Source organism: Homo sapiens, chromosome 3 (assembly GCF_000001405.40).
Source record: "Homo sapiens chromosome 3, GRCh38.p14 Primary Assembly".
Taxonomy (NCBI): Eukaryota; Metazoa; Chordata; class Mammalia; order Primates; family Hominidae; genus Homo; species Homo sapiens.
In genome coordinates this window covers 160,644,781-161,127,784 of record NC_000003.12, presented here as the reverse complement: position 1 = coordinate 161,127,784, position 483,004 = coordinate 160,644,781, and the positions used below count along the sequence as shown (strand labels likewise).

At 38.6% G+C, this 483,004-nt stretch overlaps 3 protein-coding genes, 2 long non-coding RNA genes and 1 other non-coding gene across 58 annotated transcripts, besides 19 other annotated features; 2 read left to right on the top strand and 4 right to left on the bottom strand.

The window, feature by feature from the left end:
* Positions 1-16,092: 16,092 nt before the first annotated feature.
* LOC124909453 (uncharacterized) lies at positions 16,093-23,104 on the bottom strand. 2 transcript variants are annotated; one of them, XR_007096146.1, is made up of 2 exons: positions 22,900-23,104; positions 16,093-21,221 (listed from the first exon to the last, which is right to left on the bottom strand). It is a non-coding gene; the product is annotated as an uncharacterized LOC124909453 (long non-coding RNA). The 2 variants fall into 2 exon arrangements; XR_007096147.1 differs by having other exon boundaries at positions 16,093-21,214.
* B3GALNT1 (beta-1,3-N-acetylgalactosaminyltransferase 1 (Globoside blood group)) lies at positions 22,436-43,902 on the top strand. 48 transcript variants are annotated; one of them, NM_001038628.2, is made up of 8 exons: positions 22,436-22,550; positions 22,890-23,000; positions 23,379-23,466; positions 24,268-24,358; positions 24,580-24,672; positions 26,552-26,646; positions 37,723-37,841; positions 40,997-43,902. In NM_001038628.2, exon 8 carries the CDS (start codon positions 41,031-41,033, stop codon positions 42,024-42,026), a length of 996 nt encoding a protein of 331 aa, NP_001033717.1. In that variant the 5' UTR covers positions 22,436-22,550; positions 22,890-23,000; positions 23,379-23,466; positions 24,268-24,358; positions 24,580-24,672; positions 26,552-26,646; positions 37,723-37,841; positions 40,997-41,030; the 3' UTR covers positions 42,027-43,902. The 48 variants fall into 48 exon arrangements, with proteins under 48 accessions (NP_001033717.1, XP_047305089.1, NP_001336060.1 ...); XM_047449133.1 differs by lacking the exon at positions 37,723-37,841 and adding an exon at positions 26,154-26,340; NM_001349131.2 differs by lacking the exon at positions 37,723-37,841 and adding an exon at positions 23,680-23,827 and having other exon boundaries at positions 24,271-24,358.
* Positions 22,532-22,621: a silencer, noted in NCBI's record as "silent region_14864". NCBI's record gives its function as "represses an Ori minimal core promoter by ATAC-STARR-seq in GM12878 lymphoblastoid cells {active_cell/tissue: GM12878}" and the evidence as "EXISTENCE:reporter gene assay evidence [ECO:0000049][PMID:35858748]".
* Positions 22,632-22,881: a silencer, noted in NCBI's record as "silent region_14863". NCBI's record gives its function as "represses an Ori minimal core promoter by ATAC-STARR-seq in GM12878 lymphoblastoid cells {active_cell/tissue: GM12878}" and the evidence as "EXISTENCE:reporter gene assay evidence [ECO:0000049][PMID:35858748]".
* On the bottom strand, positions 48,883-371,554 carry PPM1L (protein phosphatase, Mg2+/Mn2+ dependent 1L). Of its 5 annotated transcripts, NR_134243.2 has the most exons (6): positions 257,139-257,187; positions 245,466-245,548; positions 165,875-166,049; positions 91,665-91,951; positions 62,221-62,382; positions 48,883-58,974 (listed from the first exon to the last, which is right to left on the bottom strand). NR_134243.2 is itself a non-coding variant. In NM_001317912.2 (5 exons), exons 3-5 carry the CDS (start codon positions 165,909-165,911, stop codon positions 58,628-58,630), a joined length of 546 nt encoding a protein of 181 aa, NP_001304841.1. In that variant the 5' UTR covers positions 165,912-166,049; positions 188,030-188,129; positions 285,493-285,636; the 3' UTR covers positions 48,883-58,627. The 5 variants fall into 5 exon arrangements, 4 of the variants coding, with proteins under 4 accessions (NP_001304841.1, NP_640338.2, NP_001304840.1 ...); NM_001317912.2 differs by lacking the exons at positions 91,665-91,951; positions 245,466-245,548; positions 257,139-257,187 and adding exons at positions 188,030-188,129; positions 285,493-285,636; NM_139245.4 differs by lacking the exons at positions 91,665-91,951; positions 245,466-245,548; positions 257,139-257,187 and adding an exon at positions 371,078-371,554.
* Positions 58,040-58,089: an enhancer, noted in NCBI's record as "active region_20767". NCBI's record gives its function as "activates an Ori minimal core promoter by ATAC-STARR-seq in GM12878 lymphoblastoid cells {active_cell/tissue: GM12878}" and the evidence as "EXISTENCE:reporter gene assay evidence [ECO:0000049][PMID:35858748]".
* Positions 60,113-60,242: an enhancer, noted in NCBI's record as "active region_20766". NCBI's record gives its function as "activates an Ori minimal core promoter by ATAC-STARR-seq in GM12878 lymphoblastoid cells {active_cell/tissue: GM12878}" and the evidence as "EXISTENCE:reporter gene assay evidence [ECO:0000049][PMID:35858748]".
* Positions 143,415-143,985: an enhancer, noted in NCBI's record as "OCT4-NANOG hESC enhancer chr3:160701588-160702158 (GRCh37/hg19 assembly coordinates)". NCBI's record gives its function as "activates a minimal SCP1, AML or CMV promoter by ChIP-STARR-seq in primed H9 embryonic stem cells {active_cell/tissue: H9 hESC(primed)}" and the evidence as "EXISTENCE:reporter gene assay evidence [ECO:0000049][PMID:30033119]".
* Positions 179,978-180,178: a silencer, noted in NCBI's record as "peak4889 fragment used in MPRA reporter construct". NCBI's record gives its function as "represses an SCP1 promoter by STARR-seq MPRAs in K562 erythroleukemia cells {active_cell/tissue: K562}" and the evidence as "EXISTENCE:reporter gene assay evidence [ECO:0000049][PMID:32103011]".
* Positions 199,213-199,262: a silencer, noted in NCBI's record as "silent region_14862". NCBI's record gives its function as "represses an Ori minimal core promoter by ATAC-STARR-seq in GM12878 lymphoblastoid cells {active_cell/tissue: GM12878}" and the evidence as "EXISTENCE:reporter gene assay evidence [ECO:0000049][PMID:35858748]".
* Positions 216,090-216,384: a silencer, noted in NCBI's record as "tiled region #1323; K562 Repressive non-DNase unmatched - State 24:Quies". NCBI's record gives its function as "represses a minimal TATA promoter and a strong SV40 promoter by Sharpr-MPRA in K562 cells {active_cell/tissue: K562}" and the evidence as "EXISTENCE:reporter gene assay evidence [ECO:0000049][PMID:27701403]".
* Positions 241,031-241,230: an enhancer, noted in NCBI's record as "active region_20765". NCBI's record gives its function as "activates an Ori minimal core promoter by ATAC-STARR-seq in GM12878 lymphoblastoid cells {active_cell/tissue: GM12878}" and the evidence as "EXISTENCE:reporter gene assay evidence [ECO:0000049][PMID:35858748]".
* Positions 241,751-241,800: an enhancer, noted in NCBI's record as "active region_20764". NCBI's record gives its function as "activates an Ori minimal core promoter by ATAC-STARR-seq in GM12878 lymphoblastoid cells {active_cell/tissue: GM12878}" and the evidence as "EXISTENCE:reporter gene assay evidence [ECO:0000049][PMID:35858748]".
* Positions 371,528-371,627: a silencer, noted in NCBI's record as "silent region_14861". NCBI's record gives its function as "represses an Ori minimal core promoter by ATAC-STARR-seq in GM12878 lymphoblastoid cells {active_cell/tissue: GM12878}" and the evidence as "EXISTENCE:reporter gene assay evidence [ECO:0000049][PMID:35858748]".
* Positions 371,688-371,847: a silencer, noted in NCBI's record as "silent region_14860". NCBI's record gives its function as "represses an Ori minimal core promoter by ATAC-STARR-seq in GM12878 lymphoblastoid cells {active_cell/tissue: GM12878}" and the evidence as "EXISTENCE:reporter gene assay evidence [ECO:0000049][PMID:35858748]".
* Positions 371,878-371,927: a silencer, noted in NCBI's record as "silent region_14859". NCBI's record gives its function as "represses an Ori minimal core promoter by ATAC-STARR-seq in GM12878 lymphoblastoid cells {active_cell/tissue: GM12878}" and the evidence as "EXISTENCE:reporter gene assay evidence [ECO:0000049][PMID:35858748]".
* Positions 372,218-372,437: a silencer, noted in NCBI's record as "silent region_14858". NCBI's record gives its function as "represses an Ori minimal core promoter by ATAC-STARR-seq in GM12878 lymphoblastoid cells {active_cell/tissue: GM12878}" and the evidence as "EXISTENCE:reporter gene assay evidence [ECO:0000049][PMID:35858748]".
* On the top strand, positions 372,334-377,000 carry PPM1L-DT (PPM1L divergent transcript). Its single transcript, NR_185913.1, has one exon. It is a non-coding gene; the product is annotated as a PPM1L divergent transcript (long non-coding RNA).
* Positions 372,628-372,847: an enhancer, noted in NCBI's record as "active region_20763". NCBI's record gives its function as "activates an Ori minimal core promoter by ATAC-STARR-seq in GM12878 lymphoblastoid cells {active_cell/tissue: GM12878}" and the evidence as "EXISTENCE:reporter gene assay evidence [ECO:0000049][PMID:35858748]".
* Positions 372,958-373,057: an enhancer, noted in NCBI's record as "active region_20762". NCBI's record gives its function as "activates an Ori minimal core promoter by ATAC-STARR-seq in GM12878 lymphoblastoid cells {active_cell/tissue: GM12878}" and the evidence as "EXISTENCE:reporter gene assay evidence [ECO:0000049][PMID:35858748]".
* Positions 377,001-430,724: 53,724 nt separating the features above from the next.
* LOC124900554 (small nucleolar RNA SNORA72) lies at positions 430,725-430,856 on the bottom strand. Its single transcript, XR_007096301.1, has one exon. It is a non-coding gene; the product is annotated as a small nucleolar RNA SNORA72 (small nucleolar RNA).
* An 18,480-nt stretch (positions 430,857-449,336) lies between these two features.
* Positions 449,337-450,625, bottom strand: ARL14 (ARF like GTPase 14). The gene has a single exon (NM_025047.3). The coding sequence runs from the start codon at positions 450,436-450,438 to the stop codon at positions 449,860-449,862; it is 579 nt and encodes a 192-aa protein (NP_079323.1). The 5' UTR covers positions 450,439-450,625; the 3' UTR covers positions 449,337-449,859.
* Positions 449,939-451,138: an enhancer, noted in NCBI's record as "P300/CBP strongly-dependent group 1 enhancer chr3:160394435-160395634 (GRCh37/hg19 assembly coordinates)". NCBI's record gives its function as "activates an origin of replication core promoter dependent on BRD2, BRD4, P300/CBP, MED14 and CDK7 cofactors, with strong dependence on P300/CBP, by STARR-seq in HCT116 cells {active_cell/tissue: HCT116}" and the evidence as "EXISTENCE:reporter gene assay evidence [ECO:0000049][PMID:35650434]".
* Positions 461,422-461,551: an enhancer, noted in NCBI's record as "active region_20761". NCBI's record gives its function as "activates an Ori minimal core promoter by ATAC-STARR-seq in GM12878 lymphoblastoid cells {active_cell/tissue: GM12878}" and the evidence as "EXISTENCE:reporter gene assay evidence [ECO:0000049][PMID:35858748]".
* Positions 461,672-461,721: an enhancer, noted in NCBI's record as "active region_20760". NCBI's record gives its function as "activates an Ori minimal core promoter by ATAC-STARR-seq in GM12878 lymphoblastoid cells {active_cell/tissue: GM12878}" and the evidence as "EXISTENCE:reporter gene assay evidence [ECO:0000049][PMID:35858748]".

Below are 483,004 nucleotides of genomic sequence, written 5' to 3'. Positions count from 1 at the left end.
TTTCTATTTATGCAAAAACTATAGTTTGATTCTGAGAGGGATTGCATTGAATCTGTAGTTAACTTATCTTAACAATATTAAGTCTTTCATTCATGAACATGGGATATCTTTCCATTTATTTATGTTTTCTTTCATTTTTTTCAGCAATGTTTTGTCATTTTTAGTTGCACAAGTCTTTTGCCTCCATGGAGGCAAACTATTTTATTCTACTTGATGCTGTTGTAAATGGGATTTTCTTAATTTCCTTTTGGGTTGGTCACTATTAAGCATTATTTTTTTATTATAAGCAGGTTGGGCATCTTTCTTTTTTTTTTAAGACAGGGTCTCACTCTGTTGCCCAGGCTGGAGTGCAGTGGTGTAATCATAGCTCGCTGTAGCCTCGACCTTCTGGGCCCAAGTGATCCTCCCACCTCTGCCTCCCAAGTAGCTGAGACTACAGGCATGTACCACCACACCCAGCTAATTTTTTAAAATTTTTTGTAGAGATGAGGTCTCTCTATGTTGCCCAGACTAGTCTCAAACTCCTGGGTTCAAGTAATCCTCCCAGCTCAGCCTCCCAAAGTGCTGGGATTACAGGCATGAGCCACTCTGCATGGTCTGACATCTTTTTATATGTTTAGGGTCCATTTCGTTTTCTTTGGAACTGTCCATTCATATCTTTTACTCATTTTTCTTTATTTTTTTAATTAAATTTTTTTTTTTTTGAGACAGAGTCTTGCTCTGTCACCCAGGCTGGAGTGCAGTGGCATGATCTTGGCTCACTGCAACCTCAGCCTCCCAGGTTCAAGCAATTCTCCTGCCTCAGCCCCCTGAGTAGCTGTTTTACCAATTTTTCTATTGCACTGTTGGTATTTTTTCTTCTCAACATTTTTGGAACTCTCTATATTTTATTAATATCGGCCCTTTGGATATAGGGAACATGAAGGGAAAAAACTAAATAAAAATGCCTATGATACAGACTACTACTTGTTTCCCAAAAGCCAGTCACTCCTACTTCCTTATTAATAGAATCACCTATTTTTAGCTGGAAATTTGGCGACCAGAATAAAGTCAACATTTTCCAGCTTCCTTTGCAACTTTGTTTACTATATGATTATGTTCTGGGATATAACCAGAGCAGCACATGCAACTTCTAGAAATGACCTTGAAAGGAGGAGGTAGGTCCTTCTCTGCACTTTTTTTCTTCCTAGTAGCTGGAATACAGATATGATGGTTTAAGGTTTTAGCTGTGTTGCTGAAAATGGAGGAACAATAAAATAGAAAGGCCCTTAAGCCCCTGACATAATCAAACACACCTGGATGACCCAATTTATGTAAAAAAGAGATAAACTTGGATCTTGTATAAACCACTGAAAAAAATCATCCCTCTGGATAGGGGTTTGATAGATGTATGCATTTGTCAAAAATCAGTAATGCACACTTAAGATTTTTGAATTTCATTGTATTTATATTTTACATTGGGAGAAAAACCTGTAAACAAATACTGAGCTATACATGGTTATATATACATGCAGAAATACTTAGAGGGAAGTATTTAATGATATACATGCAGAAATGGTTAATGATATACATGCAGAAATACTTAGAAAGAAGTATATTGATGTGTGCAATTTACTTTGAAATGCATAAAAAATGGATAAATTCTATATAATATAATTAAACAAGTAGAGTAAAATATTAATGGGAGAATGTATGTGATGGATTTTGGGTGTTGCCTATAAAACTTTATGTTTCAAAATGTTCATAATGAAATATTGGGAAAAATATTAGTCATCTAATAATATAATTATAAAACAATTATAATTATAATTATATATCTAATTATATCTAATTATAAATTATATCTAATTATAAATCTATAAAAATAATTATAAATATTTCTTCCAAGTTGTCATTTTTTACTGTGTTGTTTTTCCTCATAAAAATGTTTTAAAGTTTATATATAGACACATCATTTATGTTTTTTATTGATTCTTTTTTCTTTTTTAAACAGAGTCTCACTCTGTTGCCTAGGCTGGAGTGCAGTGGTGTGATCATGGCTCACTGCAGCCTTGAACTCCTGGGTTCAAGCAATCCTCTCACTTCAGCCTCCCAAGTAGCTAGGACTATAGGTGCATGCCATCATGCCCAGATAATTTTTTTAAAAAATCTTGTAGAGATGGGTCTTGCTATGTTGCCCTGGCTGGTTTTGAACTCCTGGTCTCAAGCAATCCTCCCTCCCTGACCTCCCAAAGTGCTCAGAGCTTAATTTTGAGTGATAGCTTGTAAAGTTTTCCCTCTCCCCTATTATAAAAAAAAAGTCATTCATGCTTTCTAGTACTTGCATTATTAAGGTCTTTGGCCCAGTATTTAGTCAGGTTGTTTGTTTTCTTATTTTTGAGTTTTAAGGGTTCTGTGTATATTTTGAATAACAGATCTTTATGAGATATATGTTTTGCAAATATTTTCTCCCAGTCTTTGGCTTGTCTTTTTATTCACTTGACAGTGTCTTTCACAGAAAACAAATTTTCATGACGTCCAGCTTATCAGTTCTTTCTCTCATGTATTGTGCCTTCAGTGTTGCCTCTAAGGAGTCATCACCAAACTAAGCTTATATAAATATTTTTCTACATTATCTTCTAGGAGATTCATAGCATTTTACATTTAGATCTGTGATCCATTTCAAATTGATTTTTAAGAAGGGTGTAAGGTCTGTGTGTAGATTCATTTCTTTTTATTGGCAGGAGGATATCCAGTCATTCCAGCACCATTTGTTTAAAGATTTTTTTTTGTATTGTCTTTGCAATATGAATCTTTAAAGGTCAGTTGATTATTTTTTTGTGGATCTATTTCTAGGTTTTCTATTTCATTACACTAATTTATTTGTCTTTTCTTTCCCTAATACCACATAATTTGATTACTGTAGTCTTATAATAAGTCTTGAAGTCATGTAAGTGTCAGTCCTTCAACTTTATAACTCCTTTAATATTGTATTGACTACCCTAAGTCTTTTGACACTCTACATAAACTTTAGAATTATTTTGTTAACATACATAAAATCACTTGCTGTAATTTTGGCTGGCATTGCATTGAATCTATAAACGGGAAGAACTGGCATCTTGACAATATTAAGTTTTCTATCTATAAACATGGAATATTTCCCTATTTAATTCTTTTATTTCTCTTATGAGATTTTTGTGGTTTTCCTTATATAGATCCTGCTAATGTGTCCATTTGGGAGTGCTGATGTAAATAATATTGTGTTTTAATTTTAAATGCCATCTGCTTTTTGCTGGTATATAGAAAAACATTTGCCTTTTGTATATTAACTTTGAATCCTGTGACATTCTTATAATCACTTATTAGTTCCTGGAGAGTTTTCCTTTTTTTGCTAATTCTTCTGGGTTTTCTATGTAGACGATCATGTTATCTGTGAACAAAGTCAGTTCTAGTTCCTTCTTTTCAATCTGTATGCCTTTATTTTCTTTTCTTGTCTTATTGCATTATCTAGCACTTTCAGTATGATGTTAAAAAGCAGTGGTGAGAGGGCATATCCTTGCCTTGCTCCTTGATCTTACAGGAGAGCTTCTAGTTAACCACCACCAAGTCAATTTTTTTTTTTTTTTGAGACAGAGTCTCACTATGTTTCCCAGGCTGGAGTGCAGCGGTGCGATATCAGCTCACTGTAAACACCAACTCCTAGGTTTAACTGATTCCCCTGCCTCAGCCTCCCGAGTAGCTGGATTACAGGCGTCTGCCATGACACCCAGCTAATTTTTGTATTTTCAGTAGGGACAGGGTTTCATCATGTTGGCCAGCTGGTCTTGAACTCCTGACCTCAGGTAATCCGCCTGCCTTGGCCTCCCAAAGTGTTGGGATTACAGGCGTGAGCCAGCACACCCGGCCCATTAGGACAACCTTTTTAAAATTTTGTGCCCTAGGATTTGTGTTTTTCTGTTGTTTTTTTATTTAAATTATACTTTAAGTTCTAAGATACATGTGCAGAATGTGCAGGTTTGTTACGTAGGTATATATGTGCCATGGTGGTTTGCTGCACCCATAAACCTGTCATCTATATTAGGTATTTCTCCTAATGCTATCCCTTTCCTTGCCTCCCACCCTGACAGGCCCTGGTGTGTGCTGTTTGCCTCCCTATGTCCATATGTTTTCATTGTTCAACTCCCACTTATGAGTGAGAACATGCAGTGTTTGGTTTTCTGTTCCTGTGTTAGTTTGCTGAGAATGACGGTTTCCAGCTTCATCCACATCCCTGCAAAGGAAATGAACTCATTCATTTTTATGGCTGTATAGTATTCCATGGCATATATGTGCCACATTTTCTTTATCCAGTCTATCATTCATGGGCATTTGGGTTGGTTCCAAGTCTTTGCTATTGTAAAGAGTGCTGCAATAAACATATGTGTGCATGTGTCTTTATAGTAGAATCTGTCTTTATAGTAGAATGATTTATAATCCTTTGAATATATACCCAGTAATGGGATTGCTGGGTCAAGTGGTATTTCCAGTTCTAGATATAGAATCACCACACTGTTTTCCACAATGAGGAATCACCACACTGTCTTCCACAACAGTTGAACTAATTTACACTCCCACCAACAGTGTAAAAGCATTCCTATTTCTCCACATCCTCTCCAGCATCTGTTGTTTCCTGACTTTTTAATGACTGCCATTCTAACTGACATGAGATGGTATCTCATTGTGGTTTTGATTTGCATTTTTCTAATGACCAGTGATGATGAGATTTTTCTCATCTTTGTTGGCTGCATAAATGTCTTCTTTTGATAAGTGTCTGTTCATATCCTTCGCCCACTTTTTGGTGGGGTTGTTTTTTTCTTGTAAATTTGTTTTAAGTTCCTTGTAGAATCTGGATATTAGCCCCTTTGTCAGATGGATAGATTGCAAAAAATTTTCTCCCATTCTGCAGGCTGCCTGTTCACTCTGATGATAGTTTCATTTGCTGTGCAGAAGCTCTTTAGTTTAATTAGACCCCATTGTCAATTTTGGCTTTTGTTGCCATTGCTTTTGGTGTTTTAGTCATGAAGTCTTTGCCCATGCCTATGTCCTGAATGGTATTGCCGAGGTTTTCTTCTAGGGTTTTTATGCTTTTAGTTCTTATGTTTAAGTCTTTAATCCATCTTGAGTCATTTTTTATAAGGCATAAAGAAGGGGTCCACTTTCAGTTTTCTGCATCTGGCTAGCTAGTTTTCCCAACCCCATTTATTAAATAGGGAATCCTTTCCCCATTGCTTTTTTGTCAGGTTTGTCAAAGATCAGATGGTTGTAGATGTGTGGTGTTATTTCTGAGGGCTCTGTTCTGTTCCATTAATCTATATATCTGTTTTGGTACCAGTACCATGCTCTTTTGGTTACTGTAGCCTTGTAGTATAGCTTGAAGTCAGATAGCGTGATACCTCCAGCTTTGTTCTTTTTGCTTAGGATTGTCTTGGCTATATGGGCCCTTTTTTGGTTCCACATGAAATTTAAGGTAGTTTTTTCTAATTCTGTAAAGAAAGTCAATGGTAGCATGATGGGAATAGCATTGAATCTATAAATTGCTTTAGGCAGTATGGCCATTTTCATGATATTGATTCTTCCTATCCATGAGCATGGAATGTTTTTCCATTTGTTTGTGTTCTCTCTTATTTCCTTGAGCAGTGGTTTGTAGTTCTCCTTGAAGAGGTCCTTCACATCCTTTGTAAGTTGTATTCCTAGGTACTTTATTCTCTTTGTAGCACTTGTGAATGGGAGTTCACTCATGATTTGGCTGCTTGTCTATTATTGGTGTGTAAGAATGTTTGTGCTTTTTGCACAAGCATTCTTATAAGTATGATTATAAGATTGATTAAGTATCCTGAGACTTTGTGAAGTTGCTTATCAGCTTAAGGAGTTTTTGGCCTGAGATGATGGGGTTTTCTAAATATAAAATCATGTCATCTGCAAACAGAGATAATTTTACTTCCTCTCTTCCTATTCGAATACCCTTTATTTCTTTCTCTTGTCTGATTACCCTAGCCTGAACTTCCAGGAGCTAGTTTTTTCAAAAGATTAACAAAATAGATAGATTGCTAGCCAGACTAATAAAAAAGAAAAGAGAGAAGAATCAAATAGACACAATAAAAATGATAGAGGATATCACCACTAATCCCACAGAAATACAAACTACCATTAGAGAATACTATAAACACCTCTCTGCAAATAAACTTGAAAAATCTAAGAATAAATGGATAAATTCCTGGACACATAAACACTTCCAAGACTAAGCCAGGAAGAAGTGGAATCCTTGAATAGACCAGTTAATTACTGCCTCTGAAATTGAGACAGTAATTAATAGCCTACCAACCAAAAAAGCCCAGGACTAGACAGATTCACAGCCGAATTCTACCAGAGGTACAAAGAGGAGCTGGTACCATTCCTTCTGAAACTATTCCAAACAATAGAAAAAGAGGGACCTCTCCCTAACTCATTTTATGAGGTCAGCATCATCTTGATACCAAAACCTGGCAGAGACATAACAAAAGAAGAAAATTTCAGGCCAATATTCCTGATTAACATTTATGTGAAAATCCTTAATAAAATACTGGCAAACCAAACTCAGCAGCACATTAAAATGACCATGATCAAGTCAGCTTCTTCCCTGGGATGCAAGTCTGGTTCAACATACACAAATCAATAAACATAATCCATCACGTAAACAGAACCACTGACAAAAAACACATGATTATCTCAATAGATGCAGAAAAGGCCTTCGATAAAATTCAATACACCTTTATGCTAAAAACACTCAGTAAACTAGGTGTTGATGGAATGTATCTGAAAATAATAAGAGCTATTTATGACAAACCCACAGCCAATATCATACTGAATGGGCAAAAGCTAGAAGCATTCCCTTTGAAAACTGGCACAAGACAAGGATGTCCTCTATCACCACTCCTATTCAACATAGTATAGGATTTGGCTTTTATTGATAAATAACAGATGAACATATTTGTAGGGTAAATATGATTATTTGATACATTCATATAAAGTGTAAAAATCAAGGTTATTGAGACATCCATTACTTCTATGCTAAGAACATCTACGTTATTCTGTTCTAGCTATTTTGAAATGTACCATAGATTAATATTAACTATAATCCCCTTCTGATCTACTGAGTGCTAAGTGTTATTTTTTCTATCTAATTGTACCCATTAATCAACCTCTCTTCATTTCCCTCCCTCCTACCTCTCCTGGTCTCTGGTAATCACCAATCTTCTCTCCATCTTCATGAAATCCACTTTTTTAGCTCCCACATATGTAAGAACACATGATATTTATCTTTCTCAGCTTGGCTCATTTTACTTAACATAATGACCTTCAGTTTCACCCATGTTGCTGCAAATAACAGAATTTCATTCTTTTTACTTCATTGTATATATACCATTTTCTTTTTCCATTCCTCCATTCATGGCATTTAGGATGATTCCATATTTTGGCTTTTGTGAATAATACTGCAATAAACATGGGAGTGGAGATATCTCTTCAATATATTTCCTTTCCTCTGGATATACGTCCAATAGTGAATGTATTAGTCTGTTTTCACACTGCTATAAAGAACTACCTGAGACTGTGTAATTTATTAAGAAAAGAAGTTTACTTGACTCACAGTTACACATGGCTGGGGAAGCCTCAGGAAACTTACAGTCATGGCAGAAGGCAAAGGGAAAGCAAGGCACATCTTACAGGGTGGCAGGAGAGAAAGAGAATGGCGGGGAAGTGTCACACTTTTAAACCATCAGATCTCTTGAGAACTTACTCACTATCATGAGAACAGCATAGGGGAAACCAAACCCATGATCCAATCACCTCCCACCAGGTCCCTCCCTCAACACATGGGGATTACCATTCAGGATAAGATTTGGGTGGGGACACAGGGCCAAATCATATCATTTTGCCTGTGGCTCCTCCCAAATCTCATGTCCTTTTTACATTCATGCATTTCCAACAGTCTCCCAAAGTCTTAACTCATTCCAGCATTAACCCAAAAGTCCAAGTCCAAAGTCTCATCTGAGACAAGGCAAGTTTCTTCTGGCTATAAGCCTGTAAAATCAAAAACAAGTTAGTTACTTCTAAGATACAGTGGTGGTACAGACATTGAGTAAATGTTCCCAAGTTAGTTACTTCCAAGATACAATGGTGGTACAGACATTGAGTAAATGTTCCCAATCCAAATTGGAGAAATTGGCCAAAACAAAGGGGTTACAGGCCCCATGCAAGTCCAAAACCCAGCAGGGTAGCCATTAAATCTTAAAGCTCCGAAATGATCTCCTTTGATTTCATGTCTCATATACAGGGCATGCTGATGCAAGAGGTGGGCTCCCAAGGCCTTAGGCAGCTCCACCCCTCTGGCTCTGCAGGGTACAGCCCCTCCAGCTGCTTTCATGGGCTGGCCTTGAGTGTCTACAGCTTTTCCAAGTGCATAGTGCAAGATGTTGGTGGATCTACCATTCTAGGGTCTGGAGGATAATGGCCCTCTTCTCACAGGTCCACTATGCAGTGCCCTGGTGGGGACTCTGTGTGGAGGCTCCAATCCCACATTTCCCCTCTGTACTGCCCTAGTAGAGGTTCTCCATGAGGGCTCCACCCCTGCAATAGACTTCTGCCTGGACATCCAGGAGTTTCCGTACATCCTGTGACATCTAGGTGGAGGTTCCCAAACCTCAACTGTTGTCTTTTGCGCACCCACAGGCCCAACACCAAATAGTAGCCACCAAAGCTTGGGGCTTGCACCCACTGAAGCAATGGCTTGAGTTGACAATCATGTCATCTGCAAACAGAGACAATTTGACTTCCTCTTTTCCTAATTGAATACCCTTTCTTTCTTTCTCTTGCCTGATTGCCCTGGCCAGAACTTTCAATACTATGTTGAATAGGAGTGGTGAGAGAGGGCATCCTTGTCTTGCGCCAGTTTTCAAAGGGAATGCTTCCAGCTTTTACCCATTCAGTATATTGGCTGTGGATTTGTCATAAATAGCTCTTTTTGAGACATGTACCATCAATACCTACTTTATTGAGGGTTTTGGCATGACAGGGTATTGAGTTTTATCGAAGGCCTTTTCTGCATCTATTGAGATAATCATGTGGTTTTTGTCATTGGTTTTGTTTACGTGATGGATTATGTTTATTGATTTGCATATGTTGAACCAGTCTTGCATCCCAGGGATGAAGTTGACTTGATCGTGACGGTTAAGCTTTTTGATGTGCTGTTGGATTCTGTTTGCCAGTATTTTGTTGAGAATTTTCACATTGATGTGACTGTCCTTTCCCCATTGTATGTTATTGGTAACTGTCAAAATGTTATTAATAGCAGTAAATCCATGGATTTGTATCTGGGTTCTCTATTTTGTTACATTGGTCTATGTGTCTATTTTTATGCCAGTCCCATGCTGACTTGGTTACTATAGCTTTGTAGTATATTTTGAAGTTGGTAGTGTGATCCTTCCAGTTTGTCCATTTTGGTCAGAGTTGCTTTGCCTATTCAGGGTCTTTTGTGGTTCCATATAAATTTGGGGATTTTTTTTCCATTTCTTCAAAGAATTTCATTGGCATTTTGATGAGGAGGGTTTTTTTTATAGATTATTTTCCATCCCCTCAAGCATTTATCCTTTGAGTTACAAACAATCCAATTACATTCTCTAAGTTACTCTAAAGTATACAATTAAGGTATTATTGATGATAGTCACCCCATTGTACTATCAAATAGTAGGCCTTATTTATTCTTTCTATTTTCTTTTGTACCCATTAACTATCCCCACCTACCCCCCAGACCCCCACTACCCTTCCCAGCTTCTGGTAACCATCCTTCTACCCTCTATGTCCATGTATTCAATTGTTTTCACTTTTAAAATCCGACAAGTGAGAACACCCAATGTTTGTCTTTCTGTGGCTGGCTTATCTCACTTAACATAATGACTTCCTGACTTCCAGTTCCATTCATATTGTTACAAAATGAAAGGACCTTTTTTGTTTTGTTTTGTTTTGTTTTTAACGGAGTCTTGCTCTGTCTCCCAGGCTGGAGTGCAGTGGCAGGATCTTGGCTCACTGCAACCTCCACCTCCTGGGTTCAAGCGATTCCCCTGCCTCAGCCTCCCAAGTAGCTGAGACTACAGGCACATGACACCAGGTCCAGATAATTCTGCATTTTTAGTAGAGATGGGGTTTCACCATGTTAGGCAGGATGGTTTCTATCTCTTGACCTAGTGATCTGCCCGCCTCGGCCTCCCAAAGTGCTGGGATTACAGGCAAGAGCCACCGCGCCTGGCCCTCATGGACTGAATGGTAATCCATCGTGTATATGTACCACATTTTCTTTATCCATTCATCCGTTGATGGACACTTAGGTTGCTTCCAAATCTTACTATTTTAGACAGTGCTGCAACAAACATAGGAGTGCAGATATCTCTTTCCTTTTGAGTATATATCCAGCAGTGAGATTGCTGGATCATACGGTGACTCAATTTTTATTTATTTTTAGGAATCTCCAACTGTTCTCCATAGTGGTTGTACTAATTTACATTCCCACCAACAGTGTATGGGGGTTTCCTTTTCTCTACATCCTTGTCAGCATTTGTTATTGCCTGCCTTTTGGATATAAGTTATTTTAACTGGGGTGAGATGATATCTCATTGTAGTTTTGATTTGCATTTCTCTGATGATCAGTGATGTTGGGCACATTTTCATACACCTGTTTTCCATTTGTATGTCTTCTTTTGAAAAATGTCTATTCAAATCTACTGCCCATATTTTTCTGGATTACTAGATTTTTTTCCTATAGACTTGTGTAAGCTCCTTATATATCCTGGTTATTAATCCCTTGCCTGATGAGTAGTTTGCAAATATTTTTTCCCATCCTGTTGGCTGTCTTCACTTTGTTGATTGTATCCTTTGCTGTGCAGAAGCTTTTTAACTTGATGTGATCCCATTTGTCCATTTTTGCTTTGGTTGCTTGTGCTTGTGGGGTATTGCTCAAGAAATTTTTGCCCAGACCAATGTCCTGGAGAGCTTCTCCAATGTTTTCTTGTAGTAGTTTCATAATTTGAGGTCTTATATTTAAGTTTTCAATCCATTTTTATTTTAATATATGGCAAGAGACAGGGGTCTAGTTTCATTCTTCTGCATATGGATATCCAGTTTCCCAGCACCATTTATTGAAGACATTGTCTTTTCCCCAGCGTATGTTCTTGGCAACTTTGTTAAAAACGAGTTCATGGTAGGCGTGTGGGTTTGTTTCTGGGTTCTCAGTTTTGTTCCATTGGCCTAGGTGTCTGTTTTTATGCTAGTACCATACTGTTTTACTGTAGCATAATTTGACATCAGGTAAGGTGATTCCTCCAGTTTTTTCTTTTTACTTACAATAGCTTTGGCTATTTTGAGTCTTTTATGTTTCATATAAATTTTAGAATTGTTTTCTCTATTTCCGTGAAGAATTTCATTGGTATTTTCACAGGATTTTGTTAATAGGTTTTTAAAAATCAAGTTGAGGAAGTTGCACTATTTCAGTTTACTGAGCCTTTATTGTTATTTTATCCATTAATGGATGCAGGATTTTGTCGAATGCTTTTTCTGCATCTATTGATATGATCATGTGATTTTTCCTCTTTAGTCTTTTGATGTGACAGATTATATTCACTGCTTTTTTTGAATGCTGAACCAGACTTACAATAAATCTCACTTACTTGTGGTGTATAATAGTTTTTAACATTGTTGGATTTGATTTGATAATATTTTGTTGAGGACATTTGCATTTATGTTTATGTAAGATATCTCTGTAGTTTTCTTTTCTTGTAATGCCTTTGCCTGGTTTTGGTATTAGAGTAATGCTGGCCTCATAGAATAAGTTAAGAAGTATTCTCTCTGTTTTCATCTTCTTCTTTTTTAAATTTTCAAGTTTATTACAAAGGATACAGAAGAAGTGATACATGGGGTAACGTATGGGGGAGGGTGCATGGCATTTCTCTGTCTTCCCTGGGTATGCCCCCTCTCCAGGAACCCTCATGTGGTCAGCTAGCCAGAAGCTCTTGCTTCTATCTTCTGAAGTTTCCTTTAATTTTTGGTAGAATTCACCAGTGAACACATCTAAGCCTGCTTCTTTCTATTTTGCAAGGTCATTAATTATTGACTCAATATTTTTGATAGATATAGGCTGGTTCAGATTGTCTATTTCTCCTTGTTTGAGTTTTGGCAAATATTGTCTTTCAAAGTGTTCTTCCATTTCATCTAGGTTATCAAATTTGTGGACCTAGAATTGTTCAGAATATTTCTTGATTACCCTTTCAATGTCTCTGGGCTCTTTAGTGTCCCCTTTTTCATTTTTGATATTAGCATTTTGTCTCCTCTTTTTTCTTAGTGACACAGGTTGAATATTTGTCCTCATCCAAATTTCGTGTTGAGATGTAATCCCCAGTGTTGGAGGTGGGGCCTGATGGGAGGTGTGTGGGTCATGAGGGTGGATTCCTCACAGCTTGGTGCTGTCCACAAGGCAGTGAGTGAGTTCTCATGAGATCTGGTAATTTAAAAGTGTGTGGCACCTCCTCCACCCCTCTCTTGCTCCTGCTTTTGCCTTGTGATGTGCCAGCTATCGTTTTGCCTTCTGCCATGACTAAAAGCTCACTAAGGCCTCCGCAGAAGCCAAGCAGATGCCAGTGACATGGTTGTACAACCTGCAGAACCATGAGCCAATTAAACCTCTTTTCTTTATAAATTACCTAGTCTCAGCTAATTATTTGTAGTAATGCAAGAATGGCCTAATACAGTTAGCAGGGTTAGATAATTATCAATTTTATTGATCTTTTCAAAGAACCAGCTTTTAGCTTCATTGGTTTTTCTACTGATTTCATATTTTCAATTCATTAATTTTTGCTATAATATTTATCTTTCTCTGATTTTAATTTGGCCTTCTTTTTCTTGTTTCCTAAAATGAAAGCTTATATGATTGATTTTTGGATCTTTTTTCTTTAAGTATTCAATGCTATAAATTTCCCTTTAAGCACTTTCATTGCATCCCATGAAGTTTGATAACTTGTGTTTTTGTTTTCATTTAGTTGAAAATATTTTAAAATTTATCTTGAGAGTTACTTTTTGACCCATGTTTCATTTCGAAGCATGTTGTTTAATCTCCAAGTATTTGGGGATTCTCCAGCTGTCTTTCTGGTATTGATTTCTAGTTTAATTCCACTGTAGTCTGAGGGCAGACACTGTATGCTTTTTATTCTTTTAAATGGGTTATGGTGTGTTTTATGGCCAAGAATGTGACCTATCTTGCAGAATGTTCTATGTGAGATTAAGAAAAATGTGTATTCTGCTGTTACTGGATGAGATAGTCTATAGATGCCCATTATATCCAGTTGATTGATGGTGTTGTTGAGTTCCACTATAGTCTGATTTTTTGCCTGCGGAATGTGTCCACATCTGTTAAAGAAATGTGGACGTCTCCAGCTATAATGGTAGATTCATCTATTTCTTGTTGTCATCCTATCAGTTTTTGTCTCCCATATTTTGATGCTCTGTTTTTAAGTGTATTCACATTATGAATTGTTATGTCTTGGCCGGGTGTGGTGACTCATGCTTGAATTCCCAGCACTTTGGGAGGCCAAGGCGGGTGGATCACAAGGTCAGGAGTTCGAGACCAGCCTGGTTAACATGGTGAAACCCCGTCTCTACTAAAAATACAAAAATTAGCCAGGAGTGGTGGCAGGCAACTGTAGTCCCAGATACTCGGGAGGCTGAGGCAGGAGAATGGCGTGTATCTGGGAGTTGGAGCTTGCAGTGAGCCGAGATTCTGCCACTGCACTCCAGCCTGGGCAACAGTGCAAGACTCCGTCTCAAAAAAAAAAAAAAAAAAAAAGAATTGTTATGTCTTGTTGGAGAATTTATCCCTATATCATTATGTAATGTCATTGTTTATCCTTGATATCCTTCCTTGCTCTGAAGTCTGCTCCATCTGAAGTTATTGTAGCTACCCTACCTTTCAAAAATTAGTGTTACCATGGTATATCTTTCCCTATCCACCTACTTTTAATTTATATATTTATATTTAAAATGGATTTTTTGTAAAAAATAATTGGGTCTTATCTTTTGATTCACTTGGACAATGTCTGTCTTTTAATTGGTGCATTTAGACCATGGACATTCAAAGTGATTATTCATATAGTTGGATTAATATCTTCCATATTCATTAGTGCTTTTTCATTTTTTTGAGATGGAGTTTTGCTGTCATCCAAGCTGGAGCACAGTAGTGTGGTCTTGGCTCACTGCAGCCTTCGCTTCCTGGGTTCAAGTGATTCTCCTGCCTCACCCAAGTAGCTAGGATTACAGGTGTGTACCACCACACCTAATTTTCATATTTTTAGTAGAGATGGGGTTTTACCATGTTGGCCAGGCTGGTCTCAAACTCCTGTCTTCAAGTGACCCTCTGGCTTCAGCCTTCCAAAGTGCTGGGATTACAGGTGTAAGCCACTGCTCCCAGCTCATTTTTGTTACAGTTTTCTACTTGTCACCTCTTAGTCATTTGTATTGCTATAAAACAATACCTGAGGCTGGGTAATTTATAAAGAAAATAGGTTTATTTGGCTCACAATTCTGCAGGCTGTACAAGAAGCATCGTGCCAATATCTGCTTCCGACTAGGGCTTCAGGAAGCTGCCAATCATGGCAATGGGAAGTGGAAGCTGGCATTATATGGCAAGAGAGGGAGCAAGTGAGAGAGGAGAGGGATGTCATGTTCTCTTAAACAATCAGCTCTCATATGAATGAACAGAGCTGAGAATTCACTTATTATTGTAGGAATGGCACCAAGCCATTTATAAGTGATCTGCCTCCATGACCCAAATACCTCCCACAAGGCCCCACCTCCAACACTGGGAATCAAATTTCAACATGACATTTGAAGGAAATGAATATCCAAACTATATCATCACCCTTGTTCTTTGTTCCTACCTTTTGCCCTCCACATTTTCTGCCCTTTGTAATTTTTAATTGAGCATTTTATATGACTCCATCTTCTTTCCTTTCTTAGCATATCAGTTATATTTATTTATTTATTTATTTTTGAGATGGAGTCTCGCTGTCGCCCAGGCTGGAGTGCAGTGGTGCGAACTCAGCTCACTGCAACCTCTGCCTCCTGGGTTCAAGTGATTCTCCTGCCTCAGCCTCCTGAGTAGCTGAGATTACAGGCGTGTGCCACCATGCCTGGCTAATTTTCATATTTTTAGTAGACACGGGGTTTCACCATGTTGGTCAGGCTGTTCTCAAACTCCTGACCTCGTGACCTCAGCCTCTCAAAGTTCTGGGATTACAGGCGTGAGCCACCGCACCCGGCAGTTATATTTATTTTTTAAAACTTTTTTTAGTGGGTGCCCTAGAGTTTGCAATATACATTTAAAACAAGTTCAAGTCATCTTTCAAATAACACTATACCACTTCATGGGTAGTGTGAGTACCTTGTAATAACAAAATAATCCTCATTTCTCCATCCTATCCTTGTTTCATTGCTTTCATTCATTTCAGTTATATATAGCCATACACAAACATACATAATCAAATACGTTATTACTATCTTGAACAAACTGTTATCTGTCAGATCAATTAAGAATTTTAAAAAGTATATTAGTTGGTTATCACACTGCCATAAAGAAATACCTAAAACTGGGTAATATATAAAGCAAAGAGGTTTAATTGGCTCATGGTTCCACAGGCTGTACAGGAAGCAAGGCAGCATCTACTCAGTTTCTGGGGAGGCCTCAGGAATCTTACAATCATGGTGGAAGAGGAACGGGAAGCCAACTCTTCACATGGCCAGAGCAGGAGGAAGTGTTGGCAGGTGTGGGGGCGTTGGGGAGTGAGGTGCCACACACTATTAAATGACCAGATTTCATGAGAGCTCATTGCAATGACAGCACCAAGGGGGCAATGATGTTAAGCTATGAGAAACCACTCCCATGATCCAGTTGTCTCCCACCAGGCCTCACCTCCAGCATTGGGGATAACATTTCAACATGAGATTTTGGTAGGAACACAGATTCAAACCATGTCAGAATGTTATTATTTTTATCTTCATTTACTCCTTCTCCATTGCTATTCTTTTCTTTACACAGGTCCAAATTTCTGACCTCTATTATTTTCCTTCTCTCTAAAGGACTTTTTTTTTTTTAACATTTCTTCCAAAGCAGTCCACTGGAAACAAATTCCCTCAATTTTTTTTTTTTTTTTTTTTTTTTTTTTACTTTTGAAGGATAATTTTACATGTTGCAGAATTCCAGTTTGTTTGCTTCTCTCAACACTTTAAATATTTCACTCTACTCTTTTTTTGCTTGCATGGTTTCCGAGGAAAAACCAGGTGTAATTCTTATCCTTGCTCCTCTATAGATAAGGTGGGTTTTATTTCACTGACTTCTTTCAGAATTTTCTTTTATCTTTGATTTTTTTGTAGTTTGAATACATTATGCTTAGGTGTGGGTGTTTTTTACATTTATTCTGCTTGGTGTTCTCTCAGCTTTCTGGACTTGTGGTTTGCTGTCTGACATTAATTTAGGGGAAATTTTGTCATTATTGTTTCAAATATTTCTTTTGTTTCTTTCTCTTTTTCTTCTCTTGGTTATTCCCATTACACATGTTGCGCCTTTTGTAGTTGAGCCACAGCTCTTGTATATTCTGTTCTGGGTAGGTTTTCTTTTTTTTCAGTCTTTTTTCTGTTTTTCAGTTTTGGCAGTTTCTATTGAGATGGCTTCATGTTCAGAGATTTTTTCCTTCAGCTGTGTCCAGTCTACTAAGACCATCAAAGGCATTCTTCATTTCTGCTACAGTGCTTTTGATCTCTACCATCTTTTTTGGTACCTTATTAAATTATCTATCTCTCTGCTTACATTACCTATTGGTCTTTTCATGCTATCTACTTTATGTGTTAAAGCTCTTAGTAAATTAATCATAGTTATTTTAAATTAGTGGTCTAATACCAACATCTCTACCATATCTTGAATTTGGTTCTGATGCTTGTACTGTCTCTTCAAACTGTGTTTTTCCTTTTAGTATGCCTCGTAATTTTTTCTTGATAACTGGACATAATGTACTGGGTTAAAGAAATTGCTGTGATGTTCCTTTAGTAATGTGATGGTAAGGTGTATGTATAGGTGGGGGAGCATTCTATAGTCCTATGATTAGGTCTCAGTCTTTTAGTGAGCCTGTGCCTCTGGATCATGAACTTCACAAGTGCCTCTCAGTTCTTTACTTCTATACTCACCCCTAACATGTTAGGTAGGATAGGATAGCTAGAATGGGCTGGATTTGGGTATTTCCCTTCTCATATGTGGAAGTCTAGAGGGAATGGAGTTCAGTATTTCCCTTCCTCCAGGTCAGTTAGGCTCTGATAAAACCCCAGCAGGCTAGGTTCCACTTAGCTACTTTCTTCTGAGGGCAGCTCTTGTTAAGAACAGAATGTTCTGGCACATTTCAAAATGGTTTCTTTTCTCCTCCCTCCGCCGGAAGCACTGGGGGGTTTTTCTCTGATATTCACTGTGTGAACCTGGTAGAACTCCAGGAGTTAAAACACACTAAAAGTATGGGTTCCACCCACCATGACTAGGTCCCCCTGAAGTTTTTAACTCTCAGACTTGCCAACACAGAACTTCTAGCAATTCATCATTTAACAGTTTAGGTTTTCCTACCCCAGCACTGGTTCCTGTAGAGATTTCAGCTCATGGTTTTCTGCTCTGATAAGTTATAATTCTCTGTATTTTCTGTTTGTTTTGTTGTTTGTTTTTATTTGTCCAGCTCAAAATGTCATTTTTTTTCTTTTCTTTTAATTCTGTAATTCTCTGTATCTACCTGTCTGTCTCTCCAGTTTGGGAAATGCAGTTTGCCCCATAACCTCACTTTTCCAAAAAATATACAAAGAGTTAAGTATTTTTAAGTTTGTTTAGCTTTTTACTTGTTATTAGGATGGAATGGTGACTTCTAAGGTCTTACATGCTGGACTGAAAACCAGAAGTCTGAATGAGTTTTGAAGGATGAAAGGGATTCCTATACATCTGCATTGTTCAACATGGTGGCCACTTACTCACATGTAGCTACTGAAACTTAAACTAAGTAAAATTTAAAATTCAGTTCCTCAGTCTCATTAGCTACATTTCGAGTATTCAATAGCTACATGTCATTAGTTTCTACAATATTAGAAAACACCTAAGAGCATTTTTATCATTGCAGAAAGTTCTATTGAACAGTGCAGCTCTAGACTCTTGCTACTCAAATTGCAGCCTAACAACCAGCAGTATCCTATTACCAATTGGTGGGTTGTCTGTTTTTGTTTTTGTCTTGAGACAAGGTCTTGCTCTGTCACCCAGGCTGGAGTGCAGTGGTGCAATCACAGCTCACTGCAGCCTTGACCTCCCAAGCTCAAGCAATCCTCCCAGCTCAGCCTCCTGAGTAGCTGGGACTACAGATGCACGCCCCCATGCCAGGCTAATTTTTGTATTTTTAGTAGAGGCAGGGTTTTGCTATGTTGCCCAGGTTGGTCTTGAACTCAGGAGCTCAAGCTATCTGCCCATCTCAGCCTCCCAAAGTGCTGAGATTACAGGCATGAGCCACCGTGCCCTGCACAGTTGGTTTGTTAATAGGCAGAATCTCCAGCCCTATCCAGGACCTAATGAATCAGAATCTGCTTTTAATAAGATTCTCCAGTGATTCCTATGCACATTTAGGTTTGAGAAGCATTACTATAGTGGTTGTGGGACTTGGATGAGTCAGATGGGTGTGGTTCTGGGATGGAGGGACTCAGAGAATAAAACTGTACTCTGAGGTAACAGTGGGCACAATGACAGTGCATGAAAATGCATGCATGGCAGGAGCTGGTAGGCTGAGGTAGATTACAAAAGGTTCTGTAGCCCTTTGGATTGTGCCCTGTGGGAAGTCACTGACCAATTTAAAATAGGAATGCCTGACAAGATCTGGGTTTGAGGAAGACAGCCTAGTGGTAATCTGAAGGACCTGATGGGCAACTTGGAAGTCAAGGGAGCAGACAGAAAGCTCTGATACAAACCTAAATGAAGAATGAGGCTTTCTTGGCTGCAGGCATCTCAGAGAGGAGAGGGAGAAAGAGAGAGAATCCACAGGGACTTGGTGACTGACTGGACATGTGGAATAGAAAGAAGGATGAAGTGAGATTTGAACTTGGATGAGTGATAAATGGAGCTGCTTTATACAAATCAGGAATCCAGGAGAATAAGCACATTTTATGGGAAGGTACTGAGGTTGGCCTAGACATGTTAAGTTTGAGGTATCTCTGAGACATTTGTTCGCCAGTTTCCCTACCTGCCAAATGATAGTAATGACAGTATCCACCTCCACAGTATTGGTGTATTAATAATCAACTGATAAAGTGTATGTGAATATACTGTATTAATGTTTAAGTGTCACATACGTGTTACTAGCATGACTCTCGCATGTATTTGTAATCTGAAGGACAGAGGCAGAAGGCTGAAGATATTGTCTACATTTGCACAAAGGCAGTGTCATATATCAAATTCAGTAAGACAGGAAGTGCTGGAGGAAAATGCTGAAGAGAATGAAAGATGTGGATAGTCAAGTAAGAAATATAACAAATCATCAATTAGAAATACACCCCAGCTGCTTCTAAGCATAATAAATTGTCAAAGCTTTCCATCAAGTGGAAGAAGACAGTCACAGTCAGATTTTGGAGAAGGCACATATTGAAAAATTCAACTGAACAATTAGTAGAAGCATTTCCTGTAGATTAGAAACCCTGCCCAGAACCACATCTGCCTTGAAACATATATAGCACATATTACGAAAGAACTGTTGTTACATTTCAATTTTCATCTGCAGACAAATTTAAGGTTAAAATGTAATATAGCCTTAAAGGTGACTGCTAGTTCAAACTTATCATTAGGCATATGGCTTCCTAACTCTTGATTATATGTTCGGAAAATTGCTAGGAAGGTTTCCATCTTATTGGTCAGATGGTATGTGAGTGTGACATATAACTCTTTGATGTGTGCTTTTCTTCTGGAATTTGTAGATAGTGCAGGATACTTAAATTTATTTTGCTTTTGTGAAGTAAGCAAATAACCTGACTTTAAACCTCAGTAAGGCTATTCAGCTAAATTCCATATATATCTATTGAAGATATATTACAGCAAGGCAGTGCGGTAGGGCCTGTCTCTTCCCTCAGGTTGCTGATAATCTCATGGCAGAGACATCTGTAAACAAGTTCTGAGGCAAGTGAGTGCTCACAGAATTATAAACAGGTTTGGGTAGTTTGGGGAGAGAAGTGAGTAAGAACAATAGCTGCCATCAGATATCATAAATTTGAAGTTTGATGATTTACTTTCAAGAATAAGGTTCCTGCCACTTAGTTTAGCTAGTTCTGGCCACATTATCTGCAGCTCCTTCCATCAAGAGGCAGAGACTATTTGCCTGCCCCTTGGATTTGGAGAGGCCTCACAATTTGCTTTGATTTGTAGAATTTGGCATATATGATCTTGTGTGACTCCCAAGTCTAGGCCTTAAGAAATTTTACAGCTTCTGCCTGCTCTCTTCTGGATGTTGCCCACAGACCAAAAACATAGCCTACTGCAGGATAAGAGGCCACATGGAGCCAACAGCAGACACATGAGTGAGGCCACCTTGGACTTTCAGCTTAGCTGATTCTCCAGTTCAGGGATCAGCAAACTACAGCCTGTAGGCCATAGCCTGCTTCTGTATGGCCCTTGAGCTATGAATAGCTTTGGGTTTTTAATAGTTTATAAAAATTAAATAAAAAAGAATATGTGACAGAGACAAAGTCTAAAATATTTACTATCTGATCCTGTTTTACAGAAAACTTGGCCAACCCCTGCTACAGCTGAATGTATCTATACGAGTGAGCCAAATCAAAACCAGAGAGGAACCACATAACCAACCTTCAGAATTATGAGAAATATTAAATTGACATTTTTGCAAGCAACTATATTTTGGGAGAGTTCGATCTGCAGCAATAGATGACTCAATCACAAGCTGATAAATGCTACACAAAGAAAAAGGAGACTGCTTCAAAGGAAATAATCTCATAAAGGTTTTGGGCCTTTTTGTCTCACTTACTTCATTTAGGAGAATTTCTTACCCCAATCTGTTGTCCATGGCTCTGCTTTGCATTCCAGGGAAGTTTTGGCAGCTATGAGCACATATACCTGCTGGTTACTCAAAGGACATTCAAAACATTTTAAAAATGAGTATTGAAATACAACTTTTCTAAAATTTTAAGAAACGGAATTTGTAAAATATAGTATTAATGCCCTAAAGCATTCTTCCAAATAAGAGGTCTATTTTTTCAGCATATTAATCTATCTGCAGTGAAACCTGTCTGGTTTTGTTATTAATGGACCTCCTTGACTTAGTGAGGTGAACTGTCAGCCCAGGTAGGGTGAAGAATGGCTGTGATAAAGGCGTGCAGCAGGGCAGCAATCACTTTACCCTCTGCAAAGGACACAGCTACCTGCCAAGGCTGGAACCAGGAAAACAATCTCAACCATAATTTAGATCTGATTATTATAATTTAGATCTGATTATTTATGCAGTGTCAACTAAGTCCTTGACTTACACTGCTACTATCTAAACTTACTTTTGTTGTATATCCATTTTGATCTCTATATTCACCCCTATTATTTTCAGAGAACCTTCAAACTATCCTAAGTAATTTTGCAGAAAAAGGCTATAAGGAAGAAGCAGTCAGGCCAAAGAGTCAGTAAACAAAAAGAAATGGTGGGCCACGTTTAGTCTTGATGCAAATGTGTGGGTTACAATCAGGGGTGGTGCTCATGGCTGAGCTTGGTAGTGGTTAAATACATGATCCAGACCCACTTGATTTTGAGGAAAGGACCAGTACAATCAATACTGCACATCTTGGTAAAAGGAGTTTGAGGAGATGGATCTGGGAGTTTAGGTCAGCTATGCTCAGGTGTACAAAAGCAACTCCCTGGGACTCCCATCCATACACAGGCCATTGAAACCTGACGTGTCTCTCTTACCCCCATTCCATTCCCCATCGATTCCGGAAGAAGAACTGGCATTTCTTCTGAGACAGCAAAGAACTCCTCCTAAGATTTCCTCTTTCCTAATTAGTTCTGTATGAAGTTTAACAAGAAAATCCCTCCAGGGCCGCCTCGAGGCCATGCACTCACGCAGTTTGGAAAGACGACCAGGGAAAAAGGATCTCAAACAAAAATTCTAGCTCGACGTCTGCCACTAAGTTGTCTAATTTTGGCCAGCATCAACTAAAGGCATACATAACACGGCCGTGCTCGGAATGCAAGGTGACCGCGAGGACCCAGAGGGCGCGCCATGCGAGCTCACAGGGCTGGGGGCCGCCTGGGCCCGCGCGTGCAGCCAGGGGCTTCCGGCCGCGGCCCTGGCGCGTGGTCTGCGCGCGCCCGGCCGTGCGTGCGGATGCGGGGAGGCTGCGTGTGTGCGCAGGGAGAGAACGCCGGCCACCTTCCCGCTTCCGAGCTGGGTGCGCGCCGAGCACAGGAGGTGAGTGAGAAGGGCGGCCCTGCAGGGTCTCCGAGGCGGTTGAGTCCTGCCACTGGGTGGAGGGTATAGCCACCGGACCCGCCTTTCCCGGAACGCGCCGTCCTCGGAAACGCCTAGACCCCGGCAGCTAGGCCGGGAGGCACCGCCCACTCCTCTAGAGCGGAGCGTGGCCCAGGTTGAGCCGCCGCACCGTGGGTCTCGGGTCTCGGTGACGAGCAGCTGCCCGCCTCCGGTGAGCGCGGGAGAAGGGGCCCAGTGGGGCAGTGGGCGACGCGGAGGGCCCAGGCCCAGGCCGCGGCCGCGCCGCATCCGCTGGTTGTCCACCTTGCCTTGCCCCAGGGTGCAATACCTGCCTTGCGTCGCCCGTGCCGCTCCAGCCACCGTCAAATCCGGGTAGCGACCCGGGGCGTTTGCAGCGGTGCCGAGGAAGAGGACGGGAACGGTGTTACGGTATTGGTGGGCCCCTAACAGGCCTGCGGCGAACGCTTTCCCGGAGCGCTAGGGAAGGGCCCCGGCGCAGGGATGTCGGAGGGATTGGGAAGGAATGTGAAACTAAGTGGGGAATGTGGAGAACGGGCGGAGAGAGAAGGAAATCCCACGGGGCTAGGGCTACAGGATTCCTACAGGCAGTGTTAAGGAACATACAGGGCGTTTTAAAAAGATTCCTAGAGGTGCAACGGAGTCTCACTTTTCCAAGCAGTAAGGAATGATGCCATCCTCAAGTACGGGTAGTCTTTGAATTCAGTATCCGTTCGCCTTCTTAATGTTGGATTTAGGAGGGAGATTTGCAGGGCTTTCATGATTTTGTTTCCTCTGCGTTTTGCACAGATTGCCTGCGTTTAGGAGGTGGCTGCGTTGTGGGAAAAGCTATCAAGGAAGAAATTGCCAAACCATGTCTTTTTTTCTGTTTTCAGAGGTAAGGAAAATTTGGGTTTGCAGTGTTCAACTGGGAACAAGTTTTTTAGCTTCTCCCAGGAGGCTTAAGCAAAAGAAGGGCGCTGAATTTGTGCTCTTAGTATGCATGTGTCGATGCCTGATAAAAGCACAAATTACTGAACGCGTATCAGTCTGGAGAACAGAATCGTTTATTACTAACAGATAAGAGACTATGACTTTTTTCCCCTCATAGACTAAAATGTTCGTTCAAATGAATGGCCATTGGATAACTCCAGACCTGAAAATAAACACTGTTGTCAAAACAGCATCCAGGCCGGGCGCGGTGGCTCACGCCAGTAATTCCAGCACTTTGGGAGGCCGAGGCGGGCAGATCACCTCAGGTCGGGAGTTCGAGATCGGCTTGGCCAACGTGGTGAAACCCCGTCTCTACTAAATATACAAAATTAGCTGGGTGTGGTGGCACACACCTGAAATCCCAGTTCCTCGGGGGGCTGAGGCAGGAGAATTGCTCGAACCCGGGAGGCAGAGGTTGCAGTGAGCCGAGATTGTGCCATTGCACTCCAGCCTGGGCAACAGAGTGAGACTCCATCTCCAAAACAAACAAAAAACAAAAAAACAGTGTCCAAGTATAATTTCAGATTAGAGCATGAGGTGATTTGAAAGCGAGAAGAGAGGATCAAGGCTTTTCCAAAAATGAAAAAAGTGTTGATATGTAATAAATGGCTCCAAAAACAACTTGCTAAGTATACAACATTGATTTTAGATGTCATAATTCCTAATGTTATGACTCATATATATTTTTTTCTGTTCTTCTGTTCAGTAGTTCACAACAGATCTGAGTGTTTTAATTAAGCATGGAATACAGAAAACAACAAAAAACTTAAGCTTTAATTTCATCTGGAATTCCACAGGTAAGTTCATCTACTTTTAACTTATAAATTATCCTAATTGGTTAAAAATGCCCATAATAATGCCCTTTACAAGGTTTTAAGTATCGTTGATGCAGCCACGAAGTTTGTTGTATATTCTAGTACGATTCTTTCATCAGAGGATTTGAAGAAATTCAAGAGTGAAGCTCTACTAAGCCATTTTGGATAATATATTTTTTTCTTTTTTCTTGCTTGAAAAATAGAGACAAGGCCACTTTATGTTTCCCAGGCTGGACTGGAACCCCTGGGCTCAAATGATCCTCCTACCTAAGCCTGCAGAGTAGCGAGGACTTCAGGTGTGTGCCACCTCACCCGGCTCTAATAATATATATATTTTCTAAAAAATTGAATTATTAAAATACCATGGTTCTTCAGGAAAACCCAATAACTATAAAAAGTTAATTTGGTGGGTCATATTCAACTTCAAGTTCTGACTCAATTCCCTTTATGCCTAAGAAAATGCTCCATTGAGTACTTTTTCTCTTTCCCCTTTGGATGGATGATGTCTCTTCTTCTTGTGCCCAGCCTCCAGCTTTGTTCCATCCACCATTGGATGATGCAGGTAGAACCCTCTTTTGGGAAATGTCTTTGTCCCTTTCACAACTATATCATGTCCAGACCAAAGAAGCTTTTAACAGGATGGATCATGGTTGCTCGCTATGGGGTAAACTCCCACTGTGTGGTAGATAGCCACATGGATGGGGTCAAGCACGTGGGATCAAACAGGATACTCTTAATGACCTTGCACAACAGATACATTCAAAAGTTACAGTTCATTTAACAGCAGGCTGTTTGGCAAACATCTCTCTTGGGACTATGGACAATGCTTTTATACTAATAAAAAATTGTATATTATAAATACTGATTTGCTTTTGTTACCAGTCCTTTTGGCATATTGTGAATTAGAGGCTAGGGGAAGATGAGAGGATGAGCTAGAAATACGGCAGTTTGTAGGGGGCGCATCAGCATGGGGAAGGAAGATGAAGCCACAGAACATCTGTAGGGTAGGGCCCCAAGTGCTGGAAGGTTGGGAGATTTGGCTGGGGAGATAACCTGCACTCCTTGAATCTCTGAGACATTAAGGAACTAAAAGAAAGCTAGAGTAGGTTATCGGTTTCCCACCCCATGTATTTCTGACTCTGAACACAGGTAGGTAGGTAGGATCTCATTGTCTGTTGCTTCTCTTTCTGTGTCTGTTATCTGGAACTATATTTAGCTATTTTGTTTCCAGAGTTTGTTTTCAAGAATGGAGTTACCACTTTCTATGCAAAAGCAGAATGGAGTAGCTGAGACAGACCCTAGGGCCCTCAAAGAAGATATTTACTATCTGCCTTTTATGGGGAAAAAAGTTTGCCCGCTTCTGGGATAGAACATGGATTTCTGCTAAACTCAAGCTGTGCATTTTGAATAGTCTCATAAAAGTTAGAATACACAAGTCCTCCTGTTAAAACATTTCACAAGCCTGCAGCCACCTATTCCTGCAGCATGTCATAGGGCTCAAACCATATCTCATATCTGGAATTGTATTTGGCTGCTATTTTGGTTACAGACTTTGTCGTTGAGAATGGAGTTACGCACTTTCTAAGATAAAAAATTACCGTCCAGTTTTATCTCTTAGTATTAAATAGTTCCCTTCTCCATACTGATAACAGGCTCTAAATTTATGCCTCTATTGGGCACTAACACATTCTGAGAGTGCAAACTCAGTTCCCTGCTGTGGATTTTGGTCACTAGTTTAGAAACATTTGAGCTGGAAAGCCTCCCCCATGTTCTCTAGGTGGGCCTCACTCATGATGTTTGGTGTGAAATGTGTCGTTGTGAGTCTTCCACCACGCTCTGCATTGAGTGTCGGCAACTTGAGGACAGGGCTTGTCTGTCTGCTTCCCCACTGCTGCCCCAACCTCTAACACAGGTCCAGAACACTGAATGAAGGAATGAAATACCCTCAGATGACTAAAGCAAAGGTAATTGATGGCTTAACTAAGAAGAATAGTAAAGAGCTGTAATATTCTCAATTTAGGGTAGTAATGGGAAGAAATGTTAACTGCAGCAGCTCCCCGATACTCTTCCTCCAGTGGATAAAGCTCTTTGTAACAAAACAGACACAGAAAGCCCAGCTTTCAGGGCAGTCTTGCTGCTGTTCTGCCTGACTTTGTGATCTTTGCTCTGCTCCAGTTTTCTTAGCTCCCTGGACCCGGTTGACCTGTTGGCTCTTCCCGCTGGCTGCTCTATCACGTGGTGCTCTCCGACTACTCACCCCGAGTGTAAAGGTGTGTCTGCTTCTGCTGCATTCTTTGCTCCCTGCCCAGGAATCTCAGGAGGCTGTGAGATTAGATGTGAGGTTGGTCTCTCCTGGGGCACTGTGCCCTGGCAGAAGGAGCTTGGCATTTGGAGTTGAAGGGCTTGAGTTTGGATTCCATGTCTTCCTCTACCTGGGCTGCACTGTTCCCTGGAAAATGGGATTGATGTTAACACAGATTTTACAGTGTCATGAAATGTGCTTTGTAATTTGTAGTTAGAAGCACTATAAACTTGTATAGTGCCCAGAAGTTCACTATGCCTTTAAAAAAAAAAACAGCCCTGCTAAAAATCCTAACATGTATTGCAAATTATTAAGAGTGATTTTTATGTTCTTATTGGAATATGCAGATAGGGCAGAAGCAAAAAGAAAATTGCGGCTAAATTTTCCTTCTAAAGTCCTGCTGCTTTTGTTTGCTCCTCATTTTTCTCAGCCCAAACCCAGAAATCCCTAAAAGATTCTGCATGCCACAACCCAGAAGTCTATCAGAGATTCCCATATACAGGGATTGTTTTGCCTACAAGAAAGTAGTTTGTATAACAGTATATATAATATGTCTTACTTACATGTGTCTTTAAAAACTCAGATGTCTTATACCTCAGCACACTGAATGAAGCAGCAGGCTTCCCTTTTAATGAAGCTTTAATGAAAGACATTCTCCCATACATCTTAGAAGATACCTGAGGGTGGTGGTGCTACAACCAGCAGAGTTTCAAGGGCAGAATTGGGAAATGGTAATGAGTATAGGTATTTATACTCACTGTCTACCTAAAACTGTGTGACAACTACAGAGAGTGGTGCTCGAGGTGGGCTTTTTTCTTAAACTCAGTAAATACTTCAAATTCATTCTTAAAAATTGAACAATTTAAAATATGCCAAAATGAAACCTTTTCTATGAACTACATTTTAAACATCAATAACAAAGTTGTGGAACCTTGTAGTTAGAAGGGACCTTCGACGTTTGTTAGAATAACACTATCTTTGGTTTCTCATTTGCCTTCTGGAGTGATACTTACATATTTTATTATTCAAAATAATTTGAAAGTATCTACCATGGCACTTCTAAGCTTTTCTTGTCTCCAGAACAGAACATCCCCAGATCCTTCAGCCACATGTCATGCAATCCTTATGGGAGATGATAAACCCTTCACCAAATGAGTTACCCTCTTCTAACTTGTTAGTGACCCTTTCAAAATGGAACTCATATGGGGCTATGGAATTATGACCCCCTTTGCCCAGATGCTTTTCCAGTTTCTTGAACCTAGGAGTGTATTAGGGGTGTGTGTGTGTGTGTGTGTGTTAGAGAAGGGGGACACAATCTAGTATTCACTTGTAGAGTTTCTGTTAGCACTGCCATTCATTCACAAGTACTTGGGAGTGCTTCCTATGTGCCAGGCACTATGCTAGGTGCTGGGGACACAGTGTGCAAGAATGAACATCATCCCTCTGCTGGTAGGGCCAGATGGTGCCTGAGAGGTATCCTAGCCCAATGTCCTAAAATTCTGTTGAGAAATAACTCCTCAAATTCAATGACTTGGCCTCCCTGCCAGAACTAGAATCCTTGTTTCCTGACTGCCCAGTTATTCCTTTACTTCACCACCTTTTATCATATTGGACTCATACTCAGCTAAACTGTAAGGTCTGTTTAGGCTGCTGTTAAAATGGCCCCCCATCCTGCCCTTGTGCAGCTGGTTTTTCGAACTCTGACATAGGACAATAAATGTGTTCCCATCAAATTTCATCTTGCTGTCTTTAGCTTTTTCTCACCTGTTAAAACCTTTTGGATTGTAATTACATCTTTTAATGAATTTGTCATTTTTTTTCCTGCCTACAAAATTGAATAAGCCCACGTTCTTTAATTAGAAATATGAAATGAGAAAAGGCTAAAGATAGGCCTGTGATTTTTTTCCCCAGTTTGACAAAGATGCTCCAGTCAACCTTAGAACATCAGCAGGAGGACAAGTCTCTGGCACTTTTGTGGAACACTATTCCCAGAGTCCAGCACAAGCCCAAGAAATGTTTCTTGAACAAATGACTGCATGAAAAATACACTGGCTATGATGGATCAGCCAATTTTTAAGCCATCTAGCTACTATTATTACTCACATTTTCCCATTTTGTTCAGAAGGACTTTAAGTGTCCAGCTCTCTTTACAGAGAAGCTTGATTCTTAGGTGTTACCTGCGAGTTACCTTGATCTTCTATTGAAGAACCCTATTGAAAATGGGGCTTAGGATAGTCAAACAGAGCATTCTCAGTGAATCTCTTCTAGCTCCTGATGGTCATTGTGTTTGTGTCATAAGTGTTCACTAATGTTTACAGAGTCTCAGCAACTTATTCAGGGTTATTTGGAATACAGATGCATTAACATTAGTCCCTTCAGGAATTTCTCCATTGCCAAAAAGTGAACTTGTTGGAGAGGACTTGTTGAAAACTGGGTGAGCATGATTTGCATGGAAATTGGACTAAACTTCCCTTTCTTTAAAGTTCCTGGTTTAGCCACTCGAATAGCTGGCATTACAGGCATGCACCAGTATGCCTGGCTAATTTTTGTGTTTTTAGTAGAGATGAGGTTTCACCATGTTGCCAGGCTGCTCTTGAACTCCTGACCTCAAGCAGTCTGCCAGCCTTGGCCTCCCAAAGTGCTGGGATTACAGGCATGAGCCACCATGCCCGGCCAAAAGTTTCTCGTTGAGCTCTGACAACTCTTCACCTCTGAAGAAGAACAGAGGTGCTGCACTGTGAAAGTATGAAGATACCAGGCCAATAGGATAAAACAAGGCAGGAGGGAAGCTTTTGTAGTGCAGTGGCTACAGACTCCACTTGGGGTGGTGAATATACCTGAGTTTTTAGTGCTGCTTTGCAGGCTCTGACACCCTGACTCCTGAACAGGTGTCCAAATTTCAAGCTGGTTAACTGAAAGATAAATGTTATAATATTGGTGCCTACTTCATAAGATTGCGGCAGTCATCAAACGAATGGAAATATAAAACATACTTACTACAGTGCCAGGACCAAGCAAGGACTATTGCTAAAATTTTGGAGAGAGGGGAGTATGAAGAAATTGGATAGAGTAGAAAGCAGGTTCTTTTTAATGTGAGCCTATTTACCCTGACAGAGTAAAGCATATTTCATTTTTAAGTGTTATCAAATTAAGCAGATATACCAATTGCTATTCATTCATTCAGTAAATAAAATTTCACTTCCTATTATATGTCCAGCTGTATGCTCCAAAGTAAGGAGAAAAATGTAAACCATATCAAATATGCACAATCCTCAAAGTAGCCTGACACCACTTGAATATCACACGCACTACAGCTGGAAAAATTTCTTGTATTTTGCAGCTCTCCTCCAGCTGCTACAAGTGCCTATGGTGAGACTTTTGACAGTGTGAGTGGTTCCCAGAAAAAATGATGTTCAGTTGTAGAAAGACCATGGGGCAGAAAGAAGGATCCCAGGAGAGGGGAGCACATGTGCAGAGGCGGAACCCAGAAATGTGCGTTTGGCTTTGTGGACCTCTACCAGTAGTTCTTTGGGGCTCGTATTTGCAGGATAGCAGAACATCAGGCACTGGGAGATTCTAGGAAAACAGAAACCTTGGACTCTAGGAGAAGACTTACTGATTTGGAAGGAGAAGGTGGATCCACTAAGATTTATTTGCATGTTTAATTGTATTACAGAGCATGTCATGCCATGTAAGACACATTTGGGAGTTAGGAGCAAGGTTTGTAAAGGAAATGTAGACAAATAATATATGTAGAGGAAGCATATAGTGTGGACTCTAATAATAACAGCAATACCATCTACTTAGCCCTTACTGTGTGCCAGCCCCATCCTAGATGTTTAGCGCGTATTATTTCATGTAGCTCTGGCAATAAACCCGCAAAGAAGGTATTATTGCTCCCATTTTACAGATAAGGTAACTGAAGCTTAAAAAGGTTGAGTAATTTGCTCAAGTGGATTTCATTGCTTCTCAAACTTCAGTATGTCCACAAGCCACCTGTTAAAAATGTTTCTGATTCACTAGGTCTAGGGTGGGGCCTGGGGCTTTGTATTCCTAATACACTCCTAGGTGGTGCCCATGCACTTTGAGTGGTGAGGGTCTAGGCATCACATTCAAATCACCTGGGAGCTTTAAAAATACTGCCACCTGGTGCTCGCTTTGGCAGCACGTATACTAAAATTACTGCCACCTGAGCCCTGCCACCCTCTGAAACTCTGATTTAGTTGGCCTGGGATCCCGCTTGGCTTCCAGTATTTTTCAAGTTCTCCAGGAGATTATAATGTGCCGCAAAGTGAGAACCACTGGGTTAAAGAAGAGGGGAAGAAAAAGTAGTGGTCAGATGGCACTGGTTGTGTTTATTTCTAATATAATCAGGGGAGGGCCTCAAACACAAAGCAGCAGTGAGTTGTGAAAATAATTAGATGTTTAATTGACAAGTCTAATTGAATGGTAGAGTTTTATATTGCTTTATGAGTTAATGTGTTTAGTTTGAAAGGGTAGTGGGGGAATTTCCCTCAAAGATGTGAATTGATAGTTATTTTCCCTTTATAAGGAATATACATGATTGGTGTAATGATGATTTGAATTAAACTTAATATGCACAGGACCTTTTTTTAGGCAATTAAGATTTCCACTCCCTTTGCAGTATTTTATGTAGAAGAAAAGTTAGAATGTTGCAAAACTGACAGTAGTTTGGTAATTATCTATAATAGTTAGCATATGGATGATCCTGACTCTAGCGTGCTTGGACCTAAAATTTAACTGAAATTTGTTTCTTGTTTTTTTGGACCTTTTAAAATGCACATGATCAGAATCAGCATAGCCTATTACAATAAGGTTTTGTTATTAGAAGACAGCTGAAGAAAAACATAATCAACAAATTCAGGTTACTTTTGGATTCAGCTTATTCTTAGGAATATTTACTAAGTGGATAAAAGTACATTACCAAATCATTTGCAAAGTATGCAAATATTACAGAGAGCCTACTATGTGTTAGACACTGGACATATAGCAGTGAATAAGTGGGGTCAGGTTTTCCCTCTCTCCAATCTTATATTCTTTTGAAGGGAATAGACAATAAACAAATAGAAATAGATTTTTAAAAGTCTAGACAGGGTTAAATGCTGAGAAGGTGTTAGGTTTAAGTCCCAGCTGAGGTCCAACAAGGTGTTAGGTTTGAGTCCCAGTTGAGGTCCGAGGGGAGTGGGTGGATGGGCGAATTGCTGAAAGAACACTCGGGGGGCTTTAGGCAGGTGAAATGTAGTTTTATTCAGCAGCTTTTTAATCAGCAGCTTCCTCACACTAACTGTTTCTCACAGTTTCTTTATCTTGGCTGTTTGCTTCAGCTTTGTGGCTCCTCTTATGAGCCTGCTCCTGCTGCCCCCAGCCTTGCAGCTGCACTCCCTGGCCTATACTACCAGGGTTAGCAGCTTAATTTTTTCCCTCTGGGCATAAGTCCCCACTTCCCGCCTTCAAGGCAATCCACTCTTCCTTACAGGGGTCAGTAGCATTACTCTCTCTGGGCATTAGTGCACCTCCAAGCCATGTCAAGCCAACCCAAACCCCATGGGCAGCATCAGCAGGGCAGTTATACCTTTTACAAACAATAGCAACTCAAAGCCAAGTATAAACTTACAAAGACAGGTTATCTAACAAGTGAAGTATGCACCTGTGCCCTAAACTTGCTAAGTCACTTTGGCCCAGATATTCGCCTTAGCCTATTCCTTAACCAAAGCACATTCATATACTTTATGGAAGGGAATAATGAGGGATGTGATAGAAAATAAGTGCTGGGGGAACTACTTGAGATAAGGGGTCAGGGAAGGACTCTCCTAAGTGACACTGTGCTGAGATGTGAGGCATGAGAAGGAGCCAGCCTTTCCAACAACCAGCTTTTTGGTTGGAGGGGCAGAGTAAGTGCAGGCTCTGCAAGAGAGGAAAATAGTTGACATATTCAGGGATAAGAATGGGAGTCAGGCCGGGTTTGGTGGCCCACATCTATAATGCCAGCACTTTGGGAGGCTGCGGTGGGAGGATTGCTTGAGTCCAGGAGTTCGAGACCAGCTTGGGTAACATAGCAAGACCCCCATCTCTATATATTTATATATTTTTTAATTAAAAGATTAAAAGAATAAAAAAGAACGGAAGCCATTGTGGTTGAAATAGGATTGGGAGGGAGTAGTTGTAGCAGATGAAAGAGGGGCTTATATAAACCCATGGAGCCAGAAGACTTGACAGATCTTCATAAAAAATGTGAACGTTGTTGCCCGGCATTGTGGCAAATGCCTGTGGTCCTGGCTACTGGGGTGGATCACTTGAGGCCAGGAGTTTGAGTCTGCAGTGCAAAATAATTGTGCCTGTGAATGGCCACTGCTGTCCAGCCTGGGAAACATAGCAAGACACATCTCTAAATTTTTTTTTAATGTTAATATTGTTATTTTTAAGCTTTTATTGTCTCTGTGCTCTTCTGGCATTCCCTAAATTTTCTCTAATGAACATATATTACATTTGAAATTAGAATAATTACTTTTTAAATAATTACATTTGATTTCTTTTTGCAGGAAATAGCCAACATTTTTGCACCCCAGGAAAGAGTTTCAGGTTATTTTGGCTTAAATAATTGTGCCATTGTAGTATCTCTGTTTGTCTGTTTTCCTGGAATCTTTGCATTTAAACACTGATACCTCCATTTATTTTCTAGTGACGTCCAGTATGTTTTTGGTGTTAAATAAAAAGGTGTATATCTGCATGAACAATTAGTTACTGTTCTTGTTAAAAATTTGTATTTCAGGTTTTAAGGGTAGGAATTTTGAGTCTTCCTTGTGAAAATGATAAGGCTGTGATGCTGCCATACTGTTTATATCAAAGTTCAATGGTTGCAAGAAATTAAAACTCAAAGCAGCTCTGGTCAGAAGAGCTCCTTAGCATAGGAAGCATAGTGAGCAGGCAGCACACTCCCTGGGATCTAGCAGCCAAGAATGTGAGATCTGGAGTCTTGTTTGAGTTTGTCTCTACCACTTACAACACTGGAAACTGATAACCTTTTTTATCTTTGGAGGTTTTCTGAGCTTTTCTAGTATTTGAGATGTTTTTTCAGCTGCTGCAGATCAACCCCTAAATCAACAAGTAATTACTGGTGGCTTGCTGTTCACCCAGCATTGCACTAAGTTGGTGGGATAGATAAGATACTGTTTGCTTAATGGAAATTGCTTATAGTTGGCAAATTCATATGTAGTTAATATAAGCACAAGTTTATCTTAAAATTTTTTTTTTTTATCTATGGGGTCTCACTGTTCCCTCAGGTTGGTCTTGAACTCCTGGCCTCCAGCGATCCTCCCGCCTTAGCCTCCTAAAGTCCTGGGATTATAGGTGTGAACCACAGTGCCTGGCCACAAGTTTATCTTTTAGAAAATGGAAATTATTTTTAAGTTATAATTTCTTTCTTGACAGTGATGTGTGGCATTTAAGAAGTCAGTAATAAAATAATAGTGTACTTCCCTGTTGGGGCTTTTCATATTGTTTTCTATTCGTCAATATTGTTGATTCTTCTCTCCGTCCCTCCCCTGGGACATGGGATTTAGAACAGTGTCGGGGTCCTTGTAGCCCACTGCTCAGCTGTCCTAAGGAGGCAGGCCAGCTGCCCTGTGCTCTCACTATCAGGAAATGAGCCAATCCGAGATCTCTGGCCAGTTTGATTTCTATGATACACACATGCTATGAACACAGAGGCCACTTCAATTGAGCCCTTATTTATCTACATGCCTGAGTATCGTTTTAAAAATATTTTTATTGATTGATAAGTGTACATATTTATAAAGTACATGTGATATTTTGATACATGCATAAATGTGTAATGGTCAAATCAGAAATTCAGGATATCTATAACCTCAAAAATTTATCATTTCTTTATGTTGGGAATATTCAGAAACCATTAAGTGCTCTTGGTCCTGGACCAGGCCCTGTGCTGACTGGTTAATCCAAGTTCTTTCCATTAAACCTCACAATAATTAGTTTTGTGATGCCTGATTTATAGCTGAAAAATGAAACTTTTGGCCTGGTGCGGTGGCTCACGTCTGTAATCCCAGCACTTTGGGAGGCCGAGGCGGGTGGATCACAAGGTCAGGAGATCGAGACCATCCTGGCTAACATGGTGAAACCCCATGTCTACTAAAAATACAAAAAATTAGCCGGGCGTGGTGGAGCACCTGTAGTCCCAGCTACTCAGGCGGCTGAGGCAGGAGAATGGTGTGAACCCGGGAGGCGCAGTGAGCCGAGATTGCACCACTGCACTCCAGCCTGGGCGACAGAGCGAGACTCCATCTCAAAAAAAAAAAAAAAAAAAAAGAAAAATGAAACTTTTGAGAAGGTAACTAACATGCCTAAGGTCATACAACTAGTCATTGTTGCAGTCAAGATTTAGGGTGGATTGGCTCTGATATCCAAAGCATTTTTATTATGCTTTTTTCCTGTTTGTTTTAATAAACTTAATATACAAAGAAAACTGTAAATATTAGAGAACACCTATATTTCCATCGCCCTGAATTAGCAGCTGTTAATTACAGTACAGTATTTATGACCAGTGTTTTTTTCCCCCTTTAACCACATGTTCCTTTCATTCTTCCTGCTGATAGGTGTGGTATGTTTTCCTGTAGTCCCATTAGAAAAAAATCATTATTTATACGTAGTTGCTTCTAAAGGTTCATCACTTCTTGTGTGTAGTTTTAGAATTTTTATAAATGATAATTTATACATATATCATTATGTAACTTGTTTATACTCAACGTTTTATTTCTGAGAGTTAAATTGATGTTCTGTATACAAATCCAATTCATTTAGCTATCATATAGGATTCCATTGGAAGACATACCAACTTTTATTTATTATCTTATGGACATATATTTATGGATTTGATTGCTTTCTTGTGATGTTCCTTAGCTTTTCTTTCTATCCTCTGTATTTCTTGTAAAATTTGATTAGATTCCAGTTAAACATTACATTGTATCTCATTAGGAGATACATAATAGGTGTTTGTTCCATCATTTATGATGTTACGATTAATTATTGGGTTAGAATGGTGACACCCTGATCCTCCAATGTAAAGTTTATATTTTTTCAGTTCTTGCAACTAAAAAGTAATCTTCGTGGTGTTACTTTGGCATCATACAGATAGCCAATTGTCCATCAACCTTTTATTTATTATCAAAACTCTGATGTATAATCATCATCAGTAATTTCATGAAAGATTGCAAAATGACAGTTTTCTTATTCTGTCATTCCATCTATAGTAGTCTCTGCTTATCCATGGGGGCTGTGTTCAACAGCCTGTCCCCCAAACATGCCTGAAACCATGATAGTACCACACCCTACCCAAAGAATGCCAAGGTCACCTTTTCACTTAAAGGAAGCACTTTGAGCTTCTCTTTGACCTATCTGAAGTGTCAGCATCCTACTTTTCTGCCTTGGGGCCATTATTAGGTAAAATAAGGGTGACTTGCACACAAGTACTGAGATACCATGACAGTGAATCTGGTAACTGAGGGCTCCTATGTGACTAACAGGTGGGTAGCATATATAGTGTGGATACGCTGGGAAGAGGGAGGATTCATGTTCTACCTGAGACAGAGAAGGATGGTGCGAGATTTTGTCATATTACTCAGAACAGTGCGCGATTTAAAGCTTATGAATTGTTTATTTCTGGAATTTTTCACTTAATATTTCCAGACTGTAGTTGACTGTGGATAACTGAAACTATGGGCCAGGAAACTGCAGGGGTAATTTCTAGACATTTCTAATTGGCATTTTTCTTTTAAAAATTTTTAAATTATTTATTTATTTATTTTTGAAACGGTCACGCTTTGTCACCCAGGCTACAGTGCAGTGGCACAATCACAGCTCACTGCAGCCCGGACCTCCCACACCCAAACCATCCTTCTGCCTCAGCCTCCCGGGTAGCTGGGACCACAGGCTCATGCCACCATGCCTGGCTAATTTTATTATTCTTTTGTAGAGACAGGGTCTCACTATGTTGCCCAGGCTGGTTTTGAACTCCTGGTCTCAAGTGATCCTCCCACCTTAGCCTCCCAAAGCATTAGGATTACAGGTGTGAGCCATGACACCCAGCCTATAAGTGGCATTTTTCTATAAAGAAGAGCTTTTTCTCTTCAATTAGAGCTATTTGCTTCCTCTGAACTATAGATGATTGATTCTTTAAAGCAGGAAATAAAAAATGCTGTCTTTCCTCCATCATCCCAGTAATTTTCAAGTAAGAGATTGGTATAGTAGCTACCGAGTTGAAACATTTTACATTGCTCATGTGCAGTGCAGATATGGTGTTCTCTTTAAATTTATGGATGAAACAAATTGTGTATATAAGGATTTTGAGCTTCTAAACAATTTTTTTTTTTTTTAAAGTAGAGATGGGGTTTCACCGTGTTAGCCAGGATGGTCTTAATCTCCTGACCTCGTGATCCACCCACCTTGGGCTTCTAAACAAATTTTTAAGAAATTTTATGGTTTTTAAATTTTTTAAGTGTTTTCCATATTTTTTGCAATTGATTTATAATTATGCTGTGGTTAGAGAATGTAGCCTGTATTATTGTTTTTAAAATTGTTGAGAAGGCTTGTATTACCTAATATTATTAGTTTTCTTTTTAAATGTGTTATGTTGTCTTAAAAATGAATGTTTCTATTCTTTTTATTGGATGAAAGGTACTAAATGTTTCATTTGATCAAGATTAATAATATTATTTGAAACATTCATATCCTTTTTTATCTGCTTGATGTATCAGTTACTTAGATGTATTAAAAATCTCCCATTAGGATTATAAGTTTTCCCATTTATACCCATACTCTTCAGGTTTTGCTTTATATATTTTGATACTGTGTTTTTATGGTTATAGAGCTTCATGATTGTTAAATTATCTTTTTGGATGGTTTCTTCTTACAGAGCTTTATGATAAAGTATCTTTTTGGATGGTTTCTTCTGTTAGTAATAACATCTCCTTTGTCCCTTATTAATGATGTTTGTTTATTTATTTTGAGACAGTCTTGCTGCTCTGTTGCCCAGGCTGGAGTACAGTGGCAGGATCTCAGCTCACTGCAATCTCCGTCTCTCAGGTTTAAGCAGTTCTCCTGCCTCAGCCTCCCAAGTAGGTGGGACTACAGGTGCGCACCACCATGCCTGGCTAATTTTTGTGTTTTTAGTAGAGATGGGGTTTTGCCATGTTGGCCAGGTTGGTCCTGAACTCCTGACATCAGGTGATCCGCCTGCCTTGGCCTCCCAAAGTTCTGGAATTACAGGCATGAGCCACCATGCCCAGCCTGAGAGTCTTTTTTTTTTAGTAGATAAGTTTACATTTACATTTACCTTAATTAACAGCACATTTATATTTATTCCTGCCATCATCTTTTGCATTTTGTGTTTGCATGCATTTTTTCTTTTTATTTCCCGTTTTCCTACCTTATATTGAATAGACAGATAACTTAATTTGTGTCTTCTATTTCTCAATCAATTTGGAAGATAGTGTTCTATATTTGTTCTTTCAGTGATCAATGTAAAGGTTAATGTACATTCTTAAATGAAGTTTTTAGCAAAATGTGAAGGTTTATTCATATCTCTTTGTTAAAATATACTAAGAATGTTAGCATATTTTACTTTTCCTATGAAACATCTTTTTGTAGCCATCATGTCATTTTTACCTAGTATTTTAGTTACATTTTTTAACCACATGAAAAAATTTTTTGCCCCTCCCTCCTTTTCAGGATAATCTATTTTGACAGTAAGAATCATTTTAGAGAACACAAATAGAATGGAAATGATGCCAAGGGTAGAACCACAGCTGATAATAACAGCTTCTGTTTGTTGAATACCTAACACAGGCCAGAAGTTTTGCATATATTATCACTAATTTGCACTATATTAATATCTTCAATATAGAGACAGGAAACTGAGGCTTCAAGAGATACATAACATACCCATTCATCCTGGTTGGTAAAGGACAGAGCTGGAGAGTGGACTTTGGTGGCTGGCTTTGGAGCCACCTGTGTTGTAGGTGACCTAGTCTGTTCTGGCCAGTTCTTTAGAGTCCGTTCCTTGCTTTTGGACTAGATAGTTTCTCCTCTTTTTGCTGCTGCTTTATTTTATTCATGGGTCCATAAATGATAGACATCATAACCATAGTCACATTCTCACATTTAGAAACTATGGCTTATAGAATGTGCAAAAAATAACTTTTATAATAAGATTTGCCATTTTAAGTTCTTCCCATTATTGAAGAGTAGTAGGGCCCCCATCATCCATATGCAATTATAAATGGCACCTCTTACAACACTTGCCTTCTGTTTTTCCAAAATCTGTTGAAATATGCTGATTTGTTAGAATGAGATATTTGTTGTCATAAATGTACAAGTCGTTAGTGGCTGAGTTGTAAATGGTTCCCTCAAGGGTTGCGTAGTGCCCAGTAGCCAGGTGAGGAGAAAACGTATAAAGGCAGTGTTAATTACTTTCATAATTCTTGCTCTCAAACTATTCCATTTCAGGTTTTTTTCTGGGATTGGCAGTGTATGGCAAGTAAAGGGGATAGGGGAGGATAGGAGGTGGGTGGACAGATCTATATTTTATCCTTTTACAAATGGAGATAGCATATCAAGCCTCAGTGTCCATTGCACTCCTGCTGTAGGCCTCCCTTTGTCTTGCACTTTGACTCCTGAGAGAAAAATTGTTTTTGCCAACAAGGTCATAGAATGTAAGTGGAGAGGCAAGACACATATACGTGGAACCAAACTGGAGAGAGTTTGCTAAAACATTACATTGCGTTGTGTGGGTTAAAATATGGAAAGCATTACATATAGAAAAGATAATTGTGGTGAGACGTAATCAGGGCAGGTAAGAGATGACCAGATGAAGAGGACAAGGAGCCTTGAAATCCTGTTATTTTCATATGTATTAAGAGACAGAGGAGCTGTATGTCCAGAGACCCTAAAGTTGACCCAAGGTAGAACCCTTGGTAGACTAGCCTTCCCATAAGGACATTAATGTCTGTCCTCCATAGTTAATTCCAGCTTTCCAAGAACCCTCCCCCATATAATTGTGGGTAAAAGGGCACCTGCCAGCAGCCTCCTCAGCCCACCCTTCCTCATGTTGTTCATCTGTCCCTTATGCTAAAGTTCCTTAGCATTTGATGTAAACAGTGTGTACTGCACTGTGCTGCCATGTTTATACGTTGTCTTGGGATTTCTTCTTTCTCCCGTCTCCTACTTCCTTTGGTCTCCTTAGTGCCTGGTCTTTGGAAGCAGATGTCCAGTAAATATACATACATGAATGCCCTTAGACTGAAGTCTATGCTCATGGTGCAAGGAAAGCTCTATGGAATCCCGAATTATAAACCACCCTCTGCCTTGAGATCAGGAACAGAGCTGTCACTTCACAATCTGAATGTTCTGTGCCTCCTCTTGTCTCAGCTGGAGCTTCTGTGTAAAAGCAAGTGTTTTAGGAGTTTCCATCCCATGATTCTGATTGGGTGTGTGATTTCTGAAGAGGTTGGAATGGGAAATGTGAAAACTTAATACTAAGGACGGGCCTTTGATTTAAACAGTTGCTATGCAGACTGAGCATTGAGTTTAACCAATGAGGTAAAAGGAGGGGAGAGGTGGTGTTTGGGGCAGGTAAAAGCTGTTTCATAGTCAGTGTTTGAAAACTCAAGAGAGATGATCCTATTTGTGTCTGGAGGACTTGCCTTTCAGGTGAAGAATCTCTGCCTTATCCCACATCAGCAGTCACTAAGAATAGAATAATGATCACTATAGGGTTTTTCTTATCCAGATTTGCTAGAATCCGTATCAGAACACACAGCTGAGAAAGACCCTTCGTTTATTTGGGCATGTGGCTAGTAACATCCCCTTGAATTAAATCCTTCTTTTTTTATAGTTATAAAGAGGAGATACATTTTATTTATTTGTTTTTATGGTAGATTTATTTTTTAACCCATCATTACCCATCTCTTTCTGTCCCTATCATATCTGCACCTAGGATAGAATTATATTTAACAGTAAACTGTTAATTTAGGTAGAGTAGGATAACTACTACAAAATAATCAAAGGATATGTTTTAACCTTGGTCTTGATGTAAGAAGCTAAAATAGATTTTTGGTTATTGGTTTCTATTTGCTTACAGTTAAATGAAGTAGATTCAAGTCAGGATTTTTTGTTTTACTCTGGAGATTCTGTTCTCCTACTCTTTCTCCTTGAGTAGATAGTCAGATGTCTTTTGAAAATGTGTTTTCGGTGTGGAATATTAACCCAATCTTTGATAACTCTTCCAGAACCTTCGGCTCGCGTGCTTCTGAGCTGCTGTGGATGGCCTCGGCTCTCTGGACTGTCCTTCCGAGTAGGATGTCACTGAGATCCCTCAAATGGAGCCTCCTGCTGCTGTCACTCCTGAGTTTCTTTGTGATGTGGTACCTCAGCCTTCCCCACTACAATGTGATAGAACGCGTGAACTGGATGTACTTCTATGAGTATGAGCCGATTTACAGACAAGACTTTCACTTCACACTTCGAGAGCATTCAAACTGCTCTCATCAAAATCCATTTCTGGTCATTCTGGTGACCTCCCACCCTTCAGATGTGAAAGCCAGGCAGGCCATTAGAGTTACTTGGGGTGAAAAAAAGTCTTGGTGGGGATATGAGGTTCTTACATTTTTCTTATTAGGCCAAGAGGCTGAAAAGGAAGACAAAATGTTGGCATTGTCCTTAGAGGATGAACACCTTCTTTATGGTGACATAATCCGACAAGATTTTTTAGACACATATAATAACCTGACCTTGAAAACCATTATGGCATTCAGGTGGGTAACTGAGTTTTGCCCCAATGCCAAGTACGTAATGAAGACAGACACTGATGTTTTCATCAATACTGGCAATTTAGTGAAGTATCTTTTAAACCTAAACCACTCAGAGAAGTTTTTCACAGGTTATCCTCTAATTGATAATTATTCCTATAGAGGATTTTACCAAAAAACCCATATTTCTTACCAGGAGTATCCTTTCAAGGTGTTCCCTCCATACTGCAGTGGGTTGGGTTATATAATGTCCAGAGATTTGGTGCCAAGGATCTATGAAATGATGGGTCACGTAAAACCCATCAAGTTTGAAGATGTTTATGTCGGGATCTGTTTGAATTTATTAAAAGTGAACATTCATATTCCAGAAGACACAAATCTTTTCTTTCTATATAGAATCCATTTGGATGTCTGTCAACTGAGACGTGTGATTGCAGCCCATGGCTTTTCTTCCAAGGAGATCATCACTTTTTGGCAGGTCATGCTAAGGAACACCACATGCCATTATTAACTTCACATTCTACAAAAAGCCTAGAAGGACAGGATACTTTGTGGAAAGTGTTAAATAAAGTAGGTACTGTGGAAAATTCATGGGGAGGTCAGTGTGCTGGCTTACACTGAACTGAAACTCATGAAAAACCCAGACTGGAGACTGGAGGGTTACACTTGTGATTTATTAGTCAGGCCCTTCAAAGATGATATGTGGAGGAATTAAATATAAAGGAATTGGAGGTTTTTGCTAAAGAAATTAATAGGACCAAACAATTTGGACATGTCATTCTGTAGACTAGAATTTCTTAAAAGGGTGTTACTGAGTTATAAGCTCACTAGGCTGTAAAAACAAAACAATGTAGAGTTTTATTTATTGAACAATGTAGTCACTTGAAGGTTTTGTGTATATCTTATGTGGATTACCAATTTAAAAATATATGTAGTTCTGTGTCAAAAAACTTCTTCACTGAAGTTATACTGAACAAAATTTTACCTGTTTTTGGTCATTTATAAAGTACTTCAAGATGTTGCAGTATTTCACAGTTATTATTATTTAAAATTACTTCAACTTTGTGTTTTTAAATGTTTTGACGATTTCAATACAAGATAAAAAGGATAGTGAATCATTCTTTACATGCAAACATTTTCCAGTTACTTAACTGATCAGTTTATTATTGATACATCACTCCATTAATGTAAAGTCATAGGTCATTATTGCATATCAGTAATCTCTTGGACTTTGTTAAATATTTTACTGTGGTAATATAGAGAAGAATTAAAGCAAGAAAATCTGAAGTATTGTCTTGTTTTTAAAAAATACAGTTCCTAGTGTTTTTAGAAGTCACTTAATTTGTCTCATTTTTCCACCTGGAAATTAGGAATAATGTAGAATGCAAGGCAGTAATTTCCTTTTGGAAAGGACTCTGAAGGCAGAAAAGAAGGGAGAGAACCTCATGGGCAGAATATTATAAAAAGAGTGTCATATTCCAGCATTTGAATTGGAAAGAGAAGAGTGAAGATCCAAGTTGCATTATTAATCTGCCCTGTGTTTTTTCCTTTTAACAATCAGTTTGAGCTGCTGCTGTTATGAGTTTCTCATCAAGATGAAAGCCCTAATATGTAAAGTCAAATCCGATTTAAATTTTGTGCTTTTATAGAAAGAAATTTCTTCATAGACGTGGTGATATATCATTTGTTGGACCTGCTAATAGTAGGTCAAAGGGGAGCACTCCTTGCCCCCTGTTCCTGGGTTTATGCAGTTTTCTTTTTAGAGTTTATATAGGGCAAGTGGTTCTTTTTCTCTGAATTACAGGATGGAAAAAGGTCATATCCTTTGTCAGGAAATATAAACTTGAAAGTATGTAGTCAGCTCTTGTAATACTCATATTTATGATTGTCCTATATGAAAAACAACTTCAGTTAAAACTATAATGTGTGATTCTGTATAACAAGGTGATGTCTGTTTCCCAGGGCTCAGACCTAATCCAGTTATAATAAAATCAATTAAATGAAATATTCTATAGAATCGATCTATGCCCTTGTTAATCTCCATCCATATAGGAGTCACGTTCTTTAAGACAGATGGTGGTAGTTATTTTTGTGGCATGGTTAGATTTGACTGGTTTTGCAGAAGATTACAGTTATGTACTGCATAATGACATATACAATAGTGGTCCCATAAAATTATAATGGAGCAGAAAATCTATTGCCTCATGATGTTTTAGCCGTTTTAATGTCATAGCCTAGTGCATTACTCACGTGTCTGTGGAGATGCTGGTGTAAACAAACCTACTACACTGCCAGTTGTATAAAAGTACAGCACATTCAGTTATGTACAGTATGTAATACTGATAATGACAATAAATGACACCGGTTTGTGTATTTACTTTTTATAATTAGAGTGTTCTATTCCTACTTATTAAAAAAATGTTTAATAGAGCCTTGGGCAGGTCCTTCAGGAGGTATTCCAGAAGAAAGCATTGTTATCATAGGAGATGACAGCTCCATTCATGCTATTTCTCCTGAAGACCTTCCAGTGAGACAAGATGTGGTGATAGAAGACAGTGATACTGATGATCCTGACCCTGTGGGCCTAGGCTAATGTGTGTGTTTGTGTCTTAAGTTTTTAACAAAGTTTAAAAAGTAGAAAAATAAAGTTTAAAATAGGAAAAAACTTACAGAATAAGGATATAAAGATATTTTTGTGCAGTTTTACAAGATGTTTGTGTTTTAAATTTAAGCTAAGTGTCAAAAAACTTTGACAAAAGAGTCAAAGTTTGAAAGTTTGTAAAGTTAAGTTACGGTGAGTTAAGGTTAATTACTGAAGAAAGAAAATTGTTAAATGAATTTAGTGTGGCCTACTTTAAATGTGCCATGTTTGTAAAGTCTACAGTAGTGCACAGTAATGTTTGAGGCCTTCACATTCACCCACCACTCACTTAGTGACTCACACAGAGCAACTTCCACCCCTGCAAGCTCTATTAATGGTAAGTGCCCTCCCTATACAGGTGTACTATTTTTTATCTTTTATACTGTTTGGTTTTTTTTACTGTGCTTTTTCTATTTTAGATACACCAGTACCATTGTGTGACAGTTTCCAACAGTAAGTATTCAGTACAGTAACATTCTGTACAGGTTTATAGCCTAGAAGCGATAGGCTCTACCATGTAGCCTAGGTGTATAGTAGGCTATGCCATCTACGTTTGTGTAAGTACACTCTAATGTTTGCACAACGACAAAATCACCTATTTCTCAGAATGTATCTCCATTGCTAAGTGCCACATTTCTGTATATCGATGTTTGGGAAGCTAACTCAAAACATTTCTAGAGAGAACTTTTAACATAAAAAATAATTCCCTTTCACTTTTAGAAAAGACCAAAAAACAAAAAAAAAACAAACAAGTTTCAGAAGATTGTTTCTTTTGAACTGAAGATTGGTGCCTAAAAGAACCTACAAAGTTAAATGATTAGGAAAACATTAAGAGATTGGGTCATTATATTTTTTGTTTTCAACTATATTAAGCTTTCAGGAAGTAAATATTAGCTGTGTTATTAAAATCATGACCTGGTGTTTAACCAAATCAGCAGCTTTAAAAATTTTAACTCATATAACAACGTTTAATACTGGAGCTTATCCTTGGGCTGATTTGGTCCCATCTGCCTTAGCCCTGCCATCCCCATAGTTTCACACACCCTCTGCCTCACTTGCTTTCCTTGTCTGCAGGTGTTGAGTTTGTGACTTTTAGCACATTAGTTAGCTTTGCTAAGGGTCACAAATGCTACAGTAACGCCCAAATCTCAGACTTGATGACAACCAATGTTTTCACTCAGTTGCATGGCAGTGGTTGGCTGCAACCCTGCTCTATGTCTTTTTCATTCCAGGATCCAGGCTGATGGGCAGCCCGTTTGGAACATGCTGTTCTTATAGAAGGAAATTAAAAAGCTGGTGGAAGCACAGTGGCATATATTAATACATCCACTGGCTGAGATGAATCCCTTGCCAAGCCCAGTGTCACTGAGGTGGGGAAGTATATTTCTCTTGCAGGAAGTAACTGCAAGTGATGTTGCAGCATGCAGGAATGTATTGTTCCACAGAATGGGGAATGAAAAACTGAGTGCAGTCGTACTGTAAGCTGCCACACTCAGTGTCTGAAAGGGAGAGGGAGCCTTCAGACAATGCCAGACAACTCTGCAACAGACCCCAATTTAGGCCCTGTAAACCAGAAATGTAAGAAATAATTTTTGCCTAATGCTGCCAACTTTGGGGATGCTTTCTTACGATAATTAAAACATTTCTCACCAAGGAAATTTCCCATTGTCTGTGGCCCCGGGGCCAAGACTTCTCTCCTCACATCTGGCCACTCCTCTATACATGCCGGGCCTTACCCCTGCTTGAGGTTATCAACGAGTAATTTCCAAAACTCCTTTCCACTTAGCCCTCTTTCTGTTTCACTTTCTCCTTTCAGACCATGTGGGAAGCAAGGCAGGGGTGAATGCTGCTTAACATTTCTCCCCCCCCACACTCCCCCCAAAAAAACTCATTCAAGGCATTTCCCAGATAAAAGGAAATCAACTTCTCTAAAGATAAATTTTGTCATTCTTTTAAAAGGTTGCAGCAGCTGCTGTGATGGTTCTAAATGCCACTCTTCCCTCTCTTGCAACATATGTACAAACTACAGAAACAGGATGAAAATATAACAAAATTTGAACAGAAAATGCCTCTCAAAAGATTTCTTCCTACTTTAAAAGTACCTTTTATTACATTCTCAACAATGAGGATAAATCATTTTTATAACACAGATGTTTTAACAAATACATTAACAAATTTAGGTAAAGGTAAAAAGTGGCATCAAAATGTTATGAGCAAAGGCTGCTGCGGTGCAGGCCAAATGCTGTGTTTGCCGGTAAGCCCCCAGCCTCACGTGCCCACCATCCCGCTTTCTTCTGTGCAGGCAGGGGCTGCCTCCCATCCTCAGTCACTTTTGTTGTTTAAGACGGTCTCGCTCTGTCGCTCAGGCTGGAATACAGTGGCACGATCATAGCTTTACTACAGCCTCGAGCTTTTGGGTCCAAGTGATCCACCTCAGCACCCCCCAAGTATCTGGGACTACAGGCGTGTGCCACCACACCTGGCTAATTATTCAAAAACTTTGTAGAGATGGGGCTTACTATGTTGCTCAGGCTGCCACTGCCCTTTACCAGCCTTTGTTGCCCCTCATGCTTTGACATGTGAACCAATCCCAGCCAGTGGGACCCCAGGCGATGTCTGCTGGTGGGCTTCTGGGGGTATTCCTTTCTAATAAAGACAAAGGAGAAATTCTTTTCTTTGGCCAGATGTTGTGTCTGCAATGATAGTATCTGAAGCAACCGTGTGGGTCCCATGAGAACAGCCTAAAGGCCAGGGCAGTGGCTGAGGTGGAGACCCTGGCTCTTGATGGCATCATTGAGCCACTGAACCAACCCTGTGACCACAGACTTCTTGCCCCTGCATATGTGAGTTCACCACCATGGTGGGTGCAGTGGTCTGTTACAGCTGAGGGCATCCAAAGTTTAGGAACATACGAAACAGTTTTCCTCTTCCTGAGGGTCAGCGCCAATGATGAGCGGGGCCGAAGTGAAGAGATAAACCCAATTTCCTATGAGGCAGATAGAAAGCAGCTTGTCCGTGACACAGGAGCTCCATGCTCTGGGATGCATCTTGTTGGAGAATGGATCCCAGCCTGAGTGAGCAGCCCACACTGATGGATTGGGGATAGCGGAAATTAAAAAATGCCTTCTGTTCCTCTCTTCCTTGCTCCTCAATAGGTGATTACCTTCCATTTCAGGCAGCAGAGTCTGAATTCCTATCTGCTGGGAGCACGGAAAGGGGCACAGCATCCTGGTTACAAACCTGAAGAGTGTACACATCTCTCACTAATGAAGCCATCACAATATGGAGCCAGGTCTTCCCATTTGAACGAGGAGAGAGGACAGGGTCACATTTGCTTGCCTTTTACTGCTTACTCACTGAACAGCATCAGGGAAGGTTTACTTTATGAACCTGGCACAAAGTAGGTTCTGGGCCTGATGTTAACAACATTCACTCTGCCCTCTTCACAAATGAAAAGGTGGAAAATTTCTGACTTCTGGTAAATTCACATTGCAATGACTGTTTCTCTGGACACAGATCTTGCAGTTCTCCCATCCCTCAAGGCTGCTGTGATTGATTTATTTTAAAAAGTCTTTCACGGTTTCAGGAGAAGAACAGTTGAAAAACTATAGGTAGAGGTTAATTTGGTGTTCACAAATCAAGTGATAGTTCACTCTATCTCATAGCTCAATGAATAGTAGGATTAGGAGAGAAATTTAACTTCACTTTTGTAGTGAATCCCTTTTTATATGTACCTTTAAAACTTTTGCACTTCCTTTTTTTTCTCCTTTAGTGAACCTTAGCATATAAACAAGATAATTTTTTAAAAAAGCATTTTATAGGTAGAAATGAACTTTTATATTTATCAGACTTGAATTTGAAAGCAGGTAGAGTAGGCAATTGTTTCGTCTGCGTAACAAACTCCTTTTCTTTCCCCTTTTTTTTTAAAAAAAATTATTCTTTTTAAGAGATGGGGTCTCACTGTGTTGACCAGGCTGGTCTCAAACTCCTGAGCTCAAGTGATCCTTCTGCTTTGGCCTCCCAAAGTATAGGTATTACAGGTGAGAGCCACTATGTCTGGCCCCAACTTTTTCTAGAAAATTCTGAGAATTGTCTAATCCACGAACTCCATCTACATGGTTAGTCCAAGTCACCGTGTTACTACAATATGGCCTAAGCCATGAGTACTACCCACTCTTCAGAGTCTAGAATCCTGGAGAGAGTTTACCTCTATTTCATTCTGTCTCCAAATTTTACAGTATTTCTTCCTGCATTGAGTGAAAACCTTTGCAGATGGATATTCTGTTCTGAACACTTTTCTCAGAGGTGCATCATGCTGTGTTGCTGGAGCCTACATCTGTGTATAATGTAACCCTTGTTACCTTATAGTAATTACTATATAAACTTTGTCGATGTGTTACTATAAAGCTGGGTAAAAGTTGTGTTAGGTTTACAATAAACATTTTTTGTTGCATACATTGTATATATGTTTATAAATTGCCTTGTTTTGAACCAGAGCCAGGCTTATTCCCATTCCAAATGAAAGCACCAAAGTCTCAAAACCTCCTGCCTCTTGCTTCTGTTAGGCTTTGGTCTTATCCTCTACCCATGAATTGTTTCTTTGCTTTCCACATAGAACCCTAGCTCAAGCTACTCCAACTCAAAAGCATAGAGAAATTATAAAATTCAAGAACAGATGTTAGAATGGAAAATGAGTTTAACTTAAAAGAATACCAGCAGTCTCATGTTTAAAGTCTAACAACTTTGTGTTTATTTTTGCTTTAATCTTGTCATGGGTAAATTTTTAGCTGTTCATTTTTATACAACACCACAGGATCAGAGATAGCATGAACACATTAGTCTCTACAAGGCTAATTCTACCCGAGCACCCATCAAAGCGACCCAAATGACACGCCATGCATCTTGAGTGACCGTGCACTGCCATATACTCTGAGCTCTACTACAGGTAATGTTACACCAAATTGACATTGTAACTGTGTTTCAAATGTCTCTTAGAGACAAATACAGATCAGTAGGTATAATAACCTCTGAAGACTTCCAAGAGTAATGAGGTTTCGCCAAGCCTTGTTGTATTTATCATGGATGGTTTTCAGGAAATAACTTACGAGAAAGCCTGATTGATTTTACAGTCATTTTGACCTGTGATTTATTTATTAAGTACAATTTGAAGATTCCTAAAATAAAGTATTGCCAATAAATTATAGATCCTGTATCTCTTTATAAACAAATAATCCCTTGTGATTTTTAAAGTTGCAAGAAAATGCTGATGGAAAAATTTTCATGATGTTGAAATAGGTATAAATAAAAGCTTATACAAAGCCACTGTCTCAACATCAGCAGGATAAGAGAGAAGAACTTCTGAGACATTATACTGTTCCCCAAAAAAACACTACTTTTTTTCCTTCCCCTTTTTCTCTCCTCACTCTGTGCTTTCCTCCTTTCCATCCTTAATAACTGAGCTCCATCTATGGTTTTAATCTTACTAAATCAGAAATTGGCTTGGTTTCATTTGAATTTCCTTTTATATGTGCTCATGATTAAAAACAAAACAAAAACCCTACTTTTGATCACAATCAGATCTTTACCGTCTCTAACCATTTACTGCCTAGTATATGAAGTATATGAATTATTCTAATTCAATAGGATTCTAATGCAATTTGGCAATAACTAGTATTATTTGGATTTAAAAAGCCATTGGCATAAACAGAGATGTTTAGGGGAAATGAGCAGGCAAGCAAATAATTTAGAAAGAAGTGATGGTTTCTGTGGTTAAAAATAAAAGTCTGGGATTTAGTTTTTCTTTGCCATACAGAAAACAGATGTTGCTATTTTTGTTCAAAATACAAAACTTAAATTCCATGCTTAGACTCTGGAATGTGTAAAGTAACTATGGATACCAAATTTATGATTTAAAAAAATGACATTTAGTCTTCTGTTCATATTTGAAATCAGGAAATAATTGTGCTCCTGAAATGTTAACTTTCTATATAACAGATTCACTGATTTACACTCAGGAACACTGAAGATACTCAGTTCTGGGCTGTCTTTGGGGGCATAAGGTTATTACACTAGTCTCTTGGGAACAAAAATAAAAATAGGCCATGGAGAGATGTTCTTGCTCCTCCCTTTTCTCCTTTTCTATAATCCTTCTCTTCCCCTAGAAAGATCTGGACAACCTGGCTTTCACCAGCCTACTGCTGCACCCTTGCACAGCTGCTGGCCCACTTGGGTGGAGGCTTCCAGTGGCACCCTCCACTGGGACAGTCCCACCCCCCTATCCTTGTCCCCAGAGGCTCCATGTCTCACTCCCCACCCCATCCTTCAGAAACTAGGTGAGCTAGTAAAATGGAGTAATTATCTTCTGCAGTTTGCTTGAGTGTTGGCAAGAAATTCCCAATCTCATATCACTTACTCTTATATGTGAGAAATAATTATTCTAATTCTGCCCTGTCCCAACAAATCTAAGCCCATTGGAAGAAATCATGAAGATAACAATTTTCATCCCATTGGGTCAATATTGAGTGTTATAATATCTCTGACACCCCAATAGGGTGTAAGCCCCAAGAAGGCAGTGATGGCGCCTGAGTGCTCACCATGGATACATTCACTCAGACACAGTCACTGCCTGGCACATAGTAGATGCTCACACAAAAAAGGAAAGAATAAAATATACAAACACACAGCAATAATAGTGACTTTCCCAATGTAATCTGTTCATAAGATTGATCAATCTGTTATAAATGCAATGATGCTTCTATTTATTTTTAAGAAAAAAACTCATACATTTTCCTTATACAAATTATGTATGTGAGCAGAGTTTACATTGGGGTCTTTTGGAATGAACTGTTTAATTACTATTTTCCAGGTTTGTCAGAATAATCATTTATCTGAACCCACTAAAATTTCTATTTGTCTTTCTCTCTCTTTTTTTTTTTCCTGGCTGCCCATGAGAATGCTGAGACATTATCAAATAGATTTCAATTCTGTGACCTGAACTGCAGTTGTGTAAGTGCTATAAATCAAAATCATTTGCTTTAGTAATTGAAGAGTAAACTGAAAGACAATATTGTAGATGTTAATGTTTCAATGTGAACATGTAATAAATTAAAAAGAACAAACACTGCTTTCTATAATAGAAGCAAAAGTTATGGGTTTTCTCCATGGTCATATTTTATTCATTATTCTACTTTCTGCACACTGTATATGCTTGAGATAAAACAATAACCAAGATGATAAATACATAAAGACTGTTAGTTGTAGTCTGGGAGCCTAAATCAGAGGAGTATTCTTGCTTAATGTCCCATGGTTCTAGCTTTTCTCCACAGAGCAGGATTTAGACGTTTTCATTACTACACGAAGAAGTCATCATTTGTCCTAAGATAGACAAATGGGAATTTAAAAGTTATACAAAAGACATCTTTTTCTTGGGTTAGAGATGTCTAATACATCATTTCTACAGGATTAATTTTTTTAATCATATGAGCAACCTGACCCATTGCATTATATGGATTAGAAAACTCTCTAAGAAGCAAGAATATCAAATCACTCTGTGGTTGGTTTTTGTGAAATTGTCTGTCGTAAATTGAGTACTCACTAGTATTCATGTTGGCATTTGCAAAATTACCACTATGTTAAAACTCGCTCCCAGTTGTACCTGTGACTGTGTTTATCTGACTTCAGTTTTACTGTCCACGATTTGGAACGTGAATGGAATCTGGGACAGTAAAGGTGTTGAGGAGAGCAATAAATGAGATCTCATGTATCCATTTTCATCAGAAAAAAATGGAATAGGGACTGCAATTTTACTAACTTCGCAAATAACTGAGAATGTTCATTTTCTCACTTCAATGTTATCTCCTTCACTAAGAGCGTAAGTACAGAAAGCATAATTCATGATGTAATAAACTATAACACCTCCTTTTCTTAATTTAAAATATTTCCTTTTATATTACTCTCCCTTGATTTGGGCTTCTGTATTTTCTTAAAAATGCTTTCCTTTACATTCTAATTTTGACCACACTGGAAACTGATTTTACAATTTTTTATTAAAAAGTGTTCCAAACCATTTTTCTTAAATGTGATTCTGCCCGTGCCATCAGTCCTACAAAAGGAAGCTTTAAAATTAAAATGCTGTCTTCATTAACAAATAAGCAAAGCATTAACCAATACTCTAAGAGACAAGCCCATTTTTTGAATGGTGAAAAGTGGTAACAACTGCCTTTTCTTCATCTATGTGCAGGTGTCAGAAATTACTATTAAACACAACCTATATATAGTAAAAATCTGATAATCCACATTTCTTATAAGCTACTTTTTACATTTTTAATGTCTGGGTATCCTAAAGGGGTTTTTCCCTGATACTTGACTATTACATCCGCCTTTGCTTCTGCATGAACACGTTTTACATCGTGAATTATCTAATTAATATAGAAATATTTTGAGATAATGCATGATATCATATTTAATTTATGAACTGCCTCATGACAAAAGGTAATGAGAGCTGATACAATCCCTCTCCTGAAGTGGCAGCGAGTAACCCGGGCAGGCTTTGCTCTGGGTCACTCAGCCCTCTCTCCACCACAATCTGCCACCAGTGCCCTTACAGTAATCTGCTTGTGCTCAATGTCCTCGGAGGTTTTTGAGATTAACTTGGATTTGGCAAATGTTAGGTGGGATTTTGTGTTTAAATAATGCAAGGTTATAGGACTTCAAGAATAAATGAAACCACATCTCTAAATACAGTCTATGCCTTTGCTGCATGCTTGCTTTTTGGTGGAGCTTTGAACAGGGAAACTGTCTGTGATGATTTGTTAAAATGAATACTTGCTACATGCTCTCCTCAAAGTCCTTAACTTGGATTTATTAAAGCAGTTGTACGTATGATGCTGTGGTTATTACTAAACACATAAAAATTATCAATAATCAACCCTAGCCTCAACAGTTTGCTGTTCAACAGTGGTAAAAATAACAAATAGACAAAGCATTAACATTACTAAGGATCAGCAAATTTACATATTAGAAAAAATGTTTAGAAATGCATCTATTGGAAGCTTCATGGTATCAACTGCCCCCTGCCCTTTGCAATCCGCCACCTAGCCTAAGAGATCTTACTTTTAGTTTTTTAAAATATTTTGGATAATGTGCAGAGGATGAGCTATTCCTAAATATTGGATGTAATTTTAAGTTAATGACTTTTGCCTTAATTCACTCTGTACCATGTTTTCGACTAGATTTGTTTCATCCATGACTTTGGGGTAATCTCTCATAGCTTCCCAAACCTATTTCTGCAGCCAAGAGTAACTACTGTGGAACTACAGGAAGGCCTCACATTTTAGGCAAGAGATAACATGCCAAACTTAACTATGTACATAAAACATGAAAGGTGGGATGATATGGGACAGGAGTTTTAGAAGGTATGAGCTCTAATTGATTTCAAATTATTTCACTGAATCCAGAGAGGACAATAAAGGAAAGAAAGTAAATAACTGTTAATAGTTTACATTTCAGTTATTATATAACAGATCATTAGTTTTAAAAATCGTTAAAATTTCAAAAGTGAATTAAAATCAAATTTCTGTTTTTCCTTTTCTGTGATTTTCTGTATATTTTTAAATATCATATAGTAATGAAATATAAAAATATTCATTTTGATTCAACCCAAAAAGCAAAGGTAACTGCAAAAAAGCAATGGAAAGATCTTGGAATGAATTTGAGACATATTTAGCTATGGCAGGGCTCTTGCTCATTATTCATATAAAAGAAAGGGATGGCCGGGTGCAGTGGCTCACACCTGTAATCCCAGCACTTTGGGAGGCCAAGGCTGGTGGATTACAAGGTCAGGATATCAAGACCATCCTGGCTAACATGGTGAAACCCCGTCTCTACTAAAAATACAAAAAATTAGCCAGGTGTGGTGGAGGCCGCCTGTAGTCCCAGCTGCTCAGGAGGCTGAGGCAGGAGAATGGTGTGAACCTGGGAGGCGGAGCTTGCAGTGACCTGACATTGCGCCACGGCATTCCAGCCTGGGTGACAGAGCGAGATTCCGTTAAAAAAAAAAAGGGGGGGATGATGTTTAGAGCTTTAAGTAGGATTGTTCTGCTATCAATATGAGGCTGCTGTTGGTCATATTAAGTCATACTACTTCTTAACACTGCTTTTATTAACAAGTCAGCTTCATATATGAAAGGCTCATGCTTCTAAGTTGCAAATTGTACTGCTACTAAGAGTCATCGTGAATGAAAACACAGCAATATTTCAATATACCAGAATTTCCCAAAGGGTGTTCTTTAGAACACAAGTTCCTTGCAGTGTTACTAGGTGCCACTCAAAAAAGTTTCTGTGGTCAAATTAATCTGGAAAACACTGGGCTAACTGACAGTAGATATTTGTTGTGTTTTTCTCTCCTCACAGGACATTTAAATTAGAGCCTTTGATGTGCTCATGTTCACTAACTTTCTAAGATGGTATGTGTTTTCCAAACTTATTTCATCCTAGAATCCTATATTTAGAAGAGCATCTTTGGAACTTGTGTTCTTTGGAACACACTTTGGGAAACACTGGATTCTATTATTTCTACAGCTAACTAGCTCAAAAGTCTAGCTATCAATGACTTAATCCAGAGGCAATTAAACAGGCATAGTATCTAACAGTCATGTCATTTCTCCAGAGCTGGATGACAAATGCTGGTGTGACATGCTAAGGCAATTTTGGGGAACTATTAGGGTATGAACAGTCTAGTTGTGGGTCAAAAGGAGGAAAAAAGAATTTCTGAAATCATTGGAAAAGTTTTATACAAAGTATATATTCCTATAGTTTCAAATATACAATGATATGCTGCCTTTTCTAAACACAGACCTTTCATTGACACAGTTGCAAGAGAGATCTGGCAACAACTTAGAGAACAAAAAAAATCAGGATAATCAAGATACACCTTGATACACAAGTTCCTTGCAATGTTACTAGGTGCTACTCAAAAAAGTTTCTGTGGTCAAATTAAACACAAAGGAAATTAAACGCAAAGGAAAACAGTGGACTCAATTTCCTAGAATCCAACAGTGGAATCAATTTCCTAGAATCACTTCAGATTCAATTGAAATGATGATGCCATCACTCTCATGCAATCCTGTTTGCCATTTACCCAAAATGATGTAATAATTACACTTGTATGAAATAAGGTCTGTTTTAAATTATCCAGCTTACATCCTTCACTATAACACTCTCTGTATAATATTCTTATGACATATACAAGATTCAAGAAGCCAATACCTCAGTCCACAGCAAGGAATAAAATGCAGCCACTGGTTACCAGTACTATGTACATATGTACACAGATATGTCACATTAGAACAGCAATTCAGAGTTAATTGCCTTGGGGCAAGTTGGTCATATAAAATAAATAATACAGGTCTTGGGAACAGCTTTGGAGCTTTCTATATGTGTTGTTTATTCCTATGATGAAAGAATTTTAGATACAATTAATTAAAAAAAATTTCCCTAGCTGTCCCTCCCCCAACCTATGTTAAGAGTACAAATTGCCAGTGGAGCAGCAGCAGAGCACTGCATTAATGGAGACCTGGGCCTGGCATCGTGCTGGGGTCTCAGAAGCACATGGCCATTCCTGTCTTCATTTCTAAAAGACTGTAAAACCATCCCAAAATTTGGCACCATGGGGACTATTGGCAATTCGAACTCGAGCTAGCTAGGGAGTCTAGGAAGCCTTGGGTGACAATTCCAAAGCTTTGGCAGTGCTGCTTAGGGAAGCTTCACATGCAAACATCTCAAATCAATTTCCCTAATGGCTAGATTCAGCATTCCCAGGTCCCTGGGGAGCAGCCAGTGTACCATAGGGCACCCCCAGGAGTGATGTCTGCACATCCCCAACAGCTGGAAAAGGGCTAGGGAGAGAGAGCTCCAGAAGGAAGGGAACAAAATACTCTGATTTTAGATATAACTATCCTAACAACTATTAATGAAACTGCTACAGTTTTGCCTAGAACTTCTATCTTTTGAAAATCTACAAGCCATAGTAGGGGGGAAAGAGGCAGTAATGGGAGTAGGATATATACACTCTATTTGGTTAACATCAGAAATGAATTAATTGTACAAAGCAAAATTTAGAAGACGCCTTGTGAACCTCAATTAGAGAGAAAGTTATGTAACTCGTGCACTCAGCACCATCTGTTAAGAAATTCTGCAGGGCACGTAACCACTGATTTACTAATTTAGTAGCTTTTCTTTTTCATCTTTATCAAAACACTGTTGCTTTCATTTTAGACAATAAAAATAACCGGAATTTAAAAATGTCTTTTCCTTGCTATTATACATTTTTGTGCTACGTTAAAAATAAAGAAAGTTGGCTATGGGCTGTAAAGTGCTGACACCATTGGTGCTGATTTCAGTTTGATGGTGGGTGGGGGCAACTCTTAGGAGTCAGAATGTCCTGAATTTCCAAGCAAACTCAGCCGCCTGGCCTGGCCATCTCAGCACTGCTCACAGCCAGCATTTGTTTTCCACATTCCCTTCCCTGTCCCCACCCCAAATATTAATACACACATCCACATATTCAGTGTCTCCCCATAGGCAAATGCTTAAATCTAAAATGGTGGCAGATATTTTTTACTAGAAGATTCTATGGCTAAAAAACAATAACCAAGGTTCTGTAATGCTGGAAAATACAGTATACAAAAGTAAGCAAATCTCATGGGAAATCATTAGCAATTCTCAGTGCAGTCAAAGAAAGTTAAGTGCTTGGAGAAATCAAGACAGATTGCAGCCCTCCACATCTACAAGGCAATTTCTTCACTCTCTCAAATTCTCTCCTGGACACTGCTTTGGGAAAACTCTACAGCAGCAGGAGGGGAGAGGGCAGGGTTCCACGGCGAGGAGGTGGCCGGTGAATGTGGCATATGGGAAGCTATAACCACAAATGCTCACAGGGAAAGAACAAAACCAGGTGGATACAGAGGGCTGGGAGGCAACGGAAGTTTCGTTTGGCTGTTTGAGTCACCTTAGGCAAAGAGAGTGACCCAGCATTTTCTCTAAATAATATAAAATACCAAGGTTGGAAAAATGATAAATTAGCGATACAGGAAATGGAGAGCAGCAAGCCAGGCCCCTAAATAATTCTGGCCCACTTATCAATATGGGTTCACGCTTGAATTCCTGACTTACTGTGTTGCAACTGCCAGGTCCCTTTGCTGCCTCCCCTGCAGGCCTGCAGGCCACGGGGCGGTTTGTATTTGCCTGGGGAAAGCTCCCTGATGTGGATGGAGATTTGCAACCAAATGTTGAAGACTGCTGCCTTTCCATTGTCAAGGAGAAGCTTATCCCAGTAGTTTCCCACCAAATCCCAAGCTGCAGTAGCTGGGAACTCTGCACCTGGCTTCAAGGAACACACATACAGTTATAGGCTGCTGCTTCTCAGAACACTGCCTGACACTTGAAAACCACTTGGAAAGGGGCAAGGAAAAACACAAAAACTGGCAGCTGGAGCTCAATTCAGGGTGGTAACCTCACCAGCTCACTCCTTTCTCAATGCAAACAGCTTACTTGCCAGGGAACACTGTGACTCATTCAGTATCATTTCCTTCATCTACTGTTGAAAATGGAAGGAATCATGGTATTGTGGCTTGCTTTTTTCATTTCCCCTAACGTGGTTTCTTGGTCACGTAAGATGAAAAATCAGGGTATCTGTTGGTGAATTTAACAGCTGCCTATTACATATGGTAAGGACTAAGCAAAAGGTTAACGGTCATGCATGATTAGGATAAATGCACAAAGGCTGGTCAGGTGGTATACAAAGTCTATTTAACTATTAAAGGAAGCAAGGGAAGAGGGTTATCTCTGCTGTGCAGGCAGTTGCCACTGGTCTCTCATTCTCTCTGCTTCTCGCAGTCCCCAAGAGCAGCCAAAATAGTAAACCATTCCAAATCTGCTTCCAAGCTGCTACTGAGCAGAAAACATGGGCTCAGAAGGACAAAGCATTCTCAGGACAGCTCTGTCTCTTGGCAGAGGGTGTTGCCACATCAGCCCCTGACCACTCACAGGTGACGCAGTGGCCTGTCTCCTGCAGCACTGGGTGGTCTGTCCTGTCCACTGTTACAAAGAGAGGACACAACAGCTGATGCCTGGAGGACCCTGAACAGGATCTTGAAAAGAATCTTCAGGGAGACTAAATGACACATATGCTATTCACTTCATATATGTGACTCTACAGCTATTTACTTATATATTTTGGACACTGGATGAAAGAGTTGGGAAAACATGAAGAAACCATTTTCCAGTTTCTTAACTACATTGGCCAAGGGCACCCTCTGTTCGTCACTGATTATAGACCTAAGACCACCAGGGAGGGGGGATTCCATGTCTGGGGTGGATGATCCTAATTACAACTCCCACACTTTTCACTAAATTAAAAGAGACCAGTGTGTTGAAAGTCCTTTAGTCTAAGGCAGCTGAGACCCCTGAAGGGTTCACTGCTCTTCTGTTTTGCTGCTATTTCTGAACTTCACCACCATGACTGTTATATTGTCAGGGCAGCCTCTGTAAAATGACTGTAAAACTATGCTCTTGGCCCCAAAGTGAGGTTCATCCAAGCGCTCCTTGATGAATCGAACTGCTTCTTCATTGCTGAAAGCATCCCAGAGACCATCTGATGCCAAGATCATGAACTCAGGCTGAAGCTTGTCCAGGTCAAAGGTCAGGATGTCTGGGTCTGGGATGACCACGTTGAGATTTTTCAGCGGATAATCCCCCAGGGACCGAGACATGGCCAGGATTCCCTGGACCCTCCAGGAGCCATTGAAACTGATGAAACCACCTAGAAAGACAGGATGAGCCCATTAGTTTGACCAGCTGATATCTCACTTACCTGGGATAGTCTAGGTACGTGCGCAACAGGGTGACCTACTTCATGTGAACTGGGCTGTGGGCACTCCCCTTAACCCCATCACTCCTGGGACCCACTGCATGGCCTGGGGTTTTATACTCTACCAGTTGATCCTCATACCCTCATCCTGGCATCTTGAAGGATTTCAATAATATATCAATAAGAGTACTGAAGGTGGCGGATACATATGGGGGAGGGCATTGGTTTTTAACTTAACACCGTGGTGGCTCAGTGATTGACAGTAGAGAGCATGAGGGTAGGGATTTGAGGAGAGTGGCAAAGGAATGCTGAAAGGCAGGTGAACAGGCACCGTATATATCATTTGGCCTGAGGCCACTCATAAGTGTGCCTATATAGGTCTCAAAACAGCTCTGTCCCCCCAAATAGGATCAAGATTAAGAAAAAGCACACACTAGTATAGTCATTAAAGGCTCAGGTCAGACTACTTGAATGTGATTCCTGGCTCTGTCTCTTCTAACCATGTCTCACTTTGGATGAGAAACTCTTTCTCTGATCCTCAGTCTCCCTGGCTACAAAATAGAGACAGTATCTATTTTATTGGGTTGTTGAGAAATGAAGGTCTTATTCCACATAAGTCATTTGGCACAGTCCCTGAACATAATATGCACTTAACAATTGTATCTATTATTTTTTTCTTCATCCACATATTTGTCAGATATTTACTAAATACCTACTCCATGGAAGGCAATGTGCAGGATATGAAGTTATACAAGATCCAGACCTTTCTTTAAAAAAGTAGACAGCCTGGCAGGAGAATTAAGCCACAAAAAGTATTAAATACAATAAGCACAAAGTGGTATTCTTCAGGGCGAGACCAGTGTCTGCTAAATGCTGTAGGCAGATGGAGAAGGGAGGGATGATTTCCAGTTCTGATCATGAGGGTAGAATGAACATTAAAGGTGGGCTTTGAGCGATGGGTGAAACATCTATGGGCAGGATATGTAGGAGGACATTCCAGGAAGCATGGTCTAGTAGGCAAGAGCATAAAACCCAGTCCTGGGTTTCAGCTGTGGTCTCACCATTCACTAGCTGTGTGTGCTTGGGCACATAAGCCTCTGTGAAGTTCCAGTTTGTTGGCTACAAAATGAGAATAATATTATCAACCTCTTAAGACAGGCAAAGAGAAAGTGTATGTGTAAAGTGCTAGGCTTTGCTGCCAGCACAGGATAAGCACACAATAAATGACAGCTAATGTTGTTGTTGGAAACAGTATAAGGAGTGGCGACAGAAAGACATGTATTTGGCCCAGACTGGCTGGACCTTACTGTCATGCTAAGCAGGAGGGGGAAAGATGTCCTGAAAAGAGGCTGAGGCCAGAGAAAACACACATGAAGATGGTAAAACCAATCACTGTTTCTTAAGCCTTGTGTAAAATATGCAATTGATCAAATTATGTAAAAGAACAGAGAGGTTAGATTAACCTCCTTGGAGACGGTGTGCAAATTTGCTTCTACAAAGAATCAACATAGGGTGCAGGCGTGGGTAGTGGGTATGACAGGGAAGAAGAGGAAGCATAAAATGGCCATGATATTTCAAAAGAGAGCACTGAATGGTAAGATGACATTTGCAGGTGTATTGTGTACACATCCTTGCCTGATGCTGATGCAAGACTGAGCTAACTGTGTCTTAATTTCACAGCAGACTCCTACAGGCAGATGGTGTTTTACAAGTAGGAAGCCAGAGAACTTTGCTCCTACTGCCTGGAGGTCATCAAAGCTTGATAGATGCTCCTAAAATATCATTCGTTTCATCCCATCAACAGAAAACCTGACCAATGCTTTCATTAAAAACTATTTTGCAACTCAAGCAGTCACTGAAGCAGGAGATTGTAATAAAATTCAACACATTTTGACTTAACAGTATGGTTCCCTACTGTGAAAACTAAAATGTTGATTAGGTTCATTCAGTTCATTCACTGGGCAGAAGCTGACCTGTAGAGATCGAGAGTCAATGTGCAGATTAACCCAGACAGCAAGGGCCCATCCTGGTCAGATACTAGGGTACATGAGCACCCCGCTTGCTCCCCTCTGACAGCTGGCCTGCTGCCTGGCACATCATGAAGAGCATACATCCTGCAGCTCTCAGTCTGAAAAGTTACAGAATTCTTCCCTTACATAGGTATAAAGGTATTCTCTGAAATCGAATTATGAAAATGTAATAATCAACTGATAATTATCCTCCGAGTCTTTGTCCAAACATCACTCTAGCAAGGCCCACACAGGCCACACTACTTAAAACTGCAACTCCCTGACACTCCCCTTACCTGCTTCATGTCTTTCCATAGCAGTTATCAACTTCTAATATACTATATGAATGACTTACTTTTACTATTTTTTTTTGTTAATGTCTATTTACTCCATTCCTCACCCCCATGCCAATTTCAGAATGTAAGTTTCATGAAAGCTTGAGAATGGGGTTTTGTTTTATCCCCAGCTCCTAAAATATTGAATAAACCAATGAATGAATGAATAAGGGACCCCTCTACCCCCAACCTTGCTCTGAAATATTTACTTATACCAGGCACTAAGCCAAATGCTCAAGGCATAGAGATGAACAAAACCAAGTTCCTGTCTTCAAAGAGGTGACAGGAAGGCAAGGCAAATAGGAGAGCCAGGTATGTCCATGTATTGTAAAAGGTGACCCAAGACGTCCACATAGGATGCTGGGGAAAGGCAGAGGGGCATCCACCCCAGAATGGGAAGGCCCTTGCCACAGTGTGACATGGAAAGCTTCCAAAAGAACACCTTAAACTGAGTTTTATGGGACAAGTAATTGTGACCCAGAACAGCACTTGCAAAGGCACAGAGGTATCAGAAACAAGGTCTTTTTAGGAATGATTAGTAGTTAGTTGTGGCTCCGAGGGAAGCAGCATATAGCAACAGGCTAGAGAAAAGTGAGAACCCGGGGCCCAAAGATCTTATTAGCCTTTAAACTGGAAATGGGCTTTTTAGTTCTTTTGGAATCTTTGGCTATGAAGGAAGACAGATTTAGTGGCCATTTATTTGATAGGTAATGTTACAAAGTCAATCTCAGTTACCTCAGTAGCAGCCTCTCTAATACTGCATAACTGGACATTTTATCCAGGAGCTCTCCAAGCAAGCCGCCTTGTTCACCAGCAAGACAGCAGACATTTCTTGGAGGTGTTCACAAGCTCACCTGCTCTCTTTATCCTCTTTCTTTCCTTCAACTGGTAAGGCTTGTGATCATGAGACAAAGGAATAGCGTTCCCATCTTTGTCACACAGGACCCCGCGCGAGTCACCCACGTTGGCCACAGTGAGGTCTTTATCTGATAGCAGAGCAATCAAACACGTTGTGCCTGAAAAATAGAAGAGAGAGAGAACGCGGGAGGTCAGCAGTGCATTCAGGTTCCATTGCTTCTTGTGGTAACTGGATTCTTCAGTCATTAAAATTGCTTCTGCTGGGTGAGAATTTGACTCCAGCCACTCTGAGAATGATGGCTGTTCACTTCGACAACAATGATCAAATCTGACAGTCAATTTTCTTAACCATGTTAGAGTGTCACTAAAATAGGCTAGGATAACATTATAATTTTCCTAAATCACTTTGTCTCTGCTACTCTTAAACACATATCACATTTAAAAGGATTAGGAGAGAAACAAAATCGTTTGAAGTTTCAGTCAACTGATACACACTTTTGGCTTCTGCTTGGTGCTGAGTTTCTGTGAAGTCCCAGTTGGAAGTGGGAAGGATGGGGGTGTGCGGTGGGCTCCTCATTTCTAGGAGGGCCTAGAAATGCCAACAGCTGAATCATGTGGAGCATGAGGAAGCTGCTGATGTCAGGACAGGTTGAGCTTGCCTATACAAAGTCTGACAGCAAAGACTGGTGGCCAGAAACAGGTCCACTCCAGGGTGTGATGGAGGCAGACCATAAAGACAGAAGCAGAGAAAGCTCTGGTGTTGACAGAACTGAGGCCTAGGGAGAGGGTGGTTCGAGTCAGAAGAAAGCAAGATTGAAGACGTGCTTGCCTGAAGCCCACACAAGACACAAAGGACAAGCTCTGCTCAAATCCTTTTTGACATGGGAATGGATAAAAGCAAACAGAGTTGAACGGTCTGGTCTAGTTGGAGCCTGCCCTGTCCAGCTCCTTTCTGTTCACCTCTTCCTTTTTGACAGTGTCACTCAATATGCAAATACCTGCTGAAATGCACAACCCATTCAGCTCTTGACTCAAACATATCTCCCTCGTTAAAATTATGCACTAATTAGTCTTCATTAACGTTTCCTTCCTCATTAAGGTCATATTCTATAACAAGAATGTCAACTGTATCTAAATGGCTCTTTAGTTTTCATGGAACAACAAAAAAGACCGATTTTTTTTTTCTTTTTTTAAGAGATAGGGTCTTGCTCTGTCATCTAGGCTAGGGAGCAGTGTTGTGATCATAACTCACTGAAACCTCAAATTCCTCGGCTCAAGCAATTCCCCCACCTCAGCCTCTGGAGTAGCTGGGACTACAGGTGCATGCCATGGTGCTGGCTTGAAAAAAAACACTGAATTCTTTTTTTTTTTTTTTAATTTTACTTTAAGTTCTGGGACACGTGCAGAATGTGCAGGCTTGTTACATAGGTATACATGTGCCATGGTGGTTTGCTGTACCCATCAACCTGTCATCTAAGTTTTAAGCCCTACATGCATTAGGTATTTGTCCTAATGCTCTCCCTCCCCTTGCCCCACACCCCCTGACAGACCCTGGTGTGTGATGTTCCCCTCCCTGTGCCCATATGTTCTCATTGTTCAACTCCCACTTACGAGTGAGAACATGTGGTGTTTGGTTTTCTGTTCCAGTGTAACTTTGCTGAGAATGATGGCTTCCAGCTTCATCCACGTCCCTGCAAAGGACATGAATTCATCCTTTTTTATGGCTGCATAGTATTCCGTGGTGTATATGTGCCACATTTTCTTTATCCAGTCTATCATTGATGGACATTTGGATGGGTTCCAAGTCTTTGCTATTGTGAATAGTGCTGCAATAAACATATGTATGTATGTGTCTTTATAGTAGAATGGTTTATAATCCTTTGGGTATATACCCAGTAATGGGATTGCTGAGTCAAATGGTATTTCTGGTTCTAGATCCTTGAGGAATTGCCACACTGTCTTCCACAATGGTTGAACTAATTTAGACTCCCACCAACAGAAAAAAAAACAACAACACTGAATTCTTAAATAGACATAAAGAATAAACACAGGTTGATATCAAGAGCAGAGAGAATTAAAATAACTATCATAATATAATCAGTTATTATAGTTCTGCTTGAAATTCCATTCTTAAGCTTATTTAACTAAAAATGCCTTGATCAGATATGGAAACACATGAAATGTTGGTTAACACAGGATTTCTAATACAAAAGGCCTTGGGGGAAAAAAAAGACTAATTTCATGGATTATCAAAACAATTTTTAAAAAGCTATAAGAATGAAAATTAAGCAAAAGCACAATCCACACAATTAGAAATTGTTGTTACCAGTTTTTGATTTTTTTTTTATATTGGAAACTGAAATTTTGGTATTCAACATATCCTCACTTTGTCCCCAAACATCTGATTGAATTAAATTATCCTACACAATCATAGCATAAATTCTCCTATAAGGCACAGTCTTAGAGTTTGAAAGGTAAAATAGAAAGATTGCTTCATGGGATATTACATGGCTTGTAGGCATTACTTCAGCATCACTCTTGGAGTCCTCTCTCTATAGGACTCTCTTCTCTTCTCACTCTGCACTTTCTAGGTGAGCATGTCGCCGACCTTGGCTTCCACACTTTCTAAGTCTATGCAGTTAGGCTGGTTGACACTCCTGAGGTCTACACCAACTGCCTAGTAGGCGTTTCCATTTGCCTGTACTCCAGGGGATCCAAGGAAAGGCTTTAGGGCCTCCATGAGAGGGAAGGGGAGGAATCCAGCTGGCTGAGTTAAAGGCCCCTTCCCCAGCCGCATTTCAACTAGGACAGCTCTGCTTCCACGTGTTAACAGCTAACAAGTCAGCTGCCACGCAAGATTTCTTTTTAAAAAAGGGAGAAGGAGGCATTCTTGCAGCTAGAAAAATAAAATAAAATTTAGTCCCATATTTGATTAAGAATCACTGAAGGGTTTTAAGCAGGATAGTGACACAATGAGATTCATATTTTAAAAGATGATTCCAGGGGCAATGCAGAAGATAGACAAATTGGGAGCAGTGAGAACAGGTGGAATTAATGAGGATCTGAATTAATGTAATAAATATAGGGATAGAGGGTAGGTGATAGGTTCTTATTTTTTATTTTGTAGAGATGGGTTCTCACTATATTGCCTAGACTGGTTTTGAACTCCTGGCCTCAAGTGATCCGCCTGCTGGCCTTTTAAAGTGCTGGGATTACAGGTGTGAGCCACTGTGCCCAGCTCCTGTGACAGGTTTTTAAAAACCAGAATGGATCACTCATAGAAACTGAGGAGAATAAAGGATGAGGGGAGAAGTTTAGGATAATACCCGTATATCTAGATGGGAGAAACTGGGCATTCCATGGACGAGGACTCAAAAAAGTCTGCTGGGGGCTTCTGAGAAAGGCTTTTTTTTTTCCCCCCCCACTAAAAGAGACACAGAACAGACAATGACTGTTTATTTGGCCCAGTGCTAGCCTATGTGTTTCCCAGAAGTGTGGCAGCCATCTTGCAGCTATGAAGGGATATCCCTTAGGGTCATGGCAACAAGTGCAGGATGGTAGAGCACAGAGGTAAACAGTAGAGCCTGAGTCCTGGAGAATATCAGGGAACTGCTGAGCCAGCCTAGAGCTGCCCTGTCCTTGTTCAATGAGACAATAAATGCCTTTCTTGTTTGAGACTTTTTGAGTTGAATTTTTTGTTGTTGTTGTTCCCTGTAATATCTGAATTTGATGAGAGATTTAGAGTGTGGCTGTTTAGCTACACAGTTGTCCCTTGGGATCTGCTGGTGATTGGTTCTAGACCCCCTATAGATAGCAAAATCCACGGATGGCCAAGTCCCTTATATAAAATGGCTTAGTATTTGCATATAACCTATGTACATCCTCTTGTATACTTTAAGTCATCTCTAGATTACTTATAATCTATAATGTAAATGCTACGTAAATAGTTGTTATATTGTTTTTTAATTTGTATGATGTTATATTGTTTTTTATTGCTTTAAAAATATTTTTGATCTGTGGTTGGTTGAATCCACAAATGTACAACCTATGGACATGAAGAGCCAACTGTACTCACATGCTATTGAACATACTTAAGATCGATGACCCGCCTTTGTCACAAACAAATCCCACTGTTTCTATGGGTAAATTAAGATCTACCTCATGGTGAAGTTTTCAGGACTATCCTGCCTATGTTAGCAACAGAATCTTAGACCTGGCCAAAATGGGTGAGCCCCAGATGGCAGGGTTATGAGTTATAGGTGGTATTCTGAATTACTGAAATGTCTCCATTCCTGTCTCTACAGAGGAAACCTGCCCCTATCCTGGGTGAGGTTTGTGTGGTTCTGGAGAAATAATACGTGCAAAGCAATGCTGAGCACTGGGGTGGGAGGCTTAAGAATGATCTGAAACAAACCAGGACACCAAAAAAAACTTACTGTTTGGGCTTTGCAGTTTTAGCTCAGGATTATAACAGATAGTTTACAATCTCATCTTACTTGACAGAACAAACTGCTTGTTGCTGGGAAACTCCAGAAAAGACATTATGCCCAAGAGAAAATGAAAAAATCATTTTCTTTTTATGCTTGAGACAAAACACTTGCAAAATTCTGGCTATTAGTTCTGAGATAAAATATTTATTCCATCATAGCACTATATTTATCAAAAATACCAGGGCCAGACAATGTTACTTAATTCTGAACCTCAGGATATTTCCATATTAACAATTTAATCTAGATGAGAACTTAATTGCAAATCTGAAAGAGATCTTGGAAATTTAACCTAATAACCTTATCTCATGGGTTTAAAAAAAAACCCAAAAAGCTTAAAAAAAAAAAAAAAGCGAATTCACATGGACCAGACTTCAATGTCCTAGCTAAGTGAGGTTTGGCAAGTTATTTGACTTTTAAGCCTCAGAAAATGGCACCATAATCCACTCCATTGCTCAAGCCAGAACCTAAGAATCATCCTTAATTTTTCTCTTTTCCTCTTTCCTGACATTCAGTCCATCATTAAGTTCTGTTACTCTTACCTCTAAAATATCTCTTAAACCCTTCCAGTTTGTTCTCACAGCATTGACTCCAGTCCCAACCACTGTCATTTTAGCCCCCGGGCTATTTCAGTAGTCCAGGTGAGAAACAATGGTGGCAAGTCCTGCATGACCTGGCCCCTAGCTAATTTGTCTAATATCATGTCACACCACTCCCTTCCTTGCTCAAGGCCTCCCTCCTGTTGCCCATACATGCCAACCTTTTTGTCATCTTTGGGCTTTTGTACTCGCTGTTCTCTCTGCCTGGCTTGTTCTCCTGTCCTTGACATTGGTTGACTGACCCATATGAAGATGTTGTAGCTCAAATGTGACATCTTCAGAGAGGCCTTTTCTGACAGGGATTGTATTTCCTCTTTGTTTATTGCCCTTACAACACACAATTATGTAGATATCTTGCTTATTTATTTAGACTATTTATTTATTTAGTGTCAGTCTTTCCCTTTAGAATATAAACTTCACAAGATATATTAGTCCATTCTTACACTGCTATAAAGAAATACCTGAGACTGGGTAATTTATACAGAAAAGAGGTTTAATTGGCTCATGATTCTGGAGGCTGTACTGGAAGCATAGTGGCTTCTGCTTCTGGGGAGGCCTCAAGAAGCTTCCAATCATGGCAGGAGGCAAAGGAGGCATGAGGCACTTCACATAGCTGGAGCAGAAGGAAGTGGGTGGGGGGAGGTGCAATACACTTTTAAACAACCAGATCTCACAAGAACTCACTATCACAAGAACAGCACCAAGAAGGACAGTGACAAATCATTCATGAGAAACCGCCCCCAGGATCCAGTTGCCTCCCACCAGGCCCCACCTCCAACAATGGGGATTACAATTTGACATGAGATTTGGGAAGGGACACAGATCCAAACCGTATCAGAAGTTTTGGATTTTCCCACTACAATGCTGATGTCTAGAATATTAAAAGCACCCAACATAGGCTAAATAAGCAAATTAATAGATGAATGAATAAGCGTTCACACATAATGTCCTGACCTGACATAATGCTAAGCTTCTAAAGTCTTGCTCTGACAGGTCAGCCCAGTTCAGTACACAATGGACAACACCATTGTCCAGCTATTGCCATAAAAAGAGCTATCAGATGTAGCAAAATACACTTTACACCCTGATGAAAACACGATGACCCTCCTGTACATGTATAGCTCATGCTCCCATGCTCACTCCTGGTAGGTGGAGAGAACTTCTGGCCCAGATATGTCCAAAGTTCTTTCCTCCATCCAAGATTCTGGTCCAGTGCAAATAACATATGGGTAGGGCTTCCATCCTCACCACACCATCCAAAGCCATGGCACCTTGTGAAGCAATAAAGGTACATTACAGTGGTCATTATGAGGACAATCTGTGTCCACTTCTGAACTCAATATGTACTTCAGCAAAATGGGCATGTTTTTGTGTTGGACTAATAATTATTGTTTTCCTTAGGGAAGACACACAAATGCAAATTATGTATCAGTCTATTCCTGTAAACCAACATTCTCCCCTCTGATTTAATTTCTGGAATGCAGACAAAGTAACAGTATACAAAAAAGTTATTCTAAGCTTAACTAAGTATTTTGCTTAGATAATATTAGACAATTAATTCATTTGACAAGTAGAGCTTGAGAAAACTGTAAATCCTAATGAGGGTTATGTAACTTGGGGTATCTCAGACATCTTTTAGATTCCTAGTTATAAATACTTTTAAAACTTTCTCAGTTAAATTCATAACAAAGTTGTAATAACGATTTGTTCAGTACTATAAACTCTACTAAGTGGCTCACAAACATACTTGCAATTGATTTTCAAACATTCAGAGTGGGGAGGGCAGGTATTCTCCCTCTAAGCAGATGAGGAAAACGGGACTCAGAAACCTCAAATATCTTATCCTTCACGCCCACCCCAATCCTCAGCCCCTCCCCCAGCATTATGAGTTTGTATAGTATACAAAGCACTATGATAAAAAGTTTCTTTTCCATGAAACCCCAAGTGTCTTATCCCTGATTACATTGCTCAATGCATATGTACTGAATGACTAAATGACTAAAAAACCTGGGAATCCAAAATTGTTACTTTAGTAATAATGAAAATGATGGGCTGGGTGTGGTGGCTCATGCCTGTAATCCCAGCACTTTCGGAGGCTGAGGCAGGCAGATTACCTGAGGTTAGGAGTTCGAGACCAGCCTGGCCAACATGGTGAAACCCCATCTCTACTAAAAATACAAAAATTAGCCAGGTGTAGTGGCACATGCCTGTAATCCCAGTTACTCCGGAGGCTGAGGCAGGAGAATTGCTTGAGCCCGCGAGACAGAGGTTGCAGTGAGCCAAGATCGTGCCACTGCACTCCAGCCTGGCTGACAGAGTGAGACTCTGCGTCAAAAAAAAAAAAAAAAAAAAAAAAGGAAAGAAAATGATGGACCCTACTAAAGTATTTTATTATAATGCTAAACATTTTATTATATACTTAACCTCTCTGGAACTCAAAAACAAGACGTTTGGATTAATTAACCTCCAGGCCCCTTTCAGCTTGAATATTCTGCAGATCTTAAATTGAAATTGCAAACTCCAATGCTTTCAGGTAAGGTATAAGAAAAATCTTGGCCTTCTTGGAGTAGCTATTTACCCTGCTACTTTTGATGGGAACCTGGGTTCTAAAACATTTTCTGGCTCTAAGGAAGGGCAAGCATGATGACAAGTGAAACTGACATCAGGTTTCAGTGTTGGGGCTACAAAAGGGAGTCGGGGGGGCTTGTGACAAATGGGAGAACACGTGCTCAGGGGAAAGCAGTTCCTCAGCAACGAAAATGGCTGCCGCGTAGGAATGCAGGTCCACTGTGAATGTTTCCTCCGATTTTTCAAGGGAAGTCTTTTTTGTATGAACTCTCCTGATTTTTAAACGTTAGCAACTTTTCTTTTAAAAAGCAGTACAAGCCAAGCGAAAGGCAGCTGTTGGTCAAATCTGGGCTGTTGGTGACCCTGTGCTCCCGGGCTTTCTATTAAATTAACGCCCAAGATTACTATGATTCTTCATAGTACCCCTTTGTATAACAATAAAGTTGACAATGAAACCTTACACTTCTGGTCTGTTTTATGAGTCGTGAAGTGTTTTCTTACCCATTCTGGCACTCGATTCTCAAAGCTCATCAGATCAGGCAGGGAGGAATTATCACATCTACCTTATAAATGCATAAAATGGGTAAAGACAGTTCAGGTATTTCTTTAAGGTCATGTGGCTAGTTAGGTGAGGCGGAGGAGGGAAGGGATGACAACAGAGACCTGTAGCAGCTGAGGGTAATGTTGGCATCACATCTCATGGCTGCCAGCTGCCAACTTACTGTACATCACATATCATGCTATTTATATGCCTTATTTATGATTCTTTGACCCATTAGGCTGAAACTCCCTTTTAGGGCCAGGGAGATGCCTTAGTCATTGCTGTATTCTTTTTTATTTTTTTGAGATGGAGTTCACTCTTGTTGCCCGGGCTGGAGTGCAGTGGCGCGATCTCGGCTCACTGCAACCTCCGCCTCCTAGGTTCAAGTGATTCTCCTGCCTCAGCCTCCCAAGTAGCTGGGATTACAGGCGTGCGCCACCATGCCCAGGCTAATTTTTGTATTTTTAGTAGAGACGGGGTTTCACCATATTGTCCAGGTTGGTCTTGAACTCCTGACCACAGGTGATCTACCCACCTCGGCCTCCCAAAGTACTAGGATTACAGGGGTGAGCCAACGTGCCGGCCCATTGCTGTATTCTTATAAGAGTGCTTTGTACACTGCACAGACATAATGCTGAGGGAGGGGCTAAGGATTGGGGTAGGAGCGAAAGAAATGTAGGTGCTTTTCAATTTATACCTATTAATTGTACTAGTATAATTTACCCCTTATACTATGCAAATATAGACACTCTAATCATGTCCACACACATACTTATATTTTTAACAAATATTAACAGGGCTATCTTGGTGATAGGATTTTAGACCTTTTTGTTTTCTTCTTTATATTTTTCTGTATTCAGATGAATTTAATGTTATTTAAATGTTGCAGTCAGGTGAAGTTTTACTTATTCACAGTGTTTCAGTAGCATATTTACTGCATCAAGCAAAGTATACAAGATATAAAACAAAATATAGAACTTACAATCCCGTTACAGAGAGTAAGATGGTAGAGATGGAAAAGGACTCAGAGGAATAGTGGTGACAATGATGACAGCAGCCTTTTTGATAGTACACATTCAGATTCAGATTCAAATATCAATGACTGTCCATCAGTGTCTGGGTGACATTGAGAGCCTCAGCTGCTTTTAGGCTCTCCCTGCACTGCCTTGCTGCATCTCTTAAGTAGTGCCACTCAATCCTTCTCCTCAGAGCAAACATTCTGCCTTGGGTGCCAATTAAGATCCTCACTCCCTTGCCCCCCTCCAACCTTTCTGTAGGCACACAGGTATGATTTAAAAATTGGAGTCCTGAGAATCCTTATTTTATGAAAATCCACCTTACTGCAACATTTTCTTAAGTGAGTGATGTCACTTTTTATGTTGTGGGGTACGGATTGGAAGCTGGATGGAGTAGAGAAAGTTGTGTGGAATTAACATGGTTTATAAGCCTTGCTTGATAATGCACATGGACACTCACCCACACAATGCCAGACTGCTTATGCTAATAGCAGCTCCCTTCTGTGACATAAAGTCTTTTCTATGAGAATAAGGGAAACTGCCATTTTTGTTCTTTAGGAAAGAGAGAGAGAGATTGGGGAGGGTAAGGAAGGGGTGGCAAGGGGTGAGGAAGGGGAGGAGGCGAAAGGGGGCGAGACATAGAGAGATAGGCACACACACACTTCAAGGATTTCAGTGAAGGTGTTACAACAGCCAAAGGGCCATTCATTATACACAGCACAGGAGAATCAACACATTTTTAGGATGAGGAGAAATAAAATAGGTTTATCTCGTAAAGGTTTGACAATGAGTGTTAGTTCAATAACACAATTTCAGGGCATAGATGACATCAAGGCCTGATAACGGACAGAAATTACATTGGAGTGCAACATACTGGAAAAAGAGCAGGTGAAGGCAGTCATTAATGAAACTATCACATGGGAAAGATAAGATCACTGTCAGCAGAGGTTTCCAGCCCCCACCTTCCACAGCCAACACTGTGGTCAGCCCTGTCCTGAAACACACATAAAGTACCCGGCAGCTCTCAGATAAGACTCCCTGACCCCTACTCTTGTCTGCATAATCTTTAAGTCTGCCAAAATCTGACCTGCCTAGAGGTTTTTACGAGTCTTTCTTCTAATAATCAATGCCATGGCATAGAAAGACTTGTCAGGGATGATACCTTGTGTGGAAAACACTATAAACAGTAAGCTTTAATCTTTCTTTTCTCTCTTGTCTATTGCCTGAGTCCTTGTACCCCCTGCTCTGACTTCACTGAGAGGCAGGCCATCATCAGAGTCATATCAATGTGTGTGGCTGGGCTAAGACACTGTGTCACCTGACATATTAGTCTAACTCTGTGAAGAGACTATTAAATTAATACTAATTACGATTCAAATCACAAGTCCATAGGTCCCCTGTAATAAGTCTTGTAGTAATGGGCTTGAAAGTCATTTTATGTTAAGAGAGGATGTGTAGAAAGTAATTGGAAATTGGAAAATGATCTATCTATATGGAAGGACACAAATGGGCCACATTGTGACAGCTGCCATATACTGAGCATTCACCATGCGTCAGGCTCTGTACTTAGTCCTTGGCATACATAATTTCTTTAATCCTAATAGCCTATGATGTACTATTATTATTCCCATCTTACAGATGATAAAACTGAGATTATGTGACTAGCCCAAGGTCACACAGCTAGTAAGGGGTAGAACCCACCTAGCCTGTTGCCAGAGTCTTGCTTTCAACATCAGGGCAGGCCATTGCTACCTTGTGTTTAATTTTTTGTGTGCAAACCAGAAAAAGGTATGTCTTCATCAAGACCCTTTACTACCATCTCCATAAAATGGCCATAATACATATTTAAATCGACAATGACCACAGTGTGAATGGTGCCGTCCAGAGCTGTGGGGTAATCCAAACATACACAACCATATGGGCAACCCTGCTTAGAGGCTTTATCCCGTACCCACTGACCCCAGGAAGAAAGACATCATAGTACAAGGTCAGTCAATGAGGAAGTTCAGCAGAACAGCACATTAGGGGGTTTCTATTTCATGGAGAGACTGGTAGCAGCCCTAAAACCTGACTGGGAAGAGTGAAACACTGACAACAAAACATCTGAGGCAAAGGATATAATTAAGAACACACCAAGGCCTTCTTCCATCAAGACCTGAGGTACTAGGATAGCAAACCATCTTTGTGGGCTTCCAAGCAGAAGAAGCAGTGATGGGACACGCCCATATATGCAGGGAGGCTCATGTGAATCCCCTGAACTGGGTGGAGACTGAAGGTCCCCTAAAATGGCACCTCCTTGGGTCTTCCTTTACAATAGAAGCTGCCTCAGCTTCCCCTCATCATGTGCTAAAGAGCAGAGCGGCAGGAATGACATTTTATGAGAAATAGATCCATTACAAATTAAAATTTTCTTTTCCTCTCTGATATTTTTGCATAAGCAAACATATCAACTATTGAGTTTGACACTGGATGAATATGAGGCAGTCAACTTGATGACAAATTCTATTATTTTAAACCCTAGTGCTATATAGTTTAATTCTAGATTTAGGTATACTTTGGCTCTTCCCCAGCAAACACAGTGATTAATAAGATGGCTACAATAAATTGAGAAACAGGGGATGAGTGCCAGAAAGACCTTTTCCACAAATGAGGTATGCCACCCTAAATATGAAAAAATATCTCTTTAGTGAGGGAGGTGGGGGTCATAATTCAACTTTCAGAATCTGACGGAGTGTTCATTTAATTTTCACACTTCACCAGAGTTAAAGTATAGATGTGTCATCTGATTCTCATGAATACTATTTTGAAATTAAAATGTTCTTCAACTTCACATTTCAACTGCTGTAATAATAATGTTTATTTCACACTTGGGTGCAGCCTATGGGCAACCTTCTGGTCCTTCCTTTTCTGTTAAGTATGAACATATTAAAGAGAGCTGCTTCCTAGTAAACTGATCACATGCATTGGAGAGTCTTAGGAAACCACAGTGGGTCCACTTGCTGCAGGAGGCTTCATATATACTCTCTGGGCATGACTATTTTGAGGTACATTCAAGCAGACAAGCTTTTCTGATCCTCATTAACATACTTCTCATAACTATTGCTGGCATTTCAGATTATACAATGCTACTGAAATTAATTTATAATTACATAATCACAACCTGAATTCTAAGTCCAGTATCTTTTAATGGTAAATAAAATTAATTTCATGGTTGCTTTGATTCTTCCTACATAAGCCAGAGAAGCACCAGCTATATTTTTTCACGTCTTCGTGTTATTTGAGGATTCTTCAGTGAGTTGTCTCACTTCTCTTTTAGGGTTCCCAGCAAATTATAACTACGGTCTCTGCTTTTTTTATGAATGCTATGGGAGTGGGGTATAACAGGAACTTCTGAAATTGAACCTTATTACAAGGGGCATTTGCCTTTCAATAAAAGGCAGAGAGGAGAAAGGCAGAGACAGGAAAAGGGGAGAAGAAGGCTGAAAATGAGAGGCACAGTCTGAAGCATCTGGTACTTAAAAGAGAATTACACTTTCTTTAACCTTTTTGTTATTGGTGTAGAATCAACACTCTTCCCTATAGTTTTAATTTAAAATGAACCTGTCCTTTGATATTATTAGGTTATCCTTATACAAATGACCATATAGTTATAAATCTATTTACATATACATGTGTTGGTAGGATGATATTTAGAGATATTAAATTCCCATCCCCTTGCATGTATATGACCCTCTTCCATTCAGCCTGAGACACTCATTGTCCTAGGGGCTATTAGGATTGCTATGGCTGAAATGCAAAGAAAAAGAAATAGTTATGCTCAGCTTTTGAATTTCAAGGAGACTGTGGAAATTCACAAAGCAACAATATTCTCAAGATAAAGGTCTTTTTACAAATCTATCAACCAAGGTTTTGGGCCACACCCCAGGACTACGAAGATGGAGCAAACAGTGAGTTTTCCTGCCCATGAATCCTCTCTTCCTGCTCTCCCTGATAAGTAAGGCTGGCCAGACAGCAGGGGTGTGAGTAGAGGAAGATGCAAGGGAGACAAAGAGGAAAACCAAGAGGGAGTCTTTGATGTGAGGATCTCCAAGAATTATGTGGAGCTCAAAGCACAGAAGACATAGAACTTGCTTTCCTGGGAATAGCCTAATAAATCATAAACCTTTGCTCCAGTATGGAAAGGCAATGGCTGAATAAGAAGCTAACTGGACAGTCTGGTGTGAAGCAGAGAAAACTGCTGAGAACCGCTGGCCTCCCATTGAGTGAGAACAGTAACTCTCAGGAGCTTCAGTGCCCCAATGAGTGGGCCTTCCAACCACAGGTCATGGAAACTCTGGGTCGCCCCCGCAGATGCCAGGTCAATAACACCATCCTGACACTTAGATCGCCCCTGGGGAAAAGGCGGACAAAAACATAAGGTCAATTTGGTATTTACACAAAAGAACCTGAGAAAATCAGGAAATTATGGGATATACGTGGAAGTGAATGAAATAAGCCCTTGTAAAGCATGCCATTGGCAGGTTCTGCAGTTACTCATAAATTATTTCCAGATGATATTTTCCATCCAAACAGAACACAGTCACTTATAAACTCACTTGGAGGGACAAAATAAAGACTATGCTATCATGTACATGTAGGATAAATAACCCCTAATCAGATTTTGGGCCATTTTGATCCAATAATATTATTAATTATCTAGCTTGTTTTGGGCTCAGCAGACTATAAAACTGACTCTAAAGCTATGTTTCCAGGAAGGCTGTGGTCCCAATGACCTGATAAAATCCTGATATTAGTTATATCTGGCCTATCTGGACACATATCAAAAAGTGATATCTCATCCATACATCTATATCTGAGAAAATACAAGCATATTACTGAATGAAGATGACCCTCTTTCTCCCTCACACTTCTATCTCCTGTATTTAATAATATAGGACAGGATGGTTGTGTGTGTGTGTGTGTGTGTGTGTGTGTGTAGTGACTAAATGGTTCTGTGTTCCTTGTTCCCTCATTCAGTGCCTACTATGTACAAAGTACTCGGTGTTTTCTGGAGAAATAAAGATGAATAAAATATAGTCCTTACCCGCAAGGCACTTACTGTCTAATGCCAAAATAAAACCAAACAGACACTTAGAATTCAGCATGATAAATGCTATGACAGTACTATGAGAGCCCAGATGTATGGGTGTGGGTGATAGCAGAGAAGGGAACTTGTCTCAGTCTGAGGAGATGGCGGGTGGTGGAGAGGATAGCTGGGAGGAAGTGAGACCTCAACTCTCTCTTAAAGATGCAACAGAGAGGAATTCACATAGTTTAATATGGTTCTTGACACAAAGAAGGAGGTAAAGAAGCAATCTGTAGAATAAAACCAAATGAAAGGAGCAACTTTTAAGAGAGGATTTCTTTGTAATTCACTTTCAAAACAAAGAATAGAAAAAAATACTTGTTTATGCTCTTTGACCTAATAATGCCAATTCTTGGATTTTATCCTAAGGAAATAATCAGAGATTTGAACTGAGCTTTATGTACAAGGATTGACCTCATAGAATTACTTAAAGTAGCAAAACAATGAAGACAGCCAAAATGAGTAGCTATAGTATGACAAAATGCATTATTAACTATCCAAACAAGAAAGCATTACAAGGACATTAATTATAGTGTTTCTGAAGAATATATATTGTCATGAGAAAGTCTCATATTTTAAGTAAAAAATAAAACACTTCTTATAAAATTTAAAAATAAATATTACATTAGCATTTTTACTTGAAAAGAACTATATATAAAAATTCCAATTTCATTCATTTAAATACTTGAAATGTGTATACAAATATATGCCAAAGATATTAGAAGAAAAAAGGATATCAGCTTTTAAAGTTGATTTGAATTTTTAAAAAAACTTTTCTGAAATTTTCCTAATTTCCTAGATACAATATGACTCATTTATAGAAATTACTTCACTTTTACCAAATTCAGAGCTTTTTACTTTCATGTTTCTTGGTGTTAGGCATTTTTTCCTTTCCTACTGAGGGTCTTTTGTCATGGTCTACAATGACTTGACTGGTCTTTTTGATAGTTGTTTGATTTTCCTCACTGGATCAACCTGTCATTTCAGTAACTTAAGACTGCGGCTATGCAAGTGAAATATTGATAAACCTTACTGACTCCCTGTTTTCTGTTTTGGCCAATGTAGTTCCAGAGAAAGAAAAAACAGTATCAGAAGGAACAGGGAACGCCAGGTCATAGACTCATCATGGGAGGCTTGGAAAGCTCTGGGTTTGCTGACACCACACTCAGGTGACACCACCATACCACATGGTTAGATGCTTTTGCCCAGGAAGGGACAAGGGATGGCCAGGAAGGTCGGGGGAAAAGTGGCAGACGGCAGCAGGAACAGGCTGATTATGAAACACTTGCTGCATGGGAAGCTTTGACCAGGGAGAGCCAGCTCTAGAACAGCTGGTGAGTCTGTTTCTGCTATGGGCAATTACTGAGTAGGTGTCACACTGTACAGGGGACCAGGCTGATGGAGGGCAGGGCTGGTGAGGAGGAGGAGTTACAGGATGCCAGAATCTCAAACCAGATATCAAGTCACAACAGGAAATGTTATTAACTAAACAGCTACAATGGGCCAGACACTCCATTTGCTGTTCACACATACCTGACCTTATCCAGTTTCACAAAAATCCTGCAAGGTACATGGGATTATTATTACCATCCCCTATCCCATTCTACAGATATGGAATAAGAAGCTCACCAATATCAGATTGCTTTTGAGTAGAAGACGAAGATTTTGAACCCAGGTCTGACACCCTAAATCAGGCTTTTAAAAATTTCTGCAAGATGTAGAACCTTATTAGGAGTGTGGCAAGGAGGCAGTTAGTTTTAGCAGCATATAACTTTATTTAAGGATTCTTTAAAGTTTATGCAGGTTGGGCATCCCAAATCCAAAAATCCAAAATCCAAAATGCTCGAATGAGCATTTCCTTTAAGCATCATGTTGGTACTCAGAAAGTTTCTTGTTTTTGTTTTAGGGTTTTTTTGTTTTGTTTTGTTTTGGTTTGGTTTTTTTTTTGAGACAGGATCTCACTTTGCTGCCCAGGCTAGAGCGCAGTGGCACAATCCTGGCTCATTGCAGCCTCGATCTCCTCACCTCAAGTGATCCTCCCACCCCAGCTTCCCAGGTAGCTGGGATTAGAGGTATGTGCTACCACGTCCATCTAATTTTTGTATGTTTTGGAGAGATGATGTCTCACCGTGGTTTTTTTTTTTTTTAATACTTTAAGTTCTAGGGTACATGTTCACAACCTGCAGGTGTGTTACATATGTATATATGTGCCATGTTGGTGCGCTGCACCCATTAACTCGTCATTTACATTAGGTATATCTCATAATGCTATCCCTCCCCCCTCCCCCCACCCCACGACAGGCCCCAGTGTGTGATGTTCCCCTTCCTGTGTCCAAGTGTTCTCATTGTTCAATTCCCACTTATAAGTGAGAACATGCAGTGTTTGGTTTTTTGTCCTTGTGATAGTTTGCTGAGAATGATGGTTTCCAGCTTCATCCATGTCCCTACAAAGGACATGAACTCATCCTTTTTTATGGCAGCATAGTATTCCATGGTGTATATATGCCACATTTGCTTAATACAGTCTATCATTGATGGACATTTGGGTTGGTTCCAAGTCTTTGCTATTGTGAATAATGCCGCAATAAACATACGTGTGCATGTGTCTTTACAGCAGCATGATATATAATCCTTTGGGTATATACCCAGTAATGAGATGGCTGGGTCAAATGGTATTTCTAGTTCTAGATCCTTGAGGAATCGCCACACTGTCTTCCACAATGGTTGTACTAGTTTACAGTCCCACCAACAGTGTAAAAGTATTCCTATTTCTCCACATTCTCTCCAGCACCTGTTGTTTCCTGACTTTTTAATGATTGCCATTCTAACTGGTATGAGATGGTATCGCATTGTGGTTTTGATTTGCATTTCTCTGATGGCCAGTGATGATGAGCCTTTTATCATGTGTCTGTTGACTGCATAAATGTCTTCTTTTGAGAAGTGTCTGTTCATATCTTTCACCCACTTTGTGATGGGGTTTTTTCTTGTAAATTTGTTTGAGTTCTTTGTAGATTCTGGATATTAGCCCTTTGTCAGATAAGTAGATTGCAAAAATTTTCTCCCATTCTGTAGGTTGCCTGTTCACTCTGATGGTAGTTTCTTTTGCTGTGCAGAAGCTCTTTAGTTTAATTAGATCCCATTTGTCAATTTTGGCTTTTGTTGCCATTGCATTTGGTGTTTTAGTCATGAAGTCCTTGCCCATGCCTATGTCCTGAATGGTATTGCCTAGGTTTTCTTCTAGGGTTTTTATGGTTTTAGGTCTAACATTTAAGTCTTTAATCCATCTTGAATTAATTTTTGTATAAGGTGTAAGGGAGGGATCCAGTTTCAGCTTTCTACATATGGCTAGCCAGTTTTCCCAACACCATTCATTAAATAGGGAATCCTTTCCCCATTTCTTGTTTTAGTCAGGTTTGTCAAAAATCAGATGGTTGTAGATGTGTGGTATTATTTCTGAGGGCTCTGTTCTGTTACATTGGTCTGTATCTCTGTTTTGGTATCAATACCAGGCTGTTTTGGTTACTATAGCCTTGTAGTATAGTTTGAAGTCAGGTAGCATGATGCCTCCAGCTTTGTTCTTTTGGCTTAGGATTGTCTTGGCAATGTGGGCTCTTTTTTGGTTACATATGAACTTTAAAGTAGTTTTTTCCAATTCTGTGAAGAAAGTCATTGGTAGCTTGATGGGGATGGCATTGAATCTATAAATTACCTTGGGCAGTATGGCAATTTTCACAATATTGATTCTTCCTACCCATGAGCATGGAATGTTCTTCCATTTGTTTGTAACCTCTTTTATTTTGTTGAGCAGTGGTTTGTAGTTCTCCTTGAAGAGGTCCTTCACATCCCTTGTAAGTTGGATTCCTAGGTATTTTATTCTCTTTGAAGCAATTGTGAATGGGAGTTCTCTCATGATTTGGCTGTTTGTCTGTTATTGGTGTATAAGAATGCTTGTGATTTTTGCACATTGATTTTGTATACTGAGACTTTGCTGAAGTTGCCTATGAGCTTAAGGAGATTTTGGGCTGAGATGACGGGGTTTTCTAAATATGCAATCATGTCACCTGCAAACAGGGACAATTTGACTTCCTCTTTTCTTAGCTGAATACCCTTTATTTCTTTCTCCTGCCTGATTGCCCTGGCCAGAACTTCCAACACTATGTTGAATAGGCGTGGTGACAGAGGGTGTCCCTGTCTTGTGCCAGTTTTCAAAGGGAATGCCTCCAGATTTTGCCCATTCAGTATGATATTGGCTGTGGGTTTGTCATAAGTAGCTCTTATTATTTTGAGATACGTCCCATCAATACCGAATTTATTGAGAGTTTTTAGCATGAAGGGCTGTTGAATTTTGTCAAAGGCCTTTTCTGCATCCATTGAGATAATCATGTGGTTTTTGTTTTTGGTTCTGTTTATATGCTGGATTACGTTTATTGATTTGCGTATGTTGAACCAGCCTTTCATCCCAGGGATGAAGATCACTTGATCATGGTGGATAAACTTTTTGATGTGCTGCTGGATTCGGTTTGCCAGTATTTTACTGAGGATTTTTGCATTGATGTTCATCAAGGATATTGGTCTAAAATTCTCTTTTTTGGTTGTGTCTCTGCCCGGCTTTGGTATCAGGATGATGCTGGCCTCATAAAATGAGTTAGGGAGGATTCCTTCTTTTTCTATTGATTGGAATAGTTTCAGAAGGAATGGTACCAGCTCCTCCTTGTACCTCTGGTAGAATTCGGCTGTGAATCCGTCTGGTCCTGGACTTTTTTTGGTTGGTAGGCTATTAATTATTGCCTCAATTTCAGAGCCTGTTATTGGTCTATTCAGGGATTCAACTTCTTCCTGGTTTAGTCTCGGGATGGTGTATGTGTCCAAGAATTTATCAATTTTTTCTAGATTTTCTAGTTTATTTGCATAGAGGTGTTTATAGTATTCTCTGATGGTAGTTTGTATTTCTGTGGGATCGGTGGTGATATCCCCTTTATCATTTTTTATTGTGTCTATTTGCTTCTTCTCTCTTTTCTTCTTTATTAGTCTTGCTAGCGGTCTATCAATTTTGTTGATCTTTTCAAAAAACCAGCTCCTGTATTCATTGATTTTTTTTTTTTTTTTTTTTTTTTGAGACAGAGTCTCGCTCTGTCACCCAGGCTGGAGTGCAGTGGCATGATCTCGGCTCACTGCAACCTCCGCCTCCTGGGTTCATAGCATTCTCCTGCCTCAGCCTCCCGAGTAGCTGGGACTACAGGCACCTGCCACCACGCCTGGCTAATTTTTTGTATTTTTAATAGAGAAACGGTTTCACTGTGTTAGCCAGGACGGTCTCGATCTCCTGACCTCGTGATCCACCCACCTCAGCCTCGCAAAGTGCTGGGATTACAGGCATGAGCCACCACGCCTGGCCCTCATTGATTTTTTGAAGGGTTTTTTGTGTCTCTATCTATCTCCTTCAGTTCTACTCTGATCTTAGTTATTTCTTGCCTTCTGCTAGCTTTTGAATGTGTTTGCTCTTGCTTCTCTAGTACCTTTAATTGTAATGTTAGGGTGTCAATGTTAGATCTTTTCTGCTTTCCCTTGTGGGCATTTAGTGCTATAAATTTCCCTCTACACACTGCTTTAAATGTGTCCAAGAGATTCTGGTATGTTGTGTCTTTGTTCTCATTGGTTTCAAAGAACATCTTTATTTCTGCCTTCATTTCGTTATACACCCAGTAGTCATTCAGGAGCAGGTTGTTCAGTTTCCATGTAGTTGAACGGTTTTGATTAAGTTTCTTAATCCTGAGTTGTAGTTTGATTGCACTGTGGTCTGAGAGACAGTTTGTTATAATTTCTGTTCTTTTACATTTGCTGAGGAGTGCTTTACTTCCAACTATGTGGTCAATTTTGGAATAAGTGCGATGTGGTGCTGAGAAGAATGTATATTCTGTTGATTTGTGGTGGAGCGCTCTGTAGATGTCTATCAGGTCCATTGGTGCAGAGCTGAGTTCAATTCCTGGATATCCTTGTTAACTTTGTGTCTCGTTGATCTGTCTAATGTTGACAGTGGGGGGTTAAAGTCTCCCATTATTATTGTGTGGGAATCTAAGTCTCTTTGTAGGTCTCTAAGGACTTGCTTTATGAATCTGGGTGCTCCTGTATTGAGTGCATATATATTTAGGATATTTAGCTCTTCCTGTTGAATTGATCCCTTTACCATTATGTAATGGCCTTCTTTGTCTCTTTTGATCTTTGTTGGTTTAAAATCTGTTTTATCAGAGACTAGGATTGCAACTCCTGCCTTTTTTTGTTTTCCATTTGCTTGGTAGATCTTCCTCCATCCCTTTATTTTGAGCCTATGTGTGTCTCTGCACGTGAGATGGGTCTGCTGAATATAGCACACTGATGGGTCTTGACTCTTTATCCAATTTGGCAGTCTGTGTCTTTTAATTGGAGCATTTAGCTCATTTACATTTAAGGTTAATATTGTTATGCGTGAAGTTGATCCTGTCATTGTGATGTTAGCTGGTTATTTTGCTCGTTAGTTGATGCAGTTTCTTCTTAGCATCGATGGTCTTTACATTTTGGCATGTTTTTGCAGTGGCTGGTACTGGTTGTTCCTTTCCATGTGTAGTGCTTCCTTCAGGAGCTCTTGTAGGGCAGGCCTGGTGGTGACAAAATCTCTCAGCAACATCTTACCATGTTGCCCAGACTGACCTTGAACTCCTGGGCTCAAGTGATCTGCCTGCCTCAGCCTCCCAAAGTGCTTGGGATTAGAGTTGCACCCAGCTGGTCCTCAGAAAATTTTGAATTTTGGAACACTTCAGATTTTGAATTTTCAATGCTCAACTTGCATTTGCTCCCACTAAAAAATAAATAAATAAATAAATAAATAAATAAATAAATAAATACAGGGCAGGCCAGGTGCAGTGGCTCACGTCTGTAACCCCAGCACTTTAGGAGGCCAAGGTGGGTGGATCATTTGAGGTCAGGAGTTCAAGACCAGTCTGGCCAACATGGTGAAACCCCATCTCTACTAAAAATACAAAAATTAGCTGGGCGTGTTGGTACATGCCTGTAATCCCAGCTACTCGGGAGGCTGAGGCAGGAGAATTGCTTGAACCCAGGAGGCAGAGGTTGCAGTGAACCAAAATCGCACCACTGCACTCTACCCTGGGTGACAGAGCAAGACTCCGTCTCAAAAAAACATACACAGAGCAATATACAAATGAGATATTCAAATAAATCTTTCTGGTACAGCATACAAATGAGGTATAAAATATTTTTAATTGTTTTTTTAATTCATGGCTGAGCTGGAAGATGTGATTTCCTTGGAGGCCAGAAACAAGAAAGTTACAAGCCCAAGGGGTAAAGTGAGTGGGAGGAGTTGATCACTTTCGAAACACCACCAGATACATCCTCTCCAGCACCCTGAGACCAATTTACTGCTGAAAGGGCTCTTAGGGTATTTAGAACGCAATGTTTCCAGTGCATCAGAGAGAGAACTGGAGAGTCTTCAGTGTTAGCAAAGTGATATAAAACACTTCTCCCAAGGGTCCTGAATTATATTACTTATTTTAATTCATCAAATAAGGCAACAGACTCAGGGACTAAGAAACCAATTCAACATTGGTGGCTGATTTGCAATAAAACCAGAACTTAAGCTGCATTTCAGCTGCTCAGTCCAGTACTCTGGGCACCACCCTAGAAGTGGGGCATATTGCTGGCTGCTGGCTTGAGCATCTGCTAAACGAAACTTAAAGGCTCATATTTTCCACATGTGAAAACAGCTTTAGCAGTTACAGTCCCAAACGTTTAAATGAACACTTGAGGCCCGCAGTATGTGAACAAAATTGATAAAGAAGCTGGCCAGGTCAGTTAAAAATGAGGAGATTCTATGATTAAATAGGGAAGACTATGCTGTAAGTGGGTTGAAATCCCCAACTGCATAACATGTGGATGGCAGGAGGCATCTTTTAAACTGAAAAATAAGAGCACTGCAAGGGGCACAACTTTCACTTATCTAAACCCTCCTCCCAGGACCCCTGGAAACTCCCTCTGGTTGACTGCTAAGAAATGAAGCTTCTCATGGCCCCACTGCCCTTTTGGATTCACTCTAAGTTGAACTGGCTTCTTCAGGTAGTTTTTCACTTGTTACCAGTCTATTTTCCAGGCAAATGTAATGAAGTCAACCACTGATTTGAAAAAAAAAAAAAATAACAATTTTTTTTTTTTTTTGAGACAGAATCTTACTCTGTTGGCCAGGCTGGAGTGCACTGGCGTGATCTCAGCTCACTGCAACCTCCGTGTCCTCAGTTCAAGCAATTCTCCTGCCTCAGCCTCCTGAGTAGCTGGGATTACAGGAGCCTGCCACTACGCCCAGCTAATTTTTTGTATTTTTAGTAGAGACGGGGTTTCACCATGATGGCCAGGCTTGTCTCGAACTCCTGACCTCGTGATTCACCCGCCTCAGCCTCCCAAAGTGCTGGGATTACAGGCGTGAGCCACGGTGCCTGGCCAAAAAAACCCACAATGTTTTTAAATATTAAGTACGATTCACATAATTGAATTTTGCTTAGGGCTCCACCAGGGAAAATATGTCTACCTATTTTGCTTATTGGAGTTCTTTAATAAGTAAAAGGTTTTCAGAGAACTTCTTCACTTTGAGTTGGTCTAGGCCCATAGACAGCACAAAACTGCCAGGTGGCATGGAACTGGGGAGGGAGGGCACCTTCGCAGGTGGTTTCCTGAGTTGGTCTGGCCTTGTGTAGCCCCTGAAGGACTTATAAGCCCCAGGGTGGCATTGTCCCTGACTTTCTGGGCTTCTGCTGCTCTGGCTCAAACAAGATTCTGGCTGAGCTTATGAATGTTGTTTATATAACCTCTGAACTCATCTGCTTGCTAGGCTGGTGGCTGAAGTTATTCATTCATTCAGCAGGCATTTAACAAGCACTTTCTGCCATGCCAGGCATTCTGGTAGTGTTGTGAACTCAGAAACAAAAGATGCATTCCCTAGGTAAAGAAGTGACAGCTTAATGGGAGGCCAAAGAAGGAAGAATAGAAAAACAACATTTCTATTACAGTTGAAGTTGACAGAACCAACCACAGAAACCAGCCTGCCGTGATACAAGGAGCAACTATTTGAGCTGAGTTTTGACTGATGAATGGGGAGTTAGCCAAGGGTGGTGGGGAGGAAGGTTTGTATTGCGTGCATGTATGAGTATGTATATGTATGTGTGGTGGTGGGGAGTTGAATAAGTAAATGAATGAGAACGGGTTTTTATTTTATCTTCCATACTTAAAAATTTAAAAATATTTTTTAACAATGATGATGACTAGTACGTCTCATTTAATGTGAGTCCAAATATATGTCAAATCTCAATATGGAAATTTCTGACATTAAGAAATGTCAAAGCTTTTAAACATTACCAAATTCTAAGTATTAATAGAGATCCAGGCACCCTTTAAGAAAATTGTGTGTGTGTTTTTTGTTTTGTTTGTTTGTTTTTTGAGGCACAGTCTCACTCTGTTGTCCAGGCTGGAGTGCAGTGGTGTGATCTCAGCTCACTGCAAGCTCCGCCTCCTGGGTTCACACCATTCTCCTGCCTCAGCCTCCCGAGTAGCTGGGACTACAGGCGCCCACCACCACCTGGCTAATTTTTTGTATTTTTAGTAGAGATGGGGTTTCACTGTGTTAGCCAGGATGGTCTCGATCTCCTGACCTTGTGATCTGCCTGCCTTGGCCTCCCAAAGTGAAAAAATGTGTTTAGAAAGAAAACATCATCAATAAAAAAGAGTCAAACTCTGTAAAATATTTTTCTGAGCCAAATATGAGTGACCATGGACCATGACACAGCCCTCAGGAGATCCTGCGAACATGTGCCCAAGGTGGTCAGGGTGCAGCTTGGTTTTAAACCTTTTAGGGAGGCATGAGACATCAATCAAATACATTTAAGAAATACATTGGTTTGGTCCAGAAAGGCAGGACAACTCAAAGCCAGGGCGGGGCCAGTGGGGGGAGGCATCTCCAGGCTATAGGTAAATTTAAACATTTTCTGGTTGACAGTTGGTTGAGTTTGTCATTGGTTGAGTTTGTCTAAAGACCTGGAGTTGACAGAAAGAAAATGTCCAGGTTAAGATAAAAGATTGTGGAGGCCAAGGTTCCTTTGAAGTCCTATAGTGAATGCCCTTAGAGACAGTAGATGACAAATGTTTCCTGTTCAGATCTTTAAAAGGTGCTAGACTCTTAGGTAACCTCTTTAGGATTGGAAAGGCCTGGAAGAAACAGATCTAGGTATGTTAACAGAGATTCTTTACAGATGCAAATTTTCCCCCACAAAGGACAGCTTTGCAGGGCCATTTCAAGATACGGCAAATAAACATGTTTTGGGGATAAAATAATTTTATTTTCTTAATTGTCTTGTAATGTTATGCCAGAGTCAGGTTGGAAAATAAGTCACAATATATAGGGTTAAATAAAACCCATCTGATGAGAATTTATGGTTTGTAGGGTATGATTCCCCAGACCCCTTAGATAGGAATTTGGGCAAGATAAAAAAAAAATCAGAGATTAGTCCTCACATAGAAAAGAAGCAAATTCCCACTCTGACTTTAGAATGTTCACAAATCATCCATATGGATTTTTTGTGATTAATTAATAGTAAAGGTTTTGGCCATATGCTATAGTGCCCAATTAGAGCACTGCAGAAAGTAAATAACCATGCTCGATTTTCTCTCATTCTATTTTCAGTTCGCATGTTTAACTTTATGTAGAGTCAGGGAACATGTTGCTCTTACTTGCAAATTTTAACTAATGGTAATGGAAAATACCCACCCTTAAGGATCTTAAATTAAGTACACATGTTATATCAGTCCCTCGATACAATGGATGAATGACATCCAGGTGAGGTTTTAAAAGGTGGGCGAGGTCTTAGCACTACTTAAGAATTAAATCTCTGAGACCAGAATGATCAAACTATGTATTGTACTTACAATTTCAATTAAAAAAATGCTGAAGTGTCACTCGAGAGAAATGGCTTCATATCAAAGAAGAAAGCAAAGGGGTGTCTAAAGATAAAAGAGTGTATTTCACTAAGCACCAGCACTTAGCCAGCTAATATTGTTTAAACTATGATCATGAACCATGGCAAATTCTCATGACCTTAAAGAGAGCACACAAATGAAATAACCAACCCATTCCACATCCAAACCCAGTAGATTTATACCCAGTTTCCAAAGAGGTATATGTTGCCTGAGATAGGAACACCAAGTTTTAAAAGTCCAAAAGCTTGCAGAAATCAGGATTGTAGCATTTATTTGGAGAAGTTTATTTGATTCAGGCTCCAGTTTGATCAGCAGATGGGAAGCAGGTTCTTTCAATGCTTTCTATCTAAATTTGCCACACGGAAGAAGTTATTTGTTATCATTTAAAATATGAGGTATGGCCGGGCGCAGTGGCTCACGCCTGTAATCCCAGCACTTTGGGAGGCCGAGGCGGGCGGATCACGAGGTCAGGAGATGGAGACCATCCTAACACAGTGAAACCCGTCTCTATTAAAAATACAAAAATTAGCCGGGTGTGGTGGCGGGCACCTGTAGTCCCAGCTACTCGGGAGGCTGAGGCAGGAGAATGGCATGAAACCGGGAGGCAGAGCTTGCAGTGAGCCGAGATCGCACCCCTGCACTCCAGCCTGGGCGACAGAGCGAGACTCTGTCTCAAAAAATAAAACATAAAAAATAAAATATGAGGTATGAGTTTCATAAAATTCCAAGTGAGGCTGGAACCTTGAAAGTTCCAACACTAGAACAGCTTCGGATGAAAAAATACACGCCCCCTCCTTACTGCTTCCCCATTCAGTCACCTTACTTCCTAACATGGCTGAGTTCCAAGAACCTTGATCATTTTTCCAAAGGAGAGTCCTCAGAATTGTCTCATTCTTAATTGGTGAGAGGCAAAATTGTTACAGGAAAAGGGTCCTAGTCCAGACCCCAAAAGAGAGTTCTTGGATCTCGCTCAGGAAAGAATTCAGGGCGAGTCCACAGTGCAAAGTGAAAGCCAGTTTATTAAGAAAGTAAAGGAATAAAAGAATGGCTACTCCATAGACGGAGCAGCCCCAAGGGCTGCTGGTTGTCCATTTTTATGGTTATTTGTTGATGTTATGCTAAATAAGGGGTGGATTATTCATGCTGCCCCTTTCTAACCATATAGGGTAACTTCCTGACGTTGCCATGCCATTTGTAAACTGTCATGGTGCTGGTGGGAGGGTAGCAGTGAGGAGGACTAGAGGTCATTCTCGTCACCATTTTGGTTCTGGTTTTGGCCAGCTCCTTTACTGCAACCTGTTTTATCAGCAAGGTTTTTATGACCTGTATTTTTTGCTGACTTCCTATCTCTCCTGTGACTTAGAATGCCTTAACTGCCTGGGAATGCAGCCCGGTAGATTTCAGCTCATTTTTCCCAGCTCCCATTTAAGATAGAGTTGCTCTGGTTCACATGCCTCTGACAGAATCACTAAAGGAAATGGAAGAATGTTCACATGATTTTCAGATTAATCACTTAAGAGGGGAGACTAGACTATAATATTTACCAAAAAGATGTGCTGACAATAAAGAATGAAAAAGATGTCAGGATGGAGTCAATTTTGCTTTTTTTTTTTTTTTTTTTTTTTTTTTAAAACAAATCCCAGCATTTTGGGAGGCCAAGGCAAGAGGATCTCTTGAGACCAGAAGTTTGAGCCTGGGCAACATAGTGAGACCACGTTTCTACACATAAATAAAAATTAGCCAGGCATGATGGCACATGCTTGTAGTTCTAGCTGCTCAGGAGGCTGAGGTCAGAGAATTGGTTGAGTCCAGAAGTTTGAGGCTGCAGTGGGCTATGATTGTGCCACTGTACTCCAGCCTGGGTGACAGAGAGAGACCCTGTCTCTAAAAAATACAAGAAAAATAAAACTCTTAACTATGTTTATTGATATTTGCAACCTACAACCAACCCTCTGTCATACATTTTTTTTTTTTTTTTTTTGAGACGGAGTCTCGCTCTGTCGCCCAGGCTGGAGTGCAGCGGCGGGATCTCGGCTCACTGCAAGCTCCGCCTCCCGGGTTCACGCCATTCTCCTGCCTCAGCCTCCCGAGTAGCTGGGACTACAGGCGCCCGCCACTACGCCCGGCTAATTTTTCGTATTTTTTAGTAGAGACGGGGTTTCACCATTTTAGCCGGGATGGTCTCGATCTCCTGACCTCGTGATCCGCCCGCCTCGGCCTCCCAAAGTGCTGGGATTACAGGCGTGAGCCACCGCGCCCGGCCACTGTCATACATTTTTATGAGGCAATGTGACCCAGTCTTGCTGAAGAAATGAACACAAGATAGATTCATTCAACATAATTGCAGCTTAAGACAACAAATATTTATTATCTCAGAGTTTCTGAGGATCAAGAATCCTGAGGGGCTTAGTAGGGTGGTTGTGCCTCAGGATCTCTCATGAGCTTGTGGTCAAGCTGTCAGTCATCTCAAAAGCTCAAGTAGGGGCTGGGTACAGTGGCTCACGCCCGTAATCCCAGCACTTTGGGAGGCTGAGGCAGGCAGATCACCTGAGGTCGGGAGTTCAAGACCAGCCTGACCAACATGGAGAAACCCCGTCTCTACTAAAAATACCAAAAAAAAAAAAAAAAAAAAATTAGCCGGGCATGGTGGCGCATGCCTGTAATCCCAGCTACTCGGAAGGCTGAGGCAGGAGAATCACTTGAACCTGGGAGGTGGAGGTTGCGGTGAGCTGAGATCGTACCATTGCACTCTAGCCTGGGCAACAAGAGCAAAATTCCATCTCAAAAAAAAAAAAAAAAAAAGCTCAAGTAGGGGAGGGTACATTCCCAAGTGCATTCACATGGATTCTGGCAAACCTCAGTTCCTCACCATGTAGGTCTCTCCACTGGCTGCCCAAGTATCATCTCTTCATGACATGGCAGTTGATTTCCCCCTGAGCATGTGATTCCAGAGACAAAGAGCAAAGGAGCAAACCAAAGTCAGAAGCCAGTCTTTATATAACCCAGTCTCAGAAGTATTATCCCATCACTTCTGCTATATTCATTCACTACAAAGGAATCATAAAGTCCTCCCTGCACTCAAAGGGAGAAGAATTAAGTTCCACCGCAATGAGAGAAGTATCAAATAACTTGTGGACATACCTTTAAAACCATGCTTATGGATACCATAGGGTCAGATAATAAAAATCTGGGCTAGCAAAGCACAGAGATCAGAATTATCAAAGATTTTTTTAAAGGATTTTTGCTTTGAATACAGACCTTTTTTACGATTCAAAAATGAGAGGCTTCCTAGAGAACTTGTTAGATACAAAAATATAGTAAATAAGATTTCATGGAAGCCATGTCTTTCTTGGCAGGAAAAACGGACTTGTCCCATCTTTTCAACCTTAATGGGAGTCCCTTAAAATCAAGGATCTCTGCTCTGAAAGCACCTTTGCATTTGCAGCAATCAATACGAATGTACTTCCCTGACTGGTGACCACAGGTTGATAATGACTAGTATGGGACTAAAGGTAACATTAAAAAGGAGAAAAAAACCTAGATAAACATGAAGGAATATGCACTATGTTCTGCAGTGTCTTGAATGGCACCGGGCCTGGGTTAAGAACCAAACTCTATGACTACAGACATAAAATTTACCAATTACTGAAGGATAACAATTACAGGTCACATTTATTGAGCACCTACTCTGTAACAAGCATTGTTCTAAGTGCTTTACAAACACTCATTCACATAATCCTCACATCAATCTACTAATAATACTCTCATATCCCCATCTTGCAGATGGTTGAACTAAGACACAAAAAGGGTAAGTAATTTGTCCAAGGTCACAGAGGTATTAAGAAGAGAAGATGGGATTTGAATCTAGGTAATCTGGTTCCAAGGGCCATGCTATTAACTTCCACAGGGTCTGATCTTCTCTACTTACCCTCAAATCTTTATGATTTTTTCTTATATTACTATTCCCTATATACATACTTATAATGAGCCATTTCCCCAAAGGTAAACAACTTTTCAGTACAGATCTGTGAAGTTAGTGATTATACCATATGAAGAGGATGATCAAGGAGGAACTGCTATTCCCCCACACTGACCTGGATAATTAATGTTGTCCCCAAAGTAATTTCAAAATTTAAGATAGAATATGTCAAAGCAGAGTCTGATCTTTTCTTTCTTAGGAAATCTGAGTCATGGCTTGATTTGGACTTGCTGACTTGCTGGTATACTGTTTCCCCTTTTTTCTGTGGTTTATGATGATGAAAATAAAAGCGGACATCATATGTATAGCTCATTAACTGGAGACAATCACCAAATGTTGAAATCAGCTTGCTGAACTAACCATGACCCTTCTTGAGTACGTTCAATCATATGCTGAAAAGCACTGCAAAAAAGAAACAATGTGTTCAAACCCCAAGAATGTCCTTGAAAATAACAAAGTCATCTATTGGGAATGTCCAGAAACTGGGAAAGTTAGAGCAACCTGTAAAATTATTTTAACTTTGGTTAAGTTCCTGGCAAGAATTGCCATTAACAATCATACATGACCTGATTTTATTTAGTTGGGAAATAAAGCAATCTTACCTCTGACATGAGGAAGTTTTAGTCTTGTACTTCCTCTCCCATTCATGTTATTTTAATCTTGCATCTCCTATTCTTTTTAGTCATTCTTTCAGGAACTATTTTTACAGTAACAACAAGGAGTAGTTGTACGTATCTGGACTTCAAACAATGAGGCACAGCCTTTAGCATGTCTGTCTACAGTCAAAAGCACTTTCTAAAGAATTAGAAGCAATGGTTACTTATCTCAAAATTAGCTCTTTCCTCTTTGGCCGAGGGGCGCTGTGCAACACAAACCATGAAACAGAAGTTTTCCTGTTTTACATCAGGCTTGAGCACTTCCTGCATTGCTCACCACTTCTTTCCGTTTGGGTTACTTACCTATTCAATAAGCAGAACAAAGCTCAGTCAAAACTGCAAGATGGCTCACTCTTTTTTTTTTTTTTTAATTATACTTTAAGTTCTGGGATACATGTGGAGAATGTGTAGGTTTGTTACACAAGTATACATGTGCCGTGGTGGTTTGCTGCACTCATCAACTAGTCATCTATCCTTCCCCTTGCCCCCCACCCCCTGACAGGCCTCAGTGTGTGATGTTCCCCTCCCTGTGCCCATATGTTCTCATTGTTCAACTCTCACTTATCAGTGAGAACATGTGGTGTTTGGTTTTCTGTTCCTGTGTTAGTTTGCTGAGAATGATGGCTTCCAGCTTCATCCATGTCCCTGCAAAGGACATGAACTCATTCTTTTTTATGGCTGCATAGTATTCCATGGTGTATATGTGCCACATTTTCTTTTATTTTTTTATTGTACTTTAAGTTCTGGGATACATGTGCAGAACATGCAGGTTTGTTACATAGGTATACACGTGCCATGGTGGTTTGCTGCACCCATCAACCCGTCATCTACATTAGATATTTCTCCTAATGCTATCCCTCCCCTACCTCCCCTAGTCCTCCACCCCCCCGACAGGCCCCAGTGTGTGATGGTCCCCTCTGTGTGTCCATGTGTTCTCATTGTTTGACTCCCACTTATAAATGAGAACATGCAGTGTTTGGTTTTCTGTTCCTGTGTTACTTTGCTGAGATTGATGGTTTCCAGCTTCATCCACATCCCTGCAAAGGACATGAACTCATCCTTCTTTATGGCTGCATGGTATTATATGGTGTATATGTGCCACATTTTCTTTATCCAGTCTATCATTGATGGCCATTTGGGTTGGTTCCAAGTCTTTGCTATTGTGAACAGTGCCACAATAAACATACACGTGTATGTGTCTTTATAGTGGCATGATTTATGATCCTTTGAGTATATACACAGTAATGGGATTGCTGGGTCAAATGGTAATTCTGGTTCTAGATCCTTGAGGAATCGCCACACTGTCTTCCACAATGGCTGAACTAATTTACGCTCCCACCAACAGTGTAAAAGTGTTCCTATTTCTCCACATCCTCTCCAGCATCTGTTGTTTCCTGACTTTAATGATCACCATTCTAACTGGCATGAGATAGTATCTCATTGTGGTTTTGATTTGCATTTCTCTAATGACCAGTGATGATGAGCTTTTTTTTCATAAGTTTGTTGGCTGCATAAATGTCTTCTTTTGAGAAGTGTCTGTTCGTATCCTTCACCCACTTTTTGATGGGGTTGTTTGCTTTTTTCTTGTAAATTTGTTTAAGTTCCTTGCAGATTCTGGATATTAGCCCTTTGTCAGATGGACAGATTGCAAAAATTTTCTCCCATTCTGTAGGTTGCCTGTTCACTCTGATGATAGTTCCTTTTGCTGTGCAGAAGCTCTTTAGTTGAATTATATCTTATTTGTCAGTTTGGGCTTTTGTTGCCATTGCTTTTGGTGTTTTAGTCATGAAGTCTTTGCCCATGCCTATGTCCTGAATGGTATTGCCCAGGTTTTCTTCTAGGGTTTTTATGGTTTTAGGTCTTACGTTGAAGTCTTTAATCCATCTCGAGTTAATTTTTGTATAAGGTATAAGGAAGGGGTGCATTTTCGGTTTTCTACATATAGCTAGCCAGTTATCCCAACCCCATTTATTAAATAGGGAATCCTTTCCCCATTGCTTGTTTTTGTCAGCTTTGTCAAAGATCAGATAGTTGTAGATGTGTCACATTTTTTTCTGAGGCCTCTGTTCTGTTCCATTGGTCTATATCTCTGTTTTGGTACCAGTACCATGCTGTTTTGGTTATCGTAGCCTTGTAGTATAGTTTGAAGTCAGGTAGCATGATGCCTCCAGCTTTGTTCTGTTTGCTTAGGATTCTCTTGGCTCTACGGGCTCTTTTTTGGTTCCATATGAAATTTAAAGCAGTTTTTTCTAATTCTGTGAAGAAAGTCAATGGTAGCTTGATGGGGATAGCATTGAATCTATAAATTACTTTGGGTAGTATGGCCATTTTCATGATATTGATCTTCCTATCCATGAGCATGAAACATTTTTCCATTTGTTTGTGTCCTCTCTTATTTCGTTGAGCAGTGGTTTGTAGTTCTCCTTGAAGAGGTCCTTCAGATCCCTTGTAAGTTGTATTCCTAGGTACTTTATTTTCTTTGTAGAAACTGTGAATGGGAGTTGACTCTTATCTCAAAGGATACTCTATCTCCTCCCTGGATGTGACCCATCCCTTAACACCCAATACTTTACAACTTTTCTGTGGGCCAGGGGCGGTGGCTCATGCCTGTAATCCCGAGGTGGGTGGATCACCTCAGGTCAGGATTTCAAGACCAGCCTGACCAACATGGTGAAACCCCATCTCTACTAAAAAAAAAAAAAAAAAAAAAAAATACAAAATTAGCTAGGCGTGGTGATGCACATCTGTAATCCCAGCTACTCAGGAGGCTGAGGCAGGAGAATCACTTGAACCCGGGAGGCGGAGGTTGCAGTGAGCTGAGATCATGCCATTGCACTCCAGCTTGGGCTATAGAGTAAGACTCTTATCTCTCAAAAAAAAAAAAAAAGGACTTCTCTGTACTGAGGCACTGTACTCATATTTGTTCTTCATAAGCATGCTCCAAGCCTTCAAAATCTGCCACCTCTACTTCCTCCCTCTTCACCCCCATCCCCTCATTAGGATTCCTGTTGCCTTGGTTTGAGGATCCTAGGTGTTAGTTGAACACCTGAGAATAGCAAGTTTCTATAATAGCAATTGATCTACTAACACAAGGGCAGGAATCCTCAATGGTGGGATTTCAGGAAATGTCATATGCTAGTAGGAGTTATATATGTAAGTAAGAAAGCCTTCCATGTGCTTTTCAAAGTGTATCAGGTAGGTGATGAGCAACTCCATTTATGTGTAAAGACAGCCCTTGTAATACATTTTTCGTACACTTTGAGTATTCACAAATTATTCTGGGGTGACCTATTGAGTGATAGAGAAATGGACAAAGGTGAGGGTAGGATCGCTCTTTGAAATACTGGAATACCTAACCCTAACAGAATAGAATGAAGGTAATTTCATGCTGCCACTTACAGGAAAATAAAGTGGCTCCACTTTAACCATTTGGTGAAATCTCTTTAGCCCTTTGGTTATCTCTACTGCTACTATTACAAAGGAGTAATTTTAAAATGGTCTCTTGTGTTCAAGCCCTAAAATAAAATGGGCTGAAGGAGTATGGGATGTGGTAAGGAGACAAGAAGGTGATAGGTCAGCCCTGTTAGACTTTGCTCTTTCTTTCTCTTTTCTTCCCCCACAGGCAGAGGAAGATGCTACTATGAACCCTTGTTGCCCTATTTTCCACTCAGTGGCCCTTATAGAAAGCTGTTTGGGAACAGCATCATTAGCGGGTAAGTTAAATTGGCTAAAACCTCCTCATGGACTGCTGGTGTTGCTGCTTTAAGGTATAGAGAATCGTCTGGTGTGGTGGCTCATGCCTGTAATCCCAGCACGTTGGGAGGCTGAGGTGGATCACTTGAGCCCAGGAGTTTGAGACCAGCCTGGGCAACACAGCGAGACCTGTCTCCACAAAAATATAAATTTTAAAAAATTATCCAGGCATGGTGGTATGCACCTATAGTCCTACTACTCAGGAGGCTGAGGTGGGAGGACCCTTTGAGCCCAGGAGTTTGAGGCTGCAGTGAGCTATGATCGCACCACTGCACTCCAGCATGGGTGACAGAGTGAGACTCTCTCTCAAAAAAAAAAAAAAAAGGACAGAATACATAGCTGCCATTCACAAGTCAGAGAAGAGCTATTCTGTCACAGAGTGTGATGAAAAGAACATAAGCTTTGGAGTCAGACAACCTAGCTTCACAGTCTAGCTAAATGCCCTCAGGCAAATGACCTTACCTCTTTTGGTTTCAGCAATATGCATCCTGGTACATAGTTGTTGCTCAACAATTGTTTGTTCCCATGGTTTTCTTTCCAGGTCACTGGAATCTACAAAGCCACCATAACCACTACTTTCCAGCTTGCGCCTGTGGTATCTTCATGAATTTTCTGCCATAATTGCACTGACCTCTTGCTTTATCAAACAGACAAGGACATCTGATTCTTCCAGCCCTCAGTACTTCTCAGAAATACAATCTTCTGACCTGTCTGAATTTCTCTGGAAGAGAACTTACCAGTCCTCTGGAGCCTGTGACAGCAGCTTATAAAGGAAAGTAATAAAAGAAAGTGGAGGTGAACCATTTTGGGCCCCTTTTCAAGAGGGAGGGTAGGTGTGGTTTTTGAGATCAAGTCCATTTGTCTAAAATTTCTTCCTCCTCTTATTTTGATTAGAAGTCTTCTCTGACATCCCATTCCTTTCCTAAGGTCTGGTGGAGTATACCAAAGGAAGAACTTCTGGAAGCTTTCCTTTTTTTTTCTCAACAGAGATTGTTTCTATATCCTGTGTTGTGAGTAGAATGTAGTAGGCACATTAGAGGCCTTCTTTCTCTTATTTCATATAACTGAGGATTTTGATGTATGGATGCTATCTATGGGGAAGGAGATATATGGCTTTGAAAAACATATTTGGAAGCAAAAATATTGGGAGCCTGGGCCCATCTAGAAGTCTGACTCTAATTGGTAGTCCTCTAAATGATGAAATACCCAAATTCCCACTTTGGCATCTCTTGGTTATTGATATTATTATAATAGTGACAGGAGGAGGTTGTTGTCGTAGTCCATTTAGGCTGCTATAACAAAATACCTGAGACTAGGTGATTTATAGATAACAGAAAATTATTTTTTACAGTTCTAGAGGCCGGGAAGTCCAAGATCTAGGTCCTGGCAAATTCAGTATCTGGGGAGGGCCTGATCCATAAGTGCCACTTTCTTATGGCATCCTCTCATGGTGGAAAAGGCAGAGGGGCAAATTAATAAACGAACAAACAAACAAAAAAAAGTGGGGGAAGAGGGATGAATGCTGTGTCCTTACATGGCGAAGACATAAAAGAGCAAAAGGCACGAGGGCACTCCTTTCAACCTCTTTCATAAGGTCACTAATCCTTAATCGTCTCCTAAAGGCCCTATCTTTTAGTACTAACTTTTGTGACTAAGTTTCAACATATGAATTCAGGTGGGGAGGCATGTTTAGACCATAGCAGTTGCTGATTTGGAAACTGTAAAATGGAAAATAGGAGACAGTCTGTAAAATTTTGTCTGAGACAGGCATGAAGCAGCTCAAAGTCTACTCCCACGGTATCTGCAGGCATGAGGTAAAAAAGTTTCCCAAGTTTCCATGGGCCAGCTTGTGCTCAGTCTTTTCTTCATGGTTGCTGAAAACTTCAGGGAGGCTGTAGGGTGGTGGTGGTGGCAGGGAGTTGTTCTGATATCAGGAATATAATGAAGTCATGTCATTTTATAAAACAGCCACTGAGGCAGAGAGGTTAACGGCTTGCTCTCTTTTGTTTTCTCTTGCCAGTTCTGCTCTATGGCTCAGTAGAATAGCAAGGAAAGGAGAAATTCTATGGGGCTGTGTATATTAAGGGTGACAGTAGAGGGGTAGGTGGTTTCCATAAAGTAGTATGTATAAAAATGAGCTCCTGGGGGTACTGATAAACAGCAAAGTCAAGAAAAAAATGGAAATAGATTAAGGTTTTCTTTTTGGAAACTATTAATAAGAATGTGCTTTTAGAGATTATTTTGAGGCCTCTTTTATATTTTCAGATGCTACTTCTGATATTCATGGTGGAAATAAAAAATATCCTGCCTACATATCGCTTTCTTCTTCTCAAAGTTTAAAAGTGGTTTCATTCAGCTTATTTACTGGAATTGTATGACATTCTTGTAAAATGTGCAAGATGATTTAATACCAATTCCATTCTGGCATCATTAATGAAAATAATATGAACTTGCAATGAGATGGACAGGGGTTTCAAATCTTAGCTCCAGTTACTATTTGTATGACCTTAGCTAGTTAATAGCACTGTAAAACTCAACTTCATTTGTTCACTAAGTCTGGCTCTTTCTGTAACTATCTCAGAGGGTGCTTATGAGGATAAAATGAAATAACCTATGTAAAATGTTGGCCACCAGAAGCACTCAATAAATGTTTCCTTATGTGTGAGACTTCAAATCCATATCTGCCCTTTCAGATATTTGAGCGGCCATTAGACTACATACATACAGTTAGGTTTCGTTTGTTTGTTTGTTTGTATATGTGCTGGCTCTGACACTAGAACTGAGGTGGAAAATAATAAGTATTATGCTCACCATAAGTGCTTAAAGGCACTGGGAGTGTAATATGAAACCCAAAGTGTATTAACTGTGATGAATTAGACTTTTATTAGTACGGATGACCTCCCTGAATCCATACTGACCACAGTTCATCAAGATTACTGCTATTACACCAAGTTGCATGTTAAGGAGTACAATCTCACTAATTACAATTTTAGAGGGCACGTACACTGGCATTCTGTCAGCATCCTGATAAGCTTTTATTAATGACTGCCTCAGGCCTAGGGTACCCTCTCCTAACATTCTACCACCCGGGAGAGCCTTTTTGTTGTTGGTGTCATGTATCCCAGTTTATTCATAGGGGAGGGGTGGTAGGAGAGGGATAGTAATTTGATTCTGCCTTGCAGTAAGGCTGAGATTCTCAGCAACAACCATGCTGGCCCAGCCTCTCTTTGAGCTGACTTTGAGCTGATTTTCTCCTGGATGTCTGGGTCCTTTCCCTTTTCTCCTTTACCTCTGTTTGGTTCTTTTTACTGTCTACTTTGCAGAAGCTTCTTCTTCTACCTGTTCCCCAGGGTTCTGCCCTTGGCCCGCTTTCTTTTCTCCTGCCATACTTGCCTAAGATTGTCTCACTCACACCCACATCTTCAGCTGCATCCACCTGTATACTTAGGCCTCCCAAATTTTTATTCCCAGCCTGAGTGTCCAAACTACAGGGACTCTACATTCTGTTTTCCTGTAGGGACCTCAAACTCCTTATGTTAAAAAAAATTTCTTAGAATTTACACGTGCCGTTTCATTCATGCAGCCTGAATCACAGAATGTCATCAATATTTATCCAAATCCAGGGACTTGGGAGTCCACAATGACTCCATGACCATAGCAAATCACCCGGTAAGCCTTGTTAATTCTATTACTTTATGATTTCTGAAATTCCCCTTCTCCTCAATCACTTTCTGATTATGAGAAGAGCCTAGTGGTTAAGAGCACAGGTTTTGGGTCTGATTCCTAGTGTCACCACTTGCCAGCCATGAGGCCGAACAAGGACTTCAGCCACATTTTCTAAGCCTTGGTTTATCTATAAAATGAGGATAACCTTTGATTTACTGTTTAAACCAGTTAATGTTCAGTACCTAGGCCATGAGGAGCCCTCCATATGGTTAGGTTTTATTCAGTTTCTCATTTCTTCTCAGCTTGACCAGCTGAGTTCTCTTTTTGCAAATTTTTTTGCAAACTTATTCAGTTCTCTTTTTGCAAACTTAGATGTACATAAGATTCACCTGGAGGGACTTTTGGTGCTCCTTAGATTGCTGGGCCCCATTCCAGAAAGTCTACACTTGTAACAAGTTCCTAGGTGATATGGTTTGGCTGTGTTGCCACCCAAATCGCATCTTGAATTCCCACGTGTTGTGGGAGAGACCCTTTGGGAGGTAATTGGATCACGGGGGCAGGTCTTTCCCGTGCTGTTCTTGTGACAGTGAATAAGTCTCACAAGATCTGATGGTTCTATAAGAAGGAGTTTCCCTATACAAGTTCTCTCTTTCTGCCTGCTGCCATCCATGTAAGGTAAGACTTGCTCCTCCTTGCCTTCTGCCACGATTGTGAGGCTTCCCCAGTCACAGGGAACTAACTAACTGTACGTCCATTAAACCCTTTTTCCTGTATAAATTACCCAGTGTCAGGTATGTCTTTATCAGCAGTGTGAAAATGGACTAATACACCAGGTGATGCTGACTGCTGCTCCTAGGCCTACACCTTGATTGCACCAATCGTCTAAAGGTCTCTTGGCCTGCAATCTCCCCACTCCCATCATAGCTGCTCCACAGTGCTGTCAAAGCCATCTTTCTAAAGCATGATCCAATCTTTACATAAAATTGCTTGAATTTCCTAGTAGCTGCTAAGCATTTACAATGTGGTTAGATATACCTCTGAGTGATTAACATCAGTTAGCTTATTTAAAGCTGAGAACAGCTCTGTGAGGTAGACAATATTATCTCCATTTTACAGATGAGAAAACCAATGCATAGAGACCTTGCGTAACTTGTCCAAGATCCAAGGTAGTAAGTTTCAGAGCCAGAATTTGACACCAGATTCCAGCCCTCATCTCTGGAGCCAGTGTACTCACTGCCCTTCTTCCCCTGCTATTTCTCCACCTTAAAATCTTCCAAAGAGCAATAGCCTCCAGGATTTAAACTCAACAATTGGCATGGCCTATGTGAATTGTTCTTGTTCACCACCCATTACCTTGTTCCTTGAGTCTGGCCATTAAAAACCAGTTTGGCAAGTACATTTTCCCCTGCACAAGACACCAAGACACTTCTATCTCCTTGTCAATTTTCTTTTTTTTTTTTTTTGAGACAGAGTCTCACTCTGTTTCCCCAGCAGGAGTGCAGTGGCGTGGTCTCGGCTCACTGTAACCTCTGCCTCCTGGGTTCAAGTGAGGGATTCCTGCCTCAGCCTCCTGAGCAGCTGGGATTACAGGCGCCCACCACCGTGCCCAGCTAATTTTTGTATTTTTAGTAAAGAAAGGGTTTTGCCATGTTGGCCAGGCTGGTCTTGAGCTCTTGACCTCAGGTGATCCTCCTGCCTCGGCCTCCCAAAGGGCTGGGATTACAGGCGTGAGCCACCACGCCCGGCCGTCAACTTTTATTCATCCTTTATAAAGCTTGACTAAGATGTTACCTCTTCTGAGAGGTCTTCCCAGCTCTTCCTCAGCAGCTGTGGATTAAAGGCCCTCCTTTTGTGGAAATTCCCCTAGCACCTAGCACTTAGCTATCTTTTGAAACTATACCATGCACACCTGCTTGCTTGTCTAACCCTTCACCAGTGAGTACCCCCTTAAGGGCAGTACAAACTCTTACCATTGCATCTGGGAAGCAGTTAATAACTATCTGTTAATGTTTGAATGTAAACTACAGCCAATGGCACTTTTAGGCCCTCACCTCTTACCTCCTTTCTGGGTTCCTTCTTTGGACTTCCCCTTAGGACTACATTGCAAAACTAGTCTTAATTATATTTCTTTTAAAAAGATTTTTTTATGTTTGTTATTATTTCCCTAACTAGAAAATGTAAAATATAACAAATATTCACGTACCTACCACTCAACTTTAATAACTTTTAAGATTTTACTTTATTTGCTTTAGATCTTTAAAATATTATTATAAGAAAATACATGGAACTATTAATTTCCTAGTGAATCAAAATAAACTCAATCTCAAAGAGTTTTTGTTTATATTTAATTTCCATTTTGCTTAACCTATCGTCTTAGTTTATTTGTGCTGCTATAACAAAATACCAGTGACTGGGTAATTTATAAAGAACAGAAATTAATTTTCTCACAGTTCTGGAGGCTGGGAAATCCAAGATCAAGGCACCAGCCTCTAGTGAGGGCCTTCTTGCTGAGTCCTCACATGGTAGAAGATAGAAGGGCAAGCTAACCAAATGCTGCATGAGACTCTTTTTTTTTTTTTTTTTCATTTACAAATGAGGTCTTGCTGTGTCATCCAGGCTAAGGTGCAGTGATGTGATCATAGCTCAATGAAGCCACGAACTCCTTAACTCAAAGGATCATCCTGCCTCAGCCTCCTGAGTAGCTGGGACTACAGGCACATGCCACCATGCCGGGCTAATTTATTTATTTTTTTTAAGTTTTTAGAAGTGGATTCTTACTATGTTTTCCAGGCTGGTCTCAAACTCCTGGCCTCAAGTGATTCTTCTGCCTCAGCCCTCTGAGTAGCTGGGATTATAAGCGCAAGCCACTGTACCTGGCATGAAGGATCTTTTATAAGGGCCTTATACCTATTCATGAAGGAGAAGCTCTCATGGCCTAATCACCTCTTAAAGGCCCCACCTCTTGATACTGTCACACAGGCAACACCTCAGTTTTGGTGAGAAAACATTCAAACCATAGCACCTATACATAAGAGACTTCTGGAATGGCAGGGTAAGCACTTCCAAAAGTCTGCTCTTCCACGAAACTATGAGAACACTGGAAAAAATTGTTAAAAACAACTTTTTCAGAATTCTAGAAATTAGCCTGAAGCTTTCAACAAACTAAGGCATGCTTATTTAAGAAGAAAATGGCTGAATATTGGTAAGAAGAGTGAGCTTTGTGTTGTTTTAACTCACCCTATTCTCATTCCTCTCTAGCCAACTCTGTGGCAACCTTGAAAACTAGCAGCCTTGTATTCACAGTGGTTGTGAAAATTAGCAGCCTAACCATCATGAAAAGGGGATGAGGAGGTTTGGAACTCTGAAGAAGAGCTCCATCCCCAGAAAACTGTCACCATCTGACCTGTCTGGGAGCTCACTGGAAAAACCTCATTTGCAGAGCTTCCTTTTTTTTTTTTTTTTGAGATGGAGTTTCACTCTTGTTGCCCAGGCTGGAGTGTAATGGCGTGATCTCAGCTGACCACAACCTTTGCCTCCTGGGTTCAAGTGATTCTCCTGCCTCAGCCTCCCGAGTAGCTGGGATTACAGGCATGTGCCACCACGCTCAGCTAATTTTGTATTTTTAGTAGAGATGGGGTTTCTCCATGTTGGTCAGGCTGGTCTCGAACTCCCGACCTCAGGTGATCTGCCCGCCTCCGCCTCCCAAAGTGCTGGGATTACAGGCATGAGCCACTGCACCCGGCCAGAGCTTATTTGATCTGATTCAGAGCTTCCGAGGTAGGAAAGCCCTATCCCCAGGGTATTGGTTAAAAGCAATCAGTGGCAATTATTTAACACTGCAGTCATGTGAAAGCCAAACAAAAGACTATCCAAAAATCTTTTTTTTTTTTTTTTTTGAGACGGAGTCTTGCCCTGTCACCCAGGCAGGAGTGCAGTGGCACAATCTTGGCTCACTGCAACCTCTGCCTCCCAGGTTCAAGAGATTCTCCTGCCTTAGCCTCCTGAGTAGCTGGGACTACAGGTGTGTGCCACCATGTCCGGCTAATTTTGCCCAGCTAATTTCACCATGTTGGCCACGCTAGCCTCGAACTCCTGACCTCAAGTGATCTGCCCGTCTGGGCCTCCCAAGGTGTTGGGATTACAGGCATGAGCCACCATGCCCAGCCCCAAAAATCTTAAGGGGAAGATTTGGGAAATGGATGTCCACAGTGGAATTTGAAAAGCTCCAACATATTCCTGGGATACATGTGTAAGACTGTGTGCATGTGCAGAAAAGACCTTAAAAGGCCCTAATTTATTACCTCTAGATGACTTTATGGCCCTACACAAGCAAGAAGTGAAAAAAAATAAGAAATGCAAAGAAACAGGAAAGTACGGCCCATACACAGGGATAAAAAACTAATAGTAGAAACTACCCCCAAGTAAGCCCAGATGTTAGACTTTCAAGAAAAAAACTTTAAATCCACTATCATAGTATGTTTAGAGAATCAAAGAAAACTGTGTCTGAAGAACTAAAGGAAAGTATAAGGATGATATCTCATTGAATGGAGAGTATCAATGAAAAAATTACCAAATTACCAAATAGAAATTCTGGTTTATATTTGCGTAGTAAATGAAATGAAAAATTCAATAGAAGGATTTTACAGCCGATATGAGGAGGCATAATAAAGAATCAGCAAACTTGAAGATAGGTCAATTGACATTACCTAATTTGAGAAATAGATAGAAAAAAGAATTTTAAAAAATTTTAATAGAGCAGAGCCTTAACAATCTGTGGAACATCATGAATTGCAACAACATATATAGGATTCCCTAAAGGAGATGAGACAGAGAAAGGAACAAAAGAATATTTGAAGAAATAATGGCCAAAACTTACAAAATGGGATGAAATACATTAATCTATACATCCTAGAACCTCAACAAATTCCAAGTAGAATAAACTCTAAGAAATCCACACCAAGACATACAATCAAACTGTTAAAAGCCAAAGACTGAAAGAGAATCTTGAGAGCAGCAAGAGAAAAAAAAAAAAACCCTCATAATGTACAAGAAAGTTTCAAATGAGACTAACAGCTGATTTCTCATCAGAAACCATGGACATCAGAAGGCAGTGGGACAACATATCGAAGTGCTCATGAAAAGAGTGTCAACAAAGAATTCTCCATCCATCAAAATTGTGCTTCAAAAATGAAGGAGAGGCTGGGCACAGTGGCTCATGCCTGTAATCCCAGCACTTTGGGAGGCCAAGGCAGGCGGATCATGAGGTCAGGAGATCGAGACCATTCTGGCTAACACAGTGAAACCCCATCTCTACTAAAAATACAAAAAAATTAGCTGGTCATGGTGGCAGGTGCCTGTAGTCCCAGCTACTCGGGAGGCTGAGGCAGGAGAATGGTGTGTACCCAGGAGGTGGAGCTTGCAGTGAGCGAAGATTGTGCCACTGCACTCCAGCCTGGGTGACAGAGCGAGACTCCATCTCAAAAAAAAAAAAAAAAAAAAAAAAGAAGGAGAAATTAAGTAAGTTATTCAGATAAAAACTGAGAAAAGTTGTCACTTGAAGCCCTGAACAAAAAAAGGATTTCATAATAGAATCCTTCAAAGTGAAATACAAGGATGCTAAACAGTGATTTGAATCCACATGAATATATAAACAAATGTAACCAATAATTAAGTAAATATAATAGACAATAGAAATGTATTTTTTTACAGAAGCAGGATTTTAATTTAAAAAGAATTATATTTTGTTCTAATTTGATCTTATTTGTTAACTTTTTTCTTCTAATTTAAAAAATAAATGCATAAAGAAATAATTATGAAATTATTGATGACATTATAATGTATAAGCATATAATTTGGTTGACAACAGCACAGAGAATGGGGAGGGAATAGTGGTATATTAAAGCAAAGTCTTTGTTTAAAATCGAAATTAGTTTAGAATTAATATGAACTAGATATTTTGAAGCTAAGGTGTTACTTGCAGTCTCCAAGCAGTCATTCAAAAAGTAACTAAGGGTAAAAAAAAAAAAAATGGAATTAAAACAGAAAACATCTAGCTACACAAAAGTATGCAATAATGGAGTGATAAAGGAACAAAATACATAAGACATATAAAAAACAAATAGTAAAATAGTAAACATAACTTTTAACTTGTAGGTAATTACCTTAAACATAAATGAATTAAAAATTCTAATAAAAAGGCAGAGATTAGCAAAATAGATTTTTAAATCTTATCCAACTATGTGCTTTCTAGAAAATACTTTAGATCCAATGGCACAAATATGTTAAGAGTAAAGAGTAAAGTATGCTATAAAAAAAACCAGAAGAGAACTAGAGTAGCTTTACGAATATCAGAAAAAATATACTTCAGACAAATTATTACTAGAGACAAAAAAGGATATTTTAAAACAATAAAAGGGTGAATACATCAGGGAGATAAATATATATGCACATAACAACAGAGCTCTAAAATACGTGAGGCAAAAACTAACAGAATTAAAGAGGAAAATAGATAGTTCAACAATAATAGATGACAACTTCAAAATCTCACTTCCACTAATAGATAGAACGAGGCAGAAGATTAAAAAGGAAATAAATAAATAAAAGACTTGAACAATACTAGAAAACCACTAGACCTAACAGACATGTATAGAACACTCCACCCAATAAAGACAGATTATACATTCTTATCAGGTATACACAGGACATTCTCCAGGTTAGACTATAAAACAAAACTTAAATAAATTTAAAAGGGTTAGAAACATACTAAGTATGTTCTCTGACCACAAACGAATGAAATTAGAAATCAATAGCAGAATAAATTTGGAAAATGTAACAATATATAAAGAAGTCATGAACACAATCCTAAATAACCAATGTATCAAAAAAAGAAATCACAAGGGAAATTAGAAAATATTTTGAGATGAGTGGAAATGAACATACACCCAAAACTTATGGGATACAGCTAAAGTGTTTTTACAGCTATAAACACCTATATTAAAGAAGAAAGCTCTCAAATAAAAAACCTAAGCTACCACCCTAAGAAACTAGAAAATAAGAGCAAACTAAACCCCAAAGAAGAAAGAAAATAATAAAGATTAGAGCATAAATAAATGATACAAAAATAGAGATACAACAAAAACAAAAGTAGGTTCTTAAAAAAGATCACCAAAGTTGACCAAACTTTAGCTAGATTGATGAAGAAAAAAAGGGGAGAAGACTCAGATTACCAAGATTGGGAATACAGGAAGGGACATCATTACCAACTTTATATCAATAAAATAAAAGGATAATAAGAAAATACTATGAACAATTTAATGTATACCAATAAATTAGATTAATTAGATAATGTAGATGAAACTTAGAAGTTCCTAAAAAAACACAAACTGATAAAATTGACTCAAGAAGAAACAGAAGATCCCAACAGACCTATAACAAGTATAGAGATTGAATTAGTAATCAAAAGCTTCCCATAAAGAAAAACCCTGACCCAGATGGATTCATCAGTGAATTCTATCAAACATGCAATGAAGAATTAATGCCAACCAATTCTTCACAAACTTTTCCAAAAAATACAAGAGGAAGGAGCACTTCCAATTAATTCTATGGTATGGGCAAAACAGTATCTTATGGTGATTTCACTTGCATTTCCCTAGTTAGTTGATAAGGTTTAGCAACTATTTAAGGGACATTCCTATTTCCCCTTCTCTGAAATGCTTCTCTGAAACATGAGCCTTGCTTATGTTAAGGTCAGTTTCCTCAATCAGCTTTATTAGAAGTAAAGCTGTTATTTTGCTTCTTGCTACTTGACTGTCTCCTATGTCTTATTTCTCAATTACTTATAAGTTTAAAGGGAGGAAACAGGGTATTATTTTAGATGTCCTGGTGTAGAAATAAATAACCAATTTGCCTACACGAGGGTTCAGGACTTAAATATATGTTCAAATATTTTGAAATGCCAGTATATATTAGAGTATAAAATTGAGTTAGGAGATGTCTTGTTTTTTCTAGGCTTAGTACAACTTTTTTTTTTTTTTTTTGAGGTGGAGTCTCTCTCTGTCGCTAGGCTGGAGTGCAGTGGCACGATCTTGGCTCACTGCAACCTCCACCTCCTGGGTTCAAGTGATTCTCATGCCTCAGCCTCCTGAGTAGCTAGGATTACAGGCACACGCCACCACACTCAGGTAATTTTTTGTATTTTTAGTAGAGAGGGGGTTTTTCACCATGTTGGTCAGGATGGTCTCGATCTCCTGACCTGGTGATCCGCTGCCTTGGCTTCCCAAAGTGTTGGTATTACAGGCATGAGCCACCATGCCCAGCAGCACAACATTTTATAGTTAGCTTCGTTTATGATTTTAGAGAAAAAGGCCAACTAATTATATGACATATCATCTTGTTAATGCATTACTGTGACCCTAGTGGACATATATCATGCAGTAAATGCCCTGAGCTAACTGACTGATGATGCAGCAGTGACAGGTAACACAAACTCACTCAAATTTATTTATTTGAAAGTTTGTTCTATATACAAAACTCTTACTGCTAAATGGTACTTTGATTCTATCTTACTTCTGAACAAATTTCCATCTTTGTAGTAGCTAAAAACCAGCTGTTGACCTCACCAAAAAGTGTCCAGAATTTATTTTAGTAGTTAAAAAAGAATTGGTGGCCAGACATGTTGACTCATGCCTGTAATTTCAGCACTTTTGCAAGCCAAGATAGGAGGATCACTTGAGATCTGGAGTTCGAGACCAACCTGGACAACATAGTGAGACCCTATCTTTACAAAAAAAAATTTTTTAAATCAGCCAGGCATGGTGGCGCATGCCTATAGTCCCAGCTACTCGGGGAGTTGAGGTGGGAGAATCACTTGAACCCAGGAGTTTGAGACTGCAATGAGCTATGATTATGCCACTGCACCCCAGGCTGGGTGACAGAATGAGACCTTGTTCCTAACAAGAAACAATAACAACAACAACAGCAAACCCAGAATGACCACAAGTATCTTAATTTGGGTTGCAATTTTGAGCATCATCTATAGTATTATCTAAAATAATTAACCAAATTAATCAAATAATCTTATCCTCTAGTTCAATGTTTCCCGAAGTGGTTTCTGTGGATAGCCAATTCAGCTGAATATAGATAGAAGTTATTCAGTAAAAGGGTTCATGCCTCAATAAGTTGGGGAAATAACAAGTTCTCAAAGTTAAAGCCAGTTAAACTATCTATCAGTCTTACAAAGCCTTTAATATAATGTCAAATAGTGAATTCCAAAGAAGGTCATGGTATGCAACATATCCCAAATGTTTTTCCCTCCAGAATGCCTGGAATGCCGAGATGCCAAGGAACATACCTTGGAAAATGTGCAGTTCTGCTTCGATTCTTGTCATCAGCTTCCTACAAGTAAGATGGTTAATTTGTTTTCTCAAAATTTTTTCTGACTATTAAGTGATATTGTTAGAAACATTATTTTTAGGTTTAAATTTTATATCAGCTTCATAATAATTGGAAAGTGTATAATAAATATTTATACTACAAGAAAAAATATCCATAATCCTGAAATGCTACAAAATTCCTAAAGAGATATGATTCCATTTCATTAAAATGCTAATTAACTCTAGTCCTAAACTAATTAAATGATCTTTATCATCAATTGTAGTTTATAGTATCTTAAACACAAATTTAAAAAAATTCCAAAGCAATAATATTGGAATTCCATTTGTAAAAATATCTATGCTACCTTTCATGTTCATAGAAAGAAGAGAGAACATATGAAAACCATTTGATATTATTACTATTGAATAAACAAAATACATTTCAAGATTTCTACATGAAATATTCTTATTTAGGGCCAATTTATTTGTAAAATGAAAGAAGCTCTTTCTAAAATTGATGCGTTATGGTCTTTTATGTGTAAATGCAAATCCTCTCTTTGTGATCCACCATGGAGAATTCTATAAAGATGGCCTTCCTAAGGAGTCCCTGCACAGAATGGGGTTGCCAGCACGTAATCTGTGAGGAGGCTAACACATGCATACACAGTCTGAATGCAAATTTATCTTTTAAGATTGACAGCTGAATTAAATAATGTCAAGATGTATACCCCATTCTTTTTTTTTAAGGAGTCATTGGCTTGCTGTTATTAATTTTAAGCTTTTAAAAGTATCTTGCTGTTATTAATTTTAAGCTTTTAAAGCTATATTCAATCAGGTTAGGGTAATAGGGGAAATTTTCTAGAACCTCTAGTGTAAACTCAAATTTTAGGTACTTCATTGGAGTAAAGCAGGTGCTTTACAGATTCCAAGGTTATTTTAGGATGCAAAAACTCTGTTTTTCCCCTGTATTTCCCTACTCAACCTCGGCAATACTTTTTCCTTGTATTTGTAGTGGAAACCTTAGCAGCAGACAAGAACTGCCCCAGGTCTGTCAAATAGATTTATTCTTATAAAAACAGGCTGGCACCTTTTCACCAAGGACAGAATGGGATATGGAAGAGGGTTTAAATGAGCTAACTGCTCTCTTTCTTTGACCACTGGAATGTTTTCAACCTCCCACGACAATTCTGGGCTTAGAAAAATTGTAATACAATAGGCATAATGGGCACTTACTTCTGAGGTTGGCATTTACTTCAGAAAATAGAACACTGTGGACCCTTGGTAAGGCACCAAAAAGTAGGTAGTTTATTCAGCTAGGTACTCGAAACTTGAAGGTTTTTGGATAAGTTTTGTGAAGAAATGAAAATGCTACTGAAGAGCCAATCAACATAATCAATTGTGTCAAGATGCTCAGACTCCATAATTGGTCTAAACAAAAATATGACACTTCTCTATATCTAATCTCCCTCAAATTCCTTGGAGTTCTGATAATTTTCTATTTATTGTATTCTGTGACATTTTCTTCCCTCTTCAAATTTCACCATGGCACTGATTTTAAAATGTTCTTTAGTTTGAGATCATTTGGGAGAATTTCACCCTTAAGATAACTGGAGACACACCCCACTCTTTTTTCTAAAAATCCACCTCCGAAAAAGAAGACTATGAATCATCTCTATCCACAGTTACACTTTCTAAGTACAGTAATGAAATGTTTCAAAAATCCATTCATTTCTAGCTAGAAATATCAGTTGAAATATTTCAAATTGGCTCTTTCATGACTTGGCAAGATAAGCATAAAGAAGAAGAAAAAAAAAGAAGTGCATTATGTTTTGTTCAGATAATACTCCAAATATTATCTTCTAAGAAACTGGAAAACACAATCTTCTCCAAATGAATACCCAGTCGATGAGCAAGCATTCTTCTCTTAAAGACTTATTCACTGGTTAATCTCTCAGAAAGTCTCCACACCATCCACATATTGTTATAATCAGAGCACACTCTAAATAAAATTGAGAATTAGGAAAGCTGCTCTTGAAAAGCTTACTTTTCCCCAACCTGATGTCCTACCAGGGTAGCCTCCACTCTCAATCTTTTGTTTATTCACCTCTCCTATCAAAATATATTTGTACCATGCCTCGCCCTCTAATAGGAACATGATGAAATAATATTTTCTGGCAAGGAGTTCCTCATCTATCTTATAAGCCGCATTTAGAACTGCCTACTAGAAACTTCAGCCTGAATGTCCTGTGAGCGTGTGAAATCCAATTTAACATCTCCCTCCATCTCTCCTCCTTCAACCTGTTCCTTCTTCAGCGTTCCATATCTTGGTTAGGGCATCATCATACACATACTTACCCAATTTAGAAATCTGAGAGACAATTTATCACATTGTACTGGAAATATTTGTTTGCATATCTGTTTCATTCACAAGACTACAAGCTCCTTAGGGGAATATGATAGGCCTCTCCTAGAATATAGGACCATGCAATATGACAGAAATGAATAAATGTTTGATGTAGATGGAGATCATAGTCTAATGCATTTAACTATCTGAAACAATATTTGGATTTTTTTTTACCAGTTGCCTAGATAGAATGCCTCCACTCAAAAGAACGGCAGTATCAGCAAAGCTTCTATAACTGGTTATCCACTTTGCATGAAACCTTGATAAAAATAGTATAAATAACTAATTCCGAAGTGTCTCATGAGACCAAATATCATATGTGATATAGACACACCTTTTGGTGACCTGCCACCCATGAAGTTGACAGCAGGACTGTTCTCAGGAACACCCAGGCCACATCTCTCCTTTCCATGGGATTTCTCAAGGGCTGGGAACTGTGGGCACTCCTCACTTTTTAAGGTGGGATGTACATTCAGAAGGGCATACAATGAAAAAAGCAAACACTAGAGTCAGATTAGCTAGGGGTAAGTCACAAGGCTCATCTGTTCTAATAAATACAAATGCCATGTTTTTATCCAAGTTCTGGGTAGGGCAATATTTGGCTTAGAGGCTGCCTGCACACACACTGAGCAGGTTTTAATTAGCCCATCCAAACAACAGCTAGCTTAGTAAACTGATTCCTGGTAAAAGAAATAACGCAAATCAAGAGAACCACTGAATCCAGTTAAACAAAAAGCCTCAGAGCTGAAATATTTATTCTGACATGAAACAGAAGGGCCCAGACCTATCTCGGCTGTGTGCCACAGGAAAGCCTTTGTCTGGAAACAGGTCCCAGGTGGTAGGTGTCAGAAATAACTCCAGGGATTTAATTAGTGAGTGCAGCTGAAGCATGTAAATAATGACCAGTTTAGAGATATAGTTTGCATATTCTGATCAACTCAGTCAGCACCAGCATTAACAAAATATAGCTGCTGGAAAATCCCCTTTAGGATTTCAGATCACATTTGACAAATTGTTTTGTTTTACTACAACTGCATTATCTCCAGGCCCTGGTAATGAGGTTTTATGAAGAACTTGCACATATCAGTGGCACAGTCATGTTTCAGTCTACTGCTAATTTCACTGAGGTGCCCTGTAAATAACTACTAAGCTTTCCAGCTGGTTTAGGGGAAGGAAGGATAGCGCATGATTATTAATTTAAAAATAGAATATGTCCAAATAGAAATGTGTATTATGATGCTTTTGATGTGTGTGAGTGGTGTTAAGAGAAGCCATTACAAATTTCTCCCATTCACCCCCCTTTGCTACTCCCCCTACCAACTGCCCTACACACACCTAAAAGACTTACTGCTCCTTGATTTACAACTGTGACCTTTTCCCATTTAATAGCAAAGATTCTTTGCCAGCTCCAATAAATGGAAGTGGTTGCCTGCATACAGCACCAAGGAAACTCAGGCATAATGATTTTGCACCGTAAGTGGTGGATTTCAGTTGCTTGGAGGTGTTACAATATGACTCCCCCCATCCCCAAATATCCCAAACCAAAACATGAAGGCAAGTCTGAGAAATCTGAAGCATTAGTGCTTATACTAGTTTCTACTACACTTAAAAATCCTGGCCAGGAGCAGTGGCTCACGCCTATAATCCCATCACTTTGGGAGGTCCAGACAGGCGGATCATGAGGTCAGGAGTTTGAGACAAGGCTGACCAAGGTGAAACCCCATCTCTACTAAAAATATAAAAGTTAGCTGGGCGTGGTGGCGTGTGCCTGTAATCCCAGCTACTCAGGGGGCTGAGGCAGGAGAATCGCTTGAACCTGGGAGGCGGATGTTGCAGTGAGCTGAGATCGTGCCACTGCACTCCAGCCTTGGTGACAGAGCAAGACTCCATCTAAAAAAAAAAAAAAAAAAAATCCTGACTTGAAAAAAAGGGATATTTGGCAGTATGAGCTGACAGTGTCAGTCTATTCCCTAAATTAGAGAATAGAGATATAAAAACAACTAACATGGATATGTTATAATTTGGAGTTGAAACAACTACTTCTATTAAATGATATATTGTATTTGAATATCTTCTGTAATGCAACTTTAGGAAAAGATAAATCACAGTAAGCATAAATCACAGTAAGCATTCCTTCCTGTGCTTAATTAATAGTATAAAGTCACCACCAGGCCTGCCCTACAAGAGCTCCTGAAGGAAGCACTACACATGGAAAGGAACAACCAGTACCAGCCACTGCAAAAACATGCAAAATTGTAAAGACCATTGATGCTAGGAAGAAACTGCATCAACTAATGAGCAAAATAACCAGCTAACATCACAATGACAGGATCAAATTCACGCATAACAATATTAACCTTAAATGTAAATGGGCTAAATGCTCCAATTAAAAGACACAGACTGGCAAATTGGATAAAGAGTCAAGATCCATCAGTGTGCCATATTCAGGAGACCCATTTCATGTGCAGAGACAAACATAGGCTCAAAATAAAGGGATGGAGGAAGATCTACCAAGCAAATGGAAAACAAAAAAAACAGGGGTTGCATCCTAGTCTCTGATAAAACAGACTTTAAACCAACAAAGATCAAAAGAGACAAAGAAGGTCATTACATAATGGTAAAGGTATCAATTCAACAAGAAGACCGAACTATCCTAAATATATATGCACTCAATACAGGAGCACCCAGATTCATAAAGCAAGTCCTTAGAGACCTACAAAGAGACTTAGATTCCCACACAATAATAATGGGAGACTTTAACCCCCCACTGTCAACATTAGACAGATCAACGAGACACAAAGTTAACAAGGATATCCAGGAGTTGAACTCAGCTCTGCACCAAGTGGACCTAATAGACATCTACAGAACTCTCCACCCCAAATCAACAGAATATACATTCTTCTCAGCATCACATCACACTTATTCCAAAATTGACCACATAGTTGGAAGTAAAGCACTCCTCAGCAAATGTAAAAGAACAGAAATTATAACAAACTGTCTCTCAGATCACAGTGCAATCAAACTACAACTCAGGATTAAGAAACTCACTCAAAACCATTCAACTACATGGGAACTGAACAACCTGCTCCTGAATGACTACTGGGTGCATAACGAAATGAAGGCAGAAATAAAGATGTTCTTTGAAACCAATGAGAACAAAGACACAACATACCAGAATCTCTGGGACATATTTAAAACAGTGTGTAGAGGGAAATTTACAGCACTAAATGCCCACAAGAGAAAGCAGGAAAGATCTAAAATTGACACCCTAACATCACAATTAAAAGAACTAGAGAAGCAAGAGCAAACACATTCAAAAGCTAGCAGAAGGCAAGAAGTAACTAAGATCAGAGCAGAACTGAAGGAGACAGATATAGAGAAACAAAAAACCCTTCAAAAAATCAATGAATCCAGGAGCTGGTTTTTTGAAAGGATCAACAATATTGATAGACCGCTAGCAAGACTAATAAAGAAAAAAAGAGAGAAGAATCAAATAGATGCAATAAAAAATGATAAAGGGGATATCACCACCGATCCCACAGAAATACAAAATACCATCAGAGAATATATAAACACCTCTACACAAATAAACTAGAAAATCTAGAAGAAATTGATAAATTCCTCAACACATACACTCTCCCAAGACTAAACCAGGAAGAAGTTGAATCGCTGAATAGACCAATAACAGGAGCTGAAATTGTGGCAATAATCAATAGCTTACCAACCAAAAGGAGTCCAGGACCAGATGGATTCACAGCCAAATTCTACCAGAGGTACAAGGAGGAACTGGTACCATTCCTTCTGAAACTATTCCAATCAATAGAAAAAGAGGGAATCCTCCCTAACTCATTTTATGAGGCCAGCATCATCCTGATACCAAAGCCGGGCAGAGACACAACCAAAAAAGAGAATTTTAGACCAATATCCTTGATTAACATTGATGCAAAAATCCTCAATAAAATACTAGCAAACCGAATCCAGTGGCACATCAAAAAGCTTATCCACCATGATCAAGTGGGCTTCATCCCTGGGATGCAAGGCTGGTTCAACATACGCAAATCAATAAATGGAATCCAGCATATAAACAGAACCAAAGACAAAAACCACATGATGATCTCAATAGATGCAGAAAAGGCCTTTGACAAAATTCAACAGCCCTTCATGCTACAAACACTCAATAAATTAGGTATTGATGGGACGTACCTCAAAATAATAAGAGCTATCTATGACAAACCCACAGCCAATATCACACTGAATGGGCAAAAACTGGAAGCATTCCCTTTGAAAACGGGCAGAAGACAGAGATGCCCTCTCTCACCACTCCTATTCAACATAGTGTTGGAAGTTCTGGCCAGGGCAATTAGGCAGGAGAAAGAAATAAAGGGTAATCAATTAGGAAAAGAGGAAGTCAAATTGTCCATGTTTGCAGGTGACATGATTGTATATTTAGAAAACCCCATCGTCTCAGCCCAAAATCTCCTTAAGCTGATAGGCAACTTCAGCAAGTTCTCAGGATACAAAATCAATGTGCAAAAATCCCAAGCCTTCTTATACACCAACAACAGACAAACAGAGAACCAAATCATGAGTGAACTCCCATTCACAATTGCATCAAAGAGAATAAAATACCTAGGAATCCAACTTACAAGGGATGTGAAGGACCTCTTCAAGGAGAACTATAAACCACTGCTCAACGAAATAAAAGAGGATACAAACAAATGGAAGAACATTCCATGCTCATGGATAGGAAGAATCAATATTGTGAAAATGGCCATACTGCCCAAGGTAATTTATAGATTCAATGCCATCCCCATCAAGCTACCAACGACTTTCTTCACAGAATTGGAAAAAACTACTTTAAAGTTCCTATGGAACCAAAAAAGAGCCCACATTGCCAAGACAATCCTAAGCCAAAAGAACAAAGCTGGAGGCATCACGCTACCTGACTTCAAACTATACTACAAGGCTACAGTAACCAAAACAGCCTGGTATTGGTACCAAAAGAGAGATATAGACCAATGGAACAGAATAGAGCTCTCAGAAATAATACCACACATCTACAACCATCTGATCTTTGACAAACCTGACAAAAACAAGAAATGGGGAAAGGATTCCGTATTTAATAAACGGTGCTGGGAAAACTGGCTTGCCATATGTAGAAAGCTGAAACTGGATACCTTCCTTACACCTTATACAAAAATTAATTCAAGATGGATTAAAGACTTACATGTTAGACCTAAAGCCATAAAAACCCTAGAAGAAAACCTAGGCAATACCATTCAGGACATAGGCATGGGCAAGGACTTCACGTCTGAAACACCAAAAGCAATGGCAACAAAAGCCAAAATTGACAAATGGGATCTAATTACACTAAAGAGCTTCTGTACAGCAAAAGAAACTACCATCAGAGTGAACAGGCAACCTACAGAATGGGAGAAAATTTTTGCAATCTACTCATGTGTCAAAGGGCTAATATCCAGAATCTACAAAGAACTCAAATTTGCAAGAATAAAACAACCCCATTACAAAGTGGGCAAAGGATATGAATAGACACTTCTCAAAAGAAGACATTTATGCAGCCAACAGACACATGAAAAAATGCTCATCATCACTGGCCATCAGAGAAATGCAAATCAAAACCAAAATGAGATACCATCTCACACCAGTTAGAAAGGCGATCATTAAAAAGTCAGGAAACAACAGGTGCTGGAGAGGATGTGGAGAAATAGGAACACTTTTACACTGTTGGTGGGACTGTAAACTAGTTCAACCATTGTGGAAGACAGTGTGGCAATTCCTCAAGGATCTAGAACTAGAAATACCATTTTACCCAGCCATCCCATTACTGGGTATATACCCAAAGGATTATAAATCATGCTGCTATAAAGACACATGGACACGTATGTTTATTGCAGCACTATTCACAATAGCAAAGACTTGGAACCAACCCAAATGTCCAACAATGATAGACTGGATTAAGAAAATGTGGCACATATACACCATGGAATACTATGCAGCCATAAATGGAATACTATGCAGCCATAAAAAGGATGAGTTCATGTCCTTTGTAGGGACATGAATGAAGCTGGAAACCATCATTCTCAGCAAACTAGCACAAGGACAAAAAACCAAACACTGCATGTTCTCACTCATAGGTGGGAATTGAATAATGAGAACACTTGGACACGGGAAGGGGAACATCACACATTGGGGCCTGTCATGGGGTGGGGGGAGGAGGAGGGATAGCATTATGAGATATACCTAATGTAAATGACGAGTTAATGGGTGCAGCACACCCACATGGTGCATGTATACATGTGTAACAAACCTGCACATTGTGCACATGTACCCTAGAACTTAAAGTATAAGTATAAATTAGAATAGAGACATAAAAACAACTAACATGGATATTTTATAATTTGGAGTTGAAACAACTACTTCCATTAAGTGACATATTATATTTGAATATCTTCTGTAATGCATCTTTAGGAAAAGATAAATCACAGTAAGCATTGCTTCCTGTGCTTAATTAATAGTATAGAGCAAGTCAAAATGTTTGGTTTTAAAGTACAGAAGATTTCAACTGTAGGACATATAACTTACAGCTGGTCCTGAGCTTTGCTTTTATCACTTCCTAGTTAAATAGAAAAAAAAAGCTTTTTGGAGAGAACAGAAGAGGACAGTCTATATATAGTCTTACTATCTTACCACCTTTTCTGACTTAAGAGTAATTTGTAGCCAGCGGCAGGGGAGGGAGATGCAATAACAAGTGAAATCAATAGGTTCACTGCATTTTAAGAGGCTGCAGAGAGGCTGTTATTGATTGCTGAGGATGAGTAATGAATGAAAAGGAAGGTTAGGTAACAAATATAGTATGACTGGGATTCTTATACATGATTTTCATTGAGATAAAACATTATAGACAGTTGATTTGCATCCTATTAAAAAACAAACACTGCATCTCTAAATACGGTCACATATTTTTTAAAAAACTTCTTGATAAATTACCTTATTTTAACTATTCATATGTAAGCCTATATAATAACATGTGTTCCATTCCAAAAAGAAAAAGACATTTAAAGCATCTATAGGGAAAACACTGTGGGCACTCTATCCAGTGAATTGGCCTTACCATTCAAGAGTGATCCAGGATCAACACAGCTCATGTAACCAGGAGTAAACAGCATTATGGCAACTGATTAAAAACACTGTAGAAATATATATTAGCATTGACCAAACAAAAAGTTATTTGATAATCAGAGTCATTCAAAAAGGGATATTTTCTGAGAAAACAATTATCTCCCACATCACTGGCACTGGCTTTTCTTCCCTGTCTGCGGCTTCTTCCCTATGTCCCCACCCTAAAGCACCCCAGGGCTCCTTCCACAGAACTCTTTCTTAATTACATTTACTCTCTAGCTGGTCTCATCTAGTCTACTGGCTTTAAATACCATCTCTATGCTGATGATGTCCTAACTTTTATTCCCAGCTTTGATCTGTCCACTGAGCGTAAAACTCATATATCTAATTGCCTACTTGACCCAACTTTGCATGTCTGATTTAGCATGTCCCAAACTAAGCTCCTAATATCATTCCAGCAAATCTTCTTCTCTTGTAGCATTCCCTGTCTCAGTATACAGTAACTCCATTCTGGCAGCTGTTTGGGTCAAAAACTCCAGACTCATTTTTGACTCTGTTCTTTTTCCTACACTTCACATCCAATCTATTAGAAATCTCCACCAGCCTTCACAATGTACCTAGAATCTGACCACTTTTCACACCTCCATTGCTATAGTAAGGTGAAGAGAAGACTTCTTTGCCCTCTGAAGGCTGCTGAAAACCAGCAGACAAAAGGCAGATTAATAGGAGAAAAGGCACATAAATGTCCTCGATCATAGTTTTATGTGACATTGGAGCTTTCAGAATGAAGACCCAAAGATACAGGGGAAACTATCCATTTTTATGCTTAGATTCAACAAAGTATAAACAGCTGTGAAGAAATGTGATTGGACAAAAAGGATATGATCTAATTCTAATAGATTGAATGGGGAAACCCTGCAAGGCTTGTCTGTTCAGATTTTTCTTGGCCGCTCTGTGCAGCATTCCTTCCTCCTGGGTATGGGGCAGGGCCCTCTCTGGAATGGCGGTCTTATGGCCTAAAATCAAACAAGAAAGGTCAGATAATTCCTTTAGGGCCAGTTTTTACACAAAAAGGTGGAGGGAAAGTTAGAGTAATATTTAAAAATACTTATGGTTTTATGGTTAGCTTTGGGGAAAAGGAGTTCTGGTTTCTATGAACTGCCTTGGGGAAGAGTAATTCTACTTTCTATGGCTAGCCTCAGGGAGAATGAGAAGCCAGAGCCAGGAGGGCAGGAAAAGGTCAGATAGAGATAGATGTTTGCTTCTGAGGCCTTCATGTTGGGGTATCATTTTTGAGCCCCGACAATACCATCTGGTCTCAGCCACCACCACCTCTCTCCTGACTCATCTTTCTACTTCTATCTTCTCCCTCTTATTACCTACCCTGCTGCCAGAGAAACCATCTAAATCATAAGTTACATCGTGCCACTCTGCTCAGCATCCCCAATGGCTCTCATCTTGCTCACAGTAAAAACCAAAGTCTATTCAGGGGTGTCCAATCTTTTGGCTTCCCTGGGCCACACAGGAAGAAGAATTGTCTGGGGCCACACATAAAATACACTAACGAAAGCTGATGAGCTAAAAAAATAAAAATAAAAAAATAAATAAATCATAATATTTTAAGAAAGTTTACGAATTTGTGTTGGGCCACATTCAAAGCTGTCCTGGGCTGCATGCAGACTGCAGGTCGCAGGTTGAACAGCTTGGTCTATATAATGACCCAAAAAGTTAGCACCAACTCCCCACACAACTTCCATTTCTCTCCCCGTCCGTTCACTCTCCTCCAGCTACATGGGCCTCCTTGCTTTCCCTCAAACCCATCAAGCTGTTCCTGCCTCTGGGCCTTTGCCCTTGGTGGTCCCTCTATGTGAAACACACTTTCCCTGGATATCCACCTTCATGGTCCATTTTATTCAGGTATTTACTCAAGTTATCAGCTTACATGATGCTTCCCTTGATTGCACTGTGCACAATAGTAACCTACTTATGTCCTGGCATTCCTTGCCCCGCTCATCTTTTATTCTGGAGCCCTTGACACCATCAGACAGACTATATGTTTACTTGTTGTTTAATGTGCCCCCTCCATTAGAATATAGGTCGTTGAGTGTAGGAATTCTGTTCACTGCTAAATCCACACTGTCTAGAACAGGATCTAGCACACAGTATGTGCTTGATACATATTAAATGAATGAATGACTGGGATGGTAAGAGAAGTAATTACAAGTGGCACATTCTCCTAATGGCATAAAGGAAAGAAGGTAGGGGGCCGGGCGCGGTGGCTCACGCCTATAATCCCAGCACTTTGGGAGGCTGAGGCAGGTGGATCACGAGGTCAGGAGATCGAGACCATCCTGACTAACAAGGTGAAACCCCGTCTCTACTAAAACTACAAAAAATTAGCTGGGCGTGGTGGCGGGTGCCTGTGGTCCCAGCTACTCAGGAGGCTGAGGCAGGAGAATGGCGTGAACGCAGGAGGTGGTGCTTGCAGTAAGCCAAGATGGCGCCACTGCACTCCAGCCTGGGCGACAGATCAAGACTCCGTCTCAAAAAAAAAAAAAAAAAAAAGGAAAGACGGTGGGTTTTCTGAAGTGTTTGATGGCATAAAAGCTTTAAACACCAGAGTAAAGGGAAAAGAAATGGGATTATGAGGAAAACCAATTATTAAAAAAAGTTTTTCACCTCACCTTCAGCATTATTCAGTTTACTTTAAAAAAAACTTTTTTATCTTTTATTATGGTAAAAAAATATATAGTTCACCCTCTTAGTCATTTTTAAGTGCACAGTTCATTAGTGTTAACTATATTCACATGGTTGTATAACAGATCTTTAGAATTTTTTCATCTCCCAAAACTGAAACTCTATCCCCATCAAACAACAACTGCCTATTCCCCCTTCCCTCAGCCTCTGGCACCCATCATTTAACTTTCTGTTTCCATGATTTTGACTGCTGTACATATCTTGCATTAATAGACTCATACAGTATTTGTCTTTTTTATGTCTAGCTTATTTCACTCAGCATAATGTCCTCAAGATTTATCCATGTTGCAGCATTTAACAAGATTTCTTTTTTTAAGGCTAAATAATGTTCCATTGTATGTATATATCACATTTTCTTTATTCATCTGTTGATGGACATTTGGGCTGTTTTGACCTCATGGCTCTTGTGAATAATGCTGCAATGAGCATAGTTGTAAAAATATCTCGTTGAGACTGTGTTTTTTGTTTATGTTATTTTTAATGCATCTTTTAAAATTGTATTTTTTTATGTTTTTTTAATGCATCTTTTAAAATTGTATATTTATAGCTTTTGGGTCTGAAGTCATACCTAGGAAAGCCTTCCCCACCCTGGGATTTCTTCCTGATTTCTTCTAATAATTTTATGGTTTAACCTTTTTATATTTTAATCTTTGCACCTTCTGAAATTTAATTTCTGACTCATTTTTGCATGTCTAAATCCTATTTATCCTGTTTTTCAAAGCCCAGTCTAAAGAATAATAGCTAACCTTTGTGGAAAACTTATATTGTGTTTCAAGTGCTTTACATGTCATAACACATTTAATACTCACAAGAGATCCATAAAGTATATACCACTGTTTGATTTCATAGAGGTAACTGAGTGGCAGCTTACTGAATAACATGCCCGAGATCATGTGGTAAGTGATAGCCAGAATTTAAACGCAGGCAAGGCTGGTTCCAGAGCTTCTGTATTTAATCATTATGCTGTGGTACCTTATCAAATACCACTTCTTGAACACCTTCCCACTCTGACCTTGAGATGGCCATCTCTTTTTCCTAAACTCCAGAAAACCTGTACCTCTCATAATACATATCACTTTTTTATGAGATCATAGTTAATTGCATCATTTCATGCCACTTTAAAAGGTAGGCTTCATACATAACTCACTTTGTTTTTTCATAGAAACTAGTACTGTGCTGAAAACTCAAGAAATATTTCCTGGGTGAATAAATAAATTAGAAAGATCCACAGTGCAATCAAACTAGAACTCAGGATTAAGAATCTCACTCAAAACCGCTCAACTACATGGAAACTGAACAACCTGCTCCTGAATGACTACTGGGTACATAACAAAATGAAGGCAGAAATAAAGATGTTCTTTGAAACCAATGAGAACAAAGACACAACATACCAATAACAAAATGAAGGCAGAAATAAAGATGTTCTTTGAAATCAATGAGAACAAAGACACAACATACCAGAATCTCTGGGACGCATTCAAAGCAGTGTGTAGAGGGAAATTTATAGCACTAAATGCCCACAACAGAAAGCAGGAAAGACCCAAAATTGACACCCTAACATCACAATTAAAAGAACTAGAAAAGCAAGAGCAAACACATTCAAAAGCTAGCAGAAGGCAAGAAATGACTAAAATCAGAGCAGAACTGAAGGAAATAGAGATACAAAAAACCCTTCAAAAAATTAATGAATCCAGGAGCTGGTTTTTTGAAAGGATCAACAAAATTGATAGACCGCTAGCAAGACTAATAAAGAAAAAAAGAGAGAAGAATCAAATAGACGCAATAAAAAATGATAAAGGGGATATCACCACCGATCCCACAGAAATACAAACTACCATCAGAGAATACTACAAACACCTCTATGCAAATAAACTAGAAAATCTAGAAGAAATGGATAAATTCCTTGACACATACACTCTCCCAAGACTAAACCAGGAAGAAGTTGAATCTCTGAATAGACCAATAACAGGACCTGAAATTGTGGCAATAATCAATAGCTTACCAACCAAAAGGAGTCCAGGACCAGATGGATTCACAGCCGAATTCTACCAGAGGTACAAGGAGGAACTGGTACCATTCCTTCTGAAACTATTCCAATCAATAGAAAAAGAGGGAATCCTCCCTAACTCATTTTATGAGGCCAGCATCATCCTGATACCAAAGCCGGGCAGAGACACAACCAAAAAAGAGAATTTTAGACCAATATCCTTGATGAACATTGATGCAAAAATCCTCAATAAAATACTGGCAAACCGAATCCAGCGGCACATCAAAAAGCTTATCCACCATGATCAAGTGGGCTTCATCCCTGGGATGCAAGGCTGGTTCAATATACGCAAATCAATAAATGTAATCCAGCATATAAACAGAACCAAAGACAAAAACCACATGATTATCTCAATAGATGCAGAAAAGGCCTTTGACAAAATTCAACAACGCTTCATGCTAAAAACTCTCAATAAATTAGGTATTGATGGGACGTATCTCAAAATAATAAGAGCTATCTATGACAAACCCACAGCCAATATCATACTGAATGGGCAAAAACTGGAAGCATTCCCTTTGAAAACGGGCACAAGACAGGGATGCCCTCTCTCACCACTCCTATTCAACATAGTGTTGGAAGTTCTGGCCAGGGCAATTAGGCAGGAGAAGGAAATAAAGGGTAATCAATTAGGAAAAGAGGAAGTCAAATTGTCCCTGTTTGCAGACGACATGATTGTATATCTAGAAAACCCCATTGTCTCAGCCCAAAATCTCCTTAAGCTGATAGGCAACTTCAGCAAATTCTCAGGATACAAAATCAATGTACAAAAATCACAAGCCTTCTTATACACCAACAACAGACAAACAGAGAACCAAATCATGAGTGAACTCCCATTCACAATTGCATCAAAGAGAATAAAATACCTAGGAATCCAACTTACAAGGGATGTGAAGGACCTCTTCAAGGAGAACTACAAACCACTGCTCAACGAAATAAAAGAGGATACAAACAAATGGAAGAACATTCCATGCTCATGGGTAGGAAGAATCAATATCGTGAAAATGGCTATACTGCCCAAGGTAATTTATAGATTCAACGCCATCCCCATCAAGCTACCAATGCCTTTCTTCACAGAATTGGAAAAAACTATTTTAAAGTTCATATGGAACCAAAAAAGAGCCCACATTGCCAAGTCAATCCTAAGCCAAAAGAACAAAGCTGGAGGCATCACACTACCTGACTTCAAACTATACTACAAGGCTACAGTAACCAAAACAGCATGGTACTGGTACCAAAACAGACATATAGATCAATGGAACAGAACAGAGCCCTCAGAAATAACGCCACCTATCTACAACTATCTGATCTTTGACAAACCTGAGAAAAACAAGCAATGGGGAAAGGATTCCCTATTTAATAAATGGTGCTGGGAAAACTGGCTAGCCATATGTAGAAAGCTGAAACTGGATCCCTTCCTTACACTTTATACAAAAATCAATTCAAGATGGATTAAAGACTTACATGTTAGACCTAAAACCATAAAAACCCTAGAAGAAAACCTAGGCATTACCATTCAGGACATAGGCATGGGCAAGGACTTCATGTCTAAAACACCAAAAGCAATGGCAACAAAAGCCAAAATTGACAAATGGGATCTAATTAAACTAAAGAGCTTCTGCACAGCAAAAGAAACTACCATCAGAGTGAACAGGCAACCTACAAAATGGGAGAAAATTTTCACAACCTACTCATCTGACAAAGGGCTAATATCCAGAATCTACAATGAACTCAAACAAATTTACAAGAAAAAAACAAACAACCCCATCAAAAAGTGGGCGAAGGACATGAACAGACACTTCTCAAAAGAAGACATTTATGCAGCCAAAAAACACATGAAAAAATGCTCACCATCACTGGCTATCAGAGAAATGCAAATCAAAACCACAGTGAGATACCATCTCACACCAGTTACAATGGCGATCATTAAAAAGTCAGGAAACAACAGGTGCTGGAGAGGATGTGGAGAAATAGGAACACTTTTACGCTGTTGGTGGGACTGTAAACTAGTTCAACCATTGTGGAAGACAGTGTGGCAATTCCTCAGGGATCTAGATCTAGAAATACCATTTGACCCAGCCATCCCATTACTGGGTATATACCCAAACGACTATAAATCATGCTGCTATGAAGACACATGCACATATATGTTTATTGTGGCATTATTCACAATAGCAAAGACTTGGAACCAACCCAAATGTCCAACAATGATAGACTGGATTAAGAAAATGTGGCACATATACACCATGGAATACTATGCGGCCATAAAAAATGATGAGTTCACGTCGTTTGTAGGGACATGGATGAAATTGGAAATCATCATTCTCAGTAAACTATCGCAAGAACACAAAACCAAACACCGCATATTCTCACTCATAGGTGGGAATTGAACAATGAGAACACATGGACATAGGAAGGGGAACATCACACTCTGGGGACTGTTGTGGGGTTGGGGGAGGGGGGAGGGATAGCATTGGGAGATATACCTAATGCTAGATGACGAGTTAGTGGGTGCAGCGCACCAGCATGTCACATGTATACATATGTAACTAACCTGCACCTTGTGCACCTGTACCCTAAAACCTAAAGTATAATAATAATGAATTAAAAAAAAGAAAGATCCTTAAAATGTAAACACTTTAGGGAGGGTTTGTAGTAAATTCATACTTAGTTATGAGTGGATCACAGATCTTTTCCAATCCTAATCCTAATAGGATGGAGAAGAAAGAGAATGTGAGGGCACTGGTAGCTAGTGAAGCTTTGATAGAAGAAAAAAAGAGCTGGGGGTGTTATTTATGAAATAATTTTTTAATGGTTGGGCCTGATAAACATATAGTATTGAGTTTCATATATTTTCCTATCATTGAGAAAAGGTAGTTTTGTTTGCTTTAAAACTGTGTAATTCCAGCACTTTGGGGGGCGAATTACTTGAGGCCAGAAGTCCAAGACCAGCCTGGCCAATGGAAAAACCCAGTCTCTACTAAAAATACAAAAATTAGCTGGGCATGGTGGCACACACCTGTAGTCCCAACTACTCGGGAGGCTGAGGCACAAGAATCACGTGAACCCGGGAAGGTGGAGGTTGCAGTAAGTAGAGATTGCACCACTGTACTCCAGCCTGGCGACAGAGTGAGACTCTCCCAAAAGAACAAAAAACAAAAAACTATAGACTTTTAGTTCCTTGGGTATTTTCTTGTTGTTTGTTTTGTTGTTGTTGTTTTTGTTTTTTGTTTTGTTTTGCAATCTAGCCCATAGATCCTCTGAGAGTTAGCTAAATTTAAATAGTTTGTGATTTCTAGAAGAACAGAATAACTGACAGAAACAAATGATTATTGTTACTAGACTCAATCAGAAATATTAGTTATTTACAGATCTTAAATCTCAATAATTTGAAGTAGACTCAAGTTATATTCTTGAAATTAAATGCCTAGGAAGAGTTTAAAATCTTAGGAAGTAAACTGAATCTTAGGAATTAAAATTAAATCTTCAATGATCTGGTGTTCTGTTTCCTGAAAGAAAGCACTCAGTATAGCTTTTAATGTGGTCACTGAAGGATTAAAGAGGTTTTAATCAGATATATCTTTGAGCTGTGTAAAGTATTTATAGAAAATCCAACAACCAACTAAGGAATGTCTTCTCTACACAGTACTAGTCAGGAGAAATTTCTAAAATGATTCCAGTGAACTCAGGATCAAATGATAATTTCTAATTGGTAAATTTCTCGAGTATATCTTACAAAATAAAAGGCTAGGTATTGGGCAATATTTTTTGTTATAAAAGTCATTGCAATCAATATAAATAAGTCACAAATGTGAAAAACATAAACTACTCCATTGAAAATGTACTTCTAAAGGTCTCTAATAACTTTTTTTCCAGATTCATCAGCCTTCTCTCCCTGTTTTTTTCTTGGCCTCTCTTATATATCTGACCTTGCTTACTGGTTATGTGTTTTGTTTGTATTTTTACTGGTCACTTTTTGAAACTTACTTTTTCTTAGCTTCTTATATATGCATGCTCTTGAATTGCTTCTTCCTCACTGAATGCTTCTCTGCTGGATCACATTCCTCTTCCAAACTTTGTGTGTGCTCCTGAAAGGTCATTCTTTGTTTCCTCATCCTTCACTGCTTTTTTCTTTAAGATCTACTTTGAATTACAGCTTCCACTTCGAATTCTTTATAGACAATATGAGTGTCTGTATCTGCAGTTCTAAGCTCTTATCAAATTTATATCACCTAACCTCTAATTACTTAAAGCACATGTGTATTTGAATGTTGTACCATCTTAAACTGGACAAGTCCAAAATGGAACTTGTGATGGCAAAGAGCTGTTCCTTTCCGTGGCCTTTATGCCATCACCTGTTCACAAAGCAAACATTTACCGAACATCTATTATGTGCTGGATTCTGCGGATACAAAGGTGAACATGACAATTCCAGCTCTGCAGTATCTCAGAGTCTTGGGAGGGAGAAATACCTGTAAATCAGTACTTACAATAAAAATATCCAAGATTTTCAGCCGTAATAACCGCCACATTAAGCGTTGTATGCATACTGTCTCTTTTAGGGTAGTAATTAGAATTAAGCTGTAGGTCCTGTCTTGATTCTGAGGACACTTCTGGTGAGTCAAAGGTAAGTACTTTTGCTTTGTTCCTAGTGAAGTTCTGAATACAGTAAAATGACCCAAATTATAGATGCTTCAGACTGAGATACTGGCATTGTAAACTTGGCATGTGCCAGGACTCCTGAAAGTCACTGGTTGATCTAGTTGAACTCTGGGGAATTACAGGAAGCTATGTCTTTACTGAAGGCAGAGTAGGAGCATTAAAGTGGTTGCATTGAAAACATGTTTACGCCTGACAGCAGTAACTTCCTAAGAGTGTGGCAGCAGAAACCACAGCAACAAGGTAAGAATGCTGGAAAGAAAACACTGAGCACAAGTGAAGGCTTACCCTGAGAAGAAATAACTGGGGTGTAAGAGATTCTTATTTCCCTCTGGCGGCCAGGTGGGGATCTATGGTACAATCATCTGAATTCACAAATATATGTTATGAGTCATAGGTAGATTAGGGCAGTGAAATATGGCTTACTAAGTGCAACCACAGTATGATCTTAAGCTTTATTAGAGTATAGGGTCTGGGATCAGACTGTCTGCAGTAGAAACCACACGCGGCCGTTTTCAAGTACTGTGTCCTTGAGCAAGTTACTTAACCTCAGTCTCTTCATCTATAAAAATGGACATATTAATGGTTCCTTCTTTATAGGGTGGTTGTGAGGATTAAATGAGTTCCTACATGTAGAATGAATAAAAGAGTACAGGCACATAGAATGTGCTGAAGAATGTAGGCTATTATTAGTATTTTTACACTTTCCCCAACATTGCACCAAAATTGCATTTATTGTGCCAGGCGGTAGCAACCATGTTATCCTCTGAGTAGCCTTAACTGAGAAAACATGGTTCTTTTCACCACCGGCTTTCTTTTCTTTTCTTTTTTTGTTTAAGATTCATAAAAACTGAAACCCATTCTCTTTACCAGGTCAAGTTCTTTATTAAAAAGTCATGTACCTTTGTAACTCATTACTAATAAATACAATTATGAAATAACTTTCAGGTCAACCCCCTCAGTTCTGGGTTTACCAGGATCATATCATTTTCCACACACAGTGCTTAACAAACAGACCTTGTATTACAGTGATATAACTTAATGGTCAATATTTATTCTTCCTTCACAAAAATTTACACTGAAGAAATGACTTTTAACAGTCTTTCTAATATTGCCAATACATTTATTTACTCTTGTTCAATTTCCATGACATCAAAATGTCATCCAGTAGTTCCAAGTCTCCCTAGACATCTTTTCAAAGATGCCTGTCAAAAATCTCCCTCAGGAAAGTCATTTTGAACTCTGTGACCCTGAAGAAGGTAATGATAAAGTCACCTTTACAATTTGCTGCAAAGGGAAAAAAAAGGGAGGGAAGAGAGAGGGACAAGAATGACATGGATAAGAACCACACCAGATAAACTAATTTTTATGTGTTTTGTTCTGGTTCTGTACATAATTTTTGCTACTTGACAAGTAAATACATATTCTAGCAAGAGTGTTAATAAAAACATTAACAACTAGTGAGACACAGGTGCTAATCAATTAGAACAGAGTCCGGCTGTAAACAACTGGATTAGTGAGTCCCAGGTGAACTCCTGTTATACCTAAGTATGGTGCTTGTGGTCATTTCAATACAACTTGGGGCACTTTCATTATGTCATTTTTAATGTGAAAATTGGAATGTGGAAATGTCTTCCAAGAGAGAAATTTTTCCAGTAATGTTATTTGTCTTGAATGCAAAAGCTACTTATATATATAAAGTAATTACATAATAGGAACTTTTAGTTCTATATTATTTTCCTTCTATTATATTTTCCAAATATGTTCTGTGATATGCTCTTCTGAAAATTTTCCTCAAACCTATTTACTTGTGTATAAGACTTGGATCCTGCTTCATGTGGTACTTGGATCCTGCTTCATATGGTTCTTGGCTATTGAAAGTTTTGGAGGTTCTTCAGGACATATACAATTTTATTTTGAGATTGTTAGTGATAGGCTGTCCTTATTTAATCTAGAAGAAAGGAGGAAATTTATAAAATGCGAAAAACAAAACTGCAGACTATATGTGCTTCTTTGCTTCCTGCTTGTCCAACTGACCCTTCCCCACCACACCCACTCTTCAAAAGAATTTTAGAGCCAGAATGAGGCCAGCTACCAAGACCTGGAATTTTCTTAGTCTTATTTAGGCCTATCCTACCTAAGGTTATCTTTAAGAGGACAACAAGCTAGTCATTAAACCAGACCATTTGACATCTGACAATGTGACTTCTTGGAACTGCCAAAATTTCTTATGACATACTTAAATAACTATACCTGAGTCTCGTAAAAAAATTCAACAAATGGTTTCCCATTCTGGTTTCCCCTATCACCATCCACATTTCTGCCAACAATGTTATCCTTCTCCCTTTTACTAAAGGTCAAAAACTCAAAGGTTATTTCCAGTGGATAGATATCATATTTGGGGATATCTTCATCATTTGATAACTGGTGAGGAACAGAGTCCACCTCCCGCACATATCCAGCTCCTTTCAAACATGTGCAATCAGTTTATCCAACTCCTGCTCCTTGTTGCAAGCATTTACTGTCCCCTTGGTTTCACCTCCTCATTCATTTAATGACTAGGAATTCCCTCTGTCACCTTCTATACCACTGACATTGTCACAGTCCACATAGACCATCTACTCCTTGAACCACCTCAGAAATCTTTGTTTGAAAAATCTCTCTCTCCAACCACTACCTTTTAACTTTCCAGATCATTCACACTGGTATTTGGACTCCAATAATTCTTCAGCCCAACAGGATATCTGATCCATTAGCCCCACCACTGTTTCACTGTTCCTCACTCACCTTAAGTCCTCCTATCCCTCCTAGCCTGCCCACCACTGAAATCCTCCTTTGCTCTTCCTGCTATTGCCTTGCCTAGAACAACCACAACTCTGGTTAAATCCAACCATCTTTTGGCTTTGTATCTGTGCTCTGTGAACACAATCTTCATGATGTGTTCACTCATCACTGCATTTTTACTGTATTTTTCTAGTTAATTTTTAAAATATTTTTTATGATTTCAATAGGTTTTTGGGGAACAGGTGGTGTTTGGTGTTAAGTTCTTTAGTGGTGATTTCTGAGATTTTAGTGTACCCATCACCAGAGCAGTGTACACTGTACCCAATGTGTAGTCTTTTATCCTTTGCTCCCCTCTCACCCTCTCCCCCAGGTCCCCAAAGCCCTCTGTATCATTCTTATGTCTTTGCATCCACATAGCTTAGCTCCCACTTATGAGTGACAACATATGATGTTTGCTTTTCCATTTCTGAGTTACTTCACTTAGAATAATGGTCTCCAATTCCATCCAGGTTGCTGTGAATGCCATTATTAAATTATTTTATATGGCCGAGTAGTATTGCATGATATATATACCACAATTTTTTTTATCCACTCGTTGAATGATGGACATTTGGGTGGGTTCCGTATTTTTGCAATTGTGAATTGTGCTGCTATTAAAATGTGTGTGCAAGTATCTTTTTCGTATAATGACTTCTTTTCCTCTGGGTAGATACCCAGTAGTGGGATTGCTGGATCGAATGGTAGCTCTACTTTTAGTTCTTTAAGGAATATCCACACTGTTTTCCATAGTGGTTGTACTAGTTTACATTCCCACCAGCAGTGTAGAAGTGTTCCCTTTTCACCACATCCATGCCAACATCTATTATTTTTTGAGTTTTTGATTATGGCCATTCTTGCAGGAGTAAGGTGGTATTACACTGTGGTTTCGATTTGCATTTCCCTGATCACTACTGATGTTGAGCATTTTTTCACATGCTTGTTGGCTATTTGTATATCTTCTTTTGAGAATTGTCTATTCATGTCCTTAGCCCACTTCTTGGTTAATTCAGTCCAAGTTGAATATTTCACATCTTACCCTCTTTTCTCAAACTTCCAATACCACTTTCCCTATTTCAATCTCAATGCAGGATCTCACCTATTTTACCAAGAGATGCCATTAGAAAACTAAGGTGTTTTCCCATGATCGATTTATCAACCCACAAAACCAAAAACCTCTTGCTTTCCTTTCTCCTTGTTCCTATCTCTCACATCTATTCAAGACCTTTGCTCTTGTAATTATATTTCTCTCCCCTGCATCAATAGTTTCTCTCATTCTTTAGAATAATTCATTAGCATATCAATATGCCATCATCTCTTCCATCTTAAAAAAAGTCTCTACCTGGACCAGGCATGGTGGCTCATGCCTGTAATCCCAGCACTTGGGGAGGTTGAGGCAGGTGGATCACCTGGGGACAGGAGTTCGAGACCAGCTTGGCCAACCTGGCAAAACCCCGTGACTACTAAAAATACAAAAATTAGCTGGGTGTGGTGGCAGGCACCTATAATCCCAGCTACTCAGGAGGCTGAGGCAGGAGAATCACTTGAACCCGGGAGGTGGAGGTTGCAGTAAGTCGAGATTGTGCCATTTCACTCCAGCCTGGGAGACAGAGTGAGACTCTGTCTCAAAAGAAAAAGAAAAAAAAATCTCTACCTACGTATCACAAACCCTCTGGCTACTGGTGCATTTCTTTGCTAATCTTCATAGCGGACTGAAAAAACACCCAACAAACTTGTATTTACTTGAAATTTCCACTTCCTCACATTCCATAATTTTTCCCTAAGCCACTTCAAAGAGGCTTTTGTTCTCACATTGCCATTATAGTTGCTCTTGTTGAGAACATTGAAAACCTCCATCTCACGAAATCCAATTGTCAACCTTTGCTTTTTGTTTTACACCACCTTTTAATAACGCTGTTTAAAACACCATTTGAAATGTCCTACAACCTTCCTCATCATCTCTTCAAATTTATATCCTATCATCCTCTGCCTTGTCCCACCTCAGGGTCCTTGCATTGGCTGGTAACTTGCCTGGAGCGCCTTTCTTGCAGATCTTGGAAAGGGTCACTTTTTCACTTCCTTCAAGCCTTTCTCTGACTGCCTGTGCCTCAGCCTCTCCTATTCCCTATACTGTCAAGCTCTTGTCTCTTGTCCTGCTTTATTTTTCTCCATAGTGCTTAGCATCATCTGGCACCCTGATAGTCATTTGTTCATTATTTTGTCTCCTTCCTTACACTGAAATCTCATGATGACAGGAATCTTGTGTGAGTTGTTCACAGTTGAATTTCCAGAACTTAGTACTATGCCTGCACATAGTAGTGTGTGGTAAACATACCTGATAGCAATAACTTAAGCATACCATGAGAATAACCCTGTAGGGCAGATGCACCTGAATGTATGTTCTGAGCTAGGGAACTTGGGAGTGGCCAACCTGGAGATTTCTATGAGGAACAGTTGAGCCCCCAGGCTGTCCCATGGAACACAGGCTGTACAGGGGATCGAGGCCCCAGGTTTTGGGTTGAATGTAGATTGCCAGGTGAAGATCACTGGGGAAATGGTGCTAAATGAAAATGCCATATTAAACTGCATGCCTTTTGCAAGCAGCTGTGGTTCTTCTGCCCAGCCTGCTGCCACTGGGCCATGCAGATATCCTGCCAAGGCTGCTGCCACTGAACTCCCTCCTCTGCATGTAAGCCCCTGGGAAAAGCCATATCTTGTTTGCTGGCTCTAGGTTTCTTCTTCAGCCTCTTCAACTTGGTGCCTTCCCCACTGGAGTTGATAAGGGTCAGCATAACAAATAGGTGCCCAATTACTATTTTCTGGATGAATTAATAATTCATCAAGTATATTTAAGGTAATTTTTATTCATGAATTAATAGAGAGAAGTAATATCCGCCCCCACCCCCCTATAAATCCTGAGTAAAATCTGCAAAAAGACCAGAAAAGGCATCAGGATAAATTTACTTACATACATGAGAAAGAAATGGAACAAAGTGAAATTAACTGAGCAATGAAAAAAAAAGAGGAAAAATGGGAGTTGGGGAGAGAGCAGGCTTTGTGTTATCAGTCCCTGAGGAGAGAAAAACAAAAAGGAACTAATGGCTTTGTCATCAAAAGAGGGGACAGGGTATAAACACTGTCTGTCTGTATATACCATTTGTCGGTTCAAGTTTTGTAACTTGGCTGTGCCTGAACTGCTACTCTGTGTTCTTACTATGACAACTGTTTTCTCTTTTTGAATTATAGAGATTGCTTATTGCAGTTCTCATGTCTAGCGGCATGTCAGGCTTACCTTGGGTCTGAAAATGGGAATCTCGGTCCCTCCACATTTACCAAAACATTCTTAAGGGCTGAGGCCCATGAACTAGTTCTATAAAGCTCCCCAATTCACCCAATGCAAGCAGAGGGCTACTGATGGTTTAGAAGCATCACCAGAACAATGTTTTCCAACTGCCAGACCTGAGCAGGCAAGAAGCTATTTTTTACCACCTTGTGACCACTTCTGTTCGGACACTCTTTAGTATGAAAGATTGTAGTTCAGCTCCCATGTTTTCTTACCTGACTTCCTTCCCCCAACCCTCCCAAATCTCCTGTAGAGAATCAGGATAATTTATCAAACTCGAGACTAATCTAGATTAGAAAGTGATGCTCCCTAATTCATATAGTTGTTGACATGCCTTGGAATATTGATGCTGGCCATCACCTCAGACTGCCATACCCTGCAGAAAGTTTTTTGTTAGATATTCATTATAAAGGCAATAGCAGGAATATCATTTTTACTTATTAGCATATAATATCAGCTAACAATTACTGAATGATTAACCTATATCAGGCACTGTGTATAATTCTATATCCTCATGTATAAAACAAAACCAAGAAAAAAAAAAAAACCTTGTTGTAACACCAGTGTACACCGTACCTGGATCAACAATTCAGTTATGAGTTAGGGATTCAACGGCCTAGTGTTATAAAAATAGTAGTAGTCAGGTTATGGCTCAGTTTGGCTCCTTAAAGCAGTTATTTTTAACTGCCCATCATCCCTTTCCCCTTGAGAACGATCTGTCTTCCAAGCCATGAGGTCCATGGTGCATGCCCACCTTCCTTCAGAGAGATGAGTCAGATGAGCACATAGCTCAGGCTAGCCAATCAGAGTTCTTTCTCCTTGGCCACAGTTCTTGGTTTGTAGAAGAACATGTGATCCAAACTGGATCAAAATCTGTCCAGCAGATACCAGGAAAGAGAGGGTCTCTTCCTTTCTTTCCCTGTATTGGTAAACTGTGAACATCTTCTATGGCTCCAAGGATAAAGTTGTTTGCAATGGACAAGAATATGGTTAACATGCAAAGAGAGAAAGAGCTGAGTAAGGAAGAGAAAGGCTTTTGACATCATTTGAGACCTGGGTCAAACCATTCCTAATCAGGTATATCCCTCGAATTCTTCACTTACAGAACTACTAAACTTCACATTCTTTTTTGCTGTTGTTGTTTTCATTTTGCATAAGCTAGTTTGAATTGAATTTCTGTTAGTTGGATAGAGTGTCTTGGGCCCTAATTTTGATGATATGAGTGGAAGCTACACTTGTCATTATCTCCGTTTTAGAGATAATGGTGTTCGTGTCCTCTGTTTTACCACATCTAACACTGCAGATACTTAAAAGAATAAAGCTGTAACAGCACTACCAATTTTCTCAACTATTATCACCCACAAATATTTAGCTTGATCAGAACTGGAAGCAGTATGGTATTTAATCCTCTTCATGGATTATTAGTTACCCACCCATATCCTTTACTAAGCCTTGTTATTTCTTAAATATGCATAGTATAATGGTTGGGAATTTGGGTTCTGGAGATATAGATTTCCTGGGTTCGAATTCTGGCTTTGCTAGTTATACAACCTTAGGCAAGCTACTTAACCTCCCTGTGCTTCAGTTTCCCTATGTAAAATGAGGATAATAATAATACTTACATCTTAGGGTTGTTGAGAGAATTCAAAAAGTTAATACACATCAAGAGCTTGGAACAGCATCTAGCACATAGAAGTGCTCAATAATTATTAGTTATCATTATTAGTTATTATTATGTTACCTAGGGAAACCAAGAGATTGAGCTGTCTTCATGAATTTACTATAGATGTATCATATGTATACAGAATGCAGTATAATGAGATGAATGGCATACACTTGTAGACAGTAGGCTGGTCAATTTCCAGTTGAAGATTGGGTTCTCATTGGCACATGGGTAGCTCCTCCAGTGGGTCTTTTTCTTAGGCCACAGTCGTTAGGAATACAGTTAAGGCCCAGGGTTCAAGGACTTCACAGAAAATAAGTATGACTTATGGGAGACTGTAATAGACTTATAGTAACTCTAGATTAATCCCGGAAAGAACATTTAAAAAAATTTCATCAAGTAGTTACATAATTGCCTGAGGTATAACTGTTCCTATTTTCTAGGTTCCTTAGCATGGTATTTAGGTTTGAATCAATATCTGTAATTGAGAGTCTTCTTTCCCTAACTAAACTCTCCTTGGGGATTCTTAACTCAAGTAGTTTGATGAAAGCCATAAATTTAATGTGCTATAACTACACCATCACCATCTTTCTTTTTCCTGAGAATACCCTGGGGTCTTAAGTTTTCAGTAACTGAAAATGAAACAGGGGCTCTCAACATCTCAAATCCAAAGAAAAGGAACCAAAAACATTCAAAATGGTTTGGGAAAGAACTCAATGTCTCTTCCCTGAATTTAATTCTTCACCTTTGTTCCAGCCAAACTTGTCCAATCTGTGGCCCACCAGCCCAGGACGACTTTGAATGTGGCCTAACACAAATTGGTAAATTTTCTTAAAACACTGTGAGATTTTTTTGTGATTTTTTTCTTTTTTTTTTTTTTAGCTCATCAGCTATCATTAGTATTAATGTATTTTATATGTGGCCCAAGACAATTCTTCTTCTTCCAATGTGGCCCAGGGAAGCCAAAAGATTGGCACCCCTACAAAGCAGTGATCCTGAATGAGGATGTTCTGGGTATTTGTGGGGGCATTTTTGGTTGTCAAAATAACTGTGGGTATGACTGGGACTTATTCAGCAAGGGAAAGGGACACTAGAGATTCTGCAATGTAATAGACAGTCCTACAAAAGAGACTTCGTCACATCCCATACAACTTGCAAATAGTAGAAGTGAAAATCTGTTTATAATCACATGGGCTTGGAACTTGTCTTACATGTAAACAAAGAGTATTTTGGGAATCGCTTTAGTATACAATGAATTTTCCAGGAATGCAGCTACTGTATAAATGAAGGGACCTTTCACTTTGTTTTGTTTAGAACTTCACAAAGAGGAATTGCTATCTTAAAAAAATCACTTCATCAATGACAATGCTACTTACTGTGTTGGAGTTATCAAAATAATCCAACTGTTAGTCTTCATTTGCAGCTGTTGTACATCTGTGTACACACATCTGACAACTCCATTATGACTTCTAATGTATTGGTGCTTGAATATTTACATATTGAAATACATATAATTATATATTATTTTCCCTTTGTTTTCCCCTTTATGTTAGGGCATTTTGCTGAATTTTTAAATCATGATGTATACATATAGGTAGATTATATTATCTATGAATTTCATTTTAGGATGGTAAAAACAATGTTAAAAAATAGTTGTTGGCTGGGCATGGTGGCTCACCCCTGTAATCCCAGCACTTTGGGAGGCTGAGGTGGGAGAATCATTTGCGCCCAGGAGTTTGAGACCAGCCTGGGCAATGTGATGAGACTCCTGTCTTTACAAAAAACAAACAAAAAAAAGATCAGCTGCAGTGGTGGTACATACCTGTAGTACCAGCTACTTGGTAGGCTGAGGCGGGAGGATCACTTGAACCCAGGAGGTTGAGGCTGCAGTGAGCTGTGTTCATGCCACTGCATTCCAGCCTGGGTGACAGAATGAGATCTTGTCTCAAAAACAAAACAAAACAAAACAAAACAAAACAAAAACAACGTTGCTATGGCTGGGTGCACTGGCTCATGCCTGTAATGCTGGAACTTTGGGAGGCCAAGGCAGGAGGATTGCTTGAGACCAGGAGTTCAAGACTAGTCTGGGCAACAAAGATATACCCTGTCTGTACAAAAAATAAAAAATAATAATCAGCTGGGCATAGTGGGGTATGCCTGTAGTCCCAGCCACTTGGGAGGCTGAGGTGGGAGGATTACTTGAGCCCAGGATTTCAAGGCTCTGATGAGCTATGATCACGCCACTGCATTCCAGCATGGGTGACAGAGCAAGACTCTGTTTCTAAAAATTAATAAATAGGCTGGGCGTGGTGGCTCACGCCTGTGACCCTAGCACTTTGTGAGGCTGAGACGGGTGGATCACCTGAGGTCAGGGGTTCAAAACCAGCCTGGCCGGGCATGGTGGTAGGGCACCTGTAATTCCAGTTACTCGGGAGGCTGAGGCAGGAGAATCACTGGAACCTGGGAGGCAGAGGTTGCAGTGAGCCAAGATCGCAGCATTGCACTCCAGCCTGGGTAACAAGAGTGAAACTCTGCTCAAAAAAAAAAAAAATTGTTTTAAATAATAATAAATAATAAATAAAATAATCGTTATTTTTTTAAAAAAGTGCTGGTTGGTTCTGTAAGGGTTAGAGTTACTACTTTAGAGAGGAAAGGTACTTAAATTGTTTTTCCCTAAACTTCCCACTGCAGAGGAACTTATTATAGGACAATTATCATGTTGGTTTTATAGGACATGTTACTATAAAAATTAAAAGAGGAGAAATGAGCAAGTAAGGAAACAGATTAAGAAATATTAATAGGAAACGCAGGGCTTTAGCATGAAGCACTGAAGTGCTCATATTCTTCAGTTTTCAGATTTTTCTAAAGGATTGTCTTATTTGTTTCTATTTCCTCCTTTCTTCCCTTTCACATCAGAAGTGAGTAACACATTCCCTTTAATCAATACATTGGGTTTTATATCAGCTGGCTATGGTTTGATCTCTTTGAAGGCATGAAAAGATTGATGCCTTCCCCTCTTCTGATTACTAGGGTGTTAAAGCCTTTAAAATCTATTGCTCATGAGAACCACAGAACTAGTTTATGAAATCATAGACATTCCCTGGCCTCCTAAGCATAAAGAATTGTACAGACATCTTCTGTTAACTGCACTACCACTATATCTGAACAGAGGAAGCAGGTTAGCAGAGCTTAAGTGGTGGCTCCCAGGAAGGCTTTGATAGTTAAAGACTGGCTGTTCTATTCTGGTAAGTTGTTCTGAGATCCTGAGAAAATCACTTAACTTCTCCATGAATTAGATCTCCCAAGCAGAAAGGAAGATTAGAAAACATTCTATTTCTTTTTTAGTGCCTGCTCTAGTGGCACATACACCAAAATTGAAACCATATTTTCCCTTTTCTTACTACCCTAACATGCTCAGCTAAGCTAAGCTGATCAGTTAAGCAGCTTGAGGATCTCAGAGGAAAAATGTTTCACTCAGTGTTGTTAATTATTGACTGGGGCTGACAGACCAAAAGCCAAGAAAATCTGATTTTTTGCATCTGCTTCTAAAAGGTGGAAATCTATAGCAACTGTGAAGTGGCTCTATTGTTTTTTGATTTTGCTTAAGGTCAAGTCTGTTCTCATTTCAAGAACAAGGTTGATTTTTTTTTCTTTTCTCATATCATTCCTAACTCCTTAACCTGAATGTTTGCAGACCTCACCTTCCCATGGATGTCATATAAACATTAATAACGTAAACGTCATGCTCTTGACAGAACCTGTCCAAGTGTTTCTACAAGTTGACAAGGGGTGTCTCCCATGAGCTTCAGTCACCTCATGGCGTCTGCCCTATTCCTCCTCTCTTGCCCAGGTTCCCCTATTCTTGTGGAAGGCAGTCATGTGACTGCCACTCTTGACAGTGTCTACTCTAGAGATCCCATTATTTCCTTCTCAATCGTTAACTCTTAGAGAATCTGCCTCTTCCAGGGTCAGGAAAGGAAAATTCCGCCATATAAGCCTGGCCCCTTTGCCACAGCCGATAGGACCAGAAGAACCAATCCATACAATGTGCTTCCCTAGTTCAAGAATTTAAGCCAAGGAACAAAGTGAAGCTATGTGACGATTTAAAAACTCATTTTATTATTTAGTTTAAAACACAGAGCATATCGTTCATTACTATCAGAAATGACAATAACTGCCTAAATCATTGCACTAAAACTCACCTGTCTGATTCTGAAGTCATATAGGAGAGGAAGAATAAGTCCTAGACCACCTGCAGATTTACTTGAAGCTAATGAAGCTTCAAACTTGAGAGCCCTTCCCTTGCCCAAGCACTTTCAAAGGCCTGGGTCATGTTTCCGAAAATTTGAAGAAGATACTTGGAGAAGTAAGAAGTAATCAGGTAAGAGCACTGTCTCTTCACTTCTACCTCCCTTTGATCATATTCCCTGTATATACACTGATGCTAAATTGGCCTCTGGCTGGGATCTAAGAGGAACTTAAGTCAAGGATACATCAAGTTTGGGTATAGTGAAATATATATGTAGTTTGCCATTATTTTCACGTATAGTTCTTGTTAGCAAGGCTTCCCAGGCCTGTTGGGGGGAAAGCTAGTATTCAGACTAGAATCTGGCTGCCTCTAAGGCCAATGATGTTAACATTACACCATGCTGCCTTTCATATGCTCAGTGGTCCACAAATGGCCTTGGGCTTCTTAACTTTATGATACAACATAGAGTCTATTTTTAGCCACCTACCAAGTATTGACAACCCTTCCCACTTGCCTGTCTGGCTCCAGCATACCTTTCTAGTCCTGTGGCCCACTGCTACACTACTTGTACATGATATTCCATCCAAACTGGACACCATGCCTTTGCCAGATCACACCTTTTGTTCTCCCTTGACCTGAAATGTTCTCACTCCATTACAGCTCAGGTTCTTATGAATAATGCGACATTAAGTGAAGACAAATAAAACTCATTATTCACCATTACAACAAGGACAATGACAACCAATCAGCTAATGAGTGTTGTAAATTCAAGGACTATTTATTAGTAACTGTATAAGGAAACTTCAAATGACCTGAAATCTTTTATTGTAAGAAAGAAAGAATATGTAAGAAACTTTGATATAAATTTTCCAAGATTTGGCAGCAACTCTAAAAATTTGTATGACATTACGAATAACAAAATGAAAAGCTGAAAGAGACTCTGAAGTATGAATTAAAAAACAAAGCAAGATAAAAATCCCAAGTTTTGCTCAACCATGCTAAAGGGAAGATTAAATTATCTTCCCAGGCCCCTCTGCAGGAAATGATGTTACAAACTCACTGTTCTATGAAGAAGTAACCAAAGAACATGCTGCCAAAGATGTGGGAAAAACTGTAGCAGATGTCAGACTATAGCATATATCAGGCAATTAATTAATACAAATGTTATTTTTCTAGGTTCAGTGGTAGTGGTTAACTCTTTACAATTTGTAATTTATTGTGATTTCTTTTCTCATTCTAAAGAAATCATTTTGTACCTATTTTTTATTTTTTTCCTAAAGAGGGTTCTCTAAATTGTGTAAAACTCAGGCCTCAGGAAACCTGGGCCAGTCTCTGCCCTGGCTGAGGAATCTGACTAACCTCTTACCAATATGGGAGCCTCTGGGCTCTGCAATCACTGCCATTTCCTTCCTCAATCTGTTCCCTTCCTTCATTCTCCAGCATCTCCTGACAAGCATGTGGGCATGGGTAGCAAAAGTGGGTTAATGACCAAGATACCAGATGGCTCTCTGTGAGTAATACCTCACTCTATTTCTTCAAAGAAGCTGGATGCTTTCCATAGTTCGACAGCCTGAACTCTCACTGAGACGTTGAGATGTGAAAGAAGACAGTTTTATTATTTGCTAGGCAGGTTTTTATAAATGGACTAGTTTTTACTATATAATACATCATTAAAAATTGTTCTATCTACCCTGACTCTCAAAAGCTTTGAGGTGCTATTTTTTTTTTTGGGTGGGTGGAGAGTGTTCCCTGAGAACTGTGCCATCAATATAGGCATCTATAATAAAATAAAAAAATCATACATTAATCATCCCTGGAGAATATTTATCTGTTTAGAGTAACTGTCCATAAATTTTAAGATTTAATTTTTGGTGAGAGGAAATGGTTAAAGGAATGAAAGGCCAAAATTATGAAAAAAAAATATTTTTAGAGAGGATACTTTAGCTCCTTTGCACAGCATTATCAATTCAGGTAAATAACTACATGATGATATTTATTCAAGTAATAAAGATACATAAGACATCTTCAAGGAAAACAAATCACCAATGCTCAAACACCCAAGGTGTTATTTGAAAGAACTTTACTAACTAAAGCTACCAGTAAATATTTATCACCACTTGCTTGGAAAAAGAAAGAACTTATTAGAAAAAAACAAGGAAAACAAACTTCCAATATGGGAATGAGAATAGCAGTTTCTCATGTTTTAAGTACTGGCTTTAGAGAATATTAAAAGTTCATTTGAACCTCACTATAATACTATACTAGGACATGCCTGATTGGTCCAACCACATGTTAATGAGGTCCTTTCATCTACTTTAGTAAGGGAACTATTTGTGATGATGTCTAAACTAGTCTTACCCTTTAAAATTTTGCTCTAAAGTAACAGTTCTCAATCTTGGTTACGCAGTGGAGTCATTGGGGGAGAATACACATTGGGTACAGTGTACACTGCTGGGGTGATGGGTACACCAAAATCTCGGAAATCACCATGTAACAAAACACCATCTGTTCCCCAAAATCCTATTGAAATTAAAAATTAATAAAATAAAAATACTAAAGCCTGAGTCCCACTGCTCAAAGACTCTAGTGTAATTCATCTGAATGCAGCCTGGGCATTAGCCTCCCAAGGTGACTTTAATATGCTACAAAGGTTGAAAACTATTGTTCTAAAGACAACCTTGGCACTACTTACATTTTGGTTAGATAAATGTTGCTGTTGGGGGCTGTCCTGTGCATTATAGAATGCTTACTTAGCAGCATCCTTGGGTTCTACCCACTAGACACCACCAGCCCTCCCTCCCATTCCCCTTTCTAAGCTGTGACAACTAAAAATGCCTCCCAACATTGCCAAATGTCCCATGGGGGTGGAGGTAGATATCGCCTCTGGTAGAGAACCACTGCTTGTAAAGGAAAGAGTTCATAGTAAATCAATTTTATTATTTTTGGTGGTTAGAAAATAATTCCTGTCAAATAAAAGCAGTGCAAAACAGGACCTCATTTGACACTCTACTAAGTAAGACCTGTTGCAGGAAGTCAGGGACCCTGAACAGAGGGACCAGCTGAAGCCACGGCAGAAGAACATAAATTGTGAAGATTTCATGGACATTTATCAATTCCCCAATCAATACTCTTGTGATTTCCTATACCTGTCTTTACTTTAATCTCTTAATCCCATCATCTTCATAAACTGAGGAGGATGTATGTCGCCTCAGGACCCTGTGGTGATTGTGTTAACTGCACAAATTGTTTGTAGAGCATGTGTGTTTGAACAATATCAAATCTGGGCACCTTAAGAACAGGGTAACAGCGATTTTCAGGGAACAAGGGAGATAACCTTAAAGTCTGGCTGCCTGTGGGCTGGGCAGGACAGAGCCATATTTCTCTTATTACCAAAAATGGGTAAGAGAAGTATCGCTGAATTCTTTCCCCAGTAAGGAATATTAATAATTAACAGCCCTGGAAAAAGAATGCATTCCCAGGGAAGGCCTCTGAAATGGCCGCTCTGGGAGTGTCTGCCTTTATGCAGATGTAGATAGGGATGAAACATGCCCTAGTCTCCTGCAGTGCCCCAAGGCTTGCTAGGATTAGGAAATTCCAGCCTGGCAAATTCTAGTCAGACCAGTTCTCTGCTCTTGAACTCTGGTAAAATGTTTATCAATGACAATGCATACACAGCGGGACACGGAAGTTCATTAGTGATTCTAGTTTTGCCCTGACCTTGTGATCTCGCCCTAACCTCCTGTCTTGTGATCTTTTGTTGCCCTTAAAGCAAGTGATCTCTGTGACCCACACCCTATTCGTACACTCCCTCCCCTTTTGAAAATCACTAATAAAAACTTGCTGGTTTTGTGGCTTGGGGGACATCATGGAACCTGCTGACATGTGATGTCTCCCCCGGACACCCAGCTTTAAAATTTCTCTCTTTGTACTCTTTCCCTTTATTTCTCAGACTGGCTGACACTTAGGTAAATAGAAAAGAACCCACGAAGAATTATCAGGGGTGGGTTCCCCCAATAAAGAGCCAGTGGGCACCAGCAATGATGCACTGATCGCCAACCCACAGAATACAACAGAGTAATCCCAAATGCTTGTAGATATAGGAAAATGCTGAGAATGTCATAAATTCAGTATAACTTCAAAGTATACATTTAAAAATAGCACAACTGTAGCTAGTCAGGGATTTACAGATTAGAAGTACATTTGATCACATCTGTCATATTTGACCTCATTTCATTTTGTAAAGCTTTCATATTACCCACCCCCTATCCCACCACCCCCCAAAAAATCTGCTAAAATCTAGTAAACAGGCAACTATTTTTAGACAAGCTCATTTTCTTTAGTGGCTGTGGAATGCTGATTATCCTGCAGGGGAAGGTTTACAAAGAGGTACAGTCAACTGAAGAGGCCTAAAGTTACTGTCATTACAGCAAAAAGAAAAATTTAATACATTTAATTGTACTCTGAGCCCTAGACCTTCTTGCATTTTATTTGCAAATGCAATTATATCAGGCTCATAACACTTTCAGGTGTGATTTTAAAATGCAAGGCCTACAGACAAATTTGGCTTAGTTTATCTCTATTTACAGGGGCCAATACTTCTCACAAGCTGATTCTCGAGTACAAAAATCAAATGCATCTCTAATTCTGTGAAGGCATTTTGGTTTTCCCAAGTTCTTTAATGCTTAATCTCAGATTGAATTCACCATAGATCAAAAAAGCAATTTGAAACGAGAAAAAAGTTAAAAATATGAGTTCTTTAAAAAATAATGCTTTCCTCATAACATTTTTAAAAAATCTAGCCACAGTGGAGCAGTCCCTAGGAAAGTTACTTGCAGTTCCATCACAGTCTTCTTCCACTAATGGAGATACAATGAGAGGCTTACATGTTTACTGTTGTTTTCTTTAGGAACAGAGAATCAGAGGTGGAGATTTGGTGAAAAAATAGATGACCACAGTAAGGGAAATTATGGCATAGTAAAAAGTGAAAGAAAAAGACAAGCTCCTCAGTGACTTCCTCATTTTTGCTGCATTCCTTTTTCTCTACACAATACAAAAGGCAACCAAGAGCAATAAAAAAGGGATAGGAAACTTGTACTGAGGGCAACTGCTGGGTCGAACATTAAAGTGAAATATAAAAGCAATTTATGTGGTTCTTTACTCATCCATTTAAAAAATTAACAGAATGAGTGATCAAATTATTTAATAGATATAATTTAAAATGTGATAAATTTTAGAACACAGTTAAGGAAACAAAGAGAAAAACAAAAGGGAGGAGGGAGTGATAAAGGAGAGAGACATTTTTTTTTCTTGCTATCCAGAGAGTCATGCCTTAATCTTGAAGCATTTAGGATGCCGCTATAAAAAACTGATCTGAAATTTCAAAGCTGTCGAGATGCCCAGGCACAGTGTTAGGAAGCTCTAGAAGGAAATATCTTAATGAATTAGAGGAGTCAGAAGTGATAGTCAAAATATTTAAAAACTGATACATCAAAGGCATTGACCCTGGAGAGATGAAATGTACACTGTGATTACTGGAAAGGATGCTGAGTCTAAATAATCCTAAAGCCATCCAGGTGCAGGGCTCAACACTCCAGCTTTGGACTTCCAAGAAATGAGATGCAGGTAGTGATTAGAAAACGAGAGGGGGCCAAGCGCAGTGGCTTATGCCTGTAATCCCAGCACTTTGGGAGGCCAAGGCAGGTGGATCACTTCAGGTCAGGAGTTTGAGACCACCCTGGCCAACGTGGTGAAACCCCGTCTCTACTAAAAATACAAAAATAATTAGCTGGGTGTGGTGGTGTGCACCTGTAATCCCAGTTACTCAGGAGGCTGAGGCAGGAGAATCACTTGAACCTGGGAGGCAGAGGCTGCAGTGAGCTGAGATCCTGCCATTGTACTCCAGCCTGAGCGACAGAGCGAGACTCCATCTCAATAAAAATAAATAAATAAATAAATAAATAAATAAATAAATAAATAAAATGAGAAGGAAAGGTGATAATAGTAGAAGAGAGAGTGGAGGAGTTGGAAGAGTAAGAGTAGATATTTTTGCAATACACCCTATGGTAGTTAGCCTCCAAGAGGCCCCCAATGATCTCCATCTCCTAGTATTCATACCCTTGCTTAGTATGAATACTACCACACCAAATTAGGGTTGGTTTGTTTGACCAACCCCAGCTTCTGTCAGAAACTGTGGTATACCACTTTCGACATTCACATTATAAAAGACTGTGGCTTTGGTCTTGGGTGCCCCCTTGCTCTCTGTCTCTTACATCACTCACACTGAGGGAAGCCATGTGGCAAGAGGCCTTATGAAGAAACCCATGTAGACAGGAAATGAAGCTTTCTGCCAAGAGCCACATGAGTATATTCAGAAGCAGAACAGCCCCAGTTAAATCTTCAGAGACTGCTCCCCTGGCTGACAGCTTGAATGCAACTACATGAGAGAACCAACCTAGATTCCTGATCCTCAGAAATTATATGAGCTAATAAACATTTATTGTCTTAAGCTGCTAAATTTTGGAGTAATTTGTTATGCAGCAATAGGTAACTAATACACAGTATTAGAAAAGATAAAGATATTAAACCCATACAAATACTCTTAACTTGAGGAAATATTTTTCCATACAGGACAGGGCAAGGAAGGAAGAGGAGGCTTATGGAGTCAGCATTTTGCTGGTTTCTGTCATGCTCTGGACAGGAAGTTAATTTGTGCCAAGTATAATAATAGGTAATCCTCTCCATCATGAAGGGGATTGGGGAAATACCCCTGTACACCACATCAAGTACATGCTACGTCATGTAACAGCAAAAACAAGAGAAAGACTATCATTGGTAGAGTGTTTACTGCATGTCCATCATTTTCCACACATTATATCTTTCCTTCCTTCTACCTTCCTTCCCTCCCTCCCTCTCTCCCTTCCCTCCCTCCCTCTCCTTTTCTTTCCGTCTTTCCTTCTCTTTCTTTCTTTCTCTTTCTTTTTCTCTCTCTCTCTCTCTTTTTTTTTCTCTCTCTTTCTCTCTTTCCTTCTTTCCTTCTTTCTTTCTTTCCAAGGTCTCACTCTGTCACCCAGGCTGGAGTGCTATTGCATGATCACAGCTCACTGCAGCCTCAACCTCCAGGGCTCAAGCGATCCTCTCACCTCAGCCTTCTGAGTGGCTGGGACTACAGGTGCATGCCACCGTGTCCAGCTAATTTTTGTAGAGACGGGGTTTTGCCATGTTGCCCAGGATGGTCTTGAACTCCTGAGCTCAAGCAATCCCCCGTCCTACGCCTCCCAAAGTGCTGGGATTACAGGCGTGAGACACTGTGCCTGGCCCATTATCTTTAATCTTCATAAAAAGCCCCATTAAGTATAATATCACAAAGAATTATCATGAAGCCAATTGGGCTCTTTTCACTATACTTCACCGCCTTGAAAGAAAAGCAATAGAGGTTTGGCCATAGTTCAGGAGAGAAGAAATCTGACTAAAAGGCCAAGTAAAGCATCAAATCTAATAACTTGTCAGACACAAGAAGATCAAGCTCTGAGATGAAGCAGAGGCAACCAACAGAAATTGACATCAGAAACTCTGCTGGATCCCCACCAGCATGCTACCGATGAATCCTGCTCTCTTTCAGATGAATTTTTATTTTTTTTCCAATAAGGCCAGCCCTACCCTGGAATCTGGAACCAGTTCTGGCCCAGGGTAGAAAGGCTACCAAGCACCTATGGTAGAAGCCCTGGTGTCCAGGCATGCCTTGGACCTTATTATTGACCTTCTCTGACCTTGGCACTGCAGTTCCATGATGTCTGGTCTTGTTGCTGAGTTCCTTTGTCGACTTATTCCAAAGATACATATGACTTAAGGATGAAAAGTTTTATTGAAAACAAGAAGTATGATTTTCTGTGGTATTACATTCCATTTCTAGCACTGAAGATAAGGGAAATGGATTAGGAAGGTTTTGTTTAGTTTTATTTTTATAAATTTTAAGAAATACAAAATACATGGACAAAGTTAAAAATTCAGACAATATAGTAAGAGTACTCAGTGAAAAAGTAAGTCTCCTTCCTCAATTCCTCATTCCCAAAGTAACCACTCTTGTGAGTTTCTTATCTGTGGAAGGTAACTAATTTTTACATATAGCAGGTCATTGAATAATGTTATTTCATTCAACATCATTTTGCTAGAATATTGATGTAAAAAAAAAAATTGTTTCCTGGCTGGGGCCACTGTCCATGAGGAATTTGTATGTTCTCCCATGTCTGTGTGAGTTCTCCCAAGGTACTCTGGTTTCTTCCCATATCCTAGAGTTGTGCCCCTTAGATGAACTGGCATGTCTACATGGTTCCAGTCTGAGTGGGTGTGTGTGAGTGCACCATGGGGATGAGATGGTGTCCTGTCCAAGGTGGGTTTCCACCTTGTGCCCTGAGCTGTCAGGATAGGGTCCAGACACCTGTAACCCTGAACTGGAATAAGTGGGTTGGAAAATCAATAAATGAATACAAATTACTGTCAAATAAATAAACCCCAATTTGAATGTTACATCTCACCATGCTACTCAGGTTGAAGGGCCCAGGTATTTAAATTCATTAGTGATAAAAGTGAAGATAAATTATTTAGGTTTGAGTTAGGATCCTGTCCTGTTGAGCCGTTACATCAAACAAAACATCTTTTCTTTCATCTTCTGCTATATGCAATATTTTTCTATAAATGCATGTGAATACACTCGATATTCTACATGTTCAATATAGAGAGTATTCCAGTATAGAGTATGTCCAACATAGAGAGTATTCAGATGCATTTTCCTGTCCAATACAAGAGCTTTAAAAAAACATGAATAATACTTTCTTTCCTTTCTTTCTTTCTCTCTCTCTTTCTCTCTTTCTTTCTTTCTTGTTGTTTAACTGGGTCTTGCTCTGTCACCCAGGCTGGAGTACAGTAGCATGAACACGGCTCACTGCAACCTCAACTTCCTGGGCTCAAGCAATCTTCCTGCATCAGCCTCCTGGGTAACTGGGACTATGGGTATGCACCACCATGCCTGGCTAATTTTTCTTATTTTTATAGAAATGGGGTTTCACCATGTTACCCAGGCTGATCTTGAACTCCTGGGCTCAAGCAATTCTCCCACTTAAGCCTCCCAAAGTGTTGGTAGTACAGGCATGAGCCACTGTGCCTGGCCCTCAGCTTTTATAGATGGTTGTTATGCAAGAAATGACCATAAGATGGGCTCACATGCATTTGCTATGAAGTTAAGATTTTATTTGTTGTGCTTGCCTAGGCCATCTCCTGGGCACCATTTCATACTCTCTTGCTCCCGTACCTCTTATTTCCGCCACCACTGTGGAGACCAGTTCTGCTCAGATGCTGCCTCGGACTAAACTATTTATTGCTTGCTTCCTCCCCTGGAGATTCCCTGATGCCAAGGCATGGGATGCCCACAGAACTCACTCAGCCTTCAGGCCTACATAAACCAGAAATTCAGGGAAGTTAATGTCTGTGGAACTACCATTGGCCAAATGTGGGAGTGGTACTGGTAGCTAAATGGTCTGGGATGCTATTCACAAGCTACCTTAGAAGGTACCTGGGCTTAAGCAGCATTTGTCCTCAGATGAGCCCAACTCCATAAGTGTCCTCATAGTAGGTTTCCTTGTTTCCTCTTTCATTCCCAGTGCCCCTCACTCCTGTTCCTTGGGGTGATATTCCTAAATAAACCAATTGTAAGCAAGTCTTTGCTTCAGGCTCTACATTTGAGGAACCCAGACTAAGACAATGTTGTTCAATGTCCCATACACAGGAAGTCTTGTGATAAAGTCTTTATGATCTTTAGTGCCAAAAGAGAAGTTGTCTCCACTGAAAAACTTTTATTTTATCTATTAAAACAGTGAGAACTTTATAAGTCATTAGGTTTCTCTTTTTGCTCTGGTTATCAGAAAGCTTAGGAGAAATTGGATGCTTAATTAAAGTATATTATTATACTTTAGTATTCTTTATGGATAGTACATTTGCTTTCGTCCTTATTTATGGCTTTGATCTATTTTTATTGTAACATTATTATTATAAGAATGGCAAATCAAACTTTTAGGGAAGAAGTGGGATATAAATAATAAAAATATAATTTGTGTTACTTCCTTCCTTGAATGAGGCAGACTAAGACAGGAGAATGGAAATCAGAGTGACTCAGGTAAGGAATAAGTCAGTTAAGTACAGGTGTTATTTTGAAACAAATTCTAGAAAATAGATTCATAGATACAGAAGTCAAAGATTAGCAATAAATTCGAAGGAAGCAGACTTCTAACTCATCTGTCTTTACCCATTTCTTAGACTCTCGGCACGTAGCCAGAACTTGGCACATAGTAAATGTTTGTGTTGAATGAACAGTGTATGTCCTAGCAATTTCTACACAGTCAATTTAGAATTCCCTAGGATTGATTAAAGAACTAAAGAGCACATCCAGGAGCTCCTCCAGTGTATATACTAAAGAAACTCCTTATCAAACCAGCTTCATCAGAAATGGCCTAAGCCACACAGCCTTGAGACAAACTTATCAACTAAGGAAACACAAAGATAATTCCTCTGGGCACTAGAAGGTGACTTAAAAAAACAGTGTCTTTCACAGAAATAAAGATGTTCTTTGAAACCAACGAGAACAAAGACACAACATACCAGAATCTCTGGGACGCATTCAAAGCAGTGTGTAGAGGGAAATTTATAGCACTAAATGCCCACAACAGAAAGCAGGAAAGATCCAAAATTGACACCCTAACATCACAATTAAAAGAACTAGAAAAGCAAGAGCAAACACATTCAAAAGCTAGCTGAAGGCAAGAAATAACTAAAATCAGAGCGGAACTGAAGGAAATACAGACACAAAAAACCCTTCAAAAAATTAATGAATCCAGGAGCTGGTTTTTTGAAAGGATCAACAAAACTGATAGACCGCTAGCAGACTAATAAAGAAAAAAAGAGAGAAGAATCAAATGGACGCAATAAAAAATGATAAAGGGGATATCACCACCAATCCCACAGAAATACAAACTACCATCAGAGAATACTACAAACACCTCTATACAAATAAACTAGAAAATCTAGAAGAAATGGATAAATTCCTTGACACATACACTCTCCCAAGACTAAACCAGGAAGAAGTTGAATCTCTGAATAGACCAATAACAGGACCTGAAATTGTGGCAATAATCAATAGCTTACCAACCAAAAGGAGTCCAGGACCAGATGGATTCACAGCCGAATTCTACCAGAGGTACAAGGAGGAACTGGTACCATTCCTTCTGAAACTATTCCAATCAATAGAAAAAGAGGGAATCCTCCCTAACTCATTTTATGAGGCCAGCATCATCCTGATACCAAAGCCGGGCAGAGACACAACCAAAAAAGAGAATTTTAGACCAATATCCTTGATGAACATTGATGCAAAAATCCTCAATAAAATACTGGCAAACCGAATCCAGTGGCACATCAAAAAGCTTATCCACCATGATCAAGTGGGCTTCATCCCTGGGATGCAAGGCTGGTTCAATATATGCAAATCAATAAATGTAATCCAGCATATAAACAGAGCCAAAGACAAAAACCACATGATTATCTCAATAGATGCAGAAAAAGCCTTTGACAAAATTCAACAACCCTTCATGCTAAAAACTCTCAATAAATTAGGTATTGATGGGACGTATTTCAAAATAATAAGAGCTATCTATGACAAACCCACAGCCAATATCATACTGAATGGGCAAAAACTGGAAGCATTCCCTTTGAAAACTGCCACAAGACAGGGATGCCCTCTCTCACCACTCCTATTCAACATAGTGTTGGAAGTTCTGGCCAGGGCAATTAGGCAGGAGAAGGAAATAAAGGGTATTCAATTAGGAAAAGAGGAAGTCAAATTGTCCCTGTTTGCAGATGACATGATTGTATATCTAGAAAACCCCATTGTCTCAGCCCAAAATCTCCTTAAGCTGATTAGCAACTTTAGCAAAGTCTCAGGATACAAAATCAATGTACCAAAATCACAAGCATTCTTATACACTAACAACAGACAAACAGAGAGCCAAATCATGAGTGAACTCTCATTCACAATTGCTTCAAAGAGAATAAAATACCTAGGAATCCAACTTACAAGGGATGTGAAGGACCTCTTCAAGGAGAACTACAAACCACTGCTCAAGGAAATAAAAAAGGATACAAACAAATGGAAGAACATTCCATGCTCATGGGTCAGAAGACTCAATATCGTGAAAATGGCCATACTGCCCAAGGCAATTTACAGATTCAATGCCATCCCCATCAAGCTACCGATGATTTTCTTCACAGAATTGGAAAAAACTACTTTAAAGTTCATATGGAACCAAAAAAGAGCCCGCATCGCCAAGTCAATCCTAAGCCAAAAGAACAAAGCTGGAGGCATCACACTACCTGACTTCAAACTATACTACAAGGCTACAGTAACCAAAAGAGCATGGTACTGGTACCAAAACAGAGATATAGATCAATGGAACAGAACAGAGCCCTCAGAAATAACGCCGCATATCTACAACTATCTAATCTTTGACAAACCTGAGAAAAACCAGCAATGGGGAAAGGATTCCCTATTTAATAAATGGTGCTGGGAAAACTGGCTAGCCATACGTAGAAAGCTGAAACTGGATCCCTTCCTTACACCTTATACAAAAATCAATTCAAGATGGATTAAAGACTTAAATGTTAGACCTAAAACCATAAAAACCCTAGAAGAAAATCTAGGCATTACCATTCAGGATATAGGCATGGGCAAGGACTTCATGTCTAAAACACCAAAAGCAATGGCAACAAAAGCCAAAATTGACAAATGGGATCTAATTAAACTAAAGAGCTTCTGCACAGCAAAAGAAACTACCATCAGAGTGAACAGGCAACCTACAAAATGGGAGAAAATTTTCGCAACCTACTCATCTGACAAAGGGCTAATATCCAGAATCTACAATGAACTCCAACAAATTTACAAGAAAAAAACAAACAACCCCATCAAAAAGTGGGCAAAGGACATGAACAGACACTTCTCAAAAGAAGACATTTATGCAGCCAAAAAACACATGAAAAAATGCTCATCATCACTGGCCATCAGAGAAATGCAAATCAAAACCACAATGAGATACCATCTCACACCAGTTACAATGGCAATCATTAAAAATTCAGGAAACAACAGGTGCTGGAGAGGATGTGGAGAAATAGGAACACTTTTACACTGTTGGTGGGACTGTAAACTAGTTCAACCATTGTGGAAGTCAGTGTGGCGATTCCTCAGGGATCTAGAACTAGAAATACCATTTGACCCAGCCATCCCATTACTGGATATACACCCACACAACTATAAATCATGCTGCTATAAAGACACATGCACATGTATGTTTATTGCGGCATTATTCACAATAGCAAAGACTTGGAACCAACCCAAATGTCCAACAATGATAGACTGGATTAAGAAAATGTGGCACATATACACCATGGAATACTATGCAGCCATAAAAAATGTTGAGTTCATGTCCTTTGTAGGGACATAGATGAAATTGGAAATCATCATTCTCAGTAAACTATCGCAAGAACAAAAAACCAAACACCGCATATTCTCACTCATAGGTGGGAATTGAACAATGAGATCACATGGACACAGGAAGGGGAATATCACACTCTGGGGACTGTGGTGGGGTGGGGGGAGGGGGGAGGGATAGCACTGGGAGATATACCTAATGCTAGATGACGAGTTAGTGGGTCCAGCGCACCAGCATGGCACATGTATACATATGTAACTAACCTGCACAATGTGCACATGTACCCTAAAACTTAAAGTATAATAAAAAATACATAAATAAATTAGAAAAAAAAAGAAAAACTAGATAGAATCATTCTCAAAAAAAAATAAAAAAATAAAGACAAGTCTTGGTTAAAAAAAAAAAAAAAAAAAAAAAAAAAAACAGGGCCTTTCAGAAGGCAATTTACCAGATGAATTCTTAAAGTGTCTAGTAGATCCCAAAGACTGAACATAACATTTGCAAAATGGCATTAAACAGCAGCCCAGCTGTCTATGATTACATATCTTCAGAGTCTGAGAGTCAACCAAGGATGCATTTTACCTACCTCTCACTACTACAAATGGACCATCACAATACATTAGAAATCCTGGCACTTTAAAAACTATTTTATTTTTCTCTATAAACTGAAGGTCTTACCATTAATGTGTATGTCATTAAAATTTATTACAAACATTCTAACAAGGTCTATAAAATCTTGTTTACACAATCCCGATAGTACAGAAAGGAAGAGATACCGATGGCATTGGCATCTTGTCTCTGGATAGCTAATGTACTCTAAAGTATGACCACCTGGTCCAATTATTTTCTTTGAAGTATACACATTTCCTTTAGTCCTTGTAATCAAATACTACTTCAGAGACAGGAAGTAACACTACTTCCCTTGTGGCAAACAAGGACAACTTGATTAAAAAGATAAATACAGCTCCAGTCCAAATGTTTTAATCACTAGAGATGGCACTTCCTGATTCTAAATATCAGTGTTCCTTTGTGGTTTCTGGTTTTCTCAGCAAAGTTCTTTAAAATTTTGCCCACCATAAAATTTAGATCAATGTATTTTCAGAGTGGATATGAGGTGTTCTATTAGAAAGGTAAGATGAAGTTGGGGAATGTGATTTTTTAAAATACCTTCCTATCATACCACTTTTACAAGAACATTTATGCAGCCAAAAAACACATGAAAAAATGCTCATCATCACTGGCCATCAGAGAAATGCAAATCAAAACCACAGTGAGATACCATCTCACACCAGTTACAATGGCGATCATTAAAAAGTCAGGAAACAACAGGTGCTGGAGAGGATGTGGAGAAATAGGAACACTTTTACACTGTTGGTGGGACTGTAAACTAGTTCAACCATTGTGGAAGTCAGTGTGGCGATTCCTCAGGGATCTAGAACTAGAAATACCATTTGACCCAGCCATCCCATTACTGGGTATATACCCAAAGGATTATAAATCATGCTGCTATAAAGACACATGCACATGTATGTTTATTGCAGCATTATTCACAATAGCAAAGACTTTGAACCAACCCAAATGTCCAATGATGATAGACTGGATTAAGAAAATGTGGCACATATACACCATGGAATGCTATGCAGCCATAAAAAATGATGAGTTCATGTCCTTTGTAGGGACATGGATGAAGCTGGAAACCATTATTCTCAGCAAACTATCGCAAGGACAAAAAACCAAACACCTCATGTTCTCACTCATAGGTGGGAAATGAACAATGAGAACACATGGACACAGGAAGGGGAACATCACACACTGGGGACTGTTGTGGGGTGGGGGGAGGGGAGAGGGATAGCATTAGGAGATATACCTAATGTTAAATGACGAGCTAATGGGTGCAGCACACCAACATGGCACATGTATACATATGTAACAAACCTGCACGTTGTGCACATGTACCCTAAAACTTAAAGTATAATAAAAAAAAAGATTAAGTCTGAATTATCATTTTTTCTACATTGGAGGAATCATAAGCAAACAGGCAATGCTGATAGCATATTAATATAAACTAAAATAAACTAATTAATATCAGTTGGAGAGCTGCAGTTAGAATGTGGTGGTGAGTCTGTGAGTGGTGGCTCATTCCTGTAATTCCAGGACTTTAACAGGCCAAGGTGGGAGGATCACTTGAGGCCAGGAGTTTGAGACCAGCCTGGACAACACAGTAAGAACCCGTCTCTACAGAAAAATTTTACAAATAACAATTAGCCATGGTGGTGTAAACCTGTAGTATCAGCTACTCTGGAGGCTGAGGCTGGAGAGTCCCTTGAGCCCAGGAGTTCAAGGTTGCAGAGAGCTAAGATCATGCCACGGCACTCCAGCCTGGGCAACAGGGTGAGACCCTGTCTCAATAAAAAAAAGAATGTGGTAGGTGTTGCCATGGCAGAAGGCAAGAATTGGTCTGTATAAGGCACCAACATATAACCACAGTTACAGAAGCAAAGAAGAAAACAAGGCATTATTCAAAGCCTGTCTTTAAAAACGCAACTGGCAGTAAAGTTCAACATGAACAGTTCACAAGATTTACGGGTTCTCTCATGATTTTCTGATTTAAGAACTCTTTACCAATTCCAAACCTAATTTCTTCCTCCTCTGCACATCTACCGTCCCCTATAACACCAATTCCACTACACTCTAGTTGTCTGTTTTTACTGGCTATCTCTCTGCCCTCCCACATGAGCACACATACAAATGCACACACTGTGCACCTGGAGTTAAGGGCCACGTGGTCATCTGAGCATTTCTAGTGGTGGGTACTGTGTCTGGCTCAAAGATGCTCATTCAGTCAGTGTTTACAGAGTGAATAAATGAATGAACCAATAACTGTTAAATAAACAGACAAAAATCACACATTGTTACGACTGGAAGAGATTTAAGAAAATATCTAATCCAATACCTTTATTTTACAGTTGAAGAAACCATGCAGAGAGATGCAACGTCCCACCATAGACAAAAACCTAGGCTGGGGCTTGTAAATTACATGTTTCGGTACTTTCAAACAACTATGGCCAATAGTTTTCTATTTTGTAGATGTCAAAGTCACTTTGTTTAGTTACTGCTCCCCATCACCAAAAGATAATTTGGCTTTTAAAATCCACAGTCTAAATGGAAAGTGTAAGAATTATAACTGAGCTAACAGGGTGAAACCCCGTCTCTACTAAAAATACAAAAAATTAGCCGGGCGAGGTGGCGGGCGCCTGTAGTCCCAGCTACTCGGGAGGCTGAGGCAGGAGAATGGCGTGAACCCCAGGGGGCGGAGCCTGCAGTGAGCCGAGATTGCGCCACTGCACTCCAGCCTGGGCGACAGCGAGACTCCGTCTCAAAAAAAAAAAAAAAAAAAAAATTATAACTGAAATTAAAATCAGCTTGGTTAGGCCAGGTGCAATAGCACACACCTGTAATCCCAGCACTTTGGGAGGCTAAGGTGGGTGAATCACTTGAGGTCAGGACTTTGAGACCAACTGGCAAACATGGTGAAACCCCATCTCTACCAAAAAAATAAAAAGTAAAGAAATTAGCTGGGCGTGGTTGCACATGCCTGTAGTCCCAGCTACTTGGGAGGCTGATGCACGAGAATTGCTTGAACCCAGGAGGCGGAGGTTGCAGTGAGCCAAGATTGCGCCACTGCACTCCAGCCTGGGCAACAAAGTGACACTCCATCTCAAAAAAAAAAAAAAAAAAAATATTCAGCTTGGTTAAAAAGATTGATAAATTAGTCACCTACGTAGCCTCAAAAACAAATTTAATATTATCGCCAGAAATAAGTTCTCAGTTTATAAGTGGATTTTGAGTACCCATTTTACTCCCCTCTTCCTACTGTTATTATACATGGCTAGTAATCGTCTGCATTACAAAAGCCTTATGTTTTTGTTATTCATACTACCATTCTCATTTTTTTCACAGATAAGAAACAGACCACCAAATTCTGGGATTCTATGTGGTAAAGAGAACTGAAACATGGATACAAGACAGGAACCATATTAAAAATATTAAAAGGTTGTGAGAATAACTGTGGTATATCCACTCAATAGAGTACTGCAGTTATTACAAGTGACCTTTATAGGTAGTTTATAACAGCATAAAATATGATTAAAAATGTTAAATAAAAAAGATATAAAATTTGGCATAAATAATTAAAACTCAGCAGAGAAAAATGGCAAGAAATAAATACACCAAAGATGTTGATTATGTTTAGGTAGTAGAATTAAAGATTATCTTTTTCTCTTCCTTTTTCCACGTTTAAAAAATGTTCTAAAGTATATTTATTTAGTTTTATAATGGAAAAATAAAATAGATTAAATCTTTCTACAGAAAATAAGAAGTTGGTGTCAGAGGTTGCACAGTCAATATTGAACTTCCCTTTATTAGTTTCTTTTGGGTCTCTGTTTTTGTCTTCCTTCCAAATTCTCCAATTCTTGTCAACAAGTCCCTGGAGAGGGTATCTTTTGAGCTAAGAAATGGGGTCCTGATTGAAGATATAAAGTAAGGAAACCTTAGTGTCACCTCTTCCCTTAGGAGCTGTTTGAGAAATATACTGAGAAATTCACTCTATTTGTTGGAGTGAAGAACTTCCTGCAAATGCCTTTTACTAGATTTTTTATGTTCTTAGAAAACCTGGAAAGTCCCTAAATAATTCAACACACTCTTTCCTGGGTTTGGTTGCTGGATGTATGTTCAATTTTTTCCCCCATGACAGTAAATGGCCTTTCTTTTGAGATTACTGATTACTATGACACTAATGTCCCAATTAAAATGTAGATGTAACTTTCAGGCACCATCTATTTTAAGAAGAATAAAATCAGCTCAATAGGAGGTAACCCTCCAGCTACTTCCTAAGCTGCTTAGAGCACATTCCTCCACGCTTTTAAAAAGCTATTTTTCCAAAAATTATAGTGCTTGGTGTGTCTTCACCACAGGTAGCTTTCACCTGCAGGTAGAGCTACATCAGGGAATCATAAAGCAAAAGCTGAGAAATTAATGCTGCTCCTCCTTTCTCACCTCCTCTGGGAAAGCTGTATGTGACTGCCTGACACTTATAAATGAATATGCAGGCTCCCAACTCTGATACCCAAAGGAACACAAGAAACAGCCAGCTGAGCTCTCTTCTTCCCTCATGTGCACCATCTGGTTCACTTTCTACGCGTAAGTGCATTTTCCACATTGCAGAAGCATGTGCTCATTGGAAGGCTGTATAGGTTTCTAGCCAAACTGTAAGAACAGAAAGCCCTTGCTGGTCTGAGAACTCTGAGAAGGAGATCTAAGCAGCAGCTTAGGCAACTATCTTGAGGCCTGCAACAAGATGCTACCATTGAGCATTCTACCCATTGCAGGTGTACTCAGCTTTTCCCAAAGGGAAAAATATGCAGCTCTTCACTCCTGTTTCCAGACTTCCGCTCCCATGGCTTAGGGTTCTTGAGCCTGTGACAGAAAATATCACTCTCAAATAAATGGGCCTACTCTCCTCATAATTCCCTCAAACACATGGCATTACAAACCATATCCTTAACAAAGGAATATGTAGGGAATATTTATTCATGCCCAAACTCAAAAATAATTAAAAACAGAATTTGAGATTAGCTACAGAAACATAAATAATACTCCAGCATAAAAATAAATATGAGGAAAGATTCCCTCTCTTGGTATTTTAACCCTTTGACTTTTGCCCACTATGACACATAATAAATATTTAGGTTGATGATGCTTTGGACAGTGTAAAATGCTATTTTGATCTCTTCATCTCAAATTATGCCATTGCTTTCCTTGAAAACTTCTCTGTGTTAAACCCAATCTACTGAAGTGTACGAAAACTTGTACTTCAATTAAATAAAAACATTAATAGATCAAATATAAACCACACCTTACTTGTTACTCTGGATTTTGCTTAGTATTAATACATGCTAATACAATAAAAGGTCTAAACTATCTTAATGAGGATCCATGAATGATAGCTTAGAACCTCTTATTCCAAAATCTACTTTTGCTTGACTCATACAGTCTCACTCCCCATCCCACCAATAAAAATATGCCTGGGAATATTCATGAGCAGATGCTATGAAAGCTGAGTGATGGTCTTCTTTTGGTCAGAAATTAGGTACAAATTATGTGGCTGTGTAAGGAGAAAGAAGAAAACAAATAGAAAAAGCAGAAAAGCCATAGCTACAGGAAGCCTTGCAGATATTATAGCTATTTGAGTGTTCCATTGTCATAAGACCCAAAGCATAGTTTTAGAACTAGAAGACATCTATGAGGTCCTGTTCATGCCATCAGTTTATAGGAAAATGGGCTTTAGGAAGGTTTGTGACTTGCTCAAGGTCACGTATATGGTTGGCAGTAGAGCTAGACTAGAAATAGAATCTGGATCTTTTGGTTCCAAGTTTTCTTTCAACTATACCACAAAACATATCAGTTCTTGAAATTATCAAAATATAAACCATTTGAATGAAAAACTTTCTAAACTAATGTTAGAAAGGGGGTCTAAATGTTTGTGTCCTCCCAAAATTCATATGTTGAAAACTAATCCTCATGGTGATGGTATTATGAGGTGGGGGATGCTGATTAGATCAAAGGGGTGAACCCCTCGTGAATGGAATTAGTGCCCTTATAAAAGAGGCCCCAGATAAATCTCTCAGCCCTCCTGCCATGTAAGGTTACAGTGAAAAGACAACCATCTATGAGGAACCAGGCCCTTATAGACACCATATCTGCTGGTGCCTTGACCTTGGACCTCACAGCCTACAGAACTGTGAGAAATAAAGTTCTGTAGTTTATCAGCCACCCAGTCTATGGTATTTTGTTAAAGCAGGGTGTATTAGTCCATTTTCATACTGCTATGAAGAAATACCCAAGACTGGGTAATTATAAAGAAAAAGAGGTTTAATGGATTCACAGTTCCACATGGCTGAGGAGGCCTCACAATCATAGCAGAAGGTGAAAGAGGAGCAAAGGCATGTCTTACATGGTGGCATACGAGAAGAGCATGTGCAGGGGAACTTCCCTTTATAAAACCATCAGATCTTGTGTGATTTATTCACTACCACAAAAACAGCACAGGAAAAACCCACCCCCATGATTCAATTACCTCCCACCTGGTCCCTCCTATGACACATGGGGATTATGGGAGCTACAATTCAAGATGAGATTTGAGTGGGGACACAGCCAAACCATATCACAGGCTGACTGGATTAATACACTGGTTTACATAATTCCTGCTTTTATATACAGAATATAAAAAACATTATTGAACCTTTTCTCTGTGAATCAAGTCACTATTGTGAAGTTCAACAATGTGAACTCACAGTCTGTGAATGCTAATGTGACTTTGAGTGTAGTGCAATGTCAGGAATCTGCTAAGTGCTTTTTATGGATTTACTCTTTGCTCTCACTACTTACTGTTTTCAGTGATGCTGCTCCAAGTATCATCCCCTTCCCCACCTTCTCATTTCAATTCTAAACTCTTATGTTTTCTGAAGTCTATCCTCTAGAGTAATATAAAATGCAGACAAATGAATCCCATATTTCTTGCAGCATTATTCATAAGAGCAAAACAAAAATGAAAATGTCCAACATAAGAGAATATTTAGTGAGTGGTACTTTCAAATAGAATATGATGTAGCCATTAAAATTATCTTCACATGAAGAGGCTTTAATGAAATAAGGAAGTGCTTATGTAATAATGTTAAATGCAAAAAGCAGGATATAAAATCACAATAAAACTACCAGATATCAACTACATTTTTAAAATGCTTAGAGTGAGGAAAATATACCAAAGTGTTTACAATAGTAAGATTACTGACAATTATTATTCTCATATTATACTGTTCTACATATTTCTGTTCATTTCTGCAATTAAAGTATAACATTTTAAGTCAGATAATTTTATAAAAGGAAATACCACATTGGAAAATATAACCTAATGAGTCAGAACTATATAAAATAAAAATATATAGATTCTAGGTGAGAACTGAAAGCCTCTGTTGTATGGACTTGTCCACAGTTCTGTGACACGGTAGGGTTGCACACACATGGTTTTTGCTCACTTCCCATTTCTTTGCTGAATTCCAGGTTGCTAGATAGCTGAATTCATGGATAGGCAAGGCATTAAGGTATATATGTATTAAAGGGGAAGAGAGAGAGAAAGAGAAAAAGGAGAGGGTGAAAAAATTCTGAGGCAATGATTTTAGAAAAATGTCTAAGTGTTTTTTTCATTAATTGTTTTTTTATTAATAGAAGTTTAGACGCTACAAATAGCAGTAATTGTCATTAAGTCACTCAGGCTGATTTATCAGTGAAGGAGCATTAAAGACAAATTAACCTCTCTAGAGACCAAGATATCTTCTAACTAATAATTAACTACCTCCTAAAACTGGGAGAGCTGAATCAAGAATGTGAGGAAGTCAAAACTAAGATAGAATAGAAAGAAGCTAAACAGTTGAAGCAAATGAGCATGTTAGTGCAGATGCTCCTCGACTTAGAATGAGATTACATCCTGATAAACCCACTGTAAATTGAAAATATCCTAAGGTGAAAATTCATTTAATACACCTAACCTACTGAACATCATAGCTTAGTTTAGCCTAACTTATATATGCTCGGAACACTTACATTAGCCTGTAGTTGGACAAAGTCATCTAACACAAAGTCTATTTTATAATAAAGGGAATAAAGTGTTGAATCTCATGTAATTTAGTGAATACTATACTGAAAATGAAAAACAGAATGGGTGTATGTGAAGTACAGATTTTACTGAATGTGTATCACTTTTGCACCATCATAAAGTCAAAAAGTACTAAATTAAACCATCTGAAGTCAGGAAGCTTCTGTGTAGGATGGTTACATCTGCACATATTGGATACTACTAGCAATTTTCTTTTTTCTTTTTTTTTTTGAGATGGAGGCTCTGTCGCCCAGGCTTGAGTGCAGTGGCGCGATCTCGGCTCACTGCAAGCTCCGCCTCCTGGGTTCACGCCATTCTCCTGCCTCAGCCTCCCGAGTAGCTGGGACTACAGGCGCCCACCACCACGCCCGGCTAATTTTTTGTATTTTTAGTAGAGATGGGGTTTCACCATGTTAGCCAGTATGGTCTCCATCTCCTGACCTCATGATCCGCCCACCTCGGCCTCCCAAAGTGCTGGGATTACAGGCGTGAGCCGCTGCAACCAGCCTACTACTACCAATTTTCTATCCTAATTCTTTTGTATTATTATATTTTTCTGCTAAATAGTAATGTTTTTTCTTATTTTATCCTCTTTCTTTGATTGAAATAATTAACGTATGGGTTATGGAGGAGGAGGTAGTAACTTTTGGTTTTGCAACACACAGCAACACTCATTCACTCATGCATACACATAGCCTACCCTCCCACATCCACTGTCCTGCATCACCTCATGCAGAGATGAGCAAAGGCAAACTGAGCTCAGAGCGGGTGTTTTATCAAATAGATGTTGCTAGACTTTTCAAAGCTGCTGAAGATCACTTTAAAAACTTCCCCTCTGCCTTCCCAAACACTGTATGCCACGAAAAGACTAAGTTAGAATACGGCTGACCCTTAAACAACAGAGGTTTAACTGCATGGGTCCATTTATATGTGCACTTTCTTCTGTCTCTGACACCCCTGAGACAGCAAGACCAGCTCCTCCTCTCCTCTTCAGCAGTCTGTTCAGCCTACTCAAAGTAAAGACAATGAGGATGAAGACCTTTATGATGGTCCACTTCCATTTAATACAGTAAATATATTTTTTCTTTTTTATGATTTTCATAAATTTTTTTCTCTAGCTTAGTCTTAAGAATACAGTATAAATACACATAACATACAAAATATGTGTTGATTGACTGTTTATGTAATCAGTAAGGCTTCTGGTCAACAATAGGCTATTAGTAGTTAAGATTTTTGGGGAATCAAACGTTTTATGCTAATTTTAGACTGCACAGAGAGTTGGCATCCCTAACCCCCATGTTGTGCAAGGGTCAGCTGTACTTTACACTGGTTTAAGGGATAGACAAGGTCCAAATCTGTTCTCATTCATCACTAGTGGCATTAACTAGCATTTGCAATATGATCTCTAAGGACTTCCCCAAACATGATAATATTTTATTATTATCATGTGAGATTATATTAGCCCAATTTTACAGATGAAGAAACATAGGTTCTAAGAGGTTAATTTGCTGAAGATCACACCAGTATTAACCTGGTGGAAGGCCTAGACCTTAGATCCTCTAACTCTCAATCTTGTGTTTATTTCTACTGTTTCATGCTACAGGGCTTATTGACAGATTAATTCTATGCCAAACTATTTGCCCCTAAAAGCCATGTGCAAGCCTACCTCTGAGGATCTGTTGCTGCTCAACAACAGTGCAGGAGAGTGGAAAATTATGTCTGAAGCAGGAAAAAATTGAGTGGTGGGTGATTGCAGCTAATGTTCATGCTCACCTTGATGTCTACTTGTGCCCCTTCATCCACTAGAATGCATCCCCCTTCTCTTCACAAATACATGCCCACCATTTGTCCTTCAAGGTTTAAAATAATGCCCCCTCTACAGAATTTCATGGAAAATTTCAGCCATTTCCACTATTTCTTGGCTCCACATTTCATCTTAACTTTAATAACGCGAAGATATTACAGGGTGTATTTAGTCCCAAATTCCTCAGAAATTTTTCTCTAAAGCTCATACATGTATGTTTTAGTCCTCCAGCAAGACTTTCTGCAAGATCTATTTTCTACATCTCAGATTCCTTTTCATGTTTTCACTGCTTTTCTCTTTCCTTCAACAACCTAGTATATTGCCGTGCATTCAACAATTGCTTACTGAGCAAATGAGAACCTGCATTAGTGTAGTAAAAGCATAGCTTGATTAGTAATTAGGAAGTTGGCGTCCCAGTTTTACAAGTAAGTAACTGCATTATTTCAGGCAAGTCTATGAGTTTGTTTTCTCACCATAAAATGGTCACAGGGGCAAGAAGTGGGCGGACTATATGAGTTCTATGATCTATAAGATGCTATGAATATTTAAATATTATTTTGGTTGGGACTGATCAAAACCTAACTTTATTCCATTAAGGATGAGAGAAGAGATGAATAAGAATTCCAATGAGAAGAATATTGAAAGTAACAAAAATGCTAGGCAGAAGAAAGCCAATGTGTCTGGAAAACAAAAAAAAAAGCAAAGAAGAATAAGAGAAAGCAGAGATGTCCTGGGCAAAACTGGAAATACAGATCCTGCTTGAGAGGGAGGTGAAGGGGTTAGAGGGTGGAATATACATGGGGGCAGCTTAGTAACTAGAAATATTGTTTAAGTGGTTAGGTGAATGTAGTATAATGTTTTGTTTTGTTTATTTGCTCTTCTGTTTGCTATTTGAACTTGAAATCAAATGGTAAGAAAGTATCGAGCATGCATAGATTCTGATGAAGAAAATAAGATGCATGCTAAAAAATACTTGTAAAAATAGAAGCAGAAGTTCTTGGCATTAATATAAGAATTAATACCATTAACATTTGACCATTAGAAACCTTTTTTCCTGTACTTTTTCTCCAATTTTTTTGAGAGGGGGAGGTGGAGAGGTATAGCAATTTTAATCAGGGTATTTCTGCTGCTTAAGTTTAATTTTATTAAAGATTTTCATAATTCCAAGTAATACTACACTAATTTCATTAAAATTGGGTCTTAGCTGACAGACCATATAATAGATTAAAATAATGTTATAAGGAGTTCTGTCCATGACTTCATTAATAAGCTCCCTTGGATGGGAAGAACCTATGGCAGGCAGTGAGATGAAGTCTCTGATGTGGTAGTGTCTGAGTTGCTAAGGAAAAGAAAGCAATGATTAGCTTAACAGTTTGAGAAAAAAAAATACCTCTTTAGAAAAGAAAATATCTAATATTAACACAAATATTTGAATCGAATAACATTTCTTGGATTCTCGGATGTAAAAGTTTTCAGTTGCTATCCAAAGTTGAAATAACACTTTAGGAGTACCCAGTTAATAAAAGGCCAAAAAAATCCCAATAAAAAACAGCAAAATTTTAAAGGCATTTGATATTTAAGATCCATTTTTAGGAATCTTCTGACCATCTTGAGACTAAAACTGCAGAGAAGAAACTTACTATTAGTCCATGTTACATAACTTTGAATCTAGTTTGCCCTTAACCTTTTACCAAGTTTAATCAAGGTTTATAATGAATTTTTTTTGCAAGGAAAAAAAATGTGTGTTTTAAAAACAAACATACCTGCTTCATCATAGGATACAGTCAATTTTTCTAGCATTTCTCGGTCAATTGACAAAATCTGCTGTTCAAGGATGGTCTGGTAAGATAATACACTATTTTCTTTGTCTTTCTCGTAGTCCTGAAGATGCTGTTTAAGGGCCTCTGGGAGTCGAGATTTTACATATTCAGCTGCAGTCTGCAGATAAAACAGTCAGAGAGAGAGAACTCCATTAGAAATTCTCCCCTTAGACTTTTTACTTACCCTCAGGTGCTATAGAGAAAGCTCAAAGCACTGTGAAACCAACCCTCCAGACAAGCATGTCCTTGTCATCGTCATTTTTAGTATCCACTGGACCCAGTAAGGTGATCTTCAAATAGAATCACAGACCTCTAAGAGTTTTCTACTAGGTTTAAAGGTATAAAAGATGATAGACTTGGTTAGATATTCGCAGATTTAGTGCTCAGAGTTTCAACTATTATAGTGAACTGAAGGCCCCTGACAGTGATTTTGCTGGATACAAATTTGACTTGCCCTTGTCTACAATGCAGAAGACAGTCACTCATCTCAGCAATGACCCCATCCATGCTACGGCATCCACATCCCTACTTTGTTTTATTAGTCTCTACTCATTAATGTTTACATAAGAACTCTTGTAAAGTGAATTTTATAAAGGAGAGTCCTCTGCTAGGGCTGATAATGAAATAATGGGATAAACAGAAAATGAGGAGATTTAAGACAATGCCCCTTAACCTGGGGCAAAACAAACAAACAAACAAACAAACAAACAAAACCAAACCTCTTCACCACTTAAATGCCTTAAAGCTTACATATATATAATTCTTACTTTGACAAGTTTGTTGTTGTTGTTGTTGCTGTTTGTTTTTTGTTTTTACACTATCTGTACAACACACTCCCAAATAGTTACATTCCAATTAGTAACAACTAATTACATGCAGTGATTTTCAATCAGGTAAGCACGTTCCACATGGGGGTAGGAAGGAAGATATGCATATTTTGAAAAGATTTTCCCAAAGATTCTGATATGTTCTTCTGGTAGGCTGCAGTGGTAGCATACTCTTTTCTCTCCAAGTTGAGAATCCCATTGCTAGTTAAGCAGAATTTTATGAGCATAATTAAGTGACAGAGAGGCATGCATAAATCAGGGGAATTCTGAAATTTATAAAACTTCTCTCTCAGGAATGTCAAAAGTTTAGCATCTCCTTGCAGTGCAGTCCTGCTTTACTCACATAGTGTCTAAGGTTAATAAATCAATCAATGAAGTCCACCATATATTGTTCAAAATTATATTCATAACCAGTATAAAACTTCACACACACACACACACACACACACACACACACACACACACACAAAACTGCTAAAAAACGAACAAACAAACAAACAAAAAGATGGTATCTGGGGCAATCTTTGCTTAGAATAAGGCAAAGACACATCTACATAGAAAAAAGAAAAACCCATAGTGTTCTGTTGCACAGTAGGGTGACTATGGTTATCAGTAAGGTGTCGTATATTACAAAATAGCTAGAATAAAGGTTTTTGAATGTTCCCAACATAACTAAATTATAAATGAATGAGGTAAGGGATATGCTAACTACCTTGATTTGAACACTATATAAGATATACATGTATTGAAACATCAAACTGTACCTCATAAATATGTAAAGTTACAATGTATCAGTTTTTAAAATTCTGTACAGCTATTAATTGTACAACTTAAAATAAGTATGCATTAAACATACATACTGATATATATATATATATGATACACGCTAATCAACAGAGGTTCAGTTTTTTTCATTTATAGAGTAGTATCCTCTATAGCCTTTGGAAAAAATGAGATAGGACTATATGTACTGACCAGGAAGAATACCATAATATATTGTTGAGGTTAAAAATCAAAGTCACAGAATATCAGGTACAGTATATCCTACAACATATATATACATATATATGAGCATAATTAAGCAACACATATATATATAGTGTATTTAGCATTATCATATAGGCATAGGAGAAGGTATGAAAGAATATACTCCAACTGTGGAAGACACTTTATTTTTTTATTTTTATTTTTTTGAGACTGAGTTTCACTCTTGTTGCCCAGGCTGGAGTGCAATGGCATGATCTCGGCTCACTGCAACCTCCACCTCCTGGGTTCAAACGATTCTCCTGCCTCAGCCTCCTGAGTAGCTAGGACTACAAGTGCCTGCCACCATGCCCGGCTAATTTTTTTTGTATTATTAGTAGAGACGGGGTTTTACCATGTTGGCCAGGCTGGTCTTGAACTCCTGACCTCAGGTGATGCACCCGCCTCAGCCTCCGAAAAAGCTGAGATTACAGGCGTGAGCAACCACGCACAGACAATACTTTCTACATTCCACATTTTTGTATTGTTTCCATGTTCTTACTATTGTAATTTTTTAAAATTGTCTTTAAAGTGTATTTGGTTTTTAAAAATTTTATTTCAGTAGTTTTTGGGGAACAGGTGGTTTTTGGTTATATAAGTAAGTTCTTTAGTGGTGATTTCTGAGATTTTGGTGCACCCATCACTGGAGCAGTGTACACTGTACCCAATATTTAGTCTTTTATCCCTCATCCCCTTCCCACCCTCCCCCTTATGTCCCCAAAGTCCATTATATCATTCTTATGCCTTTGCATCCTCATAGCTTAGCTCTCGCTTATAAGTGAGAATTTATGATATTTGGTTTTCCATTTCTGAGTTACTTCACATAGAACAACGGTCTCCAACGCCATCTAAATTGCTGCAAATGCCATTATTTCATTCTGTTTTATGGCTGAGTAGCATACCATGGTGTATATACAACACATTTTCTTTATCCACTTGTTGGTTGGTGGGCATTTAGGTTGGTTCCACATTTTTGCAATTGTGAATTGTGCTGCTATACACATGCACATGCACGTGTCTTTTTTATATAATAACTTATTTTCCTTTGGGTAGATACCCTAAAATGGATTTCTTTATAACCTTCATGATTTTCTCTTTAAATGATAACAAAATTTAGGATGAAAAGAAACTTGCCAGAACAATGACAACTGACTTCCCAGGAAAAGTCCACTGGGAAGTGGTGGTGAAAAGTTATATTTTATCCCCTAGAGTAGCCAAAGGTAACACAACACGTTTTAGTTCCAGATTTATATTTATATTTCCTAACTCTGTTGCTGACAAAATTACAACTTTAACATCACCAAACATTGTTCAATTTCTCTGCCAGCCAGCTAGTGCAGAACAAATGAAATTATTCCATAAAATGTAAATGGACTCAGCACATTTGTGCAACATATATAATTGTAAAATTTAATAACATTTTTTCCCTGACACTGGAAAATGAAGAGACACACTGCACAATAACTGTTTTTAAACTCACACTACCTTGTTACTCAGTGTAATATCTGTCATTAATTTTTTTCCTTGAAATGCCTATGAGGTACAGGAAATAGTTCCATAATTCACATTTTACAAATATTGATGTACTCTATATTATTGAAAGCACACCATGGGATTCCTGGCTAGCCATATGCAGAAGATTGAAACTGGACCCCTTCCTTACACAATATACAAAAATTAACTCGAGATGGATTAAAGACTTTAATGTAAAACTCAAAACTATAAAAACCCTGGAAGATAACCTAGGCAACACCATTCAGGACATAGGCATGGCCAAAGATTTCATGCTGAAGACACCAAAAGCAATTGCAAAAAAAGCAAAAATTGACAAATAGGATCTAATTAATCTAAAGAGCTTCTGCACAGCAAAAGAAACCATCATCAGAGTAAACAGACAACCTACAGAACTGGAGAACATTTTTGAAAATTCTGCACCTGACAAAGGTCTAATATTCAACGTCTATAAGGAATTTAAACAAATTTACAAGAAAAAGACAACCCCATAAAAAAGTGGGCAAAGGACACGAACAGATACTTTTCAAAAGAACACATACATGCAGCCAACAATCATGAAAAAAAGCTCAACATCACTGATCATTAGAGAAATGCAAATTAAAACACAACGAGAGGCCGGCCGCAGTGGCTCACGCCTGTAATCCCAGCACTTTAGGAGGCTGAGGCGGGCGGATCACAAGGTCAGGAGATCAAGACCATCCTGGCTAACATGGTGAAACCCCGTCTCTACTAAAAATACAAAAAATTAGCCAGGCGTGGTGACGGGCACCTGTAGTCCCAGCTACTTGGGAGGCCGAGGCAGGAGAATGGGTGAACCTGGGAGGCGGAGCTTGCAGTGAGCCGCCATTGCACCACTGCACTCCAGCCTGGGCGACAGAGCGACACTCCGTCTCAAAAAAAAAAAAAAAAAAGTCAAATAATAACAGATGCTAGCAAGGTTGTGGAGGAAAAGGAAGACTTTTACACTGCTGGTGGGAGTGTAAATTAGTTCAGCCATTGTGGAAGACAGTGTGGTGATTCCTCAAAGACCTAAAGACAGAAATACCATTTGACTCAGCAATCCCATTACTGGGTATATACCCAAAGGAATAGAAATCATTTTATTATAAAGACACATGCTCGCATATGCTCATTGCAGCACAATTCACAATAGCAAAGACATGGAATCAACCTAAATGCCCATCAGTGATAAACTAGATTAAGAAAATGTAGTACACATTCACCATGGAATACTATGCAGCTATAAAAAAATGAGATCATGTCCCTTGCAGGCTTATGGATGCAGCTGGAGGCCATTATCCTTAGCAAAGTAACACAGGAACAGAAAACCAAATACTCTGGTCTCTTATTGGTTTTAGTCAATCCTTCATATCTTTCAAAGTCTGGCTCAAATGCCATGTATATACTGTTAGTATTGCCTAACCTAACTTGAACATCTAAGAGCATCCAACAGCTTTCCAATTATTTTGTATTTGTACAGGTATAGGTACTTTAGCTCCTCCAACTGGTGGAAATAAGGACTGTATCTTACACACTATTGTGTTCCCCCACATCTGGTTCAATGCTTTATACCATAGAAGCTCAATACTTTGACACTATGCAAAAATCAAGTACTTTCAGATAGCTTGGGAAAAAATGTTTTGACAGTTCCTAATTCTTTCTTGCATACAGATCTTCCTTTCACAATTTCAGATAGAGAATAAAAGTCTGGTTTTCTACTGGCAAATGGAACTATTCTTGGTCTTTAATTTTCTTTCATGCCATTATTTCAGAAAAGTAAACAGCTCAAACCCAATCATAATTCACACGCCAAAATGGCAAATTATGTGTTTCACACTTAAAGCTGTATGAGGCTTTATTTAATGCTTTCCTCTCCATAATCATTTGATCTTCTCCATTCTTGCCTTTATTTCTGCATTTGGCAATGGGGTTGACTGATTCTTCTAGGGACCCTTTGAGGAATCACGTGCAATGTACATCAGAGCTGTACACCTGAATTAAAGGTTGCCTTGCAGGATGTTAATTACACCTGGACTTTCAGCTCTATGTTTAGCCAGACATATCCTAAATGGCTGAAGAGAAATCTTAGGGAAGAAAGTGCAAAAAAGTTCACAGGTTCCCTCCAGTTAGACCTGAAAAGATGATGACTTCGGCAACAGCTAGAGTAAAAATATGAGCTAAAAACTTACAAGGCAGGGCATAAAAGGTGCTGAATGTGCCTTTTTACAGAATTTACATATATTTATATTACCCATTCTAGCGTTAGTCTGGAAGACATTAAAGGGTTACAGTAAACTCCATAAAAAGAACTCAGTGGGTAAGAAGGATAAATGAAAAGAAGCAGAATGATTAAGAACCTAAATTCTGGAAATGTAGGTAGAATGCTGATGCTGGTCATTAGGCTAAAATACTATTTACTATTATATGGTATATTCTTTAAGAACTAATACATATTAAAGAATTCAGGTGGGGTGGTGCAAAAGTATATTTCAAGAGCTGCTAAATGTTTCACAATTCATCTTAAAAAGAAAACTCGGCCCAGCGTGGTGGCTCACGCCTGTAATCCCAGCACTTTGGGAGGCTGAGGCGGGCGGATCATGAGGTCAGGAGATGGAGACCATCCTGGCTAACACGGTGAAACCCCGTCTCTATTAAAAATACAAAAAAAAAATTATCCGGACGTGGTGGCGGGCACCTGTAGTCCCAGCTACTCGGGAGGCTGAGGCAGGAGAATGGCGTGAACCCAGGAGGCGGAGCTTGCAGTGAGCCGAAATTGCACCACTGCACTCCAACCTGGGCGACAGAGCGAGACTGTCTCAAAAAAAAAAAAAAAAGAAAACTTGTTAGCCAGCCAATTCTAATTTATTGACTGTCTGCTGAGTAATACATATTAGGCTTGAACTGTTGGGAAAACAAGCCTTTACCATAAAGGAAACTGCAATTTTAATATGCAAACAAAACACACATGAAATACTAGAAAAACACATTTTACAAAGTAATGCAAAAATACGCATGAATCCCGAGATAAATTAATATATTTATTTAATGCATGAGTTATGTTAGGTGCTAAACAGCCTTTAGGGAGAGAAATTAAGATAGGAGGGAACACAGAAAAATAATCAGGAAATAATTCTGGTAGAATTTAAAGACCAATTTTAAAAAATAATTTAAAAAAGAAGGCTGGGCACCGTAGCTCACACCTGTAATCACAGCACTTTGGGAGGCCGAGGCAGGCAGTAATCACGAGGTCAAGAGATCGAGACTATCCTGGCCAACATGGTGAAACCCTGTCTCTACTAAAAATACAAAAATTAGCTGGGCATGGTGGTGCATGCCTGTAGTCCCAGCTACTCGGGAGGCTAAAGCAGGAGAATCGCTTGAACCCGGAAGGCAGAGGTTGCAGTGAGCAGAGATCGCACCATTGCACTCCAGCCTGATGACAGAGTGATACTCTGTCAAAAAAAGAAGAAAGAGAGAAAGAAAGAGAGAGGGAGGGAGGGAAAGGAAAGGAAAGGAAAGGAAAGGAAAGGAAGGAAGGAAGGAAGGAAGGAAGGAAGGAAGGAAAGAAGGAAGGAAGGAAGGAAGGAAGGAAGAAAGAAAGGGAAAACAAAAACCTAGGAAATATTCTTCTAGCATTGGCCTAGACAAAGAATTGATTAAGAAGACCCTAAGGGCAAAAGCAACAATATAGACAAATGGGACTTAATTAAACTACAGAGTTTCCACACAGCAAAAGAAACTATCAACAGAATAAGCAATTAAAAATTGTGTTATAAAAGAGTACTAAATTATGTAGGAAAATATTCATAATAAAAAGCAGATTAAGTCCGGACACAGTGGCTCACTCCCGTAATCCTAGGATTTTGGGAGGCTGAGGTGGGCGGATCATTTGAGCTGAGGAGATCAAGACCAGCCTGGGCAACATGGCAAGACCCTGTCTCTACTAAAAATACAAAAAAACAGCCAGGCGTGATGGCACGCACCTGTGGTCCCAGCTACTCAGGAGGCTGAGGTGGGTGGACTGCTTGAGCCCCGGGAGGTGGAGGTTGCAGTGAGCTGAGATGCCGCCATTGCACTCCAGCCTGAGTGACAGGGTGAGACATTTTCAAAAACAAGGAGATTACAAAGTAGTTTGTATACCTCATGTGTGAGGAAAAAAAAAAGGGTGAATTAAATTAATGTATATCATTAGTTATGTCAGAGTAATATAAATTGGGGTGATTTTTATTTTTTCTCTCTAAAGTTTTCCAAATTCTATAAAATAAAACAATATTTCTATGTGCCAGCACTGTGCTGAATGCTTTAAATGTGTTAGCGTATGTAATCCTTACAACAACCCTAACAGATTTTTACAGATGAAGAAACAGACTCAGAGAGGTTAAGAAACTTATCCTCGGTTATACAGTGAGTATGGGAGCAGGAAACACAAATTGCTTTTAAATTAGAAAAAAAAATTAATTTTTTACAAAGATGGCAATGCGTACTGTGGTCACTTCTTTACAAGGTAAAGCAGCCCCAGGCTGGCATAAAACCCAGAATAGAACAAAAGAACACATGAGCAAAGCTTCCCAACAGATGGGAAAGAAAAACATGCCTTCAATGCTGCGTAATTGGAAGCTAAAGCTGAGGGCAAAGCTGTTAAAAGCAATGGGAAAACTGAATAAAGTTACACAACATATTAAATTTACTCTTGAAAATTTAACAGTAAGCCTGAAAACTATTCATCTCTCCATATTTTAGGGAATATCCACCACCATCACGATGACCCCTCCAAAATCTCTGTGAGGAAAAGGTATTAAACTTATTTGCAAGTTTCCAGGGAGCCAAAAAAGCTTCTCTTCAAGAAGAGATAATAAGTGATGTAATTAAATTCTAATAGAACCGCCATTAGAAAAAGATCACAAGTAAACTAGACCTATGTTTCAAATCACTTTTAGTATATTTCTCTGGGAAAAAAAGTGTCAAGGTCAATTTCCTTTACTCATTTTGTTACGTTACTCATTTTGACCTTTAGTGGACTTAAAATAAAAACAGGCTTCTGATGTCCTTAACTATGAAAATATGCCTCATCACATAATAATTTTTACTTAATAATTCATATGTCATGGTTGTGTGAGTTTTTCATTTTTGTTCCTTCACTTTTTAACAAATAATCTATTTTATTACCAATTCTAAGACTTAGTGAATAGTAAGCAATTTTATGAAGTTTTAGGTAATGATAATCAAAAAGAAAGTGCCTCTATACTCAATAAATTCTTATTTAGAAGATATTTTTTAAACCAAGAAATGGATTTATCATTAACTTTGTAATGAAGTATGTTGTAAATGTTGGTCCTGATATAGAGACCCAATTTCCAAGTAACTGAAAAACCAAGAGTTGAGATTTTAAGATTTCAAAACCTCAGACATGCATCTTAAGAAGAAAAGGGATTTTTGCCTTATGGATGGTCTACAGAGTGCTTTGCCAAGATAAAAAGTTTAAGAATTTTAATACCCCTCAAATTTCACAATTTTATAAATTACCTTTCCCCCTCCATTTTATTTAATACACATGAACACACACAATTATAATCTGAAAAGAGAGAGAAACCCTCAAGCTCCATTAAACTGAATGGGACAAATAATTGATGGTACTGCCTTTCAATTTATGTTTACACCACATATATGCCTAAAAAACACACAGGGCTTCTGCTTCAGTTATGTGTGTTGACTGTGAATGGACACAGCCTTCTAAAGCTGGAAAAAAAGGGACAAAAGCAAAAGGGCTGATCTTTGCACTCATGTCAACAGTAAATTTAACACTGATAAATTTTAAAACACTGATAAATCATTAAATAAGATGCTAGATCTGGCTTTAAGGACATCTGATCAGTGGCCCTCTCCTGTGAGGAGACTTTGGCACTGAGGAAGACATACAAGGGAAGTAAGATGAGAATCAATTCTGCAAATACTGAGTAGAAAAAGGGCTGAATTTAGGGAAATGGTCACCGAGGGATGATCACAAGGTATTCACAAGATACAGGAGAGATTATCATGGGAATCCTTCGAAATTCACACCAGAGCAAGAAAGAAGAGAGAAGGGAGTAATATTTTATTGCAGGCAAGGTTTCCCTGCCCTTGAAAAGAAGGGGATGTGTGTTTGCTGATCTGGCAGCAGCCAGCACACAGACCACACGTTAATTTACTTAGTTTCACCTTGGAATCCATCTTTCTTACGGTAACATATCATTAACTTTTGACAGCTGCTCTTTGGCTCCAGGCACTTTAAAATAAAGTCAGAGTGAGTGCCCTTGCCCACCAGGAAGAGAACATAAGGCAAGGGAGTTATTCTTCTCTCATGCCTGCCAAGAGTGTCATTTCTTGCCATTTTTAGTCTTTGGCACTTCTAACCTGGAGAGGTTATTCAAATAAGAAAAGTGTCTTTGAGATGACCGTCTTGCACTCCTGAATTCATAATTCTGCCTCAAGAAGGCAAATGTGATTCCTTCAAGAGAGATGGCATCAGGAAAAAGTCCCAGGCTTAAACCAGAAGCATAAAAATGAAATCTTACACCTATTACAGAGATTTAAGATTGCTCTGGAGAGCCAAAGCTGCAGACGTGCAAATGCTAGTCATGTGGTAAAGCGACTACCACAGAGGGCATAACACTCAGTGTGTGAAAGACTTGAAATCATCTAAACGGCTGAATATGAAGACTAAAGTTCCCATTTAAGCATTAAAGTGATGGACTACTAAGTTACAGATTATCCCAGACAATTCCTTTGGAATTCCTAATGTGACGAACCTCAAATAACTTTATCAGTCATCTAATTCATATTCAATCTGACACTATATTCATGTGGTAGCACCAAGCATGCCAGAGTGTGAAAATATCACTCAAATCCCACTTTCTGTATGATGGCTTCCCTAATTGCAGATGGATGTTTTTGTACATAAAAAATAACTTACCTCTCTTTTCTAGATCTTACCCTGTAATTGCAATAAAATATAATTTTGCCAAATTATCAAACATTGTTCAGCTATGTGGCCCATTTTCCTTATCTTATTATTTCGATCAAAACCTACCCTCAAACTCTAAAGGATTAAAAAATGTATCTGCTTTACAGTCTAACAAAAAGTTGACCTTACTTCCCTACTGCCACAGTGATGATGAATTCTTTGCCCCTCAATATTACACATATTCCAGGGATAGGTTAAGGGATTCAGGGGGAATAGTTTGTACTAGTTTCATGATGTTTTTGTTTTAAAGCACAAATACACATCTATGTTCCCCTGAGGGATGGCAACATAAAAACAGCCTAATGTCGGACTTTCTCATCAATCTGTTGAGAAAACAAGCGGCACTCAGCCAAAGCAATCTGGCTAAATTTTGTTATGAGTGAGTTCCTGTCTTTTCTGCAGTTACAGAAAGAAGATGTTTCACATTCTATGCACTTGAGATCCATAGAAGAAAAATGAAAAGTAATATTTGTTTACAGAGAGAACTATGTTTCATAAATCAGAGAAAATTATGGTTAATTACTGATAAAATTCCCTTCCCTTTCTGAATCTTGGGCTATAGAGCTTGGAGAAATATTAACTTCCATTAGTGCTATCCAAATGTATTCCAGAAAGTTCCCTGTGGAATGCTAACTGAAAATGCCCTTGGGAATTCAGGAAGCCAGTGGAACTGGTAGAAGTGAACTCTAAAACACTCATGAGTTATTAATCAAAAAGAACTCTGAAGCTATGACAGTAGAGCAGCTGCTTAGAAGGTAGCCAAAACATGGTCAGATAAAACTGTTCTTTGGCCGGCAACCACTATTTATATAGGAGTAGCACCAGAGATCTCCTACTGGGCCTTATTTGGCTTCTGCCCTGCAGCTACCTACAAGGCTCTTTAGAGTGGACCTCCAGGAGGCAGGTGTGGCCAGGGTGGCAGGGAAGCTCCAGACGAATGCCAGTTGGGCTTCTGTCTCCCATCTGACATGACTTTAAGAAGTGCCTTCAAAACCTGTATTAGATTAAGGCTCCTTGTATGTGTAGTTGGGGTATGGAGAAGGCCTGGTCTTTCTGTCCTGAGAGCTGGTAACTGCCTTATTTAGCGTGATGTGAGTAACCCCAAAAGGATCCCCATCCCCAAATCGTTTTCCCTTTTTTGACGCCTGAAATTCTATCATTATAGCTTCAATCTTCGGTTAATGCCAGCTCTTCACCTACCAAAAGGTAAATATTTTAAGGAGGGGTAGTATGCTAAGTAAATATTCAGTCTTAGTGTGAGCAAGTTGATCAGATTTTTACCTACAAGGAGGTGGATTGACAAGCAATAAGGCACCCAAGGAGACTCCTGGGAATGGAGTGTAAAGTATGAAAGTGAAGATAAAGAAAGACAAATGTTCTCTACTCTGAAATTTAACTTTGTGTGGAGGAAAACACAAAGATCTGTGCTCCTTGAAGGTCTAAATTACTCTTCTCTCTCTGGCTCCCACTTCGAGACCTGCCATCAAAGCTTATTTGAGGCTAACCTAACGAAGCAAACTTAATTTGTTGTATCTCACATATGGGTAAATAAAGAACAAATTCAGTAGCATCTACTGCATACATATAGTTTTAAAACTTCTGTACAAATAGGAATCATCACCTTGGTTGCAAAAGTAGTCTCTCAGAATTAAAGCAATTGCTTTCCCACTTGTCACCACAATGTACTATGTTCAGATCTCCGTTACAGCTCTCAACCACTTCAAAGTGTCTCTATCTAGTCACCTATTTGCCTTCCCACTAGTTTATGAGCAACTAGCAGGTAGGACAGAAGCTTTTTCATCTATGTGGGTCTCCCTGACACTTAGTCCAATGTAGGCACGATGGCAGAAAAGGATGGGGAATGGGTGCTTTAAAACCAGGCTTAATGTCCTATGAGTGAGAACTCTACATGACCACAAAGAAAGATAAAAGGGACCGTGCCCACAATGTTTCTTCCTATCACTCTGACATTTGCCTCTCTTCTGCCATAAATCATATAAATGTCAGACTATTTTATACTTGCCGAGCATCACACCTTATTTTATACCACAGGAACCCACTTGCAAGGACTGCTGGTTTGGACAGAGCCACAGCCTGTTGTATCTCATGATAAAAATGTATTTTCAAATATTTTTGTATTATTTTCAACCCGACTAAAAAATCTCTGAGAGCAACAAATCCTTTTCCCAGAAATACACACACAGTATCTAATGTCTTATTTTAGGAATCCAGGTATAAAGCTCATAAACAGGGTCATGGTGAAGCCTTATTAGCTCCATACAGGGGAAGGGCACTAGGACAGGGCTTCGGTTTTTTCTACAAAATTCGGTCACTGGGCTTCATCAGTGTTTCTTCATGGCTGGTATTCCAACCAACTGCTTCTAAGTCACCTAGGGTGGAAAGAGGGGATTGCCTTCTTTAAAAACGCAGATTCATGGGGCCTGCTCCATATTTAGTAAATCAACTTTTTTTAGGGTAGGACTCTAGAATCTACTTTTTAAATGTTTGCCGTATTTTAACAGGCTCACTAACAGGTGAAAAACACCAGATTCTACCCCCTAGAGATTCTGATTTTCTAAGGTCTAGACATGTGTATTTTTACAAAGCTTTGTAACAAATTCTGATGTACATCTAGGGTTGTACAAGACCCTCCACAAGAAGAGTCCCCCAAGACAGAGTTTGGCAAGTAAACATTTTTAATTCCTGGGAAAACCTTGACTATATGCAATGACGTTCCTACATGGCCTTTCAACCCTCAGTGCCACAGCTTTTTTAAATCATACAAAATTGCTAGTCTGCTCAGCCTCAAGAAGGCTGAGCCCTTTCCTGAAGCAAACTAACTGACCTTGTGTACTTCTAATGCAAGGGAGCACCTGGAATCCTTTCCCAACAGCTTGTGGGCAATCAGGCAAATCTCAGCAAGCTGCGTAAAACAGGCCACAAAATGACCTGTGGCAAAGCACTGTGAAAACACAATGATTTCCTCTTGACCATCCCAGGCATGGTAAGAACACTGACCTGACCCCTCCTGCCGAGGACTGCAAGTGGGACTTTGAATCCTGGAAAGCTGCAGCAAAATATAGCAGAAGGGAAAGGAACTCAGCATCACCGGCAGTGTTGCATAACTATGCAAACAAGGTTTGAAAGGGTATCTTATTTTAGCAAGAGGAAAATGAGATACCTAATTGTGTGGAAAAGCTATAGTTTCAGCAGTGACTGCACCTGCTTGTGTAAATAGAAAATGACATATTTTAAAATTTGGATGGGCATACAGTTCATGAACCTTACAGAGAAAAATATATCTTTTTCCCAAGTCTGACTTCAACTCCATAAGAAAATAGCTGGACGGGCAGTCACAGTCATAAGCTAGAAGTATATCCTTTTAATTAATATTTATTGGATGTCGACTATGTGCTGGACACTGTGCTAGGTGCTAGAGATAAATGGTTATTTATATTAACATTACTGCTTCTATAAAGTAATAGATTAGTCCAATGTGATGTAAGGAGTTCAGTGGTGCGATTAGAATTTTGGGTGGTTAGGTGTTGAGCTTGAACGCTTTCTTAATTGATGGCTGCTTTTGGGCCAATTATGGAAATAATATTTTTTACTCTCTACATAAAGGTTGTTTCCTAGTGTCTAAAGAGCTGTCCGTCTTTAGACTAACAGTTAAATTTACAGGGGAATTAAGTGGTTCTGTAGGTAAATTTAAAGTTGAACTAAGATTCTATCTTGGACAACCAGCTATCACCAGGCTTGGAGGGCTTGTCACCACTACCCATGAATCTTCCCACTATTTTGCTACATAGACGGGTGTGCTCTTTTAGCTGTTCTTGGGGAGTGGGCAGAAGTAGACATGTCCCTGCTCTCATGGTGCTTATGGTCTAGTGGGGAGATAGAAATGAACAAGATTCTTTGATGAGATAAAACAAAGAACCTAAATAGCCTGGTTGGGGGTGAAGGAGGAATGGGGAGAAGAGGGTTTCCTGAGAGAGTGATGTAAAGCCAAGATCTAAAAAATGATGAGGAGGTTCACAGACAAAGGGATAAGGAGCAAGAAGAAGCTAACACAGACAGGAAAAACAGTATATTTTATTGATATGAATTTTCAAAAATGTGGATAAATTAGAGCCATGGGTGAATAGAAGTTGTATTTTACAGGAGAAAAGGCTTCAAAATTGCTCTGAGGTGCTAGATACCGGCCATTGGGACTGCTGAGGAACATTAAGGAAGGGAGAAATATCACTACATTTGCCCAGCTAAAACCAATACTAACTTTCTATTTGTTGTGGGGAAAAATTAGTTTCCGAATTTCTTTTCATTAAAATGGGTTTATGATGAAGAGTCTGAGTTAAGAACAAGGTTAGGCCTAATGAGCTCCTGACTTGCCAGTTAACACTTTGTGTATTTTTCACTCTTTCTCTTTCTTACTCATGCTGCTGCTTTAGTGTTGGCAACTCTCCTTTCACATTTCTCTCAAGTGTAGAATGTACACCATTTTGATTCTTTGCTATAGCATGTAGAATTGTAAAATATCTGGGTGTCTTATACCAGTCATTTTTTAAGTCAGAAAAGATATTATTTTATGAAGGGAACTGTGGGCTAAAATAGCATCAATTGATAAGCATCAACTAACTTCAAATCATTCATCTCAATTTGTAAAATTCTTGCCCCAAAACTCAGTGGAATAAAATTAAAATGAACTTTTAAGAATTGCATGGAAATTGCCCAGTATGACAAGAAAGTGGCACTTTCAAAGGCAAAGGAAAGAAGCCCAATGGTCTCCCCACTCCAAATCCCACCTTGTTATTTTCCTGTGTGGATACGTGGTCCTATTCCACACAGAAAGTTGCCCACAAACAGAGGAGTAGGAAAAAAAAATACTCAAATGTATAGAGTGGCCTAGTATTTCCCACAGGGAGGACTCAGTTCCACAAGATGAAATCTGGGTAATCAAGAGAGAGTTTTTACATCTTCAGGGGTTTTTCCACCTATCTGCAAGGAGGGCTGGAGAAATCAGAAGTAATGTGATTTACCCTTCTATGTGGGTTGGCGGAGCTCTCTGAAGGCATACATTTAACAGCTACCATGTATGCAGTATTTACTATGTACCAGGTACTGTGCTTGGTATTTTATATTAATTACTTCATTTAATTCTCACCAACCCTGCAAGGTAGGTATGATTATCAATGTTTTGTAGATGTGTCCTTGCAAACCCCCAGTAAGCCTTTGCTCTTTGGTAAAGTCTATGGTTTCATAAATATTTTATGTAGGCAAGTTTTAGGAACTCTGGGCTAAGAAAAGTAAGATGGTAAAATTGAGATGAAGCTAGGGATAAAGTTAGATGCAAAATATGTGCTTTACTATTCCTTTTACAGTTGACCCTTAAACAACATGGGGTTACATACATACAGTTGACCCTTAACTCCAACACAGTCAAAAACCCACAAATAACTTTTGATTCCCCCAAAATGTAACTACTAATAACCTATTGTTGAATGACAGCCTTACCAATAACATAAATAGTTGATTAATACATATTTTGTATGGTATATGTATTATCTATTGTATTCTTACAACAAAGTAAGCCAGAGAGAAGAAAATGTTATTAAGAAAATCATAAGGAAAACATATTTACTATTTATTAAGTGTAAGTGGATCATCATAAAGGTCTCATCCTCGTTATCTTCATGTTGAGTAGGCTGAGGAGGAGGAGAAAAAGGAGGAGTTGGTCTTGCTGTCTTAGGATTGACAGAGGCAGAAGAAAATCTGTGTGTACGTGGACCTGTGCAGTTCAAACCCAGGTTGTTCAAGGGTCAACTATATTTGTTACAGATGATTAAAAAGTAACTCTGAGTTTCTTGGCACCCAATGCAAAGAAATAAAGGCAACCATCTGCACAAGTCACAGTGTCCTCAAAATAAATTATAGGACAGATCAAAACAATGCCTATGGCAGCCATTAACTAATGAATTATTTACCACTGAACCTAGATTGACCCTGAGATTCCTTCTCAATACAGTATTCCAAGGCAGCCACCAATCAATCAAAGTTAGCACATGAGATGAGACCTCTTTATGAGCCTTGGTCTAAATTCAGGATGGCAAACTGAAGCCCAAACATCCGTCTTTATAAAGTTTTGCTGGAACATAGCTGTGCCCATTTGTTTATATATTGCCTATGGCTGCTTTTGCACTATAATGGTAGAGTTGAGCAGCTGAGACAGGGACTGGATGGTATGCAAAGCCTAAGATAGTTACCACATGGCTCTTTACAGAAAATGTGTGCCAAACACTGTTACAGATGGATGGCCAAACTAAAACAAAATCAGTGGAGATAGATAGATAGATAGATAGATAGATAGATAGATAGATAACATATATGTTATATATAACATGTTATATATAGTTATATATAACATGTTATATATAGTTATATATAATATATATGTTATATATAGTTATATATAATATATATGTTATATATAGTTATATATATGTTATATATAGTTATATATAATATATGTTATATAGTTATATATAGTTATATATAATATATATATCTCCACTATATATTATATATGTAACATCAGTTATATATAATATATATGTTATATATAACATTATATATAATATATGTTATATATAACATATATATGTTATATATAACATATATATGTTATATATGTTATATATAACATATATAATATAATATATAACATGTTATATATAACATATATATTATATAATATATAACATGTTATATATAACATATATATTATATATAAAATTAATTTTTTAGCTTGCATTTATTATGTGCCTTCATGTATGGGGCACTGTGTTAAATTTGAGGTGTACAAAAATAAGCTGCACATCATCGTCCTCACCTTGAAATAGCTCTGATTTAAAAATTCTAACACTCCAGATATTTTTCTTAGGCGTTTTCTTTCTTTCTGCTTGACCATATAACCTAAAAAGTTAGAGAGTCTTAGAAATTGTAGTCTTTTAGCAGTCCTCAGAGAAAATGGATGGGTAAAAATACACCCAGACATTATAAAGGGCAGCTGCTTTATTTAATGTAAGATTAAAAATAAAAATGTGATTAAGCATTATAAAAACAATGAGCAATTGGCAATACCTCATAAAAAACTAACTTAAGCAACTTTAGATTCTCAAAACTGTCATTTGTCAGGAACCACATAATAATGAGAAAATTAACAAGGCCCCAAAGAGACATGTAAAATTTGAATTAAGATTCACAGTAGGTTGGCAGGGACATACTAAATCCATAATTATGGTGATCCACAGCTGCTCCAACCTTAGAAAATAATGAACTGCTTAGTGAAGGCTGGTGTCTCTCAAACAGCAAGAAAAAAAAATCTGCTGTGGAACAGTGTCCTATCTTTATGTCCTATACCCAAATAGTCCATAAACAAGGATGATCCACGTGAAGATTTATGGTTGCAACAAGCAAGTTCCAGATGTCATAAAGCATTATGGAAAGAGATGAGAAAAATTATAAACTTTGCCATCTACAATATACCCAATTATTAATTTCCTTATATTCCCCAAGGTAGTACCTGTGATTCTTCTTCAAAACACATTGTGTTGATACAAGTGCCCTAGAATAAAGAAGTCACTAAATAAGTCAACATGACTTATGAGACACACACAACAAACCAAGCTTTCTTTTCTAACACAAATCTATGTCCACATTCAGGCAATTAAATAGTGAAGATTAATAGAACTTCAGAAGACAGGTGGCTGGCCATTTTTGCACTGAATTTCTACTATCAATTAAATGAAATGCCAATTCTGTTTGAAATCTTTCCTTCAAGAGCAGTACAAAACAAAATTTTACATATAACACATTTTAATACAATATTTTAATGGTATCCTTCCTAAGAACTAGGTAAATTCTCAGAATCCTTTCCAGTTCTTCAATTAAAAAGAAAATTAAGTTTGGATTTCTATGTGTGTATCTTGTATAATCTTTCAAATACAACTTCTGTAAATGATAGCTAAATTCCACAATACCTCATTTAATGAGTGCCATCAGGGAATGAAGAGTTCCACGTAAGTGAATGTCCCATTTAACTCAACTTTAATACTCCAACTGATGAAAAATTATTTTAACCTCTTTTGATGAAAATGCTTCAAAATGAAAAAACATACTTCTCAAAGTTTTTCAAAAAGAATGCACAGAAGAAAATCCAGCATTTTCTTGATGATTTAGGGCTACCTTGGGAACACAAAGGGAGGGTTGTGGCATGCATGTCTCCTGCATATGAGTTTGGTTTCCACAGCACATTACCCTGATCGCTGTGAGAAGCTCTTGGTTCTCCTCCATTGGCAGATAATCCTGTTTCTAAGAGGCTGCTTTATGCACAATTATCTAGCCTTAAGACTTGGAAAATGTTTAACCTTCTTACTGGAGAAAGGTACATGAGTTTTGTGATTGTTTTTTACTCCTCAGTTCCTTTTTGTTTACTTCCTGCTTCATTACAATGTTCCAGGTAGCTTAAAAAAAAAAAGTCTATCCTTCAGATAGGTAGAGTGTAAGCAGTACAGAAATGTGAATATTGAATAAATATCTACTTTTTATGAAAAATCATAAAGAATTTCCCTTTAGATTTATATACTCGAAGAAAATCCATCAAAATGGCAAGTCTAAAACTGGTAGCTTTATATCTATGATGTTTATATGCACATGGAGGGGTCCATGCACATAAGGAATTCTTATGAAAATCTAAATGAAGTTTGTATGATTTGTCTTATGAAAAGTTACATGGTTTACATTCTTACCTAACTATTCTTTGGACCAAGACTCATACTGTCTTTCATTTCTGGTTCTTTAGCACTTTTTACAATGTCAGGCATTAGGTAGATGCTCAATAAATGCTTGGAGAATGAATGAATAAAAAACTCAGTGTCATGGAAAAATTTAAAAATTCAGTATCTCAAACTTTAAATAATCAGTTTACCTTAAATCACATAAATTGCCACACTGACAAGTAAACAATATTTAATAACACGTATCTTTTTAAAAAATATTTTCAAACATTATTCATGAATGAACAACTTCCTAAAATTAAGGCTGGGTGTGATGGCTCACATCCGTAATTTCAGCACTTTGGGAGGCCAAGGTGGGAGGATTGCTTGAGTCAGGGAGTTTGAAACCAGCCTAGGCAATATAGCAAGACTCCCATCTCTACAAAATAAAAATAAGAAACCAATGTACAGGAATGAAAAAAGCAGTCGCCAAGGAGTTTTTCCTGACTACACTTCTGGAAACTACCAGGAAACAGTGACAACTTCCATATTAATGAGCAGTAATAATCTTAAACTTCTACATGTTTTGGTGAAGCATGCATCTGTAGTTAGCCTTTCCTCCACCAGATGGCACCCATGAATCAAGTGAAATGTTTAACATCTATGACACTCGAAAGGGAAAATGAATAAAGTAGTAAGCGTGGTTGTCCTCTTGTCTACTACATGAGCAACTGTCAAAATTCACAGCTATGAAAAGCAGAGGGCTGGCTGAACTGAGTTACAAAGTAAGCCTAATAATTCATTCAAGTATTCATTCTTTTAACATTTATCAAATGTTTATCGTACTCCAAGCATTTGCTAATAAACACATAGAGCTAAAAGAAACAGTACTTGACCTCAAAGAGCTTATCACTTAAGGAAGCAGATGACTTGTAAATAAATAACTACAAAATAATACAACAAATTCTCTAATTGAGAAGCCTCAGAAACACCATGTATTAGTTCATTTTCATGCTGCTGATAAAAACATACCCGAGACTGGGAAGAAAAAGAGTCTTAATTGGACTTAAGAGTTCCACATGGCTGAGGAGACCTCAGAATCATCGCGGGAGGGGAAAGGCACTTCTTACATGGCAGTGGCAAGAGAAAAAATGAGGAAGAAGCAAAAGCAGAAACCCCTGATAAACCCATCAGGTCTCGTGAGACTTATTCACTATCATGAGAATACCATGAGAAACACTGGCCCCCATGATTCAATTACCTCTGCGGGGTCCCTCTCACAACACATGGGAATTCTGGGAGATACAATTCAAGTTGAGATTTGGGTAGGGACACAGCCAAGCATGTCATTCTGCCCCTGTCCCCTCTAAATCTCATGTCCTCACATTTCAAAACCAAACATGCCTTCCCAACAGTCCTCCAAAGTCTTAACTCATTTCAGCATTAACCCAAAAGTCCACAGTCCAAAGTCTCACCTGAGACGAGGCAAGTCCCTTCTGCCTATGAGCCTGTAAAATCAAAAGCAAGCTATTTACTTCCTAGATACAATGTGGGTACAGGTATTGGGTAAATACAGTCATTCCAAATGGGAGAAATTGGCCAAAACAAAGGGGTTACAGAGTCCATGCAAGTCCCAAATTCAGCAGGGCAGTCAAATTTTAAAGCTCCAAAACGATCTTTGACTCCAGGTCTCACATCCAGGTCACGCTGATGCAAGAGGTGGGTTCCCATGGTCTTAGGCAGCTCCACCCCTGTGGTTTTAAAGGGTATAGCCTCCCTCCTGGCTGCTGTCATGAGCTGGTGTTGAGTGTCTGCAGCTTTTCCAGGCCCACAGTTCAAGCTGTGGGTGGATCTACCATTCTGGGATCTGGAGGATGGCAGCCCTCTTCTCACAGCTCCACTAGGCAGGGTCCCAGTAGGAACTCTGTGTGGGAGCTCTAATGCCACATTTCCCTTCCACACTGCCCTAGCAGAGGTTCTCCATGAGGGCCCCACGCCTGCAGCAAACTTTTGCCTGGGCATCCAGGCAGTTTCATACATCTTCTGAAATCTAGGCAGAGGTTCCCAAACCTCAATTCTTGGCTTCTGCGCACCCCTAGGCTCAATACAACATGAAAGCTGCCAAGGCTTGGGGCTTCCACCCTCCGAAGCCACAGCCCGAGCTGTACATTGGCCCCTTTCAGCCAAGGCTGGAGTGGCTGGGACACAAGGCACCAAGTCCCTAGGCTGCACACAGCACAGGGACCCTGCGCCCAGCCCACAAAACCACTTTTTCCTCCCGGGCCTCCAGGCCTGTGATGGGAGGGGCTGCCATGAGGTCTCTGACATGGTCTAGAGACATTTTCCCCATGGTCTTGGGGATGAACATTAGGCTCCTTGCTACTTATGCAAATTTCTGCAGCTGGCTTGAATTTCTCACCAGAAAATGGGTTTTTCTTTTCTATTGCATAGTCAGGCTCCAAATTTTCCAAATGCTTGTGCTCTGCTTCCCTTATAAAACTGAATGCCTTTAACAGTACCCAAGTCACCTCTTGAATGCTTTCCTGCTTAGAAATTTCTTCTGCCAGATACCCTAAATCATCTTTCTCCAGTTCAAAGTTCCACAAATCTCTAGGGCGGAGGCAAAATGCCACCAGTCTCTTTGCTAAAACATAATAAAAATCACCTTTGCTCCAGTTCCCAGCAAGTTCCTCGTCTCCATCTGAGACCACCTCATCTTGGACCTTATTGTTCATATCATTGTCAGCATTTTTGTCAAAGCCATTCAACAAGTCTCTAGGAGGTTCCAGGCTTTCCCACATTTTCCTGTCTTCTTCTGAGCCCTCCAAACTGTTCCAACCTGTGCCTGTTACTCGGTTCCAAAGTCACTTCCACATTTTCAGGTACCTTTTCAGCAACACCCCACTTTACTGATACCAATTTACTGTATTAGTCCATTTTCATGCTGCTGATAAAAACATACCTGAGACTGGGAAGAAAAAGAGGTTTAATTGGATTTCCAGTTCCACATGGCTGGGGAGGCCTCAGAATCATGGCAGGAGATGAAAGGCACTTCTTACATGCTGGTGGCAAGAGAAAAATGAGGAAAAAGTAAAAGCGGAAACCCTTAATAAACCCATCAGATCTCATGTGACTTATTCTCTATCATGAGAATAGCATGAGAAAGACAGGGCCCCATGATTCAATTACCTCTCCCTGGGACCCTTCCGCAACACGTGGGAATTCTGGGAGATACAACTCAAGTTGAGATTTGGGTGGGGACACAGCCAAACCATATCATACCATGTCCAAAGGGATATGTGAGCCAAATTTTGAGGGATGTAAGGAGTTGCGGAGCAGAATAATGGGCTGGGTAGCAATCCAGGTGGAGAGTACATTCTATATAAAGACATAAAGGCATGAAAAACATGGATATTTGGGGTTTAGAATTGGGCTACAGAGCTGCAGAGTTATAGAGCTGGAGGGAAGAGTATGTACGTGTGTTTGGAGGGGAAGGGAAAGGAAATGGCGGAAGATCAGAACTAACAGCAGGCTGGAACTCTATAAGGATACTTAAGAATTTTAATTCTATGATAAATAGCAATAGCTAATATTTATTGAAAACTCTCTATATGTTGAACACTACGCTAAGTGCATAAATGCATTATCTTATTTATTCCTCATTATGACTCTCAAACATATGTGCTATTTCTATACCTATTTTTCAGAGCCCTGTCATTGCTCTGTCCTTGGGTTCTTGCCTTGGAGCTGCTCTAATAACAGTTGCGCCCCACAACTCACCTGTTTCAAAAGTCTTTAGAAGTGGGTAAGGCATGCTGTTTTTGCACAGTTCATTCTGTTCCATAGTAAAATGCAGGGCAATAAAGTTCTGTTATTCCAACTTCTGGAAGGAGTCCTGAACAAGACTAGGAAATCTGGGTTCCCAGTCACACAGCAATCAGCCAGTTCTGTGACTGTGTGCTCTTGTACACATTACTTAACCTCACTGGCTGTCAGTCCCCTTACCTGTAAAACAGGGGAGTGGGCTAAAGGGATTGGATTAGAAGATCTTCAAAATCACTTTATGTCTTAAATTTTATTCCATAAATTTTAGTTATTTATTTCCCTCTACCAAACTACCCTACTTCGGAGGTGTTAATGAGTAATTTAAGGCAGGCTACAAAGAATCTGCAAAGCCTATATAATCTGGAAATCCTGAGAATTAACCATAATATTGATAGACTAATAGCAGAGTAAAGATAATAGTTCACAGGCTCCTAATATGACAATCTATTTTGCAGCTATCATATTAAGTGGTAATCTCGCAAGGTTAAACTCCATAAACCTAAAGGATAGAAGCATATTGATTATCCAGAAGGTTACAAATATGCTCATATTTTCATGTATCATTGAAACGGAAGTTTCTCCAACACCTCTACCTTAGCTTTGGTGACTTAGCAGCCATCAGTTGGTAGTAGGACGCCATTATTGAATTAACAGAACCAGCTAAGAAATCAGATGGCTTCAAATTCCTGCTGTCACATTAGGGACAATGAACAAATCTATTTATTAAATAATAGCAATTCTCTTGCTGAGCCTTAACTAAGGCAGCAAAAATGAGACCAAATGTGACTGATTTTCAACATTATAAGAGTGTGGTGATAATAAGAAGTAATGATATAAGGATGAAGCAGGAAAAATACTTGTATGGACTTCCTATCAAGAATTTAAAATCACTTAACATTTCAGGACAAGCACTCTTGAGGTCAGTCTTTTAAAATAAATTTAAGTATCAACAAACTTAAACCACACTCTCTTAATTTTATGTAGATCATACCTGCAAAAAGTAATGTTGAACAATAATAAAAATATTAAAACACATACACTTAGAAAGTATCCTGAACTTGAGACACAACAGTTCCTACCATTTAGTGACTCTTCATGTAAATTCATTGTGCTTTGAGGGCATAAAACATTTGGGACCTTGACTATATGGACTTCAAAAAATAGTACAAAGCATTGAAATGCTTTAAGCAGACAATAGCCATTTTATTCCAATTGGGTCAAAGATTTCTCTTACATGTTTTGTTTGTTTGTTTTTTGTTTTTTGTTTTTTTTTGAGACGGAGACTTGCTCTGTCACCCAGGCTGGAGTGCAGTGGCGCGATCTCGGCTCACTGCAAGCTCAGCCTCCTGGGTTCATGCCATTCTCCTGCCTTAGCCTCCCAAGTAGCTGGGACTACAGGCGCCCACCACCACGTCTGGCTAATTTTTTGTATTTTTAGTAGAGACGGGGTTTCACCCTGTTAGCCAGGATGGTCTTGATCTCCTGACCTTGTGATCCACCCACCTCAGCCTCCCAAAGTGCTGGGATTACAGGCGTGAGCCACCACGCCTGGCCTCTTACATGGTTTTGTATTCTTTCATCATTAAATAAAATGGATGATAAATGAGAAAAGTTATAATTCTGAGATGACTATTAAATGAATTTAAATTATTTAACCAGCTCCTGGGAAACGTATTTTATTAGAATATATTCATAGAGTTTACTTTTCTTTTAATTGTGTAAGACTATGTAAATATAAATACTGAGAGATTTCATTATTTCAAACAAAAGCATACCAGCTTCTACTAGAGGTAAAAAACAAATGAACTGAAATATTTTAGTGAATATAATAAAAATGTTCACAAGTGCTGACGGTTATTGAGCATTTACTATAGGCCAGGCACTAAGCTAAGAACCACAGATGTATTCTCTCAATTAAACTAAAATTAAGAGGGGAAAGAAACCCGCTCAGCCTGAACAAAATTCACACTAGATTGGTTTTTTCAAGTGAAATTCATTCTACTTTTAGAATTATTATATCAAACACTGTATAACTATCAATACATATGAGGCTCCACCTGTGTGACATGATAAACCATAAGAAAGTAATTTAAAAGGTCAGGATCAATAAGATAATTATAATGACGACAAATGGATTAAACTCTCCTAAAAAGGAAATATAATATCAGGTAGGATTTATTAAGTCCATTTGGGAAACAAAATCTCACAACTGTTTTAAATACTTCATATTTAAGGTTGTTTTCCATTATAATGTTTCTGCCATTAACTAACTGGCATAATTACACAAGCAAAACAGTACATTAAGAAACAATTTTGTTGATTCTGAAACCATATTTCAAAATACACCCTTGGGAATACTAAACATCCGAGAAACTTTATGCACTTACAGCTGTTTTAGAGAAGCTGTTGCATACATTCTTCACAACATTAGATTGCTACCTAGGGTTGAATGAATCTCAGACCATTAAAATAATGTCAAGAAATTTGATTAAAAAGTCTCCTGGCCAGGCACAGTGGCTCATGCCTGTAATCCCAGCACTTTGGGAGGCCGAGGTGGGTGGATCACGAGGTTAGGAGTTTGAGACCAGCCTGGCTAACATAGTGAAACCCCATCTCCACTAAAAATACAAAAAATATTAGCCGGGCGTGGTGGTGGGCACCTGTAATCCCAGCTACTCAGGAGGCTGAGGCAGGAGAATCGCTTGAACCTGGAAGGCGGAGGTTGCAGTGAGTCGAGATTGTGCCACTGCACTCCAGCCTGGGGAAAAAAAAAATTCTCTCCAAGTTCCCCCACATAACCCTTATAATTGTTAACAGAAGAGGTGGGAGAGACCCAAACAGATAAAACATCTAGAACAACGACCCACTTCAAAGCTCTTCCACACCCTTGACCCAGGTAAGTCTTAGTTTATTGCCGAATCTCCAGATGTGTTTCTTCTGCAGGGCCTGCCCACAATCAGATGCAGGCCTGAGAGACCAATGGTGGCTGAGGACACAGCAGCTGGGATTGCCAGCTTTACTGGATTGTTCAGATGTTTTTCTGATTTTTCTACAAGACTACAAAACATGAACCATTCAAAAAGGAAAATGCATTCTTTAAAGCAGATTTAGTACAACGGCTTAATGACATTTTCCAGCAGTGAAGCAGCTAGTAATTAAATATCAACGAGTTAATGACCTAGCTGACTCAATGAACTTTGATTTGGTACAATTAGGACTCCATCACTGAAGCTTCTCCTTTCAGGTAGCACAGCTTCGCCTCAGGACAAGTCTGCTGGGAAAAACAAACAGGGGAGCCGCAGCCTCCACCATTTATGCAACACTAGTGCAGTATTGCTTAAGCATATGCTATCTCACTTTTTCCAAGGTCTCTGCTGCACTGCAGTATTTCTGGCCCAGCAAACTCTATCTGATGGATCACTACTTTTTTAACTATGCTAAACCAAACAAGAAGGGGGCATTTATATACACATACAGATGTACGCACCCAGTCACTCTCCTAGCCTCCTTACCTCCAGAAAGGTTACCCTGACTGTTGTAAATTATACCATTCTTTAAAGAAGATTAAGTTAGGGTGGAGATAAGAGCAACAGATCAGAATCGAAACTACATCTTCAGGGTGACAGAATTAAACAATTGCCAATATAAAGTTAACAGGAGTTATTATTTATAATCAAAAGAAGTTGAGCAGTCCCTGACGACTACATATTTGGTTCTACAAGCTCTCTGGATGGTCCCAAGCAGCTCAGCCACTGCTGAGTAACACACAGGTCTTCACTCATGCCAGGGTTATATGATTTGTGACTTACCTTCAGGGTTTGGGGCTTAAAGGCTTTTGTTTTCATGTAACTATGTTTTGTCCATATCTAGATACATTTATATTGTAGAGAAAACATCATACAGCCATTAAAACATGATTTAATGATGTGATCTTTTTTTTTTGAGACAGAGTGTCACTCTGTTGTTGCCCAGGCTGGAGTGTGATGGCACAATCTCAGCTCACTGCAACCCCCCTGGACTCAAGTGGTCCTCCTGCCTCAGCCTCCCAAGCAGCTGGGACTACAGGCATGCACCACCATATCCAGCAAATTTTTGTACTTTTTGTGGAGACAGGGTTTCACCACATTGCCCAGGCGTGTCTCAAACTCCTAGGCTCAAGTGATCCACCCACTTCGGCCTCCCAAAGTGCTGGGATTACAGGTGTGAGCCACTGCACCCGGCCAATGATGTAAAATATTTATAGTATATTGGTAACTGGAAAAAAAAAGTTCACCAAGCTGTCCTACAGCCTGAATCCATATATGCATAAAATAATGATGTATATCATTACAGAACCTCTAGCAATAGTTGTTCTTTTGGAGTGAAGGAATTACATGAGACATTTTTTTCCTTCTCTAAGTTTTCTGTATTTTTAAGGATTTCTACAATGAACATATATTACTTTCATTATAACATAATGTTGGATGGGAATAATGGAAAGAAGGGAAGAGAAAAAAACAACAGATCACACCACCTCTTTCTCTCAGAAGACTGAGCAAGCAAACACTGAATGTGTAATCTTCTCTTAAATTTATCACTTAAATGTTAACCTTCCCTCATTTCCACTTATTTGACTTTGGTCACAGCAGGAGGCCTACCAAAAAAGTATTTGGGGTGGGGAGCACAGAAAATCAAAAGCTAAAAATAAGTGTTTTACACTAATATCAGCACAGGAGGGGGATGCCATGAGGCATTCTTTTTGAACACAGCTTAATGGTTGCCACTTTTTAAAAAATTGATCATCCAGATTTCTTATTTTCATATCTTCAACTTGTCAACTTACATCTAAAATGAATAATGTGCTAAAGTTAAAAACATTTGCTCTTGTTACCCTCTAGCTTTAAAAGAAACAAGGGGACAAATTCCCTGTAGAAATAGGATTAATGACATATGGTAATTACACTATTAGGTTGAAATATCCATAACAGCATAAACCTCCATTAAACACATTTCTCAGGAGGCACTTTTATTAAAGATAAATTCAGTCATTTTAAATTCACAAATACAAAGCTATGTATCAAAATCTTTTTTTATGTAATCAGATTGAGTCATTCATTCCATCATTCCTGGCTCAGAAACATTTCAAATAAAGACAGGAAGAAAGGTTATACCCCAGGCAAGAGACAATATATTTGCAGATGCAATATTTGAAGCTGTGAATTAAAAAAAAAAAAGTCAAGGCAACAAAAAGAATGTATGCTTTCTATTTGCATGCTGCAAATTCTTGGTCAGCTGTGGCTTATTACCCACCAACTTCCCTAGCTCCCATGTCTCCCATTCCTCCAAATAATGAGGAGGCAAGGAAGAGAGGGAGGTGGGGGATGCTCAAACAGGGATAATGAAAAATGATAATGAACAACAAGAAATGCAACAAACAAGAAGAGCTCTTGTCCTTCCATTTTATACCACTTATCATCAGGTGTCTGAAGATACCTTTATGCTTACCCTATTTTTGTTTCAATTTCATTTTTAATTGCCTTGTTTTCTATTGGGCTTAATTTTGTGAACAGTTCAAAAACTTTTCTAGAAATAGGTAGATATAAGTCCTACGTAAATAACAAAAAAAAAATTCACTCAAAATATAGCATTTCAAATTATAATAAAATAAAAACAACAAATTGCTTTCTGTGCCATTTCTATCAACAAACAGCTAATACTCAGTTCTCTAAAAAAAATGGCATATAATACAAGGCAATTTTATCTAAGAAATTATGATTTTATCAGAAAACAAGTACAGATGTGCCTCACTTTCTCAACTACAGCAAAATGTAAATAGAAACTGAATTTGTGTTAATCATACTCCCTTCATGGATCTCTTATAAAGAAAATAACCTGTGTTGCAAATACTGGATTCCATTCTGCTTGTTTTAAAGGGAAAGAGAACTAGCACATATTAAAAGCCTACCATAACACCTGGCAGTGTGTTAAGCATTTTCACAGTGTTTATCATTTAATTATCACAGCCATTTCCCAATGAGAAAACTGAAGCACAAAAAGATTAAATTCCCCAGGTCGTTTAGCAGTGAATGATGAGGCTGAAATTCAAATTCAGTTCTATTTCAAAAGACACGTTTTTCTAATATACATGACCTCCTGGAATATCTGTATTAGTGGCAGCCATGTCATAAAACATTTACCCAGCTAGACACACAGGTAAGATGCCATGAATCTTGGTCTAAGGATAAATGAACTTGGGGAAAATGATTTGATAGACTAAGATCAGCCATGAATATCATACCCAAAAACAGACAAATGGCAATAATAATCATTTATCAAATGTGAAGATTTTGATCATTTAAAGGAGTCTTCATCCTATAAGATTACTTCATGTATTTCCCCAACAATTCTGAGAAGCAGTGAGGCAGGTATTATCACCACCCTCAGCTTGTAGCTAAGGCAACTGAGGCATACAGCAACTAAACAACTTACCCAAATAAGACTATAGGTGACAAAATAGAAGTCAGAAACAAAGTTTCTTAATGCACTGTCCAGCACTATGTCTCCTATGTCATGCAGCATTTGGGAAATAATTTGTATCAAAATAAAACTTCTGATAGCTTGAAGAGGTGCCAAGCATTCCCTGTAGCCCATACTTTAAGCAGATATTATATCACAGTGGAAATACAGGCTTTTCTCAATCCATCCTATTTCAGTCAAGTCAAATTGCTCTGTGTTCATAACATGCTCAAAACCATATTCACTTTATTGCTTTCTTGAAGAAAACCTTAGGTAAATTTTTTTTTGAGAAAACATACATAGCTAAAAAGGTTTTCCTCACTCCTCCTTCCCTTGGATCCCTGCTTTGAAATAAAATAAATTAGTGGAAGAACTGACCATAAAGAATGAGAAAGAGCAAAAAAACAAAAGAATGACTCCTCTGCAAGAGCTCTTCAAGTTTGGCATTAAAAAAGTCTCTGAGAAGGCAGAATTGACTACTTAGAGAAAGTATTATACACAAATTTATATTCCAATAAACAGTGATGTTTCTCAAAGTAGCCTTTTTAAAACAAATTCTTAGCTCTACTTAAGAAAAGTATAAAGCACCATCTGAAGAAGAAAACATTTTGGAAGAATAGGTTTGCATCAAAACCCTGGAAAATACTACATCCTAACCTAAGGATATTTAGATACTGACTAATGGTATTTAATTTTAATTAGGAACATATGTGAACTGAAAACAAGGACAAATAGTGAGACCCACCCTTTATGTATCCTCTGCCAAGAATGCCTTCCCCACACATACCAAACTAAGTTAGGAGATCCCTGCTCTTCTCCCATCTTTTTCTTTTTCTTCTTGCCACTTAGCACAATTTATAATTGGGCATGACAATGTGTGATGTCTTGTTTCCCCCATTAGATAGCAAACTCTATTTCACCACTATAGCCCTACTGGCTAGCATAGTGCCTTGGAAAAATAGTAGGTGTTCAGTAAATAATTGCTGAATGAACTAAATGGATAAATGAGGACGTGTGGATTCCAGGTGATGGGTGCAGCTTCCCATTTGATCTCTCCTGTTCTCTAGCAATTTCTCCAACCTTTGAGTGGAGAAAGTACTTTTCTGGTGTGGTACAGGATGGTCAATCAGCTTGTGCACACAGGCAAAATACCATAACCACAAAAACCTACACTGAGTATGTGGACATGGTATGTGTCTGTACAAACTTCAGGCTGCCTAAACCAAAAAGCAGAGAAATACTGGCTGCCTGAGCAACTCATATTTTTTATTTCAAATGTTTGTCCCCTACTGTCTTAATTAGTGTCATTTATACATTTAGTTAGAAGAGCATGTAACTGAACCTCTCAGCTTAGAAATGCATTTTAAAACTTTTTTTGTCCCCTGTCTTAAACTACAGCCTTAAAATGTACCTTAAAATTCACTGTTTCCCTCTCTTTCCCACTCCCTGGCACTCTGCACTTATCTAACCATATGCTTGCTTAGAAATTCAAGGGGTAATCTTGAAATGAACCAGGCATGAAGACTTAGGTATGGAATTCTCCCCCAGTTAGAGGTACCTCAAGGCAGTGAATCTACAACCCAGCCGCAACCAAAATGGCACCAGCTCTCACTCCAGGCGTGTAAGAACTGAAGACGGCCATCAGAAAGTGACATGCAGACCCACAGCATGCACCACTCCTGCGTGTTTCCCATACGAAGCTTCCCTCTTAAACTCCTTCACTCCGCCTAAAATTTTGAGATGGTTCCTTTGAGGCTTCAGCCTGGTCATGTCTTCTGTTGGCATTTGAATAAAACTGCCTTCCTTGCACCATATCTCACCTCTCATGTATTTGGTTTTTCAGGTGGGGAGCAGCTAAACCGGAATTCGGTTACAAGCAGTACAAATTGGAAGCTGTGTATTATGAACAATACTACCTCAACTAAGTAATAAAGTATGAACTAACGAGATACAGAAACAAGTCACTCAGGCTAGCCCCCATAAATCTCTTGCAAGTGTTTTCTTCTTCAAGAAGTACAACCACATTTTATTCTCTCTTTTGTTTCATTCAGTCCTTGTATGTCTTCAGGGCAAAGGGAGTTAATTCCCCACATTTGTGTAGCACTTCACAGTTTACAAAACACTTTTTTTTTTTTAAGGGACTGCTAAATTAGAAATTTCAACACAGATACCAAGACATGTTCATGAAATTCCACTCTGAAGTTCCAGGCCCACGTGTACATTTGTAAAAGAAACACTTTGCGACCTGTTTTGTGGTTCTAAAAAGCCCTAACCCACATTCAAAATGAAAGAGTCAAAAGTATGGAAATCAAGGGAGAGTTTCTGAGGAAGGTTTCTTGGGAGCACAGTGTCCCCCTTCTCACATGTAACACAGAGGGATGAGTGATGGTGACGTGGGCAAGTCAGGAGAGAGGGGCCTCAAAAGGGCTGTTCAGGAAGCCTGGCATGTGCCCCTACAGTTTGGAGGGGATATGTGTGTGACTCCTGCCTGGAAAAGCTGGAAGAGCAGAAGCTGAAGGAGAGGTGGGAAGGTGGTGGGGACTGTGCTAGACTGGCCTGCACTCCCAGTGCTTGTCTGTCCAGGATCATGAGTGCTCCCTGTGGACAGATGCGAGCCACAAGGGGGAGAGAGCTGGCCTGAAGCCACTTCGATCCTGCCAGAGGACTGCCTGGAGCAGTGAAAGGACCTCACAATGGAGCATTTATGGAACAGATTGCTGAAAACCAGGATATGGGGAAAATGCACTGACTACACTACAAGTAAATAAAATGAAGAGGGTAGGCATGGCAGAAACTCACAGTGACCAGCAGGAAGAGTCAGCTTTAAACACTTAACTAGACACTGAAGCATGAAGCCATGTGTCACTATCAGCCAAGTAAGCACTTTCCTGCCCCCTCTCTTTTCCTCTCCCTCTTTTCCTTCCTTTTCCAGCTTAGACCCTGCAGGATCAGCAACTAGCAAGTGGAAACTTAAGGAAGACAGAGTTTCTAACTGTCAAAGGTCTTAACTGGGGAAGGGAAACTGGGAGAAGATTTAACTCATATCAACTTTGAAGTTTTGAGTACCTCATGGAATTGGCCATTCTACTCTGATAATTTCCAACTAAAAGTCATTGTAATAAAGTATATTACTTAAAATTAAGAGAAAAATCATAGGACCACCCAAGTTTTCATTTTGGGGTAGGGAGGAGCTTCCTCTACTGAATACACTCTAATTGGAAAATAGGAAAATAAAAATGCTTTCTGGTTAGACCCCTTGAATCTTGTTTTTTTCAATTCACTGGTTACTAGATGAGTTGAAACTCTTTCAGTCAGCAAATCATAGAAACCTGACAAGCTACCTTAAGCAAAGCAAAACAAAACAAAAAACTGCTGTAAACATAGGAGTTAGGTTTGCCTCAAAGAAAACTAAATCAGAAACTTAGACCCCATCTGCCTTGCATCTCTGCCTTAGATCTGCTTGTCTTCATCGATTTGTGCTGCTATAACAATATACGACAGAGTGAGCATTTTATAAATCAAATTTATTATCTCATAGTTCTGGAAACTGGGAGGCCCAACATCGAGGTATTCGCAGGTTCAGTCTCCGGCGAAGGCCTGTTCTCATAGATGGCACCATCTAGGTGTCCTCGCATGGTAGGAGAGAAAGAGGGACAAAAGGACCTAGCTAGTTCCCTCCAGCCCTCTTATAAGGTCACTAGTCCCATTCTTGAGGGCTCTGCCCTGGTGACTTAATCATCTCCTAAAGGCCCTACCTCATAATACTGTTCACTGGGGATTAAGTTTCAACACAAACTGTGGTGAGTACATAAATATTCAAACATAGCACTGATACTCTTTGTATGCTATCATATTCTCTCCAATAGAGGGAGTCGGAAGGTAGCAATTGGCTACCAGTAGCTCCAAACGCTGATCCTTACAGCAATACCATACTAGAGAAAAACGCCTGTCAGGATGGCATTGAAAAATCCCACAGGAAGACTCTAGTTGGCCCTGTTTCAATCATGTGACCACCTCCTGAGCCAATCACTGTGTTCAGATGAGGTGAGGTACCAGGCCATATGCCCTGTGGTCAGGATGGGTGTGCAGTCTGTTGCTAGAAGTGAAGAAGGGTGCTAGGCAGATTAAATACTTGAACCCCACCCCACAATTTTACATCCATTATCTCATTTTATCCATACTTTAGAAGCGAAAAACTAAGGAACGTATCCAAGGTCATACAAAAAAGCAAGAGTTTAGCTGTCTATGGAAGCCAGATCATCGAACTATAAATCTGGTATCCTTTCCAATACTCTAAATCTCTCCTTTAAAATATTTTCTAGAGCAAATAGATCTAATTCATTTGATATCTCCCAACAGGAAAGTAGATTAAGTGACTTCTAATGTCACTTACCTCTAACATTCTAAAATTGTTCACTAACTGGTTTAGTCCAGGCTTTGTGGTATGATCTGGAGTCATTCATTCTCTATTTAATTAATTCATTCAATACACATTTACTGGGTACCTACTACACACTATGTGCCAGACACTCTTCTCTTGCTGTATTGCTCATCTAGGAGCCCTAATACTAAACAAAGCCACTAAACCACATAGCAACTGCCTGACCAAAAATAGAACAATAAATTCATATAGTCACTGCTTAAAAGTAGCCATTAGTGACAAGTTTCGTTCGACCAGCTACCAGAGGGAGAGAGGCAAATAGCTTTTCTTATAGACATGTTAACCACTAACACGCATTTACGTGCATGCGCGCGCACGCACACGCACGCACACACACACACACACACACATAGGGAAATGAAAGATCTCATGAAATCGAGAAATTTTTCATGGTATAAAAATCACATAATATGTAACAGTTTCACTACCAATGAGTCTAAATCTCTAGTTTAAAAAGAAAATTCATCAGCATCAGACTACAGACACAGCTATAAAGTAAAGGAAGAAAAAAAATGCTATGTAGGGTTTTTTTTTAGACCTTAAATGTTGTTGTTCAAAAGTTGCTCTATGTTATGATTTTATGATTGCTCCCTATTTTAAAAATATCCACAGCATGTATTAAACATCCATCATATCACACCAGACAACTTCAAAGACACAACTGGAAATTACTTTGCTTTTCCAGCTGTACTTTCTTGAGAGAGCTTCTGGTTAGAAAAGATAACACAGCCCAGCTTTGATTCTGGGCCTTTGTTGACGTTGGTGTATTAAAGTAATACAGGTTAGGGTTTTCTATCTTTAAGTCATGGGATGTTCCTTGTACATATGTCTGGCAAAGGTAAAGGTGCAGAAAAAGGCCTCCTATCCCATTGTCTTTCAGAGCTTCTATTTACACAATATTAACACATTTGCCTTAGGTGGAAAACCTAACAAGTCTGACTTTCTTGATTCATCTGCAAAATGGAAATAATACATGCTGTGAGGCACTGAGGATCAATGATTATTTATAGGACTAAACAAGCTCCTTGGAATATACTTGAAATAAAACACGCACAAGTGCCTTGCCTCTTAAAGAGGTTCCTTTATCAATGTATGTTTTACATATCCAATAACCCAAGCAAGTCAGGAGAGCTCAGGTGAATGCTATCATAATGACCAACTAACTATTCTGGGTCAGAATGCAGTCCTGTGGCTTAGTATCTTGACTTTGTACCCACCACCCACAGCCACCACTGGCATAGCATATTCATAGCAGAGCCCAGAAAAGGAATTTCTCACATTGAAACAAACATCCCCCTACTTAATCAGAGGGAGCCATAGTCAGCACAGCTAACAGATTCTTTTGCTCCAAAGTCAATTCAATGTACACTTTTGTTACCCTGGAACATATTCAGCATGGGGTAGGCATTAAGGGGGGGAGGTTCTAAGAAGTCCTTGGCTTTAAAAAGCTTAAACTCTTGGTGTGCTGACTGCCTTATCGAAATGAAACAAAAGAGCAATCATGCAGTGGAAAGAGATCTGAATTAGGGGTTCTGGTTCCAGGTTTACTATTTATCAGCTTTCATATCAACACAGCAGTCTTCTCACTGCATTCATTTTCAAACAAGGACCTAGCTAGATTGTCTGTAAACTGCAGTTCCCACATTCTAAGATTCTAATCAAGCATCAAAATGCATGGAACAACCTATTATGGCTCAGAAATCTTTAAGAGAGGCTGCTGCTGCAGCCCTCCAGAAAGAAAGGTTTCAATTGAATTACATTATGAATCCACAGAGAAAAAGACGCTAGAGGAAAGGGGCAAAGGGGCAGGTAGGTATACAACCAGACTTTCTGGCTGTATTTACATAGGTTCCTGAAGGAGACCCTCTGCCAGGACCCTAGTCTCAAAGTTCCTAGATACAAGACCCGTCTCTCTCATTCAGCTACCCTCAACGCTGCCTCTTCTCCTTCTCTCAGTAATATTCCTTGGTGCTAGAATTCTGAATCCAGAGGTTTGTGGCTGTGAGATTAGCTTATACTACAGCTAGAATATCCACCACCATCACCTCTCTCAAGAAGATCCTTTAAAGAATGTCAGCACCCTATAAGAGTGCAATGAGTAGAACTAGAAAGATGGGGTTTCTGTCCTTTCTCTGGCCCTACCCCTAATTAGTTCTTCAGCTCTGGACTAGCCACTTACTCTTTAGACTTCATTTTCCTCCTCCAAAATATCTGTCTTACTTATATCACTGATTTCATCTAAGGATCTCATGTATCTCTTATACATGAAATAATAGGTATAATTAAACCATAAGGTATTCTCAAAACATATGGTAGAGTTATTTTCATCCTTGTTATGATTTGTTGAGATAATGAATTAAGAGTTGGTCTTCTACTTCCAGTAATGGCGGGTTAGTTTCCAGTAAAACAGCCTCCTGAGAACACGAGGACTCACTAAACACTTTACAACTAGTGTAAAAATCCAAGACTCTAAATTTTGTTAATAATAATCACATTAGAACAATATGCCAAACTCAATTGAATTGATGTTTTGATCACCTAAATGGCTAACTTAAAGTAAAACTACATTTTATTTCCATCTATTTACCATTTACTCTGTAACATACCATGCTAAATAAATAAAAAACCTCTCAAAAAATTCATGATTCCCATTTCCAAAACTCACTGGCAGTATAAACTGGAATGAGAAGTTCAATTCTGCGCATATAAATGTGACACTTATAAACAGGGGTTTTAGTGACTGGTAAATCAGAGTTGTAGAGCAGCGGCTGTTGTAAATGGTCATGACCATTTCTTGTTTGATAACAACAAGCAGTTTCCATATTTATAATTCTAGAAGCTGATTTCAATGATTAGGTATAGCTTCTTGATTTTCTGCTTTTTACAACTTGAATTTGTTTGGGCAGATGCAGTTTATTCTGAAAGGAAATATAAAACAAATAGGAGAGAATAGTCTTTTTACATATTTTTGCTAAGCTAGGCAAAAAATGAACCTCTAGCATGTCTGCAATGAGGTTTTATGTCAGTAAAGAGCTGACAAAAGGACAACATACCAGAAAGGAAATCTAAATGCGAATTGTTTCCTATCATTAGATATAAGTCAGAATTTAGCTTGTAATTTCAGGTTCACTTTGCAAAAGTACCATAACTGACCTATCTCTGTCCTATATGGAGAAGAATACCCTATTACACAAGTGCTCCCTTTACTCTGGAGATTTTTCTCTTTGATAGGCCATGAGGTACTATATATTACATTGAGATTGAGGAAGGCATATGCCAGTATCTCTATCAAGCCTTGAAATAGCAAATGTTTTTCAGGTACCAACTATACTAAGGATGCTGCGTTTTTCTAACACCTAAGCTAAATGGCTTATTGAACTATTTTATATTGTCCTGGAGAACAATGGTAGGTAGGCACTGACTTCCACATTTGGAAGTTGTCCCATTGGTTATTAGGCTAGATTTGGCTAGCTAGACTTGATTCTTTCTTCCTATTACAGAACCTGCCAAAATTAGGAATGATTTCCTTTCTTGGCTAGACCTTTTGATTCTGGAAGTTTCAGATAAAAAGAGAGAGAACAGCCAAACGTTTTAATGTCCCTATCCAATACAATATTTAACTATTACCCACACTGCTTCCGACCCTTTGCAGAAGATTGGATTCTTCAATGTATCCAAAATTTCTAGGCTTCAAGCTGGTATAGCTGGGTTTTGCTCACAGCCCATAGCCAAGCTCTGTGGGAGCAACTGACTGACAATTCCAAAGAGGATAATTATTTCCCTGGGACAGAAATTGTGGCTCAATGGCAACACCAAATCGCACCCTCTTTCAGCATTTACCTCTTTTCTAAAACAAACAGAAACAAGTGAATATAATTTCTAATGAAAACAGACTTTTAACAGGACATTTGTTGTACTGTTTTTGTTTGTTGTTTGTTTTTGCTAAATTAGCTCAACTTCTCTAAAGGGGGCACACAGATGATGGTTTACCTTGCCTAAAAATAGCAGATAATAGACAGAAGTTGTTCATTCCATCTGCTTCCCCTGAGAAGAAAAATAAAAAACATTTTGTGAAGGTATCAGGAGTCCCAGAGCCCAAGGAGAGGACTGTCCTGAGACTTTATTACTCTTAAGGCTTCAAATGCACCGCCACATGCTCTACTGAAAACACTATTTTGCCAGTCAGAGAATCATTCTTGGGGCATATCAAATGCAGTAGCATCCTACACTGTCTGAATTTCCAACCCAGCCTTACTACTCATTTAAAAGCAAGGGATGACTGAAGAGGAAACTGATATTTTCTTACGGTTAACTACTTTTCTATTTAATATTCTGGACACCATTTCAATATTCTTTGATGTGACGTGATTTGAGAGCAATAGTGAGAGAAGAATAAAGCTATTTCCCAAGTGTTGCCATGGGTTGAGCCCATTTCAGAAACCAGTTGCATATGCCACTCAATGGCCTAAAACTTGCTAAAATAAGGCCATATTTTCTAAGTTATCTTGAGGGACTAGAACAACTTCTAAAGCCCTTTCTTAAGAATCAGGAAATAACACATATGGTTTTTATGAAGCTCTTCAGAACAATAAAATATTAATTCAGAAAGTACCGTCAAATGGAAATAAGGCAAAAATCAGATGAACTGGTTTCTATAACACGTGACTCATTCCAATTTCCTTACTGGCTTCAACAGGAGCTGCCCAAAGTCTCATGATCAAGCTTTACTATGATATCTATAGTGAGATCCTAAAAGGTAGAGTAGTTTCATTTAAAAATAAACCTCATCAGTGAATAGGGAATAAATAAATTACTCTTAAAACTGAACTTTTTTCTTTGTTCCATGAGGTCATTCTTAATGTAAATTGCCACAAGTTCTAGCTACATTGCTAGTAATAATCTCCATGTTAATTCTACAGCAACTCCAGCTGAATAGGCATTAGTTTCACTCCAGAAAAGAGGAAATTAAGTACATTAGTAGTTTATTCGTTGGCAGAAATCAGGTCCAATATTTAGGTACCTGCCCTTTTATTATCCAAATTTCAATATTAGGATATGGTCAACCTCACTTTATCATACCCTTTATGAGAAGAGAACCCATGTCTGTGTTAACTATGATTATATTCTTTTGCCTAGCACAGTACCTGACATATAGATGGTTCCTTAAAAAGACAAAAGTTTTATTACATAATTTTGCTTATCTGCAAGTACCAAAAGTGTATAAATCCTTTTACTTTTCACTGCTGTGGGAACCATTACTTCATGACAGGTGACTTCAAAGTAGATACTGAGATATCCAAATTCAATCTATCTCATTGTAAGTATCTGTTAGAGTTGTATGGTCCTGAGAATATGAAAGAATATAAGATGCCATCTAGTTCAAAAGACCTTAGACTTAGATGAATCATTTGTATAACTTGGGAACCAAAAAGATATAAGTGATGAACCTGGTGGGTGATGGAGAATTATATGAGTAATCGGGAGGACTTAGTAATGTGTAAATAATCTAGACCCAGGGACAGAGGAACATATAAGACTCAATGCCTGTTTTGAAATCCCTGAGAAAGTAACTATAAAATGGGTTCTACTATCATCATCCAGATCTCCTGGAATCTAGTCAGCAGGAATATATGTAATATATTTTTTTTAGACGGAGTCTCGCTTTGTCACCCAGGCTGGAGTGCAGTGGTGTGATCTCGGCTCACTGCAAGCTCCACCTCCCAGGTTCACGCCATTCTCCTGCCTCAGCCTCCCAAGTAGCTGGGACTACAGGTGCCTGCCACCACGCCCGGCTAATTTTTTGTATTTTTAGCAGAGATGGGGTTTCACCGTGTTAGCCAGGATGGTCTTGATCTCCTGACCTCGTGATCTGCCCGCCTTGGCCTCCCAAAGTGCTGGGATTACAGGTGTGAGCCACCGTGCCCAGCCGTCAGCAGGAATCTAATCAGCATCCAGATGGGAATTTCTGGTCATTAGTAACCTTTGTATACTGAGAAATGCCCTGAATTACTTGATATTTGGTAGTTTCCTTAGTTGGTGATGAGACAAAGTGCTCTGGGTCTCTGCAACTCTAGGTCTTAATACTGAAATCCCTGGTCATAAGTAACCTTAGTTAACTGAATTTTTAACTGCCTTCCTCAAATGGGGTTGTATCTTTTATACCTCAGAAGTTTAGAAAGTTAAGTGTAAGTATGTAAAGATTTTTAAGAATAAAATAATTATTTTTCAAGAATCTATTAATTTTTGACATTTTATATATTTGGAACATTTGAGAAAATTTGAGGATCACTGTATTTATAGATTTGATTTATTAAATGTGAAGTTATTATTTACTATCCAGTGACATTTTAAATAAGATAATTTAAGTTTTTAAAAAGAAATACATATATTAAATGTATAAGGACAGTTTAAATGTTTAATTAATTTTGTAAATGGGACTAAACGTTATTCAAAGGCCCTTTGAAATTATTACTAACTTCTGTCTGACTTATACATAAAAAAGAAGAAACTAGAGTTGGAAGCTGAACTGAAAAGCCTAAAGTAGTTTTTAAAAAGTAAATGTCAGTTTTTAAAATCAAAATTAAACCTTATTAATAGTCTTTTTGTCACATATAAAAATCACCCTGGATAACATAAAAAAATCTCATATCACTCACTGCCTGTGTCTTTACCATCCTAATATTCAGCCTGCTGACTGGCCAGTCCCCACAGCTGGCCTTAATGCCGAAGCGTCATCTAGTGATTTAAAAGGGTAACTGCAGGCTCCACAGTTACGCAGGAGGAAAGATTAAATACTAATTTTTTGCTGTCTTTGTTTTCTGTTATTCTTTACAGGAACATACTATAGTGAAAAGCAGGAATTGCCTAACTTAAATTTCAGGAGTTTCAATGAGTTTTGACTGGTGAAATCTGGTCAGATTTCTATGTTTTTGGCAAAGATGGAAAGTAAGAGAAAAGGGTTTTGTAAATTTCTGATACCGAGAAAACTGAATAAAAATGTAAGAAAATGGTGAGATAGTCACTACTGTGCTGCTGTCTCACATTGTGGCCATCTTATAATGCAGGCCTTCTAGTAACTATACCTTCTTAGCTGCCAGGGGAACCTGGTTATGCTAAATTTCACACTACAATTGGATCATGTTATAGTCAGTTTCTAGTATATGAAGACAGTCAAGGAGATGAGTAAAATAACTTTACAGTATTAGCATTTTGAAATAAAGCTTCCCTCATCACCACCCTCCTACTGCTAAAAGGGATTGTCCGAAACAAATACTCTCAGATCTTTAATATGTGTGTGTGTGTGTGTGTGTGTGTGTGAGTGTGTGTGTGTGTGTGTGTGTGAGAGAGAGAGAGAGAGAGAGAGAGAGAGAAACTAAATGCATAAGTGCAGTTGCTGGGTTTCAGCTGCCTCAAAGAAATATACCGTCTATCCTTGGTAGATGGGAGACCATACACCGCACTCCTAAAAATCAAGTCCTTCTTATGTGCAGGAAAAGTAAACAGGCTTTGGTGGTCTTCAGGTTTTATCCATTTAGAAATTCCACATGGGTCATTAAACCCCATTGTGAAAGAAAAGGCCAAGAAAGGCCCTTGCATGGTTGAGATACTGGGAGCCTGGGGAGGAGAAGGGGCAAGCTGGGAGTGCAGTTGGGCCCTAGAGTCTTAGAGGCCTGGCCCTTATTGCCATAGAGCTCCCAGAGGTGGCAGACTTCTGAGCAGGGTACCCACAAATGGCTGTGGGCACTGGCTGGCTTCAGAATATCCTGCCCTTGGCTGACACTCTGGAGCCCGCCTGCAGAGACAAGAGCTGTGGAGAGACACTTTTGAGAGCTCCCCACCCCCAAGGAGTGAAGTGCCATTTCAGACGTGGTAAAGTGGATAGAAGGAGCCATGGTGACCATAGTGATGGCTCAGGACCAGACATCTGCCCATGTTCCCAGGACCCATTTAAGCCCTGGGAGTCCAAGGCAATACAGTGTTGCAGGGGAGAGGGCATTGTGGGGAGAAAGCTGGGGAAGGAATCCCAACAATGGGCGACATCAGATACCTCACCAGCAAGCAGGGCTCAAAAACCAATTTAAGTAATAAAAAGAAAACAAAATGTTTTATTGAGCCCAGGTTTCACAGAGCAATTCACCCACCTACTTGCTTATTAACTTCCTAATGCAAAACAGAAATAAGCAGGTATATGACATTTTGATGTAGCTTTTTTTCTGAAAGGGGGATATTTTTCTTCAGTCTAAAACAAACTAAGCTGACAAACTATGTCAGTTATAATGTTATAACTTTTGTGTCAAAACATAACTAACATTATAACTATATATATTAGACTATTCAGTCTAAAACAAACTAACAAAAAAGCTACGCGTTCTTAGCTTTTGTATACATAACAAGTAATGCAATATTTGCAACAGACGTCCTCTCTCGCTCCAAGAGCCTTCCTCCATCCATCAGCCTACCAGGTACTGTAAGGTAGCATGAGGATGACACCCACGCATGCCTATAATGCCCATTGGTTATTAAGAAAAATTTTTGTGTGCCTTTTTATATTTAAGACAACATTGTCAAAATGGCCACAATCAAATATCCTATTTTGGAAGAAAGCCCAGTTCTTAAGTGGCCCAACTATGATCCTAGATAAATGAAAAAGTAGAAGAACATAGTTGTCACAGAGGCCAGATGGAGAGGAAAAGGCAGAAGGAAAAAGAATCTCTCAGAAAAGGCTTGTAGAGCAGTCAGCCTCCTGAATCAAAGACCATTAAAATACCTGTCTAATCCAACACTTCATGTATTTAGTGGGCTTCCCCAATTTTATTCTAAAACTAAATAATATTAATGATTATGATTTTTACTCATTCATATAAAAAGGATTTCAAAGACATTATCCCAGTCTGAGGAGATTTCACGAGCTTTTTCACTAACCATCCCAGTGTTAAATAACCCTTCTCTTTAATCTCTGTTTTATTCCTGGTACTGCACTTTAAACCCGGTCTCCTTCATTTGTATGTATCATTGTACTTACAAGTCTAATAACTTCAACATGGCATTTTTGAACTTTAATGTTATTGCCTAATGTTATTTACTGCCATCTAATTTTTTATCATTAGCAAACTTGTCAGTAATGAGCTTTTTCTCTTTTCTGGATTTAAATTATTCCAGGCAAGGGTATTTTATTAGTTACTAGATCCATGAAACAACATGCTTCTGATTGTTCTCTTTCAGCCAAATCACTGGTGAACTATTAATGGTTCTTAAAGTATCACTTGCAAAAGTATTTTTTAAAATTATAGAAATATAGCATATTCAATTTTTCATTTTGCTATGGAGGATATTTTTATATCAAATAAGAACTCTTAAGGAAAGACAAAATCCATAACTTCTTTATTATGCTAGAATATTTATGCATAGTTTCATTTTTCAGATTCAGTTTTATTTTTCACAGCTTAAAGACATCTAACTTAAAGACACCTTACTCTAAACTCTTATCCATGTGATGGTTTCTAATAGAAATTTCCAAACAGATTAGAGCGCAAATTTTCCAAAGGTTTTAGCATGCTGCTTTTCCAAAGTACTGTGCAGACAAATCTTGGTTCCTCAGAAGTTATTCTGGATTTATTCAACATTCATTCAACCATTCCTTTATTTAAGAATTATGTATTAACTCTATACCATGTGCCAGGTACAACTGTCCTAAGTGATAGGCTTATATAACAGTGGATAAGACAAGCTTTTGCCCTCAAATAGCTTTCAGTCTCATCGGAAAGAAGAGCAAATAAACAGGTAATCACCATATGGGGTTGTTAGTGCCATGATATTATAAGCAAAGGGAGCTCAAAGGAAGGGCAGCTCAACCAGTTTTTCCCAGAGAAAATTCCATCGGTGGGTGACTCCTGTGAGTGAGAAGGATTCGCGTGCAAGTGTGCATGTGCAGCTGGGGAGAGGGAGGGCACAAAGGCATTAGGGCAAGGAACAGGACAAAGTTTTCCAGGTGGTCAAGGTGCTAAATCTTGACACATAATTGTTTTGTTTATCATTTTGGTTTGAAATCTATCTTGAATTTTATTACGAACAAAGAAAAGGAATATTAATCACAATGTAAAGTCTTTGTAACTCATGGGCCATCACATTGTTGGTGTACCCTATGACACAGGGATGCCCTTAAGATCCACTGGGCTTTGCCATACATGTACTAAACGGTCCCAAATTGGCCTTCCTTTGAAATCATGTTTTTTTTAAAATATGATTCTCTCCTTCTCTAATCTGCTATCAGTGTTTTTGCATATAGGAGTCCCTCTTTACCACCACCTCCCCACAACTCCCACCTTTTTTGCTTTTAATAGCTGCAGGCAGGGGAAACAAATAACCAGTCTTATGAAAATCATGCCTAATATAAGAATACATAAGCTCTGAGTGATATTGGAGGAATTATGCTGTGCCTGAACCATATGAGATATGAGATATAATATCTATTTTAGTCATCCAGAGATCACTTTGCTTACCGTACACTGATTTGTTATATTCAAGATAATTAAGGCCAGAAATGCAAGTCCTGGAAAGTCAACAATTTCTAAAAGTTGAAACACTTTCACTGACCTGTCACTCTATAGTTTACATAATAAAGTAAGTTTTGAATCTATATAACTAGCTAGAATAGGCTATTTACAATGCTAGCAGATTGAGAGATTTCTTTAATAACTTTAAGCAGCAGTGGAATTATGAGACCAAATTTGTCCCACTAATTAATTTGCAGAATGCTTACTCAATGTCATTGAACCAAATACTATCATGTAAGCTTCTAAGTCAATAAGGGCAGATGATAAATTACATGAAGTTGTGGAAGACCAGAAGTAAATAGTATAAGTAGCATTCAAGAATCCTAATTCCCTCTCTTGTCCTCCAGCATTTGTTCTCTGAGCTCTTGAAAGTAGTGCCTGTGTTCTTCCCCAGGAAGTTTAGCTTGGAACAATGCATAAAATAGCACAAAAAATAGCTGATGAGCAAGTGTTTATATAGTTTAAAAATTAAAGTCACTGGCAGAAAAAGAGTTTGATGTTTTGTTTCTAAGTTACTTTTAAATTGGTGGTGATCAGGTTCTCTTTTCTTTCCTATTTGGAGGGCCTGACTCCACCAATAAGCTCCATGGACTTAATCATGCACGTATTCAACCCAAATGCCTTTCTGATACCTAGAAATGGAATAAGAAGCATATGGAGGAAAAAGCAGTAACTTAAGTTAGAAACATATGTTTCTCAAAGGAGTTGCCAGAAAAAAAAAAGAATATAAAACTGGCACTCATCTAGCAGCTATCTTAAAAAAAATTTTTTTTAAGTAGATTGCAGAGTGTACTGGAAGAAGAGATATGTAGGCAGGCATCCTTTTTGAAATCTGAGATCATGCACGTTGAAGATGACAAAAAGAATATTTTTATCGATATTTTTCTATTATCCTCAAATGAGCTATATCATAGCAGATGTGTTACATTTTAGCATCTAGACCATTATTTTTATTACAGTAATGCACTGAAAGCACTATCATGGCAAGATTTTTAATAATTTCCGGTGGTCAAAAATTATATCTAGGATATATAAGAGCTCCTTCTTATTGTGGTTTTGATTTGCATTTCTCTGATGGCCAGTGATGATGAGCATTTTTTCATGTGTGTTTTCACTGCATAAATGTCTTCTTTTGAGAAGTGTCTGTTCATATCCTTCGCCCACTTTTTGATGGGGTTGTTTGTTTTTTTCTTGTAAATTTGTTTGAGTTCATTGTAGATTCTGGATATTAGCCCTTTGTCAGATGAGTAGGTTGCAAAAATTTTCTCCCATTCTGTAGGTTGCCTGTTCACTCCGATGGTAGTTTCTTTGGCTGTGCAGAAGCTCCTGAGTTTAATTAGATCCCATTTGTCTATTTTGGCTTTTGTTGCCATTGCTTTTGGTGTTTTAGACATGAAGTCTTTGCCCATGCCTATGTCCTGAATGGTATTGCCTAGGTTTTCTTCAAGGGTTTTTATGGTTTTAGGTCTAACATTTAAGTCTTTAATCCATCTTGAATTAATTTTTGTATAAGGTGTAAGGAAGGGATCCAGTTTCAGCTTTCTACATATGGCTAGCCAGTTTTCCCAGCACCATTTATTAAATAGGGAATCATTTCCCCATTTCTTGTTTTTGTCAGGTTTATCAAAGATCAGATGGTTGTAGATATGCAGCATTATTTCTGAGGGCTCTGTTCTGTTCCATTGGTCTATATCTCTGTTTTGGTACCAGTACCATGCTGTTTGGTTACTGTAGCCTTGTAGTATAGTTTGAAGTCAGGTAGCATGATGCCCCCAGCTTTGTTCTTTTGGCTTAGGATTGACTTGGCAATGCGGGCTCCTTTTTGGTTCCATATGAACTTTAAAGTAGCTTTTTCCAATTCTGTGAAGAAAGTCATTGGCAGCTTGATGGGGATGGCATTGAATCTATAAATTACCTTGGGTAGTATGGCCATTTTCATGATACTGATTCTTCCTACCCATGAACATGGAATGTTCTTCCATTTGTTTGTATCCCTCTTTTATCTCATTGAGCAGTGGTTTGTAGTTCTCCTTGAAGAGGTCCTTCACGTCCCTTGTAAGTTGGATTCCTAGGTATTTTATTCTCTTTGAAGCAATTGTGAATGGGAATTCACTCATGATTTGGCTCTCTGTTTGTCTATTATTGGAGTATAAGAATGCTCGTGATTTTTGCACATTGATTTTGTATCCTGAGACTTTGCTGAAATTGCATATCAGCTTAAGGAGATTTTGGGCTGAGACGATGGGGTTTTCTAGATATACAATCATATCACCTGCAAACAGGGACAATTTGACTTCCTCTTTTCCTAATTGAATACCCTTTATTTCCTTCTCCTGCCTGATTGCCCTGGCCAGAACTTCCAACTGGCCATCAGATAAATGCAAATCAAAACCATAAAGAGATACCATCTCACACCAGTTAGAATGGCGATCATTAAAAAGTCAGGAAACAACAGGTGCTGGAGAGGATGTGGAGAAATAGGAACACTTTTACACTGTTGGTGGGACTGTAAACTAGTTCAACCATTGTGGAAGTCAGTGTGGCAATTCCTCAGGGATCTAGAACTAGAAATACCATTTGACCCAGCAATCCCATTACTGGGTATATACCCAAAGGATTATAAATCATGCTGCTATAAAGACACATGCACACATATGTTTAGTGCGGCACTATTCACAATAGCAAAGACTTGGAACCAAGCCAAATGTCCAACAATGATAGACTGGATCAAGAAAATGTGGCACATATACACCATGGAATACTATGCAGCCATAAAAAATGATGAGTTCATGTCCTTTGTAGGGACACAGATGAAGCTGGAAACCATCATTCTCAGCAAACTATCGCAAGGACAGAAAACCAAACACTGTATGTTCTCACTCATAGGTGGGAATTGAACAATGAGAATACATGGACACAGGAAAGGGAACGTCACACACCGGGACCTGTTGTGGGGTGGGGGGAGGGGGGAGGTATAGCATTAGGAGATATACCTAATGTTAAATGAGGAGTTAATGGGTGCAGCACACCAACATGGCACATGTATACATATGTAACTAACCTGCACGTTGTGCACATGTACCCTAAAACTTAAAGTATAATAAAAAAAAGAACTCCTTCAACTCAATACTAAGAAGTCAAATAACACAGTAAAAAAAATCAAAGATTTGAACAGATGCTTCACAAAAATACATGTATGAATGGCCACCAAGCATATTAGTAGTCACCAAAGAAATGAAAAATAAAACACAATGATATACCAATACACACCTATTAGAATGACTAAAATTAAAAAGAATGTCTACGCCAAGTGTTGGCAAAGATGTGGAAGAACTTGAAATTTCATACACTACTGGTAGGAATAAGAAAAAAATGATACAACCATTTTGGAAAACAGTTTGTCAGTTTGTTATAAAGCTAAACATATACTTAACATACAATCTAGCAATCCCACTCCTATTCACCCAAGAAAAATGAAAACATATTTCTACTCAGATGTACATATTTGAGTACTCAAAGATATGTATATCTTTGATTAATGGTAGTCAAAAACTGGAAATTAATGGTAGTCAGAAAACTGGAAACAACTCAAATGTCCATCAGTATCTGAATGAATACACGAATTGTAGTATATTCAATGGAATACTAGTCAGAAATGAAAAGGAATGAACTACTGACATATAAAACGACATGGATGAATCTCAAAAACATTATGCTGAATCCCCCAAAAAGCCAGATATAAGAGTACATATTATACGATCTCATTAATATGAAATTCTAGAGAAGACAAATTTACATCTATAATGACAGAGGGCAGTGATTGCCTGGGGCCAAGGATCAGGGTAGAGAATAACTGGGAAGGGGCACAAGAAACATTTTGGAGTAATTGAAGTCTAGATCTTGATAGTGGTGGTATTTATACAGCTATATACATTTATCAAAACTCACTGAAATGTACTTAAAATGGGTTTGTTTTACTGTGGATAAATTATGCCTCAATAAAGTGATTTTAAAAAGTAGTTTCATGCTAACAAAACTAAAAAATATAGGTGAAATCAGATTTTCTTCGACCTCTGACATCAGGGTTCACTGTCTACACCAAGGTGGGCTAGATTTCCTGCTTGTTGTCCAGAATACAGAATTTACCTATTCTGTGACCTCATAATTTAACTTTTTGTGCATTATCTCCTTCAAAACCCATTAATCCAACTCTTCTACCTGTTGGGGGGCCTAAAACTCTTTGAGCTATTACTTGAGCCTCTGTTCTTCTTCCTTTTAATCATGTCTCCAGGAACACCTCATCTATTTTCAAAAATTCATATACCATCTTCATGGATTTTGTCCACAGGGCATCCCATCTATCCCATGATAACCTGTTTCATATTCATCTTACCCCATCACAGTATGTAATGCCACCAAATGAACAACTCAAAGAGGTTATCAAATGTAACTTTTACAAAAGAAAGCTTAGGGTTATCTACATCATTCTTCATCACTTCCTACAGCCATTCTGTTTCCAAAGTCTCCCCCTTTCTTCACTGGAGGACCTCCTACTACACTGTAAAATCTTTGGGGAAGGGATCATTTATTTTTCAGCATTTTAATCCTCACAGTGACTATAGCAATGCTCTAAACTTCATAATTTCTTAATAACATCAAGTAAATTAGTACATACATAAAACTATCAATGAATCTGCTATAATTATCGCTTCTTCATCAATTTCTACATGACACACTTCAATCTGAGCCCATAACTCTTTTGCATGGATATTCACACTCTAATAGAAGGTCTTAGGGGATCCAGATAAATCAATTGCTAGAATTGGTGGCATTTCAGACCTTAGTAAAAGACAGGAAGACCTCTTAATATCTTTATCCCTGCTTTTAAGGGTTTGCTCTCCCAATACAGAATCCTGTTAACAGAGGGCAGGTCCATGGTTGTATGAAGAGTACACACCCTGGTAGAGGCTCTACTCTGCAGATGCCATGATTTATTCCTCTGTGATTAACAGGCAGAGTTAGATGTGATAATATACGGGGAAGCCCTTTGTAAATGCAACACCAACAGATATAAAAGATTATTTCCTAACCTATAGTAGGTAGGGAGGCATGGATTTGCTCAGAGATGGCAAATAGATTCCCCCTTGTATAATAATTTGCCTGAAGTACAGCCTTAGGGAAAGCTCACAGAAAGGTTTTCACTGGGCCCAGGACGGAGCTTGCAGATTACATACCCCACATGATGTCTAAATCCCCATTCAGCTTTCAGGCATGATTCTAACCTCATCAAAACCACACATTTTATGGCTTTGCACATACCATTATCCACATTATTCAGGTCTTCCCAAGCCTTCTAAATCCTAACTCTCCTTTCTCACTACTTCTGATGTAACACAGATTAATCTCACAAATTGAGAAGCCTTTTCTACCAGCTTCTCTTGTTTTCTCTCTTGAATGCAGAGATACAAACTACTCTCAGGGTTCAACACTCCTCCTCCATCACTCCGAGAAGCAGATGAATTGGCATTAGTATGGAACCAATGCCAAATGGTTTACATGTTAGGAAGTGGTACAGTTAAATTTCTTGGATCCACTCTGTGTGCTCCTTTTGGATTCCTCTATCTGCATCACTAGAAGTTACTGGTCCTCCTTTGAATTGCCTACTCCCATATGTGAAAAGGCTGTGTCTTGCTTGGCAGGACTCCTGTCTTGTGAGGGTCTAGGCTAGAAGGCAATGCTAGTACACTCTCTTTCTCTCCCCCTGGGGTTTGTTTTTCTCATTGCATAGGAATGGCAGGAATCCAAGGATAAAAATTAGACCTCAGTAAAAGGAGCCCAGGCAGACTTCTTTTAGTCTAAGTCATAGGCCAGAAGGATAAAGGGAATACTCACTCACAAGTGGTTGAGGCCAACCCACTAGACCTATAGCTTCCATGGAAGGCTCTGGGGTCAAAGCCCAGCACAAGGAAGAAGGTGCATTTGCTAAGAAGGTCTGCTCTGCAGAACTCTCTGCAGAACCTATGGCAGTGCTAGACAGCTATGGTTGAGGATTGGTGACCTGTCTGGCTACCCCTCAAAATCTCCATCAGAGATACATAACATACAACCTCACCCTCAATCTCATTACTCTGACAGTGACATATACTTCTACCAAGAACACATGTAAGAACATTCACCTTTATTCAGATTTCTTACTTATATTCTGCCAAACGTAAGAGATCCAAAGGATGAGACTATTAATATCAAAATAGTACACCTGCGGTAGGAAAATACCAATGAAAATCCCAGTTATTTATGAAGCTATGCATATCCCTGATACCCAAAGCATCACACATGAAAACTAACTCCTTCCTCATTACAGGTGACTGGATGCTAACCTATCTTGTTTGGTCAAGCTCTTTAATCTCCAAATGAGGTACAAAAGTACCATAATGTTAAAGTAATTTATACAATAAGATAAGGTCAAACTTCAGTTCCTGAATCCCCGAGTTCAAGAAATATCTTGGATTTCCAAAGAAATTGTTTACCATGGTGCATATCATCTTGATTACCTGTGGCAGCCTGCAATAAAGGTGCAAAATTTAAAAATTTCAATTTCTCTCAATAAACAAAAGCACAACAACTAAAAGAAACACTTAATAAGAACTTATTTACCAAATGTAATTGTTAGGAAACCTTTTAAAGACATATACACAAAAATAAATAAATTAGATTCAGGAAATAACTGGGTTTAAAATGGAAAAGAAAATAAAAGCCATGGAATTAAACTGAAAGCTTGAAAGTTTCAGGCTCCGGCCAGGCGCGATAGCTCACGCCTGTAATCCCAACACTTTGGGAGGCCGAGGTGGGCTGATCACTTGAGGCCAGAAGTTCACTTGAGGCTGGTCAACATGGCAAAACCCCGTCTCTACTAAAAATACAAAAATTAGCCAGGTGTGGTGGCGCATGCCTTAATCCCAGCTACTGGGGAGGCTGAGGCATGACAATCACCGGAACCTGGGAGGCGGAGGTTGCAGTGAGCCAAGATTGTGCCAGTGCACTCCAGACTGGGTGACCAGTGAGACTCTGTCAAAAAGGGGAGGGGAGGGGAGGGGAAGGGGAAGGGAACGGGGAAGGGGAAAGGGAAGGGGAAGGGGAAGGGGAAAGGGGAAGGGGAAAGGAAAGGGGAAGGGGAAAGGAAAGGGGAAGGGGAAAGGGACAGGGAAGGGGAAGGGGAAGGGGAAGGGGACAGGGAGGGAAAGAAAGTTTCAAGCGCTGAATATATTTCAAGATTGAGAAGTCATCATAGTAAGCATTATTGTTCTTCTGACATGCTTAAACAGAACAGCCAGACCCTTCTTTCACTTGTGACTTCAAAGAGTAAATAGTTAATATTCATGACAAGACCTATCATGACAAGAAATAAATACTCCAGCCACAGCCCCTTCCTTCCTCCCAGGATTACGGGGTATTAACTAGGTCAGTACATCACCTTCACATTTTTCAGAAACCCAGAGCTACTTCTACAAACTCTGAAGACTCCCTCAACCCACCCACATGGGCAGAATTTAAAGCTCCTGGGGGAAAAAGAAAGGACTAATTTACAAGTTGCTATAAACATAGTTCTTAATGTCGCATTGTTCTAAAATCTTCTAAAAACTCCCCGACTCCTTGGCTTCTATGACAACTGCAGTTCCCTGATTTTCCTCTTAGTTCTTTGATTTCTTCTTCTCAGTCTTTTTAAATGGACTTTTGTCCAACCTCTCTGTAGGCAGTTCTCTGTTTGGTCCTTTTTTCACGCTAAACTCCCTCCTTAAGAGAGGGCTCGCTTACTTTCATGGCTTTAAAAATATCTTCAGGCTTATGTTCCCAGATTTCTATTCTGAACCCAGGCAACTCCTGAGCTCTAGACAAAATTTCCAGTGGATCTAAATGGACATCTACATTAGACCAGTGCTAATACCTCAAACTTAATAAGTCTAAAATCGAATTTGTTAACTTCCTTCCAGAGCCGGCTCTTTCTTTTCTACTGTCTCTTAGGTAACAGCTTCACCTTCTACCAATTACTCCAAACAGAAATCAAGAAACCCCCAAGTCTATTATCAGCACTTATGATGTCTTATATCTATGTTCTCCATTTCCTTCCCATGCCATGGCCTTCAGGCAAATCCTCTTCCTCCTTCATGCAAATTCCTCCTCATTCCTCCTACACTATCACCAAAAGCCTCTCTGCCCCATTCTCTTCCATCTTGAGCTGATCCCTTACCTTACCATTATTTATCTCCCCTTTACAAAAACGTTTCTAAGGTCTATGTAGAAAACATAAAATTATTAGCAAAGCACTCAGGACCTTGACAATTTAGCCCTGTTCTCTCTTGGCAACCTAATCTTCTACCATGTTTCTGAACACCCTTCACTCTTGCCATTGCTTGTATATGTTGTTCACCAAGGTTCGGTCTTGAATAATTCTTACCCCACCTTCATATTTGTATTTTTATTGAGTTGTGCCTTATTCATGCCATTCCCTAAGCCCAAAATGAATTCTCCTCTCCTCTACCATAATTGTATTCACCACTCAAGGTTTAGCTCAAACACTAGCTTCTCTGAAATCACTCTGTGCACTCCTATACTATTACCTGTCCCTGTAAGACAGTATTTATGGGACACTACTCATCATTACAGTTAGTTGTTTATGCACTTAAATACCCTACTTGGTGGTAAACTGTTTTAGAGCAAGGACTCTGTCTTGGTAATCACCATACGCCTACACTATTTATCTCTGTGTGTTCATATTAAGTGGAAGGTTTCCATAAATATTTGGTGAAAAAATCTCATCAGTCATCTTTGCTTCTATGTTATAGTATCTGTTTCTAAATGTAAGATACACTTTAAAAAAAAAGAAAGTAGTAATAAGCAGACTACATATAGTGTCAACTTCTCTCAAGTAGACTTTTTCTCCAAGTTTATGAGTATTTATAAAACAAGGCTCCAGGAAACTGATAAACAACTATCCAGCAAAAATTATTTGTTTGTGTGAACAACACTGTATTTATTTTTATAGTTCCAAATGTAACGAGGATGCATATTCCTTCTTGGTAGGCCATTTTAAAGTCAAACTTCCACAGTAAAAGCACTCTTACACCATGCTTGTGATCATAAATAAAACATAATATAAATATAGCCTACTACTTAAAAAAGAAAACCAACAACAAAGTTTCTTGAAGACTTGATTGTAACCATTATGGGGCCATTTGAGTAGAAAGACTAACCAAAACTCAAAACTTTTACAGTTAGACAGTGGATACATTCAAATAGGCTAATAGCCAAACACAGACAATACAAAGAATTAAAAAAACTTCTTTCTTTGCTGAATATTCTCCTTTTGCCCCTTCAGAATCATTCTCTCCCTTTCTCTTCTCTGCTGGGCTCTGCCCTGAGAGGCTGACCTGCACAGCCTGCATCAACTGGGCTCACTTACCTTCTGGATTCTCGTAGGTTTGGCCAAGGGGAGGCAAGAGATCAGAGGGTAAGAGGAGAGCAAAGTTGGGGTATTCATCTCCTTGGATTCTTCCCTGACAGACCACAAGCAGCGGCTGCATTCCTGCTCCAGCTGGGCATTCCCTCCGTCATATGTTCAGCTCCTGCTAGTTTCCAGGAACATGATTCCCTCCTCTTGCCCTTACATGCTTGGGGTAGTGATAGTTTCCCACTGTTGCTAGCCCAGGAACACTTTATCATCCCTTTTTGATTATCCTTAACTCTGCCACGCTTTAGTATTCATTAAACATAGTGACAATACTTAAAAAGGAATTTGGCTAGATAGTTTATGATAAAATCTCAGCAATTAAAAGCAAAACACTTATATATACAAGAGGGAAAACACTATATTGCCAAGAGAAATGAAGAAGTACACAGAAAATAAAAAATAAACTTGAGAGAAAAAGAAAAATGTATGCACATAAATTTTTAAAAATAATGTTATGATAAATTCCTGAACATAAATTGCATAGTTATTCTTAGTTTTGGATGTGATTTGTTTTAACTACTTTCAAAAAGCTAGGTAGCTTCAATGAACAGAAAATACGTAGACCAGAATTAATATTGATAAGAAAGTTTTCTTTAATCTTCATCCTAAACTATTTATTTCTCACTATCTATATTTTTACAAAGCCCTGCTACTGTTCTACTCTTGTAGTCTGAGATATTATCTCAAACTTGTATTTCTACTGCCTTCCATATTCCATGCCTTCCATGTTCCAGGGAGCTCTGCTTTTGTTGCTTTAAAGTATGTATCATATTCTGCTTCTAAAACACATATAATGGTAAGCAGCCCCTAAAATAGTCCCCAATAATCTGAGCCCCTGCTATTTATGTAATTGCTTCCTTGCATATGGGCTGGACCAAGTGACTTGCCTCTAACAAATAAAGCATGGATAAAGTGATTATTCTGGAGTTATAAAAAGACTATGGCTTCCATCTTAAGTACTCTGTCTTGCTCTCACATTTGCTTGTTCTAAAGGAAATCAGCTGCCATGTTGTAAGCTGCTCTGTGGAAGCTTATGTGGCAAGGAACCAAGGGAGGCCCCCAGCCAACAAACAGTGAGAAATTCAGGCTCTCTGTCCAATATCCCACAAGGAATTAAATTTTTTCTGCCAACAACCACATGAGTGAGCTTGAAAGTGAATCCACCCCATCAAACCTTCAGATGAGCATTCAGCCATAGCCACCATCCTGACTGTAACTTCATCAGAGCTATTGAGTCAGAAGCACCCAGGTAAATTGTGCCTGGGTTCTTTTCTTTTCTTTTCTTTTCTTTTCTTTATGAGACAGAGTCTCACTCTGTTGTCAGGCTGGAGTGCAGTGGCATGATCTTGGCTCACTGCAACCGCCGCCTCCCAGGTTCAAGCAATTCTCCTGCCTCAGCCTCCTGAGTAGCTGGGACTACAGGCATGTGCCATCACACCCAGCTAATTTTTGTATTTTTAGTAGAGATGGGGTTTCATGATGTTGGCCAGGATGGTCTCCATCTCTTGACCTCGTGATCCACCCACCTTGGCCTCCCAAAATGCTGGGATTACAGGCGTGAGCCACTGCACCTGGCCTGCCTGGGTCCTTAATCCACAACAATTATTATACAAATATTTGCTGTTTTAAGCTGCTAATTTTTAGGGTATGTTGTTATGCAGCAATAGATAACCTAATAGACATACTGATCCAGACACCTCACCTTGTTTTTTAAAATGAACACTCCTATAGAAATACAATTTGTAGAATCCAATAGAAAAGCACCGAGGGAAAAATATAAAATTTTAAAGAATCAGAACACATGGTCTTTCCTAAAAAAATAATAATAATAATGTTAAGAAAGGGCAGGAAATAGAAAGAAAGAAAACTAGTAAAAATTAGAAATTGTTCAATGAATAGAAGCCCAAAAGGAAGCAATAGAAATGAAAGGCTAAAACTGATGGATAAAGGAAAACTAGGGCTAAGATTTTAAAAGGTTTAAATGAGCAATTAAAATGTAAAGCATTCAAATAAAAAGAAAAAAGTCTTAGAAAAAAATGTGATTTTTAAAAAAATGTTTTGTCTAGTTCTACTTTTCCCATCAAAAATCAAATGAGAATAGGGTCAACCAATACTAGAATTTTAAGAACAGAAAACTGTGTTAAACTAAGGAAGGGAAAGAACTAATGAAAGATAACATAAAAAGCTAGATGTATTTCAATCTGTAGATTTTGATGACTTCCTTTTGGTATACTAAAATAAACTGCATCTGTCTCTCGAAAATCACTTGTTATAATCGCTTAAAACAAGGCACTTCCAATGTATATAAAGTATCAGTATATTATGATTATGATTCTGATTACAAGTATTAAACAAAGATAGTCCTAGACCTAAAACTTACTGATCTAATATAAGCTTAACTTTAATGATGGGGCTATCACCAAAAAAACTAGTTAAATAAAGTATATATCTCAGAACTATTAGACGGGCATTTGAAAGACTGGAAAGCTAATATTCAGAGCTTATCAATAAATCAGTGTCAACCTGTAAGAATATAATGTTCCAAGATGAACAAATTCAGGTTAGAGTATAATGAGATTAAGAATTACCATTGGCAAAATATGCTCTCTATAATTAGATAGTGGTATCAAAGTAGGGCCACAATGGGAAGAACATTTATTCAGAGAGACACTTATATATTGGAACTGGTAGGGAAATGCAAAAATAAATTTCGTATAATAAAGATATATGAGGTTGGATTAGCAAATCATACAGTCAAAACTACCCTTAACATTCCTTAGAAAAGTTCATGGAAACAAAGATTGTAACATCGCTCAATGAGTCCAACTCAGCCAGTCCCTCCTCCAGTACTAGAGCAGATCTTTATTTTTCTGCTGTGAACCAAATGAATAAGTTGGATCATATTTTATAAAATCATTTATCTTTCAACACCAAAATCACACCCAGCATGGCAAGAGGCTCACAACATGAGACACACAAGGCAACCAATATAACTGAGGAACAGCAGGTTCACATCTCACATCTCAGGCTGGCTCCAGGAATAGCATAGGGAGCCACTCATATCGTGAAAGATAGATTCTCATATTGTGAAAGATAATTTCATTTTCTCTCTCCCTCTCTCTCTCTCTATCTCTCCTTCCTTCACTCCCTCCCTCTCTCTTTCTCTCTCTCCCTCTTCCCCCCATAATATAATGTGCCTATGATAATAAGACACTGCAATTGAACATGATAGAAGATCTAGTTATAAGTGCAGCTATCAATAATGTAGCACTGATACCTTAACAAGGCAAGGTCAATAAGAATTTGGCCCACCTGCTTGAGTTCATCTTCCCAATACAAGAGTCTACAGCCATACTCTTTACCATCTGTTCCTCTTCCACACTTGGACATTCAAATTAGAAAACTTGAGAAATACAGAAACATATACAGCAATCAATCAAAACCAACCATAATCCCTCTGTCCAAAAATAGTTACTGTAAAGTTTTTGGTGTATTTTCTTCCAGTCTTTTTCAATGCATATAAAGATTATACTAAGTAATATTTTACAGTCATGTCCTCTACCTAACAAATTGAAAGAACATCATATATGCTTTTAAAAGTACTTAACAGACCCATAATATTTTATTATATGGATGAACCATAATTAAACAGTACATATTATCTAGAGTAAAATCGCAAAACCTGCAGGGGAGTGGAGCTTTAGCCTTGGTTCACGTAGAAAACTTATTTTACTTATGCATTGCTTCTGAAGAGGGTTTTAGAAATACCTTTATAAAACAACAAAGCTACCTGACTCATTATAATCATGGTAGAGGTTCATTCCCCTGCTTGACATCAACCAATGCTTATTCAGAGTAGTTTCATCCAAGACAATTTTTCTCTTCCCTTCAACTCAAGGCAAAAATGGAAACAAGGTCCTGCAGATTAGATGGATAAATGGATGGAAGGATGAAGAGATGGACAGAATTTTACCAAGATAAATATAGGTATCAATATAAATAAATACAATACAAAAGCATAAATATATAATTTACAGTATTATATATCTATCCATAATTCCTAATACATTATCATTTCCCTTTGACTTGTCTCTTCCATTGGAATATAGACGCCTAGAGAACAAGTGGTATAACTTATCCACCTTTATCCCTCTCCCTTTCCCCCACCTCCATGTGTGCACACACACATACCTAGCACAGTGCCTGGTATGTGGTAGATCCTCAAGAGATGTTTATGGAATAAAATAATAATAATTGAAGTAATAGAAAATACCATCTTTAAAAATAATAGCTACCATTTATTAAATATTTTGATGGTATATTTTATATGTAAACTTGGTAAGGCTACGGTGATCAGTTGTTTTGGTCAAATATTAGTCTAGATGTTGCTTTTAAGGTATTTTGAGAATGTGATCAATATCACAATCAGATGATTTTAAGTAAAAGTTATTACTTTCCATAATATGGGTGAGTCTTATCCATCAGTTGGAGACATTAACAGCAAAAATTGAGTTTTCCTAGGGAAGAAGGAATTCTTACTCAAGACTGTAACAAAGAAATCCCACTTGAATTTCCAGCCTGCTGGCCTGCCCCACAGAATTTGATCTGCCAGCTCCTGCAATCACATAAGCCAATTCCTTAGAATAAGTCTCTTAATACACACACACACACACACACACACACACACACAAACATACACACATACCACACACACACACACACACACACACACACTATTGCTTCTATTTCTTTGGACAACCCTGACTGACACAGCTACTATTCCACACCTAACCTTGGGCAATGATTTCGTATCACTGTCTCTACAACAATCTAACAAGGTGTGTATTACTATCCACCTTTTTAAAGATATGTACCTTATCTAAGGTCCCACAAGTCAGTTTATAGGTAGCAGGGCTGGGTTCAAACTTGTCTGTTTCCAGAATCTGTGCCCTTTCTTTCTTTTCAGAGTAAATGATATGTGATCTAAATCCTCTCAATTCTGTAACTTTGCAGATTCCAGCACTCAGTGTTAGTCGAGCTAGATAAACATCTTAATGGGTGTATGTATCAAGGGACACGGTAGAAAGGCATGTCCACAACTAACAAAGCAGATATAAAAAGAAATTTGTGTCTGATGGTTGAATCTAAAAATGTTGGAAAGAAAACAAAATATACAGAAAATTAATAAGACTGTTTTTCAAAAAAACAGTTTGAATGGGAAGTGGGTCCAGAAATTCAGTCGATGTAGAAAAACACTGGCCTTGTTTTGACAATAACAACAAAAATGAAAAAGTAAAATAGGTGTCATACATAAGTACAGCTCATATGTATGTTAAAACAATACCTTTAAAGCTCTCTTGTAAACCATTTCTCTAGAGTCTACAGAATGTGAAGAAAAATGTTATCTTGATAACATCTCTGCAAAGCTGCCTGCCCATTTCTTCTCCACCTGTGTTCCTTACTCTGAATTTTCTGTGAGAGTAACAGGGAATGACATAAGATGATTTCTAAATGTGAAACAAGAGGATTGGGTTCCTTTAGATGAAAATGAATTTTACTCTACTCTTTAGGGATACCAATGTGCCCACCATTTCCAATGACTATGTTTCTGCTATATATTCATAGCAGATAGTTTCCCAATTTTAGGGCTGTGGAACTATTACAAGAGGCTCTGAAAATTCATATGTAGAAGTGGGCATTGTAATCAGACTCAATAAATTAAAACATACGTACACACACACAAACAGAAAAATGCTTAATTTTTCAAATGGATAGGTATGGTTGTGAATGAACAGAGCCAAGCACATTTTATGCATTTCTATTTTAAAGATTCAGAATTGGCCCTACACATTTACCTCCCATCCTTCTCAAAAATCCTATGGAAATAACAAAAATAATTATAAAAAGAAATATAGCATTGAAAAATTAGGAAACCATAAATCAGAAATTTAAAAGGATTTTTTTGACAAAATGAACAAATGAGACCAACTTACGCAAAAACAAATAATGCAAAGCTGCCTGGCACCCAAAACTAGCACAGAAGAGATTTTCCACACCCTATGAGGAAAGATAAACAGTGTTTCCCAAAAGCTTCTCAATAATTGGTCTGATCAGAATTCTAAGAAAAAAGAATGAGGATGTAAAATACTAGACCCAAACATGACAAAAGGCATTTTGCCTATCCCCACAGACATCAACAAGTATGTACCAAGGAGCTACATCATATGAGGCATATTCAAGCGCTTGAGATAAGGTGACCTATGCGCAGGGTCCTGAAGTAAGTGGGGGAGGAAGCCGTGTAGAAATCTGGGGGAAGGCATTCAGATAGAAGAAACAGCATGTGTGAAGACATTTAAATAAACACTTGCTGTGAGGGAAGAATAGCAAGTAGACCAATATGACTGGGTGAGGAGGAGAATTTTAGGGGAAGATGAGTTTAGAGTGTGAGGTCGATGCAGATCCTGTAGACCCTTATAAAAACATGAACCTTTGAAGAAATGGATGCTGACTGGCTGCTGTGTCAGAGAATGGGGTGTGGAGGGTCAAAGATGGAAGTAGAGAAACCAACTAGGAGGCTATGTTATAATAGTAATAGATGGATAATAATATTTAGGAAAGTTCAGGTTTGGGTGGGGAGACCAGGACTTCATTTTGGAGCATGTTAAGTCTCAGATATAAAGTATACAATGGGAAACATGCAGTCACAGGAGAGGTCTGAGCTAAAGATGTAAACTTTGGATTTATACCGATGACATGCAAAGCCACGAACCTAGATGGAATCACCTAGAGAACACAAGTAAACAGAAGAAAAGAGAGTTGAGGAACGAGCCCTGGGATAGCCTAACATTAAGAAACTGGGGAGATGAACAAAAGCAAGTCAAGAAATAGTGTCCATTGAGCTAAAAGAACCAAAAGAAACTGGTATCTTAAAAGCCAAATGAAGACAAGAAAGTAATCATTTGCCAGTTGCTACTGAGAGCTTAAGAAAGGTGAGGACAAAGAACTGATCATTTAGATTTAGCAATATGCAGGTCACTGATGACACAGTATCATCATACTGTTCACCCATTTACATTTTCTGGAAAAATTACTTGAAATACTGCGATGAAATGAGAAATTAACTCAAACAAAAACTCAAGAAAGGAGTGTATAGCAGGCAAGAAATGGTAGTGAACAATGAACTCAGTAAAACTCAAAGTTAAATACATGTAATTATTATAATGTGGCTATAAATATAGCCACATTATAATATTTTTAAGAGACAAAACGTATAGGTAAAGTACACCTATATAGATAATGATGTGGAAATAAAATCTCATATTATTTCCATAAAACACTTGAAGCACTGAAGGAAGGGGAATAAAAAGGATAAATCAAAGCATGTTAAATATGTTTTCTTGTTCGGTTGGAGCCCATGGATATTTTCATTTTTAATATTGATAAAGTATGTAGGTATTGATTAAAAGGCTGCTGCTAGTAGGAAAGAAAATATAGTTTTAAAGCATTTTTAAAAAATCAATAAAGTCAAAGAAAGAAAAGGAGGCTAAAAGAAAACATACCAAAAAAGCATCAGAAAACACAAAATAAAATGTCAGGAATAAAATCAATCATATGAGCAATCAAAATAAATGTTTGTTGGTAAAATTGTTTAAAAGACCATCTGATGGAGTAGAAACCTGTTAATATAAAAGACAACTCTAAAGAAAAATGTGGGCAACAATTTATCTGTTATATAAACTGAATTCGCTCTAACAATATTCATAACAGAGTGAATTTAAAGCAAAAAAAATACAGCAAAGATGGATATTTTATATTGATAATAGGTATAATCCAAGAAGACATAATAATCACAAAGTTATATATACCAAAACACACATCATCAATTACATGAAGTAAAAACCAAGAATATGAGAAAAAGCCTTTGAACCCAAAATACAAGTAGGAGATTCTTGTGTGATAATTTGTTAGCTCATCAGACAATGAAAAAATATGTGAAGATTCAAATAATCTAATAAACAAGTTTCTACCTTCACACTCACTCTTTAGAAAATTCATCTACATTTAAATATTCACTTCAAATATCCATGAAACATTTATAAAAATCAGTCATTTCACAGGCCACATAGAAAACCTTAATAAATTCATAAACTAATGACTCAGTTATTTTCTCCAACCCAAAGGCAGTACAAATAAAAATAACTTATTAAATAACACAAAACTAACAAATTAAAGATTCTGACAACTATTAAATAAGTCATGAGCCAATGAGAAAATTAAAACTAAAGTTACTAATTACTTGAAATTACAACAAAAACACTATACATCCAAACCTAAGTGAAGTGACCAAAGCTGTACTTACTCAAGGGAAAACTAGTTTCTCTGCCTGAAATGTGTTTTCTTTCATTCTTTGTATTTTAAAATCCAATTCATTGGCAAAACCATTCTGTGCCTTCTATTTGGAATTAATCTTCCTTACCCCTGTACTTCCCCAACATCTTTTCAAAATCACTTCATTTCACATTTATTCTGCTTGGCTTTACAGACACTTGAGTCCAAGTCCATCTCAACCCAGTGGACTTTTCAGCTATCAGAGTGAACAGGCCTGCTTTAACACTTCTGTATCACCTCAGGGCACAGCACTGTTAAAGTCACTGTTCTCTAATCGTAAGAGCATAGGTTTGGAAGATCAGTTAGATCTCAGTTAGAATTTTAGCCCTGCCATTTTCTACCTGTGTGATCTGGGGCAAGCTGCTGAATCCTCCATCCCTCCTTTTTCATTAGTGGGGCTACTATCATCTATTCAGTAGGTTTACATAATAAAACACCCAGCACAGTATCTGGAACATAGCTAGACAAAGGAAAGCTATTATGAACACTGGAACGTTAGATGAGTAAAGAAAAAAACCTAAGACATAGGTGAGTAGCAGAAAGCCATGGATTTGGGAGGCAAACTGACCTAACGAATCCTGGTTCTGCTAGCTACTTGGCAATACTTATAATCTTGAGCATGTTAACTTAATGTCTCTGAGTCTCCTTCTCCACATCTGTAATTCTGTAACGTTGCTATGAAGATTAGAAATTGGGAACATAAAACGTTGAGCAGGGAGCCTGACACACATTAAGTGTTCATAAGTGGCACCTACTATTGTCACTCACACATTGCCCCAGTGATAGGTCTTCATGAATGTCTGCTGAATTGAATTAGAACTTTATCGTCAGAATCTCACTTGGTTCACCTGGTCCCCTAGAAGGGCCAGAACTGACGGCAAGTTATCGACTTGGTGAGGCAAGTCCTCAAGAAGCCCCAACATGTGCCTGTGGTTTGGGGAGGTCAGAGCAATTGAGGCCTCACAATTAAAAAGCAATCTTATGTGAGGTTATCTTGTTGGATAACTTGTTAGGAATCCTTTTCATGAAGTTAAATCATTAAAATTTGACACCAGAGCAGTCTCTGAGAGGGCCCTAAGCAGGTCTCACTTCTCATTAATATAAATTAAATTCCTCAGGAGACGCTGAGAGTCTCCCCACCTGACAGTGTTGACATTTATTCAATTTCCCTCTGACCTTTCTGGACTTAAGAAAGGCCTCCAAATAGTTATGAATAAGCTATTATTTTGGTTTTTACTTCACAATTATCTTTGAGAGTAAAGCCATTTTGTCTATTTTATTTTCCAGAATGACCCTTCATTTAATATGTCATCCAGCATTTTATGCTTAAGAATATATGAGGCTCTGCATGCCAAAAAAAGGAATGAGTGTGAAGTGAATAACAATTATGGTGCATTACTCTTTACTGGAGGTCCTTTTTACTCATTAAATAAAGAAAGGTGATTTTTTTTTCTTCCTTAAAAGTCAAAGTTAAAAATCTTTCATTTAGTTTCTCAAATACTAGTAATGATATTAAGGGTACATGCCATATATTAAAACATCACTGTTACTCCATTTTGTTGGTACTAATGGATTTTGTTAAATTACAGAGTTGTAAAACGTGAAGGAAAAGAAAGGGTCTTGCTAAGTGAGTGACAGGGTGCAAGAGTGACTGGGTGGAGGTGAGACACTGAGAGTATTGTTATTAAAATATGCAAAAATGAATATTCACCAGGGATAGTTTAGACTGGAGCTTTTAGCTCTGCTATTTCCCTGCATCCAGCTGGCAGTCTATCTAATTATCACAGTGCCATTCTGGCAGATGAATTTTGATGAATATAAAATCTTAGAAGGGAGAGGTATCTTTGAGATCACCTAATCCAATGCACATATTACAAATCAGGAAAAAGAAATCTGGAGAGGAGAAGTCCTTTGCTCAAAGCCTTAAAGCTTGTTAGCTGTCAGAGCCAGTGCTAGCATACAGCTAGCTCTTTTGGTCTCTTTGCGGTATTCCACATTCATTTATGTTAGAATTAAGGTTAAGGACGAACTAATGTGAACCACTTCCACTATAGAGGTACAGGGAGGGGTCATGGCAGAAGACTAAGAAAAGTGAAGGGGGACCACCTAGTTAGAGACATCAGGAGCAATGTCATCATCTGGTAATAAATCTTTATAAGAGTCAGTAGTTGGCCAGGCACGGTGGCTCACACCTGTAATCCCAGCACTTTGGGAGGCCAAGTCGGGTGGATCACGAGGTCAAGAGATCGAGACCATCCTGGCCAACATGGTGAAACCCCATCTCTACTAAAAATACAAATATTAGCTGGGTGTGGTGGCAGGCGCCTGTAATCCTGGCTGCTCGGGAGGCTGAGGCAGGCGAATCACTTGAACCCGGGAGGTGGAGGTTGCAGTGAGCCAAGATCACACCACTGCACTCCAGCCTGGTGAAAGAGCAAGACTCCATCTCAAAAAAAAAAAAAAAAAAAGAGTCAGTAGTCATAGAAATGTCAGCCACTGACTGTGACTAGACTAGCAATCACTATAGCTGTAAGAGGTGTTAACAGTCAAAGGAAAGACACACACTAAATCTACATTTAGTGGAAGCACCCAAAGATTAACACACAAAAAATAAAGTGCTATTTCTACTTGGCCATTAAACCATCTGATTATCTAAAATTTTCAAATGACCTTTTTATTAGGCTACACAAAATCATAAGGAAGTGATTCCCATTAATGTCAACTTGAGTTATGATTCTGTCAAAATTTCCATCATAATTCCAGGCAAAGCTATCAGAAGCCCAAGTCTCCCAGCCAATAAATATCTTTTCTTTTTGACCATAACATTTTAAAGAACACTTATCATTTTAAAACACTTCTACTACTGGAAAACAAAACATGAAGTATCACTGCTCACAACGGCTTCTGCATTTACTTTTTAAAAGGGGTAGGAAGACTCTTTTTGCCATCTTGAACATGTCTTCAGTCTTTAAGGCAACACATTTTTATCTTTAAAGTTGGTTTGCCGTGAGTAAGTGAATAAACTTCCTTTTAAAAATAAATTAATATAATTTTTGAGGAATTATTTGCCCAGGTCCTTAACTTACAATACTTAAATATGATCACCTAGAGAGAAATGAAAAATATAAATGGAAAATAGATTTTTTAAATGAAGGTTTTCAAAAAAGATGTTTAGATAAATTAATTTATAAATTTTAATCCTCTAAAATGCTACTGTTTTCAACCATTCAAATTCCAGCCCATAAAAGAATACATACTAGAAGGCGTTTAAAAATAAAGATTTTTTTCCCATACACTATTATTTAAACTTTAAATAAGTAATTCAAAGTAAAATTATAAGGAAGAAATTGATAACGCTAAAAAATGCATTTTCCCTAAATCTCACTTTAAGAGATATTACTAAGCAACTATCATATGCAAGGCCTTCTCCTCCTTCAAATGCTTCATGAGAGCAGTCCCTAAAGTTGCTATCATTCTAGTTCTGGACTAAGTAAAAAATAAATGAACATGAGATCCAAGCTAATGTTGGGGTAGGGAGAAGGTGAATCAGAAAAGACAAAAGAGAAATCAAGCATTTGAAAGGTGTCTTTATGGAAGGGTAAAATTTTGAAAGATAAGAAAGCACAGCAAATAGAGTGAAGCAGTTTCTTGATCCCTAGGTACCAATTTAAAAACTTTTGGGGATTACTTGGTAACAATATTAGACCACTTTAGACTGCATTTTTCAATTTATAAAACATTTTCTCCATCATCACCTTTTTATTCACCAACAGATATTGGGGGTTTGAGGTGACACTCTTGATGTCCCTATTAAAAGAAGATAACCAAAGGATCAAGAACCACAAACAAAACAAAGTACTCCTTTATAAATTTCTCAGAATTGCTATGAGGGTCACATTCCAAGACACAAAATAGACAAGTATTATTCCCATTCTATCTATCATGAAAAAGGTTCAGAGGGGTTAGTGATGACCCAAATTAAAACAGCAGGTGGGCTGGGCATGGTGGTTCATGCCTGTAATCCCATTACTTTGGGAGGCCAAGGTGGGAGGATTGCTTGAAGCCAGGAGTTTGAGACCAGCCTGGGCAATATAGCAAGACCTGGTCTCTATAAAAAACAAACAAAAAAAATTAGCCAGGCACAGTGGTGCACACCTGTAGTCCCAGCTACTCAGGAGATTGAGGTGGGAGGATTGCTTGAGCCCAAGAGTTTAAAGCTCCAATGAGCTATTATTATGCCACTGCACCCCAGCCTGGGTAACAGAATGAGATCCTGTCTCTAAAAAACAAACAAAAAAACCCCACAAATGGGTGAAATGTGGCACTGCAGGAATTTAGCCAGGTCTTCCAATGGCAAGTCAAGAGCTTTTCCCATCAGCTCACCAAAGGAGGAAGAAATTCCAAGTTGGCTATACTACAGTAATGTCCCTGGTTACATCTAACCTCTATTTTTAAGCAATAATGTGACTGTAACACAGAATACAAGCTATGAAAAATCCATTTTCTTCTCCAAGGCACAGTTTAATAAAAGGTATAGGAAAAAAGGTGGAAGATATATAACTCAGTAAAAAGGAATCAAAACAGATAAATAAATTAAGTTTATACAAAGTGAAGTAAAATATCACAAGAATCTAGAGTGCCAAAATCATTAGATTCATACTTTAAAATTAATCATGATGTTTGATTATGGGAAATTATGCTGAAGGCAGATTTGTTACTGAGTATACTTTTTATGGAAAAAACTGAAAGAGTACACCAACCAAAATGGGCAAAACAAGCATGTTTTGTGATTGTTGATGCTATTGCTAATAAAGATTCCTAAAGAATGAATTGAAGAATAAATAATAAACTGAGTATCTGGGAATTACAGGGTTCCTAACTCAGCTCTGCCACTAACTGGCTTTGTGATCTTGGGCAAGGCATCTTACCTTTCCAGGCCTCTGAAAAAACAAACAACTCAAATAGGTAATATTTAGGAGTCCTTCTTTCCTAAAAATTATTTGAATCTAGAATTCCCAAGCTTTGTGGTGTGTGAGGGGCCATTCAAAAGACTACATCAGCCATTTTTCCCAGTAGAATATGATAAAACTTGCATACTTCAAAAACCTAAATGCACACAGAATAGATAAGTGCCACAAAATCAATATAGCCAACAGTTACATATGGTGTTTGACAGTGCACTTTTACATGTTTCTCCCATGCCTTGGAGCCAGATTCATATTATATATTAAGTGGTTGTAATGGAAACAGAAACCAATGGTCTAAATCTAATCTAAATCTACATCTAAATTGTAAGAATGCAATCCCACAGATATTAAAACAGCAATAGGCTGTCAATGTTTTTTGTAGAGGTCTTAGAATACAACTGCACCTTAACTCACGATGCAGTTACATCCTGATAAACCCATCATACATTGAAAATATCATAAGTCAAAAATGTATTTAATATACCTAACCTACTGAACAACATAGTCTAGCCTAGCCTACCTTAAATGTGCTCAGAACACTTACATTAGCCTAGTTGAGCAAGATCATCTAACACAAACCCTATTTTATAAAAAAGTGTTGACTATCTCATGTAAAAGTATCATACCACATATCCCTAGTCTAGGAAAAAATCAAAATTCAAAATTTGAAGCTTGGTTTCTACTAAATGGTATTGCTTTTGTACCACCACAAAGTAGAAAAATTATAAGTTGAACCATCATAAGTCAGGGACCATCTGTATTTGTTTTGATGATTATCCAAGGCCCATTTTACTCTGGCAAGATTTATAGAAGCAAATTTTATAACTCAGCTAAAATGGCCTTCAAGTATAGCATAATTTTTTGTTTTAAACTACAATACACGTTGGAAATGATTTAGAAACTCATGGGGTCAAGCTTTTACTTTGGGACGACTGACCAATTTATTGGGGCATCAGGGGTACAGGATAATCTTGGTCTATTTCATTTAGGGAGCTCTGATAGAAAAACAATTTCATTCACATTCACCTTCATATTTTGACATCTGGAGGCTGGTTGTGAAATCAGGAAAATGACAGATGAGACTGAATAGGAAATGCTATTTGGTTTATGTCCCAGGGATATTGTTAAACAAAAATGCTGAGTGAGCTATTTCAAAAGCTCAGCTGGAGGGAAGATGTTCACTATATACTATTCATGATGCTTTTAGAAACATCTCAGGAGGTATGAATGCTGGCAACTTACACACATTCCTTTAGGAATTTCCCTATATTGGTTCCCTGCCTTCTATACAGAGAAAATATTTGTCCCTCACAAAAATAAGGAGAGATGTTAACATTTCTAACAGGAAGTATGTGCAATTTGATGATGAGAGGAAAGCAAGTTCAACATATTTTAAGGTTCTTCATCAGGAAGTTAAGAAATTTTGCTTCCAAGTATTACTGCAAATGGCCTTCTTAGGTCTACCTTATATTACCTTTATATATGCAATGATTGTACAATATAACATTCTAACTCCAGTTATATATATATGACATGTATATCATTCCAACTGAAAACTATTAAGAAAAAGTAACATAGGGATCTTTGTTAAAATATCAAACACCTACATTAGAAACAGAAATCCTGTTATATGGCCAAAAGAATAATAATTTTTATTATCAATGAATTCTGTGAATCTAATGATTAATTGTAATCTCCTTCGCATCTAGAGATGATAACAAGTAGTAAAATCTTTAAATTTATCTTTTCTCTGATCTCTCAAAAAGTGCTAAGAATCTGAGAAATAAAAAGAAATGTGTAGTGAGAAGTAATATTAGTTGCAGAGCAGATTCTTGATAATTCTGAGCCAAATAACGTATTTCTTTTTTTTTTCTTTTTTATATTTCATAATACGAAACCCCAATGTGGAACGAAGGGGTTTTTACACATTGTATAGTTTGGTTTGAAGGCACATTCATGTGTGTTTAAATTATTCATATCAAAGTTAAGCTTAGAAACAGACTTTTAAACTCTAAAATATATTCACTGACATGGTTTGGATATTTGTCCAGTCCAAATCTCATGTTGAAATTTAATCCCCAGTGTTGGAGGTAGGGCCTGGTTGGAGATGTGTGGGTCATGGGGGTGGATTCCTCATGTCTTAGTTCTGTCCTTGCCATAGTGAGTGAGACCTCATGAGATCTGGTCATTTAAAAATGTGTGGTATCTCCCCCAGCCTTGCTCCTGCTCTCGCCATGTGATGTGCCTGCTCCCTCTTCACCTTTTGCCACGAATAAAAGCTCCCTGAGGCTTCCCCAGAAGCCAAGCAGATGCCAGCACCATGCCTGTATAGCCTACAGAACTGTGAGCCAATTAAACTTTTCTTTATAAATTATCCAGCCTCATATATTTCCATTTTATTTTATTTTAAGTTCCGGGATACATGTGAAGAACGCGCAGGTTTGTTACATAGGTATACATGTGACGTGGTGGTTTGCTGCACCCATCAACCCGTCATCAACATTAGATATTTCTCCTAATGCTATCCCTCCCCTAGCCCTCCACCCCCTGACAGGCCCCGGTGTGTGATGTTCCCCTCCCTGTGTCCATATGTTCTCATTATTCAACTCCCAGTTATGAGTGAGAACATGTGGCGTTTGGTTTTCTGTTCCTGTATTAGTTTCCTGAGGATGATGGCTTCCAGCTTCATCCACATTCCTGCAAAGGACATAATTTCATCCTTTTTATGACTGCATAGTATTCCATGGTGTACATGTACCACATTTTCTTTATCCAGTCTATCACTGATGGGCATTTGTGTTGGTTCCATGACTTTGCTGTTGTAAATAGTGCTGCAATAAACATACGTGTGCATGTGTCTTTATAGTAGAATGATTAATATTCCTTTGGGTATATACCCAGTAATGGGATTGCTGGGTCAAATGGTATTTCTGGTTCTAGATCCTTGAGGAATCGCCATGCTGTCTTGCACAATGGTTGAACTAATTTACCCTCCCACCAACAGTGTAAAAGCATTCCTTTGTTCTCCACAGCCTTGCCAGCATCTATTGTTTCCTGACTTTTTAATAATCACCATTCTGACTGGTGTGAGATGGTATCTCATTATGGTTTTGATTTGCATTTCTCTAATGATCAGTGATGCTGAGCTTTTTTTCATAGTTGTTGGCTGCATGAATGTCTTCTTTCAAGAAGACATTCTTGAAATATTCTGTTCATATTCTTTGCCCACTTTTTGATGGGGTTGTTTTTTTTCTTTAAATTTTCTTTGTAAATTTGTTTAAGCTCCTTGTAAATTTTGGATATTAGACCTCTGTCAGATGGGTAGATGGCAAACATTTTCTCCCATTCTGAAGGTTACCTGTTCACTCTGATGATAGTTTCTTTTGCTGTGCAGAAGCTCTTTAGTTTAATTAGATCACATTTGTCAATTTTGGCTTTTGTTGCAATTACTTTTGGTGTTTCCATCATGAAGTCTTTGCCCATGCCTATGTCCTCAATGGTACTGCCTACGTTTTCTTCTAGGGGATTTATGGTTTTGGGTTTTACATTTAAGTCTTTAATCCATCCTGAGTTAATTTTTGTATAAGGTGTAAAGAAGGGGTCCAGTTTCAGTTTTCTGCATATGGCTGGCCAGTTTTCCTAGCACCATTTATTGAATAGGAGATCCTTTCCCCATTGCTTATTTTTGTCAGGTTTGTCGAAGCTCAGATGGTTGTAGATGTGTGGCGTTATTTCTGAGGTCTCCTCTGTACCATAGGTCTATATGTCTGTTTTGGTAACAGTACCATGCTGTTTTTGTTACTGTAGTCTTGTAGTATAATTTGAAGTCAGGTAGCATGATGCCTCCAGGTTGTTCTTTTTGCTTAGGATTGTCTTGGCTATATGGGGTCTTCTTTGATTCCACATGAAATTTAAAGTAGTTTTTTCTAACTCTGTGAAGAATGTCAATGGTAGTTTGATAGGAATAGCATTGAATATATGAATTACTTTGGGCACTATGGCCATTTTCACAATATTGATTCTTACTATCCATGAGGATGAAATGTTTTTCCCTTTGTGTCCTGTCTTATTTCCTTGAGTAGTGTGGTGTATTTTGAAGAGGTCCTTCACATCTCGTTAGCTGTATTCCTAGGTATTTTATTCTCTTTGTAGCAATTTGTGAATAGGAGTTCATGATTTGGCTCGCTGCTTGTCTATTGTTGGTGTAAAGGCATGCTTGTGATTTTTGCACATTGATTTTGTATCCTGAGACTGCTGAAGTTGCGTATAAGCTAAAGGAGTTTTGGGCTGAGATGATGGGGTTTTCTAAATATAAAAACATGTTGTCTGCAAACAGACAATTTGACCTCCTGTCTTCCTATGTGAATACCCTTTACTTCTTTCTCTTGCCTGATAGCTCTGGCCAAAACTTCCAATACTATGTTGAACAGGAGTGGTGAGAGTGGGGATCCTTGCCTTGTACCAGTTTTCAAAGGAAATGCTTCCAACTTTTGCCCATTAAATATTATATTGGCTGTGGGTTTGTCATAAATTGCTCTTATTATTTTGAGATATGTTCTATCAAAACCCAGTTTGAGTTTTTAACATGAAAGGATGTTGAATTTTATCAAGGCCTTTTCTGCATCTATTGAGATAATCATGTGGTTCTGTCTTTGGTTCTGTTCATGTGATGGATTATGTTTATTGATTTGCATATGTTGAACCAGCCTTGCATCCCAGGGATGAAGCTGACTTGATTGTGGTGGATACGTTTTTTGATATGCTACTGAACTCAGTTTGCCAGTATTTTATTGAGGATTTTTGCATCGATGTTCATCAGAGACACTAGCCTGAAGTTTTGTTTTTTTGCGTGTGTTTCTGCCTAGTTTTGGTATCAGGATGATGCTGGCTTCACAAAATGAGTTAGGGAGGAGTCCCTCCTTTTCAACTGTTTGGAATAGTTTCAGAAGGAATGATACCAGCTCCTCTTTGTACCTGTAATAGAATTCAGCTGTGAATCCATCTGGTCCTGGGCTTTTTTTGGTTGGTAGGCCATTAATTACTGCCTCAATTTCAGAACTTTTTATTGGTCTCATCCAAGGATTCAACTTCTTCCTGACTTAGTCTTGGGAGGGTGTATATGTCCAAGTATTTATCCATTTCTTCTAGATTTTCTAGTTTATTTGTGTAGAGGTGTTTATAGTATTCTCTGATGGTAGTTTGTATTTCTATGGTGTCAGTGGTGATATCCCCGTTATCATTTTTTGTTTCTATTTGATTATTCTGTTTTCTTCGTTATTAGTCTAGCTAGTGGTCTATCTATTTTATTAATTTTTTCAAAAAACCAACTTCTGGATTCATTGATTATTTTTGGAGAATTTTTCATGTCTCTATCTACTTCAACTCTGCTCTGATCTTAGTTATTTCTTGTCTTCTGCTAGCTATTGGATTAGTTTGCTCCTGCCTCTCTAGCTCTTTTAATTGTAATGTTAGGGTGTTCATTTGAAATCTTTCTAGCTTTCTGATGTGGGCATTTAGTGCTATAAATTTCCCTCTTAACACTGCTTTAGCTGTGTCCCAGAGATTTTGGTACATTGTCTCTTTGTTCTCCATCCTTTATTTCTTCTTTATTCCTTTATTTCTTCTTCATTTAGAACTTCTTTATTTCTGCCCTAATTTCATTATTTATCCAGGAGTCATTCAGAAGCAGCTTATTCAATTTCCATGTAACTGCACTGTGGTCTGTGGTCTGTTATGATTTCAGTTCTTTTGCATTTGCTGAGGAATGTTTTACTTATGTGGTAGATTTTAGATTAAGTGCCATATGCCACTGAGAAGAATGTATATTCTGTTGATTTGAGGTGGAGAGTTCTGTAGATGTCTATTAGGTCCACTTGATCCAGAGCTGAGTTCAAGTCCTGAATATCCTTGTTAATTTTCTGTCTCATTGATCTAATATTGACAGTGGGGAGTTAAAGTCTCCCACTATTATTGTGTGGGAGTCTAAGTCTCTTTGTAGGTCTCTAAGAACTTGTTTTATGAATCTGGGTACTCCTGTATTGGGTGCATATATGATTTGGATAGTTAGCCCTTCTTGTTGAATTGTTTCCTTTACCATTATGTAATGCCCTTCTTTATCCTTTTTGATCTTTGTTGGTTTAAAGTCCGTTTTGTCAGAGATGAGGATTGAAACCCCTGCTTTCTTTGCTTTCCATTTGCTTGCTAAATATTCCTCCATCCCTTTATTTTGAGCCTATGTGTGTCTCTACATGTGGATGGGTCTCCTGAATATGGCACGCTAATGGGTCTTGACTCTGTATCCAACTTGCCAGTCTGTGTCTTTTAATTGTGGCATTTAGCCCATTTACATTTAAGGTTAGTATTATTATGTGTGAATTTGATCCTGTCATCATGATGCTATCTGGTTATTTTGCACACTAGTTGATGCAGTTTCTTCATAGTGTCATTGGTCTTTATATTTTGTGTGTTTTTGCAGTGGCTAGTAACAGTTTTTCCTTTTCGTATTTAGTGCTTCTTTCAGGAGCTCTTGCAAGGCAGGCCTAGTGATAATGAAATCCCTCAGCATTTTCTTATCTGGAAAGAATTTTATTTCCCCTTCACTTATGAAGCTTAGTTTGGCTAGATACAAAATTCTAGGTTGAGAATTCTTTTCTTTAAGAATGTTGGAGGCTGGGCACAGTGGCTCACGCCTATAATCCCAGCACTTTAGGAGGCGGGCAGATCATGAGGTCAGGAAATCGAGACCATCCTGGCTAACATGGTGAAACCCTGTCTCTACTAAAAATACAAAAAAAAATTAGCCGGGCATGGTGGTGGGTGCCTATAGTCCCAGCTACTAGGGAGGCTGAGGCAGGAGAATGGGGTGAACCTGGGAGGTGGAGCTTGCAGTGAGCCAAGATTGCGCCACTGCACTCCAGCGTGGGTGACAGAGCGAGACTCCATCTCAAAAAAAAAAAAGAAAAAAAAAAAAGTTGAATATTAGCCCCCAATCTCTTCTGGCTTGTAGAGTTTCTGCTGAGAGATCTGCTGTTAATCTGATGGGCTTCCCTTTGTAGGTGACCTGGTCTTTCTCTCTCGCTTTTTTTTCCTTCATTTCAACCTTGGAGAATTTTATGATTATGTGTCTTGAGGTTGATCTTTTCATGGAGTATCTTAGTGGTGTTCTCTGGAGTATCTTAGTGGTGTTCTCTGTATTTCCTGAATTTGCATGTTGGCCTGTCTTGCTCAGTTGGGGAAGTTCTCCTGGATGTATCCTGAAGTGTGTTTTCCACCTTGTTTTTATTCTCCCCGTCTCCTTCAGGTACTCCAATCAATCATAGTTTCAGTCTTTTTATGAAGTCCCATATTTCTTGGAGACTTTGTTCATTCCTTTTCATTGTTTTTTCTCTAATCTTGTCTGCATGCATTATTTAAGCAAGATGGTCTTAAAACTCTGATATCCTTTCTTCTGCTTGATTGATTCAGCTATTGATACTTATCTATGCTTCACGAAGCTCTTGTGCTATATTTTTCAGCTCCATCAGGTCATTTATGTTCCTCTCTAAACTGGTTATTCTAGTTAGCAGCTCCTCTAACCTTTTATCAAGGTTCTTAGCTTCTTTGCATTGGGTTAGAACATGCTCCTTTAGCTCAGTGTAGTTTTTTATTACCCACCTTCTGAAGTCTACTTCTGTGAATTTGTCCACCTCATCCTCCATCTAGTTCTGTTCCTTGAAGAGATGTTGCAATCATTTGGAGGAAAAGAGGCCCTCTGGCCTTTTGGGTTTTCTGCGTTTTTTTGTTGATTTTTTTCTCATCTTCTTGAGTTTGTCTAGTTTCCATCTTTGAAGCTACTGACCCTTGAATGGGGTTTTTGTGGGGACTTTTTGTTGTTGTTGATGCAGATGTTGTGGCTTTCTGTTGTCTTTCTTTCAATGGTCAGGTCCCTCTTCTGTAGGGCTGCTGCGGTTTGCTGGGGATTCACTTCAGGCCGTATTCATCTGGTTCGCTCCTGTGCCTGGAGGTGTCACTCAAAAAGGCTGCAGAACAGCAAAGATGGGTGCCTGATCCTTCTTCTGGGATCTCTGACCTCAAGGGGCACCAATCTGATGCCAGTAGGATTGCTCCTGTATAGAGTGTCTGAAAACCCCTGTTGGAGGGTCTCACCCATTTAGGTGGTACAGGGAACAGGACCCATTTAACGAAGCACTTTGTCCCTTTGTGGATGGGGTGTGCTTTGCTGGGGGAAACCCACTCATCTGGGCTGCCCAGATTCCTCAGAACTGCCAGGAAGAAAACCTAAGTCTGCTGGTCCACAGAGACTACAGCCATCCCTCCCACTAGGGGCACAGGCCCAGGGAGATCCGTGTTCTGTCCCTGAGCCTCTGGCTGGAGTTGTTGGAGTTACTGCAGGGAGCCCCGCCCAGTAAGGAAATATGAGTCAGGGTCAGGCCTGAAGAGGCTTTCTGGCTGCAGTCCGCCACAGCTGGTGTGTTGGCCTGTGGGGGACACCTTTTGGGACCAAGCCATCCAGCCTCACTGGCTCCAGCAGGGGAAAAGCAAAGTGTGGCCTGGAGCTATAGAGATGAATGACGCCCTTCCCCCACCCAGGGAGGTTAGTGTGTTAGGCAGTTATGAGTCCCAGTGCTGGCTGCTGCCCCTCCCCCAAGGAGCTCACATGGCTTACACAGCAGGCAGCCACAGCTGTGGTGCTGGTTGCCCCTCCCCCAGGGGAGCTCCGCAGGCTTAAGCAGATTGCAGCTGAGAGGCTGTTGAGAATCTGCGCAGCTCCAGGGTTGGGACCCTAGACCCCGTGGCGTGGGTAGGTGAGTGGGATCTTCCGATCCGTGGCTGACAGAGTTCTGTGGATAATGCTCAGTTTCCCCGGCTAGGTAGCATGCTCACTCACTGCCTCCCTTGGCTGTGGGTTGGGGGCTCCTCTGCCCCGTGTGGCTCTCAGGTGGGCCACCACACCACACTGTGTTCCCTCCTCTTCGTGGATCATGCCAGCCAGAGTCTAGTTGGTTCTGATGAGAGAACCTGGATATCTTGGTTGCCAGTGAAGGATTCACATGTTTATTATGGTTCTTTTCAATGGGAGTCTCCAATCACCACTGTTTGTAGTTGGCCATCTTGGCCTTGCCCCCCTCATGTATTTCTTTATAGCAACACAAGAACATCCTACCTAATGCATTCATAATAGTCTAGGCATGTTATACTCTTCTCCAATGATCTGCTACTATTCTAGGGTGATCTATAACCTTTGCCTTTGCTTACATAAATCTATTTATATTTTTCTTCATAGCTTTTAAAAAAGGTTTTCTTACCCAAAAAAAAGTAAGCAATTAGGGATTTAGAGAGTGGGCCTTAATTGTTCATGTGATTGACAGAATGATTTCTAATACCTTAGGTCAGGTCAGTGAAGGGGTGGAGATAGGGAGTGAGAGGTACTATCCTACTGAGTACCTATCCCTCCCCTACATGCCAAGAGTCTAATATGCTTGAAGGTGACAAGGGTAAAGAAAAGAACTATAGAATTTGCCTTTTGAAAAAGCTCCACAGGTAATAAGAACACTGACTTCAAACATAAGAAGAGAACATCTTTTGAGGAGGTGTCAGTATGAGATCAGGGAACAACAGAAGGTTCTGAGGTCCAAGTTCAGAGAATCCCACACACTAAATCTCCCTCCATGGGACTAACACTACTCATTAGCATAGCAAACTTTCTTAGAAGTTTATGAGTAAAGAAATCTGTTTTATTTTATTTAGTGGTCTTAAAATCTTATTCATCTACTAAGCTTTCCCTCAACATTGTTCAGGGAAGATAATTTAGAAATCCTGAAATATTTATGAAAGTGGCCCCATTCCATTGTATGTGGGCTCTGTGCCAGATTAAAATATGTGTACTAGCACCTCAGGACAGGGACCATCCAGCAGAAGCTAAATTCTACTCAAGTACAAGGTTGTTTACTTCGTAATGGTGTCAAAGCGATTATTAAATACATTAGTCTACTCAAAAGCCACTATCAGCACTGCTAAAACTATCAGTGCCACTGGGTCCCTTACAGCACATAGGTCACAAAGTTTAATGGCTGCTTCATTTCTACTGTCTCCAGAGAAATGAGGCCACTTGCTATTCTTTAAAATGTCTTTCCTTTCCCATCTCCATACCTTTGCTCTTGCTTCTTGATCTATTAATACCTGGAATGCACTCTCCACTAACAAGTCTCCAAATGTTGAAGCTTTACTAACCCATGGAGACCTACACACCTAAATGCCAGCTCCTCCACAAAGCCTTTCTTGATTGTCCACAACTAACTGGCTTCTCCCTCCTTCAAAACTCCCAATCACATTGTATATCTCTTAAAGCAATAATCATATTATCTTTACATAACCGTAGGTCTTCTAATCTCATGTCCCAATTAAATGGTAAATTCTTTAGGGATAGGAATTGTGTCTTCCCCCTATTTAGATGAAGAAAAAAAAAATGGTTTTTGAGACAGGGTCTCACTCTGTCTCCCAGGCTGGAGTGCAGTGGCTCAATCACAGCTCGTGGCAGTCTCAAACTCCCAGGCTCAAGAAATCCTCCTACCTCAGCCTCCAGAGTAGCTGGGACCACAGGTGCCCACCACCATGCCTGGATAGATTTTTTTTTTAATTTTTAATTTTTTTTTTTTTTTTTTTGTAGAGACAAGGTCTCACTAAGTTGCTCAGGCTGGTCTCAAACTCCTGGTGGATAAAGAAATTTAGGCTTAGAAAAATGGAGCAACTTGTCTAAGATCATATAACTAGTCAGTGGCAGTGCTGGGAATTACACCCAATCTGCCTAGCCCCAAAGCCCAGGCCCCCAAACCCAGTCTCTTTCCCCTAACTTCTTTCTCCCTCGCCCCATGTCCTGTGCCACATCCTATGGAAACAAAAAGGACCTAAGTCATCTCCTACTGGAGGTAGGCAGCATAAAAGTTCTATTTTTCTGCCCTAATTCACTGCCTGGCTTCTGACTCACTGTTCTAACTCTGTCTTCGGTTTGTAGACCTTCATTTCTCAAAGTGTATTCTGGGAAACAATAGTAATGCAGGATGTAGTTGTTTTTAAAGAAAGACTTTACGGGAAAATGTAGCCTAAACTGGTTGCTTACTGCAGGACTTTTCAGATCATTTAATTTGCTACTATGCAGCATTATACATAGCTTTTGTACACATATTTCATTTTTAAGACACAGGATATCACATATATTTTGTTAAGTATCATGGAATGCAACTACATTTCATAAATTTCATCTAATTCCATATAGCACTGTCAGGTAAAAAAAAGTTTTATTTTAACAGCATCATTAACAGCAATATAATACATGCATAACAACAAATTTATTCCCAAACTATTTAATAACATGTATTTAAGTAAAAAACTGACAACAAAATGCTGTAAGACTTAATGTTACTAGGATTTAAAACTAGAGCAATCTACTTTGTGCCAGCAAATGAGTGATTAAGTGCTACCCACATAATGCCTGACATTTAATGAGGGAGTTACGTGCATGTAGAATATATTTCACTCAATGATTAATACAGGTTTACTATATTTAGTGTCTACTTGAACATTTTGCCTTTTCTCCCCATCCCTGAACCCAGCTGAGGACATGGGATAAATTTGAAGACTAAAACCCAAAAAGTTTTGATGAATGAAACAGATAAGAACAAGACTGTCTCTTATAGGATAAAGTGAGAATCACTTACCTTTACATCATTTTTAGACTAGTTAAAGTTGTTTAAAATAAAGTAAAATAACATTGGTGACCTCTGAGGAGGACAACTGGGTGACCTGGGAACAACGGTGAGTGGGAAACTTTTCATTTATATACTTTTATATCTGCAGTGGGTACATCTGTGTTCCCAAAAAGAGATCTGTTTAAGTCCTAACCCTCATATCTGTAAATGTGAACTTATTTGGAAATTGAGTCTTTGCAGATGTAATTAAGTGAAGATGAGGTCATATGACAGTGGATTAGAGTGGGCCTGATTTTAGGAACCCTAGGAAACTAATCCAATATCTTTTTGATTTTACATAACATGATTGTAGAACCTACTCAAAAACTAATCAAACTAAAATAAAGTAAAAGTTCTGCTTTTTATTACAGTTTAATAACTATCTTGATCCTATAACTAAAATATGCATACTTGTTCTCAAAGCTTTACATGTTCCTTCATTTATTCCTTCATTAATTCAAACTTCAACTAAGTGCTTACCCTGCGCCAGATGAGATGGCCTGGGAAAGGTTCTAGATAATCCAGAAATCAGATATTTCCTGTCCTCTAGGATGATGTCTGCTCTAATAAATAATTGCAGAAGAAATAGATTACATCAACCAGTAGTGAAAGCGTTATTCATGAATCTTGGGAAATTAATATTAAGATCAAATTTTAAGTGATATTCAACAACGTATATGAGGCAGGTCTTCCTCCTTCACTTTATTCAAAGATCAATGATATGGAATACATACTTTTTTTTTTTTTTTGAGACAGAGTCTCACTCTGCCCCCTAGGCTGGAGTGCAGTGGTGCAATCTCAGCTCACTGCAAGCTCCGCTTCCCGAGTTCACACCATTCTCCTGCCTCAGCCTCCCTAGTAGCTGGGATTACAGACGCCTGTTACCACGCCCGGCTAATTTTTTGTATTTTTAGTAGAGACGGGGTTTCACTGTGTTAGCCAGGATGGTCTCAATCTCCTGACCTTGTGATCTGCCCGCCTGGGCCTCCCAAAGTGCTGGGATTACAGGCGTGAGCCACCGCGCCCGGCCGGAATACATACCTCTTACTTGACCACTCTGAGGAGCATCTTGGGAGATAAGACACACATTACTAGAAAGTGAGGTCAATGTCATAAAAACCCTATCGAGAATTCTGAATAGAAGAAATAAATATTTTTAAAACACCAGGGAGAATAGTCAAAAGCAGACGGAAATTCTGAAATCATTAAAAGTCTAGTGCTAAAATAACGAAAACTGGAGTCATGCTGGAGGATTCCACCATCTTAAGAAAGATGGGGGAGGTGTATTGAAAATTATTTTTTAAATATATTGGCCAAGAGCAGTATTATATACCAATCAGGCTTGACATACTTTCTCACACTGTCCTCTCTCCTAGCCCTGTTCCCAAGCTGAATTAGAAAAAACTGATAATTCAAGTTTCCAGAAACTGACAATACAGTAATTCAGTCATCTCTCCATCATGAAAAAAATGAAACAAAACATTTAAAAGAAATGTCCCTCCCTTAGAACCAAGTCCTGAATCTTGGAAGTAACAATAGAACAATAATAACTGACATGATGTAACATGTATCTTCACATTGAGATTATTTCCCAAGCCCCGTAGTTAAAATCTTTGCAGCATAATAGTACAGTACTCCTTAGTGCCTAAATATAGGTATGCAATGATATTCTTTAAGTTAGAAGAATATTACCTTAGAGAGTTTTATTTTTAAATGCTGCTGAAAAAGTGGGAAAAGTCACAAGCTGTTCTCTGTATCAAGAATCACACATACAACCATTTAAAACATTACCATAAAATCAAAGATCTACTGTCCTATGAAATAAACAGAGTTTCATTATATCACAAAAACTCCACTAAGTTTCATTATATCCTACTATATATCCTAATACCATTTGAAAGAGGGTTGAATGTGTATCACTGTGAGAGACTGGGAAAAAGAATAACTGGTGGCAAAATCTGGGTGGAGAGGGGTGGAAATAGGAGATTCTAACTTGTCCCTGCTCAAGATGCTGAAAGTCAATTTGATTGGGTCAGTGTTAAACTTTCGGCAGGTGAGAAGCTGGTTTCAGCAAAGGACAGATACTTTAGGAAAAGTTTTTATTCTGCCTGTATTGGTATTTGATAGAAACAGAAATTTAAGTAAGGATTCCTTGACTTTTTTTTTTTTTAACCACAGAATGCTATTTTACCAGTAATATGATTTGGTAGGAACACATATTTGGGAGTATGATAGTTTGGACTGCTACTAATTTAACAGCTATGAAACCTCCCACTTCACTGCAGTAAAACATTATGACAAAGCCTCACCTGCAGCATGGGAAAATGTTATTGCATTTCTTCTCTAGAAATATATATATACTCAATCAGCAAATGCTCTTCTCAAAAGCACCAAATAACTCCTTCCCAAAAGGCTTGTTTTTTGAACTCTTCACCCTGTATCATTTCTCAATTTTTCTCCTCTCCATTTCCCTAATTTTAACTTAATTGGTTGTGAATCTGAAAACTCATGTTTCCTATTTGCTTTTGGCTACAGAAAAAATTCTTAATGTCTATTAGGGAATGTAGGGGTGAATGCTGTAAGGTAATGGTTAAAAGATAAAAAAAAATGGTCAAAGCAAAACAAGAATATTGTTCCTCTCCTCCTACTGCTGCCAAGAAGATGGTATAATTTCCTCTCTCTGTAGAGAATTACCTAATTATAGAAAAGGGCATGCTCTCTGCTTATGACATCAGAAGTGCTACCAGGTAGCACTTTTTACAGAAGTGGACATTTTAAAGAGTGCTACCAGCTGTTGTCATAAAATGAGGGCCAGAAAAGAGAAACATGGGTAACTGCAGCAGGTGAATGATGAAAGGAAGCATCATCTCAACACACGGCAATCATACTGCAGACCTCTCTAGTCTCTGGTCTCCTACAGGAGCAGTTCTCAATTTGTATCACTGTGAGAGACTGGAGAAAAGGACAGATCAGCAGCATAAGCACCAGCTGAAAACTTATTAGAAATCCAAATTATCAAGCTGCACACACCCTAGACTTACAAAATCAGAAACTCTAGGTGTGGGACATAGAAATCTGTGTTTTAACAGGCATGCCCTGGGATTCTGATTTGATTGACCAATGTCCTAAAGGAATTTGTTATCTGCCAATTTATTCTGGCTTTTAACCATATGTCACCCAAATTATTACTAAAAATTTTCATGTGTATATATTCTCACTAATTCACAGGATCCTTTGGGACAAAAATTCTTTCTCTTCCCTTGTCCTCTTTGCTGTCCATCACCCACCAGTACCTCATGCAGCGCTAAAAAGAAAACATAATGAGCATTTATAATGATAGCAACTGGGGAGGGGGACCTTGGAGAAAGTCTTTTTTTAATGACACTTCCCTCCACTTGAGGTATCTATTCCCTTAATTATAATCTAGGGTAAAAAGACCTTAATCCTATTTACAGAGGACTCTTCATTCCTGGGATGGAACTGCTCAACTTCAGAATTTGAGTAATCCAATTGAAAACAAATTAAAAGTTCTATAAAATATTTCCCCCAAATGCTTGGTGACTTTGAACAGAGAGTGGAAAAAAAAAGGTAGCATTTCTTTCTCAGAAGCACCCAGTAGGGGCCATATACATGGGAAAGTTTCTTAGTTACCCCTGTGGCAGGATATAACCTTCAAACTTTTAATATGAAAATGTTCTGTTTGCCTTCTCTTTCTTTGCTACATTCAAAGCATAAAAGGCAAATGTTTCTCCTTGCACACAAGGTGTCCTCACTATCCTCAAGCAAAGTAGAACTAGTTGCTCAGTTGCTAATAATTCAGGTTCTGAGTTTAATAAATGTTTGGAGCTTAGTCATGGTTCCTAGGGAGGACCTAACAACAGGGACATTCTTCAATCAGGCATAAATAAATGAAATGTGTTCAGATGTGTTCTGTTAGCACCCAGCAGAAATCCTATTAAACTGAATGTGCAAAGATATTCTACATCATGATGGAAAGGATCACTGGTGCCTTCCATAATCTATACCTGATATTTTTAAAAAGGGGCTACACATTTAACAGTACCTGCTTCTCCCACTTCTCCAATTAATATATCTGTAGGTTCTTCAAGCCAATCTGAAAGGGGCCCTGTTATGGACTGAATGTTTGTGTCGCCCCAAAATTCATATGATGAAACCCTAACTCTCAGTGTGATGGTATCTGGAGATGGGGCCTTTGAGAAGTAAGTAGGTTTAGATGAGGTCACAAGGGTGGGGCCCTCATGACAAGGTTAGTGCCCTTATAAGAAGACACCACCAGAGAGCTGGCTCTCATGTGATTTCTCTCTCCACCATGTGAGGACACAGCCATAAAACAACCATCCGCAAGCTAGGAAAAGGGCCCTTAGCAGGAACTAAATAAGCCAGCACTTTGATTTTAGACTTCCCAGTCTCCAGAACCATGAGAAATAAATGTCTGTTGTGTAAGCCACCCAGTCTATGATTTTTTGTTCTAGCATCCCAAGTGGACTGATATACCAACCCTGAACTACTATTCCATGCCTTCTCAGTAGAGCTCTGAACCCAAATCCTTATTAAAGCTAAGACAGCCTTTTGTTTGCATATGCCAGTGCATGTGTGAGCTGAATTATCTGTATGCACTCCAACTGGGCCAATGTGTGATGGCCTGCAGGGTGGAGATGGTGATTATAGGAGTTAAAAAGAAATTATTTAGGCAGATAGTGAGGTTAAGGAAGTCCTCGATAAGGTTTCCCTTTTAATGAAAAGCAACCCCCAAATCATTTCTTCTCTAACAAAGAGCAGCCTGTAAAATCGAGCTGCTGACATAGGAAAGCTTACACAGGTGAATGCCTGCAGCTGTGCCAATAGGAAAAGACTACCTTAGGCATGTTCAACATGGTGGCTCCATCTTCCCTCTTCCTTGCCAACCACATGTACAGTAAGGAGCAGACAACAGAGCACTGGCCAAGTAGAAAACCCATTTGCTTAATAAGAAGATTAGGGTGGGGTGGCCAGCTCCTTCGTGTGTTATGTAAATATCACACCTGTCCAACCAATCTTTGGACCCTACGTACATCAGACATCACCTCCTCAGGTCAGTCTGTAAAATCCAGTGTACTTCACTTTGGACCGGAAGTCCCACTTGGGAGCCTCTCTCTCGTAGGAGAGAGAGCTGTTCTCCTTTCTCTTTCTTTTGCCTATTAAACCTATGCTCCTAAACCCACTTCTCATGTGTCCGCATACTCTATTTCCTTGGCATGAGACAACAAACCTCAGGTATTTACACCAGACAATGATGCTGCTTCGATGGCACCTGGTACCTACCCTCAAAAACAAAATTATTTCTATGAGCTGGGCATAACTGGAAAGCAACAGAAAGCTGTCAGATCTGAAGAGGATGTGTACACTGAGGCAAGAAGCATCTCAGCTGAAATAAATTGCACACATCTTGCCATGAAATTGGAGATGTGAAAAACTTAGCTTGCCACGAACTTGGAGATGAGAACTCCAAAAATGGCAAAAGCCAAATTTTTCTCCAGCCTGGTTCTCTGCAGGAAATCAAGCTATTCAAAAAGATTTTTGATTATTATTATTTCTTACAGAACTGAGTTTGAAGATATATTTATACCCATGACACACAAGGCTAATGATAAATAGACCTTTGAAGAGTATTCAAATTAAATCTAGGTCTCTGCAATGAAACACCAAAGCAAATATTAGACTTTTTAAAAAATGCAAAGCCTTGTCCTTGGCTGGATTCCTGCAAACCTAGACTCTCCAGAACGTGGCAATGTCCCTTTCTCTGTGGCTAATTAGTAAAACTAACCTTTTCCTTGTTGTTGGGGATTCTTAGCCTATGATTGGTTGCCTAGGTGCAGAAGTCATTCCCAAAGGATATAAAAATAGCAAATGCTTTTTGTCACATGCTAGGCTCAGGCTGCTGTGTGCAAGACTCTAAAACAACATGAAGCCTTTTTTCATTCCCTTCTGTGTCATTAGGGAAAATGACCACCCCCACGTGGCCACCCACAATATGGTGCTCCAGCCATTGTAGCATTGTAGTTGTGCCCACACAGAGACTCTGTATTAAAAGGACTTCTAGTAACTCAATGCAGAGTATATGGGAGTGCTGAGTTTCCAGAGGCCCATTGTTTTCTAGTAAATCAATTCCTCTAAAGTAGAATTCAGTAGTGCCACTCACATAGTAATAGCACAGTGTCTGCAGTAACAGGAGCACTTTCAGAGAGATTTGGGCTTTGCTGAGGAGCACAGAGATGAATTTCTTCTAACATCTTGTTTGCCAATTTTCTACTATAAATTATCTATGCTGATGAAGCAAGGCATGATATACATATAAAACACTGAAGTAATCAGGATCTCATTCAACATCAGTACAGTTTTCTTTGTTCTTCTTCAACTCTACAGCAGCACAGTTTGCCATCATTCCACACTAACAAGTGTGGCAGGGAGAGTGCACAACCACAAACATACACACAAAGCCAGAATGGTCTTCAAGTTTTTCCCTCAGAAGTTCTCAAACCCTTGATTTACTGTCATAAGTTACTCAAATCTGAAGCATTAGAGGTAGGAATCTTCTACTTTAAACACTCAACAGTTGGTGTCATCATGAAGGATAGGTTATTTTGAATCGTTTATGTACAACCTGTACACTTCCTACAAAAAGCAGATTTAAGGAATTGATGAAAGAAGGTTCCACCAAGGTCATCAAGATTCGCATAAAGCTTATGTTTGCATATTCTTCCTAATAGATTTGGTGGAGTCCCTTAAAACTCTTCAAGACTAGGACTTACAGCAAATAAGAGAAGGCAGGCTTGATTCTGAAAGAAAAATGTGTGAAAAGGGCGAGAATTTGTGTATTACATTGAATGTCAAGAGTCTTAAGGATAATCCAGGACAAGTCAGAGGAAGGTAGGAGATAAAATGCTGAAGTATCACTCATAGCCATTCTGCATGACGGTTATGAACACACTGACCTTAGGGTCACATATAGCCCTGGATACAAATCCCAGCTACCAGCTATGTGACCTGGGAAAGTTTTACTTAACCTAAATGTGTTTCTTCACCTATAAAAAAGGAAGAGTAATAAAAATCTACCTCATACAATTGTTATAATGATTAAATGAGAAGACCTGCAGGCACTTAGCATAGTGCCTTGCACATAGTAAATCCTCAATAACTTCTAGCTATTTTATTTAATTTCTAAAGCTCTCTCCAAATCCCCTTATTAGGTGGAATATCAAATCCAAAAGAAAAGTAGAATTTTCATCCTGCTTCCCAAAAGATGTGTTAGGATCCTAATAGAAGGAATGAACTTACATTTAGAGACTTATTTGCACAGGGGACTACCAAGCAACATCTTAGAATTAATGGATTTAGCTGTCACACAACTATAAATATTCAGAAAACTAGTATTTTAAACATCTTGATATGGAAGATAGCCTTGTTTCTAACAGCAATAAAGCTCTGTAATGTTATTCCAGCCAAGTAATTTTACAATAGCCCAAATGACACTCTCTTAAACTGTAAGATGCAAAAATGTGAAACTAAATAAATAAGTACATTCCATATCAATAATCCTGCCTTGTAAGAGTCTGAAGGCATAATTCTATGCTAGAGATTAGAATTTAGGTGTTACAGTTTGAATATTTATAATAGCCATCATTCTGGAAATATATATATGCCATATAATATATGCAAAATGAATGCAAAGGGGCTTAAAATAATAACAATGTTCATTTTGTTCATGAATCTGCAGTTTGGAGAAGGGCTCAGAGTTTATTTCTGCTCTACCCTATGTCACCTGGGCCAGCTGGAAGGCTGGGGCTGAGAAGTCATGGGACAGCTTGCTTGATCACATGTCTGTCCTATTGCCTACACTGGGAAAACTCAAACAGCTGAGGGCTAGAACAGCTGGGGTTCCTCTGGCATACCCCTCTAATTCTATATAGTCTTTCCATGTGCTCTCTCTAATATGGCATATTCAGGGTACCTGGACTCAGTTTCCAAGGCACATGTCACAGGAAAGAAAGAGGACCAGGAGGAGGTTGTATCACCTTTTAGGGCCTTGCCTTGGAACCCACACATCATTATTAATTCTACACATTCTATTCATCCACATAGGTTTAAGCAGGGGGAACACAGCCCTCTACCTCTCAATGGAGGAATGTGAAATCACACTGTTAGAAGAGCATATAGGATAGGATATATATTGGTGGTACAATTTTTGGAAAGTATAACCTGCCACAGTTAGCTTAGTTTTCACGCAGTGTATCAGTCAGAGTTCTTGGTTACAAGCAATAGAAATCCATTTTGGCAGACTTAAAGGGAAAAAGTATATTTGAAGGATACAGAAATATCTTGAAGGAAAAGCTAGAAGCCTGACCTGGAAGTGAGCTAGAATCAAGGGAGGCTGAAGGGAGGCTAGGACACAGGGACTCAGCCACAAAAGAGTCTGGTTAACACACCTTTCTCATCACCACTGCTGCAACTAGACAATGATGTCGCTGGACTCTCAACACCACCACTGCTAAAAAGAATAAACTGTCTCTGCATCTTTGAGTTATGCACTCAAGATTCAAAGTTCTGGGTGAGTAATAGTGATTGGCTGAACCTAATTCACATGGCTGCAGCCTAGCTTCTAAAGACAAGAAAATCTGACCCCTTCTGGAAAAGGAACCCCGCCTCCCACAAAACCCCACATAACAAAGAATTCATGCCAGATAAAAACAGAGGTTCAGACTCTGGGTAGCCAAAAACCTAGGAAATGTCTGATATAGACAGAAAATTAATAGCCCTCTACAATTTTGATATAAAAGACCATACCATTTTCTGTCAGCAAAGGATAAGACTAGAGCCTGGTTAATAATCAGGTTTTAATTTGGAATAAAGGCCAAATCCTCAATCCATGATGCAAGTCCATTTTCTCATAGTGACGTGTATTAAATTAATTAGGATCACAATTCTACTAGAACTCTGGGAGGCTGAGGGGGGTGAATTGCTTGAGGTCAGGAGTTCAAGACCAGCCTAGCCAACATGGTGAAACCCTCTCTCTACAAAAATACAAAAATTAGCCAGGCTTGGTGGCATGTGCCTGTAGTCCCAGCTTCTCAGGAGGCTGAGGCAGGAGAATTGCTTGAACCCGGGGGACAGAGGTTGGAGTGAGCCAAGACTGCACCACTGCACTCTAACCTGGGCGATAGAGTGAGAATCTGCCTCAAATAATAATAATAATAATAATAATTCTACTAGAGCAAGGTCCAATTCTAACACTATGGACATGCCACAATAGAAATGTGTTTGTTCTCTTCACAGAGAATGGGTTTGTATATACCCAGGGCAAGGACAGGTAATATTCCATAGTCTACCTATAAGTCAGCCGTTTTGAATTCAGAACAAAATTTTCCCAGCAATGATTAAATTTCCAGGTTAGCACATAAGCATCTAATTAGCCCAGAAATTTATGCAGCTGATTCTAGCCATTAATATTGTTTACAGAATATAAGCAGTACTGTGTTTATATCATGGCTTTTATAAGGGAGAGATGCCCATATGCTTGTTAGAACCTAGAATACCTTGGTGACAGAAAGACTCTCTTTGCCTTAGCTTTACTGAGAATAGGAAGTTAGCTACCCTGTAACAGTGGGAAGAAAAGAGTCCATGCCAAGGTAACTGTTCATATGCAAGGAAATTTTGCACAGTGACTTTTTTAAAAATCATCTTTAACATTACCTACATACTAGGATAAAGACTCAATCTAAATACTTCACAAACTTCTGAATACAAAGTTACTTGACAAACTTTGATTTTCCTCACATCATAAACAGTATAACTAATATCTTTTTTTCTTTTTTTTCCCAGACAGAGTCCCGCTGTGCCGCCCAGGCTGGAGTGTAGTGGCGCAATCTCGGCTCACTGCAAGCTCTGCCTCCGGGGTTCAAGCGATTCTCCTGTCCCAGATTCCCAAGTGGCTGGGACTAGAGGCGCCTGCCACCACGCCCAGCTAATCTTTTTATATTTTTAGTAGAGACAGGGTTTCACTATGTTGGCCAGGCTGGTCTTGAACTCCTGACCTCATGATCCACCCGCCTCAGCCTCCCAAAGTGCTGGGATTACAGACGTAAGCCACCGCGCCCAGCCCTAATATCTTTATATAAATTTTGAATGTCTAAAACTAGTAGTGTATTTAGTGTTTTTCTTGTATCATTTAACAATAAATTAAAATGCAATCAAAATTTAATTCTGGTTTGTTCCCTGTTATATAAGTGAGCACAAAATAATGGAGAAAATTTAAACTTCCTGAGAGCAGGGGACCTGACATGTTTGTCTTGTTGACTGCTATATCCCCAGTTCCTAGTATGGGGCATATGGGAGGTGCTTGAGAGCATCAGTTGTTGTTATTGTCAAAGTTTTAAAGGGATGAAAGAGGGAGAAAAAAGTAGCAAAAAGAAGAAAGAAAATAGTAATGGATTATTTTAGAAAAGATATTTGGGTCAATGATACCTAAGAATTGTTCATTCATTTCTTCTGGCTAGCTGGATGCTATAAATAACCCCCTAAACCCTTCTCCTCCAAAATTTAGATAATTCTTCTCTTTGCCCCCAAAAACTGACAGAAAATGGCCAACATGTACTTCTTAAACCGGTGAGTGATTGCCAGCTGTTAGCTACAGTGCACACTAAAAGCCCATATCACCTTTCAACACTGCAGGAGTGTCTTGCTTTGGGCAAAGACTTATTTCTCAGGAAAAGATTGTTCTGGGTAAAATGAGAGAAGATCTGTGTTGCACATAACACAGCTTTAGTGTTCAATGACTGCTGGATAAGATAAATAATTAAAAAAAAGATGCTTTAATTAAAATACAAAAGTGGTCATTTTCTGCTCAATAAAAATGTTATAATTATGCTACTTGAATTACAATGTGAACCATAATAAAAAAGGAATACTTTAGTAAGGAAAAAATTATAAATGACACCTACATGTAAAATACTCTTAAATATTATACAAAATAAGAAAAAAAAAAGGAAGGAGACAACAGAGGAAAAAACAGAGGGAAACAAGTCCATAATACGTACAGAGCCTGCTGAAATGAAGTGGATCACTCAATCTTAGAACTGGAAATAACCATAAAACATACTAACCATTCCATATCAGTTTAAAAGCTATCCAAGGAAGATTCAAGATTTCATAGCCTAATCAGACGAAGATGGTAGAATTATTGGCATATTTACTCTTGTTTAGATGGCTGAGGTTCTTGGTTTAACAAACATGTATTTTTAAAGTATTCCTTCTCTAATCTTAATCTCTTCATGCTTCTGTCTCAAAATAATTTCCTTTTATTTTGCCCTTAGCAGAGATGAAGAACAGCTAATCCCCTAAGTCTGGAATAGAACACTTCATGTGCATGAAGACCTTTTTGATAATGTATCACCTTTCTACTCTTGCTCCTCTGAAATACATCAGATCTGTCCCTTTAACCTCTTTTTGTTTAGATTTTTAGATCCCACTGTTACATACTTCTTGATTCTTCCAAACTACCTTCTCTTCTCACTCAAGCTCAAATCCTGTTCCAAAAAGGATTTGAACAGTGCCAATTATAAGAAAATAGTTTGGAGTACAACAGCAACAGTTTTAAAGTCTGAAGCCTTGACATTTATATATATTTTAAAGCTGAGGTGAAAAGGGAATAAAAATTTCTAAAGCATCCCAGAATAGATCCTTGGATTTCAAGCCAATTACTTTGAAGTTATCTATTTAAACTTCCAGCTTTGGATTCAATCAAAGGGTCATGCTGTTTAATTTCTGAGAAATTACAGAGATGTGCTCAATAGACAAGTGGGCAGGTCCCATTTGTCTACCAAGATTTAAAAATAACTACTCTTTCCCACACAGCCGTCTTCTCTTTTATTATTATTATTGCATGATTTGCCAAGAGCTAAAACCACTCTACAACATTTATTTCAATGAAATATTACAGAGGACAATTGAAATCATTTTCTATTAATTATTCTGTTTTCATAAATTGTGTGTAAAGACCTGTCTTATGTGAAAGGATCGCAGTAGGTCTCATTATCAGCTTCAGGAAAATTAATTACAACTTTAAGGACTTTGATTCCCTGGCTTTAAAGCCACCAGTACCTGCCAAAACACAGAAATGACCGAGAAGTGTCACATTCATGAATTGCCGGGAACTGTCATTCATGAATTACCAAGGAGACACAGCAATGTTGCTTTAAGTGTCCACTACAGTCCCCACCTCTCTGTCTCAGATTACTGTGATGTCATCAACTAAGGATTTGCTAGCGATTATTATGCCCTGCACCAGAGCAAGGGGCTCCTAATTATTATAGTGGCTTGATTTGTTTCAATGTATAAAGTATTTAAAATTATTTTTGAACCATTCGGCTAGTTCTGATGTCTTCATTAGCAAATAAACAATCTTCTATCATATTCTAATACTCTTGGGGCATTTTGGAGGACAACTGCTTCGTGATCTTCAACCAACATTAACTCTTTTCCGGAGAGTGGGTGGGACAACTTTGTCATAGTGGTGAAGATGTAGTTATAGCACTCTGTCCTATGAGCCTTTACCTGGCATTCTAGCCTTCTACCTTGATGTCTGCTTTACAGGGTTTGGTAACTCCTCCTCCCCTACCCCCACACCCACACACACTTCTCCCATGGTCAGGATCTGGAAGGGAAAGTGGCAGGTGCTGGCAAGAAATACTAACCTTGTCCTCAGGGCAAATTTTGAATTGTTGCTACCACAGAGATATCTATCAGGAGGGATTGAGTAACAGTGGCAGCTGGACAAGAGCAGCAGTGAGGGCAGCACGTGATTCTAGCAACAACGGACAAGCCAAGACTAAAGCATCCCATAGCAATGCCTGAAGCAAATGCCAGGGCTTCTAAGCTCTATGCAACTACATTCTTCCTAGAGTTTTCTTAGCTGGAGAGAACATTCCCATACCCAGTCATGTTTGCAATAATATCTTTTAAGTACAAAAAATGAGACCAATTTACATACCTACAAATATTTGTACACACACACACACACACACACACATACATTGCACCAAAGGCAGAACCTATAAAAGATTGTTATTCTATTCCATTGAATCTAAGACTTTGTTTTTTCACATTTTAACATCTCTGAAATCAATATATGTCATACAATTTTTGGAAAAAAACAATAGACCTGACAACATAAAAACAAAACTTGAAATTTCTATATGACAAAAAATACCATATATACTGTTAAGAGGAAAACTTTAAAAAATTTACAACCTTATGCCTAACATAAGGTTATAAGGTTACAGCCTTATGCCTAACATAAGGTTTATACCCTTAATAACCAGGAGCTTTTACAAATCACACCAAAGCTGAGCAAACAATAGTGAAAAGGGATAATGATGTGCATAGGAAAGTTACAAAAGAGGAGGCAGGAAATTTTATATCTAAATAGTTTTGTTATTATTATTGTAATGACATTCATATAGTCCTACCTCTACGCTGCTGCTCCTAAAAGTCCAGTTATTAATTTAGGCTGGAGAAAAGGGGAAAAGGAAAGAATCTTCTCTGTTCCAGGCATTGTACTTCTAGATTTCACAAACGTGAATTCACTGAAGCCTCATAACAATCCCATGAATTTAATATCATCGTGCAGATGAGGAAAGCAAGGATTAGAGAAGCTGAGTAATTAAACAAATTCTCAGAGCAGGTATAGTAAAGCCCGCATTCCTGGTTCAGAGTCCTTATACACCTGATCAAAGCACAATTCCAGAAACACTATTCAGATACAAGAGGCTTCCCTGAAAATGAGGAGCCAGACCTTGAAGTTTTAAACCCAAAACAATAACTATTACCCTTAATGTCAGAGGCATCACGTTCCATGAATCAACAATATTTGTATCCAGTTGCATAGGAGACTTCTTAAAGTTCTGTTGTGATTTTCTCCTTTGGAAAAGAAGAAATTAACTGTCATATTAAATGTGTTTCAATTCAAAGATTAAGTGTTTTTTTGTTTAAAATACAGATCGCTTTCTACAAGTAAAACCATGACTGAAAAAAAAAAAAGCCTCAGTTCCTAAGTGTCATTAAAATCTGTCCACTTTACTAAAATAAATCATGTGCATCAAAAATAAGTAGATCCCTATTCCTCAGACTAGGTTTTAGGTGGAAACATGACAATGAAACAATAGCCCCCAAACTTTTATTGAAATACATGCAAAGAAGATGGGCCAGTGAAAAGCAGCCCTGCTTTGGTGGCCCAGAGAAAAGGGATGTTAATTAAATAAATGATCTGACAGATGTCAGAGTAGCTGGTGTTAATGTTATGACCATGTTGTACAGGTGAGGCCCTGAAATTTTACCCTAATTCTCTAGTTCCCCCGACACCGAAGTCTTGGCAGGGTGCCTTGAAGACAAGCCACAGTCCAGGAAGTCACCAATGTTGCATCTGCTGTCAGGCACCTACTTCTCCAGGTGGAAAATGCCTGGACCCCCCTTCCCTAAGACCAGAGCTGGGGGAATAGAGGGATAGATACTAGGTGTCACTTGTGTATTTGTACACAGAAAAACAGCTCTCTTACTCTTTTTTCTAAGTATCAGGTATTAGGAGTGCTCAGTTTGACGCATATGGCTGGGTTACAGAGGATTAAAACAGGATGCCTACAATTTTTCAGTCTTAGAAGCCATTCTACAATATCAGTCTAAGGTTTATATAATACTTCTCAACTTCCAACAAAGGCTAATATTTCTTCATCACCTTTTTGCAGACCAGCCTGTTCTTTTAAAAACCAACTTAAGTTTTTTTCAACAAGCAAAATGTAACCCAGTATGAAGTCAAAGTGGTTTAGGTTATTTAGCCTGAGTTCTGATAGTTTTTGAAAATATGTTAAATATATTAAAGTGTCATAGACAGTCTGTCCTGGAATTCAGCTGCCAAAAAAGTTCCAAATTAAAAGGACTAAACCAAAATGACTCTTTCCAGCACAGCTGTTTAACCTTTACAATGATACCATGCCACCAACTTGCACTGTGTCTGCTGCATTTCACCAGCCATTCATTAAAAAATTATCGCTATTTTCTAACCATAATAGCAAAAAAATAAAAAATCATATTTTCAAGTACTTCATTAACAAAAACTTGAGGTTTACAGTTGTCTGTTTGCAATATTGATTAAAAAATATATAATTCAGAACAAAATTTTCCTCCAGATTTAAGCATATAAGGAAAAAGGAGGGAAAGGAAGGAAGCCAGGAAGGAAATGTGAAGAAAGTGTCAAGTAAAGTTACTTATAACTAATAAAATTTTAGTAACACCATAACAGTATAGAGGAGGGGGTTAGAGAACCCAGATGAACACTTAGATACATGTCCTTAAAATCTGAAAAAAGGATAGTAATACAAACAACTTCACAAGCCTGTTTTCTCTAATGCAAAAAAAAAAAAAAAAAGAACATGGAACTCATTTCAGGCCAAAATAGTAAATGTGAATCTGATTTTAAGATTCCTGTTAAATCAACTAAGGCTACAGGTCATTTTAAGAGTTCATTAAAAATTCAAAAAACAATCAAATAATTTCCAGTAACTCCATATTATTTGCTGATCATCTTACCTCTCAGTTCTTTTAAAAGTTGTAAGATAAATTGATTCTAAGAATATATACAGGCTCCCAGCACTTTGGGAGGCCAAAGTAGGTATACCACTTGAGCCAAGGAGTTCAAAACCAGACTGGGCAAGATAGTGAGACCCTGTCCCTACAAAAAATAAAAATTAGCTGGGTGTGGTGGCACATGCCTATGGTCCCAACTACTCAAGAGGCTGAGGTAGAATTGCTTGAGACCAGGAGGTCAAGGCTGGAGTGAGCTGTGATTGCACCACTGCACTCCAGCCTAGGCGACAGAACAAGATTCTGTCTCAAAAAAATAATAAATACATAAAATGGTAATGAAAGAAATCTACTGAGTCCAAAGATTAGTCCAAGAGATTATGAATTACAAAGAGAGGTAATCAGATGTCATATTCATTGCTCAAAATATTTCATAAATAAAGCATCTAAAATATATGGGGGAATGAGTTAATTGTCTTAGGAGAGATGGTTTACCATTATCACACCTTAGTACAGTCCCATGAAAATCACATTTGACTTTTAAGAGCTCCATTAAAGTGGTTCTAAGCTGAAAATCTCCAAATTCAAAGACATTTGATGCTTATGTGATGATATATATCATTATTTTAGTATTATTATTCTCATCATGAGCACATTATTATCTAAAATAGTAAGAATTAAGTTCCTAAATGTTGAGTATTTCTAAAGGAAATGTGAATAAGTCATAAAATGTACAAGGGACATGGATCTTTGCAACAAAGCAGAATGAAATTGTAAAGTTTTGTTATGTTTTCATGGACTATGTATGGCTTTACTACCATGAGCCTGGTAAAATCTAGCAAACAGCTGCAATAACCTTCATAATTTATAAAATGAATAAAGTGAAACCACCCCATTAATATTAAAAGTTGAAAGTGTGTCTGTATGACTATTTTGTATAGTACTAAATACAGCAGATATTTTTTAAGTAGGAGGCTTTCCTCTCCTGAAATTCAGAAGAGCATTAGCCAAGTACCTTTCTGAGCACTGACAGGAGAAAAACTCCCTATGTCTAACAGGGGGAGAAAAACAAACTGCAGCAGCTTCAATGGTCCAGGATAACCTAAGAGGCCTTACTGAGTAAGGTCAGTTGTCAACTTGGTTATTTGATCTTTGACAGATACACAAAACTACATTCTAAGGCAAAAATACAATTGTTCTCCCTGACAACTTCTGATGCTAAGAGATACATATTTAATATTACTTGTTTTTTAATAACCTACTATAAATCTACCCCCACTACTTAATGAGTATTAACTGGATAAATCTATGTCACTCACTGAAATAAAGAATTTCCTGCTTATATCTGAAAATTCTGCTAAAAGACCAATTTGTCTTATAACCTAGTTATTTATTTATGAGACGGAGTCTCACTCTGTCGTCCTGGTTAGAGTGCAGTGGCATGATCTCGGCTCACTGCAACCTCTGCCTCCCAGGTTCAAGCAATTCTCTTGCCTCAGCCTCCCAAGTAGCTGGGACTACAGGCGCACGCCACCACGTCCAGCTAATTTTTGTATTTTTAGTAGAGACAGGGTTTCACCATGTTGGCCAGGATGGTCTCGATCTCTTGACCTCGTGATCTGCCCACCTTGGCCTCCCAAAATTGCTGGGATTACAGGTGTGAGCCACCACGCACGGCCAACTAATTTTTTTTTAAGCAGAACAATTTTGAAATTAACCCAAAGGGGCTAATTACTATAATAGCAAAAGATATTTTTTAAAGTAGTTTATATTCAGCAATCCTATAGAGTAGACCTTAAGGTCAACAATAAAATACAATTCCTGGGACCTTCCATCTACCCTAAAATTACTTTTTCAAAGCTTTAAAATGTTTCTAGGATTTGATGAACATGTTTATATTTGCCTTATTTGCATATTTCATGATTTCATAAATCTGGATCATGTCTTCTCTGAGACTTTATCTTTCTAGAAAGTCAGTCTTCCTGGTTAGTCATTATACTGAAGCCATTTAGCCTCAATTATTGACTTTCCCAGAATGCCTGAGCTCTCTGTTTTCTGATATTTGGCATCAAAACTGGATACATTAGAAACGAATTAACAGTCAGGACAAAAATAATAGAATTTTTAAATTTTGTTTTTTCAAAAACCATTTCTTGTTTTGCTAGTTTTTACTAACCTGTATAAACTTCCTCAGTGGTTTGAATTCATCTGCAGACAACACATGGTAGATTAAAGTGTTGGACTTTTATCTGAAGTTTAGATACCCAATTTTTCTACCCACTTATAGGATATAAACTTCCTAGAAAATCTTGGCTAACACTTCACCCAGAAATGTCTACAACCATCTTCCCTTTATTTACTGTTGAAAATAAAGCACTCTATCTAATACCCAGATGAGGACTGGGCCTTGGGCTCCTTTCTGGAAACAGAAAGAATCTCTTGGGGAAATGGTGCCATGTCAGTAGTGGTAGCTATCCATGACCACAAGACTTATGTCTTATTCATCCATTTATATCTGGCACCTGGTGAATGACAGATGCTCAAAAACATATCTGTGAAAGAACTGATAAAGATTTGAAGCCAACATGACTAAATGGAGACAAATAAATTACTCTGGAACTCCAATTTTCATTTATATATCCTTTCACATGTTCCTTCTAGGATAGAAGCAGATGGTAGTCAAGGAAGACAAGGGTGACTGGGCGTGGTGGCTCACCCCTGTAATCCCAGCATTTGGGGAAGCTGAGGTGGGCAGACTGCTTGGGCCCAGGTGTTTGAGACCAGCCTGGGCAACATGGCAAAATCCTGTCATTACAAAAAACATACAAAAATTAGTCAAGTGCCTATAAGTCCCAGCTACTCAGGAGGCTGAGGTCAGCGGGGGATCACCTGAGCCCAGGAAGTGGAGGCTACAGTGAGCTGTGATCACACCACTGCAATCCAACCTGGGTGACAGAGTGATACCCTGTCTCAAAAAGAAATGAAAGAAAAAATAAAAGAAAAACAGACAGACAAGGGAGAATGAGGTTCTAAGACCTTTTTGGGACAAGATTTTTCAAAAGGACTCAGTGAGACCCCAGCAATTCAATACGGAGTGGTAACAAATCTAATAAAATGTTCTGAGTAATGGAAGTAGATTCTGAGGTGTTTTGTCAAGAGTCTTTCAGGCACTGCTAAAATCAGCTTCTTTACCTACCCAGGGTTACTTCATCTACCTATATCCATCTAGATGTTTTTTTCCATCTCAAATATTCATTTAGACTAGCTAACTTACTCTCAGAATGAAGGTTCATACCTGCATTTTCAGATGCATAAGGGGCTTGCAGGGGACTATGTATACCCTATAATTAAGCCCTTGATACCTGGAAGGGTGCTCAAGTAGAACAGTGGGACATGAGGTTTCAGGCAGAAAGAACTGCTTACTTGAAGAACTAGGCTATTTGTGTGACCAAGGAACCCAATATTGATTTTAAATTGTTAAAGATCAAACTGTACAACATACTTGATAGCTGTCCATACTTGATAGACTGCCCCCTCACAGTCCAGTAACTTCGGATCACACTGTACAGGCACTAGACAGTTTCCACAGCAGCACATGACTTACATCAAACCTAAGACCTAGGGTTGGAGCTTTCATGAGAAAGTCAACCTTCTCACCACTGAGTGATGACAACAAAGCTTTCTCCAGACAACAAAAATGATGAAGTTAAATTTCTGTAGGAAACAATAATTTAATAACTAAAGGCATTTAGTGGAAAAAGAGGAATAACAAGTGCTAAGCAGGAAAAAGTGAACTTAGCAGGCTGGCAGACAGCACTGAGTAGTACCCCAGGGGCTGAAAAAGTGACAAAGACGACTAGAAAGCTGAGGTAAGACCAGATAACTGAGGGCCTCTCATTTGCTATGAAGTGTTTTGAATGTGGTCTCCAAGTCTGTATTTTAAAAATTCTATCATCTTCAGTTTAAAATCACTAGTTTAATGTGGTATTTTATTTGAAGTTTAAAAATTCCAATTTATATTTGTCATATATATGACAAAATACATGACACGTTTTGGACAAAAACACCCAAATTGTGAAAATGTGTCAGTGGAAAGTCTGGAAAAATAAAAGCCACACAGGTATTGTGTCGGACAAAGGCTAGTAAATGAATAAGTGGCTGTCAAAATTAGCAAAGGATCCTGCTGTGTAACAATTTGTCTGATTTGTGTTTTCAAAGAAAATGGCAGTTTGATTTTTTATTTTTCTCCTAAGCAAACCTATAATTTATAATAAATTAAAAGGAAAATTAAACTGAGAGGTATTCTTTACACTAGTGCTTTTAAAAAACTGATAATCATTTTATTCTGCTGCCACTTTATTAAAGCTTTTTTCCCCCCTACTCTCCTAAATATGACCATTTTTATCCATAGTTGTCATTGAAAATTGAAACTCACTGGGGATTTGACAGTATTAGGGTTTCAGAATTTTGTGTGTGTGTGTGTGTGTGTGTGTGTGTGTGTGTGTGTGTGCGTGTGCCTAGGATTAGGAATGGAGACTAAAACTTTCTGTACATCTCCTATGTAAGACTGCCCTCTCACCGGGACCTGAGTCAAACAGGTTGCTCAAAATTTCCCATATGAATGTTAACTCTCTGCTATAAGCAATTCCTTTAAGTTACTTTAAATCAAAACCCAGGTGTCCTATTCCACATCCCCGCAGCACCTCCTTGATTTTCCTAATAGTCGCTTGTGCTAGATTGATAGCTGGTTTCCAGAAAACATACCTTCATTTTGCTAGCATTTCAGTGCCTGAATTGAAAGGGACTAATGTGCACAGCCCAGAAGTTTCCAGGAAGCTATCTGAAGGAAACCACTTTCAACTGAAGGGGTGAGGAAGCTTTTATCAAATCAGAAGCTCAATCCCCTGATCAGGCCAGGCTTGCTCTTGTTACATGTTTTGGGATAGAACTTATTTTCTTTGACAAAATACTAAAAGTAATTTTGGGAGTGAGTGAAATACTAACAGCAGCTAATTTTCCTCATCATCTTCATTAGCATCATCATCATCAGTGTGGTAGGCAGAATCATGGCCCCCCCTCAAATATGTCCACGCCCTAGTCCCTAACACCTGTGAATACATTACCTTACATGGCAAACGGGACTCTGCAGATGTGATAAAGGTAAGAGTCTTGAGATGGGAATATTTTCCTGCATTACTTAGGTGGTCCCAATGTATTAGGTGGGCACAGAGGTCTTTATGAGAAAGAAGCAGGAATATCAGCCAGAGGAAATCTAGCAATGGAAGCAAAAGTTGAACTGATGCCATTGCTAGAAGGTGGCTACACCACCAAAGACTGGCCAGTCTCTAGAAGCTGGAAAACACGAGCAAATTCTCCCCTAGAGCCTTCAAAAGGAACACATGTCTGCTGACACCTTGGTTAGTGCCATAACACCCATTTTCAGATATCTGACCTTCAGAGCCATAATAACAAACTTGTGTTGTTTTAAACCACTAGATTTTTTTTTGTAATTTATAGCAGCAGTAGGAAATTAATACCATCATCAATACATACAACAACCCTATTAGGTGGTTGTTATTGTCCCCCGCTATACAGATTAGGAAACTGAATCTCAAAGGCATCTCAGAGAGCAAGTAACAGAGCCAGAAATCGAACACAGTACTGTTTGGCATAAAAATTCATGTTCTAAATAAATAATTACACTATAATGCCTTTAAGAGCAATTGGCATAAGAATTATTTAGTATTTATTTATATCAGCTGCCAAGCACTTGATAATCTAGCTTTTCCCTGTTATCCATCCTGTCTAAATGATCTAACATCTCGGCTTTCTCATGTTAAAGCTATCAGTATCTTCAGAGTTGTATCTAGGCAACAGTAGGACATTACACTATATTCTGCCCAGCACATAGTTGCTTCTCATTATAATCCTTACTCTATACAACTTCCATTGTACTCTTTGGGTTAATGCCACAGAGGTGCTGCACAGTGGCAACGAAAGAATACTGGCCTTGGAGTCAGCAAATAAAGGTTTTATTCCCAGCTGCGCCACTGATGATACACTACGTGACCTTCCACTTTGAACCTTTCAACCTCTTATATGAAAAACCTCTTTCTACTTTGAAGCTCTTATCTGAAAAAGTCAAAGCCAGACAATGTCTTAAGGATCTGTTATGAACTAAATGCTTGTGTTCCCCCAAAATTCATATATTGAAGCCCTAATCCCTAATGTGATGATATTTGGAGGTGGGGCTTTTTAGAGGTATTTAGGTCATGATGATGAAACCCTCATGAATGGGATTAGAGCCCTTATAGGAAGAGACAAGAGATAAATGATCTCTTTCCACCTTGTACAATACCGCAGGAAGGCAGCCACCTGCAAAGTAGGAAGAGGAACCTCATCAGACACCAGATCTGCCAGCACCTTGATCTTGGACTTCCCAGCCTCCAAAACTGTGAGAAATAAATGTCTGTTGTTTAAGCCACTCATCTATGGTCTTTCATTATAGCAGCCCAACCTAAGGCAGGATGCTTTGAGATATAAAGTCCTGGCTTTGTAACTTCCAAATCCATACAGGGATTCCACTGTCTAAGTGCTAATCCTAAATCTGCAATTTCCTGTGCAATGATGCCAGCTGGATGCCTTATTACTTCATCGTGGGTCCCTTACCATCTGCTTCCTTTTGTTAATAATACCACCATTTTCCCAGTCTTTGTGATACATTTTTACACATCCCTATGTTTCATTCTCTAGAGTCTGTCAGGCACCACATTCAGTTGCCTTCTTCATGTAATTAGGGTCTATTATTTTTAGGACAATAAATGTGGCAACAGGACGTTAGCTGAGGAATATATTAGAATCTACAAGGTGAGTCAGGAGTTTGTACTGGTTGTGGGAATGAAAAGAAAAGAACAAAGTTTTAAAAATGATTTGGAGGAAGGCATCTGGACGTGGTGACTAAAACTTGCTTCTTTATTTTTAAACAAGTTTAAACTCCTCAGTCCAGATTTTAAAATCTGAAACTATCCACATGTGTAATCTTATCTCCCAATGTTTCCCAGTCTGTTGCTTCTTCTACAAATCACCAATGACACTCACTAAATTAGTTAGGCTCATTCATTCCTAAATAATTTCAGCCCTTCATCAGGTTTGACATGTAAACTGCCTTCACATTTCATATCACATCACCCTCACAGCAACCCAACCATTGGAAAGACAAGGCAAATTTACAGAACTTGATCGAGGTTACAGCTAAATAAAGGGTGGAGCCAGGACTCACCAGAGGCTTCCGCATCCAAGTTCTTATTTGACATCACCACCTCATAAACCTTCTCACAAATACACTTTTATCAGGCAGCTCCCAGGTATTTTCTTGTTTCAATTTTCATGTAGTGTTCTGAAAAGTTATCCTCACAAAATGCACATATTGACCCAGGGGTGAGGGTGGCTCAGAAAGGGGTCATTTGTGTACACAATTCAGAAGGAAATAAATTTTGCTTATCATTTTAATATCAAGCAATGTTTGCATTTCATTCTTTTCTTTAACTTTATATGCCCTAGTAGGAGTGAATACAGCTAGACCAGGGGTGGGCAAAAGTCAAAGGTGAAGTTATGCCATAAAATAAACACAAGTAAGATCAAAATGTAGAACAATTACTCTTGACAACTCCTATGAGAAATACACTGATATTTCCCAGATAGAGAAGCTATTCCTCTTGAGAATATCCAGTTATTATTTGCCTAACCTCATTCAATCATAGTAATCTAACTTGCATGAAATAAAAGAAGGCAAGGAATCATGCAATGTAGAAACTGGAAAGACCTTAAAGGTTAACTGACCAAACTGAATTAGCCTGGATCCTATCATTTGCATGTGACATAATAAAGGACAACTCAAACTGGCATAAGAAAACAACAACAATCAAAAAAGCCTTTACTGGAGAAACACCTGAAAAGGGAGTGTTAGATTCATGCATAGATAGGGTCTGCTTTCCTCCATATAGGCTCCATCTCTAGTTACCTCCATGTGCAGATTGCCCACAATTCCACCTTTCCATTCTACTTACTTAGGAATATTATAGGGAAAAAAGCATCTTCTTTAATAGTTCCAGACAAATCCCAGAAGTTGACTTCTGATCCATCCATTCTGGGTTGCCTACCCACCCTAACTACCCCAGTGGCCACGGGAAGTATAGATTCATTGACCTAGGCTGGGTCACATGCTCACTCCTGGATAAAAGGGAACAGACTGGGTTGGACCCAGTACTTGAAAGTAGGAACTTTTTCAAGTACAGGGAGAAATGGAAGCTGAGCAGAAAAAACAAGTGTCTACCATAATAACATCTTATTATAGATGAGGAAACTGAAGTCAGAGAGTTAGGACTATATCTCAAGCTTTTAGTAATTCATTCAGAATTTAAACAGGTAAATTAATACCACCCATGTAGATACTCTTGAATTTTATTTACCTGTGCTTCATTGTTTTAGTAAACACTCTATAAACACTCTTGTATTTTTTACTCAAAATATAACTAATAAGTAAAGGGTGAAACTGTCCACCTTTTATTGAGGGTAATGTAGTCCCATTCATTATAAAAACAAATATAAAAATAAGGAAATAAGATTTATTGTGATTCACTGCACTTGAAGTGAATAACTTTTGCTTTGGGAGGCCAAGGCGGGTGGATCACCTGAGGTCAGGAGTTCAGGACCAGCCTGACCAACACAGTGAAACCCTGTGTCTACTAAAAATACAAAAATTAGCTGGGCGTGGTGGCAGGCTCCTGCAATCCTAGCTACTCAGGAGGCTGAGGCAGGAGAATCAATTGAATCTGGGAGGCGGTTCTTGCAGTGAGCCAAGACCATGCTATTGCACTCCAGCCTGGATGACAGAGCGAGAAGAAAGAAAAAAGAAAAAAAAGAAAAGAAAAGAGAAATTTTAAATAACTTTGCTTTGAAAGTTATTTGTGCTAAAATGGAAGCACTGCTTTACTTTCATAAATACATAAAAAGATATGCCTGATTCCATATTCTATCAATAGTCCACATTACACAGTATGGATAATTTTCCTTTTAGAACAATAGACTCTGCCATTTCAAATGTCAACTAAACAGCCTAAATGTTTCACCAAGAATGAGATACATTATTTTTCTCTCCGTTAAAATTTAAAGGCAAAGCTGGAATACTGGAGAGGGCTACCAAAAGAGTCATGACAGGACACAGTCACTGCAAAAGGCTTCCACACCCAAAATGGGAACCTGGAAGCAGAAAAGATTAAGTAAGCAATATGGATATGCATATATCTGAAAAAGAGATTGAGAGACAAGGATGAAAATCCACAGAAGAAAATAATTAGCTGGGGAATGTGGGCTAGAGAGTTTAAGCCACAAGAAGGACTTTGTCTTACCGCTACAATAGCATTTATTATTTTAGGCTGTAATTATTTGTTTATATGCCTGCCTCTCCCATAAGCCTTTAACCTCTTTAAGAGCAGGCACCATGCCTTGCATTTCTATATTCACAAGACTAATATAGAATAGATACTCAAAATGAAAGAATGAATAAACAATAAACAGTAGAATATAAATGAATGGAGCCCACACAAAAAAGGACTATTATACATATGAACTTCAGAAAACCATATGGTCCCAGCCACAAGACAAAAAGACTAAAAAGGACTGTTTTTGCATTACATTTTAAGGCAGCCACCTTACTTACAGCTCCTAGTCACAAAGTCTGATCTGGATTATCCAACCAGAAACACAACCAAAAAACAACTGTAGTTGTATATTAAAGCAGGAATTTTGTTTACTTGATTCTAAACCTGTAGTTTGTATGAATAATGGTATAAGTCATAAGGACTTCGGAGGCTAAAGATAAAATGTGTTGAATTTTATGAAAAGCACATTCAAGAGTTATGATGGTATAATTTGCAAAGCCCACACTGTCAGAATTTTAAAGAATGTAATTAGAAGGAAGAAACCATGACCTTTTGGAAGCAAAAAAAATTTCCGTATTTTTCCTGGAAACAAAAGGCATTTTTTTAAAAAGAAGTGTAACATCAAGAATATTAACTTCTTTCTTTTAAAGTGGTAGAAACTTACAATTTAAAATCTGGGTTTTTTGTTTGTTGCTTTTGGCAAGTAAAGGATAGGAAAGTTAGAATCAAACATCAAAATATACTTCTGGAAAGAAGTTTCAGAAATTTGGTTAAAACTATAGAGACTAAAATACTATTAAACAATCAACTACAAAAACTGAATAAATCCACTGCCATCTAAGGTGAAATAAATAGGGAGAAGAATTAAATGAGAGGGACAGAATCAAAGAAAGAAGAAAATCTGAATTTCTTTTTTTTTTTTAGCTTTTATTGTAGTTCAGGGTACACATGCAGGTTTGTTATACAGGTAAATTACATGTCACGAAGGTTTGATGTACAGATTATTTCATCACCAGGTAATAAGCATGGTATCTGATAGGCAGTTTTTCAATCCTCACCCTCCTCCCACTCTCCACCCCCAAGTATGCCCCAGTGTCTGCTCCTTTCTCAGTGTTCATGTGTACTCAGTGTTTAGCTCCCACTTATAAGTGAGAACATGTGGTATTTGGTTTTCTGTTTCTGCATTAGTTTGCTTAGGATAATGGCCTCCAGCACCATCCATGCTGCTACAAAGGACATGATCTCATTCTTTTTTTATGCCTGTGTCGTGTTCTATGCTGTATATATACCACAATTTTTTTATCCAGTCCATGGTTGATGGGCATCTAAGTTGATTCCACATCCTTGCTATTGTGAATAGTGCTGTGATTAACATATGAATGCATGTATCTTCGAACGGTTTATATTCCTTTGGGTTTACCAATGTGATGGTTAATATTAAGAGTCAACTTGATTGGACTGAAGGATATAAAGTATTGTTCCTGGGTGTGCCTGTGAGGGTGTTGCCAAAGGAGATCAACATTTGTGTAAGTGGACTGGGAAAAGCAGACCCACTCTCAATCTCGGTGGGCACAATCTAATCAGCTGCCAGTACAGCCAGAATAAAAGCCGGCAGAGGAACATGGAAAGACTAAGCTGGTTTAGTCTTCTGGCCTACATCTTTCTCTCATGCTGGATGCTTCCTGCCCTCACACATCAGACTCCAGGTTCTTCAGCTTTGGGACTCAGACTAGCTTCCTTACTCCTCAGCTTGCAGACAGCCTATTGTGGGACCTCACTTTGTGATCGTGTGAGCCAATACTCCTTAATAAACTCCCCTTTATATATACATCTATCCTGTTAGTTCTGTCCCTCTAGAGAACCCTAATACAACCTAATAATGGAATTGCTGGGTCGAATGGGAGTTCTGTTTTAAATTCTTTGAGAAATCACCAAATTGTTTTCCACAGTAGCTGAAACACTTACGTTCCCTCCAGCAGTGTATAAGTGTTCCTTTTTCTCCACAACCTCGCCAGCATCTGTTGTTTTTTGACTTTTCAATAATCACCATTCTGACTTGTGTGAAATGGTATCGCACTGTGGTTTTGATTTGTATCTGATTAGTGATGTTGAGCATTTTTTATGTGCTTGTTGGCCGTGCATTGGTGTCTTTTGAAACGTGTCTATTCATGCTCTTTGTCCACTTTTTAATGGGGTTGTTTGCTTTTTGCTTGTTAATTTAAGTTCCTTACAGATTACGGATATTAGCCTTTGCTAGATGCATAGTTTGCAAATATTTTCTCCCATTCTGTGGGCTGTTGGTTTACTCTATGGATAGTTTCTTTCACTGTGCAGAGTTCTTTAATTTAATTAGGTCCCATTTGTCAATCTTTCTTTTTGTTGCAATTACTTTTGGTGTCTTCATTAAGAAATCTTTGCCAGAGCCTATGTCCAGAATAGTATTTCCTAGGTTTTCTTCAAGGGTTTTTATAGCTTTAGGTTTTATATTTAAGTCTTTAATTGATATTGAGTTGATTTCTATCTATAGTGAAAGGAAGGGGTCCAGTTTCAGTCTTCTGCATAGGGCTAGCCAGTTATCCCAGCATCATTTATTGAATAGGAAGTCCTTTCTCCATTGCTTGTTTTTGTTGACTTTGTCGAAGATCATATGGTTGTAGGTATGCAGCTTTTTTTTCTGGGTTCTCTATTCTGTTTCATTAGTCTATGTGTCTGTTTTTAAACCAGCACCATGCTGTTTTTGCTACTATAGCCTTGTAGTATAGTTTGAAATTGAGTAATGTGATGCCTGTGACTTTGTTTTTTTTTTGCTTAGGATTGTTTTGGCTATTCGGACTCTTTTTTTTTTTTTTTTTTGGTTCCACATGAATTTTAGAATAGTTTTTTTCTAATTCTTTGAACAATGTCATTGGTAGTTTGATAGAAATAGCATTGAATCTGTAAATTGCTTTGGGCAATATGGCCATTTTAACAATACTGGTACTTCCTATCCATGAGCATGGAATGTTTTTTTCATTTGTTTGTTATCTCTGATTTCTTTCAACAGTGTTTTGTAATTCTCATTGAAATCTTTTACCTCCCTGATCTGCCGTATTCCTAGGGGTGTATGTGTGTGTATGTGTGTGTGTGTGTATGTGTCTCTACTGTGAATTGAATTGTGTTCTTGATTTGGCACTCAGCTTGGATATTGTTGGTATATAGAAATGCTACCGATTTTTGCACATTGAGAAAATCCAAACTTCTAAGCCTGGTATTCAAGGCTTTCCATGATTAGGATCAATGAATGGTTTCACCCTTATCCTTCACTGTTCCCTACTCATGCCCTTTGTGGCACCCAGATACGTATATCCTAAAAACACTTTACCTTATACATTCCACCATCTTTATCCTTTTACACAAGGACTAGGAAAACACCACCCAGCTAAGAGTCTAAGGACAGTTCTCAGAGATATACCAACTGGCTCTGGCTCCTTCAAGATAAGTTTTCTGAATTTCAGGTAAGCATGGGCAACAAAAACCACCCTTCCCCAAGCTCTAGTCTTCATTGTAAAACAAACTGAACCACATGATGCGGTCAAAGTACCTAAGTAATTTATATGTAAAAGACATGTCTAAGGTCTGAAAGAAAGATCTCTCTAAATAACTGGGTACCACCTGCCTGGCATGCCAAGAACACCTGAAAGTCCAGTAAACTTTAGTAGCTGGGTATGCACTAACTTGACATTGCTATCTACAACCGACGTGTGGGGACTTGTGATCAGAATATAAGTACCTACTTGTGTAGGGAAAGTCCAGTATAGGCAAAGAAAAGTTAATTAAAGTTTGACCTTACATGCTCTCTTCTTCCTAAATACTATAAAAAGGTGAAAGATTTTGTTGACATCTGCAAAAATGAATTAAATTGAAAACAAACTCAGTGTGAACTATCTTTTCTTTTACCAATACTTTGTATCAAGACACTCTTGCTAACTTGCTCATAATGTATACACCTTATAGATTATTTATTTGATAAAATTTCAACCCCAAATAAATTATTTTCATGATTTTCAATCATTTTCAACACTCATTCAGTATAACCCAAATGTACCCCTTATTATTCAATACTCTTCAGGTGAACAAATGATCATAAATATGACATTTAATAATTTTAGTATTTTTATACTTTTATAGTTGACCATGGTCAACTACAAATAACAATGAGATCATTATCTTCCCTTTCAGATTTTCTATTTTTTCTTTAATTTATGCAGTCCATCATAGCATGAATAATTAAATGTAGGTTGATTACTGGGAAAGGGAAAAGTTTGTATTTTCTGCTCTATCTAGATCTACATGGGATTTTAGAAAGATTATGATGATATATTCTTAATACAGGTAGGATAGGTAGAGTGAACATTCTAAATCTATGGAGCAATAAAAAAGAATAAAGTATTTGTAGTAGGCTGAATGGTGGCCCCCAAAACAATTACGTATATGTCCTAATCTCCAGAACCTGTGATTATTACTTTATATGCTCCCTCCCACTGCCAAAAAGAAAAAGTGATTAAATTAAGGGCCTTGAGAAGTTTGGCCCTAAATGCAATCAGAGGGTGTTTTCAGACAAAAGAGGAGGAAGCAATGTGACCACAGAGGCAGAGACTGGCATCATGCAACCACAAGCCAAGGAATGCCAGAAGCTACCTCCAGCTGGAGAGGCAGGAAATGGATGCTTCCTTAGAGCTTTCATATGGAGTGGGACCCTGTCGACACCTTGATTTTTGAAATTTGGCCTCCAGAGCTGTGAGAAAACAAATTTCCACTGTTTTAAGCCACCAAGTTTACGATAATTTATATCAGCAACCACAGGAAACTAACATCTTAAAGAATATCTGTTTTCAGTTAAAAGATGAAATGACACTGCTTTTGGTGAACTCTAGAAGAAATAAAATACAGTGTTATAAACATAAATTCTACAGTAAATGACCTGAAGTACCTTTAGAGATGACCAACCATCCACAGAATACAATTGGAAAAGTACGATATTAAAAGCATAGTTGCTGATTGTACAGTCATTGAAAAGTTGACCCTTCCAGCCAGTTTGTTTAAAGAGAATGAGTTAAATTAACTTCATTTACTTAAATAGCATTGGTTTTTGAAGCATAAGAGTCTGACTTTTTGTATTTGGGTTATATGGTTCTTTGGATGAATGAGGTCAAGATAAAATTACCAACCCACTCTGTCCTGAATCAATAAATTATTCAAATGTAAGGATTTTATTTGAGGGGAAAAACAATAAAAAGGGGGAAAGCTCTCTCACTGCTATCCCTTTTTAATAAACTATCTCTGTCAAACATTAACATGCTTCATTAAAATACAGCATTGCTTTTAATGAATAAATATTTTCCTTAATTGCTTTTGGAGTGAGGCTATATAAAAATTTATTTTTTTTTGTTTTTGTAACACAAAAGACAGCACAAGAAAAACTGAATTGTCCTAGTTGTCCTGATCGTCCTGGGTGCTCAGCTGCCCCAGCTTCTCTAGCCTCTGATGTTGCCATAAATCTTACTTCTCAGAATGGTTTCTTATCAACAATTTCCTTCTGAGGAGAGATAATAGCCAGCATCTTCCTTTATGAAACACTTGTCATGAACATTAAATTCACACAGTTTAATACATCCTAAGTAATCTTCATTCGCCCTGAAGATTGAAGCTGAATTACACTTGATGGTTCAGAAAATGATTATGTATAAAACAGAACATAGGACCTTTTCTTCATCAAAGTTCTAATTATCTACTCTTTGAGGGGAAAAAATCGACAGGACGTCAAAAACAATGAACTCATTTCCTATGAAGAGCAAAACCAGGCCTGATATTTGAAAGACAATGGAAGGTCTTGGCTCAGGAAATACAGGCTTCGGAAAGGGTCACTACGGAGTAACAGCAGAATGTGTCTTGGGTACCTTTCCACCTTCCTCCTTCCTTCCCATTTCCTGGCTTGCCTCTCTCTTCATTCCCCAAGTATCGGATCTTTCCCTCTAGATAACTAATGCCCCTACTAAGTGCTTTACTCAAGGCATACTCTCGGTAAAAAGTCTTGTTCTCTAAAATGTATCTCTTTTCTTCCCGTCAAAGCTTCATGTTAGATGTTCAATAAATGTTTTCAATATTTTAACAAGCTATTCTTCCTTCTCAAAGATGAAATGTTTACTTTCTCTACGAAGATTTAACTTTCTAAAAGGAATAATTTACCTCAACTAGAAAACACTGCAATGAAGCAAATTACCCCTGCCAAGCAGCCACGGAATCCACTGGCAGCGGTAATTTACTCCTAACAAACCAGGCATTTAAATTACCTATTTTCAACATAGTTTGGCCTCAAGTTTGGACATAGCCCTCAACTTTTCAAAGAAAATAATAGAATCACTGATTTGGTGCCCTTTTTTCAGCCCTAGGTGATAGACAATCAAAAACACATCTGCTTAAGTAAATACAGATAAATCAGAAGCAGACACTACCTTTAATTTTTAATCATCGCTGACAACAGGAGCTACCCCTCTGGTTTTCTAAACAATGAGATCCTATCACCCCACAATCCTGTTTAAAAAAGAAACTCTTGCCTATAAGGTAAGTGAAATTTAACATCTATCTGGTCGTACAGTGGTATAATATTTCAAATCTTTTGTGACAGAGGGAAGAAAATTAAAAAGGTATAAAAATGACCGTATTTACAAGCATGTCTTTTAGAGAGTGCTGGGACTGACAGGAGAGAGAAAACAGGGAGGTGGGGTGGGGGGATTACTCTCTGACAAGTATGGGAAAACAGTAATGACCAAAAAACTGTAAGAGAGAAAAACAATAATGACCCCCCCCCCACCAAAAAAAAAGAGTAAGAAGCAATATCCTTAAAGTGAAATAAGATTCTCCCTCTATGGAATCAATGGTAGAGTCATGACATGGAGCTGCAGATTGAGAGCTGGCTAAGCAGACCTATTCCCTGCCAGCCCAGGAGAAAATGGTAATTGCCCATGACATAATAAGAAATATATATTTGGTCTCTGCCCAGTATCCATGTGCACAGCTTCTAAAACCCTTGGAAATCTCCAAAATGATGTTTCTTTTTGTATACTTATTGGATGGCTGGTGGCTGGAGGCTCCTGGATAGCCTCAGGATGGGGGCTGGTTGCCAGAGGGACCAGCCATGTGATTAGAGGGTTGGGATTTCAGCCTCAACCCCCAAAGTCCAGGGAGAGGGGCAGGACTGGAGGTTGACTAAATCACTAATGGCCAATGATTTAATCAACAATGACTATTTAATGAAACCTCTATAAAAACCCAAAAAGACAGGGTTTGGAGAGCTTCCCTAACACATGGAGGTGCTAGGAATGCTACCTTCTTAGTGCATCCCAGTAAGACTTTTAGCACCCATCAGTGTACTGAAACTGCTCTTGCTGGGTCAACAACAACCCACTGTCCAAATCTAGTGCTTCCCCTGGACCTTGCTCTATGAATCTCTTTCATCTGGCTGTTCTTGGGTTGTATCCTTTGTATTAAACAGGTAAACATAAGTAAAGTGTTTCCCTGTGTTCTGTGCACCATTCTAGCAAATGATCAAACCTAAGGACACACTCATGGGAACCTCTGATTGATAGCCGTAGGTGAGGAGTGTAAGTGACAATCTGGACTTGTGATCAGTGTCTGAAATAAGGGCAGTCTTGTGGGACTGAGCCCTTAACCTGTGGGTAGATAGTGTCAGAACTGCGTTGAATTGTAAGACACTCAGCTGGTGTCAGAGAATTGGCTGTGTAGGAAAAACCTCCACATATTTTAGTGGCCAGAAGCGAAGTATCAGTGTTGGGTGTGAGTGTATGGAAGACAAGGCATGGCTTGTTTTTCCTAATCATCCCCGGATTCCAGCCCAAGTTCCCAGCACTTTGGGAGGCTGAGGCAGGCGGATCACGAGGTCAGGAGATCGAGACCATCCTGGCTCACACAGTGAAATTCCATCTCTACTAAAAATACAAAAACAAAAAATTAGCCGGGCGTGGTGGCGGGCGCCTGTAGTCCCAGATACTCGGGAGGCTGAGGCGGGCGGATCACAAGGTCAGGAGATCGAGACCATCCTGGCTCACACAGTGAAACTGCGTCTCTACTAAAAATACAAAAAAAAAATTAGCCGGGCGTGGTGGTGGGCACCTGTAGTCCCAGCTACTCGGGAGGCTGAGGCAGGAGAATGGCATGAACCCGGGAGGTGGAGCTTGCAGTGAGCCATGAGCCAAGATTGTGTCACTGCACTCCAGCCTGGGCGACAGAGCGAGACTCCATCTTAAAAAAAAAAAAGAAAGAAAGAAAGAAAGAAAGAAAGAGAATGCAGGTCTCCTGGCCATGCCAGAGTCCTCTGACTGCTACTTGGATGCAGGGAATGCTGAATGTGAAAGAAGTTCTGGAGAACATTCCCTAATGTGGCTCTGGAAAAGACCCAAGTCATTCTAGGTCTAGGGTAATCCAAAGAATCCTAGGGCAGGACAGGCCAGCAGGGGAACTATGAGGCACGAACCAAGAAATAGTGCATGTGTAGCTGTGAAAAAAAGACAGAGTGCTTCTGGAAATGCCAGGACCAGAAAACACCAATTATTTAATGTTTAATATATGCCCATATAACTGACAAGTCCTGGATTACTAGGTTCAAAATGAGGTCACTGGGCTAGATAGTGTCAGTTTCTCCACTCCCCATATGCACTCTCCACCCTGCGGTAGTACTGGAGAGAGAAGGCCATCGCTTTGGATAATAAAATTAATTTGTGAAATACACAGGGGAAAAAAATGAGAGGTTTTCATGGTTAATTTGAAGGGGAAAGTAAAGAAGAAGGATCCTAGAGGACTGCCAGATTTCCAGCTTCAGTAATTGAGTAGATGGTATACTTTCATAAAATGAGAGAAAGAATATGTTAATAGAAGAACTAGTTTAGCAGGAAAGAAGGGGAATTTCATTTTAGACATAAAACATTTGTGAAGCTTTGGACTATTCTGGTGGCAATGCCAAGGAGGCAGCTGCAGAGATGAGAAGAATATTCACACAAGAACTGAACTAAGGACCCCAATCTAAGGATTATGGTCACAGAACAGACACAGGGAGACTACAGAGGGAGATGCCCCAGTGCAAGGTAGAGAAGGACAAGAGTGGAAGATAGAACCTGCGGACACTAACAAACACTTAAGAAGCAGCCAGAAGAATAGCCTGTTGACATGTAATAGTTGATATAAGAAGATGTGGGAGAGGGCACTGTTTCAGAAGTAGGAGAGTAAGGAGCTTCAAAAATGAAGAAGTTACAATAGTGTCAAATGCAATGGAAAGCTCCATTAAGAAAGCAACGGGAAAAAAAAGTCCACTAGATTTGGACCCTGGGTTGTTGTTGACCCAGCAAGAGCAGTTTCAGTACACTGATGGGTGCTAGAAGTCTTACTGGGATGTACTAAGAAGGGAATAAGATATATGAGAAAACCATTTATTCTAAAATACAAAACAACAACAAACTACTAAGCCCAAATAAAATTATCTGCATTACTATACTCCACAAATTATTATCATTCAGAATTTATTCATTAATTCCAGAATACATTTATTAAATATGTACTATGTGTCGGGAGCAATAGGAAGCACCAAGAATATAAAGATGAGTAAAAGATGAACCCTGCTTTTGAGGAGTCTGCAGTTAAGAAGGAATATACATCCATTACCATCGTACTCTATGCCTAATCAGACTGCCCTCCATTCCATAATAATTCACTGTGGTAATTCCAGCAACAGAGGACAGAGTCAGAAACACAATGCCTAGGGAACATAGCAACTTGTACAGAAATTTCACAGCTGAGACCCGAGGAAGGAGTGGTGATCTGATAGTCTGGGCAGGAAGCATGGTGGTGTTCCAGGCAAGAAGAATCTGGAAAAGGCCCAATATTGGTCCCAATCTGAGAGAAGTTTAGCATATTGTGAGTGGTTTTATACCAATCTTAGGATTTGGAAATAAGGCTTGGGCATTTGTTGGGTTGTTTTGTTTCTGAGGTTTTTGCTTTGTTTTGTTTTGTTTTGTTTTTGGTATGTCCCTGGGTGTGTGTGTTTGGTTTGGTAAGCCAGAACTTTGCAGTTTTTGCAGGTATTTCCAAGGCAGCATCACTACTGGCAAAGAGAAAATATGTACTAGGAAGGGCAGAAGGGTTCCTGAGATCACACTTACCAGTTGAGATCACAATTGAGCACAACATTTATTTGAAGTCTTGCATTCCTTTCAGGCAAATTCGTTATTCTACTCTATTTTCACTTCATTTTTTCTCAGCTGAGATCACAATTGAGCATATCTATTTGAAATCTTGCATTGATTTCAGGCAAATTCTTCATTCCACTCTATATCTATTTTTTACATTAAGCAATGTTTTAAAATTAATATAAAATATTGGTTCTTCTCTAAATTTTTTAGGAAAAATTGATACTACAAGAAGATATGCCATGTTTGCCCCCCAAATATATGTGACCTTGAATAAGTCTCAAACATTAATATGAAACATGACTTTTGGCTGTGAGAATCAAGAGGGAACTTTAAAGAGGGAAGAAACAGTGTGATTTGACTTGTTTAAGAAAAGCAAGTTCTTAGGAGAAATAAATTTTGCACCATGATAGAAGAAAAAAATGCTACCAGATTCAGAGTTCTGGATTTATATGCTTTGCCTAATAGCAATACTACATTAATTTCAGTTTGAGTTTTTGGTATTCTTTCCTTTCTACTACTGTTTTTGACCTCTTATATCATAGTGGCCCTGTTATAATGAGTCTCTTACTGTAAATTACCTCAAATATATTTTGAAGTAAGCTACACATAAAAAACTAGTAAAAAATAAATAAATAATAAGCAATTAACAAATAACAATGTAGAATTAGATAGGGGTAACAGTTGCACAACTTTGTGAACATATTAAAAAGAAGCACTAACTTGTACACTTTAAAAGGTGAAGTTTATGGTATGCTAATTATAAAATTATATGTCAATTAAAATTTTTTTCAAGAGTATCACAAAGCACTATGCACACTGTCAACATATACTTTATAACTAACCAACCAATTTAACTGGTGACTGATCTTCCATACATATTCTAATCCTCAGTTATCCATCTAATCTAGATAACAGGACACTGTTGTACTTTAAAAGACTTATTTCAATGTAATAACAATTTTTTGAAACAATCTTTCAAGGTGAGGATCCTAATAATACAACATTTTTAAGGCACACAATGAAGTATAAAGCATGACTGGAAAACTTAAGAGACGATGTGTAATTTAAAACAAATATGAAGTATCTGCAGAGATTTCCCAAGACAGAAAGGCCCAACTTTTATGAAACAGAAGTTTGTCTTAGAGCAAAATAACTGCAAAGAGGCAACAAAACCACATGGAAAATTTATATTCTGTTAATGAGGTGTGACTTCACCACATGTCCACCAACTGTTTGCAAACCTAATAAAAGCCATGAATGAACAAAGATCCAGACAAAAAGACTTGAAATATGAAAAACCAAGTTTTTTTGTTATAGTACATTATTTTAGTTTGAAGACTTCAGAACTTTTAAAATAATATATGTGTTTTCACCTTCAGTGAGAAACCTTTCCATTTTCTTTATTGGAAGATAATCTCATTAAATACTATTCTATTTGCAAATCTTTTAAGTGGTATTATGAAGCACCTTTATAAAAACTATCTTCTTTTTGCAATTGGAAAAATGGAGGTGGTACACCTACTTCGTAGTTTCTTAATATTTCTACTTTCTATTTATTTTTCTTCTTTAAAGTCTAAATAAAGTGGAAGATCCCTTCTCAAATGTATTTCCTTCTCTGAAGAAAAACCAGCTTGAAGTCTGACTGTATATAGGGCACTTAAATTTTTACCTAAAAATTTAGCTTACATTCAACAAATGATACTGGCATAATTGACATACATTATACAAAAATTAACTTAAATGGATCGCAGATTTAAATGTAAAACACAAAAACACAAACCTATATAATTTTTAGAAGGAAGCATAAGAAATTTTTACATCATACACAAAAGTCAAAATGTATAATAGGGCTTAAATGTATCAGCAAAAACTATACAACTTTTAAAAGAAAACATTGGAGTAAATTTGTGACCTTGGCTTAGGCAATGGATTCTTAGATACAACAGCACACAAGAGACCAAAAATAATAATAATAAATAAATAGAGAAATTGAGCTTCAATGGAATCTAAAACTTTGTGCTACAAATGATATCATCAAGAAGATGAAAACACAACCCAAAGAATGGAAAAAACATTTGCAAATCATATATCTAATAAACGACTTATATCCAGAATATCTTTTAAAACTCTTACAATTCAATGATAAAAAGATTAAAACAAAAAATGGACAAAGACTCTGAATAGGCATTTCTACCAACCATACACCAATATATGTACCATATTCTTTTTATGTACATATTGGATATATAAGAAACATATGTCCATACACATATTGTACACAAATGTTCATAGCAGCATTATTCATAGTAGCCAAAAAGTGGGAACAATCAAATGTCCATAAACTAATGAATAGATAAACAAAATCTTATATATTCATATTAATACAATGGAATATTATTCTGCAATGAAAAGGAATGAAATACTGATACATGCTACAACATGGATGAACTTTGAAAACACTGTTCAAGTGAAAGAAGCCAGTGACAAAAGACCACAGATTCTATTTATATAAAATGTCCAGAATAGGCAAATCTACAGAGACAGAAAGTAGATTAGTGTTTGCCTAGGTTGGGGGGACAAGGAAGATGGGGAGAAATAGAGCATAATTGCTAATGGGTACAAAGCTTCTGCTTGGGGTGATGAAAATGTTCTAAAACTTATCAGAATGACAGTTGCACAACTCTGTGAACCTAACTAAAAACTATTGAATTGTACACTTTATATGGGTGAATTGTACAGTATGTTAATTATATTTCAATAAGGCTCTTTAAAAAACATAGAAAAAATTTTCATAACCTAGGGCTAGACAAACAGTTCTCAGACATGACATTGAAAGCATAATCCAGGAAAAGGAAAAACTAACAAGTTGTAAATCATTAAGATTAAAAACTTTTCCTCTGCAGAAGACATGTGAAGAGGATGGAAACATAATCCATAGATGGCAAGAAAAGATTTGCAAACCGGTATCTGGCAAAAGACAAGTATTTAAAACATATATATATAGCATTGTGCTAAATTATCTATTTTTACCTTCATAATATCTCTACAAGTTAAATATTCTCCATTTTAGAGATGAAGAAGCCGAGGCTCAGTGAGAATAAGAACCTAGATCTTGAGGAGCCATAACTCTCAAGTCCCTTTTTGCCCATGGAATCTCTCCACTTCTTCTCTTCTGTATCTCAGCGGGTCTCAGAAAGTCTGAAGGCTAAAGGATACCCTTAAAAGTCTATTTGTGTATTTACCCATACTCTATCACTGTAAGTATTAGACCAGAGTCCACTTATGTAAAGAGAAAAGAACTTGCTTTAAGTTCTACCCATGGAATTCCAAATAAGGATGTGTAGTCACAGTAATACATTCAGATCACCTAAGTGGTGAGTGGCAGAGGGAGAATTTTAAAACAGGTTTTTCTGGCTCAAAAGCAGGGGTATCCAGTCTTTTGGCTTCTCTGGGCCACATGGAAGAATAATTGGCTTGAGTTACACATAAACTACATTAACAATAGCTGATGAGCTTTTCTTAAGAATTGCCAAATACTTTTTATGGCTGCATAGTATTCCATGGTGTATATGTACCACATTTTCTTAATCCAGTCTATCATTGTTGGACATTTGGGTTAGTTCCAAGTCTTTGCTATTGTGAATAGTGCCGCAATAAACATACGTGTGCATGTGTCTTTATAGCAGCATGATTTATAATCCTTTGGGTATATACCCAGTAATGGGATGACTGGGTCAAATGGTATTTCTAGTTCTAGATCCCTGAGGAATCGCCACACTGTCTTCCACAATGGTTGAACTAGGGGAACTGAACAATGAGAACACTTGGACACAGGAAGGGGAACATCACACACCGGGGCCTGTTGTGGTGTGGGGGGAGAGGGGAGGCATAGCATTAGGAGATATACCTAATGTAAATGACGAGTTAATGGGTGCAGCACACCAACATGGCACATGTATACATATGTAACAAACCTGCACGTTGTGCACATGTACCCTAGAACTTAAAGTACAATTAAAAAAAACATATATATATATATATATATATATATATATATATATATATATAAAAGAATTGCCATACACACACAAAAAAAAAATCATAATGTTTTAAGAAAGTTTACGAATTTTTGTTGGGCCTCATTCAAAGCCGTCCTGGGCTGCATATGGCACATGGACCGCGGGTTGGACAGGCGTGCTCTAAAGCTTACACTATACTATGTTTCTCTATAACCACAATTTCTATTGCTAATAGGAACACTATTGTTTAGAACTTAATTTTAGATATTTAAAAGTCTAAATCCTATCAGTAGCTTCTCCTTCAAGAAATAAATTCAATTCCATTTTAATAATTTGTGAGATACAGGATAGGAGGAGGGCCAGGAATTTAAAACAATTTTTTTTAAAAAAAAGAATTAGATTTGGAGACATTCCTTTATAAGTGTAACTTATTAAGAATAGTAAAAGCCAAAAACTATTGGAAAAAGTGAAAGAGTGAAAGGGAATCTAAATATTCTTGGCTCTGAGATTTTTGGGTCTAAAAGAATAAGACAAATATTTAGGCAGAGAAAAAAATACATATACATTTAGCTAAATGGTGAGTTAGAACTAGGCCACATCTCATTTCTTCTGTCTCAAAGTGCTTAATTTAGAATCAGATTTTAAAAACAATCCTCCGCAGGCCAGGTTTGGCCCTTCCAGTTGGCACCTAGACATCAAAATCTGTGACAATCTGGAACAACTGAAAATAGCTTTGGATATTCAACTATCAGACAGTAAGGAAGGTCAAATTTGAATTAATGCATTTTAAGACTGAAAAAGAGATTTAATACAAGCCTTAAATGAGAGAAGGAAAAATAAAGAGAATTAAGCAGCTAACTTCTTCCTGCATCTCATCAGAAGTGAAGACAGAGCTTGCATACAGTTCTTTTTGCCCTTATCTTCCATCTAAGGCACTTGGGTTCAGAGCTGTACGCTGCTTCTGCTCTAACTAAACTACAAAGCAATTTCTTCAATTTTCTTCTTATTCCTGGCTAAGAACCTTCACTGTTCATCCATTTTCTACAGAATAAAGTCCAAATTCCCTTGCCTGGCATTCAAAGCCCCTCCCAATTTGAATTCAACCTACCTCTCTAGTTTTATTTCCCATTATTCATTACCCCCCATCATGAGTCCTCTATTAGAGCCAAACAGATCTACTCACTGTTGAAAAAGCAGGCATGTTCTGGTCTAGCCCTCTCTGCTAATGGCACCAGCATCCCTCCTACCCTCTTCCACCTGCATGAATTCTTCCTATCTCCAAGTTCCAGCTCCTGCATGAGTCCTCCCCAACTATTTCAGGATGCACGCACACAAAATCTCTCTCCTTCTGAAACCCTGTATTGGTTATGTAATATTCCAACCCACTCATCTGGGGCTCATCATAAACTCTCCTATTTATCTTATTTCTATGTCTTAACTCCTCAAATATATAAGTTACCTGAGGGTAAGGACCTCAGTTTTCTTTATTCCTATATTTTATATAACATTTAACCAGGAACAAATTAATATTACCTGAGCTTCAGCTAATAAATTTTAAAGCACTCATGCAAGGAAGCTAAACAAGTTGACATTTATAAGCCAAAAGGAGGAATATATGTCATCAAAAAATTTCAATATTTCACTGTATTCACATTTCACATAAGACAAAAGTATCTTTAGTCTCTTTAATCAAAATAAACAAAGAAGTCCTTATGTGTTATCAAGCCAGGAGAGTGTAACTACTGGAGACAAAGTTATTTGCACCCACTGGAAAAGGCAGTAATAAGTTTAATAGCGGCAAGTAGGTTTCTCTGCTTGACTCTGCCTAAAATATGACTGTGCTGCACCCTGCAGTCTGTGGAAGAAAAGAATTATAAGAAAGTCCATTCAAAGGCTAATCAATGTTTGGGCAGAAATAATTTTCCTACTGTTTTAAAAGTACTAATCAATTTTCCTCCTAATGTTGTCATTACAAACTGAAAATATACAGTTGGGCTGTACTGGCAATCACCATTTCATATTAAGAAATGTAGCTCTGCATTCCTTTTCCTTATTCTAGAAACAAAGAAAGTAACATGAATGTCTATAAAACCATATTACTCTATAATCTAATCTCCAATCCTCTGAAAAAAAAAAAAATCCCTGTAAAGATAAAGATTTAACCATTGTGCTCATTGAGTCCTATCTGTGAGAACACAGCCGGGTTCTGGAATGGGTCTTAATAAGCATTGCATATTCAACCTGGGAAGTTCCCTTTTAAGAAGTAAGCTATCAGGAGAAAATATATATAGATAAAAAAAAAAAGTCTTGGACTCTGGCAATTCCAAGATGACTCACAATATGTACATCCAAATTCCCAACCCCAGATTACTAAATTCCATTTCTGCCTTGGGTCCACACTGGGACAATTCCAGGTTCATGTATTGTAATGATTACTTTTAGGTGTCAACTTGACTAGATTAAGGGATACCCAGAGAGCTGGCAAAGTATTATTTCTGCACATGTCTGTGAAAGTGTTTCCAGAAGAGATTTGACATTTGAATCAGTCGACTCAATAAGGAAGATCCTCCGTCACCCAAAGTGGGTGGGCACCATCCAATCAGCTGACAGCCCAGATAGAAAGAAAGGCAAATATGTTCTTTCTCTTTCTCTCTCTCTCTCCTTCTCTCTCTTTCTCTCTCTCTCTCCTCTCTCTCTCTCTTTCTCTCTCTCTCTCCTTCTTTCTCTCTCTCCTTCTCTCTCTCTCTCTCTCTCTCCCCTGGAGATAGAATACCATCTTCTTCTACCCATGGACATAAGAACTCCAGGTTCTCCAGCCTTTGGAGACTTGTGCCAGCAGCATCCCCAGGTTGTCAGGTCTTTGACCATAGATTGAGAGTTACACCAGGCCTTGGTTCTCAGGCCTTTGGACTTGAACTAAGCCAAGCCACTGGCTTCCTGGGTTCTTCAGCTTGCATGCCGTCCACTGTAGGACTTCTCGGCCTTCATAATTGTGTGAGCCAATCCCGCTAATAAATTTCAGCTCGTATATCTATATGTACATCTGTATCTACATCCTATTGGTTCTGTTTCTCTGAAGAACTCTCACTAATACAGATACCTAGTGAGCAAATGGTCATTCCTGTGGATTCCAGAACTCTCTGGTAGGTCTTATGAAACCCAATGCAAACTGGGGTTCAGCACAAATTTCCCAAAACTGACTAGACACCAGGAAAATTCCAGAAATATCTCAATTTCATTGTATTCTTAAGGCTGCACTTGGTAAATATTTCACGATGCTTTCCAAAAGTGCTGCCAAGGAAACATTTTAAAAGTACCATTAGCAAATGAGGTTGAGAAACACCACTTACCATTTGTTCCTACTGGATCACTCATTAGAAGAATAAATGTTCTGGAAAAGTCCTCATAAAGAAATCAGTTACCTTCACTTAAACCAGCATTTCCCAAAATTATCTGAAATCCTATTAACACTTCCATGGGGCTATCCCTCCCTACTCCATGACTTTTATAAACCGTATGTCTCAACTCTATCACTAAAGAAATTCAAATAGGAAAAATGCATACATTCGAGATATATTTTTTATGTCACCTAGGGAAAGGCTTTCCAACGGGGCTCCCAAAATTTCATTCATTACTTTGACCAGTTTGCTATAGTCTAGGATCTGGTTCTGAGCTGCCCAAGTTCAAAACTGAGTGTGTCAGCTGACCAAAGAGATTCGAAATTTCACTGGCAGGTTCACTGACCACAGTCACAAGACTGCTGTTTAATGCTAGAATGTCAATTTATTAAGTTATAATTAACAATAAATAGTCATAGAAACACCTATATTCTAAACTGCAGGACCTACCCATTCCCTCCCTCTGACCAATCCAGTTGGGAAGCCAAATCATATTCAGAAGGTTAGCACACACTCAGGGGAAATCACAAAATGAATTGCATGTTTAATGATATCAGGCTAAGAAAGCCTGATGTATCCATAATAATGATGACCTTGTTTTAAAAATAAACCATAAGAGTGGTGGGTAAAAGACTGGTCTGGGGTGTGAGAACTTTTTTTTTACTTCCCCTTACAATCCAGCAGCTCTAAGAGTTCCCCACCCACTCCTAGAGATGGGAAATTGCTGGTTTTTCAATCTTATCTAAGGTGTGGGAAAAAATGTACTAGAAAGGTTGGCTATTTCTTATGACTACGTCATATAATCTAAGTAAAAACAGTGAGTTTGCTACGCAAACATAATTACAAATAAGTTGTCTTAGTCTGTTTTCTGTCACTATAACCAATTACCACAGACTGGGTAATTTATAAACAATAAAGATTTATTTAGATAATGGTTCTGGAGGCTGGGAAGTCAAAGAGCATAGCACCAGCATCTGGTGAGGGCCTTCTTGCCATGTCATAACAGAGCAGAGGGCATCTCATGGTGAGAAGGCAAGTAGTGTGTAGGTCTGTCTTCCTCTTCTTATAAAGCTACCAGTCCCATCATGGGAGGCCTACCCTGATGACCTTATCTAATCCTAATTATCTCCCAAAGGACTCACTTCCAAATGCCATCAACATATAAATTTGGGTATTAAGTTTCCAATACATGATATTTGGGGACACATTCAAGCCATAGCATAAGTCCTCAAAGACAAGCCTGTTTTTAACCCCCAAGACCCTCCAATATAGAAAATTTAGAGCTCCTTCTGTATCATAATCCTCAGTATCCACTGGCAACTCTTACTCTAATTCCATCTCCTTACTAGAGATGGCCTCACATTGCTATGACTCCCTCCCTAAAACAGTAATTTGAATGGTCACTTCTTATATTAATCTTTAGAAAAGAGGTTTTTAAAAAGTCCACTTAAGGATTAAAATGAATTCAACTCAGACATAGTCTACATAGTTGTTTTTCTTTAATTGAAAAATATTACAGTCAAAAATCCAGATTTCCAGCTACTTCTAAAAAACCTGGAAGGATTTGAGCTACAAGGAACAATAACAGACTGAACATAACTTGGCAATAACAGGCTGAAATTCAATACAGATTTTCCTTTAAACATGCTATGTTTCCTTGGGTGCCCACCATCACCTCTACTGCCCATCACTCTCTGTTGTCTTATAGCCACCCTTTGTGGATATTTACATGCAAGCCCCTACTTAATCCACTATGAGTTGGTTTTACACTTTAACTCATCAGGAACAAACTTACTACATAATTTTTTCAAGTTCTCAGAGATCTATTCATTTCATTATCCATGTTCTCCAGATATAATTTGCCATTCCCTCTACTACTTCATAACCATGGAAGGAAGTTAGTCAGCCAGCCTAGGAGTTTAAGGCAAAAAGAATCCTGGAGTCCAATGTTAAATTATTTAATCTATGAACTAAGGTCAATCAGAAGAGACACCACCAGTTAGTAGCTGAAACTTTTTCCTTTTTTGCAACTTACTATCTAGTTCTCACTCTTCCAGTTCTACCCCATGAACCTAAACCACAAAGTCTTCTATAAGCATTTGTCTACCCCACACCAAGGGCTGGCTACATAATTTGCAGGGCCCAGTACAAAATAAAAATACAAGCTTCCTCATTTAAAAATTAATAAGAATTTCAAGACAGTGACAGCAGAGCATTAAACCAAGTTCAGGGCCCTTCTAGGCATGGGAACTTGTGCAACCACAAGTTCACATGGTTACATGACCACGAAGCTAGCCCTACCCTTCTCTTACTCTTAAACATGCTTTCCTGTTTCCTTTTGTCTGTGTTCTGACCTCCAAGGGTCCCACCCGAGGCTTGGCAATCTAAATCTGATCTCATTTGCTTCTGACTGTTTTACCTTCTTGCAACAAGGACAAGCATTCCTCCCGCAGACACAAAGGCTGGCCTTCCTGACAAGATGTACAGCATAGCATTTACATCTACTGGGGCCTTATGACCCCAGTGCTATTCAATAAAGCAAGAGTCATAAAAAAGAAGGAAGGGCAAGCATTTAAGCCCCAGAATGGAATGTCATTTTGTTAGACTTCCTTCTCTACATGCACAACTTTATCTTGACAATAACAGTGGCTTGAAGTCAAGGAAATTCATTTATCTGTCTTTACAAACTCATGTTTCCATTCTAATTTATTACCCACATGGCTTATAAGCTTATAACAGTATCATTTTTGTTTCTTATTTTTTTATTACTCCCTTCTCTTACCATTCAACCAGTAGACCCAGATGGTCTTATGCAAAGTTTCCCAAAGTACTGTATATACACATGAGAAGGTTTCAGATGGTACAAGAAAGCTTTTTTTATATATAGTTTATTACTTTAAAGTGAATTGGAAACAACATAATAAATCAACCTGTGAGTTCACAGTTATCAAATTTTGAAAATACACTTAAGTAAAATAAAGTAGGTCCATTTAAAGAAAAAATGTTAAGAAAATAACAGCAGGGGGGCAATCAAAGAAGAAAAAATGTCAAGGTGGAACTCAAATAATTCAATGTGTAAAATACTGCTTTATGTTGTAAGGCAAGATAATTGATTTTTAAGATGAAATAGGCATTTGTGCCTTTTTCCTCCAGTGGAGCTAATGTCTCTAAGAAGGGAAGGAGAATGCCACTTTGCATTAAGATTTTAGAGAACATTTTTTAAAGCTTCCACGATCTTTGTCACATGAGATTGGTAAAAATTCACCAACAGGTCAAAAACAGGAAACCAACTAAAGAACCTAATGTTATCACTTTAAGTAATAACCAAGAGTGCTTGATTGACTAAAGATGGATTAATGAGGAGTCCACTCAGAAAACACAGAAAGTGTCCAAACTACACTCAGATAATCTACTACCAATATACAAGGCAGGAACTACAGGGACCTAGATGGGGGAGGGGGATGAGTGCTGGCTCCGCCATGAGTAAATCACGTAACTTTAGGCAACTCATTTACTTTCTCTGTATCTGTGAGTCAGTGATACCAAAATTTTAGAGACTGAAAAATTCAATTGAGCTGCTACATTTTACAGATGATGGAAATCAGGTAAAATGACTTGCTCAAAAGCACAAGAGCCTTCTTGCTAGAGAGCCACAAGATCAGTAACAGAGCGGAAGGCTCTGAAGTCCCCTGCCCACTATTCACACTGCTAACCTGTCTGTCTCTCTCTCTCTTTCTCTCTCTCTCTCTCTCTCTCTCTCTTCCTTTCCTTCCAAAGAAAAGTAATAAATTCAAGAGCAGCTTCCTACTTCTTAAAAATACTTCCTACTTCTTAAAAATACTCTCTCTTCCTTTCCTTCCAAAGAAAAGCAATAAATTCAAGAGCAGCTTCCTACTTCTTAAAAATACTTCCAGAAGCCTTCAGAGCTTAGTTTCCTTAGGATGACTGCTTGAGAGCAACAGATTCCTATCTGTCATAGTTAGAGCCTATCATGTATTTCCAAATAATAAGATACCTGAAAAGATATTTCAATCCTCAAATATTAGCTGGCCTAGAAAAAAATGGACACATTGATTTCTGGCCAGAACAGAGAAGGATAAGAAGTCATGGGATGTGATCAAAAAGCAGACTATCCAGGGGGTATCCCTAGATACCCCCTGGATAATGTCACTGTGATTTACAGTAAGAGCAGAGATGTTCCAAACTAAATGAATATTTGGGAGAAAAGATTTGTCTCTAAAAAATGTTTTTGGAAAGATACTATAGAACTCTTGATCATATTCCCTACTCAAAAATATATTCACATCCATGATAATATGCTGCTAAGCTAGTTTCTATGATGCAGAATCGGCCAAGTGGTAGGGCTAGGGATGGCAACATGGTCAATACAATAAAAAGGCAAAAATGAGAAGAGGAAATTCTTAGGAGAAGTCTGTGGTAGAGAGGAGTGGACAAGATAAGAGATCGGTTGGTAAGAAGGTACAGCAGATGAGGAGAAATAAAAATGCACGGATGATGGTGGAGTATCTTAGAGAAGGGGAATAAAAGCTATAGATGTGAGGGCAGCTGAATAGGGAGGAAACAAGGGAATTTACATGAAATATTGGGGTGAGCTATGTATGTTATTTTAGAAACACAAGTAAAAAAATTTAGTTATTCTAAAAATACTTTATAGCTTAACCCTATGACTGGCTCTTACAGATCACAGCCTCAGTAAGGAAGCAAGAGTCACTTTAGAGAATACTGAAAACACAATGAGATGTGGATACTCATTGCTTAAGAGCTAAGGAACTGACCACTATACAATGCGTTTTCAGAGCAGGAGGCAAATCCATGTCTAAAACAAACTACAAATAGCTTCACATCATGGATTTGGTACTCCTCCCAAACACTCAAAACCCCATTCTGAAAAAAAAAAAAAAAAAAAAGGAAGAAAAAGGAAGAAGGAAGAAAGAAGAAAGAAGAAGGAAGAAAGAAGAAAGAAAAAAGAAAGAAGAAGAAGAAGAAGAAGAAGAAGAAGAAGAAGAAGAAGAAGAAGTAGTAGTAGTAATAGTAGTAGTAGTAGTAATAGGTTGTCAGTTTCTCCTAAGACTAAACGCTACTTACCTTATGACCTGACAATTGTTCTTTTGTGCATTTATCCCAGAGGAAAAAAAACCTATGTCGACACTAAACCTGCACATCAATGTTCATGACAGCATTATTCATAATAACCCAACACTAGAAATATCCCAAATGTCACTCAATAGGTGAATGGTTAAACATACTATGGCACATTCATACAATGGAATACTACACGGAAATGAAAAGGAACAAGCTATTGATACATGAGAAAACTTACATGGATCTCAAGGACATTCTGTTTAGTGGAGGCAAAAGAGTCAATCTCAAAAGTTACATATTGAGTATTAAGTGCATACTATATGATTGCACTTAATAACACCCTCAAAATGACAAAACTATATAGATGGAGAAAAGATTAGTGGATTCCAGGAAGATAGGGGATATGAATACAAATGGAGAGTACAAGGAAGTTCCTTTGTGGTGATGGAACTACACACAACCACACACACACACACACACACACACACACACACACACACACATACACATACACAAATGCATGTAAAAACTGGTAAAACATAGACCAATGGAACAGAAAAGAGAACTCAGAAATAAGACGGCACTTCTACAACCATCTGATCTTTGACAAACCTGACAAAAACAAGCAATGGGGAAAGAATTCCTTATTTAAGGCCGGGCACGGTGGCTCATACCTGTAATCCCAGCACTTTGGGAGGCCAAGGCGGGCAGATCACGAGGTCAGGAGATCGAGATCACCCTGGCTAACACAGTGAAACCCCATCTCTACTAAAAATACAAAAAATTATCTGGGCATGATGGTGGGTGCCTGTAGTCCCAGCTACTTGGGAGGCTGAGGCAGGAGAATGGCGTGAACCCAGGAGGCGGAGCTTGCAGTGAACCGAGATTGTGCCACTGCACTCCAGCCTAGGCTACACAGCAAGACTCCGTCTCAAAAAAAAAAAAAAAAAAAAAATTCCTGGGAGAACTGCTAGCCATATGCAGAAATTTGTAACTGGACACTGGACCCCTTCCTTACACCTTATACAAAAATTACCTCAAGATGGGTTAAAGACTTAAGTATAAATCCCAAAACTATAAAAACCCTAGAAGAAAATCTGGGCAATACCATTCAGGACATAGGCATAGGCAAAGATTTCAAGACAAAATCACCAAAAGCAATTGCAACAAAAAAAAAATTGACAAATGAGATCTAATTAAACTAAATAGCTTCTGCACAGCAAAAGAAACTATCATCAGAGCAAACAGGAAACCTAAAGAATGGGAGAAAATGTTTGCAATCTATCTACCTAACAAAGGTCTAATATCCAGAATATATAGGAACTTAAACAAATTTACAAGAAAAAAAAACCCCATTAAAAAGTGGGCAAGGGACATGAACAGACATTTCTCAAAAGAAGACATTTATGCAGCCAATACACATTTGAAAAAAAGCTCAACATCACTGATCATTAGAGAAATGCAAATCAAAACCACAATGAGATACCATCTCACGCCAGTCAGAATAGTGATTATTAAAAAGTCAAAAAACAACAGATGCTGGTGAGATTGTGGAGAAATAGGAACGCTTTTACACTGTTGGTGGGAATGTAAATTAGTTCAACCATCGTGGAAGATGGTGTGGTGATTCCTCAAATACCTAGAACCTCAAATACCTAGAAATACCATTTGACCCAGCAATCCCATTACTGGGTATATACCCAAAGGAATTTAAATCATTCTATTACAAAGATACATGCATACTTATGTTCATTGCAGCACTATTCACAATAGCAAAGACATGCAATCAACGTAAATGTCCACCAATGATAGACTGGATAAAGAAAATGTGGTACATACACACCATGGAATACTATGCAGCCATTAAAATGAATGAGATAATGTCCTTTGCAGGGACATGGATGAAGCTGGAAGACATTATCTTCAGCAAACTAACACAGGAACAGAAAACCAAACACCGCATGTTCTCACTTATAAGTGGGAGCTGAACAATGAGAACACATGGACACAGGGAGGGGAACAACACACACTGGGGCCTGTCATGGGGTGGGGTCGAGGGAGGGAGAGCATTAGGAAAAAGAGCTAATGCATGCTGGGCTTAATATCTAGGGGATGGGTTGATAGGTGCAGCAAACCATCATGACACACATTTACATATGTAACAAACCTGCATATCCTGCACATGTATCTTGGAACTTAAAATAAAAATAAAAATTAATAATAAAATACTGGTAAAAAGTAAATGTAAATTCTGCAATGTAGTTAACATTATTGCACCAATGCTAATATCTAGTTTTAATCTTTTATTGAAATTATTCAGAACGTTATCACTGGGGGAAGCTTAGTGAAGGGTTCAAGAGACTCTATCTGCCATTTCTGCAACTTCCTGTGAATTTACAATCATTTCAAAATTAAAAAAATGCACTAACATTGTTTTTGGGACTCATAAAATTAAAAACAAGAACAAGGTATGTCTCAAACTACATTTCCAGTCTCACCTGTACAATCCCAAATACCTTAAAATCCAGCCACAGTAGATTCCCCATAACTCCAAGAGTATACCAAGCACTCTCTCAGCTCCATGCCTGTCCTCAGGCTATCACCTCCACCTAGAATCCCCTTCCATTCCACCTTCTTTCTCTGAACTCCATCATATCCCAAGGCCCAGCTAAATGACATCTCTGAGAAGCCTTGCCTGGCCTGAGTTCCCCATCCCACCAAGCAGAGTCCTGTTTCTTCTCCTCCACTGCCATTGTACATAGCAGTGTATCCACTCAGGGAGTAAAACATTTCACCATACTCTAGTTAGTTAACTCAACATCCCCTTTCCTTAATAAACTGTGAGCTCCCTGAATAAAATGAACACATACTCATCTTTACATCTCTAATCTCTTCTACTAAGCCTACCACGTAGATGGTATTCAATAAGTAAATGTAGATTGAATTTACACCTGACTTGTAATGAAAATACTATATTCCAAACTGCAGTCAATACAAAAACCAGTGACTATCATTAACTTCATTAATACTACTTGTAGAACAATACAGGGTACCTGCTCTAGCACCATTCCTCAGCTGGGGATTACTAGGGACTGAAGAGAGATAGCCAGCAATGCCTGGAACATGTCAGGCATATCATATACATTTTACTAATGAGAAAACCAAATCTCAGAGAGCTGAAGATTCCTTAAGATAACACAGGTGCTAAATAGGACATGGTTGAAACTCAAATCTAAATTTCTTACAACTCTGCTCACAGTTTCACACAAATCCTGAACTCCTCACAAACAGCCTTTCAGACTCTAGAAGACGGCCTAACAGATTATTCGGTGGGGAGGCTTAGGGGGACCCAGTAGTCAGGGCTGAACAGGAAGAGACATCTAATTAGCTCCCATGAGGGCCCTGGCCACCTGCTCCTCGAAATCTTTTTTGTACCAGCCTTTGTGTAGCAGAGGTCATGCTAGTTGACTTAGATTAACTTGGAATAATATTTGAAACAGAATGTCTTAACTATATAATTTTGAACTGTTTAAGCTTAATTCCACTCAAATTAGATCATGATACTGGGGCATTAAAAAGGGTTACTGACAAAAATAAAATATATATGAACAAAGCCTCTACTGCCATCAGCTCATATTCAAATCACACTTCATATTCCCTTGTCCCAACTCATCACTAATTTCTTTTTGATATTTTGATACATATCATGTATAATGATCAGATCAGGGTAATTAGCATATCCATCATCTCAAACATTTATCATTTCTTCATGTTGGGAACATCCAACTCATCACTGATTTTTAGTTAAAAAATTAAGTCAGACCATATATAAATTGACTTTTAAATATGTGTCCACCAGTGAAAAACCTGGGTTCTCCCTAGCAACTATGAAACATGTATAAACAAGAGCATTCCAATGCATCCAATATTAAACCCCCTTGGGTGCTGTCCAAGGTATGGGCAGATTGCAGTTGGTACTGTTCAGCTGAATTCCATCCCCAACACCTAACAGAGTTCCTGGCATGGAATTCAGAAAATGTTTTTGCTGATTTACAATCTGTGCTAAAGTGGACAATTAGAAAGCTGCTTTAAATAGTTTTTAAATACTCTTAAGTCTACTACTGCTGTAATCTTATTCATGCGAAGTATGAATAAGTAGCATATGAAACTATTTTTAAACTATTTAAAGTAGTCTTAAAATTGCAAGAGAAAACATAACACCAATATTCAACAGAAAAATGAAAGCTTTGAGTACAATTTTTAGGTCATAGTTTTCTCCACTGCAGCACGTGCAATGGTAGACTGAGGATAGACTCTGACCTATCATCTCACAGGAATCTTGAAACCATAAAATTTGCCAAAAAATTGAAAATCCTCAGATTTTAGAGCAACAAAGCATAACTATGATTTAACTTGTTTCTCTTCCATTAATCCAAACTTCCATAATCCATTTAGAAAAATTAATCCTAAATTTTCAGGGTACGGTGGGAATAACGTAAAATACTCCGGTTTACAAATGGCTTCCCTTCACGGCTTTAACCTACCTCAAACAAATGACTCCACTAGGATGCATGCTAGTTGTCACTGCTACTAATACATTTTCACCATGATGGAACTATATACATGCTTTTTCTTTCTGATGTAGTACTAGATTATGGTTAAAAGCTCAGGGTCAACCCTTCCTTGGTAAGATTATTAGTGGATTAAATGAGCTAATCCATGTAAAGCACAGGGTCCACAGTTGGTTCAGGGTTGGCATTCCATAATAGTAGCTACAACAATGACTATAAGGATGATAAGAAGGATGGTAACAATAGAAAATCCTTAGGTTTTGTTTTTACAACCACTACACCCAAAGAAATGTCTAAGCAGAGAACAAAGCCAGCTCACAAGGCCAAGATTCATCATACCAAGGCTTTGGGATTTCTTCTTGTTTTCTCAACTGCCCTAAAGATTTCAGCCCTGTTTATGTGACAGACCAATCCACTTTGTTTCCCATGGCTGAGACGCAGCTGCCAGGCTGTACCTTTGCAAGTTGAGGTGCAGCATGTGTGAAGGACACCCTAATGTGTTAGAGAACAGGCCAGGAAAGGCATGCCAATGGGACAAAAGCTCAGGATTTTTGCTCTCTTTAATGACCTGGAAAATATCTGTGTATTCATCCCCCACCTCCCACCTCCTGATAAACCAAAGCTGCTGCTCCCTTAATAACTTTACCTCCCAACCCCTCTTAATGCTCAACCATATCTCTGCCAGCTGACAAGAAGAGCTGACAGGCTACAAATGAAATCCTGTTCCAGCCTGTCTACCTGCAGGATGAGAAGGGAGTTAGTGAGGCAAGAAGGAAACAGAAAGCCCTGATAAGGGAAAATCAGCCACGTTTCAAAGGTGGATGAGAAAAGAGTAAATTGTATCTGATGTCCACTCAAAAACATGAACGCAAAAGAGCCTCCCTCTCTGGCAGTTGAGTGAGTTGTCTAGCAGCCTCCTTAACCACAGTTTTGCTTTGTTTTAATCAGAAGAGTGTGAAAAGAGGGAGTGTTTAAGTCAGAAATGGGACAAAGCCTGGAAATGTCACTTCTGACAGCTATTTGTGGACAGAGAAATGAAGTAGGTATATGCCAGTTGTGCTCCCTTGTTTCATCCGATTCTCTCATTGACATATTACACATTTATTGAGTATTCATTGGTGCCATATACCACAGAAACAGACATAAAAGGCTAGGTTTTTTTTTTTTTTATCAAGGGTGGAGTTTTGCTAAACAAAAACAAGGAGGAGGGCATTCCAGGTAAAGGAAACCCAAGGAGGGGGTAGGGGAAACAACAGGCAGAGGCAAGCAGCAAGTACAGGGCACGTTCTGGAATACCGAGACCAAAGCCTTCCACTGCTTGTTCTTCCTTGTGCCAATGACGACATGTATCATGTTCTCACTGTGTGATTTCCTTGCCCTGAAATTATTGCTTACTTGTAATCATTGGTCTCCTTAACTAAGAATGGCTGTCCTGTTGGAGGTACAGAGATCCAGGTGGAAATGTTTGAATTAGGAGTTTTTATTTTAAAAATTATGCATTTTCTCAGAATATTTGGATATTTGCTACTTAGTTTTGGCTGATTTTTGGCAACCTATTATAAATAAAGGGTGTTTGGGGTGTTTTGCTCTGGTTTAGCTTTTAGTGGCTCTACCTATGTCTATATGCTGAAAGGTTCTCTTTTCTTGAGGTCTGAGCAGGTTATGGAGTCTAAGGAAATAATGCAGGAGACGCAAGAGCTGTGCCTGGGCAGAACATATGGGTGGTACCATGACCATGTGTCCCAGGTGTGAATGACGCTCACTTCCTACCAAAACCTGCAGTCTCTACCCACCCCCAGCAATACTTGCTAGCCCCTTTTTATGCCTTACTCCCTAGTACCTAACATTATCAACCTCCACTGCTTTTTACTTACTTATTGTCTATCTCTCTGTTTTACAGAATAAGGGATTTTTCCTATTTTGTCACCACTGCATCCTTAGCACCCACCTAATGCCTGGTATATTGTAAGCATTCAATATGGACTTGTTGAATGCCTACTCAGTGTATGAATTCCATAGGATAGTACCAATTCTAAACACTGTCACACTGTCCATATAAACACCATAGCCCTATTCTTAGATCAGCTGTCATGACTTTAAGGTTTGGTAAATATGGTCAAGCAAGGCATGGAATACATACATGGTAAAGTGGCAGGTAAAGTAGCTTAATACCTGCTATTTGTAAAGATGCTTAAGCACTATCCTTACACAGATAGCACCAAGAAGCATTAACCTACTGAGAGCTTGGATGACTCCCCACTCCCCACCCCTCAAATCTCATGCTGAAATGTAATCACCAATGCTGGAGGTGCGGCCTGGTGGGAGGTGTTTGCGTCATGAGGGTGGATCCCTCATGAGGGAGGCTGGGTACTCTCCTCAAAATAGCAAGTGAATTCTTGTGAGATCTGGTTGTTTAAAAGTGTGTGGTGCCTCTCCCCTACCTCTCTTGCTCTTTCTCTCACTTTGTGACATGCCTGCTCCCGCCTCACCTTCTGCCTTGAGTAAAAGTTCCATGAGGCCTCCCTAGAAGCCAAGCAGATGCAGTGCCATGCTTATACAGCCTGTAGAACTGTAAGCCAATTAAACCTCTTTCTTTATAAATTACCTAGCCTCCAGTATTCCTTTATCACAATGCAAGAATGGCCTAATATACCCACTGACCCATCTGGTTTCTACACACATGAATCTGTTTCAGTCATTAGTCAATTAGATAGAGTATGCAGAGGCCTGCATAAAAACACAGTCTAATAGCTATCACTTTGTCAGGCATTATGATTTGGCCACATGTTTTTATACTTTCTATCTTAACTCTCCAAGTGTCATCTTTAAAAGTAGCAGTCTTTCTGGATATTAGAGTATGCACACGTTTTCCCCAGTTCTGTAACTCTTACCCTTGGAGCTTAAAACACACACATACATACACACACACACACACACACACACACACACACACACAAACTTATATCAAAACACTTTCCCAATGTTCATTTTGTAAATCAACGCATGCCACCCCTACAAGAGGGGGAAAAGAGAAGGTAACAAGAAATATTATTGGTCAATTTAAAGAAGGCTCTTTAATTTTTTTAAAAAATCAGCCAGTAAAAAAGTATCTCAGAGGACAACAGGAGGATTTCTGCTGGAAGCCAGGCTTGCAGAGGCTGATCACATTTGCAGATGCAAAATTCCATTACTTCCCTATCGACCTCAGCAACATTAGTCTCTGGTCAAAGGACCAGAGTGGGAGAGAGTGGGCTATCCTGCTTCTAAATGGGGAAGGAAAGCAGCCAAGCACAAAGAGTTTGAGAAAGAACAACAGTGTCCTAGTGAGAAAGTGTGTTAAGTAGGCCAGTATTGGAACCACATTTTGTCGCACACAAATCCATAATTGTTCTTTTGTATTTTATTTTCTCCTTTCTTTCCCCCTGCTTTTCTTTCCTTGGCCCTATTCACTATTACTGTCATTTCATGTGTGTTTTTTTAAACCATGATATATTTGTTCAATTACCTGCAGACCTACAGCCTCTTCATCAAATTAGCTGATCTCTATTTATAGCTGATAATTCTGTACAGTTCTAATAAAAATTCTTAGTAGTGATAAAACTAAGTCAAATTTTGCAATGCTGTTTTTCATCCAGGGACTGCTGCCACTATCCAATAAATTTGTTTCAATGAGTGTTGTAAATGTACATTTTCTTTTAAAGATAGTACTTTTAAATAAGAAAAACCAGACAGTGGTAACAGCAGATAACACTTCCACAATTTGTTTCACTCCCTACTCCAAAATCACATTACCTTAAAAAATGAACTTTAACAGACAAAATAATAGAATAAATCTAAATGGACTTTGAATAAAGATTCTATCAGGAATGGAATTCATCTGCTTAACAGTGACATTTTTGTTGCTATTAATATATCTCCATATTCATTAATTTTACTAAACATCTTATTTCATTTACTACACTCAATTTATCAATTGCTCTAATGGCCTCTAAGTATGTTAGAAAGCATAATTAAAGAAAAAGTTAAAACAAATAGCATCTTTAAGCCAGGGTCTAACAAAGACCCCAAACCACATTCTGAGCCATGGGCCAAATTCCATATTAGAGCCCAAACTACAACTCATCATGTTCTTTGTTAACAATTAAGGTTTGAATACCCAAACATCAGTGCAATGTCTATCATGAAAGCCTTCCCATGGTACTCATCTCAGAGGTAAGACTATTACTTTTACCTACAGAGAAGTCGTGTCTGAAAATAATGGAATCCTGACTGTGATGCCAAGGCCTGGGTAGTCAGGCCAACCAAGAGATACAAAACTAGCATCCCCTTGCAGCACAGGGTCTGGCAGGCAGAACAAGTCAAGGCAGAAAGTGATCAGATCCATGTGGATCAGCTAGGCAATGAGGAGCATCCATGATTCAAAAGTCTGAGCAGGAAGGCAAACTCTCGCCTAGAAAATTCAAAGATTGGCAAAAGCAACCAGAATGAGAAGGGACAATGATCCCTGTTCATATAATTGAAGCTGGCTGCATTCTGCCCTATTTTATATCAGTTACTAGATATGAGTGTGGAGGGTTCGCGAATATCAGCCAGAGCCAAAAGGAGCTAAGAGCCTTTGTGCATTTATCTCTTGTTGCTAAAATTACTACAAATACCACTGGCTCAAAAAAATTGTCAAATCTGACACTGTTTTAACGGTAAAGTCATTCTTATCTTTCTTCTTATCTTGTCATATTCTATTGATTTAATCAGCACCGCCAGGCAAAATAATAACAAAGTTAAACATTAGTTAATAGTGTTGCCCTTAGTGACTTTGGAAAAGTTACTTAACATCTGTAACCTGTTCCACTGTCTTTAACATGCGGGAGGTAACAATGCTTGTCTCATGAGATCAGAGGATGCAGCAATGCATGGGAGCACTTGGCATTGTCCTCAGATATAGTAAGCAATCAATGCAAGTGAGCTGCTATTGTTAACAGTATTTTAAGTGAGACCATAAGAAAATGACACTTTTTTAGGTCAAAATGGTCTAATATTGGCAATTTCATATGGTTTGATCTAAAATTTTTATCAATCATCATGATCAATTTGTTAATATTATTAATAATATTGTTATTGACAGATTTTTGACACCTTACGGTTCTATTTTAGGATCCCAAATACTCAAATTTCAATTGCAAAATGTAGACAAATAGAAATTACTCCATTGCAAATGGCTATCTGTTTATCCATCTATCTATTTATCTGTCTACCTTTCTAAAAAGATGTGTCAGGAATAAAGAAAGCCAGCATACATCAGGATATAAGGATGTTACACGTGGCTGAGCTGACCACAGATTTTTTTGGCACATAGTTTAACCATTTGAGCCATCATCATATTTATGACACTGTCTGAGGCTCTGGAGCATAAAATGGAATTCCAAATTAAGGAAAGTCAAATTAAAATATGAATATTTAGAAATCCCTAAAGGAAGAATTGCAAAAACACTAAGCTGAAGGAAATAAAATGAGGCCCAAGGCAGGAAAGAGAGTATAAAAATATGAGACTTTAAAAAAGTACATACATATATAAGGCATGAATCTTAGAAGATACAGTTTTAAAAAAAATTAGTCTCATAATACTAAAATAGAACCATCTCCTGCTCGTGTTCTGAAAAACATAAATCTATACATATAGTATGTACAGATGCAAAACTATTAGTTTCCAAAGAGGTTATCAGTGACAGAGCTCTGATTTGTGGCCATGATCCTAGTGATGGAGGTATGGTGATCCATCCGTATTCTCTCATATGGCACCCCTCATGCCCAAGGGCCTGCAACTGTCAGGTGAGGAGCCACGTTAAAAGATCAGACTTAGGCCACGGAATGAGCAAACAGACACGCACAGGATTCCAGCCTATGACCTTTCCCTCATTAGGGAATTCCCTGCCCTAATCATACACTAATGGTGCTAAAACATGTATTCAAAATACCATCACCCTTATGGTTCAGTACTTTAATAAGCACACTTAGTTCAGGCTGCTATAACAAAGTACCATAGGCAGGTAGCTAACACACAACAGAAATTGATTTCTCATAGTTCTAGTGGCTGGAAGTCCAAGATCTGGGGAGCCAATATGGTCAGGTTTCGGTTAGGACTCTTTTCCAGGTTGCAGACTGCCTATTCCTCATTCTATCCTCTCATGGCAGAAAGCAAACTAACTCTCCACCCTCTTCTTTTAAGGAAGGGCACACTAATCCCATTCATGACAGTTCCACACTCCGCATCTAATTTTGTCCCAAGGGTCCCGCCTCCAAATACCGTGACCTTGGGGGTTGGAGTTCAACATGTGAATTTTGGGGATACAAATATTCAATCTATTGCACACTCATACATTTATATCTCTTTTTGAAATTCAGTGAGAACTTTGTCTCGATATGAAATGTACAATAAAAGCAGGAGTCCTTCCCGTCTCTTGATATTATGTCCACAATGATTCAAATAAGCCAATTTACAGAATAAATCAGACCTAGTCATCAATACTGAACAGCATTCTTGTCAAGGGCTCTGGAGTCAAGACTGCCTGAATTTAAATCCTGGCCTTGGTAGCTATAGGATTCTTAAACAAATTACATTATCTTTCTGTGCCTCACTTTCATCATCCATAAATGGGGGATACCAATACGCTTGCTTCATAGGATTCTTGTGAGAATTAAATGAGCTAATATATAAAAAGCATAGCGTATTTGGCATATGGCAAATGTTTAAGAAATGGTAACAATTAGCATTATTATAGTAATTATTTCTGGCCATTTCTATACCAATAATGATAAATATGGAAAATGAAAAATGAAATTTATAAAGAATCATCATATATGAAGATAAATTAAAAGTATAAACATAATCATTTAGGCCGGGCATAGTGGTTCATGCCTGTAATGCCAGCACTTTGGGAGGCCAAAGTGGGCAGATCACTTGAGGTCAGGAATTTGAGACCAGCCTGGCCAACATGGCGAAACCCGATCTCTACTAAAAATACAAAAAAAAAAAAAAAATCATTTATACATTTGCACAATATATTAAGAAACTTAACATTATTTTGTACTAATATATCATATATCAACTATTTTTGAAAATTCTCTCACTACTCTAGTCATCAGTGATCAAGAAGAACATTAAGAAAAATCAAAGAAAGTAAATAAAGAATAGGAAACAACATTAACCAGTTTCCTATAAATAAGAAGTCCCCTGAATTTCATCTCAACAAAAGCTACCCTGGCAACCTTCCAGGAGTCCAGTGCCTGTACAAATTATGCATAATAATTTATGTAAAGCAGGCTTCTTTTTTTTCCTCTTGAGATAACAGAAGATAGTTCTATCTCTTTGTGAGCAGGGACCTTTTATTTTTTACTTTGTCTTCTAAGATTCACTTTTCATATTGCTTTTTTCTTTCATGGTTTTTGTTTATATGTTTTCCCCTTTTGATCTCATTTTATTTTTCTTACAGATGGTCGTTTAACTAGCTCTTCCTTTTAGATATTCTTATTCAACTTTTCTTAATTTCACATCCAATTTTATGCATCAGGGCCTAGGACACTGCCTTGAACATAATAGATACTCCACTATTTGTTAAATAAATGTAACAAAGCACCTGTGGTCAGCCCAGCCATTTGCAACATTCTTACAAATGGATGCATGCTAGTTGTCATTGCTACTAATATATTTTCACCATTTCTATTGACCATATTTCAGAATTGAAATATGCCTTCTAATCTATATCGCTCATGTATACTTACTATCATAATGCTCAACAGAGTTAGGAAAGAAGTTTATCTACAAAAAATAAATATGCAATGTTTTTTAAAAGACACAGACTTTTAAAGAACCTAAAGACAATGACATAATATTAAATAACAAATACACATATCAAAATTTTGGACCCAGAAACACTCTTGTTATACATATTTTTTATTTTAATACATATAAAACATAAAATATCCTTAGGAACTTTTTCTTCAAGGACCGTAATCATGAGAGGTGTCCTATAAGGTACAGTAATAACTAAAGGAGCAAAGATAAGAGAAGACAAGATATCTTGTTTATTCAAATGATGGAGTTCTGGATCATGGGATGATCTCATATTGTCTTTTTAAAAACACTAATTTCTTCATACAAAGAATATTTCATTTGGTGATTTGCCAAGAAGTCCGCTTTTAGAAAAAAAAGCTAAAAGGAAAATATTTCAAAAGAATGACAATTATGTTGGGTAATTTATCCTTAATCTTAAATACTTTATAAATTAATAAATGGTACTACAAAAAAGTACAAAAACTAAACATGTACACACATTATAAATCTTTTTTAATTTTCTTTTTAGGCCTAGAGGGTATATGGTATAGCGTGAATACAGGCTTTGCAACCAGAAGACCTTAGTTCTGATCCCACCTTTGCCTCTTTACTCCTTAGACTATCAAGATAATTAAACGAAATTATATAGATAATATATTTAGTGCAGTGCCTGACACACAGTAAGAACTCAGTGATTAATAATACCATTACTAATTTTTTTTAAAAAAGGAATTAAAAGAAGGCACATTGAATATCTATTTAGTCTTGCTCCCTCCCAAAGTTCTACTAGAAAATAATGGGATTAAAGATAAAGAAGTCCACAAATATAATGGAAAAAAGGAAAAAAATCAGTAAAAACAAAATTCTAGCAGGTGGAAAACAGATAGATATGTCATAACTAGTGGAGAAAGCTGAATCCTACGTCCACTGCAGGACTCTTAGCTGTACCATTTTAAACCAAAATTTACTCCCAAAAAATTGAATTATTTTTTGTGGTTTTATTACATTAAAGCATCCCTGTCTTTAAAACGTCAGCTAAGCAAAAAAGATTTCTTAAGGATTACATATGAAAACTGTAATCCATTGCTTCAAATATTTTGACGACGTTAGAGAAAATGATTCTAATATATTTCAATTTTTTAAACTGCAGAAATTAAAAAATATGACTAGGGTTAGGCAGCATAACCAACAAAACAAAATATGGGGTTACAAAGGCTTTCAGGATAGACTATTAAATCAATTAACCACTAAACTGACAGTCATCAAAGAGCAAATTAGGCTCAACAAGTAAGATTTTTATAATTATATGTTTTATAACATATAAACATATAATTATATGTTTTTTATAATTATATGTTCCAGTTCCCAGCACCAAAACATGTACACACCAAGGGGTGAAAACCTAGAGAGGAATAGGGGAAGGAAAAGATGTGTGCTTTCAAGGGCCATGACCGGTGATTCTCATACAGCACACACCGCTTTGTTCCTGTTGAGAAGTACTAGTCTACAAAATACAGGCTGTCTTCCCAGCTGTAAAATTCAGGGATGCTCTCTATCTTGCACTACAAATGGGGGTATAAACTGGTTCAAACAATTTGGAGAACAATTTAGTAATAGCTAGTAAGGTTTAAGGTATGTATATCTTATTACTCAGAAATTCCACTCTTAAAAATATATCCTTAAAAAAACTCTTGCATATGTACACAAGGAAATATTTACAGAAACATTCATAGGAACATTGGCATATAGGAACAACATATTGCCAAAACATTAAAAACAATGAAATATCCATTAACAGAAAAAGAGATAAACAGATGATGGTATATTCACATAATGGACAGCAGTGAAAATGAGTGAATGCTACATGCATCAACATGAATTAATCTCACAAACAATTTTGAGCTAAACAGAGCTGCCAAGGAATACATACAGTATAATATCATTTACATGAAGTTTAAGACCATACAATACTATAAATATCTATCTTAGCGCAACATGCAAATGTAGTAAAAGTTGTTAAGTAAGAAAGTGAGAAGCAGCATATTTAAACAGCAGAGTTACTACTGGGGCTGAAGACAAAGAAATGAAATCAATAGGGGTAATATGAGGACTAATATACTTAACTTTTTATGCTAGGTACTGTGAATATGGGGTTCTAGCACATTAAATTTTACATCCTTTTGCATGTACTTTTATGTTTTAATTAATCTACAGCAAAATTTTAAATCTGAAATAAAAATTTTGAGATTCTCTAGCTTTGTAGCACTACATGTTGAAAGCATGAAAGCAAATAAACCAAGGATGATTTCATCATCATGTACTTTATCTAAACATAAAGAGTTGATGAATAATAACTCCATGCCATGATGACAATGCAATACTGCATTCTCTCATAAAGCCAATCTCATCCAGCTCTTCATTCCACTATCACTGCTAAGGTTATGCCTCATCATCCTCTCCTCATCTACCACCTCCAACTGGTCTCCTCACCTTTGGTCTCTTCCCACCTCCGATCTGGACTCTACATTGTCCCCACTTACTGGCTTAAAATATGATGTCAAAATAAGGCATGAATGGGAGAACTTAAAAGATCAAAATTCTTGCCAGTGTTCTAGATGTCATAGTCAGTGATAGGTTCATAGGATTTCCTTGCATTATTAGTATATAAATAACAATAAAATGACAAAGGATGTCATGGAGCAAAAAATATGATTAATATAATTCTGTATACCTAAGATCTATTTTTTTAAAAATAACAACAATAATGGTACCAACCTACTTCTCCAGGCTACTCTCCCTTCCCCCATGGATCCATTCCCTCTATCCATGCTAGCAGATAGAGAAGGACAATTAACAAAATAAATACATAAAATATACAGTATGTTACACAGTGAAAACTTATTTTGTTTACTGACTAATTGTCCCCTCTGGAATGTAAGTTCCATGAGGGCAAGAATTTTTTCATTGCTGTAGGATACCCTATAACACCACTTAGAAAACACCTAGAAGACAATCTGACACATAGTAGGTAATTGATAACTATTTGCTGAGAATGAGTGAATGAACAATACATGACAAAATAGTGCTCAATAAATGGAAACTGTTACTGACATTATCATTGTATCTGTAGTGCAGGCTTCATTTGTCCACAGGAAAATGAGTTTTGGAAAGGCGAAAATACCTTGCCTTCAACAATGCTGGAATTAAAACAAAAACTTAGGTCTAGAGTCTAGACCTCCATCAAGTGATTTTTATAACTTGGACTACTCAGTTTCTTATGTTATATTAAATGAGGCTAGGCAATGTCATTCCACACATTTCAGGGTGTCTTACAAAGTGCAATTTTTAAACATTTTTTCCTATAATTTAAAAGAAATTTAGGCCAAGTGAAATCAAGTGACCTGTCTGAAGTTAGATGCATTAAAGCCTAGTTCAGAATTCTTAGACTCAGAATATCATTTTAGGCTCAATGCTTACTGTCTACCATCATTATGGTTTATACCATTCCATGTCCTTTCATCTACTGCTCAACTTTACCACCAAGTTAACCAGCAATATATTAATCACTTTTGACCAAATACCAAATAGTAAATATCAAGGCAAGACTTCTGGCAGCTCACCAAAAGAGGAGACAGGGCAACAGAAGTTAGAACCATGCACAAGTAAAAAAATAAATAAATAAATAAATTTTTTAAAAAGTCAAGCTTGTTTTTGCTTGTCCCAAAACATATCAAAAAGAAATGATAAATGTATGAGGTAATGGATATGCTAAATACCATGGTTTGATTTTCACACAATATATACATGTATCAAAACATCACAGTATACCCCATACATAAGTATAATTATTATGTGTTAATAAAAACTAAATAAATGAATAAAATTAAAAATGACAATAGAAGGAAAGTAGTCTAACAAGACCAATGAAAGTGGGAAACAAGGACAGTGAAAATGACTCTATCAAGTGGAATCAGATTTTTAATAGCACAACTGCTACTTTTTTCTGTGAGCTATCTTACTTTCCAAAGTTTTAAACCCTATCGTCTGGTTATTTTAGCCAATATTTTGATGTACTAGAAGTGCTACTAAGTTGGGTAAAGAACTGAAAGAAATGTAGGGCAGTGAGCTTAAAAACTCAGTTGGACATCAGATCCAAGGCATTCCAGTTTACTAGGACTATGCCACAAATACTAAACAAAGGCTTTCAAACAAATACTGTGTCCCAGCAATCTGAGTAAGGTGCTAATTTCATAGAAACCATGTCCGACACTATTCTTTTTGTTAAGTTTACGCTGGTTTCAACTTCACCACTAACCTTTCTCAAGCTGTAGTTTGGTCTGTGCTTCATAACCTTTCTTTTGTGTTCGATACTGCTCTTGAAGATCTTCAAACTTCTCAACAAAGCCATTGTGCTTAGCTCACTTTGATATCTTTTCAGCATCTGGTAATATTAAACTTCTTCAAATTCCTTTCTTTTTGAGCTTCCCTGACTAGTACTTTTTGGGTTTTCCCATGCTATGATTTTATTTTTCTTTAAATACTCCTTTTCCTTCCATCTGTTAACTGTGATTATTCTACAAAACACAGTCCCTGATGAATAGACTGTATTCCATGGTTTTAACCAACAGCTCCACATAGCTGACTCTTAAATCTCTGGTTCCAATCCCTGTCTCTATTATCCATTCCAGGCTATCATCAAAAGAGAATACTTATCTGGCCAATTGTCACCTCAATCTAAATATGCCCAAAGCTGAACTTGCCTCCTTCAAACCATCCCTTCAATCAAACCAATTCCCTTTCTCAACTTCTCTGTCTTCTATCAATGGCACCACAGCTCTCTCAGCAACTAAAGCATAGATCTTCAGTCACCTTTGCCCATTCTGTCTCCTTCAGTCCATTAAGGCACTGAAATCTTTACTTAGGCACCCAAAATTAGGACATGACCTGCAAAAATAAGAAAACAGAAAAATGCCAACACAATAGAAAAGCAATTAAAGAAAAATAGTTTGAAGATTAAAATATTGGGATTTCCCACGTTGCTAGAATTTGAAAACAGAATATCTGAAGTAGGCGCCGTGTAAAAATTCAGATGTTGGTAATCATATACATCCAATTATCTTTAGCCATTTTTGCCTTTACAGACATCCCTTCCTCTCTACTCACCAATACCACTGCTCTAGTTCACACTTTCATTACCTCACATCTCAACAAATCTTGCCTCTCTTCCAGTCCATTTTGTCCTTCCGCCTCTGACATCAATCATGCTAAAGCATATCATTTATTATGTCATTCACTTAGCCAAAAACCTTCAGGGATTCCTCAAACTACTTGGTCTGACATATAATCTTATATTCCACTCCTGGTTTTGGAAAGCCCTCCCACTTCAGATACATCCTCACACTTTACAAACTGAAAGCACCCGTGCAAGTATGAGATCAAGAAGACCACTGGTAGATCCAAACTTATCTACAGCTTCCTTTTTGTTCTCTTTCTCTCCACATGTTTTCCTCCTTGTAACTTTTCTTCTTTTCTACCACTTTCTTATACTCATTGTCTTTTCCACATTCTTCTTTATGCCAATGTTACCAGCAAGAATTTATAATCACTAGTAACGCCAAGAACTAAAGAGATTATTGATCACTATTCTAATCAATAATTACCAACAAAAAAGACTCAGACATAACAGAATGGAAAGTAGAAGGAAGGAGACGTTGGTTGTAGAATAACCATTGTCCAAGGTTCTCAGTGCAATTCTAAAATAAGGTTAGAAGTGAGGCCAAACAAGTTCTCAAATCTTATGATGGGGGCCTCACTGAGTGGTGAAGATGCCTTGCTGTCCATTTATTCAGGAATATAGAAGTAGCATAAACATAACTTCTTCCAGTTATAGTTTTCTAGATTTTTTCCCCTATATTTCATCAGAAGCTACACAGGGCCTTGGGTTTTCCTCCACTGAAGATACATATCTACAGAAAAGAACTCTGTTGGCTAATGTCTTCAATATAAAATTAAGGAACCTGGGAAATTTTTCAACATCAAACTAAGGCTATCTTGTCTTTATACAGGCTGTGCTTAGCTGGGTTAAAAAAAAAAAAAACAGACTCTGTCTTTCTTAAATCTCACATTTTAACTGCATTTCCTTAGGCCATATTTGCATCTTCAAAGGAAAATAAATGTTCTTTCCCATTTCGTAAAATGTTGTTTTTCACAGAAAAGAAACAAACCAACAATTCTCACTATACTCACAAATATTTAAAGCTTTAACCTGAGATCTATGGGTTTCACACACACACACACACACACACACACACACAAATGAAACTGCTCTTGATTGCAAATGTACACACACATAGACACAATCCACTCCTTTCTCCATTGTCCCCAATACTTTTTACTCTTAAGGAGGAGAGAAGAATCAGTTTAATTGAAATCTAGATATTTTAAAACTTCTCCCTTCCTTTGTCTCTTCTCTCAATGAAGGAAAAATTAAGAGATCTATGGAAAAGGGAAGCTCATTTGTATGCTGATGGTATATTTGTGCAAGAATGCAAAAAATAGAAAAGGAGTATAAGGTGACTTTCAGGTAAATCAACTGTGTTTCCATTTAGATTCCTCTTCCTTTCAGTTTCTGGCATCTAACTTAAACATACCAATCCTTCCTAGGGAAAAAGAACTCAAAACATTTATAACCTTTCACTGTTCAGTACCAGTCCAGAGAACTGGATGTGTGCCCTTATTCAGAGCCCTGCCCTAAGCAAAATGTAAAATGTTTGGTTTATGTTGGCAAAAATCTATTTTCTCTTTATGTTCTTCACCCTTCCCCTTCTCTTTGATTATATGTCGCAGAAATCTGGCACTCTGCACAGTCCTTGGGAATAATTTCTAATGGTAGAATGATAGATACTATATTATGATGGAATAAGGAGTTATTTCTTGAAATAATGTTTATTAAGCACCATTATAGACAATTTGAACCTTCCTTGAAATGCTAATCATTGTTCCTGGAGAAAAAAATTCTGTAATCAAAAGTTTTTTAACACTGGATGAAGCAGGCTCCTCAGCACCTTTAATATGCTAATAAGTACCACCACCCTCCCCCTCCCCTGTACCTGCTCCCTAAAAAGCAGCCCTGACATACAGGAATTCCCAAACTTACTTGACCAGCACTACTTTCAATGAACATCTATTTAGTACTCCACAAAATAATCTGAGAACAGTTGTGCTTGGAGAATTCAGAGCAGGTAGACAGCATTTATGCTGGAGTGGAAGAATTAAATATAGCCTCGTAAAAGAGTATTTGAGCCAGGTACTGAAGGATAGGTAAAATTTAACTGTGCAGAAATAAGAAGAAAGGCAAAAAGGATGCCAAATGTGTCTCAAGTCCCTCACTTTTTTCTCTCTCTCTCTCTTTTTTAATTTCAATAGTTTTTGGGGAACAGGTGGTATTTCATTATATAGATAAGTTCCTTAGTGGTGATTTCTGAGATTCTGGTGCACCCATTGTGGTGCAACTGAGCAGTGTACACTGCACCCAATGTGTAGTCTTTTATCCCTCACCCTCCTTCTACCCTACCCCCTGAATCCCGAAAGTCCATTGTATCATTCTTATGCCTTTGCATCCTCATAGCTTAGCTCCCATTTATAAGTGAGAGCATACGATGTTTGGTTCTCCATTCCTGAGTTACTTCACTTAGAATAATGGTCTCCAACTCCATCCAAGTTGCTGTGAATGCCATTATTTCATTCCTTTTCATGGCTGAGTAGTATTCCATGGTATGTGTTTATATACCATTATGTGGTGTATATATATGGTATATACATATATATATACACATATATACATATATACACGTATACATACACATATATATACACATATACGTATGGTATATACCATATATATGGTATATACCGTGTGTGTATATATACATATATATACACATACATACATATGTGTGTGTATATATATACACATACATACATATGTGTGTGTATATATATACACATACATACATATGTGTGTGTGTATATATACACATACATACATATGTGTGTGTATATATATACACATACATATATGTGTGTGTGTGTGTGTGTGTATATACACCACATCATCTTCATCCACTCGTTGATAGATAGGCATTTGGGCTGGTTCCATATTTTTGCAATTGTGAATTGTGCTGCCATAAACATGCATGTGCGAGTGTCTTTTTCATATAACGACAAGTCCGTCACTTTGAATCATCCACCTATTTCACTTATGCTGAAGCTAGTTCACTCTGGCCTATGCTCCAGATTTAACCTGATCCGGGGCAGTATCTACTGTTCAGATCCCATCAGGACCCAGCTGTCCAGATAGGCATGAAGACATAGCTCTGTAGATGAGGGGAAGGCAATGAAATGAGATGTTAGGTGGGAAAAGAAAGGCAGTTTCTAGGCCATAAAAGGTTGTAAGCCCCTTCCAAATATTTTCTTAACTCAACATTCTTTTGATCTAAGCAAGTTAATATATCCCGTCAGTTGCAGTTTTTAAAAGATAAAACGCCTAATAGTAAAAGATCTTTACTTTTCTATGTCTCTATAAACAAAATTTACCAAATATGTAGACTATACCATTGGTGCATTTTACTTGTTTCAGATGTAGTGATCTGTACTGTCAAGTTGTCAAAACTTATTTTCTAGAATAAAGTAGATGTAAAACGTATGCAGAATGTTCCATTGAATCAAATGTACCAACTTCACTTCTGAATCTCTGAGGCAAGGGTTATCAGAGAGTAATATTTTTGAATTCAGAAATAAAAACTTTGGCTTAAATGCATGCATGAAACCAAATCAATGGGCTAAACTTTGTTATAGAAGTATGAGAGGATTATTTATTAGTGTTCACAGAACATCGCTAATTTTTTTAAATTTTATCTGGTTATAGAAGTAATGCAGGCCAGGCACAATGGCCCACACCTGTAATCCCAGCACTTTGGGTGGCTGAGGCAGGTGGATCATCTGAGTTCAGGAGTTTGAGACCAACCTGGCCAAAATGGTGAAACCCTGTCTCTACTAAAAATACAAAACTTAGCTGGGCATGGTGGCACGCACCTGTAGTCCCAGCTACTCAGGAGGCTGAGGAACAAGAATCACTTCAACCCAGGAGGAAGAGGTTGCAGTGAGCCAAGACTGTGCCACTGCACTCCGGCCTGGATGACAGAGTGAGGCTCTGTCTCAAAAAAAATAAAATAAAATAAAGTAATGCATATTTTTTTAAACTTGAAAATGTAAAAGAACCAAAGAAAAAAAATTAAAACTTAACTAGAGATAGCTGTTATTTAAATAATTTCTTTAATATTAAAAGCTAATTGCCTCTCCATAATTTGGGGGATGTAAAATTGAATTTTCTAATTGTAATAAAATAGAAATAACATAAAATTTGCCATCTTAACCATTTCTAAGTGTTCAGTGGCTTTAAGTACATGAAATAAATATTTGACATCCAGAAAACAGGGTTTTCTCTAGCCAGTTCAAAAAAATAATACCTGCTAGACAACAACAAAAAAGTACCAAAGAGGACAAAAGGAATATCCCTGTAGAATATTTAAGTAACATATTAACAAGAAATTCTGTTCTGGAAGGACAAGTGCTATATACATAATAGACATTATAAACATCACCTACTTTATTATAAGGTTGGCAAGGACTTTCTCACATTCAGGCTTCTTCACTTTCCTGCTAAATGCAGCCATGTACTAGCGGTGTAGAACCCTAATTTAGCATGTGCTACCTGTAATCACGGTGTTAGAAATCCTGGCCAGCTGCCCCCCTCCCTGATGTCACACACTAAACACTTCCTCTAAGGCTACTTGCCAAGCAATCCCACCTTTCCAGGGAAAGGGAGAACACCCTGTCTTTGCATACTCTCTTGGTTAAAGCCTTGCAGACTCTCATAGACTGAATGCAAGGCTCCAAAAAAAAATGCTCCTATTAAACGTTTTCTATTAAAATCAAGCAGTGTGTAACTACACAGCCAGAGACCTTTCTAGGATCAGTCATTTCAAAACAGCAAGCACAAAGAAGACTATTTCTGAAATCACACCCGCAATTTCAGCCTCCTATGAAAAGTACCTAGACGTTCTCAGCCCAGAATGCAATGCTTCTGAGTCCTCCTGGTATAAAGCAGCAATACTGCCAATTTCATTTTATGAAGAAAGAAAAAGGAACAATGGTTTAAATCCCTTGTCTAAAGTTACTTGGAAATCACAGTGACAACTTAGGAAAGGAACAGTTAGGAAGGATCAAATTCTCTTTGACCCAATTAATGCACAATTATATTTAAGAAAGAAAAGAGGAAGGTGGGAAAAGGGGAGAAAGAACCGTTCTTGGCAGCAGATTACCACCAAAGGGCCAAAGCCTCACATACACTTGGATAAGTATCCAGTGCAGAGGCCCAAAGACATGAACATCTTTAGGCAGCTAAAGAGCATGGAAGGCGCTAACATCGTGAGCTGAGAAAAAAGCACCCTCATCAAAATCTGAAGCAGAAGCCAGCTCTAGAGAATAGCAATGCCATAGTCCAGAGGAACCTGCTTTGGGATTGAAGTAATAAAATGATGCCCACTCAGTGCCACACCAAGTGCCTGGCAAGCCCTGGGTGTTCACCAAGTCTTGCTTCTCCCTTTGCCCATTTGCACACAAGCCTGTTGCAACGTTTTTACAGCTGCCCACAGGCTTTATAGGTGGTCTACTATTTTTTGACTGAAGAATTATCATTTGCTATGATCCTATTAAGTGGAAGGGAAGGCACTGAGTCTACTCTGAGGACTCTGGGGCTTAGAGAGCTTAAGTTACTTTCCTGAGGTTCTCTAGGTAGAACGTCACAGAGCCAAGATTCAGAACCATATCTATCTAGCTCTCAAGCCCATACCTTTTCCACACTTCCACTGTGCTAACCTCACAGAGAGCACAATTAAGAATATTCAATTTAAGCTCATAGAGAGACTGATCTCATTAATATATTAAAACAGGAGTTGGGAAACTTTTTCTGTAAAGAGCCAGATAGAGAATATTTTAGGCTTTTTGAGTCACATAGGTTTTCTGTTGAATATTCATTTTTGTTTTCTCTTACTCTCTAAAAACATAAAAACCATTCTTAGCTCATGAGGCTATACAAAAACTGGCCACAGGCCATAGTTTGTCAAGCCCTATGTTAGAAAACACAATCCAAGCAAGGCTCAATGATTCTGATGGATGAGGACTGTAGTGCTGATTACTCACAGACATCTTGATTCACTACAGTGTCTTTCATTTCAAGACGGGGAGAAAAGAGGGGGATAGAAGAGAATCAGTATTCAGTCTAGTCACTTCATATACATTCCATTCTTAAAGTGGCCCCGTACTTAGACCCCTTCATTAGAGTAGTCTGACAAGCTATCAGGCATTTATTTCATTTGTTTCCACTATTTCCATGCCTTTGCATATTCCAGCTTAGGCATTAATCTGTCACTGAAAATCAAATGCTTTCTTCAGTGTAATTAGAATTGACTGCTTCACAGGGCCATAACATAATGAATAGAAACTGAGGGAGATTTAAGCTGACCATGGGCTCTTTCAGTATGATCAAAGGCCTCTGGGGCTCTATTATTTGAAATTACAGAAAATATTTTCCGTTCATTTTATGACACTTGTAAAACAGGCTTTTGAATATCCCTGAAATCTGCAACCACCATCAAGTCAACCTAACAGATGTTGCAAACTGGATCCAGGTCATCAACATGAGAGAGCATAATGAGGAGCATTTTAAACGACATTCAGATTTTGCTATGCAAGGCAAAATAATATACAATTTATGACCTCCTTAATTTTCTTTTTAGATACTGAACTCTCATCCAGGATTTGCTGGCAGGTCATCCGTAAGCAAATGCTAGTAGCTATGTGCCCTGTCAGTTGGCTGGCTGACCTCTGTATTGCCTTGGTCTGGGCAATACAACTTTGGTGCCAAGTCCAAATGTTTCTGGTTAAAATATTTTCAACTCTGCTGATTCATGCCCAGCTGCTTGGTAACTACAGAGTGGAAAAAGAAGGTGGCCACCAGGGACCAATTTAATATCAACAAATGTTATTCCCATTGCTGAGCTAAACCAGTTGGAAACCAGAAGACTCCAGATTCCAAAGGATGGTAACTTATTTCATAAGGCTACATGTGGAACCACATTGCCCATCTTAGGGGCAAATACATACAGGCTGATTTTAATCACAGGAACAGCTAGCAAATTGAAACAGGAGTGAGAGCAATAAAAGCAGCTCCCTTCTTGGATTTGTATAATCACCTCTTGAGGGACAGGACAGTCAGGATGAAGACCTGGCCCAAGACCTACTAACACACATTAAGCAGAGACTGGGAGAAAAGTGACCAACTGCAAAAGCCAATTATAGAGGTGCAGTCAAGCAAGGAAATGCTTTCCTGTATATGAAGGGCATAGTAATATCAGTCATGATGCAAGACACCAAGCAGGGATGGCAGATAAAGGAAAGGAATTAAGATGTGAATTCCTCCTAAGGGCTCAGAAGCACGCTAGATATTTTACATACAGTATATCATATAACCATTACAAACTTGTAAGATAAGAAACAGTACCCTCTTTTTACCTCTGAAGAACTGAGGATTGGAGAGAAACATACCTAAGATTAGAAGTAAGATGTGCCAGGCCTAGCATTACAGCTAGGTCTGTCAGGGATCAAATTTGCCTTTTTCATTCCACCAGGCTTCATGCCCCTCAAAAAAGTACCAAAACACAGGATGGAGTAAATAACATTCAGAAGTCAGATAAGCAGGTGGCATTGGTAAGCAGCAGGGCTCTAAGCTCAAGCCAGGACTCTACTGTCCCACTGGAGAGATGGTAAGAGCAAGCAAGGACACAAGTGCTATATCTAGTAATGATGTCATACTTGGTACCAATAACCTTCACAAAGTCAGCTCCCAAGGCCCACTGCTATCAAAGTGAAGCTAGAAGTCAGGGCACAAAGTAGAGAGTGGGGAGAGCTGAGGCTCCGTGGGCACCATGAGAGTCCAGGAGGTCATCTGTCTGGAAATATACTCTGAACTCCCACAACGGAGGGGTTGAAGCTATTTAAATACCATTTGGAGCCAGACATTGTCTTGGCTCCAAATTGGCCTGAAAACTAAAGTTGAGCCTTCAGTTAAGAAACTCCATGTAGGGAGGAAGAGGGAGGTAAAGGCAGGACTTATGAGGTAGGGATGGGAATTTTTTTTACTTCAGAGCCATGCCAAATATAATCAATTTCCTTGGCATTTCTTCATCTATAAAATTGCCATCATGGCACTGTTAATGGCCTTCACTTCAGGCCAATCAAAGGAAGAGGAAATCAGGATAATAATCTAAGCAATTCAAGAAAAAAAAATATATTTTGCCAGAATTAGATCAGAACTTTACATTTCCAAACAGCAGCCTCATGCTGGCAGAGCTGGACCTCGGGAGCAGATTCTGGGACGCTTGCTGGTGCCAGGCACAGTGACATTAGCACCTGGCAGCCCTTCCCTGCCTGGCAGTGCACGCACCCTTCTGTGGCAACTGCCAGCACTTCTCTACTCAAGTCATCTAATCAGTTCCCAGATCATATGGGGGTAGGGGAAGAAAGCTGGCATCAGAGCAATGAGGAGAGGGACAGGTGACCAGGAAGGTAGAATGCCCCACAGTGACCCTCCTCTCCTCTTCAGAAAGGGGCTGCTCTACAAAGATGGGAGGAGGGAAGAGATCACATAATTCAACCCCTGATTCACTAGGCTGTGAAGAGAGATCCAGCTGAGTGCACTAGACTAACTGATTAATCAGTTCCCTTCTCTGCTCTGTGAGGGAAGCCACTGTCTCGAGGCACATAATTACATGCTGAGTGTCCTCAGGTGCCTGAAGGTGACAGCCAGGCTGGGCAGAGCTTTGAGTCTGGCTCTTTGGGGCTGGCTGCTTCTCCTCCCAGGTCAAGTGATGCCACTGCTCCCAGTCTGAAAATGAGCCAGCTGGGGTCAAAGAGCAGGGTTGGAAAGGGAGGCCCCCCAGCTATAGGCCAGGGCTCCTCAGGCTGCCACTATCAGGACTCTACCATGTTACCTGCACTGCAGCTCTTATGAAGCCCAGCTTCCCTCACCCACCACACACACACACACACACACACACACACACACACACACAGGAAAATCCTGGCACTGCAGCTCTTATGAAGCCCAGCTTCCCTCACCCACCACACATGCACGCACACACACACACACACACACACACACACACAGAGGAAAATCCTGGCAAAGGGCAGTTGGAACAACCAGATTCTTCCCTCTTAGCCTCAGTTAGCTCAAAGGGGAAAACAGAGTTGATTAAGCAGAAAATCTTAGAAAATCTAAATTACTACACCAACAAGGCACTGCTGCCAATTCAGTGTAGATAAATCAGCTTTCTCAGTAAGATAAACAGGCAATGTGAAAAAGATCAATTGTTTCAGATACAAAAGATTAACTAAAAGAGATTTTCCAATAGAAGAGTTAAAAATAAATCCAAAGAAGTTTTCTGATCAGACAGTAGTCAATCCTCGTCATAACACTCTCCCAGAAAACAGATCACATGATTGATATTATCATCTCATAGTCTTTATAAACAAAAAAAATTCTTTAGACATTAATTTCTAAAACTCCCTTAATTCTAAACCAAATGTCTACTACCCTTATTCTCAGTAGAAACAAAGTCAAGTCATCATTCACAAAAAAAAAAAAAAGTGCCCAAGCAGGAATTCTTTTACCTCAATCTATTATTCTCCAAAATAAAAGCAATCCCAATTCATAAATGTTTCCTCAACTCTTTCACTATTTTCATTTTTTTTCCTGAAACTCCCTCCAAACTAACCATGAGCTCAGGACTGATCATTTATTGGACAATGCAGCTGCTGACAGCTTTCACTAAGTGATAGTGGCTTTTCTTCCAGGTGCGTTATCCACATCAGATACCAGTTAATGTTCTGTTTTTGTCTGTCTTTATTCCAAATAGTGGTCCCAATATAAAACAAAGAAGAATATGGAAGAAAGAAAAGCAATTGGCATTGGAAACTCAATAAATGTCTAAGTTAATTTGTAGGGCGCCTGAAAAATAATCCACTTGAAATTTAAATCAAAATGTAGCAAGGTAGGAAATGGTGCATGGCTATACAATATAAACTACCAAAATTATAAAAATCTGTCAATAATTGCATATGACATTGATGATTAATAACTTGTCAGCAATATAGCTTGCAGAATTGTTATGGGAGGAACTGATTCATTGAAGGTGGGTGCCTACTTGTTTAAATGCCCATATGCTACCAAAGTTAAGTAAAAAAATGTTCATCCAGAGTGATTTTCCTAAAATCATCACCAAATGTTTTAATCTCAAACCAAATCAGGGGAAATTGCTTTTCTTTACATAATCCTACATGTCCTAGACCAGTGGCTCTCAACTTTGGCTGCACACTGGAATCACCAGAGGAGTTTTAAAAACTTGATGCCTCGGCCCCATCTTCAGAGATTCTGATGTAACTGGTCTAGACGTGGCCTGGATATTAGGATTTCTTTTTCTTTCTTTCTCTTTCTTTCCTTTCTCTCTTTTCTTTCTTTCTTTCTTTCCCTCTCTTTCTTTCCTTCTCTTTCTTTCTCTCTCTCTTTCTTTCTTCCTTCCTCCCTTTCCTTCCTTTCCTTCCCTCCCTTCCTTCTTTCCTTCTTTCTTTCTTTTCTTTTTCTTTCTCTTTGCTCTCTTTCTGTCCTCTCTCCCCTCCTCTCTCTCTCTCTTTCTTTCTTTCTTTCTTTCTTTTTCAGAGACCAAGAGGTCTTACTATGTTGCTCAGGCTACATTCGAATTCTGAGCTCAGGCAATCCTCCCCGCTCAGCCTCTCAAGAAGCTGGGTCTACAGCCCGCCACTGTGCCAAGATGTTACTTCGATTTTTAAAAGCTGTCCGGGTGATTCTAACATGCAGCTAAGGTGGGGATTCATTGCCTTAGACAATATTATGACATATCAATAAAAGTATGTATTGCAAGCTTACTGTGTACCAACAATTGTGAATAGTTGAATAAACAGAAAAGTGTAGCACAGACTCTGCCCTCCAGACCCTAGATCTAAGGGGAAGAAAGACATGTAATAGAACAGTTATTACATGTCTGAGATGTACAGAGCAATGAAGGGTGCTCTGCAGGGGGGCATCTTTACACAACCTGGCAGAGAAAGTCAGGGATGGCTTCCCAAGCACTATGATCAGGCTGGGTCTTGTAAGCTAAGTATGAGTCAACCAGGAGAAGGAAGTGGGGAAAGGCATTTCAAGAAGAAGGTTTAGAATGTGCAAAGGTCCAGAGGCTAGAGAGCACAGCCCCTACCTTGGATCTCTGAAAGTTGTTCTACAGATAAGGCAGACAGTGGATATAAACACAAGAAAGAAATAAGGCTGGAGTAGTTTTCCAGGGTACCTAGAGGGCTCAGACTAGTAATGCAAATGGGCCAAGCAGGCTGAGTGTGAGACATCAGTTGGTATGGCAAACTGTCAAACCGAGGATGTCACAGGGGGCAGGGGGTGGTTCTTGTTGTTGCTTTTTTCCAGCCATGGCAAGAATATGGGCTCAATATTGACATATTTTGCAGATTTTCAAGAGATGCTGAGAATCTGGTCCTTATGTGAAACTTACAGGTTTTTAAATGCTGAGCAGAACAAATAAGTCTGCAGGCCAGATTCTGCCTATGGGCTACAGGTATGGGCTACACCTTTAACTACTGACAGATTTAAAGGTGGGGGAGGTAGAATCCAATTTAGATTCAAGTTCATTTTTATTTTATTTTATTTTTGAGGTGGAGTCTCACTCTGTCGCCCAGGCTGGAGTGCAACGGCATGATCTCGGCTCACTGCAACCTCCGTCTCCTGGGTTCAAGCGAATCTGCTGCCTCAGCCTCCCGAGTAGCTGGGATTACAGGCACCTGCCACCACACCTGACTAATTTTTGTATTTTTAGCAGAGACAGGATATCACCATATTGACCAAGCTGGTCTTGAACTCCTGACCTCAAGTGATCCACCTGCCTCGGCTTCCCAAAGTCCTGGGATTACAGGCATGAGCCACTGCACCCGGCCTCAAGTACATTTTTAAATGTAAAGTTGAACAGCAGTGTGGCAGACAGCAGTGTAATAAGCATAATAGTACAAAGTTTTCCCCAGTAATCCTAGTGGAGGTACCACTGTTCTGAAGTTCGTCCCCTACTTTTTCACTTCTCAAATTTAATACAGGAATTATTACTTTCAATAATAGAAGAAAAAAACAATTTGGCAAATATTAAGATGCAGATAAAAAGCACACTTATTAGACTTCAAAGTGATATAAATTACACTCAGTACTGAATTACATACGCCAGTGGAATACAGAGGTAGTAATAAAAAATCACAGATGATCTGCCTAGCTGGGCTAGGGCTCTAGGCCCTGAGCAGCAATCCTCTGTAGGCTGGGAACATAGCCAGCTTCCCAAGCAGGGCAGCCTGACAGCAGGAGGTGGAGAACCCAGATGCCAGGAGAAGGTCACACTGTCTCCAGAGAGTATTTCCCTTCCTCCATTTGAGTCCCACCTCAAACTCCTCCCCAAGGTCAATTTCCCAAACGTGAGGAAGGAGGCAGATCCCTTACATGTGATGATCAGTCATCAGTACTATAGGGGCTAACCACAAATGTGCATCCTCCACACACTCTAAGAAACTGGGATCCATTTAAAGTCACAAGGCAAAGCTAGAGTGTACATTAGCCCCCATGTATGGCAATTAGAGCACAGAAAGAAAGGTATTTATTTGTGTAAATTTGGCAAAACATTTCACAAACATAGTTATCTATAAACAAAATTAGGAAATTATAACATTTGAGTGACCTAATAGATTTGTTTAGGGAAAAATAAAATTCTAAATAAGAAAATGAGCAATGGTAAGGAATACATCACAGACACATGGCTACAACTAATTCTCAAACAAAATAAATGGGCAGAGGTACTGTCCAAAGAAAGACTATTTATTCAGTAAAGAACTAATGCTTGATTTTTTTCTTCAGGTTTTCTCAAAAAGAGAAAACATATAATTACCATGTCTGGTAAAAGGCCTGTAGCCTCTGCATGTCATTTCTAATTTTAGATATGGAAATGGGATTCTCTGAGGCATTCTGACTTTCAAAGATGGGTTACTGAACTTTGAAATATTAAATCTCTGGAAGCTTAAACAATAACATTCATAATTCAACAAAAACAATGATCCTTTCTTTGACAGGGAGGAGGTTTTTTAAAAGTTAAATTATAGTTAACAATCTCAGCCGGGCATGGTGGCTCACGCCTGTAATCCCAGCACTTTGAGAGGCTGAGGTGGGCGGATCACGAGATCAGGAGATCGAGACCATCCTGGCTAACACGGTGAAACCCCGTCTCTACTAAAAATAGAAAAAAAAAAAAGAAAAAAAATTAGCTGGGCGTGGTGGCGGGCGCCTGTAGTCCCAGATACTCAGGAGGCTGAGGCAGGAGAATGGTGTGAATCTGGGAGGCGCAGCTTGCAGTGAGCGGAGATTGCGCCACTGTACTCCATCCTGGGCGACAGAGCGAGACTCCGTCTCAAAAAATGAATAAATAAATAAATAAATTACATTTAATAATCTCTATGCTAAGTGTCTCTCAGTCTCAGTTTTTAAAGATTAAATACTACGTAAACTCAAAAAAGATGTCTAAACACAGGAGGAAAAATACCTTTGAATGTGAAGGCTCAAAGCTTAACTTGAAAAACTGCTCTCTATCCATCAACTGTCATGCATAATTAAATAGCTAAATAAAGAAATAACAGCAGTAAAAATTATTAGAAGAGATTGTTTATTAGCAAAAAATAAATAAACAAAGTCATCTAAGTGGAGCCATAAGGCATGTCTACATATATTAGTATGAACACTTTTCATTGTTTTATCTAAACTTGTCTGACATACCATTTTAATTTTTTCTTGATTCAGAAATTATTTGTGCAAAAATTACCAGTGATCTCTCTAAAATATGACATTTCTAAGTGGAGCCATAAGGCATGTCTACATATATTAGTATGAACACTTTTCATTGTTTTATCTAAACTTGTCTGACATACCATTTTAATTTTTTCTTGATTCAGAAATTATTTGTGCAAAAATTACCAGTGATCTCTCTAAAATATGACATTTCTTAATTTCTGAGGTTATTATTCAGAGAAAATAATTTTGATTAAGCAAATCATCAGATGCTGGAATAAGGATGGTCCTGTCAAAGAGAGAAGATTAGACTAATGACACCACATAGAAAAGAAGGAAAGTGAATGGTATGAGCATATGACTGCCTACTTTCGGGGGAGGGGAGAACATCTCTTTCTACTGCTCCTGGTTTATCTTTTGAGTTAGCACCCTAAATGTCCCTTATGCATATTTTACACTGAGATGGTGAGTTAACCTTAGGATTCGCCTTAATGCTGCAGCCAGACCAGCTGGCCAGCACTGTTTCTTCCATTTTCACCTCTTTGAGCTTTCTGGAGTATCCAGGTATCTTGAAGTTAATCCATGAAGGGAATTTCGCCAATCTCTATCTTAATAGAGTCCATGGTCTATCTCCCAAGACTCTGTACAGCCACACCAGTGACATGAGTAGTGAGATTTTTAATTCAAAAAAATATTTAATTGTGCCTGGTTTTTTCACCAAAACACTGTATTTGCCTCTTTAAAAAAAGTACCTTTTAAAAAGTACTCTGCCCCAGGAGTTTTATTGCTTTTGCCAAGATAAAAGTGAAATTTAAACTCAGGTCTTCATGAATTTTCAAAGCCCATGCTCTTTCTACTATACCACACTGTCTCCTAGTATAACTTTATTAGGCATATTTAAAATTTACAGTATAAATAAACTACGAATATGTGTGTATCCACATGCATGTCTTCCTCAATGCATCTGCCACTCACTTGCCCTACCACAAGAATGCTCTGAGGGCTGAAAAAGAACGTGAGAATGAAGTACCCAGCCCGGCGCTCAATAAACATTAGTGTTCTTCCTAACGATCAAATGAGACCCTGTTGTCTACCTTTTCAAAATAAAAACGTTCTAACACAGAGTAAATTGCTCACTTGCATGGAGTCACATCAACACCATGAAACCTCAGTTCCAAGCCGGATTGTAGGTTTCTAGCCACTTGTTCAGCTGGCATTCCACAACCTAGTTATATAATGACCAGATCCCTCTCTCCTAATTACATGACCAGGTACTGTCACAGATCACTGACCAGGGTTAGGGACCCAGGGACCCAGGGTGAGAGAAAGGAAGGTAAAACCATGAGGGCAGAGTTGAAAGAAAACTACAGCTTTCTGAAACACTGTGAAACCAAAAAGACTAAGATGAGCCTTTCCCATGCAAGGAGGCAGTTGAGAAAGGAGGAGTATTATAGAGTTAATTCCTAGGACAAGATGTCTAAGTAGAGGATGTTGGGCAGAACCCGACGTAGCCACCAAGATGACTCTGTAAAGTCATAAGGAAAGCACTTCTGAAGCTAAGGGCTTGGGTGTGGGGAGCTGTTGCTTTCACAACCAAGGCAATCGACACAAATAGCTCTGCGGCAGATTAGGCGGTGGCTAAAAGTAAGAAGAAACAGGAAGGAATGCTGGAAATGACTATATAAGTTCAAACTATGTATGAAACGAAGCCATGGGAACCTATACAACATATATAATCTGTAGATAATATAAACCCCAAACCTCCCATATATGACAGTCAAATTACCTCAGGCTGAGACACTGTGGGAGAGGAAAAATACTAAAAGGGAAATGCACTAGAGGCAGGGACACAGTTTTAAAAACAAAACAAAACAAAAAACTGCAGAAGTCCCCTGAGTAAAATCAAGAGAGTGCAAGTTATCTCAGCATAAACAGGCAGGCACTGCTCTGCTGGAGGACTGTGCTATGCCAAGTTTCATCACATCAGCACAAGAGCTCCCTGGCACATGGGAACAAACATAGTCTGAATCATTTGCTGGTGTGCGCAAAACTTAGAAAATATAGATGATTCAGCTCTAAATGTTCTTCGTCCTGTGACTGGCCATGGACTGGTAGTCTTAAATTGGACAGTTTCTCTGTCCCAGGTTACTACTTCTCTAGTCCTCCAACACATAAAATCCATTTACTTAACAAATTTCGCTTTGCCCCAAGTGCAAAATGTCCTTCAAAGCAAAGGTTTTATGTTCGTATTCAGGAAAGGCTGACTCTGGCCCTTAAATGGATAAACCTCCTAGATAAAAATCACCAATGTTTGGAATAGTCTAGGTAAATACAGCAAAAAACATGAAAAATATCTTTGCTTTTTCCTTCATCAATATTAAAGGGCAAAAAATTCCCGTGTGTGTGTGTGTGTGTGTGTGTGTGTGTGTGTGTGTATCACTAAACATTTAGTAAACCTTACCATTCCCCTGTTGAAAAATAGACCTATTTATATATCTACGTTTTCTCAAATAAATTCTGTAAGCTTACCTATGGCAAAGCATAACACTCACTGAACAGGCTTCATATGCAGTAATATATAAAAAATAAAAACTTTATGCAGTCTTATTTTTAAAAACCACAGAACATGTGAACTGGCTTGTATTTCAAAAATCTGTCTCATCCAAGGGTGTTTAAATGTTGCCTAAATTGTTAATCATTGTTTTCTACCTAAAACAATACAGAAAATACATGAAAAGTACAGAATTATAAGGATGCCAGACCTTCCAAATCTTAGAGTACATTATTAATCCAAGAGAGCCTAGGTGCAGAATCAGAGGTGAAGAACCAAATGGAGCAGAAATAAAACAGCATCTTAGTTGAGAGTTTTAAAGATATATGACAAATCACCTGGCTTGCAAGTGTAATTATCATTGGAATTGTTAAAATAAAAATGACCACAACTTTGGCTGTTAAAATATTACATGCTATTCAAACAAAGAAATTAAAAGAAAAAAGAAAAAAACTCAGAAGATTTCTCCCTACATAAGCCAACTGGCTTATGGATCCAAAACATTCTTGATATCATTTTAGGTTACTAAGAAAATCTACCTCAATATATCATGTATTTTCAATTTCTCCATTAAAAAAAGTATTAATGCTTCTCAGAATAGGGGATTTGGGGAAAAAAGTATTAAAGATTTTGACAATAGCTGAAGGTCACGAAGAATTGATATAAGTAGAACATAGGTCTCTCCCTGTTTTCCCAATCCACCACACAACAGTGACCTACAGACAGGAATGTTAATGATACAATTAAAAGTTCTCTAAAATTAAAACTGTCTAAAGGAAAAAAGCCTCAGAAGAAATCATGTTTTAATATGAAACACTAAAGGCTAAAAATGGTCACCTCTAAATTGAATAATATCCTGAGATAACAATAATAGACAATTTAAACAATTTAGCTGTTTTTAAAATCAGTATGCACTTTTTTTCTTGAAAAACTGAAGGAAAATGTGGCATGAATAAAAAATACTATTCCTTTATTCATGCATTTAACAAATGTTTATTGACTACCAAATGCAGACCAAGTAGTGTCCTAGGCACTGAGGGTACAGCAATTAACAAAAAGTCCCTATCCTTGTGAGACTTACATACTAGGGAGGGGAGACGTACAATACACAAACAAATAAATAATAGGTCAATAGATACTGAGAAGCATTGAGAAAAACCCAGCACAGTAAGGTGTTGGGAAGTATCAGAAAATAGAGGGCAAGTCCTATTTTATATATAGTGGTAACAGAAGGCCTCTCTGATAGGTGACATACAGGTAGAGACCCAAAGAAAGAAAAGGGGCAAGCCACGTGGATAAGCAGGGGAACATGTTCCAGGCAAAATGAATAGCAAGTGTAAAGGTACAGGATACGAACATGCAGGCATGTCTCAAAGATACTGAGGTTTTGGTTACAGACCAACACAATAAAGCAGTATCACAATAAAGAGAGTCACACAAACTTGGTTTCCCAGTGCAAATAAAAGTTATGTTTACACTATATTGTAGTCTATTAAGTGTACAATAGCATTATGTCTAATAAAAACAATGTACATATCTTAATTAAAACTAGTTTATTGCTTTTAAAATGCTGATAATCAACTGAGCCTTCAGCAATTTTGCTGGTGGAGGGTTTTGCCTCAATGACTGATGAAGGTGGTGATTGCTGAAAGCTGGGGTAGGTGTGGCAATTCTTAAAATGAGGTTGCAATGAAATCTGTCATCTTTCATGAAAGATTTCTCTGTAGCATATGATGCTGTTTGATAGCATTTTCCCCAGAGTAGAACTTCTTTAAAAATTGGAGTCAGTCCTCTCTCAGCCTGCCGCTGCTTTATCAACGAAGTTTATGTAACATTCTAAATCCTTTGTTGTCATTTCAACAATGTTCACAGCATCTTCACCAGGATAGATCCCATTTCAAGAAACCACTTTCTTTGCTCATGTATAAGAAGCAACTCCTCCTCATCTACTAAAGTTTGATCATAATATTACAGAAATTCAGCTACAGAAATTCAGGCTCCACTTCTAATTCTAATTCTCTTGCTATTGAACCTCTCAAGGTCATCCATGAAGGTTGGAATCAACTTCTTCCAAACTCCTGTTAATGTTGATATTTTGACCTCCTCCCATGAATCACAAATGTTCCTAATGGCATTTAGAATGGTGAATCCTTTCCAGAAGTTTTTCAATGTGCTTTGCCCAGATCCATCAGAGGAATCACTATCTATGGCAGCTACAGCCTTACAAAATGTATTTCCTAAATAATAAGACCTGAAAGTCAAAACTACTCCTGGATCCATGGGCTGCAGAATGGATGTTGTGTTAGCAGGCATGAATACAACATTAATTTCCTTGTACATCTCCATTAGAGCTCTTGGGTGACTAGGTGTATTGTCAATGAGCAGTAATATTTTGAAAGAAATCTTTTTTTCTGAGCAATAGATCTCAATAGTGAGCTTAAAATATGCAGTAAACCATGCTGTGAACAGATGTGCTATCATCCAAGCTTTGTTGTTCCATTTCGAGAGCATAAGCAGACTAGATCTAGCAAAATTTTTAAGGGCCATAGGTTTTTTTGAAATGGCAAATAAGCATTGGCTACAACCTAAAGTCACCAGCTACATTATCTCTTAACAAGAGAGTCAGCTTGTCCTTTGAAGTTTTGAAGCCAGGCACTGACTACTTCTCTCTACCTACGAAATTCTTAGATGGCATCTTCCTCCAGGAAGGCTGTTTTGCCTACAATGAAAATCTGTTATTTAGTGTAGCCACCTTCATCAATTATTTTAGCAATATCTTCTGCATTATTTGCTGCTTCACCTGGCATTTTTGTTTGTTTGTTTGTTTTTGTTTTTTTAGTGGAGTCTTGCTCTGTCGTCCAGGCTGGAGTGCAATGGCGTGATCTCGGCTCACTGCAACCTCCACCTCCCTGGTTCAAGAGATTCTCCTGCCTCAGCCTCCCAAGTAGCTAGGACTACAGGCACGCACTACCACGCCCAGCTAATTTTTGTATTGTTAGTAGAGACGGGGTTTCACCATGTTGGCCAGGACGGTCTTCATCTCTTGACCTCATGATCCGCCCGCCTTGGCCTCCCAAAGTGCTGGGATTACAGGCGTGAGCCACTGTGCCCGGCCCACCTTGCACTTTCACGTTGTAGAGATGACTTCTTTACTTACAACTCATGAACCAATCTCTGCTAACTTTCAACTTTTTTCTGCAGCTTCCTCACCTCTCTCAGGTTTCATACAATTCAAGAGAGTTAGGGCCTTGCTCTGGATTAGGCTTTAGCTGAAGAGAACGTTGTGGCTGGTTTAATCTTCTATGCAGGCCACTAAAACTTTTCCCGTATTGGCAAGAAGGCTGTCTTACTTTCTTGTCTTTCTTGTGTTCACTGGAGTAGCACTTTTGATTTCCTTCAAGAACTTTTCTTTTGCATTCACAACTTGGCTGTCTGTTGCAAGAGCCTTAGCTTCTGACCTGTCTCAGCTTTCAACATGCCTTCCTCACTAAGCTTAATCATTTCTAGCTTTTGATTTAAAGTGAGAGACGTGGGATTCTTCCTTTCACTTGAACACTTAGAGGCTACTGAAGAGTTACTAATTGGCCTAATTTCAATATTGTTGTGTCTCAGGGAATAGGGAGGCCTAGGAGAGGGAGAGAGACTGAAGAATGGTGGGTCAATGGAGTAGTCAGAACACACACAGCATTTACTAAGTTCATTGTCTTCTATGGGTGTGATTCATGGTGCCCCAAAACAATAACAATAGTAACATCAAGTATCACTGACCAGAAAACACCAGGACAGATATAATAATAATAATGAAAAAGTCTGATATATTGCAAAAATTACCAAAATATGACAGAGACAAGAAGTAAGCACAAGCTGTTGGAAAAATGGTGCCAATAATCTTGCTCAACATGGGGTTGCCACGAACCTTCAATTTGTTTAAAAACAAAACAAAACAAAACAAAAACCCTGCAGCATCTGTGAAATGCAATCAAGTGCAATAAAACAAGGTGTACCTGTACTTGGAGTGCTGAGGATTAGTAAAAGTGACAGAGTGAGCATGGGAGAGTGGTGTGACATGAGGTCATTGTGTTTACCCTAGATTATCCAGGGTATTTGGAAATAACTGGCTTCAGTGAGGGAAAGACAGGCAGGAAGGGAGAGTGAAAGAACAGGAGCTACATTTCCTTGAATTCCTACTAAGTGCCTGATAAAGCACATTATCTCTTTTATTCCATACTCTTACCCTATAAATTAGGCGTTTCACACCAATTTATACATCTGTTTCACAGATGAGACTCAGAGAAGCCAGGAGAAAGCTAGTAAAGGGGAGAATCAAATTTAAATGCAGATCCTTCTTACTCCAAAGTTCAAGCCCTTCGTCATGCTCCTCTGCTTCCCAGAGATAGCCAAAGATAACAGCTGAGATAGCCAAAGATAACAGGCAGAATACTCAAACTAATTAAGGTCCCACAAAGAGCAAAGTGAAGTTGCACCACTGACATCCTTATGATTCTTCTATGTGTACATTCTTCTCAGGGATTCTTATTTCTTTTCAGATCACCCAAAGGAAGACATTTAATGTGCTATCTGATGTAAGAGATACTTTCAAAAATTAAGGGTAATGGTTAGGGCAGGAAAAAAGGTAGCAGAGATGCAGCACAGAAATACCTGTCACAGAGACTAGGCAGCTCATTCTACCCTGCCCCAGACCCCACCTAACCTCCAGCCCTCTGCAGAAGCAACCTCCCAAAAAAGAGAGCTATAAATATGCAAATCCAAAAGGAGGTGATGATGGAGGCAAGACATGCTCGCATGCTTTCCTTTGCTTTACTCCAATTTTACATGAGGGCATTTGACCAGACATCATATACGTACATAAAATGTTCAAAGAAAAGAGTAGAGATTTATTATTTTAAGCATTCCCAGACCAGGGTTTTCCTAGGCTCCCAGGTTTGAATCAGGAGAAGGAAGTTGAGATCAGGAACTCTCTGGTTGCTGGTTGGTTCCATGATTCAGATTTAGGGGAAATCAGTTAAGGGATTTCCCTAAGATCAACCTTATTAGGGCTTTCTCTGGGAAAATAACTAGTTGAAATCAGTAGCACTGAGCACTGGTTTGCAAAGCCACTATGAGATCAAAGAGCTACAGAGAAAACCTGGGGGAGCCCTGTGAGGCTTCACGAAGAGGTAAGTGGGGGTAAGTTTGCAGTCTTCCTAAAAGTGAAAAGGTAAACAAGAATAAAATTAAGCAGTGATTGAAGACAATTTACTCACCTGGGGAAATGTACTTAACGTGTAAATATGATCTGTATTACTTTTAAATTGTTCGATATTGTATCAAGATAAATTTGCCATATAAAGTTACTATTAATGTTTTATCTTCTAAACCGGTTCTAGAAACATGATAAAAAGGCACCCATAAAGTCTCCCATTTTACAGCTAGAGAAAATGAGGTTGGTGATGAGGCACTGCACCCAACTTACGGATCACAGTCACAACTGGGGTCTGAGGGTTGTTTTGCTAACCCTAGGGCAGCGGTTCTCACCCAGGGGCAATTTTGCCCCCAGCAGGGTACTTGGCAATGTCTGCAGTCAGTTTTGTTTGTGGGGGTGGGAAGCTTGGTTGCCACTATCATCTAAAGGACAGAAGCCAGGGATGTCCTACAGTACACAAGACAGCCTCCACGACAATAAACAAATATCCAGCCCCAAATGCTAACCGTGTTAAGACCAGATCTAAACCCTGGTCTAGAGTTACTTAGAAAAGGGGGGACTGTCTTTTTTAAAAATGACAAACTTTGAAAAATTATTTTGAAAAAAATGCTTATTGGTGGATCGGAATTTTGAAGAAAAGACATACCAATATATTATACAATCTGCTATGTATGTGGCACTTTCCCATTTTCATCTTTCCCAGTCCTTAAGTAACATTTCTTCCTTCCTGGAAATCTTATTCCCTGTATGGGGGTGAGGCTCACCTGAAGTTAAAGCAGCAGCTTTTATCTTCCTCAGGCAAATATGGGCTCAGTCATGCCATACTAGGTTTATCTTCTCCCAGGTTCAGCCACTGCCTCAAATCAGATCATTTCACCATTACCCCCTGCGTTTCCTCTTTCTCTAAAGCAAGCTTGTCCAACCCTCTACCCGTGGGCCACATGCAGCCCAGGACAGCTTTGAATGAGGCCTAAGCACAAATTTGTAAACTTTCTTAGAACATTCTGAGATTTTCTTGCGATTTTTTTTAAGCTCACCAGCTATCATGTTAGCGTATTTTATGTGTGGCCCAAGACAATTCTTCTTCATCCAATGTGGCCCAGGGAAGCCAAAAGATTGGACACCCTGTTATAAAGTGAAGATAACAATCTTGCTCTCAGAGGGCGTTGTTTGGATTAATCAGTCCATTAAGAACTTCGTGCTTTACAATGAAGACAAAAGAGGCTAAGTGTTTTAGAAGTTACAAATGATACTTCCTTGCTGCTTGGAGCCGTTAAAGGAGTAATAATAAAAATATGCAAATCAAACTACAAAGTGAACATCTTTTCCTCTCATACCAAATGCTTTTCGGTGAATATTCTTGCCTAAAATTTCATGTTATTTGCGTATGACTGGAAGCTAGAGTTTTATCATGAGGAGAGCTATTGGACACAGAGACACTAGTCACAGTAGGGTTCTCAATTCCTTCAACCAACTCAGAATGCCCTTTTCCCCACTCATCAACTATCAGATTTAATATAGTGATCATCTTTAAGTAGGTCGACAAGTAATTTGACATTCCAGAACACAGAACCTGAATATATATGATACACTAAAATAATCCTTCCATAAGCCAAAAGTTGGCTATGATAAAACAGATAAGAACAACAACAAAACCTCTGTTAAAGAGGCCCTAGATAAAATGGATTTCCTGTGGCTGAGGTGCTCAAAGTTAAAACAGAACCAGGCAGACATAGCTCGGTGAGGGAGCAGTCATGTACTCTATTCTCAGAGAGATGTAAAAATATCACAGGACCTCCCCTTTCAGTCTTATTTATAAAATAAACATCTAACAGAGACTTCTGGTTTCTGGCTTGGAAACCAACCAATCAGAGCTCAACTGCCCCAGCCAATTAGGCTCAGCTGTATCAACCAATCAGGATTCAGTTGTCTTGACAATCAGAACTGAGCAAGTTTTAATCCTTCATTTGCATAAACAAACCTGATTGATAACCTAGAGGAGAACTTTTGCTGGAACCCTGCCATTGTTCTCTGGAATGCACCTTTGTTTTACACCTAAGGCTGCCTCTCCTCAGTTTGCAAACTGTCTATTGAAATAAAGTCTCTTTCATTCAAATTCCTTTTCAGAGAACTTTTGTTCATATCCCCAAAGTTCACCTTCTAAAAGTCAAGCCATGGAAGAATTATATTTCATGGAAATCAACACGCACACTTTACTGAGCTTATTTTAAATCCTCTACAAAGAAAGGTGCAGCTCTCAACATATTTCTTATCCCAAAACACATTTGAAGGCCTGACATAGGGGTAACTTATTATTCAACAGGGTAACCATAGGTCATCTCTCACATGCCACAGATCATAACGACTTGACAGAAATGTGTAGATGCAGCACTTCAATTATCAAAGTCCCTCTCACCAACAGTGAACTCTGTCTCTGTATGGCTCTTTCAAACTTGCTCATCTGAAGAAAGGTCCCATCCAACTCCATGATTCTATTTTTCTAGTATTTGAAAAGGTTAATAGATTTTTAATAATATATAAGTTTTAAATCATTTCTCTTTCTACCTATCAAAATCTCTTTATCTTACTACATTCTCAAGGAGGGAAAGACCTAAGTGTGGGCAGCATGTAGTGACTTCCTTCCAAATAGTGAGGTATGAAAAAGAGGTGGGCGAGGGTAATCTCACAGGTGAGAAACCTGACAAACACTACCTCAGCCAGATGATCAAGGTTAACATCAAAAGTCATAAGTCATGTCAGTTACATATTCTTGATATGATAGGCACTTTACCTCTGTGACCTTCCTTCAAAAAACCATAACCCCAGTCTAATAATGAGAAAAACATCACACAACCCCAAATTGAGGAACATTCCTCAATGAGCTGTGCTCGTTGGTAATCATATATCAATGTGCTGGGAGAGTGATTGTGTCCTGAAGACAAGGAAACTCCTCATTTGTGACCCTTCCTGACCTCACCCTATGTAACCCTTCACTGGCTGTATCCTGTATAATAAAACTGTAATCATAAGTATGGTACTTCCCTAAGTTCTGTGAATCATTCTAGCAAATTACTGAATTTGTAGCTAGTTGGTCAGAAACATAGATAGTCTGGATAGTCTGGGAACCCCAGAGTTTGCAGCTGGTATCTGAAATGAGAAGAGCCTTAGGGACGACTGTGACCTCAGCCTCTGAAGTCTGCACCTACTCATTGTGGTTAGCTTCAGGATTGCATTGCAAGTATGGACTTTAGTTAATAATAGTGTATCAATATTGGCTCATCAATTGTGACAAATATACCATTCTAAGATGTTAATAATAAACTGGGTGTAAAGCATATGGGAACTCTGTACTATCTTTGCAACTTCTCTGCAAACCTAAAACCATTCTAAAATTAAAAGCTTATTTTAAAAAATACACCTTTATCTGAATTCTAAGCTACCAAATCACCATCAGAAATAAGTGATCTTTGGTACTAAGTTGTTACTTAAGTGGTCATAACTTTTCATATTATACCACAATTCCAAAGAATTATCATAAACTAAATGATAGTAAGAAAAATAACTAAAAGTTAATTTAAGAGCATATTACTTTAATCACCTCTGATTAGCTAACCCAAAAAATTAGTTACGTGTCTTAGCCTCACTTTGACTTTTAATCTACCTACTTCACTATATAAAAGTAAGGATTTCTTTCTTGTTCTCCCTCAAAGGATAGTATTATGAATATTACCTGGGTGCATGCTGACATTAGACTATTACCACAGTAGTTCAGCCATAAGTTAACACACACCCATCTACCTTAGGCATGTGAAAAACTCCAAACTCCCCTTACACCAAACTCCAGGTGCTAGCCAATGAGATCCCTCAAGATCTGGTTGTTGGCTAAACAGTTCCATCCTTCTCTTTCTAAAATAAAAAAAACTCATGTCACCTTTGCAGTAGCGTCCCTCTGCCTAGACTGTTCCTCCTCCAGATCTTAATACAGCTGGCTCCTTCTTGTTATTCAGAGCTCAGTGAAATGTGATTTTATCCAAGAGGCCTTTTTCATCCATCCAATCTAAAGAAGCATTCCTAACACTCATTATTTCTCCGTTTATATTTTTATCACATTACTAATCATTATCTGATTATTTTCTAGTTTAATCTGCTTTTTATTCTCTCTTCCTATCCACTGGAAAGCAAATTTCATAAGCACAGGGCCCTTGCCTGCCTTGATCACTGTTCTAATGTCAGCCCCTGGAACAATACCTGTCACACAGCAAGTGCTCAGTGAACGGTTTTTGGTTGAATGAATGGATAAAATGAAAGTAGATTTAAAGAAAATTATGCAATAAGACTAAAATATAAGCTATTAAGAGAAAGAGAAATAAACTTACTAAGACCTAGTTATGCTGCTCCAGTTCTTTGGGTACATATCTCATTAAAGCTTAACAAAACTCTGTAAAGGATATATTATTATCCCTACTTACTATTTTCAGATGAGAAACAGAGACTAGGAAAGGTTTAATAAGGAGTTCAATGGCAAAAGTGACATGATTTTGCATCTGACTGACTCTAAGCCTATGCCTTTTCCACTCCTTCTTTGACATATAAACCCACTGTTCATTTTATGTCTCTCTTTAAATGGTCTCATGAAAACTGGGATGCCTAGTGCAGTGACTGTCATTGTGACCTTAGCCTTATAAAACTAGTGAGAGACCAGAAGACAGAGTAGTGCTAATCGAGTTTGGCACAATGAATGAAAATACTGGGAGCCAGTGAGAATGTTTACAAGTCAAAAGACCTTCTGGATCTCTCTTTAAACTAAAGGATGACTTAACCCCCCTCAGAATCCTCCTCCCATGAACACTGTACAAATACAACCTGAAAATAACTCTTAACAGATCAGCTTAAATCTGACTAACATAATCCTCAACAATTTCCTTCCCACGTCAAACATACATACTTTGAGATTAACATGAATGAGAAAATATGAAAATTGTTCTACATATAAATCTAAATGCCAACTCTTAAATGACCCAGATATTGCTGGTCTTCCCATGGTAATCTCTGCCATCCCTCTGTGACTTCTCTGCTGCCTGACTCTGTCACTCTGTTCTACCTCCAAAAAAAAGATACAATTGCACAGAGCATTCCTAAGTAATGTAACCTCAGCAAGTCAAGTTTTCATGACAATAATACATCCTACCCTCAGAGTATCTCCACTACAACACAGGCTCTCCCTCCTGTCCCTCTGCTTTCCAAAATCAGTGTTCCCAAATATGACTCTCTCTATTAGTAGAGCCCCCAGTATAAAAAAGGTGTTCATCTCCCTGAATTTGCTGCTTCTCTGCCAGGCCAGTTTGCCTTCCCCAGCTTATTTTCTCTTGTTATATATTTACATACAACATATTTGCAAAAACTGTGCTGCATTTATACCCTGATAAAATACTTTTATACATTACAATTAAAGAAGCATGCTTAATTTCTAAGGTGCTATGGAGGAACAAGAATATTAGTAAACATTTAAGTGTTAAAAATGATCTGAACTCACAAACAAAATTAATGTCAAATAAACAAATCATTTATCAGCGTAATATCATCAAAATTAGTTAATAACAGTTCATGTAACTAAGAAAGATGTCAAAGTCCTACCTCACAGCCCTCTGTATCTGTGTGTTCTGCATCCTTAGACTCAACCAATCATGGATCAAAAATATTTGGGGAAAAAAAATGGATGGTTTCATGTACTGAACTTTGTAAAAACTGTTTTTCTTGTCATTATTCACTAAAGAATACAGTATAACAACTATTTACATATAATTTATACTGTATTAGGTATTATAAGTAATCTAGAGATGATTTAAAGTATACAAGAGAATGTGTGTAGGTTATACGCAAATACTATGCCACTTTATATTAGGAAATTGAGCATCCATGTATTTTGGTATCCACAGTGGGGAGGGGTCTCCTGGAACCAATCTCCTGCAGATACCAAGGGAAGACTATACACACATGATCATGTGAGATTCATACTAGTAGAATAAAGATGGTTCGATATCAGAAGATCTACCAATGTAATTTATACCATTAGCAGGTCCAAGGAGAAAAAAAAACTATGATCATATGTATAAATTTGAAAACATATTTGATAAACTTCAATATAAACTACAAATTTTGAAAAATTCTTAATAAAACAAAAAAGTACATATAGTTCCTTAACATAATTAACATATGTATAATTATATACATATTATGGGTCCAAAATCTATGTCATGATTGAAGATGAAATTCTAGAAACAGAACCAGTAAGCTTGGGAATAAAATAAAGATGCACATTTATCACCATTATTATTTTACATTATTCAAAAAGCACAAGTCAATAAAATTAGAAGAAAGAAATAATAAGAGAGATACAAATAGAAGAGTGAGAGGCAAAATTATCAGCATTTACAATATGATTAGACAACAAGAAAATCTATCAGGATCATTGGAAGAACAATTATAAACCATAAGGGAATTCTGTATAGTGGCTTTCCTGTATGTAAAAATAACCAATTAGAAAACATTATGCCATAAACGATCTCATTTCTAAGACTGTAACTAAAATTAAAAAGTCTTGAGAATAAGTCTAGTAACAAATGTAAAATATCTATATGAAGAACTTTAAGACTTTAATAAATCCATAATAGAAATCTTTAATAAATTAAAGAAGTATCCTATTCCTGGATATTGTAAAATTATCAGTTTATCTAAATTAAATGATAAAGGTAATGTAATCTCAATAATACCAACAGAATTTTGTTGCTGTTATTGTTTGCAACCAGATAAGCTGATTCTAAATGTCACTTACAAAAATAAAGTATATTAAAATAGCCCAGAACATTCTAAATGTTAAAATATTGTAAAGTTATAGTAATTAAAACAGGTTGTTTACACTGGCTTCATGAAAAGTAATAAAATAGAAAAAAGTCCAGAAATAGACCCTACAGGTAAAAATTTGGTATACATAAAACTGCATTTCAAAAAAGCAGAGAAAAGATGGATTATTATAGCAAGCTGGAAAAATAAAACTAAATTTTTATATAACTCAATTCTCACATTTCTAATTGATCAAAGGTAAAAATAATGAATCCATTAAAATACTAGACAAAAACAATAGATAAACTTTATCACTTCTAAATGTGAAAGTTATTTCTAAGTAAAATTCAAAATCCCAAAATAATAAAATTGCTAAATGTGATGGCATAAGATTTGTTTTGATCTACAAAAAAAATCCATAAATCAAAATACAAATAACAAACTACAAAATATATTGGTAGCACATATGATAAAGGGCAAATCTTCTTTCTACAGAAAGAACTCTTACACTTCATCAGAAAAAGAACAATGCAATAGGAAAATGGGCAAAAGACATGAACCAGAAGTTCACAAAATAAAAATACTAACAAGTGGTTTTACAAAAGGAATAAAATACCTAGGAATACAGCTAACCATGGAGGTGAAAGATCTCTACAACGAGAATTACAAAACACTGATGAAAGAAATCAGAGATGACACAAACAAATGGAAAAACATTCCATGCTCATGGATAGAAAGAACCAATATCATTAAAATGGTCATACTGCCCAAAGCAATTTACAGATTCAATGCTATTCCCATCAAACTACCAAAGTTGTTTTTCAGACATAGAAAAAACTATTTTGAAATTCTATGGAACCAAAAAAAAGAGCCCACAATAGCCAAAGCAATCCTCAGCAAAAAGAACAAAACCAGAGGCATCATGCTACTGGACTTCAAACTATATTACAAGGCTACAGTAACCAAAACAGCATGGTACTGGTTCAAAAACAGACACATAGACCAATGGAACAGAACAGAGAACCCAGAAATAAAGCCACACACCTATAACCATCTCATGTTTCACAACACCAACAATCATAAGCAATGAGGAAAATTCAATTTTCCTATTCAATCCCTATTCAATAAATGGTGCTGAGATAACTGGCTAGCTTTATGCAGAAGATTGAAACTGGACTCCTTCCTTTCACCATATACAAAAATCAACTTAAGATAGATTAAGGACTTAAATGTAAAACCTAAAACTATAAAAACCCTTGAATAAAACCTAGGAAATACCATTCTGGACATAGGTCCTGGCAAAGATTTCATGATAAAGACTCCAAAAGCAATTGCAACAAAACAAAAATTGACAAATGGGACCTAGTTAAACTAAAGAGCTTCTGCACAGCAAAAGAAACTATCAACAGAGTAAACAAACAGACAACCTATGGGATGGGAGAAAATATTTGCAAACTACACATCCAATAAAGGTCTAATATCCAGAATCTATGAGGAACTTAAATAAATTAGGCAAAAAACAACCCCATCAAAAAATGGGCAAAGGACATGAACAGACACTTCAAAAGAAGACATACATGTGGCCAAAAAACATACAAAAAGTGCTCAACATCACTATTCATTAAAGAAATACAAATCAAAACCACAATAAGATACTATCTCACACCAGTCAGAATGGTGATTATTAAAAAGTCAAAAATTAACAGATGCTGGTGAGGTTGTGAAGAAAAGAGAACTCTTATATACTGCTGGTGGAAATGTAAATTAGTTCAGCCACTGTGGAAAGCAGTTTGGAGATTTCTCAAAGAGCTTAACATAGTACTCCCATTCGACCCAGTAATCCCATTACTTGGTATATACCCAAAGGAATATAAATTGTTCTACCATAAAAACACATGCATGTGTGTGTCGACTGCAGCACTATTCACAACAGCAAAGACACGGAATCAACTTAGATGCCCCTCAATGATGGATAGAATAAAGAAAATGTGGTACCTATATAACATGGACTACTATACAGTCATAAAAAATAAACACAACAAAATCATGTCCTTTGCGGCAACATGAATCCAGCTAGAGGCCATTATCCTAATCAAATTAACAGAGAAACAGAAAACCAAATACTGCATGTTCTTACTTATAAGTAGGAGCTAAACATTGAGTACACATGGACACTAATAAGATAACGATAGACACCAGGGCCTATTTGAGGATGGAGGGTGGGATGAGGGTGAGGATTTCAAAAACTACCTATTAGGTACTATGCTCACTACCTGGGTGATGGAATAATCCATACACCAACCCCCATGACATGCAATTTACCCATGTAACAAACCTATACAGGTACCCCCTGAACCTAAAATAAAAGTTGGAAGGAAAAAAAAAAAAACCCAAATGGCTTTTATTCCATAAGAAGATGTTCAACTTTACTCGTAATTAAAAAACAAAATTAGGCCAGGCGCAGTGGCTCACACCTGTAATCCCAGCACTTTGGGAGGCAGAGGCAGGTGGATAACCCGAGGTCAGGAGTTCGAGACCAGCCGGGCCAACATGGTAAAACCTTGTCTCTACCAAAAATACAAAAATTAACTGAACATGGTGGCTCACACCTGTAATCCCAGCTACTTGGGAGGCTGAGGCACAAGAATCGCTTGAACTCGAGAGGCAGAGGTTGCAGTGAGCCAAGATCATGTCTCTGCACTCCAGCCTGGGCAACAGAGTGAGACTCTGTCTTAAAAAAAAAAAAAAAAAAAAAAAAAAAATATATATATATATATATATACACACACACACACACACACACACACACACAGAGAGAGAGAGAGAGAGAGAGAGAGAGAGAAAAATGAGATTCCATCTTTATCCAACTTGCAAAAATCAAAAAGTTTAAAGATACAGTGCTCTGGCATGAAAGTGGGATTTAGGAACTCTCACATAGCACTAATGGAAGTATAAATTGGTCAACCCCCTTTAGATTTTTTTTTATAGATATTGCCAAATGGAGTTTGGCAGTATCTATCAAATGGAATTTGGCAATATCTATTAAAATTAGAACTATACATGCTCTTTCACCCAGCAATTTTACTTCTAAAAATATACACATGTGGGAAAGACATATGTAAAAAAAAAAAAAAAAACAGTGCACCGCTGTCTTGTAAGAACAAAATGAAGGGAACAAACAAAAATGAAGGAACAACTTACATGTCCATCAGCAAGGGATGGTTACATAATGAATGGTTCACTCACACAATGGAATACTGAGCAGCCAGTAAAAGGAATGCAGATGTGTCTAAGTTCATCTCTTAAATACATGAAGTGAAGAAGTCCACAGTGCAGAAGAGTTTACATAACATGCTTCTATTTATATGAAAAGGAAGCTAGAATCACATAGATATATTTGCACATGCCTAAAATATTGCTCAAAAGATGCAACAGAAAACAGATAATGACAGTTACTTCTGGGGAGGGGTTTTAGAGATCCAGAGTAGAAGAAAATTTAAGTTTTTTATTGAGCATTTTTATGCTGTTTGAAATGTTTAGTTTGAGCATTTTAAGTTATAAAAAGTAATACATCCTTCATTTTGCTTTCAGATTTATGGTACTTTAGTAACAAAATCAATCTTTCTTTTTAAATAATAAACTATTTTCTTTTTAACTAAATAAAATAATTTATTATTTCTTATACAACACTTAAAAATGTATAGAAAACTCAAAATATTCTAAGAAATGAACTTTAAAATTCTTTTCTATAAAAATGTGGATACTTAGACTGTGAAGCACACTTCTAACAGTCTAACCACAGTGTTTAACACCTAGCACAGTGGCTAGCAGAGTAAGCAAACACTGTATAAATCCTTGTTGAAGGAGATAAGGAAAAAAATGGACTGGATAAAACTAAACACACTCCCCAGTGCTAGTCTTCAAATATGAGCAACAATTTACTGGGTGTGCCAAAGGCTTAGAAAGTTTCCAGTCACCCTCAGAACAACCACAGAGCCAGATAGACTGGTCAGAGTAGTTTCCTGACATACTCTTTCCCAAACAATCACCACTTTTGTCTTTCCAATCCTAGCTTGTTGATCAGCACATTTTTTCTTCAACCTCCCCTCCTTCAACCTTCCCTTAAATAAGGTTTATCTGGGACAAATAAAAGTACTTTCCTTTCAACTAACCAACTGACCACTGATTGATACAAAATTCAGTGCTTATGGAGCATAATAAGGAATGTTGAGATAAATTAATGTTTGATAGAGTGATTACATAGGAAATGGGTTTGTCTTTGAGTGAGAGAGCATGTAGGGAGAGAAAAACAAAACCATTTTTTAAAAGACATTTAATAAGTATTAAGTCCAGCCTTTTGTAGATTGTTAAACTCACAAGGTAAACTTTAAAGCCTACAAATTCTTCTCTGTTTTATTGCAAAAGCAGTATGGGTAACCCGACCTCATTTTACATTGTGTGGCTTTTTTTCTTTCCATTTTCTCTTTCAACAGTGAGTGCTATCTAATATCCATTAAAGCTCCAGTTTTCTGCAAGAAACTCTTATTCCTGATTAACTATTCATATGGTAGAAGATGATTTGCTTGGCTCTTTACAACTTTTCCAGTCCATTATCAATATCAAGTCACATTCCAAAAACCACACAACTCTAGTAAATGATACTATATGTGAATGAAACAGTATGGTAGATTAGAACAGTATTAAACCATTTTAAATGGTTTAAATATATACACATATAGTGAAACAGTGAAAATATATACACATATAGGTATCAGTATATATCTGTGAATATAGATAGGTACGCTTTTTTTAAAAGCAAGTATAGCATTATGAAGTACATTAAAATTATTAAATTGCTACAAGTTAACCTAGAAGAATGAAAACATCGTTGCACTTTCAAAGATGTTAAAGCCATTATTAGGTTCTGGCAATAGTGAAATCCAACATGTTTAAATAACAATTCACATAAATTATATTCTTTTTAGATACTTGTAACCTAAAATAAATGTAGGATTCTCTTCAAAATCACTTTTTTGGTATCTTCAAAAATCTTACTACTAGAGCCATCTCTTCTAACTATCAGATATTTCTTCAGTTCAATACCTGATTCCTTAGAATATAGTTCTAAGTTAGGCATCCCTACATAATTACAAGGAGACTTTGGGAAACTCAGGACACAATGCAGAAAGCTGGGATTCAACAGAGAAATAGAGAGACATTTAACATCCAGAGGGGGAACATGGTAACTACTTACTTTTGTTAGTCAATCAAGTCAACCATAGAATTTTTTTTCTTTAAACCACAGAATTTTGATACCTCCATTATTTAATTTCTTTCTTTCTTTCTTTCTTTTTCTTTTTTTTTTTTTTGAGATGGAGTTTCGCTCTTGTTGCCCAGGCTGGAGTGCAATGGTGAGATCTCGGCTCACTGCAACCTCCATCTCCAGGGTTCAAGCAATTCTCCTGCCTCAGCCTCCTGAGTAACTGGGATTACAGGCACCCGCCACCACGCCCGGCTAATTTTTGTATTTTTAGTAGATATGGAGTTTCACCATATTGGCCAGGCTGGTCTCAAACTCCTGACCTCAGGTCATCCGCCCGCCTTGGCTTCCCAAAATGCTGGGATTACAGGCGTGAGCCACCGCACCCAGCCTCCATTATTTAATGTCTATAGACAGGACATGATAAATGTCATTCTTTTCCTGAGAATCATTTTTTTTAATGTGCTAATATAACTGCAGGATGTAGCATCATCATGATGAAACAATTGTGCCTGAAAAGACACAGATGTGACTTTGGAAGTCATTGGGTCCTGAAGCCTTTCTATAAAAGCCGCTCTAAAGGAGGAAGCCTTTTTAAGGATTGTGGCCTTCTTTGATGATAAACAGTTCCAGGTCTTGAAGTATGTACATTTCTATAGTTGCTCAGAAGTTCCACTGGCCCATGAAGAGGGCAAAGTAATTTTTAAGAAAAATCACTGGGAGTTTTTCTTAGCAATCACCACTTTGAAAGGCAAAAATTTTAAAGTTTTTCATCAATTTCAAACAGTATTAAAATAAAGAATAACACAATTCAATAAACAAGCATTTCTGAAGTATTTAAAAACTGAGCAAAGAATCAAGTAGGTTATAGAATTAGGCATTTTTAAAAATTTGAAGCATAAACTCTAAAGTGAAAGGATGACAAAGAACTCTTTTTTTACTTTACAACATTTCTAAGCTCTATGTATTTTTTAAAATTTTTCAACTAGCATATATCACTTCTGGAATAATAAAAACACAGATTCAAAATAGTTTTAAATTATAAATGAGGTTTTTTAAGAAAGTCAATCATGTTAGTTTAGGAACAACCAATTCCAGTCCTTCAGAAATAAGTGTAAGTATGAACACATTTTATGCATTTTTTTCAAAAAACTAATTAGTGTAAGAAACAAATAAATCTAAACCTTTCCACATAGCCCAGAAGAATTTACTTCTCTATTCATTAAATTTTAAAGCACAGGCCAACTTTGTCACATAGTCAGAAATCTGCACAGTGCTCAGTTGTCTGTTGTTCATAAGCACTGAAACTTTCACAAGTGATTGTGAGTAACACACTGTCATTTTATGTCCTATAATAATTTCAGTCAACATGGTGGTGGTGGTGGTAGTGCTGAAAACTGCAACCTCCATCAACCTTAGAACAAAAGGTGAACGTGATAAACCTATACGCGAAAGGTCAAACAACTGTCATGACACTCTGCGGAAGACAGGCTCCTATGTAATAGAGATAATCATGACAACATTTATTTGGCAAAAAAAAAACAAACAGAATAGGGAGAGTGACTGCTAACAGACACAGGGTTTCTTCTTGGAGTGAAGAGAATGCTCTAGAAGTAGACAGTGGTAATGGCTATAAAGCCTTATAACTATATTAAAAACCAGTGAGTCATACACTTTAAAGTGGTGAATTTTATGGCATGTAAATTATATCTCAATTTCTTTAAAAACCAAATAAATCTTAAGGAACAAAACACTGGCCAAAAATAAGTAATGACATTCTGAAATACATATACAGTATTTTAGCAGAGCCACTGCTGGGCACAGGAAGTTAAACAAGACACATAGGTACGGCTCATGTCCAGGGTGTTTCAGAATGAACATGTTCTGCACTTTGATTTCAAAAAGAAGATATATAAAGGGCCTAAGCTCAACCCCCATATCGTTAGGCTTCCTCTGAGAAGCTGCCTTCTGAAAAATTACCACTGGTTTTCTAAATATGCGCAGACAAAAGCAGGGTAAACACACTGTAGTCCATTACTTCTAGAAGTTGCCGGTCCTTCAGCCTAATCATCTCTCCTATTGCAGGAAATGAGTGCACCCAGCATTGTGCAGCCTTCCTCCACCACAGGATTTCTTTCATGTGCCCTGAGCTCTCTTGAATGTGAAATGCTTTTAGAGGGGACATCTAAGAGGTCTGTGCAGCTAGGCCATTTTCCTTTTCTTTTAATACAATGGACAACTTTTTGGTTTCCATGGACTTCTATAGTATATACAAATAAAAGCAAAGAACACCTCACCTATTTGGCGAGGAAGATCTACAAGATCACTCAGCCTATCATGTCTAAATGTAACAATCTGCAGGACTGAAATCCCTTTCCAGCAGACATGCTTTTAAAGCCAAAGAAAATAAAAGCATATAATAAGGCCATCCCTAAGCTATATCTGTCAGCCATAGCTATTAAGAGTTTACAAAAAGCCATGAGTCGCTCTATCACTAAAAGAAAAACCATTCTTTTCCTAAAAAATAAGGGATAGTGACCACAGTAGAACATGAGTGGGGCTTCTGGGGTACTACTGGTAATGTTCTGTTGGTGAAAATTCATTAAGTTAGAGAATAGCAACGTATACCTGTTAATATGTGTACTTCCATAGAAAGTAAAAAATAAATAAGAGGGAAACAGAGTTGCTAAATGAAGAGTAAAGACTTCATTAGTTTCTTCACTAAAATAAAACATCAAGTTAAAGAGAACAATGATGATGACAGCTAACTCTTCATAAAATACCACAATGCCAGGCACTATACTAAACCCTTTACATACATTTTATCTTAAAACAAGATAATATATTCTTGTATTTCAAAAAAGAACTGAACCATGTGTGCCCTAAAAATATGTCTGTCTACAACCCAATATCTGCCTGACAGGAACTGCTACAACCTGATGGTTGGCCCCACCATAAACTATTGAGTCTAAATCTCCTGTGCTATCAAGTAGGAAAGAAAGGCCCATTCTTCCACCTTGACACACACCCACATCCTGAGGACGAATATAGAGTTCGAAAGGAATCAAACTCCATGCTATTTCTTTACTTCTGCTCCACTTTCTCACCAACAAGGGTACTGTCATGAAAGCTGAACTAGAGTAATAGCTATTTCCCTTCCTCACCACTCCATGCACTCAAGCAGCTGTTTATTAGCCTTTTATAATTCCACAGAAGTCTGGCTAGGCCTGCAATTCCTTAAGCACATTTCTGAATAAGGATCCAATGGAGCCTTTGCCAGGTACAAGTAGGAAGTGAAAGAATGACCACTTCCCTTTTTGCATTCTAAAGACTTCTTAAGACTGGTTCCCACTAATTTTTCAGGGGCTGATGAAATTTTGTTATAATGGCATTATATTATAACAAACTATCTGCTACTAAAATTTAAATATCTAGAGATCATTTATCAAGCACTTTCTATTTGCTAGATGCTGAAGGGCTCTTTATATCCTTTGTCCCAAATTAATCCTAAAAAATAGCTTTAGCCAGGCATGGTGGCATGTGCCTATGGTCCCAGCTACTCAGGAAGCTGAGGTGGGAGGATCACTTGCCCAGGAGTTTGAGGCTGCAATGGGCAGTGATCATGCCACTGTTATCACAGCCTGGGCAATGGAGGAATGAGACCCAGTATCAAAAAAAAAAAAGCTAGCATTTATGAGTGCCTACTATGTGCCATGCACCACTTTAAGTACTTTACATGTATGAATTCATTTAATGTCTTAACAGTCCTATGAGGTACATACTAAAAAAAAAATCATTCGCATTTTTTCAGATGAAGAAACTCAGGCCTAGAAAACTAGTAAAACTTACCAAAGGGCAGGTAACTAAAAGGTAGCAGAGGCCGGACGCAGTGGATCATGCCTGTAATCCCAGCACTTTGGGAGGCCCAGGCAGGCAGATCACCTGAGGTCAGGAGTTCAAGACCAACCTGGCCAACATGGTGAAACTCCGTCTCTACTAAAAAAAAAAAAAATACAAAAATTATCAGGGCATAATGGTGGGCACCTGTAATCCCAGCTACTAGGGAGGCGGAGGCAGGAGAATCGCTTGAACCCAGGAGGCAGAGGTTGCAGTGGGCCGAGATGGTGCCACTGCACTCCAGCCTGGGCAACAGAATGAGACCCTGTCTCAAAAAAGAAAAAAAAGTAGCAGAGTGAAGGTTAGAAGCCAGGCAATTAGGTGTGGGAGTCCACATCATTAACCACTGCACTCCACTGCCCCTCACCACTCAGTGAAGCAGATATTATCCCCCTAGCAAAGAAGAAGACACTAAGTTCAGGGTGTAGAAGTTATTTGCTCAAATTCAGACAGCTAGTAATGGATGGGCCTTGATTCAAATCCAGATCTACAGGATTTAAATGCCCATACTATTTCTATCCCCTTCTCTGCCTTCTGGAGTCAGTGATAAAGCAGAACTGACACCTAGCTTCTCCACAGTAAACTGAGAATTGAAAGGAAGCCATTTAAGTCACATTCTCCCAACACCACCTCTTTCTTTCTCTATGCTTCAAGATCTTTGTCTAATGACATTTGCTTTTTTCAGCGTTTACACAGTTTTTTTTTTACAGCAGAAAGTAGCAAAAAAAAAAAAATGTAATAACAGGAAACAGGACTATAACACAAAATAAAACCAGGGAAAACAAAGCATTTTTAGACTGTTTACTGTAGAAAACCTACAGTAAACAGACCAACTGAGCCCTCTTATTGTGGATTATGCACAAAAAGGTAAAAAAGAAATAGTTTTTCATACCATATTCTTTACCAACCACAGTTTTCACCAAGCACTTAGAATGAGTTTGAGAGAGCTTCTGGGCTCAAAGCCTTTAAAGTTCTCAAGACAGGTTTTCTGTGAAATAGTCCTATTCCTGGGTTGCACAGGGCTGTCCTGTGTTCTGTAGGATACTTAGTAGCATCTCTGGCCTCTACACATTGGACAACTTTCCCCCATGCTCCCCACAGCTGTGACAACTCATATGTCTTCAAGCATTATCAAAAATCCCCTTGTGAGGGCAAATGAACCCATGCTGAGAACCACTGGGACAGGTCTCTCAGTTCTAATAATTCAAGTTATTCTATCTTAGTCTCATCTGTACTTGCTGCTTCATGAACATTCCTATTTGTTTTGCATATTCAGACAGGGACCACTTTTGTATTTTTATCTCTCCCACAGCCGCAAGTAATTCAGTGTGTTTAGATTGGCTCAACATAATTTCAAGTACCCAGATGCTCCTTAAAAAAACAGTGAGGACTTTGAACAAAGGGTACACAGGAGTTCCTTGTACTAGCCTTGCAACTTTCTTGTAAGTTTGAAATTATATCAATATAAAAAGTTATAAAAATATATTAGAAATATAGGAGAAAGTATTAGCAAATTATCTACCTGATAAGAGATTAATATCTGGACTACATAAAGAACTACCACTCAACAATGACAAAAAAAAACTAATTTTAAAATAGGCAAAAAACTTAAATAATATTTCTCCAAAGATGACATACAGAAAGCCAACAAGCATATAAAATGATGGCCAATAAGCAGATAAAAAATGCTCAGTTACACAAATCATTAGAGAAAATGCAAATCAAAACCACAATGAGATATCACAGCCATTAAAAATGGCTACTCCCCAAATATTATAAAATATCAAGTATTGCCAAGGATGTTGAGAAACTGAACCTTTGTGCACTGTTGGCAGGAGTGTAAAATGGTACAACTACTATGGAAAACAGTATGGCAGTTTCTCAAAAATTAAAAATAGAACTACCACATGATCCAGCAATCCTACTTCTAGGTATAAATATATCCAAAAGAATTGAAAGTAGTATCTCAAAGACATATTTGCACACCTATGTTCCTAGTACTAGTCACAATAGCCAAGAGGTATAAGCAACTCAAATATCTATCAATGAATGAATGAATGGATAAACAAAATGTGGTATATACACACAATGGAATATTATTTGACCTTAAAAACGAAAGAAATCCTGTCACATGTTACAAGATAGATGAATCTTTAGGACATTATACCAAGTGAAATAATCCAGTCACAAAAAAGACACATACTGAATGATTCCACTTATATGCAGTAGTAGTCAAATTCACAGAAATCAGAAAGTAGAATAGTGATTATCAGGGGGCTACAGGGAGGAAAAAATAGGGAGTTGTTTAATAGGTATAGAGTTGCAGTTCTCCCAGATAAAAAACTTCTAGATAGCTATTGCATAACAATGTGAACACATATAACACTACTGAACTGTACACTTAAAAATGGTTATAATGATAAATTTTGTTACATGATTTTTACAATTTAAAAAGAGCACATATCAAAAATTATGTACTTAATTTTTTTATATAGATAAGGTCTTGCTCTGTCACCCAGGCTGGAGTGCAGTGGTATTATCATGGCTCACTGCAACGTCAAACTCCTGGGCTCAAGCAACCTCCGCATCATCCTCACAAGTAGCTGGGACTACAGGTGTGCACCACCATGCCTGACTAATATTTTTAATTTTTGTAGAGATGAGGTCTCACTCTGTTGCCCAGGCTGGTCTTGAACTCCTGGCTTCAAGCAATCCTCCCACTTTGGCCTCCCAAAGTGCTAAGGTTACAGGCATGAGCCACCATGCCCAGCAGAAATTATTTAGCTTAAACTTTCATACTAGAAGAAATGGAAAGGTTAACAAAGACCCTCCATAGTATTAATCTTCTCTGATTCCATGATGAGATTAATCTGACAAACCTTTATAGGGCACCCATTCTATAAAAGCCACCAAGGGCCGGGCATGGTGGCTCACGCCTGTAATCCCAGCACTTTGGGAGGCCAAGACAGGTGGATCACAAAGTCAGGAATTCGAGACCAGCCTGACCAACATGGTGAAACCCTGTCTCTACTAAAAATACAAAAATTAGTCAGGTGTGGTAGCATGTGTCTGTAGTCCCAGTTACAGGAGGCTGAGGCAGGAGAATCGTTAGAACCCAGAGGTAGAGGCTGCAGTGAGCTGAGATCTTGCCACTGCACTATAACCTGGGCGACTGAGTGAGACTCTGTCTCCAAAAAAAAAAAAAAAAGGCACCAAGGTAGTACCAAGGTAGTGCAGTATATCTGAAAGTAGACATACAGTAAGTAAACCATAATATCATAGGCATGATATAAGTCTAAATATTCATAGCCATAACTCCTACTCAATTTAAGGAAGGCAAAAATGTTTTTCAGTTTAGATTCAACACTGCCAAGGGAAGTTTAATCTAATCATTAAGGGAACATCATATTTTCATCCTATGAGACCATCTTTCTCTAGTATGGTGATCAGTAATAATTGCATGAGTAAACACACATACACACACACACAAACACACACACAAAGCAACTTCTGTTTCCCATGGATGAAGGAGTTAAGAAGTAGCTGTTGCTGTTACTTGTTAAGAACTCAGTTACTCTAATTTTCAATATGATTCATAAAGCTCCCCAAAGTAGAAAATGTCCATTTTGTACATGAGAATTCTACCAATTCCTCATAATCAACATTTTCTAAAATGTAATTCCTTCAACTTAATAGTTAATGTAGAAGAAACAAATATATACACATATATAAAGTGAGAGAGATATTAGATAAAGGTGATGATTTTTATTCCTTTCTAAGGTATTCCCACACTATCAGTAAGCTCTTTTCTGTTCTGCCATGCAACTTACCTAATGACGCTCTTCCTTGAGTACAAACCAAGAATGTTTGAGTTCTAAATCTCAAGTCTATAAATCACTGTTTCTGCCCCCCAGGCAGCTGATATGGTTCATTTACATTTCCCCACTTTTTGATATTCACTAAATACTATGTTTAATTTTATTTTGCATGATCGTTTGGGGAAGGGAAACTATAGATTGAACTTTTGAGGACGTGTTCTTGCACTTACGTTTGAAAACTCAGGCACGTCTAATGTACTGTAATCCATAACACTCCTAACCAAATAATTGAACCACCTTCTCAATGGCAGGCTGAGTTAAATCTGAGAGTATTGCCTAGCTTCCTCTGAGGAGCCAGCCCCCAATTCTCAAACTTCTTGCCTCACACCAGAAATAGAGTTACCTGTCAAACTGATGAAAACCACTTGCCTAGGATAACTTTCAGAATCCTATATACATATTTAATCTACATTTTCCTGGTCATTATTTAAAGGACTTTTGGATAGACCTTACACTGCAGGAGCTGTGAGGGGTAATAAGAAAAGCAAAGAGAATAAACATGAGTGAATGGTATAAATAAATTATCTCCTCAATTTATTTCCATTCCCATAACCTTGAAATATTTCCCACAGATCATCTACAATGCTAGAAACTGAGTGCTAATGGTGTAACCCCTATATGAATGCCTTAACAAACCAGGCCTATTGGCACACAGCAAAGGAGAGCATGGGACTGGAACAGGATAGCTTTTGGAATCAGACAGACATGGGAAATATTTTAATCTCAGCTCTTCCATTTAGCCGTTGTATAACCCTGGGCACATAGTAGTCTGAGCTTCAGTTTCCCCAACTGTAAAATGGGGATAACAACCGTTGCCTCAAACACCATTAGGATTTTGTGAGAGAACACCACTAAAAGTACCTGGCACATTGCAGACACTTAACAGTCAAAATGAGCAAAGCCCTTTGATTTCCAACAGACATAAGTGATAGCAAATGCAATCAGACAGCTTGGTATCCCCTTTTCATTTGTTAGACATCATTATTTTTAGAATTATTGCAAGGTATCATTATCACTGGAACACAATAGAGATGTGAAACTCAAGAAAGGTGAACCCTGGTTGGAGAGGAAAATTAAGTTAAAAACAAACAATAACACAAAAATGTTTGATTGCCTATAACAGACCATAAATTCAAAGGAGAGAGCTGACATGACCAAGCAACATTTTATGGAAGAGCTGGAAATCGAGGGGAACCTTGAAATAAGGACAAGACATCCTCTTCCCCATGGCTATGTGTTAACAAAGCGGCAGCAAGCATGTGTATCCATCAGGTATTCAGTGAACAGTAGAGACTATTTTTGCTGTAGTGCGGACTTTTGCATAGGCAAACAACAGAAGGTAAGATTGAATAAGATAAAGGAGCCAGGGATACTATTATGAGAACCCAAAATTTCAGAGAAATAAATCATGGTTGCTGAAAATCAGAGGTTTTTTTAAAAAAAGAAACAATATATAATCCAGTTGGTTTATTAATAGAAGATTTATCCATCAGAGACATCACTGAGCGGATTGAAGAAGAGAGATGCCAGAGACAAAGTGACCATGAGGAGGCCACTGTCACAATCCTAGTGTAAAGTGTTGAAAGCCTGAATTAGCATGGTGGCAGTACCATCTTTATGGCATGTCTCCATAAAGATGGAGACAGGAGTGACAGGCATTACAGAAATTCTCACAGACTTGCATGAAGAAGGAAGAAGGAAAACATGACACAGCAGCTTCAGGAGTGGCGGACTGAGAGAATAAAGGCACGACCATGAGAAGAAAAGACAACTCTGGAGAGGAAATTAATCTAGGGACAAAAGAGGTAAATTTGGTTTCAGGCAGGTTGTTATCAATGTGACATCCAGAAAGAAAATAGTAAAGTCAGCATGTAAAGATGTGGGCTATAAACAGGAAGGGGAGCCCTGTGCTCAGAAAGGATGGCTGAATCCATAGAAGCTCCAAAGATTCTGATGCAAAAATGAGACCAGCACACTGAGCACAGCCCTTCTTGAAACCCAGACTCATGAAGGAAGTGAAGCCCACAGAGAAGTCACAGAAGGAGCAGAGAAACATAGGTGGTGTCATTAAAACCAAGGGGGTGAGTCTCTGGAAGAGAGGTGGTCAAGAAAGTAAGATCCAACAAAAAATCAAAGATGAGAGCTGAAAACAGGCTCACATATGACAAGTATGAGGCTCCTAGAGATCTTCAAAAACTCAAGTCTGAAAAAGTGTCAGATGGAAAAAGGAAATGAGGTAAGTAGGAAGAAAGCAGACACTGTAAATAGTCCATGCTACCCTCTGCACTTTTCTAAAAGAAGTCTCATTCAGATTTTTAACATGGAATATAAGGAAACAAGGCTTTAAAAAACAGAAGAATCTGATAATACACACTGACGGTACTGGCACAGGCCCTAATCTTTCTTTTCTACCCTCCTTGTTTCCATCTGATTCCCTGGTTACCCCGCACAACCTCTCTCCATACTTATTTCTAGGCTGTACTTCTCAGCCTCTTTCCTCGCAGTAAGAGAGAGTCAGGCCAATCACCCCTTTCCCTTTTGCCTTTTTTTCTCTCTTTTCACTCATTATAGGGGCAAGGACAAAAGTCAGATTTTACGAGATAATCATAATTTGATAACTGTTTCTCTCTGCGTCTTCAAAAGAGGGACATCTTCTAAAATATACATGAAAATATGCTCAATATCATTAGTTATGAGGAAAATGCAAACTAAAACTACATTGAGATACTGCTTCACACCTACTACAATGGCTAAAATTAAAAAGATTAGTGAGGATGTGGAACAACTGGAAAACCATTTTGGAAAACAGTTGAGCAGTTTCTTAAGAAGTTAACATACACCTACCACACAATCCAGCCATTCTTCTGCTAGATATTTACCCAAGAGAAATGAAAGCATATGTCCATACAAAGGCTTGTACATGAAGGTTCATAGCCAAAAACTCAAACAACTCAAATGTCCAGTAAGTGATGAACAAACAAATTTTGATATATATCCATACAATGGGATACTATTCAGCAATAAAAATGAATGAAATATTGATAAGTGGAACAACATGGATGAATCTCAAAATAATTGTGCTGAGAAAAAAAAGGCCAGAAAAAAAGACTACATACTGCATATTTCTATTTATATAAAGTTTTACAAAATGCAAACTAGTCTATAGTGACAGAAAGTAGATTAATGGTTGCCTAGAGATGAAGGAGAAGGGTAGGAGAATGGAAAAAGAAAGGAATTACCAAGAAGCATCAAGAAACTTTTGAGGGTGATGGAGATGTTCACTACCTTAATTGTAACAATGGTTTCGTGGGTATATAACAAAACTGATCAAATTGCATATATTAAGCATGTACAGTTTATTGTATGCATCATACTTCAGTAAAGATATTTTTAAAAGAATAGCCAGAGAAATTGGCAAAATTTGAATATGAAGTATGTATTAGATGACCTTCTCCCTTTATCATAAAGCCACCATGGAGGCTAAGGAATGAGGACCTGTTTTTGCTAAAGGAGGAACACCAGCCAAGCACTCCTGTTGCCATCCTATTTTTGAGAGGAAAGTAAAAACTAGCTGTCTTTTTCACTGAAGAATTCCCTTTTAAGCAATATTTCCCAAGTATGCTCCTGCCTGTACTGTTTCATGTCTAAATCTGTTTGCATTACATAATCCTTTGGGGATAAACAATTTCTGTCTCTGTGTAGTTTCATGAATCAGATCAGGGCCTGTGGCTCTAATATGAAGGTATAGAGAGCTTCTCTGACCACTGTCGGGATCCCAGTTCTTTACCCCATGACTTCTTCAGCAGCAGACACTCAGGTCCCCCTACATGTTAAAAATATGAGCTTCCTTTCCAAAAATTATTTGCTGCTTTGTGAGTCTCACTCCTAGACAAATCCAGGCCCAGGCATTTATAAAAACAGGTCAGGCCTGAAGGTACCATATCAGATGCTCAGAAGAGTTCCAGAAAAGTAGGGAAAAGGTCAGAATCCCCAGTTGGTCTCTCTTCTGAAATCATTAGAGAATAAAATCCTCCAAGGTTTCAAGCCATAGATAAGAAAAAAAAAACAAACAGCAAATATAAACTTTTTCCATGTATTTAGAATATAAATTAACAGGCTGAGTGCCCATCTCTATATTCCCATCTGGTGTCAAAGCTATGGCTGGCACTTAGATTAAACATAAAGCTTTCAATATGGCATTACAATTATCTTCCTAAAACTGACTACAAAAATATAATCGGAATGAATTAATCTTACTCCCAACTCCAAAGTCACATGTTTATTCTGCTTCGTATCTTTAAAACTTTAAGAGACTAAATTTCCTCCAACTGATCACACACAGAAATATTTAATATGCTCTTTTTAAAAAAAAAAAAAAAAAAAAAAAAAAAGAGCCAGCCTTGGTGGCTCGTGACTATAATCCCCACACTTTGAGAGGCCAAGGAGGGCAGATTGCTTGAGCTCAGAAGTTCAAGACCAGCCTAGGCAACATGGTGAAACCCCATTTCTACAAAAAAATAAAATAAAAAATTAGCCTGGTGTGGTTGTGTGTCAGGAGGCTGTGGTGGGAGGATCACCTGAGCCCAGGAGGCAGAGATTGCAGTGAGCCGAGATCTCACCACTGCACTCCAGCCTGGGTGGCAGAGTGAGACCTGTCTCAAAAAAAAAGAAAAGAAAAGTTCCGGAAAGTTGCCTGAAAATCTCAAAATATTATTTAATTACTTATTCTATTACTTTATAGAAGGTGTAGTGAAATGGTACCATTTACAAATTTATACAAATTCAAAATACTCTTCTATATCATTTAAAACACTATAAAAATATATTTTACATACATATACTTTATTCTTTGGAATAAATTTTAACTTTGGATATTACACATTTATAATTACATATTACTCTACACAGTAAGATGTGCAAAATCATGTACACTGCTCTTTATGGGCAATTTGAGGGATCTTTCAAGAGAGATTTTGACTAGACATGACTTTGTCTCTTATACCAACTCAGGACCTAACCTCACTCAGTATGAGACTCCTCCGCAAGCAGCCACTATTTCTTTACAGGACAGATAGTAGAAACTAGGGCAAGGATCTTATGCACAGGAAATCCTAGAAAAAATAAGGATGACCTTCACCAAAACCAGCAGAAGTGCCAGGGCAAAATGGCTCCAGAGCTCCCACTTTTCTGAAACCAGAGGGCAGGATTCCTGAGCATATCTGGTTAGGTCTTTCAACGTGCAGAATCGTTATCCTGTGCAGTCAGATATTCTGCCTATTGTTTAGACTAATGCTTTCTAGGTCATTTCCTTCAGATGGATCTAGTGATGATACTTTTCTCCAAAGAAAAAACTACAGTATTTGTTCTTCCTGTTATGTAATCGATGCATGCTGGTTTTTACCATTACATCTATATAAGTTCTAGTCTATTCTGTGATTATCAATTCTCTATATTACTATACTTTAAATATCCTTTCTTCTTTGGCTCTTACTTTCTACAGGTTTTCATCTTTCACTATATCAGTAAAGAAAATTTACTCCATTATCCATAAACTGAAGGCATTTTTACATTCCCTTTATCTCAAACTTTTTAAATAATCTCAAACACAGGAACATGATAACATCCACTATCATCAGTATTAAAAAATATTGTTCTGTTAGTTCTAGTTAATGAAATGAGGCAGAAAACAAAAACAAAAAATACAACTATCTAGAAAGTAGGAGACAAAATTACATTATCTGTAGTCAATATAATGGCATATCTTTTTAAAAAAGAAAAGAAAAGAAAGTAGAGAGAGAATGAATCACCAGAAATGCTACTAAAGCTAAATAGGAAGTTGAGTCAGTAAGCATTTTTATAAATTGACAATAATCAGATGAGAAAACATAATGAAAAGATGGTCTCATTGTAATCAGTTTATAGTAGCAGCAGAAGGATAAGTACTTCATCCTCATACACAGAATTTACTCCAAGTACACTCATTTGACCTACCGAAAAGTCTTTTACACTCTCTTCTCACTGTAGCCTAGACCATTGCGAGGTTGTCCCCCTCCGAAATGGGTACAAAAATTCCTACCCTCCCAGTAATCCCCTCTTTGGCCTGGAGTAGATTCGAATATTTTAAAACAAAATAACACTTACAATATCTAATAATTAAAGAACAAAAATCCTACTGAATTTGACCAACAAATTCATCATCTAAAACAGGAGATAGTAAAGTAAAAATGGATAGCCAACAGAAGAACTACTATAATATTTCCACATTCATCAGCAGCATTAACTATAGTGAATACAGATATATATTAGAGAAAAAAAAAACCCACCTTGTTGTTCTCCAAACACTCAGACCCCTCCTGATCACTAGTTCACACAGCGGAGAAAAAAACCTGAGTTAGAAAACTAATGGCAAAAACTGCAATTACTTTTGCACCAACCTAACACCTACTAGTAGTTTCTTAAGACTTGATGGGGCCCTAAAATACCAAATTTATGTCTCAGCTCCCAAATAAAACCATCCCTAAGACAATCCAAAAATAAGAAGGTTTACTCTTTTCTGAAGTCCTCTAAAGTCTATTTTCCCCCATATCAGTGTTATACACTTTACAGCAACATTCTCCAATGAGGTTACTAACGTGCAGAACAAGCAACATTCTCTAAACCCCCTTCCCAACTATGTGGCTCACTCAACAACCATTTCCACTTCTCCTTCTTCCTAGCTAATACAATTCTAGTTTTGTTCACCTTTCTAAGTTGTCATGTCCTCCAGAGGCTGGGCTCCTCCTCAGACCCAGAATGAATTATGATGAGTCAAGGCTAATCATGCTGATCACATTCCCATGACCAAGTTATTGGTTTAGGCATGAGCATGTGATACAGCTATGGACTATAAGATGTGAAGAGTACTTTCTAGAGAGGTTTCCTGAAGCTTAAAAAAGAACGGGACAGATATAATTTCCTGCTCATGTCTCTGGATGTAGTTATACAAAGATGGCTGCAGCAGTTCAGAGTATCACATCTTGGAACCATGAGGGAAAACTGAAGAGAATTTCTGAGACACTGAACCAGAGCCTTGAAGTTATTGAGCTGTTAGATCAAAAGCCTCTTTTGGGCCTTTTGTTATGTGAGATAATAACTGTCTCCAGTGTTTAATCCGCTTCCACTTGAGTTTTCTGTCACTTGCAACCAAAAACTTCCCAATAATGTACCATCTAGGTGGCCAGCTAGAACCCACTCCACCTGTAGCATAAGTCTCTGACAACAGAGACTTATAACAGACAAAACCAACCGATCTGTAAGAGGACATTTCCTTATTGCCAGACTAGCTCTTTACAAACAGGAGCCACTACTGATTATCTAGAAACTATTCTGTCTTTAGTAGAAATTACATTGAATTTCCCTTCTTGAGATGAGTACTTCTCACATAAATTTAATGTTAATATTTAATTTTGGGGGAAGAGAAAAAATTATTAATATCATAGTTTTACCAGTTTTAAAATGGTAACAATCTAATCTTTATCTCTCTCTGATGAAGCCAGACTAGAAGAAATAGTCTTAAACCAGAGGGACCTAGTTCACATACAGAGATGAATTTCTTGAGAGAAAGGATTATAGTGAAAAAAATTCTCCAGGGAAAATGTGGAATCTCCTTGATGAAAGTCCTTAAAAATAGATATTTCATGTAGCTGTGAAGCCTTAGGCACTATATTTGGATTACATGACAATTCAAAAATCCCTGCCAGACCTATCTAGAGAGAAAACTCAGAAAGACAAATTTAGAAAAACATCTAAGTGCTCAAATAAACCAGAAGTAAAAACTTCTTAATCTCAAACTCTGGAACATATCTATCATATAACTATGTAAACCAGCTGTTATAGAAAATTCACTTCATTATCTATGGAGCAAAAAGATAAACACTACGATCAAAGATCCCACCATGTCTCAATTTCTGTAAAATCCTGACGGTGTCATTAAGAGACTTATTTGGCCAGAAAATATCCAGTGACTAATTTAACTGAAAATTAATTCATTTAATTAAAACGATAAATGAAAGCACTTACTAGATTAAAAAGAAATGGTATACACTTATCAGAATAAAACAGTTTCTGCCCTATTGCAATCTCATAACTAAGAGAATAAATTTTATACCATATTTTAGATTAAAAACTTTGCTGTCCAAGAGTAGTGCTGAATATAGACCCTCTTCTTAAAAATACAATTTGAAATATTTAAGATTTACTGCTACAGGGCATTAAATCACCACTCACATTTATAATGACCAAAATTTGCAACAATAATGTTGAAAAGCAAATGCAAATAAGTGTTTACTACTCCAGAGAAGTCACAAGGTTTATTGACATGCAATAGACAACTGGTCTTTGATTTAGAAACTAAGACACACAGGCTGGGTGCAGTGGCTCACACCTGTAATTGCAGCGCTTTGGGAGGCCGAGGCGGGTGGATCATCTGAGCTCAGGAGTTCAAGATCAGCCTGGGTAACATGGCAAAACCCCATCTCTACCAAAAATACAAAAAATTAGCCAGGCATGGTGGCACACGCCTGTAGTCCCAGCTACTTGGGAGGCTGAGGTGGGAGGATCACTTGAGCCTGGGAGGTGGAGTTTGCAGTGAACCGAGATGGTGCCACTGCACTCCAGCCTGGATGGCAGAGTAATATCCTATATCAAAAAAAAAAAAAAGAAACTAAGACACAAAGATCATCATCTGTCAGCTGCTCATACAAGAGCAGGACATGGAGGGCACTAATGGTGGATGGTATGGTAAAAAGTCTGTGAGTCTCAGAAATACAGCCTACTGCTACGGCGCCTTTAGCTTCTGTACAAACTAGAAAAGTTTCCAAGTTATTGTAGACCCATAGATGCCTAGCTTGGGGAGCAGACAGCTCTGCACACATTAGAAAATAATGTCTCTCCACCTAGTAACACTGTACGGTGTACATCTTGCACTATGGTATGCAATGGCCCCAAACTTGCCTTCAGGAGCCTCACGCCCAGTGGCAGACAGGAACTCTCTTGTCTTCTAGGAATGGAAGAAAGTAGGTTAAGTCTCAATCTTAACAGACTCGAGTATCAAGGCCCTCCTTAATTCCAGAAAAGTTGGAAGCAGCTAAGGTTCCATTCAATTGGGCCCTATTATCAAGAAACAGAGAAAGAGAAGGGAAAAAAAAAAAAACCTCCAGAGAGATCAAGTGATCAAGACTTGTAGCTTCTTTTTTTTTTCAGAAGTACAATATTATATTGTATTAGTCCATTTTAACGCTGCTATGAAGAAATACCTGAGATTGGGTAATTTACAAAGAAAAGAGACTTAATTGACTCACAGTTCCACATGGCTGGGGAGGCCTCAGGAAACTTACAATCATAGTGGAAATCATCTCTTCACAGAGTGGCAGGAGAGAGAATGAGAAGTGGAAAGAGGGGAAAAGCCCCTTATAAAACCATCAGATCTCATGAGAACTCACTCAGTATCATGAGAACAGCAAGAAGGTCTAATGATCTAATGATCTAATCCCCAGATCTAATGATCTAGTCCCCCCATGATCTAATCACCTTCCACGAGGTCCTTCCCTCAACACATGGAAATTACAATACAAGATGAGATTTCGGTGGGGACCCAGACCCAGACCATATCATATATCTTCACTTTTTAAGCAGCTTTTCATAGCATAGACTTCAACTTTATTGAAAATATATTAGTTTATCAATATGCATGATTTTTGCCTATATAAATATTAATAAAAATGCTCTGTACTTTTCAGAGGAGGGCCTAAAACTATAAAACAAAGCTATAAAAGGGATTATCATTACAATAACTATTTTGAAAAGGATGGCTTCTTTTGTTTGTTTAAACTTTGACTTTGAGGATTCCTATTAAAAACAGATTATAACTAGCCATAACCAAAGCTTGGCTTGACTTAAGTTTGGCTAAGAAAATAATGTATTAAGTAGCCTTCTAGAATGAAAACGCAGGATTAGCATCCACTCAAACTAAACATACCAACTCAGTATTATAAACAAATGAGAAAATGATATTTGCTGCTTAAAATTAACAATATATGCAATAGGAAACTGTTTTGATCCTGAAAAAGAAAAAAAAAGTCGAAGCTTGAATATAAAGAAAAGTTATGCAAACACATCCACACTCCTACATATTTATCCTAAAGTCAAGCCTTTGGTACTCTGAAGTAAAATAAAATATAAGTCATTTTTGTTTATTGTGACTGGTTATGCTAATACCACTATAATTTCTATGAAAGCCTTTCATGAGCCAACAGGCAAAAATATTGCAGATTTTCTGTAGTGGGATAGAGATTCTGCCAGCAAAGAAGCAGGGTAGATTAGAACAGATGTTTGAATGTGAAGCATCACCTGCTCTGACTTCTAACCCCAATCTTTTTTAACTACAGGACTTTTCTAGGTAATTACAAGATCAACCTACCAAGGTTAGCAGCATAGGGTTTTCAAAAACACCACCACCTGTCACAGAGACACAACTGTCACAGTCATATGAGAAAACCAAAGTCCCACTAAGCAAATCGAGAAGACTAGGCAGTGTCCACATAACAATGTTATCAGCACTTCATTGACCAAATTAGGAGATCTGTAGGGCTTCAACCAAAAACTGATGGAACAGGCTTTGGAGACAGGGAGCTCTAAGTCTGAATGGCAGTTTCATACCCTAGTTTCACCACCCACAAGCTGTGAGAGACCATGGGCAAATTACTTAACCTCTCAGTGCCTTAATTTCTACACCTACAAAATGGGGGATAATATAGTACCTACCTCATAAACTCTTATCAGAATTAAAATTAGATAACATATGTAAAGTACTTTATAAATACTGCCTGGCATATTATACATACTCAATAAATGTTAGCAATTGTTATTACCATCAATAATGGTGGCTTCTCCTTTATTCCTTTGATCCAGAAATCCCACTTCTGGAAACCCACCCTAGAGAAATAATCCAAAGTACAGTAGAAACACAAAAATATTTATTACAATGGTATTTACAATGGTAAGAAGTTAGAGGAGCCTAAGTGTATACAAATAAGGAAGCAGTTGAGTAATTTCTCAAATATCTACTCAATAAAATATTGCTCTATCACTAAAAAATACACTCAAAATATAAATATAAAGAATTAAAATAGGCCAGGCGTGGTGGCACATGCCTGTAATCCCAGCACTTTGGGAGGCCGAGGGGGGCAGATTGCCTGAGGTCAGGAGTTCATGACCAGCCTGGCCAACATGGTGAAACCCCATCTCTATTAAAAAATATGAAAATTAGCTGGGCATAGTGGCGGGTGCCTGTAATCCCAGCTACTCAGGAGGCTGAGACAGGAGAATTGCTTGAACCCAGGAGACAGAGTTTGCAGCGAGCCTAGATCGTGCCATTGCACTCCAGCCTGGGACAGAACAAGACACCGTCTTAAAAAAAAAAAGAGAGAGAGAGAGAGGGAGAATTAAAATAAATAACAAATCAAATATAAAGCATTATAGAGCAAAATGACAGTATGTTTATAGAATTATACAAAGAAAAACAAGATTTAAATCTACATATGTATATTTTTATAATTATGTAAAATTATATTTAAAATGCATATTGTTTTAAAAAAGGTGAAGCTGGGCACAGTGGCACATGCCTATAGTCCCAGCTATTCATGAGGCTGAGGCAGGAAGATCATCTGAGCCCAGGAGTTTGTGGCTGTAGTAAGCTATGATGGTGCTATTGCAATCCAGCCTCAGCAACAAAGCCAGATCCTGCCCACCCCACCCCCTAAAAAAGAAACAAACAAACAAACAAAATGACCAGCAAGCAATACACCAAAAATGTAACAGTAGATGTGACAGGGTAATGAGATTTGGAGGAATGTTTCTTCTTTTCTGTAATATCTATCATGGAGTCATATTATTTTTATAATATTAAAATTAGTTTACTTTAAAATATATTTGGCTTTGCTGTAGATTTATTTTGACATTCATTAAGTAGAATTACTAAAATGGTAACAAAAGTTATGCAAACCCTGACATCAGTCTTACCACCTCAAGAGTTATCCACTCCCATCACATCCTCTCCCTCTCTTTCAACAATGGCCCACGCTCCTGAGTTTCATCTTCACTGCTCTGTCTCAAGCTTCCCAATTGACCCTCTCCCCCCATACTTCTATCTTGTTAGTTCAAATCAATCCTCCACATAGTTTGGAGGAACAGGATTACTAAAGCATGGAATTTATGCCATTCCTATACAGTAGTTCTCCAATATATACAGAACATGGCCCAGGCTCCTCAGCACAGCTTCAATAATAGTGCTAATAGTTCCAGCAGCATCTCCCACTCTCCTCACCTGTGTGTATCCCAAACCCCAGGCCATGGCTCAACAGGGGGACCTAGCATGCTGGTATATTTTTGTCATTGTAAGTTATGTCACAAGCAATGTGTTATCCATAATGGTTCAAGTACCTTAGTTGTGAATTATTTATTTTTTTAAACTAGCTAGAAAAATATCAGTTTTATTCCTATAATCTCTTCCCATTTACCTGCATTAAAAATGAGGATGGAATCTATGCTGAAACACTGCCCATAACTCTGTGTTTCCCATGGAGGCATGATACAAATAAAATCTTCTCTGCCACATGAGTCACAGCGGAAAGGGATACTCCAAACCTGAGCTCCTCACAAAGTGGCATCACTGGAAGTGCTCTCCACCTGCAAAGGGAGCAAGCAGGCTGCCTTGCTTCAAATTATGGCTGGCAATTAAATTTTAAAAGCCACCTTTTCTCCTCATAAAAAAGCAAGGGGAGGAGGATAGAGGAACTCTAGAGACAACCAGAGACTAGGAGATAAATCTTTTTAGAATCATTCTGCTCCATCAAGATGGAGACAGCATCTCAGCAGGTTAAAGGCCAAGAATTTCATTTCATGGATTTTTCCACTCCCGGTGCTGATATGAAGTTTCTTTTTCAAATAAATATACTTAACATTAAAAAAACAGTTAATTTAAAAATAAGTTTAGTATATCAAAACACAGAGGGTACTTGAATATGGAAAAAAATAATGAATGAGCTTCTAGAATGATTACCGTTGGGGAAAGCCTACTCCTGACAAATAAGACTACCTGCCTTCTTCCAACGGTGCCTGCATTTTATTTCCTCTGTACCATTTCCATATTTTTTCTTCAATCTCTAATATCATCTTCCCCTCCTTTCTCCACCCAATCGCTGTCTACAGAAATGCTAGGATACAATTAAATGTCAGTTCCTCTTCAAAATTATCCAAAATTTCCCAAGCTCCTTCAGTCAAGCCATCACACACTTGTAGGTGGCAGGCATCTTGTAACTCTGCTATTTTTTTTAAAAAAAGCTCATCTCTCCAAGTAGACAGAATGCTCCCTGAGGACACAGAATGCACCAAATCATCTTTAGACATCACATAGAACATAACACTGCTTTTCACAGGTGCCAAACTATACAGAAAATGTTGGCTTAATTGAACTGAATTTCTTAACAACCTGTTCAGAAGACGCAGCAAGGTCAGCAGTCAGGTTCCTACATTCCCATACAAAAAGGTCTTTAAGCACAGGCATAGGAAGGAGGGTTTCATTGAAAAAAAAATTTTTTGCAGAAACTTTAATGTGCCATTTTAAACCAAAATAATCAGAATCTTCTCTTAAACCATAAGGCATTTGTCCATACTAAATCCCTAGGCCTCTTATACATCATAATGTGAAAGCCGAACATTTACTAACAGTAGCTATAATGTCTGAAAAGCAGATCATTCACTGTGCCAGTCATAATTTATTTATTCAGAAGTGTATCTTATTTCAGAAGGAGTCAATGAAACTTACATAAATACATATAATACAAGCTAAAATGACATATCTAAGAGAAGAGAAAAATGGTGATATGGTTTGGCTGTGTCCCCACCCAAATCTCATCTTGAATTCACAAATATTGTGGGAGGGACCCAGTGAGAGGTAATTTGAAACATTGGGGCAGGTCATTCTCATACTGTTCTCATGATAGTGAATAAGTCTCACAAGATCTGATAATTATATAAGGGGAAGTTTCCCTCCACAAGCTCTCTTCTTCTCCGGTCTGCCACCATGTGAGATGCACCTTTCACCTTCAGCCATGACTGTGAGGCTTCCCCAGCCACGTGGAACTATAAGTCCATTAAACCTCTTTCTTTTGTAAATTTCCCAGCCTTGGGTATGTCTTTATCAGCAGCATGAAAACGGGCTAATACAAATGGGATAAAGGAAAATTGAGTGTAGGAAAGATAAACTGTCCTAGGAGTGAGGTTCATGTACCAGATGAATGTATTCCATAAAAGTCTGCACATTTGCTAGAGGTAGGTCAGGCGTTTGGCTCTTAATACTTGTAGCAGCCAACAAACCCAGGATGGCCCAATCAGTTACATAATTCAGCATCCTTAAGATAAATAGGTAATAGAGTACTATTTCTCCCTTGGTCCTCATTAAAATGACACTATATAATATAATAAATGATTTCCTCAACAACATTCTTGCAGTTATTTCTCAGAGCTAAGGAGACTATTCCTCCAAACAACCCTCACAGGCAAATGACAGCAAACAATTCAATAAAAGCAAATGATGGAGAGGAAAGCAGGAGGGCCAAGCAAGGGGTTCAGATACACAGTTCCTTGCAGAGCTAGATGCATCAAAAACAGATTTTATTCTATCTAGACTAATCTGAAATTCAGAGGCTTCATGCATCCACTTGTCTCTGAAACTACAAAGAAAATTTGATATGCATGTCCTTTTTTCTGGGGAATATGTCTGTAGTTTCATAACATTCTCAAAGAGCAGCATGACTCAAGAAAAGTTAAGAACCACTGATCTAAAGAATAAGACTATATATATATTCTTCAGGCAACCCTCCATAAGGAGTTTATTTTCTGAGCTTCTGAGAAGTGCTGAGCCTCAAGACTGCAGTCCCTGGCAAGCGCTTGAAGTATGGCTTCTCCCTCATGCAAAATGTGGAACTCTGGGCTTTAACCACTGGCCAAGCTGTGTGTCAATTATCAAGATACATAAGACCTTTAATAGAGTAGTGCTCATGAACATATGGAGCACATAACAATCTATTCTTCTAGCTAGGCTTCAGCCATGAACATTGATAGAGGTGCCAAAGGATTTGGTGATATTTCTTCTAGATGGTATTAAAAAAAAAAAACAAAAAAAAAACCACCTTTTGCCTGTAGATAAAAATTACAAGTAAGCACAAAAACAATGATTTTCCTAGACAAAAATCATTTTTATCTTAAAATAATCTTTCTACATCAATTTATATAACGAGCTCCTTTTTACCTTTTTGTTGTTTTAATCTTGTTATATAAGAAGACAATCACTGCCATACCTTTAGACACATACACACACTGTGAACCATCCACACACAGTATCATGGTTAGAATCAAGGGAGGAAGCTGGCCTGTAGGACCACTGAGATAAGGCTCTTTAAAATCTCATCCATCTAGAAGAAGCCACAGCCCTAGAGAGTCTGGTCCTCAGCATAAAAAGTCCAGAGACATATCTTTGCCGAAGAATTCACAGTTAAATATGCTCAAGAGAACTAACTCATGGTAACCCAAATCATAAGAGGCTGAAGTACAAATCAGAATACCAATTTCTTAATTAATCATAGAGAATATTCCTTTTGACTAGTAAGAAAATTTACACCTAAAGCCATGACACACTTTTCTCAAATATCTGGATAACTGAAATCCTGAATTAGTAATCAGGAGTCCACTGAAAGTTAGAACCTTGAGATATAGAGAGTTTGGGGGATAGCTAATAAATTATCCCTGCACTACATACATCTTCATAGAGATAAAAGTTGTGGCTCACACAGGAAGAGTCTCTCTCCCTTGAATAGTGCTGCCCCAGCACTGCAGACTTCTTGGTCTTCTTGGCCTTTCCTCTTCCATATCCTTCTCTCCTTTAGGTACTTCTCTAGACAGGGTATAATACAACTGATGAAGGTGCACCTTACAGGCATTATTATCCCTATTTTTTAGATAATAAACTCCCAGATAAAGCTGTTTCAGCAACTTGTCCAATGTCGCAGCTAGAATAAAGCAGAGCACAGATTCAAAGCCAGATCTCAAGTCAAAACCTATGCTGCTAATCTTGAAGTAAACAATACCTTCAAGGCGTTTTTTCCTGGGCCTTCCTACCTACCAGTCTGATTTAAATGTCCCTCCTCTGTGTCACCGTAACACTCTAAGCGCACCATGACTATAATTTTTGGTGTAGAGGTCTATCTCTCTCACTAGACTGAAACTTTTTGAGGATAGGGGTTATATTTCATTCACCCTTGTATCCCCAGGGCACCATCTATCTAGGTAAATATTCAAGCCAATTTGTCCAGTGGTTTCATATAGAGATCAACAAACTGAAGGCCTTGAACTAGCCACATAGCCTTAGGAAGGTCACAACTTCTCCAGCTATCAGCATCTCAGCTTAAAAGAAAAAAAAAGGGTGAGGGATGAAATTGATATACACAGATGAAATGGATGTACAAGGATATACAAGGTAATGTCTCCTCTGCATCTAAAGAGTACTACAATTACAGACGGGCCCTAGTTTTTGATGGTCTATCTTACTAGTGTGAGTTATTAGAAATAAAATTAAACTCCTCATTTATCGTCTGCACCATTCTAGAGCTAGAATATACATAAATAATAGAAAGTTCAGAAAAAGCTTCCTCTTCTGTGACAGGAGCTAACATCATCTATACTAAAATCAAACAGTGGCACCCTCCTCTGGTGAATGTTAAAGGAGCTAAACAACACACAAGAATTAGATGGTAGGATTTTGAATGATATATAAAGAAAAAGCAAGAGAAATTATCTAATATTATTTGTCACTGTTATACTCCCAATAGCAATTAAGTAACTCCTTTTGTAGCACTTTCCTTATTTTGCCCTAAAACAAAGCCAAAATGAACTAACTGGCTACATACGATAAGGGATTATGAACAGAACAAATACTCTATTTTTCAGAGTACTGATAATATCAATTATTTTGCAAACAGCATGCTTTTTAATGTAAGGCACAAAGAAAAGTATTTCATGGTTTGGCTAAAGATTATCATCTTTTCATTTGCAGTTAAAAAATTTAATGACAAGCCATGTACGTGTAAAATACTTTTAGTAAAATAAAAGCATTTATCGTGTCCCTTTTCTGGATGGTACATTTACCACAAGATACTACTAGAAATTTTTCAACCTGAAAAGTGTTTTGGTCTGCAACTTTCAGGTTTTACAGTATCAACTTAAAAGAAAAAAAAATTAAATCACCCAATCACTTACACCTTTTTAGCCCAAGGCTGAAACTATGCCAATGCATCACACCCAGACAACCACAACCCAAAATTTCACCACATTACTATTACAACCAAATCTTTAATAAAATTAAAACTGTGCTTTCTAAGACCAGAAGCAGATTATCACCAGCCACCAATTTTAATATAAAAATATATAATAAATATAAGCTTGTTAAATGATTTACAAAGGAAGGAATCACAGCTTCCTTCACCCTCATTGAATTTAGGCACAAAAAAATGAAAATACAGATAGTCTGCTTCAAGCCAAGAAGACAAATCAGCCATTATACTGGCAACTTTGTCATTAAGATATGTTTTTGCCCATGTACACAGCCTTTTTTCCCTCAATTAATTTTATATCTTTCACTTACTCTGTGACCAAGGGGAGGGGACCCCGACACTACCCAAGAGGTTACAAATTTACAACCAGTGAGAAACCTGCATTCTGAAAAAACAATATAAAAAAAGCTAGAGTGGATGGAAAATGGCAAAAACTGATTTCAGTTCTACCAAATGAGTTTTTCTACTAAGTTTGTCATTCTTGGCAAAGTTGGTTCTACAAGGTAGGTAGGCACAGTAGCATGAAAAGATTAGCAGAGTGATGGGTAAGGAATGCGGATAAGATATCCAGTTGAAAGCTTTCTCAATGTTTACCCAAAACAAAGGCCAAAGAACAAGCAAATGCTTGAAAAAGAATGGCAGTCCCTGCAGTTCCCTACAGCCTACCCAGAGATCAGAGGGCAGAGAAGAAAGTTGGGGGAAAACTTGTATGGGAGTTCGGGGGAGGGGTGTAATCAAAAACAGGAAGGGGTTAAGAATAAGAAAAGTATGCTGCCAAAAGGGAAAACAAAGAGTATGCAGCAATGAACCCGTTACAAACCGCCAATTTGAGAGATGGGGTGATTGGCCCAGTGTTCTTTGGAGCATGGCGCTAGAGCCACATTTGCCTCTCACTTTGCCTGGGCCAATGCGCAAGGACCAGAGCCAAGCTTTGCCTAACCTCCAGGAAACCTGGGCCTCAGCGCACAACCCGGGTGCCACAGAAATGTGGGAGAGGGAACTGAACTGGCCTCTAGCTATCTCCTGCTTCCAGATGAACCACAAACAAAGGAATCTAGAAGCAGGACGACGTCTGCACCCCTAAGCCCGCCAGGGCGCAAGGGTGAGGTCAAAGCACCGCCTCCTTTGCGGGCATAGCCACCTCTGCAAAGGCCAGGGACATCTAGGTCCCGCTCTGAGATCCTAGTGAAAACAAGCGGCCAGCGAGGCGCTCCTGTCAATTGGCCCGATTGCACTTGTAAAGTTGATAGAGTTGGAAAGAAGCGCAGAGCTGCCCCTCGGATTCCTCCCTAGAGTGAAGGCGATGGGAAGGAGTCACAGCTTCCTTCACCCTCAATGAGCTCGCTCTGCAGATATAGCCTGTTTGCCTAATGAAGCATAAGATATTGTCTTCCTTCTCTGTGCCTAGTTCAGCTCAAACCCTAGAACAAGGGCACTGGGGTCTGGGACCAAAGTTCACTGGAGATACCATTAATTCTCCTTGCTAAACTAGCACAGTGTTTTCTGGGTTCCGGCCTTGGGAACCTCACATTAAGTAGCAACAAATATGCTGTGGATGACTCTCCTTTCCCTAAAGTGGACCCTCAGCACCAAGAAGTCTGGATCCAGCAGTGCTTTTGGCAACTTGAGCCGCATTTGTCCAGCCAGGCACCGTGGTGTCATCACCACGCCCCTCGCACCCAGATCCTCTCCCGCTGCGCACACGCTGTCCTGTTGTTTATACACACACACACACACACACACACACACACACACACACGAGACATACACGGACACAAATACAAAGCCCCGGGGTAGCTCCTACCTCTCCCCCGTGCCCGTCGAAGATCCCGAAGATGGACGGGTGCGTCTTGTTGGCCAGATCCGTGAGAACTTCGAAGCGGTCCTCCATGTGGTCTCTCCGGCCCTGGATGGAGTACACCGCCACGTTGTGGTTCTTGAACTCCCAGGTCTTGGAAAACTCGGCCTCGAGCACATCAAGCCCCCCGAGTCGATCGTTCTGCATGATCTCGGCTACCTTGCCCTTCACCATCTTCACGGCGTCCCGGCTGGACTTCACGATGGTCTTCACCTCGTCGGTGTGGAAGAAGTAACTCCATAGAGCCAAGCTGATGCACAGCAGGAAAAGCGTCTCGGGTCTCAGCAAGAAGTAGCGCATGATGCGACCCAGCAGAGACAGCAAAGTCATTGTATCCTCTATCATTTATTATCGCTAGAGCCTCAACCACCACCAGCGACGCGCGCCCCGAAGGCTCGCCGGGTCCGGGAGCACTGCGGGGACAGCCCGCCGGGAGGGAGGCGGAGCAGTGCCCGAGGGTGGGGGAGAGGATCGCGGAGCCCAGCCAGAGGCAGCCGAGCAAGCGGCTCCGAGCAGGCAGCGCGAGCAGAGGCAGCTTCCCTTTTGTCTCCCCGCCTCGGCGGCCCGGAGGCCCGTCCCTGCCGCCCGCGCCGCCTCCCTTCCCTGAGCCCCTTTGTGAGACCGCGGCGGCGGCGGTAGCAGCAGCCGCCGCAGCAGCAGCCGCTGGTGCCCCGGTTGGGCAAGAAGAATCAAGTTAAAGTTGCGCTGGGCGGGTCTGCCGCGGTGAGCGGGAGAGTTCAGGGGCGCCGGCGCCCGCGCGGTCCCTCCGGGGGTGCCCCCTCGAGACTCCGGAGAGCGATCAGCAGGTGAGGCGCAGGGCTCCAGAGCCCGGCGGACGAGGGACGCAGGTCCCCTCGGTCGCCGCCGAAGGGGAGCGCGGAGATGGCGGAAGGTTCCAATTCCTTCACACACCCCGGGGGCCCCAGAGAATAAAAGTTTTGCGGGAGCCTGGGCAGAGACAGGGGTACGCAGAGCCCGGCGACGCGGCACGGTCGGTACTGAGCCGCAGGCGGCCGGCTGGGCTCTGCCTGCCTCTCCCAGGCACCTCCCGGCTCGGATCGGCTCGGCTCAGCTCGGCTTCACTCGCGCGCTCCCTCCTCGCGTCCCGGCTCGCGCGCGCTCCGCCCCCCGCGCGCTCGCCCCGCCCCGTCCCGCCCCTTGAGTCGGGACTCGACACCCCGAGGTGTTCCCACCCAGCTGTCAGAGGCTGAGCAAGTTCCGCGGCCGCCGGTGCGGGCTCGCAGCCCCATGCGGTCCAGGACAGCCAAGGGGGAGAAAAGAGGGAGGTCCGCTGCCTAGCTCTTGCGAATCGTTGTTCCTTCCCCCTGTGCCGGCTCCTAAGACAAGCTAATACTGACCCCGGTAGTCTTAGCGTTGGTTTTCCAGGAACTATTGCTGCTCACTGGGAAGCCGAGAGCCATACGTGAGCGTTCCCCCCTTCGGCGGCTGCACTATAGTGCGGTCCCCGCTTCGCCAGCCATAAGGCAAGCGAGAAGGGACGCACTTCTCCCGGCTTGCAAAGCGGTAGGGAGACGATCGGGCCGCTGGCCGCTGTCTCGGCGTTCAGCAATAGAGGCCTTCCCGGATCTCCCGAGAGGCGGGGAGCGAGCCTGGGTCCAGCAGCCTTCTCCCTCCCGAGAACAGCAGAAAGGGGGGACTCGACAGAATGACCTCTGTTTCCCCAAGGAAGTGCACTCTGACGATAACCTCGGGAGGGACGAGAAGGGCCGCTCTTTCGGAGAGCGGCCGCCGCCCCTGGAGTAGGGGACTCAGTGGCCACGAAGGCCTTCCCTGCTCGCGACCTTTCCACGGGAAGGCACGAAGCTTCCGATGGGGGCCCCGGGGCGCTCCTGACTTTTCTACGGCGCGAGGGCTCTGACTCTGCGGTTCAGGTTTGAAAGTCCTTTGGAAGCTCGCAAGTGGTGGTCTCCCACCACCTCCTCGGTCATCGCAGGAAGAAGGCGCAGTGAGGGCGGGAGTCTGGATGAGCGGAGAGTAGCCACCGCGGAGAAGAGTGCGGGCTTGCAGGAGCCGACGAAGATAACTCGAAATGTGGGCAGGCAGGTGTTGGTGGGTCTTGAAAGTGGGAAAGCACGAGAAAAGAACAATGTTCGCGTCCGCTTAGAATACGGAAACAAGTGAGCTTTAAAGGAAAATACTCATTCTCATTACCCCTGTCCAGGAAGAAGAGTGCTGATCTGCTGCTTCCAGTCCGCTGGGCTGGAGAGCAGAAAGAGGCTACTTGATCCCAGCCAAGCCAGTGTCTGTCCCCCAGCAAGCACTTCTGCCTTGGTGTGATCCCCATTCCTTTTCTAAAAATACAAAATAATAAGAAGTCCTGGAAGGAAATACACTAAAATGTTCCCAGTGGTTAATCATGCGTACAGTAGTAGATTATATGCAGCTTTCATTTTCTGCTTTAGACTTTTGTCTATTTTCCACAACTTTTCTAAAGTTTCTACAAAGGCCATATATTTCCACCATAAGCAGAAAAAATGAAAACGTAAGCATTTAAATGGCACATACAATATAATCTCAATAGTATAAACATGCATACAAAAGACAGGAAGGAGATATGAAGAACTGCTAACAGTATGTTATTTTTCACAACTAGGATATAGTCTCCTGTCCTGCTTTACCTTTCAGGTATTTTCATCTGATAAATAGAGAAACAGTTTAAAATAAATTCAGTCATCCTGTTCAATAGCCAAGAGGTTCCAAAATGAGATAATGAATTTAAAAGCCTTCGGGAACTATAAAGAAAAGTAATGCATTAGTATTATTTTGAAGATAAGTTTACAATATTTCTTACTGTAAATTATCAAATCACTTTTGGGTGCATTGTCAGTCTTTCTGTACATGGATTCGTTTCACTGTGGCAAAGGCAACTTGCAGATAAGCTGATAAAGATTCCAGAACTACAAATCAAACTAGGCCCTGGAGTAGCAGTAAAATTCCAAACCCAAAGGCCCATCCAGTCTGTCCACTACATTCCTATATTGATGAGAGCAGAACAGACACTCATGAGAGACATGACTTCTGCTTCCCCCATAACTAAGAAGAGAGATTACCATACTGATGATCTCCCTGGAGGTTTCATAGCAAGGTTTGACTTGATGAATTAATTAATAAAGCTAAATATCCTGAAGATTTGGTGGAAATATGCTTTGACATTTACATCTAAGTGTTCATCCGTGAAAATCAATAAAATATTTTTTCATGCAGACCCTATAGGCATTTTCTTACTAAAAACTTCATGTGGTTTATGTGGCAATTTCCAAAAATGCCTAAATAAACTCTGTTATAGTTTACTGTGAATATTAATATATTACAAAAAGAAAAAAGACCTTCCTCTAGTGACAAACTAATATTTGCATATTTGTGAGGATTATGAAGGTTTTTTCATATATGGCAATGTTATTTTCATTCTCCTAACAATCCTCTGAGGAAGATAGAAGTTATTATCTGTTTATGAGGAAAGCGAAGCCCAAAGATGTTAAGCGAATATCACTGTTCAGCAAATAAGAGGTTATACATTCAAACTCAGTTCTTTTGATTACCAGTTCAGTACTCTTAACATCCATTACTGTGCAGTGATACTGAGATGATTAATTTTTACACTTCTCCACTAATATTTCACCAGATTTCTGTTACAGAAATCTCAAAAAGAATGCATGTATTCTTATTCCACAATTCTGTTTTTAGCCTTTGGGATAAGCACTTCACCATGAGTATTTACCTCACCCATTGAGAATACCTGTGGGGCAGAAAACAGGTGCAAGTGTACTTCTTTAATAAACAGGTAAGAGATCTGTTGCTAAAGTAAAATAGTGTCAAAATTTCACAGAGGAAAGAGGTACCAAAAAATATGCATTATACAAATACTTTGCCATTGCAAGTGACATGGTAATGAACAGAGAATTAATGGCAATCCTAGGTTTTCATGGGATATAACAATAGTGATCAAACTGTTTACAGGCAATTACTGTTTTCTGCTTTGCAATTAACCCATGTCAGCCTTGCAAGTATATAAAAAATATATAGCTTTTAAAAATAATTTATTCTCAAAAATATTTCAGAGTTGTAGCTCTTAGGTTTAAAAAGTCTTTAAAATGGAGTTTGATAACCAATAAATCTGTTTTCTAGTATGATGTTGTTTTAGGATGTCCTTATCTACTTTATTTTTTATCACCTCATAGAACATGATAAAAAGTGGCTCATGCCTGTAATCCCAACATTTTGGGAGGCCAAGACAGACAGATCATTTGAGCCCAGGAGTTTGAGACCAGCCTGAACAACAGGTGAAACCCTGTCTCTACTAAAAATACAAGAAATTAGCCAGGAATGGTGGCATGTGCTTGTAGTCCCAGCTACCCAGGAAGCTGAGCTGGGAAGATCATCTAAACCCGGGAGGCGGACAGTGCAGTGAGCTGTGATTGCACCACTGCACTCCAGCCTGGGTGACAGAATGAGACCCCGTCTCATAAAAACAAAATGTAAAGTGACTTATCTGCTGAGACTCTGAATGATAAATATGATTTTTAAAATCCTTTCAAGTAAATTTTATATGAAACTTTTATACACATAGAAATTCTCTGCACAGTTTTAAATTTCTCAGTTGTCACTTTGATTTATATTCTTAAATTGTTCCTGCCATCTGTATGCAAATATGTAGTAGGTATTAAGTAGGACTCTCTTACTGACATTCTATTAATATATACCTATGTATGTATAACCTTTTAAAGGACACATATAAAAGAGCATGCAAGTATTGTTATGAAATACAACAACCATGCATGAACACAGAACACCCAACCAAAAAACTAGAGTGTTACCAATATCTTCATACCAACCTAGTTCTTCCCCTATCCCACCTCCATGCCTGTCCTCTCCACAGGTAGCCTACTATCCTGAATTTTATGTTTTACTATCCCCTTGCCTTTTTTTTTTTTTTAATGCGATCTTGGCTCAGGCAATCCTCCCACCTCAGTCTTCCAAGTAGCTGGGACTATAGGCACATGCCACCACACCTGGCTAATTTTTGTATTTTTTGTAGAGATGGGGTTTTGCCATGTTGCCCAGCCTGTTCTCGAACTCCTGAGCTCAAACAACCCACCCACCTCAGCCTCCTGCCTTGCCCTTTTAAAAAATAACTGTATCATATATGTCTGCATCCCTAAGTAATACATTTTTTAGTTTTGTTTTGGTTTTGAGCCTTACAAAAAATGGTATCTTACTGTATATAGTCCTCTGGTACTTGTTTTTTTTCTCTCACTATTAAGTTTCTAGATCCTCCTATGTTGTTGCATATAGCTATATATTGTTACATATAGCTGTAAATCAGTCATTTTACAGCTATGTAATACTCCATTGTGTGACTGTTCCATAAGTTATGTATTCATCTTCTGTGGATGTTCAAATTTCCAAGTTTTTACTATTAGGATCAATAATTTCTTGAATTACTCTTGTATTATCTCTTCGTGCACATATGCAAAAGTTTCTCTAGGTAGATACCTAGAAGTGAAATTACTTAATCATAGAGAATGAAAATGTTCGACTTTACAACTTAAGGCCAAATTGTTTTTGAAAATGTGTTGTTCCCTTTTGCAGTCTAACCAACAATGTAATCAAAGCTCCTTAATGAAAAGGATCATCTAAATTATGTTTTAAAGTAGTTTTCAATTTGGTCCTTTAGTAAATAGTTATCCATGATCATGTCTATTAAACCATATTAAGTCTTCAATTCTTTTCATAAAACCTTTCTAGATGCAAAATTTAATACTAAATCTTGTTTTAAATGCCTGTCCACATATCAGTAAAAATGTTTTAAAATAACTACATAAAAATAAAAAATGTCAATGACCTTCAAGTGAAAAATGAATGTTTTAGTAGTATAGCTAAGAAAAAAATTCATCACTTTAAGTATAATAGTATATCAATTTAGATTTACATTAATATCTCTGGGGTTCTATCAAACAAAGAACTCACATGACAGACACCAATTATTTTGGGGTGGAATATGATTTTATTTCACTGGACTCCAAAAACACAAGAATGTTTCTAATACCCAAGTTTTTGTATTAATTACAGAGATATATCGAAGATAGTTTTTTTCTGAATAAAACTTTTATATCATTGCATTAACTCTGTATACACAAACCATACATAGCCTAAGAATCCGTCATCTGATTCCCCTAGGCTTTTCTCTGATAATCTTCAAACAAGGTTCCTAAATTTTAATGTTAATCTAAAGCATTTCCTAAATTTTTGTATACCAATTGACACACATCAATATTCTAGCTAATTTATAACATGAAGCATTGTGAATAATTGAACAATTCTTTTGCAGTGGATGTAAGAAATAATACAAGTGGAAAGATAAAATTTTGTTTCTTTCCATAGGAGGTAGGGGCTTTTTTTTTTTTTTTTTTTCTTTAGTGCAATTCAGAAAGAAGAAAAATTGCCTCAGGAACACAACTAACTCTGTTTCATAGCCCAACAGAACAGTGAGAATTGAGCCCTTGAGAATTGTTGGTGTTAATTCAAGCTTGATGTCCATTTGTATTATATCAAGGTAAATTAATGTTAATATCCCATTCTTATACCCAAATTTTTCTGATGGCTTCTCTGAGCACCCTGAGAATAATTTGTATTCCCTCCAGTTTTTCTATGTTCCCCAAATGGTTCCCATTGAAAACATTTGTTTTATGTTGGGTGCACTGTTAGAAACACTAAATTTCGGAAACTGAGTAGTTTTAATATGTAAAAGTATTCACAAAACCTTTCTGTTTTTTACCTCTTAAGATGCTTGCTTGATAGGACTGCAGAAAATCTTTAGTCACACAGGATTTAACTTTAGAGTTGATTTCTATATATGATACTTGAGGTAAATGTTGTTATGCCCCAAAATAAAATTACGTGATCTAAGGTTACAAACAGGTAAAACTAAGACATATGTCCCACTTCCATGGCACTTTCAAAAGAGTTCCTCTTTCCTAGATCTTATGGTGCCTTAGTAACCTCCAACATTCATTCATTGCTACCTGAGCCCAAGTAGCCTATGATGGCTTCTTACATTGTAGCCATAACCCAAATTCACCAGGGCATTGCTTGCAAAGTCGCTGTTCAATCTATTTTCCCCAGCCATACCTGTGCTGATGAGGAACTCCTTAAAAGGCTCCTCGCCTCTCTCCATCTACTCAAAACACACATGGCTCCCTCCCAAACTGTTATACTTCAATAAATAGTTCCCAAATGATATCATAATTGTAAAGGATTTTAATTACCACAAACTCCTCATGCCTATCCTACATATGGAGAAGACTCTTTCAATCATGTAGCCTTGGAGCTGTCAGAGGTTGACCAGATATCTTCAATCCTGCTCCTGAGACTAAATATACTGTAATTGCTAAAGCTTTAAGTGACAGGCATTAGTCAAGGTCAAGTATAACAAACACTTACTGCCCTAAATTCTAATTACCAGTAACTTTCTATTTCCCAGTCTTTTTCTTGATCATGAACTATTATTCCCATTGTGACCCTCCTATTCCTAGCTACCTGAAAACAACTTCTTAATTGCCTTATTTTTCTTCTTCTTATACAACTCCTCTAATACATTTAACCAGTGTTGTGCAAGTAAATGTTTAACCACCTGACCTCTAGGAAGAGGAGGTAAAGACTCAGCTCTGCTGTGTTTGCCAATTTCCATGGTAGAAATCCTCTCACCATGGTTGATTTCAAACTGTACCACTGACCACGAAGCTGGAAATAGTTGCTCAGTAGCCCACTATTATACAATATTGCCATCAAATGGACATGATAGATGTAAATAACATCAAGAACATAAGTAGTATCAAAATGTAAAATAAGAGGTGATTAATATTTATTACCTTTGTCTTTAATATAGTTTACTTAATTACAAATTACATAATTTAATTTTCATAGTGCCTATGTTTAACAACAGACTGGCAACACTCTTCTGCTGGAGGAATATGTGTGTTCTAGATATTGTCTATTGAATCTCAACATCCATTTCTACCTCCATCTAAATTCCCTCCCTTCCAATCATGAAAATTAAAGAACAAAAACTACGTTTTCCAGAATCCCTTCCAGCTGGAATTTTTACTGTAATTTAGGTTTTACTGATGAGATGACCTTGTGTGAGATTTGGAATGCAGAGAAGAGACAGAAACTATTTTTCCTACAGCTCTGCTGGCTGCTGGCCAAGCTCTGGTAAACTGAGTGTTTGAGTGGCCAAATCAGGTTCTCTTTCCTTTTAGTTATGTATTTATTGTTTTTAAAATTTTTTGAAATGGTGTCTCATTCTGTCACCCAGGCTGGAGTGCAGTGACCCGATTACTGCAGCCTCAACCTCCCCAGGCACAGGTGTTACCCAGGCTCATCTCAAACTCTGGGCTCAAGCAATTCACCTGCCTTGGTCTCCCAAAGTGCTGGGATTATAGGCATGAGCCACAGCACCCAGCCAGGTTCCCCTTTCTAGTCTCCAGTTTTGTGGAAATTGAGCCATTGCCTAATGACAGCCCCTGATTTCAACTGCTTAGAGCCTTGCAATGCTATTGTGAGTGCCTAATTCCCTGTATTAAATAACTTTCTTCTTCAAGAACCTAATGTGTTTTTGTTTTTGTTTTCTGCACCAAACCCTCACGTAACATGTGTTCTTGACATCTGCTTGTTTGTTTCTTTCTTGCAACATCCCAAGGAAACATCAGAATCATCACCAGCACAGGTCTAGTTAATCTGTTTGCCTATGTAGTTTCTCATTCTAAATGTTCTCAGATGACTTTCATTTCACTCACATCCTGAGATTATGCTGTGGCATTAATCAATTACTACTTTTTATAATTTTTTTTCAGTAGATCTACTAGAAAGAAAGAAAAGATCTACTAGAAGTCAAGAAAATGAATGCTCAGTTAAGTGAGGGGAGAAGGAAAGTATTTATTGTTATTACTATTTTTTATAACGTCAGAGACCTAATAGTGAAGAATGACTAGTCATTTTTGTTTGATTGGTTTTTTATCTTATACAACCTCCTTGGTCTACTGGAATGCAGCCATATTTCAGGGAAAGACAAACAAAATTGCCTTTTTCTTTTAAGAACAACTAAAGAAAGGAATTGGGGACTTTCCTTTATTAGCCTAATACATACAATGTTTAACACCTTTTTTCTACAAGAAAGTATTTCTTACAACTAATCTACATCTCTCTTTCCACTTTTGTTTTCAGTTTGTCTGGGGGCGGGGGGCAGAGAGAGAGGGAGGGAAGAGATTCTAGGTAACAGAAAAGCATATTTTTCTGAGATAGAATCTAGTTTTCACTTGTTTTCTATCCACATCGCTTTTATCCTTATGGATTTTATCCTTTTATTCAGGTCTCCCTTCCAGTCATCTGTTTTGTTTTGTTTTTCTTGCAAGCTAAGCAAGCTAAGGGCTTGCTGGAAAAACATCTCCTTGCCAATTTTTTTTTTAACCACAGAGCAGTTTTTGCTACTGAAGGAAGTCTTCTGTTTCAAATAAAATAAAATAAATGCAATTATCCTGTAGACAAAAGTCTTTATTTTTTTTCAGCTATTCCTTTGGTCTTCTCATCTCATTTCCTCTGCTCTCTTTGTGCCTGATAATGCATTTGTTCATACCGAGTTCTTATCATCTATGTAGTCTGATGATAGACACTGTGATGGCTCATCCTGATTTAATGTCTCTCACAATGTCTATTTAGAGAAGAACAAAATCTCTGAAGCAATGCAATATGTAAAAAAGCCTATGGATGGGCAATGGAACATTCTTCTTTGCTTACCTTGCAGGTTAATTTACTGATTTGTTTTATTTGAACTGATGGAATCAAACCTAAGCAAATAATTTAGAACCAAAGATAATTTACTGAACTATCTGTAATAACCCAAAAAATGAGTGGCCTAATTTTGAATTAGCTCACCTCAAGGAGAAAAATATTCAGCGGGTGGGGAGAATGTGACATTATAGAAATAAGAGAAAATCAGAAATTTTCTGAAAAAAATTAGCTCAACTATGAGAACAAAAAACAATTTTAATTTTAAAGTAAAAATATTAAAAGGACATACAAAAAGAAGGAAAAAGAAAGCATGCCTTAGTAAATTTTGAATTTTTTCCAAATTTCACTGAAAGCCCTTTTCTCTCACTTTATTATCACCCTAGAACTTCCCATCTGTGCCCAAGAAAAAAATCAGTTACAATCTTAATAAACTCCTAAATACATTTTTGTAGTCAGACCTCTCCTCTTCTGCATCCAAATAATTAACATTTCTGCTAAACTAATTTCAAGGTCAACACATTCGAAATCAAGCTGTTGGCCCCCTCCAGTGTTCTCTCTCTCTCTCTCTCTCTCTCTGAAAATGGCACCACCCATCTCCATTTGCACTAGCCAGAAACCTAAGTTACTCTTCATTTCTCCATCTTCCTCATTCCCCATAAACAAATCATCAAACCCTGTTGATTTTACCACCAATAAAGCCAATATGTGAGCACTAATATGTGCACTGCTTTCTACCTTTGTTATGATAGCTCTCATCCAATTGACCATCACTTCCCACCTAGGACACTGCTATAGCCTTCCCATTTATTTCTCTGTAGTCAGTTTTCCCTTCTTACAATCCACAGTACCTATAGCAGCCAGAGAAGATATCTGGTGGAGGTGGGGGATGGATATGAGATTATAAAAATAAGAAAAAATAAAAAAACTGTGACTCTTTTTAAAGTCACAAATCTAATCCTGCAACAATCTTACTTAAAAACTTTAGAAGACTTGTCATTGCTCTTAGAATAAAGACAAAAATCTTTACTGTGAACTTCTCCTCAGCCTTTTCCATGCCACTTCCTACCTCAGTCCATCCTCTTCAGCCACATTTGCTTTTTTACAGTTCCTATAAAGCACCAAACTTTCTCCTGACTCAGGGCCTTTATTCATGCAGTTCCATATAGCTGGAATACTGACCTTCCCAAGCCTGCTCTCCCACTCACACTCTTCCTAGTTAACTATTATCCCTCAGATCTTAGCTTGTAAAACACTCTCAAGAGCCTTCCTGACTCTTCAATCACAGTGAAGTCCTTCTCACCCCCTCTCATGGCAACCTGTACTTCAGAGTGCTCACCAGAATTATAAATATATATTTGTTAGGATTTTTAAAATTAATGTCTTTTTTCCCATTCTCACTAGTTTATATGCTCCATGAGAGCAGGAACTGCATCTGTTTTACTCTCCATTGTAATCCAAGCACCAATACAATCCCTGGAATATAGTAGACATACTATAAATATATGTTCATAAATGAATGAAGATAGTTATTCTGAAATCATTATTTCAGCTCCACTCAAAGTCTCTCCAACATTGCTAGTAAATAGCAAAACTAATTAGTGTGATTTTGAATCATGAATAGCAACAAAAAGAAAGTCAAAGACTAAGTCACCCAGGAATAGTTGAAGATTAATTTTACTAGCAGACAGAAAACATTAAAGGCCATATAGATTTTTTTCATTTGTAAATTTTTTTTTTACATTTACATTCTTGCTCACTTTATCTTAAGACTAAGCTTACATTACAGACAGAGGGAAATTCTTTGCAAAAACAAACATCTTTACAAAATAGATGTCTTTGTCCATTTTTCTACTAGGGTGTTTGTCTTTTTTTTTCCTGAAATGTTAAAACTGTTGATGTACTAAAACTATCATTCAGGTAGTATATATTTTCCCCATCTTGTCATTTACCTTTCCATTGTTTATGATGTTTGAAATATAAGGAGATTTATTTGATTTCTTGTTATTGTTTATATTTATTTTTACAAAGTCAATTTTACTCTTTCATAATTTGTGCCTTTTTCATCATGCTTAGAACAGGGAAGTAGGCTTTTCATGCCTCTGTGTGCATGAGAGTCTGCTGTGCTCAAGGGTACAGTCCTCCAGCTATTTTTCTCACCACTGCAGGATACAATTCATTCATTTGCTAATTCATCTATTTGTAAATTTATCACTTACTTAGCAACATATGTCAGGACTGTACTAGGAACCAGGCAAAATAGACACCGACCCTTTCTTCACAGAGCTTGCAATAAGAAAGACCTTTAACATATAATCATTCACAAATATGCAGTTGCACACTGACCAATGTTGTTAACAAAAATGTAAGCATGCAGAGTATAATTCCTGTGGTGACTTTCAACTTGCCAATTCTAAAGTCAGGTAGAAGGTGTTGGGAGCCCTCCTGTAATGGAAGAAATTGCCATTCTTGGGTTAGTGCTCCCTGTACAAGAGTTCACTGCCTCCACTCTATTGCTCTCTTATATTTCCACCCTAGAATAATGAATATGCACCCATCTTCACCACTCAAAACACACCACACACCTATTGGAATGGCCAAAATCCAAACAAAGCAACACCAAATGCTGGAGACGATGTGAAGCAACAGGAGTTGTCATTCATTGCTGGTGGGAAGGCGAAACAGAATAGCCATGTTGGAAAACGGTTAGGCAGTTTCTTACAAAACGAAACATACCACGTAATCCAGCAAGTGCACTCCTTGGTATTTACCAAAATTAGTTGAAAACTTATGTGAACATAAAAACCTGCACACAAGTGTTTGTAGCAGTTTTAGTCTTAATTGCCAAAACATGGAAGCAACCAAGATGTCCTTCAGTAGGTGAATAGATAAACTGGTACATCTAGAGAATGGAATATTACTCAGCATTAAAAACAAGCTATCAAATATTACATGGAAAGATGTGGAGGAAATGTAAATGCATATTACTAAGTGAAAGAAGTCAATCTGGACAGACTATATACCCTGTGATTCCAACTATATGACATTCTGGAAAAACTACAGAATCAGTAAAACGATCAGTGCTCACTAGGGGTCAGTGAGGAGGGAAGAATGAATAAGTGGAACACTGACGATTTTTAGAGCAGTAAAACTATTCTGTATGATACATGTCATTATACAAAGAATGTCTAATACCAAAAGTAAACCCTAATGTAAGCTATGGACTTTAGATGATAACAATGTCTCAATGTAGGTTCATTGATTGTAACAAATGTACCACTCTGGCGTGGATTTTGATAGTAGGGGGAGGCTGTATATATACAGAGGCAGGGAATAAATGGGAAATCTCTGTGCCTTCTGCTCAATTATGCTATGAACCTAAAACTATTCTTTAAAAAGTTTATTTGCATACATACACACAATGTGTGTGACTGGGCAAGTTATCTAACTTCTCTCTGTGTACTTCAATTTTCTCATCTGTAAAATGGATATTATTGTACCTATTCCATAGGCTATTGTAAGAATTATGGAGTTAATATACACGAAGTACTTAGAACAATGCCTAGCACATAGTAAGCAACTAATAGAAGTAAACTATTATCAGTTGGAAGAGGTAAATAGATACAACAAGTTTATAGGCAACTCATACATACAGGGCAGAGTATGTTAGGACCCTATGTATGGCCCAAGATATGATGGGAATTTTTCAGAAAAAGAAATCATATTGGGTTAGAGAGAGCAGGAAGGCTTCATGAAGAAGGGGATGGGAGGATTTGGGGATGGGAAGATTTTGACATCAGAAAAAGAGGTTTGGGGTAGAAGGGATGGACTTCCAGAAAGAAGAAATGACACATATTCTGTTTGCTTTGAGTGCTTCAAAAAGAGGAAATCTTAGAGGACTAGCAGGAGATAGAGCAGGGCTGATTAGTTGGCATTGTTCTATTTTGTTTTGTTTTTGAGACACAGCCTTGCTCTGTTATCCAGGCTGGAGTGCAGTGACGTGATCTTGGCTCACTGAAACCTCCACCTCCCAAGTTCAAATGATTCTCCTCCCTCACTCAGCCTCCTGATTATCTGGGATTACAGGCGCTCGCCACCACACCAGGCTAATTTTTGTATTTTTAGTAGAGACGGGGTTTCACTATGTTGACCAGGCTGGTTTCAAACACCAGACCTCAAGTGATCCACCTGCCGCGGCCTCCCAAAGTGCCGAGATTGCAGGCATGAGCCACCATGACCAGCCTGATCATTTGACCTGTATCTTGAAGATCTTTGGATAATATGTTTATATTATTTCATTGGCTATATAGGAAGACTGGCAGTTTTTAAAAGAGGAACAACGCAATGAGTTTTGCTGAGAGAATATGATTAAATAAACTCAAATCCACAACATCATAGGAAAAGATGCCTCAAAATGTATACCTTCTATTTGTAAGCCCATGTTTACAGCAGTACTATTCACAATGACCGAGATGTGGAAGCAATCCAAATGCCCATCGATGGATGAATGGATAAGCAAAATATGGTATACATGTAAAAAGGATGCATGTATTTCTCAGCCTTACAAAGGAAGGAAATCCTGTCATATGATACAACATGGATGAACCTTGAGAACATTATGCTAAGTGAAATAAGCTGTCACACAAACAAGAAAAGCAAATACTGCATGATTCTGCTTATATGAGGTATCTAAAGTAACAAAATTCATAGAAACAGAAAGTAGAATGATGGTTACCACAGACTAGAAAGAGGAGAAAATGAGAAGTTGTTGTTTAATGGGTATGGCATTTTGGTTCTCCAAGATGAAAAAGTTCTGGAGATCTGTTTCACAACAATGTGAATATAGGCAACATTACTAAACTGTACACAAAACTGGTTAAGATAATCATATGTGTTTCTTACTACAATTTCAAAAAAACTTATATATTGGTGTTGGTAACTTATTTCCCACCAATAAACTAATTTGGGGTCCTTTTTGAAAGAAGGATCAGCCTTGTCAACATTCATTCATGTTCTAATAGTGTGAGATCCATCTTCTATACAGTCTTCCTTTGAAACCAGCTGATCACATCTGGATTCAGTGCCTCCACAGTTACAATTATAAGGAAATCAAGATAAAACCAATGCTAATCTGGTATCCATAAAGACATTAAGAAACAGTAGGTCTCAAAGGTTATGGCATACAAACATGATGAGACTGTATTTAGGACAGATGTTAGTAAGTATAAAATATCGCTCCATTGTTATTGTAAACTCTACTCAGTGAAAATGTCTTTGGATAAGAATCTATGCTTGCTGCATAGGACCCAGTCAGAAGTTGAAGAGAAGACCTGATTGCTGTGATTATATGTCAGAATTTAATTTTAAAATATCTGTAACCTTACAACAGAATTATATCCTGTGGTTTGGGAGTTTAAAAGAGGAGTACATTCTCATTTGGAATTCATCCCAAGGATTAGCAATTACTGAACAATAAAACAGATGATTCTCACAGAAGTAAAGGGAAAGGGGGAAAGAAAAGCATGTATAAGAGAATTGGATGGAAGGAGGGAGATATTTTTAGCCTTTGTATTTCTCGAAATACAAATGTAACACATTGAGTTAAAAAGAAATCAATCCATTTGGTTCTTTTTTAATGTATTTTTTTTTTAACGTTTGCTTTGGTAGCCTTGGCAGCAAACAAACCAAAATGGAAAAATAATTCTCTTCTTCTTCTTCCTTTTTAGGAAAAACCTCCATACCTTGGATTCTAGATCCCTGGGTCCCCTTACCCCAGGAGGGCACTAATAGCTTACTCAGTGGTATTGAGGCTGTCCAGCAGACCATCCCACTTTGATTTGGAAGATCAGTGCCTATGCAAGAGGAAAAGCATGCAATTGGGAATAGGACAGAGGGTTTCCAGAGAGGAGGAACACCCAGGACAAAGGAGGGGTAACACGAATTCCTGAGAACTGACCACCAAGTTCATGACTTTTGGAGCCCAGACCAAAAGTCTTCTAGGGCCCAAGCTTGGGACAGAAGGAGTGGATGCCACCATCAGAGGATGCCTGTTACCTCAAGGTATGTCCAAGTATGAGTAGGCCTGGGCACAAAGCCAGGTAAGCAGGACCTGCTTCAGGTGGGCAAGGTTACTGGATCGCCTCAAGGAGAGGATTCCCCAAGGCCCTGGTCAACAGGGCTGCTTTAAAATTGTTGTAATACCCAAGGACTTACTTTAGGATACCCTACCCCACATCATATAAAACGTATTGAAATGTACCATGTCCCAGCTTAAATAAAATTTCTTTAGCTAAAAAAGTTGTTTTTGAGTTTTTATAATTTTGCTTTTATTTTTCTTTGTTTAATTCATTTAATTTATGTTTGGCTCTAATTTCTGAGGAAAATATTATGCATGTTACAAAATTATTTTTGAACTTCCAGTTGTTTTTCAACGTGATGGAGTTTTTTAATACAAAGTTTAGTGACTGCCGTATAGGACATGCAAACTGCACATTATTGCATACAAAGCAATAGTTAATAATTGTATTCATCTTTCTGGTGATCAGAAGGTGATAATTTGAGAAACTTATATCCTAACATGTCCATTTTTAAAATTATAGAATTTTCTACTGTGTTACATTGCGTTTTAGGAATTGCTAAGTATTGACCAACAGCCAACACAGTTTTTTCCATTTAAAACAATGGCAAATAGAAACCCACAAGTGTTTGTTGCATGTGACATCTGATTTTTGGGACTGAAGTACTCATGTTTCCAGGGTGATGCCTGTATATAATCAAGTGCTATCCTCTAGGTCAGATCCCACAGTAGAAAAAGAGACATCCCTGTGCACTGCAGCAGGCAGGAAGTGCTTTATTGAAACAGCCAGAGAGGAGAATGTTGCAGTGAGAAGGAAGAGCAGAAAGCCAATGAGAGGAACACAGGGAGGCATGAGTGAGGTACAGCGGGGATATATTCTGAAATATCCTGTGTTTTAGCCACAAAGTAATTTTTATTGAGCTATCTTTCACCAGCGAGCATTTAAACTTGTCCTTTGCTGAAGTGTTCTCAGGACTCTGGAGACTGGGCTCTGTCCATATACCAGGGGAGCTCTTTAATGAATAATTTTATTCCTCTAAATTTTTAGAAAAAAATAAAGATACAGACATAGCAATTTATCAGCTACTGAGTAACTTTTTGGCAAATCCTTAGTAAGACGTTTACAAAACACCTTTCCTAACAATGCATTTATAAAATAAACATTAAAACAGAAGATATTTTTCTATTTCCCATGGTCTCAACCCCTTTTGCCATCTCAGCACACGTGAGGGACATCACACATACACACTCTTACACATACACACACACAGTTTCTGGCTGCCTGGACAGTGCTTTTCATGTAGGCAGCAGGCCTCCATGGGGTTGAGTTGAGGTAGAAGGGCTAGAGTTGTGGAAGATGCATAGACACAGCTCCCTAAGTGATTCCCATACCCACTCTGTGGCCATGAGACTGCACCTCTCCAATTTCAACTACAGCATAATTGGCTAAGGGCCCCACACTGCAATCCATCTCTGAGTTCATGCCAAGGCCAGGATTCTCACGGGCTGCTCCCAGCCAATGACTGAATGCTGCAGGGACACTCAGTACCAAAACAAGCCCAGTCCCAGGAGACATGGCACTTCTCTGATTCATGACTTTGGCTTGAGGACTCCCTGAGAACCTTGCTGAACCTTCCTTAGGCTGCTCAATGATCTAGGATATTCCCACCTAACCTTCCTTCTGGGTCTCCTTTCAGAGTCACACTTACATCACAGTTTGGTGGTTCTCCCAGCCTGTCTACCTTTCTCCCCATTCTGTCTTGCAGAGGTATTTCCCCTAATAAAATCCTTTCACATTGAATCCCATTTTGGTGGCTGATTCTCAGAGGACCCAGAATAACACACTTTCTAAGTTGAGAACCACTGATTTAGATTCTCTTTCCTCAGAATTTCTAGCACTGCCTCAAAAATAGAAAGCTTATAATACTCAGTTGTGCATGTTCTTCAGTATATTCCTCTAGCCAGGTGGCTGCTTTTCTACGAAGTTATCTGCTACTCTTTACAATTTGCCCTCAAAATATGCTCTTCCCGACTAAGCTCCTCTGCTTTAATTCAGCTAACCAGCAATTATTCTCTAAGTGGTGCCATACCTACAAACCTTTAAAAAAAAAAAAAAAACAAGTGGTTTCCTCTATATTTCCCTTTTTGAATTAAGACAATGAAAACCATGTTTATTTTTCTGCTACATTTTTGCCTGTTTGAGATTTTTTTAAACAAGGCCAAAAATATTTATCTGTTTTAAAACACTATTACCTGACATGGTGACTCTTAACCTTTAGTGGGATCAGAGATTCTTCAGGCAAGGACCCAGCACTCACCTCAGAAGAAGGCATAGGCATGCAAAATTTTACATACAATTTTACACAAACCTCTAGGCTAAGGATCTTTCTAGTCTGTTTGGGAATGTTCTAGTTGCTGTTCTTAATTTAATATATTTTGCTTCCTAGTCTGAGCTGCTATTGAAAAGGGGAAGTCAAATTTGTTGTCCGTGCTGATTCTTTGGAATTCATATGTAAGTGAGCATAACACACAGATGTAAGATGGTGTATCACTGTGATGGTCATTGTTTCGTACAGTCTGCTTGTCTGAAGCAGAGAGTTTATGGAGGAGAGTGCAGAAGATAATGTGGTAATATGGAATGCAAGCTTTGGAATCAGATTTCCTAGGTTTAAACTCCACACTGCCATTTCTTCCTTCCTTCCTTCCTTCCTTTCTTTCTTTTTCTTTTTTTTTTTTTTTTTTTTTTTTGAGATGGAGTCTTTCTCTGTCACCCAGGCTAGAGTGCAGTGACGTGATCTCGGCTCACTGCTGCCTCTGCCTCCCCAGTTCCAACGATTCTCCTGCCTCAGCTTCGGCTCTATATTTCTTAATAGAATTTATTACCGTCTGATACATTGCTTGTTTGTTTATTTACTATATGTGTCTTCCTGGAAGGATGTAAGCTCCATGTAAGCAAAGATTTTGCGCGCACACACACACGGACCATCAACCCCATGCTAGAACATTGCCTTACACATGGTAGGTGCTCAATAAATATTTGTTAAATAGATTGTAGAAGCTTCAAATCATATATGTTTTGCAATATTTTTACAGACTGAAGACTAATATTATATGCCAAGTAGCTTTTAACTAATAGTATTCTATTCATATTTTAATAAGGTAATTGAATGACTTTTCAAAGCAGATACTTTTCTCTTCAAACATACAATTTGGAAGTACATATTGATTTAGTTGTCTTGGGATTCCAATAAAACTTCCTTCAGTACATGTATCTGAAACTTCATAAATATTTACAGCTAATGCTTAAATTGTGCTTGCTGCTCTCAATGCTCTACATATGTTAATTTACGTAATCCTCTTATAACCCTATGACTCTAATACCCCAGGCACTGCTCTTATCCCCATTTTACAGATAAAGAAGCCAAGGTTTCTAAACAAGGAAAGTTTGTAACTTACTCAAGATCATCCAGTTAACAAATGGCAGAGGCAGGATTCAGCCCAGAATCCAGGCAGTCTGGCCTAGATTCAAGCTCTTAACAACTGCCCAATACAGCCTTTTTAGTACATGAAAGTGGAAAGCTGGAGTTTATGGTCAGAGAAATTTCACTGTCTTCCATTACTTACACTTTCTACTTATAGCACGAACATAGCACCATTGTGGTTATTTAAAGTGCCCAAATTGTCATTTTTTTTTAATTCAAGAAAAAATAAAAGGTTAATTGCTTAAACCATAGACAATCTCAAAGCACTAGTAAGGAATTATCACTGGCTGCCTCCTTTCTCCTCTCTTAAGCAGCTTATTTATATACACATTGCACCATACTGAATTTTCAAAATCACCCTTGCAGTTCAATTCGGGAATACATTTCCATAACAAAAGCAATTAGCTTGTAGAATGGTTTTCTGAGAGAAGGTAGCAAAATCTTTATAGCTTTAGGCATGGCTAGTCTCACCTGACTAGCAATATTTCTGAGGGAAGAACCCAGGACAAGCAGATGCTGGGACCACAGCTTTTCCCATTCCCAGTTTGTGTCGCTCTGGTCAAAGTGATAAAGGGCATCAGCTTCCTTTCTGAAGTAGACATCACTTTTTTATTTTATTTTTATCTTATTTATTTATTTTGAGACAGAGTCTTGTCTCAAAATCTCTGGTCAAAGTCAAAGGGCATCAGCTTCCTTTCTGAAGTAGACATCACTTTTTAATTTTATTTTTATCTTATTTATTTATTTTGAGACAGAGTCTTGTTCTGTTGTCCAGGCTGGAGTGCAATGGCGTGATCTCGGCTCACTGCAACCTCCACCTCCTGGGTTCAAGCGATTCTCCTGCCTCAGCCTCCTAAGTAGCTGGGATTACAGGCACCCCCCACCACACCCAGCTAATTTTTGTATCTTTAGTAGAAATGGGGTTTCACCACGTTAGTCAGGCTGGTCTCGAACTCCTGACCTCAGGTGATCCCACCCACCTTGGCCTCCCAAAGTGCTGGGATTACAGGCATGAGCCACCACACCCGCCCACAAAAAAAAAAAAAAAACAGATTCCAGATGGCCAATAAATTTAGGAAGTGAATTTACTCGGTTTCTAATGTACAATGCATTGGAATTTTTGCCAAATCCATCTGGAAAAACAACTTGGCATTATTTCCAGGTTTCAAAAGCAGGTGTGAAATAAATTTAAGGTTTATAGGGTGATGAGTACCTAAGCCAGGTTCTCAGATGACCATGGTTTGCCACTGAGCACCATGTGCCAGGAATCTGTACAAACATAGGCTGTGGATTTCAAGTGCCTCTGCAAATAGCTAGTTGTGTATCCTGCCAATTTTGCTTCATTTTCTGGTGCAAATGGCAGCTGTGCCAGGAAGTGTCTGTGGATTTGACTAAATTGCATTGCATTTTTTTATACTAGTAATTTTGGATTTCATAAAAGTAGAGGTGTTGAAAAGAGTTCACAGATTTTAAAATTTCCCATTAACATTTTTAAAGAGTAAAGAGTTTGACATTTCTCCTGAAGCAGCTGCTTTCAATCACTATTGATTGCCTTGATGTCTAGTTCTAGAAATAAACAGAAGTCCTATCTTACAAATATTCAAACCACAACTTAGCAGAGGCTTTCAGATAGCTAGGTCTACCCTTAGTTCCCAAATAGCGAAACAGATCTTGTGCTTTATTGGTAATTCATGGGCCTAGCACCATTGGTTACTTCCATCTCACGTTCTCTAGAGAGTGAGTAGAGTACAAACACATTCCAAACACATTTTTAAAAGTCTATTTCCATTATAATTCTCAGGCCATGGAGTAGACAGTTTATGATTGGGTCCCAGCACTTCATTTCTCCTTTCTGTTTAAGGATCCATGAGCTTCTAGGAAATCTGATTCTATCCCTTGCTCCTGGGATGGTGCAGGTGACTTAGGCTAAGCCAATCAGAGCACTTCGACTCCCTGGCTAGCCAGATGGCACAATCAGAGTTTGAGGGCTTGGATATGGAAATGTGATGTCTGAAACTACTGCAAATGTTTTTCCATCATGAAGAAAACCAACCTGAAGAAGAAGCCAACACATGGGGAAGACAGAGTTGAGAAAATCACAGAAGAAAAAAGCCAAATTACTGATGATGTCAAAACCTTCTAGATCAAACCACCTGGAGCCTGCCCTGCCTCTGGACTTCTCATTTACATAAGCAAATAAATTCCTTTTATATTAGGTCTGAGTTGTACCTCTGTTACTTGTAATTTAAAACTTTCTAATGGTAGTCTTTTGCAAGGTATAAATTGGTACACAGAGGCAATCTTAATATTTGAACCCTATTTGCCCTATTTTATGAGGTTAGATGCTTTTGGCTGCAAACAACAGAGTATCTGGCTAAAATGGCTTAAACAGTGGCTTTGCTAAGACTATAAAATCATGTAACAAGAAGTTCAGAGGTAGGCCTGACGCAGGGTTGGTTAATTTAGCAGTTCAACAAGATCATTAAAGAGCTATATTCCTTCTTCTTTCCACTCTGCATCCTCAATAAGTTGGGGTTGGTCTCTTATAGTCCCAAGACGGCTGACAAGGAGGAAAATTTTTCCCAGAAGTGCCTTGCAGACTTTGCCTCACACCTCATTGACCAGAACTGGGTCACCTGCCTAAACAAAGGAAAAAATTAATGGGATTTGGCAAATTATAATTTATCTTTTGGGACTCAGGAGAGGTCCCACCTTCACTGTGTACATTGCCACCTAATAATCTAAACAAAATTGGGGTCCTTAACAAGGCTGTATTGGCAACTAACAGTGTTTGTCATGTCCACCAGGGTTATCATCAAATGTCTATTACAAACCTGTTTATATTCTACCTTGAGAGACATTTTTCAATGAAAAAGTTCAAAGTGCAATCACATAGTGAAAAGAAGAAAATGACATTAAAATTCAGATTTTTATGCTCAGGTTACAGTATGTCAAACATACCTTAATAGAACTATTAAAATAATCAAGTAATTATGTATAGTGGTATCATAACCACCAAGTCCTGATCAATGTTTTCATAATAAAACACAAAGTCCTCTACCCTGGTGATTTCAACATCAAAAATGTTGAACAAAAGAGACTGCTCAATTAACCTGTTGTCCAGGCAAGGTGTACCAGTGTAGAATTTAATAGCATCTCAATACCTTCTCTAGAGGAAAAAAATTTGAGGGCCAGAGAGTAACTAAAATATTTGTTTCATATATCTGTGATTCAAGATATATTAATGTGAAATCTGGAATACTTTTAAGACCAGAAGAAAAGTTTAACCAACAATAACTTGAGAAATGACAAATAGAAGAAATAGCCAAAGTTAGACAGGGAAGAAAAAGAAATTAAACTAAAGAAAAATGGAACTGGAGAAAGAAGAGCAATAAAAATAATTATTTTTCAAAAGTTGTATATGCCTAGACACCATAAAAATCACCCACATATAAGTGATATCTATGCTTTCAGAGATATTGCTGTTTATATAATACTTATTTCTTTTGAGTTTTTTAGTATCATGAGTTTGTCTCTATAGAAATTACATTTGCCACACCTTATTATTTATTCTGCATTACATCACTCTATCAGTAATCAAAGACATACTTTGGGTTTCTGTGAATGTTCTGATGTATGATTTTTCTTCAGATTTATTATTTTGGTTACTATGGTAGTTTTCCTGCTATCCCAGAATGGATTCTAGTAATGGAGAATTTGGCTTTGGCTTAATATTTAATACTTACACTTTTCTAATAACATGCACTTAGGTTTTACTTCGTTCAGCACACATCTCCTGCCTTTCCATTGTTTTGCTGTTTATAATGTCAGCTACAAACTCTGTAGGGGAACGAACAAGTCTAGCATAGAGAAATTATTGTGGTAGATAATAATAACAATTGTATTTTGGCTTCTCTTTGCTTGATGTAACTCCGCTTATATTTGTTAATCAAAATTTTAATAACAATATATTGCAACTTGTTGCTCCTTGGGTGCATTGTTTTCTAGTGTCACATCCGCTGCATTTATCTCTCTTGAAAGTGGTTAAATTGACACATATTTCTTTGTGTCCACATGTGCTGGATGGATTCCAAAATGGCTATAGTAAACTCAGGTGAATTTTTTCAAAGGCATTTATTTACTTACTTTTTATAATTTCAACTTTTATTTTAGATTCAGAGGGTACATGTACAGATTTGTTACATGAGTAAATTGCACAATACTGAGGTTTAGGGTATGAATGGGCCCATCACCCAGGTAGTGAGCATAGTATCCTAGCACCCAGTAGGTGGTTTTCCAGCCCGCCCCCCAACCCAGTAGTCCCCAGTTGCCATCTTTATGTCCATGAATACCCAGTGTTTAGCTTCCACTTATAAGTGAGAACATAGGGTATTTGGTGTTTGGTTCTTGCATTAATTCGCTTAGGATAAGGGCCTCCAGCTGCATCCATGTTGCTGCAAAGGACATGATTTTGTTCTTTTTTATGGCTGGAAAATACTTCATGGTGTATGTGTACCACATTTCCTTTATCCAATCCACCATGAATGGGCATCTAGGTTGATTCTATGTGTTTGGTATTGTGAATAATGCTAGGATGAATACGAGAGTGTATATGTCTTTTTGGTAGAGAGGTTTATTTTCTTTTGAATACATGCTGCATTAGTCTGTTCTTGAATTGCTATAAAGAAATACCTGATACTGGATAATTTAAAAAGAAAAGAGAAGAAAAGAAGTTGAATTGGCTCACAGTTCCACTGGCTGTACAGGAAGCATGATGCTAGCATCTGCTTGGCTTCTGGGGAGGCCTCAGGAGACCTTCAATCATGGTGGAAGGGGAAGGGGAAGCAGGTGCATCTTACATGACCAAAGCAGGAGGAAGGGGCCTGGTGCCACACACTTTTAAACAACCAGATCTCACGAGAATTTACTCACTATGCAGTACCAAGGGGGGGTGGTGCTAAACCATTCATGAGAACTCCGCCCCCAAGATCCAATCACCTCCTACCCAGCCCCTCCTCCAACATTGGAGATTATTATTTGACATGAGATTTGGGCAGGGACACAGATCCAAACCATATCACATATGTAGGACTGCTGAGTTGAATGGTAGTTCTTTTTTAAGTTCTCAAAGGCATTTTAAATGGACACTTTAGAAAATTTCTCAGATAGCACTTGTAATAGGTAGCATCTAAAATAGATCTCAGTAATCCTCTGCTCCTGGTACTCATGCCCATATGAAGTCTTTTCTCTTGGAGTGTGGGCTGGACCCAGTGACTCACTTCTAATCAATAGAATATGCCATGACTCCAACACTCCAGACACCAACTAGATGTCCTACAACTCAATTCAATTCTGACACTACCCAGAGTTAGTGCTGGATCCCTCAAGTTAAAGGCTCAGTCCCACAAGACTTCCCTCACTTCATAGGCCAATTGCTGGTCCTGGGTCACCCATACTTTTGACAGACAGACTGTAAATCAAGAGTTCCCACAACCCACTCCTCAGGTTCCATAATTTGCTAAAATAAGCCCACAGAACTCAGGAAGGTGCTTATCAGTACTTATCATCAGTTTATTATAAAGAATACAACTCAAGAACAGCCAAACATAAGAAAGGTATAAGGCAAGGTTTGTGAGGGAGATGACATCCCTCTCAGGGCATGCTTCTCTCCCAGCATATCAAAGTGTTTACCAACCTGAGAGCTCTGGAACCCTGTTGTTTAGGGGTTTTTATGGAGGTTTCACTACAAAGTCATGATTCATTAAATCATTGGCTATTGGTGATCGACTCAATCTTCAGCCCCTCTCTTGCCCTGGAGGGTGGAGGTGAGACTAGGAGTTTCAATCTTCTAATTCTGGATTAGTCTTTCTGGTGGCCAGCCTCACATCTGGAAGCTATTTAGGAGTCTCTCAGCGAAGAGCTGCCAGCATAGCAAAGATACTCTTACCATCCAGGAGGGTCTAAGGATTTTGGAAGCTTTTGCCAGGAACCAGGGAAAAAGACCAATATCTCCAGAGGTTCATTTTTCACTGCCTCTTTTTCAAAATAGGTTTGAAGCAGCTTATACTAAAGAACATAAATACAATGAAGTAACATAGAAATAGAAAATAAAGGCCATAAGAAGGAGACCACATTTTTGGAGTGTGATGGCAGTGGGCAGAATAATGATTCCCCAAAGATGTCCACATCCTAATTCCTAGGACCTGTGAATGTGTTATTTTACATGGCAGCAGGGAATTAAGGATGCAAATGGAATTAGATTTACTAATCAGCGGACCTTAAAATAAGGAGATTATCCTGGATTATGGGGGTAGGCCCAATATAATCACAAGCCCTTAAATGGGGAATGGGAAGACAGAACAGCTGGAGCCAGAAAGATGGCCTGGTGTAAGGATTGACCAGCCACTGCTGGCTTTGAAGAGGGAAGGGCACCTGAGCCAAGGAATTCCTGTTTTCTAAGTTTTCATACCCTTCTCATTTTATCTGGTCCTCAGACAAAACAATTTTAGGAGCAGTGGGCACGTGGGCAGGCTGATAATTTCAAACTACAGTATACATGGTTGGCCCTCAGTGTAAGTGGGTTTTGCATCCTGCAAATACTGCATTTTCCATCCACATTGATTGAAAACAGCCACGTTATGTGTGAACCCATGCAGTACAAAGGTCAACTGTACTTCAATTCTCTGTTCTTTTGGTATTCACTCACCATTTATCAGAGAGGGTGAGAGTTATGTACAGAGAAGATCCAGAAGTATAGCACCAGATGACAGGGCTCAACATGGCGTCCCTTCCCTGAGAGGCTCAGCTCAGGCCCCAAAGGTGCGTGCCCCAGCACTGCAGTGCAGGCCACTCAGAGAAAGAAAAGCCCCACTCAGAAAACAAATCACACAGACCTAGACATCTCAGAACAAATTTTAGCAATGGTTTGCTGCTCCTTGAGCAAGGCTTCCTGGAGGTCTCATATCCTATACACACCACCTTATAAAAGTATTCTGAGCTCACCTCCTTCCCCTATCTTCCTCCACCCCAGCCACCCCGGCCTCTTTACTTTCTTCAAACTCCCCTGAAAGCTCCTCACTGCTTGTGCTTCTGTTTCCTCTTTCTGGTATATTTTCCCCCATTACCCCTCACTCATTTAGGTCTCACCTTAACAGAAAAGTCACCTTAATAGAAAGTCTTCCTCTCCACAGTATAAAATGCTCCTCTCCCATTACTCTGTCCCCTTAATCTGCTACACTGTTCTTCATAGCCCTTGTCACTACCTGAATTTTTACATGTTTATTCCTTATTGCCTATATTCTCCACTAGAATATACTCTCTATGAGAGTAGAAGCTCTGACTTTTTGTTCTCTGCTTATCCCAGTGTCCAGAACAATGCTAGGCATACAGAAACCTCTTGGTAAATATTTAATGAATAAGGGAATGAATGCTTTCCAACCACTCAGAGTCATCTTCCCCAGGGAAGTTTCGGTAATAGGCTTTTCTCCATCCTATTGCATTTTCAGTGATGTATATATAATCAAGTGCTGTGTGAGAGTTCTCTGACTCCCAGGAAACTCATCGCTGGTCCTCTGCTTGATCAGACTTTTGAGTAGCCACAATGTGACATAGGTACACTTCTCAGAGTCAGTAACATCTGTTCCATGCACCTAGCACTTATTTCTCCCAATTCTAAACTGGTTCTCTCATAGGTTTCAGTGCTGTTGTTTTCAAATTTATTTTAGCCCCAATCCCTTTGTTCAGAAGATGAGCAGAAGTTCAACATGTAAAACTATATAAAGCAGCTATGCTCCATTTCTGCTCCAAACCCCTCCACTGCCTAAAATTCCCAAGGGAGATCCATAAGCTCCCAACTCTTCTGAGCTTGCACAGCTTGAAGGTATCTGTCTCCAGGCATATATTATTCCGTTGATCCCTCGATTCAGAAGTCAATAATAATAAAGTCTCCTGAGCGCAATATACTCTGAGCATTTATTACCAATTTATTATTATTGGAGTCACGGGAATATCTCCAAAGGGTAAGAAGTTATGAGCTTCCACTGTCCCTTTCTTTTGACACAGATGTCCACTAGGTCTAGGTAACCCTGGGCCAATCCTTTCTCAGATTCCACAACATCTGCCAAAAGGCCTGAGATGTTTAAATCCAGGAGACATTAATAAGACATTAATGAAATGAAAGGAAAATCCTGTACACTCTTTTTTCTATCCCAAAAGCTATACATGGTCATTGTGAAAATTTTCTAAAAGTCAAACAATTAGAAATGAATGCAATAGATAAGACCCACATCACCTGGTAGAGGTAAAATTACAGTCACATCTCTGTCCTTTTCCCTTTAATCACTGGGTCCCCATATGCCCCTGCTAACAGGAAGTCCCATATCTACCTCCTGATGCTTCCTCTCCTTCCTCCCCTCATTTGGTCAAGCAACCTTGGGCTTACTCAGGCCTGCTGTTTCCACATGCTAGGACAGTGTCACCAATGAATAGCTGACCTCTTTTTGGGTAGATTTCCTGCTGTTGCTGCCACCCAGGATTGCTGTGAAGGTGGTGGTCTACTGTCCTTGCATTCTTATGCTTTTAACAAAGTTACTCAGCAATGGGCACATTCATCTTGCACACATGGGCCAAATGGACCTATTCAGGCAAGGAGGAAAGACTCAAAGAAGAGCTACTCCATAGAGGAATTCCTAATCTGGATCCAGAGACTGGCAGTATTTCTGTATAACTAATTTTCTTTTAAACTACATGCACAAGTTGTCCCCGGTATATACAGGGGATTGGTTCCAGGACCGCCAGCATGTAACAAAATTCATGCGTAATCAGTCCTGCAGAACCTGAGTAAATGAAAAGTCAGCTCTCCTTATGCGTGGGTTTCACATCCCTTGAACACCACATTTTGGTCCGTGTTTGGTTGAAGAAAAGCCATGTATAAATGGACCTATGCAGTTCAAACCCACGTCATTCACGAGTCAATTTTACTTAATTATATGCTCTTATTGTGGGGCCAGGCATGGTGGCTCATGCCTGTAATCCTATCACTTTGGGAGGCTGAGGCAGGTGGATCACCTAAGGTCAGGAGTTCAAGACATGCCTGGCCCCACAATAACTTTTTTTATTTTTATTTTTATTTTATTTTATTTTTGTTTGAGACAGAGTCTGGCTTTGTCATCCAGGCTGGAGTGCAGTGGCGTGATCTCGGCTCACTGCAAGCTCCACCTCCCAGGTTCACGCCATTCTCCTGCCCCAGCCTCCTGCGTAGCTGGGACTACAGGTGCCCGCCACCACGCCCAGCTAATGTTTTGTATTTTTAGTAGAGACGGGGTTTCACCAGGTTGGCCAGGCTGGTCTTGAACTCCTGACCTTAGGTGATCCACCTGCCTCGGCCTCCCAAAGTGATGGATTACAGGCGTGAGCCACTGTACCTGGCTGCACATTGCCATTCCTTAAACACATCAAGCACTCTCTCATCTCAGGGACTTTGCACTTACTGTTCCCGCTTCCTAAACACCCTTTCCCTCAAATATCCACATGACTCCTTCCCTCCTGCTTCAGGTCATTTCTCATGTGTGGCCTTGCCAGAGAGGCCTTCCCTATAGGTGCCTACCCTCCAGCTCTCTCTACCCCTGACTCTGCTCTATATTTATTCATAGAATTTATTACCATGAGATTACAGGCGTGAGCCACTGCGTCCGGCCTGGCAGGCATAAAAAGCACCTGTAATCCCAGCTACTTGGGAGGCCGAGATAGGAGAATCACTTGAACCTGGGAGGCGGAGGTTGCAGTGAGCCGAGATCACGCGATTGCGCTCCAGCCTGGGCAACAGAGAGAGACTCTGTCTCAAAAAAAAAAAAAAGAAAAAAAAAGTTATTGTGAGAAAGTGTCCACAGGTTTTATTTCACTAAGGAGTCCAAAGCACAAAAATTGTTGGAGAATGACAATTATCTTGCTTAAAAGAAAATGAAGTCTGTCTCTCCAAACACCCATCACATATAACACATCAAAAGTAAAAGTCTCTTAACAATCCTTCTGTTTATTATCTCTCCAAGTCTTGCTCTCCTCCAGCATTTCCTATTAAATGTTGATGCCTTGATGCCTTACCCTATCCGCAGAGCCAATCAAATGCTAACCCCTGTGAATTGTTCCTCCTCAATATTTCTTGAATCTGCTCACTTCTCTACATTTCCACTGGCGTCACAATAAGCCACCATTCACCCCTTCCCGGGAGAATCACTGTGACCTCCCTGAAATCCGCTCTTCCCATAGTACTGCCCATTCATCTCCCTGAATCCCTGACATTTGAGCAGAGACCTGTAGGAGGTGAGGGAGCAAGTTAAGCAGATGGTGAGAAATCCAGTAGAGGAATTGTAGTCCAGGCAGAGGGAATAGCAGGTGCAAGGACCCTGAGGAGAGAGTCTACCCAGAGATTGGACAGACACCAGGAAAGCCAGTATGAATGGGGAGAAATGAGTATCAGAAGGGAGGGTGGAGTAAACAGTAAGAAGATAGGGACATAGGGGAGGATAGATGGATCATTTTGGGCATTATAAGCTTTCTTTCTTTCTTTCTTTCTTTCTTTCTTTTTTTTTTTTTTTTTTTTTTGATGGAGTCTTGCTCTGTCACCCAGGCCGGAGTGCAGTGGCATAATCTCAGCTCACTGCAACCTCTGCCTCCTGGGTTCAAGCAATTCTCCTGCCTCAGCCTCCCGAGTAGCTGGTATTACAGGCACCCAACCACTGTGCCCGGCTAATTTTTGTATTTTTAGTAGAGACGAGATTTCACCATCTTGGCCAGGCTGGTCTCAAACTCCTGACCTTGTGATCCACCCGCCTTGGCCTCCCAAAGTGCTGGGATTACAGACATAAGCCACTGCACCTGGCCTATAAGCCACTTTTTAAGGACTTTGGCTGTTACTCAGAATGAGATGGGAGCCATTGGAAGGTTTCAAGCAAGGGGGTAATATGATTCAACTTTTTGTTTTTGTGTTGAGAATAGACTACAGGTGGGCAAGTTGTGGTATCAGGGAGGCAAATTAGGAAGACTAGATTGCAAAAATCTAGTGGCCCATGGTAGTAACAGAAGTAGCGAGAAGTGGTTGGATTCTGTAAATATTTTGAAGATAGAGCCAACAGGATTTCCTGATAGATTAAATGTGGGGTGAGAAAGAGTCAAATGTGATGCCTGGGTTTTTGGCTTGTGCAACCAGTAAACTTGAGTTGCCATTTACTGAGATATTAACCACTGTTAACAAAAATGCCTATCTTTCTACATTTGTTTTTTCAATGCACAGAGCCTCTAGCTGCATCCATATTGCTACAAAGAACATAATTTCATTCTTTTTATGTCTGTGTAGTATTCCATGGTGTACACGTATCACATTTTTAAAAATCCAACCCACTGTTGGTGGGCACCTAGGTTGATTCCATGTCTTTGTTATTGTGAATAGTGCTGTGATGAACACGTGAGTGCATGTGTTTTTTGTTTTCTTTTGGATATATACCCAGTAATGGAATTGCTGCATCAAATTGCTGCCAAAAAAAAAAAAAAAATCTGTTTTAAGTTATTTGAGAAATCTCCAAACTGCTTTCCAGAGTGGCTGAACTAGTTTGTATTTCCAACCAATAGTAAATCAACATTCCCTTTTCTCCACAGCCTCCCCAGCATGTTATTTTTTTACTTTTTAATAATCATCATTCTGACTGGTGTGAGATGGTATCTCATTGTGGTTTCAATTTGCATTGCTCTGATGATTAGTGATGTTGAGCATTTTTCCATATGTCTGTCGGCTGCTTGTACAGCTTCTTTTGAGACGTGTCCATTCATGTCCTTTGCCCATTTTTTAATGGGATTACTTGGTTTTTGCTTGTTGATTTGTTTAAGTTCCTTATAGATTCTGGATATTACCTTTGTCAAATGCATAGTTTGCTAATATTTTCTCCCATTCTGTAGGCTGTTTACTCTGTTGGTAATTTCTTTTGCTGTGCAGACACTGTTTAGTTTAATTAGGTCTCACTTGTCATTTTTGGTTTTGTTGCAATTGCTTTCGGATACTTGGCCACAAATTCTTTGCCAAAACTGATGTCAAGAAAGGTATTTTCTAGGTTTTCTTTCAGGATTTTTATAGCTTGAGGTCTTACATTTCAGCCTTTAAACCATCTTGCGTTAATTTTTGTATATGGTGAGAGGTAAGAGTCCAGTTTCGTTCTTTTGCATATAGCTAGCCAGTTATCCCAGCGCCATTTATTGAATAAGGAGTACTTTTCCCATTGCTTATTTTTGTCAACTTTTTCAAAGATCTTTTGGTTGTAGGTGTGTGGATTTATTTCAGGGTACTCTATTCTGTTCCATTGGTCTATATGTTTGTTTTTGTACTAGTACCATGCTGTTTTAGTTACTGTAGCCTTATGGTGTAGTTTGAAGTCCAGTAATGTGATACCTCTGGCTTTGTTCTTTTTGCTTAGGATTGCTTTGGCTATTCAGGCTCTTTTTTAGTTCCAAATGAATTTTAGAATAGATTTTTATAACTGTATGAAAAATGACATTGGTATTTTGATAGGGATAGCACTGAATCTGTAAATTGCTTTGGGCAGTATGGCTATTTTAACAATATTGATTCTTCCAATCCATAAGCATGGAATATTTTTTCCATTTATTTGTGTCATCTCTGATTTCTCTCAGCAGTGTTTTGTAGTTCTCCTTGTAGAGATCTTTCACCTCCTTGGTTAGATAAATCTTTACATATTTCATTTTTTGATGATTCTTGTAAAAGGGTTGTGTTCTTGATTTGGGTCTCAGCTAGGACATTACTGGTGTATAGAAATGCTACTAATTTTTGTACATTCATTTTGTATCCTGAAACTTACTGAAATTTTTTATCAGTTCCAGAGGCCTTTTGGCAGGATGTTTAGGACTTTCAATGTATAGAATCATATCATCAGCAAGAAGAGATAGTTTGACTTTTCCTTTTTTGTTTGGATGCCTTTTATTTCTTTCTCTTGCCTGATTGCTCTGGCTAGAATGCCCAGCACTGCGTTGAATAGGAGTGGTAGGAATGGGCATCTTTGTCTTGTTGCAGTTATCAAAGGGAATGGTTCCAGCTTTTGCCTGTTCGGTATGATGTTGGCTGTGGGGTTGTCATAAATGGCTTTTACTACTTTGAGGTATGTTCCTCTGATGCCTAGTCTGTTGATGCCTAGTCTGTTTTACCATGAAGGGATGTTAGGTTTTATCAAAATCTGACATTTTATCAAAATCTAACATCTGCATCTGTGAAGATGTTCATGTGGTCTTTGGTTTTTATTCTGTTTATATGGTGAATCACATTTATTGACTTGTGTATGTTGAACAAACCTTGCGTCTCAAGAATAAAGCCTATTTGATCATTGTGAATTAACTTTTTGATGTGCTGCTGGATTTGGCTTGCTAGTAGTTTGTTGAGAATTTTTGTGTCTATGTTCACCAGGGATATTGACCTGAAGTTTTCTTTTTTGTTGTGTTTCTGCCAGATTTTGGTATCAAGATGATGCTGGCTTCATACAATGAGTTAGGGAGAAGCCCCTCTTCCTCAATTTTTTTGGAATAGTTTTAGTATGATTGGTTTCAATTCTTCTTTGTACATCTGGTAGAATTTGACTACGAATCCATCTGGTCCAGGACTCTTTTTGGTTGGTAAGTTTATTTTTGTTTTTTATTTTTATATGATGATGATGATGATGATGATGATCATTATTATTATTATTAGAGATGGTGTATTGCTTCATCACCCAGCCTGGAGTGCAGTTGTGCAATCTCGGCTCACTGCAACCTCTACCTCCTGGGTTCAAGTGATTCTCCTGCCTCAGCCTTCCCAGTAGCTGAGACTACAGGTGCACGCCACCACACCTGGCTAATTTCTTTGAATTTTTAGTAGAGACGGGGGTTTCACCAGGTTGGCCAGGCTGGTCTCGAACTCCTGACCTCAGGTCATCTGCCCACCTTGGCCTCCCAAAATGCTGGGATTACAGATGTGAGCCACTGAGCCCAGCCAGTAAGTTTTTTTAATACTAATTCAATTTCTAAACTGGTATTGGTCTGTTCAGATTTTCACTTTCCCCCTGGTTCAATCTTGGGAGGTTGTGTGCTTCCAGGAATTTATCCATTGTTTCTATATTTTCTAATTTGTATGTGTAGGGGTGTTCATAATAGTCTCTAAGGATCTTTTGTATTTCTATGAGATCGATTGTAATGTCATCTTTGTCATTCCTGATTACACTTATTTGGATCTTCTCTCTTTTTTTTCTTTGTTAATCTAGATAGTGGTCTACCACTTTTGTTTATTCTTTTAAAGAACAAATTCTTAGTTTCACTGATCCTTAGTATTGACTTTTGGTTCTCAATTTCATTTGGTTCTTCTGTGATTTTAGTTATTTCTTTTCTTCTACTGGCTTTGGGGTTAGATACTTCTTTTTTTTTTCTAGTTCCTCTCAGTGCAATGTTAGATTGTTAATTTGAGATATTTCTAATCTCTTGATGAAAGTATTTAGTGCTTCAAACTGCTTTAGCTGCATCCCAAAGGTTTTTCTAAGTTGTGCCTCTATTTTCATTAATTTCTAATTTTTTTTATTATCACCTTAATTTTGTTGTTCACCCGAGTTATGCAGAAGCAAGTTGGTTCATTTTCCTGTTTTTGTGTAGTTTTGAGAGATAATCTTGCTATTTATTTCTATGTTTATTGCACTGTGGTCTGAGAGTGTGCCTGCTATGAGTTCTATTAGATTGGTGCAAAAGTAATTACGGTTTTTTACCATTAAAAGTAATGGCAAAAACTGCAATTACTTTTGCACCAACCATCTAATACTTTTGGAATTTATTGAGACTTGCTTTATGGCTGAGCTAGTGGTCAATCTTAAAATGCATCTCATGTGCTGATAAGAATGTGTATTCTGTGGTTGTTGGGTGAAGTATTCTATAGATGTCTCTTAAGTCAAATTCATCAAATGTTGAGTTTAAGTCAAGAATTTCTTTGTTAGTTTTCTGCCTCAATGATCTGTCTAACACTGTTAATGGGGTGTTGAAGTTCCCCGCTATTATTTTGTGGCTGTCTAAGTCTTTTTTATGTCAAGAAGAACTGGTTTTATGAATCTGGGTGGGCTCCAGTGTTGTGTGCATATTTATTTAGGATAGGTAAGTCTTCTTGTTGAATTGAATCCTTTATAATTATGTCATGCACTTCTTTACCCTTCCTGATTGTTGTTGGTGTAAAGTTTGTTTTATCTGATGTAAAAATAGTGACTCTTGTGCTTTTTCATTTTCCATTTGCATGGTAGATCTTTCTCCATCCCTTTACTTTGAGCCTGTGTGTGCCATTACATGTAAGATGCATCTCTTGAAGACAGCAGATATTTGGGTCTTGTCTTTTTATCCAGCTTGCCACTCTGTGCTTTTTAACTGGGGCATTTAGACCATTTACATTCAGGGTTAGTATTGATAGATGAGATTTTTATTCCATCATCATGTTGTTGGCTGTTTGTTTTCTACTCTTGATTGTGTAATTGCTTTAGATTGTCTATGGGCTATGTGTTTGAGCGTGTTTTGGGGGTAGCAGGTGTTGATCATTTGTTTCCATGTTTAGCACTCCCTTAAGGACTTCTTGTAAGTCTGGTCTGGTGGTAACAAATTTTCTTAGTGCTTGCTTGTCTAAGGAGGTTTTTATTTCTCCTTTGCCTATGAAGCTTGGTTTGGTAGGATATGAGATTCTTGGTTGGAATTTCTTTCCTTTAAGAATGCTGAAAAAAGGCCCCCAATCTCTTCTGGTTTGTAAGGTTTCTGCTGAGAGGTCTGCTGCTAGCCTGATGGAGTTCCCTTTGTAGGTGACATGACCTTTCTCTCTAGCTGCCTTTAAGACTTTTTATTTTGCAATGACTGTGTATTTTTGGTGTGGTCATCTTGTATAGTATCTTACAGGGGTTCTCTGTATTTCTTGAATTTGTATGTCTTCTTCTCTAACAGGATTGGGGAAATTTTCATGGACTATATTCTCAAACATATTTTCCAAGTTGCTTATTCTCTCTCCTTCTCTTTCAGGAATGCCAATGAGTCACAGACTTAGTCTCTTTACATAGTACTATTATATATTTCTCAGGGGTTTTGTTCACTTTTAAAAATTCTTTTTTCCTTCTTTTTTCTGACTGAGTTGATTGGAAGAACCAGTCTTCAAGCACTGAGCTTGATCTGTTCTGCTCTTAAGGCTTTGATTGTATTATGTAATTCTTGAAGTGCGTTATTCAGTTCAAGAAGTTCAGTTTGGTTGTTTCTTAAAATGGCTATTTCATCTTTCAGCTCCTGGATCATTTAACTGGATTCCTTGGATTAGATTTCAGCTTTCTCCTGGATCTCAATGAGCTTCCTTGCCATTCAGATTCTGAATTCTGTCTGTCATTTCAGTCATCTCAATCTGGATAAGAACCATTTCTGGGGAACTAGTGTGTTTTTTGGAGGTAAGGGGACACACTTACTCTGGCATTTTGAGTTGCCAGAGCTCTTGTGCTGATTCTTTCTCATGTTTGAGGGCTAATATTCATTTAACTGTGATGTAAGTTGAAAGTAGTCAGTTGGCTTCACTTCTGGGTGTTTTCAGAAGGCCACGACCATACAGAATCTTTATTTGTGGCTGCATTTTTGCCTTAGGTTTCACAGGTGCTGTATACTGGCAGGGTATTTTGGTGTTGCATTTTGGGCTGCAGTCCAGTAGGTGGTGCTTAAAAGTGTTGGCCTGTAGATAGGCTCTCAGCAACAGGGTTCTTTTATATTTTGGCACAGTTGGCAGTAGTGCTCTGTGGTGAGGGGAGAAAAGAGGACCCCCTCACCTTGTCTGCTCCTGGGCCTTGGAGGAGCACCTCTGATCACTGACTCCATGCCTGCATTTCCTTTGTTAGGTGTTCTGGTCTGCAGGGCTCCCTCATGCAAGAGCCACAGCTAGCAGACAGGTCATACCCTTCCCAGGCCAGCCCTGTGGAGGGAGACACACCCTGCTCCCCAACCAGCCCATTAACTCAGGGGTATCACCCCTCTCAGTTTTCTGAGAGTGAGGGCACCCTCGCTGCTTGGGTGCTGCCCAAGCTGGCAAGTCTCGACCAGCTAGGAACAGCAGAGACGGGTGGAATCACCCAATCTGCCATCTTCATGCCTCCTCGGGGCACGCAGAGCTGTGCTTGCCAGCAGAATTCAGATAGGGGTGGGTTTGCTGTGTTGGAATCCCTAACTGGTGTGTCTCGCCTGGCTAGGAGGAGCCAGGGTAGGTGGAATCACCCAATCCACCATCCAGGTGCTTCCCGGGAAATCATGGGGCTGTGCCTGCCAGCAGAGTTCAGGCAGAAGCAGGCCTACTGTGCTGTTAGCCCCAGCAGGCATGGCCTTCCCGGCGGAGGGAACAGTGTGGATGGGTGGAGTCGTCTGATCCACCGTCAGGGTGCTTCCTGGGGGAACACAGAGCGGTGTATCTCAGCATAGTTCAGGCAGAAGTGGGGCCGCTGTGCTAGAAGATGGTGCCGAGCCTTATCTGGTGAGGGGGAGTGGAGCAATCTTACTGCTCCCGGGCACCACAGCCGCGGCCTCTTTTGGGGATATGGCAGCCGAGACTGGGCTGCTCCAGGGTCTAAGGCTTGTGGAGGCCCCTGTGGACTTGAGTGTTTGCCTCCACAAAAACTCTGGGTGGCTCTCTGTATCAGTGTAGAAGCCCGGGTTGGGGGTTGGAGGAATTTTTCCATTCCCAGGATTGAATAGGTTCCTGTGGGAATTGTGGATCCCCAGGAGGCTTTCACTCACTCTCCCTTTCCTGGTGGTGGGAACTTCTCCTGGCTGCGCTGACCCCAGATGGGCTGCGACCTAGCTTTGCTCTTTTCTGTTCTCAGTGTCCCCTTGCTCCCTTGATGGATCCCAACGTGGTTTCTTAGACGACTGGCTTGCAGGGTCAGTGTTTACTTGCCACTTTTTTTCCTCTCTGTGACAGCTGCACACACTAGCTGCTTCTAGTCCACCATCCTGACCCGCTTCTGATGTGAAACGTGAACATGAATGACTCCATTTTGGTTTGGTCTGCTGGAGCCTAGTATAGGAGCTCAGTCCAAATCAATGGCCGCCCATAAATTTTATTTAACAGGCTGTACAGCAAGTGGTGAGTGGTGGGCAAGCGAGTGAAGTTTCATCTGTATTTACAGCCACTCCCTGTCACTCATATTACCACCTGAGTTCCACCGCCTGTCAGATCAGTTAGGGCATTTGATTCTGATAGGAGCATGAAACCTTTTGTGAACTGAGCATGCGAGGGATCTAGGTTGCATGCTCTTTATGAGAACCTAATGCCTGATGATCTGCCACTATCTCCCATCACCCTCAAACGGAACCATCTAGTTGCAGGAAAACAAACTCACAGCTCCCACTGATTCTACATTAAGGTGAGCTGTATAATTATTTCATTATATATTACAATGTAATAATATAAATAAAGTGCACAATAAATGTTATGCATTTGAATTATCCCGAAACCATCTCCCCCACCCCAGTCCGTAGAAAAATTGTATTCCACAAAACTGGTGCCAAAAAGTTTGGGAACTGCTGGTGTAGGACATGTTACCCATCTTTAATCTTCATCTTCAAAATATTCATGAGGATTTTAATTAATTTATTTTCTCAGAGGAACTTCAAAATGCACTTTTCAAGGGTCAAATCAAGCTTCTTGTGGTTTGGATTGGGATTGAATTTACCGGGGAGAATGGTTGTATTAAAAATATTGAATCTCCCATCCAAGTACTAACCAGGCCCACTCCTGCTTAGTCCTATGATCAGAAGAGATCAGGTGTGTTCAGGGTGGTATGACCATTTGTCCGTTCTTGTATTTAAACTGTATCTCCTGTAGCTATCATATACTTGAGTCTTGATTTTTTTTTTTAGATGGGATTTCGCTCTTGCTGCCCAGGCTGGGGTGCAATGGTGCCATCTCGGTTCACTGCAACCTTCGCCTCCCAGGTTCCAGCGATTCTCCTGCCTCAGCCTCCCAAGTAGTTGGGATTACAGGCACGCACCACCACGCCTGGTTAATTTTGTATTTTTAGTAGAGACGGGGTTTCACCATATTGGTCATGCTGGTCTTGAACTCCTTACCTCAGGTGATCCACCCGCCTTGGCCTCCCAAAGTACTGGGATTATAGGTGTGAGCCACTGCACCCTGTCAAGTCTTGAGTTTTTTATCCCATCTGAAAATCTATCTTTTAAATAAAGTGTTTAGTCCATATTCATTTAAAATAAAATAAAATATTGAATTGAATCTCCTCATACAGGGATATATTTCTCAATCTATTCTTCTTTTAAATTCAATATATTTGCATCCTAGATTTTTTCCTGTTTTTCTTTTCTTTTTTTTTTTTTCGAGACTGGCTGCTCTGTCATGCAGGCTGGAGGGCAGTGGTGTGATCTCGGCTCACTGTGGCCTCCACCTCCAGGTTCAAGTGATTATTCTGCCTCAGCCTCTCGAGTAGTTGGGATTATAGGCATATGTCACCATGTCCAGATAATTTTTGTATTTGTAGTAGAGATGGGGTTTCACTATGTTGGCCAGGCTGGTGTCGAACTCCTGGCCTCTGCCCGTCTTGGCGTCCCAAAGTGCTGGGATAATCTAGGCATGAGCCGCCATGTCCGGCCTGCATCCTATATATTTTTTGGTAAGTTTATTCCTAGGTGTTTTATGGGTTGTTATTGTGAATAGAGTTTTTTCGCATAATTTTTTCTTACCAATTATATAGCTAAAGGAAAGCTACTGCATAAATGAGATTGGTCTGTATGTGAGTGCTGTTGTTATGCTAAACTTCAAGTTTTGCATTATGCCAGCCTTGCGTAGTAGATGTGTTTATCACTGCTAGCCTACCTATAACCTCTACTCAGTCTATATGTACACACTGTATAACCTGATTTTTAAAAAATATATATTGCTCTAACACTTGGACATCTGATCTTTGCATTGGTCTAATATATTTATAAATTGACTATCTTCAGACTCCTATGTTCTAGACTATCTGATCTGCAAATGATGATAAACTTGCATCTTCCTTTCTGACAGTATGCCTTTTATTTATTTTTCTTATCTTATGGCATTGACTAAAACATTCAAGATAATTTTTTTTTTTTTTTTTAGACGGAGTCTCACTCTGTCGCTAGGCTGTAGTGCAGTGGCACGGTCTTGGCTCACTGCAACCTCCACCTCCTGGGTTCAAGTGATTCTCCTGCCTCAGCCTCCCGAGTAGCTGGGACTATAGGCCTGTGCCACCATACCCAGCTAATTTTTTTTGTATTTTTAATAGAGATGGGGTTTCACCATGTTGGCCAGGATGGTCTCAATCTCCTGACCTCATGATCTGCCCGCCTCAGCCTCCCAAAGTATTGGGATTACAGGCGTGAGCCACCACGCCCAGCCTCAAGAAGATTTTAAAAATTGCAAAGATAATAGCTATTCCTGTCTTATTTGTAAATTTAACAGAAATAGCTTTAATCTTATATTTCAATCTTAAGTACAATGTATGTTGTTCATTTCTGGTACAAAAATTTGATGATATTAAGGTAGTTGTCTTCTCCTAGTTTACTAAAAGTTTGAGTCTGGAATTAATATTTAATTTTATAAGATTTATTTTTTCATCCAGAGTGACGATTATTTAATTTTTTCCTTTAATTTGTTGATGTATACCAATTAACATAATATGAAACCTTTCTTACTTTTCCTTGAGCATTCTCACTTTTGTTCCTGGGCTCCTGGCTATTCCAGCCCCTGCCTTTCTAGTGAAGCATACTCTGTTACCTGCCCACTGCTGTTATCCATTCCATTTCTATTTATTGTTTTCCAGTACATAGTGTTACTGGATGAAAAGTTCATTTTTACTTAACTTTGTATGAAATTCTTCCCCTAGATATTAACATAGCTCCTCCGCTCACCTCCTTCAAATCTTCACTCAAATGTAACCTGCTCAGTGAGGACTTTCCTGACAAACTCTTTAAGTTGCAGTCTTCTCATCGCCTCCATCCCATTGCTTTACTTTCTTCTAAAACACTTATCATATCCTAACACACTGTGTAACTTATTTTATTTCATGTACTCCTCCACCAGGCTATAAGCTTCAAGAGAGTCAAGCTTTTTCTCCCTTAATTTTGTCCTTCCCATGAGAACAAAAGCCTGGCTCTAAGCTTCAGCACCCCTAAATCTTAAAGATGTCTCTGATTAATCATCTAGACCAAAGGGTATGTCAGCAGGGAGACTGTAAAGGGAATCAATTTTCAGATCCTTATCTTCCAGAGGAACTCCTTCTCAAAACCAGTGTGCCACAGATTATGCCTGTGTTCACATTAGCCATTATTCTACCTTTTAAAATAAAGGCACATGTCTCACCCATCCCAAGTCTTTGAATGGAGCATTTCTAAGTATAAAATCCTCCAAGGAACCAAACAAAGAGGTAGACCCCTTTAATGACTAATCAAGACATAATAAACCCTTAGAGCTTCTTGTCTTTCCCTGTTCTATATTCATTTCGAGTCAGAGTAAAGCTGTATTATAAGCAGAGCTTTCTTTCTTTTTTTTTTTTTCAAGACAAAGTCTCTTTCTGTTGTTGCCCAAGCTGGAGTGCAATGGTGCAATCACGGCTCACTGCAACCTCTGCCTCGCAGAGAATTGTTCAAGCAATTCTCCCACCTCAGCCTCCCGCATAACTGGGATTACATGCACCTGCAATCATGCCCAGCTCATTTTTGTGTTTTTGTAGAGATGGGGTTTCTCCATTTTGTCCAGGCTGGTCTTGAACTCCTGACCTCAGGTGATCCACCCGCCTCAGCCTCCCAAAGTGCTGAGATTACAGGCCTGAGCCACCGCGCCCGGCCAAGCAGAGCATTTTGACCTAGGGATTGTGCTATGTAGTAGTTGAGTAGTGAGAGTAATGAAAATTCTCATTTACAAACTTTGCCTCTTCTGTCTTCTGTCTGCTGATCCCCCCTACAAAAGGCATTACACTGGAAGAGTGCCGCAAAAACAAAACAGAGTCAATGAGATATATTAAGTGCTTTTTTCAAAAAAGCCCCTTCTCACATACTTAAGCAATTATTTTCAGCCATTGTTAATATTTGTTTCTGGGATTTGTAATTATTTGCAAATAAAAGCACTTCAAAAATGCCAAAGCTGAATAGGTTAGTATATTACTTACCTATTGCTACACAACAAATTACTACAAACTTAGCAGCTTAAAATAACAAACATTTATTATTTCAGTTTCTATGGGTCAGGAGCTACAGTTTAGCTGAGTCTTCTGCTTAGGGTCTCACAAGATTGCAATCAAAGTCTTAGTTGGGCTGCATTCTCATCTGGAAATTTGACTGGAGAAAGATCCACTTCCAATCTCACTCAGGTTATTGACAGAATTTATTTCCTGGCAGTTTTAAGGCTGAGGGCCTTGGCTGCTTGCTGTCTGTCTGCTAGGTGGGACCAGGATCAGATCCTAGAGGCCACCAGTAGTTCCTTGCCTCATATGTGCGCTTCCTCAATGTGGCCAATTACTTCTACAAGCCAGCAGGGAGAGGCTCTAGCAAGACAGTGAGTTTCCTAGCAAGATAGAGTCTTCTGTAACATCAAGTAATCCCAGAATCACTTCCCATCACCTTTGCTGTATTCTACTAATTAGAACCCAAGAGAAGGAATTGCACAAGGCGTGGACCTCAGGTGGCAAGGATCCTGTGGAGTCACCTCAGACACTGTCTACCACAATTAGTAACTGACTCTTAATGTAACTGAGATATTTTCTTGAGCTACCAAGTTTTTCAAGATTTAGTGAATAAAAATTATTTATAAAACTTTACAAAGCTTTTAAAGAATTGGTGTATAGGGCTCAATATGGAGTCATAATTTACTTTTAGCTAATCATACAATAAAATACTTACTGCAATTATAATCCTTATCTTATTTCATCTTATTAAATGTTTAGTATTTTCTATCTCTTCTTAAAAACACATATATGAGGCCGAGTGCAGTGGCTCACGCCTGTAATCCCAGCACTTTGGGAGGCCGAGGCAGGCGGATCACCTGAGGTTGGGAGTTTGAGACCACCCTGACCAACACGGAGAAACCCTGTCTCCACTAAAAATACAAAATTAGCTGGGCATGGTTGTGCATGCCTATAATCCCAGCTACTCAGGAGGCTGAGGCAGAAGAATTGCTTGAACCTGGGAGGCAGAGGTTGCAGTTAGCCGAGATCACACCATTGCACTCCAGTCTGGGCAACAAGAGAGAAACTCCATTTAAAAAAAAATATACACACACACACACACACACACACACACACACACACACACGTTAGCTGGAGAACTGATTATTTTTATAGTGCTGTTTATATTTCTTTTTCTTTAAATGTATGGATTTCTGAAAACCTCGATCATAATGTCTAAAATAATTAATGGAGTAATTCTAATTTTATATATGATCCTTACTTAGTTAATCCCAAAGGCTGAACATAGCATCTGGACATACTTTCTATCATACTTTCTTTCTCATAAGTAAGTAATATTTTAAGCTACAAATTATACTGCATCATTGTAAATTAAGTAATGAAAAATAGTATTTTGATTTATTACTTTTTTTAATACTTTCAGTTATGGGATACCTGTGCAGAATGTGCAGGTTTGTTACATAGGTATACACGTGCCATGGTGGTTTGCTGCACCCTTCAGCCCCCCATCTACATTAGGTATTTCTCCTAATGCTATCCCTTCCCTAGCCCCCCACACCCTGAGAGGCCCCAGTATGTGATGTTCCCTTCCCTGTGTCCATGTGCTCTCATTGTTCACCTCCCACTTATGAGTGCGAACATGAGGTGTTTGGTTTTCTGTTCCTGTGTTAGTATGCTGAGAATGATGGTTTCCAGCTTCACCCATGTCCCTGCAAAGGACAAGAACTCATCCTTTTTTACGGCTGCATAGTATTCCATGGTGTATATGGGCCACATTTTCTTTATCCAGTCTATCATTGATAAGCATTTGTGTTGGTTCCAAGTCTTTGCTATTGTGAACAGTGCTCCAATAAACATACGTGTGCATGTGTCTTTATAGTAGAATGATTTATAATCCTTTGGGTATATACCCAGTAATGGGATTGCTGGGTCAAATGGTATTTCTGGTTCTAGATCCTTGAGGAATTGCCACACTGTCTTCCACAATGGTTGAACTAATTTACACTCCCACTAACAGTGTAAGGGCGTTCCTATTTCTCCACATCCTCTTCAGCATCTGTTGTTTCCTGATTTTTTTAATGATCACCATTCTAACTGGTATGAGATGGTATCTCATTGTGGTTTTGATTTGCGTTTCTCTAATGATCAGTGATGATGAGCTTCTTTTCATATGTTTGCTGGCTGCATAAATGTCTTCTTTTGAGAAGTGTCTGTTCATATCCTTCGCCCACTTTTTGATGGGGTTGGTTTTTTCTTGTAAGTTTGTTTAAGTTCTTTGTAGATTCTGGATATTAGCCCTTTGTCAGATGGGTAGATTGCAAAAATTTTCTCCCATTCTGTAGGTTGCCTGTTCACTCTTATGATAGTTTCTTTAGCTGTGCAAAAGCTCTTTTGTTTAATTAGATCCCATTTGTCAATTTTGGCTTTCGTTGCCATTGCTTTTGGTGTTGATTTATTACCTTTTTATAGCTTGTTAAAACATTGATGAATTAATTATGTTAAATTACATTACATCATTCAAATCTTGACTGCTTTTACTAATCTATCTTATAAAACGTGTTCTCTAACCTTTTTTGAGTAGTTTTTATACTTTCTTTGAAATGCATAACACATGTATTTAAATTGAAAAATGAGGCCAGAGTTTTTCTGATGGATACTGAGCATGATTAGGGCTGATGGGACTAACAAAGATGACTGGTTTGCCAGGTAGCCCCCTCCACTACCTGAATGAAGAAAATATTCAGCTCTAGGATTTAGATGACAATATGTTTAAGTAATGTAATAAGATAAAAGCAGTTTATAAAATATACTGCCTTGGCAAAGGCGCAGGAAATAAACAATATTTCAATTTTCCAAGTCCTCGTTGGGTGTATTGAGTTCATCAAGATATCTCAAAGCAAGAGAGCAATAAGTATAACTAATAATAATTTGTTAAGTCTTGGTAAAGCCTTTTTGTTATGTTTCCTAGAAATTTGAGAAAGTCAGCGTCTTGTGATGAGTGGGCAACAAATCATTTTCCAAGCCATGTGGCTTCCAGTTCATTTTTTTCATTAATTTGAAGAAGAACCTTGCTAAATTGCCAGATAATAAATGAGTTTAAATAATTATTTATCATTATTTTGGGTATATAATTCAGAAAGAGCTCAAAAGATTAAACTGCATCATTATTACATAACTCTTTCCATTTTTGCTATTTATTTATATGATTAATAATTTTTAGCAGTTTTTTTTTTTGAGATAGAGTTTTGCTCTCGTTGCCCAGGCTGGAGTGCAATGGCACAATCTTGGCTCACTGCAACCTCCACTTCCCAGGTTCAAGTTATTCTCCTGCCTCAGCCTCCCGAGTAGCTGGGATTACAGGCATGTGCCACCATACCTGGCTAATTGTGTATTTTTATAGAGACAGGGTTTCTCCGTGTTGGTCAGCCTGGTCTCAAACTCCCGACCTCAAGTGATCTGCTCTCCTCAGCCTCCCAAAGTGCTGGGATTACAGGCGTGAGCCACTGCGCCCAGCCGTTTTAGCACTTTTATCTATAAAAATGAAAAAGAGTAATAGAATTAACATAAAACTCTACTTCATTCCATCAATAAGTAATCATCATTTACAGATACAAAAACCAATTGGGGGGAGGGAAAAGCCAGTCATTTCAGTAAGAATTGAATTTTCAATAAAAATTTACATTTTATATTTACTATTTATCAAAATTTATTATCTTTATGTTATTTTGATTATGTACTAATAATGGTTATAGTAACTCAACCCAAACAAATATTTGTTAACCCTCAGAACCTTAGGTTACTGTGAAGAAGACAGTTTTAAAATTTGATTTTCTAAACTTTTTTCACAGAGAAGTAGGACAGATTACATAAGATGCTTTCATGCTTAAACGTGTATTACATGAGGGTTAAATTTTGTGGAAGAATCAAAACGAAATATGAGCTCAAAGAGGAATAAAGAAATACACAACAAATTCTACCATTTTAAAAAAACTTGTTCATGAATATATAAAGATGTCATAGGGGATATAATCATAATAGTATTTAGATTTCACTGGACACTTTTAAAAGAGTGATGGAACAGTTTTATTTTAGAATGTTAATAAATTATGAAATGTCAAAAATTATATTTTATAATTATTTAAATTTAAGATGAAAAACTTTAGATGCTAACTTAAAAATGTGTGACATGACTCATAGTTTTTCAAAATTAATTTGGAAGGTTTTTTTAATGAAAAACTGTAAGACTAATGTTCTCTACAACCACCAAGTGCTGAGAGCTGCTGCTTCCCCCAAGCTCCAAAAGCCCTCTCTGGGATCTTTGGGACCCAAAAGGCTTCCTGGGATCTTGATGGGATCCCTGCCAGCCACCTGGCTTAGAAATCTGTTGACCACACCTTGTGAATTCCAGGCCAACTGCAAAAGGGAGAAGACCACCCAAGCCAGTTTTCTCTTTTCCAGTCAGAGGGAGCATCTGCTCTCTCCCTGTTTTCCAGTAACTCATGTTGCTCAGCTGGCACTGATGGCACCCAGGTACCCTGGCGAGAGCAGGGCATGGACCAGGACCCAGGAAAACTGGCCTCCTGCGCAGGTACCAAAATCTCAGACATGGCAGGGAAAAGATAAAGATCCACTTACTAAAACCTGGGCAAAAGGCAAGGATTTTGTTTCAGAGAAATGAAAGGGATTTGTTACTAGAACTAGAACTATAAGATCAAAAGGTCATGATGCAAAATAACCATGATAAATGCATGGGGCTCCTGGAATTTTATTTGGCTAAGAACAGGAGTTTTCCTCAGTACCTGGGGAAGCAGAAAGCGTGCAGACAAGGCTGAGAGATCCTCATCTGACTAAATAGTCTAAAGGACTTCAAGCCCAAGACCTTCTGTCTCTAAAGCCTCCTGTTGAGTTGTGTCCCTCATAAAGATATGTTCAAGTTCTAACCTCCAGTACTGTGAATGTGACCTTATTTGGAAATAGGGTCTTTGCAGAGACATACACACACATAGAGGGAAGACAGCCATGCAAAGACTGAGGCAGAAAGTGGAGTGATGCAGCTACAAGCTACAAATACCAAGGATTGTAGGCAACCTTAGCATTCCTGAAACTAGAAGAGGCAAGGAAAGATTCTTCTTTAGAAACTTCAGAGGGATCACGGCCCTTCCAATACCTTGATTTCAGACTCTCATCCTCTGGAGCTGTGAAGGAATGAATTTCTGTTGTTTTTAGGTACCTGGTTTGTGAATAATTCATTACAGCAGCCCTAGGAAACTAATATACCTACCTACTGTGAGATTATAAGAAGTCTCAGGGGATCGGCCACTTTCCTACTGTTGGATTTTATGCAAGTTACTAACCTTTCTACAACTCAATTCAATTCAGCTAAACAAATATTTGTGTACTGCTTGTCACTGCACATTACATGTTTGCATGTTTTTCACAGTGGTGAAAAAGACAGACATAGCCAGCCCCGGACCCCCCAGAGCTCTAAGCTTAGAGACAAAAAGCTGGAGGTAGAACAAGAAATTAAAAGAAACAAAAAGGATGACTTTGTGTTTTAGCATCATGCTGGGTCATTATTTAACAGGTCTGCTCAAGGATTGTTTGATTCCAAGGAGAATGAAACTTTGTTTGACTTTGCTATTTGCTACCGGATCAGAGCCCCATTATGAAGTTACACGTTGATTTGTAGACTTCTGTCCGGTAGGAAAAAATAATACTAAAGGTTATAGTTTTACTATCTGTAGGACTTTAACAGTCTCTTGGGTTTTTTTTTTAAATTCCTTTCCTGATATACTACATAAGCACCTGTTCCTCAAATGCCCTTGGGTGCCAACTTTGCCAGTTTACTAGTTCCTTCATTCATCAATGAGTTGAGTATATTTTTGACATGTTCATTCAATTTTTGTATGAGAGTCATGTTTTTAACTTTTTGAAAATTGTACTTTGACACAGAGCTATTGTAAAGCTTAAGTGGTAAAATATTTAAAAGATTGATTTGGTTCCTGGGGTTCAGCAGGTATTGAATGAGTGTGAGTTCTCCTTTAGCAGCTGAAAAAAACCTGAGAGATTTGGGAGAAGCAACCTCTGAGAGACTTGATCCACTGCCAAGAAGCCAATGTACACTGACGCAGTTGTGTTGTGTGCCTTGTTTTGTTTCTTTATTCTCTTCCTATTCTTGTCTTTCTTATTCTTATCTGTTATTAAGACATACATTTTAACTCAAGAATTCACTCATGGTCCAGCCAATCACCCTTGTAGCTTCTTATTGATCTTCTTTAGTGACCTCTTGTTCATAAAAAAAGAGAGTCTCCTTTTACTTAGCATTCTTTTTCTTAATCTCTTGGACAAAACAATAGCTTTGTTTAAAGTTAGAAGGTAAAATTTATGCTAAATCCAGAATTGCTGATAACTTTGAAGATAAGTTTTGGCAATCTTTGCTACAGTGCAAAAGTAATAAAAATCCAAGCAAGATTTCTGCAAGTTAAAACAAAATTTTTTTTTAATGAAGAAATGATACTCTTGATTTCTAAGACACACAGGAACTTTAAGTACTTTCAATGAAGCTAAGGTACTGTTGACTTCACTGGGACACCATCATCCCTGAGCTTGTAAAGAAAATTTAGTAACTTTTTAAAAAACGTGACGCCCTTTTTCAGAAGTTAATATGACCTGAAACAGTGAAGAATTCAAGAATTTACAGCCCGGTATAAGAAACACAATGTATGGTCTCTGCAAAGACTGAAGTGGCTGGAGAGAAGAGGGGAAAGAAGCAGGCTCCTTGAGAAACCAGAACCTGTGAAATTTTTTAACTTTGAAGTCCAGAAACAGGACCACGTGTACAGGAAGAGCTCAGCAAGTGATTTTTGGGTAAGCAGATAACACAGACACTATACAGATAACATAGGCAAATATAATTCATGTAGCTAACATTTTCACAGAGGGAAAATTTTACTTCTTTTGCAAATTTAGTAACACATGTTTTCTAAATGCTTTTTTTTTCATACATAACACTTTGTTTATTCAGTCATCCATCGAAGGACATTTGGATTGCTTCCACCTCTTGGCTATTTCAAATAATACTGCTCTGAACATGGGTGTGCAAATCTTGAAATCCTGCTTTCTTTTTTTTATCAACTTCTATTTTAATCTCAGGGTACATGTGCAGGATGTGCAGGTTTGTTACATAGGTAAATGCGCCATGGTGGTTTGCTACACAGATCACCCCATCACCCAGGTATTAACCCTTTTAAAGTAAAATTTATAGTGTCATATCTATTATATATCTACATATTCATGATAGTAAATATTTAATTTTTTCCTATCTTTCCCCCAGTGCATTATTCCGTTCTTGATATAATAATTTAAAAAATATACGTATCCTATTCATAAGACCTTTGATGAAGATGCATCTCTGAATGCTACACATAGAAACTGGACCATGGTAATTGCTGCCACCTTGTGGGTTTGTGAAAGAAAGTCAAGAGTCTATTACCTCCCTAAACTCGGCATCCTTTCATTCAAGCATTCATGCATCCATTCATCCTTTCATGCCACATTTACTGTGTGCCAGGCCCTGGCTAGGCTCTGGGGACAAAAGACAAGTAAGACACAGTCTGTGTCCTCATGGTATGTAGTGCAGTCATCCAGACACAATATGTTGTTAAAATATTGTCACAGAAGAGAGTGCCCTTCTTGGTTGGAGGTAGTAGAGGAACCCAAAAGATTTTCCCAAAGGGGCATAATCCAAAGACTCATGAATAGCCAGGCTCTTTCCATTCTATGTGGCTTTCCGGCATGACAATAGTTTCCTGGACAGGATTTTCTTGCCTATTTCTGCTGTTTCTTTCCCACTAGTAGGAAAGACAAAGAAAGGCACAGTGCTGCCCAGCCTCAGCACCTCAGAGGGTGTGTGAATATCTTTCCTCTGCTTCTCCAGATCCTCTTTCCACCCCCATTTCTCCTGCTCTGTGCCCCAGAAGGCTAATCAATGTGAACCACCTCTATCTCTCTCTTGCACAATGACTTCCAGTTCCATTCGGACAATATTGGGGGTGAGAAGGCATGAGCAAGAGAGGAAGGAGCATTAGATCATAATATTTATGCCCAGATTCCCTCCCATGTACGCCATCAGGGGCCTACTGCATCCCTCAATATGAGGCCTCAGGTTATCCCTTCCCTTGTTTTTTCAGACCCAGAGGTGGTAATAGTGCCCAGCTGATGCTGGCCATAGGGTGCTACACTAATCCTTGTGGTCTTATATTCTGCTCATGCCTTTGTAAATAATCCGTTCAAATCATCTAAATTTGAGTGTGCCATTGGTTTCTTGCTTCCTGACTGATATGGAAGAAACAAATGAATAAATAATTGAATACATGTATTCTATGTAAATAAATGATTGAATTATTTTTAATGCCTTTTTAATTCTTATTTTATATTTTTGTGGATACATAGTAAGTGTATATATTTATGGAGTATATGAGATGTTTTGATATAGGCATGCAATGTGAAATAAGCACGTCATGGAGAATGGGGTATGAATGGTTGAGTTAAATAACTGGGTGAATTAAAGCATGAATGAATGAATGGGTATGGAGATGAATGTATGAAAACAGAATGCAGGCACATATAACATATATCTATTTCATGCATGAATAATTGCATAATAACTAAGCAAATGAATGACACCCATGTAAAAAACTGAATGGAAGCATGAATGAAGAATGAATTCATAAAAATGTGATTTAAGACCAGTTTTAATCAATTTCAATGCCTGACTTTACCGCCTCCCAGGCACCACATGCAAAGAAAAGGAATGGATGAGCTTCTCCCTAAAACAGAGCTGTTACGTGAAAATCTAGTCCAGAGAGGCGCTGAGAAGTTAACTTAGGAAAAATGTTTTGGGAAAAGACTAAGTTAAATTTTAAAGAGAAGGACAGAGAGTCATGGTAGAGCTTTCTATAGAGGAGCAGAACATAGAGATGGAATATAGGGAGTGGAAGGAATGAAGCTTCCTTTCTCTAGAGGGAAATTAACAATAGTTCACAGGCTCAGAGAAAGGCGCCGTGGAACAGGAACCCAGCCGGCAAATACTGCCATGAGGATCAATTGTCATGGATGGGAGAACTGGGAAGCATCTAAATGCTACATCTGGGTGCCAAAGTGGAATGAATCAATGAAATATTTTTTCTCAAGACTCAGATATCATCCATTAAGCTACTTGATCATGTTACAGAAAACACTTTCCAAGGGATCATGGTCATTAGCACAAGGTCACTGATCTCACTCACTTGTTCTAAACATGATGGCCTGGTCAAGATTCAGTGCTTCTGTATTCATGCCAAAACGTGCAGACGACGGAATTAGAAGCAATTTAAAAATCACGAAACACCACATGTCAATATGAGCCCTTGTTTTCTAGTTTACCTCTCCCCAAGCTCAAATTCCTATTTAATAATAAAAAAGAGATAATAGGACACATCTGTATTTACATGTGTAGTCCAGGAGGACACAATTCACATGCTAGAAACTTTAAATTCTGAAAAATATAAAAGAGATCATTCAGGAAAATGGATCATGACTTTTCCTTTGGAGAACTCATTTCTGGGGATTTTCTTAGGGAAATAATCACAAATATAAGAAGATGTAGGGGCAGGGATGTTCACTGAAACATTGTTTATCTAAATTTTTTTAAAAAGACAACTTAAATTTCTACTACTAGGAGACTGTAAAGCAATGGCTAATAATAGGTGACACCTGTCAGGCATTGATCAATGTATTCTCTCTCCTTTAATCTTCACAAGAGTCTTAAGTCACTATGTATGGCTATTATACCCATTTTAGAGGTAAGGAAACTGAGGTGCAGGGAATTCAATTTATTTTCACAAAGCTAGAAATTGGTGAACCTGGCATTTGAACTGAGACAATCTGGCCCAATGTCTAGCTAGGCTCATAAAATAATGTCATACTGTCCTTATATAGTCAAAATTCTTGACTATTGTCATTGATAAGGAAGGATGCCTACAGAAAACTGAGTTAATGAAGCAGGTTAAAGAAACAGCACATACAACCAGATCTCATGCATAGAAAACTATGAACACAAGCACAGACAGATATCTGGATGAATGGTCACCAAAATGGTAAAGGTGGTATTCTCTGGTGAGAATATTACTTTTTGGGGGAATTTTCTATATACATAGGATTTCTTACAATTTGTAGGTGTCATTTTAACAAAAATAATAAAGCTAATGCCAAAAAATCAAGCAAAATCTTGGTTGAGTGCTCATCTATTTCACACCTAGATGCATGCTATCTTTCATCCATTGCCGTAGGTACTGTAAATGGAGGCACCTTGATTGCTACTCTGGCTTTGCTGCAGACACTACACCATTTTGCCTTCGATGCTTAAGTGCTGTCTTCTAGCTGCTGCCATTCTGGAATCCCAAAATCCCCACTGACATCAGGGAACCCCATTTCATGAAAGCTTCTCTCACTCTCTGCAGGAAACAGGGACAATTCAGCCTGCAGAAAATAGCTATTACCAAGCTTTTCCAATAAATACTAGGGGCTTCTCATCAGTGCATTCCTTATTACCTCAGTACAGAGAGTGGTTGGCCCATTTGGAGAACACAGATTTTGAGTTCTTAGACCTTACATAATAAATCCATTCTAATATTTCCTATACCAAGAACCAATTTAATACCATGCCAAGGAAATTCTGGAAGCTCCACTTCATTTACTGTCATCCTTCATCATGTCCAGAGTTCAACAAGCCATCACAGAAAATTCCTAGAACTAATTATTCCAGGGTCCCTCCCAGGCGTTAAGTCCTGAGTCATGAGTGAGTATTCGTATGTCAATGAATTTCCTTTCTCCAGCCTGTTGTACACTTTTCCCACTGAAAAAACATCTTTGAGATAATATATTTTACCTTATTTTTTTCTGTGCATATTAGCAAGGTTCTGTAATTCCTTTGGTATGTAAGCCATTTATTCCAATAATAGGGCTTGTATTTCACTTCTAAGGCTGGGCTTTGAGTTGACTCTGGTTATAAGTCTGTAAAATAAGGGGCAGGGGAAGGGGGAATATTCTTGAGGGGAATCGTTGAGGAGAATCTGTGTCATCTTGTGAGGCACATGCTTCATGTAAAGCCATGGTACACTCTTCAGACAAGGGAAGACTTTTCTTCAGGGGAAAGAACTGTTTCTGACAGGTAATATGGCTCAGGGAAATCTGAAATTTAAGCATCTCAGAATCATCCACCAATATTTTCCTTATACCCAGTCTCAGGGTCACTTTTTTCCCCGATCAGGGCCCTGATTCTGATGTAGGAGTTTTGCTGAGGCCATGCATCTATCTAGTCTCCTTTGCAGTACTGCCACTTAATAATCAGATCTGAGCTGATTTTCAGCACAGTCTGCAGGAGATGAGCTGCCATAGAAACTTTCTGGCTTTCAAAGCATTCCTTGGGTTGGCAGTTAACTAACAAACCTATCATTTTCTTTTTCCAAGGCCTTCCATTTGGTTGTAAGAGATCATCCCACTGTACAATCCTAAAGATTAATGAGGACCCTATACTGATTTAGAGAAACAGGGGTTTGGTCTCAATACCTTACCCTCTATCTTTACCCAATCCCAATTAATCTTATATTAAAACCTTAGTAATGCATCAAATGTTAGTGCTACCCTGCTTACCTCCAGTGATGGGAATCCTTATTGCTTTCAGGTATGCAGTAATTCAATTTGCAGGTCCTTTCTTTTCCCCAGCCTGGATTTGTTGACTAAAGCACTCTTGACAGTCATGTGAAGTATCGCTAAGCCAAACCTTCCAGGTTTTGGAAGCCAGAGTGGATGGGTGTCAGGCAAACAATCCCAAAAAATTTACACATGCTCTCATACTCAGCTCCAGTCTTAGCCCTGTTGGTTGCACAAGAGGATAGAGATCTCTACCTCCTGAGGACACGCACAAGTAATTTACATATGGTGAAAGATGAATGACCAGGAAGTTTTCAAAAAGATGCCCACCCTCACTGGTATTCAGGAAAACAAAAAGTAAAATAACAATGAGATATAATTTTTTTCACACTTAAAATGGGGAAAAATGAAAAATATTGCTAATATTCAGTATTGGTAAGAATGCAGGCAAGGGACTGTCAAATACAGTTGATGAACATGTCAGTTGTCTATATCAATCATCAATCATGTATCACCAATCATGACACATGATTTTTGGAGATATAACATTTTTGGAGACCCATTTGGTAGTGTCTGTCAAAATTTTATGTGCCCGTGTCATTTGACCCAATGATGTCATTTCTAGAGATCTATTCTACAAAAATATAAGCAAATGTGAGAAATGCACACATACTAACATATAAATGCTTATCACAGCAATTGTTCTGAGAATGAAATATTGGAAGTACCTGAAAATCCACCAGTAAGGGAATAATTAAATAATTTACGGGATAGCCACACTGTGCAACCAGCAAATTTAACTACACTGAAGTGGAAAGGTGATTAATGAAACATCAACTCATGAGCAATATGTAGATCATAATCCTACTTATGCAGAATCACTATACATATTTATAAATGCACAAAAGATTTGATGGATACATCCTGAGTCATTAACAGCACTTTTTTCCAGAGAGGGAAATAGGATTGGAGGGGGGGATGTAGAAGGAGACTCTTACTTTTGCTATACATCTGTGTAGTATGAATTTTTACTGTGAGCATGTACTACTATATAATTTTTAAAATAATTGTAATCTGTGTTCATTCCCACCTTGCAAGATTTTATGATTGTACTAAGGAATCTACCTATATGTATCTGAATCTGTTAGAGGATGTAGGGAATTCATTATATTGGCCTTTAATAACATTCTGCTGTTCCATCATTCCAACTTGTTCCATCATTAATAATCCAATACTTATTAATGCTAAAGGAGAATTGCATGCTTTTGTTTTCTAATGTGAACAAAATAAACGATCGCATGCAATGCATTCATTTTCCCTAACAAACAGTTACTAAATGTCTTCTCTGTGCCAAGCATTTTGCTAGGGCTTGACTATACGTGGTCCCTGCACTAAACTAACTGGTGAGAAAATAGATTGTAATTAATAAACAAGCCAGCTATGGCCACATTCATCAAGACTGTGGTTTAATATTTTCCTGGCACAAGTCTGAAACTTTGCCTTCTCCTAGGCCAGGACTCAGGAAGGTCATTTAGATGTGGCAGGCAAAGACAGTGTCTCTTCCTATAGAAGCCTTTGCTGGATACTGGAATAGAACCCATTTAGAGGGTACAGTTAGGGGCAAGGGGGCACTGGGAAGAGCGAAAGCTTTGCAGCAGACACTTCTGTGCCTCCTGGGGCTCTGTATAATGCAGCCACCCTCCCTCTAATGAGCTGTGTATACTGTCCAGGACCATTTCTAATAATAGCTGCCTTGCACATTTTGTTTTGAGAATTGGAGATTATAGATATAGAAATAGATATATTGCAATATATAATAAAGTATTAATAAGTAAAAGTTAATACATCTGTTTTTGAGGCAGGATCTCACTCTGCTGCCCAGGCTGGAGTGTAGTGGCACAATCACAGCTCACTGAAGTCTGGGCTTGAGCGATACTCCACGCCCAACTAATTTTTTGGTAATAATAGTGACAAGGTCGCACTATTTTGCCCAGGGTGGTCTCAAATTCCTGGGCTCAAGTGATCCTCCTGCCTTGCCCCCTCAAAGAGCTAGGATTACAAGCATGAGCCACTGTGCCTAGCCAACAGTTATTTTCATCTGGAAACAAACAAACAAACAAAAGACAGCAGGAATGAAAAAGTCATTTAGGGCCAGAGGTACTTCTGGAACCTACAACTTTCACTGGAGATTGGAGATATAGGGGCCAGGGAGTTTCAGGGCTCTGAGAGTTACTAGGGTAGCCCAGGAGGTGGGGAATGCCCCTGCCCTCACCAAGTGTGAACCTCAGTTTGGAGCGAGGAGCCTGCTGTTGCTGGTGTCAGATCATAAGTCTGTACCCACACTACCCCCACTTGCCCCCAGCACCCTCTCCACACTGAGGCTCAGGACCTTTGCATAGTGTTTACCTTCTATCCCCTGATACTGCTCTTGAAGGCTCCTAATAGGGCAGCTGGGGAGCTTGGGGTATGCAGGTAGGGAGAAAAATTGTTGCTGTGTAGTCTTGAAGGGCCATCACTTGGGAACCTGCTAAAGTTTTTCTAAGTATTCAGAGAGATCCAAACATCTACCATACCAGATGCCCATGTGGTTATTCCTCTTCTTCCAGCTCCTCACTTCCTAAAGGATCCAGCCCAGAACAACTCACCACCAAAAGCCTTGTTCCCTCTCTTTGCTTTTCTTAGAATATTCCTCATATTATCTCTCCATACAGTCCCTACATGCGAGTAAGGCATCGAAAGGACAGGGCTCATGGCAGGGGAATGGGGTACTTTTGAAGAGGGAATATCTGGAAGTGGGTAGACTGAACAGAAAGGGCGTATTGACCTCTAAGGGGAAGTGTTGGAGGCTTTCGTCTCCATTTCCATCCTTCTTCCTTCCCCCCAAGAATTGGTCCTCATATTGGGTAAAAACTGCTTAAGAGTAAGGCCATTAATTGGTCCAGATATTAAGGCATTATCCATCTCTCTGTAAGGATTTGGCACAAGGGCTTTGGGTTTTCTTTGTTTGTTCATTTGTTTACTTTACTTAAAAAAGTCATTATTATTCTCTTTCTCTTCCTCTACCTCAATCTTATCTTCCAGTTGCTTTGCTAAGTTTCCCTATGACAACAGTGCCTCAAATTTTATCTTGTAAGTCATTACACTTTATTTCTCCTTAGCAAAAATGTTACCAAAAATATGTGTAAGAAATAATTTGTTTTGGAATTGCTTTAAGAAAAACATAAAAAGCCTCCTGAGATGATTGAAAATATATCCTAGCACTAACTTATCAACTATCAGTGAACTGACTTATCATTCGAAAGGCATTGCTAAAATATATATATATATATTTTAAAGGTAAAATCGTGATTCTCGTAAAAATGTTAAAATGGACATGTGTCAAAGGTTTTATTTATTAATTAACGAGAGAACATGTAAAAGATATAACTGGTTCAAAGGTGAATTCAAAGAGAGAGTGAAGGAATGCTGAAACGAATTTACAAATAGATGCAAAACTGGCTTTTTCCACAGGGCATGGAACGAAATCAGTTGTCCCTTCACTGGACAGAATTCATATGCACATTATGGACAAGAGTCAACTGCAGACTCTGTCATCTACAAAGTTGTACGTAGCTCAAATAAAATTGAAGGAGGAGATACCCCACAAGGATGCATAAGACAAAAGACTCAGTAAACTTTTTTTGCCATTTCACAGTCTAGCACAAATTTTTCTGACTGTTAAGTCAGGATACTTAATTCTTTGTTCACAGTATATCATTTATATTTGTTTAAAAAACAATTTGATACTGCTGATATGGCTTTTTATTACTCGTTTGAAACTATGAGAAGAGGAATCCTAGACAGAGGAAAAATTATCAATGTAAAAATTATTTTTTTGCCAATCTGGACATATTTGTATAAGTATATGCTACCAAGGAGTGTGACTATTGAGTTCATGAATATTAGGGTTGCCAAAAACATACAGGATTGCCAGTTGAATTTAAAATAAATAACAATTTTTTAAAGTATATGTATGTGTCAAATGTGATAAGAAAAGAGGAAAAATGGCTGCTGGGTAAGCGATTACAATTTGTACCTCGCTAGGCTAGGTCTTACTTTGCTTTTCCTAGGTGCAAAGAGATAATAGTTTCAGAACATGGAATAAGCTGAAAGTGGTTTGTTAAGTTTCTTTTAACTTTACTTTTATTAATTATCCAAGATAGTGCTAAGCAATAGTTATCACCTTCACTTCTGCATGCACACACCAGGCCCAACTGCCCAAGAGGAGATGTAATCCGATCATAGTTATAACTTCCTTGGGCAGGAATGGTGAGCCTGTGGTGACAACTCATCATTCCTTGCTTATCTCAATTAAGGCAGCTTAGATTATGATACCCAGTCACAACTTTCTAGCTCATTCAGGACACTGAAGGACACATTCCTCCTTCTTTTCTAATAAAAACTCAATAACTAGCAAGCACAGCTTCTGGACATAGAAGGACATCTCAGAAGAATTTGACAACTGTGACATATTTTATTCCCTGTTGCATTACATATAATTAATCTTTCTGGACAAGGTCACATAGACCTTGGTTTGCTCAACAGTTAGTTTGTAAATTCCACCCACTCTGCAAAACAAAGGAAAAAGCCATAGTGTGGTGAAGGAAGAGTGTCTCCTGTAACACCAACAGAGGCCAGAATAGTGTGAATAAAGAAGAAGGTAAGATTCTAGAAAAGTTTCACAGGTAGAGTCAATAGTTTGGTTTGTGATTTGATAGAAGAACTAAATGGAGGCAGGAGTTGAGAAGAATGCCCGGGTTTCTGGGATTTGTAGCTGAAAGAATTGTGGGGCCATTACTGAGGTGGAAATTAGGGGAGGAGAAACAGGTTGGTTTTTATATAAAAGAGACTGTGTAAAGGTGGGAATCTGAATTTCATTACTTTTCTCTCCTGAATATTCTCCTTCCCTGCAACGGCTTTTCCACATTCTGAATAATTTTACCTAGCAAAGGACATTAAATTTCAATTCATTCTCTCTTTAAAAAAAAACAAATACCAATTATCATCTTATCAGAGCTTCTGGTCAGCCTGAGATTATCAGTGTTCCCATAGTGAATTCCCATAAATTCCAACCCAAAGCAAATAAACAAGAAATTTTAATCACCCTACTCAGCCTGTTGAGAGGAAATAGACAATTTTCTTTTAGGTCTTTCAACATACTGAAAATAGCTTGGAGGTCTCCCTGAGTGCCTGACTCATGGTTGGTGCCCTATAAATAACAACTGAAAGATAAATGAATAAATCTTTTTTATATGTCCTTTAGCTCTAATGTGTAATTCCAAGGTCTACTGGAAACTCCTTTTTTCCATAATCACTAGTACCTGGCCCCTATTGATTTTGATTAAGTATGTGGGGTCTATTTTTGTCCATTACTTAGCTAATGTTGCACAATCTTATCCATTACAACAACACAAACAACACAGGAACATGGCACTCAGTCTAAAATCTGTTGGCTTCCCATGCTGAGTAAGGCCCTAACTCCTCAGCTTTACAGCCTTTGATGTTTTGGCTCCCACCAACCCTTCCAGCTAATCTCATTTATATTCTATCTCCAGAACAAGACCTGAATTCACGCCTTTGCCTAAAGTACCAGTTTCTCTGCTTTTCACCTACTTCCATTTTCACTCTACTCATACTGAAAGACCAAACTCAAATGTCACCTTCACCAGGTCTTATTTAGAATCCTCTCTCATTTAACCTGGAGATTGGCCAGAGATGGAGCAAAAAATGTCTGCTAAATAGTGAGTTTTTAAGTTCCATTCTAGGAAATTTAGATTGGATTATTAACCTAAAATTATTTTTCTAGATTATGATCTAAGCAATTAAAGGAGAAAAAGAACTATTAGAATCCTTGAAAATATCATCTTCAATAATATCCTTTGGAAATCAAGCACAGAAAATATTTTTAACACTGTTTTTCTTTAATCAAAGGTATTTTTCACATAAAATAATCTAATATAGTTTGTAAATGCATCTAAGGTAGTACTTATTTTAAATAATTAAACCTTTTGTTATGAGGATTAACTGCTTATTTTTTATTTATTTTTAAATTTTTATATACAGTAATTTTTACAATTCATTTAATAGCAACTGGTACCATCAAATTTCTATACTTTGGTTATCCCTTCTTTAGACAACAGTCTGCAAATTAGCACTGATTTTTTGCAAAAGTTACTATGTTAGCTGTACTGTCATTTTTCTTAAGGTTGACCAAAGATAACCTAGAATCACAGCCATTATATGATTGCACAAAATGATCATATAATATATCAGACCTGGTTTATCACCAGCATTTATAAAACCAGACCTGGGGAAAGAACTAGGTCTAGGGATACATACATGGTCTTAATATTGCGAATGTTTAGCCCATCGTGATTATTACAAAATCAGAACAGCGAGAATATTCACAGTAACTGCTTAATTTAAGTGATAAAACCCCAACGCATGAATAGATAACATGCTGAACTCAATTAAGCGTCCTATTAGCTGAGAAGACATTGGTGAACAGCGTAAGTCAGAGCTTTTCTTGCTGAACTTATGCACTTTCATTTTAATTGGGGGTGGAGAGATGGACAATACACAAATCTTGTATCAAAGTGATTGATATTTAGCATTTTAAATAAGAATGATTGAGTGGCCAGTTTAGAATGCAGGGTCTGGAAAGGCCTGAGAAGGCAATATTCAAGCTGAGATCTAAAAATGAAAAGGAGATGACAGTGGAAAATTCAGGAGGAAGAGCATTCTAAGCAGAAGGCCCTGGAGCACTGTGGGGAGACAGAGTGGTACATGATATTGGAGAAGCGGCACAGATAGATCACGTATTTCCTTGTAAGCAAGCACAAAGAGTGTGGATTTAAATCTCCAAGCAAAGAAGCCCTTGGAAGATTTTACAAAGGGAAGCAATATGATCTAGTTTATTGTTGTTCTTTTTCTTCTTTTTTTAAAAAAAGATCACTTTGGAAACTCTAGCAAACAGATTTGGGGGGCAGAAGGTGAGGCCAACTGGAGGGCAATAGTCAGAGCCACAGATGATTTCGCTCAGAGTAAGATGGTGTTTGTGAAGCTGGAGAAAAGATTAATCCAATTTGGAAGCTGAGTCAAAAGATCTTGTTTATCCACTGGATGAGAGAGAGGATGGGGGAGGAAATTCATTCCAGAATACTACTGCCTATTTATGTACTTCTTAAGATTCTTTGAGACAGTCATAATGTCTGACTGTGTGAAGTTATCAGTGTCAAAATGAAGTCACTTACGTCAAATCTAATGAAATGGAGCCAGGAGGCTATGGAGAAGAAGCCCTCAGGCACCTAAGTTTGTAGCACTAATTATTGCAAGAAATTCCTCAAAATCACAGTATTCCAGATAAACCACTTGCACAAGACACTTGCCTAACAATGGCTGTCTCCACCAATAAGCTAATGCCAACTCCTGCAACAAGCCCCTGTAACCAATGGTCTTTGTTTCAAAGCAGGTTACCTGTAATTCTTTTTTCTTTTAAAAGCCTGCTCTTACCCAAACCTCTTTGGATGCACCTATGGTCTGACATAGAACCCGCATCCCAAATGGTAATTTCTTGCTATTCTCGAATTAACTCTGTTTTGGAGAGTCGGTCTCTCTGCTGTTTATTTTAGATTGACAACTGGTTCCTTTATTAATTAATGAGTTAATTGACACATGTTCGTTTTATGTTTGTATATTTGCATAGATTCTGATTTTACCTTTTAGAAATAATCTTTAACGTTGGAATGGGTTGAGGAATGAATGGGAAATGAGTAGAGGCAACACATGTATACAACTCTTTTTAAAAGTTTAGATTAGAGGTCAAGTTGTTCTTCCATTACCCCTCCAGAGAGGCAGCCTCTACATTGTTCTGTAGAAATAACCAATCCCTATGGCATGCAATCTGAGTGCAACCATCAGACAAGGTGTCCCCAAGGTTCAGACATGGCCCTATAAGTTGGCCAGAGCTATTGGTCACTAAGGCTGATGTCACATCGACTCCACACAAGCCCCACTGCTCTTGGCACCTGCCTCTCCCTCTAGCAAACGAGATTCTGGGTCCTTGGAGGTGAGAACACCCACAGGGTGACGTCAGCATCAGCATGCATCAGCAGCCAGTAGGGCATGACGTCAGTGCGCTGTGTGGGCCAGGAGTAGGGTCTAATCATTGATCTGTAGGCTGCGGCTCAAGGGCAGCCCCAAGTGTGTGGAGGCTGAGGGGCATGACACCACCTCGCTGCAAGGCCCAGGGGTGGGGCTAGGTGCCCCTCTCCCCTTTCTCTGGATCATAGGCCCTGGCAGGGTGAGAGGACGTCAGGGCAGTGTGCTGGTGGACTCTCTGGCCCTTTTGCCACACCATAGTCCCCATGACCGTCAGTGTAGGGAGTATTCACCTTTTAAAATGGAGAGACTGAAGGTTCAGAGGGGTGAACTAACTTGCATATATAATATATCAGACCTGGTTTATCACCAGCATTTATAAAAATTAGATTACATAGCAGAGCTGGATTCTAGATAGTCTAATAATTCTTTTTCTTTAAAAGGAACATAATCATATTTTACTCATGAGATATTTTGAAGTTTAAATTAGGTAATGTACACAAAGCACCTTACATGTCCCTAAAATTCCTGCGTATGTTCCTTACTCATGGCATCTGTCCATCCAACCCGGAGCAGGGACCATTTCTGATTTCTAGCTGGATCTCCAGTAACTCAACACAAAGGAGAAGCAGAGTATACTGAGCAAAAGGCCTGAAGCTAAGATAGTAGATCTTATCAAGCAAAAGATAAGGCCAAATGTAGGTGTCTCAGCTGCACCCTGACAAGCACACACATAGGCACACACCCATACTTGCACCTCTCACCTTATCTTTTTATTGACATCACCCTTCCTATAATTATCCAGACTGAAAATCTGCTATCATTCTGCTCTTTCATGCCTGGCACACTCGGTTAGTCCCTCACTCCATCTCCTATTCCTTCCCTAGTCTCTATTTCCCTTAGATAAGGCCTCCTCAGATGACCTCTAACTTACTCAAATTGCTTCCTTAGTTCAATTAATAAATATTTATTTATGTTTAATAATCATTTAGTTCACCAAATATTTCCAATTTTACCCTTTCCCAGCACATAATGGGATTATACTTCCTGGTCCCTGAGCAGTGAGGTGTTTGAGTAGATGTGACCCACCCCTACCCACCCCACTCTCTTACTTTCAGATACAGCATGTGGTTGCCACTCTAAGGAACTCAAGAGCTCTCTTTTCCTTCTGTCTCAAGAAGGAAATCTCAATAGATTCTGTCTCAAGAAACCGCTTTCTTTGCTCATGTATAAGAAACAACAACTCATTTGCTAAAGTTTGATCATGAGATTACAGAAATTCAGTCACATCTTCAGGCTCCACTTCTAGTTGTAGTTCTCTTGCTATTTCCATCACATCTGCAGTGACCCCCTCCACTGAAGTCTTGAACTCCCTCGAAGTCATTCATTAGGGTTGAAATTGACTTCTTCCAAAGTCCTGTTAATGTTGACATTTTAACCTCCACTAATCACGAATGCTTTTAATAGCACCTAGAATGGTGAACCCTTTCCAGAAGCTTTTCAATGTACTTTGCCCAGATTCATCAGTGAAATCATTATCTATGGCAGCTATAGCTTTACAAAATGTATTTTTTAAATAACAAGACCTAAAAGTAAAAATTACTCCTTGATCCATGGGCTGCAAAATGGATGTTGTCTTAGCAGGCATGAAAACAACATTAATCTCCCTGTATACCCATCAGAGCTTTTGGGTGACTAGGTACATTGTCAATGAGCAGTAATCTTTTGAAAGAAATCTTTTTTTTCTAAGAACTAGGTCTCAATACTGAGGTTAAAATATTCAGCAAACCATGCTGTAAACAGATGTGCTGTCATCTAGGCTTTGTTATTCCATTTCGAGAGCGTAGGCAGAGTAGATTTAGCATAATTTGTAAGGGCCTTAGATTTCTTGGGATGGTAAATGAGCACTGGCTTCAATTTAAATCCACTCTCTGCATTAGCTCCTAACAAAATAATCAGCCTGTTGTTTGAAGCTTTGAAGTCAGGCATTGGCTTTTTCTCTTCTTCTCTCTACCTGTAAAAGTCCCAGATGGCATCTTCTTCCAATAATAGTAGGTTGTTTCATCTGCATTGAAAATGTATTGTTTAATGTAGCCATCTTCGTCAATTATCTTTACTAGATCTTCTAGGTAACTTGCTGCAGCTTCTCCATCAGCACTTGCTGTTTTACCCTGCACTTCTATGTTACAGAGATGACTTCTTTCCTTAAACCTCGTGAACCAACTTCTGCTAATTTCAAACATTTCTTTTGCAGCTTCCTCACCTCTCAGCCTTCACAGAATTCAAGAAGCCTTGCTCTGGATTAGGCTTTGGATGAAGGGGATACTGTGATTGGTTTGATCTTCTATTCCTGACCACTAAAACTCGTCTCCACATCAGCAGTGAGGCTGTTTCACTTTCTTTTCATTCATATGTTCATTGGAGTAGTAGTTTTAATTTCCTTTAAGGACTTTTTCTTTGCATTCCCAACTTGGCTGTTTGGTGCCAGAGGCCTAGCTTTTGGCCTGTCTTGGCTTTCAACATGGCTTCCTCCCTAAGTTTAATCACTTCTAGCTTTTGATTTAAAGTGAAAGACATGGACTCTTTCACTTCAACACTTAGAGGCCATTGTAGGGTTATTAATTGGCCTAATTTCAATATTCTTGTGTCTCAGGGTATAGGGAGACTTGAGGAGAGGGAGAGAGATGGGGGAATGGCCAGTTGGTGGAGCGGAAAGAACACACACATTTATTGATTACCGTCTTATATGGACAGGGTTCAAGGTGCCACAAAACAGTTACAGTAGCAATATCAAATATCACTAATCATAGATCACCATAACAGATATAATAATAATGAAAACATTTGAAATATTGTGAGAATTACCAAAAAGGGTCACATAGACATGAAGTGAGAAAGTGCTATTGGAAAAATGGTGCTGATAGGCTTGCTGGATGCCGGGTTGCCACAAACCCTCATTTTATGAAAAGAAAATACCTGCGGGGTATAATAAAACAAGGCACGGCAAAATAAAGCATGCCTGTATAAGGACTTAAATATTTATCCAATGAATGATGGCTCATTGTATCCTTCAAGGCTCATTAAAAATGCTGTTGCTACTTTAACAAATTACCACAAAATTAATGGCTAAAACAACACAAAAGTATTATCTTGCGCTTTTATAGGTGTTAGCAGAGCTGCATTTCTTTTTGGCAGATCTAATGTAGAATCTGTTTCCTTGCTTTTCCCAGCCTCTAGAAGCTGCCCACATTCCTTGGCTCATGGCCCTAATATTCCATCTTCACAGCCAGCAGTGAGCATCTGAGCATCTTTCAGAGTCTCATCCCCTTCTAACTCTGAACTCAGTTGGGAAAGGTTCTCTGATTTTAAAGATTGATGTAATTATTTTGGGCTCACTTGGATAATTCAGGATAATCTCCTCATCTCAACATCCTTAATCACTTTTTCCTTTTACCATGTGAGGTAACGTATTCATAGTTCTAGGGGTTAGAACATGGACATCTCTGTCGGGTGGTGAAGGCAGCATTATTCTGCCTACTATATTTCGGAGTCTTTCCTTGTTTTTCTCTCTAGCTTGGCATTTACCCCTAAATATTAGCCAAGTGAAGACTTTTCTAAAAAGCATCAGGGGTTCCACAAAAAGTAGGGTAATCATATAATTTATTGTCCACACTGAGACACTTTTGAGAATGAAAGGGGACACCATTGATATGTACACCAGGACTCAGGTGTACACTTGACTGACTGGACGTGGCAGAATGAAGTGAATGTGTGACCTGTGGAGTTGGAGTTAAGTTAAAGCAACATTATTATGGACTTCTACCCTCTAGCCTGATCTTGGAGAGAGATCAAGAAGATACTGGGAGGCTTTACTTTCCTCAGAAAATTCATGCCTTAGGCTGGAGATGGGATGCTTTATCTGGTTCAACAGGCTAAGCAGGATCTTTTTCTCTTCTGCTTTAACAATAAAAAATATAAAGCTTTTATTAAGAACATTAGACTTTTATCTTTTATCTGTGATATATCCCAGATTGACATGTGTCTTTTGACTTTGTTTATGATGAAGCCTTCTTTAGCAAAGTAGTTTCAATATATTTTGTAGCCACTTAACCAAAGATATAAAGAATTCAAAGTGACAAAACTAGGGATCTGCCTCATATTGGACTTGTAAATGGTGATTTTCAGCTTTGGAGAGAAAGGAAAAACATACTAAAGAATTTCACAGCTTTTCCCTTATCTTATCAAGGCTTTCCATTGCAAACTCTGTTAGTCTTAGAACCAGAAGATATTTCAGAAAATCACCTTCATATACCCAGAGTCGGTTACTGCTTTGCAGTTGCAAAATAGTAGCTTTCCAATTCTATCACACCCTCTACTTTTTCTGTATAAAAGAGCTTTCCTTTCTCCTCACCCCAAACTTTTTCTTTCCTTTGCTTCTTCTTATATTTTCAATGAATATCACTATGGATTTATGGGTTTTATTTTCATTTATTTAATGTATGTTATCCATTACCATATATATATGGTAATTTTTTTTAATGGTAATTTTTTTTTTTTTTTAGACAGAGTCTCGCCCTGTCACCCAGGCTGGAGTGCAGTGGTGTGATCTTGGCTCACTGCAACTTCCATCTCCTGGGTTCAAGCGATTCTCCTGCCTCAGCCTCCTGAGTAGCTGGGTTTACAGGCACATGCCACCATGCCTGGCTAAATTTTGTATTTTTAGTAGAGACAGGGTTTTGCCATTTTGGCCAGGCTAGTCTAGAACTCCTGACCTCAGGTGTTCTGCCTGCCTCGGCCTCCCAAAGTGCTGGGATTACAGGCTTGAGCCACGGTGCCCATTCTATATTCTTCTTGTTTTTTTTTTAAAGACAGAGTCTCGTGTTGTCACCCAGGCTGGAGTGCAGTAACATGATCTTGGCTCACTGCAACCTCGGCCTTCCAGGTTCAAGCAATTATCGTGCCTCAGCCTCCCAAGTAGCTGGGACTACTGATGTGTGCCACCACACCTGGCTAATTTTTTTTATTTTTTGGTAGTGACGAGGTGTTGTCATGTTGGCCAGGCTGGTCTTGAACTCCTGACCTCAAGTGATCTGCCCACCTCAGCCTCCCAAAGTGCTGGGAGTACAGGCATGAGCCACTGCGCCCAGCACTATATTCTTTTTTGATGCTCAAATTGTCTCAGATTTGGCCCGTTGGAGTCCTTTAAGCTGCTCTAGTAAACTTTTGACCTGTCTCTGTCAGTCTTTGGGTTCTCTCTTGTTCTCTGGCACAAGAGAGTTGTAGGTCCACTTTACCTGCCCCTGACCCGAACGGTCATTTCTCCAAAGAGCTCAGGCTCCTGTCAGTAGGGAATAATATTTAGAAACCAAGATCTGGGCTTTAGGTATACCCACTGCTGCTGGGTGTCATTGCCTCTTGGCCCTTTTAGTTTCCTTTTGGCATGTCCCTTTCTCATTCTTTGTTTGGCTGAGTAGTTTTTCACTCTTGGAATATACCTTAAAAAAAAATCAGTCTCCTATAGAAGAACATTTAGGACTTCCGACATTTCGCTATTACGAAGAATACCACAATGAATAACCCTGCACATATGTTTCTTCAGGTGTATGGTTGTGTATCTTCAGGAAAATTTCCTACAAATGAGATTGCTACATTAAAAGGTAAGTGCAAATGTGGCTTTGTTAGATTTTGCTAAATTCTCCTCCACAGAGGTCATGCCGTTTTGTATTTCCACCAGCATTTGATGAGAGTATTCATTTTCCCACAGCCTTACTAACAGAATTATGGAATGGTATCAAACTTATACATTTTTGCAACCTTGTGAGAAATGGTGCCTAAATGTAGTAATAATTTGCATTTCTGTAATGCAAGAAGAAGCAGCTGAGGATTTTGACCTACTAAAGGGCCATTTGAATATCATTTATTAACTGTGTACATGCTTTTTGTACATTTTTCTAGAAGGTTTTGGTTCTTTTTTTCTTGATTTTTGTGTTCTTTTATATTAGGAACATAAGATCCTGGTCTATGATATATATTAATTCTAATATTAATATTTTATAACATTTGTCTTTTGACTTTGTTTATGTTTGCTGCAATTTCTTTCATTTTTACATAGTCCAGTTTAACAATATTTTTATTTATTGTGTCTGGACTTTGAGTTATAATTGGGTAAAAACTGCTACTAATTTTGGCATTAATTTTTTTCATACTATTAGTAATTTGAATTCTGACAAATGTATCTACTTACTTTGATGTAATAATGCTATAGTCATTAGTCATCTAATGATAACGTTTTCATGCCTCGTTTTTACCTTCTTTCTGTCTTTTTAAAGAATTCATTTAGATTAATCTGACATCGATTTTTAGAAAGCAATTTGGCAATATGTATCGAGGCATAAAACATGTTCTCGTTTTTCAACATTGAACTACTATCCTAGGGGAAAAATCCTAAACTCAGTACTTAACACAGGGCCTGGTATTTTTATTAGGTTTTCAATCAATATTTGCTGAATGAAGTAATAAATATGGGGGTGGCAGTACATGCATGAAAATGTTTTTGCTGAATTATTTACAATATGAAAAATTGACTGCAGTGTAAAAAACGAATGGTAGAGAAATGGTTAAAAACATGTAACTGTGTGCAACTACCTAAACATTTAATATGATATGTCTACTACATTGGAAATGAGGTAACACTGAAAATTAATGGTTCTAAAAGATATACAACATGGTGAAGGTACATAATATGTGAATGTGATGATAGAAGAAAAAAATCGAATTCCCAAATTATCAAAAATGATATATTGAGACAAATACTACATGATCTCACATAAATGAGGAATCTCAAAAAGTTGAACTCATAGAAGCAGAGAGTAGAATGGTGATTACCAGGCTTGGTGCAGGTAGATATTGGTCAAAAGATACAAAATTTTACTCAGGAGGAATGAGTTCAAGAGCTCTATTGTACAACATGGTGATTATAGTTTATAACAATGTATTGTATAACTGAACATCACTAACAGAGTAGATTTTGTGTTCTCACCACAGAAAAATAAGTATGTGAGGTAATGCATATATTAATCGAGCCATCCCAAACTGTATACATATTTCAAAATGTCACATTGTGCATTATAAATATATACAATTTTTATTTACCTGTTAAAAAATAAATACAATTTTAAATGATACATTGAATTATATACACACTGAAGAAGAATTAAGACTGCAAGAAAATGCAGCAAAATGCTAATAGCTATATTTACCCATTTTTTCTAACTTTCTGTAATTTTATGATATATTTCTGATGAAGAAACAAAATTTTATTAAATATCAATTCTCTGCTCCCTAGCTGTCCTTATACTCCGAGTATAGCAATAGAGAAAGTATTTGGGTTTTTTTAGTTTTTGGTTTTTGGTTTTTTCTTTCTTTTTTTTTTTGAGATGGAGTTTCATTCTTCTTGTTGCCTAGGCTGGATTACAGTGGCGCAATCTCAGCTCACTGCAACCTCCACCTCACAGGTTCAAGCGATTCTCCTGACTCAGCCTCCTGAGTAGCTGGGACTACAGGCGCACACCACCATGCCCAGCTAATTTTTGTATTTTTGGTAGAGATGGGGTTTCACCATATTGGCCAGGCTGGTCTTGAACTCCTGACCTCAAGTGATCTGTCTGCCTCGGCCTCCCAAAGTGCTGAGAATACATGCATGAGCCACTGCACCCGGCTGAGAAAGCATTTGATAATATGAAGCAGGCCATGGCTTAAGGGAGAATTAAACCTTTGCACAGAAGTACAGTATAGAATTCTCACCAAGCAACTGATAGTGAAAGCTTGATTATGTATAAAAGACCACAGTAAACGCTTTTCACAATTTTAGGTGGCTGCATAGCTTTGAGTCTCAGATCTCTTCACTGTACTAATGGGGATAACAAGGGTAGTCCACAGATTCAATGTGAGGATTAAATGAGATAATACATATAAATGCTAATAACAGAACCCGGACTACAGTAAATTTTCAATACATGTTAACTGTTTTGGTTATTGGATTTGCTTTTCTTTAATTATTAATACTTGGTTACAGTGCCCCCATGTGTCTATACATTGCAATACTTCTGGTCTTTAAAAGGACTTCTTAATACTTTAGATTAATGCATTTGAAATGACAGTTCTAAGGCCATACAAGCATTGTCCACTCGTGTTTTATATACGCTATGAAGATTAAACAGCTCCTTTAAAAATAAAGTGTGTTATCCCCGAATATAAAAGTAACACATGCTCACTGTAGAAACTTTGGAAAATATTGAGAACTGTACAGAATTCCAGTCACCTATGTACAACTACCTAGATATTTTATATATTCTATATGTTAATTTTTACAAATTGGGATCTGTGCATTTGTATGTTAAATTTTAGAATACATGTAAAATACATTATTAAAGCAAGAGCAGAAATAAAACTATGAGGCTACTGGGGGTTATCCCATTGTAAACAGAAGCTGGTGTCATCACTATGGTCTCTTACGTCCCTCATTTATAGGCAATTAAAGTAGGTATATTAAACTCGAGTGGAAAAATGCTTTAAAGTGAAAGAAAGTCCAATCTGACTTAGAAGTACAATGTTGTATTACATTATACCTTACGTATAACTTGAGGAGAGTTGTGTAAGAATCAGTTTGTTGGCCGGGTGCGGTGGCTCACTCCTGTAATCCCAGCATTTTGGGAGGCCGAGGCAGGTGGATCACGAGATTAGGAGATCAAGACCATCCTGGCTAACGTAGTGAAACCCCATCTCTACTAAAAATACAAAACATTAGCCAGGCACGGTGGCAGACGGCTGTAGTCCCAGCTACTCGGGAGGCTGGGGCAGGAGAATAGCGTGAACCCAAGAGGCAGAGGCTGCAGTGAACCGAGATCACGCCACTGCACTCCAGCCTGGGTATGAGCTTTAAAGCTCATATTTAAAGCTCATCATCAATGGAGGCCAAAACCATTAAGTGAAAGGCTTTTGGTGAATGGGATATTCAAAAGCTCTCAAAAGATCATATTTATCATTTCAAATAGATAACAAATTGTGTCTGTTCTGAACATGTACAGACCCTTTTTCTTGCCATTATTCTTTAAACAATACAGTATAACAACTATTTACATAGCATTTACATTGTATTAGGTATTATAAGTAATCTAAAAATGATTTAAAGTGTATAGGAGGATGTGGGTTGGTTATATGCAAATACTATGCCATTTATATCAAGGACTTGAGTGTCCTCAGATTTTGGTATCCTGGGGAGGTCTTGGAACCAATTCTCCATGGATACTGAGGGAGGATTGTATAACAGTGTTGGTCACAACACAAATTCCTAGACATCCCCTACCTCCAACCAAGATTCTGATTAGTTAGTCTGGGGTGGTGGAGAGGGAGGGAGCAGGAATTTACATTTCTAAGCAGCTCACAGGCAATGCTGGTGATGCTGATCCATGGACCTGACTTTAAATAGCACTGAATTATAAAACTTTGAAATTACAAAGTGTCTGTGAGTCCATAGTGATGAGAAAGAGAGAGAGATAAATGATGGAGAAGGGTGATAAAGCTCATATTTATAGAGGAATGCCAGCTAGCAAATGTCAAGGAATTATAGATTTAGGGGGAAAATCACCATTTTGTAGTTCCCAATGCAATAACTGATTCAGGTAAAGATCATCAATGGAGGCCAAAACCATTAAGTGAAAGGCTTTTGGGGAATGGGATTTTCATAAGCTCTCAAAAGATCATATTTATCATTTCAAATACATATCAAATCACTTACTAACAGTGGAGGAAAACAATTATATTTTTATCATGGGAAAAGCTAGTAATAAATTTAGTGTCACCAATAATAGGACAAACTGACACTATGTATTCCCTAGTGGATACAGTGGGAAGTACAATAGCATCTGTAGAATATTCTTGCCAAAAATGTTTAACCTGAATCTAATCATGAAGAAGCAGACAAATCCAGACTGTGGGACATAAATTGTCTGGCTTGGACCTTAAAAATTTCTAGGACGTGAAAAACTAGGAAAAGGTGGGGAAAATATTCTAAATTGAAAGTGACATAGCCAAATGCAATAGATTCTGGATCAAACAAATTCTACAGATGATATTGGGTATCCTGGGGGAATTTGGTTATAGACTGTTTAATAATATTTAATTAACGCTTGAAATTTTATGTGTAAATTAATGGCATTGTGGTTATATAGGAGAAGGGCGATTCTAAGGAGATACACGATAAAGTATTTACGTGCGAAGTGTCAGGATGATTGCAACTGTGTGTGTGTGTGCATGTGTGTACATGTGTAGCGGGAGGTGGGGGGGGGTAGAAAGAGAGAGAGAGAGAGAGAGAGAAACAGGAAGAGAAAAGAAGCCCAAATATGTTTACATAGGAGAAGGGTGATTCTAAGGAGATACACGATAAAGTACTTATGTGTGAAGTGTCAGGATGATTGCAACTGTGTGTGTGTGTGCATGTGTGTACATGTGTAGCAGGAGGTGGAGGGGGGGATAGAAAGAGAGAGAGAGAGAGAGAAACAGGGAGAGAAAAGAAGCCCAAATATGTTTACATAGGAGAAGGGTGATTCTAAGTAGATACACAATAAAGTACTTACATGTGAAGTTACAGGATGATTGCAACTGTGTGTGTGTGTGTGCGCATGTGTAGCGGGAGATGGTGGAGGGGAGAGAGAGAGAAACAGGAAGAGAAAGAAGCCCAAATATGGCAAAATTGTAATGATTGGTGAATTTCAGTGAAAAGTACATTGGTGTTAATTTTACCCTCTCTTTCAAATTCTTGAAGGTTTGGCATTTTACAAAATAAAAAGTTGAGGAAAAATTAAATTCCCTCTTCCCTGTCTGTTCTGGGATGAGCCAAATGAGGGTGCTAGCTAGAATGGGTAGAAGGAGACAGGTAAGGGGATTTGCAAAGAAGAGAAAATTGGAAAAAAGGGTCTAGGTACACAAAGGAGGAGCAGGGACCATGATTCTAGTTTATTAGGATCATTTAACAGCAGGGGCTATAACAACTTCCAGATCCCCATGGCTTAACACAATAAAAGGTTCTTTCTGGTTCAAGTCACTGTTCTAGTTGAGAAAACTGACTCAGAGAGGCAATCTGCCTAAAAGCCAAAGCAGGTGACAACCAGCATTCCTACCCAGTTATGATTCCAAAGCCTGTATTCGTTTTAGTGCAGCACACTGCTCCTGAGAAGAAGGACTTTCCTATGGTATCCTTAGATTAGAACGGAACTGTCCTAGGTCCCAATCTGCCATGCTTTTTACTTTTCATTGTTGGATCCATATTCTGTCGCCAAGAGGCAGTTGCAGGCCCTGATAAGGCCTCACTTTAGGGTTCAGAGCATTCCTTTATTTGTTCTACAAATATCTTTTAAATACCTCTCATGTCTTAAGCACAGTTCTAGGATACAACAGTGAGTAAGACACAAAGTCCCTGCTCTTTGAAGCATACTTTCTAGGGCGGGAAAGAAACAATAAGAAAGTACATGAGTAGGCCAGGCGCTGTGGCTCACGCCTGTAATCTTAGCACTTTGGCAGGCTGAGGTGGGCGGATCACAAGGTCAAGAGTTCGAGACCAGTCTGACCAACATGGTGAAACCCTGTCTCTACTAAAAATACAAAAATTAGCCAGGCGTGGTGGCACGCACTTGTAATCCCAGCTACTCAGGAGGCTGGGGCAGGAGAATCGCTTGAACCTGGGAGGCGGAGGTTGCAGTGAGCCGAGATCGCACCACTGCACTCCAGCCTGAGTGACAGGGAGAGACTCCATTTCAAAAAAAAAAAAAAAAAAGAAAAAGAAAGTACATGAGTAAATTAGAGGTAGGGAATGGCAAGGAGTGTAAGGCTCATTTACATAAGGATTCAGAAAACACCCCTCTACTCTACACTTTTGGTTGGAGACCTACAAAATTTGAAGACCTGAGGAAAGTATATTCTAAGTTGAAGAACAGCAAGTTTAAGAGCTGTGGGGCAGTAATGAGCTGGGAGTGACAGAAGGGCATTGAGGCAGGTGTGGCTGGATGGGGAGAGAGGTGGGATAAGTAGAAAGTGGGCATCAGCTAGGGAAAGAAGTGAATGGAGAGGTTTAAAGCAGGTAAATGATGTAATCAGATGTTCATTTTTAGAAGAAGTCCTTCTTGGCAGAATTCTGTATGGAGAATGCAGCCATCCAGGTGAGAATTGGTGGTGGCCTCGTGGTAGTGGGATTGAGAAGTGGTCAGAAGGGAGAGGTATTTTGAAGGGTGAACTGAAAGGATTTACTGGTGGATGTAGGATACAAGGGGGAAAGGAAGATATCTTTTAGTTTTTTGGCCTAAGAAACACCATAACCCCTAGACCCATTTAGTTTCTAGAAACAAAGAGATTTAATAGTAAAACCTATATGTGCCACATTATAGCTAAATTCATTGTATCATAATATTTACTTGTGTGTGTGTGTTTGTTTGTTTGTTTGAAACAGAGTCTTGCTCTGTCACCAGGCTGGAGTGCAGTGGCACGATCTCGGCTCACTGCAACCTCTGCCTCCCAGGTTCAAGTGATTCTCCTGCCTCAGCCTCCCGAGTAGCTGGGACTTCAGGCATGTGCCACCAGGCCCAGCTAATTTTTGTATTTTTAGTAGAGATGGGGTTTCACCATGTTGGCCAGGATGGTCTCGATCTCTTGACCTCGTGATCTGACTGCCTCAGCCTCCCAAAGTGTAGGATTACAGGCGTGAGCCACCGCGCCTGACCTATGTGTGTGTGTGTGTGTGTGTGTGTGTTTAATCTTGGAAATCAGAGGACTAGGTTTGGTAACTGCTTAATTAGTTTCCTCATATCCTTAAAATAGTGTTGATATTTGTTATGCCTCCCTCATAAGATTTTGAGCGAATAAAATGAGATAATATTTGTGAAAATACTGCTCATATGGTTAAGTCATCTAATAACCATCTTTTCTATTTGTGTGGTACTTTCAAGGTAAAGTGTGGTATCTTATGCTTAAAGTAATTCAACACTGCGCTAAAAATCTGGTGGACTGGAATCCCTGTGACATTATTAGGTTATATTATTACGTAAAAATATTTATTGGCACTGCCAAAGGAGGTCTCTCTATTTCTGGCTGTCCCTTTGTGTCTGTCTCTATCTCTGTTGTGAGAGAGCTCATGCAAGCGAGAGCCGGCCAACTCAAGGTTTGCAAAGCAGAACACAGCAGAGGGTCGCTCTTTTTAGGTTAGTTCCTCCACATAGTCAACACACTGCAGGAATTCAGTCGGCCTCCAAGACTGTCCCTCAGTACCACCTACCGGGAGCTAGAACTGCAGGGCTCTTTCCATACCTGGTCTTCCTTAGTTTCGTAAAACCCAGTTTGTTCATTATCAGAACATAGTCATGTTCGGCTTTTTAAACTGACAAATTAACTTTAATGTATGTCAGTCATGGCTGGGCACAGCGGCTCATGCCTGTAATTCCAGTACTTTGGGAGGCTGAGGAGATCAGATCACCTGAGGTCAGGAGTTTGAGACCAACCTGGCTGACATGGTGAAAACCCCTTCTCTACCAAAAATACAAAATTACCCAGGTGCGCTGGCACACGCCTGTAGTGTCAACTACTTGGGAGGCTGAGACAGGAGAATCACTTGAACCCAACAGATGGAGGCTGCAGTGAGCTGAGACCACACCACTGCACTCCAGCCTGGGTGAGACAGGGCGAGACAGAGCGAGACTCTGCCTTAAAAATATATATGTATATATATACGTATATATGTGCGCATATATACGTATATATGCGCATATATATGTATATATATACACACACACACACATCAGTCACTATGTGTGTTTTATTTATTCACCATTATTTATTCTTATGCCCTGTCAAGATTTTTTTCATCTACAATACTTAGAAAATCAGATAGAAATATTTATCTGATATTCACTTTTCAGAAAATTTAACTGATATTTACCTTAATGTTAAAGATTTAAGATTTATTCTGTAAATCTTTAGCCAAGGAATATTTCAGAAGTGTTATGCTTTTGTTACTATTAAATCCATGGCAGCATGCTATTTTGATAAGTTAAAAGTTTTACCTTGTTACAGATAAATGACAGAGTAAAATCGCATGGGATTTGGGATTTTTGTTAATTAGTAATTAGATTTTAGTTACTCTTGTCACGCACAAGAAAGTCACAATGTGAGATGATAGATATGTTAATTTGCTTTACTATAGTAATCATTTTAGCATCTATATGTGTCCCAAAACATCATAACATAAACCTTAAATATACACAATAAAATTCATTTTAACGAATACACAAAATAAAATAAAAATATAAAGATAAACACCTGGAAGGAATGCACAAAATAAAAATAATATAAAATGTATTAAAATAATAAATATCAAGCCTCTTTCCTCTCATCTGCCAAGAAATATTTTGCTATTGTCCACCTAGTTTTTTCCCGTCCCTCAGGCTTTATTAGTAGACCAGGGTGAAGAGTGCACGGCTGTGTGTGTGCACATGTGCATGCGTGTGTGTGTGTGTGTGTGTGTGCGTGCGCGTGCATGTTGGAGGACAGACAAGATCATACTGCAGAGAGCAGGAGGGAATTGCCAAATAAAGACTGATAAAATTAACTCAAAAAGAAAGCTTCGAGACCAGCCCGGCTAGGCCAACACAGTGAAACCCTGTCTCTACTAAAAAATACAAAAATTAGCCAGGCATGGTGGTGCGCACCTGTAGTCCCAGCTACTAGGGAGGCCGAGGCAGGAGAATTGCTTGAACCTGGGAGGTGGAGGTTGCAGTGAGCCGAGATCGTGCCACTGCACTCCAGCTTGGGCGACAGAGTGAGACTCCGTCTCAAAAAAAAAAAAGAAAGAAAGCAAGTGACTGATGGAGGAAAATAGACTGGAACCCTGGATCCCAGGGAAGAAAGGAGTAAAGCATGAGGAGGGTACACGTTCTGGGGAGAATATTAACAGGGATTTTAAGGAATAGCTGTTATATGGGGGGGAGATGTTGAAATGACAGGAAAAGGCTACTTTATAAGTTTTGTTCTACATGAAGAATGTATTTGCCCACCACACCCAACACATACACCCAGGGGCTTTCTGAAGTGAAGATTTGAGTTCCTTTCAGTATTTTAACAGGCTGTTTTCTTCAACTTTTAACATCATGCCAAGACTGGGCCATAAGGGGCTTGACTTAATTCAGATTACCAAGATACACGAGCACCAGAGGGCATTTTTTTTTTTGAAGTAAGTTAGTGACTTCCAATTTAAGATTACTAAGAAGATTCCATAAAAACACACACAGAGAAATTGTAAGGGAAGATATGTACTTGAGATTTTAATTATGTTCTGAAACAGGAAAAGCTCTACTATGAAACGTTTAACATTGACAACCCCCTGAGATCTTCCTGAAATCAGAAACTTTTTGCCAGTCTTCCATGTTTTTTATATCTGTTATTGAAGTTAATTTATTCTGCCTAGTTTAATTTTTCTAAGAACCTTTTTATTATAAAAGTAATATATGTTGACCTGATTTATTCTTAATTGCATGTGGTAAGTTCACTGAAGACAGAGACTATACCTTATTTGTAAAACAATGTCAGGACACCTAACAGCACAGACCCTGGAGTCAGACACACCTGAATTTGAATCTTGGCTCTGCTGCTACTCCCCAGTTAAATACCAAGTAGTTTTTTTGTGGTGGTTGTTGTGTAATCTTGTTTAGACTCAGTACACTCATCTTTAAAATTTAGATAATGCCTATTTCTCTTCGGGCAGTTGTGAACATTAAATGGGAAGATGTATGAAAGTGTTTAGCACACAGTGCCTGGCACCCACAAGTATTCATCCCACAGTAACTATTATTACTTGTATGTCTAGTTTATTATTTGAATCTCTACCATGTAGCACAGAAGGCAGTGCTCAGATCTTTGCTGAACAAATAGCTAAGATGAGAGAAGAAAATCATGAGAGGAATCCAAGGGCTGGCACCCTTGGTTTATTATACCCCTTTTTTTCCTCTGTGACCTTAAGATTTGGAGTCCTAGGGGCTGCTATGGACGCTTGAGCTCTGCTTCCAGCCCCAAATGAGCCTTGTTGGAAGTGGGGTAGGAGGAAAGTGTTGTCTGTTTGTACCAGGGCTTCCCTGGGAGTTCTGAGCTTCTCAGGGGAATTCCATCCCAATCTCCAGCTTCTTTGCCCACTCACCTGCCCTCCTGTCCAATGCCTCTGGAAAGTTTCCTAGTGATGGTAACTTCCAGTGACTAACCTGTACCTTTGTAGGGTCACTGGGAGTGAGGGACCCTCTAAAATACCATCTCCTGCATGAAACATTTCTTGTTTCCCTGGTTAAAAAGAGTATCTCCTGCAATCGCACTTAGCACTTATTGCCCTACTCTAGCTACTAGCTTTATGTTGTTTCCTGCTGTGAATTGTAGGTCTCTGAGAGCAAAGTCTAGGTCTGGTTCCTGTTTGATCAGTACAATGAGCTGCACATATGTTTCCAAGCAATGGCTGTTAAGCTGAATTCCAAGGAAGCAAGACTCGGGGCTGTAGCCTAGAGCTAAGCCCTGAGCCCAGATCTTGCCCTAAACTCCAAGGTGCTACCCCGATCACCAGACCTTTAAGTTTATACACTTCTGCTCCCTATGGCAGAACACAGGCTCTGAGCAATTAGCAGCCTGAAGTTCATTGTTTAAGATTCATTGGAGGAAGTTCCCAGCAATAGATTTCAAAAAGCTGGCAGGAATCCAGAAGAACAGCTTTATTTAGGGAATAAGAAAGCTTTATTTAATAGGGAATACGAATTTACAAGATATTAACATTACGCTTTTTCCACTCCATAATTTGAAGTTCATTTTTTACACCACCCAGCTGTTACATAGGAGCACGGTGGAAATTCAATACCTGTTACAGCTGGAAACAATCTGGAAGAATTCTGACTCTATTAGCAGACAGCTTACTAAAACTTTGTTCTAGTAGTCATATAAAATAATTTATTTGGTCCCAAGTGTCACTACTATATTCAAAGTCATCCAATGTGATAACAAAAATTGTAGAACATTATACGTTTTCATTCCCAGTGATCATTGCCACAGTTTGCTAAAGTTCCTGGCTGAAAATAAATATTTTCTAGATATCATTCTAAGTTGTTTAACTAAATGTAGATGAAATAACATCTCAGGAAAAGTTTGTCAACTCATTAATTTGATTTCCTCATTTGGCATGGAAAAACAATTACCCTTTCAACTTCATCAGTGTCTCTGTAGAGACTTGGATTTTTCGCAGCCTCAGTTCTGCTTGAAGAACGCCAAAGTGTCTCCTCTTGATTTCATGTGGCTCTTCACAAATCCAGTTAATTTCCTGAACCCCTGGGCCAGCCCCTCCCCTGTGAGGGCACAGCAGGGTTGCACATACCAGTTCCGGTCACTGCAAAGCTTCTTCACTTTGAACATTCTGGTGATGTCCTCAGCAGTCAGAGCTCCAGGCATGTCTTGTTTGTTGGCTAATAGAACAACAGGCACATTTTTAATGTGTTCATTCTTCAAAATGTGCTCAAACTGTCTCTGAGACTCTTCCAGTCGCTGTTTGTCTGTACTGTCCACAACATACACCAGCCCATCGGTGTTCTCACAGTAACAGCCCCAAACAGTTCTCATTTTTTCCTGTCCTCCAACATCCCAGACTGTGAGTGAAAGATTCCTTTCCAACTCGATCATTTCCACATTGAAACCTATTGTAGGGATGGTGGTAATATCCTTAGCAAGCTTTAATTTATAAAGGAGAGTAGACTTCCCAGCTGAGTCAAGTCCCAAAAGAAGAACTTGGGCTTGTTTGGTTTGCGGATTTTTAGAACCCAGCGAACCCATTTCAGCCTTTTTCTCTCTCTGTCTCTAAATACCTTTTTTTTTTTTCTTTCTTTCTTTCTTCGAATGGCCAGAGACAATGTGTCCTTTCTGGATCTCACATGAAAATGTTAGGAAGAAAGAAGAAAGCAAATTCTTCATGCTGTATTCTAAGAACAAGAACCTAGATGTGTTTATGTTGTAGCTTATCAACTTGATTATGGGCAAACAGTATTTTATTTGCAGTCCCAGCCAATCCTGAGGGATCTGTGGTATGAGTAACCAGCCAATGCCATGGTGACTCAAAGGGGAAATTCTCTGTGAATGAGTAAGATTAGGAGAGGCCTACCTGGCTGATGCTGCAGTTTTGTTTTCTTTCAGGTGCTAGAAATCTAGAGGAACCTGAAGGTTCAGACACGCAGAGGAGCATGGTTTAGTAGCAGAATAAAAACTTAACTTTTCATTTTAACTAACTTTTAACTTAAATTTAACTAAACTTTTTGTGTAACTTTTTGTGGAACTTCTCTAGGTATTCAACCATTTATCTTATCCCAGTTGTAAATAAGGAACCAGGCTTCTTAAGTTGTGAAGAGAGAGTTATTCTCACACTCTGTCTGCAGTATCTTAAATCCGCCTTGTTCAGATTACTCAGTAGGAAACTTTAAACCACTCAAGGTTATCTGAACCTTACTCCCTAATCACATACAGAATCACTTTCTTTAAAATTCTAGGCAGAGAATTTACACTACTGCAGTCACAAAACCAAATATATGAGGGGGAATTTATAACACGAACAGTTTTACATTAAGCAGTCCAATTAAAGATGGCAAATAAAAACATGCATTTATTTCCTCTCCTTCCCAAGACTCCACAGAATAATGGTAAAGGCATTAAAAGAACATATAGGCCAGGCATGGTGGCTCACGCCTGTAATCCCAACACTTTGGGAGGCCGAGGTGGGTGGATCATGAGGCCAGGAGATCAAGACCAGCCTGGTCAACATGGTAAAACCCCATCTCTACTAAAAATACAAAAAAATTAGCTGGGCGTGGTGGCCCGTGCCTATAATCTCAGCTACTTGGGAGGCTGAGACAGGAGAATCGCTTGAACCAGGGAGTCGGAGGTTGCAGTGAGCCGAGATCGCACCACTGCACTCCAGCCTGGTGACAGTGAGACACTCCGTCTCAAAAAAAAAAAAACAAAAAAAACATATAAATCCATAACAAAACAGCAAGATAATTCATCAAAGGGTCAGAAATTTTAACAAAATTCTGGAAAATGGAAACTAGATGGAAAAATGAGTGATAACTGATATAGCAGGATAAAGCCAAGGCTTGGAGTGCTGATGCAGAGGAGATAGACAAGAGGTGACAGGTATGGCAGACAGAAGGGGTGAAATAAAGGACTAAAAACAGCAGAAGGTAACAAGAAGCCAAAATAAACAGAACACACACACACACACACACACACACACACCCCTCTGCTGGGTGTCTTCAGCAACTAGATGTTTATTCCCAGGCAAAATACTGAAGAGTTTTTTATTAAAGAAATTGAATGATCTCAGAAAAAAGATCTCCATGTTTTGACAGTTGGGAGTTTCTGACCATAATGCCAAAGTCAACATGTAATTAACCTATAGCCAACCTGGCAGTTGGCAAACTTGCTCACATACATAGAATTCCCAATCAGCTTTGCAGTGCACAGAAGTTTCTATACTTAATGGATAGCATGCCTTCAATATGAATAAGAGAGAGACCAAGATAAAAATAAGAACTTTTAAGAAAGCTTAAACAGAGCTAATGAAGGGAACAGAAGAACATTTTCATTAAATTCTAATTACTATTTTTATACAGACTTGAGAAGATATTACATCCATAAGACAAGAAATGGATGGTATTAAACAGACCACTCAGAGAATAAAAACAAAACTCCTAAAAATTAAAAACACAAATTTCAAAAAATTTTAAAGATCAGTAATACCTGTAGGCTGGAAGACAATATTGAAGGAGTCTTTCAGAAAGTCGAAGATAGAAAATACAGAAGAAAAGATAAGACATATAGAGGATGAACTCAGAAATCTTAACTCAGAAGTCTGATTTATAGGACTTATTCCAGAGAGAAAAAAAATATGCACAAGAGGAAATTATCAAGAAATAATATGGGACCACTTCCCAAAGCTAAAGAATGAACTTGCCAGATTGAAAGACTTCCCTCAACGCTTACCAACATGATTTTTAAAAGAGCTATACCATGTGATATACATGTTTTCTTATTAAAACTAAAAATTTATTTAGAGTTTTTACACAAAATAAGTAGACTATTTTAGATGCAGAAAGCACACGTATGAAGAAATTCTGTAACCTTTTATAAAGAATTAAGTTCTTAACCAACTCACTATATCTCAGAGGCTAAAGATACTGTTTTGATTTGTTCATTGATTTATTCATCTAACCATTCAGGAAATAAACATATTGATGGCCTAGTCTGTGCTAGATGCCAGAGAGATCACAAAGATAAACTAGGCTTGCCTTTAGTTGACTTTCACTGGGGAGAAGGTAAAAGATATGTGACCAAATAAAAATACATACAAAGTCAAAAAATTATACATGCTACAAGAAAAGAAAGGCTAATGTATTCTAGGTATTCACAGACTCTTTCAGAATGAAAGGCGTCAGAGAAATCTTCCTGGAGAAGGTTAAGTATTGAACCAGGCCTTGTAGAGACACGTGAGGGCATACATGAAAGAAACAGTCTGTGAGAGCAAAGTCTTAGAAATGGGAAAATATGGGGATGTATGTGGAAAACCAACTGTATATGGATAAGTAGGGGTTTCTTCCATAAACATTTTGAACTATCATGATAAAACCATAAGATAAATCTAGATTATAGGCCATGCTGCAAGACAACAGACTTGGACTCTACAAGGTAGGTCCATGTCATGAAAGACAGAAAGGAAAAAAAGGATCGGGGGAAGAATGTTCTAAATAAAAGATACATGACTACTAAATGCATTGTGTAAACTTTTATTGGATCCTGTGTCAATAATAGTGATTAAGGAAATTACTATAACAATTATGAAAATTCAAATTGGGGAAACTTGATTATGAACTGTATATTAGATGGTATTATTTATCAATGATAAATTTCTTGAAGGCAATAATTCAATTGTTATGTAGGAAGATGATTTTGTTTCAAGGAGATACAGGCTAAAGTACTTAGGGGTGATATCAGCAAGTTAATTTCAACTGGCTCAGCAAACACATGCACACAAAGATATGTATGTATATGGGAGGGAGGAAGTGTGTGTAAATATGGCGATAGTTGGTGGCTCTAGGTCAGAGGTATTGAATGTTCATTTTACTATTTTTTAACTTTCCTCTAGATTTGAAATTTTTCAAAATAACATGTTAAAAAAAGAATATAATTGAAATAAGCTAATAAAATTAGACTGTAGTCCATAGTAATACAGAAAATAATTCAGCTTACTTAGGGGTAAGTCCGTACTTCCAAAGGTGAATTTAGGGACTTTGACTGCACTACTGCTTAAGCTCTTTCTCACCTCCATATTTCAACAATTAAAATTTTTGAAAGAAGTTAAACATTTATTTTATAATAAACTCAATGATTTGAGTGCTTTATGAGGTCTACCGTTGGTATTGGGGACATCCTTTAATATATTTTTGCTGTAATGAGCATGATCATACATATATGCCTTCATTGTCTCCCATCTGACCAATTATACCTTGTTTTCGGGATAGCCAAACAAATGAGGGCTTAAATTCTGCATGAATATTATATCCACATAAGAATATGATTCTCTTCTGTGAAAAGAAATAAGATAATTTCTTTGTCAATGCTAATTGTCATGAAAGAATCTACAAATGTTTCAATATCCTTTCTTACTGTCCCAAAACATTTATGGATTCATGTGTCCCAGCCAAACTTGAGGGAAGGCAAGGTATTTGTTTTCTGTAAATCATTCTAAGATTACGCAAATAAAGGTAGACTTGTGAGAGAGTTACTGGCAGGCTAACTGTGGTGTCACAGGAAATTTGTTTTAAAATATGGGAATGAAAGAAACATTTTCTTTAATTTCTTACCATGGAGGTGTGAGGCAAAAAGTCCTAAGCTCAACCATGTATGGACCAAGCAAAAATACAGACACTTATCTCTTGGAAGAAGGTGCAACTTATTCCATTATCTTTATTTTTCACAGATAAGAAGGAAGAATCAGGATGTGGTTGTATAAATTGCTTAGCTTACAGAGACTTGGAACATCCCCTACTTTCCCTACAATAACTTTTTTGGTCTTTTTAAAAATAAATGTTTGGAAAATTGAAGTATAACACATATATAGAAAAATGCAAAAATCATCAATATACAGCTCAAAGAGTTACCAAAAATTGAAAACACTCATGTAACCTCCACTAAGGCCAGGATTAATTTTTAACTTTCCTTTTTTTATTTTTTGCAAGTAAAAATTCAAGACCTCATGTATTTCTATACCCAGTAATGAGAAATACGCTCTGTTCCTGAACAATAGTCACTCTTTATCCTAGTTGAGATTCTTTGAAGCTGCAAAGAATGATATATCCTAATCTACAAAGATTTTCCCAGAGCCATTTCCATCAAACTGAACCAACACTTTCACCCACATCACCAAAGGTTTTTTTTACTTTCACATTGGTAGATCATTGGATGTGAGTTCAAATCTGGCCTCTGGCACTCACTAAATATTAAATAGTTGTCATAATTATATAAAATAAATGTGAAAAAAACATTATCACAGAGCCTGGCCCCTGGTTGATACAAGTTTTCTCCCTCTCCTCTCACAGTTTTTGTGTCTTAGCTAACATTTTTAAATACCTGTGATTCTTAACCTTTTCCAGATGAGGAACAATTTGATAATTCCCATAAAAGTATTCCATTGGGAGAACAAGTCACCATGTGTGGGACCCCTTCCCCAACACCCCAGCATTTTTATCCAGCCCACCCCCAATAAGATAAAGATGAACAGAGAGACAACACACCAGAGGGGCAGCCTGAGGGCTATATCTGGAACTTGGGAGCAATAGTTGCACCCCTTTGCCTTGGTGAAGATGGGGGATTTATTTAGGGACAGATGACTCAGATATCTTTGGCCCCAGCTACCTGCGAAGCTGTCAGTATCCTGGGTGTCTACCTAGTCAGCAGCAACAGGGCCCAAAAGAACTCAGCTGTGCAACCTGACCACCATTGACCTAATTGGTTCCTTTTTCACTTCCGTGAAATAATGATCCAAATGGTTCTCATAGGTCTTTATTTTTTACAGCTCCTCATCTCTCTTCAAACTCATGATAAATCTTTGATTATTCTTTCAACATTTATTGAGTATACACTAAATGGCAGGCACTGTCTATATTCTGTTTTCAGAATTACTGATGGTTCACCATTTAAGAAGTAACTAAAAGTTGAAACATTTAAAAATATTTTTAAAATGCTCTATACAGTCTTCCAATTTTAGAAAAGAAATATTTTATTATAAAAGCATTTAAAAATGTTTAAATAATCTAAAACATTTAAAACTTAATGTGATTATGAGTCTCACTTTTCTTTCTCTTTGTTCACATACATATGCAATTTTTACACGCTGCATTCATTTATTCAGTACATTTCTATTGAGCGTGTAATATGTCTGTATATAACTCAAGATACTGGCAATTGTCTGTATATAATCAAAACAGTCTTCATTTTCAAGGAACTAACAATCTAATGAAAGAGACCAACACTCACTAACAATATGAATGTTGTTATAGATAAGGTAACAAGACTTAAGAGGAGGCTGCAAGTCAGTGTCAAGCCAGCATGGCTCATTATGGGTCGCTCACATCTTCTATCTGTCCAAACTGGGACAGTTTTGAAAGCGAAAGCGGTACTAATAATGAGTACACCGGCAAACAGATGTAAACAGGCCTAAGAAAATTAGGCTGTACGGTCATCTTAGAACAGGCCACTGAGACTTGCCTGGCTTCACGAGAGGAAGCTTGAGCTAATTTCAGGATGAAAGAGCCCAAGGGCTGCATAGCTACTTTTCAAATATGTCCACTATCACTCACTGACATTCTCCTTTCTAGCCTTTCTAAAGGATAAACTAAGAAACCAAAGTGTTAAAAAGATATAATGGGATAATAACATGTACTTGATACAGTTGTCATGACTTCCTGCTGACTCCAAAGGGAATAGACAGCAAAAGTGAGGGTTGTTAGAGTTAATGTCATTTCACTTCTCTCTCTTCACCATCCTACTCTCCTTCTGTCCCCTTGCTTTTCTCCTTTTGCCCCAACTCCTTTCAATTTATTTCTTTCCCCTTTCCTATTTTCTGTCTGATTAGGTCAGGTCAGTAAAATGCTAGTGCTCAGGAATAATTAGTATTATATTTTAAAGGATTAACCTATTATTACATATTAGAGCCTAGATAAACATGTTTCTCACTTCACAAATTGGGTTTCGTTTTTGTTTGTGTTTTCACTTTTTGATTTTCTATAACCTGAATCAACAGTAAATCTTTTCTTGAGGGCAATCAAGTTCCTTCCCACCAGCCTCTATTATCTCTGTCCCCAGTTCCAAACCACAAGGTTGTAGATGGAACTCGTGTCAACTTTCTCCTGTTTGCATTGATTGACTTTAAAAGTAAAATAATTCTGTACAAATTTGCAGCATGGTCAAGGAGCATCAAAATATAATCAAGAGCCTTCAGAGTTTCAGCGTTTCTTCTAGAAATATGACGGTTGTCAATTTGATCATAATAGAAAAGTTAATCTCCTGCCATTTTTAATGTATTCCAATTAAATTTGTTAGGAGTATATAAGTAAAACTAATCCTATTTTAGTGAAAGCTAGAACTCACATAAACAGCAAAATTATTCCCTTACTCTTTGTTTTCTTATCTTTAAAAAAATTCCTTCCTGTATGATAAGCATGAAAGTAAAAATAATGACCACAAAAATAGATTAATATGATTCAGTTTTCACTTCCATAAAGGACATGAAAAAATACATGACCAAGTTAAATACTTGTGTAAATAATTAACCAGGTACTAATATACCCGGCCGACAGGTTGTTGCTTTGGGTTTGGTTTTGTTTTTGAGACGGGGTCTCTGTCATCCAAGCTGAAATGCCGTGGTGTGATCATGGCTCACTGCAGCCTCCACTTTCTGGATTCAAGCGATCCTCCTACCTCAGCCTCCCAAGTAGCTGGGACTACAGCCGCACCACCACACCTGGGGTTTTTTGTTTGTTTGTTTTCTTGGTAGAGACAGAGTTTTGTCATGTTGCCCAGGATGGCCTCAAACTCCTAAATTCAAGCAATTCTTCCACCTCTGCCTCCCAAAGTGCTGGGATTACAAGTGTTTTTAATAAGGAATTTCAAAGGGAAATTTTGAATAAGCAGAGATAAATGGAATGGTAGGGTGAGAGAGAAAAAGAAATGTTATGACATTTAAAGTGACAGTGACACACTAAGTCAGGCCACCCAAGAGACGGAGAAGCCCTTCCAGACTCCCAGGCCCTGTCCCATTGCTGCAAGATCTCAGGGTTGGCTTTCCAGATACACCAACGAAGGGTCAGATGAGATAAAATTATTTTCATCAAATATTCTGCTCTTGCACTTTTATTCTCCATTGGTTATCCCTCTTACCTCCAATAGTGCAACCTGGGCACACAATTATTTCAAATGCATAGCTAAAATTAACTCTAGCATGAGACATTTCAGGGTATGAATTAAATATTCCAAAAGTAAATCAGAGTCTCAAATTTAGCTTGGTATAGGTTTGAAGCATTAAACTTTCTAGGTTGAACTGGTCAAGCAAGACTCTGGAAGTCCTGGCTTCTGATCACATTTGTACTATTTTCTCTCTGTATGAACCTGGGCAAGTTATTTAACATCTCAACTTCTTGGCAGGATGCTGTGGCTCACGCCTGTAATCCTAGCACTTTGGGACGCCGAGGTGGGTGGATCACGAGGTCAGGAGTTTGAGACCAGCCTGGCCAACACAGTGAAACTCCATCTTTACTAAAAATACAAAAAATTAGCTGGGCATAGTGGCATGTGCCTGTATCCCAGCTACTCGGGAGGCAGAGGCAGGAGAATCACGTGAACTCAGGAGGCGGACGTTGCTGCGAGCCGATATCGTACATTGCACTCCAGCCCAGGCAACAGTGTGAGACTCGGTAATCCCAGCACTTTGGGAGGCCGAGGCGGGTGGATCACAAGGTCAGGAGATCGAGACCATCCTGGCTAGCACGGTGAAACCCCGTCTCTACTAAAAATACAAAAAAATTAGCCAGGCGTGGTGGTGGGCGCCTGTAGTCCCAGCTACTTGGGAGGCTGAGGCAGGAGAATGGCGTGAAACCCGGGAGGCAGAGCTTGCAGTGAGCAGAGATCACGCCACTGCACTCCAGCCAGGGCGACAGAGTGAGACTCTGTCTCAAAAAAACAAAACAAAACAAAAAAAAACCCTCAACTTCTTAATCTGTAAATTGGGAAATAATATTATCTGTCTCTCAGGGTTATTATAAGGAATAAATGAGATATAACACAGCCAAGTATACAGCATATGTTAGGCACTTGGTAAATGGCAGCTATTGTGATTTTATTATTGGTCAGAGGAATGGCAGTAGGTTTATATTTGCAGGTCAAATCAGATTTATTATTAGTAACTGTTTTGAAAGTCTACAGGGAGTCTACAGTTGTTTCTTGGCTCCATAGAAAAGACTGCTATGCTCAATTGACAATGTCTGCTATGAGTGTAGGAAGGAACATAGTAACCCTATTTGCCATTTTCAATTGCTAGTATCAGACACAGCATGGTTTCCAAGCCTATAATCCCTCCTCCCCATAGTTGAGGTCACCTGATCCTCTTTCAGAAGCTACATGTAGTCTCAATCCTCACCTAAGACAACAAATGCTTAAGCAGCTCCAATCCTCCTTTCTAAGATCCAGCCCAGAGTCATCCTAACCATGAATCCAATCACAACATGGTAGCCTAATTTTAACAACTAGACTGTTGCCTTTTTTACTAAGTCCCAGTCCCTATTGTTAAACCTAGTTCTAGTAACTAGGCTTCTTCCACTCCAGCACCTTCCTAAAATAGGTACCCTGAATTCACATTAGCCATAGGCTTTCCAAAATTAGCATCTCTAATCCTCAAAATCTAACCTTCAGGATAAATCCCTGTTAACTATTGAAAACTTCTTAGTTGTTGACTATGGGCTTCTCAATATTGCTCACTCTGGTTTCCCCATCAATTTTTTGTACACCAACCTTTAACTGAATACTTGCTAAGTCAAAAATATACATATAACTTTGCATGAAAATATCACAGAAATCTCAGTATGAAGTATAAATACCTAGAAGCAAGAAAGGACTAAAGTTAACAGGACCATATCATGCAACTTTCTCTTGAATCCAGTATTGAAAAATTCTACCTTTTAATTCCATGGGTTGACAGAAATCAAATTTATCCACTCAGAAAATACCTTTATGCCATCAGCTAGGCAAATATTTATTAATTGCAATGAGCCAAGCCCTGTGCCAGGTACCAGGAGGGTAGTAGGCACTGGGAGGGTAGTAGGCTACTAAGAAAGTCCAGTGGAAGAATCTGACTCAGTCTCAGGTCAAGAGAGCCTTTCTAGGGAGGTTTTATTGGTGCTGATTCTGGGCCTGGTGAGTCATGTTGATTGGGGGCAAGGGCTGACACACCTTATCCTCCAGAAAGATTTGGACCATTTGGTGAGTCACCCTGATTGGGGGCAAAGGGTGACACATTATCCTCCAGGAAGACTGGAACTTTTTCAAAGAGTCCAGATTATGGGAGCCCTTCACTTAGACTGAAGCTTTCTTTTCCTGCAGAATATTCCTCCTTGATGTGCTTCTTCCCTAGGAGTTTGGGCAGAAAGGACCCTGAAGAGTCTTGATACCTACTCTGTTTCAACTACAGAGTTCCCATCTCTGTTTGGAGGAGTTCCTTCATTCCTTAGATCATGTGCAGGAGCTACCTGGCCAACATCAGCCAATTTGATGACCTATCTAAGCTTCTCCCCAGCTTAAAGTATTAGCTCCTTGCATTTCCCCAGATGTTTACTGATAATTTTAACCCCACCTACTTGCAAGTAGTCTCCAGAATCCTATCATTACAGGTTCATAATAGCCTGATATCTGACATAGCCTACTGAAAGAATACATAATTTCCCCTAAGAAAAGAGGAGGGACTTAGCCTTTTAGCTGTAATCCAGAACAACAAATCAGTACATTTATAGCACAAAGATTTCACTAAATATTAATTTAAATAACATCCAGGGAGTTAAAAAATACAAGACAGTCATCCAAGAGTCCCAAGTCAGAGGGAAAGGCAAGAAAATGTACAGATGAGAAACCCAGAGAATAGGATGACAAACAGAATTTACATTGTGGCCAGTTGCAAGATCAACATACAAAGATAAGTAGCATTCCTCTTAGAGAACAATAACTGAGAAAGACCCCATTCTCAGTAGCAATAAAACTATAAAATATCTAGGAATAAACTCAATAATATATGCACAGTTTCTGTATGGAGAAAATAATAAAATTTTACTGCTGGCCTTAAAAAAATAATCAAATAAAGGAAGACATATAGCATTATAAAATGCCAATTCACTCCTAATTTAATCTGTAAGTTAAATTCAGGGCCAATCAAAAGCAGGTGGTAACAAATTTTATATAACATTTAATTATGAGTCAGTTGCTAAGCATTGGAGATATAATGGTGAATAGCACAGAGTCCCTGCTCTCCAGATTCTAATGCAAGGGAGGAGAGAGAAGATAAGTATATAAACAAATAAACAAGATAATTTCAGATGATCATGTGTTATGGAGAATAGATAATTGATGGAGACTGACAAAAGCACTGCAGTGGGGGAGGGGATGGGACTCTATTTTAACTAGAGTGAATCAGAGAAAGCCTCCCAGAAGAGGTGACATGTAAGGTCAAACCTCAATTACGCAAATTGGTCAATCATGCAAATATCTGGGAAGCCCCAGCCTTCCAAGCAACAGGAAGAGCAAGAGCCCTGAATCAACCATGATCATAGCCAGCTAAAGAGACAGAATAAAGGGACTATGGTTGAAACCTAGTTGAAAGAGAGAGCATTGGGGAAGATAAATTAGCAGGGCTAAATGTGATAAAGTAAATTAGCAGGGCTAAATGTGTAGAGATTCTAGGCCATGGGGAAGCATTTGATTCTAGATTTAATTGTGAAGCCCTTGGGCAGTTGTAAGCAGGGAAGTGACATCATCTGAGGACCATTTAGGCTGCTGTGCGGCAAATGGGCTGGTGGGAGAGAGGGTAGGAAATGTGGAGGCAGGGGGACTGGTTAGAAGACTCTCTCAGTAGTAATGTTGGGATGACAGCAGCTTGAACTAGAGTAGCAGAGAAGGAGGAAGTCAGAATTGATCAGATTCAAGATATAATTTGGAGGCAGCAGCCGTAGGACTTGCTAACGGATTAGATGAAGGTGAGAGATAGAGCTTAAGATAACTCACAGGGTTTTTTGACTAAAGAACTGGGAGGATGGTGGTGCCATTTGCTGAGAGGAGGGAGAAGAGGACTTCAAGGAGAAAAGCCATAAAGTTAGTTCTCTAATAAAACTTGACAAGCTGTTTGAAATTTGACACAAAAACAAAATGGAAAAAAAAACCTAAAAACGATCATGAAAAATAAGCAATAAGAAAATACAGCAGAGTAGGAAGTGCAGAAACAAGCGTATACACACACATACATACACAATTATACAAACATTTTCCGGTAATGGTAATATGTCCTTTTTTATTTTTATCTTTTTAAGAAAACCCTATCTCTCTAGCTCTCCCTTGTAGGTAGAGACAGCCATGTCTTAAGGATGGCTGAGCAACAAGTCAAGAGAAGGCTGGGTTTTAATGACATCATAGCACCATCCCCAGACTGTGTCCCCTCAGATTCTTCATGTAAGAACAAATAAAACCCCTAATTTGTTTAACCCGCTGGGGTTTTTTAGTCTTTATTGCTTAAAAACAAACACAATTCTCAACAAATAGGGAACTTTTAAGTCAATACTGTTGGGAAAACTTACTATGCATTTGGAACCAGACACTAAAAAATTCTGGAGAGATTAGGTCAGATGCGGTGGCTCACGCATGTAATCCCAGCACTTTGGGAGGCTGAGGTGGGTGGATCACGAGGTCAGGAGATCGAGACCATCCTGGCTAACACGGTGAAACCCCGTCTCTACTAAAAATACAAAAAATTAGCCGGGCGTGGTGGTGGGCGCCTGAGGCTGAGGCAGGAGAATGGTGTGAACCGGCGGGAGGCGGAGCTTGCAGTGAGCCGAGATCGCGCCACTGCACTCCAGCCTGGGTGACAGAGTGAGACTCCGTCTCAAAAAAAAAAAAAAAAAAAAAAACCTCTGGAGAGATTAAAGGTCTAAACCTAAAAAAACAAAAAGAAAAACAAAAACCAGACCATCAACAGGGTGAGGTAGTCATCAGTACTACTTACCAAATAGATCTGGCTTGCTCCTTTCCTAGGCGCACAGTGGCACGGCATTTCCTACTTCCTTGCGGTTAGATGGTGCCCTGCAACTGGTTCGGGCCAATGAGTTGTGAGTGGAAGTAGTAGATGTACTTGTAACACAGAGCATTTAACTGCCCATGTAAGATGTTTCAGAGCTCTTTTCCCTTTACACCATAGTGACCAGCAATGTTTGCTGTAGTGGCTACTCCATCAGCCTGGTCCCAGAGTAAGGAAGTATGATACAGAGCTTTCAGTCAACTCAGTGGACAGGTAGCACGAGCATAAAAGTAAATAGTTCTTGTTATAAGCTAACAAGATTCTAAGTTTGCTTGTTACTATTGCACAGCCCAAAGTAAGGTAAAATAAAGAATGTCCCCAAATCATGTAATACTGTACAGCACATAAAAATTATGAGCTGGATATCCATGTACTCATGTGTAAAGCTTGCTAAGAGGTATTATTAAGGAGAAAAGCAAATTCTAAAATAAGACTGTTGGTCTAATACTATTTATGTTAACTCCCACCTCACAAAAAAACTATATACTTCTACAGATATATGTATGTTTTGTTTTGTTTTTGAGATGGAGTTTCATTCTTGTTGCCCAGGCTGGAGTGCAGTGGTGAAATCTCGGCTCACTGCAACCTCCACCTCCCGGGTTCAAGCGATTCTCCAGTCTCAGCCTCCCAAGGACTAGGATTACAGGCGTCCACCACCATGCTGGGCCAATTTTTGTATTTTTAGTAGAGATGGGGTTTCACCTTGTTGGCCAGGCTGCTCTCGAACTCCTGACCTCAGGTGATCCACCCACCTCGACCTCCCAAAGTGCTGGGATTACAGGCGTGAGCCACCATGCCTGGCCAGATATATGTATGTTAGTGCATAGAGCAAATTTAGAAAGGTACACATAAAACTGGTAAGAGTGGTTAACACTAGGGGAGGCTTGGTTAAAAGGAAATGTTTTTACTTATCTGTATTCTTTGAATTTTTTAACTTAGGAAAAGCAAAATATTACACATATGAAAGAAATTATATAAAGTATATGTACATTTTAAAGAAGAGAAATAAATCTTTAAATGATCACAAATGTGCATCTACCGCCCAGATGAAAAAATAGAACATCACTGGTACCACTGACAACCTCTGCATGGCCTTAAATGATGGCATTCGTTTCTTTTTCCCTGAGAGATAACTACTGACCTGAAGCTAGTGTTACCTATTTGCTGCTCTTGGTTTTAGTGTTTTTATATAGAAAAGATACACACCCACACACACACACATACACACACATCCTTATACAATATATTACTTGACTGTTTTTTTAATTTATGTAAGTGAATTCATTTACAATTCCTTTTTTGATTCAAAATTGCATTTCTAATAGTAATCCCTAATATTGCATGTAGATTTAGTTTATTCGTTTTCACTTTAGAATATTATTTCATTATTTAGTCATCCTACCATTAATGAATATTTAGAGCCTTTCTAGATTTTTTGCTGTTCTGAATAATGCTGTTCTGAATATTCTTGTACATGTGCCCTACTATACATTTTCAAATTTCTTTATTATATACACACATCCAGGAGGTGATGCTGGGTCAGAGGGTGTATACTTACTCAGTTTTCCTAGGTAATCCCAACTGTCTTCCAAAAAGGTTGTACCAATTTATGTTCTGAAGCAATGTATAAGAGTTCCCTTGCTTCATATCTTCATCAATACATGGTATTGTCAAACTTTTAAATTGTTGCCATCCTAATGGATGTGAAATTATGTGAAATCTTTTGGTTTTAGTTTGCATTTTCCTGATTACTAATTGTAAGGCTGAGAATTTTTAAAATATTTGTTGGCCACTCATATTTCCCATTCTGTGAAATGCCTATTCATGTCTTTAGCCCATTTTTCTGTTAGATTCTTCATTGTTTTATTATTGATGTATGTGAGTTGTCGTGTGTATGTGTTAAATACTAATCCTTTGTTGGTTGTGTTTCAGATATCTCCTCACAATTTGTAAGTTGTCATTTCACTGCTTTTATGGTATCTTTGAAAAATGAAATTATTAATTTTAATGAATTCAAATTTATCCAACCTTCTTTTGTGATTTTCTTTATAGAAATCCTTCCCTACCCTGAGGCCATAAAGATATTCTCCTGGCTTTTCTTCTAAAAGTTTTTAAAATTTGCTTTCACATTTAAACCAAGCTAATTTTGTGCATGGTGTGTGTGAAGTTGGAATTGATTTTGAATTTTTCTATGGAAAATCAATTTTATTAGTATCTTTCTCCATTCATCTGCAATGCCATTTCTGTTCTATGTCAAATTTCCTTGCATGCATGAATCTATGTCTATAAGTCCGTTCTATGAGTCTGTCTATCCCTGTATGAATACCATACTGTATTAATTGGCTAACTTTATATAATTCTTGAAATCTGCATTACAACACCCACTACCCTTGTTTTTCTTTAGTAGTATCTTCTTCTCAGCCTTTTACTTGTTCATGAAAATTTTACAGTGAAATAGTCAATTTCCACTAAAACAAAAACTGTTAGGATTTGGATTAAGTTTCCATGGAATCCATAGATTAATTGAGAAGAATTAATATCTTTATAATATTGATGACTCCTATACATGATATGTTTCTCCACTTACTTTGTTATATTCTTCTTAAAATATGAACTATTTTACAATATAACTATCTTTATTTAATATATTGTGATAGTTTTAAAATTTTTCCCTAAATGTCTTTCAAATCTTTTTTAAATTTCTGAGAATCTTTAGATTTTCGTTGCTATTGTGCATCTGTAGTAGTCAGCCTCCAAAATAGCTCCCAGTGATCCTTGCCTCCTGGTATTCACACTGGTAAGTCTCCTCTCACACTGAATAGGGCTGACCTGTGTAACCATGGAAATGACAGAGTGTGACTGCTAAGTCTAAGCCATAAAAGAAACTGTGGTTTCTGCTTTGTTCTCTCTTGGATCCCTTGCTCTGGGGGAAGCCAGCTGCCACATTATAAGGACACTTGAGCTACCCTACAAAGAAGTCCATGAGGGGAGGAACTGAGGCCTCCCACAAATAGCCAGGATTAATTTGCCAGCCAGGTAGATGATCCATCTTAGAGGCTGATCTTCTGGTCTCAGTCAAGCCATCAGATGACTGCAGCCTCGGCTGACATCCTGTAAGAGACCCTGAACCAGACAAGCCAACTAAGCCATTCCTGAATTCCTGACCCTGTATGAGATGATAAATTGTTATTATTGTTTGATACAACTAATTCTTAGGGTAATTTGTTATGAAGCAATAGCAAACAAATAAAATATCATATATTTTTCTTAAATTAAAATTTCTTACTGTTTAGGCTGTTGTGTAAAAAAGCAAAAGACTTTTGAATATTGATCTCATACCCAGTAACCTTAGTGTCTTAATCAATTCAGGCAGCTGTAACAAAGTACCATAGACTGAGTGGCTTATAAAAAACAGAAACTTATTTCTCTCAGTTTTGGAGCTGGAAACCTGATACCAGGGTACCAGAATGGTCAAGTCGACCCATAGAATTAATCATCACACTCACTGAAAGGGCCACCCTTCAAGGCACCCTATGTGAGCTTCTGTCTTGCTTGAGGCCCCGGCTTTATCTTCATCCCTGCTGCAGTGGGCTCACTAAAACACAGGCCAGCGGCCACTAAGGAGCTCGTAAACCTAATCAGGGCTCCACCTAACATATTTTACTTTTACTTTTTTCCTGGCTGCTGAAAAATTCCCTTAATTTCCCACCAGCTCAGCCTCAGGCCAACATGAAAAAAAGTTTTATTGGGTTTTTGCTTGTTTGTTTATCTTAATATTCTACACCACATTTTTAAAGTGTACGGTACTGGGAAGAGTTTTATTTAAGGCCTAGTTCATTACATAAAAACTTCGAATTTTTAGTTTGAATATAAGCATATATTAGAATTTTTTAAAACACACTTAAAATACAATAAAATGTTAGAAAAAATGAAGAATATGTTAATAACTTTGGTTATAGAAGGCCTTCTTAAGCTAAAATTACAAAACCTATAAAGAATTAATATTGATTAATATATTTAACTACACAAGCTTTTAAAATTTTTGTGTGAAAACAACACCTTAAATGAAATTAAAAGGCCACAAAGCAACCAGAAGCAAATATTAACAATATATAATGAAAGATTATATAATATGTCATTAACTCATACAAGTCACTATAGAAAACACATAAAACCAATTAGAAAATGAGCAAAGGATATGGAGACAGTCCATAGAAGAGGACGCAAATGGCCAACAATTATATTAAAAATATGTATAATGTCACTGGTTATCAGAGAAATGCATATTAAAATAGTAAAGTATCATCTTTCACCCAACAGATGAGAATTCAAAAGACTGATAATATGTTAGATATTAATTATTAGTGGGAGTAAAAATTGATGCAGTCTTTTTGGAGGGCAGTTTAGCAATATATCTATTAAAATTTACAACATATTACTTTAAGGAGTTTTGAACAATGCTTGAAGGATGTACCATTCTCTTTCCAAATCCCCAGTAATTAGTAGTTTCTTTCTAGGAAACAGTGAGTGAAAGGGATCTGAACTCAAAAAGGCCAGTATCAGCTAGAAAGGTTTTTAAGAAAGTTTTCAAGTGTCTTATTTCATTTCTGCTGCTATAACAGAATACCTGAGACTGGGTAATTTACTTATTAATTAATTAATTAATTTTATTTTTTTTGAGATGTAGTTTCACTATTGTCGCCCAGGCTGGAGTGCAGTGGTGTGATCTCAGCTCACTGCAACCTGCACCTCTTGGGTTCAAGTGATTCTCCTGCCTCAGTCTCCAAAGTAGCTGGGATTACAGGTGCCCACCACCATGCCTGGCTAATTTTTGTATTTTTAGTAAAGACGAGGTTTCACCATGTTGACCAGGCTGGTCTTGAACTCCTGACCTCAGGTGAGCCAGAAACTGGGTAATTTATAAAGAGCAGAAATTTATTGACTCATGGTCTAAAGGCTGGAAAGTCTAAGAGCATGGTGCTGGCATCTAGCAAGGGTCTTCTTTCTGTATCACTTCATGGCAGAAGGTAGAAGGGCAAGAGAGAGTGAGAGTAAGACAGCAACAGAGCAAAATACTGTACTTATAGCCTCAAACCTTTTATAATTGGCGTTAATTCATTCATGATGGTGAGCCCTCATGACATAAATGCCTCCCATTAGACCCCACCTCCCAATGCTGTTGCATTAGGTATTAATTTGCTAACACATGAACCTGGGGGGACACATTCAAACTATAACATCAAGATAACATTAAGTTTTCAGATATTACCCCCTCTGGTTCCTTAGCACTTGGATAATGAGGTGATTCTCCTCTTTAACTGGTGAACTGAGTCCATGGAACAGATGGATGTCATGAAGTCTATCACCTTGACTATGACATGGTCACTGATTCTTTTGATGTGATCCACCTCTCCCTTTTTGAACAAGATGATAGACAGTAATGGCATCTATTAACAATATTTTCTTTCTCATTTGGAGTACTGGAGGTGGCTTCTTCTTATTTACTGACAGAGGTATTGCAAAGTAGCAAGCATGCAAAAATCCTTAAGGCATAATACAAATACATGGAAAAGGGCTTGGAAGCATACTGTCTATTCTGCTATCCAGTGGGAAAAGATTGCTAGAGATGTTAAAGGAGGTCATATGTTCATCTTATGGTCATAAAACATATAAATTATCCCCTTGAACGTGAACTATCTAGGTCTTGCTGTGCCAGCCTTCCCTAGTACAGTTTAGTAAATCCATTTGGTTTACAAATAAAAAGAGATCGTGCGACAAATGACCAAGAAAGCCCCTTCCTCAAGATTTTCCCCAGCACCTATATGTACCTTTTAACCCAATAAGTCAACCTCTAAGAGTGTATCATAAAAAAAAAAATTGTGTATGTCCAAAAGAAGCACATACAAAGATGAACATTCATGCTTTATTGTTTCTAACAGTAAAATTCTAAAACAGCCTATGTAACCATCAACCGAGGAGAAGTTACATATGTTTGAAATAGATTTTCATTCCTCTGTGCTATGGAATAGTTTGCAGCAACTAAAAAGAGAATGAGAGAGGTGTATGTATAGTGACTTAAAAAAGGGTATAAGTTAAATATAGGACCTCAAACTATAAAAATCCTAGAAGAAAATCTAGGAAATACCATTCTGGACATGAGCCATGGGAAAGAATTTATGACTAAGTCCTTAAAAGCAATTTCAACAACAACAAAAATTGACAAGTGGGACCTAATTAAGCTAAAGAGCTTCTGCACAGTAAAAGAAACTATCATCAGAGTAAACACAACTTACAGAATGGAAGAAATTGTTCACAAACTATGCATCTGGCAAAGGCCTGATATTCAGAATCTAAAAGGAACTTAAACAATTCAACAAGCAAAAATCAAATAACCCCATTGTGAAATGGGCAAAAGGCAAGAACAGACATTTCTGAAAAAAAAAAAAAAAGATATACAAGCAGCCAACAAACATATGAAAAAAATGTTCTTCATCACTAATCAACAGAGAAATGCAAATCAAAACTGCAATGGGAGACCATCTCACATAATCAGAATGGCCATTATTAAAAAGTCAAAAACACCAGATATTGGTGAGGCTGTGGAGAAAAGGGAACATATATACACTATTGGTGGGAATGTACATTAGTTCAACTACTGTGAAAATAAGTTTGAAGATTTCTTAACGAACTTAAGACAGAACTAACATTTGACCCAGCAATCCCATTGCTGGGTATATATTCAAAAGGAAACAATTGTTCTACCAAAAAGACACATGTACTGGCATGTTCATCACAGCACGATTCACAATAGCAAAGACATGGTATCAACCTAGGTACTCTTCAATGGTGGATTAGATAAAGAAAATATAGTACATATACAGCATGGAATACTACACAGCCAAAAAAAGAACAAAATCATGTCCTTTACAGCAACATGGATATCCTTTGCAGCAACATGGATGCAGCAAGTTAACACAGGAAGAGAAAATTAAATATGGCATGTTCTCACTTATAAATGGAGCTAAACATCAGGTACTCATGAACATAAAGATGGCAACAATAAACACTGGGGACTACTACACAGGGGAGGGTGGAAGGGGGATAAGTTGAATAACTAACTGTTGAGTACTATGCTCAGTATCTGGGTGATGGGATCATTAGTACCCCACACCTCAGCATCACGTAATATACCCAGGTAGCAAACCTGCACATATATCCCCTGAATCTAAAATAAAAGTTAAAGAAGGAAAAAAAAGGGGATATCTGATTAAGTTTTTTTTAAAAAAAAAAAGCAAGTTGCAGAACAGTACACAACAGCATGAAATCATTTAGGTTGAATATATGTACATGTTTAACCTAAATGATATTTCCTTTGCGTGTCTGTTATGCACACACACACACACACACACACACACACACTGACACATATCTATTTTAACAGATATATGATAAATATATGAAGTTGCATGGAGAAGGGGGGCTTGGAAGGCTATTCTCATACTATGCAATGGTAGAGATTGCCATGAAATGGTAATAGCGGTTTAAAATTTTTTTGTATCATTTTATGTTACAATGAGAATATCTTCATGTAGAACTTGAGTGATTAAACAATTTTTTCTTTATTTTAATTATTAGTATTATTTTTTTTTTTGAGACGGAGTTTTGCTTTTGTCATCCAGGCTACAGTGCAGTGGCACTATCTCAGCTCATTGCAACCTCCGCCTTCCAGGTTCAAGCGATTCTCCTGCCTCAGCCTCCCAAGTAGCTGAGATTACAGGTGCCCACCACCATGCCCAGCTATTTTTTTTTTTTTTTGGTATTTTTAGTAGAGACAGGGTTTCACTATGTTGGCCAGACTGGTCTCGAACTCCTGACCTCAGGTGATCTGCCCACCTTGGCTTCTCAAAGTGCTGGAATTACAGGCGTGAGCCACCACGCCAGGCCAATTTTCAATTTTTTATTTTAAATTTTCGTGAATACATAGTAAGTGTATATATTTATGGGATACAGGGATATTTTGGTATAGGCATGCAATACATAATCACATCGTGGAAAACTGGGTATCTATCCCTTCAAGCATTTATCCTTTATGTTACAAACAATCCAATTATACCTTTTTAGTTATTTTTAAATGTACAATTAAATTATTATTGATGATAGTCCCCCTGTTGTGCTATTAGATACTAGGTCTTATTCACTCTTTCGATTTTTTTGTACCCATTAACCATCTCATCCCCTACTACCCTTCACAGCCTCTGGTAACCATCCTCCTATTCTCTATCTTTATGAGTTTGATTGTTTTGATTTTCTCTGGTGGTACACTTTAATTTCTTGCTTTTTATTTTTTTGTGTATCTGTTGGTGTTGTTTGATTTAAGGTTACCATAAGGCTTACAAATCCTACCTTATAATACATTATTTTAAACTGATAACAACTTAACACTGATTGTATAAACAAACAAGCAAACAAACATGTAAAGAGAAAACTAATAAAAACTCTATACTTTAACTTTGTCCGCCCTGCTTTTTAACTTTTTGTTATTTCTGTTTATATCTTATTGTACTGTTTGGAAAATTATTGTAGCTATTAGTTTTTATTTGTTCATCATTTAGTCTTTCTACTTCAGTCAAGAGAGGTTGACACACTACAATTACAGTGTTACAATATTCTGTGTTTTTCTGTATGCTATTACCAGTGATTTTTGCACCTTCAGATGATTTCTTCTTCCTCATTAACACCCTTTTCTTTCAGATTCAAAACTCCCTTTAGTACGTCTTGTAGGACAGGTCTAGTTTTGATAAAATCCCTCAGTTTTTGTTTGTCTGGGAAGGTCTTTATTTCTTCTTCATCTTTGAAGGATATTTTCACCAAATATACAATTCTAGTACAGGTTTTTTCTCATTCAACATTTTAAATATGTCATGCCACTCTCTCCTGGCCTGTAAGGTTTCCACTGAAAACTCTGCTGCCAAACATATTGGAGCTCCATTATATGTTGTTTGTTTCTTTTCTCTTGCTGCTTTTAGGATCCTTTCTTTATCCTTGACCTTAGGGAGTTTGATTATTAAATGTCTTGAGATAGTCTTCTTTGGGTTAAATCTGCTTGGTGTTCTATAACCTTCCTGAACTTGAATGTTGATGTATTTCCCTAGGTTTGGAAAGTTCTCTGATATTATCCCTTTGAATATACTTTCTACCCCTATCTCTTTCCCTACCTCCTCTTTAAGGCCAATCACTCTTAGATTTGCCCTTTTGAGGCTATTTTCTAAATCCCGTAGGTGTGCTTCAATGTTTTTTATTCTTATTTTTCTTTTGTCTCCTCTGTGTATTTTCAAATAGCCTGTCTTCAAGTTCAATAATTCTTTCTTCTGCTTGATCAATTCTGTTATTAAGAGACTGATACTTTCTCCAGCATGTTGGTTGCATTTTTCAACTTTAGAATTTCTGCTTGATTCTTTTTAATTATTTCAATCTTTTTGTTAAATTTGTCTGATAAAATTCTGAGTTTCTTTGTGTTATCTTGAATGTCTTTTGAGTTTCCTCAAAACAGCTATTTTAAATTCTCTGTCTGAAAGGTCATATATCTCTGTTTCTCTAGAACTGATCCTTGATGCCTTATTTAGTTCATTTGGTGAGGTTATGTTTTCCTGGATGGTGCTGATGCTTGTAGATGTTCATTGGTGTCTGGAGGATGAGGAATTAGGTATTATTGCAGTCTTCACGGTCTGGGCTTTTTTGTGCCTGTCCTTCTTGAGAAGGCTTTCCAAGTATTCAAAAGGACTTGGGCCCCACACCTGATAACACTATGGTTTTTGCAGACTTGTAGAGGTACTGCTTTGGCAGTCTTGGATAAGATCAGGAAGAATTATCTGGATTACCAAGCAGAGGCTCTTGTTCTTTTTCCTTACTTTCTCCCAAACATACAAAGTCTCTCTCTGTGCTGAGCCATGGGGAACAGGGGGTGTCATGATGCAAGCACCCCAGAGGCCACACCACTGGGGCTGTACTAGGTCAGACCTGGAGCCAGCACAGCACTGGGCCTTATCCAAAGCCTTTCCTTTCTGGGTGACATGTTCCCCCAGGCCCTGGGCATGTCCAGAGATGCTGTCTGGGAGCCAGGGATTGGAGTCCAAAACCTCGGCAGTTTACCTGATGTTCTATTCTACTGTGGCTAAGCTGGCACTCAAACCATAATACAAAGTTCCTGCTCTTCCCTCCCCTTTCCACAGAAAGAGGAGCCTCTCCCTGCGGCCCTCTCCACCATCAGTCCATGGGGATTTCTGCCAGGCCATTACTGATGTTCACTTAAAGCCCAAGGACCCTTCCGTCAGCTTGTGGTGAATGCTGCTAGCCCTTGGACTCACACTTCAGGGCAGTGGGCACCCCCATCCCCACCCAGGGCAGGTCCAGAAATGCTGTCCAAAAGCCTAGACCTGGACTCAATGACCCCCAAGAGCTTGCTTGTTGTTCTACTCCACTGTGGCTGAACTGATACCTGGTACCTGATTTTTGGTTTTTGTGATGGTGCTTTTCTGTGTACAGATAGTTGTTAAAATTTGGTGTTCCAGCCAGGTTTGGGGGATAAATGGTCTAGGCTTCTATTCCCCCATCTTGCTCTTCCCCTCCTAAACACTTTTTTAAAAGAATTTGTATATATAAGAGAATAAGTTGGTTAGGATTAAAGGAGCTGGAGAAAGCTGCTTGACCTGGAGGAGGTCAAGAACCCAACACTTCACCCCATGCCTCCCAGAACTTAGATGCCAGCTAAGCAGACAAAGGAGAAAGGGGAAATTCTGAATTGATAGAGTTTATCAGAAATGATTTTTAAAAGATCAGAAGTAAGATTATCTGCAATACCCAGGCCAACAGAGATAAGTGGTAGGAGAACATCTGAAGTGAGGATTTGAGAGCAGAAGTTGTTGGATTCATGCATTCATTTTATAAAATTCCAAACACTTTTATCTTGCATTTACTATATGCTAGGCATTGTACAAAGGAATATTTAGAGATGAAAGCTGTATTTCCCTGCCCTCTAGAGGTTCACAGAAGAGTAAAAAAAACATGCATAATGCAGTGAGGTCAGTAACAGACCCAGTTATACCTAGTGCATCAGAGAAGTACAAAGTATGAAATGAGCTGGTCATGTTCCTCTAAGTGCAAGACTTGCCTTTCTGGCCCTCTGCTGTCCCCCAGGGACCACCATATATACTATTTAGTCTGGAAGCCAAGACTGACTCTGTGTGTGCCATACGCATCACATCAGGAACTATAGGACTTCTAGCAAAGTAGAATCTGTGCTGAGGGTGGACAACAAGGTCTCTTCCATAGTTAACAAAACTTTCTGAACTATAATGATATGAACAACAGGATTTTAATACCTTCAACCACCTCTCTACCACTATCACAGTTTCTATGATACCTTCAATTTCTTTCACAGAAATATCTTTCATTATGAAATTAAAGACCTGAAATTTTCAGACATGCAAATGCTGTCCAAAAGCTATTCACACTAAAGTACACAAAATCAATCTGTAGGCAATAAATACATAACAAATTAATGAATGACAAATAAAATCAGATCCTTCTGATTTTTGATAGCATAGGGTAAGGCAAAATGTACTGCTATCGCTGAGGCACATTTTGATATTTGCCAATGTGTTTTTCATTCTCCATATTTCCCTTTTGCTATGTAACTCCTCCCTCAACTTCAGACAGCAGAGGGTAGCTGCTTCTATGGCCTTGGGAAAGGAAGGTCACAACAGACAACAGAAAACAATAGAATCCATTTTCACTCTGCTTTTGAATTTCAAAATAGATTTTTTTTAATTCATGGCACAGACAATAGACTAAGAATGGGTTTTTGAGGAACACGGGCTAAAATTAATGCTATAAACATTTAATTTTGGGAGAATGCATAATATCAGAGTGAGTTTTCCTTGCTGTATTAGTTTTCTAGGGCTGCCACAACAGAATACCAGAGACTAGGTGGCTTCATCAACAGAAATTTACTCTCTCTCAGCTCTGAAGCCTGGGAGTCCAAGTTTAAGGTGTTGGCAGGGTTGGTTTCTGGTGAGACTTCTCTTCCTGGCTTGCAGACAGATGTCTCATTGCTGTGTCCTCAGGTGGGTTTTCCTGTACACACCATAAGCTCCTGGTATCTCTTCCTCTTCCCATAAGTACAACAGTCCTATGGATTAGTGTCCCACCCTTGCAAGCTCAGTTAACTTTAATTACCTCCTCACAGGTCCTATCTCCAAATACAGTCACGTGGGGGGTTAGGATTTCAACATATGAATTGGGTGGGTGGGGGGAGACACAATCCAGTCCATAACACTTCCTTATACTTGTTAGATCAGCTCTGTCCAAAAGCAAAACAGTGCAATTTAAATTTTTCTAGTGACCACATTTTTTAAAAAGTAAAATAAATAAGTGAAATTAATTGTAATGCTATACTTTATTTAATTCAACATTTCAAAAATACCATCTCGACATGAAATTATCAATATTTCACAATCTATTATTCATACTAAGTCTTTGAAATTGGTGTGCATTCTCACTCTCAGTACATCTCCATTTGGACTAACCACATTTCAATAGCTCAGTAGCCACATGTGACTAGTGGCTACTATATTAAACAGTGAAGTGTTAGATAATTCTCCAAGCTGAAGAGAGGGAAGGGTCAAATGAGAGAGTGACTTCAAGATTTGGCTGAGGCCCCAGGGGTGGGCAGTTGAGAGAGGAGTCACCACTTCTCAAGTAGGGCCAGGGTAAACAGGAAAGAAGAGAAGAAGGGGCAACAGATGTGTCTAAGACAGCCCCCTATGTCTCCACAGCTCCAGAGGGGCACAAGAGAACACCCAACAGCTTCCCATTTTCCTAAGAGGGGTGAGGATGTGGCTCAGGGAGAACCACTACAGTCAGGATAAGGGAGCTGCAGGCACTAGGACTGATGACTGGACAATGGGGACATTAGCAGCAAATGGCAGCCTGGAGGGGCATTGGGGGTCAGGAACCCAACACTTCACCCCACATCTCCTGGAACTTAGATGCCACCTAGGGAGATGAAGGGGAAGGGGGAAATTCTGAATTGATGGAGTTTATCAGAATTTATTCTTTAAAAAACAGATGATTACCTGCAATCTACTGAACTATATTTCTGTTATCAGACAGAATGGAAGCTTGAAATAGAGATTTCAAGTTCAGTAATAGAGATTTTAAGTTCAGTTTTGTGAATTGAAAACACAGGTCTGGCTACCTGGATCTGTGCAAAGGGAGCAGTAACTACCAAGAGCGGGAAAGGGTTCCTCCAAGAGCAGGGGCTTTGAAGTCACCTGGCAGTGTGGACTCCTTCAAGGACCCACGCCCAAGCAACCAGAGAGACTGCTGACCTAGGAAGAACCCCAGGGCCAAGCCTCTGTGTACACTATTCATTCTGACCTTACTTTTTTCCCCCATGCCTCAATTCTTCTCTGCTGTCTCCATGTTGACCCCTAGAATTTTCCTTCCCTTTTCATGGGTGCCCTGAGAGAGTGGGAGATGATGGGAGGCCATTTGGGCTGTGAAGATGCTGGAATTCAGTGCTCCAAGGCCAGAAACGGTATGCAGCAAAAAACAAAGAACTCCACCTAGCTCTTCATTTGATTTGATTGGCTTCTCCAACTCACACTCACTGCTTCAAAATTCCTGGGTTGTGGCTGGTTGCCTACTCCCTGGCACAAGACTTGTTAAGACTTTTCCCAAGGCCGAGGCTTCTGGGGAACAAAGTTTAAGGGGGCACTCACTCTCAAGCTGACCCCGAGAGTGACTGTCTCCTTTAATTTTGCACCCAAGGTGCCTCACTTGCCTCACCCTAGCTTAGGCCTCTCCCACCTGGAAATAAAAATTCTTCCAGCCCTTGAACCCTCCTGTGATCTGCCATTGTTCCCCAGCATCCCAGGGCTCTCCTCAATGCCCATGTCCTGGCAGAACACTGCAGATACCATAATGCTGCAGACTATCCCTGGTTATTATCCACCGGTGCGGGGAGCGGAGGAAACTGCCAGGAGGGATTTTTTCCAACTTGAAATTGTAGAATTATAGTTCTTTGGACCTAAAAGAACTTTAATGATCATATAATTTTATGAACCTACTGATATTGAGGAGTCTGAGGTTTTGTGTTAGTCCTTTTGTTTGTTTTACTTTGGAGATTCTTAGAGGACTATTAAAGAAAGTACTTCTGTAACCATGTTTTAGAGAGGAAAAGTCATTCCCAGGACTGTCACCTTTTGGGGAAAAATGGTAAAATCCATGTAACCAGGTCAACTAAAAACCTAGAGTTCCCAACAATCAGTGATACAATAATCACAGCATTGGTAATAAAAGAGACGTCATTAAAACAATATGTAATGAAACCATTTACATTTCTGTGATTGGGTTCAAGCAAATATCTCTCTGCCCTTAAGGACTAGACAGTACCAAGGTAATGTTAAAATAAATAAGTTGAAGTTAAAAAAAAAATTTGAAGTTTATAATTTGATCATGAAATCTCCAGAAGACCAAAATAAATAAAGTCAAGTAGGGCATATAAGTCTATATCCAAGCTTCATTAGAGACTGACACACTATTGCTCAGTGAGTCCAACATAGCAGTTTTTCCTCCAAACACCAGCAACTGGGCTCTATATTTAGCTAAGTAAGTTTCCCAATCCTAAGAAATCCATTCATATATGATGGTAATGAGAAAGCAGCTATCTAATGTTCTATTTACCCTAAATATTGTGATCTAATAACATTCAGGATTTGTAGACTTCAAAGCATTTAATAAGCACTTGATAAAATATCCTTCACAATCTGCCTAAGTCTAAAGATATCATTATAACATTTTATGTGTGGGATCTGATGCACAGACATTAAGTAACTCATCATCAACAGAGCCAGGGTTTGGACCCAGACATTCTAGGTCCCAGTCTAGTGACTACTTCATGTGGGCAGCCTCACTTCCCCTGCCAAGAAATGAGTCAGCTGACTAATCTAGTGGCAGAAACATCATTTTACTAATTCAATTTCTTTCCCAATTAATTCCATAAAGACTGAAGTATATCACATTAGAGTGGTCAAACGGAAGTGTTCGAATTCATATTTATTTATGATATATATATACATACATACATATAACGTATATGTTAAACTTCTCAGCTGCATAAATTTATTTCCATTTAATCTGAATTTTCCAAGAAACCTGACCTTATGTAAATATTTTTAAAGAGGAATTTAATTTAAAATATTAAATTAAACTAATTAAATAATACATCCTAATTAATTTTCAGAAAACATCCTTAAAGGACAGTTTGGAGAAAAATTAATTACAAAGGTGGCTGTCAATAATTGCTCAGTAATGTTAATTATCTATCTTCCCAAATTTCTAAATTATACTTCATAAAAATTAGTACATACCCCATCTGTAAAATTACCATTGAATCAATCTAGAGACTATGATTCAGATTTTACCTAATAAAACATACTAGTTCTTCTGTTCCTGGAGTTTTATTTTTTCTGATTCTAAATGTACAGGATGACACACCTTCTGAAATAGATTCTGCTGGTGTTTCATTTCCTTTGTTGCTATTCAAAATTATTGTCAAATTATCATATGACTTAACATAAAACTTTAAATAAAGTTGGCATTTTATTTATAATATGATGCTGGAGAGTCTGCTTATCAACTCTAAATTTGAAGCATCAAGAAATCAAATATAAAATACCACAGTGTTATTTATTAGCCATATAGCAAAGATTTACTACCTTCACTAAGCTATATAATTATTCATCCAAACCAAAGACACATTCAGCTTAGTCATCAGAAAGGTTAAAAGATAGGAGTCATTTTGCCAAGAGAGAACAGTAAAGCAAATCAGAAAATATTGATTTAATAGCAGGGACCTATGTTCAGGTGGATCTGGCTAGAAGTCAGATACAGGAGGACATCCATTTGTGGGGAGAGCTGCCACTTCTCTCTCATACTTCTGATTTAGCATCAAGCTTCATGTTAATACAAGAATTAAAAGAGCAAGCTAAAATGGTGTCAAGGAAGCCTGTTGTACACAAAACAGCATTATGTCTATCATTTTTAAATCAATACAAAAATTGAAAAGAAGAATGAAGAGCAAAAGCAGCCTTTTATCAATTTACTTAAGGGCAAACACTTGAAAATCACTGGAAAATCAGGTGAATCCATTCTGGGTAGCAAATTGGGAACTCTATTTTTTTCTTAGGATACCTCTATCACTGGCTGATTTGCAAAGCTAAATGGACTGTTCTGCAATTATAAAACCAGTACAACATTAAATGTTATCATTCCAGGAGCAGAATTTCTGTCTTAATAATCCAAGACTGCTCCAGCTGTCCGTTGGCTATGTCTGTGGAAAGGCACTGTTTCACTCTGGCCAAATAAATTAATATATCTACATCTCATTTTGCCTTTTTGTAAAATGTTGGTCTCCTCAGAAGCTGCTGGAAGAATTTATTGGATAATAATTACAAAAGGCTTTATAAGCCTGATGTTCTAGTTACATGCTAAATAATAATGATTAAAAATGGGATATCTGGCTGTATGTAGTGGCTCACACCTGCAATCCCAGAACTTTGGTGGGCAAAGGCAGGAGGATTGCTTGAGGCCAGGAGTTCATGACAAGCCTGGCCAACATAGCAAGACCCCATCTTTACATAAATAAATAGAAAGGGATATCCTTCAAAAGAAACTTGGAAGAAAAAATAAAAAAGAAACTGCTTTAGGATATATCCAAGAATGACTGAGACTCAGAAAGAAATTTTGGCTTAGATGTTCTGAGTAACTAGGGGATGGTGGGAAAGCTCTTTTTTTTTCCTCATTTTAGAAAGAAATATGGGAAGTCTTAGAATATGTAGGAAATTATTTATGACTGAAATAATGATGCCCTCTATATATTTGCATATATATGTGTATATGCATATATACATATTTTTAATAGGCAATATTACTATTTTTACTAGCAGCTTAGATTTTAAAAAAAAGTTTGCCCAAAATAGCCAAATAATTTAATTAAGAAGATATTTTAAGTTTTTTTTTTATTTTGAGATAGGTACTCGCTCTGTTGCCTAGCTGGAGTGCAATGGTGCAAACATGGCTCACTGAAACCTCCACCTCCTGGGCTCAAGTGATCCTCCCACCTCAGCCTCCCAAGTAGCTGGGACTAAAGGTGTGCACCACCATGCCCAGCTGATTTTTTTAAAATTTTTTATAGAGTCAGGGTCTCACCATATTGCCCAGCCTGGTCTCAAACTCCTGGGCTCAAGCAACCCTCCTTAATACACGGCCTCCGAAAGTGCTGGGATTACAGGTTTAAGCCACCACGCTCAGCCTAATCTTTAATTATTTTGAAAATCACCTGGGTTCCCTTCACGATTTGCTGGGTTCAGCCACACCCAAAAATAATGACCAGGATATGAGAAATTAGTTCAAATAAGATGTGATTATCATAATAAGAGGAAAATCAATATTAATTAAATTCAGAGAAAGATCTACAAAACAAATCCCAAAGTGCTGTGATTACAGGTTTAAGCCACCACACTCGGCCTAAACTTTAATTATTTTGAAAATCACCTGGGTTCCCTGAATGATTTGCTGGGTTCAGCCACACCCAAAAATAATGATCAGGATATGAGAAATTAGTTCACATAAGATATGACTGTTATAATAAGAGGAAAATCAATATTAATTAAATTCAGAGAAATATTAATTAAAACAGGTTGTGATGGAAAGCATTGGCCTCTGGAGTCAGACAGACCTGGGTTGGGAAACTGGCTCTGCCACTTGCAAGCTATATGGCTTTTGACAAATTACTTAACCCTTAAGTTTCCATTTCCTCACCTATAAAACAAGATAATACCTTCTTCATTGGGTTGTTACAAGCATTAAATGAGATTACATTTGAAGAGTGCTTTGTTCAGAGCCCGGCTGTCCATTAGGCCCTTAAAAATAGTAACTGCCCTCTTTTAGCTGAGTCCATTACCTAAGTGTAAATAACTAAATGATCCTATTTGAAAAAATCTTGTCCGGTGGTTCATTAACACTTTGAAAGACTCTGAGCAGATCAAGACTACAAGTGTTATAGATCACTCTTAAGGAATAATTGTTCTTTTAATCATAGTTTTTAAGGTGATATTAGTATTTCATGAATTTTATATAGGATATCCACTTTACACGTTTTCTCAATGCAAATATCATTGGGGTGTGTGGGTGTGTGTGTTGGGGTGTGTGTGTGTGTTTCTTCTTTTTTGACATAGAAACACTGACAGACAACCTGTGGGATATTTCACGTATTTTTAGGATGTTCAAGATGAAAAATCTGAGCTCTCACCTAGTCTAATAACTTCTCCTTACAGATGAGAAAATGGAGGCCAAGAGAGTTTGAGTAACTTGTTCAAAATAACACAGTGCTAGAATTGTGAATAAAACTCAACGTCTCTTGACTACCAATTCAATATTCTTTTAGTACCTTTAAATATTAAGACTTAAAAGGCAGTCCAACGTACTGCTGCTTTTTAAAAAAAACATCCTGATAAGAGAACTTAAATGTCTCCTTCTTAGGAGAATCATATATTATACATCTTTGTGTTCACACAGGGCCTGGCATTCTTCGACATTGTGAGTGCTCAGTACATATATTTCAAACGAATGAATAGATTTCAATTAAGGTTATAGTTTGTGTGACTCTTTTTTTCTCTTTTGGTATAACTTAACAAAACAGAATTTTGCTCTATGTAATTATTAGAAACTACTTTAAGTTTATGATGACATAGATAAATGAATCTGGAATTTTAAAAAATTATCTGACATTATGTAAAGGAAGGCTAACTGCCAGCATGGATGATACATACTAAATTTCCTTTTACAAAAGAGTGAAGGCTTTTTTTAGCTTTTTTTTTTTCCTGTTATGACTTCTTTATTTAAATTTTTTATTGTGGTAAAATATAAATAACTTAAAATTTACCACCTTAACCACTTTTAAGTGTAGAGTTCAGCGGCATTAAGTACATTCACAATGTTGTGCTGCCATTACCACCATCCATCTTCAGAACTTTTTCATCCTCCCAAATGAAACTCTGTACCCGTTAAACAATAACTGTCCATTCCTCTTTCCTCCCCCAGCCTCTGGCAACCACTACTTTCTACTTTCTGTCTTCATGAATTTGACTATCCTGAGTGTCTCAAATGAGTGGAATCTGATTATGTTTTGGTACTTATAAAACAATTGCCTGAAATTTTCGCATTATTTTCCTTATGTAGATTTAGCGTTGAACTGTGTCTCTGGAAGGTCACACATCCTGACAAAAACTGGAAAATAAGGTAACAAGATGTTGGCTTAATTATAGCACAGCTGAAAGAATAAACATACAATTTTAATCAGAGAAGTTATACCCATTGACTTGCATCACATTATTATAATTACAACAATCACCATTCTGACTGCCACAATATTGTACAAACACTAAAATTTATTATTTTAAACATAATGTAATAAAATGGGGGAAATGTTTGCATTCTAATATCTCACTAGAAAATCAATATTTATTGTCATGTGATTTTATCTACTATTTAATAAAAGAATTCTGCACAGAAAAAGGGCAAAAAGGAAAAATACCAAAACAATAATAGTAGCCTGGTTAGGGTGGTAGCAGTGTGAGCACTTCTTTCTTATCTTTAGTTATATTACTTCTGCAATAGAAAAAAAAAAGTTTTTACAAGTAAAAGGAGTTCTATAAAAGAAAGTCTAGCGAACATCTGTTATTCATGGCAGCCCAAATCTTTTGAGAAACCGCTCCACATTTTGATAATTCCCCACATTGTGGGTCCTGTCTTCCCAAAGTAAATTCTAAAAATTTAATATTTCTTAATTTTCTAGCCTCTAGAGTCAAGAATTAGGTCCTATAACTTAGTTTCTGGCTCTAGTTGCAC

Excerpts from the sequence above, each read along its gene's own strand:
- B3GALNT1 (NM_001349163.2), top strand. The coding sequence starts at position 23,443 with ATGTCTTTTTTTCTGTTTTCAGAG. Across the intron at positions 23,467-24,270 it reads CTTTTTTTCTGTTTTCAGAG|TTCACAACAGATCTGAGTGT; the intron begins GTAAGGAAAATT and ends TCTGTTCAGTAG. Across the intron at positions 37,842-40,996 it reads CCAAGTAGGTGGGACTACAG|AACCTTCGGCTCGCGTGCTT; the intron begins GTGCGCACCACC and ends TAACTCTTCCAG.
- PPM1L (NM_139245.4), bottom strand. The coding sequence starts at position 371,476 with ATGATAGAGGATACAATGACTTTGCTGTCTCTGCTGGGTCGCATCATG. Across the intron at positions 166,050-371,077 it reads TCGACGGGCACGGGGGAGAG|ACTGCAGCTGAATATGTAAA; the intron begins GTAGGAGCTACC and ends TTTTATCTGCAG. Across the intron at positions 58,975-62,220 it reads AAAGAGGATAAAGAGAGCAG|GTGGTTTCATCAGTTTCAAT; the intron begins GTGAGCTTGTGA and ends CTGTCTTTCTAG.
- ARL14 (NM_025047.3), bottom strand. The coding sequence starts at position 450,438 with ATGGGTTCGCTGGGTTCTAAAAATCCGCAAACCAAACAAGCCCAAGTT.